Here is a 449495-nt window from a genome sequence, read left to right on the forward strand (position 1 = left end):
CATAAATTAAACATAACCAAATGGACCCTGGTTTTCCCTGGTGGTTCAGACAGTAAGAATCTACCTGCAATGCAGGAGACCCCAGCTCAATCCCTGGGTCAGGAAGATACCCTGAAGAAAGGAATGGCTACCCTCTCCAGTATTCTTCCCTAGAGAATCCCAAGAACAGAGGAGCCTGGCAGGCTCCTGTAGTCCATGGGGTCTGAGTTGGACATGGCTGTGTGACTAACACTTTCACTTTCTTTATTTCAAATGGGCCCTACACAGGCTTCAGAGTCACCTCAAAGTCCTACTTCTTCCAGGAAGTCTGCTCTGACTCTATCTTTTAGCCATAACTATTCATGTTACAAAATTACCCATTTGATCATATGTTTCCTAGTATGGCTGACTAATTATTCCAGATTAGTCTTCATTCATTAGTATTAGTTCTTCAGCAAGATTTCATTCAAGACCACTCACACCTGGATCTACCTACCTTTTTCAAAATGGCTGCAACAAGTTCTCCATACATTCTTCTTTCAATTGGCAGTGACATTCCTCCAATGAAGAGGCAGGTCGTGTTCCCTGATTTGGAATCTGAGTCAGTCTTGTGACTCCTGAAGCCAGGACATACAAGAGGATAGTGCTTCTGTCCAGTTCTCTTGAGATGCTTTTTTTTTTTTTTTTTTTTGAAACCAGCTGCCATCCTGTGAGGAAGCCCAAGCCACAAGGAGAGTCCAAGTGTAGGTGATCAGCTCGCTAAGAGCCTCAGCTGAAGTTCCAGACAACAGCCAGCAACAACCACCAGTATGCAAGTGAGAAAGACTTTATGATGACTCCAGCCCCTCCCCTACAACTGCTGCTGCTACTGCTAAGTCGCTTCAGTCATGTCTGACTCTGTGCAACCCCATAGACAGCAGCCCACCAGGCTCCCCCGTCCCTGGGATTCTCCAGGCAAGAACACTCCTCCTCCAATGCATGAAAGTGAAAAGTCGAAGTGCAGTCGCTTACTCATGTCCGACTCTTAGTGACCCCATGGACTGCAGCCTACCAGGCTGCAGGCTCCATCCATGGGATTTTCCAGGCAAGAGTACCGGAGTGGGGTGCCATTGCCATCTCCAACTATCTGCCTGCAAATACCTGAGAGACCCTGAACAAGAATTGCCTGGCTAAGCCTAGTTAATCCTTGAACTTTCAGAAATGAAAACAATAAAATGATTGCTATATTTTAGGTTACTAAGTTTGGGCAATCTGCCACACACATTTGATAACTGGAACTCACTTTCCTTCTTTCCCTTTTCTCCTTTGGTACCTTACAGCTCTCTTCTCTGGAACACTTTCAGTCCTAAATCCTTTGGCCCTATAAAAATTAACCCAGGTATATTTGTTATATAAATGAATGAGTGAATGAATGGGAGTTCTAAATGTTACTGTATTCCTTGGTTCCAATCTTACGTATGCTGATGAGTCTTCTTGAGAACTTCTGGACCTAAGAGAACCAGTAAACCAAATTCTTTTTATCCTTTTATATTCTGAACTTGTTCTGCATAATTCCTTTCAGTTACATTTCTACCGCCCAGCATTTCTTCTTTCCCTCACCAGAAAAGAACAGAGCTAATAAAACAAGAGGACCAATGAAGAAACTGACAGCTCACCTTCCTTTTCTCAGGAAGAAGTCACTTTCTAGGAAAAGGTGGGCCCTCTTTATTAACCAATAGTTAGCAGGATATTGCTATCTTCATTCCTCCAGTTAATACAGAGACAAGCTACAGAACCACAGTCCCAAAGGGCAGAGCCCTCAATATCATTAAACCACCATTACCACAGCCCTAGCACATGGCACCACCTTCGTGGTGTGGTTTGCAGGGCAAAGGATCTTCTCTGTGCTAATCTACCATTTCTGATCCCCTCCAGGGGTAAGCACTTTCTCCTCTAGGCTTTCTCATCAGAGAGAAAGTTCCCTGGGAAGGGAGCACATGTTCACAGTGTGACAGATTGGGCAGCAGCACTATTGTTAGTCTGTCTCAGCATCACAGAGTGTGTTCCTGGGATTTTGTCCCTAGAATGGAGGAATAATGGTGCACAACTGAGGCAGGGATGTGAGGACATCCACAGAGAAGGAAAAAAAAAAAAGGAAAGGAAAATAAGGCTGCTGCTGCTGCTGCTGCTAAGTCACTTCAGTTGTGTCTGACTCTGTGTGACCCCATAGATGGCAGCCCATCAGGCTCCCCCGTCCCTGGGATTCTTCAGGCAAGAACACTGAAGTGGGTTACCATTTCCTTCTAGCTCTGAAATCAAGCTTCTCACGTTTCACAACGTCACCAAAATCAAACGAAGTAAAGGTATCTCTCTTACTTGATGGTAACTGGTTAAATTTGTCTAATCTCTTTTTCTCTTTTAATGCTTTTGGGAATCAGAAAAGTTGGGATTACCTGGAACTCATGTCACCCTCCTCCTTCACTAGCCTTTGGAGACCTTAACCTCTCCCTTGCTATTTTGGATGCCACTGGTGCTATGAACAGCAGTCAGACCTCAAAGTTCCTTTGCCTTAATGCTGTCATATCACTAGTTGGACCCGGTGACTCAGAAAACCAAGGACATTGGGACTCCAGGGTGGAAACAGGAGTAGAGGGCTTATCACAAGCACAACCTCACATGAAATGCTCCTCAAAAGCAGTGGGATTGCTTCAGGTCTTGAAGAAGAGCCTGATGATTGACTTTTCACATCCTTTCTCTCTAGACACTGTTCGGAGAATGACAATGAGGATGGCTGTCTCCTTGTTTTAACCCTCCATTTGGGAGGGCACAGGTTTTTTTGCAGTCACTAGTATCGACTTGAGTTTGCTTCTTAATGTACACTGCCCTGGGTTCACCAAAAACCTGGTGCCATGCTGCAATATACCTAGTAGAAGTGACACCAAGTACCTGGTTAGATAGAACTGACCACAGAAAAAGGTATTTTCTTTTCCCCTTTGTCAGAGGCACATGATCTTTTTTGCCAATTATCTACCTTCCTGGAGAAGATAGTAAAGTTCAAGTTAAGGTTTGTCCCCTAGATTTTTCAACAAATTTCTAATACAGTGCTGTTATTGTCACCGCTGTCACTATAACCATCCTCACCACGTGCCCACAAGCTCCATCTTTCCCGTCGCCCAATCAGGTGGTCTCATTACTTTCCACATCTCCATCATTAGTGCCAATTAATCATCACCATTAACATCATCAGAATAATGGCCTCAGCAATCCCCAACTGGGAGAAGCCTGTTCCCTCCGCTGCAGGAATTTCCATATTAAGACTTCCGAACCCGTGAGCTCTGGAATATACTAGTGGAGAGAAACTGTGTTAGAAAAGACCCCTGGGAGAAGCTGGGCGGGAAAAAGTGCCCCAGTCACCTCTCAAAATATCCAGCAAGAAGCCATCAGGGAGCATGCGCCCGTTCTTTGAACTCCCTCAAAGTACCTTTCATCTGTTCTAAATCCGGGATCGTCTTTGTACAGGGCTTGCTGTTTCTGGATAAATCCTTGGCCCTTGTTCAAGCCCCGGACTGTGTCAGGATGTTCCACAGACCCCAGCAGGACAGCACTGCTAAAGCAGCCTTTCCGGTGGGACCCCTTTCTTGTGACACGGATTCCAAATGCCCGCCCAGAGCGTCTGCACTCAGCAGTACACCACGGGCAGCGACCGTGTCCTATTCTCATTTCAGCGCCCGCCTTCCTGGAGGAGGCCCCCACACCCAGCACAAGGCAGTCAGCGGCCAAACCTTCTTTCCTGAGACACTCTATTTTCGGCTTCATATCATATCACAGACTCTTTCCCTGTGGAGCAAGCTGGCAAAACTCTTTTCCCTTGCCTAAGCATTTGCCTTGTATCTGACTCAAATCTCTAACCTGGAAATTGGGAGAGTAAGCCGACAGGACACTGGGAGGAGGGCCTCCTGCTCTGCTCACAGACCGCACCTCAGTCCAGGGACTGGCTGTGTGAGGCTGAGCTGACACCTTCCCTCTCTGAGCTGCCATCTTACAATCTATTGTCAGATGGAGTTTCACCCCACTGCTCCCTGGATGTGGCAGAAAACTAACCCTGTCTTCCAATGTGTATTACCAAAATGTAACACTTTCCCTCAGTAATTTTTCCTTTTGTAAAAATTTTTTTCCTAAATATCAAATGATTCTTTATTGAAATATGTAATTAGCTGGCCATTGTACCGCAACATTGTTAATGTCATATATGAATGTCACGAAGGCCGCCATCAACACAGCAACCACAGACTGTGAAGTCCCCAGGATCTCTTTAGTGGCTCCAGAGAGTTCCTGCACTAAAGATTACTGCTGCATCTGTCAGGCAATGTTGACAGTGTCATCCAAAGCAGTATTTCCACGGAGCTTAATATTTTTCTGCTTTTCCTTGTCTCTGGGTGATTCCTTGAGGACTTGATGATGATCAGGGCAGAGGTACCAATTCCATATGCGCCTGTCTCTTCTGAATGGTCGGTTCCACTATAATTTTAGACCCGTCTCACCACCTGCTGCCTTGGTGAGTCATCATCAACCTTTTCTGAAGAGAAGTTCAGAGGGCTGATGATAAGACATACCACTGGCTCCCCTACAGATACACCTCAGGTACAAGACTTTATTTTCCTTGGAGTCAGGGAGGCATGGCAGAGGCAGCTAGGGTAGGATGAACCCAGATGCAGGATAACCAAAGAAAGCTGAAACTTGGCCTCCTGCAAACCAAGTGCCAAGCAATACCTGGTATTTTTACACAGCTTCTATCTCTTCATTGCATCTGCATTTAATGCGTCACATAAGCCACAACCTGTGAGCAAAGCAAAATGGTCTCATTCCCATTTTACAAATAAGAACACAGATCAAAAGTACCAGGTACCTCTTTCAAGGACTCGGCTCTTTGGATAGTAGCCACGTTAAGACTGGAACCCAGCTGTCCTAACTGCAGGAGTTAAACTCCTTACACTTCCCACTCACCGCCCTGTGTGCAATGAACGGGAGTAAGTCACGAAACAAGGCTGAAACCAGTAGAAGGGAGCAAGAAAACTCTGAGTGGATTGTGAAATGAGAGTGAACTGCACAAAATATCCTTTTTAATATGCCTTACACTCCTATGGGGATTCTGTTGTTGTATGACTTTAGTCACCCCAAGGACTGTAGCCCACCAGGCTCCTCTGTCCATGGGATTTCCCAGGCAAGGATACTGGAGTGGGTTGCCATTTTCTACTCCAGGGGATCTTCTTGACCCAGGGATCAAACCCACATTTCCTGCATTGGCAGGTGGGTTCTTTACCACTGAGACACCTAGGAAGCTTCCCTCTGGGGATACTCTCATGCTAAAACACAAAGACAGGAGTCACTCAGAGTCACAGACATCCCTCTGAAGATGTGAGCACTGGAAGAGGACTTGGAGGTTCAGCTCACTTATATAAAGGAGAAGGGCAAAGTCACTGACTAGTCCAGGCCACTCCAGGACTCAGAGGTTCATTGGATGCCTGTTTCCAAAAGCTTTCCCTTCAGTACCTTTCTGCCTCCTTCTATGGGAAGGACATGACCTCCTCGCAGTGGTAGAGGGCCTGGCATTTCACTGCGAGCCAAGGTAGTTGGCCTTCAGCCATGGACACAGGCAGAAAAACTGAACATCCAGCCAAGGAACTTTAGAGTCACTAAGAGGAGCATCCTATGAAGCTATCTCTCTGCAGCCTGCCACACTGCCTGGACTCCCACCATCAGGTATCCCGGTCCATGGATTACAGCAAAGAACCACAGTACAAACGTGAAAAGGCCATCAATACGGCCAGAGCAACTTTTAGCCATTGTGTGTGCTCAGACACTTCAGTTGCATCCGACTCTTTGTGACCCCATGGACCATAGCCTGCCAGGCTCCTGTGTCCATGAGATTTTTCTGGCCAGAATACTGGAGTGGGTTGCCATGCTCTCCTCCAGCGGATCTTCCTGACCCAGGGATAGAACCAGCATCTCCTGAACTGTGGGTGGATTCTTCACTGCTGAGCCACGAAGGAAGCCCTTTAGCCATCAACAACCTACTGTAATTGATCAAAGGAACCTTTGCTGAGGGTAGGGCCCTGAAGAAATAGAACAGAGCACAGGTGTGCTCTGCCAGAAAGAAGAGGGAATAAGCGGTCCCTGGCCTGAAACTCGGAGTTTGGACTAAGAAAGGACTCCTCAGCCTGGAGGACAACCCTGGATACTCGGGCAGCAAAGGGGTGGGGAGAAATGATGACATCATATGGATACAGAAACTTTACTTGGGCAAGTGGTAAAAATCCAAGCAAACTGACTTCAGTTCAGTTCAGTTCAGTCGCTCAGTCGTGTCTGACTCTTTGCGACCCCATGAACTGCAGCACGCCAGGCCTCCCTGTCCATCACCAACTCCCGGAGTTCACTCAGACTCACATCCATTGAGTCAGTGTCGTCCCCTTCACCTCCTGCCCCCAGTCCCTCCCAGCATCAGGGTCTTTTCCGATGAGTGAACTCGTCGCATGAGGTAGCCAAAGTACTGGAGTTTTTCAGCTTTAGCATCATTCCTTCCAAAGAACACCCAGGACTGATCTCCTTTAGAATGGACTGGTTGGATCTCTTTGCAGTCCAAACTGACTTAAGCCTTAATAAAATAAAATAATAAAATGAAAAAAAATAAAATAAAATGGAGTATACTGGCTTATGAAACCCAAAGAGCCAAACGTGGACTGGCCTCAGGCTCTCACTTTTTTGCCTTCTCCAACTTCCTCTGGGTGGGCTGCGCCAGCCTCACGTTGAGCGAAAGCCGCTGAACAACTTCTGCAGAAAAAGAACTCCTCCTACCCAGAATGCAGGAGTGAATTCTAATTGGCTAACCTGAGACCACATGGTCCTGCCTAATCACTGAGCTATGATTGGCCAGGCTAGATCACGCGCTTCCCCAAGGCCGTTTTGGACTGACAGCCTCGATTTTCATTCAGGAAGCTGGTTCATTCTGAGCAGTGCCATCAGCTCTGTTCCTCATCTCCTCAAGCCTCTGCCACACAAACGCGGGTCCATGAAGGTGACACACACATAAACACACTTAGGATCACCTCTGCCACCGGGACTACTCAACGCTGATCTGGGAAATGCCACAGTGATGAGCTCCATATTGCCCAGGGTGTACATTGATAGAAAGAAACCCAGGGTCCCTCCAGTTCTGAGCAGGACAGCCCTTCCAGAAGGGAACTGTCAAAGCCACCTTACGAAGTAGCATTACTTGTTTAACTGTCTATTGTTTGCTAATGTTCTCCTCCAGTATAAGTATTGCTCTGTGAGGTCAGAGACTGAATGTCTCCTTGCTTATGGAATCTCCAGCATCAAGAATGGGCAGTACCTGGTGCAGGGTATGAATTCAATAAACGTTTAAGCCTGCACCAGGGAAGTGGCAAGTGTCCCTTAGGCTGCCCTCTGAGCATCACCCCAGGGGCAGCTTAGGCTGACCATGAATAGACACATCACTTTCCCTGCAGTCGTGGGAGCACAACAGAAATGGATAGAGCTCTCACCTCTCCAGTTTGCAGAAACAGAGAGCCTTACTTACAGAGCCTACTTAACAAAGTGAAGCCATGGAGGTCTCCCAGGTTGAGCATCATGCCCATAAAGGGTGACCAGCTGAGGGAGCTCCAGGAGAGGTGTTAAGGGCCTGGGCGGTCCAGATCTCCGTGGTCTGATGGGACACTAGGAAGCCAGGAGCACCAGGGAGATCCTGGGGCCTGAGTGGAAGGAAGCCCTGCTGGTGGGAAAAGGGAACCGGAGAGCAGAAAGGAGAGGTGGAAAGTGGCCTGGGCAAAACTTTGCTTCCCCTTCCCAGACCTCTCATTTCCTCTGTCCCTGGGAGGCAGTGAGGGGGATGCTGTTGTCTGCCTTTCTACACAGACACCTGTAATCACTGGCGCCATCAACTCCCCGTCCCTGCATAGAAGCTGCTCGCTACAGTGAGAACCTCAGCTCCAGACTAGAGTTGCCTAGCAACTCAGAGTCCTGAAAAGAAGTGGAGGAGCCAGATAGGAAAGGGCAGAGGGAAGTGGGTCTGGCAGAGGAAGGAGATACCGGGAGTAGACAGCCTTATGCCCAGGCTCTCAGGTCCTTAGGACCTGTCCACCCACCTCCAGCTGTCCTCTCACTGGCCACTAGGTGCCTGACCTACCACTGGAGATATTTCCCTTTCAAATCACTTATCTCTTTGAATTGCAAATCCTCTGGAGAGGCTCTGCCCACTGCACTGAGCATGAGGGGAGCTTATGAGACCCTCTTGGGGGAAAAGAAAGAGGAAAGGTGGAAATGAAGTCTTATCCCACCCTAATCTGCCCTGTGCTTCCTACTATATTCCATGTTAATTCAGGGCATTCCACTCTTCCCTACCCAATGTGTGTCCTCAGGTGCAGGGCCAAGATATGAGGCTTGCATATTGACAGCCAGATCCGTGAGGGACTCAGTGAGCAGCTTAGCTCGTGGAGCTTCAGTCCTATCTAAAACAATCTTCAATCATGAGGTTGTCATCAAAGTTAGGGGAAAATAATACATTTGAGAATAACTAGTACAATATTTGGCATGTAGACAGTACATCTATATGCTAGTTTCCCTTCCTAAAGATTGAAGACATGTTGCCAAGGTCATGGTCATGGGGACCCTTGAGGTATATATAAGCCCTCCTACTTTGGTGCAAACTAACCAGACTCTAATTCTAATTTTGGAGGTGAAATTTAGCTCCAAGGCTGGAGAAACCCCTGAAAGTCAACTCTTGACTTTAAAGCTGGGAGACTTCAATCCTTGCTCTTGGGGAACACATCACCCAGTGGGCAAAGCAGAGCCCCAACAGCCAGGAGAGTTGGAAAAAAACAGATATTAACCCCATGTTTTGTTTCTGAATTAATCAGGTGTTCTGTTGGCTTTATTTTTCCAGAGCCACTGGGGCCATTCTTACATCTGGCCACCTTTGATGGGTCATTTCAGCTGACCTCTGGCAGTGCTTATGGCTTTAGTCTACCTATCATCATGGCAGTGGCAGTCGGTGCTGGGACTACGGATTTGTCTGGATTTGGGTTTGCCATACTTTGGCTGGTGTTAGACCTCTGGATAGAAACAAGGCTTCATTTCAGATCCTTGGAGCACAATTTTAGATCAAGATTTGACTGGCAAATGGAATGTGATTTTGTAAACTCATCATCTTGTGCTTATTCATTCTTCTGTCCACACTGCACTTATTAAGTTAGACCCAATTGTGCACTAAATATAAAGAATATGGAAGAAAGAAGAAAATGGCCCCAGCCTGCATTTTCTGCCTTATAAAAGAACACTAGAAAATAGCCCATCATTCAAATCCAGATAAAGCAGTTCCTCTTCTCCGGGCAAGGGTAGTTCAGAGAAGGAGCTGGAAATAGTACGGTCAGGGTAAGAGAGCTTCTGGGGCAGAGGGAAATTTTTGGAAGCACCCTATCTCCACACAAAATTTTACCTTCTCCAATATCCATATTCCTAGACCCAGTTGAACTCAGGGAAAAAAGTATACCTTTTTTGGGGGAAAGTGACAGGCAAGCAAGGACCCTAAAGCTTGAAGGATATTAGAACTGATAGAATATTGACAGGAAAGGAAAGAAGAGGGGACAAGAGTACCCGCAGTGTCCTTTCTGTAGCCACCGGTTGGGTGCCTAATTAGCAGTCTTATACATCAGCTCAGCCCTGAGTCTTCATTCATTCACTGCTATCCAATTAGATCAGTCTGCCCTCCATGTTCCTAAGGCATGTGTGTGTGTGTGTGTGTGTGTGTGTGTGTGTGTTAGGAGAGGACATCTATGTGTGCCTACTGAGGGCACCTACAGTGCATGCAGGTGGAGTCTGTGTTGCGTTGTGTGTGTGTGTGTGTGTGTGTAACCTGTGGATTCATGATGGAAAACACTCTGATGTAAAAAAATAGATGTGTGCGTGTGCTCAGTCATTAAGTCATGTCTGACTCTTTGCAACCCCATGGACTGTAGCTCACCAGGCTCCTCTGTCGATTGGGATTCTCCAGGCAAGAATACTGGAGTGGGTTGCCATTGCCTTCTCTAGGGCATCTTCCCAAACCAGGAATGGAAACTTCATCTCCTGCACTGCAAGCAGATTCTTTATCACTGAGTCACCTGGGAAGTAAAAAAAACAAAACAAAAAAAAAAAGTGATATTAAATAGTAAACTGATAATAGAGAACTGGCTTGAAAGGCAGAAACCCCCAGAACCTTTGGAAATACATGACAATTTTGTTTCCTGCGGGGCCTCTGTCCAGTTTTATTCCTGGCGCCAGCATGTGCAGCATAGAGATGGTCTGAGATCAGAGCCCCTTTTCTCTGAGCTGCCCACAGCCATCCTGGTGTGTATCTGAGCATCCCTGCCATGGCTGTGGTCGTATTTCATTTTTATCTCGAGTGGACTAATCTCCTCTGCAATGGGTGACCCACTTTCAGAGCAAGACAGAAGACTTGGGCATCAGATATTTGGCCTCTGCCTGATATCTCTTACGTTGGGAAGGGTACTGACAGGAAAGGGACCCATGGCCACCCTTTTCTCCTGTCTTATTCCAGAAGTTTCTCATTAGGGTGTAGCTTTTCATTCCCACTCCTGGACTTTGTGCTGTGTCCTCTAGCAGGAACTCTTTCCTCTCTTGCTCTGCCCCTTCAAACTCCGAATCCTAGCTGGGGCCCCCCCAACCCCACAACTGACCCCTTTATTCCCCTGCTCACACTGCACCCTCTCTGCTGTCTCCCCTTGGACTGTCTGTGCAAAAAACTTTGCAGGAATTATATTCTGTCTTCTGATAGTTTCTAGTTAAGTTCTCTCTCTCTAACTGAGGCAGGAGATTGCAGAAGGGTTCCCCTCTTTGACACCTCCTCCCTTGCTACAGTCTTTGACTTAGAGCAGGCCCTTATTAAAACTTGCCTGCATTGAATTAACTGTATCACCCCTACTGGAAGACTCATAATTAGATGGCTTACAATTTACATGAGCTGAGGACTTTAGCATTTGCACCAATCCGCTTCTATGAATCATGTAATTGGAGCCTGACAATTCCCCTTTGAGGAAGCCAGGAAAGGGCTTATTAACTCCAGGTTACAGATTAAAGAAGATGAGATTCGAGAAGGTTTGTGGTTTCCTCTAAAGTCATGTAGGCAGGTGAGGGCATCCAGCCAGTCCTGATCCTACAGATACTATGTTCTTTTCACCGTCACACGTGGCCTGGGCATTACCTTGATGCCACTCACATCCTCATCTCAACTGTTTGTTCTCACCCAGTGCCCTCCATGTGATATCCCTGCAGCTACCTTCTAACTGCTGTTGAGCTCCAAAACCCCACCAATGGTGCTAAATCCTTGGTTGTGTTTCTACTCCAGCCACACTGGAAAGAGAAACTTGATCACTATTGTTGAAGGTCAATAGATTGATAAGGAATTAAAATATGAACAATTCAAAGGGGATGTGAGTTAGAACAGCAATGATCCCTTAATCCACTCCCCTCTCCTGGCCCAACTGGCAGAATTTTGGAAGAAAATGGTGCTTTAGACCCATTCAATCAAATATGGTATCTGCCAGCCACCAGGAGCTATTGAGTACTTGAGAAGTGCATGCATGTTCAGTCATGTCCAACTTTGTACAACTCCATGGACAGCAGCCCGACAGGCTCCTCATTCCTTAGGATTTCCCAGGCAAGAATACTGGAGTGGGTTACCATTTCCTACTTCAGGAGATCTTCCTGACCCAGGGATTGAACCAGCATCTCCTGCACTGGCAGGTGTTGTTTTTTGTTTTTTGGTTTGTTTGTTTTTTACCACTGAGCCACTTGGGAAGCCCACTTGAGAAGTAGTCATGTATGGATGTGAGAGTGGGACCATAAAGAAAGCTGAGCACCAAAGAATTGATGCTTTTGAACTGTGGTGTTGGAGAAGACTCTTTGAGAGTCCCTTGGACTGCAAGGATATCCAACCAGTCCATCCTAAAGGAAATCAGTCCTGAATATTCATTGGAAGGACTGATACTGAAGCTGAAGCTCCAATACTCTGGCCACCTGATTCAAAGAACTGACTCACTGGAAAAGACCCTGATGCTGGGAAAGATTTAAGTCGGGAGGAGAAGGGATGACAGATGATGAGATGGTTGGATGGCATCACCGACTCTATGGACATGAGTTTGAGTGAGCTCAGGGAGTTGGTGATGGACAGGGAAGCCTGGCATGTGGCAGTCCATGGGGTTGCAAAGAGTCAGACATGACTGAGTGGCTGTACTGAACTGACTGAATTCCAGTTGATATATATTTTATTTTTTAATGCTACTATTATTTGATTTAATATTTATTTAACCACATTTTAAGGATTTTCCCATACAAATGTACTTGCTTCATTTTTAAAAAATATGGTTCAATATGCAAAAATTCCCATATTAACCATTTCATTGTATAATTTCTTATTAAGTATATTCACAGTGTCATGTAACCAATCTCTAGAATTTGTTCATCTTGCAAAACTGAATTCATTAAGAAACTTTTCATCCAGTTGATATATACTTTAAATGTAAACAAACACAAAATTTCAGACTTATTATGAAGAGAGTGTAAACATCTTATTATTAACCTCTTATAGTGACAATACGTTGAAATTAGAATAGTTTAGAGGTAGGGAATTAAGTTAAAATATATTCATAACATAAATTTCACCTGCTTCTTTTTACTTTTTAATATGTCTGCAAGTAAATTTTACATTTTATTTGTGGCTCACATTATATTTCTATTGAACAGTGTTGGTGTGAATCATAACCTTCAAATTCGCAGGACTCTTTAAATAACCCCATGCAGGTAGCCATATGCTCAGATTGTGTTTGAGGTCCCATTAGATGCAGCACTAAGTATTCAGGACAGTCTTTCAAGAAGATGGTGCTTGTTTCCTCCTCAAAATTGTCCCTAGCGGTCAGCTTCTCCGACCTTGCAGGGTTGATGGTTGGCCCCAGCACAGAAACATCAGCCTCCTCAGCAGAGCAATCCCTAACTGAATTCCCCGAGCCCCGCTCACCACCAGGGCAGGGCCTCTGTCTTCCTGTATATCCTGGTCTGGCCCCGCCCCAGGGGGAGGGCCTCTCGTTAAAACCACCGCTTAACATTCTGCACACTGCCAAGGAGTACTGAGAGGCTATGTATGGGCTCTACCGAATCGCCAGTGTCTTCTAAGAGGTGGCTGGCTTTGACCAAAGTGAAGACACTAACTTGGACTAGTTCAGAACCAATTCAATTGGATCAACAAATAGCAACTGAACATCTGTTGTAAGATTTGTCTCCCTATGTAGTACATGTACTGTGCACATAGAAGCAATTAATATAGTCTTGCCCTCCTTAAATATTAAATAGTTAGAAGATCACTCTCATCAGTAAGCAAAAGCTTTAATTGTAACTCAAGACAAAAAGAAAAACTCAAGACAACAACGGCTTACAACAACAGCTTTCTATCGTCGAGTTTGTAAGTCTTCTAGTTAATTTCCACACCTGGTACAGGGTCTGTGGCATGGTGGTGGGAAGGAGAATCAACCACCAGTGAAGTGTGGAGCCAGCTAGTAACTGAGCTGTGGGACTCTGGGCAGAGCAGCCTCCTGTCCACCTGAGCCTCAGTTTCCTCCATCTTCATATTTTAAAGGTGAGGCTTAGACTAGTTGATCTCTTGAACTACTTGCAATGCTAGCCTCCTTGAATGCTGCAATCTGCCCTTGAGCATCCCCCACAAAGGCCCACAGATACTCTTTCAACCCTTTGGTTGAAAGAGCTCTATGGTAACATAGAACTCCCTCCTTGCAAAAGACCTCTGTTCTTCAACATTCTTCCTCTCTAGGCTGCTATGATAGTATCTCTAACTTCCACCTGCAAATTGTTACCGAATGGGTAAGTAGATAGAAGTTGCTCTGTGTTTCAGAAGAGGTCAGGGTTGTCAAATAAAGGAGTGATAAGGGGGAAAGAATTCAGTGGAGCCTTCCATAATGGATAATACTGCAGAAAGCAAGAGGGTAGATTAAACCAACAGAAAAAGGAAGGAAGGAAGGAAGGAGAGGATGAAGGAAGGAGGGGTGGGTGAATTAATTTCTGACCTAAAACAGAGACCCAAGGAGAGAGAGTTCAGGAAGGAGAAAACACAGTTCTTCAATTGCCCTTTCTAGTCTCCAGAGGGAGAAGGCAATGGCACCCCACTCCAGTACTCTTGCCTGGAAAATCCCATGGATGGAGGAGCCTGGTAGGCTGCAGTCCACGGGGTCGCTAAGAGTTGGACACAACTGAGCGACTTCACTTTCACTTTTCACTTTCATGCATGGGAGAAGGAAATGGCAACCCACCCCAATGTTCTTGCTTGGAGAATCCCAGGGACAGAGGAGCCTCTTGGGCTGCCATCTATGGGGTCGCACAGAGTTGGACACGACTGAAGTGACTTAGCAGCAGCGTAGCAGCAGTCTCCAGAAGACCATCTTTAAGTGAGACAATATTTATAATGATTAAATGGAACCTTTGTCATTTATTGAGTACTATGTGCTAAGCACTTGATTCATTAAAACTTCATAACCACACCCATGAAATAGGAACTAAAGGATTCCCATTTTACAGACTGAAAAAATGAGGTCCATGGAGGACTTTTTGCACAGATGTTTTGTTCTAGCTCCAAAATTCTATTATCTTGTGATTCATTTTTTCTAATTGTCATTTCTGTTGGCACTGAAAAGCACCTGGAGATTTAGGACAGTAGATGAGGAAAAAGTCTTCAGCAGAGATCCCACCCCATAAATACTTCCTCACAGGGTAAAGAATGTCTCTCCCTTCACCCACCCCTTAGAATGCATGCTGGTGGAGAGATGAAGTCAATGGTCAAGTTCTGGAGCAAGAAAGACAGGATTGCCTAGGAAGGCATTCCCCATCGAACCTCCATGAGATGGATCCCACTGGTCTCTGCTCTCATATACATATCACCTCTTGATGGCCACATTGCCCTATAACTATAGCTTATATCTAAAGATGCCACATAAGCCAAAGGAGGTCCTCCTCACTGCTAGTCTCACCTCCAGCAAGAAGCTTTGAGTAAAGCAAAATATGGAAAACTACAAACAGCCATTTTCCAACAGAGGGTCTCAGGGTCCCCTGAAACATGAATCTACAAAATTAAGAAAGTCTGTAGATCCCAGTCTGCCCCTCACTCTGAGGTGGGAGTAGGTAGGGGGTACATAACGATGTCATTTCATGTGATTAAAAAAATATTGCATAAGTAGGGCAAAGGAAAATAGAATAAAATATAAACTAAAAATAAATGGTTGAGTCAACTCATCTTTAATGCTTTTCCGTGTAACATCTATTTTGTATAATGGAATACGACTTTCATACTCCGACTGCAAATTTAACCTTGGCCACAAGTTATGATGTACATTACAATACACTTTTATTATGTTACACAGTATTGTGGTGGGTTTTTTTTAATCTATTGCTAAGCCCCTAACAGTATGTCTGCGTCAGTGAAGCCCATCTGTCACAACCACAGTGGAGATATTATTATGTAAATAGTTCTAGGGCCTCCTTTTGGGGGAATTTAATATACTGTCCTAATATCCCAGCCAGGAAAAAAAAATGTTTATGAAAAAAAACTTTTTTTTTTTTGGTTTGTTTGTTTCATTTGTAGAGAAAGGCAGTTTGAGTTGCTGACTTTTTTTTTTAATAGTTCAAATCTCTTCTCTCTCTCACTCACAATGTCTTTAAAAGCTAATGATATGGCTCCTAATAAAATAAAATAAAATACATGAGAGACTTCTTTTAAACACACCAGCTGAAGTGTAGAGCATTAATATCTTGCAGCCTAGTGCATTAGCCATCTTTTCTATATTACAGTCATATTTCAATAAACTAAGTTTTCTTAGCAGGTGCCATCTTGGATTATTTCTTTATTAGACTGAGTTATAAAATATGCAGAATGGTAGGCTGAATTTTTTGTTATTTATTGCAGGTTTTAAACCTTTGCCAAAATCCATACAACTAAATCTCGCTCCTTAGAGGTGGAAAGGCAGCACCTGGAAGGGACCTGCAGGCACTTTTGCTCTCAGGGCTGTCAATCAGGTGGCTTGGGGGACGAGGGCAGGACAGAACACAGTATGATTTGCAAACAGAAGATGCCAGTTCTCCTGACTTCTCAGTGTGTCTTAATTAACCAAGTCAGGATTTTAAGGCAGCACAAAGAAAAGAGTTACTTGGCCCTCCCAGGCCCACATCAAGCATGTCCATGCTTTTACTCCAACAGGCATCATAGTTTTGCTGAGCTCTAGCCAAGCAGTGAGTGCTTTGCAGGAAGCAAGAGAAGCAAACTGCATGTACTTCAAGACCTCAAGGGGCACTAGTCCATGATACCAGGTAGAGAACTGGCGAGAAGTGATACCAGGTATAGAACTACTTGAGGGTTGTCTTAGTCTGTTCATGATGCTGTAATAAAGTACCACTAACTGAGTGGCTTATAAACACCAGAAATGTATTGCCCACGGTCTGGAGGCTGGAAGCTCAAGATCAAGGCACTGGAAACCAGTGTCTGCTAAGAGCATGTTTCTTGGTTCATAGCCATCTCCTTGCTGTGTTTTCACATAGTGAAAGGAGCAAGCTCTCTGGGGCCTCTTTTATAAGGGCACTAATTCCATTCACTAGGGCTCCACCCTCACGGCCTAATCACCCAAAGGTTACACTTTCAAATACCATCATATGGAAGATTAGGTTTCAATATAGGAATTGGAGTTAGAGGGACACAAACATCGCATCTAGTGTAGGGGTAAAGTGGTCACATGATTGTATGGGTGGGTCCAACTAAGGGCTATAGGAATTGAGAAGAGGGAGCAGTGGTGCAGGGCTGCTAATCAAGGGAAGCTTCCCAAGGTTGGAGGGGAGGGGTGTCAGCTGGGGCCCAAGGAAAAAGTAGGATTTAGCTGGTCGGAGAAAAGCTGCCACCAGATATCACAACACAGGCATGCACCTGCGCTTGTTCCAGGCAGGGGAAAAGACACAATGGAGGGCTGGAAGCAGAAAGAATGCAAAGGAGATGATAAAGAAGCAGATGAGGTCACAGTGACACATTCCCCGTATCAGCTTGCTGGGCTCAAGAGAGGTCTGGCAACCAGGTGAGGGAAACCCTCCAGCATCTGTTTCACAAGGGGCTAAGCAGCCTCCAGGGTGGCCCAGCAGGAAAGAACCCTCCCGCAGTGCAGATCTGGGTTCGGTCCCTGGTCAGAAAGATACCCTGGAGAGGGGAATGCCAACCCACTCCAGTATTCTTGCCCGGAGAATCCCATGGACAGAGAAACCTCCCAAGCTACCGTCCATGGGGTCTCAAAGAGTCGGATATGACTGAGCGGCTGAACAAGCACACAAGCAGCTTCCTGGCAGAAAGCCCTCTTAAAATAAGCAGGAGTCAGCAAGCCAGGCTTGGCCCAGGCACTGAGCAGTCGTGGCTGCAGAAGAAGCATCACGTTGGCAGCGGCATGATCCTTGTTTTTCACACACCTCTCCCAGTCCAGCCATGTCTCAGGTTCGAGGGTGGCAACAAGTAAAATCCAGAAAACACCGCTTGACCAAAAGCTCTGCCAGGCATGGCAGCACAGGCTTCTATTTGTGACCTCCATCTAAAGCACACAGAGGGGTAGGGGGCCACCCTCTGACTTGTGGACTGCATGCAGCCTCAGTCCCTAGAGTCTCCTGGCCGTGGAGGAGGCAGCCACAGCAGCAACGGTGCCCAGAGGCAGATCACAGGGTTGCATGGGACAGGAGGGGTGCAGGGGACCATGCCCGGAGGAAGCAGGGGTGCCCGTAGTGACACCAGTGCCTGGTGGGTGGGGCCACTAACCAGATTCACAGGAAAATGCATACAATGACGTGTCATCTGGGAAGCTAAGTAGAGGATGTCTGTGTCAGCACACATGACTTCATTCATGTGATCTCATTCATGTGATCTCATTCATGTGACTGCATCCATGCACCAGAACCGTGCTGTGGAAAGCTTGGTGCACACAGACAAGGGGAAAGGAGGGACACTGGAAGCTGGCTATGCTGAGGACAGGCATGCGGGATTGCAAGGAGGCTTGTACATGGCAACTCAAGACCATGTGGGCAACCAGTCATTGCTGCACTCCGTTGCCTTCAGCCACATTCCAGCTAAGCGCCTGCTGGTAGAGGGACCCTCCCTGCCCTGGCCTCCAGAAAAGGCGGGTTCAGGGCACAGACCGGCCAACATGAGCCCGAGAGAAGCTCCCATGGCTTAGTTATGCTAGGAACTTCAGGGAGTGAGACCGTTGAGACCCCACCTGGGCAAACCAGGAGCACCCAGGCCCAACAGAGGAAGAAACCCCACATGCAGAGTAAACTTCCTCGGGTCTCCCACGCTCACTGCAAGAGCTCAAAGTGGCACGGGGAGAGGAGAGAGGCTCAGAAGCAGGAAGGGAAGACCTTCCCAGCAGGGCGGAGGAGAAGCAACAAGAATATGACTTGGGAGTAACTGGGGTTGGGGATGGGTCCCCTGGGAGCAAAGGGGCAGTGCCCCACTATCCCTTTCATCACACTTCCCCAAGACAGGATCCAAACAGGCCAAGTTCCTCTTAAAATCCCAGCCTAGAAATCCCAGCTCTGCCACTTACTGCACTGTGATGCTAGGCTATTTTCATAATCTTTCTGAGCCCCAGGGCCCTCATTTGTAAAAGGACATAACAGCACTTACAGATAAATACAGATTCAGATACATAACAGCAGGACTGTGGTGAGGGATAGATGAGTTATCAAGGGCCACACAGTAGGTGTTCAACAGGGGGCAAGTCCCTACCTGCTTGTAGGTCCATTTTGGTGCTTGGGATTGCTGTCCTGTGAACTCATATAAATACACCTGAGGCATTTAATTACATCTCAACCTGCACTGCAGCCCCTCTCCAGGGGGCTAATGAACCCCAAAGTCAACACCCTCCTCAGGCACCATTTAGGGAGCTTCCTCTAAGTTCAGACACACCCTTCCTGTGTCTGTCCTCAAGTCCTACTGCTCATCTGGGGACACCCATAAACTTTCTGGATCAGTGCAGAGCTTTGAGGAAGCCAAAACCAGAAGAGACCACGTGAACCTCGCTCTGACTGAAAGAGGCTGGAAATACCAGGGCGAGACCTTTCTCACAATGTTCACAGATCCCCACAAATGTTCAAGGGTAGAGCGAACTCTACCCTAACTCTACCATACTGTTCATACTGTTCATGGGGTTCTCAAGGCAAGAATACTGAAGTGGTTTGCCATTCCCTTCTCCAGTGGACCACATTTTGTCAGAACTCTTCACCATGACCCATCCATCTTGGGTGGCCCTACATGGCACAGCTCATAGTTTCATTGAGTTAGACAAGTCTGTGGTCCATGTGATCAGTTTGATTAGTTTTTACTGTAAAGAGCAATATTGCATAGCAACATGGAATGTTGTTAGGTCCACGAATCAAGGTAAACTAGAAGTAGTCAAACAGGAGATGGCAAGAGTGAACATCAACATTTTAGGAAGCGGTGAACTAAAATGGACTGGAATGGGTGAATTTAACTCAGATGATCACTATATCTACTACTGTGGGCAAGAATGCCTTAGGAGAAATGGAGTAGCCCTCATACTCAACACAAAAAAAGTTCAAAATGCAGTACTTGGGTGCAATCTCAAAAATGACAGAATGATCTCTGTTTGTTTCCAAGGCAAACCATTCAGGGTCACAGCAATCCAAGTCTATGCCCCAACCAGTAATGCTGAAGAAGCTGAACAGTTCTATGAAGACCTATAAGACTTTCTAGAACTAACACCCAAAAAAGATTTCCTTTTAATCATAGGGGACAGGAATGCAAAAGTAGGAAGTTAAGAGATACCCGGAGTAACAGGCAACTTTGGCCTTGGAGTACAAAATGAACCAGGGCAAAAGCTAACAGAGTTTTGCCAGAAGAACACACTGGTCATAGCAAACACCCTCTTCCAACAATACAAGAGAAGACTCTACACATGAACATCACCAGATGGTCAATACCAAAATCAGACTGGTTATATTCTTTGCATCAAAAGATAGAGAAGCTCTATACAGTCAGCAAAAACAAGATTGGGAACTGACTGTGGCCCAGATCATGAACTCCTTATTGTCAAATTCAGACTTACATTGAAGAAAGTAGGGAAAACCACTAGACCATTCAGGTATGACCTACGTCAAATCCCTTACGATTATACAGTGGACGTGACAGATAGATTCAAGGGATTAGGTCTGGTAAGAGTGCCTGAAGAACTATGGACGCAATTTCGTGACATTGTACAGGAGGCAGGGATCAAAACCATTCCCAAGAAAAAGAAATGCAAAAAAGGCAAAATGGTTGTCTGAGGAGGCCTTACACATAGCTCAGAAAAGAAGAGAAGCTAAAGGCAAAGAAGAAAAGGAAAGATAGACCCATTTGAATGCAGAGTTCTAAAGAATAGCAAGGAGAGATAAGAAAGCCTTCCTCAGTGATCAATGCAAAGAAATGTGCTGTGCTTAGTCATTCAGTCATGTCTGATTCTGCAACCCCATGGACTGTAGCCCACCAGGCTCCTCAGTCCATGAGGATTCTCTAGGCAAGAATAGTGAAATGGGTTGCCATTTCCTTCTCCGGTGCAAAGAAATAGAGGAAAACAATAGAATAGGAAAGACTAGACACCTCTTCAAGAAAATTAGAGATATCAAGGGAGTATTTCATGCAAAGACGGTCACAATAAAGGACAGAAATGGTATGGATCGAACAGAAGCAGAAGATATTAAAAATAGGTGTCAAGAATACACAGAAGAACTGCACAAAAAATGATCTTCATGACCCAGATAATCATGATGGTGTGATCACCAACCTAGACCCAGACATCCTGGAATGCGAAGTCAAGTGGGCCTTAGAAAGCATCACTACGAAAAAAGCTAGTGAAGGTGAAGGAATACCAGTTGAGCTATTTCAAATCCTAAAAGATGATGCTGTGAATGTGCTGCACTCAATATGCCAGCAAATTTGGAAAACTCAGCAGTGGCCACAGGACTGGAAAAGGTCAGTTTTCATTCCAATCCCAAAGAAAGGCAATGCCAAATAATGGTCAAACTACCGCACAATTGCACTCATCTCACACACTAGCAAAGTAGTGCTCAAATTCTCCAAGCCAGGCTTCAATTGTATGTGAACCGTGAACTTCCAGATGTTCAAGCTGGTTTTAGAAAAGGCAGAGGAATCAGAGATCAAATTGCCAACATCCACTGGATCATCGAAAAAGGAAGAGAGTTCCAGAAAAAAAAAACATCTATTTCTGCTTTATTGACTATGCCAAAGCCTTTGACTGTGTGGATCACAAGAAACTGTGGAAAATTCTGAAAGAGTTGGGAATACCAGACCACCTCACCTGCCTCTTGAGAAATCTCTGTGCAGGTCAAGAAGCAATAGTTAGAACTCGACATGGAAAAACAGACTGGTTCCAAATCGAGAAAGGAGTATGTCAAGGCTGTATATTGTCACCCTGCTTATTTAACTTATATGTTGAGTTCATCATGCAAAATGCAGGGCTGGATGAAGCACAAGGTGGAATCAAGATTGCCAGGAGAAATATCAATCACCTCAGATATGCAGATGACACCACCCTTATGGCAGAAAGTGAAGAGGAACTAAAGAGCCTCTTGATGAAAGTGAAAGAGGAGAGTGAAAAAGCTGATTTAAAGCTCAACATTGAGAAAACTAAGATCATGGCATCCAGTCCCATCATTACATGGCAAATAGATGGGGAAACAATGGGAACAGTGACATGATTATTTTCTTGAGCTCCAAAATCACTGCAGATGGTGCTTGCAGCCATGAAATTAAAAGCCACTTGCTGCTTGGAAGAAAAGCTATGACCAACATAGACAGAATATTAAAAAGCAGAGACATTACTTTGCCAACAAAGGTGCATCTATTCAAAGCTGTTGTTTCCCCTGTGGTCATGTATGGTTGTGAAAGTTGGACTTTAAAGAAAGCTGAGCGCCAAAGAATTGATGCTTTTGAACTGTGGTGTTGGAAAAGACCCTTGAGAGTCCCTTGGACTGCAGGGAAATCAAACCAGTCAGTCCTAAAGGAAATCAGTTCTGAATAGTCATTGGAAGGACTGATGTTGAAGCTGAAACTCCAATACTTTGGCCACTTGATGTGAAGAACTGACTCATTGGAAAAGACCCTGATGCTGGGAAAGATTGAAGGCAGGAGGAGAAGGGGATGACAGAAGATGAAATGGTTGGATGGCATCACTGACTCAATGGACATGAGTTTGCATAAGCTCTGGGAGTTGGTGATGGACAGGGAAGCCTGGTGTGCTGCAGTCCACGGGGTCACAAAGAGTTGGCCATGACTGAGCGACTGAACTGAACTCTACCACCACTGCCCCCTGAAAGCATCTTGGCAGGGCTCATGAGAGCAGATACCTCAAGGCAGGGGTGGGGGTTCCCAGGGCAGGAAGTTTCAGGAAAGCCTGGGGTCCTTGGAATGACTCCACCAGCAGTCTGGCTGTGGCAGTCCCGGAGGTTAAACTACAGCAGCAGTGCTAGGGTCAGACCCCTGACAGGAACTGAGGTTGGGGATTGTCCACCCCCTCCTCCAGCCTCTCCCCACTAGCCAAGCTGAGTGGGTTCCCTGAAATCACCTCCCGCTCCCACAGAATTAAGGCTCAGTTCCCCTGAGCTGGCTGCCCCGAAGACATCATCATAGGATTTGGGGAAAGGAGGAGACAGAAAAGGAAAGAGAAGGACCAGAGAGCCATCTGGGGCAAGAGCAAGACAGCCTTTGGAAGTGAGACTTCCCAAGGAAGAGCTAAACCAGAACCTCTTTTCCTCAAATAGCAGTTAGAACCTTTCCGGTCTTGTGGCAGCTTCACAGAGATTAATTATTTGTGAGCTGAGAGGCAGAGTAGGGTGGATGCCCAAGGGTGACCCCAGTGAATGGGGGACTCTAGAAAGACTAAGGGGACATCATAGAGGCGGGGGGGGGGGGGGGGGGGGGGGGCGGGCGGGGCGGGCGGGTGACAAGCTCTCCCTCCTTCAGGGGCTGAAGGCTAGCCCTGACAACTGACACCATCTGGGACGCCGCCCCTCCCAGGAAGGGCACCACTGCGGAGGCCCCTCGAGTCAGACCCCACCATAGGCCTGAGGCCCTACAACAAGATGAAAGCCACTGAGGAGATGATGAGAGTTTGCAATTTTCATCTGAACCCCCTCTATGCAAACTCAGGAACCAGGTAGCAAAGAATGCTAAAGGGAGACTTGAAAATTATTTTTTTTCCCCCCAAAGTCATCATCAGGATGGGACTTCAGCTCCTTATTTTACAGATGATGGAACTGAGAAGACTCACAGCTCGCTAAGACCATCCTGTGTCTCCCCCTCCAGGTCCTGACTTCCGCTTCCGGGTTCTTTCCCTAAAGTCGGTAGGTCATTCAAGCGGAGGTCAGGGCCGCACTGGTGCAGCTCCCGCACCTGGCGTGGTGATGTCCAGGATCAAGCACTGCTTCCCCTGGCTGACCCCATTCTTGCCCAACTGCTCGCCTACCTTCGGAGCTGATTTAGCTGTTTGGACACGACTGGCCAGTAAGTAAGAGGAGCCGCAAGCGCGCTGGGAGGGGCCTAAGGGGGCAGGCCCGAGCGTGCTCGGGAGGAAGTCCAGGAAGAGGCAGCTCCATTTGGAAACACCCCCGCCAGGATGCAGATGTTCCAGCAGCTGGCTGGGCCGCGGGCCCAGCAGGAAGCTGCTCCAGCTCTGACCCCCAGGCCTGCCTCTCCGTCGACACCCTTCTCACCGCTTCCCTCTACTCTTCTCCCTGTTTCCCAACCCTGCCCCCTTCCCTCTTCCGGCTTGAGAGGGCAACTCTTTCTCCCCACTGCTGCAGTTCTCACCCGTCTGTCCCTTACACCTTGTCCCTTTCCCCTTTCCTTCCCTGACATTTGTCCTCTCTCTCTCCCTCCTATCTCCGCCCTCCCCCCCCCCACCCCCACTCCTTCCCTTTCTCTCTTCTTCCCTCCCTCCCCAGCTGGACTTTCTGGTACTGAATAGTTCATCTGGGAATAGCAGACCTGGCAGTACCCGAGTCTTTTTCTTTGGCCAAAACCAGGGAGTGCAGACAAGAGCAAAATGTGCCCAAGAGAAGAGGAGGAAGAGAAAGCTCATCTAAAGACATTTCATTCTCAGGCTCCCTCCGTTTGATAGACAGATGGTGAAAGAGAAGATAATCAGCCCATTGAACAGCTGGAACTCATAGGGCACAAACAAGAAATCATTTCCCAACTCCTATTTTCAGACAGGCCCTGTCAAATCCCTTTTCCCAGCTTCAATGACAACCCAGGCATATCTCATTGCTAGCTAATCACTTATAATTATTTAAAAAAGCACAAATGAGCTGAGCCTTGTTCGGAGCTCCATCATATATCCCATATCTCCTTCCTTCCTCCAACACTGGCCAGGCTCTATCTAGCCTAAGAACAAAGGGAGCTCAGTCTACTCTTAAGACATCTCCTACTGCCTCACAGTCGTCATGTATTCAGGCAATAAGATTTAAAAGGTAGAAAGTGCCAAGTGTCTTTTACAGAAGTGGTACTATGGTATTCCATCTTTGAGTCGACTGGTCATTGCTGCCTGCTGGCTTCTAAACCTCACTTGCTCAATCATAGCAGCCATATTGGAATCTTTGGAAGTTGCTCACAGGGCTTGACACTGCACAGTGCCCTCAGAGGGGGAGATTCAGATTCATCTACTTACCTCTCCATCTGCTTACCCTCTCATCACCCTCTCTACCTGTGTTACTGGGTTCCTCTCCCCAGGCAGCCAACCCCCTGTGAATGGACGAGGGGCAAGCACAATGAACAAAGAACCTGGCTTTTACATTTTAGAACACTCTATCTGGGAGATCCAGGATTCTGTGTTCTGGTCCTCAGTGCACTAGCTCTGTGTCAATTGACCTTTGAAGTTAACAGAGTTGTGTTCAAATTCTAGTTTATAACTTGCTCACCGAGTGACTTTGACCAGTTATCAGCCTCTTTTGTACCCCAGTTGCTTCACTTGCAAAACAGGGGTAATAATATCTTCCATCCAATGTTGCCAAATATGATCAAACTCAGCACAGTAATTATTGGGCACATTATTTTGCCTCTTGGAGTCCCAGTTTGCCTCATCTGTAAAATAAAGAGGAAAGCTGTGAGCTCCTGAATTCCTTTTCAGCTTTCAGTTCTCTAGAGGTGTGTTTATCTCTTCCAATGGGGTATTAACTATGCTTATGACAACAGGAACACAAATTGTCCTTCCATGTTTGCCCAAGTATGTATATTGAATGGAGAGGCTGGGGACTCAGATGTCAACAACCCAACCCTTTGTGGAGCAGTCAGCATCACTCAGGACATGAGCTATGCCCTCAGGCTGGACCCCCTTACCAAGCCTAAGGAAAGAAAAAAAAAAGACAATTCAGCATTGTCCATGCCCAGGGCTAGAGATGGGAGAACACACTCCAAGGGGTCAGGACTGCCATCTGGGTATCTGGAAAATCATACTTTCTTACTGTGATATTTTTGTTTATAAAGTCACAGTCCACACACCAACACAAGCTATCTCTAGTAGATGGATCAAAAATTGCAATGTCATTCTCCTACTGTATTTTGGAGAACTGAAGAACAGAAAAGAAACTTCCTTAACCCAAGGTCACACAGTACCTAGAATGAAAACACTTCTTTTTGTAATTAGTCTCCTGGCCAAATTACCTCTAAAGCACTTTTCTCCCTCTCCTGAGCCATCCCTCAAATTCTGCTTGGAGCATGGTAGAGGAGACCTGAGACCTTGGGGATGCCTTGTACTTTGTTCTCTTTCCAAGCTGATCAAACTCTGAGAGCCACTGAGACTCAGTGAGGGAAGAGCAGAGCTTTGCAGGTTTGGAATGACTCCAGTTCAGAGCATTCTCCACTCTCCCTGTAAGCTGCTAAAAAAGACAAAGCCCAACAACCCCAGGACACCAAAAAGTATTCAGTAATACATTGGGATTTTCCGAAAACCCATGGAGAACTTGGCCAGGCAAAGGACATGTCAACAGCTTTTTTGATGAGTTCAATGTAAATGAATTAGAAACAGATGGACCAAGTTTCCCTTCAAATACACATGTGCTGGAGAGTTACAGCTGAGAAAATGCTTAGGTCTGTGCATTTCCAGGGACTGGTCAACCCCAAACAGAGTGGGATGTTTTGCTGAGTCCCAAACACTGGCTTATTCTCCTGTCCCTAAAAATAACTGAGCTGTCCAGCTGCTGGATGGATATTTTCTCTTTTGGTTTTGTTTCATTTGCTTTTCTCACAAAGCACCAGTGTGATAAATGACTTCAAAACCTGGTAGAATGTTCTAGAGAAATCAGGCATCCATAAAAGTTTAAAAAAAAATTTTTTTAAGCTGCTACTCTGCTCACATCATTCCCCTCACTGGACATCTTGCCCCTTGAACATTACCTGTCATTACTTACCCATCTGTCAATGTCAACTCTGAGATCTACTTCCTCTGGGAAATCTTTAGGGATTACCTTGGTCTTCCTGGACACAGAAATCAATCATTGCAACAACATTTTGAGCATCCAGTATGTGCCCACAATATTCTGTAAATGTTTAAGATAAGCCCCTTGCCCACAGTGAGTTTTTTCTCTAATTAAGAAACTCCTACAAACACGTGTAGCAATTAAGAGATTAAAAACAGGTGCTACAGGGAGTCAGCATTAACGACACAAGCATTAGGTGGCTTTGGGAATTCAGAGAAGGTGTTACATGTATTAAAGAGGTCAGAAATCCTGATAGTAACCAACATCCATTAACGGCTGTGTTTGGAGGAGTTTCACAAATGTTTTCTCTTCAGATCTTCACAAAGACCCTTTAACACAGACAGGGATTGATTTTACAGAAGGGAAACAAGGACTCAGGAAGATTAAATGTCTTGTTCAAGGTCACACCACAAGTAAGTGGTAAAGCAGGATTAGAGCCCAGACATGTGGCTCCTAACCCAAGCACCCTTGCCTTAGGTCACACTGTGTTTTGCAAAGGCCTATTGAGTCAGACAAGTGAGGCTCCCTGGTGTAACTACAACCTTATCCTGGAATCTCCTGATACATGGAATCTCCTGGACACTTCTATGTCCACAGTTGATTTGCACATGCCCACCTTCCCCTTTTGCTAATGAATTGCACTCATCTGGGATGTTCTCCTCTTCTCTGCCATTTTTAAAGACTCAGAATAAGTCTGTACCTTGAGTTTCTCCAGCCTAAAATGTTTTCTCTTTTTTTTTTTTTTGGAACAAGTAGGACTTAGTGGGGGCTTCCCTGGTGGCTCAGCAGTAAAGAATCCCCCTGCAATGCAGGAGATTCAGGAGATGTGGGTTCAATCCCTGAGTGGGAAAGATCCCTTGGAGAAGGGCATGGCAACCCACTTCAGTATTCTTGACTGGAAAATCCCATGGACAGAGGAGCCCAATGGGCTACAGTCCATAGGGTCACAGAGTCAGACACAACTGAAGCAACTTAACATGCACACATGCATGACTTATTGGCTGTGTTTCTCACTTGTCAACTAATTACACCTTGGGCTGCACATCACGTCTGATAAGAACACTCACTAGCTGGGGCCTGGGGCAGGTATGTAGGGAGGTGAGTCACATAAGTAGGGTATAAGTGAAGCAGGCACCCATGGGTAAAACAGAGGATGTATACAGAGCAAGAATTACCTTGAGTGGCCTGACCACACAACAGGGAAACAATTGTGACCCCATGGACTGTAGCCCACCAGCCTCCTCCCTCCATGGGATTCTCCAAGGAAGAGTACTAGAGTGGGTTACCATTTCCTTCTCCAGGGGATCTTCCCAACCCAGGGATCGAACCCGGGTCTCCTGCATTCCAGGTAAACGCTTTAACCTCTGAGCCACCAGGGAAGCCCCAGAGAGGTGGGTCACATAAGTAGGGTATAAGTGAAGCAGGCACCCATGGGTAAAACAGAGAATGTATACAGAGCAAGAATCACCTTGAGTGGCCTGACCACACAACAGGGAAACAATTAGACAACAACCGATATCCTGTGTTGTCAGTTTATATTGCAAGTGCCGTGGGGATAGCAAGCTTCAGTTGAGGTAAGTCACAGATGCTTCATGGAAGAGTATTCAAGTGAGCCTTGAGGGCAAGGAGGGCTGAGGGGAGAGGAGAAGGCCTGCCCTATGGGGAGGGTTGTTGTCCAATCAGTCAGGCATGTCAGACTCTTTGCAACCCCAGGGACTGCAACACGCCAGGCTTCCCTGTCCTTCACCATTTTCCGGAGTTTGTTCAAACTCACATTCACTGAGTCAGTGATGCCATCCAACCATCTCATCCTCTGTCACCCCCTTTTCCTCCTGCCCTCAATCTTTCCCAGCATCAGAGTGGGGAGGGAGGAGAAGATAAAAGCATGACCGTGATCCCAGGCATCAGAAGTGGTCAGAAGAAAGGCAGGTGAGACAGGGAAATGCTGAGATCTGGAAGGGGATAAGACGTGTTCAGTGGGGCTGGCTCAGGGAGGAAAAGAACACCAGAACCAGTGTGTGGAACCTAGACTTTCTCTCCCTTCTCTTTCAGAACAGAGCCAGGTGTCGTCTTCCATGGCAGGATTCTGGGTTGGTTTGTCTGTGACCCTGGTGCATGCTTTCAGCAGCTGCATTGTCAGAAGGAAAGGGCCCCCAGCCTAACCCTTCCAGTCCTCCTTTGAAAGCCTCTCTCCCTGCCTCTAGAATCTAACTTCTAGGGGGCCTTGAAGTGCCTCCAAGAACAATAAGCTCAGGAAAGTCTCACAGAGGCTGAAGGATGCAGGCAGCTGGAGCCATGGAGTCTCAGCTTCACTAACTAGATTAATCTCCATGCCCCAAGGTGATTTTTCAAGGGGGAAAGGAGGAAGTCAGCCAGCTTCAAAGTTCCCCACCGAGGGGAGGCCCCAGGGCCTGTTATCCTGCCTTCCTTCTCCTTCCTTATCCTGACAGCCAGGAGAATGCACCTCCTGGACTTACCTGGAACATGACTGACTAAGGGCTCCAAATCCTAACATTTTAAATCCATGGACTTTGGCTCAAAGACTACCAGAGGCTTTGTAGAATTTTCCTTAAACTAATTGTTTTTAGAAAATTCCACACTTTTCCATAGAGTCTGCATCATTCTATTTTCTCATTAACAGTGCTAAGGGTTCCAATTTCTTCAAATCTTAGGCAACAATTGATTTGGTTTGGTTCTGTGTTTTATCATAGCCACCCTATCGGTTGTGAATTGAAATCTCATAGTGGTTTCGATTTACATTTCTGTTATGATTAGTGATACTGAGAATCTTTCCGTATACTTGCTGTTCATTTGTATGTCCTTTTGGGGGAAGTATCTATTCAAGTCCTTTGCCATATTGTCAAGTGATCTTCAACAAGGATGCCAAAGTTATACAATGGAGAAAGGATAGCTTCTTCAACAAATGGTTGAGAAAACTGGATACCCACTTGCAAAAGAATAAAATTGGACCCTAACTTATACAATACACAAAAAATCAAATCAAAATAAGCTAAGACTTAAACCTAAATCCTGAAACTGTAAAACTCCTAAAAGAAATGATTTCTTAGATGTGAAATCAAAAGTACAGACAACAAAAGCAGAAGTAAACAAACAGGTCAACATCAAACCAAAAATCTTCTGCAGAGCAAAGGAAAAAATCAACAGAATGAATAGGTAACCCACAAAATAAAAGAAAATATTTGTAAACTGTATATCTAAAAGGGCTTCCCTGGAGGCTCAGTGGTAAAGAATCCACCTGCTTATACAGGAGAAATGGATTTGACCCTGGGGTTTGGAAGATCCCCTGGAGAAAGAAACGGTAACCTACTCCAGTATTCTTGCCTGGGAAATCCCTTGGACAGAGGAGCCTGGCAGTCTGTAGGCCATGGGGTCACAAAAGAGTCAGACATGACTTGGTGACTAAACAACAACATATATCAAATAAGGGGTTACAACTCAATAGCTAGAGAACAAGTGACTATTTGTAACCATCCCTAGTCCCCTCCCTTCTTCCTGTCATAGAGCCTGTTCCCTCCTTCATCTTTGCCTGTGAGCAGAGAAGAGGCAGGGAAGATAATATCAAAGATTTCATTCTCACAGTGGTACCAGATGCTGAATATGTCTCTAACATCTTCCCCCTAGGGGCAACTGCTGTTAGGAGAGCCTTGAGAAAAAATTGTAAGCTGAAGTAATAAACCCCTAAGGGGCTGCAGGTGTGAGTAAAGATTTCCCGTACTTTAGCAGGTAGGTGAAGGGTTTGCTTACCTTCATTTCCAAGGGCCAGAGAAGGCTTCTTAGCATTCTTAACATTCATCAGGACTGCCTACACCCACAAAAGGGTAGGTAATATTCCTTCTAAAAGAGAAACCTATATGCAGGTCAGGAAGCAACAGTTAGAACTGGACATGGAACAACAGACTGGTTCCAAATAGGAAAAGGAGTACGTTAAGGCTATATATTCTCGCCCTGCTTATTTAACTTATATGCGGAGTACATCATGAGAAACGCTGGGCTGGAAGAAGCACAAGCTGAAATCAAGATTGCTGGGAGAAATATCAATAACCTCAGATATGCAGATGACACCACCCTCATGGCAGAAAGTGAAGAAGAACTAAAGAGCCTCTTGATGAAAGTGAAAGAGGAGAGTGAAAAAGTTGGCTTAAAGCTCAACATTCAGAAAACTAAGATTATGGCATCTGGTCCCATCACTTCATGGGAAATAGATGGGGAAACAGTGGAAACAGTGTCAGACTTTACTTTGGGGGGGGCTCCAAAATCACTGCAGATGGTGATTACAGCCATGAAATTAAAAGACGCTTACTCCTTGGAAGGAAAGTTATGACCAACCTAGAGAGCATATTAAAAAGCAGAGACATTACTTTGCCAACAAAGGTCCATCTAGTCAAGGCTATGGTTTTTCCAGTAGTCATGTATGGATGGAACAGTTGGACTATAAAGAAAGCTGAATGCCAAAGAATTGATGCTTTTGACCTGTGTTGTTGGAGAAGACTCTTGAGAGTCCCTTGGACTGCAAGGAGATTCAACCAGTCCATCCTAAAGGAGATCAGTCCTGGGTGTTCATTGGAAGGACTGATGCTGAGGCTGGAACTCCAATACTTTGGCCACCTCATGCGAAGAGTTGACTCATTGGAAAAGACCCTGATGCTGAGAGGGATTGGGGGCAGGAGGAGAAGGGGATGACAGAGGATGAGATGGCTGGATGGCATCACCGACTTGATACACATGAGTTTGGGTGAACTCCGGCAATTGGTGATGGACAGGGAGGCCTGGTGTGCTATGATTCATGTGGTCGCAAAAAGTCGGACATGACTGAGCGACTGAACTGAACCGAACTGAACTGAATATTCCTTCATCCAAAAATTAGGAGCATCAATATCATCATGAACAAGGAGTATTTTAAAATCTCAACCAGAGTTTATTCACTGCTTTCAGAGCTCCAAACCCCAAACAGTATGACTCTTCCCGCCCCTACAACTGCAGAGACTAATGAAATGCGGAAAGTACTACAGACGAGCCCTGAGGTGACTAGCCATTCCAGGCAGTTCCATTTTCTTAACATACATCTTCCGGGATACTTTTCTTTGGAGAATAGAATTGTAAAAAGAGAAAAGTCTTTAGGAAAAGATGTTTATTTTGTTCTTACATAAAATAGTTCTAGAACTTGTGGACCTAAATGAGGCTCAGGAAAAAGGAGGAAGTAGGAGAAGGTTGCAGCTACTTGAATGGACCTAGAGATTATCATACTGAGTGAAGTAAGTCAGACAGAGAAGGAGAAATACTATATGATGTCTCTTATAAGTGGAATCTAAAAAGAAATGGTACAAATGGCTTTTATTTTTCAATTTGTTAATGTGGTGTATTACATTGATTGATTTGCAGATATTGAAGAATACTTGCATCCCCAGGATAAAGCCCACTTGGTCATGGTGTATGATCTTTTTAATGTATTGTTGGATTCTGATTGCTAGAATTTTGTTAAGGATTTTTGCATCTATGTTCATCAGTGATATTGGCCTGTAGGTGTTTTGTTTGTTTGTTTGTTTGTTTTTGCATCTTTGTCAGGTTTTGGTATTAGGGTGATGGTGGCCTCATAGAATGAGTTTGGAAGTTTACCTTCCTCTGCAATTTTCTGGAAGAGTTTGAGTAGGATAGGTGTTAGCTCTTCTCTAAATTTTTGGTAGAATTCAGCTGTGAAGCTGTCTGGACCTGGGCTTTTGTTTGCTGGAAAATTTCTGATTAAAGTTTCAATTTCTGTGCTTGTGACAAATAAACTGACTTCCAAAACAGAAACAGACTCACAGACTTAGAGAACAACCTTTAAGGGGAAAGGTGGGATAAAGGGATAGGTAGGGTGTTCAGGGTGGACATGTGCACACTGCTGTGTTTAAAACGGACATCCAGCCAGGACCTGTTCCTTCATAGCTCAGTAGGTAAAGAATCTGCCTGCAATGCAGGAGACCCTGGGTTGATTCCTGGGTTGGGAAGATCTGCTGGAGAAGGGATAGGCTACCCACTCCAGTATTCTTGGGCTTGCCTTGTGGCTCAGCTGGTAAAGAATCTACCTGCAATGCAGGAGACCTGGGTTCGATCCCTAGATTGGGAAGATCCCCTGGATCTGGAGAAAGAGAAGGCTACCCACTCCAGTATTCTGGCCTAGAGAATTCCATGGCTATACAGTCCATGGGGTCACAAAGAGTCGGGCACGACTGAGCCACATTCACGTTCACTTTGGTAGGAGGCAAGTGGTGTTCGCCTTTCAACAATATAGCAAATTTATAACACACATTCAGAAAGGTACCTCAAACCTAAGTCTACACTTTAATAAGTAATTACACTACCCAGGTCAAGATAAGATATTTCCAGCATCCGAGATACCTTCCAACTGCCTCTTTCTCTCCAGCCAAAGGTAACCACCATCGTGATCTTTATGATGATCACATGCTTGCTTTTCTTTATAATCTTATTACCTAATTGGCATTCCTAAACACTACAGTTTAATTTTGCCTTCTTAGAGCCTTATATAAAAGGAATCACATATATATTCTTTTTAAAAAACATTTTATTTTGTATTGTAGTATAGCCGATTAGCAATGTTGTGATAGTTTCAGGTGAACAGCAAAGAGACTCAGCCATACATATATATACATGTATCCATTCTCCCCCAAAATGCCCTCCCATCCAGGCTGCCACAAAACATTGAGCAGAGTTCCAATGTTCTATACAGGTGGTCCTTGTTGGATATTCATTTTAAGCACAGCAGTGTGTACATGTCCACCCCAAACTCCCTATCTGTCCCTTTCCCCCACCTTTCCCCTGGAAGTTTGTTCTGTAAGTCTGTGATCTGTTTCTGTTTTGGAAGGAAGTTCATTTGTATCATTTCTTTTTAGATTCCACTTATAAGAGATGTCATATAGTATTTCTCCTTCTCTGACTTACTTCACTCAGTATGATCATCTCTAGGTCCATCCAAGTTGCTGCAAATACTATTATTACATTCTTTTTGATGGCTCAGTAATATTCCATTGTATATATGTACCGCACCTTCTTACTTCCGTATCTTGGCTATTGTAAACAGTGCTGCAATGAACATTGGGGTGCGTGTATCCTTTTAGATTTTGTTTTTCTCTGGATATATTCCCAGGAGTGGCATTGCAGGGTGGTATGGTAGCTCTGGGTTTCCTTGATGACTCAGTGGTTTATTTTAGTTTCTTTAAGGAATCTTCATATTGTTCTCCATAGTGGCTAAACCAATTTACATTCCCTACCAACAGTGTTGGAAGGTTTCCTTCTCTCCACACCCTCTCCAGCATTTATCATTTGTGGATTTTTTTTTTTTTTTTTTTTTGGACTGGTGTGAGGTGATATCTCATTAAGGTTTTGATTTCCATTGCTCTAATAATTAGCAATGTTAAATATCTTTTCATGTGCCCCTTGGCCATCTGTATGTCTTCTTTGGAAAAAAGTCTATTTAGGTCTTCTGCCCATTTTTTGATTGGGTTGTTTGTTTTGATGCTGTTAAACACCATGAGCTGTTTTGTGTTTGGACTCACTTGCTTAACATTAGGCTTGTGAAATTCATCCAGGTTTTGCATGCAACAGTAGTTTGCTTACTCTCTTTGCTGAATAGTATGCTACTGTATGAATATACCAAATTGCATTTATCCATCCTACTGGCGATGGGCATTTGGGTTTTTTCCAGCTTTGGGCTATTGTGAATTATTTCTTGGCCTGTGTGTGCATGAATTTCTGCTGACTATACATGTTAGATCAAATAATATGGATATCTTCAGCTACAGGAAGCATAGCCAAACTGATTTCTAATATGGTTGTGTCGATTTACATTCTCACCAGTATTGTATATGAGCTCTAATTGCTCCCCATCCTTTTAAAAACTTCCTATTAATAGGATTTTTAATTAACCATTCTGTAATGATGCTATGTTATCTCCTTATCATTTTAATTTGCATTTTCCTCATTATTATTGATTACTAATGAAAGTGGGCATGTTGTCATGTGAATACATGGTCCTTTTATGGAAACCCTGTTAAACTCTGTTGCCCATTTTTCTATCAGGTTTTCTTTTTTTATTATTGCTATTTAGAAGTTCTTTCTTTCTTCTGGAGTTAGTTTTATGTGTTGTAAACATATTTTCTCACTCTTGGAGTTGCATTTTCACTCTCTTGGTGGTTTCTTTTAATAGACAGAAGTTCTAGATTTGAATATATATAAATTATCAAATGTTTTCTGTATAATCAGTGTTATTTCCTGTTTAAAAACCTTTTCCTTTTCTGAGATTATAAAGATATTCCTTATCTTGTCTTCCATAAAGTTTATTACTTTGTTTTTATATTTACATACACAATCCATCTGTAATTGTTTTAAATGGTGTTAGATAGGTGTCAGAATCTTTTTCTTTCTTTTTTAACCTTATAAATATCTATTTTGTTCTGCAAGCGTTTATTGAAAAGACCATTCTTTGCCCACTACAACATTTATCATAAATCATGTGCCCTTGTGTACATGGGTCTTTTTATAGGCAATTTATTCTCTCGCATTCATCTGTTAACCTCTTATTATAGTAATACTGTACCATCTTAATTATTGTAGTTTTAAAAGAAATCTTAATATTCAGTAGAATAAATTTTATTCTTCAAGAGTATCTTGGCTATTCCTTAGCATAATTTACATCTTGTTTGTATTTTTTTTAGATTTATTCTTGGAATTTCAGATTGTTTATTGTTGGTATTTTGCAATCAATTGGTATGTGAGTAGAAACCTGTTTACAGAACACACAGTAAACTCATTTGTAAATTCTAATGATTTATTTTACCGTTATGGCAGAAAGTGAAGAGGAACTAAAGAGCCTCTTGATGAAAGTGAAAGAGGAAAAAGTTGGCCTAAAACTCAACATTCAAAAAACTAAGATCATGGCATCCGGTCCCATCACTTCATGGCAAATAGATGGGCAAAAATGGAAACAGTGACAGACTATTTTCTTGGGCTCCAAAATCACTGTAGATGGTGACTGCAGCCCTGAAGTTAAAAGATGCTTGCTCCTTGGAAGAAAAGCTATGACCAACCTAAATAGCATATTAAAAAGCAGAGACATTGCTTTGGCAACAAATGTCTATCTAGTCAAAACTATGGTTTTTCCAGTAGTCATGTATGGATGTGAGAGTTGGGCCATGAAGAAAGCTGAGTGCTGAAGAATTGATACTTTTGAACTGTGGTGTTGGAAAAGACTCTTGAGAGTCCCTTGGACAGCAAGGAGATCAAACCAGTCAATCCTAAAGGAAATCAGTCCTCAATATTCATTGGAAGGACGGATGCTGAAGCTGAAAATCCAATCCTTTGGCCACGTGATGTGAAGAACTGACTCACTGGAAAAGAGAGTGGGAAAGATTGAAGGCAGGAGGAGAAGGGGATGACAGAGGATGAGATGGTTGGATGTTATCACCGACTCAATGGACATGAGTTTAAGCAAGCTCCAGGAGTTGGTGAAGGACAGGGAAGCCTGATGTGCGGGCTTCCATGGAGTCGCAAGGAGTCGGACACAACTGAGTGACTGAACAGAACTGAATGATTTAGTTGCAGATTTGTTAAGGTATTTTTTTTACATATGCAACAGTGTACTATGAATACTGACAATTTTATTTTACTTTTTAAAAAGGCAATGTTATTTTTCCACTTGTCATGGTGCACAGGTTAGGGCATCCAGTACAATAATCCAGTTGAATAGAAATAATCCTTGGCCATGATCTCAAAAAAAAAAAAAAAATCTGCCAGTATTTACACATAAAGTGTTATGTTTTGTTTGCATTGGATTTTTTCAAATGATTAATAATTCTTATTTTAAGAAAACACTTTATTGAAACAGGCTTGACATACAAAAAATTGTGTATGTTTACTGTATACAACTTAATGAGTTTGGAGATAAGTATATACCTATGAAACCATTGCCACAATCTATGTTATAAACATGTCCATCACCTCCAGAAGTTTCCTCCTGCCCTCTTAATTGTATTAATTTTTGTGATAAGTATTTTTAACATAATATCCTCAATCTCAGCAAACTTTTAGGTATATAGCACAATATTGTTAACTGTAAGATCTGTTTCACAATAGATCTCTAAGGTGTAAAACTAACACTTTGTATTGTTATTCAGTCACTGAGTCATGTTTGACTCTTTGAAACCCCTTGAACTGCATCATGCCAGGCTTCCCTATCCTTCACCATCTCCCAGAGTTTAATCAAACTCATGTCCATTGAGTCAATGATGCCATCCCACCATCTCAGCCTCTGTTGCCCCCTTCTCCTCTTGTCCTCAATCTTTCCCAGCTTCAGAGTCTTTTCCAATGAGTCAGATCTTCCCATCAGGTGGCCAAAGTATTGTAGCTCCAATTTCAGCATTTTAGAGTCATATTTTTAGGTGCATGAAAATTTTGAATGGTTATTTTTTCCTGATAAATTGAATCATTTAGAAAGCTTCCCTATATCTAGCAACATTTTAATTTTTATCCTTTTTCTCATCTTAATATAGTATCTTTTTGATTCCTTTCATTTTTATAATCCTCTTATTTTGCTTATCAAAAAGCAAGTACAATTAAGATGTTTTTAATCCAGCCTGACAATATTTGTCTTTTCTTTGAAGTCCATTTATGTTTACTGTTATTGTTAATATATGTGATTTAAACCTACCCCTTCATTATTTGTTTCTGCATGTCTGTCTCTCTTATTCTATGTTGCTTTTTCTCCTTTCTTTCTCATGGTTGGATTTTTTTTAGAGGATTGTCATGTATTTGCTTGTTAGTTATACCTTTATTTTTCTCTTGTCTTACTGGTTAAACTGGAAACTAACTTTGGCTTCTTTAATTTTCTAAAGTCTAATGGTAAGGGGAAACTTCATCCATTTCCTGGGCAGGAAAAATACATTAGAATGCTCTTATTTTATTTATGCCTCTCCTAAATTACGTGCCACTTTTGCATTTAATTGCATTATTAATTTAAATTCCACAAGATAATAGTATTATCATTATTTTATTCAATCAGTAGTAATTTAGATTTGTTCATATATGTACTCTGTGATTTTATTTTTCATTTCTTTTTGCCTCTTCACTTCTCCATTTGAGCTTATCTTCCTACCACCTGAGGAATGCCCTTAGCTTTTCATTTAATATACGATTGCTGGTAATAAGTTCCCTTTTGTTTGTTACAATAAAAAGATCTTTATTTTTATCCTTCATTCTTGAGTTATATTTTCTCAGGAGTAAAATTCTAGATTGCCAGTTATTTCCTTTCAGCATATTAAAAATATAATTTTATTGTCTTTTGACCATCTTTCTTTCTTTATTTTTTTTCCTATTGTAAAGTTACTCTTCAGTCTTATTATTTCCCTTTAATGATAATTTACCTTCCATCCATAACTGCTTTTAAGTTTGTTTTGTTTTTGGTTTTCTGCACTTTTAAAGTAATAGTTTGCATGAAATTTTAATATTTTTTGCTTGTCATTCATAGCATTTTGGCTTAATGTTTTTTAACATTGCTGGAAATTTCCCAGATAGTATTTTTTCTATTCTATTCTCTCTTCTATTTCTGGGATTTCAGTTAAATATGTTGAAACACATCACTGTTTCCTCTATGTCACTTGCCCTTTTCTCTGCTTGATTTTTCTTTACCTCACCCCTTACGTGAGTAGTAGTCTTCATTCTGATATTTTCTTCTGGAATATATTCCAGTTAACTAATTCTCTCTTCAGTTATATCTAACCTTCAGGTAAACTGATAAAGTTCTTGACTTAGAGTATAGTTTATTTTTTCTATAATTTTTATGTATCTAATTATACAATCTATTATGTCAATTTTATAGTTTCTGTTCTTTACTGAAATTTTCACCTTGTTTTAATTGCTTCAAAATAGTAGATATAATTATTGTAAGGCCCATGCCTAATGTTTTCAGTATATGTATATGCTATGAGTCTTTCTTTGGGCAAGTTCTTGTCCATGCTGTTTTGTCTCCTCCTATGTCTGCTTATCTTTGACCATATGTCAGACAATGTATTTGAAAAGTTATTTATAGAAATAATTTAAGACCTAGAAAGTCATTATTTTCCTCCAGTGATGATTTTTCACTTGATTTTGTTTTATGTTTGAGGACAATAATAATCTTGGATGGCTTTAATCCAGTTTCAAGCATCAAGAATTTCTGGGCTATCCAGTGACTCAAGCCAGGTTGGAGTGTTGAGAGGATTCTTTTACTTCTAGTTCATCTGACCTTTCAAAGTCCCAACCCAAAATGAGAGTGATTTACCAATGCTTCCTCTCTGGATTTTTATCTTCTCCTGAGAAATTCTTCACAACTTCTTTAGCTTTTAAGTGCCTTCAGGGTACTTCTTTTTGTCATTGTTCATCTTTTCTAGTCCTCAACAGAAGGGTTTGTCCAAATTTATTAGCCCCCCAATTCTGACACTGTCACATATCTGATACCTAGGACTCCTGTACTTCCTCTGACTCCGGAAAGACCTCTGCCCCTTTAGCTAGACTCAGGTTACTGCCAAAAGAAATTGGAAGAGTTGTAGATTGTTACCCAGTGACTCAGCTCCAAGTCACCTCTGCCACAGTCTGGCCTTTACATCATATCTCAGTACTATTAGTGGGCTGCTATTTTATCCTTATGACCAAATAATACCCACCACAGTTCTGGTAAATGCATTCATTTCTTTTTGTTTGCACCTAAAGGCATTCTCTGCTCTCTATTCTCTCCAGAACTGGATCTCCACCTTGCTCCTTTTCAGGAGCTTATTGCTGCTGCTGCTGCTGCTGCTGCTAAGTCACTTCAGTCGTGTCTGACTCTGTGCGACACACCATAGACGGCAGCCCACCAGGCTCCCCGTCCCTGGGATTCTCAAGGCAAGAACACTGGAGTGGGTTGCCATTGCCTTCTCCAATGCATGAAAATGAAAAGTAAAAGTGAAGTCGCTCAGTCGTGTCTGACTCTTAGCGACCCCATGGACTGTAGCCCACCAGGCTCCTCCATCCATGGGATTTTCCAGGCAAGAGTACTGGAGTGGGGTGCCATTGCCTTCTCTGAGGAGCTTGCTAGACCTGCACTATAACAGCTCCTATGGGTAGAAGGCTAGGACCCTGGAACCTGCCAGCATTCCTGGGATGCCACCTGCTGGCCAGGTCCTCAGCTGCTGACACAGGATCCTTCCTCCTGGCCTTTCTAGGACTTCCCTGAGGATGTTTGTCAGGGCATCTTCTGGCTGCTCCCAGCAATTACCGTAAGAGTCATTTCTGCAAAGCCAGCCTTCCATCTACCCTTGCCCTTAGGTTTGCCCATCTAGGGATGTTCTTGCCTTTAGCTGGGCTCCAGCTGAGTCTGTCCAGGCTGCCAAATTCCATCATACCTATCCTCTGTGCACCCAATCCCACCAGGAGGCAGCTTGTCACAACATGAGGTAAAGGACCTGAATCACAATGAGGAAGACTATAAAACATTCATTCATTTATCCATTTTTATCTTCATGACCTAATATCCCAGAGTGAGGGAGGGGGTAAATACATTTGTAAGTAAGTGAGACATAACATTAACTTCTAATTAGCAATAGTTTAACTACTCAAAAGCTATTGACTTTAATCCCACCATCAAGTTTCCTTTTCAGCACTGACTGTACGGTAATGATACTGGGTCTGGGAGACCAGTTTGTCCAGGATGTGGCTGAGAACTATAAAACTTAACTCCTAAGATAATGCCTATTGGAAATGAACACAACATTCCTTTTTATGTAAAGACTGTTCTGTGGAAGCTTTGCTTTAATTATTCCCTGAAATAAAACATTTAGGCAGGCTCTGATCAGGAGATACAGAGAAAAAGGGACTGGGGGCATTATCCCCGAGGGGTTCCCAATCTGTTGCATTGTGCTAAGGGCCATGACAGAAGGTGGCAGGCACAGAAGGGCCTGAGTGTCTTTGCATCAAGAATTCAGGGAGGGCTTCCTGAGCATTGACACTGAGCTTGGCAGTCAGCAGTCAGCGGGATCCCGCCCCCGTTCCCACCTCCTGCTTCCCATCTGACACTGCTCGCTGACTTTATAGATACATTTTTCAAAGAGCAAAAGCAAAATTCAGCTCAGTGGGTCTGAGTGATTGCTTACTCTAAATTAGTGGAGTTTGAGTTAATGAGGTTTAAGAGGGTCATTTTTCTCCTTATAGTCAAGTGAGTCCAGCCTCTGCCCACAAGGCCCCTAAAAATAAGACCTGTTTCCTCAGGTCCTACCCACCTGCTCGGTCTCCTCATTCTAAGGTCTAAAAATTACTTCCTATTGGACAAACTGACCTAAAGTCCTCCAAAGTCCCCATCAGGAGGGCTGTTGAGCCGTACCCTCTAATGTTTCTCTGTTTACCAAGCAGTAAATGCCTAAAGGCATTTAGTAATCTCTAATTGTATACCTGGGCTTCCCAGGTGGTGACAGTGGTAGAGATCCACCTGTCAATGCAGGAGACATCAGAGATGCAGTTTCAATCTGGATCAGAGGACCTCCTGGAGGAGGAAATGGCAACCCACTCCAATATTTATGCCTGGAGACTCCCATGGACAGAGGAGCCTGGCGGACTACAGTCCATGGGGTCTCAAAGAATGAGACATAATGGCATAACTTACCACACATGCATGCTTGCCAAAAATGCTCATAATCTACGTTAGTGAAAAAAAGAGATTTTGATGATAACATAGGCAGTGCACATTTATTTATTCCACAAATAGTTGCTGAGTATTGAGTCTTGCTGGGCACTGCACTAGACATCAGAAGTCCTAAGCCATGAGGACAAAAGGGCAAGCTTACAGAAGGCTCCGGTATAAATGCCCTCCAAACACTCTTCTCACTCGGGTCCCTATGGTTGTACAGCATCCTCCCCCACAACCCACTGCCACAGCTAGTTGGATTGGACCAGATCTGGGCTGAGCACCTAACTCAAGAAAAGACAATGTCTGCCACCGGTCTTTGAAGGGGTGGGCACCCAAATTGTGAGCAAACAGGCTCACTGGTAATCAGAAGAATATGTCTTATTTCCTCTGCTGAAAAAATTTTTATGGGGAGAAAGAAAGTGAGCCAGTTGATAATGGGACCACATAAATCACACCAAAAGCAGCCAGTCTGCAAGGCTTTAAGTCTTAAGTTTGCTCAAAGAAGCAGAAGCTGCAAGTAAACAAAAATGCTAAAACCAGATAGAGTAGTAGTAGAAGTGATGGTTATTAATGGAGCGAACAGGAGATTATGAGCTCCTGCTTCTTAAGGGGCACCAAGATAACCTGGGAATTAGAGCCAGCCTACTTGGAATCTGAAAAGCCACCCAGACCCTGAGCATCAGTCTCAGCACGGCCCCACTCTCCTAAGTTTCTGTCCTAGGGGGTTCACCCTGTGCCTGTGGGAACCCCACCTAATGTAAACCCCAACTCATTGCAAAGTGAGCATCTTCCACCCTAAAGAGTCTGAAAAACATGACAGGAGAGTCCTGTTCCCCAGAGCTCTGGCCAGCTGGTGAATATTCAGGGAGGCCACCCCATCTGCATCCTGAGGTCTGAGTCTGCAATACACACAGGCCATGCCCGGATGCAAGCTGCTGATGGAGACATGGATCACAGTTGTTAGAAGCAAATTATTTATGGTGAAGCCAAGTGTTACTCTGGAGGTGCATGGCTGCCTGGGAAGGGGGAAAGGAAGGCCACTCCCTGAGTGAGGGAGGACTTGAACCCTTCTTGGAACAGAAGTCATCCATCCTTCATCACCATCCAACCTCCTCCCCTGCTCTGGCCCCCCAGATCAGGACAAGTGGGAGGTGAGAAGGAAGAGAAATGTGAAGTGACAAACCTCAGGTACAAAGAAGGGAAATGCCACAAGACAGATTGCTCCTCCAAGGGACACTGAAAATTGTGCCAATGCTTTATCAAATAGAGATCATATTTATGCAAACACCCACAAGGGCTCTGCTAGTTGCCAGTGGCAAAAAGGCAAGTTCTGAGGGCAAAGAGCTACTGACCTCCCTACCTTCCCTACAGTCAAAGGTGTGTGCATGCATGCTAAGTCGCTTCAGTCATGCCTGACTCTTCATAACCTTATGGACTGCAGCCCACCAGGCTCCTCTGTCCATGGGATTCTCCAGGCAGGAATACTGGAGTGGGTTGCCATGCCTTCCTCCAGGGAATCTTCCCTACCCAAGGATCGAACATTTGTCTCTTACGTCTCCTGCATTGGCAGGCAAGTTCTTTACCACTAGCGACACCTGGGAAACCCACAATCAAAGGATTGGGACACAAGTCTTCAGGACTTGTGGAGCTTTAGGAAGCTCAGCCCAAACTACAAACAGATACAACTTCCTTTAGCAGATCCAGAGCTCCCTTTTGAGGGTAGCCAGCCTCACTGCAGTTAGATCCCAAACCCAGGCATCCCATGCCACTCACTATCCCTGGCTGGTTCCACCCTGCTCTCTTCCCAGGCAAGTGCCCCCGCTGCAACACACTTTTCTTTCTCTTCTCTCCGCCTCCCTTATGCCTTATCAGCACCCTGCAAGATGACTGACGCTACCTCTACACAAGACAGTCAAGCATCATACTCATCTGAACAGGTACCTTCAGTGCCTTAAATCTAAAATGTGAACATCTTATAATTCAACTCCAAGAAGATACATACTTTGGATGGTGAGAGGCCGAGGCCTCCCTTGGGCTTCCAAAGTCAACTGCACAAGCAACACCCCCTCACTCAGCAATGACACTGAGGACCCCACCCCATGCCAACTCACCGCTTTCTGGGAATCCTCAATTTTGCATGTTTATTTTTATTTCCCAAGAGATCCTGCACCTGAAGCAACTCCCTTGAAGGAAAAGAAAAGTGGGGAGGGGCTGACTTTTTAGGAAACATCTTCCCTGGAGGCATGGCCAGGGCTGGCTTCTGGAATTCATTTTCCAGCTAAGCACTTTAGAATCGTGTTCCTTGTGGTTATTAGCATGAGCGACAACAGCCTTTTCCTCCCAGAGCCACACAGATTAAGGAAACCTAAGACTACATTTCTAAAATTGTTCCATTTCAACCCACAGAGAATCAATACAAGGGAAGAGCATCGCCTTAAACGCTACCGTTATCCAAACTCAAATTCATTTTTGATGGATCGGTGGTCGGGTTTTCTTAAGGCGAGGCCAGGATAAATATACACATTTCCTGAGATGCTTTCTCTTCCTCAGCAGCCCCTCAGCCCCCCTCCCTTCCCACACACGGAGGGGGCGGAGAATGATGTACTTACACCCATTGTCCCTTCAGGATACAATCTGTATGAGGGAATTGGGAACCTATTTCTAGCAAGGAGGTCCTGGGGCCCTGCTAGCGCCATCTGCCAGCACCGACTCTGTGACCCAGGGTTCCGCAGTCTAATGGGAGATTCCTGGCACAAGCTGCAAAGAGCTTTGGGCGCAGGGTGCAGACATAGACACCGTGACAGTCTGCAGTCACTGTTCGATCCAGTCCTGCCCCAACTTGTCTGCGCTGCTGGACTCCCTTGATGTCACCACCGTCATCACCACCACCACCACCACTGTGCATTCAGACGGTGCTCAGGACCAAGCATGGCCTGAAGCAGAGGGGCTGAACCTGCAGGTCTTCACATTCAGGCTCAGCATCCAGTCATCGCTGGCCTCAGATGTCTGCCGTGCTCCCCTTCTGTTCCCTGAATGCCTGCCTTCACTTTCTTATTCCTCAGGAATCAGCTCAAGCATCACCCCTCCAAGGAAAGCCTCCTTCCCAGACCTCATTGTAGGGTCAGGCTTCCTCTCTGTCCCTCATCATTACACCCAAGCTCACCTCCACTGTGGAGATACTCCACTATCTGGTGTGGCCAGCCGTGCAAGGTGATGTGTGCACTGCACGAGGCTGTTTATGTACCTCCCACATTATAATATGAACTACCTGACCGCACCATCCATGCTTACTCAGCAGCAGATCTGAGATAGCACCTGTCACACCCCGGATAATTTTTTATTTAAGAAAAGGAAGAAAGGAAGGGAGAAATGATAGAATGAACTCCAACTCAGACCTGGTGCCCAATGAACAAACAAAGCTTCTGCTTTCATTCCTGCAGTTGTATTGAAAACATCCATGCTGTTCAGTTCCTGCCATCAATAGATGGATTTTTCTGGCTTTTAGCACAGAATGTGGCTGTGTAACTTGCTTTGGCCAATGGAATATGTATTAGCAACTGTGACCCAGGCAGAGGCTTGGAAACTCATGCTCAGTGGAGCTTGCCCTCTCTAGCTAGGAATCTGCAAACACCATGTGAACAAGCCTGGGCTTCCTATAAAAGGAGGAGCAACCTCTTGGAGAGGGAAGCCAGCTGCCCTCACCATCCTTGCTGTGCTGGCTAAGTCCCTAGACCTGTAAGGGAAGCCATTCTGGGACATCTAACCCCAGCTACATGCCCAGATTGGAAGAACTACACAGAATCATAAGAAATAATGATAATCATGAAAGAAAGTGAAAGTGTTAGTTGCTCAGTCGTGTGCGACTCTGCAATCCCATGGACTGTAGCCTGCCCGGCTCCTCTGTCCATGGAATTCTCCAGGTAAGAAATCTGGAGCGGGTAGCGTTTCCCTTCTCCAGGGGATCTTCCCAACCCAGGAATCAAAACTGGGCCTCCTGCATTGCAGGTGGATTTTTTACCATCTGAGCCACCAGGAAAACCCCATAATAATCATAAGAAATTATTTTATGCCACTAAATGCTACGTTTGTTTGTTTACACAAGCTCTGTACCTTGATAGCTCCCTTTGCTATGCCAGCTCTAGTAACCTGTCCTCTTCCCCTTGCTCATTCTCTTACCATCCTGATCCTCTTCCTTCAACAAGCCAAAGCTCTTCTGCCTCAGGACCTTTGCATATGCTCTTCTCTCCACTGCGTTTCTCTCTTCTGCCTTCTGAACCTGGATGACTCCGACTCATCCTTCACATCTCTGCTTTCCTGGTCACCCACGCCAAACACTGTTCTCCACACTTTAGGTACGGTTCTCCAGCCACCCCATCCAGCAGTTATTTGCTCTCTTAGCACTATTTCCTTCACAATTTGTAATTATTTCACACAGTTGTTGATCACTTTCAGTCTTCCCCTTCAAGCTCCAAGAGCAAGTGTTGTCTGTTCATGTGCCAACTTGTCCCAGGACCCAGCAGTTCCTGGCATGTTCATTAGTTACTTGGTGAGAGAAGTAAAGATAGAAGGGAGGAAGAAAGGCATACCAGTCCTCCTAGGATGTGGTGCTTCTGAGCTCTTGGCATTCCCATCTAGATAACCAGGGATGGGTCCCTAACTAGCGATTGTCTCACTTTCTACTGAATGACTTTGCTCCTGCCTTGCCTCTGCTACTGAAATGTGGCCCATGACTGTTGAGCCAGAGGGCACTGTGCTTTGCTCACAGGCCTGAATCTTCTTCCCGAACTTTCTATGGGGCAGGTCAGTCCCTCCACTGACAGCTTTAGACCTTATTCACACTAGGTCTTCTGCTTCCCAGTATTCCCAGCTGGTGCCTGGCTGTCTTCAAATACGTTATTACTAGAATGATCCAACCAAAATTACAAACATGACACGTAGATAAAACCATTTTTATATCCCAGAGGGTCAAGACACTATTGGCATTTCTGATGCATTGCAGTCAGTTCAGGCCAACCAAAAAGGCAGCCTAATGGAGAACAGAAAAGGGCAATTAATTTAGCCCCATCCTATTCCTGACTATCATGAGAAATTACTGAGGGGGGTGGGTATGCAAGTGGCATGGGAAAAGAAGATACAGTAAACCATTAATCAACAAACTTGACAAAGGGCCTACTGTGGACCAGCAACAAGATATCCAGCTTAAACACACACACACACACACACACACACACACATACAAATACTAGCATAGTAGGAAGCCAGGGCTATCCGCAAAAGTGAAAGTGAAGTCATTTAGTCGTGTCCGACTCTTTGTGACCCCATGAACTGTAGCCTACCAGGCTCCTCAGTCCGTGGAATTTTCCAGGCAAGAGTACTGGAGTGGGTTGCCATTTCCTTCTCCAGGGGATCTTCCCAACCCAGGGACTGAACCCGAGTTTCCTGCATTTACTGTCTGAGCCACCAGGGAAACCCACAAAGTGGTCAGCAAGTAATGTAACCCCTGATGATGCTGTTCTGCGTTGTGGCAGAGACATGAGGACAGGGCAGAGGCTAACGGGGGCAGGGTGAGTGGGTTTCCTGGGAGAAGGAGGTGTGGGTGATGAACACACAGAGCGGGGCTGGGCCCTAACCCAGTTCAGGGAGCAGCGAGGATGGTGCAGACGCAGCCCCGGTCCTAAGCCCTCCAGGCCAGCCCTGGGTCCCCTCGTGCTCTCCTGCCCAGGGAAAGGGAAAGCTGGGGAGTGGCCCAAAGAGAGCAAAACCATGCCAACAACAGGACTTGATAAAGCGTCTCTGCGCTTTATCAGGCCCACAGAATCACTGGGAAGAATTCACCTGGGGAGATTCCAGCCTTAAGAATTATGTCCAGATGCCTTCTTTCCCTTTAACTCTTCTGGTTTGGACTCCGTGCAGGTCCAGTCCCAGAAGCTTCCTATTCCACCTGGGCATCTTCTGTCCTAACACTAGGGGGAGCCTGCCCTCACCTCCTGGGCCATGTCTGATTTTGTCCATTACTTCTCCAATATGAGTCTTGCTGCCTCCAATTCCACCCTGCTGGGTGTTTACTGGATTATAAAGTCATCACAAAGTTCAGGGCTGTCTGCCTTATTATCCTTATAATCACCCAGCTAGAGCAGACAAGAAGGTTGGTGCACTTGTCATCATCACAGCGTATGACAAAAACAGTTGTCCAGCCCTCAGGGCACCAGCATATTCAAGCGGAAAAAGACCAGAGCAACCAGTGCAGGTTCAAAGGCCAATGTCTTGGGAGTTTGGAAGAAATCTAAATATTCCATCTTTCTGGCTGCAGAGAAAGAGAAAGAGAGAAGACCAGATTATGAAAGCATCTTAGCATTGGTCTCAGTCCCAGATTCCTCAGACGTAGCTGAGCAGGGCTCCTGACCCAGATGTAGCCAGACTCCAGAGGGATCCCCAGGACAGGAAACTGTCCTCTGGAGGCTGAGACCCCACCTACAAGGCCCTTCTGTAGAAGCTGTAGGACTGCACATTCAGTCATATCCTGGAGTTTTAGGATATGGTAACAAGTTTGAGCTCAAGGAGTTCTAACGTGGGCTTCCCAGATGGCTCAGTGGTAAAGAATCTGCCTGCAATATAGGAAACCCAGGTTCAATCCCTGGGTCAGAAAGATCCGCTGGAGAAGAAACTGGCAACCCACTTCAGTATTCTTGCCTGGGAAATCCCATGGACAGAGGAGCCTGGTAGGCTAGAGTCCGTGGGGTCAAAGAGTCAGACATAACTGAGCGACTAAACAACAACACTGAGTCACCACATTCCTCTAGAATATCTGTGTTGTAGGGTGGGCTGTGGGTGCCCTGACCTTTGGCCTGACCTTTGTTTTGGGTCAAGGGATTCTTGGTTGGGTGAAGGGTCCACAACTTGAGCAGTGTTACATATGTCTCAGGAATATCCAATTCTTTTTCTCAGGTGGTTTACCCTCTGAAAGGTATTATCTAATGATGGATCACAGCACTGATATTTAGGAAAGAAACCAGATCGTGTGCATTTTCAGTGATGTGCTATTATAATTAGATCTAAAATTTCTTCCTTCCTGAGGAAGTCTTCACTGCTCATCATAGAAAACAACGACTAATTTTAAATTCTTGGAAGGCAAGGGTGACATTTTTTGGCTTGATTGTTCCGCAGCATCTAACCACATAAGTGGAAAAATAAATAATTGCTGTGTCTAGCTGGATTTGTGTGAGGCAATGTGAACACCGATGACAGACAAAGAGAGAGAAGGGGAACACTGCCCAGTGATTGAAAAGTAGCATTTGTTGTTAGAATATCCTATCCCACTCAGATTCAGGATTGGGATAAACCAAGTTGAGTCCAGAAGAATCACACCAAAACATCTGAAGTGGTTTGGCTTAGCAGATATGCTCAAAGCTGTCTATTTATTAATCATTTGTTCAGTGATTCAATATACTTATTAAACATCAACTATGTGTAAGCAGAGCATCATGTTGGCCCGCAGAGTTGATGGTAGAATTGCCTGGAGATAGAAAAATTCCCATCTGACATGGACAATGCTAATGAAAGAATCAAATCAGGCAGCTAGACAGGGAAAGGGTATGGAATTTCCCTTTGCATCACCGTCACAGAATCAAACACTCGAGGTTACCTTACATTTAAGGCCAGCCTTCGGTTTGCTCCAGTTTCTGCAATCCACCCATTTTCTCCTTCTGCAGTATTTATACAACCCATTCTGACTTCAATCACATCAACCTTGTCTGGGCGATTCCAAGAGCAAAAATTCAGGACAGATCTCAGCTCCTCCCAGAGCAGACCTCAGTCCCATCTAAACCTGCTTCATTCAACCATGTGCAACTGTCTATAACACCTGGTCTGGCTCCTAACTATAATTTATCTTAAGCATGCTTTATTGTTTTCAGTGGGAAATTCTCAGTCCCCAAAAACTTCCCTCAAGGGACAAGGTTTTCTCCTTCTCTTGGTTTCCCTGTATATAGGACAGAGTACACAGTGGAAGCTTAAGAAAAAAAAATTCTCAAGTGAGTGAATCAAAGGGTAAATCAGGAGATTGTGCTGTGCTTAGTCAGTCAGTCATGTCTAAACCTTTATGACCCCATGGGCTGTAGCCAGGCAAGGATTCCCCAGGCAAGAATACTGGAGTGAGTTGCCATGCCCTCCTCCAGGGAATCTTCCCAAGCCAGGGATTGAACCCAGGTCTTCCGCATTGCAGGAAGATTCTTTAACATCTGAGCTACCTGGGAAGCCCAAGAATACTGGAGTGGGTAGCCTGTCCCTCCTCCAGGGAGTCTTCCTGACCCAGGAATTGAACTGAAGTCTCCTGTATTACACGCAGACTCTTTACCAGCTGAGATACCAGGGAAGCCCAGAAGATTCGGAAAGACCTTGCATTTGGTAATTGAGTCAGCTACTCTTTTATTTATACTAAAATGTGAATGGTTGATGATAACAAAGTGAGTTTCTGCAGGATGGCATTTGCATTCAGTCAGGGATCTTCAGAGTCTTAGCCCCCCAAAATATGTTACAGTGAGTCATTGTAAGACAAATATAAACTCATGATGCCGTAACCCACTTAGCTCATTAATAAGCCCTGGCTCCCCTTCACAGTATCATCACTATCAGCAGTTGATTCGCTAGCTTTATCACAAGCAGAAGTCTGTGTGTTCAGTGAGCCTCAGTGTTAGCGGGCATGTGAGTATCCCCAGGCTAGCTCATGTTAGTGAACTCTGACCTCCCAAGGTAACGGTAAGCAAGAAGGCAACTACCACCACCCCACCATCACCCCCACCCCTGCATACACACACACACACACACAGGTAAACATTCCTAGAAATCTCACAATTCCCTGTAGAACTGCTTCTCTCCAGAGAGAATGGGTTTTTTAAGTAAATTCCTTTAAAGGTTGTGTGCCTGCCAGCCACTGACGCAAGGAGTATAATTAAGATGGAAAACAACCAAATCCTACAAGAGGCAGAGATAGAATGAACAAGACTGGGCTACCTTGGTGAAAAGCCCTCTCCCCTGTGGCTCTAAGCTCAAGAGCTCTCCACAGGCCGCCCCCCCAAAAAAAGTGAGAATGGAAAGGAACACACAAGTAAAACAAAAGGTATATTTATGGAGCTCTGTTGACCATCCTGCTGGCCTGACCCCTGGGGTCACCTTCCAGTCTGGGGCTGGATCACCAAGTTTCACGATGCTCTTTCCCACAGGCCCCAGATGTCATAAGTCAAGGGGACTCAGGTGAGACTCGTGCTGAGTGCTCAGCAGGGCAGGTGGAGAAAAAGAAGATGCCCCAGAGGGGAAATGAAGCGGAGGGCTATAGGGATGACTTCAAATCAGTGCTGAAGAGCCCCACTGGGTTGTGATGTAGTCAGCCTTGGCTGCAGTGGGCCCTGAGACCACCAGTTCAGAGGACAAAGAGGTTCAGCAGCATGGGCTGGATGGCCAGTGTGATCAAATTTGGATGGGGGCAACATCCTGGCCTGAGGGGTTTGGTTCATTTAGAACCAGAGACTGTCCACTAGCTTAGGAGGCAAGGAGCAGGTCCAGGATCATAGAGTCTAGACAGAAACTTGCTAGAGAGAAGGCCAGACCCAAGTGGCCTGGGTTTCAAGACAGCATGCGGTCTTCCAAAGGATTAGATGACAAGGTAGCAAATGGCAGCAGAAAATCCTTCTTGAGGCTTGTATCAATAGGGCTTATAGGACTGAGTTTCCAAATCAGGTAGATGTGGGCTGAAATCCAGCCTCTTCAGTTGAAAAATGGGCAGAATACCTCCCTGGGGAACTACTGTAAAGACTAAATGAGATAATGAATGAAAACTGATTAATACAGAGCCAGGCATACATTTATGGTACCAGGATGGTGCTGAAGGCAGAGATGAGGCCAGTATTTAAGGAAAAATTTTAACAGTGACATCTAGAGCTACCGAAACCAAACTATTAATTTCAGATTCTAACTGGTTCATGGAGCCAGGCAGCAAAATGCTAACCAGCTGGGTCAGGAATATGCAGAAAGTGAAGAACTATAAACCTAAAGCTGCTCCTGCTCCAGCCATCCACTGCTGGAGCTGGTAGATGCTATGCTCAGAGACACAGGCACCTCCCAGAGGTACCACCACTGGTTTGGACTGAAGAGTTAGAAGACTCACTAGCAATCAGCTTGCCCATGCAAGGAAAGAGATCTGCACAAGATCACCCAGCTGGTTCGTAACAGAGCAGTTATTAGAACTGAGGCCTCCTAACCCAGAACCTAGTATTCTTGCCATTCTGCTGGAGTTCTTCACCTTCACAATGTTTAGGATGCAAGAAAGCATCCATACCTACCTGCCTCCTTTTCTCGCTGCCCCTGTTAGACACAGATCTGTCCTTCTAGGCTTGGGTAGCTCTTCCTCTGGGAAACAGACCTCCACCGATGAACAGGTCAGGCATGGAGAAGCTACACATACTGCCGGAGTCTTCCTTTCCTGGGTTCGGAGGCCACCTCCTCACTAAGGCACGAGGAAGAGGTGTGGATGCCATGGTGATCACGCCATGGAGAAGAGCCAGCTTCCAGTACCCAAGAATCCAGGTACCCTTCCTGCCCATTTTCCTCCATATCTTTCTTGTCATGAGACACCAACTACTCTTCCAAACACGAGGCATGAATCAGAACTAAAATTCTGTTTCTTAAATTCACAATTGAAAAACAACAGCATTTACGTTAGTTATTTTTGTCTAGGATACAAGGGCAGTCTATGAATAAAATACACACAGTTGGAGAGGAGGAGACGATTCATCCCACATCTCTCTGCCAACCCAAAGGCCAACTGAACCAGCTTCGTGACTTGCCATAGTTAAGAACATGCCACCAGCCAACTAGAGTGGTTTTACCAGTGCTTAGAATATTGAATTCAGTTCTCATCTGCGCCGATTTGGGTTGTTGATTTAAAGTAGTTAAATTTAACTTCATGAATTACTGAGCTGAACTGAGTTATTTGAAATAAAGTAAAATGAAGTGAATCTAGGTTAGTTCATTTTTAAATTCGAGATAATGATCAACTGATGTGGGTGTTGACCATGAATAACTGATTATACTGGGAAACTGGCACCAGTCAGGGTCATGCACAAAGCTATTGCCAGTTCCTGCAGGTAAAGCCCACCTGGGACCAGGGTGTTCATCATGGGCCCATCCTGAAAGCCCACACACCAAACGGAGACGGGAAACTAACAATCCTTCATGACTTGGGCAAATCCAGTAGCATGCAGACCTTGCTCACACCCTAACCTCTAAATTTAACTCAATCTTCTTTGTTACTGTAGAATTCAAATGTTGGCCTTAAAATTAAGAACCATATGGGTGTGGTGTTGCTTAAAAGAAAGACTATGTGGGTCAAACCACACAAACCTAGAGAATGCTTTAGATATTTTCAGTGTCTTCTACTCTCCTGCCAGGTAGAACTGTGTTTTTCTACACAGAGAATATTCACATCTTCCCCCTTCTCCACCAAGAACACGACTTCTACCAATTCTTTCTTCTGATTCCCATTGTTATATAAGCTGAGTGTCTTGGAAATAGGCATATATCTTAAAAATAGGCCTATCCATATAATTTAGCTGTGAATGTGGTATTCAAGCAGTCTCCAACTTAAGAGCAGGCTCTGTTCCAAAAGTTTGAGTGGATGTCAGTTTCCTGGTACTCAAAATGCATTTTCCCATAGAAACCACGTTGTGCGTGGTGGTTAAGGCCACAGGTTTTTCCCAAGCAGGGAAAAACCTCACCTGGGAGGCAGGTAGCATGGCTCACCTTGTGTACTCTATGAAGCCCTGGGTGGCTGGTGGAGAGAGAGAGCAAGTGCAAGGAGAGTTAAACGATGCTTAAGACTCCCTCCATTGTCTTAAGAAGAAACTTGAGTGCCCAGAACTGCACCAAACACATCCAAGAAGGAAGACCATATGCCTGGGGTACAAGGTCAAAACAGAAGAAAAACTGATATGTCTCTTTAAAATGACAAGCATCTCTGGGTACATTATTAGGTGGAAAATAGAATAAGCAAGAGGAAACAAGACAGAACAAGAGAAGGTGAAGGAAGAGATGCCAAGGCCAAGTGAATGTGAGTGCCCTCTCAAGGGTCCAGAGAGCACCCCGCCTGCCAGTGCATTTCTGGGTCCAGCCAGCCCACAGCAGCGCAGGCACTTGGTGGAAATTCCCTTGGGCCTGCTAGCAAGGTGATTTCTCCATTGCTCCTGGCTATAGTTGTTCATTTTTTTTCAAGTTTTGTTTTTTGGTGTTACGTGTTTAGCCTGAAGTCATCTATTCAATAAAGAATTGATATAAATAATGTTTGGAGATACAGAGTTCATTTTTTAATTATTTATGAACCATAAGGTAGATAACTCATCCTCACAGCTCTCATAAATTCTGTCTCCAGCTTCTATTGAAATACTTGAGAAAGGAAAATAACTCCATATGCAGAGTTTTGGAGCCTCCTCTGATGGTTCAGAAGTCCCTCTCCCTTGCTAGGGTAAGCACCGTAAACCTGTGGGAGGAACAGCTCAGTGGATCTTGGCCATCAGGAGAAACACAAGGGGTTACTGAGCCTTCTCGCCGTCTCACACTCTAGGTCCTTCAGGCATCATCTCTGCAAAACACATGGGCGTTCAGCATCAGCAAATGAGTAGATAAACAAAATGTGATCTATACATCCACTAGAATACTTTTCAGCTATAAAAAGAGGGAAATTCTGACACACGTCACGCTATGGTTGAAATATTTTGCTGAGTGAAATAAACTGTACCAAAAAATGGTATGAGATAGCTAGAGGAATCAAATGTGGAGAGACAGAAAGGAGAATGTGGTTTCCAGGGCCTGTGGGAAGGGAGAAGGTGGGGGGTTATTGTCTGATGGGTTCAGAGTTTCAGTTTGGGATAATGAAAAAGTCCTGGAAATGTTTTTTGGTGATGGTTACACAACAATGTGACTGAACTTAATGTCCCTGAACTGTACATTTAAAAATGGTTTTAATGGCAAATTTTATCTAATATATATTTTAGCACACATACCAAAAATACGCAGGCTTTCAGCTTCTGCTCAGACATCTCGTTCTAAAAACATTTATTGAGGGAAGACTATATGCCAACTGTTGTTCAAGGTTTTAAATATGATCAGCGGAGGACATCATAAACGTGAAGTCTGAGCAAAAGCTCGAAGTGGAAGAAGCCCAGGCAATATGAGGAGAGATTGGAAAGCCAGTTCAAGGGCCCTGAGGTACTGGATGCCTGGATGTATGGGGACCAAAATGGTGCTGAGAGAAGCTGCATGGTTTTGCAGAGTTGTGATTGCAATAATGCTGGAATTTCCAAGCAGAGATGTTCTGCAAGCGGTCGATACTGGGATTAGTGAGTGGTCAGAAATGGGAAAAAAATCAATCCAAGTCTCATCTACATGGAAGCAATGAAGCTGCTAGCACAGGCCTAGCATGGTCTTCATTTAAGCACTCTTTTCATTAAGGCATCAAACCTGACCCTCTGTTGTGGCCCGTGATGCAGAGTCTGGGCCAATGTGGTTCAATTTATCCAGAGACTAAACCTCCCTTCTCCTGTCACAGTGTGAACCTAGGATCTGGGTCATTCTAGATGACCAACCACTCCTTAAACAGATTTTCAACGGCTATCTTTTCAGTCCATTTTTTAAGCCAGGCCAGCATTTGCTCTCACCTTCTGGGGGGACCCAGAGCCTCCATTTCATTTTGTTGAATAAAGGACTGAGTGGGAGAGTAAACATCAGACATGAAGCCAAAGAGAATCTGGTGCTGCATTACTAGTTAGGGTTCCAGGGACTCTTGGAGGCCCAGCGAGAAGGAGACATCAGAGAAAACTTCGGAGGGGTTGGGAATAGCACGAAAGGCAGGGGCTGCCATGGATGGAGGAGATCATGGGGCCAGAGCCAAGCATATAGAATGCTGTGGGATCCCTATTGAAAATGTGTCCTAGGACTTGAGTTCAAAATCCCAGAGTGCATCCATACACACTTCCGGACTCCACCCAAGCATCCCATCAGATTCTAAGCTTTCTGTTCTTGTTGAACACATTCTCTTTTGTTAGCACTCCCACTGAGAAAGAAGGAATAGGATCACCAGGAATTCTTGCTACTTTGGTAAGCAATTTGTTATGTGAGGTTGTATATGGCATCCCTGCTTTGGTAAGCAATTTGTTATGTGAGGTTGTATATGGCATCCAGACTTCCAAACCATTTTGAGAGTATTTCAGACCTTTAATATATTCTGTTTCCAAAGTATTCATCACTCCCCTCACAAAGGCTGTGAGCTCATTGAAGGAAAGAAAGCTGTATGTATTGTTGAGGCCTATGTTCACAGCATGGCATCTAACTATAATTGGCACTCAGCAAGTATTCGGGGAATAAATCAATGACTATTACTGATGCAAATACAAATTACAGAATAAAAAACACTGAACCACATTTAGTGTTAGAATGTGTCTTAATACACATTTGCCCTGCTGTGCTTGAAAGCACTGGTGGGAATGGTTCCATTTCACAGATTAGTGACATAAGGAGTGTATTAGTTGTCTACTGCTGCATAACAAATTGCCCCAAAACTTAGTGGCTTAGAACAGTCCATATTTATTATTTATTATTATCTCCACTATTTTCCCTTTTTCTGTGACTCAGAAATCTAAGCATAGCTTCTGCTTCAGTCTCACTGACTATAATCCAGGTGTCAGCTAGAGCCACAGTCAACTCAAGGTTCAGAGAGGGCAGGATCTGGCCTCAAGCTCACACAGCAGTTGTCAGCAGGGTTAGGTTCTTCAAGGACCACTGGACTGAGGATCTATCTCCCAGTTTCCCACTGGCTGTTATCCAGAGACTACTCCTGGGTCGTTGCCTTGTGGGTCTCTCCACCACAACAGCTTGCTTCATCAGCACCAGCAAGCCAAGAAGACAAGAGAGGGCTAGCAAGGTGAAAGTCAACCTGTTATAACTTCATCTCAAAATGGCCTTCCATCACTTTCACAATATTATATTCATTAGAAGCTAGTCACTAGGTGTAGCCCACACCAAGGGTCTGAATCACCAGGCAGAGATCATTGAGGCCTATTTAGAAGGAGCCAACCACGTGAGGCACTGAAGGTGACTCGGTCCTTCACAGTCACGTGGTGGATTGGAGGTCAGGGTCAGCGATTGCCGCTCTGAGCTCTCGACTCTCCCCCCGCCCCCATGCCCCCACGCCCCGTCCTGGATGGTGCCACGTGGCAGGCCTGGGGAGTGGGGTAAGTAGATCCAGAGGGACCGGAGCAGAAGAGTGAGGGAAGCAGGGCACCAATCCATTTGCTTAAATCTACACTGGAGCAGAATTTATATTTTCCAAGTTATCAAAGAGTTAGGAAGAAGTGAAGGGTGACTGCAGGTATGGATTTATTACCACTAATGCAAAAGCTGTTCCTAATAATATTTTAATGCATTTCCATAGAAATGCATCTGTTCGGTTCAGATTTATAATTGGGGTCTGTGCTATTGCACAGAGGTGACCCAGGAGTCTGAGAGCTGGCTTTTTTCCCCAGTCCTTTATGTGCAGGTTTTCTGGTAGGGACGGGAGTTGTCTGGGTTGCTTTTTGGTTCAGAACTCACTCCTGGTGAATTCAGCCTCTGCAAAATATCCCTCTCCCCCTCCCACTCTACGGTGCTGCTCAGGTATCACTTTCCCCAGTGGAAGAAAAAGAAGAGCTTGGAAAGCAGCATTGGGCCTGGGGAATGGGCTCTCAAATCTGAAAGCTGTGTGTTATCAATTTACATGATTCTGGGCCCAAGGCCTTCCCCTCCTCCATCCATAACTCCACTGCCTAAAGCTCCCCTCCGTGTCCTCAGTTTCCCCCTCCTGTGGGTTTAACTCTCATTCACAAACCAGGTGTGTGTGTGTACATGCGTGTGTGTGTGTGACAGAGAGAAAGAAAGGTGGGGGAGGGAGAGAGATGGAAGGACGGGGTCCTGAAAACAGCAGCATGCTATTCCTGGACTCTTTAGAAATGCGTGAAGCACAATAAGAACAAGGAGAAGGAAGAGTGGACAAGGAGTGTAAAAGGTGGGGAGAGGCAAGTAGTGAAAGGAAGAAGAGTTCCGCATCTGGTACTTTTCTTCCCACACTCTTCAAATGACATCTTCCCATCAAGGGAACAAGAAAACAGGCTCAAAGAGGTGAAGTGACTTATGCAAAATGACATAGTGGTGGATCCAAAACATGGTCCCAGACCTGTGTGATGTGCCTTGAATGAGCATCCTGATGATGTCTGGAGGAGTGGCTGGCCTTCCACTGAGAGGGGGTTGCCAGAATGATCCTTCCCCTCTATCTTAGAAATTATATATTTATATATATATATATTCACTTCAGTCACTCAGTCGTGTCCAACTCTTTGTGACCCCGAGGACCACAGCATGCCAGGCCTCCCTGTCCATCACCAACTCCCAGAGTTCACCCAAACCCATGTCCATTGAGTCAGTGATAACATCCAACCATCTCATCCTTTGTCATCCCCTTCTCCTCCTGCCTTCAATCTTTCCTAGCATCAGGGTCTTTTCAATGAGTCAGCTGTTCGCATCAGGGGGCCAAAGTATTGGAGTTTCAGCTTCAACATCAGTCCTTCCAATGAATACCCAGGACTGATCTCCTTTAGGATGGACTGGTTGGATCTCCTTGCAGTCCAAGGGACTCTCAAGAGTCTTCTCCAACACCTCAGTTCAAAAGCATCAATTCTTTGGCTTTCAGATTTCTTTAAATTCCAACTCTCACATCCTTACATGACTACTGGAAAAACCATGGCCTTGACTAGACAGACCTTTGTGTAATGTCTCTACTTTTCAATATGCTGTCTAGGTTGGTCATAACTTTCCTTCCAAGGAGTCTTTTAATTTCCAAGGAGTCTTTTAATTTCATGGCTGTAATCACCATCTGCAGTGATTTTGGAGTCCAGAAAAATAAAGTCAGCCACTGTTTCCACTGTTTCCCCATCTATTTCCCATGAAGTGATGGGACCAGATGCCATGATCTTCGTTTTCTGAATGTTGAGTTTTAAGCCAACTTTTTCACTCTCCTCTTTGACTTTCATCAAGAGGCTCTTTAGTTCTTCACTTTCTGCCATAAGGGTGGTATCATCTGCATATCTGAGGTTATTGATATTTCTCCCAACAATTTTGATTCCAGCTTGTGCTTCATCCAGTCCAGCATTTCTCATGATGTACTCTGCATATAAGTGAAGTAAGCAGGGTGACAATATATAGCCTTGATGTACTCCTTTTCCTATTTGGAACCAGCCTGTTGTTCCATGTACAGTTCTAACTGTTGCTTCTTGACCTGCATACAGATTTCTCAAGAGGCAGGTCAGGTGGTGTGGTATTCCGATCTCTTGAAGAATTTTCCACAGTTTATTATGATCCACACAGTCAAAGGCTTTGGCATAGTCAATAAAGCACAAATAGATGTTTTTCTGGAACTCTCTTGCTTTTTCCATGATCCAGCAGATGTTAGCAATTTGATCTCTGGTTCCTCTGCCTTTTCTAAAACCAGCTTGAACATCTGGAAGTTCACAGTTCATGTATTGCTGAAGCCTGGCTTGAGAATTTTGAGCATTACTTTACTAGTGTGTGAGATGAGTGCAATTGTGCGGTAGTTTGAACATTCTTTGGCATTGCCTTTCTTTGGGATTGGAATGAAAACTATATATATATACACATACACACTAGACCAACATACACACATTATGACCAACCTAGACTATCCTATATATATACATACACACACACAGTTGTTGTTTATCACTAAGTTGTGTCTAATTCTGACCCCATGGACTGTAGCCCTCCAGGCTCATCTGTCCATGGGGCTCACCAGGTAAGAATATTGGAGTGAGTAGCCGTTCCCTTCTCCAGGGGATCTTCCTGAAGGAGGGGATTAAGCAATTAATTAAATGCTGATGACATAAGGTTGCTAAATAACTGACTTTTAATAGGGAGATGAGCCTGACTTATTCAGGTGGGAACAATGTCATCACAAGGGTCCTTAAAAAGATGGAAGAGGAAGACAGAGTGTCAGCATCAGAGTGACAGGCAGTGGGGACTCAGCCACCACAGTGGACTTTGAAGATGAAAGGGGGGCCAGGAGCCAAGGAATGTGAGCAGCCTCTAAAAGCTGGAAAGGCAAAAAAGAATGATTCACCTCAAGATACTCCAGAAGGAATGCAGTCCTGCCAACACCCTGATTTTAGCCCAGTGAGGCCTGGCTCAGACATCTGACCTCCAGAATTGTAAGAGAACGCAGTCATTCTGTCTTAAATCACTCCATTTGTGGTTACCTGTGGCAGAAGCCACAGGAATCTAGCAGGAAGCAGTGTAGGTTTATCTGAGTTCAGAGAGAAAAGAAATGCTGGGATCCAGAGAAGCAGCCCGATTCCTCCCCTGATGTGGGACTGGAAGGGTGGGATGGCACCCAGCCCCGGTAGCATGGGGTCACTAAGTAGGGTCACCCCACTCAGCCAGTGGGGTCAGTGGTGAGTCTGAGTGGTCTGGTCTTGCTCCTAAGCCATCACGGGCTGTTGGTGAGAACCCAGACACAGCTGGAGAGGCTTCCAGCCCCCTCCTTGGGAGGCTTTGGCGTCATTGGTTAAGAAACAATTCAGGAACCACTAGCCAGTAACAGCAGCCACCAAGAGAACCCAGCATCTTTGACCTCTCCATCATCGCCTCTGTTTTGTTTATTTTTCCCTGTAATGATTGATAGTTGAACACTTTGAAAAAAGGGCCTTGTAATTTATGTCATGAAAACAATGATAAAGAACAAAACAAAACAGCTCCAGTTCCCCAACAAACCACCGGGGTTGCCGGAAACCTGAGATAGAGAAACAGGTGTTGGCAACAAAGGAGAAGCAGGATCTTGGTGGAGCCTGAGACATGTGCGTACTGAGTTGCTTCAGTCATGTCCAACTCTTTGCAACTCTATGACTATAGCCCACCAGTCCATAGGACAGGCTCCTCTATCCATGGAATTTTCCAGGCAAGAATACTAGATGGGTTGCCATTTCCTCCTCCTGGGATCCCGCATTTCCTGTGTCTCCTGCATTACAGGCAGATTCTTAACCCACTAAGCTATGGTGGAAGCCCGGAGCCTGAGACAGGGAAAAATAAAGGGCTTTCAGAGGCTGTGAAAAGATTGTCCACACAGGCCAGGACCACAGGAAGCATATGGCCACTTCCCCAGGATGGACCACTGGGTGCTCACCTGGGGCCTGGCAGGAAATTAGCATTCAGCAAACATGAGCTGCTCTTATTATTATTATTACCTAATAGAGGATGATTATCAGATTACTCACACATTTTTTAAAAGGTGTTTACATTCTGTCATATGACATTTTATCTAATTCTTCCATAACCACATTGACAAGGTAAACAATTGGCATTTTCCCCTCCATTTTATAAATTTTAAAATATCAAAGTGAAAAACGGTCTTATTTTGCATAGACTTTGGGGGTACCAAGCTCAAGAGTCATCACTGCCAAGAGGCTGCATGACAGAGAAGCAGGGAGTCAGCAGGGGCAGGCACTGGTCTCGAAACACCCGAGGAACACCCTTTGTGACCTCCAGGACTAGCTGAAGAGACAGAGAGCCCAGAAACCTGCCCCCCTGTTCGCAGATCTCACAGCTGACCCAGGCTCCTGTTCCCCACACAGGCTTGGCACCGCCCTGCTGTGAGCTTCCTGCCTGCCCTGTCTTGAGCTGTTTAGGAACATAGTGGGGGCCCAGCCACCTGGCATCCTTCCTAGGCTCCGAGCCACACCCTGGCAAGGCTTCCAGCCATTTCTGCCTCTAGTTACCAAAGGAAAAGAGACCAATTGTAAACATCGCTTTAAAAGCATGCCATCCAACAGCCGGCTCAGCTGCAATACATCAGCCTGAATTGTACTCATTTATGGTGAAGCATTTTATATTAATGTTTTCATTGCTTATCACAGACACTGGCTTTAAAGTGCTTAAGCCAGCTGTACTGAGTTATTTATTAGGCTTTTTTTTTTTCCAAGTTGCCTTTTCCTTAAATAAAGTGTTTGTTTTACTTTCATACATTTAGGAATCCCTGGTGTCTCCTGTCAGTCACTTCTGATGGCTGATGTATATGCATTCCCTATTTCTCCAGAATATACTCAGATCCTTTGGGAGGAATGTGAACTCGAGCCAGCAATGCCAATGGAAGGACAAGTTTCTGGTGGGATGGAGAGTTTAATTTCTACAGAGCCACTTAGCTTTCTTTCCTCCATTTCCTTCTTTTTTCCCACAAGCTGGGCTTCCCAGGTGGCTTAGCAGTAAAGAATCCACCTACAATACCGGAGCCACAGGAGACGTGGGTTGGAACCCTGGGTCAGATAGATCCCCTGGAGGAGGGCATGGCAGCCCGCTCTAGTATTCTTGCCTGGAGAATCCCATGGGCAGAGGAGCCTGCTGGGCTACAGTCCATAGCGTTGCAAACAGTCAGACATCACTGAAGCAACTAAGCACACGTGCACACAAGGTTTCATAACTTTGACTCCCAAAGCTCCCTCCCACAAGCTAGATTCCACCTCCACTGTAACATGCTCATGGTTGCCTAAAGAACACGGAGTGAACATCTTGGTTGTTGGTCATTTCCCCCTCCCTGGATCTCTTGGCCACTCCTCTGCCCCCTTCATTAACTTCACCAGCCTCCTCTTCCCTAAATACAGGTGGTCTAAGGGTCAGGCCTCAAGCCTGTCTCCTTTAGAACTAGCAGCCACATAAAGTCAAGTCTAAAGATGCACTAATGAAATATTCCATTTCCTTCACCTTCTGGGGTCTCAGAATACTGACAATAAGACCAAAAGCTAGAGGGTTTATTGCTAGAGGGCCTGACATTTGTAAGTTGACTAACAAAATGTCCAGGACCCAATCATGCCACACTGAAGCCCATCAGCCAAAAAGGTCCACCCATAAGCACAGAATTCCAGCCACTCCAATTGTTCCACACCCTGAAATACGTATAGATAGTCAAGGATCAGCAGGTATTTAAGAACTCCAACAAAAAAACAGCAGAAATTGAAAATAAGAGACTCAGGAAACAAAGGTGAAGCAGGAGGCAAAAGAATTCTTAAAAAAAAAAACTATAGCTAATATCTTCAGAAAAATAAGTAGATATGCAACAAGAACAGAAAGCTATTATAAGAGAGCAGTCGGAAAAGAAAAGTGTATGAATGTTAAGTATGGAATAAATATAATGAAAAATAAAATAGACTTCTAGAAGATAAATCTAAGAAATCTTTTGGGAAGTAGACAAAGGACAATGAAATGGAGTGAAGAAAAGAAATAACAAGGAAACTAAAACATCCTTCAAGAAAATCCAATAGCTTCTTAATAGACATCTCAATAAGAGAGTCCAGAGATCACAAGAAAGATGATTACAAAGAATAAATCCCCCAGAGATTTCCAGAACTAAAGGGTATGAAATTTCAGGTATAAAGATTCTATCGAAAGGTTGAATATGTGAATGACAAAAAGATGTGAATCTACATATCTCATTGTGAAATTTCAAAACACCAAGGATAAAGAGTAGGAATAAAAACTCCCAAGGAAGGATGGAAAAGAGATCTCACATTGTAAGGCTGGAAATCAGGAAAACGCCAGACTTTTCAATAGTAACACTAGAATCTGAAACATTGCAAAAAGAGGCATTTCCATCCTAGAATTCTATATCCAGCCAACTGGTAAGTCAAATGTGAAGAGATAATAGACATATTCAGGCGTGTAAGAGCTCTATGTGGATGAACCTAGAGAGTGCCATACAGAATAAAGAAAGTCAGAAAGAGAAAAACATATGTCCTGTATTAATGCATATGTATGGAATTTAGAAAATGGTACTGATGAACCTATTTGTGGGGCATGCAGATGCCGAGAATGTACATATGGACATAGAGGGGGATGGGAAGGGTGGGACAAACTGAGAGAGAAGCATTGGCATGTATACACCACCTCATGTAAAATAAATAGCTGATAGGAAGCTGCTATACAACACAGGGGGCTCAGCTCTGTGCTCTGCGATGACCTAGAGGGGTGAGACGGCTGGAAGTGGGAGGGAAGCTCAAGAGGGAGGGGATATATGTAGACATATAGCTCATTCACTTTGTTGTACTGCAGAAACTAACACAACATTGTAATGCAATTGTGCTCCAATTTTTAAAAAGAGCTTTAAAATTTTACCCCATGTGCATTTTCATGAAAAGATTCTGGAAGAGGATCTTCACCAAACTAAGACAGTGATACAAAGAAGACATGAGATCCTGGAAGAAGGAGGTCTTTCCCTTTTCCGGAGGAAAGTAGTGCAGGGGAAACTGAGACAGGAGGGCTGCCGTGGGCCTAGAAGGGGCCGGTCCAAATCAAGCGGAGCTAGGGGTTGGGGCCCCCGAGGGATGGTCTCAAGAAAAAACAGCACCGTTCAGTCACCCAGTGGGTTTGTCTAAGGGATTTTGGTTCCTCTACCAGAAAGTCTGGGAAAGAATCAATGGTAGGTATAGTCAAAGCTATGGTTTTTCCAGGAGTCACATACAGATGTGAGAGTTGGACCTTAAAAAAGGCTGAGTGCTAAAAAAATCGATGTTTTCGAACTGTGGTGCTTTGAGAGTCCCTTAGACAGCAAGGGAGATCAAACAAGTCAATCCTAAAGGAAATCAACCCTGAGTATTCACTGGAAGGATGGACGCTGAAGCTGAAGCTCCAATACTTTGGCCACCTGATGCGAAGAGCTGACTCACTGGAAAAGACCTCGATGGTGGGAAAGATTGAGGGCAGGAGAAGGGAGCAGCAGAGGATGAGATGGTTGGATGCCGTCACTGACTCAACTGATATGAGTCTGAGTAAACTAAGGGAGATAGTGAAGGACATGGAAGCCTGGCGTGCTGCAATTCACGGGGTCGCGAAGAGTTGAACTTAGCGACTGGGCAACAAAGCCAATATAGAAAACTGGGAAAATTATTAAACCATTTTTAGCTCTTACAAAAGCAAAAGGTTGCCTAAGAAAGGAAATAATCATATTTGTATCCTTTTAAGAATATTTTCATAAATATACATATGAAAATATTACAATCCACTCAAAAGATTGCAATATAACTAAGCTGGGAGGATGGAAGAAAGAGAGGGGGTGGTCTAGCAGCTGAGAGAAAGTCTTCACTTCTGTAGATAGAAATTTTTAAAAAAATCATGTCCTGAAGATAAAACAGTGTAGTAACATACTTAGAAGCATGAAGGTGAATAGCAGTACTAAGAGCTCCAAAAGTTGAAAATGGTGTTTCTAGGGATGAAGACTCAGGAGTGAGGAACAGGAGGTAGAGGAACAGCCAGGTTTTTTGGTAAGTCTTGACATAAATTTGAATTTTGTAATTCATGTACATGTATTAGTTTGCTAGAAAGTAAAAAATTCATTCATGTGTATAAATTTAATGATACATGCAAAGCTGTGCACCCTAGAAAGGACAAGCATCCACTATGAGCAGATGTACAAGAGGGAGCAAAAGCCGAAGCAGAATCTGCCCCCTTAGAACCTCTTTTTAAATAGCATGCTGCTTCTTACCTCTGCACCCTGCACAGAGCGCTCTCTGTCCACTTGTCTGTCTGGAAAATGCTGACTCATTTATCAAGGCTCTTTTCACACCTTCCCTGAGTTCCACAGGCAGCCACGCCTTCCCTGGGTCTTCCTGCCCTTTGCACAAACCTCTGTTGCAGTCACTGTCTCATTGTACTGAACTTGTATATTTGGAGGATTGTCTCTCGGCTACTCATGCAAGCACCTCATTTTACCTTGAGTGCCTAACACGTTTTATCTATAGTGCCTAACACAGCGTCTGACTCTATACGAAAGCCCTGCAACTGCTTGTCAAATGCAGATGTGCATGGATGGATGGATGCATGGATGAGTTAAATGCATGGACGAGTGGATGCATGGGTGGATGAATACATGCATAGAGAAGCAGGCTATGTTTCCTAGCTATTGCCAGAAAGAAGGAGTAATGCTGGCTGGTTAAACAAACAAGGAAGATGGGAAAAGCAAGAAATACCTGGGAAACTGATTGTGCCACCTTCCGGGCTGGGCATACAGGCTGCACAGAGTAAGCCACTAGCACCTCAGTGAGAGCTACAGAGCCATATTTCTGCTTCCACAATACTTGGGACCCAGTGTGATCCAAAACAATGTGCATGCAGAAAAGGGCAGCAGGGAAGTGATACAGTGAGGGGAGGCAGAAACCCTGAACACACACCTTGCTGGCAGTGTCAACGGTCCCTGCTGTGGCTTCCAGCAGGAAGCTCAAATACCTCTGGGGTCCTATTGAATGTTGCTCTCTACTCACAGTGACCCCATAGGCAGAAGCCAGGGCACCTCCGGTAATGACTTCCATGGCCAGTACAAGGAGGTAGAACTCCTCTCAGACCTAGCCTGCGGATGTTGTAAGCACTACTTACATTCATTCTTTCCACAGATCTCGGCAAGCAAGGAGACCAAATGCTCGGATCATTTGCAAGCCCCCTCCTGCCCCTACCTTTTCCTAAATTGGGAACCTGTTTCACTATCAGAGTCTAAAAGGCAAGGGACCTTCGCCAAAGCTCCAAGAAAACTTCCAATGCCCTGCTGATGCCGCTTCGCTCCCACCAAAAGAATCTTCAGCAAATGAACATTAAACGAATTTCTCCTATGTTCGTCCAACCCTTGATGGTGGCTGGTCAGCTCTGCGGCATGATTTAAGGGCTGTGAAAAGACCATACTTCCCCAAAATATCTCCCCACTGGCCTGAAATTCTTCATTGCACTTTATAACCATGCCTGAAATTCCACCAATTAGAAACTCATTTACAAGCCCCTCTTGTAAAATGTGCAAGAGTGATTAGCTTTATTTGATGCCGCTCCAGAATCTAAAATTAGGACCAATGGTTGGGCCTAATAAAGAGAAATTGATGGGCTTCAGTTTGACTGAAAAAGCCTCTTCTGTCAGCTCTTGCTCTTCAGCAATGGGACTGGCAACTCCCCTGAATGACAGATAGGCGATCACTTAAGACAAAATCTTCTCCTGGACAGCTCTGAACAGGTAGAAAGTTCTTCCTCCCGGTGGATTACAATTTGCTTCCCGGCACTCTCAGCGGTTTGCCCCAGATCTGCTCTCAACAACACAAAGGGAGTCTAATCACCACCCCCTTGTCAGATATTCTAAGCCAGGCCTCCTCACCCTGGGAGCTCCCTGCGGTCCTTCCTCCATGTCTAACAGCTGGGCAATCTGTGTGCATTGATTCGGCTAAATAAGGCATGGCTCCAGGATTCCTTGCCTGCCCACCAGAGACTGACCTCTAGTCGGGTAGACGTTGTAGTGTCTGTGTCATGCAATAAGTATCCTCCGCTTCCCGTTGACAACTGCTCTGGCTGTGTGGGGCTGGAAGCATCATACCGAGGTTGTAAGCAGGCCAGGTCATGCGCAAGGAAGTCGGATCAAAGAGAAGGGCTCGTGGGAACTTCCCTGGCAGTCCAGTGGTTAAGACTCTGTGCTTCCACTGCAGGAGGAGCAGGCTCGATCCCTGGTCAGGGAAGTAAGATTCTGCTTGCTTCATGGTGCAGCCAAACAGAGAGAGAGAGAGAGAGAGAGAGAAGGGTTTGAGAATGTATTAACACCTGGGCTGACTGGATTTGATAAGACCTGTACAGGGTGCAGGAGACCCTGAGGATATGGTCTGTTGCCAAGTCAGAGGCTGTTTGTTCTGTTTTTCTCCATAAAAGGTCTACTCTTGAAGGCTCAAAGGTTGGCCTTATGTTGTGGATCAAGCCCCTACTAACTGGAGGCTTTGAGCAAGTCTCCAAGCCCCTCTGAGCCTCTATTTTCTCATGTACTTAATGAGAACTTTTCCATCTGGCGTCTGGATAGAGTTTTGTAAGGGTCTCATGAAGTGATGATCTTGAGGATGCTTTGAAGGCTGTAGAGCAAAGTGCTGCACAATGGCCCAGGGTGGAGGTCATGGTTGACTTCTGTTAGACTGGGGACAGTCCATGTCCTCAGCTAGGAATTAAGGCCAAAAGGAGAGCCAACACCCTGCCAGGTAGCATGTTTCTAATTTAGGCAGGATCCAAGTGTTCCAGTTGCCTAATGATAGATTGGTGGCTTCTTGCACCTTTTTGCAGCCAAACGGTATCTGATGAAATTCTTGGTGGTTGCATCTTCTGACATGTTACCTGCAGTTTGGAGGCTGGGCTTGGTCCCTTGGCATGGCCCATAGTGGAGTTGCCTCACTGGCCACATGGGTCCACAGGCCACACAACCAGACATGAAGGGGGTCATCTGTCTGGGTTCCTCACCAGCCAGTCCAGAGTGGATCTTTAATTTTAGAGATACATGGGATATGAAAGCCAGGGATGGAAGAAATGTGGAATTCCTCCTAAGAGCAGGGTGGAATCAGAGACTGAAAAATGACTGAGTCTGTGATGGACTTTCCAAGGCAGCTTTAGCTGAAATGTATTTGTTGACCTAATTCTAGGTACAAATCAAGACAGGGCAGCCAGGAGGCCTGGATCTCTGCTCTTCCCCTACATGTGGGAGAATCCAGGCCTCACTGTTCTCGCTTGTAACTAAGGGAGCAAGACGGGGTGATCTTCTTCCATAGCTTCATTTGGATCCTTACATTTTACTACCCACAACCCCCAGACACGGCTCTCTCCTGACATCCTTCAACTCAGGCTTAACTTCACTGTCTCAGGAAGGCCTTTCTACTGCCTCTAGACCAGGCTATGCCCCCACTAGATACTAACACAGCCCTTCCAAACTTCCTTCCCCCTTCTCCCTGAGTACCCTCTGACCACCTGATCTTTCTGTAGCCAGTGTGCCTGGCACCGAGTGGATGTGTAATTAGTTTAAAAGAGAGAGTGAGTCCCACTGGTAAAGATACATTTACCGGCCCTCTTAGAATGCAAACGGAAACTAAGAAAGAGTCCATTGTCTTAAGCAAAGGGTTTACTATCATAATTAACTGCTAATAACTACAGATTCTTCGCAGCCAAGAATCTTCCATTAAGAATTGGGTTTGACCGAAAGAATGTGTGATTTCCAAGCTTAGGCTTGGAAAGTTCTTGTACTGGCTGGTGGATTCTTTACCACAGAACCCACCAGGGACTTCCCTGGTGGTCCAGTGGCTAAGACTCCATGCTCCCAATGCAGGGGACCCAGGTTCAATCCCTGGTTAGGGAACTGGAGATTTTGCATACCGCAGCTAAGTCCTGCTGCAGCCACATAAATAAATATTTTTAAAGTTCTCATAGCTTCTTATTTTGCCATCTTTGCAACCCTGAAACAACAGTGTGAAGAAGGTACAACTAACCTGCTGGAAGCAAAGAGCCTCAGCCAACAGTCAGCCAATTCCTGACCAATAGCCCACCAACTTTCAGACATGTGAGTGAACATCTCAACTCATCAGGCCACCAGCCACCCTACCTGGTGACAAGAGGTGCCTGAGAAGAATCCAGCAGAGATCAGCTGAACTAGCCCAGAACAGCAAACCATGAACCAAAGAAACAGTTGTCGTTTTAAACCCCTGCATTTTGGTAATGATTTCTTTTGCACAGCAAAAGCTAATGGATACAACTTCTCCTCTGCCCCTTTCTGTTCACTTTAACAGATCTAACTCTTGGCAAGTGTCTTGGAAGCAAAGGGCATGGACTAAGTTATATTAGTTGTATTAGGAGTCCAGGAGCCTTTGGAGGGGGATATAGCCCACACCCTAATCCCTGCAGCACAGCTTCAGAGTAGGGGAACTTGGATGTCTGGATCACTGTGACAATGATCAGTCAAAATGTGTGTGTGTAGGCATGTGTGTTAGTCACTCAGACTAACAGAGTGTTCATCACTCTTTGTGACCCCATGAACTGTAGCCTGCCAGACTCCTCTGTCCATGTAATTCTCCAGGCAAGAACACTGGAGTAGGTTGACATTTCCTCCTCCAGGGGATCTTCCTGACCCAGGGCTCAAACCCAGGTCTCCCTCATTGCAGGAAGATTCTTTACCACCTAAGCCACAGGGTAGTCCCAATAAGTCATAATAGATTACAGCTAATAACATGTCTATAGTTCTTATTTCATGCCAGACACTTGCAAGGAGTTTATATCTATTATTTAATTTTTAATTAAATTTTAATTTTTTAATTTTAATTTTTAAAGAAATCCTATGACATGGTACCAGTTTATTTCCATTTTACAGATGAAAATGCTGAGGTTCACAGAGGCTAAGTAATTCTCCCAAAGTCCCACTGCTAGGAAATGGTGAGACTGGAGTTTGCTCTGATGCAGGCTGATCTCCAGAATCCTTGCTCTTACTCGGGATGCTAACCTCTAGCAAGAAAGGATGGCTGGAACTCCAAAGGGCACCTCACAACAGGGAAGATAGAGGCAAACTGGTGACCCAGGATGAATTCTAGAGCTTATGAGGTTTCATGCGGACAAGGTAATTTTGTGAGGAAACTGGAAATGCCTCAGGACCCAGTCCCTCTGGAGAAGCACTTTGGGGAAACAGTGGCTAAGCACGTGAGAGTGAGGATCCAAGTATAGGAAACCCCAAAAATGGTGGTGAGTAGAGAAGAAGGGGACAACAGAGGACAAGATGGTTGGATGGCATCACTGACTCAATGGGCATGAGTTTAGCAAGTTCCGGGAGATGGTGAAGGGTAGGGAAGCCTGACATGCTGCAGTCCGTGGAGTCGCAAAGAGTTGGATACAACTGAGCGACTGAACAACAAGCGGGATCTGGACCCACAGGGCATCGGGGGCGTACCAGGAAAGGGCCCACAGACAACACATGCCCTGTAGACCAGGATGTGGTAAAGGCACCACCCCCAAGCAGGTGTGTCACAGTGAGCAAAGCTTTCCATTTTCTGTCTCCCTACTTTCATGCATGGCCATGGGTAAGAAATAAGGAACTGGACTCCCTGATAAGAGAAGTTGAGATCTGAGATGATTGATCAGGAAAATAAAACAGAAGAGACCATATTTGTATCCAAGGCAAGTGCAGTGGTCTCGGGCACTTCATAAGTATTTCTTAGGTAGAACTACACAATATAGAAAGTGCCTTCAAATATTTTATTTGCCCACTTGCTTCTCACAATCCTGCAAGATGGATAAGACAGGTGTCATCGTCCCTGCTTTTCAGATGATGGGGCCATGGCTCAGGAGAAGTGCCTTGCCCGGAGTCAGGGAACCCATGGAAAATAGAGAAAGATACCAGCACAGGGTTTTGCCCTTCAGATCTAGAACTCCCTTCCACTGCACCATGACACCTCTCCATAATCACACACACAAAAAAAGTGTGTAACAAAGAGAAGTCATAACTCAGGACGGGGATCCAAGGAAATGCACATGGGTGACTCTTTGTCTAAAGCGCAGGCCCAGACCCTAGAGGAACTCAAAGAAGATCACCATATCACCCATGGAGTCAGCAATGGCCTCAGGGAAGAGCTGCAGGCTTGAGCTTGATTTAAGTCATTCAAGCAACTCTTTGTTTCACAAACAAATGGTTATTTGAAAAGCTGCTGACGAATTCCATCCAGTTATTTTTTAGCAACAAGTGGCTTGGGGCTGATCTGCAAAATAGTCTGCTACTTGATGTAATCCATTTTTACCCAACTATTTTATGTGCTACACAAATCATGGCCATTTTTTCACATTTGCCTATTTGTTAGCTGACAAATAGGCTGTTTCAAGGCAGCAGCCCTAGATCCCCACCCTCAACACCTACCCACTTTGGGCCAAGTCCCAGCTGTGGTTGCGGCTTTGATGGCAAACACAACCTTCTATGACTCATTGCTGAACAAATGGAAAAAGACCCAAGAGCGAAGAGGAATCCCCCCAGCATCGGAAGTCAGCTCTCTCGAAATGGATTTTTACTGGGGAGTGGCATCAAGAAATTGCTGAAATGAGAGGAATTATCATTCCTAGAGTCATCTTTTGTTAACATACTGCTGAGGCCTAACTATCCACAGACTATTCTATCTGAGTTTATCTTGTTGCGACAGATCTGCGTGCTGTAATCAATCACGCTGCGTATCCGTAAAACAGCTTGATAGTACACATGTATTCTCCTCAAAATAAAGCTGTAACATTTACACATAATAACTTATCACGCTGCAGGCTCTGCCTGACGTAGGCTCAATATCATCTGACGTTTTATTGGATCCCACACAAACTTTTGCCTAATACAGTCGTTCTACAGAGAAAAGTTAATTGAAGTCTTGACTATAATAAAGAAAGTTAAATAGAGAAGGAACTGAGGCAATCTGCTCTGGGGACTGAATAGAGGTGGGTAGAGACTTGAAAGAGAAGGACAAGGTGGGGTTCAAAGCCCAAAGCCAAGCCCACCACCCCACTCACTGGCCATGTGCTCTTCAGATCTCAGCTGCCTCGTCTGTAAAATATTTAGCATCAGCACATGTTAAAATGCAAATTACATAGAGAAAGTGAGGAAGATGGAGGAGAATGGAGAGCTGAACAAAACCCAGGCATTATGGGCAGTGTGTCATGGGATGCAGGTGGCCACACCCGCTGACCCATGTAGGGTTGAGTGGAATCCAAACAGTGTGAAGAGTAGTTGGAGGCTTTCTCTATTGACTGTCATTCTTACTAGAATATGTATAAAAATTATTTATTTGCTGACATCCACTGTCTCTGTCTGCCTATGACATCCCAGCCCGACTGCGGGTTTCAGGTGGCAGAGATGCCATCTCACACAGCATGGTGTCTGCAGTGCCTGGCGTGTAGTAGGCACTCGGTAAACAGCTGATGAATGAAAGCAAAATAAACGAGTGAGTCACTTAGGCCTGGAATACATTGCCTTTGACACTTCTGGAGAATGGCCACAGGTATCCCACTCTTTTGACAGTCCCTCTGGCCAAAGCCATAAGCTCTACCTGTCCTCCACCTCCAACCAAACTCGCCTGTGCTGTGGCCACGCTCTCAGTGGTACAGCCAACCTAAACAAGCAAGGGCAAACAGCCATGCTGCTCTTTGTGGACAATTTGAGGATCTCTCTGCTCTTACCTGGTCACATGGTAGGCACATGGGATGTGGAAACCACTTTGAGGGCACACTTTAAGAAACTCCAGAAACTAGGAAGCACCATCTAAAAAAGCAATGCTTTTCATGTTGTGAAAATACTTGATGAATTGTGTGAAATGAATAACTAGGCTAGTTGTTTTCAGAGCATCAATATCAACCATGACGTTTTTGCAACTTACCCCCCAGGCTCTAATTTTAGAAGGCCTGATGGAGTGGGTTTGTGACGGAGCCTGGAGAGTTATGGCTCCTAAAGCTTCACAGATGCTTTTGATACACTCTGAAGATTGGGAACAGCAAGACCAGACAATGACTTCTGGACTTTCTTCAATTCTAGTTGCAGTTTTTAAATGCCCTTCGGGGGAGGGGTGGAGTAGGAAAGATTAAATGTCATTTTCTAAGAGATCAGAAAGTCTTGAATGAAACCATTGACTCAAATAGTGAGAGTTTAACATCTGACCCCTCTAGTTTTCACTGTTCCCTGAGCATGCCATGCTCACTCCCTGCCCCTGTCCTCAGTTTATGAAATTCTTCAACCACCTACATTGCCTTTACATCTTCAAACGCCTCTCTAAGTCACACCCATTTGTTTGAGGAAATGATGTATATTGTTAACCATGGGAAAATCAGTTGACATTTGGGCAAAAACCTATTTCAACACTGTCTTACTGAGACCTTTGAAATTTGCCTTGGGATGATCCACTCATATTCACTCATTTATTCACTAAGTGAACAAACACATTAGACCCTAGTCTACAGGAACTGTGCCAGGTGCTGGGTGTGAAGCAATGAACAAGCAGATATGGGGACATGATTCCCACTTCATGATTAAACTTCATAGCTTAGGAGCTGTCTGCTGTTTCCAGCTTACCATTTCCCAATGGCTTCCACCATTGGGAAGCCGATGGTGTAGATAGCTCCCAGGCATTGAAGTTCTTCACAACTCTTGTGAAGAACCACAGATATTATCTTCATTATTATCTCTGCAATCATGCAAGGTTTGGTTCTCACACCCTAATGGGATCTCACAGCCTAGTGGGATCTAAGAGGCTGAGATTTCATGTGACTCTCTCTAGGTGGGGCTACTCAGCTCCTGGCAAAACAAACATGAGCAAGTTGAGTTTAATCATAAACTCATGAACAATGGCCTGGGAAATGGGTCTGGTGCCTTGGCTCCTCTGTCCAGGCTGGCTGGACCTTGTTGAAGCTGAGATGTAAACCACCATGAGTTTCTGCAGTTGCCTGGTTACCACAGCTGTGAGATGGGGAGGGAAGCCTGGGAGCAGGCTAGGCACAGTTAGAAGCAAATGAACCTAGTGTAAGGATGTTAGAGTCGAGTTCTTCCCTCTGTGTCTTTTGCACAAAGCAGCTGGAGATGGTTTGCAGTGGCCTGCCCATGACACTCCACACTTATTCACAGCCACTAGGGCCCTGGGTTTACGCTCACCCTTCTCAGCACAAGCCAAACTGTCTCTCTAGAATGATCTGAGCAGTTCTAGGATAGCCCAGCCCAGGGGGAAAAGGTCCAGGTTGGGAGGGATTAATCACCATACAATGTTCAGCCTTTTCATGTCCAAGTTCCTATTGCCAGCAAGTCCCTCCCCTTTCCTAGCTTGGACTTCTGCTACTCTTGGGGTGCACAGGACCGCCCCCTTCGTACCACCCTGCACATGCTCTTTTCCTTTAGTTAACTGAAAGCCAGCCTAAGACTTTCAAAAAGAGTTCCCATTAGGAAACCCTAGGAGCACAAAGAAGAGAAATAGATGAGTGTAACAATGCTTCACATTTGTATAGCACTTTGCAATTTGCAAAGCACTTGCACATTCATTACCTCATTTACCCAGCATGAATTCCTTCCCCTGACTTAAGTAAAGCCTAGCCAGGGACTGGCACAGGCTCTGCTAGGAGTTTCCTCCAGCCCCGCCTGACCACCATTGGCCAGGCGACTCCTGGCAGAACTGGCAGCCTGAGTGGGTCCCGATGATGGTCTCCCAAAGTCTGATTCCTGGTCCCAGGTCTGATGCTAATATTCCAGAGGTCACTTTCTAGAAGCATTTTCAAGTTGTTAATGGTGGGTCTAATGACTAAGAGAGGTGACATTTCTTATTTCCAGGACAACTCTGGGTTTGGTGTCTCTCAGATTATTTACTGGAGAAGGAAATGGCAACCCACTCCAGTATTCTTGACTGAAAAACCCCACGGAAGAGGAGCCTGGCAGGCTACAGTCAATGGGGTTGCAAAGAGCTGGACACAACTTAGCGACTGAAAAACAACAGAAAACTTATTTACAGAGAACAATGCTACTGTGCATTCATTGAGTACTTACTGAATATCAGGCACTGCTTTTTATGTGAATTCACTCATTTCTCCCTCACAAAAATCATCAGGAAGACAGTAGTATTCGCACTTGACAGATGAGAGACGCTTAGTAAATATAAGCCATATTTAATGTTGTAGAGGGAATCGGTTGGGTGAAGGGCAGGACAATGAAACTGAAGTCCTTTTCTTCATTGAGTCATTACCTTAGGGATGCAAGCATTCAAGATGCATTTACCAAGTTCCTCCCACGTGGCTGGCTGGCCACAGGCCCCAACAGAGAGTGAGTCATGACTCTGCCCTGAGGAGCCCACTGGTTGGCTGGTCCCCATCAGCTTCTCCTACTGGAATAATGTAATGCAGTGACTATTATCACAGAGGCTCAAACCTCGTCCACTTCAGTTTAGTTCAGTTGCTCAGTCATGTCCAATTCTTTGCGACTCCATGGACTGCAGAACTCCCTGTCCATCACCAACTCCCAGAGTTTACGCAAACTCATGTCCATTGAGAGGGTGATACCATCCAACCATCTCATCCTCTGTTGGCCCCTTCTCCTCCCGCCTTCAATCTTACCCAGCATCAGGGTCTTTTCAAATGACTTAGTTCTTCAAATCAGGTGGCCAAAGTATTGGAGTTTCAGCTTCAACATTAATCCTTCCAATGAATATTCAGGACTGATCTCATTTAGGATGGACTGGTTGGATCTCCTTGCAGGCCAAGGGACTCTCAAGAATCTTCTCTAACACCACAGTTTAAAAGCATCGTTTCTTTGGCACTCAGCTTTCTTTATAGTCCAACTCTCACACCCCTACATGACTACTGGAAAAACCACAGCTTTGACTAGACGGACATTTGTTGGCAAAGTAATATCTCTGCTATTTAATATGCTGTCTAGGTTGGTCATAACTTTTCTTCCAAGGAGCAAGCATCTTTTAATTTCATGGCTACAGTCACCATCTGCAGTGATTTTGGAGCCCAAAAACATAAAGTCTGTCACTGTTTCCACTGTTTCCCCATCTATTTGCCAGGAAGTAATGGGACCAGATGCCATGATCTTAGTTTTCTGAATGTTGAGTTTTAAGCCAACTTTTTCACTCTCCTCTTTCACTTTCATCAAGAGGCTCTTTAGTTCTTCTTCACTTTCTGCCTTAAGAGTGGTGTCATCTGCATATCTGAGGTTACTGATATTTCTCCTGGCAATCTTGATTTCACCTTGTGCTTCATCCAGCCCAGCCTTTCTCATGATGTACTCTGCATATAAGTTAAATAAACAGGGTGACAATATACAGCCTTGACATACTCCTTTCCTGATTTGGAACCAGTCTGTTGTTCCATGTACAGTTCTAACTGTTGCTTCTTGACCTGCATACAGATTTCTCAGGAGGCAGGTCAGGTGGTCTGGCATTCCCATCTCTTGAAGAATTTTCCACAGTTTATTGTGATCCACACAAACAAAGGCTTTGGCATAGTCAATAAAGCAGAAGTAGATGTTTTTCTGGAACTCTCTTGATTTTTCAGCGATCCAACAGGTGCTGGCAATTTGATCTCTGGTTCCTCTGCCTTTTCTAAATCCAGCTTGAACATCTGCAAGTTCATGGTTCACATTCTGTTGAAGCCTGGCTTGGAGAACTTTGAGCATTACTTTACTAGCATGTGAGATGAGTGTATTGTGTGAGCATTCCTTGGCATTGCCTTTCTTTGGGGTTGGAATGAAAACTAACTTTTACTAGTCCTGTGGCCACTGCTGAGTTTTCCAAATTTGCTGACATATTGAGTGCAGCAGTTTCACAGCATCATCTTTTAGGATTTGAAATAGCTCAACTGGAATTCCATCACCTCCACTAGCTTTGTTCATAGTAATGATTTCTAAGGCCCACTTGACTTCACACTTCAGGATGTCTGGATCTAGGTTGGTGATCACACCATCATGATTATCTGGGTCACGAAGGTCATTTTTTGTGTAGTTCTGTGTATTCTTGCCACCTGTTCTTAATATCTTCTGCTTCTGTTAGGTCCATACCATTTCTGTCCTTTGACAAGGGCAAACTGCCTAGAAGGCAGCCATGAGAAAGGGGAGAGGATGTCCCCAGCAAAGAAAGCAGCAGAAATAAAGGTTTGGCCATAATAGAGGGTGTGAATCATTTGGGAAATTCAGTACCACCAGTCAAGTAGGATGGGTGATTTTATACCAAGTTAAGGGGCTCGGACTTTAGCCTGACATCACTAAAGCACAATGGATGGGTTTTAAGCAGAAAAGTGATGCAAAAGGATCTTCACCCTGAAGTTATTTTTTAAATTAAGTTCTCCCTTAGCATCTTATTGTCCTACAGTTGTCTCTTTCCAATAAAAGGAAGTTCAAGTAGGGGACTCATTAAATAAGGCTCTCTGGCCACTGGTTGCTACCTAGCTAGCTCTGCCACCTTCTACTGGGGAAAAGTAATGTGATTTTCTCCATCCCACAATCTCTCTCCCGCCATATTACAGTTTTTGGGTTGCTTAAGCTGCTCTGGTCCAAAGGATAACAGCAAATTCCAGGCATGTATCTATAAATAGCTTCCATTTCTTCTGGATTTACCTCTATGTTCAACATCCATCTGGGCTTCTCTAATGGCTCAGATGGTAACAAATCTGCCTGCAATGCAGGAGACCGGGTTCCATCCCTGGGTCAGGAAGATCCCCTGGAGAAGGGAATGCAGCCCACTCTAGTATTCTTGCCTGGAGAAGTCCATGGACAGAGTAGCCTGGTGGGCTACAGTTCACAGAATTGCAGAGTCAGACACAGCTAAGCAACTGACACTTTCAATTGTCCATCTACAATAGGGATCACTGTCCGCACGTGCTGACACCAGTTAGTGGATGTGAAAGTCACTCAGTCGTATCTGAATCTTTGTGATGCCATTGACTATACAGTCCATGGAATTCTCCAGGCCACAATACTGTTGTGGGTAGTCTTTCCCTTCTCCAGGGGATCTTCCCAACCCAGGGATCGAACCCAGGTCTCCTGCTTTGCAGGTGGATTCTTTACCAGCTGAACCACAAGGGAAGCCCAAGAATACTGAAGTGGGTAGCCTCTCCCTTCTCCAGCAGATCTTCCCGACCTAGGAATCAAACCAGGGTCTCGTGAATTGCAGGCAGATTCTATACCAACTGAGCTATCAGGGAAGCCCATCACCAACATTTGCGTTCACCAATTGCCCCCTCACTGATTCATGGCCCTGATGTTGCCTTTCAACTCTCCTGGGGGCTGGCCAGGGCCAGGTTTGGAGGAAGCCAGACACTGACACCTCCTTGCCCTTGGGATACACTCTTTTATTTGGCTCAGCATGGAATTAAAACAGACCTGGGCATGGAGAAGTAAAGGTAGAGGGGGCTGTGGCTTGCCAGCCAGGCCCACTAAGCCAGTCCTTATGATTGACAGGCCTGCAGGTGCCATAGTCAACTCCTTCTCCTAGCTTGGACTGTCTTGTATGGTCTGAAATGTCCACCGCCCCTAGCTCTGAGTACACACATAAGCTTGTCTTTGGCTGTCCCCTTCTTCAGGACCAGAATCCTGTTTTATTCCACAGACGGGAGAGACCTCAGAAACTGAATTCTAACCAATGTGGGTTATGACTTGGGCTTGAGACATCAAGACAATAGACATTGGCTTCTTTGGACTAGGATAGGCTAAAGGACAATGTCAGATCCCTACACAGTCATATGGGATAGGTCTGCCAGTTGCTTTCATCAGACCCCCAAAGGGGTCACAGTTCCCCTCGAAAGGTTAATTAACCCTGATTTGAAGGGGGCTTGCTGATTCGCACTCATTGACCCCATTGTAACACTCTAAGCCCAGGGCCAACCCTCACCACTGTGGGTCTGCCCAATCACATTCAGTTGACCCAACTAATGCAAACATGGCAATAATTTATTTCAGTTCAAAGAAATGCAAATTGGGTTAATATCCCTTTCTCTGAACCATCACATATTCAATGTAAACTAATTCATTTCCACAGCAGTGAATTTTTCTAGAAACAAATGATACTCCGTTCTGCACAATTCAAACTAGCACATTTTTTAATGCAACAAACATTTATAAACCACCCATCCCTCCCCCCATTTCCCTCCTTCCTAAAAATACCCATTGCAGCACCATCTTCAAGCCTACAGCCTGTCAGCCCGAACTGCTGCATTGTATTTTTATAATGGGACTGTTTCAATCCCAGCCATCAAATTACCCTGTTTATTACTATCCCCATTTTACAGATAAAAGAACTAGGACACAAGGAGGTCACCTGCCCGGCTCCAAGCCCCACAGCAGGGCTATCATGAAGAAACCACGTTTCCGGGTTATCACAGCCTTGGGAGAGGAGAGGCAAGCTGGCAGGCTTGGTTATGCTTCTAGAGACAGCCAGAGCTTAGGAGGAGATGATGCCTGTGGTCTCGGACCTCAGGCCTGGACAATGCAAAGAAGACCACGGCCAGCTATACAGTGATGCCTCCAGAGCCAGCGACCCTGGACAGATCTATGTGACTCTACTTGTGATCAGGTGCCCCCAGAGGGCAGAGAGGAAGCAATGGGGTGAGAGGGAGGCTTCTTGGGGACCAGCAAGTTAGAACCAGCCTGAGACCTGGAGCCATAATAGAAAGGGCATCTGACCAGGAGCCCAGGCCCTAGCTGGCTCTGCCTCTCCATCACTAGCACTGATGCTGCAGACCAGACCCACCTCTCTGAACCTCCATTGCTCAGAGTGAATAATGGTCTGGATTCTGTGATCGCCAGTGGCCTTTCAGGAGCACCAAGGGCACTTTGCAAAAGGACTCCCCAAACTGCTACCCCGTGTCCCCTCCCTGCACAGTGCTGGAGCCTCCCCAGCCCCAGCCCCCAGGCCAGGCCCTCTGCCACCACAAAGCACCCCTGCTCCAAGCCCTCAGGGTGGGCAGTCAGGTCTGCTGTAGGACCGCCAGCTCAGCGGATCATCACACCAGGCAGACTGCGGGTTGACGTCATCCTTTATATATACAAAATCTCATGCACGTGCATACATGCACACACACAATTTTTTCTGAACGTGTAGCTTTTGATTTAAAGCACTAAACTCCAGGGATGGGATTATTTGCGGCTCCCTTCCAAGACCATGATGGCAGAAACTGGGGTCTTCGCCCTGGTGCCCATCAAAATGCCACATCCAGGTACCACCTTCCCAAGAGCTGTCCGACCTGTCACTCTGTGAGCTCCCAGGCTACCGTGCCTGCTCCACCAGCGTGTGTCCCCCACCCCAAGGATGCCCCAGCACCCGGCCCCTCCCACGCTGGGCCGCAGTCTGTGTGGGGAGAGCAGCCACGTCAGAATCACGGCATCAGCGCTCTCCTGAGGCAGGACTTGTTATTAATAAACACACTGCTCCGAGCATTTGCTCACGATTGTTTGATAATTCAGTTTTCAGTAATTTTCTCAGTTAATAATTTATTAAATGGATTATTTGTCATTTCAATTTATTAAAAATTGATAAGGGGCTCATTTCTTTTTTCCCAAGCTAGGACACAGAGAGAGAGACAGGCTGGAGTACAAATTAAAGGCACCCTGCTTCCTTCCCTGCCCTATCGCCGCCCAGTCACCCACACCCACTGAGCACTCTCGGGTGCCCCCATCCCAATTGGCTCTGCGCACAGAGCCTGCTTCCTGGTCCAGCGATGAGGGGGTAGAGGCCTGCCCCGCCTGCTCCGCCACCTCCCCACCCATCCCCTGGCTTCTCATCACAGCCAGTCCCCCAGCCTGGCAGGAAGCTCAGGGCCTCCCGCTGCCCCGCACAGCTACAAGGACTCCCCGGCCAGCAGCTGTGAACTGCGCATGCCCTGTCCAAGGCGGACCGCGGTGGGACCTGAGAGCCAGAGGGAAGTGATCAAAGAAGTTGCAGGGAGATCTCACGCGGCTCCTCATGGCCACACCCACCTGACAGACATATCTCTTGCCTTTGGTGCTATTCATTTCTTCGTGGTTTCTATTTTCTGATGAATTCTGATCGTGGCCCTGCCTATGTTTACCTAACAAGCATCTGCAGGCATTTGAGGAGAAAGACATAAGCAGGACTTTCTCCTGATCCGTATCTTCTCCTTCGTCCTTGTCCTCCTTTTCTGCCTCCGCTGCACGCTTCTCTTATTGACTCCTCTCTCTCTTTCCACTCTCTTGCCATCTCTGCTACCCTCCCTGCTCTCTCCACCCTCCTTCCCTGTACCTTTCTTCTCTCTGGACCTTCCTCCCCAAGCACTGAGGATCGGCCTGGCTGCTTAAAAGCCTGGATCCTCATCTGTGGGCACAGCCTGTGAGAGGTCACAGCCGAGCTTCACCACGAACACCCTGAGGCCAGAACTGGCTCTGTGGCTGCTTCCGGGCTGAGACCTAAGCCCCCTAGACCTGGGTCCCAACCTCAGGTCCCACCCAGCCACAGCAAGAAAAACTGGCAGTGCCCTCTGGATCAAAAGCAGTATAGATGAAGGCCACCCAGCCACTGCAGCTACTGAAGGGCAGAGGGAGAGGAAGAAAGCATGGGTGGGCAGGACGGTGAGCAGAGAAACAGCCGCCACCTCAAAGTCACTTTAGCCGAGAGGGTTCGGTCATCATTTTGCCATCTCTGTCTGCCTTCACAGGCTCCTTGAGATCCCATGGATCACTGTTTTCTGGAGCGCTTTTCCCCAAGATGAGTTTAATGGCCTTATAAAAGTCACATTGTGCACAAATTGGGAAGTTTCTGAAGCACCTCGCCCGCTCTCATGCATATACACTCACGAAGTTCCCGCAGCTGAGCAGGGAAGGCAATTCAAGGCACAAAAACATCCTTGGGTAAATTACTTCCTATTAGTATGTCACATATTTCTTAGATACGACTGTAGTTCCAGGAGGTGACAGCAGCAGTTGACAATAAAACTTTGCACTCTTTTTTATTTATATTTTCCCTGCCTTTCTATTTTGTTTGTTGTGTTTTTTCTTTCCCCTCAAAGTTACATAACAGCACATCCAACTCTTTGTTCCCAAGGAAACAACCCCCCCACCCCAACTCCCACACCAAGGCTTTTCCTGACTGTCTCCCTGTGGGATTATCCAACTTGACCTATGACCTCAAGAGCCAAGTAAGGAAACAGAGGGGCTTGGCTACATCTTGAAGACAGAAGATGTCTTCATCTCTCTCTCATGCTCCATCCTCTCCGTCTCCTCCCCAACTCCTGTCTCTCTTCAAATCCATAAATCTCCACCGAACAAATGCTGCATGCCTTATACCTGAGTAGAATGATCTGGAAGAGACAAGAGAAGATAGGAACCCACCATCTACTTCCTGAGTGAGAAAGAAAAAAAAAAGTATTATGAGAAGAGACAATGCAAGCATTTATCCAACCAGGCTGCAGAAACTGTGTTGGAGGGAGACAAGGTCAGGCTAAAGGAGGCTGTGTACTCACATTAGGCTTTGAAGGACAAGTAAGACAGATCCACTGAGAGTAGAGAGACCCTACCCCATCTTCTGGAAAATGAGGCTTCCCTTATGCTGTTCTCTGCAAGCACAGTGGTACCTGAGTGTTTAAGTACATCTGGATGGACAATCAGGGTCCCCAACAGAAAAATGATGCTTCTGAGAAAAATCTTCTCTTGTCTCAAGAGCTGAAAAGGTCTCTCCAATACAGGGAGGGCCCAGTTTGCCAGTCTGTGGACTGGGAGTGGAATGCACAAGGCCCTTTAGTCCAGGCTAAAATCCTGCACCTCCAGCCCAGACTCCACACCCCCTCCCAGGATGGGACTGCCCCAGACCAAGGGCTTGGCCTCTGGGGAATCCCTCTGTCCCCCAAGCATAGGTCTGAGCCTTTTCTGGACTTTTCAGTAATTCCCTCTTCTCACAGCCTGGAGAATTCAGAATCCCACACTCTCCTTGGGAGGATCAAGTCTTACCTTGCCTTCAGCGCTCCCCCTCCTTGGTCCCCTTTGGGCTGCAGATCCCACCTGCAGGAGCCTGAGTCTGGGGGCCTTCATCCCAAGCTCAGTACCAGCCACTGCGCTCATCTGCAGCTCCCCACCTCTGCTCCTGCCCCAGAGACTCCATGTCACTCTCTTCAGAATTCAGGTCTACCTGGTCTCCCCGCTAAAGTTCATGGCTGAGGAAGAGCTTCCGTTTTTCTGCCTGGAAAGTTGCAACCCTGTCTCTCTAAAAAGATGGGACGCCAAAACCTAAAGGAACATCAGAGCCACAAAAGGCGGACAAGGCCCACACCCACTGAGGAGAAAGGCAGGGGTGCTCTCAGGGGTGTGGGCTGGGACAGACTTTTTACAGAAGCATCTCTGAATTTTGTAGAAAATGAGCTCATTATTTTTCCATAGTTGGACAGGAATAGAGGATCAAGGAACAAAGATTAGGGGAGAAGGGGTAGGATGTCATTGTGTGTAAATGTCATAAAATGGTGGATTTAATTACCTTTTAACTTCAGCCAAAAATTTTTATATTGCACTCGTTGAAACAATGGGAAAAGACTATCACTAAAAAAAGTCTATTACTAAAAACACTGTCAGATCAGCCACTGAATTGTGAACTATCCGCTGCCATCTTTTTGGTCAGTGTAGAAACATCCTGAATATTTTAGGACTTTAGGACCTCAATTCTCTACCACTTATAATTCAAAATTGCATCTCCCCCTGCCTTCTCCCAGGACTCTTAATTTCTCTTCTCTCTCCACCATTATTTATTTAAGCCTCCTAACTGTATTATTTATCTTAACACCATATCTGTATTATTTATTTTACTGTAGCTCCATAATGATATTATTTAAGTCTATAAAATAAAGCTTTTTCCCTTGAACTCTCTGTGCAAAACAAAATTGTATTCTACTGAAACATTCTTTGAAATGTCCTTCTTTTCTACCGCTGGATAATAATAATAATACTTAGCATTTATATAGTACCTTTTATCCTGGGATTATTTAAGTCTGCAAAAGCAGTCTGTCTGAATCCTCTATGCAAAAATCGAGTTGTATGAGAATATTCTTTGAAATGCCCTTTATTTTTTAGCACTGACTGGTACAGAAATGATCCATCTTTGTGCATTACTTTTCACCAAGGAATTCTCAACTGGTTCTCTAATTAATGCTCGCTTCCTTAGAAATGGCAGGGTAAATAACTGTCTCCACTTCCTGGGTGCAGAAGACCTCCATGGACAAGAAATATGTATCAATCAGAGGATATCACACCTCACAGCTCCTCCCTGCCTTTGAGATAGATCGTCACAGCCTTCCTTCTCCAAGCTACCAACTAGCTTTATCAGTGAAATGTGGACTGAGCTCTGGAATCAGACTACCTGGGTTTAAATCCACTTATTCCCTGAGCAGCACACCCCGGGCAGGTCTTAGAGCCTCAGTTTGCTCATCCATCCTCAGCATCCTTTGTACATCCTGCGCTCAACTCAAGCCCCTCCCACATCCAGAACAGTTCTTCCTATTCCTATTTGTCCATCCTTCAACTCCCAACTCCAGGTCCACATCTAGAACAAGCAAATGGCAGCCCCTGACCTTCTCCGGTAATGGCAAGTGGTATCAGCATTTTCATTTTGGACAGTGCTTGGCATGTAGTACTCAGACAGTACATCCTGGTTCTGGATTTCATGTCACTTTGCACAGTTTTGCACTGTCTCTTGTGAGTGAAATTTTGTGTATTGATGGATTCACTCGACAAATATTTATTAAGCATCTACTATGTACTAGGCACTCTTCTGCCTCTACAGGTACAGCTGTGAACAAAAGAAAACACCCAGCAATTTCAGAGCTGACACTCATGTGGGAAATACACCCACCATCAGATCTGTGAGGCTACATCAACACCTTCTTCCCTGGCTCTTAAAGTGCTGAACGGAATGCGGTGTACGCAGCATGGGAGTAGAAGACACTTTTCACCTGATTTTTTTTAAATATTAATGATAAGGAGATAAAAGTCTTTGAAATTATAATTTTAACAGTTTTCTCTAGTTTCCAAAAAAAGAAAAAAAAAACAATTTTTTACATGTTACCTCCTCTATTACTTCAAAAAGAAAAAACTGCCTCCAGTCCCAAACTGGTTATTAAGTCCCCAAGTATCCTTATAATGTTTTATACAGTCAGTGTAACTCTCTCCAGATGTGCTATCACCGTGAAGTGGATCAGGTCTACAACCTTCAGTTGCTCATCTGTCACATAGCGCTGGTGCCTTTAGGTGTTATTGAGAGAAAAATGAGACAGTCATTCAAGGGCCAGCACCAAGCCTAGCACACAGCAGCACCTTAATAAACCACAATATCACATCATATTGCATCCTCCTCCTTCTTGAGGCTCTGGTCCTAACTCCATATGATGACTGAGATGGAAAAGTCGGGACTGATGAAAAGGGCCACCTCCTCTCCCCAGTGAGGTCCCTCCTTAACCCTGGAACACAGAGCAGGACTCCTGTCTCTTTTGTGGTTTGTGCCTGAGCACCAAGCACTTTACTGCCTTTGTTGGAGGCACTGTGCCCCAGGACACTGGGTTACTGTCTACTTGTTACATTGCCAAACCTCTTCCATCTTCCTTTGTTCTTTTAATCTCCTGCCCACACAATTTCTTGAATTCTGCTTTTCCTGTGTATTGTGTCCTTGCTTTCTTCTCTAGGACGTTTCACCTTAATCAATTTCTAGGTAAATATTTCTCCTTATCTTACCCATTTCCATCTTGGTGTGCCAAAAGGAACAGGATTGTAGTAGATGCTCAGTAAACATTGTGTGTGTGTGTGTGTGTGTGTGTGTGTGTTAGTCGTTCAGTTGGGTCCAACTCTTTGTGATCCCATGGACTGTAGCCATCCAGGCTCCTCTGTCCATGAAATTCTCTAGACAAGAATACTGGAGTGGGTTGCCATTTCCTACTCCAAGGATCTTCCCAACCCAGAGATAGAATCTGGATCTGTTTTGCAGGCAGATTCTTTATCCTCTGAGCCACCAGGGAAGCCCTCAATAAACATTATTTGCATGGGATATTATTTGCATGGATTTGGTTTGATGTGGACTATATGCAGTAGTTATAATTATTCTAACCTTAATTGATTAGAAACGGAAATCTGCACCCCAGAAGCTCCTCTCACTTCCAGGCTGAGCTGCCTTCTTTCCCTCGGAGGAGGGAATCATTCCTCTCCAAAGCTGCGCACTGCATGTCCTTCCTGAGTACCTTCTTTGTGGCTATAATTGTGCTGGGCACTGAGGATACACTAAGGAGTAAGTCACAGTCCCCTGTATGCAGACACCACAGTCTAGTTGGGAAATATACAAAAGTAAGCAACCAAAATACTCTGTGGATATATCATGGGACAAAACACAGGTTCCCATGGAGCCATGCGCCATGGTTTCCTAACCCAGGTATATCAGGTCAAAAGGCTTTCTGACCCACAGAGTGAGCCTGAGATAGGGGTCAGAGAGATGGTAGGCATTCAGCCAGAGAGAAGCAGTACAAAGGTCCTGAAACAAGCAAGCATGTTCAAAGAAGCATGTTCGGGCCTCTGGAGCCAGGACCAGACTGTGAGGGGCCTTCCAAACACCACTCAGGAGTTGGGGCATTTCCCTGAGGTTACCAGAAAGACACTGGAGTCACTGAAATTGGTTAATCAGAGAGGTGGCATGACTAGGCACAAAGAAAGCTCCCCTGAAGGCAGCAGTGGGTACCAGGAAGAAAAGTAGGTGAAAACCCCTTGGAGGACTGATGTAAAAGCTATTTGTCTAAAAGTTTCTAAGAATTATTTACATGTTTAGTTCAGTCCAGTTGCTCAGTCATGTCCAACTCTTTGCAACCCCATGAACCACAGCACGCCAGGCCTCCCTGTCCATCCCCAACTCCAGGAGTTCACCCAAACCCATGTCCATTGAGTTGTTGATGCCATCCAGCCATCTCATCTTCTGTTGTCCCCTTCTCCTCCTGCCCCCAATCAGTCCCAGGATCAGGGTCTTTTCAAATGAGTCAGCTCTTTGCATCAGGTGGCCAAAGTATTGGAGTTTCAGCTTCAGCATCAGTCCTTCCAATGAATATTCAGTACTGATTTCCTCTAGGATGGACTGGTTGGATCTCCTTGCAGTCCAAGGGACTCTCCAGAGTCTTCTCCAGCTCCACAGCTCAAAAGCATCAGTTCTTCGGCATTCAGTCTTTATAGTCCAACTCTCACATCCATACATGACCACTGGAAAGACCATAGCCTTGACTAGACGGACCTTTGTTGACAAAGTAATGTCTCTGCTTTTCAATATGCTGCTGCTGCTAAGTCGCTTCAGTTGTGTCTGACTCTGTGCGACCCCATAGACGGCAGCCCACTAGCTCCCCCATCCCTGGGATTCTCCAGGCAAGAATACTGGAGTGGGTTGCCATTTCCTTCTCCAATGCATGAAAGTGAACAGTGAAAGTGAAGTTGCTCAGTAGTGCCGAACTCTTAGCGACCCCATGGCTCCTCTGTCCATGGGATTTTCCAGGCAAGAGTACTGGAGTGGGTTGCCATTGCCTTCTCCATTCAATATGCTAGAAAACCCTAAATGCTCCCCACAGGAAAAGCCTATTTGAAATAATAATCTTATTCAGTAAATTTGGAAAATACAAAATCAACACACTAAAATCACTTGCATTTCTATACATTAACATTGACCCCCCCAAAAGAAACAAATTAAGAAAACAATTCCATTTATAATAGCATCAAAAAGTATTAAATGCTTAGGAATAAACTTGACTAAGAAAATGATAGATTCATACACTAAAAATTACAGAGCATTCCTAAAAAAAATTAAAGCAGGTACAAATAAATGGAAAGGCATCCTGTATTCATCAATTGCAAGACTTAACATAGTCAGGAGATTCACACTACCCAAAGCAAACTACAACTTTAATGCAATCTCTATCAAAATTACAATGGTGGTCTTTGCAGAAATAGATTCATCCAAAAATTCATATGCAATGTGAAGGGAGCTTGAATGAACAACAACAACAAAATCTTGAGGAAGTTTAAGATCTCATATTTCCATATTTTAAAACAAATTACAAAGCCACAGTAATCAAAACAGTGCAGTACTGGCATAAAAACAGACGTATAAACCAATGTAATCATATACAGAGCCCAGAAATAAATTCTCACTTATATGATTAAATGATTTTCAACAAATAAACCTGGGAAAACTGGATATCCTCATGCAAAAGAACAAAGTTATACCCTTACCTTGCACCATATAAAAGCAACTCAAAATGGATCAAAAACCTAAACAAAAGAACTAATGAAAGAAAATTTAGGGGAAAACTTAATGACATCTAATTTGGCAATGGATAGAAAAAGCACAGACAACAAAAATAGATATAAATAAATTCAGTTCAGTTCAGTTCAGTTACTCAATCTTGTCCGACTCTTTGTGACCCCATGAATTGCAGCACGCCAGGCCTCCCTGTCCATCACCAACTCCCGGAGTTCACTCAAACTCATGTCCATCGAGTCAGTGATGCCATTCTGCCATCTCATCCTCTGTCATCCCCTTCTCCTCCTGCCCCCAATCAGTCCCAGCATCAGAGTCTTTTCCAATGAGTCAACTCTTCACATGAGGTGGCCAAAATACTGGAGTTTCAGCTTTAGCATAACTCCTTCCAAAGAACACCCAGGACTGGTCTCCTTTAGGATGGACTAGTTGGATTTCCTTGCAGTCCAAGGGACTCTCAAGAGTCTTCTCCAACACCACAGCACAAAAGCATCAATTCTTCAGCACTCAGCTTTCTTCACAGTCCAACTCTCACATCCATACATGACCACTGGAAAAACCATAGCCTTGACTAAATGGACCTTTGTTGGCAAATTGGACTATATCAAAATTTGAAACTGTTCATCAAAAGACATAATAGATGGAGTGGAAAGGCAATTTACCAGAAAGAGAGAAAATATTTGCAAATCATATATCTGGTAAGAGATTAATATCTGTAATATATAAAGAGCTCCTACAACTGAAAAAAAAATGATTAAAAATAGGCAAAGGGCTTGAATAGACATTTCTTAATAGAAAATACTCAAATGGCAAATAAGCACATGGAAAGATACTCAATATTACTAATCATTAGGGAAATGCAAATCAAAACCACAATGAGATTATCACTTCACACCCATTAGAATGGCTATTTCCAAGTATTAAAACAGATGCAAGGGTACAGAGAATTTGCAACCCTGTTTGCACTGTTCTTTGGAATGTAAAATTGTGCCATTGCTATGAAAAACGTTATGGCAGTTCCTTAAAAATCAAACATAGAAGTATCATGTAATCCAGCCATCCCACTTCTAGGTATATACCCAAAGGAATTGAAAGCAAGATCTTAAAGAAATGTTGTATATCCTTTTCATGGCAGTATTATTCACAACCGCCAAAAGGTAAAGACAGCCCAAGTGTTCTTTGACGGGTAGATGGATAAACAAAAGGATAAACAATGGGATATTATCTAGCCTGAGAAAGAAGGGAAATTCTCACACATGCTACCACATGAATGAATCTTGAGGATATGATGCTAAGTGAAATAAGCCAATCATAAAATGACAAATACTGTATGCTTCCACTTATATGAGGTATCTAGAGGAGTCAAACTCATAGCTACAGGAAATAAAAGGATAGTTGTCCAGGGATGGAGAGAAGGGAAAATGGGGAATTGTTTAATGGGTATGGAGTTTTAGTTTTGCAAGATGAAAACAGTTAGGGACGTTGGTTCCACAACAATGTGAATGCATTTAAGACTACTGAACTGTACACTTTAAAACGGTTAAGGTGGGAAATTTTATGTGCATTTTACCTCAGTTTAAAAAAATTAATACAATTCAAAAAAAAAAAAAGTGTTTCTAAAAGAATGATGCTGCTGTTGAGCTTTGCTTCCCAACTTTAATTTGGGATCATTTTCTCTCCATCACAGTATCAGGCACATCAGTCTCAGTCTTTCCTCCTTGTGCCCTCAGAGCATAGGGGTCAAAAACAGACAATCAACATAGCTCAGCTCTGTGGCCAAGTGGGCTGGTCAGCCCTTCACACCTAAATTAGAGCTCCCACAGCCACACAAGCTCTGGTTTGCCCTGCCCTGCACACCATGGTGAGAATGCATGGGTTAGAATCTCATAGACTGGCTGCATCTGACCAGGGGGTGAGCAAAGCCTGAGCTCAGCATCTTCCATCCCCATGTCCCCAGCTTCTCATCTCCATCCCCAGCCCAGGCAAGGGAGCCTGGGGAGATGTCAGGACTGCAGCTGTCCCTCCTCTGGGGCAGGGAGGAGCCTATACTGTCCCCCCAAGGAGCTACTAGGCAAATTAAGATTGGCCCAATCCACTGTTTTCAAAGTGTTACACTGAATTACACAAAGGGCAAGAGAAAGTAAAGAGTCTTCTCTATCTTACCTTTCCCGGTTACCTCCATTTCCCTCCAGAAGCTGAGGATGAGTCAGGAAGGCTGGCACCCAGCAAGCAGCATATATTCTTTTAAGTCTCCTTTGAAAATAATTTCTCCGAAGTATCACCATGACCTTGCTGTCAACGGAGTGTGGGGTTTTGGGGTGATGAGGCTTTCTTAACCCTAGTGGGACTTCAAGAAGCTGAGGACTTGTGTGCTGATGGAAAGCATAACCGGTGTGTCCCCAGGGATTCGCTCTGCCTGGAGAGAAGTATGTGGAGGGAACTGGTAATGAATCAGTGGCACCCAGCCACAATAAAGCTGGAGATGCTGGGTCTCCACCCCCAACTCACCCTTTTGTATTTGTAGCTGGAGGTTGAGGATAAGGGTCTGGGTATGTCTACATAAGCACATCAGGGCTTCAGGAGGAAACAGATGGATAACCCCCAACCCCATCTCCTTGAAGCATGGAACTGATGGCTCAGCAGGTAAAGAATCTGTCTGCAATGCAGGAAGTGCAGGTTCAATCCCTGGGTCGGGAAGAGTCCCCTGGAGGAGGAAATAGCAACCCACTCCAGTATTCTTGCCTGGAGATTTCCATAGAAAGAGGAGCCTTGCAGGCTACAGTCCATGGGTCACAAAAAGTCAGACATGACAGAGCAACTGAGCTCAGATGATCTAGAATAGGATTAACCTAAGCTAAATGGAATGATGCTAAAGCTGAAGCTCCAGTACTTTGGCCACCTCGTGCGAAGAGTTGACTCATTGGAAAAGACTCTGATGCTGGGAGGGAGTGGGGGCAGGTGGAGAAGGGGACGACCGAGGATGAGATGGCTGGATGGCATCACTGACTCGATGGACGTGAGTCTGAGTGAACTCCGGGAGATGGTGACGGACAGGGAGGCCTGGCGTGCTGCGATTCATGGGGTCACAAAGAGTCGGACACGACTGAGTGACTGAACTGAACTGAAGCTAAATGGCAGGAAAGGAGGGCAAGATCCCTGAGGGAAAAAAATGATTCTAATGGAATAGGATCAGACTCCTTTCCCGGATTCTGTAAAGGGGGAACAGTTCTGGAAGTACCACTTGCCTAATTTTACTCTCCTATAGGTAAGGAGGATGAAAGGCATCCCAGAAGTAAGAAAGAAGGGTGATGAGGCCTGGGGGCTGGGCTTTCTCGCAGTGAGATGTCCCATAGTCTGCCTGGTGAAGAAGCATCCTGTCTCCCATGGACCTATCCACGACTTGAACAGTCAAGAGGCTCACTGCAGCAGACCCAGAAGCAGGGAAACAGCCAAGATTCTCCAAATCAAGGCTCCAGGAAAAAACTGAATATTTTATAATTAACATAACCAAAGATTACTACTGAAATCAGGAGAGATTTTCCCACAAAGATGTGCCATCTTTTCCCCATGTCTTGACATCCCCCATGCCCAGTGGCCCACCCTGAAAATTCAGAGGCCTCAGTTCCATCAGTGCAGGCTACTTGAGGGTCTCAAGATCAGAAATACCAGTGGGTTCTTCCTGTGGTACAGCTCTGACCCCATCCCACTCCATGAGATGGCTCAAGGACCTTTGAAAAAGTGGAATGAGAAATCTTTTGGGTAGGCCAACACTAGTCAACATATTTCCAGTCCCTGCTCAAGAAACACAATGAAATTCCTGCCATAGAAGATGCAGGGCTGCAGGAATAGAATGTGACTGGAACATGGCATGCCGCAGAGAGTAAAAGGCTTTGGGTCCTTGGTGTGTCTGTGGGGCTTTAAGACCAGGAAAGCCTCATGATATGCGGAGCCAGTTTCTGAAACTCAGCAGACACAGGGCTGGCTGCCAGCATGGGTCACAGGGCCAAGGAGTGGCTTCTGAAGAGCTGGGTTCAGAATCGATTAAGCAGCAGGGCTATTTATTGACCACTTTAGATTCCATAGAAAAGGAGAAAAAAATAATCCACCACGAAAATGAAATCCTGTCAGTAACCCCAACAGGCTTGCCCACCAACTAACGAGAACAAGGTAAATTCGAGCTCAATTTACTCAGACGGATAATAAAACTTTCAATTATGGTTGCGTTATTTGTTGCTATATGGTTGAAAGATTAGGTGACAATATGCAAAAAATAGTTTCTTCATATTATAATATTTAGTAATGTCATTTTATTTTTTATATGTTTCATTAAATTGTTTTGTGGCTTTATTATCTACCCAGATGCACAGCCCAGAAATACAATTATTCAGATTTAGAAGCAATAAAATTTGGCATGCATTTTCTCGTATTCAGAATTCCTGCATGTTAAAAAGAAATTATAGCATTCTTCCCACATTGCACCGCTCTGAGGCCCTCACAGACCCATTCATTAACCGAAGACATTACAGAAAGCACACCATTTAGGTTAAAAGGCCCTTCGGATAACAGATATGCATGCATGAAGCAAATATTTCAGTGTAGCCCCGCCTTTTGATTATGACAATAGTGGAGGCAAACGGATATGCGTTTGCCATAATGTGCTGCTCAGTGATGGATCCATTGAGTGGTGAAAACTCTGATTGCAAAGCAGCACACAGAGAAAGCATTATGACAACAAAACCTATCTCCGTAACTATCAGGAAGTGAGAGTTTTACTACTTGGAGAAAAATGAAAGCTTTCTGGGGAACTGTATTTCAGAAAAGTTCTATAAGATGTGAATCCTAAACATATTTCAGCTGCCCATAGAGCAGTGGGTGTAGACAGGTAAGAGATGAAGGGTGGTGGCCGCCCAGCCCAGAAATATTTCTTCCAAGTCACTATCTTAGGCCTCAGAATCCCCCTATTAAAATCCAACCAAGTACCTTGAGGATATTCATACACCACTGGGACACAAACACATGTTGAATAGATGCTTCCTTGAAATCATGGGAACAAATGCCAATATGTTAAGAAATATAATACAAGACTATGTCAGGTTGGTTTTGTTCTGGGAATACTTAAGAGTGTTAAATGGAGGGGGGCGGTGTCAAAAGAGGTAGAGAAGGTGCCAAAATGTACTTTACACACACAATAAGGAAAAAATGAATTACAGATTGAAAAAATATATTTGCAACACATACTACCAACAAAGGATTAGTATCGAGAATATACAGAGAACTACTATTAATCTGTAAGAAAGGAGCAAGCAAGATGATAGAAAGAAAGGGACAGAAGGTATAAAGAACCATCTCACAGAAGGCTAAACACATATGGCTAATAAACATTTAAGAAAATATCTAGGAAATGCATAACGAGTTGTGTCTGATTTCCATTTAATAGACAAAATTAAGAAAGATGATATTAAATGTTAGAGACAGTATGGATACACAGGATTGCCAGGGGGAGAGTAAACTGGTAAAACCTCATTGAAAAAGAATTTAGCATTATCTTATAAAATTAAATGGCCTTTTATCCTACAACCCCCAAATTCCATTTCTGGGTATGTGCTCAAGAGAAACTTGCACATATGTGCACGAGGAAGAATGCGCAAAAGGATCTATAGCAACACTATTCTTGGGGGAAATCTGGAAACATTCCAAATGGATAAGGAAATTCTAGAGTACATCACAATGAAATATTATGATGGCCTCAAAACTAATGAACTGCAGCTACATACAACTATATGGTTGACTCTTGGTAATACTATATTGTTGAAAAAAAGTTAGTTCCAGAGACTATAGACCATAAGATTTCTTTTTCTGAGAAGTTTAAAATAACCAACCAAGTTATATTGCTTGTTAAGAAATGTTAGAAATCCACATATATAATAACTGACTCATTGGCAAGGACCCTGATGCTGAGAAAGATTGAATGCAGGAAGAGAAGGGGACAACAGAGGATGAGATGGTTGGATGGCATCACCGACTCGATGGACATGAGTTTGAGCAAGCTCTGGGAGTTGGTGATGGATAGGGAAGCCTGGTGTGCTGCAGTCCATGGGGTTTCAAAGAGTTGGACATGACTGAGTGACTGAACAGAGCTGAACTACATAATAAAACTATCTTTTAAAAGGGATGATGAGCCCAAGATCCAGCAGATTATTAGGATCTATTAATAATGAAATTGGGTGATAGGCACACAGGTGTTTGCTGTGTCACTCTTTGAAGTTTTGTGTATGGCTGAAATATTTCATACAAGTTACTTAAATAATAAAAGCAGGACTTTAACATCAGATAGGCCTGCTGTATTTGAGTTTTCATTCTGACATTTACCAGCAGCTGTAGATGAGACATTAGAACTTTCCAGTTAAGGATCTGAGTTTCCTTATGTGGAAAATTGGAGCTGTAATAATACACACTAGTTTGTAAAGGACTTTGCATAGGGCTTGGGAATAGCTATTTCTTTAAAAAGCAAGTTTCTCTACTGGTAACTCAAATAATAATATAATTAATTCAATTTACTTTCTCCCCCTATAATATTCTTAAATCTACAAAAAGAAAGAAAGAATGTCCATCACACTAAACCTTTTGACCTAATTGACGTAGCACATGCTCTGGGGCAATGTGTGAGATGTATTTATTTGCAAGAAGGCTGGGCAGGTCCAAGCTTGAATGAAACCTCAAGTATGAAAGGTAATAAGTATTGGTACCCACACATCCATTAGGGTTCCCATAAGAGCTCCAAAACCTCTACCCCCTGCCTTACCTCTGTGATTTCCTATCTAGGTGTTAACAGATAATAGAGGTTTTTTAATATTCCTGTGTTTTGAAAGCAGATTCCTAGAAATAAAATATATTTTGATCCAAAGCACTGATGCATATAGCAGATTAGATTCCGCCCTAAACTCTTTCAAATCACACCAAGTAGGAATTTCTTGTAAAATAGGACTGAACCTGGGAATGCAAAAGTCATGCACCCTGACTTCTGAACCAATATTCTTACATTTACACACACACACACACACACACACACACACACAGAAAGAATTTTCTCACACAACCTCTGCTTCTAAATGTAAGTAGAGCCAACTAGAATAGGCTCATAGTTATATCTTGATTTCCTGTTGTGGTCTGCAGGGTAAAGGTCTTGTCCCTGGAAGTATACACGTTCTCCCTTGAGAGGGACAATCATCCCTAGAGTCAATTATGCAAAGAGGTGGCAAGTTCCCCAAAGGCAAGCCTCAGGCAGGGAAGAGAATCTTGTTTCTTTCAGAGCCTTATTTTATAGGTGCTGTTCTTCAAGGAGTCACACGCCTGGGGTGAGCTCCTGGGTAACAGATGCTGAAGTGATACCCAACCCATGGAGACAGACTGGGAGCCAGGATGAGATGAATTCTTTCACTTCCCAAGAGCAAGTTGTAGCTTTCACATAGATTGTGTAGTGCAGCATCCTCCCTGGGCTTGATTCTCTTTGGCTTTCTTCCCAAGGACTCAATGAGGAATTGTTGGAGCATGCCAGCACCACCATCCTATGCCCATGCTTGTCTTGTTAACATTCATTTCTGGTGAAAATTATTGATGGGTCCTCCAATAGAGCTAATTTTTATGTTTTTAAATCCATAAGGTGAGAACAGGATTACAAAGAATGTTTAAACACAAAACAACATGTCTCCCTTGATTCATGCCTAGAAATTCTTAACAAACATCCCTTCCTCCAACAGAGAAACTTTTCCTTCTACTACCAACTAGATCAGTGAATTAACTCTTTCTGTGTAACAAACTACTCCAAAACTTAGTAATCTGAAACACCACTTATTTCGTATTAACTCAGGATTATGTGAGTGGGCAATCTGGGCTGAGCTCAGCAAGGTGGTTCTTCTGCTGGTCTCCCTGGGATCACTCCTGTGGCTGATAAAGCTCACAGGTGGGATGAACTCCTTGGTCCAGCATGGCCTCATCCGTATGTCTGGCAGTTAGTGGTGGCTGTTAGGAGGGGTGGCTGGAGCCACCGGGCCACATGTCTCCAGCAGACTTGTCCTGTTCACTGACATTATGCTGGTTGAGGGTTCCAAGAGCAGTAGAAGACAGCTTCAGTGTGCGGTTGCTTCTCAGGTCTCTGTGTCACATTTGGCAATGCCCCATTGACTGAAGAAAAGCATACGGCCAAGTGCAGAGTCAGTATAAGAGGGTGTAAATACAAAAAGGGAATTATCTCAGCCCCCTTTTTAAACGATCTGCTATACCAGTTTTAAATAGCCTGGATCTTATTTTATGAGATAAGGAAGAATTTTCCTTGGACACACCACATGCTTATACACACTCACATACTTACATCCACACATGCACACAAAGACTCATTGCATAGTCTCACATAAATCACTGTACATACACATCACACTTACACATACCCCCAGACATGGACACAAGCTCACAAGAAAGAGTTACATGGAGATACACACAACAAAACCAGTTGTGTGTATAGGCACAAACAACCATTTGTAAGGCAAGATTCACACTCGGTTTCATTTTAACTTTCAGCTTTTCCATGAGAAAATATGCCATGGCAAATTCTTGAGGAAGAATCTACTGCTACAACCCATCCTTTGATATGAAGGGTTAAGCGATTAAAGATGACCCAGCCTGCCAGCTGCAAGCCTGTCTCTGTGGTCTGATTTCTCAAGATGATACAGCTCACTTCCCAGCGGTGATTGCAAGATTTAAATCTAAGTCAGGAGAGAGAAAAATGCAATTCTCAGTGCAATGTTAGTTAGAACACAGCTAGAGACAGTGTAACCAATGAACAGACAGAGTTTTACAGAATTGTTTTAACCATTTCACTGGATGGGAAATAAAGAGATGCATTTTCATAGAACTCCAGGGCCTTAGGAGGTCCCCTGATCTAGGATTCTGAGTATCTAAAATGGTTGTGCTCTGTTCTAGAAAAGATATGACTTTTTAAATAAAGATCTCATCATTCTGTACTGAAAGCATATGACTTTGTTCTATATTTTCATATCTCTATGCATATATTATCAACAATTTATAATTAATAAGTGTTTACATTCATAAATTTTTAAGTGACTATATTATGGGAAAATATATTAAAAGTATGATTACATATATTTTCGTTCTCTAATACTTTTTATGCCTATGGGGGGATTTTTTTTTTTCTATAGGGGCAAAATTTCTAGAGAATTTATATCTAAAGGGCCAAATGAAGTTTCAAATACAGGACACTTGTATAAGCTCATCATATCTCCTTGCAGAATCCCAGTCCAGGACAATCTTTAATTCCACTCTGCAACTTTACTATCTGAACCACCTTTGAAGCTGATCCCTCTCTTTAATGCTTCTCAAATCCAGCCAAGTTCAGCCCTGCTCTCTCCCCTGCCCAAGTCCATTTGGCTGCTGGATCACACCCAGTGTCTCAGTCTGTTCAGGCTACTATAATAAAATACCATAAACTGGGAGACTTAAGCAACAAGCATTTACTTCTTACAGCTATGAGGGCTGGAAGCCCAAGATCAAAGTGCCATCAGATTCAGTGTCTGGTGAAAGCCAACTCTATCCTTTACAGACAGCTGTCTTCTCCCTGCATCTTTGCATGGCAGAAGGGGCAAGGGAATTCTCTGGATTCCTTTAAAAGGGCACTAATCCCATTCATAAGGGCTCCACCCTCATGACTTAATCATTTCCCAAAGGCTTACCTCTTAATACTTTATAGGAGTTGGGATTTCAACATGTAAATTTAGGGGAGCACAAGCATTCAGTCCATAACACCCATACTTGGAAATACACTGGAAAAACTGCAGGAGCTTGCAATGGGTGGGAGATGACTGCTTTGGGTTCAGAAAGCTGGTTGTGATCAGCTAAGACAAGGGTTTGAGGTGTACATAATACCTCTAACTTGTCAACATAAGAGTGCCCACAGAGACCCACTGGTGCAGCTGACCACCTCAGGGCTGCAAACACAAGCATTTCAAGGCCCAGGCATGTGGCCTAAAATGTGAAGGCAGCTGGGCAGTGGGCTTCAACAGCAGAAACCTTGGCATCCTCTATGCTCAGCACCAGGAGTAAGGACTTAATGGGTCCAGACCTTCTGAAGTCTCTGACTTTTTAAATCTTGGCAACAAATAAAAATTGTGAGTCTATCTTCAGGCTAGAGCACTTAATTAATTCATCACCCATCAATCAATCAATCAAATCAATAAAATCAGTCGAGTTTTCAAAGCTTATACTCTGATCTTAAGGATCCCAGTAAAACAGGAAAGAGTGGGCCTTAAATTCATTTATCCAAAGGACATCTTTGGTCTGATTCCAAATGGACTCCATTCAAACACAGGCCCTTTTGCAGGGGGTCTTCTTCCTGCCTTCCAAGGCCTGAGGACAGCCTTTAGTTCCACAGCTGGGAAAGAAGCTTTACCTGAATACAATGTGGTGTTCAAGAACACCTACTTCCCAAATTAAACCTGCCCTGGTTTAGACTCCCAAATGCTCCAGGGTACCCCCTCCAAGTTCTACTCCATTCCTAGCTGATTTTAAAAGTGACAGATTAGGGAACCCCAGACCTCCTAACTGATGCTCCTCAATATCTCCAGATTCCTTTACAGCCAGGAGATGCCCCCACGGTATGACTTACACACACACACACACACACACACACACACACTCACACTCAGAGAATGGGTCCTTCTATGACGAACTGATACAGTTGCATATTTCTACAGTGTATTAACCATATATCTATTTAGCAGCTTTTTTTAAGAAGTTTTAATAAAGAATATAGCCCACTCAGCCAACAATCTATTAAAATGAGAATGGTAAAACTGATAATAGAGTATAAATTTGAGTGAGGCAGAACTAACTTCATGCAAAGGGCAGGGAGGGTCTGATCCTTCAATCAGAGGCTGCCCATCAACTTCAAAATTGTATTTCCCCTCACATCACCTCAGATCATTATCCCACAATCCCGTAGATCAATGGGAAGTTGGTTCAACCCATTTGACAGAGGAGAAAACAGAGGTCCAGAGAGAAGAGATCACAGAGGAATTGCAGTAGAGGCAAAAGGGAACCCACCTCAGCTCCTCTCCCACATCTGAAAGGACACTCCCAGGGTCTCCCTGCCTGTCCGTATCTCCTCTCCTCCCAGCACTGCCCTCGGGTTGGAAACCGTGTACCATACATCCCAAGGCAGGGTCCGAGTCTTCCTCTTGGATGCTTCCCTTTTACCCCCAGGACCTAGCATAGGGGAGACTGTATACAGGGCCCTCTAGGGTGGAGGTCATCACCAAGCATATGAAAGACACCCTCGAATTCTGCCAAATACAGTTCTCAAGAGGGGGCAACCAACAGAGGCTGCCAGGAAGGGGTGCGTGAGAAAAGAAGGGGTGCATGGGAATCTGCTCAGAGGGTTGGTCATGCCCCTGCCTGGACGTCAGAATGTAGCAAATGCCTGCCCAGCACCCCTTAGGCTCCAAGGCTGGGATACTTCAGACTTCATTCTCTGCAAATGAAAATGAAGAGTCAACAGTACATTCCTGATTACATTCCTGCATCCTGTCCTGTGCCTACCGTCTCAGAGAAGACAGGAGGACAAGTACTCATCATTCGGAAGCTGATGGAGTGATCTGGGAAGTCAACATGTTTATGGACATGAATTAACACTAAGGTTCCCATCTGAGTTCTCAGCCCTTAAACACTCTCAGGGCTCCCAGTTTAGATCCCTGAAAAGAAGCAAGGGCGCAAAAGCCAGAAGAGCTTTCACGAGAAGTTTGATCCTGCGCTTGAGTCTCAAAGAACGAGCAGACTGGGATGGGGTGCATGATACAGGCAGAGGCAAGAGCTACAGGCTCAAAGGAGTCCAGTTGGAAATGAGACATCAGACACTGCCTGACTAGGGCAAAGCATTTTAACTGAGAGGTGGAAAAAGATACCAGAGGGTCTGCAAGGTTTAGATCACACAGCCCTTGAATGCCTTGAGAAAGAAGCTGATCTGTTCATTCAGTCAGCAGGGAAAACAACATCAATGGCTCTCACTTGGTCCTTCAGCATTTAGCAGAAATGGAAAGGAATACAAGTGAGATGGGGAATCAAAGACCAGAATGGCACCAAGCCCTCATATGGAACCTGAGGCCCTTGCAAAGCTCCTGAGGGCAGGTCCTATCTATCCTGCAGTCACAGGGCAGTTCTGGAAGCCAGCAGGGTCCTCGTGGTACACAGCACCTTCCTTGACACTCTGAAGACTCTTCTCAGATGCCATGTTTGGGCAGCTCCCACTTTCCCCTGCGGGATCACAAAGGGTGTGAGCACCAGTTAGGAGCAACAGGCTGGTCAGAGAGCCTTGGGTAGGTGGAGGGACAGGCTGTCAGAGTTCACTTGGGGACAGCTATTTAACTGCTGCCTGGTCACCCTTTGTCAAGGGTAGGAGATAGGGCTGAATGGAGGTGATGCCCTCAGCTGATGGAGTCAGAAAGTCTTTTTTCTTCTAATTTTTATGGGAGTAGAGTTGATTTACAATGTCATGTTAGTTTCTGCTGCACAGCAAAGTGAATCTGTCATACATATACATATATACACTCCTTTTTTAAGGTTCTTTTCCTATATAGGCCATTACAGAGTATTGAGTAGAGTTCCTTGTGCTATACACTAGGTCCTTATTAGTCATCTAGTTTATATACGTGCTTGTTCTTAGTAACTCTGTCATGTCCAATGCTCTGTGACCTTTTGGGTTGTAGCCTACCAGGCTACTCCGCCCATGGGATTTTTCCCTTCAAGAATACTTGGGGGTTATTTCCTCCTCCAGGGGATTTTCTCAACCCAGGGATCAAACCCGAGTCTCCTGTGTCTCCTGCATTGCAGGCAGATTCTTTACTCACCAAGCCATCAGGGAAGCCCATTTTATATATAGTACTGTGTATATGTCAGCCACAATCTTCCAATTTATCCATCCCCTGCTTATCCCTCAGTAACCATAAGTTTATTTTCTACATCTGTAACTCTATTTTGAGCCAGAAAGTCTTTGACACTGAATACCTCTCTGCAGAGTAAAAGAGGAATAAAAGAAAATTAAAATTAAGACATTGGATATAAATCTGATAAAAACAAAAGAAGTTATTCAGTTTTCATTTTCATTTCACACCAGGAAATATGGCACATAGCTTGACTATAAAGACTGGTTGCAGGAGAAAGTGGTAACAATCTGGGAGTGATCTGAGGAGCACTTGGATGGCCCATGAAGAGTTTTCCCAGTCCACCTGCTTTCCTGCCTTCTCTCCATTTTTCTTATCAGACCCTTACTAACATGCAAATGCCCCATTAGAATCTCCACAGATTTTTTTAGGGTTAATATAGTTAATTTCAATTCTTATTGAAATATATTTGACATATAACATTGTTTAAATATAAAGTATACATGCTGACTTGATATATTTATATACTATCATGTGATGGCCATTGTAGCGGTAGTTAACACTTCTATCACGTCATCTAATTATTTCTTTTTTGTAGTGGGAATAATTAAGATCTAGTCTCTTAGGAGTTTGATGATTATAATACAATATTGTTGTTTATATTCACTATCCTGTGCATTAGATCTCTTAAGATGTATTTAAACAACATCGCTCTCATTTTCCCCAGCCTATAGCCCCTAGTAACCAACATTTTACTCTCCATTTTTATGAATGTAGCTTTCTTAGTTTCCACATTTAAGTGATATAATATGATATTTGTCTTTCTCTGTCTGACTTACCTCACTTAGCATAATGTCCTTGAAATCCATCCTTGTTGTTACAAGTGGGAGAATTTCCTTCTTTCTCATGGCTGTGTAGTATTTCATATATATATATATATATATGTATATATATATATATATATATATATATATATATATATGCTTGGACTTCCCTGATGGCTCAGATGGTAAAGAATCCACCTGCAATGTGGCAAACCTGAGTTCAATCCCTGGGTCAGGAAGATCTCCTGGAAAAGGGAATGGCAACCCACTCGTCTTCTTGCCCGGAAAATTCCATGGACAGAGGAGCCTGATGGGGTTGCAAAGAGTGGAATATGACTGAGCAACTGACACTTTCTCTTTCATACATTTTATATGTATATCACCATACCCACTCATCTGCTGATGGGCACGTACGTTGTTTCCACATCTTGGTTATTGTGAATAACACTGCAATAAACATGGAGGTGCAGATATCTCCTTCACATCCTGCTTTTATTTCCTTTGGGTGTATACTCAGATGTGGAATTGCTAGATTATATGTTAGACCTATTTTTAATTTTTGGAGAATCTCTGTATTTTTTTCCATAGTGGCCGCACCAATTTATAATCCCACAAGCGGTGTACAAGGGCTCCCTTTCTCTATACCCTCACCAACACTTCTTTCTCTTGTCTTCTTCATGAGAAACTGTACAATCTGGTTTTACTGAGCTAGCTGGGGTTTCTCCAACATTTTCCAACACATCGTGTTTCCGGGTCACCAATCCTTCCACTGGCCACACTGCCTCCCTCCCTTGTCTGCCGGGTGGATGCCTGCTCCTTCCTGACTCAGATGGAACCTAGCCTAGGGTGCTCCCACAGCGCCCCATCCACCCCTCTTTATCAGCTGCCTCATTGCTCTGTGATGATCTGTGCAGATGTCAGTGCCTCCCTTCCCCTTTAGGAAGCCCCTGAGAACAGAGGTCATGTTTTGTTTTGCATTCCTAATGAATGAGTCCTAAATGGAAATGCTAGCAACCTTTATTATCTGCTGGTATTTCTCCTGGGTCAGTTAGTCAAAATGGGCAAGATTTGACTCAGGAGAATATCAGATATGAAGTCGTGCCTTGAGGAAACATATGTGCTTCTTCATCTCATCAGTGAAGTAGGTGCACATACAGGATCAACTGGCAAAGTCTTAGGATGGTTAGGATAGCCACATGGAGAGACCCTCCCAACCTGACCACTGATGCCCAAAGGAGTAATAATAGTCACAGCGATGTAAAGAGTCTGGTGATATTGACTATGCATTTGAGTACTTCCTGTGGCCCAGGTGCTACACAAAGCATCTGACATGTTTGACCTCACTCAGTCCATACAGCAGAACTGGGAGGCACGTGATGCTCACCTCAGCTCCACAGATAAGGAGACTAAAACTCAGAACATCAGACTCAGACTGACATGTAATTTGATGATGCTCATGCAGCAAGCCACGGGAAGAGTCAAGATTCACACCCACTCGCGTACCCACAAAGCTTTGACTTTCAGCTGTGCTGCTGAACAAGAAACTGCACTGACGCTGCAGGTCTCATTTGGTGGGGAGAGCACGTGTATGTACATTCACACTGTCTTCCTCAAATCCTAGACCATGCGAAGCATTAAACAACTGCTGCTGCTGCTGCTGCTGCTGCTGCTAAGTCACTTCAGTCGTGTCTGACTCTGTGTGACCCCATAGACGGCAGCCCACCAGGCTCCTCCGTCCCTGGGATTCTCTAGGCAAGATAGGGACCTTAGTACACTTATATCCACACTCATCTGCCTAAAGCCAATTCCCCCCATGACTGAGAGCCTCCCTGTGGGGCAGGAGGTGCGGGGTGCCGGACACCTGGGAGATGACATTAGGAGGAGAGAAGGTTGTAAGGACAAACTGCTGGTGAAGGCAGCTCCCAGTCCTGCAATTTCTGCCTTGAAAAAGCCCCTCCACCACCCACAGCTAGTACTGGGGTTCAGGACCCTGCTACCCTCCACCCAATTTTCTACAATCGCTTCATGGTGATTCCCCTGCTTCTCTCCCCATCCATCCCAACACAGCCCTCTCGTCAATGCAGCCTGACCCCACTGAAGCACAGCTCAGACGTGCTCCAACACATTCAGAGATACCTACTGCCTCCTAATTGAAGTCTCAAATCAGCAGCTCCCCTCAGGGACTCTGACACTCAGCCTCCAACCAACCACTCAGATTTGTCCTCTTTCCTGGCTCTGACAACCCGGGCTTCAGCTTCAGACCCAGAACAGGACCCACTGCATCCCAGATGAGCCTTGCCCTTCCCACTCTTCTTTCCCTTCTGCTAGAACAATACTCTCTTCTCTCAGGTTGCCCACAAACATTTGTGGCGCATCTACTAGGGTTCAGGTACAGTGTTGGCTTGTAAGATCAGATTTCTCCTCCAACACCTAGTGCAAATGCTGACTTGTACCATCAGTCTCCTGATGAGGAGTAACTTCATCCTTCTCTATATGCTCAAATATTTACAGCACTTGGCCTTAAGCCACAGGAATACATCTGCCTCCCCAAGCCCTGTAAGCTCCACGGGGGCAGAGTACGGTCTTGATGGCAATGAGCCCCATCACTGACCATGGTGAGCTTCAATTCAGTCTGTATGGACCGATGGACAGTTCCAGAGTTCCTGGGTCATCACTCCCCACTGGCAAGTAAACCACAACAAAGAATATTATTGAGACAATCACCAAAGTATCAAGATATGAATTGCTTGAAGCATCAAATTATTGCAAAGACGTAATAGAAATCATCTAGTGCCCTGGATAATTTTGACTTGCCTGACATTCTTCCTATTATATACTCACACAATTAAATAGACAATGTGGATCTGTAACACTCAGTGCTATCAGACAGACAACTTGCAAGCCATGATGAATGGGGATCAAAAATATATCATGGATTTCTTCTTGGGCTTAGATTCTAACCTCTAAGGGTAAAAATGAAAGTGGATGTCAGGCTTGAGGCCCACTGTTCCATAAGTCAGTTGGAAATCATTTATTAAACTACTCGCTAAACAATCTTGCAGTTGGGCTACTGAGTAAATGAACACAGTTTCTCCCTCTGGGTGCTTCTGTTCTGGTCAGGAATACAAGACTTACTCAGATGAAAGCTAAACAACAATATACAAGCCAAAGAAAATACAGAATACACAAGTAAAGAACAAGTAATGTAAATTATTAACATGAATTCCAAGGAAAAGTTAAAGTCCAAAAAGTTGAGCGTAATCAGGAATGATGCACTGGAACCATCTTACTTTTGCAGGCAGACTCTTTACTGTCTGAGCCACCAGGAAATCCCACTTTCTCAGTAGAGACAAATAAAGAGTCTCAAAAATCCCTGTATTCCCTATCTTAGGAAGTCAGGTCCAGATGGTTTCTGGCAGAGGAGGAGATTCAGTGTGTAGGGCCTCTAATCTTTTAGGCCTTTTGTTTATTTCCCAATTCATTACTCAATGATATTTGCTGAGTGCTCACCACGTGTCAGGCCCAGTGCTAAAGTCAGAATATGTTGGTGAACTGCATAATCCTTATGGGCTACTGGGGTTGGAAATGTATTATAGGAGAGGGTGGGCTTCCCTGGTAGCTCAGATGGTAAAGAATCCACCTGCAATGCAGGAGACCCCGGTTCAATTCCTGGGTCCGGAAGTTCCCCCCAGAGAAAGGGTAGGCTACACACTCTAGTAGCTTCCCTGGTGGCTCAGATGGTAAAGAATCTGCCTTCAATGCAGAAGATCGGGGTTCGATCCCTGGGTTGGGAAGATCCCCTGAAGAAGGGCATGGCAACCCACTCCAGTATTCTTGCCTGGAGAATCCCATTGACAGAGGAGCCTAATGGGCTGCAGTCCATGGGGTCACAAGAGTTGGATACGACTAAAACAGCACAAAGGAGAGGGTCTTTTTGATTTTGGAACTTTATGCCTTCAAATGTAGGTTAACATGCAAGTGAGCTGAATTCCTAGGCACAGAAAGGATGATGATGGGGATGGAAGGGTGGTGGTTCAGAGGCAGGTTGGATGGCAGAAGGAAACCTTATTGAGACTAAATTCATTGTAATCTATCACACAGCAAGGTTTAGAGGTTTGGGGGCAGCCATGGATAACAAGGAAGGGAAGAAGCTTCTGCCCAAGAAACAGAGGCCACAGAGGGTTCTATGCCAGGGTCAGGTCCTTCCCTCAAGCTGAGACTTGGCATTGCTGGCATGGATGGAAGAGCCAAGAAGTGAAAAAAACAATGAAATGGGGCCGCCATCAATGAGGAGGCATCATGCAATGCCAGCACTTGATTTGGAAAGTATTCATAAGGCTTTTCTTGGCTAGGATATTTAAGACAAAAATAGAAATATTCTCATCAATGATTTATAAGATTGCTTTAGAGGAATGGGGCAGAACCCAGTATAACAAAGAGCAGAAAAGCAGCCTCCTAACTTGTCACTGGGCTGGAGAATGTGGGCCAGAAGACAGAAGCATAAGTGGGTGCTTCTTCTTCCTATCATAGAAATTCTTCTTGGGGTAGAAGTCTCCAGAGCTAAGATCTGAAAGGTGTGTATGTTTTATAGAGAATAACAACCTGAACTGGCAGCCAATCAGACAGAAGTACTATTCCAAGCAGTGAACATCTCTTCTGGTCTCCACCCTTGAAAGAGGTGAAGATAGAAACCAAGGAATGAAACAAGAACACATTTAGAAAGAGCAGAAAGTAAGAGAAAGCCTTCCTACAATAAGGTAAGGTCATTTCACAGTTATGCGCTGAGCTTATTATAAGCTCATTCCTGGAGTCTGTTCATTTTCAATTATGCACGAATTTAGCCCACGTCTGGGACTCTCCATGAGAAGCAATGGGGATGGGAGAGGAAAAGTCACTCATTGCAGACCAGCACCTCGCTCCTGCACTGTTTGCCAGTCCCAGGCCCTGACACCGCCTGGCCCTACGCCATCCTGCCTGAAGCCTCCCAGCCAATCTTCCTGAAACTCAACATTGCATCAAGTCACCAGTGTAATGGGGATGACTTTTCTGCACCCTATTCCTTAACTGTGCTCAGTCGTGTCCGACTCTTTGCTACCCCATGGACTGTAGCCCTCCAGGCTCCTCTGTCCACGGGACTCTCCAGGCAAGAATACTGGAGTGGGCTGCCATTTCTTTCTCCAGGGGATTTTCCCAACCCAGGGATCAAACCCACATCTCTTACCCACATTGGCAGGTGGATTCTTTACCTCTAGTGCCACCTGGGAATACTCCACTACAGGGTCAAAATTCTACTCAGACTAACACACCTGAAGCTCTCCAGTCACCCGGTCATTGAGGATTTATGGGGCACACAGGATGCTAGGCTCCGGGGTGGAGAACTGAACAAGAAAGGCATCGTTGTGCCCTTGAGGAGCTTAGAGTCTACCAGGGCTGGGGGAGCAGGGAGGAATCACCCAGTAACTTAGTCGATTAATAACAATTGTGCAGATGGCTATAAAATAGAGTGAGGATTAGACTGATGCCAGCTGGGGCTGAGGCACCCAGCACAGGACGGGGGACGTGACAAGACAGGCTCAGAAGGAGAAGCAGAGGGGACAGGGGGCGTTACGAGGGTCCTGGAATAACAAGCCTAGGAGATCATTCTCCATCCTGCAAGCAATGGGGAGTCACTGAAGGCTTTTGAGAAGGGAGTTGGCATGACCAGATCTAGTATTTAGAAAGCCCAGTCTGTGTGCAGAATGAAGTGCATGTGGGTCAGAGGAGGTAAAGTCGATGGCAAAGACACTGGTTAGAAGAACACAGCAATAGTGTAAGTGAGAGCGAATATGTGGGCCTGGTGGGGAAGAGGGGATGTGGAGAGAGCTGGCAGGACGTGGCGGCCAAGGGCATCTGTAGGAGGAGGGAGATGATACAGTCAGGAGTGATTCACACTCTGGCTGAGATGACTGGTAGATCACAGGGCTAAAATGAGGACTGCACGTGGGGGATCTTTTTTCTCATGGGAAGACAGAACCCCTGAGTCTGAGGGTCTTTTGATAGAAAACCCCAGAAGTTGTCAATAAGAGGTTGAAGCTCAGGAAAGCAGAGAAGACTGAACACGTGTTACTGGAGCCTTCAACATATTACAGGAAATTACCAGCCTGTACCCTAGGAGACTGTGAGCCCTAAAAAAAAAAAAAAAAAAAGGTAATTGAAAGCTGGCACCAGGGCAACCCAGCATTTAAGGGTGAACAGAGAAAGGGCTCAGTCTAGGGGACAAATGAGAAGTAGCAGGTGAACAAAGAGAGAACAGCGTATTTCTTAAAAGAGAAGGAAGATGGTTCAAAGACGTGGTTGGTAGCATTAACACAAAAGCTAAAAAAGGTAGTCTCTAGATTTGACCAAGGAAGACACTGAGGGCCTTAGTAAGGATAATCTGTGTCAAGTGGGAAAGACAAAAGCCACTCTAAGCATATTACAGATGAGAATCAACAAAGTAGAGAAAGCAAGGGTAACCACGGGAACGGAAAGACATGGGAACATCTTGGGAGAAGAGAGTCACGGCAGGCCTTTTTAAAGGAACTGGCCCATTGCTGGAGGAAGTTAGGCAGACTGGAGAGAGACTTTGGGGGCACTAGGGGATCGAGTCCTCTAATGCGTGTGGCAGTGAAAAAGATGACCCCTAAGCCCCATGCCAAATCTGAGATTCCAAGTCTCTCTGGAGCCACAGTCATTCCACAGGGTCTGTCAAGGACAGAGAGCCAAACTTCAGCATCCGTGTCAGTATAGCAGGGTTAGAAGGGGAGCTTTCCTGCACATCTTCGACTTGAGGCAGGGAACATGTCCATCTTCCCTAAAAAAAAAACACCTGGAGGCCACATGGCTCAGGCTTGAGAAAGGGACTCAGGACGGAACCCATTTCCTCCCCCTAAGAGAACATCAGCTCCCCCTGGGAGGGATCCAGAGAAATAGGATCAGGCTGAAAACACACTGCACAGTGGCAGAGCTGACCCGCCCTGCCACCTCTGTGCCTCTCCCCAGGGCAGAGGCACTGTTCCCCTAGGTTCCCTGCGAACTGTGAAGCAGAGAGCACTCCGAACCTCAACCTCCCCATGGGCCCTGGCCTGGGCAGCCTGCTGAGGCAGCCTTCCTGGGAGCCAGCATCTCCGCTGCCCATGTGGCCTCAGCCCTTGACCCAGGAACACAGAGGAGGAAAGACAGACAGACAGGGTGGAAAGGAAGCACAGGGGAGAGAGAAAGAAACAAAGACGTGCTGAACAATGAAGAAACAGGCATTTATAACTAGAGGGCTAAGTGCACGTGTGCATGAAAGAGAGAAAATGAGAGTGCCCTGGCTTCTATATCTGACCCTTGAGCAAGTCACTTTACCTTTTTGGATGTTAATTGCCGGATGTGTAAAATGAGAAAAGTGGATTAGAAGATGCCTAAGGTTCCTTTCAGGTGGAAAATCCTGTGTTTCTCAAATTCTGTATCTGTATATATATAGCACCCCCAGAGGCCAAAAGCATTAGCAACACAAAGAAAATATAATAAACTCCAGTAAGGGTGAGGTGCTCACCCGTGTGTGTCTGACAAACACGTGAACACATGCACACGGGCCCATGTACTCACACACACACACACACGCACACACACACACGTGGGGCACTCTGTTTCAGGGTCTGCCTCTCAGTGAAGGACGTGGTTTAGAGCCCATTAGAGCTCACACATAAAACTTGTCTGATCAATTTACAGTCACGCCTCTTCTACATACTAGGAAATGCTAAATCTCAACTAACCTAAATATTTGACAAATGAATCATTTTAGATTGTCAAGCTTTCTAAGTAGCTAAGGATTTACTCTTCAAATGATCAAAACTAGTTTTAAAAGCCACCCAGAGGGATACATTTGGTTTTTTTGTATTGTAAGCAGACTCTGCCAAACCCGGCTTCACTGTGGCTTCCCAACAGGGCTGCTTGTCCTCCTGCCTGGCGCTGTGCCAGGCTGGCCCACCAGTGCCCCCAGACATAGCAGTAGGAAGGAACACACTACAGGAGCCTTCATGATTTGGGGAGAAGAGCCAGGAATGAAGACAAGAAAGGGCAGGCATTCTCGCTACAGAGCATACCTGTCCCACCCCAGAGCTGGGCCTTAAGCAGGGAAGGAAGGGAGAGAGAAAAAAGCACATTTTCAAAGGAAGTTAAAAGCTGGGTGCTGGGCAGTACCTCCTGTTTGGGTGGCTCCACACAACCTGGAGCCGCCGCTAGCAGGGTGCATGCATGCTAAGTCGTTTCAGTCGTGTCTGACTCTGTGATCTCATAGACCGTAGCCCACCAGGCTCCTCTGTCCATGGGATTTTTCCAGGCAAGAATACTGGAGCGGGTTGCCATGCCCTCCTCCAGGGGACCTTCCCGACCCAGGATCTAACCCATCTCCTGCATTGGCAGGCAGGTTCTTTAACCACTAGCAGCATCTGGGAAGGGGTTGTGTATAAAAGAGGAGTGGGTTTAAGCAGGAAGATGGGATTAAACAAATTTTTTTCATCCATTCTTTCTCCCTGTCCAGTCTACCTGCCTGAGGTGTGGGAGAATTCCAGAAGCTACCTGGTTGCCCTCTAGGGTGGGAAATACTGAAGGAAACCTGGAAGCCAGGGTTTGCTCCCGACCCCCTGGGTGAGGGAGGGTGAGAGGTTGTAGGTGGGTGTGGTGGGGGTCACTCAAAGCCTGGACCATGATGTCCAGCTGGGGCCTGGTGGGCAGTGGAATTTGTCAGCTCCCACTCTAGGACCCCCAGGATGGAGATCCCCCAGGAGCCTGTGGAGACCCAGACAACTGCACAGGACAGCCCAGGGCCCCTCCTCCCCATCACAGCATGTGTTAGCTTCCCCCACCTCAGATGCCATCTTGGCTACAGAAGAGAAGAGAAAACCCTCCAAAGATGCAGAATTTGCCCATATGAGATGATCACTAACAGTAATCAGAATGACTGACCACTAATGAACACTCCTGAAGCCTTCTTCTCCCCCTGGCATGGAAGATCTAGGCCGGGAGAGTCAAATGGCAGCTAAAGAACATAAAGGCCACTGTGTGTTTGCCCCCGTCAGGGTGAAGTGAATGCAGCTGCAGGTGGTAGCTGGCGGGGCAGGCTCTGGCCCTGTTCTCTCCTGCTGCCCCCGCCTAAGGATCTTCCAGCCCTTCCTGAGAGGTCTCACCCCAGGGCTCAGGGCCAAGGACCCGAGGACAGGGGCATTTCCAGCCAGAGAGGCAAGGCAGAGCTGGGAGAGGCCAGAGACGCACACCAGCTACTGGGGGAGGAGGGAGGTGCGGACCCCAGTGTGGCTGGAGACCTTTGCCCCATCAGAACATGAGCTAGGGTAGCAGAGAGGAGGAGAGGCCAGCTCCTTCCAAGACACCAACCTCAGGCCAGCCTCAGACTTAGCTTATAAGATTCAAGGGGCCAGAGAAGGCCTCAGGCTACCCCCAAACTGTCTTCCAACAAAGCCCTCTTGCTGAGACAAAGGACAGAACACAAGAGCCTGTAAGAATATTCAGGCAAAGGGTGAGTTGGGAAGTGGACAGGGAGCATCCCCTGGGGAGACTGGGGCCTGGACAGGTGGTGGACCTAAGACTGGTTCCTAGGCATCTGGACCTCATCCACAGACAGCCCAGAGCCCATTGTGACTGCTAATAAGGCCACAGCCAGGGCACCCTCTGGACACAGTGGTCTTCAAAGCTCTCGGGCTTCAGACCTCTGGCTGATGGTCCAGGAGACCCCTGGCTCTGCTCACCACAGGCCCCGACAGGCTCCACAGCCCATGGTCACCTCTTTGCTCTAGACCATGTCATCACACATGGGCATACTCACAGACAGACACACAGACACATGCCAAGATGACAGCACTCAGGATAAGGGGACTCAGAGTCAGGCCTCCCCCTTGCGATCCTGGTCATTTTATTATTAGATTCTCAGGGGTGTGAAAATAGAAAATAGTCTCAGATTCCGCCATCTCTCAGTGCTGGCACAGACCCTGCCTATTGTTTCGCAGCCTAGAAATGGACTTTTGCCACCATCATGGTGATCACCATCACCACCGTGGGGCCAGAGAGATAAACCAGATAGATGGGAGAGGGCCCTAGTCTGGAGCTGCAAGGATCAGGCCCTGGCAGAGGTGCTCAGGAGGATATGCATCAAAGTTGGGACAGGGGGATGTGAACAATGACCAAAGCTCAGCTTTATCCCAACTGCACAGAAAGATGCTCTATGAATCAAAACGGTGGAGGACGGGTGAGCTGTGCCCACATAGGACCAAGAGTACCTGCCTCCAACTCAAGGGCTTTAAGGGTCTCCGAGTAGCAGAGACCAATGCTACTGCAGGGGTAGAGACAGCTGTCCAAAGGAGGTGGCATGGAGCAGAGTCCCCGAGGCAGGGTAGGACTTCCACAGAGAGCTGTGGAATCAGCCAACTCAATTTTGATTTTTCACTCTGACATTTCCTGGCTATGTGACCCTAGGAAAGACACCTAAACCTCTCTGATCTTCAGTAGCTGGATTTGTAAAATGCCAATGCCTCCCTCATAGGGATGCAGAGGAGGAACTAAGCCCCTGTGGGAGCGCAGCAGTAGTGAGCAAGCGGCTGGTAGCACCAGGGAAAAGAAAACAAAGGCAAAGAAGTTAAATGCGGACAGTGTGTGGATTAATGCAGGGGCCAGAGGACACGGGGATGGCTGGGAACGACCCAGACGGTCAGGCCCCAGGAAGCTCAGGTACCCGGGCTGGATGAGGGTGTGACTGGAGGGAGCCCCATCTCTGATGAAGCTACAGCCGTGGAGTTGGCGGCCCTGCCAAGCAAGTTGTCAGACCAGCCCTTGAGAGCTTTCTTCTCATTGGTCCTGACTGACGGAAATCAGCAGGCCGGCCGTGCGGGCCGGGCAGCGCAACCGACAAGGCCCCGGGGACAGCTTAAGTGGACAATAATTGCAGGTTATTATATACCGGGCTGCAGCCAAAAGCCCGGCGGCTATTAAGTGTGATTGGGAGAAATAATCAGGAGAAGGAGGAAGGATGAGCGAAGCGAGCTGCTCGTTCTGTTCCGGGGCTGTAGGAAGCAGGATGGGGTGGGCGGGGCCAGGTAGATTACGTTAAGCACCCTACACTCGGGGAAGCAACTCCATCGTTCCTTGCTGCCGATTCTCCCTGCTTCCCACGATTTGTGCAGAGCAAGGATTACAGTCCCCAACCCATAATTCAGAGAATAAGACCCAGAGAGGGGGAAGCAGGTGGCCCAATGACAAAGTGAGGCTTGCCAGAGTCCCACCAGAGCCGGGATTGAGGCTCCCTGTTATCTGATGCCCACAGAAGTGACTCTTGGCATCAAGCCCATCAAGGCTCCACGCTGCCTTCAGTGGGGTGGCATCGTCTCAGAACTGGGACTGAGAACACGCGTCTTTCCGTGTGGATCTCAGGCAGGACAAGAGCAAGGAACTGGGATATGCAGAGGAGACAGGCTTATAACAATATGATTGATTATTTCTTAGAGCTATATATATTCATTAGATCCTTCTCTGGCATACAAGGAGAAATGTATGTCCATTTTCTAGATGAGGAAACCAAAAGTGATCACATGACTTGTCCCAGGCGGGGCAGTGATGCGGTCAAGGGCAGGGCTGGGGGGACAAGGCTGGTCTGGGAACTTGCAGACCACACTCTGGATCTGTCTACTGGCGAAGACCTTGGCAGAGGTAACCTTACTCCGTACTCTGCCACCAGGCCAGGAGGACTTCATCCCACTGGTCAGAGTTTCCCATTTCATCAGTACCAGAGGTGGTTCTTTGTTTCCAGGCCAAGGATGACATGAAGTTGCCCTGGTATCATGTGTGGACCACACGTTCCCAACTTCCCACCTCCCACCCCTCCACTCCTCCAAGCCCACAACTCAGTTTGGATCCACGGAGGAGGCACCTTCCTCCTTGAAGCACAAACACCACAAACAGCTTCAAGGAGATGCCCGGAGACCAAACACTACCTTCCTTATTTCCTGCAGTAGCTTTCATAGAGACAGCCCTGCCCTGATGGGGACACCAAAGTGTGGTGGTGGGCGGTGGACCAAGCCCCGGCTCCTCTAAACACAGCACCTCAGCAGACATCCAGAAAAGTCTGCACCGGCTCAGGGCCACCCTCTGGTTCTGACAACCCATCCCTCCCTCCACAGACTGCCTCTCCCCAGCCAGGCCTCCCCAACCAGGCCTCCCCAGCCCCACTGTCTGGAAATGACCCTGCTTTGGGCCACAGGAGAGCAGGAACCTCCGGCAGGGAGGGATCAATTACACTGTGACTCAGCTAGAGGGGCACAGAGCCAGGGAGTGAGTCAGAGCCTGCCCACCGCCTCCTTCTCTGGAGGGGGGCCAGTCATGCAGGTCTGTGTGGGAGCCTCCTGGGGGTCGGGGCACACAGATGTGTGGGTGCAGGCTCCCAGGCAGTGGGGGGGGGGGGTGGTGCTAGGTGTGCTACAATGTGGGCCCTTCCCAAGCCTAAATGAGGTGAGCATCACTGAACTGCTGGGTGGGGGGAAACCCATGGGGCCCCTCCCTGACATGGGCTCTGCTCCCCCAAACACCTTCACAAGACTACACCTGCCACCAGATGCTTACATCACTTTTATCTCCCCAACACACTCGGAGGACCACTAAGGAGAAACCCCAACTGTCCTCTTCCTCAGAAAATACCCATGTCCTGTTACACATGGTCTAAATGCTATTTCCAGCTACAGTTTATATTTATCCCTGGAAAGGAGAGCCTTAGTTTACTTTTTAATAAATCCACTCACAATAATCACAGCTCACCTTTAATGGCAGTGTGGCAGACACAATATATTTATTACTTTTAGGACATAAAGATCACCTCTTTATGACAATCATATGCAGTGTTACCATGCCCGTATTTCAGATGAGGAAACTGAGGCTGAGAGCAGGACTTCTGTGGCTGGTAGGTTAAAGACCTGTCTGATTTCAAAGTTCAGACTCTTTCTGTACACAATGTATGCACTATGCATACATGTCTCTATAGTCAAAGTCATATACATATTTTTAAGCAATAAATTCCCAGTCATATTTATAGACTGTGTTTCTTTAAATTTTACTCTGCACAAGATTTATATGAATGTGTCTGCTTAGTAAGAGAGCAGAATTTACATACACAACTTTGCTTAAACACTTTGAAAGAATTTAAACTTATTCAAAGAAGGTTGCCATCTGGAAATTATTTGCTGGGAGGAGGATGGTTCTTAAAAACCTATGGTACCTTCTTTAAATATCCCTAGTGGTAGCAAACCTTCAGCCTTTGAATGTAAAAATGACCTGTGGGAAATGGGCCCAGCAAAGTGTCCCTCCCACTCAGCACGTGTCTTGGGCTGGAGGTGACGGGTGATTTCTCCCTTAAATACCCAGTCTTTACCTTCTTCGTCCCGGTCTTGTGCCATTGATAATACTCTTCTGTGTTAACAGATGGTCAGAGAGTTCCTACCCCGAGTCTTTCCTGTGGGCTCAGCCTGCTGCAAACCCGTGCCCCATGGCCACCTGCCACCCTGGAACACAAGCCTACATCCTGCCCTGGCCTTCACCGCCCAACTTGACCATGCCATGGGCCCTCTCCACCCGCTACCCATCTCTGCTTCTCTCTCCCCAGACCACGCAGCCGCAGATTCCTTGTCAAGCTCTTGTCAGCCCTCAGCAGCTGGGTGAGGCCTCAGGAGGGGTCCACACAGATGGGTGATTCTAAATCCCCTAGAAAAGAACCCTTTGAAGAACCAGCCCAACGTAAATGTCCTGCTGGCTCACCTTCCCCAGCCCCCTTCCAGTTGGGGTCTCCTCCAGCCACCTCACTCCAGGTCACCAGCACATGTCCACTGCCAGTGGATGCTGGGTTTCTTAAGCCCCAAAACTACGTGAAGGGTGCCATGCCAGCCTGGGAGCCTGGCGGCAGTAGGGAGAATTCAGATGAGAGAGCGCGGATAGAAGCTATCCATCCAGCAACTTTATCAGAGAGATCGCGGCCCCGAGAAAGTGGCATGTATGCACAGCACTGGGTGTGTGTAATAAACACAAGTCACTATTCCAGCTTCTAAAGTGAGCCCAGTGTCTGAAAACCTCAGGGCTCATGTACAATAAATTAACATAATTAAAAACTAATTAGTAAAACATCACAATTAAAAGGACTTGCTACAGCAACACCTCACAGGTAAGAAGGGGCCGCGGAGTGCCAGCAGCCGGTACCCAGGGCAGGCCCCAGGTAGAGGCACTGATGACGCCTCGCTCACCCTGAAGGATGCCCACCCTCAGGAGCATGCTGAGAAACAAGCAGGCAGCAAGTGAGGGCACCCACTGCGGGTCCCACTCAGGCCCCAGCTGAACGGGGCACACCTCCTCCTCTGCAGGATGTGGAGGGGCTGGGCCAGCCCCTCAGCGGCCCCCTTGCTCCCCGCACACAGCCCAGAGTGGTGCTCTGACAATACTGGCTGATCAGACATTGATCGAACCACTTGCCCTGCATTTACCCCTCATCATTTACCTACTCATTTACCCCTCATCACCATTTAACGAGGAAGCTTCTATTCCTCTTCCTATTTCACACATAAGAAAACAGAGCCACAAAGAGATTAAAGAACCTGTCCAAGGTCCCAGAGTCAGTAAGTGGGAGAGGCAGGACTTGAAGCCAGTTTCACCTAAACACAGTCATAAGCACCTGCTCCTGCTGGACTGAGTGCTGGCTCCTTACTAAGAAAAAAAAAAATAAGTGTTTAGAAAAGATAAAGAGTAAACTCCCAACCCTTCAGTTCAAATAAGATAACTTTCTCTACACCTTTCTGTCGCCTATTTTGACCCTCAGTTTCTATTCTCACCATAACAATTTTTACATGAGAACCGTGAGTCAGCCTCCCAGGTACTGTCTCCCCTTCTTGGATGTGATGTGAGGAAGGAAAGGAGGGTGGCAGAAAGGACCCCAGTCTCTATGTTACAGAGGCGGAAGCTGAGACCCAGGAGAGGCATGACTAGGTCTCTCCCCCTGACTTCAGGCTGGCCCAGCCTCAACCGGGGATGCAGGAAGCAGGATTCCAGAGGCAACATCTCCAGGTCTGTCTGACCTGCCCTTCCATTTCCTGCCTGTCCTCAGCAAAAGTGAGGCAAAGCCTGGATTGGCATGAAAGCCTGGAACAAGAACCTGGAGGGCACACCCATACTGACCCAAAGGCGGGAGACTCCCCATGGCATTTCCTGCCACTGCCCCGGCCCAGGGGCTCCCACAAGACCAAGGCCACATGTCCCGAGGGGCTCAGCCAGCCAGGAGAGAAGCCCAGAGGCCCCAGCCTTACCAGCCCTGCCACTCATCTGAGCTCCAGGAGGCAGTCAGTCCCTTCTGGGGAGTCCCTGGGTTTCCCACAAACACACAGCGGACCACCACCAATTCTCTTCCTCCCTCCAGGGGTTCACTCCCCTGGCCAGGCCCGCTGAGGGCTCAGGACAGGACAGGGGAGTCTTCAACTGTGCACTCTGGGTGGCAGGAGACTGCTAATTAACTGAGAAAAGGCAGATGCTATTTTCCTCTTTTTTCCCACCTCAATTACTGTTCCTTATACCATGAAACCTTCCCAAATTATTCAAGGACAGAACCCCTGGGCTTATGAGGAATATAGACTTCCGAGGCTGCCTTAAGCCTCGCCTTGCCCACCCTACCTGCCTCAACACAGGAGCCTTACCTCTTCAGCATCCCGCAGAGCCCAGAGACCCTTGTCCTTTTCAGGCCCGGCAGCTCCACCCACTGCCTCAACCTCTCTTGTCTCTTCCCAAGTAGACCCACCACCTCCTGCAGGGCCAGATCAGAGCTCACCCCACCAGCTAGCCAGCCCTGGGTGCCACTGCCCACAGCAGCGCCGCCTTCTCCAGGATCCCATGACACAACTCTCCCACAACTGTCCCTCGAGCCCCCAACTGGGTCTTGCCCTGGGGTGGTTACCAGGCTCTCTGAGTCAGTCTCTTGGCCCAAACAGCGAGCAACTGAGCCTCTCTTTCTCTCCAACCTCCCCTCACTGCCCTCTGCAGGGCTGGGCAAGCAGTTCACTCCAGAAGGACTTTAACTGGAGGTCTGGTCTCTGCTGGGGGTGCCCCATCAGACCGAAGCTCTGTTTTTAGCTGGCTCTCAACAGAACCTTAGAGAACAGATACTTCTTGCCCTCCTAGCCCTAAGGCCAGGCCATCAGCCAGCTCTCTGGCCATCTACCCTTCCTCATCCTGCCCGTTTTACCTCAAGGCTGCTACCCCCATCACAGATCACCACACAGCTTGGGATCGTCTTCTGTTTTCTCACGTGTGGATGTGGAGCTCCTCAGCCAAGAAAACATTTAACCATCTGTTGCCGTTTGCTGTTCTGGGGCTTTTCACTTGGGATGACTTTGGTCTTTCTAACAAGATAGCTGGGTCTTCCCAGGCCTGTCCTTTCTCTGCTGCTGCCAGGGGAGAAGAGGACAGGCTGATCGATGTAAGAATGACTGAGCGGTGCCTCTAAGCCAAGTTGCTGTGCATGTTCTACCCTGCTTGTGTCTCACCCTGGGCTTTGAACTCCTTCTGGGAGAGAGTTTGCCAAGGCCTTGCAGCCCCTATCCTTAGAGTCTATTTGAATGAGCACAGCCTTGCCCCCAAAATCAAATTAGACGTTGGGATCTAGAAACTCCACCCTAGCACCTGCTGCGTGCCCTTGCCTGTCCAGATGGCCTGGTTCCCGCCCTCCGCCAGGTCTCAGTCTCAATTGAGAACGAAGATTCACGGGCAGGAGAGCCCATGCAGGTCTGAGGGTGTACGGTCATGGCCAAAGCTGCAAACATGGTTCCGTGGGTACCAGAGAGAGGGGAGTAACAGTGCCCCAGCTGGAGGGGAGCTGAGCACAATGAGGCCCTCTTCCCTTCTTGAGGAGGAGGGGGGCAAAAGGAAGTGACCAGCAGGAAGCAAGAAGCTGCACAAGGATACCCCTGAGTCAGGATTCCCACCACGTGGATGGGGTGCCTTACATCCCCAAAGATGAATCAGCATCAATGTGTAAACCCCAAAGGCAGACAGCAAATGAGAAGCGATTGTTTCCAGCTCCCCTTCCATTTGCCAGCCTTCTCCCTCTCCACGGATGGAACAATTACGGCCACGAAGTGGCACTTGCAGAAAAAGTTTTCAATCTGTTTAAATGCCACAGTGAGTCATACTTTGCCCCCATGTTCCTCTAATTACATTTCTCTTTGATGATTGAAGGTTAAAAAAATATAAGTCTTTCTAGGTGATCAAGGACAAGGAGGCCAAAGCACCAACTGAACCACATTCTTTGCTGTCTTCTCAGGGGCCCTTTATGTTCTGAGACACCTGTCTGTGTCATGGTAACCCTATCTCTCAGCTGCAGCTGAGAGGAGGGAGCCGAAGAGATCCTCACTGCGTCTTTAAGAGATCCTGCCTTGGCAGAAGCCGCTCCTGGCCCAGAAAGCTGGGGGGAGGTGGGGTGTTTCACCACACACCTGCCCTGGAGCTAAAAGTTGAAGAATGTGCAAAGGAAGACAGCCCAGATCCAAAATAAGCCATCCTCAGATGGGAGAGAGGGGAGAGTCAGGAACCTTCCCTAGGGAAGAAGAGGCTCTTCATAGCTTCAGGTCCAGGATCCGGATGTGGAGAGGAACCAGGGTGCAGGAGGCAGACGGGCAGAAAAGCACGAAGCAAGGAGTCTTTGCAAGCCTCTGAAATAACCAGACATCCCCTTTCAGTAACAACTCCATGCCCCAACTCACTCCTGCCCAGGGGCTGCTTTTATTTATGTATTGGCTATTACTATTAATAATAAAATATGAATAATGAAATGCCTGTGAATAATTGATTTGAACCTGGAGGGAAGGGGCTGAGGGTCAGAAAGAAGTGGACCGTGAACCTCAGTCCCCTCTTCTGTGCAACCCCTCTTTCCCCAGCCCCCCTCAGCTCACTTTCTTTACTTCCCCTGGTCCTCACTTCACTTTGGCGGGTGGGGGAGGCAAGGAGAAAAAGAGGCTTCAAGAAGGAATCACTCTCCTAAACTCCCCTTTTATGGCAGAAAATACATTCCACTCTGTTGCACAATTCTGGGAGTAAGTATCAGTGCCACAGGATAATGTTGGAAGTGATGTTTTGAACAAAGTTATTGGCCTCTGCTGATGTGTCCTGTGGGAAAGGGGACAGGGAGGTCTTAGCCCAGTGGGTGTATACACACACACGGACAGTATAGATACAAACAGGGTCTAGGTACGTAACCACACTGCGTCCACACAAGCACCCACAGTTCTGACAGACATACGCACCCATCTCCCAGCCACCAGCTCAAGCCTTCCGTGTGGCTGCAAGGGACACGGGGCTTTATCAGAGCACTTCATGGGCACACCAAGCCCACAGCCACATGTCAGGGAAGCTCTCCGTGTGAGTTTCTGTTGCATTCCTTCAACTTGGGCGTTTTTTAGACCAGATAACACTGGATAATGTAAGCCCTGAACCGAGTTATGACCCACTCTACTTACACAGGATTCCATCAAGCAAAGGCAGGAGTGTCTTAAAATGAAAGGATGAAGTTCCACAATTCTCAGAACTGCACTTGCTGTTAGGGTTGGGCCCCGGATCGTCAGGGAGAGGTGTCCTGGTTGGACTCCGGGCCTGGGGCAGCGAACCTCGGGGCCTCCTCCGGCGCTGGAGAGCTTGGCGGCGGCGTGGCTGTACCAAACGGGCTGGGTCTCGGTTTTCAGGCAGCTAGGGTCTCATTTATCTACTAAATTTTAAACATATCATCTAGTAACGTCACGTAAGCCGAGGGCAAGGAGAGAGAAACGCAAAACACCGGAAAGGGGCCGACGGGGACCAGTCCAGGGTCACACCATCAGTTCTGCCTGGCAACCCGGGAGGGAGCGGGCGCGTTATCTTATTTGTCCGGTTTCTGAAGCTGAGAAGAGGCTGTCCTGGAAACGCCAATATAGGAGAGCATGGGGAGCAGGTAAATATTATTAAAAAGGAAAATCTGCTTTCCCAAATCAAGTTCACTACCAGCCTTGGCCCCCAGAGGCGGGGCTGCTCGAACCCAGCTCCCGCGCCAGCCACTCCCTCTCCGGCGCAGCCGACGTCCCGGCCACCGCGGGCCCGATGGGGAACCCGGCAGAGTCCGGGCTGGGCGGCCGGACCCTCGGCCCTCTCCCGCAGACGTGCCGCCCAGCCTCGCACTTCTGGAGCGGGAAGTGCTGCAAACGAAGCCCGAGGGGGGCAGCGCACGCAGCGGGTGTCTTGAGTCCGGCCGCAGCCCGGAGAGCGACTCGGGGACTTTATTTCTTTTGATGGTGGATTTACAAAAGAATAATTTTTTTTTTTCAATTTGAACCAGTAAAGCAGACAAGGGCAAAATCAAGCCAGTCGCTCGTGCTGGCTCACCGGCCACCGCGCCCAGAAGCTGCCTGCTTCCCCGCCGGGCGAGCGGCCGACGCGCCAGGCTCCTACCTTCCTCCCGCCAGCCGCCTGCCGGTGCAGCCGCTGCGCTTCGGGGCGGGGAGGCAGTCCCGGACGGAAACACCCACCTCCAGCCTTCGCGGGCGGGCTGGGACGAGGGTCGGGCCCCGAATCTCTACGCCCCGGCCCCCCGGCGCGGCCCGACCGCTCCCCAGACCCGTCCTCCCCAGGTAGCTCGGGAGGCTGTAGACAGTTTTGCGGGAGGGCGAAGATTTGGGGTTGCTCTGGCAGGTTGGGGATGCGAGGAGGGAAAAAAGCAGAGAAAGAGAGCGCGCGCGCGAGAGAGAGAGAGCTCTTGTCTATAGATTTACCCACATAATATATATTTATGTAGCTTTTTTTTTCTCTCGACACTGATCAATGCGCACTCGGATCGCTGGGCGGAATTCCTCCACGCCGGCTCGCTTTTTCGAGTCTAAATAAATAAATAAAGGGAACCAGATGGGAGGAAAAGAAGCGCCCATTCTACCTTCGCCGCCGCCCCGCCCGCCATCCCAGCCTTTGCTTCGCCCGCCTGGCGCCCTAATAGAGAGCAGCTCGGTGGATAACGCCCCCCTACATACCCACGATAACATGAAAATCAATGTTTTGTTTTGTTTTTTTAAGAAAAGACAAAAAGTTGCACCTGCTGCTATGAACAAAAGGAACCCCCAAAACGCAAACGAGGAGATCAGCAACCCCGTTCCTAACTGGCACCCGCTCCCCGCGGCCGCCGGGCCCGGAATCTCAGCGCCTCCCGAAGAGCCATGCGCCTGGCGCTATTTATAGCCGGGGGCCGTCTCGGACTGTACCACCGCGGCTCGCCGGGGCCGCCGACGGGGGAGGCGTGGGGGGCCGGCGCCGCCCCACGCCGCCCGGCTCCCAGCCGCCGCCCGCCGCGCGGGGCCCCCCCACCCACGCCCGCCGCATCTCACCCTCTCCGGGCCCCGCGCCCCCCTCTACCGCGCTCGCACACTCGCCGCCCCCACCCCTGGTCTGACTGCGAACTTGAACCGGTCCAGCCTGTTTAAACGGAAAGGACAGAGATCCTGTCTGTTCAATGTAAAAAAAAAAAAAAAATTAAAAAATCAGATCAGACCGAAAGAGAGAGAGAGAGAGAAAGAGAGAGAGAGAGAAGAGAGGGAGGGAGAGAGGGGGGAGAGGAGAGAGAGCGCGAGCGCGAGCGAGAGAAGAGAGGAGAAAGAGAGAGAGCGCAGAGCGAGGTGTAGAGCAACCGAGGGGGAGAGAACCCGAGTGTGTGTGTGCGTGTGCGTGTGTGAGCGCGAGCGAGCTTGCGAGGGAGAGGAGCGAGAGAGTGCGAGCGAGAAAGAATAAAAGGAAAGAAGATTTTCTCTATGTATATAAAGATGGCCACGTTAGCAAACGGACAGGCTGACAACGCGAGCCTCAGTACCAGCGGGCTCGGCAGCAGCCCGGGCAGCGCCGGGCACATGAACGGATTAAGCCACAGCCCGGGGAACCCGTCGACCATTCCCATGAAGGACCACGATGCCATCAAGCTGTTCATTGGGCAGATCCCCCGCAACCTGGACGAGAAGGACCTCAAGCCCCTCTTCGAGGAGTTCGGCAAGATCTATGAGCTGACGGTTCTGAAGGACAGGTTCACAGGCATGCACAAAGGTGAGTGCACCTTTCCCTCCCAACTTTGCCGGGGAGAAGGAGCGGGCGGGCGGGCCGGGCGGCCGGCGACGAACGAGCGAGCGAGCGAGCGGGAGACGGCGCGAGAGGGAGCCTCGGGCGGACGCCGAGGAGGGAGGCGCTCGGGCAGCGGAGACCGGGACTAGGGTGCATGGGGCAGCTGCTCGCCGGGGCAAGGCTGGATTTTGGGCAAGAAGCTGATAGACGCGGTTTCGTGAGGGGAGAAGCGGGAGCTGAAGAAGAGAAAGAGACGATCGAGAGAAATCGGGGCTTGGCTTTTTGGGTCCAGCGACTTGAAAGATTGGGATGGGGACGGCTGCGCCGGCCGAGCCCGGGACGCTGAGCGGACTGGCGGGCTCTCCAGCCGGCCGGGGACCAAGGGTGCTGTCCATCGCCCTGGTGCTGAAAATGCTAACAGGAGATGGTCTTCTCCTTCTCCGCTCCGGGCCAGAGTAGCAGGGAGCGCAGCCGTCTAAAAAGAAGAGAGGTGACAAATTCAAAGAGATATTTTTATTTTGCTATCAATTTGACAGTAAACTCTCCCTGTCGAGCCGTGTGCCTGAATAATCCGGTTGTGGTTTGAGTGGTGGAGGAGGGGGTGGGGGGTTGGTTGTTTGAAGGAAAGAGGGACAAAACCTAAGGCAAGAATTAGCAAGGAACCAGCCATCCCCTGGGTAGAGTGGGGGGTCAGGGAAGCCTGAATGATCCCCTCCTCAAGAAATCAGACAGGGCTTCGGGAAAAAAATGTGTGTGTGAAAGATAGGCATTTTGGAGGGTGTATCCTAAATTATCCCAAACTCACCGTGCAGAGAGGTTTATAGTACATTATTTCTCTCCCTTGAAGCAGTCATTGCTAGTAAGTGCTTGGAGGAGGGGGAATCAGAATGATCAAAGAATTAAAACCCAGCAACTTTTTAGGAAAGTGGTCATGGGAATTGTCTGCAGCCTGCCTGTTTTCCCCTTGTTTTATTATCTTTAAGGCAGAGCCCCAAACGTGTTCAGTTGTAGAACGTGTGTGGGTGGCTGGTGGGTGACGAAATTAGCCCAGTGCTTGCTCCCTAACCGTAATGTATAGGATGTGCAGCGGGAATTAATCGGGGCTGGAGCTGTGTGGGCAAGTTAAATGCTTTCTGAGAGAGATTGATCGTCAGGCAGAGAGGGAGCACCAGGCTAAGGAAGTTGTAAGGGATGTGTATGGACGTTCCGTTTTTAATAAACAGTAGTGAGGAGAGCTGCTGAAGATGCTGTGTTAGAGCTGGTGGTTTTAAAGATGAAAACACACACACGCACACGCACACCCACCCACACACAGAGAGCAGCCTCATCCTTGGCCACAAATGGGCTATGAACAGAGCTGATCCTCCGGCACATTAGGTGCAGAGTGCGGAGCTGTCTGGTTCTCTGAGCAGCAGTGGTTTTCACTATCACAACCTCCCTCCTTCTCCAGCCCTCCCTTCATCCGAATACTAAGCAGAGCTCCAAACTCTTCATAGTTGGAGTCCCAGAGAGCAGTTTTTATTGGCTTTAGCATCTTCCAGCTTGCCTGCTGAGGAGTAAATCTTAAAGTTAATGGCATGTTGAGTAGCACAAAAACACAGCAGAATGGAAATATACTGGGTTTGTTGGGGTGGGGTGAGGGTGGGGGCTGTAATGGAAGGAGAAACCAACCTTTATTCAATATGGAGAAAATGTCTGTCTGTTCAGAAGAGAAACTGGAAAGGTGGAATGGGGAGGCAGTCTTCAAAATAATATTTGTTTCCCCTTTTATCACCCTCCCTCTCAAGACAACCGTATCTCTGTAGTTTTTCCCTTTCCAATCAAGCTCCCTAGAAGCTAATCAAGGTTTGTATCAAACCTTTGTCATTTTAATATGTCCCCAGATTTTAAAATAGCAATAATGAAAACTAAAAAGCAGAGGTATGGAAATTCTTTGCCCATCTTAATGATAGGTTCTTGTGGGGATTTGAGATTTTAAAGTTTAAAAAAATCAAAATCCACTAGAGGTAAAAAAAAAAAAAGACAGTTGTGAAGAACTGAGCTTCCTATGAGATCTGGGTTGGAGCACTTTCTTTGCTTCTTTATTTTAAATGAAGATAATCTTAAACAATATTCCTTGCTTTTTTCTCAAGCCCCCCCACTGGTATCATCACTCTGTTTCTGATGGTTTGGGGGGCCCCCTTGTATTATAGTAAAGATGAAGAATTATCATTATTTGCATCAGGAAGGCAGAGAAGGTTAAGATAGAGTGGTATCACGTTTGACACATCATATATATATACACATACACATATCTGGCCCGAATTCCCAGGACAAGCAAAACTTCATTTTCTAAATAATTCCTCCCCTAAACTAGCTCAGTCAGGGGCAGGCAGGCCCTTTGGCTCTGGGTGCCTTGTTGTCGAAGCTCATCCTTCAGAGCCTGAGCATATATTTTCCCCTATGAAACTTCCTGCCTCTCCATCCTCTGGATTTTTATAAGCAAGCCTGGGCCACAATGTCCCTAACAGTGCCTGGAAGCTTGGAGAGAGCTGAATAAATGAGACAGTTTCCAAGGGCTGGTTTATTCAGTCCTAGAAGAGTTTGAACTCCTCCTTCAGTGATACAGCCTGATTTATTAGCTAATCCTGATAAAATAAGCCTCCGGCCACCTTAAAAAATTACTCGCTTGCCATTGGTGATTAATTACTGTTAAGTCAAAAAGCATGATGAGGCTTGAAGAATGAGGGTTGCATTTGGCTTCTAGATTTTCCCCAACTCTGAATTATAACATGAGGCTAGAGACAGAAACGTGCCTTTGTTAAGCCTGGTTTCAGAGTATATTTGTGGCTTTTTCTTTCCCCTGCTTGAATTTCTAACTTCTAATCAATCAGACTGGGATAAAATTGAAAGACAGGATAGGATACCAGCCTCCAGTGTGGATGGAATAAGTCTATTATTGGTTAAGAGAAGAAGAAGAAAATAAAAATTAAATTAAGTGCATGAGATTTCAGGTGGGTATCCATTTGTTGGCCACCTGCCATCTCTGGTAACTAAAGAAGGAAAGAGTTCTAAGGGTTAATGGAATACCTGCCATGCGTAGAGTGAACCTTAAAAGGCAATTACTCCAGTCAAATTGGGAGTCTGGAGGAGGGAGTAGGTGGGTGTTGTGGAGCAAACTCAGCCGTATCAGAGAAAGGCTGTTGGGCTGGGGAGGCAGCAAATAGCAGTTGTGGACTGGTGTGATTACTGCAAAGGTAAATTCACCCCCTGGAGACCAGAAAGCAAATGGGCAAAGGGAGATCTGGGTGCCAGGCAGAGAGAGAAAGAAAGAAAAAGAACCCAGAACAATCGGAAGAAACAACACCTAGGGAAGACAAACCAGTTTAATGCAAACTCTCCCAGCCAACTCAGAGTCTCCTTTTCTCCCCCGTTAGAAGCACTTTGAGAAAGATTGTTTTTCCAGGCTCCAAAGAGAAAGACATTGTGCTATTGATTAAAGAAGAGAGAGGTAAACTCCCAGGGTAGCAGCAAAAGTGAGCTGAGGACCAATGTTGCCTCTTCCTGTAGAAATTTTCTCCTTTGGAGGAAGAAACAGGTCACCTGCTAGTCTAATTCTTTCCCTCTCTCACTTTTTATTTATTTCTCTTTTTTTCCTTGTATTTCCTGGAGAAGAGAGGCAGGACTGAAAATACATATGCACACATAGTCATGACCATTAACACACACACACGCAGTTAGTGGATCACACATGAACAAGCCACAATCCATTCATAACTTTGGTCTTGTCTAGCAGGATAGGAGGCAGCAAAGACTGAGTTACTGGGAGACATAAAGACTAGTGCTCTCTGGATAGCCATATTATAATGCATTATCTTTGAAGTCATTTAAGTCCAATTTAAGTGGTATTTAGTATAATATTTATGAATTAATGTAATCTAAACATAGGGCTGTCCCCAAAGGTTTAAACGGCCTTTACTACTGATGTGTGCTTGTTCCCAGAGCCGGCGATGCATTTTAATCTAAACAGCCAAGTCCTTATCACAGTCCCTCTTGTTAACCAGTCAGAACAGATCTGTGGCCTGGATAACCCTTCTGCATTGAGATTTTCCTCAATGCATGGAGGAAAATATACTCTACTAGCAGCCCCAGGGGCTGCCAATCCGGGAGCCACAGCTTCAGGGACTTCAGCCCCTCATACTTTCATACTATATCCAGAGGGAGGGTGGGGACAGAGTAATGGAACATTCTGTGAATTGAGCTCTGGAGAGTATATCATTTTGAAATATACTCATTGTCAGATTCACAACCTCTCATTTCAAAATATCTGAGTAGGAAATTCCTCAAGCCCCTTGATTTGGAGTGCAACTGGGAGAAAGGGAAAGGGCAAGGGTTATGATTATGTTTGGGTGATTTGTGACAAGCTTCATAAAATCATGTCTCATAGTTTTGTGTAAGACGTAACAAAATCCTTGAGTTTCGGCTGCTTGACTTTAGCTAAGAGAGCTCGTTGTTGTTTTTTTCCCGAGGTAGGTGAATTAAAGCCAGTGAGGTTCTATCTGATTTCTGTTTTCAAATGAGTCTAAGTCACAGGGAAGCCAAAGTATCAGCATGGTCATCAGCTCAATTAAGACGAACTTAAAAAAAAAAAAAAAAAACCACTTTGGAAAAATAAAAATTCCGCTCTGTCCAGGGAAAGACACTGGCAGAGTAGCTGGTCACACACATCTAGCTTTTAGAAGAAAGATTTGCCTTGTGAGAAAGAGATGGAAAATGAGAACACTGTAATAAAAAAAGGAAGAAAAACATTTTAAAAAATAAGTTTCACTAAAGAAAATTAGCAATAGTAATCATTGCAAAGTTAAAATAAATCTAAACCACGGCCCCTATTTTAAAAACCTCCAAATTCCAGATGTTGATAAGTATTATATTTAAGAGTAAAGAAAAAAACTATTGGGAAATGATTAGTTTACTTAAGATGCTGGTGGTTATTTGCTGGTTGTGCATGATTTCACTTATCAGACTTCCTGAGAATCAACACACGTGTGTGTACACACACATGCACACACAAAAATAAATTAATCTGCACATGTGCACGTATATGCATCCATGTTGCAAGCATGACTAAGCGCATCCCACACATATGGGAACCAAGGCTGGCCTAGATTTTACTGCAATTCAACAGGGAGATATTAACACTCCCCTCCTCCACTCAGCTTTAATGGGAATTCTAGATTGGGTTGAAAGAACCCCCTTGGCATACTTTCACTCTCTCCACCTGCTCCAGTTGGCTGATGTTTGTGGCTTCTCAAACAAAAAACCAAAAGAAAACAAAAAGAAAAGCTTTTCTTGAATGAAGTCATAGCTTAAAAACAACCAAAAGGAAAACAATTACAAAAATGCATGCCACAGATATGCAAACATCCCCTCCGTTCTGTGTATTGTAAAGTTTTCAGAGTGCTTTCAAAGAGCTCATTTTCAGGGGGCATTCCTAATGCCCAGGGATCTCAGCACACTCCAGTGACTGGAGCAAAGGCCATCACTGTCATTATTATCATCATTATTCTCATTATTGTAATTTATAGACCAGGATGGGAGAGGAGTTTCTGAGTGAGGCCTGAGGAGATATCCAAGACACCACCTCTCTGGTTGAGAAAACAGCTGGGCTCACTTGCCTCTGACGGATTTGGGAAAAACACTGCACACCTCATGCCTTCCACATCACCAGAAGGTGGTCAGTTTCCAAACTGACCTAGGAGGGATCCCACTGGAGAAGATCTGGAATAAGTACTCCATAGAGGAGAGGAAGGGGCAATAGAAATTAAGTTCCAACATCATAGGCAGAAAAAAGGAAAACTGAAAATTAGGAGGCCCAGATGCCAGCCAGTAGCTGGGATCACTGGTTTACAGTGGCTGAAACTGCAGCAGCTTCTGAACTTGGAAGGGAAATCCCATGTGACATGCTGAGAGAACTGCTGGAGGGTGTGAAAACCTGTGTGTGTCTCTGGGTACTGGAGGGCTGGGGGAGGGAAGTTGCTGCAACCTGCGTGGGTGTTGGTGTAAATGTGAGTGAGTGAGTGTGTGTGTGTGTGTGTGTGTGTGTGTGTGTGTGCAGGGAAGACATGATGAATTCAAGTGGCATGGAGATGATGTTAGGGATAGTTTCATATTGCAAGGCTGTATGTGTGGTCAGGGAGATGGTTGATGGAGAACAGAGAATAACGCTGTTCTTGTGATTTGTGCATGCTCCACCTCAGAACTCGTGGCTTGGATCTATCAATGATCTAAGTTCCAGTGTGGAGATGTGGTCTTCTTCATCAGCCTGATATCCCCACCCAAATGTTCAGGTCGGGGAGAGGTTTCATCTCCCCTCACTCATTGCTCTTCAAAGGCTTGCCCACCTCTGCTCACCTATTGACTCATTTTAGAAATGACCTTCCATCCAAGATCTGAATGGCTAACCACAGAGCCCAGCTCCCTGCAGGGATCGCTCCTCCACGACTGCATTCTTTACCCCAGCTGCTGCCCCTTGGCGTCCCAGTCCTACTTTCCTCTTGTAGTGCTCTCTCTCTCTCTCTCTCTCTCTCTCTCTCTCACACACACACACAGGACTTGGCCGTGTCAGTCAAGCTGGGCCCTGGCAAGCAGAGGGCTGCATTTAACCTGAATGCATGTGGAGGTGGCAGGGACCTGGTGGCCCGCCTTTTGGGCTCTCTGCAAAGAAAACATGTTCACTTCCTTTACTTTCACCTTTTCTGCAGCCCTTCAAATACACACATCTTCAAGAATCACAGAAAGCATCTAATCCTGCCCAAATAGCCCAGGTGAGGGGAACAGAGCCCCCAGCTCAGTTGAGGCCGCTTTATCGCCTTCTTCCATGTCCCTCTTTTCTTTCCCCCCTTGCTACTTAAGATGCCCTCAGAAATCCCACAGTGGCCCTGGAGAGAAAGATCCATGTTCCACTTGGTGACATGACAGTGTGGTTAAAGATGTCAGGGCAGAAGGACGATGATGGGGTAGAAATAGTGGCAGAGGAATTTACAGAGTTGATGTGCTTGTCCTAAGGGCTTCCGCCATCTCCACTCAATCTCCAGTGGCCCCGGGATGGGTATAAAGCCCAAGCCACAGCTCTGCCCACAGAAACCAACAAAGCAGTCAGGTGGGCAGCCCCAAGGCGATTGCCCTCCTTTCGGAGTCCCTCTGGGAGCAGAAGCGGATGCGCTCAGGACCGTGCACTCACGGGGCCGCTCCCCTCTGCGCGCTCCACCTCTGGTTTCCCTTATCCTCCCTTGTATCTCCCCGCCAGCATGAGCCGACTGACACTCAAACGAAGCGATTCCCAGCAGCTCAGCTCAGGAACAAATCCTACGTGGCTATCTGCAAGATGTAAATAAACCGGTGCCCTCGCCGAGACAGACACAGTGCTGCTTCTGTGAGGATGGAACAGCCAAAAATATTGATCAAAGCTCCGGGGGGGGGGGGGGGGGGGAATTGATAATGAGCTGGCCTCCAACAAGCGCTTAATTGACGGAGACTTCCGAAGGCCGAGTGGGGACAGCGCATGAACTGACCGCAGTGTTACCTTAGTGCGCTACACTCTGCTTTAATTAATTATCACCTTTGTTAAGGGCGGCTCCAGATCAAAGGTTTCTGATTACTTAACAGATCTTGCTATAACAAAGCCCCCCTCGCATGAGGCTATCCCACTGCTTGAGGTGAGGCAAGCGACCTTCCGTCTCATTTCCTTTCCTCTGAGCTGTTGCTTCTTCCTCTTTGTTAAAGACAAACACATCTTACTGCGTAGCCGCTCCGTCCAAGGATGGGGAGGGAGAGGAGTGTTACAACCCCCCACCCCCACCCCGAGGGCGTGGGGCCGCTGCTGCGCAGCTGTTTCTAAAATTACACCACTGGGACTTGGTTCATCTTCAGATCTATCTGGCTGAAACGGGGAGTGTCAATAGAATAAGAACAGACTTCATGGAAATGCAAAGAAAAGATGTGTGTGTGTGTGTGTGTGTGTGTGTGTGTGTGTGTGTGTGTGAGTGAGTGAGTGTTTGTGTCTGGGGGCATGTGCATAAGCAACTATGCGCACATCCACATAAATATTACCGGATCGATACATTTCACATCCGCTGCCCACACCTCTTAACTTCTCCCTCCTGTCTCTTGAGCACCTGCACTACTGTCATATTTCACTCTGAGAAATGTTCACAGCCAAAGCGTGCATAGATGATGCTATATCGAACCAAGCAATTGTTTGGATTTGGTGGTGGAATCTGGGTGCCCACTGAAGGATGGTCCTTGTCTAGAATAGCTGGTGCCTAAAGAGTCCACTTCTTAAGGTATGACAGGAACCTGACTCTCCAGAGTCCCCCAAACCTACAAACTGACAGGTGACTTACTTGAAAGCAACCTTTGGAGTCGTTCTAGGCAGATTTGAATGTCATACGTGGCTGTTTGTTCATTATTCTAATTTAATGATGCAGTCACACCTAATTAATCCATGTCTGGTTTATTCATACACTATGTCTGAGGATCCAAAAGATCTCTCTAGCTAGCTGGCTTCCCTTTACAGGGGCAAGAGAGGGGGCTCCCCCGACAAGTGAGTGTGTCTGGATCCAAACAGGAAAGGATCACTGTAGACAGACTTGATGGAGGCACTGTCCCCGACACACTGTCCACCCACGTAGGAATGACAGCAGTTACAGAGATGACAGCAGTCACGGAGAGACTAGCGATGAGATCTGTGTGCCTCTGTGCACACCACGTGGGCACACAATACATGCATTCTACCAGGGCAACCTTCTAGTAGGCAACGGGCCACACTCCCAGTGTGTATGGAACATCAAGGCCTTATGGAGTGTCAAGCGTTCCTGTGATTGGGAATTTCAGTGCAGAAGGCTGGGAGGCTGAGCTGAATCAAACTCCCTCTCTGGCCTGAAGCAAGCCAGATGCATTGCTGCCACTGCACAGATTCAGAGACCGAGGCTGGGAGCAGCAGGGCCCCAAAGTCCAGTTTGCAGCGTGGCCCTCGGGGAACCTCCCCGTGGCTGCTTCTGGCCAGACTGGTCCCAGTGAGCGCTGCCTCTTGCCTGGCAGGTACACTGAGAGAACGAGGCATCAACCTAATAATATCCTTATAAAGCCAAGCCTCCTGCGCTAGTCCTAGGAGACAAGAGGCATCCAAAGATCAAACACTACATCACAGTGTATTTGTAGGCACTCTCTGATTCTGCTACCTCCCTATAATGCTCTAATTGACTATTTGATCAGCTCTAAAAGGGCCAGTGTTCAAGTCAGACACACACACATTCACATGCACACTCACACACGCATGTCCACACACACGTACACTCACCACACGAGCACACACCTGCAGGCTCCCTCTTGCAAATGGCACTGTACCCACACCAGCTCACCCAACAAGGGCAGATTTGCACAAGAGATGCTTGAAGGTGAGTGAAATCACACACCTAAGATTGTACATGCCCTTCCAGTAATGGGCTTATCAATACCTCTTAAAGAAATGTGACAGCCGGCCCAGAGTGATTCAGTTGTGTGGACAAAGGTCAGCATATAGATATCCATTATTAATAATATCAATATCTTGGTTGACCAATATAACCAGAAACTGTATCATGTCGCTGCCGATGGGCGAGGCTGGGAGGACTCCGCGGCAAAAGCAGGAAATTAGGCCCATGTAAAATTAATCATATTGACTGGTTCTAAGAATATACGGAGAGGCGAAGACGTTGAGAGCGTTTGCCGTGGTGGGAAAGGGGGACCTTGCTACCAGGGGCTCCCTGGTCTTGAACCCTTGGAAGGAGCCCAGGGAGACAGAGGTGTCCCTGGGTGACCCGCGAACACACTTTCCTTCATCCGGCCTCTGCTTTCCAGCAGGGTGAGGTGGAGGAGAGGTGTTCTCTGAACAGGAAAAGAAAGAAATAGGATCCCCTCACCATTATCCACCTAACATATCCATATCTTTCTGTCCAATCGATACTTGGCTTGGTTTGGATACTTGGCTCACCGGATGGAGCACAGAGAGCATCCTTGAGCCTGCTGGGTGAAGGGGTCCATCTCTGAGAGGCGGTGTGAGCCTGGAGCCGCATCGCCAGGTACATGGTGGGCACATAGGCCCCTAGGGGATGTCAGTGTGCACCCATTGCAGCTTAGGGGGTCCCAGGAAGAAAGACACCCAGGCCGATCAAGCTTGTGACCAGCTTCTTGAGACCAGAGGAACCAGAGGCTTAAGGTCTGGCTTCACCAGCATTGCCGGCAGGGTTGGAGTGGTCTGGACTGTAGAAGACTCCTGCTTGCTGAGGCTCACCTCCAGGCACAGTGAGCAGAAAGAAAAGGGAAGGCCATGCGTCCCTGGCCTTGGAATCGCTGCAGACCTGCCCTGGCCCCTCGCGGCCTTCCTGCTGGAGCCCAGGTCACACCGTGCATGGGCTCCCTCAGCCATCCCGGGCAGCACCAGGTCAGATGTCTGGGGAAGGAGTGGACAGTAGAGGCTCCAGTGGCCGGGGGCTTGGCAGAGAGAGAACAGAGCTGACAATTCGGCTTGTTTCTTTTCTCTGTTCCCAGAGCCTGTGGAGGCGGCTGGAAGGGAGACTGCCTTAGAGGCCGGGTCCCCGAGTGGGGTGACAGTGGCTAACAGGAAAAGAGCTGCATAGGTGCAGGGGGGATGCCTTTGATGAGGAGGAAGGAGAGGAAGTGGTTGGGTGGCTGGCATGGGAGCACTTGGGCTCAGCAGACAGGCCACCTGTCTCCCCCTCCTGGCCTCAGGCACACTCAGAGTCAGCTGCATAGGTGCAGGAGGAAGGAGAGGAAGTGGCCTGGGTGGCTGGCATGGGAGCACTCCTGGCCTCAGGCACACTCAGAGTCCGGCCATGCGCTTACATGCAGTCCCTGGCATCAGGGGTTTTGGCCAGTCTCTGTTCGCTCCCCACCCCCCAGGGCTAACGGCCTTGCCTCGTTGGTCTGGGCTACCTTGGACAGTTCTCAGATCTCCACCTCGCTGACCGCTTCCCTTCCCGGCCCAGATTAGGCACTAGGTGTGGCCACACAGATGTTGGGGGAAGACGGGTCCTACTGCCCAAGGGCACCCCCCCTCTCTCACAGAGCCTCACCACCTCCTGGGCCCCAAGGCCTCAGTCTAAGCAGATCAGCCTGAAGCCCAGAAGCTGGGCCTCTCCTGTGGACTTTACCTACTTTGGGGAGGAGCCCCCAAACTGTGCTTGTGGGAGGGCGCCCCACTCCTCCAGCAGTCACCTGTCCTCTCCTGACTCTCAAGCCAGGCCCCTGAAGCCCAGACACCGGCTCCTTCTGCAGTCCTAGTTCGGCCCCGTACCCAACTCCTTACCCCTACAGGACGAGGAAGGCTTGCCTCTTATGCGGGGGAGCCCCATGCAGGAGCGGGCTTCATGGGACCCTGAGTCTGCGCCTAAGAGCACCAGTCAAACAGCACCGACATGAAATAAGAGGAGAATCAGAAAATCCAGAAAGTGCTGTAGTTCTGTATGTGTGTGTGTTTTGTTTGGTTCCAAACATGAATAATTCGTGTATGGTTTAGTATGGGTTTTATTCTTCATTCCATATACTGGGACACCAGAATCTTTTCCATACTTTGGGGCCTGATGCGGGTTCAGCTCTGAACTGTTGTATCTCTCAGCTTCCGCAAATGCCCCCCAGAAGACACACAGGCACACTCAACCGTGTTCCTGACAATCCAGACCCGGCCGCAGGACCTACTCGTGAGTGATCATTCAGTTCACCCGCCCCCCCCACAAGGTCCAGCTGAGACCCCCAGGGCACCAACCGAAGTCCCATCAAGCGCGGAGCAGGAGCCACCACTGGCTTCTTGCCAGGCCTCATTTTCTCTTGCAGTTTTTTAAAGTTCTTTTTTGGGAAAACGGAGACCTCGTCTTTGCTCTCAGCTTGATGATTTCAATAAGTAAATTATTAGATTTATTTGAGAGTCAATTCTGTTGTGATTGTGTTGGGTAGCTTTGAAAGTCCACTGGAATGAGGAGCAGAGGGTGAGGCCTGGGGCTGGAAGAACCGGAGCAGGTCCCCAGAGAGAGGAGTGCAGCAGAGATGACCAGGCAATGTCTCCACAGGGAAAGCGTGCCCGAGGTGGCAGGGAGCGGCCACTCCTCAGACCAGGTCACAGTGGCAGACGGCTGGACCGGGGGCAGGAGGGAAAGACGGGATCAGGGGCCCGGGTGCCAGCCACAGAGCTGAGCAGGGGGCAACCAGAGTCGCTTTCATCTGAGCAAGACCCCCATCCGTGACTCACGCTGTCTCCAAAGCCTTGGTGTGTTTCTCCTGAGTTTCTCAGTTTCTCAGCCAAATAGTAACTCTTGAGTGTTCTGACCTGGGTCAGCGGAGCCAGGCTGGTCTTCAGCAGAGGCCCCGCGGCCAGGAGGAGAGGGTCCCCTAAGGCTGGCAGAGGATCCTGCTGGGGCAGGAGCAGGGAGGGGCATGGACCAGCTCCAGTCGGCTTCTAGGATGACAACCCCAGACCAGCCCCAGGAGGAGTGCAGGGTCACACTCCCAACCTTGGGGCCAGAGGCAGCCTTCTGCAAAGCAGAGAGACAGTTTGGCATTCCAGTGGGGGAGCCACGCCATGGCCCACACCAGGAAGAACCTGGGATGATGGAGCAGAAACAGGGCTCCCTCGAGGAGGCAGATCCACGCATGACTCAGGTGTCCAGAGGGTCAAGTTCTCTCCCCGGAAGGTGAGGCTCCACCGTCACCACCATCCGCCATGAAATAACCGGGTGTGTAGGGAAGCAGCAGATCTACGAACAGGGAAGACTACCCAATGTGGGTGTCCTGCCTGGGGAACGAAAGAAGCCCTCCACGGGGGAGAAATCAGATGGGGATGCCAGCCTCCTGCCCAGGGGGCTCGGCCCAGACTCCCAAGTAGAGAGAGTGGGGACAGCCAGGCTGGGATGCTGAGGCTGAGTCGGGCGGGGAGGTTGACTCGCTGTCGGCCTGCTTGTTTTGTTTCATTTTGTTCCATTATGTTTTGGTTTTGTCCCACTGCAGCGAAGTCTCATTCTCAGGCTGGTGGATAAAGGAATGTCTCAGTTTGTATAAATCTGGACCCACCACCAGCCCGGCTGAGGGAGAAGAGATGGGGGCAAGTGTAGTTGGGGGGGACATGTTGCAGATACGTGGGAGGGAGTTGGGGACACGCACAGGACCTGCAAGGGCGGCCTCATCTGCTTTGGGGCTGCAGTGTCCTTCAGCTGTCCCAACAGCAGCCCACTTGGGCTGAGAAATTACTCATGGAATATTTCCACCCGTGCCCATGTTCCCTGTCACCCAGGCAGGCGTCCAGACTGTCCCCCCCAGGCTTACTCAGCTGAACGCCCTGACTGGTGAACTGGGGGTTCCAGAGGTGAGACTCTCCCCGCCAGTCCCCTGCTCTTCGCCTGGGGGGGCCCCCAGCTCAGGAGTACCAGGCAGTGGGAGGAAGCCGAAGACAGCGTTTCCTGGGGGGACACTGGTCTTGTGGCCAGAGGAGTCTTGGCAGACTCCAGGAGGAGCCGCTCCCAGGGTGGACAGCACACCCGGGCAAGGGCGCCAGGCTCCCCGGGCAGCCCATTTACTGCAGAGGAGCAGTCGGGGCACCTCCTCCCTCTCTGGGAGACAAATCCAGCCCAGAGGAGCAGGGAGAGACGAGGTGGCCCTCAGGGCCCCGAACGCGGATGTGTTTGTGACCCACTCTTCAGGGAAGGGAGACTCCTTCCTCAGGCCTTCCACAGAGCTTGGCCCTGGCATCATCCCGACCCCTAGGGCTTCTCGGGGAAGGAACAGAACTGGGCTCTGCCAGGGAGCTGGAGTAACTGCACACGGCCGGCTGCTCCCTGCAGGGACGTGGAGGTCGGTGACACCATCTTCCAGTGCCCTCCCAGGTCATTGTCACCCAGCCTCCTCAAAGCCCCTCCAGGGGACAAGCCCCAAGCCCCAGGCTCTCAGGGGACAACAGTCCCCAACCCAAATGACCTCCCTTTCATGTCCCTTCCAAGTCCTGCCCCTTGCTGATCTGACAAGTCAAACCAGGCAGATGTACCCCTAGCGGCTAAGGGACCTTAATGCGTCATCATCACTGGTGACATGTGCCTCGTTCAGGGACCTTTTAGAGCCCAGGATATGGCCCTAAGAAACATCCCTAAGGGGGGAATTTCCGGCACGGGCCAAGCCAGAGAGAGACACCGTGGGGCCGGGAGGCCGCTGGCTGCTTCCTGGCATGGACCGGCCTGGCTTAAAACCACGTGGCCAGGACATGGACGTGGGCCCCCTCGCCCCCACGCCCCCACACCACAGGACCAGAGGAAGCAGGCAGCGGACGGGCTGAGACCCTGCCTGTCTCCCGGCAGGGCCTGCACACCCAGGAGGCTGCCAAGCCAGAGGTCTAATCAAATATTAAACACAGTCAGTAAACTTAAACCAGCGCCGTATCTGGAGCACCAAGTCCCTCCCGGAGAGCAGCCCAGCTCCAGCCCGGGGACGCTGCCAGCTCAGCTTTGCCTGGGTGTGGGGCTGGGGGCTTCTGGACCCAGGCCCTGCTGTGGGCAGGGAAAGGGGAGACCCACAGAAACCATGGCAGGGAGGGAGGCTCATGGCTTTTCTCCTCTATTCTATTATTCATTTCCTCTGATTTTTATCTAATCTCTCCTGATTGTCCTGGTGAAACTTAATAGACAAAGTGAATTTTTATTACATCATCAATATAATCTCCAGCTAATCAGCAGACTCGGGGGCCACGGCAAGCCCTATAGCTCCTCATCTGGCCTCATAAATAGTGGGAACAATCACTGCCAAGCAGGCCTCCTCCACCTCCTCCCAAGAGGCCCTCTCCCCAGACCTATTCTTGGGGTTTCTGCCTTCCCACGGACCCCCACCCAGTGGGCCATGTTGCCGGTCGATGGAGATGTCTTCCCCGTTCGTATTTTTAGTTTTCGCCATCCCAGCTTCAGCTGGGAAAATCGCAAATCTGGGGCTGGTGTTTTGAATGCCGAAATAGCCTAATGTCGACTGATTTTGATTCTACTTTCCTCTGTGCTAGGAATGTGATATGTCATAAGGTATTATATAATCCAACAGATCACAGTATGTACTCTAAATCACATTATATTCCAAATTAAGTCCTATATCTTACCATTTACCATACCTATATAACCTATGTACCAAAGGTGTTTTGGTCATTTAAAGTCAGGCCTTGCATCTTATAGACTGTGTCATGGATGTTAAATTATATATTTCATTTATGTTTTACTATGCCTTCCATTTATATAGCATTTTAATCTGTAAAGTGCTTTCTTGTCTATTACTTCTTTTATCCCTCTTGCAATCAGGTACAGTTGATACCTTTTTTATAAAGAAAAATGAAAAAGGGATCATGAAGGAAAATTACAACCTGGTCAAATCCTGCCAGGGTTCAGCAGAGCGGCTCAGACTCAGAACGGGCGCTGGTGAGCCAGGGAAGGGGCCTGGGCAAACCAGAGGGGGCAGAGGCCTGGCTGCTGGCCAAGCAGGCAGATTCCAGGGGCCGGGCCTGCTGGGCAGCCGCTGGCCGAAGGGCAGCAATGACTTAAGGAATGGCCGTTTGGTTTGTTTGTTTCCCTACCAACCTGTGCAAAGTTAAGTGCACAACTGAGTGCATCTCCTTGGGAGATTGAGTTCGTTCAGTAACTCCGGGGCGTCTGCTCCCCTGCTCTTGGGGTCACACCACGCTGCTATGGAGTGGTTTGGATTTGGGGAAACCAGCAAGCATCGCTGAGAGTCAAATCCTATAGATAAGGTGGGTGACACAGCTGTTGAATCTGGCCTTGGCCACCCACACCATCGGCTCTTTGAGGGGAGGGGGCATCTGCTCCTTACAGGCAGATCAGAGCCAACTCAATGAGCGACCGGCCACGATTCCTCCACGAGTCCTCCGAAGGGTGGAATCGGCCACCGGCCACCTCCTCTGATTCTGTGCAGAAGACTGCTTCTTTGAATCTGTCCAGTAGATGGTCTGTGTGCTTCGGGGGTCTTGAGAAGTCTCCTTTACTTTGGGCATGACAGTGCAAGGGAGCCTCGATCCTCTGAGGGCCCCTGGGAGCAGGCAGTGTTTGGGGCCCTGGATACTGCCCACTGCAGAAGTGGCCTACACGCAGACATGGAGCTGGACACCTGGTCCTCACCCTGCCTGAACACCCGGCTCAGAGCTCTCTCCTCTCTAGAATCACAGCAGTGACCTCTGCTCACCCCACCTCTTAGGGTCATTGTGAGGCTGGAAGGAGCTGAGAGGAGGGGAAGTGAGGTGTGAAAGTTAAAATCTCCAGGCTCAATGTCATGTCTTCAGTGCCGGCACCCACATTAGGCCACAGGGAGCTCCGAAAGTCCTGCTCCGTCAGAAACAGGCTGCTCGTGCTGACCTCAGGGCCCAAGGATGGACGGGAGGGACTATTGACAAAGGACCTACCACACGGCACACACATAGGACTTTTGCTTATTTTATCTCATCCAATCCTCGTGACGAAACTGTGACTGAGATGTCACAGTGCCCCTTTGAATGCCAAGGGAACGGAAGCTCGGAGAGCAGCAACTCGACGGAGCTTACACGCTACGGAGACACAGAGCCAGGATTTGCAACCAAATCTGTCATATTCTCAAGCCCACCTCATTTCCATGACTGCAGCTCCCTTTATGGAAGTAAATTAAAAAAAATCATCTCTCCCATCGCTGTCGCTTTACAGATGGGGATGCTGAAGCCCTGTGACATTACAGGCTAACGTTTTCTTAAATCATTCCACACCATTTTTCACAGAGGCTCTGAAACCACGTGCACACACACAAGTACACGTACACATTACAGACACACAGAGGTAACTCACACAAACACATCCTCTTACAGATACACAGATACACTGACACACACATATATACATACAGAAAGAAATATACACTCACAGACGTACACAGGAACACACTTGAATATGGGCCCCCTGGAGAAGAGAAAGGCAACCACTCCAGTATTCTCACCCGGAGAATCCCGTTGACAGAGGTGCCTGGCGGGCTGCAGTCCATGGGGTCACGAAGAGTCAGACATGACTGAGTGACTGAGCAGAGTACACACACCCCAAAATACAGATATAGCAACATATATAAACACATTTATAAATACATATATACATAACATAAATACATATATAACATATAAACACATTTATAAATACATATATACCTGTAAATACATATATAACATTTATAAATACATATATACATATAAATACATATATGACATATATAAATACATTTATCAGGTGCACATATAGAAACACGCTGAGACACACATAGATACACGTAGAGATGCTCACATAGAGATATGCACACGGACATAGAGGCTTGCACTCACACGGAAGCACACACTCGAAAACCAGACCTCAACAAGGCTTAATTAACCACAAGGCCACAGACACAATTTAGCCCCATACCTCTTGAGCAGGAGAATTAAAACCAGCTGGTTTAGAGAAAGGGCCGACCTGGGCCCAGCTCACAGGCAGGGAGGGGGCCCACTGACCCCTCAGCTCACCTCTCAACATTAGGCCAAAGGCCAGAAGTCCTCTTGCCAGTGCCAGTGTGGCCCAGGAGCCTCGCAAAAGTCCAGGCCAAATCCTCATTAGAAATCAGCAAATCCACAGAAGGCGTTTGCTGAGAACGCTCCCTCTGCCATTGCCCTTCCGTGTCCATCTGCAGGCGCCCGGCCAAGCTTCTGTTCATCTGACCAAGACCAAGAAAGGTCCTGGAGGAGTTTGGAGCAGACCTTCCAAGGACCCCACGCCCCCTCTGCCCCTCTAGCCCTGTACATCTGCCCTGGACTGGTCTGGTGTAGCTAAAGCCAGGCCAGCGAGCGAAGAGGCGCCTCCAGGAAACAGAGATTGGAAGGCATGAGACGACAGGTCTAGGTTAGAGCCGATCTGTCCTGGAGGCCGGCACTCAGGCTGCCCCTTCTGTGGCTCCGAGCGACGTGGGGGGGTGTCTTCCCACAGCGAGCCCTCTGCTATCCAGCCAGGCCTGCTCCTGGCCTGCCGGGCTCTCGTGGCTCTAGGGAACCACACCTGTTCCAGGCTTGGCGGACGCAGTGGCCCTGCGCATCCATATTAAGAGAACACACACATATGCCATGGAGCAAAGGGTTAGAATGACAAGGAGCTCGTCAGAGAATGGGAAACTTATAGTTTTCTCAAGGATAAAATCCTGAGGAGTTCTCTAAATGTTCACCACCTGGAGGATGAACAAAGCATATGGAAACAGACTTTGCCAGAATAATGGGGTGGGGCTTCTCTTCCATGAACAGGCTTGGGCCGGACCTGCTGGACAGGAGATGCTGTGGGCTGCCCTCGGAGGCTGTGTGTGTGTGTGTGTGTGTGTGTGTGTGTGTGTGTGTGTGTGTGTTGCCCCATTCCATGTGACCATAACGTGCTGACAGGCTGCCAGGGGTGAGGTTCCGTGGGCAGCTCTGGGGACCGTGGAGATGGCTATGAACAGCCGTGGTGTGGCCAGCTGCTGGCGTGCAGTGTGTCTGTTGGAGGAGTGCCACGTGGATGCGTGTGGTCTCCTTGTGTTGGGCATTGCTGCGTCCTGTGTGCGTGTAACCCATGTGCTGATGTTGTGTGGGTCATGTGTGTGTGTGTGTGTGAGGTGTGGAGAGCTGTGGTCTCTGCCCTGGCTCTGGGAAGGGAAGGAAGAGAGCAACGAGCACCCTCACCTGTTCCTGTACGGCCACAAAGCTCCCCCATCCCGGGACCTGTGCCCTGGAGGCCCCCCTTTCTCTCAGCCCAAGGGGATCTCACACCTGGAGCACCTCAGCTCCCATCCTGAGGCTCTGGGTCTGAGCAGAGCGCTGGAATCTGGAGCCCTTCCCTGGAGCCACTGTGAGAACAGGGTGTGTGTGTGTGTGTGTCTGTATGTGTAAATACATGCATGCACACCACCTCCCTCTAAGCACACTGAAGTCTCAGCCAGGGAGGCCCAGGCCAGGAGCCACGTGGACGTGCATCCTCGGATGTGCTGAGTGGGCGCGAGCATGTGGGGGCTGTAACGGGCCCGGGTGGGCCAGTCTGTAAGTGACAGATTATAAGTCCAGGACTAGAGGTGCCACTAAGTGTATGTGAGAAACAGCAGAAAAGGTGGGTCCAACTCCCTGGATGGGCACTCCTGCAGTTCTCTGTTGGTGTGCATGGGGGAGGTCTCTGTGGGGCCTCTGGCCAGGGTATGGAGGATGAGTGAGGAGGTCAGGGGTGAGGCAGGGTCCGGACCTGAGTGGTGTGGGCAGCCTGAGGCAGTGGGACACTAAGGGAAACTGTCCTCCCGAGACCTCACTGCTTTCACGGCTGCACGGCTGGGCCATCTGTGGCGTTTTTCTCACATTCTGCCCACAGCTTCCCCAGGTACAGCCCTGAGCACCCAGCTCTTCCTGGAGACAGCCGAAAGTGTGGGGCCGTGTGTGTGTGTGTGAGAGAGAGAGAGAGAGACACTGACAGGGAGCTGGGGTGGGGTGAGGTCATAGCTATGCGAAGAGACAGGGTCCCCTCCCCGCTGCCTCCATCTGGGTGGGAGCAGATGGCACTCATACCCCACCAACAAGGCCAGAGGCAGCGCTGGGAAGGAAGGAAGCAGTGAGTCCTGAGGGAAGGACAGCACACAGGAGGCCAGGGTGGGGCTCCTGGGAAGTGCTCCTGGCTGAATGCCCCTCTGTCCTCCCCGATCATCCCTCTGTCCGGGTGCCCAGAGTCCCTGAACCCTGCCCTCGCATCTAGCTATAGGGGCCCGGTTCTTTCGCCTCATCTCTGGGCCACTTGGGATGGACCCAGCTCCTGGGGTGCAGGCAGGAAGGGCAGGCTCTCCCTAAGCTTGGCCCCTGCATGAACTCACTTTGCTCCGAGGCCAGGCAGGAGGAAGACTGTCCTTGCTGCCCCCATGGGCTCCGAGGTCTTGGGCTCATCTGGAGGGAACTGCACACTGGATTCCAAGGGCACAGCCCTCTATTCATGTCCAGGGTCGTCGTCCGGCTTTTCCTGCACCATCGGCGGCAGGTGGCCCCTGGGCACTGCCTTGTCTCCCCACAGCCGAGGCCGGACCTCCACCCTGCCCAGCCTTTCCTAGGTCACCTGTATCCAAATTCCCTGGAAATCTGATGAGAAATGAGGATCCTGGCCTCTGCCCTAGACCTCAAAATCCCATGAAAATGGGGCCAACACTCTGCAGCTGGAGGACAGCTCAGGGGTCTCCAGAGCTGCCTGGTGGTGACCCCCAGCCCCGTGGTCAGTGCCCAGCCCAGATTGTCGCTCCCTCCTGCCTCAAAGCTGGACACCCTCCCAGCGTCCCCTGACGTCCTGTGCTTGGCCTCGTGGTCCCCAGCACACAGCCTTTCTCCCCAGGGGGACAACCTCCCCACAGCCAGGAACACATGCTTGGACATAAAGCCCCTCTGACTGCCGCGTGACTGCCAGAGCCCCATGACTTCCCTACCAGTTAAATAAAAGGGTCCTGACCTCATATTGTCACATTTTCCCCTCACACACTCACACACATGGGTGCACACACAGATACACTCATCCAGACATAGGTGCACACGGGTGCACTGACACACAGACACACACAGAGACACACACATCAACACACAGACACACATAGAAACATATATGTAGACACACAGAGACACACACACATACATAGACACACAGACATACACATAGACACACACAGACACACACATCAACAGAGACACACACAGACGTATATGTAGACACACATACACATAGACAGACACACAGAGATACACACAGACACACAGAGATACAGACAGAGATACACAGACACACACAGATACACAGACACACACAGACATACATAGACACACAGACATACACGTAGACACACACAGACACACACATCAACACAGAGACACACAGAGACATATACGTAGACACACAGAGACACACAGACATATATAGATACACATATACATAGACACACATGCACATAGACACACACACAGACACACAGACACACAGAGATACCGATAGGATACACAGATACGCACAAACACACAGATACACACACATAGACACACACAGACACACACACAGACACACACATCAATACAGAGACACACACAGACACATACGTAGACACACAGACACACAGACATACATAGACACACAGACACACACAGAGACACACAGACACATACATAGACACACAGACATACACATAGACACACACACACAGAGACTCACACAAACACACAGAGATACACAGATACACAGATACACACAGACACAGACACACACAGATACAGAGACACACACATATACACGCAGATACTCAGAGACACACACAGAGACACAGAGACACACACAGAGACACACAGACACACACGTGGGTAACACTGTTCTGCTCTCAGACCTCTGGAGTCAGTCATGGCTGTGCTCAGCGCCTCCCCTGGCTCTCCAGGTCCCCTGAGATCCCGTTCAGAGAAGGTCGAGGCTCCGGAGGTGGCCAGGGGCTGTGAGACAGGTGGTCCTGAGGTCACACCCCAGCTGTTCCATCAACAAGGTAGTCTACTTCCTGGGCCAACCTCAGTTTCCTCTTCCAGCAAATGGGAACCTATAAACTGTCTAAATGGGTTTATTTTGAGTATGAAATGCGGTAATCTAGGCAAAGCGTTTGGCACAGTGCCTGGAACACAGTAAGCCTGAGATGAATTGTAGCTGTATAACAAGCGAAAAAGAAAAAGAAGGGAGAGAATTCGCAGCCCGGATGCTCGCCTCTGGCCTCGCTGCCCTTGCGCATCCTAGGAGATCAAGTCCAGCTCTGCACCTCTGCTTGGACTGTGACCCTCTCCCCTTCGCCCTGCCCCCAGCCCAAAGGCTGGCCCTCTGCAGAGGACCATCCAGGAGCGCTGGCTCCCTCAGCAGCAGCGCAAACCTCCAGCCGGGGCCTCCGATCTACTGCGCCAGACCCCGGCTAGTGCTCGTCCATTGGGTCTGCCCGGCCTCTGCTTCCCCCATGAGCTCCCGACAGACTCTCCTGCAGGCCTCGGCCAGACACACCTCAGGCACAGATCCATGATGACTGCCTTCACCCACCTGAAGGCACTGTCCCCCTGGCCCTGGAACAGGCCAGTAGCTTTTCTTAATATTAAGTTTACTATAAATGTTTCCCGTTGTGAGCAAGACTCATAGAAAAAGTTAACGTGATGGGGACAGAGAAGAAGAAAAGGCGCCCGTGGTTCCATTTCCCAAAGATGCTCCTGTGAATGTCACGGTGATTTTCCTTAGGTCTGGCTGACAGTTCCGCTCAGAAGCGACACGCACCGAGGTTGCTTGTCTCCAGCCCGCCCAGTGCTGGGCTTCACGTTGTGTCAGAAGCCGAAGGAAGAGCCACAGCCCCAGGCTACAGAGGCGCACAGTCTCGAGAGGAAATAACTGGGGAAAACGACACCCAAAGCATAAATGAAACACAACCTACCAGCACCCACCACCACCACCAGCCAATACTACTGTGTGCCTGGTCCAAAGGGGCTGCACAGACTCTTGTGCTCAGGGTGTGGAGGTGGGAAGAAGCCCTGGGTTCTTGTGCAGGGACCCCTGCAGGATGACATTGGGTTTTCTAGATTTGCACTTTCTCACCTGGGAATGGAGATGAAACCCATCGCCTCTGAGAACACCTCCTGTTTTGCAGTATATCAGCCATGAGGTGAAGCTCAGGCTGGATTTGAAGCCCAGGGTCACACAACTATGAGGGACTCTTGGAGGCAGATGGGCAAACGTGGGAAGATATGAGGAGCTGCTCAGAGACCAGTCGGGGCTCGGAGGTAACTGGCCGTGTTGAGTCCACAGAGGGATTGAACTGCTTGTGATTGGGGCTTGGTCATAAGCTGAAATGGAAACGGAGTGGTGGTTGGCCGTCGCTAGCGCCAGCTTCTCCCAAAGAACTAGGGGAGGCAGTGGTGGCACCGTGGAGAGAGCACTTCAGCTGGAGTCCAGAGACTTGAGTTTTCATGCTCGAGCAGTGGATGATGACCGCAGGACTTTTATTTCCTGAGCACTGAGCTCCCAGCCTGTAAATCGAGAATAACAACACAGACTCCACGGGTTATCGTGGCAATTAAATGAGAATATATAGAAGCATCTAGAACAGGCTTGGATAATGGTAATAAGCGTAATAATAATAGAATAATAAGTGAAATGGTTACCAGGCCTTCATCATTTACCAAGCGCTCAGCACGAAACCAAGCATCTCGGCTGCGCTGTGTCATTTTGTACTCCCGTTTCTCCTAGGAGGAAGGTTCAGTTTCCATCTTTATTTCACAGACAAGGAAACAGACAAGGCACAGAGGGTTTAAGTTAACTTCCTGCATCACACAGGGAGGAAATGACAGAGCCAGGATGCCAAGCAGGGCCCCCCAAGAGCCACAGGCTTGGTTAAGGGTGCCCATCCCGGTTGTGGTCAAGCCCCACATCTGGGGATGGGAACTTCTTCACGCATAAACATGATGGAAGATGAGGAGAGCCAGCTCCCGAAGTTCAGTGGATACACAGTAAGCACTCAATAACGAGTGTTTATTTATTGCTTCTGTTTACAGCTCTATTCCCAAAGTGAATTGTTTGTTTAAGTAAGGAGCATTTACCTTTATTACAGTCATTGGTAAATAAAATTATATTTGCATTTCCACAAATATGTATGAGTTTAATTAGTCTTGCAATTCGTACACAAGAGCCGGTCCAGGAAACACATTCATGAGCTCACACTTCTACCCCAGGCAAAAAGCCTTTTCAGATAAACACCATCAGGATTAAATAATTCATTCATTCACAAAGTTATCGATCACCCGCTCTGTGCCAGGCACAAATCTAGCTGCTGGAGACACAACTCCTGGCTGTCCTGGAGCTTATATCTTCATGAGAGGACTTAGATGACAAATTAAAAAATAAAATTGAGTGCCACGCTGAGGATTAAAATGTATGGATGATGTATGGAGGAACTGAAGCTGTTCCACACTGTGTGAACCAGGAGCATCTCTACCGCAGGATCTGATAGTGAAGCTGAGGTCCAAACACCAAGTCAAGATGGAGCGAGAGAGCTCTTTGGGCAGAGGAAACAGCAGATGCCAAGGTCCAGAGGCAGGAATGTGTGCAAGGGACCAGAGGAAGACCACTGTGGCCGGAGCATCATGGGGGTAACAGGGAGAAGAATGCAGGAGGGGCAAGCTGTGCTGGGCTTGGCAGGTTGGGTTCAGTTCAGTTCTGTTACTCATTCATGCCCAACTCTTTGCGATCCCATGGACTGCAGCACGCCAGGCTTCTCTGTCCATCACTAACTCCCAGAGTTTTCTCAAACTCATGTCCATCGAGTCAGTGATGCCATCCAACCATCTCATCCTCTGTCGTCCCCTTCTCCTGCCTTCAATCTTTCCCAGCATCGGGGTCTTTTCCAATGAGTTAGTTCTTTGCATCAGGTGGCCAAAATATTGGAGCTTCAGCTTCAGCATCAGTCCTTCCAATGAATATTCAGGACTGAGTTCCTTTAGGATGGACTGGTTTGAGATCCTTAGTCGAGAAGGGGTCTGAATTGTATTCTAAGTGTAGTGAGAAGCTGGAAACTATCTGATCTCACAGACATTTCACAGAGGTCTTTCTGACTGCTATGGGAAACCAGCTACTCTTGGAGAGCAGACGGGGAGGCAGGGAGTCAGGGGAGTGATGATAGGGGTGTGTATTGGACAGTGACAGAGAGAAATAGATGGATTCAGGGTGTGTTGGGAAGATAGGGGATCCCAGGATTTGTTGATGGATTGGATGTGGAGTGAGGGTAAAGCGGGAAGCCCAAAATGATTTGAGCCACTTGATGGCTGGTGGTGCCAGTTACTAGGAAGGAACACCTTTTAAGGGTGGGAGATCAAAATCCCATTTTGGCCATGCTGAGAAGAAGATGCCAATTAGACATCCAAGTGGTGACATTAAGAAGGCAGGTGGATTGTGAGCCTGGAGCTGAGCGAAGATCCAGGCTGGAGGTATAAATGAAAGAAGGTGAGAGTGTGGAAGTGTTAATTGCTCGATCGTGTCCGACTCTGACTCTTTGCGACCCCGTGAACTGTACTGTCCATGGGATTCTGCAGGCAAGAATGCTGGAGTGGGTTGCCATTTCCTCCTCCAGGGGAATCTTCCTGAGCCAGGGATCAAACTTGGGTCTCCCACATTGCAGGCAGATTCTTTACTGTCTGAGCCACCAGGGAGGCCCATACTTAAAGTTATTCATTGTAAGACAGATTAAACAAGACTTCATAGATGTGATTATCATTTTTCCTCGGTGTGGTCTGAGCAGCAGTGCAGTCACTATGATACACACCAAGTCAGGCACGCATGAAGACTGAGACGGGGTCTTGGGAGACCCCTCCTCCCTCCACCCCTCCCCAACTTCTCAGCAGGGCTTTACTACCCTGCCAGACACCTCTGGCGATCAGTTTGTCATTAACGAACGCAGCAAAGGAGACTGCTCCTCCTGCCTCAGTTCCCCCTCGGACCATCTCACAGAGCTTATCTTGCATCTGTCCTTCCCATGCTCCCACTTAAATCCCTCAGGCTGTGGTTCCCTCCACTCCAGCTTTTGCCAAGGGCACTGCCGCTGCCCTTTCCGGGAGTGTCTCCTTCCCAAAGTGCCACGGTGGCCTCCCACCCCAGACGGCAAGCAGGAGCTGTCCATGGTGAGTCAGCCGGACTCTCAGCGGAGATGTAGGTTGCCCAGCTCCCTCCTCCCTGCTGCTGCAGCGGCTGAGTCGCCCTGCCCCACCTGCCCCACCAACTGTGTCCTTGTGGCCTGCACACCCACCAGCCCAACCTCACTCGTGGCTGCTCCGAACCTCTGGAGGAGAAACACCCTGTGGGGGACTCCCATGTGGCCCCCAGAGCCACCGCCAAACACCTGAGACAGGCTGTTTTCTCCTTTGAAAGCTAAAAACTAACAAAAGCAACGCACAATGGAAATAAGCTGATATGTCACTTACAGATTAGAACTGAAAACATTCCCTAGGCATCTGAGAGTCTCTGAGAGCCTGGATCAGAGTAAAGGAGCCTGTGAGTGGAAGGGCCCCCCCACAGGCCCCAGCCACAGGCTGCCCTCCCTTGTCCTGTGGTGCCCAAACAGCTTCCCTCGGGGACCCCAGAGTCAAACCCCCCTTCCTGTCACCATCATAGACATGTCTGGGTCAGAGCCCACTGTCGGGAGGGTGGTCTTCAAAAGCCCCCTTTAAGAAAGTAATGGGTACTGTAAAGCAATCATCCTTCAATTAAAAATAAATTAATTAAAATAAAGTAAAGTAGAGCATTGGAAAAAAAAGGGGACGGGTGGCTAGATGAGGGGACCGGTGGACAGAGTTGACCCACACATCAGCGCATCCCTCTCGGCTGGCAAGAGTAAACAGCCGTCCACTGTGAAGTTCTCTAAGGCATCCGGCGGTGCTACCCACACGGCCATACAGAGTCCTGCATCCTCTCAACCGCCCCACGATGTCACCAGCTGGGCCATTCCCAGCCACTTGTGGCGATTTCTATGTCCATTTACCAAAGTGTAATTAAAAATGCAGTTCCTCAGTTGCACTAGCCACGTTCCAAACGTTCAGTAGCCACAAGTAACTAGTGGCTACTATGCCAGACAGTGCAGACGTAGAACCTGCCATGCAGGGCAGAAAATCCCATAAGATGCTGCTGCTATAAACTACTGCAGGCAGGTAAGAAAGCGAGAGTGTCACATGTTCACATGCCAACCTGAAAGTATGTGAGCACATGTGGGCTTCCCTATGCCGTGTGTGTGTGTAAGTGGGTGGATGACCCAGGGGTGCCGAGCCCTTGTCTACCACCCCAGACCTCCTACTACCGGCAACAGTGTTAAGAACACAGACTCCAGAATCAAACTGCCTGGATTCGAATTCTCCCGCTCCCCCTCTCAAGCTGTGTGGCCTTTGACAAGTGGCTTAACTTCTCTGTACCTCAGCCTTCTCTTCATAAAACAAAGATAATAATAGAGCCGTGGCAGAGGGTTGTTAGGAGCATTCCGTGAGATAATATACACACACAGCTCTCAGCGTGGCTCCCGGCACACTGAGATATTAATAAACCTTAGCTGTTACTGCCGTTTCCAGGAGGCAGTGTGTTTGCTATGCTGGGACAGCCTTGGAGAATAGTCATGTAGGGGAGGTCTCTGATGACACATGAGGATCACCTCATACTCGTGCAGTTCAGGAGCTGCGGAGTGAGCTGGTGAGAAGTTGCACAGGATGGCCCTGTGGGTGCGGTGACGGGGGGGTGCAGATTAGGAGAGGTGCGTATGCAAGAGGAGGTGGGTGGAAACGGAAAAAGGAATTGGACCTTACACGTTCTTTACAACCTAGATTTTTGTATTTTGCTCTAAAGATGTCCTGCTTGGAAGGGAGAGAGAGTCGTGCGCATAACTGTTTGGCAGTGTCAAAACTGCTTTCTCTCTTCAGTGAAGCAGCAGGACAGTTATTCCCTCACACCTTGCCCTCCAGGATCGAAAGTCTCACCTGGGAGATGAGACCAACCCACACGCGACAATTGGAACGAAAAAGAATCAGCGTCAGGGTGGCACCTGAGGGGATTTCTGGTCCAAGGCAGGCATTTTAACAGAAATCATTTCAACAAGCATTTGTGGAGTGCCTGTTGTGTGTCAAGCCAGCTGGTGGGAGCTGCAGGGGATTCAGAAAGAGAAAAGATATGAAAGGATCTCTGCCCTCAAAGACTGGAGGGCCTGAGAGAGAGAGATCCAAGCCCACAGCCACAGAAGGTGAGACGGACATTCCGGGGTGGCCGGGGTCCTGTGTGGGAACGATCACAGTCAGAAACTGGCATTTGAAATAGGCTCTGAAGGGTGGCCAAGACCTGACTGAGCCAAACGGGGTCCAGAGAGGTAGGGCGGCTTGTCCGGGATCTCACGAAGTCCCAGGCACGAGGTCCTTCCCCCATGGAGAGACGAGAAAAGGGGTCCTACCCCTACGCGTGTGGTTCGGAGAGTGAGGCTGTCGGCGAGGCCCCTAGAGCAAGACCAGAGCCATCCGGCCGGCCGGCCCTGTTAAGCCTCCCTTTCCGACGGCCCCTCCCAGACGCGGACTGGAGGCTGCGTTTTCAGGCGCGGCCAGCAGAGGGCGTCAGGACTACTGCGCAACCTGGACTGGAGAGGGGCCGTCTGGGTTCTGCATCCAGAGCTTGGGGCCCTCAGGGCGCCGGGCACAAACGTGTCCACACCCACACATCCACACCGGGTGTGCCTGACATGGAACACCAGACGGGAGAGCTACCCAAGCGGCTCACAGGGGCATGCTTGGATGGGCGAGAGATATCTCATGCCCCCACCCCCAGAACCAGGCACGTCTGCAAAGGTGGCACCTGCAGTTGAATAAAACAGGTTCCTCCCAAGATAAACCTGAGCCTGGTTGCGCATAAAATGAGGGTAGTTTTAAGTAGTTTCCATTTGGAGAAGGCAAAGGGAGGGGACCTCCATCTGGCACCACCTCTGGGGTTCACTCCCCAACCCCCCACAGCCAACCAAGAGGGTAGAAATAGCTCCTTCAGTCTGTGTGGAGTCGAGGTGGAGAGAGGAGACTGAAACAGGCCCCAAAGACTTGCCATCTGTATGTCCTTTAGCAGACAGGGGAACCACGTCCTCCTCTACAAACCTTACCGGAAACCAGCCTTCCTGCCCCAGGGAGAAGTGCCTTGGGCAGGTACCACTTGGGCTGCTCTTCTGCAGATCATTTCATTTTCACACTGTGCAGGAGGCTAGCATGAGCCTGTGCCTTCATGCTAAGTCGCTTCAGTCGTGTCCAATTCTTTGCGATCCCATGAACTGTAGCTCGCCAGGCTCCTCTGTCCATAGGATTCACCAGACAAGAATACTGGAGTGGGTTGCCATGCCCTTATCCAGGGGATCTTCCTGACCCAGGGATTGGACCTGTGTCTCCTATAGCTCCTGCATTGCAGGCAGATTCTTTATCACTGAGCCACCAGGGAAGAAGGCACTCCCAAGGACCTCCCAAGGAACCCCCCAGTCTCATGAACAGAGGCCCCATTCCCAATTGAGATGCCCACGTTTTCAGAGCATCCACAGGCCCACCTCTGCCCAGCCTGGGTGAAAGTCAAAACTCCAAAGGATGTGGATCTGAATTCAGCTCCTCTCCTCCTGGCCTCGAGCACCAGCATACGTCCGGTTCGGGAGATGACAGTCTGGAGACTCAGATGACAGAGATGATCGAGGTGGTGATACCTGAGTGCAGAGCTGGAAAGGCGAGGGGAGAAGGAGCAGAGATGGAGGGCCAGGTAGACGCGGAGGGGAAGGAGCACAGGGGCCAGGAAAGGGGGACCAAGTGACCAGAAGAGGTCAGGAACACCAGACTGGGAACCGGCATCAGCCAGCCCTGCTGAAGGGTGGCGCCAGGCCCACGAGAGCAGGGCCGCACAGAGCCACAGCAGGCCCCGTCAGCCTGTGTCAGACCATGCCTGCCCCCAGTGTAAGCGTCTGAGTCTCAGAAAGTCAGTCACCTGGCGAGGCCTGCCTCCTCCCTTCCCCGCAGCCCAGGCAGCCAGAGAGACATCCCCTCACCCTTCGGAGCTGTGTGTGCAAGAGTGCGTATGAGTGAGGCAGTGAGCCCCAGGGAGTGGCCGGGGCTCCGTGAGTTGGGCACGCATGTCTGCAGGTTGCATGCAAAGGCATCAGACTTGCCAGCTGGGGGTCAGAGGTCAGGGGTCAGGGCCCAGGGCTGCCGTCCTGTCTCGCTGACTCACCCCCTGTCTCAGGCAGGTCACCGCCTCCCTATGGCTCCGCCTCGGCCTCTGTGAATGCAATCGGAAAACCCCTGCCTGGCTAACCTCACACAGATGCTTGATGCTCAGATTAGGGAGAGAGGTATAGGAAGCCACAGGCCCACGCAGGAGCCCACGAAGGCCGTGAAGCTGGGACACCGGCTGAGCACGTGGTTGCAGCCCAGGGTGGAGTGGGCAGCTGGGAAAACACGCGGAAGCCAGTCACGCTGCAGGCAAGAAAGAGTCCCTGGTGGTCCAGGCTCCACCCCACCTCTTGCCCTAATGTCTGTCTCCAGGGCTCCCTGAGCACTGGCAACCTCAGCCCACAGGCCCGGTGGCCTGCGCAGCGCTCAGCTTTCCCTGGGGAAGGCTGCTTGCTCCCATCCCCACCCCTCCCAGCGCCCCTCCAGGGAATATCCTCCCACCTCCCCCCATTGCTGCAAACAGCTGTGATTCAGAGAGAGTCATTTCCAAGGAAACCAAAAAAAAAAAAAGAATTCCAGGCATGGGGGAAATTTCAACCACAAAGCAAGTGGTTCCAAAGGAGCATTGACAGCACCCAGGACGCAGCTTGGGGCTCCCGGCTTTGTCAACACTGTTCTCCAAGTATGAGACATACCCAGGACACGTGCACAGGGGTGTGGGGAGGGAGAGGAATGTGTCCCCCAAGTGGAAATTAAAGTTATTGATAACATTTTGTTGTCATCATTGTTTAGCCACGGGGTCCCTGCAGCTATGGGAACTGAAAAAGAACCGAGCAAAAGTTAGCAATGGCCTGCTCACCGGGGATGAATCTGGCTGTCCCTTGGGATGGCAAGAAGGGATTCAGATGGCACCCAGCTCAGCCTGCGCAGATCCTGCTGAGCAGGGCTCACCTAAGCTATCTCCTCTGGGTCCACCTGTCCTGGCACCTGCCTCACCCTCTAGTGGGGCTCAGGGCTGGTTTGGATCCCACAAGCAGGACCTTGGTCACTTACTGTCCCTTCTGAACTCACAGCACATGTATACACTCAAAAAATTCACTCCTATAAATTATCCACCTATATAGAAGGCAATGGCACCCCACTCCAGTACCCTGCCTGGAAAATCCCGTGGCTGGAGGAGCCTGGTGGGCTGCAGTTCATGGGGTCGCTAAGAGTCGGGCACGACTGAAGTGACTTCACTTTCGCTTTTCACTTTCATGCATTGGAAAAGGAAATGGCACCCCACTCCAGTACCCTTGCCTGGAGAATCCCAGGGACCGGGGAGCCTGGTGGGCTGCCGTCTATGGGGTCGCAGAGTCGGGCACGACTGAAGCGACTTAGCAGCAGCATATAGCCCATGCATGGGCTTCCCTGGTGGCTCAGTCAGTGAAGAATCCGCCTGCAGTGCGGGAGACCTGGGTTCGAACCCTGGGTTGGGAAGATCCCCTGGAGGAGGGCATGGCAACCCACCCCAGTATTCTTGCCTGGAGAATCCCGGTGGACAGAGGAGCCTGGCAGGCTGCAGTCCATGGGGTTGCCAAGAGTTGGACGTGACTGAAGCGACTGAGCACAGACCGTGCCTGGGGCTTCCCAGGTGGTGCTAGTGTTAAAGAACTCACCTGCCAATGCAGGAGACATAAGAGATTTGGATTCTATCCCTGGGCCAGGACGATCCCCTGGAGGAAGGCAACCCACTCCCGTATTCTGGCCTGGAGAATCCCATGGACAGAGGAGCCTGGCCGGCTGGAGTTCATAGCATTGCCAAGAGTCAGACACGACTGAAGTGACTTAGCACACACACATGGCCCATGCATGCATACACAGGCATGCATGTGCGTGGGCAAACACACAGACACACGGGAGTGTGCATGGCACCATATCAGGTGATGGGTTCTATTAGGTTCTGATATTCCCACTCCCATTCTATGCTAACATGATAAAGTGAGTCAGGTCCAGGATCTTGCCACGTGCATCCGCAAGTCACATGGGGACTGTCTGCTGTTAACGAATCTGCTCTTCAGAGCCTTGGGGCCACTGGTCTTCAGAGAACGGAAATAATTGCCTTCAGAATTTGTCCCTGACGGTAGTGTTAGTCTTATTTCTGCGATGACCAACTAGGAAAAAACAATGGAAACACTTAACTCAATAAGGTATATAGTCTCTTATAGCTTTGAGTATAAAGAATTGGATTCAGCCTCATCCAAATCACACAGAGATGTTAGTTTGAATTCTAGAACTGCTGACTGTAGGCAGAAAGGCTTGCCAGCAGGGTATTCCATCCAGGAGAAGCTGCCTTTGAGGAGGGAGCCACAGCAGCTGGCCCGGGCTGGCCGTCCTGAGTGCAGAGGGCAGTTTCCGCCAGCCCTGCTGGGGGCGCAGCACCCCGAACCCTTATCGCAGAGAGTGTTGTGAGTGGACGAGCCCCTGCAGCTGTGGAAGGGGTTCTGCAGCACCAGGGCTTGTGGGCTCTGTGAGGCGTGTCTCCACTTCTCTGAGGCTGAAACCGTGCAGACAATAGGCCAGCCCGGGAAGTGTCTGCATTCATACTCAGTCCTCCGCCTCCCCTCCCCTCTCCTCCCCTCCCTCTCCTTCCCCTCTGGCCCTGGGGATGTATTTTGCATCCTTTAAATGATCTTGTTTATTCTATGTGTCGGAATATAGTTATCTGAATATTAATTATGGCTTTAGTGAAGTTCATCGGTTGAACGCAGGAATTGAGAATTCCTTCTTCACTTTCAGCCACCTGCTTTGATTTCTCTGTTTATCTGCTTGACTGAGCTGAAATCAGTTTCTGTAAGTGAAAGTCGGCTGCTTGGAGCAGATGTTTTCACTCAGAAATAGTGTACAGTCTGCTATTAGCATAAGTAGCATGATGCTAATAAATAGAGGTGTGCGACGCTGGTGGCGGTGGGAGCCAAGGGACAGTGGCCAGCCCGGGGACGGGGCCTGAGCGCAGCCGGAGGAAGAGCAAGCAGCCCAGCCTGGTTGCGGGCACCTCTCCGCCCCTGCCAACCCCGCCCTCCCGTCCCGAGCACCCCAGATGCAGCCGACTGGGGGCTGATGATTAATGACGGCTAGGGCTGTAACCAAATTGTAGTGCCATTAGCACCAAGTCACGACTGACAACTAGATACATCATCGCTGAGGTTTCTATCCAGCTAACTAATTTAACTATGTGAATACGGGAAACGCGGCACTGATGCCATAAGGCAAATATTGCCAAAGCCAGGAGCCCATCAGTAATGAACCGGAGGGGAGGAGCTCACCAGGACCCAGGGGCCAGGTCCGTGGTCCCAGCGGGGTCAGCAGATCTGTCTTTAGAAAAACTCCGCCACATGCCCTGTGGAGCTGGCTGGGGGCTCCACACCCCACAGGCAGCTCACAGTGGGGAGCTCGCCAATGGAAGCCCCGCCCCCCAGCTCCCAGATTGCCCCCTTACTCCTCGCCGCCCCCCTGCCCAAGCCAGAAGATGACAGGTTTCCTTCCAAGTCAGAGGATGACAGATTCCATCAGAGCAGCGCCTCTCTTCCTGTCCCCCAAGTTTTCTTCCCGTCTCTGCAGCTCCCCACTTTCTCCAGGAGAGGGACTTGCAGGCACTTTGATGAGAAACAGGTGGGCCTCACGTTTCATAAGCCCTGCTCCTGAAATGCAAATTGTTATTATCTTCTTTTCTGTCGTCTTCCTCTTCTTCTTCTCTCTCTTTTTTTCTTTAACAATGAATCCTGTTTGAAATGTGCTGTGTTTGCTCATCAGAAGAGCCTTATAAGGAATCCTTTTAGAAAGAAGAGAATCGTCTGCCATGTGTATAGTCGGCCTTAATTCATCTGGTTTATGAGCTGAGGGTTCCCACATGACTGTGTTTCTTAAAGCCACCCCCTGAATTACCAGGTGATTGGTTCTCTAAATCAGAAATCCTTCATTCCGCTCATCAGCCCTACCGTGAAGGTCAATGGCAGGGGAGGTTTTGGGGCAGGAACATCAAGTCCATGAGAGAAACTCTCCACCCTCAAATGTCTCACCATCCACTCTGGAGGCAGAAGAACCAACCCCACAGGCTTTGTGAGGCTCAGCAAATCCGGCCCCATCCAGGGATGCGTCCATGGGATAACATCTGGGAAAGCAGACATTTCGGAAAATTCAAAGTACTGCATAAGCAAACGAGTGGTTCTGCCTCAAACCTTCATCCCCAGCCCCGGCTGTGGGGCGTGGTATCTGGAGTGGCTGAGCCTGCTTGCTGGAAGGCTTCACGCTGGAAACAGCTACCCATACCAGTAAACTCAGAAGAAAGAGATGGCAACAGCCCAGACCGTTCTGGGAAATTTAACTTCCATGAGAGCAATCCAAATAATGGAGACGGGAAAAGGGACTTGGACGCCTGAACAACTGTGGGGCACCCCTCTTTCTGAAGGGTCCCAACGATGATAACTTTAGGTGATTCATAACCATCGAAACAGACACTGCATGCCCATGGATGGAGCACTTCCTCCTTCGCCGAGTTCTCTCTTCGCTTGTCTCTCACGCACGATTTGCGACTGCCCACTGATTGGGCTTCCATGATGGCTCTGTGGCAAAGAATTCACCGGCCAGTTCACTCCTTCAGGGGACCACCTGCAAAGCAGGAGACGCAGGTTCGAACCCTGGGTCCCCTGGAGAAGGAAATGGCAACCTGCTACAGTATTCGTGCCTGGAAAATCCGTGAGCAAGGAGCCTGGCAGGCTACAGTCCATGAGTCCCAAAGGAGTCACACGCAACTGAGTGACCACTCCACCGCCGCCGCGGCGGGGTGGAACAGAGATTATCATCCCAACTGGCAGATGAGAAAACTGAGTCTGAGTATCAGTGTCAAGGGAGAAGGGTAGTTATTTCCATAGGCAAAAGGCTAGGTTCATTTTTGTTAGAAAATTAACACTGTGTCACTTAATTTTTTTTTCCTGCTTTATCTTCCAGAAATAAAAAAAGTTAAAATCGTGACCAGGTACTCTAATCTGCTTGTCTCAAGTACAAAAGCACATATTTCCTTTGCGTTCCTCGAAGAGGCTGTTCTCATTTCCCTTGAAGGCCGGTTTCTTAATCTGAAAGCTATTCCAGATGTAAATGGGGTACAGTTTCCCCAAAAGAGAGCCTCCGCCCCCTCCATCCATTATTCCACACACCCTGGGCAGGGGTTACAGAGGTGACTGAGATTCGGTCCCTGCCCTCAAAATACCTACAAAGAAATCAAGTACAAAGCCTCATTTTCCCAAACTGCCACGGGAACGCACGTTCAAAGTGCCGGGAGCATTCAGAAGAAGAAAGGCCATCTCCTGAGGGATGGCTTGGGGAGCTGCCACACGGGGAGTCCTTCGATCTTGGCCTTGATGAATGGATATGATTGTGAAATGCGGAGATCAGCAGGAGTGCCCTCCACAAGGAGAAAGCAAGTTGAGTAACGGTGGGGAGGAGCCAGGGCCTGGCTGGGCCGGGCGACAGGCCCCTGGGTGGATGGACCAGGCAGAGGGGAGCTGGCCTGCTGTCGGAAGTGGTCCAGGGCAAGGAAGGCGGGCACCATGGGCAGGCACCACATGCTCAGGCCTGGCTCAAGGAGATTTCCCAGGGTTAGCACACCAGAGATGAAGGCCAGAGGCTAGAGGGAGGGCCCAAGGGGGCTGGCATCATGCATCCGTCACCCCACAGTAATCAAAGAGGACCAAACCCTCTTGAACCCCTGCGCTGCTCTGGATCCCTGGGTGCGGGGGCCTAGCTCCCCTCACTCCAGGCTGCATCCTACATCTTGAAAGCCTGATGGAACTAGCCCTCTAGCCGAGGTGCAGGAGAACACCAACTCCATCATGGAAACCCTTCATTCCCCAACTTCTCCCCAGAGAGACCCTCTACCGGTTCCCTCCCACCCTACTCCCACCCCCACCCTGGAGTCTTCCACTTTCTTAAAGGTTTTGCCTTTAAAACAAACTGCTGTTATTAAATAAATAATTGATTCCCATCCCCATTTTTTATTAATCAAAGGCTAATCAGAGCTGCGGATGGGCATGTGGCAACCAGTGTTAGCCCCACGGAGTGGATATAATTCTCGCTAAAAGCAGTGAGGTGCTATTTTTGTTTTCCCTGTGCAGACTCATCAAGGGGACATGTGCAGTCTCCATTAGGCTTGGTGAAATACTGAGAAAGAGCTCGGGCCCTGGGGCTGCAGGTTGCCAAGCTCAGCCAAAGGGTCCACACCCTTGAGGGATCTTGGGAACGCAGGAGATGGCAGTTTGGGGATCCAGCTCCTAAACAGCAGGGACTAGCTGCTGGGAGAGAAGAGTTTTAGCCAACTTGGGAAGGTGTTCAGGACAGGCAACCCAGGACTCAGAAGCTTCCTGGGCCAAAATTCAGGCTGGAACCTGGCCTGACCTGAGACTGAGGGTCCTGGGGCCTCAATCACCAGCTCCCCTCCTCCACCGGCTCCTGAGCTGAAAGATACCACTGGCAACATCAGGGTTCTAAGACCTGGACCAGATTCTTATCAGCCTTTTTTTTTTAATCCTGCTGACTTCTTTCCTTCCTTTTTTTTCCTCTCTCTCTCTCTCTCTCTGTGCTTATTGATCCCAAACAAGGAAAAAGTCTATTAATCCTAAACCCAGAGAAGATTAGAGACAGGGCCGAAAGGGCTTGTCAGGACAGAACCACACGGGCATTATCTCCTGGGAAGGTGACCACGTCACCAGCAGGAGGAGGAAGGGGAACAAAGGAAGGGAAACAAAGAGTGGCTGCCCCAGGATGCAGATATGATCCCTCCATCCACCCGGGTCGGGAATCCAGGGAGGGGTTGGGAAAAAAAATCGGAGATGGCCATGCCCACCCCCTGCCATTCTCAAAGCACCTTGCTGTGCAGGCAGAGACGAGGTTTTCCCGTCCTCTGGGAACACAGAGAGCTGGGCTCTTGCCTGGGGAGGTCCACAATCAGGGACAGCCAGGCCCCTCCAACATGGGAACGCCTATTTGGGTCCAGGGGTCTGTGGGAGTGGCACTCGGCAAGGGTACTGAGGAGATGGGTGACCCACCAGAGACCTTAGCCAAGTTCCTGAACCCCTCTCTGCCTCAATTCCCTTCCCCACGCCCGTAAAACAGACACAATAATTGTCAGAACCTTAGAGGGTCATGGTGAGAATTATTTGAGATTATCTGTAGGAAAAACCTGAGTATTCGTCTTATTATTAATAAATAGTCACTTTAATACCTTCATCTGAAGGTCCAGGAAAGAATCTGGCCCACTGGCCTCTGCAAGATGGACTGGGTACCAGCTAGGGCGGGGAGATGCGGTCTTCAGAGACAATACGACAGTTAAGCAGTGAGTCAGTTCTGATGTAACCAAAATCGTCTGGATCAGTGCACTGCCTGTCATCTATTCTGTGATTGGACCCCATACTAGAAAGCCACAAGACTGTCTCCAGCAGCCTCCTGGGGCCCAGCTGCATGTCTCAACCCCCTGCAGGCCCTATTCGGCACTGACGGAATGAGAATCCCCAGAGGTGAGACCCAGGCACCTGCATTTTTCAGCTGGAGATACCAGGACCGAGTCAAATTCCTGCCCAGACCCCAGTGGTTGCTGGGTGACAGCTGAGTGCTGGACACAGCCCCTCCTCGGGAACAGAATCTAGTTTCCTTTCCTGCAACCAGTATCATACCACAATCTCTCTCCAAAGGTCATCCCGACTTGTCCAGAAATCCGCCAGCTGTTTGCAAAGAAAATCCAAAAACCTAGGGCTTCCCATGCTTGGGGGAAGGGGAGGCGACCAGCTGTCTCATCTGCTGGAGTATCTTTTCTCTCTTCCCCACCCACCAGCCCTGCCCTCACTCCTCTCCCCACTTTCCACCACACGGGAGCTAGTGCTGAGTTCCATGGATGTGCCCTTGTTTATCAGCTTCCTTCCTGCTGAGCTGCGTCCAGCCAGGTCTGAACTCCCCAAGGTCAGAGACAGTGTCTTCAAGCTCACAGGCACCTTCATCCCGTAGTCTGGGACAGGGCACCGGACAGAGGGGAACTCTGTTCCTCCTCACCAAGGATGCTGGAATTGTGATTGTTCCCATTTTACAGATGAGGAGGCTGAGGCATTGAGCATGTGAGGAATCTGCCTTGTAAACACTGGGCTTGAGAACCTGGTTCTTAACTCTGTACTGCACCTCCTCCACATGGGGTATACCACCCCAGAGCTTCAGTTCCCTGAAAAAGCACAATTTGGGGCTTAAAAAGTAAAGGGATGAGCTAAGAGCAGATGGCTTGTTTGTTGTTTATTACCTGCTTGAAACTGGGATTCCCTGGTGGCCCAGACAGTAAAGAATCTGGAGATCAGGGTTCAATCCCTGGGTCAGGAAAACCCCCTGGAGAAGGGAATGGCTACCCACTCCAGTATTCTTGCCTGGAGAATTCTATAGTCAAAGGAGCTCGGCAGGCTACAGTCTATGGGGTCACAAAGTGCTAGACACGACTGAATAACTAACATAAACACACACCTACTTGAAATTATGACACTTAGGCTTCAAGTTACCAATTTACAGAATAACAGCAAGAGAGGAAGCTTGCTACAGTGAAGGAAAACACTGAACTGGGAGATTGTGATGTTGAGGTTTTGAATCATTATTATTATAAGAATAACACACGCACATCGTAAAAAGTGCACGGGATACACAATGAAGTGGCATTCTTCCTCCCACTCGAGACCCCATCCCGCTTGCCAGAAGGAGCCGTTTCCTGTGTATTCTTCCAGAAATATGTCAAGTACAGTCAGGTAACGCAAACACACCCACAGACGCGTTCTGTTGTGGAGACTGGGATGCGTTCCCCACACCGCGGTGCACCTTGATTTCTGACTTTGCAGTCCATCTCGACTCTTTCCAGATGGACACTCACGTGGATCCACTGTATCACATTTAGTAGCTGTGAGTATTCAGCGAGGCTTCTCAGGTGGTGCTAGTGGTAAAGAACCTGCCTGCCAATGCAGGAGTCAGAAAAGACATGAATTGGATCCCTAGTTCAGGAAGATCCCCTGGAGAAGGGCATTCCAACCCACTCCAATATTCTTGTCTGGAGAATCCCATGGGCAGAGGAGCCTGGCCAGCTATGGTCCATAGCGTCACAAAGAGTCAGACACGACTAAAGCGATTTGGCACGCGTGCAAAGTATTCAGTTATCCAGATATTCACTAATTTATGTGGCCAGGCCCCCCTGAAAGACCTTTTGACCATTTCTAGTTCTGTGTTTTATTTTATTACAAAGCACACTCGGCTGATATCTTTGTGTACATCAACTGCACACGTGTGATTCCACCTGTAAAATAAATTCTTACAAGTAAAATGATTTCTGAGCATCCCACATTTGATTGATATTTGCTTCCAAAGAAAATGTACCAAGTTAAGCTCATACGAAATCTTTTTTTTTAATTCCTGTCTTCCCAACCCCCTTACTAACATAATGTATAATCAGAAAATACTCAATAGTTGTTGAGCCTTGGGTTTCAATTCCTGCCCTGACACTGACTAGCTATGAGGCCTTCAACAAGTCACTCTGCATTCTGGGCCTCAGCTTCCTCATCTGTGAATTGGAGGTTGGATGAGCTGATCTGTAAGGATCCTTCTAGCTCTGTCTGTCTGATTTTAAGCACCCACTGTGTGTTGAAACTGTCTGAGACCCATCAGTTCTCCGAGCCCAAAAGAATCTAAAACCCAGTTGGGGATTCAGGGGAACACACTCAGGGAAGATATAAGGAGAAACATGTGACCTTCTGAAATCAAGCGCAAATTTGTGCTGTTTAGGCTGTGAGCTTGCAGACGGTCAGGGGAGAGTGACCAAGGGGCCATGGCTGGGGCGACTCCTTGGAAGAGGCAGAACTTGCATGAAATGAGCAGAGCAGTGCCCAGATGTGGCCTCTTGGACAAAATAATAGGAAGCATTTTATCCCACCCCTACCCAGAGCCAGCCTGGAAAGCCAACCTGTGTCCTCTCTCCCACAGGAGCCCACAGTCTGCTTTTTTTCCCACCAAGAGCTGAAACTCAGTAAAACATCAGGGTTGTCTTGGTTCCAGGTCAGCGAGGATCCATTCCCATCCCAGCAGTTTCACTAAGTACTGTGTTCTTTGTGGAGACATGGCTTCAGTGTACTGTTCTAGAGGGAAAAAATTACTGCATATAAACCTTGATTAACCCAGGTTCTTGGAAAATGGAGGATTCTAATTAATTCTGTTTTCTGGGTAATGGAGAGTAAAAAAAAAAAAAAAAAAGTTTTCTGGAGGCTTGAGCTCCTCTCCCGCTTCAGTCAACCCAAGTGGGTGACCCTTCTCTGGTGCAAGACTCGAAACCCCAGGATCCATACCCATGGCCTCCATGGAAAGGCTTCCTGTAGCCAGAGGGTCGCAAGTTTGATTGATGGTGATGAGCTGATGTTAGGGAGCTCAGGCATCATTTTTTGGCATTTGATGGGCTCTACAAAGCACAGGGCTTGCTATTTTTTTCTTGACTATTGTGTTCATTTGTAGGCAGACTGGCTCGTCTTCCTGAGAAGGGGGTGGGAAGACCATTGCAGCAGGTTGAGGACTCTGCTAAATTGATGTTATGCCGTTTGGGGCTTATATTCATTAAAAGTGTTAGCTATGGCTTGTTACAGCTTGAGAGGCTCCTGGTTCCAACTGGTCACTTATAGATAAGGAAACTAGGGCCCAGAGACGCTGGTTTCTGAATTTGGGTGGTGACCTTTACAATTCGGGCTCTTTCATGACATTTAGGTTACAGGACTTGTCCAAGGTCCCACACAGCCCATTAGGGAGACAGTTGGGGGTTCAAACTATAGCCATCCTTCTATGGAAGCTCTGGAAGACACCAAAGCTTCACCCATGAGATCCCCAAGGCCCTGGAACCGCCTTCTCCCTGGACTTTGGTGCTGGTTTGTCAGACAAGGGGCCTGGAAGCCTAAATTTCAAAGGACATCTGACACAACACTGAGGTAGGCTGTGGGTGTGAAAGACACAGCTCTACAGCAAGCTGCTTTTAAGCTGCTTTTCAAAGTAAAAGAAAAAAAAATCAGTCTTAAAGAATCATCCTGCTTTCCGATGTAAGTGGCTATACCCCCAAGTTACTTCCTTCCCCAAGTGCTGAGTCCAGAGGGGCCTCAAAAATCCAGAACCTTGCCAGCTCGCACAGATCATAAGCAGACTCACAGCCAGGCAGATGCCACATCTCTAAACGGAATACTTACCTCCATAAAGGGGTGCTTGTGCGGTGAAACCAAATGCCCTTCTGACACCCTTAAAGCCTGCCTCACTAAGACCAAGTCCCAACCCTCCGCCCTCTGGCCGTGTGAGGGCTGTTTACCACTCTTCCTCCAGAGGTGGAAGAATCATTTCCACCCACCTACCTCCAGGGGAAACTGAGGTCAACAGTGCTCAGACTTCAGGGCTCTTCAGAGTCCCCTGGAGGGCTTGTTAAACACAGATGGCCGGGTCCCTCCCCCCAGAGTTTCTGATTCAGTCAGTGGGTAAAGCCTGAGAACCTGCATTTCTAACAGATTCCCAGGTGAGGCCCATGGACCCATATTGAAGGTCTGGGGCCACCCTTGGAAACCCGTGAACAAGGGAACTTGTGAAAAGGAGTGTTTTTACTGTTCTAAATTTTGCAAAATGCGGGATTTATCTTAAAATAGTAAAAGTATGACTTTTCCCCTCCAAAACTATATCTTACAAATTTGAGCTTTGTATGCCTAAGAACCTGTGGAAGTTTCAGGATATAGTATAGATCAGTCAACCAATCCCCAAATGAGTGCAACAGCTCACATCCTCCTTGCCCCTCCCTACCCCTAAGAAAGGTCAGCTCCAGAAAAGAAACTTTAAACAGTGGCTGCAGTCCACAGCCTGCCTGCTCCCACCTGCTGGCCTCCACCTGGTCACAGAATCACAGAACCCCCACCCACCCAAATACAGAAGGTGGCTCCCACTCTCCTCCACGCACCCCAGAAACCCAGCAACCGAGGCCTCTGTCTTCCCAAGGCACAGCCTCTCCCCGTCTCGACTTGGGGGTCCTCCCCTAACGTGGGGCTATTGTCTGAGTTAGAAGAGACCCGTGAACACTAGGAAGGGCTGCCAGAAGTCCCTGATCCCAAATCGGAAGGGCCTGATGTGGGTTGCTATGTGTGAAGACAGGTGTTAAGGGGCATGAAATCTGAAGCGAGGGACACCTCCCACCCCATCCACAGTCCCAGCCTGGCTGCGGCTGGTCCAGTGCCCGCGGGGCTCTGGGGGGACGGGGAGCAGGAGCCACCCTGTGGCCGGCTCAGGAGGAAGGGAGAGGCCGGCAAAACCAACACGAGGGTGGTCCGAGGAGCTAGCGGCACCGAGGTGGGGAGGAGAGGTTTCAACAAAGAGAAGGAGGAGAGGGGCTGGGGGCTGGAGAGCAGGATCCCAGGGAGAGGACGGGAGGTGCAGACAAAAGAGAGCGCCAGCCCGCCCCAGCGCCGGACCAGCCCCCGCGCGAGACTCCGCGCCACCCCGCCCGCCCCGGCCCCCCGGGATCTCCCCGGCAACCCGCTGGGGCCACTGACGCGGACCCCCGGGGGCCGCAGTCCGAGCGGCGCGCGGGGAGCCCCGCGCGGGAGGTGGCTCCGCATCCCCAGGGGGCGAGGCCCGGCGGCGGGGCGGGGGTGGTGGGGGGAGCCCCGTCTTTTCTCCGCTCCCTCCCGCCTCCCTGCCCTTAATGGCTCGGTAATTGATTGGCCCCGCGTCCTATTTTCACCGCGGGCGGCCGGCGCCAGAGGTCGGCTAATATCAATATTTCCCGCGGCAGCTCCGCGGTGTGGATCCTGCTGCTCCACGCCGCCCCGCCGGCCACCGAGAATTTACCTTTGGTTTCAAGAAGAAGTGGGAGCTGAGTCAGGGATTAGGGCTTGTCGAGTCAAGTCAACACAAAAAAAATTTTTTGAAAGGAGGAGGGGGGGATGGGGAGAGACATTCGTCAACGCGGGGAGCAATCGCTACAGCCTGGGGTTAATTGTGGGAGGGAGGAGGGAGGAGCAGGAGGCAGAGACCGGCGGGGAAGGAAAGAGATGAGTGAGGGGAGAGAAAGAAAGAGATTTTAAAAGGCAAGACTCCTTACTCCTGGGGTTGGCATTGAAGCCATTTTCCTTCTTCCCATCCACCTGGTCACCGTCCACCCCCACCTCCAGCCAGCAACCCCACAGGTAACCCCTCCGCAAGACTCATTTCCTTACCTCTTTACCTTCCTTACCTCTTTCCTTACCTTCCTTACCCTCCTCCATAAGATTATCTGGCCCTACTTTAAGTGGCATTTTTTTTTCTCCAGCCAGATGAGACTCATTCAAGGCAGAGAGAGAACCAACATTATGGCATACAACACATGGCTGTATGCCAGGCACCGTGCCTGGTGATCACCAAAAAGTGAAGTCTAAAAAAGTTGCTCAGTCATGTCCGACTCTTTGTGACCCCATGGACTGTAGCCTGCCAGGCTCCTCCATCCATGGGAGTTTCCAGGCAAGAGTACTGGAGTGGGTTGCCATTGCCTGGTGATCATCAAATAGTGGCTCATTTAACCTCCTCGGTAGCCCCAGAAGACAGGTTTCATGGGTGCCGGGGCTAGTCTGTCTCCTCCCCCAGCCCAGCCCATCCGCGGCATCCAGTGCAGCCTGTGTAACTCAGAGGCAGCAAGAATCTGTTAAAAGACAGTTGAAGATACAAACGAATATGGCAGTGACGGTCGGGCAGCCACTGTGGACCCTCAGCGAGCTGCCCAAAGTCACACGCTCTCCTCTTCATCACTCCTCCTCTCCAGTCTTCACCTCCTGCTGGTTGATTAATTGTAGACAACTGACATCTAATACATTAATACATTCCGTATTAAAGACAGTGTAGAGACTCAAGTTTTACACGGGGAGGAAGGACCGGAAGGTATTAGTGGCAAGAGACACGGAGAGACAAAGGGTAGAGGAGCCGAGAAAGCCGTGTCAGGTGGGGTCCCCCTCAGCCGGCCACGGGGTCTCACCGTCTCCCCAGGACTCATTTTGCTTGCTACCTAAGCTGCAAGAGTCAGCTGATGAGCATCCTGTGATGGGCCTGAATTTCCCAAAGCCAAGCTGGGCCAGTGCCTGCCAGCCGATTCCCCCAGCAGCGGTACTCCTCCTCCTGAAGCCTGCCTCCCCAGCCTGGGTCACCAAACTTCTTACACTTGGTCAGGACTGCAGGTGTGTAGCTCAGGATCCCAGGGCTGGGGGGCGGTGGGGGGGGCGGCGGGGGAAGCCCAGGAGTGGAGACACACGACAGGCACAACTGGTAAAGATCGAGCTGCCTCCAGGCCATCACCCTGCAGGGGAGGTAGGCGGTGTGAATGGACTTTCTGATATCCCAGAAAAATTTCTGGGATTCCTCTGAGCCCTGCTCCTAGCCCCTAAAGAGACTCAGAGGACAATTCCGACCTTTCCTTTTTAGAGATGCCTGACAAATGAGCCTCTGAAGACTTCTCCAGATCCATGGGGTCTTCGTGTCTGTGCTAGCTCCCATCCAGAGTCCTGAAGGGCCCAAACCTGCACGTGTCCCTGGCCACATGGTGAGCTGCTCAGGGGATCAGAAAGAAAGGCACAGTCCCCACCCACCACTTTCTCAGTCTAGCTAGGGAGCACAAATCTGTCCACTGCCAAGCAATTATGGAAGAATACAATGGGGTGATGAGGAACCTTGTCCTCTGGTTCTTCACACTTGAAATCATGCAGTTCAGAGACAGAAGCCCTCGTGTGGCTGGAGGGTTTTGTGGAGGAGGGTGAACGGAGAAGCGCTAAATACAATGATGGAAACTTGAGGAGGTTCAAACTGATGGATCAAACCTCGGAGACTGGATTTAGCCTGCCCAGGTGGGCTCACAGAGGCTGGAAGGAAGAGAGTGATCAGAAATACGGCCCCAGGGCCTGGCGTGTCCGCAGACTCTCGGTGAGGGTAGGGACCACTGAGATGGCCTGGAGCTCTCTCAAACAAACAGTCCTGCACCTGTTGAAAATTCCTCTGCTCCCTTCCTCAGCTCTCTTGTCAGCCTCCCTGTTAATGTGAGAAGGATAATGCATTTTCCAGGCCCACTTCATCATCCCCCTGCAACACACTCACATGCACTCACACACAGCCATCTAGACGGACCTAGCAGAGTCTCAGCAGAAAGGTGACTAGATATCCCCCCTGCAGCTGACTTCTTTGTCCCAATCTCAGTCCATGTCCCATTTTGCTCCAGCTGGGTCCTGGGCCAGGACTGGGAGCTCAGGGAGATTCAGGATTCCATCTTGGAACTCACATCTGGCACAGGACAGAAGCAGAGAAGAAGCTGGGATGTTCAGTGTGCTAAGAGGTAGGATCTGTACAACAAGGGCAGGGATTTAGGGACAGGAAGGATTGTAGGGGTCAGAGAACGTGGGACTTATTTAGAAAATCTAAAAGCTACCCTTTAGCAAGGCATCACTAGGTGTGCAGGCCACCTGGCTTCTATGATCTCATTCATTGCTCGAATTTCCACTGGGAAGGAGGTCCCATTTCCTTTCTCTGGTTACAGATGCAGAAACAAGCTACGGGAGGTTAAGAGCATAGGTTAGTGGCAGAGATGAGGTTTGACCCAGGGCTACCAACTCAGGAGCCCCATCTCTTAAACTCACTGGGTACTGAGGGATGACAACCAGCTGTACCCAGAGGGCGTAGAGAAGACATCAAAAGTGCTTCTGTGACTTAAGAAAAATGGGAACCTGGAGTCTTCTGTGTTCCAGAGGGTACGTGAGATGGCGTCCGGCTCTCTGTGCCTGTCACTCCTCAAGCCCTCCCGCCTGCTTGGCAGGATGAAGGACAGGCTTTCACAGCAGACAAGAGAGGCCGGGGTCACCGCCGGCAAAGGCACACCCAGCGCAGTTTCTGCCGCCTAGACGGGTGCTCTGATCCTCCGCTGGAAATGTCACGCGGGAGACAGGCAGGCTCTGATCTTCAGAGAGCTGTGGAGCATCTGTGATGACATGTGGGCATCAGGATTTGCATATTTATTATAGATAAGCTGTCAAAATGTATGTTGTCAATTTCACCTTATACTCCAGATTTAATGGTGCGCGTAAAGGACAGAAAATCTTTAATATTAATATTAATATGATTTTAGATTATAAGACTGCATTGTAGATATCAATCAGCCAACCCTTAAGGACATGTCACTCAAGTTGATATAGTTTATAGAAAATTAATGTAATCCATCCTGTATGATCTATTACAGGGGGGCATGAAGAGAGAGAAGAATGTGTGTGTGCTTGGGGCAGGGGGGCTGGGGGCCATTATTACTCATCCACAGTTTTGCACTCGTGCTAATTTGTGTTCGTGCCTGAAACATCAGAGAGGGGACATCCGCATATTTTAGGCTTGGCACAGACCTCGGAAATCAGCCATGCCAACTCCTTCGCTTTGCTGTGAGGGAGCCAGGGGAGAGAGAGGGCAAGAGTCACTGGGTGACTTGGAGGCAGAGGTGGGCTAGAGCCAGGCTTTGTGATGGCCAGCCCTGCCTCTCTGCCCACTCTGTGCCCTGGGCTCCTGAAGTGGGAGAGCGTCATTGGTGGAGGCCTCAGGGCTCCCTGGTACACTCCCATCCCATCCCCAGCACCCAAACCCAGTGTGGGAGGCTGCCTGAGCAAATGGTTTCTTCAAACTGTTTCAAAGGATCCCAAAGGTCCCCTGACCCTATGAAGGACACATCCACATGACCTGGGGCCTGGAGGGCTGTAGAGATGTGATTGTAGATGGGCCAGGAAAACCCCCAAGTCCCAGTGCTCACTCACGTGCATCCCAACACCTGAAGCCTTGGCACTGACCCTCTACTTGTTCAAACCCTGGACTGAACATTCACTAGCACCATGGCAGCATGATGGGGACCAAGTGGCCCCAAGAAATGTGTGATGTCATAAGACTCTTGCCTCTGAGTGGGAAGGGATGATCCCAAACACATCGTAAGATTGGGCCAAAGCCTCTGCCCTAGCCCAGGTTTGTGCCAGCAGCTCTAGGCAGGCCCCAAGGTATTTGAAAAGGGTTTTGGGTTCTGGGGAGCCAGCCAGGCTAGAAGGTATGAACAGAGAGGACCAATGACCTCTAGGCTCCTGCTCTGCTCTCGGTTCCTGTCAACCGCCTGCCCACCCAGGCCCAGCTCACTTCAATTATTCAGGGAAAAAATCCAAAGTCCGTCACCCTCCACCTGCCAGGTCCATAGGTAACCCAGAGGCATTCAGGACCAAAGAAACCAAATCCAAAGCCAGATCCAGAGTTCTCTAAAATGCTTTAACACACTGGCTGACCCCACAGTCCTCTCTGGGCCTTCCTTTCTACACCCATAAGATGTCTTCTGAAAAGTACAAATGCCCAGAGCACTCTGGAGGCTTTCTGCAGCCCCAGGCCCAGGCCTCTGCACTGCTGGCCTTTGCCCAGGAAGTGGGCAGAGAGGAGAAGCTGCTACTTAGAGCTTGGGCCAGGGGAAGGGAGAGCCTATTCTGGGGTCAGGCTCAGCCAATGTAAGTGCCCAGGGAATGAGGGGAGAGAACACAGACCTGGCAAGATGAGGGATGGTCCCCCCTTCATGCCCTGGACTTCCTTGGGAGCCAAAGATCTCCAGAAGCCCTGGTCTTACCCAAGGAGGTGGGGGCAACAGCATCTCGTTGCCTGAGTATCCACTGAACCTCCTCCCCTACCCTGGGATTCTCCCAGGGTTTCAAGAGAACACGTGGTCTCCCAACCATTGGCCGGCCCCGGTTCCTGCTCAGGCCCCCTGACTCGCTCTCCCTCTTGAGGACAGGAAGCAGGAAAGTCCAGGCCAGTCTGGTTCATGACCACCAGAGCTTACATGCACCCACACTTCTTATCTGAAGTGAGACAAGGCCTGGCGGGGCTCCATAAATCACAGCAGCGCAGAGGGTGGGCGAGGCCCAGGCCAGCTGGGGGTATACTTGTGGTGAGGATCCTCGGTGACCCCTAACGGACCCAGAGAGCCAGACCCGCACTGGGCTGCCCACAGATCTCAGCATGTTATTTACATACCACTGCAGACTGACGAACACCTGAAGCATATTTCATTCTGTTCAAACTACAAAAGCCTCGTCGGGTGCCTCTGTGTTCGTGCCTCCACACAATGGCAAAATGCTGATAGGAGAATTTTTTTTTTTCCTTTTTTAATCTTCCACTGAAGCCTCCAAGAAAGATGACCCACAGAAGGGGGAGAAAGGAACAAACAAGCCAGAGGAGGGCATGGCAGCCCCAAACCTGCTTCTATTCTCCTGGGAAATACAGGAAGGGTTTCAGTCTGGGAGAGTGTGGCCACCCCTAACTCTGTCAGCTCGATTCACCCCAGCCCTCTCTGGGTGAACCCGTCAGGTCTCCGCAGGCCTCACTGCGAGGCAGCATCTTCTGGGTCCCAGCTGTTAAAGCTGAGTGGGTGGGGACAAACCCGAGTGTCCAAGAGGAAAGGAAAATAAGGTGGGATTCAAAGAGCACCCCCTCCTCCATCCCCGTGGCCAGACCCTTAGAGGCTGCCCACCTCTCTGCGGGCCCCTAGCACCTCCAACTAGAACTAACAAGAGATAGGTCTCGGTTCCTTCATCTCCACGATTCTTCACCTGAGGCTCTCAGTCCCCTGGGGGAGGGAGAAGCCATGATCAGTTTTCAGGGATCCAATCCCCCCCCCCAAAAAACTGTATGCAAAATGTCTTGTTTGTGTGCGTAGCTTGTGGAGGCATTTGCACACGTGCATGCACTAGGCCCCTTTTTCTAGGAAGAATGCCTTCAGCGTCCATCAGATCCTCACAGGGTGAGAGTTGCCTCTGAACCATTAAGAAACCCACTGGGCTGCCCCAAAGCTGCTCAGCCAGGGAGTCAGGGCCTCCTGAGGCAATGGACTGCCCGGCAGGGCAAGTGCACACACCAAGGCCCTGCACTCAGTAGATCAGACTCCAGCCTGAACAAGATGGCCCAGGGCTGGCAGGGTCAGCATGCTCTCCCGGCCCCAGCATTCATCAGAGGTTAGGGGGCTCCCTACCCTGGAAGGGAGGCCAGGAGGGCATCCAGGCTGGCTGTGGCTCCGGGCACATGGGTTCCTGGCATCTCTGATCTTCCATCCCCCGTTGTCTGCTCAGAGGTTATTTTCTCTCCCTGACCCTGTCTGTTTATTTCTGTGTCACCAATATCTGTTTTATGTATTCTCGGGCCCCCTTTCCTCCATTTCCTCCATTAATACTTCTCGTTCAGAGCAGGATAAATAGGGTCATAATCACACCATAAAGTGAGCCATGGGCTGCGTGTCGCTTATTGCCCAGGGGTCTGCTAATTGGAATTTATAAAGTTCAATAAAAACTATAATCCAATAAGGCCTGAAACTCTTCTTCATTCATCTTAGGGGTAATATTCAGCCTACCCGCCCACCCGCCTGCCTGCCTTCCAGCCAGCAGTGGGAGGCCAGGGAGCAGCCACCAAAAGGACCTTCCCCAGGGGCCACAGAGTCCACAGGAGTGGGCAGCACTGAGTCAAGAGCTGGGTGGCCAAGCAAGGGAGAGTGGAGGGCCTGATGGGGCCCCGTGATGGCCATGCTCTGGAGGTCTGGGGCCCCCCACAGTGCTAGCATTGTCTCTTGCACCATTACAAACTCTCCCCCAGTTATGGCCCCCACCTATGCTTGTAATTGTCCTCCCCCATGCAAACCCCCCTCCAAAGCCTCTGGGAGACTCAGGGGGTCTGCTTCAAGGAGGCCTATGTAAGGGAGATGGATCTGAACCTGGGATTGCAGGTGCCGTCCCTGGCCCCAGAGTGTCCACAGAGCAGGAAGTCATCACACCGTGTACGTAAAGCTGTGTTCCGTCACCCAGTTGTGCTCCATCGGGCACCCATGACAAGCCGTTTCCCAGACTCCCTACCAGTGAAGGAGGCAAGTGAAGGTGGAGAGGGGGCGTCCCCAGCCCCGCTGAGGAACTGCACCCACAGACACTCAGAGAAGTGTGTTGGGCAAGAAGGTGACCAGTTGTCCTGGTTTGCCTCAAACTGAGAAGGTCCCTGTACATGTGACATTCTGTGTTCAAAGTGCAACAGAAAAATGTGACTAAAGAATGATCCTTGCAGTGGGCTGAGTGGTGGAGAAACCCAGTGGAGCTCACCTCTCCTGGGCAATTCCTGGGAGGATCCGGATGGCCCCTTTCTGGCAGCCACTCTGGGAACAATACCCTTTTCCCCAAAACACCTCCTGCAAAAATCGTGGAGTTTCCCCTCACCTCCCAGGAAGCCCTCATTTAAAAACTAGAGTGTATTCCCTCCAGTAAAAAAGCACATGAGCCTGAATCCCAAATGCAAACAGCTGGCCCCTTGCTGGACACTCTGAGTGGTGAGAGGGAGCAGAGCACCCAGCCAGCCAATTCCAGCCTTCCAACCCGGACGAGGGGGGAGTCACTCATTTTTCAGAGCACTCCCGGCTTGCTCAGGGATAGGTGGAAGACAGAGACCTCCAAAACCAGCTGCCCCGCCCTGGTCCCCATGCTGGGATGGGGTGTGTATGCATGTGTGTGCACATGCGTATGTGAGGGGTGTGTGCTGGGATGGGGTGTGTATGCACACGCATGTGTGAGGGGGTGTGATGCCAAAAGGAGAAGGCACAGTCCCCACAGCCTCTCAGGCCTCTGCAGTCTCACATGGAGACGATACAGGCCTGCGATCATCCTAACACATCCCCTGAGGGAGGGAAGGTTGGTCAACAGGTGAAGCTGCTCAGGTGCCAAGCTCTCCGCCAAGGGTGGTAGCAGGATCCCACCACCCACACGTCACGGCCACTGCAGCGTGAGCCGCCCTCTCCAAGTCCAAGGCCTCCATGACCAGAAGTTTAGCGGAAAGCTTTGGAGCCAGATCTGCCTAGACTCTAAATCAGCTTCCTGCCTTGTCTATGCTGTTTAGCCTTGAGTCAGTCATTTACCAGCTCCACCTCTCAGCTCTCACAAAATGCTGACTGCAGTGCCTGGCCCACGTGTAGTTACTTCTAGCTACTATTGAGGCTCATTTATGTTTCGTGTGAAATGCCAAGTGGGATAAGGGTTCATCTGTGGCCGCGGCCAGGGCAGCCCCTGTCTTCCCCCAGGCTCTTTACTGGCTAGAAGCCAGGTTAGGGTCAGCACGGGGATAGAATGGAATGAGGGCTGGAGTCATCTAGGTATCTGACTTGGACTTTGGGATCAAGCAGGAATTCCAAGAGGTAGTAATGTCTCCAAGTGGTGGAAGAAAGTTCCAGGTAGGTGGGGACAGAGTCCTCCAGCAAAGAGAATATGAGTGCACAGGCCTGGAATGGAGTAGAAGGGATGGCCTGGTGCACCAGGAAGGTGGGGTCTGGGGGCCCTGTGCTTAGGGTAATAGGAAGTCAGGGAATGTTTGTTTGTTTTTGTGGAAGAGGCAGTTTGCCATCTGGACCGGGAAAGGTCTAACACACCCGAACCCCACCAATCCATCTTCAGCCTCCCCGACCTTTTCCCTTCCTAGCCTCATTCATTCATTCATTCATTCACTCCACCAAAGTGTATCGAGTGCCTCCAGGTACACTGTCCAATCCAGGTAGCGGGGGCCGAGTGCCTGCTTTCCCGCGGGATGAAGTACTCCCATCCCGTCTGGGGCTGCCTCTGCCCTGGAACTCTTTTCTCCCCTCCACCCAGTCCAGTCCATCAGGCAGGGCTGAGGTCCCTCACCCCACTTTGTGGTCATCACCTCTGCTCTCTTCTTGCTGGAGGAACAAGAGCAACAACATCCTAGGCCTGAGCGGGGCCCAGCAGGGCGGCTCTCCCCCTGGAATGTCCTCAGTTCACTGCCGAGGTCCTGATCCAGCACCAGCCTGCGTTCCTGTCCCTTAGGTTGGGTCTGCTCTGCCTCCACGGCAGACCATGAGCGCCACAGAGCAGGGGCCCTGCCTCCCTCCAGCGTTAGGTTCCCCATACTACCTCCTTTTAGCTGCGAAGATAAAAGACCCACACGTAGGCCCCCACTGGAGGATGGGCCGAGAAATACCAGTCTGTCTCAGTCCTGTGCAGGAAGCCTGAGTCTGCAAGACACAGGAGAAGGGAGAAAACCCTTAATGGGATGGGGTCCTCCAGGAAGGAAGCTGGGCCAGGGAGAAGTCTGGGGGGCAGAGAGAAGCACGTGGCTGGGGAGGAGGAAGACTTGTTGCATCAGAAAGTGGTGAAAAGCAGAAAAAATAAAAAGACTAAGGGGCGCCACGGGGGAGGCGAGAGGAGCGTGATCTAAACCACAAATCCGCCTCCTCCCGGCTCCGGCAGGCTTCACCATACTGTAAGAGCCACTGCCGAACAGCAAGCCTGCTCGATGACAAAGAGAGATAATTGGTTCTCATGCAGATTTAAGCCCAAAGTTATCAAATAATAATGGCACGCAGAAAGAGACACAGGCAAATGGGCCTGGAGTGCCCGCTTCTTCCAGGGAAAGAGATTTGTTCAAAGTATCTAAATTATGCTCCTGCAATGGAACAGGGAAATGGCGCATTTTTTTTTTTTAAAAAGATTTTTCTGGTACTGCTTGGATACATTTTTAAAAGTTCTTTTATAATTAGGGCCGTAATTTATATAATTTATTTTTAAAATATCCTTTTTTTAATTTCCACCCGGTCCAGTTAAAGTTGAACTGAAAAGCCCAGAGTAAATGATTTTTTTAATAAAACCGTTTAAAGGAGCCCCAACCTGAAGCGAAATAGATATGTGGATTTTCAGAGGAGAAAGGGAAAAAAAATCACATATTGAAAAAATAAATTTCCTAACCCATTTTACACTCCAGATTTTATTACCACCGGAAGGTTTTTAAAATTCTAATTCCCTTTGCTTTCCTTAAGCTGTTTATTCACCACAGGGTCTCCTGGGGCCTGGGCCTGGGGCCCAGTGGGTCAATGTCAGATGAGTGGCCAGCAGAGTTTCACTTCCCCACTCCTACGATGTGAGTGTTCATGCATCAGGTTTGCCCCTCAGGTGAACTCTGAGCTCCCTGAGGTCAATACCATGCCCAAGGGACAAATCTCCCTCCCTGTAGCATCTAGCGCAGGACTATGCATACAGTAGGTGCTCAATACATGCTTGTCAATGATGTGCCATGTGTAGAGAAGCTAGGATCGTGTGAACACAGGCATGGTGGTGGCAATGCGCAGGTATGACTCAGGAGCCAAATTTCATCGAGTAACCTAGTAGATGAAATAGGAGAGAGAAGTTTGGTCCTGGTTAAGAAAAGTCTGGGTGAGTGAATGTAAGAACAGAGAAAATCAGACACATGGGAGTAGGTCGTCGCCTTGCTTGATGGTTCTGGGAGCCTTTCTTTGGAGGGAGGCTGAAAATGTAGGAAGCCCACACCACGACCCAACCGTGGACACATGTTTGCTGAACAGCCACGCGACTGCAGAGAAGTCCATGAAGACAAGGCTTGGCCCCACTCCCAGCCTGCTCCCACCCTGTCTGGGGGTCTCCCCAGCTACCAGATGACAGACAGGCCCTGAGTGAGAAAGCCCGGCAGGCAGAAGGGGAGCACAGGCCGTTAGAGTTGGCGCACCCAGAGAAGGCTTCTTGGAGGCAGGAAGAGCAGAGCTTACCCTTGGAAGATGAAGGGATCCACACAGGGGGCCAGGGAGGGAGGCCTTTGGTCCCTTTCAGTCTCCACCGGACCACATGCAGCCCATCCACTGGCTGGGGGATGGCGAGGAAGATGGACGTTCCCTCCTCTCCGGCTCTGGGGAAGGCACTTTTTTCACTTTTGCTCGGGTCCCAGTGCTAGTGGGCCAAATCAATCGCAGCCCCAGGCACCCCTACACATTTCAGAATGCCTGTTCCCTCAGCCCCCTGCTCCCACAGGACACAGCCCTGGGCCCCCAGAGGCCAAGTTCTTCTGCAAGACTGCAGGGAGAAGCGCATTTCCTGACAAGACAACGGCAAGCAAAAGGACAAGGAGGTGGAGGAGACAGTTACCTCCAGGAACGAAGCCCCAGTGGTGGGGAAAAATGGCTGGAAGGGTAGCCGGCCTGGAGTGCGGGTCCTATAGATGGCGCCTCCCACCATGCTTCCCATGGAGATGTTCCCCACTTCCTGCCAGGACACTGGGCTAGAAAGTAGAAACTGCAGCTCAAACACCAACAGGAAACAATCAAGGTGGCTGAGGAGTGACTTTAAAACAGATCCTCCTGCCAAATGCCACAGGAGGGTAGGAAACACCCTCCCAGCTGTCCCTCGCCTCCCCAGACCCAGGAAGGATGCCGGAGTCCAGGGCCCCCAGGCCATAGCTTCGTTGCCAAGGAGACAGCAATTACTCTGTGAGTTTGGTAGGGTTTTTCTGCCTGCCTGCCTTTCTTCCTTTTCAGTTTGTAAATGCTGGGCCAGATGAACTCCGCTGGCCTGGCTGCCCCCGCCTCCACCTCGCCCCCAGCCGCTGACTCTGCATTCAAGGTCGGAAGGGCTGTACACAGTCGCTTCCCAGATGACAGATGCCCCTGCTTGGGGTAAGCACGGCAGCAGAGAAACCATTTGTCAAAGTATTTATAAAGTGGGTGGAGATGCTGAAGTTGTATTCCCTCCAGGTTAAAAAAAGAAAGAAAGGAAGAAAACAGCACGGAGCCATGAGGAAAAGAGGAATCCAGCTACTTAGCTCACAGACCAACACTCCTTTTTTTTTTTTTAACCAGCTGGAGATATTTATTGAGTGTTGAGTGCTGCGGTGGATGTGGGGGTGGAATGATATCTGTGCCCCTGCCCTGCAGGGGCTCACGATTTGGGGAGACCCACACCTGGGTAGTCAGAAGCAGTGCATGGGGTGAGAGAGATGGCAGCTGGGGTATGTGAGACCAACAGGGTCCCAGGCTGAGTTGGAGGAGAGTGGGTGTGGGGTGAGGGGTCTGGAGACACAGGCTGACTGGGGTGCCAAGAGGAGAACATGGGGAGCAAAGCCCTTGGGTTGAGAATGACTGGCAAGAGCCCTGGGCAGGGCCCCCAGAGGTGGGGAGACTGGTCCCTCTCAGGGTGTTTGGTGCACCCTGGGAATCCAGACTCAGGCATCGATCACCTGGGCCATGCACAGCGGGGCTGGGCTCAACACGGCGCTTGGCTTACTAGAGCAGCTGATGCCTGGGTGTGAGAAAGATGGGTGAATGAGTGACCAGGGAAGCTTGCAGTTCTGGCTCTAAACATATGTATTTCAGAGAAGGTTGAGGTTGGTGAGCACTTCCCTCACCACCCCCTTTATTTATTCATCATTAGGAAGCCCTGGTAGCTCAGATGGTAAAGAATCTGCCTGCATTGCGGGAGACCTGGGTTTGATCTCTGAGTTGGGAAGATTCCCCTGGAGAAGGAAATGGAAAACTACTCCTGTATTCTTGCCAGGAGAATTCCATGGACAGAGGGGCATAGTGGACCCCAGTCCATGGGGTCGCTAAGCGTCGGACACGACTCAAAGACTAACACACATACCAGTTCAACAGATAGTTACACAGCACTGCCTGGGAACTGAGAGCAGGAAAGACGGGGAGTCTTCCATGACCAGGAGGTGGGATGGCGAGAGGTAAGCGGTACCCCTGGTCAAAGACCAGAGGCTGAACTCTATGCAGAGCCGTCCCCAGGGAGCCGCCCTTCCCCCACCTCCCTTTCGGGCCCAGCCTGGGATCTGCTCTGACTGATCACATCTTCTCAGGTGTTTCAGTGCTGTGATGGGAGAGGTCGCATGTGCACAGGCCACAGGGGAGCACCTGGAAAAGGATGGAGGGTATTTCCAAAGAGAAAACAGATGCCCAGGGAGGAGAAGTTTCTGTTGTGCAATTTCACAGGGAGGCCCCTTGGCAACGTGACGTCCACCCCTCAGTCTATAGGGCGAGCAGGGAGGCTGAGCCAGGGCCAAGGGCAAGCCAAGCCTCATTCTCCAAGGATGGAGCTTCCGTGAGCATCCAGCTAAGCTTCGGGCTTCAGACATCCATGTGGCAGAGAGCGGGCAGCTCATGGAGGCTTTCCACTAGGGAAATGGGGACACCTCTTTGGCCAGAGCTTGAGCTGCAGCTGAGGGAAGTTTCCTAGGGTCACTAAGGAAACCCGGAGGAGCAGGGGAGCCCCAGAGCTGGGGCACTCTACATGCGCAGGAGCTAGGGACAGTGAACCCTCGCTGCACTGGGGAAGAAGGTCGGTGTCCCTGCAGTAGTTTGGCCAGCAGGCCTAAAGAATGTCCAATTAGTTTAGGGCAAGGATGTGCCTGGTGTGCACCGAGAAGCCCAGCCTGGAGTTTCTGCTCAAGCCTGAGCAGAGCAAGGGAGGACAGAGCTTGTGCACGTTAATGTGTTAATTTCCCCCTGGTGCTTTCTTTCCTCTTTTTTTTTTTTTCAAGTTAACCATTAACCATTTTAAAGTGTACAACTGGGCATCATTTGGTACAATCACTGTTGTACAAGCATCACCTCTATCAAGTTCCAAAACATTTTCATCACCCCAAAAGGAAACCCCATATGCCTTAAGCAGATAATCCTCATCCCCACTTCCTCCCAGTCCCCAGCCAGCTCTGGTTTCCTCCCTGTCTCTATGGAGTACATATTCCAGATGTTTCACACAAATCATACAATATGTGACCTTTCATGTCTGGCTTTTTTCACCATGCATAATGGCAACCCACTCCAGTATTCTTGCCTGGAGAATCCCATGGACGGAGGAGCTTGGTGGGCTACAGTCCCTGGGTCGCAAAGAGTCAGACACAACTAAGCGACTTCACTTTAATGTTTTCAAAGTTCATCCACATTGGATAGATCAGAATTTCCTTCTTTTTTCTGGGCTGAATAATATTCCATTGTGTGGGTATATCATACTTTGTTTATCCATTCATCTGTTGACGTAAATTTGGATGGTTTCTACTCCGGGGCTGTTGGGAATTGTGTTGCTTTGGATATATGTGTACAAATATTTATTTTGAGCCTTGTTGTCATTTCTTTGGAATATACAGCTGAGAGAAATTGTTGATAAGATGTTGATATCATCTTATTTTTTGTAAATTTTCAAGCTGACTTGTATGTTTCAAGGTCTCCACTTTGACCCAGTTTAACTCAACACTTAGCACATACCTACTGTGTATCATGCCCTCACTGGTCCTAGGAGCTATCCTGTCAGTAAATTCTATCCCATTTTATAGATAACAAAGTTAAGGTTCAGTTAGATCAGTTCTGCCAGTCAGCTGACAAAGGTCTATATAGTCAAAGCCATGGTTTTTCCAATAATCATGTACGGACATGAGAGCTGGGCCATCAAGAAGGTTGAGCGCTGAAGAACTGATGCTTTTGAACTGTGGTGTTGAAGAAGACTCTTGAGAGTCCCTTGGACAGCAGGAAGATCAAACCAGTCCATCCTAAAGGAGATCAGTCCTGAGTATTCATTGGAAGGACTGCTGCTGAAGCTGAAGTTCCAATACTTTGGCTACCTGATGCAAAGAGCTGACTCATCTGAAAAGACCCTGATGCTGGGAAAGAATAAAGGCAAACTGAGAAGGGGGTGGCAGAGAATAAGATGGTTAGATAACATCACCGACTGAATGGAAATGAATTTGAGCAAACTCCGGGAGACAGTGAAGGACAGGGAAGCCTGGCGTGGTGTAGTCCGTGGGGTCTCAAAGAGTTGGACACAACTTAGCACCTGAACAATAGCAAAGATCAGGTCTGAGGGGTACCAGACACTTAGGTACTATTTTCTGTATTTCCCTACTGCTCCACATGGCTCTTCCACACTGCCACCTAGTATCTAGTACCTAGAGGTCCCAGCTTCACAGTGCTCACTCCAGAACTCAAAATGTCCAGATATTTCATTCTATATGAAATCAGTATCCTCCGGATTCCATAGACAGGTGCTAATATTTTTCTAACTGGAAGAGAGGACATGAAATGGATAACATTCTTCCATCAAGTTTATTTTTGTATAAGTGAGTTGGGGAAAGCTAAGCTGAAGTCTATTTCAATGGCTGATCCCTCCTGCCCCACCAGTAGGAGGGAGGGGAAGACTGGTATCCCAGAAAAAGACAAAATGGGGCTCTGGGGTGGGAAGGCCACATCAGAGCAGGAGAAATGTAAGCAGGAGGCAGCAAAGATGTTGGGGAAGCAGGAGAGGTGACCCCTGGGGCAAGAGAGCTGCAAACTGCAGAGGTGGCTGTTCTCACCCCGAGAACAGAGACTCTAATCTCAGGGTTTATGTCGGCATATGCACAGCTGAGAAAGCTTGACTCTGAAGGAGATGACCCTCGCCACCTCCCACCTCTGCTTCTCCAGCCAGGAAGAGATGGTTAGCTAAGGGGACCCATCAATGGCAGCAAGGGGGCTCCAAGCCTGCAGCCCACCAGACCACTTGAGCTCACAGCGTGACCTTGAACATCACATCACAGATGTGATGGGAGCAGCTGGCTCATGTCCCCTGCGGCTGCACCTGTGGCATTTGTCAGCCTGGAGAACAGGCGTGCCTGACCTGTGCGTACCTAGTGTCATCCATCAACCCAGCAGGAGGTAGGGAAGGGGGCAGGGCGCCACTCCACCCGACCCCCACCCCCTCAAAGACCTCAGCTGCCGACTGTGTGATGAGACCACAGCCCAAGTCCTGGACACCTGCCCTGCAATTCTGTCAGGCAATTAGCACAGCAAATGGGCCCAGAGGAGCCTGCCTGTGGGGAGTTGCCCTCCTGACTCCAAATGCTTTCTGCTGCCTCATCCCACGTGCTGGTCCCAGGCGGAGAGCGTGTGCACATCACTCCCCGGCCCCCGGGGCTCAACAGCCACGATCTCCATCGGCTCCACAACCCTGATCAAACCTACCCTGTCTCCTTTGCCAGGGCAACTCAGCACCAGATTCCAGCCAAACTGGGGAAAAGAAGTAGGAGACAGGAGAGGCCTCGAGGAGGCCCGCACAGGGAGACTGGGGATGAGGTGGCCACTCTTGGGAACTGCAGGAGAGAAACGCAGCCGGTGATGACAAAATCTGGGCCTGGACAGGGGCAGAATGGAAAGGAGATACCCACCTTGGCAACGACTTCAGAGGACATGAGGATGAAGGGGGAGGCAGCACTCCCTAGTTTCTGGCTTGGGATCCAGGAGAATGGGTCCAGGAATGGGCAAAGGTTTGGTCATCTGATGCAAACAGCCAACTCATTGGAAAAGTCTCTGATGCTGGGAAAGATTGAGGACAGAAGGAGAAGAGGGTGTCAAAGATGAGATAGCTGGATGGCATCACCGGATGCAATGGACATGAACTTGGGCAAACTTCGGGAGATGGTGAGGGGCAGGGAGGCCTGGCATGCTGCAGTCCATGGGGTCGCAAAGAGTCAGACACGACTGGGCCACTGAACAACAACAATGAGCAAATTAATAGTCTCTCCTTTGCACAAGTTAAGCCCCAGACACCACAAGCCCTCCAAGCAGCGATGCTCAGCAGATAGTGGTGTGTCTGGGAGATGGACACTGGGCCACCGTGGCTAAGGGTTGTGGGGGCGCTGCTGTGATTCCAGGTGAAAAAGGCGAAGGGGAGCGACAACCTGGTGTGAACCTAGATTGGCTCTCAGTCAGTTGCCTTCTCACCCCAGAGTGAAGATTTAAAGTAATTTCTCCAGCGTCGAGACCTGAGAGGTGAAGAGACCACTGACACCAAGCAGGCAAGGCTGAGAAATAAGTGCTGATCTTAGGGGAAATTGGAAGTCACGGAAGCTTTCAAAGCCAGGAAGTGACAGATCAGAAGCTGGCCTTAGGATGATAGCCGTGCTGGTCTGAGACAGACACTGGAGGCCAAGGGACAGATTAGGAGGATGTCGTTAACAGCCCGGACAAGAGAAGATGAGCGAGGAGACAGTGGACAGGAGCTCACAGGGAGAGACCTGAGATTTCTGTCCTTAGAAATAACTGTGTAAATGCTCCTTATCTAAGGGGGGTGGGGTGGGGTGAAGAAGAGGCCTCCTTCCCACCCAGAGCCCAGCTGTCATTCAGATGAGGGGAGGGGGTCTCAAGGACCTTGGCCAGGGTCCCCGGGAGCAGAGTAGGCCAACAACGTGCTCCGTGAGGATCCAGGCCGGTGATTTGAGTCGTCCAGCGCGGCAAGGAAGGCAAGACATAGCAGCCCGGTCAGACCCAGAGCTGCCTCACTGCCGACTCTGACCGTCTGCAGTGTTCCTTCTCCCTGGCCCCTCATCCCCTGACCCTGAGACCGTCCATGCCTCACTCCTTTCACCTGTCAGTTGGAAACTTCAGGGTGCCTGACCCTCCACCTCCTGGAAAGCAAGGAGCAGTGGGGTGGCAGGAGCCCAGGAGTCGGACACGCACTCAGGGAGGAAGCAAAGTTTTCAAAGTTAGAAGGGCCAGGGAACACGAGACACTGGTTGTTTCCCCCATTTCCCAGGGAAGCGCCACGTGGTCCAGGCGCGCTGAGCGATCACGGTGCGCTGGGCGTCCTTCAGGGGCTGAGGAGTCCAAGCAGCAAAGGCAGGCGGGTGGGAGAGGGAATGGGATGTTCCAGCCCACTTGCGGCCCCAGCTCAAGTTCAGGGAGGTGGCCAAGGCCACGTGACCACATGAGACTGCCCCCGACCTCCCCCAACAACCGCCGCCCTCCCATCTGCCTTCAGGGGATGGCCCAAGCGGAGGTTGTGGATGTGTTCTGAGAAGTCACCCTGAGCCCAAGAGGATGGCTTGTCCTGGCCACAGCACTGGGCCCTTCCTGGAGGATCTGAGTGAAGAAAGCGGTCCTGAGAGAGGGTCTCACAAGGGACCCCTCCAATGGGCCAGCCAGGGGTTTGACCTCCACAGAGCAGGTCTGAGACTGCCCTGGCCTCCCGACACAGTGGGCTTTTTGGTCGGCTGTGTTTTCCCCAAACAAGCTCATACAATTAGTTTCTTCTTGTTTCCTAAATTATTTTTGCCACTGCTAATTATTTCACACTCCATATACAAGAGTTATTGGGGTGGGTAATGGGAAGCAAGGGATCGCTTCGTGGGAGCATCGCGGGCTCCAAGACATGCAGGCAACTTTGATTTGTTTTTCTGCTCAGCTGCCTGCCTGAGAGAAGGAACAGAGAATGCTGAAAGAACTGGGGGGGCGGCAGCGGGCGGGCAGGGGAGGGGAAGACACAGACGCAGGCTGAGGCTTTGGAAGGCGCAGCGGGCCCACATACCGGGAGGGAACCCCTACCAACGGAGCCAGGGCCACTGCCTGGCTTATTCCAGGGCAGCGGAATCCAGAGGACACCCTTGCTCAGTGGCGTCACGAAAGGAACACGTGTGGGGCCTGGCACTGCACAGGGATCTTCACGTCTGTTCCAACAGGCCTGTATCGAATCCATCGTACAAAATGGAAAGTGGGGCTCAGAGAGGTTAAGTAATTCACCTGAGATCACACAGCCAGGACACCGTAGAGCCCAGACAGGGACCCAGATCTGCCTGATACCAGAGCTTGTCATCTCTAACTGCCCTGCTCCCCTGCCTACTTCCAGGAGTCTCCTTGTCCCCCCCGCCACCAGGGATGCTCCCTGGTGGTGCTTCCCTGGGAAGAGAGCACTGACCTTAGATGGAAAAGGCTTGGCCCCACAGCCATCCCCACCTGGTCCCCAAAAGCCCACAGCACCTGTGCTCCATCCGGGAGAGACGTACCCGCGGCCACACACACCTTGGGGCAGCCTCTGTGATGGGTGTGTCCCTTTCAGCTTAGCTCTGATGAAGGGAGGTTTGAATTTTATGAAAGAAGATAAACCAGGAATCTAAGTGGGGAAACAGAACCAGAACACACAAGAGCTGTAGAAAGGAAGGGTGTGCGGAGCCCAGCTGCATTCCCTGCACTCTGGGTCAGCCAGGCTGGCCTTCATCAGGCTCAAGCATCTTGGCCGGGTGAAGCCATCCAGACTGAAAGCTGGGGAGAGGATCCCAGTTCCTGCCAGGAGAGCTGGCTCCCTCCTCTCCTCGACCAGAAACCCCCAGACCCTCCCTCACCTCAGCAGGCTCAGCCCAGTGGCCCTTGGAGCCTGAGGACCACCGCCCCTGGGGGCCCCAGGCCTGGTGGTCACCAGCCTCCTTAGCAGCTCAGGTCGGTCCTCTGAGGAGTCTCTCACACTGGCCAGATGCTGGGAGCTGGGACCCACTCTGTAGATGCTGCGTGACAGCCACACTCCCAGGCAATGCTCTGGTCCTGCCTCTGGGAGTCCACGTTTGCACACACACACACACACACACACACACACATGTGCACATGCCCATGCACGCACACACACGCGCGTGCACACACGTGCATGCGCACGCGCACACATGCATGCACACACACGCGCACATGCACACACACACGATGAAAGCAGAACTGCACGACTAAGCGAGGAAGCGAGTGCACCGTGCTCACCGGGACACGCTCCATCACTGGCCAGGACTGTATGGTCTACAGATGAGCAGACACTGCCCAGCACACTGACCCCACACCGGGCACAGGCATCCTCATTTAGCCCTCAGCAGCCCAGAGAGGTGAGCGCTCTTAGTCACCCATTGTACAGGTGAGGAAACTGAGGCAGTTCCTAAGAAACCTGCCCTAAACCACCGCTAAGGTGGCAGAGCAAGCAGCGTGGGTGTCCCACTCGACATCCGCAAGGGGAAGGCCACAGAGGTCACCTGGTCCAGCCCCATAGCTCTCCTCATGAGCAAGGCCCCGGGCATCAACCCACTTTTTTGATTTCCAGCCCAGGGCTCTCCTAAGAGAGAGCTCTTCTGGGGCCTCTTCTCCCCTCCTCACCCGCCCCCACCCCTCCGCCATGGGAAGTCTCTCAGCTTCGGCTGGAGAGGAGAGCTGAGCCCTGATGCGACCCATCTACCCTGGATGGGTGGGCAGGGCCAGGCAGGTCCAGGGTGAGCATGAAGCCAGGTGTGTGGGACAGGGGCCTTGAAGGAAATGACCGATGTCCAAGTAACATTACTGCCATCTCCAGTGATGCCCCTGTCACACACACCACTCCCCACTGCTGCCCTGGGTAAGGGGACTAAGGAAGGCATTGTTGTGCCCATTTGATGGATGGAGAAACTGAGGCCCAGAGAGGTGAAGGGATTCACCAAGCCTTGGTGGCATAACTGACTTTGGGGGAGTGCTTTATCCTGGGCTGTGGGTCTCAGAAAACAGAAGTTAAGGGATGTGGGAGAGGTGACTTATGGACTAGGATTGTGGTACAGTGGTACAGCCCCTCAACACAGAACACAGAACAGGCTCTGCCAAAGGAAGGAGCAGCGCTTCTGCTGACAGGGCCGGGCTGGTGCAGCGTGCCATGATCCCTGCAAGCTCTGGGGGCCTCTCTTGACTTTATTGGCTGGAGTGCTGGAACCTGAAATATGGCCAGTGATCACAGAGCTCGCTGGGCCTGCCCCAGACATTGGGAAACCTCAGGGGAAAGGTCTCCTGCCCTTTGGATGCAAGCACTCTCAGAACCGGTGCTGAGTGCACAGTCCTGGGCTGACCTTTGACAGAGGTGGGCGGGAAGCAGACAGTGCCTCCAGAACCGTGCCAGGGGAGCCAGGAGAGACGGCACAGCAGCATCTGGCCTTGGGATGCACTCGTGTGGTTAAGTCCCAGCCCTGCCTCTTCCTCGGTAACAAGTGACCATAAACATCCTCTCTGAGCTCTCTCAGCTCAGGCTTGTCCTGGGGAAAAAATCAAGAAGGCATTTAATCTCAGGGGTGTGGTGAAGCACCCGGCAGGACCTGGCCTTGTAAACTCCCCCCAACTTTAGTGCCCACCCCTTCCTTGGCAATCTATGTGCAGACTTCAAGGGGGGCAGAGAACAAAACAGACCCCACTGCTGGGTGCCTGGCACAACCCCTGGAGTTCAGAATGGAGGGATTGGTGCTGCCTAGCAGGGTCAAGGAGGCCCAGCCTGGCAGAGACAGGATGGTACCCAGGCCCTGGGTCATGAGTGGAACTCATCAGGCAGCCGTCCTTAGTGAGGCGAGACTGAGGATGCTAGGGATGGGCCAGACCTGCAGGAGTACCAGGGAGGCTAGGGTGGTGAAGGCAGGAATAAACACTGGAGAGGCTGGGAAGGGGGACTCTCTCACAGCAGTGGATGGAGGGCCCTGGCCAGGCTCAGACAGCCAAGAGCCCCTCCTCCCAGGCCACCGCACTATCTTCCAAGACTCCCTGTCCCACCTTTCCTGAGCGCTGATTACACCCTTTCTGCAAAATAAAGAACAGAAGGAAGAAAAGACGCTGAGCCCTCTCCTCTGAGTCCTCCCCCCATCCCGCTCTCCCCGCGTCCCTCCTCCCTCCCCGCCTCCCACCCGCTCCTGCTCTCCGTTGCTAAGTCGATGGTAGGTTTATTTGCGGCTGTCGGTTCCCAGCAGAAAAATTTCGTCTTGGAGAGCCGCCTAGATGGAAATGGCTTCAGTGCCGATTTCATGGAGAAGGTCTGTGCAGTAATTAGTGTTCATGAGGGAGGAATTGGACTGGCAGGCTCCCAAGAAAACTACTCCCCAAAAGTTAGCTCGAGTCCAGAGGGCTACATCAAATCCAATTCCAGAGTGTGCATCTCCGTCGCTATATATAGACAAGCGGACGGAAACAGCCAGCTCCGCGGCGGCTCACGGTTCAGGGGGGAACTGGCCGTGGGAGGCAGAGGTGGCCTTCGTCCCTGTAAGGCGGCGGGGGGTTGGGGGGGCGGGTGGGGGGGAGCGGATGTGCAAAGTCGAGGCCCCATGCGGCCACCCTGCTTCCTACCCCAGCTTGGCAGGGAGACACCTGGAGATGAAGCGAGAAGGAAAGAAGGGGAAGGGAGGAGAGAGCAAGGCTGGGCTACCCCCGTGCGGCCCGACACGGGGTACCACCTCACTTCCAGTGCCTGCTGCCCCGCGGGCCTCACTCAGAGCAAACTCACTCCCGGCACTAGGGATGGCATGCCCCCTCCTGCCTCACCCCTCCGTCAAGGCCCAAGGGGGCACGCCTGCCTCCACGAGGGCGCCCTGCTCCCCCATGCTGTCCGCGGCAGTCCCTCGGTCACTGGGCGGCATGCCACCTTTCTCAGCTTCCTCTGTGTTCCTCTGTCCCAAGTTAGGTGTTGTCGCTGGGGTCTGTCTGGCATCCCATCTTCCTCTGCTGTCCTTGCCTCCCTCCCGAGGCCAGCCTGGGCAAAGAGCAGGTGGTGCCTGTGGATACTTAGGGAAAAAAATTGAGGGCCACAGGCCCCAGAGGTCTGCCAGGACCTGGGGGCTCAACCATGCTCACCTGGGCCTTCAGGGTGATGGAGGCACAGGGTGAAGCAGGATTAACACCCAGAACTCTGGAGTCGGCCTCCTAACTTCATTCCTAGAAGTCTGTCAGTAGGAATCTACAGTTCCTCCGGGATCTTACAGGCAGGGAAGCCGGGGTCTCCAGCAGGCTGGCACCCTTGTCTGGTCTCTGATCCAAGTTCCAGGGCCCACCGAATCCTTACACACTTTGCACAGTGGGGCCTTTGCACCCAGGGTCTCCATCTGCATCCTTGCCCCCGTTCACCCCAGTCATGGACCAGCCTGACCTCTGGGCCACATGATGGCCCTGCTGGGGACCTCTGAGGCCAATTCCCCAGCATGCATCTCCACCGCTATCTACAGACCCACAGATGAAAAGAGGCAATGCCCACTGGGAGCAGTGATATCAGACCCATTGCACAGCAAAGAAGACTGAGGTCCAGAGAGAGCTGGTGACTTGCTGGAGGCTTGGGTTTACCTATCCAGAGGTTGCTGGTCAGCATTCTGATGCAAAACCAGTGTCCACCCCTCACCGGGTGTGTAACGCAGGGGCAGGGTCCCCTGCTCAGTGGCAGAGGGGCCACAACTGCCAAGGGTTGAGGGTTAGGAAGTGAGCAGCCCAGCAGCCATTCCTTTAACCACCCCAAGGCTCCAACTCTCCTTCTGGGCCTCAGCTCCCCAAGCTGGCCTTCCTGACTATGGGGTTTGGACAGCTCAGCCAAGACAAAGCAAAGGTCTAAAGGACATTTCTAGGGAGCCAAGAGAATGGGGAACCCGAAGGTGCAAAGACTGAGGCATGGCAGCTGCTGAGTCAGCCCCGTGATGGAGGTGATAAGGTCAGGCCTCAGGCTGGTCCCACCTGGCATGGCTCACTGAGCCCCGGCCCGGGGTCCTCCCGTGCCCAGGCCCTCCTGAGGGCAGTGAGAACAGAAGGTAGAACCGTGCCCGCCCCCAGGACACAGGAGCGGGTCAGGCCCACACCTCCCCTTCCCCCGGCCCTGTCGGCCACCCCCTAGTCTCACAGGTGGGGGCTCGGTGCTGCGTGAAGTCGGTCCCCACCTGCTCACATGAGTCTTCTCTCCCTGTTCCTTTCCACGTGCTGCCAAGTCCTGGCAACACTCCTGCATCTGCAGACAGTCTGCTCCCTGCACGTTCTCTCTGGGACCTTTCACTCCCAGCACCCAGCCTCGGCCTGCTCACCCCTCCAGGGCAGCCCTCTCACAGGCTCACCCTCCAGGAGGCCGGGCGGCGGGCCTGAGCTGTTTCCCTCACTAACCAGCTGTGTGCTCTTGGGATGGGCGCCTCACCTTGACCTCCAGACATGTCCCTCTCCTCTCCTGTAAAAGAACGGGTACACTGCCCCCTCTCTCACCTCCCCCATTCAGTTCAGTTCAGTTCAGTCGCTCAGTCATGTCCGACTTTGCAACCCCATGGACTGCAGCACACCAGGCCTCCCTGTCCATCACCAACTCCTTGAGTTTACTCAAACTCATGTCCATTGAGTCGGTGATCCCATCCAACCATCTCATCCTCTGTCGTCCCCTTCTCCTCCTCCCTTCAGTCTTTCCCAGCATCAGGGTCTTTTCCAATGAGTCAGCCCTTTGCATCAAGTGGCCTTTAAAGTATCGGAGTTTCAGCTTCAACATCAATCCTTCCAGTGAATATTCAGGACTGATTTCCTTTAGGATCGACTGGATTCAGGACTGATTTCCTTTAGGATGGACCCATTCACTTACTGACAAATCCATCACATGCTCCAGAACCCACTTTGTGCCGGGACTGTGCTAATGCTGGGGACACAGCTCATGGGCAGGGATATCAGATCCATTTCACAGAAAAGCAGACTGAGGTCAGAGAGAGCTGGCGACTTGCTGGAGGCCGGGGTCCACCTATCGCAAGATTGTCTTTGGTCAGGATCCTAATATGAACCCGGGGCACTTGGTGCTTCCTGCCACTACACCTGCCGGGAGCAGGGCTCACCAGGGTCCATGGTGGGCAGGTCTGCCCTGCCATCGAAGAGCTCACAGGGCCCTCAGAGAACTCAGTGAGGAACACGAATGTGTCCACAACCATCCTCTCCCCACCAGGGTGGAGGAGTCCATGCCCACCCTCGGGAGTGGGGGTGCCCACTCCTCCCCACCTGCCGGGTCTTGCACCACTTCTGAGTGAGACACCCCCCCCACCCGACTTCTTCTCCCCAACTCTCCCAGCCCACATTCCCAGGTCTTAACAATTCCTCTCACAAAAGAAACAGTTGACACAGAGGTGCCTCTTCGGGGAAGCATGAAGCCAGCTCTTTGTCACCCAGGTCCCTGCCAGCTCATTACTGCCTCCCTGTCATTAGCATATTAGATCCATGAGGTAAACAAAACACACTCACATCCCAGACTGTCAATGCCAGCCATCAGTCACCCTGCCCCCGGCGAGCCGGCCTGTGCAGGGGCCGGAAGCACACGTGGGGTCCCCAGTCCCTGTGAGTGTCTACGCGGGGGACGCACAGGTCCCACGCAAAGCCAGCAGACACCAGCAGACAGTATAAATGCCAAAGCTATTTTTCACACCATGGGGAATCTTTAGCATCACATCACAACTGCTGCTCCTGAAAATGGCAGCAATAGTAATCCTCCCCATTAATTGTTTGCCAGGCACTCTGCTGGACACCCATGACCCCGGCAGATAAGCGTCATCGTCCCCACTTCCCAGGGAGGGAACCTGAGGCCCGGGGGGCTACATGAACTGCCCGATCCCAGGGGGCTTCTAGAACAAGACAGAGGCTACTGTTGGAACCAGATCCTCAGCCCTCTCCCAGGATTCAGACATCCTGCTGATGGAAGCCATCAGGCCACAGGGGTTAAATGGTTTTCCCAGAGGCAAACCCGGGGGTCAGATGTGACCGCTGTTTTGAGATGGAAAAAAATGGCATATCGTGGAGGAGTCAGGGTGGGAATTGAATAGATGGGCAGGAGAGAATAAGGTGTCCCAGTTGGGAGGCCAGAAAACGAAGGAAGGAAGGAGGGAGGGTGGATGCTGGCGGTCGGGGGAGAGAGGGTGGGGAGAAAGAAGCAAGGGAAGGAAGGAAGGAAGGGAAAAGGAAAGAGAAGAGGAAAGGAAAGGAAGAATGGACAAGGGGGAAAGCCAAGGAAACGTGCTGGGAAGGTGTCTGGAGGAGCTCTGAAGGGGCCTTACCCTCAGAGGCTCTAAAAGCCCTACCCTCCAGTCTTCTAAACAACTCCAGAGGCCCCAGACCCACACCTCTGCCCACACATCCTCACCTTTGCACATGTGTGCTAAGCTGCTTCAGTCGTGTCCGACTCTGCGTGACCCCATGGACTGTGGCCCTCCAGGCTCCTCTCTGCATGGGATTCTCCAGGGAAGCATACTGGAGTGGATTGCCATTTCCTCCTCCAGGGGATCTTCCCAACCCAGGGATCAAACTCATGTCTCTCATGTCTCCTGCATTTGCAGGCGGGTTCTTTACTGCTAAGACCACCACACAGAGCTCTTTCCTAGCATATCCTTTCCTGGAGGTCACTCTGGGTTCAAGACGCAGGAGGCCTTGCAGTGTTCCCCTACACGAGGGTCAGAGCCCACGGCTAAGGTCACAGATGCAACAGGTAGCCCGCCCAGCTCACAACCCAGCTCCACCGCGGACCTGGCCACAAGACCTTGGGCAAGTCTTTCATCTTTGGGTGCCTCAGTTTCCTCATCTGTAAGATGGGGAGAATTGTATTACAGTATATAGTTACTGTATTAAATGAGACAGTGCATGTAAAGCACTCAGAACAATGCCCAACATACAACCCCAAATCACCAAGTGTTTGCTGTTATCATTTGTGCCGCTGCTGAGCCCTACACAAACCTTGGTCGAGTGGGTATTCTTATTGCAGGCATGCCACCTGGCCTTGCAAGTGTGTTTACCTGGCATGTCCTTTAAAGCAGGAAAGAAAGAGAGAAACAAGGAAGAAAGGGAGGAAGGGAGAAAGGGAAAAGAAAGGAGAAAACGAGGGAAGGGAGTATGTCTTTCATCATTTGGCAAATGATGGTCTATCCATAAATGGTCATGGACGGAATGAATGAATGAGGTGTGAAGCAACTTTTGCTCTATCCACAGAGGATAGTACCCCGATCCCAGTCACAGGGTTTGTTGAGTCTTGAGTACCAGTGAACTGATTAGTTAGTTCAATCTTCTTTCTTAGTGGATTCTGTGGGCGTGTGGGGTGGGGGTCATCCCAGCCTTGATGTTCACACACTGAAGCAAGCATCCCCGTCACATTTGCTGACTACTTCCTGGCCACAGCCGTCAGGTTAAATATTGCTAAATGCCTGTGCCTGAGCCTATCTTATTGATGTTGGGTGAGGCCCAAAGCCCAGCTAGAAGAGTGGCTTAAGTGACCAGGATTATGAGGGAATAGCATCCTCCACCGAGAGCTGGACCATGGCCTGCCTGCACTGGGTGAGATTGTTTTTCTGCTTTTAAAAAGAAAATCACATTTTCCAAACATTGATCGTGTTAATATAGGACTCTTGGCTATTGGTCTTTTCAGAATAGCCTGTCTTGGATGCTGAGGTTGGAATTTCTTGGTTGGTGTGCTTCTATTTTTTTGTTGTTGTTCTTTAAGTAAATTAGGGCCTGTTAGGAAGGAGCCGGAGAGAAGAGGTGAGATTAATTCACCTCACCAGTGGATGCTGGGTGCCCATTTGCTATCAAAGCATGGTGGCGCACCCTCCCCCCACCCCACAACTCTGAACAGTTCAGCTGCTCTGGTGAGGCCTGCATCCCAGGGCTTGTCACGGGTACAGTGGGAGAGACACAGCCCCAGGAGCCGCAGTCTAGCTGGGGAGACGGAGTTCCCCCAGATGAGAACAGCGGAAAGCTGTTCAGCCTCACTCTTGCTTTCACGCTTCAGACACTTGGATGTGAAAGGGCCCGTTGCAGGGAGGCTGTGGAGGGTTCTGATGGCCGGCGGGTCTGGAAGGGGACCCAAGAGCAGGGAAGGCTGTCCGGGGGTGCAGGGAGGAGCAGGGACAAAGGCCTGGGTTGACACGGTCACCCGCTGCGGGGAGCGTGGTCAGGGTAACCCATGAGGGGACCAAGGGGCTCGTCAGCCCCCTGCCTGTCGAGTCTGATGGCCTCTCCTTCAGAGAAGAGAGGAGTCAGAGAGGTTGACCCTGCCCCACAGGACACCATGGGGGTAGAGAGCTGTCTGGGGTGGGTTGGGGGCCCGGGGCTTTGAGGTCACGCCAAGGAGGGATTCCTCTGCATGTGGAAAGGGATCCTATGGAGGAAGTGACCCCCACACACACCCCGCCATTTATCCTATCCAAAAACCAGGTAAAGCTCCAACAAGGGGAGTTCTATGCAGCTCAAAAAGCATTCACCTGGCTCCTCTGCGGGCACAGAACTTGCACATGCCCAGAAAATACTGGGGACGCTGGGGGCTCAGTTCAGCACCGTGTCATCCCCGCACCCTGGGGAGTCCCGTAGGTCAGCAGCATGGCCAAAGTCAGCCATCAAGGCTCTGCGTTTCCGGCCAAACAGGCGAGGAAGGAGAGGCACCCAAAGGCAGGCAGGCGTGGAGAGAGGCAGGCAGAGGACGAGGGGAGGCCAGGCCTGCCTCTCAGAGCAGTCAGACGGACTCGCTTTCGCAAGGGCCCTCCTCCGCATGCTTAGCGACTGGTGGGGTCACGGCAATGAGGCCCCCGCCACGTGGGGCTCAGAGAGCAGTGTGGCTTCCCACAGGTCCCACCTGGCTTCTCAGCAGGGCCACCCTGAACTGAGAAAATTCAAGAGCGGAAAGATCTAAGCCAGGTTCATTAGAAGTGGGCAGAGTTCAGTTTCTCAGCTCTATCTTGGTGTTTGGGGGAGGAACGGATACCCCATGTGCATCTCAGATCCAGCCTTGATGCTCAGATAGAGCTGTCTGTGGAGGTGCCCACCACCTGACTCTGACATTGGAGACGGCACTCGGTGGGTAGAGGGAGGTCGGGGGTCGGCAGTCCAGGGAACCCCCAGAGAGCACAGCCATCTCTCCCTGGGTCCTTAGAGGAAGAGAAAGACATTATCCCTGAGCCCCTTATCCCAAATCCCAGCCATGGAGGGGAGGACATCTTGCATCAGGGCCCCCAGGGTCCCCACTCACACTTCCTGACACCCTGCCCAGGGGCTCAGGAGGGAAAGGCAGGATCTGAGCCTCAAGCCAGGTCTCTGTCCCATCACTGGAGGGGTCACACAGGCTCCCCCCACTTGTCAGACGCTGATAAAACCCCAGACTGCTCTGAGGTGTAAGAAGCACGCGCTCACAGGCATGACAGCAGGGCAGAGAGTTAAAAACTCCCTGCAAGACCAAAGGGGAAATTGGTGCATCCTGGGCCCACCGGGCATTGCCAGCCCAGAGCAGGGGCACAGGGGCAGCCCTTCGACTGTGGGAGCAAAACCCAGAGCACGTTTCATGAAGCAGGTTGGACTTGACTCAAGGGCTGGGCCTTAGAAAGGCTGACGGACATCTTCCCTGGGCCAGTCCCCAACCCCTGAGCCTCGCGGACCCATCAACTCCAGCCACAGACCGAGAACTCTTTGCTGAGAAAGGGGAGAGGCCATCAATACGTCATGTCCTCTCCTTGTCCTTTTTCACAGAGCCATAAAGATGTTGCAGCAGACACCAGACATGCAATTCCCCGGCGCTGAGAGCGTAAACAAGGGTTACTGGCAGGGACAGGCACTTGGCAAAGGCCTGCCCGCTGGGCCTTCATCCTCCAAGGTCCACAGCCAGTTAGGTCCTTGGGTCTGAACTCACTGGGCCTGGCCCAGTGCCCCCAAGAAGAGAAAGAGGGCTGGTCCCATCCCCTGGTGCTCCCCAGTCTAGGTCGGGGGAGGTCCCACAGCCCCATGCTCACGTGCACCTTGCGGCCGCAGAGGGCAGAAGGGCTGAGACAGTCATGGTGAGCCAGGCCCAGTCCCTCACGTCACACCACCCGCTTAGCTCTGAGAAACGCTTGAACTCGGAACTCATCTGAGTTCAAACTCCTCTGCAGTTTCTAGTGTAAAAAGAGAGTAGATGCAGGAGGGCAGTGCTGAGCCCGGAAGTAGGCTGTGGGCCTTGGTTGGGGTTTCAGTGCTGGAGGGCCCTGCAGAAGGGAGCAGGCTACCCCTGACTCACTGGCTGAGGGCACCATCCACCTCCCCCGCCTGCCGGTCGCCCCATCGTCCCCACCCCCCAGGCCTCCTCGGAGGAAGATGGATGGTTCCTGCCATTGCCGGGGGTGTCCAAGCTAGCGGGTTGGGGGAGAGTCCCATCTAAGACCCGTTCCACACAGTTTCTCCTGCAGTCAGCCATCTCCCCAGTCTCACCCAGCCAGGCCTACAGTGGGGTTTAGTAACCACGTCATTCAGTGATGTCTGTCACTGCAGGGAGAAGGGGACACTGGAGTCAGCAGCTCCTAGAGCACGCTATTTCCCCATGGACGGACACACATAAATGTGAGAGAGACAAAGATGTGTCTCCTAACTGCCAAATGAGAGGAGCCGCTGCTAAGGGCTTTAAGAGGTGTTGGTGTAGTCAAGGAAGGCTTCCTGGAGGAGGGGAGGCTTAGTCACTCCTAGAAGGACTAGTGAGCTCCAAAGGAGGGAGACATGGAGGAGGCAGCAGGGGTAAGGGTGCGGTTCTAAGGCTCAGGTTTCCCCGATAGAGGTGGAGAGGCAAGAGAGTCATGATGTGGGTGGACGGTCATCATCCCTCTCTTATGGAGAGAAGAGAACATCAGAATTCCCCAGGGGAAGGGGGAGGGAGGGAGCAAGGTCCAGATGGAATGACTTGAGGAAACTGGAATGGACAGGCCAGGTCCTGGGGAGATGGCAGAAGGAGCCAGCCTGTGGCTGGGCACTGGGAAATAGAGGCAGAGACTGTGGCAGGGTCAGCCCCATGGTTTCTTTCTCTGCCTGTTACCAGGAGCTCACAGACTCTCAAGGCGCCCACAGATTAGAGGGGCAGACGAGGCTCACCCTTGGGGCACGCCATGAGCAGTGGTCAAGGGTGCAGTCGCAGAGGAATCCACAGAAGGTGGGGGCAGGAGGCGGAGGTAGGCTCTCAGGACACAAGCGGTGGGTCTTGAAGAAGGTGCAGACCTGGGGCAGGACCAGAGCTGGGGGACATTCCCAGGGGCAGAGTGTGTATGTGAGGACTGGCCCTGCAGGTGGCTGTCCCACACGCGCGAAGGGGGCATCTGACCCAGGAGGTACGCGGGAGGCAGTTCTTGCCCACCCAGAGCAGGGGGCGCAGGGACTGGATGGAGGGACAGACCTGCTCCCAGAACGCCAGTAACCCTCTTTCCAGGGAAGCTGGAAGACATTCCCTCTCCCCCTTGCTCTGTCCACCCCCAGACAGTCTGCCTCGATTTCGTTTCGGGGTGGGGGGGGGGGGCGGGGGGGGCGGGGCACGTCTGTTTTGTGAACAACGCTGGGAGGAGAATCACCAAGGAAGGATGCTCTGAGGGTGGAGTTTCAGGCACCACGGCAGGTGGATGCGTGGAGATTCCGGGCAGAGAAAAATCACTCCGAACAGGAAGCCCCTCCTTGACCCTTGGGTCTGCCTGGCCCATCCTGGTCCCTGGCCCCTCCCACAGCCAGCTTCCGCTCGCTTCCTCCAGGCCAGCCACGTGCAAGACCTGAGGATCTGATGTTTTATTAAAGTCCAGATCTTCCTATTCCAGGGCCACCTTCCTCTGGCTAATTCTGTAATTCAATTAGTAGGAAGCCAAGGCCCGGCTGGGGTGGGAGGAGGTGCGCCTCGGGAGTGTGCCCTTCCGCAGTGATTACACCCCAGGCAGGCTTCAGCCCTGTTCGGATTTGGGCAGGAAATTGTACTTCCTTCACTTCACAATGACAAGGCCTTTTATCCCCGCACACGGGGGCTTTGTAAATGACTGCCATCTCCGTGCAATTAATTCTGCAGCGCTGTGTTTTTCCCTCACGTGGGAGAGGACCCCCCCCTTGCCCAAAGCCCGCCCCCCCCCCCCAACCCCGCCCAGCTTCTCAGGAATCAGCTGCGCCCTTGCTCTGTCAGCGCCGGCTGCCCCACTGGCGCCAGCGTCTGCCACCCTCCTGAGCCGCCAACGCCCACTCCTCCCCGGGGGCCACACCCTTCTCCTTCTCCGCCCTCAGTGCTTCCTGCTCTCTCTCTCTGCAGAGCCCCGAACCCTCAGTCGTGTACCCCCACCCTTCTCAGTTCTCTTCAGGCTAGAGGCTCAGCATCCCTGTAGAAGAGGCTGTCTCTGCCCATCACGGAGTTGACAGTCTCTTCAAAGATAGGGGACAGGAGGCTGCTAGACAGAAGGACGAGCAAGTAAGGACGGTGAGAGGGAAAAGGTCAGAAGGCCGCATGAGGAAATGTGAGGGGGGACCCACGTCCAGCACACACGGGGTAGAACCGGGAGCAGCAGAGGAGAGGCAGGTCTCAGGGGGGCCAGGGCCAGGCAATCAGCAGCGGATGGCAGCCCTGGGCGTGACTTTTCTGCAAGTGTGACATTTGCCTGCCCCCAGGCCCACCCTGATGAATTCCCAAGGCTGCTCCCGCCCCGCTAGGCTGCAGTTCTATTCCGCTCACTCCCATGTTCAGGAGGCGGTGGCTGGAAAATGCTGATCCTGAAGGGTGGGAGAGTCAGGTGATGAGCTGGAGCTGGGACAAACATCGAACACTGGGGGATGGAGAAGATGGGGGCTGAGGGGTGAGGAGGTCAGACCTCACCCAGAGGTTCTGAGTCACTCCCGCAACTTTTCACCTCAGATCCCACCATCAGCACCACACATCGGGTTGGGTCTCAGATAAACTGGAAAGCAGGACAGGTATGGGGGGAGGGAGGCCTCTACGTTCTAGCATGGAGTCTATCCTCACCCCAGCCCAGATACCTTCTGGGACTTGGGGGCCACAGGACCCAAACGCATACCACACACAGCTTGCTGGGCGGAGAGAATCTGCTTTGAGTCCCAGAGCTGAGAGGAGGCTTTGACCCAGGGCCATCGCAGGACCCACCAAAATAATGTCCCCATGAAGAACCTGCCAGGAGACTAACATCCAGAGAAATTTGTCCATCTCCTCAGAACAGGTCCTGCATCCTGTCTGGCTCACCCATTTCTACCCACCTCCTTTGCACTCCATCTTCCTCTTTAGCAAAGTTTATTTTCTATAAAGTTAATTATATAAGTGACATTATGAATACTTTCTGGGTCTAAATGTGTCAAACAAAACAAAAAACGTTGAAGTCATGAGAGACACCCCACTACCCGCTTCGTCCCTGTTTTCAACTTGGCGGGAGTTCTCGCAGGCCTTGTGCTATGGTATAGGCACAGATTTGGGAGTGTGTGGGAGTCGTGGAGATGTCTCTGGTGTACACACGTGGCGTCCGCTACTGTGCAACTTGCTTCTCCCATCTGACAACGCGCCTTTCCACACTGGACATTTAGATCCATTTCGTCTTATTGACTGTTGTAGAGTATTCCATAGTTTAAACATAAAAGCATTATGGCACTGAGAAATCTTTAGACGGTTTTCAATTTTATTGTTTCTCCAAACAACCACGGGGGATCCATTGTTCCCTCTGCTGTGAGCACAAGGATACAGGCAGGGTCAGGCTTGGGAAGGGAAGTGTTGGGCCTGAAGGCAAGGAGAGATGTCTGTGCCACCAGCCCCATCCGCAGTGGGGGACTGTCCATCGTCAGACCTTCTCAGCCTTGAGGTGCAGAGCCTGGTACAAGCCTCACTCTCCCCTCCACCCACCAGTCTTGGATCAGAAGGAGGCTGTTTCCCTGAAAGAACCCCATTTCCCAACTAGACTGAGCATTCCCAAGGGGTTTCACAGGGCGCGTCTCTGGGGATACCTTGGATTCTTACAGGAGGCAAGTCTGGGAGATTTAGTGACTCCCCTCACAGCTTGGAGTCCCCTCCTCAATTTCCTGGGAGAAGCGGTGATGAGGACAGGAAGTCACAGTTGGTTCAGCGAATGTCCAGGGGGATGGCTTGGGACCGCCCTCTCCCCCGGCCACCGTGGGCCCCCACTTTGACCCCTACCCAGGCCCACTGCACTCTGCAGCAACCTGCGAAGGCAGACTCCCCTCCTGAAGCCCCATCTCCACCGAGCGGCCACTCCTGAGGTTCTGCCCCTAGCAAGGGAGCCGACGTGGTCCCTTCAAGCACCTGCAGCCAGCAATTAATACCTGCATGTCCATCTCTGAGTTTTTTATAGAGCTGTAGTGAGACGGTTCTCCCAAGAGGAGACTATCAGACGTGGCAGCTGGCTGGCCGAAGAGACGGTTTGAGCAGGCTGGGTGGGTGGGCACCAATTGGCCCCCTGTAAGACTGGTCCATCCTCATGGAGGTTCAGAGGGCCAGGAGGGACTCTGCCTCTCTGAGTCCCGGCTCCCATCTGCCAGAGTGACTGTGTTGACACTGCACTCTGCGATCAGAGAGCTCTGCAGAGGTTGTTAACGCTCGCTTGTTGTTTAGTAGTTCTCTCCACCAGCCTCTGAAGGGAGTTAGAGAGAAGACAACTGGGACTCAAGAGAGAGGAACCAGTAAGTGAGCCCTAGCCGGGCACAGCTTCTGTCTATGCACATCAGCCTTGTCAGCGGATGATCTGCTGGGGATGAGAGCAGGACCATGATGATAACCACGCTGTCAAGGGCCTGAGCAGATGGGCTCAAGGAGGCCTTGGGAATAAGTCTTCCTGCCCAGGCCACCCATCAGCTCTCACATGCAACCTCTGACCCCCCACCCCCTCCGCCCCCGTTATGGAAGTCGATTTTGGCTCTAGGTCTTCAGGGCCTTGATCAGCTCCCGGCACCACTCCCAAGTCCCCCCACCCTCTAGCACCCCCAAAGTAGCCGAGGTGTTCAGGATTCAATGCTCTCAACAGACGTGCACTGAGCTCCTGGCCCCTTTCTGGGAACTGAGAACCAAGCAGGATCAGAACAATCAGGTTCTGACCTCATCTGAGCCGGGGAGACACTAATCAAGGAGCAAACAAACAATATTAATATTTCGGGGTGAGGGCTGCCAAAGAGAAGCGCCAACAGGGGTCAGGAGCAAGTATGTGTCCTGGGGGTGAGGGGTGCTGCATTCTGTGAGGCTGTCAGGAGAGACATCCTTGAAGAGGTCACATGTGAGCGAAACCCGAGGGGAAGGAAGGAGACGGCCATCCAGACAGCAGACGGGCTCCTTCTGGGCAGAAGGAACCACTGGTGCAAAGGTCCGGGGGCACAGTGCGCCTGGCAGGGCGGAGAGGCAGGAGAAAGACGGGCGAGTAAGCAGAGGGGAAAGGGGAGAAGGTGAAGTCAGGAGGTAGAGACGACAGGGGAGGTCACGCAGGACCTGAGGGTCCCTTACAGATTCTGCTTCACAACAGAGCAGTGAGCTCTCTCTCTAAAAAAAAAAAAAACCTGCAAAAATTCCTGGAAGCTGGACAAGAGCAACAGATTCTTTTTTTTTTTTTCTTTTTTCTTTCTGGAAGCCTTTCCTTGTCACCCTGGGCCACACACACAATGTGGCCATTTCCTCTCCTTCCCCCTCCTCCCTTTCCTCTCCTGCCTCCCTCCTCCTCCTCCAAACCTGCCCCTGACCTTGTCCTGAGCTGGCTTGCCGGCTTGCAGCGAGACAGTGGCCGCCTCCCGGCTGCAGGCAGGCACGGGCGGAGGACAAGGCCAGCGAGGGGACAAGAGGAAAGAGGCCCCGGGAGAGGCAGGCAACAGCACAAGGGCCGACGTCACGGGGGCCTCTGACCGCTATTCATTTCAGTCCCCATGTGTCTCCATCAATAACCGTCTGCCGACTGGGACAGGAACGGGGAGCGGGGAGGAGGGGTGAACCAGAGTCTGGCTGGGGAGGGATGAGATGCAGTGGACAGAGGCTCCGTGGTACTCACAGCTCCTCCCAGCCCCAGACAGACAGGAGGAGGAGGATGGGAAGGCGGAGAGCCCCTGGGAGTGCAGAGATCTGTCTCCCCGCTTTCTTCTCCCCATCTCTGTGTCTCCCTCACACATACAGTTCCTTCCATCTCTTCTCTGAAGCTAGGAGGGAAGGGAGGCAGGACCAGTTTTTGAAATGGAAGAGGAGGATACCCATGTGTGAAGTCACTCCAGTTGTGTCTGACTCTTTGCGACCCCATGGACTATAGCCCACCAGGCTCCTCTGTCCATGGGATTTCCCAGGCAAGAATACTGGAGTGGGTTGTCATTTCCTTCTCCAGAAGATCTTCCCGACCCAGGGCTCGAACCCACGTCTCTTGCATCTCCTACATTGGCAGGCGGGTTCTTTACCACTAGCACCACCTGGGAAATGAGGTTTTTACTGGATGATAGAGAAGTCAGGAACTGCAGAGGACGCTGGGAACACTTTATGCCCTGAGGCTCCTACAAGCCTCCTACAAGAGAGCCTGGGCTGCTGGACATGCCACAGAAATTGGCACAGGGACACTCAGGAAATAATTGATAAATGGCCATGAGACTGACCACCGTCTTAAGCTGTGGGCAGTTAAGAAGGGAGGCTGATTTAAACTGGACTGGACCAGTCAAGGTGGCTGCCTGGAGGAGGTGGACCTTGACCAGACTCTTGAAAGATGGATGGGATTGGGAGATGTGAAAATGCAGAGAGTGTGAGAAGACTGTGAGAGCAAAGGAAAGGTGGGGACAGTGGTGAACTCAGATGGTTGGGAGGTCAGATCATGGGGAAGAGAGTGAAGTATGGGAAAGAAAGAAGAGAGTGAAACAGAGACGGTGGCCAGTCTGCAGGGTGCCTTCTCTGGGGCCGCCAGCGACTTTGGAAAGTTTGAGGCCTCTGTACCCCATGAAATTCAAGCCTGCTGTTGGCTGAAGTTGACTTTTTGACCTTCCCTAAGACCCTAGGTGCCCTAAGACACCCTCAGCCACGTCTGCGGGCACAGGAAGAAGCCTTGACACTGAGAAATTTGAGGGAACTCCCCAAAGACTCTCCCATCCACAGGCATTCTCTTTGCCTTGTCGCTGGGCCTGAAGGACCAGCATTAAAAAGTCACCCCTTGAGTAAGGCATGGTGCTCTGTAAAATCTAGATTTCCTGGTAAGGCGCTGTCAGAATCATGCAAGGGGAAAACTCAACGGGACTTTGCAGACCCTTCAGTCAACCCCCTCTGTTCACATGAGGGGAGACTGAGGCAGGGCAGGGCGCTGCTGCAGTCCCCCAGGGAATTAGAGACAGGGGGGTCTGGTCTCCAAGCCCTCCAGGAGGGGTGTGAAGAGAGCACTGCAGATGCAACAACCGACTGGGGTGGCAGACACACGGACAGCCCCATTCACTTCGTTATGAACAGCCTGGCCTGGGGTCCTCCTTACAGATGGAGCCTTGATTTGAAAGGCCTGGAGGGTCCCTGCCTCATCACTCCTCAGGGGGCCAGAACAGGAGGAGTTCATGATCAACAGTGACCAGAGGTGCTGGGGGTGCGGGGTAGAAGCTGCCCCTTTCTGGGAGGCATGGGGCTGGAGCTGAAATAGCAGAGCACCCAGATGGAGGCAGGCAGGCCCCCCCCCGGGGCGCTGGGTCCGTAAGGGACCCGCGGGGACAGGGGGCGTGGCAGGGGGGGAATGCTGAGTGGGGAGACTTCGCCCAAGGAGCGAAAGAGAAAAGCAGCGAACGAGAGGGACGAAAAGCAGACACAGGGGAAAACGGGGAGGCAAGAAAGCTCGAGTAGAGCGCACGGGAGAGAGAAGAGAGGTGGGGAGAGGGACGGAGAGCGGGGAGGGGCTGGAGACGGGCGGGCGGGCGCGTGGGCGGCCGGGGGCGCCCCCACTGACCCTTCTCGGCGCTTGCTTCCCTCCCCAGGCTGCGCCTTCCTCACCTACTGCGAGCGTGAGTCAGCGCTGAAGGCCCAGAGCGCGCTGCACGAGCAGAAGACTCTGCCCGGGGTAAGTGGCGCCCGGCGAGGCGCGAGCGACGGGCGCGCCGACAGGGGGCGACTTCGGGAGGCCGGGCGGCGGCGCGGCCGGCGCGGGGAGCGAAGGCCTTCGCCCCGGATCTGGCGCGCCGCCCTGCGGGCCCCCTGCGGCCGCCAGGCGCAGGGCTGCGACACGGGCGCGTGGGCGCCGAGCCCGGACCTCGCCTGGCGGCCCGCGCACCCGGCCGTCCAGGCCCGACGGAACCCCGGGCGGGGGGACGAACTTGGCCGCGGCCGCGAAGCCGGGGCGCGGCTTCTCCCCTGGCGCTCCCGGGCGCCGCCGATCGGGTTTCGGCTCCGCGCGCTGCCGGCGCTGGCGGCCCGGGGTGGAGACGCAGGGTGTGCCGGGCCCGCTCGGCGGGGCAGCCGGTGGCGGAGCCGCGCGAACACCCGCCGATCTCCGTCGGACACTCGCGGTTCCTGGGGTGGGGGCCGGGCCGGGGCGGGAGGGAGCGCCTACCCGCCCGGGCGCGGCGCCGCGAGTGAGATCACCGCGGTTTATTTAAGGAGCCAGCCCTCGTCTTTGATAAACTATCGCGCCTCAGCCCTGGTTTATAGCTTCTGTGCGGGGGAGAAGAGAATTATTTATGGCCCCCCTAACTGGGTGTGATATCAGCCATGGCTATTATCGAGGCTAGTTCATCACCATAAAATAAGAAGTGTAGACCGGGTCAAGGGTCTGCGCGGTCTCTCCTGTGGGTTCAGAGAGATGGGGGCGGGGGCGGGAGTGGGGGGAGATATACGGCTCGCCGAGTATCTAAAGATAAATGGAAAGATGTGAGCGTTTGTGGGCATAAAGAATTTTAAGATGTACCTTGTTTAAGCTTATACAATGGACACTGCAGGGACGCACGTGTGTTCTATATGTATGCTCACCAATATTTACACATGCATGTTTACATTCTTACCAAGCAAACCGTATGTAAACACACGTTTCCATTTCTGCCCCGCAGCGGGAAAGGTTAACCAGTAGACAGAGAGAAAGCCCAATCCGGGTCGGGGGCTGGCTTCCTTTGCATCAGAGAGCCTTCTTTACCCGTTTAGGGGTGGGGAGGGCCTTCCTTCCATTAAGACAGCCTTTGTACTGTGTTTGTTATTTGTGATTGCAAAGCACGGGGCTGAGTCATCTTAATAACACACCCGCGGATGCAAATATATGGAAATCGTGCACCGCTCAGGTTTTTGTGTGGAGCCCCGCTCTGGCACGGTGGTCGTTCCCCGGTTGGTTTTTTAGTGGCGCGGCTACATGCACATATATTATAGTAATTACTTTCTGGGTGCCCTCTGTAAGATGGCAGAAATATGCTCCACATCGCCCCATGTTATGTGTGAGGCATAAAGCCATATTGTAAGATAATCAAAGGCTTCTGAGAAAGGCTTGTGCTGATTAATAAAGTGTTTATGGTACTTTGTTTTGGGGGAGATTGTGATAGATATTTCAGAGCCACCCAAATGGAATAGAAAATACCACATTGTTATGGGAGGCCCTTCATCAGCTTGAGAGAGATTGCTGGGGAGTTTCGTGATGGCTAAAAGCCTGGAATTAGATGGGGAAACAGAAAGAGAAGCTGGGAGGGGGAGGCTTGGGGTTTTGAAGGGGGAGAGGCTGGGAACTGGGAGAATTTCAGTAGCAAGTGTGGATTGTTCAGGATCTAACATTAACTTGTGGTTGTTTATTTTACATATAATAGAATAGCTAAATGATGGAGTGTATTAGTTCTTTAATAATTTATAGAAATACTTTGATGTTGCAGTAATTACATTAAAGGTCACATATCAAAGGTAATTTGGTTGAGCAGCTGTGATGGTTTCTCAGAAGCAATCAATACCACTGTCCGTGGTGCTGATTTCACCAAGGGGCCTGCCAGATTAAAGAAGGCTTATTACCAGACAGAAAGGCCCAGGGGAAATCAGCAGCACATTGGAGCAACGCGCCTGCCCCCCTTCCACCGATAATTAACACTGTTCCCCATAATCTGTGCTAATCCTTCATACTGGGAGATCCAGTGGCATTTTTCTGAAACCACAAAGAGAAGTTGGGCAAGTTTGGAAGAAAGGAAAAAAAAAGTGAATGTGTGTTGGGAGGTGGGAGGGGTGAGGAGAGAGGCCAACAATGGAACTAAAACATAGCTCAGAGTCCCCTGGCGGTGCATGGAAGGCTGTCCTTTCTTCAGAGGCCTCACAGGGAGACTGGGAGACGTGAGGCCTCAAAGACTCCATCACAATTCTCAGGGCAGGCACAGCCCACAGCGGGAGGGATGGGAAGAAAAGACAGGATTGCAGCTCAAACTTCCCAGGGCACATTGTCCGTGCACAAACTCACATGGAGATTAATGAAAAACAAAGTGACCAGATTTTAAAGCCGAGTCATTTGGATTCCAGAAAGCAGGACTTGGTGTCATTATTGAGATCAGAGAAAGTAAGCCGCTGGCAAATGCTGGGACAGGACCAAGCAAAGTGCTCCCACCCGACCATATAATGGGTGTTGCCACCAGCTGAGGCAGGCTGACTGGCTGCTTGGTTAGGGAGTGGAGAGAGGCCTCTTCTTGTCTGGGGTCACCACCCGAGGTGCCCTGGTGAGTGCACTCCTTGTCTGATGAAGGAGAAGAAAATTGAAAAAAAAAAAAAAAAAAACAAGAAAAAGAACCTGGAAACTGGTAACCTCAGCAATTTAGGCGCTTTTCCAGACTTCAAAATCCATTAAAATCAATCAATTAAAATCAGTCCTCCACTTTCTCACTGGAGAGAGGCAGAGGGGAGGAGATGGGACCGGCAGCCCATTCTGCTTCCCAGCAAGTTGCAGGGCTGGTATCCTGTTGACAGCAGGGAACACCACCTTGGTTGTCATCTGTGGGCACACACACGCACACCTCCACCACCGAAAACAATAACCAAACCACAGAGACAGAGCTAGAGACACCCCTCCCACGTGTCCTCATGTGAGGACTGGGAAGAGGAGCTGACATTTCTGTTAGGATCAGTGGAAGCTCAGAAACCACGTCACAGTGGCTGTTTGTACAAGTCAGAGGTCAGTATCCCTGGGAACCAGCCTACCCAAGGCCTCTGGGGTGGCTGATGGAGTCCGCCCTGGACCAGTGTTACAAATGGATTATTGTTTCTTAATTTGGCATGCCTTCAGTAAAATGAGATTACTGGGCCACAAAGCCTCATCAGGGTCCCTTCGAGCAGGGTCTTCTGCCAGCATCCAGGAAGTGATTCCGCTTTTCTGAAACTCTCCATCTCTCCCTCACACTCTCAACTTCACTCTCTCTCCTGACCCCTTGCCCTCTTCAGCCCACCTTCTTCCATCCCCAATGTGTGTTCATCATTTATAGGCTAACCATCAACATGGCTTCTCAAACTATCAACAAGACTTTCCTGTGTGTGTGCAGAGCACTGTGCTAGGCATCCAGGCAGACAGGAGATAAGAAAATTGCATTCCCACCTCTCTTGGAGCTGTCCATCAAGTTGGAGACAGAAGTCACACATACATCAGTGATACAAGACAGCACGCTATCATAAAGTGGGTAGAGTAGAAAATAGCTCAATGATAACAGTTAATACTTATTAAGCATTTACTATCTGACAGGCATGATGCAAGCAGGTTACCTCCATTACCCCCATTTTATCTTCACAGACACCCTATGGGGAAGATGTCATGAGTATCCCCCATACATGAGCAGACCCCGGACTGGAGAGATTAAGCAGTTTGCCCAAGGTCACACAGTCAATAAATGGCCAAGAAAGTACCATCACCAGCTCTGCTACCAAAACCCAGGATATCTACCTCTCCTTTCTAGGGCCACCAGTTGCTTTAGAGGGGACCTGGAAAACTATAGGGTCAGTGTTAGTCCCTCAGTCATGTCTGATTCTTTGCAACCCCATGGACTATAGCCCACCAGGCTCCTCTCTCTATGGAATTCTCCAAGCCAGAATATTGGATTGGGTAGCCATTTCCTTCTCCAGGGGATCTTCCCAAGCCACGGCTTAAACCCAGGTCTCCTGCGCTGCAGGCAGATTTTTTACCATCTGAGCCACCAGGGAAGTTATCAGGAGTTGCTCAAAAGTGTGTTCAGGATCTGGGCATGGTGGGACTAGAAAGTTGGAAGGAAGGTGGGGGTGTCAGATGAGAGCAGTGGTCTGAGAATCAGCCTAGAAGATAAGGTACCCATGACAGGCCAGGAGCTGTGAGCTGGGCAGGAGAGGTCCACTTGGAAGGCTCCCTGGGGCCTGAGTAGGCACAGGAGGCCTCTCAGAAGAATTCTGTTCCTAAAATAGGACCGTGCTGCTCAATTCCAGCTCCCCCTGCCTTTGGGACTTCGCTGGGAATTGTCTCCCAGGAAGAGTCCATATGTTTCCAAAGGTGGGATTGCAGGCCCTCTGGGAAGAGCCTCTGATCAGGGAACCAGGCTCCATGGGCAGCGGTGACCAGCTCTTTGCTCCGCTAGCAGCAGACAAGGGGAAGAGGTGGTCCAGTTAGCAGGAGCCTGGAACAGGGAGAAGAGGGGGTGGGGGCGAGTGGGAGCTGTATCTGCTTGGTAAACATTAAAGTTCCAATTCACTAGTTAAAGATTGGCTTTTGTGCCCTGACTCCAGCACCTGGGAATACAGAGCAAGCCCGCACACTCCTCGTGGCCACCCCCCACCCACACCCCAGCCCCAGTTCAGCCTGGTCGACAAGCACCATCGCTGCCATAACACCTCCCCATTCGGGTTCCCTCTGCTCAGGACCCGTCGTCTCCATGGACAGTCAATGTGACCTTCTTTGAGTTTACCAGGAGAGATGTTAAAACAGAAAATTAAAAGAGGGAAAGACTCAACTGGATTTCTGGAGCCGCTGACTCGGGGTGTGCTCCTTGCTCCCCCTTCCTCCCGTGTTTGTTTCCTTGAGTCCCATCGTCATCTTTCTCTTTGTGCCTGTTTCCTCCTCTTTTCTGTCCCTTCTGGGCACCTTCCTCTTCTTCTTCCCTCTCACTTCCCCTCCTTTCCCCTTTATCCTTCTCACTGGCCTCTCCTGCACACCATCCCTCTGACTTCTCCCCACTCACCTCTGCCTCGACACCCAGAGGGGGCTCTCATGGGACCTCCACCAGCTCACCTGGGACTTCCCTGGTGAGGCCCGTCTCCCTCCTGACGGCCCCACTGGAAAGGATCCGTCTAATTTTATGTGTAACTGTAAAGATGAATGATAAGTAGAAAGGATGCAGGCAAGAACAAGATGAATAAATTATAAAGGGCAAATGATGACAAGACAAGGGTCCCCAGAGACAGTGATATGATAACAGAAACTAAAGATGAATTTATGATGGATGTAGGTAGCATGTACGGGGCAGTTTTACAACTTCTAGTGATTGGCGCAAAGTGTTTCATTTTAGAGATGTGATGTGTTTCCACTCGTCTGTCCTGTAGGCTGTCTCTATGCGGTGAGTTTGGGTCCCAGGAGCATTTGTCTCTGATTTAGATGATGGGGTCACAAGCCAGGTCCCTGCATCTCTCTGCCTCCCTGGCCTAGTGGTCCTTCTTGCTCCTGGTTTGGGGGGCTATTGTAACCAAGTCCCACAGGCTGGGTGACGTAAAATGACAGAGAGGTATTGTCTCACAGTTCTGGTGCTAGAAGACCAAGATCAAGGTGTTGGCAGGGCTGGTTCCTTCTGAGCACTGGGAGGAGGACCTGTTCCACGCCTCCTTCCTCACTTCCAGTGGCCTTGGGCATTCCTGGGCTGGGAGATGGTGTTCATCACGTGAACTTCCTGGTATGTGTGTTTCTGGGTCCAAATTCCCCCTTCTGATAAAGACACCAGTTGTATGGGTTGGGGCCCAACCTGATGCCCTCCTCCCAGCTTGATTACATCTGCAAAGACCCTGTTTCATATAAGGTCACATTCACAGGTACCGGGGGTTCGGTCTTCAGCACCTTTTAGGGGGAGGGGAGAATGCAATTCAACCTATAACACTGAAAAAGGGCATCCCTGTGGCCCTTCCGTGGCAGAGAGAGAAAGGTCTTCAACAGTGTTTAAGTCACTGGGTGGGGTGGGGTAGGGAGGATCCCACCTCCCTTTCCTCTGCTTCTCCCCACTGGCCTCATGCTCTTTTCTTTTTCTCTCTTGGGGAAATGAATGACTTATCTTCTCTTTCCTCATATTCTCTACAGAAAACTCTTCATCTGTCCTTTTAGGGCAGTGGGTCTTAACAGGGAGCACATTTGCCCCCAACAGGACCTACGGACATTGTCTGGAGATGCTGCAGGTATCTGATAAGCAGAGGTCAGGATGCTGCTAAACATCTTACAATGCACAGGAGAGCCCCACAACAAAGAAGCATCTGACCCCAGAATGTCAGTGGTGCCGAGGGCCCTGTGCTGGGACTGAGGGCAGATAGAAAAGGCACAGTGTGGCCCTGGGGGGAGCTTCTGTCTCTCTTACTCTCTGCTTCTCAATCACGTGGGGGACGAGCCCCAGGGTCCTCAGAGTGTTAGAGGTGGGAGGGCTCGTCAAGGGGCACAAGCTCACATGGTGTAAGCACAGAGCGGACAGTGGGCGGCAGAAGAGCACGAAGGCTGCCCTCCAGGCTGAGAGGCGGTTTCTGAGCAGCCGTCCGCACACTCCTCTCTGCAGGATGTCCAGCTTCAGCACCGATAGCTCGCTCGGTTTTCTGATTTTACCCACACGGAATCTGAGATCCGAGTGAGATGAGTTGCAGTCCACTCGTGGCAGAGCTGGGGCCAGAATCCAGGCCTCCCTCACCCACCCGTGTTGGGGGGGTCTCCAGCCCCTCACCTTTGGAGGAGTCCCCATCCTGACCGGAAGCAGATCGGGCAGGCACGTCTCCAACCAAGCCACCTCTCCCCTGCCCGCAGACCACACCGCAGGCTGGGGCAGAGCTGAGCGCACAGGGTCTCCTCCCCAGGCTCTCCCAGCAGGAGGGAGCACGGGCTTCCAGGAGAGAAGGCAGAAATGCCTGAAATCCGGAGCTACGTCTGCACCCGCAGCCCGCTCAGCTTGCCTGTCCTCTTCATACCGGAGTCCTGGACCCCATCTCCCTCAGCTTCTGTGGGGAGTCTCCCCTCCCCTCCTCCCAGGTCGCGAAGCCCTCCTCCCACCAGGGCTGTGCTCTGTGTCCGAGTGCGTTCTCTTCACTTGCCTGGGTGTGGGGGTGTCCCCAGTGTTCAGGTCAGTGACTCTCACACTCGCCCTACGGCCCCCACGACAGAACCCAGGCCTGGCCATGGCCTGTCCTCAGCAAGACTCTCACAGATTTGTCTGAAGGACCCAGCGAGCCTTGTGTCCACAGCCACCATCTCTAAGTTGAAGGGATAAACAGGAGGCCACGTGAGGTGATGGTCAGCGCCTGGGCTGGGGTCAGGGAACCTGGGTGCCAGGGCCCACCTGCCTCAAACAAACCAGGTACTTTGGGGCAAAACGCTCAGCTTGAAGCCACTCTGAGCCTCCACCTTCTGGACTGTGGAAGAGGGTAGTGATCCAGAGGGGCCTCTGGAGCCTCTGACATTTTCTACAATTCTGAAACTAATAGACTTGGCATTAGTCACCTTGCTGAAGCCAACAGGAAGGGGAGGGGAGGGCGAGGGGGAGGAAGGTGTCTCCTGGCCTCCACAGCCCGATTCCGTCTGTGACAAGTGTAATAAAGCGAGGGTCAGCTCGGTGTCTCCCTGAGGCAGAGCAGCCAGACTGCCCGCCCCCGAGGGCCAGCTCCAGGACAGCTTCAGGGAAGGGCTGCAACCCCCGCCTCCGTGTCCCTCCCTGCCCCTGGGCCCCACGCCTCCCCCATGCCCTCTGCTCAGCTTTCTTCCTAAGGAAACCAGGCAGAAATTTCTCAGCTTTCTTCAGCACTTGTCCAGGTATCGTTTGGACCATGACTGCCATCAGCCCAGTCATCAGCAGCAGTATGTACAGGTTACCTGCTTGTGCCCATTTCCTTTGAGGGAGGGGGGCATCAGACAAACGAGTGAGACACAGCTGAAGGTTTGGGAGGCATGTGTGAAGACTGCTCGTGATCCAGAAAATGGCTTTAGGTGGCAAAAAATGGTAGTGATGGGAAGTGCCCAGGAGTTCAGCAGCAAGAGGCCTTAGGACAAACCAGAGTGTCCTGGAGAAGCCCACCCCGTCCCACCATGGTGGCCTCCCAGTTCCAGGCTCCTCCCCCTCTGACGTGCTTCCTAGACTGGCCCAGTTGTCATGGTGACATAAAGACTGAGGCTTGCCTGGAAACCCCTCGGGCTGCGGTCACCCAGGGGCCCGGCTGAGCACAGGCTCCCTCACCAGCCACAGGTTGACACAGCTCTCAGCCAAGCACCTCACCTTCTTTCAGCCTCCTCTTTCTGCACAGCCCTTTGCTTCCAGGCTGCTCCGATGTCCAATCCCTGGGTCGGAAAGTTACCCTGAAGGAGGGCATGGCCAGCGTTCTTGCCTAGAGAATCCCATGGACAGAGGAGCCTGGCAGGCTACAGGCCGTGGGGTCGCAGAGTCAGACGCAACTGAGCGACTGACACTCACCAGTGTTAACTCTGCCTTTCAGTGCTTGGAGTCCCGTCCCCCAGTGCTTTCTGTGCCTGCCCTCTTGCCCAGAGCTGACTCAGAGCTGGGCAGTGGGCAGGGGCAGGGCACAGCTGCTCTGCCTACCCCTGGACCTCGCAGGCCTCGGCAACACCGAGAAGCATTCCAGCAGACCCATTCTCAGGGCTCCTCTTCCACCCACGTCACCCCATGCCTCGCAGCTCCCTGGAAAGTTTTCAGCTTAGCTCGGCCTGCGGGGTTACACTTGATAAGACAGGCGTTTCTCTCTCTTTCGTCACGGGCACCTGGAGGAAACACTGCGTTGAAGGCTCTTTGGCCTGGCCAGTGACAGCTGGCACCCGTGTGTCTGGGCAGCCAGGAGTGACCAGAGCGAAGGAGTTTCCCCACACACGTGTGTCAGCCGCAGGGGTCGGGGGAGGGGGTCTCAGTGGAGTGCCTAGGTGAGACCATGTGAGGCTGTTTGAGGGTCTGCTGACCTTTCACCAGAGCACGAGGCAGAGAAGCAGGTTATCTGTGTGAACTCCTGCTGCGGGAATGGATGTGTTTTAGGACTGGCAGGGTTTCTTCTAGAGAGTACGTGCGTGGGCAAGTATAAAGAGCCAGGCGTCTGCTTTATGGGCCCGCATCGTGGCCAGAACGGTGGGCTGCAAAGTCCCGTCAAAGATGGGCAAGCCTGGGTGATGATGGCAGAAGACATTGTGGTTGTTTGTTCTTCAGATCTTCCTGAAAATAGTTATGAAGAGAAAAGGGCTGGCGTTCAGGGCCCCAGTTCACTGTGGCCCTAGTGCGTGTTTTGAGCGAAGGCATTTGTGGTATGTTCTCAATTGGACCACCAGGGGGCGCCATGCAGGTGGGCTCCTGCTCGGACGGCTGGGTGGACACAAGGCAGCTTGAGAGACTCTGGTGTCCACTCTGCGCCCAGCAGAACGCTCTGCTCCACCTTTCAGAGCGCTTACAGCTTGTGGGAACGACAGCAAACTGCTGGATGACTTGGGATGAGCCTCGTGACCTTCCTGGGCCTGTTTCCTAGTTCCATAGTGAAAATCTTGTGTGTCAGCCCTTCGTATGCTGTGGAGTGCTATAAATCCAGGGATCGCCATGAAGGACAGAACAGTGATGTTGAGTGTGTTTGACCAGGGTCCTCTGGCACAGTAACATCCAGCGGCTCCTAACTGATTCATGAGATAGTTACCGGACAATAAAAATACAGAATGGTCAACGGTGTGATTTGGATTCTAAGCTTCATTACATCTCAGAAGAGGGAAGGACTGTGAGTGGAATGACCGTGAAGGACCCCGTGGACAGGGAGACCAGTCCAGGTGTGCATCAGGGAGAGGAGATCGGAAAGGGAGTCAGGAGGGCCGACTTTGGGGAGCCAGGAAGGTCTGAATTGTCGTCCCAGAACTGGGGGTTCTGGGAGACTGTGAGCGGAAAGGCAGCAGGCCTTTCTCGCATTGCTGTCCTCCAGAATGTCCAGCCCGCACAGCCTGCAGGCCTCAGTCAACTCCAGGCAGTGAGTCCTGGACATCCTGCTCACTCAGGCGTGGTTTGGGCATTAGCAATCCCCAGCCTCCCTCCTCCTTGGGAAGGCCCTGCCTTCCTCTGCTCACCCACCCCAGTCTTCCAGGGCCTCTGGACTTAGCTCCAAGCCCCGCCTTCATCTAGGAAGCTCTCCTAGGCTTCTCTGACCCGCATCAGTCTCCCTTTAGTCTGAGCAAGGTCAGCAGAGCCGGAGGTCTAAGCCCTGGCTAGGGGTGGACCTGGGCCCAGAGCGTCAGCATCACCAGGTGCCTGTTAGATGTGCAGAGTCTTCAGCGCCACCTGGGCCAGCTGAGCCAGGTCACTCAGCCTGCACCCTGAGGCATTTTAACAAGATCACCAGGAGAATCATGTGAACAAAAAGTCTGGAGACCACTGGCCTAACTTTAGGTTCTCAGAGACACTTCGTTTAAATGTTCCCAGAAGCAGACTTCAGAAAAGCATTTGAATGCAAGTGGGTTTTTTTAGATGGTGACCCCAGAAACACGAATAGGAAGTGACGAAATGCCACAGGGTGACAACCACCACTCCTTGAGGACTCCCTGAAGGCCTGACGCTTCACAGATATTCTCTCATTTATCTGTCAAAACAGCATCACGTGGGCGCACTGTCGTGTAAGCATTGGCAGCAATGTTCTATGAACCAGGAGACTGAGGGGCAGGGGCTCACTCATCAGGGAGGGGTCTGGTTCCAGGGCCCACTCCTCTTCCACCGCATCCTGTGGGGCCAAGCCTGCGGAAAACCTGAGCATCCCAGGGGCGGGAATGGGGCCACTGTCTTCTGTTTCTGTCACCCCAAAATCAGGACTGGACTGCTCCCACAGGGGGCTCTGGTGTGATTGCTAGACCCCCCGGGGGGCCACGTGAGGCAGGGCAGTGGCCCCACAGCTGTCACCACACACCAAACCTGCCTTTGGGTTGGAGAAGCCTTACTCTGCATGGTGAACAGAGTCGAATTCCAGCCCCAGTTCTGCCTGGCGCCTGACTGTGTGCCCTTGGAGAGCCACTTAACTCCTCTGAACCTCAGTTTCAGTGACTGCCCTGTTAGTTAGAAATGTGTTTAGCTGCAGTGGCTTCAACAAACGGAGCTTTGGATTTTTGCATTAGCACGGAGTGGGGATCTGATGTTGGCTTGGCAGCGTAACGTCAGCATCAGTCTCTTTGCTCATGGTTATAGAATGGCTGCCTCAGCTCCATGCATCATACCCACAGTCCAGCAGAGTAAGTCCAGTTGTGTCTGTCCCTTTTATCACGAATGCAAAAGATTTCCCAAGGCCCCTCCCAGTAGAATTCTGTGTGGGTCTCGTTAGCCAGAACTATGTGTGCTTGTGGTAAAGAATCTGCCTGCCAAAGCAGGAGACATAAGATCCCTGGATTGAGAAGACTCCCTGGAGAAGGGCATGGCAACCCACTCCAGTATGCTTGCCTGGAGAAGCCCATGGACAGAGGAGCCTGGCGGGCTACAGTCCACGGGGTTGCAGAGTCAAACACAATTAAACAGGAACTCACATGTCTGTGACCACCCTGGCTGCAAAGGAGGCTGAAAAAAGGGATATCTTGCAAAGAAAGAGGCATGTATCTGCCATGATCACACCTGCTTTTGTCCGTAAGGGGGAGAGGGGATGGATAATGGGTAGGAGCCAAGAGAGTCCCCCCGTTAGCCTCCTAGACATGGGTGGGGTGACAGAAGGGCAGGCTGGGCAGCGCACAGAGCAGCACCCCACCCCACACACCTGCAGTGTTTGCCTTCAGCTCAGATCCTGACCTGACGCTGGTGTGAGGAGGCCGATTCAGAAAGAGTTGTTCAGAAAGAGGGTGTCCTAAGAACTGCTTCTTCAACACAGCACTGCCGACTCAGCACGTCCATCCAACTACTGACATGGTTTCTAAGTCCATGAAATCCTTCATGGGGGATGAAGATTTCAGTCCCTTAGCTATCATATTTTTATCTTCTAAATCTCTCTTGGACTGGTATCCTTCTGCACCCCTGTACGTGGCTTAAATATTAGAGAGCCATAAGCCGCCGTGCCGCCCCCTAGCTGTCCCCATGTCACGGGGGTCTCACGGTCAGGCCCCCATGCTCGCTCTGTGGCCTGGGGGGATGCACACCTTCTGAAAGAGCCCCACTGGTTTTCGGGGTGACAACATGACTTTTCAGAAACGGAAGTAGCCGTGCTTCTGGCCTATTGTCGGGGGTGTGGAGTGAGGTGCGTGTGGTCTGTGCCAGGCTCGCCTGAGGAGGAAGGATATGCCCGCATGATTGACTTCCACTGGGCTGCACTGAGAATAGGGAGGCAAGAGGTGAGAGATGCCCCGGCTGGCCTGTGTGGCCCCTGGCTCCTCAGGCCCTCCGTCTGGGCTCAGCCTGCAGCACCAGAAAGGCCCACCCAGCCCTCGCTACTCCCCAGGGTGCGGGCTGTCCCAGGAGGGAGTGAGCCTCCTGCCACAGAAGCATTCAAGCTGGGACTCAGTCCCTGGAGGTGGGGGGTGGGGAGGGGGAGAAGTGTGGGAGACTCAGGTTGAGAACAGTGCAGGCAACCCCACGCTGGAGGACTCATTTCTGGGAGGTGAGGCAAGACCATGATTTTCTGTGCTCCTGTTGGGTCTCCATCATAAATGGCCCCACAGCGCACCAGTGCCAACCCAGTCCTCAACCCCAGCTACACCCGTGACTCGCACTGCCAGCCTCCTTCCAAGAGGAGGGCCACCCAGCCCTCCCAATCTCTCCCTTCTCTGAGGACATGCGGGACCCACCACACCCAAATTCAGCCAACCCAGCTCCACCACTCTGAGCTCTGTGACCTTGCACAAACCGCTTCACCCGTCTGTGCTTTGGTTTCCCCCTTTAGACCCTGGGCTGCCAACAGCGCCTCTCCCCAGGGACTGCTGCATGAAGTGATGCCAGCAAAGCGATGGACACCCTGTGTGCACATGGGAACTCTGTAACGGGCTGCCCCCTGTTGCTGCCATTGCTGTGGCCATCCCCTGCACCCCCACCCTGCCCAGGAGGGTGGCTCCCTCTGTCCGTCCCCACCCCTCCTGCCCCGGCCTGGCAGACAGCTGGCCCAGGGCGCACAGCCCCATGGTTGACACAGGGCTGGCCACATGGGGGTCCAACGTACCTCAGTGAGAGGAAGCCAGGTGTGGGATTGGTGGGAACATCCCTCAGACCCCTGGTCCTGTCCCAGCTGAGGCCTGGCTGTGCTTGGAGAGGGAGGTTCCTGCCCCTTCCTTCCCCTCAGTCCCCGAGAGGTGTTAGCGAAGTCCGTGCTGAGAGTTTGCATGATGCCGGCATCCACTTGGTTTCGGATGGTCCAGGAGGCCTTTCGAAGCAGGGCGACCCAGGGATCTGACATGAATATGCATTTGGCCTCTCCCAGCAGCTCTGACAGCTGGCATCCGACAGCTGGGACTGTTCAGAGCCTGAGAGAAGCTTTTTCATTCAATTGGTAAGTGTTTCCTGAGCACCCATCAGGAGCCTGGCCCTAGGTTGGTGCTGCTTGGCAGGTGGGCACAAGGAGAGGGCAAGGACCCCTCTGTCCTGGGACTTCCCCTCCTGCAGAGGGGAAATGATGTATATGCCATGCGGTGAGACCCTGGGCTGAAGTGTAGAGCTCTGAGTAGTCAGGGAGCTCTGCAAAGCTGTCTAGAGAGTGCCTTCTGTGAGCCTTGCTGCCCTGAGCACCAGGGCCACTGTCCTGGGAAGGACTGGCAGGATTTGGGTGCATGGAGAGGGCTGGGCACAGCATTCCAGTGAGGTGATGGCACCCGTGGAGGAGGAGGGAGGGAGGGAAACTGCACTCCTGAAGCTCTCAGAAAGAGGTTGAGGGGTCTTAGAGGAGGCTTGGGACCCCCGTAGGGAAGGTCTTGAACATCCCACTGAGCAATTCGGTCTCTTCAGGTACTTGGGAGCTGCCAAAGCTTCCAGAGTAGAAGAGTGAGAGCCTCAGTGCGTGCAGCTGGCATACCTCATGCCTGGGTTGGCAGGGGCTACTCTGGGGTTGGGAAGTCCTGCTGGAGGGGGGTTGAGGGGAAATTGGCTTCTTCTGGACCCTGAAGCTGGTGAGGGGAACTTGATTTCCCCCACACACAACCATTTGAAGGGCTTGTCCCTTCTTAAGGAGAGTGCTGAAGAGGTCCCCAAACCACCTGGCTGCATATAGAAGTTTCTGAGACATTCAAGTTTGTTACAAGTGCAAGGAATAGAGGTTCAATCTCTCTCTCTCTCCCTCTCTCTCTCTCTCTCTCTCTCTCTCTCTCACACACACACACACACACACACACACCCACACACACACACACACAGAGGCATAAGGTCAGGGTGGGCCTGAAAATCCACATGTTACAAGCACTCCTGCCATGATCTGAGTGCCCAACCAACTCTGGGAGCCCTGGGCACCCAAACTGTCTGTCTGGCATTGTTGGAAGACCTTCATTCCTCTCAGGCTAGAGGAGTTTGATCCATGAATGAGACACTTCTCTACCATTATGTTTTCTTTCTGAGAGCCAGAGACCCTCAGAGAAGTAGAAGGGGCAATGCCTTAGCACCATCTTCTCCCCACCATTGTCCATGGGAAACACAGTAGCCCAAAGAGGGTAGATGGCTTGTGAAGGTCCATGGACATTACAACACAGCCTTCATCACGATTGATGACTCTGGTCATCTGGTCAACCCAGCCCAATTCACCAGCGCTAGGGGGATACCCATTCCCATTAGCATCCATATGACAGGGTTGCTCAGTGCAGTTTTATGACTTCTGAGTAGACGATCCAATCGTGCTTCCAAGTTAATGTCCTGCCAAGCCTGCTTTAATGAACAGATACAAAGTGTGTGTAATTAGCACAGCCATGGTGTGACCGTGGAAGCAGTGAGCTGTAAATGCTGTTGTTCTCTTAGGTAGACCACATATTCCTACAGACAGTACTATTGTCTACACTCTTTCTTTGTTGCTTAAAATGTTTTATGCTATAGATTTTGCAAAGACTGACCTCTCCTCAAGTCCAGATTACCCCTTCCATTCTCACTTGGTGGGTTCAAACTTTACAAAGACTTCAACCAACTCCTTAAGTGTCGAGCCTCTCACACAGAAGGAACTTTCAGTAGGTGGGTCACCACCTCTCTAGAAAGCCTCCCCTGATGGAGTGAACCCCATTCTCTATATTCACAGGGTGTCCCTGGGGATTATTCTATTTTGAACCTGCAGAGCAGACTAGATCCCACTGATGACCCCGTGGAGCTTTGCTGCAGTTTTGTGTTCTTTTCAGCCCACACCCCACCTGGGTGGTCTGCAGACATTTCCAACCCTGTCAGATCACTAGGCAAGAAACTGATCAATCACCAATCAGACAATCCCGCTGTCTGGCCACTGTTTGAGCCCCCCTGCCTCCCGCCCATAGGTCCTGAAAGACAATACATGCTGTCTCCCTCCATTCTTATTAAAGGACTTATCTGGGGGAACTTAATATTTTCTTTTAGGATAAACTGAGCTAATGCGATGTGCTTGTTTTAATTTGCGAGGTTAACTGATCTAATTATCTGTGGCGTTTAGTTAAATCCTTGTGCCTGGGCCTGCTGCAGGTGTGGGCTTTGAATTCTGCCAACAGGAAATCTCTTAAAGCGAGCTGATCTAACACAGCGTGGTCTGCTGGTATGAGGGATTTTGTAATAATGCATGAATTTATTAACATCTAAAGATAAATAGAGGGTGTATTTACATTAAACAAATTCACAAGGAACTGTCTGTTTTTTCCCTGCCTGCCTTCTAATGGAAGCACCCCCAACCCCCATCACTGTGTATCCACTCTGTGGAGTCCAGAGCAACCTTGGGGGTCTGTGAGGCTACAAATCGATACTCCGCCCTAACGACACTACGTGGGGAGCTGGTGTGGCAGGGGTTAAAGGCTTGGAACTGTAGTTGACCCCGAGAAGGGGGCCACTGGGGTTGCAGATCCAGATGCCTAAGAGTCGACACCGTCTTGCGAGGTGAATCGGTGCCTCTCGCCAGTGGAAGAAAGTGCTGTTCCCTTCCTTGTCCCTGGGCTGGGAAGGGAGTCCTGGAAATCTGGGTTTGGGAGTGTTGAGGAGGGTGACAAAGGAACGAGAAGGAAACCCTTCCATTGGAACCAGTTGATTGACTGGTGCCAACCAGCCTGAAGGTGAGGGGGAGCCCCCTCCCCACAGGATTTGTCTGGAGTGGCTCCTGACTTCCCAACCCCACTGATGCCTGACCCTCCCGGAGCTGCTCCACTGCCCCGTGTGGGGCTTCAGAGTTATCTCAGAGGCTGGGCTGCAACACCAACACTGTCCAAAGGGAGTGGAATTCTAACTCCAGAAATTCCACTTTGCTCAAAAATACGGCTGGCCTGTGTTGTCTGGAAACCCAGGTTTGGGATGAAGCCAGGCCACTGTAGCTGCCTCTGAAATGCATTTCGCATGATCTGAGGCCCAGACGGCCTGACAGCCAGAGTCACTCAGCCCTGACCTGTTTTCTTCCCGCGTCCAGCTATCCCTGCTTCCACGTGAGTGCTCCTGGATGAAATCACACTTGCAAAGGCACGTGAAGAATAAGCATTCACGTGCAAACTGTCCATGGGCATGCACAGACGCACACCCACACTCAACATTCAAAGGTGCCCACACACGTACACCGGGGCACCTGGCGTGTGTGTGTGTGCAGGAAGCTCCATGCACATACGAGATGTGTGTGTATGCAGAAACACACACAGGGAGGCGTGCACACTCTGGCACCCAGGCACACGCCCACGTGTTGGCGCACACACACGTGTATGCACGCTCTCCTCTGGCTCCTTTTAGAGTTAAAAGGGAAGGTTTCTCTACAGGGACAGCTGAAGATAAACTCTTGACTTCTGATTTCCAGAGTAGTTTGGACAAGGTCCTCTGAAATGCATTAAAATGCTAATCACAGCATCTGTCTGAACCCTGGCAGCTGTGTGACTTGGGGGGAAATCGACGCAGAATGGATTCCGATGCCTGCGACGATTCCTCGACTCTCCTTGCCTCGCTCCCTCCTTTGTCTCCTGCTCCCTGCCCTTGCCTGCACCCCCCCCACCCCCCGCCCCAAGCCTCCACCCAAAACCAGCCTCCCTGCCGTGTCATCCCCAGCCTGGGCCACAAGGAGATCTTGCCTTTGCTGGGCTATGGGTCTCAGAGTGTCGCGGCTCCCCAGGGCTAACAAACAAAGCCTCCACTAGGATAGCCGGAGCCGAGAGAAATGGCCTCCCTCCACTTGGGCCCACCGCTCCCCTGGGTACCTGCCCATAGCTGCCAGGCTCCAGGCCTCCGCCCTCAGGGGAGAGCAGATAAAGTGCCTGAACCCTCAAGGATGGATGCTGAAAGCGCATTCTGTTTAACCCATGGAAGTGCACTCAGGGTAGACCAGGGAGCAGGGACTGAGTAGATCCTGCAGCCACACTCCCAGTGAATAGGACAGGCCCTCCCCCAGCCACCCCTGACTGTTGGCCCAGCTCCTCCCTGACACCAGGGATACCCCGGGACCCAGGAAGCCCTGACTCTCTGCCTCTTGCACAGCATCACACCCCACGCTCAGCTCTGTTGCTTCCCTTTGCCTGGTATCCCCCAGTATCCCAAGCCCTAGTCGACACTCCAAACTCAGCCCAGCCATCGGCTTCTCCAGGAAGCCATCCCCAGTCTGGACAATGCTGTATAAGATACCCCCCCTCCAGGATTCCCAGAAGTTCCCGTGCGTTCCTCAATTGCCATATTGTGACATGACATCATGGCCAGTCCCTCACCCTGGACCACTTGCTCCCAGAGGATATGGGCTACACCCCCGCCCATCCCTGTGGGCACAGCATTGGCACAAGGATTAGCCTGCTAATTTCTCAGAGGCTGGGAAGACGTTGGAATGTGTGGGTGGATATGCCCCTGAAACCTCAGGACAAGAGCTGCTGCGAGGGACCCCTCCCCGGAGACCCTGGTGGCGTTTCTCTCTCACTAATGGGACCCAGAACGGGCTCCGGTCAGGCCCCTGCGGGCACAGGTCTCACACGGGGTTCATACGCCCACCCCTCACCCCCACCCCATGAAGACCGAAACTCCCAGCATCCCACGGTTCCATTTCTCCTCTTAAGCACCAAACTGTCATTTCACTAAACACCATCTGGAGACTCCTGGCTTCAGCCCCTCACTTCTCCCCAACTCTTATTAATGTGACGGGTGTTTATTCCTTCTTCCTCCCCTTCCACTTCCTCTAGAGCATCGCAGCCCTGGGGCCTGCAGACATTCATCTTATCTTCGGGGAGCTCAGCTCTGCTGGGGAGGTGGTTGCTCAGGCTCGGCTTTAAGCAGCTGACAGTGATAAAGAGCAGACAGAGCAAGAGGGAGCTGTTCCTCCCCGACTTCCTCGCGAGCCCAGTCCCTGGCGGCCTGGGCGGGGGACAGCGGGCGGGGGAAGGCGGGGCAGGAAAGGACCTCGGGCAAACCTGCTCCACAGAGGCTTCAGCTCTGCCACGCTGATCTTCCCAGAACTCCAGGACCCTCCATGAGTCCCTGGTGCTGCCAAGCACAACCCGGATTCCCGCCCCAGCCCTCGGCACTTGCGTCCTCCGGCCGTTCCCAGCATCGGTGTCAGCCCCTGGGCACCCATCTCTGCTGCCAGCTCACTGCTCCTCCCTCCCTCCCTCCATGCCTGGGCTGGTGTTGTGACTCTCACCTGAACACACTCACTCTCATTTCTTGCTTGTGTTTGAAGGAGGAGCGCTTGCCTTCGTCCTCTGGGCAGCCTTCCCAGACTCCCCCACCCACATCAGGAAACTTCCCCGGCCCTTGCTACATGATTTCACTCCTGCTCTAACCCATGTCGTCCTCATGAATCGTATCTCCCGGAACAAACACCAGACTCCCCGGATGGTGCCCACAGCACCCAGTACAGGACCGGACACACGGGTCAATCCCTGATGACTCGACTCAAAGTGAACCCACAGCAGTGACCCCACTGAGATGAGCCCCAACTCCTTGGGGTGACTGGTTGGCACTGGGGGGCTCGCAGGTGGAGCCCCCGCCCCCAGTGCCCACACGGAGACCCACCCACTCCAGTCGCCACTGTGGCCCAGGCTGGCACTCAGAGGCCACCCTGCTTCCCCTGGTAAAGCATTAAGCTAATGCGTGTTGTGTCTCATTAGCGGCGCTCTGTTTGTGCCAGGGCCAGGCAATTTGATGGGTAGTTGATTGGCTATTCTGTTTATTTATGGCAGGAAAAGCATTCTTTATTGAGGACTGGGCAGCACATTTCTGTCCCTATGGCGCTAAGATCCTCTGGCAATCAGGCGATTATAAATTAAGACTAAATAAATAATATATAATAAGCAATAAAGACTGCGTGCCTCCGTGTAAAGAGCTCTCCTTGGGCAGGCCCCGTGGTTGGGACCGGAGACCCAGCAGAATCCCAGCCTGAGAGATACTGCCCTCTGAGCTCTCAGCCAGCTTCACTGTTGCGGTGAAATTGAGCATCCACGTGGCTCAGCCATCACCCCTGGGAGTGGGGAGCGCGGCGGCATCGATCAAAGGCCTGTAATATTCTGCTGCCACTGACCCCACAAAACCTTGAGGAAGTGGGGTGGGGGGGCAGGTACTGTATCAACAACGGACAGGCAGGGAAACTAGGCGGAGCCCATGGATGTGGAGAGACCTGCCTGGGACCACAAGGAAAGGCAGCCGCGCCCGGACCACATTGTCCTGCCCTGGGCTCCCTGACGTCTCATAGGTGGGTCAGGCTGGGGGATGGGAGGAGGAGCCTCTTCCAAGGACACAAGGCTGGGGTTGCCATCCTTCCCTGGGCACACTCAGAGCCCACTCTCAGTTACCTGAGGGTGAGAGAGGAGAGCAGACTTCCGCAGCTCACCTCCAAACTGACCCCTCTGCCGTCAGCATCATGCTGGGGCCCCCTCCCCCCCAAACCATCAAGAGGGTGCAATTGAGTGGGGAAGAGGTCACCACCATCACTCTTGTTAGGCCTGGAGGGGCAGGGGTGGGTGAGTAAGGGGCCGGTCCAGCCTGTCAAGCCGTGGCTGGGGATAGGGAACTGTCATGAACCCGTCAGGGTGGCGCTACTGGGAAAGAACCTGCCTGCCAATGCCAGAGCAGGAGACTTTAGAGATGCAGGTTCAATCCATGGGTCGGGAAGATCCCCTGGAGGAGGAAATGGCAACCCACTGCAGTGTTCTTGCCTGGAAAATCCCATGGGCAGAGGAGCCTGGGGAGCTACAGTCCATGGGGTCGCCAAGAGTCGGACATGACTAAAGCTTTCTGGTGTTACTGGTGCATGGGTTCAGGGACGTGCCAGCCTCCTGAAGTATGGGAGCAGAGAGACAGGGGAGAGTGCCTGGCAGGGCCTGGACAGGGTGGCTGGAGGGGTCCTGGGGGCCTCGGTGGGGGGGCCACAGAGAGTCTCTGGGGACCTGTTCACCCACTGGGTATGCACGCCAAGCAGGTGGTTATTGCCCCAGTGTATCTGAGGACAGCAAGTCAAGGTTCTCCTCTCAACGGGTCACCCGTGTGGAGTGGGAGGAGCAAGCTGGGTCTGAAAGTCTGGCGATGACACTGTCGCCCTGGCTCCCTGTTCACCAGCCTCGGCGACCTGCAGCCGGGCTTGGATGCTCTCCAGCCGTGAGACGCCTCCCCTTTTGGGGCCGCTGGGATCTGGAGTGCCAGGAGCCCTGGAATGCACATGGGCTCTGAGTCTCCGCCAGCTGCTCTGCAGGGCACACCTCCATGCCCAGAACCCCAGGCCAGCCAGAGTGCTGAGTATTGGGGCAAACGTGGGCAAACACGGCGTCTCCCCTGAGGGCCCACGCATGATCCAGGGTATCTCCGTGCAATCTTCCCAGTGGTCTGGAAGGGCCCACCCGAGTGTATATTGAAGCCAGAACGTCCTGGAGAGGCAGGGCTGCGCCTTGCTGGGTCGGCTGTAAGAGCCTCAGCTATCTGAATGCATCTGCCTTTCAGTCAATGCACACCCCTGTCCCAACAGCCTGTCCCTGCCCCGCTCCCCTCAATCTATCCCTGCTCTCCTCCACTTCCTCCTCACAGAAACTAATTGTCTGTCTCACCAGCCAATGCCCAGCGCTTCCGAGAGGGTTCTGCATGAAACTAATTATGCACCGCTAATTTGGAAGCTCGCAGCTTTCCCAGGAACGTTCATTCGATTTGGGTTGTTCTGCTGAGTGGCATTTCTGTAAATATGCCCCGGGGCTGGGGGGCCTATCAGGGAGGGGTAACTGGAGTCTGGGGTCAGGAGGAGGGACCTGGGGGCCTGGGGTGGCACCGGCGTGGCGTGTCCATGTCGGGGAGGGGACAGGAAGTGCCATTACTACCAACCGGGGTGGGGGGGCCTCCCGAGGGACTCGATGGCCCTGCAGGGAGGGAGGGAGGAACCCCATGATGCCTCGCACTCAGTTGGGATGGGGGGCAGAGCTAAATAAGCACTAAGTTGGCAGGATCGCTCAGGGGCCTGGGCACTGAGCAAGGTGGGAGTGGGGACCACCCTGGTCTCAGGGTGAAAGTGCTGGGTGGGTCTGGAGAGGGTGGAGGAAAGCAGAGGCCATTGTCCTTCAAAGCCCCTTCCAAGGAAAAGTCCAAGCCCCAGTGGGAGGTCCCAGTTTGGTCCTGGAGTGTCAAGGAAGGAGCAGGGTGGGCAGAGCTGGGGCACAGCAGAATGGCTCCTTTTCTGACCTGTTCTTCCCCAGCCAGCTTTGTGGGCAGGTGCCCCGTGCTCAGAGGGCCGGCACTTGGTTCCATGCTCTGCTGTCACCAGTTCTAAATTCCTAGTAATTTTGGAACAACAGGTTCCGATTTTTCACTCTGCACCCACAAAGTATGCCCCCACTCCTGTCAAGACCGTCAGGGAAGTCCTGGGGGACTTCTATGTGTTCATTGTGCCTCCTAGAGCGGTGGCTCCCTGCAGACAAGGGCTGGGTCTTCTTCCCACTGTCCGCAGACTGCAGGCAGGGCTCCCCTGAAACGCTCTGCAGAGAACTGTGGGGTTTAGCTGGGTCTTCCACACCATGTGCCCCAAGTTGGCTGAGATAAGTCACATCGGGCCATCTATTCATGCACGCAGGCTTTTTTTTTTTTTTTTTTTTTTGCTTCCATCTCCCTGCAGCACACTCCCATCTCTCAGCAAAACGGGTGCCCCAGGTCCCAGCTCAGCAGAGAAGAGTGGATGCTAGCGGCGCCTTGCTGCAGCTTCAGCTCTAGACTCTGGCAGCCAGGAGCTCACCCAGCTGCGCCTTGGAGATTTCAGGGTACATGCACAGTGGGAGGGTTGGCAGAGAAGTCAGGATGCCTGCAGGGCTCATAGATGGCCAGCCTGACAGGAAGTCCTCCAGGGAAGCAAGGAGGAGGGTGGAGAGAAAAGATGTGGCACCAAGGTCAGCAGGGGGATCCCCAGCTTCCTGCTCGAAGGGAAGTGGGACATGGGGGCCACTGGACCCCTCTCGTTTTCCCTCCTGAGAGGACCAGGTAGTGCCAGAGGAGCGCTTGTGATAGGGAAGGCTGGATGGCTATAAGGGCAACACCCAGACCCCTCCCACTTCTGCTGAGCTCTGGGGCTCCCCGGAATCCAGCACTCAGTGGTCATTGTGAAGCTTGTTGTTGGCTCCTACTCTGTTGCACACACACTGTGGACCAAGCATCCGCCACTGACTGGCCACACTCCCCTCTCTGGTGGAAGGAATTTGGCCATGCTAAGAGCTGTTCCAGCAGTACCACTGAGACCACCCCTCACTTACCCCCAACCCTGCCTTGTCCTGAGTGCCTTCACCAACAGACATACGTGAAAGCTAATTCTAGCCCAACCGTGTTGCTTAAAAGGTAATTTCTTAAACTGTTCTGACTCCTTTGCTATAAAATTTGCCTCCTTTGGGCTTCCCAGGTAGTGTGAATGGTACAGAAACTGCCTGCCAACGCAGGAGACATAAGAGATGCAGGTTCAATCCCTGGGTCAGAAAGATCCCCCTGGGAAGGAAATGGCAACCCACTCCAGTGTTCTTGCCTGGATAATCCCATGGACAGAGGAGCCTGGCAGGTCCATGGGGCTGCAAAGAGTCAGACATGACTGAAGCGACTTAGCACGCACGCACATGCCTCCTCTGGCGGAACTCTCAAGACAAGGTGGTAATGGCAACCTCTGGCAGAGCAGAGGCTCCCACTGTGTCTCGGTGGCCTTTCTGATGTACGACCACACGGCCTGGCAGGCGTTCTGACCACCTTCCTCCTGCCTCCGCTAAAATCAGTCCCACCCTTGACTCTAAAGCTCAAGCCCCGCCTTCTCCAGGGGACCCCGGTGAATCCCTCCAGGACTCAACAGTGAATCAGCCCCCACCGCCTGTGGGTTAACTGGCTGCTTCTGTGGGTGGCTCTTGTTTCACAAGTCACTTATCAGCCTACATCTCATCCTCCGAGTCTCACACTTCCCCAGCACACAGGAGACAGCCGGGAATGAGCTATCCATAAACGTGCATACCTCTGCATTACCCCTTGGCCTTCCACACGCACTCCACAGTGTATTATATGGTACTTGTCGCTGGCTTTTCCTTCCCCCGATGAGATTGGGGTGTCATTTTCCAGCAGGCTTGTTCCGTTCCCACAGTCAGCCTTGGGAGGCCCACTTCCCATGTGGAAGCAGCGAGAGGCTGTTACTTGGCTGTTACTTGACGTTGACTCAAGGTTCCATTAGTTTCCAAGTCTGTCTAAGAGGCAGGCCTCCCACTGAGCCATACTGACCAGCCGTCTGCAGTAACCAATGCTGAGTAATGGTTCGAATGGTAACCAGCATTAGCGAATAGTTCCTGTGATAATTGCAGCCTAATTTGTGTGTGCGCACATGAATTAGCATGCATCTGTATGCCATTAGCACTCTCAATTATCTCCTGAGCAGCGCTTGCCTCGGGCCTTGTGGACAAAGCCAACAGTGCACCGTATCTAGAGCTCATTTTCTTCTAAGAACAAAGGACAGAAAAGATGGAGCTTTAAAGAAGGCAAAGAGTTTCCTTAAGCCCCATCCTTGGATTGTGGATTCGCTGTATGAGTGGAACCTCTGGCCATCCCACGGCAGAGAGGCAGAGCTGGTCAGAAGGTCCAGACCTCATCACTGGGGGGCATTGGTCCAGTGAGGTCCTCAGTGGCAGCCTCCTGGGGTCTCTGGGGCAGAACTGAGAGCTGGTCGGGAACCTATCACAGCCTAAGAGATGGATGTATATAGCTGGGCTATGGAAAGGAGTGTGTTCTGTTTCAAATGGATCCAGGAGTTATTTCATAAATTCCTTATGAGCTTCCCTTGTGGCTCAGATGGTAAAATCATTTGCTTGCAATGTGGGAGACCTGGTTTCGATCCCTGGGTCGGGAAGATCCCCCAGAGAAGGAAATGGCAACCCACTCCTGTATTCTTGCCTGGAAAATTCCATGGATGGAGGAACCTCGTAGGCCATGGGGTCGCAAAGAGTCGGACACAACTCAGCAACTGCACTTTCACTTTATGTAAAAGGAGTGACCACCTTCTGACTTGACTTTTGGTAGCACAGATTTCCTAAGAACAGAAACCCTTGGTGATAAGGTCTCTAGCCGGACCCACTGTGTTCAGCCGTAGCAAGTCCTGGGCAGTGGTAATACTGAGGAAAATCCCTGGAGAAATGCTGGTGACATCGGGGTCAGTTCCTTGTACTCCATCACCCTTGCTCACTGCTGCCTATCCATTTACAATGTGAACTGCTAGGTTTTAGTAAGAAGAAACTGGAAATTGCTATTTGATCTTCCTTCCAGTTTTCTGAAAAGTCCCTCCACATGACAAATCATGCCTCCAAACTCTGTCTTCTGAGGACATATGTGTTTAAAAGACTATGTCCCCAGAAAAAACACTCAGCCCAGGACTTCCCTGGTGGTACAGTGGATAAGAATCTGCCTGCCAATGCAGGGGACATGGGTTCAATGTGTGGTCTGGGAAGATTTCGTATGCTGTGGAGCAGCCGATCCTGAGAGGCACGACTACTGAGGCCCGTGTACCCGGAGCCCACGCTCCCCAAGACAAGCCACTGCCGTGAGGAGTCCATACACCACAACTGCAAGCTGCCCCCCCTTGCCACAACCGGGGAAAGCTGGCACACAGCAACAAAGACCCAGCACAGCCAAGAACAAATAAACCAACAAAAACACTCAGTTCAGCACAGGGGTCCTAAGTTGGTATGGTTTTACAAATTGAATGTGTCCATGAGTGACGAGGACTGATTGGGGCATGCCAGCTGCGGCCAAACATAGCGTATTAAAAAGCGGAGACATCACTTTGCTTATAAAGGTCCATGTAGTCAAAGCTATGGTTTTTCCAGTAGTCACCTACGGATATGAGAGTTGGACCATAACAAAGGCTGAGCACTGAAGAACTGATGCTTTCGAATTTTGGTGCTGGAGAAGACTCTTGAGAGGCCCTTGGAGAGCAAGGAGATCAAAACAGTCAATCCTAAAGGAAATCAACCCTGAATATTCATTGGAAGGACTGATGCTGAAGCTGAAACTCCAATACTTTGGCCACCTGATGTGAAGAGCTGACTCACTGGAAAAAAACCCTGATGCTGGGAAAGATTGAAGGCAGAAGGAGAAGGGGGTGGCAGAGGATGAGATGTTTGGATGGCATCGCCGACTCAATGGACATGAGTTTGAGCAAACTCCAGGAGATAGTGGAGGACAAGGAAGCCCGGCGTGCTGCAGTTCAAGGGGTTGCAAAGAGTTGGACTCAGTTTAGCAACTGAACAACAGCAGCTGCAGCCAAGGACAGCCTTGCTTGAGGAGCGCCAACGACCACTCCCCACCCCCAGTCCCAGAGGACAGAGGCCCATAAGGCAGCTCTGATGAACATAATCATGAGTTAACCTTCCAGTTTCTGAGGCCAAATTCACATGGCTTTCCCCCCGGGCCTGGAGTGAACCTCATATGTGACACAGATGCCCTGCTTGTGTCCAGTCCTCTCTGTCATTGCCAGGATGTCACACCCAGGAATCCTTGGTGCGTGTGCTCTGCGCTCAGTCATGTCCAACCCTATGTGATCCCATGGACCGTAGCCCATAACGCTTCCCTGTCCATGGGATTTTCCAGGCAAGAATACTGAAGTAGGTTGCCATTGCCATCTCCAGGGGATCTTTCTGACTCAGGGATCAAACCTGCATCTCTTGCCTCTCCTGCATTGGCAGGCGGATTCTTTACCACTGCTGCTGCTGCTGCTAAGTCGCTTCAGTCGTGTCCAACTCTATGCGACCCCATAGAACGGCAGCCCACCAGGTTCCCCGGTCCCTGGGATTCTCCAGGCAAGAACACTGGAGTGGGTTGCCATTTCCTTCTCCAGTGCATGAAAGTGAGAAGTGAGAGTGAAGTCGCTCAGTCATGTCCAACTCTTAGCGACCCCATGGACTGCAGCCCACCAGGCTCCTCCATCCATGGGATTTTCCAGGCAAGAGTACTGGAGTAGGGTGCCATTGCCTTCTCCGTCTTTACCACTGCTCCACATGAATTCTAGAAACATCTGTGAATACGAAAGCATTAGGTCTTTATGCTAAGGAGAGCTCATAGGCTGAAGGACATCAGATCTTACTGAGCCAATAACGATGAGAACCCAGGCACCTGCCTGCAAGTTCAAGAGCTCTGAGCAAAGATGGAAGAGTTGATCATACAGACTGTTAGCTCTGAGAGGGAGAAAACTCAGAGCATGTTGACTTTAGAGAGGAAACTGAGTCTGGTCACTGAGCCAAGATCATGGGATACGTGGAGACCAGAGGGAATGATGTGGGGTCTCTGCATGCCAGGCGTCTTGGAAAGAATCCGAAACACACCAGGCGTGTTGGAGAGAATCCGAAACCCACAAGTGCAAGAAAACAGTTCAAAACCTGAGGCTATGGACACTCGTCCTTAAAAATTCACAAGGTGGATAATCCCGGCCTAGGAAGTAGAATCAGAACGTGTCCCAAGCTCTATTATCAGTGGTGAACCCTATAAGCGATATCAGACTTGCCAATAACCCCAGGTTCTCTGACCAAGAGAAGCTTTGCAAGCAATGATGTTTCTGCAAGTACAGCAAGCTCTGCAGACAGCAGTAAGCTTTGTAGCTCCTGATGAACTCAGCTTACAAAGCCAGTGTCTGCTAAAGACAACAGATCCTAAGGACAGTACCTGGTTCGAAAGTGGGTGGAGAATTCTGCTAGCAAGGACTGACTCTGCACACGACAGGCTCTACAAACTGCTTTCAGTTCTGACGCCAAGAAACTTTACAAGTGGAAGCCAGCTTTGTGGCTAGTATCAAGCTTGGCCTGTAAGGCCTGGTTCTGCTAACCACAGACTCTACAAACAGCAACGGGCTCTAGAGCCAGCAACAAGACCTTCCAGAAACGGCTGACTCTACAAGCAGCAGTGGGCTGTGCAAATGTCAGTCGGCAGAGCCAAGCTCTGCAAGGAATAACAGACGTGCTGCAAACTGCATCAAGGTCTCCCCTGTCTTGGTCTCCAGAAAATAGCAGGCTGAAGAAAGCTGTATCCATGTTGGGAGAGCTCTGTCCAAACCGAGTCCTGTGGTGCTCCCTTCATGTGAGCCCCCGGGAGATGAGAGGGTCCTCCCTCCAACAACACTTGAGTGGCCAGTCTCCTCCACGGAGAAGTCTTCTCTGCAGGTGCCTCCTTTTAAGGGCAAAGAACACTCGCAGATGTGGGAGTGTGAACATGTACTTGGAAAACTCAGAGGTGCTGCCAGGGGTGGGCGTGGAGGTAACCAAAACAGATGCTTAGATGTTCACATCTGTGGCAAAGAAGCCGCACCCTAATGGGAGGAAGAGCTGCCTGGGACAGTGCAGATATGGCCGCAGGCACGGAAGGAGGCCACCCCTACTCCATGATCTTAGTGGTCATTAGGAGGAACTCCTGACCAAAAGGGCTCTACCGCCTAGCCTTCCCTGTTGCCGAAATCCCACCAGTAGAGCTTACACCATTCAAGTCAAAGCGTGAACTTCGTTTAAATGAAATTACCACCCACGCACTCTCCCAGCACTGTCAGCCCACAGCCTCAGTGTGAATCAGCTCGTCATGTCCTCTCCCTGGTGATAGACGTCCAAGAGCAGCATTGGAAGGTTGTGTGGGTGCCCGCGTGTGCCTGGATCCTTGGAGCATCTATGATGCCCATGAGGGCTGAGCAGGGTGGGCAGGGAAGGAAGCAGGAAGACAGCTCATGGGTCAAGCCTAAAAGCCGAAGGGTCAAAATTCATAACCCTGCCAGGCCAGAGCCTTGGAAAGCTGAGGTCAGAGGGTGGAATGGCCTTCTTGGCATCTCTCAGGTCTGCGAGTGCTGAGTTGGAAGAAAGAAAGAAGGGGGAGGGGAGCTAGGAATGGTCTTCTGGCCGCAGGATGTGAGGTCTGCTCCCCGGCCGAGCTCCCAGACCTTGTCGATAGCAGGAAGCCTTGCTCGGTTAATTAATGAGTTATTCAGGCTGACCCTTGATCTCTGGAGCAAATCAAGGGCTTTGTGTGGCTCCTATTAACTCCCTGGATTTGCTCAGCAGCTGCCTGGGAGATGGGTTGGCGAAGCTTCTTCCCTCTCCCCTCTCCAAGCTCTGATCACACCCAGAGAGCTAACAGGACTCTTGGCCATAGGTCTCAGGGCACCTCTGGTGGAGGCTTCCAGGAGGGGACACCCCTCAGAAAAGGAGGAAGACTGGCAGATTCAACAATGGTCCAGGGCGCACAGAGGGGCCAAAACGGGCCGTCTGCTGGAGGCAGCACCAAGCAGGCTATAGAGGTGACAGCGGTCACATAGATCCGGCTCCCCCGCCCCTCAAGGAAAGCCACAAATACCCAGAGGTCCTCCCAGTCCCCAGGAGACAGCCTGGCTTCTTCAGCATCCAGTAATAGAGCCAGCCTCTCGGCACTCACACTGTACCTTTGGGGTGGGGGCAGGTCTCAGAAGCTCTCTCAGGAGAGATGCCACCCCAGGAGAGACGCTCCCAGGAAGGGCCAATGACAGAAGGCCTCGGAGAGGGAGCCATGTGAGCCAGGTTCACTCTGCAGGCCTCTGAGGATGGGTCACATCCAAGGATGAGCAAAGGAGTGGAGAAGTGGGGTGGAGCCTGGCTCCTGGAACATGGAGCCCTGGAATAGGAGGAGAATCCCCAGGCCGGGTCGCAGGCCCTGCCCCTTGCCTGGTGGAAGAGATCGCTGGATGGGCAGCTAAGAGAGGAAGTGTGAGCCTCCACCCCTCACCCAGGCATCACTGTGGTTCATCAGGAATGGGCCCCCGAGTGAGCATCCACAGGAGGGCATGGTTCTGGTTCCGCTCCTCCCAACTGTTTCACCTGACCACCCAGGCCTCAGCTTCCCCACCTGTAAATGGGGCCTAAGAAGACCCTCCTTCCCCACCTTTGACCCAGGAGGATCCAATCAGAAAAGGGCAGCGGAAGCCCTTTGGCAAGATACAGTCCTGTCTTCATCAAGGAGCCAGGTGGCCCTGAGCCCTTGGAGAAGGTTTCCTTGGCAACCCCGTGTGCTGTCACAGTGCAGAGGTGGCGTTCAGGGCAGGACTAGCAGGATGCTAACCCAGGGCCCTGCATGGAGAGGCCCAGCCTCACCCCTCCTTGGTCCATCCAGGGAGGGCAGAACCGAGGCTGGAGGAAGCCAGCCCGTGTCTTCAACAAACCAACAGCTGCTAGGAGTGTTTGTGGAAGAAGGTGAAGAGGCCTGGGCTAACCTGCCAGGACGACGAGGAGTGAGATGGAGAAGGTGCCGGCCGGAGTGAGTGGAAGTCAGAAACAAGGCCTGAACGGGCCAGGCCCACCCCCATCCAGCCCCCTCCTCGAGTTCTTCCTGAGAACCGTGATGGAGGGTGAGTGTCAGGATGGAGAGATGGAGACAGGGCCTCAGGAGGGAAGAGGAAGACCAAGGTAGCTGCCTGGAGGAGAACTTGAGTCCAGACAAGCCTCGGGGAAGGTGGACAGCAGAAGGGAACAGTGCTGGCCCCGAAGCAGGCTGGAGGCCCAGGGTCCCCTCTGCCATGAGTGCCAAGGGGAGATCCAGACACTCCAGAGGCCTTGCGAGCAGAAGCCTCGGGGCTCAGAATCAGCCACAGGACTCTCTCGTTGCAATTCGTGGCGCTGGAGATACAAGAGGAAAGAAGATGCCCAGCCCTCGGGAAGCTTCCAGTCTGGAGGGGGAGACAGACCGAAAAGGAGGGAGGAAGCCACAAGAGCCAAGGGTGGAGAACCTTCCAGCTCTCCGCGGGGTCAGGGGAGGCCTCCCCGCAGAGCCCTGGGGAGGTGGGCAGCCTTTCCCAGATGAGTTTATGATCAGCCACTTCTCCGAGGAAGACCCATGACCCTGTGACCTGCAATGCCGTGTCTCTCGAGTGGGGGGTCTGCACAATCACTGTCTGTCCTCCGCCTCATTATACAGCTGCCACTTCTGAGACCCCACCCGCAGACAAGTCATGAGACTGGGGCAGAAGCAGCAGCAGCTCTGGGCTCAGAGCTCCAGCCCTCGTTCCTCAGATTCCAGGGCTTGAAAGGGAAGGGTTCTCAGCCCTTAGGGAGTCCCCACGCAGGCTTGTTACTTCCACCAGGAGAGTGGCACTGAGGAGAGCCTAGTTGTGGCCCCAGCTCCTGGCTGTGTTTTCCCAGGAGGATAAGGAAACACCAGGTTGAACGGCAAGGGGAATCCATGAAAAAGTCTTGGAACCGAGGAGGGGGGAAGGGAGAAGACTGGGTAGCGAAACTTTTAAAAGGGAGAATCTCACTCACCAGCACCCTCATAACAAATTAAATCCTAAGTCTTAAGATGAAAGAAGGGAGGATGCGTTTTTGCCCAGCTTCCGTATCCTGTGCGCCAGGTACACTTCATCCTTTGGAGGGTGTGAGCAGGTAGCCTGAGAAATCCACCACCTCCCATCTGCTCCTCCCGCCTCTAAAGGCTTTAAATCCATCAAACTAAATGAAAGCAGCTGCTGTTTTAAGGAAATAAAAGGCTCTCATATTTAAAAGCCCAGAGATTTTGAGTGGAGAGGCAGAGAAATATATACGAATGTAGATATTTTTCTCCCAAAGTACCACTTAGCAATGCAAACCCTGAGCAGCCCTGGAGAACGCTCTCGCCAGCAGGGGTGGGAAAGAACACTGGCCCTGCAGGGACTGACATCAGGTGTGGATGCCCGTGTCCTTCCAGCGTGGCCACAGCAAGGGAGGGTGTCAATGGCTGTGAGTTAACTGATGGCTGCTTTCTGCCTTAAGGTCCTCAGCACATCCAGAGCCTGTTTTGTGAGCCTGGTGAGATGTGACGGGCTCACTGCCCTGAGACAGGTGCTAAGGGTGCAGGAAGGAGAGTTGCAAAGAGCTGCGGTACCTTGTCCAACCAGGAAGGGGTCACTGGGGAGTCAGGTGGTCTGCCTGGGACCATTCGAATAGAGTGAGCCTCCAGGGTCCTGGGGTCCCCTGCAGAACAGAGTCACTCCACCTGCCTCCCAGTGCCGTGTCCAGGTGTGGTCAGGCTTCTGACACCTGCCAACGTCTTTCACAATGAGAAGCTGCTTTCCACCCAGTGGGATTTTTTTTTTTTTTTTTTTTTTGCATCCTAGGGGACAGATCTTTGCAAAGTTGTTTCTACTTTCTGTTCTGTTTTGTGTTGTTTTCGTGTGAATTACAACCATCCCTTTCCTAATGTGATTGGTTTGTCTAGAAGCAAGCAAATTGGTTTTTGGCTAGAAAGACAGATGAATGGAGAGGAAAGCCTGGGATGGGGTGGGGGCATGATGCGAGCTCATTGGACAGCAGCCTTCCAAGGTCTCCCGGTGCAACTGCAGGCAAGGCCCAAGGCCAGCCTGACTGAGAGCAGACGGTGACAGAAAGACAGGAGGGGGAGAAAATCGGGCCCTATCTTTGAGTCTGCAATTCCTTCTAGAGAAATGAGATTCTCTATTTTGCCTTATTTATCATCAGGAGGAAAAGTGAGGCACAGGCTCCTCCAGGCATTTTCTCTGAGCGACCACCCCCATTCCAGGCTGCCGTCCATCCAGTGACAACCAGTGCTTTAGAGCTTTGGTGGTCCTACCCTCAGCCTGGTGGCCACCGAGGCTGGCCGACCTGCTCCCTGTCAATCACCCTACACTGTCCCACCTCCATGCTGTCACCCCAAGGGTCCCTCCACCGGAAATGACCTCTCCCTCCAAATCTTCCCCAGTTCACGTCAGCTCTTTGTCCTTAGAGTCTGGACAGCACCTCCAGCCCAAGCAAAGGGTTCTGGCAGGGACTGGTTCTCCTCCAGAGAGCAGGGCATACCACCTCCACCTGGAATCCCCTCCTACAGCTCCAAGGGCTGACCAAGGCTTGGTTAGAATCTTAGTGCTGAGTTGAGAGCTAGAGACGACCCCAGACGTGTGGCCTGTCTTCTCTGGATGCCCCTCAATGTTCATCTGTTCATTCAGCCTATAGCAATAGCACATGGCATTAAGGTGGTAGGTTTAGTAAAACGAATGCAATAGGAGGTACTGGCGACTAAGTGAGACCGAAAAGGAATATTATTTCCATAGTCAGAGCAAAAGAGGAAGGGTGGTCCAGGCAGAGGAAGCCTCGAGGTCAACGGCCAGGTGTAGGGACCATGGTGAGGAAACAGGAGGAGTATTCGAGGGGAGGCAGGGGTCCGGTCTCCTCCAGAGGACCTGGCCTGACCTGGAGGCAGCATGGTCCTGCAGGCTAGAGGGGACTTGAGCGGACCAGCGATACCAGCCCTGTCTCAGGCTCACTCAGGCTGTGGGGACCACCAGGGGATGGGAGGCAGTGGGGACCTGGCTTTGGACTGTGTTGGGGTCTCAGCTGCGCAGAAAGAGAGGAGATGAATTCTGTAGGGATGAGATAAGGGAAGTTCAGGTTGAGGCCCCAAGTCAAGACAATAAGTACTGGTCTTTCACACCTTCACTTACTTTGTTGTTGCTGTTTTCCACTCACTAAGTTGTGTCTGACTCTTTGTGACTCCGTGGACTGTAGCACGCCAGGCCTCCCTATCCCTCACCACCTCTTGGAGTTTGCTCAAGTTCATGTCCACTGAAGCAGTGAATCCATCCAACCATTTCATCCTTTGTCGCTCTCTTCTCCTCCTGCCTTTAATCTTTCCCAGCATCAGGGTCTTTTTCCAATGAGTCGGCTCTTCACATCAGGTGGCCAAAATATTGGAGCTTCAGCTTCAGCATCAGTCCTTCCAATGAATATTCAGGGTTAATTTCCTTTAGGACTGATTGGTTTGATGTTCAAGGGACTCTCAAGAGTCTTCTCCAGCACCACAGTTTGAAAGCAAGTATTAATGGAAAACCTCCCAGTGTGGGGTCTGAGAGAGAGAGGATAACCCAAGAGCAACATCCAGTGGATCTGAGGTTAACAGTCGGGCAGGCGCTTGGATGGTGGGGGCGTCGTTGACAATGAATCATGCAGAAAGCCTTCTCGCTGCTTCCAACACATCCCGCATGTTGTCTCACTGCCGGCAGGAGGTGCTGGGCCTAGGAGCCTCCCAGACCCTGGGTAAGCTGCTCACCAAAGGCTGGGGCAGGAGAGATGTCTGTGGGTCCACCTCAGGGTCCCACACGCATGGCCATCAAGAGCGCAGTGGCCTTGGTTAGGCAGGTAACGCGTTTCCCATTTGTGTGACATTCACAGTCCTGGCCTCAAGGACTGGCCATGGTGAGTGAGCCGTTCTACCCACAGTCCCTCGCACGTGGCCACCACTTAATAAGCAGGAGCTGTCGCTACTCCCACTGCTGTGATTACTGTTATTATACCCCTAGCGGGGCTGAAGGTGGAGTGCATTCTGTCGTCACCATCGCTGGAAGAGAGCAGGGCCACCAAAGATGCTCCATGCCGGGGATCTTGGCTGGTATCCCCCTGGGCTCACCCACTGGCCGGCGAGCAGGTCGTACATACCACCCAGGGAAGGGGCCAGTGGTGTCCAGGCAGAGGCCAGGGCTCTGACACAGACCAGAGGGAGGGGCCTGGCCCTCCTACCTGCCTGGCAAGAGGAGGGCTCAGACAGAAAGTGCTGGGACACCCCCACCTCCACGTTTGCCAAGGGTTCAGAAATCCCACTTTGTTGTAGGTCTCATGAGACTAGAGCTGGGGTTGGTACTCAGAGGGCGGAGTGGTGATGGCAGAGGACCAGGGCCAGTGGCGAGTCTCCTGGGACTGGTCAGAGCCATCCCACTTCGCATCTGCTGGCTCCTCGGGGTGTGCTGACTGGGGCATTAAGTATGCTGCCCTCTCCGAGACCCCTGTCAGGAGCCGCTGAGCTGTGAACGCACAGTCTAGTGTGGCCCAGCTGGATGCCAAGGGAGGGTCCTGTGGAGGGGAGTGTAAACCAGACATGTGGATGAGGCCACACACACATGCACACACAACATGCATGCACCCAACGTGTGCACATACAGCACGTGTGTACACACAACACACATGCACTCAACATGTGTGCACACACAGCACTCAAACACAACATGCCTGCACACACACCCCACCACCCTGTATAGGTGGTGGACCGTCGCGCACCTCTTAGGCACCAGAAGGCACATCCTTCTGGGGTGTCCCTCTCCCTCTGAGGTGCCCAGTGTAGGCACCACTCTCCCCCACCCCCGTCTTCCACAGCGGGGCTGGGTCAGCCTGATTCTGCACCTGCCCCTCTGCAGAACCGTGCCACCATAGGAGGGGTCTTTGGGTCCACCCCCCTGCAGTGCCCACCACCCCCATGTGCTGGGGGCTATTCAGGCAGGAACTGCAGTGAAAAGGCTGCTTCATGTTGACAACTCCTGTGCTCACCCTGGGTGTGGCTGTGGCAGGTCCGCAGGTGGGGGGTGAAGCCCAGAGCACAGCACTCTGACCTGGGTCCCTCCCACCCCTAAAACCAGGGCCTAGGTAGTGACGGGGAACACTTTGTCCCTGGCCAGGAGCATGTGCATTATTGCTCTGGACCCCAGAATGTCCCTAGGAGTGACCAAGACCAGGGTGGGGGAGGGGGAAGGTGCTCGGGGCCACCTCGCTGCCCTGCCAGGGTGCTGCGTGGGGGCAGCTCCAGGGCCAGGAAGGCTGTGGAGCCCGGAGGCCCCAGCAGGGAGATCGGAGGGCAACATTCCAGCCACGGAGATCATCAGGGATCGCCATGGCAACAGGGGTGCAATTAAGGCCCGTTTCAGCTGGGAGCAGCTGTGTGCACTTTATCTGCCTTGAATAAGGAGCAGAGAAAAAACCTGGGGAGGGAAAGGGGGTGGGGAGGCGGGTGGGAGGGAAATCGCAGTTCTTTTGCAGGCCTCTTCCTGTTCTGAGAGAAAGAGGAGAGAGGGGCGGGAGAAGAGAGGGAGGGAGAGAGGGAGATGGAGACCAAGAGAGACAGAGCCAGCCAGACAGAGAAAGAGGCACCGCAGGGAGACTGAGAGGCTGCAGGCAGCTCAGAGTCGGGACAGGAGAGAATCAGAGACAGTGAGAGAGAGAGAGACATCTCACAGACATGCACACATACTCACAGACTCACTCAGAGACACAGGCACAGGAGGGAGCGAGAGCTAACAGAGTCCTAACAGAGAAGGGAATAGCCCCTTCTAGAACATCATAGAACATCACCACCCCTTCCCCTTTCTTACAGGGGAATTGTTTTCCAGCCACCATGGGGCCTCTTGGCTTCCCCTTGCTCCTGACACACACACAGAGTCATCCATCCCCTAAGCCTTTGCTCCTCTCTTGCCCCAAGCCTGGCCACTCCGAAGGCTTACACTCCTTGGGGCCCTCCTCCCCAAGACTCCCTCCACACTCAGGGACTTCACCTCCCCTTCTGTCCTCCCAGGGGATAGACGCAGAGTCCTGTAGCACATGGAGGAAGGAGCAGTGGACAGAAGAGCCTCACACTGAGTAAGGGACACACCTTGAGGTTCAGAATTCAGTCTTGTTTTTTTTCCCCTTCCTGGCTGTGCCCAGATTCCAAATTCCATCTTTGGATCACCCTTCGACAAAGGTGTCTCAGCTCTCCTGCCTGGGGGAAGGGGAAAGATGGGAGCGTGAAGGCAGGAGGGGCTCTGTTTGAGAAAGCTTGATCTTGGGGTAGTGAGCTGAGACACTCCTGTGACATACTTGGTTCCACAGACTGTAGACAGCTCTTCTCCTAGCCGGCCCAGCACACCCCCGCCTCAGGGCCTTTGCACTTGCTCTGCCTGCTGCCTGGAACCCTCTTTTTTCCACCCAGTCACTTGGTTCTTTCCCTCATTTCCTCCGGGCATCTTCTCACATGTCATCTTGCCAGAGAGGCCTTCCCTGGCCATTCAGTGTAAACCAGCTGTGCCCTGGCCCCAGGACCGGCATCCTCTCCCTGTTCCTCTCCTTCGCCGTGTCTGTCTCCATCCAACCTGTCCCATCCTGACCTGCATGAACTCTCTCCGTGTGCTTCATGGGAGCAGGAACCTTGTTCTCTCTGCTCTTTCTGGATCCTAGAACAGGGCGTGCCCCATGGTGTCAAGGGGCCACTTCGTAAACCTTGCACAGCCGTGGCTGGTGGCAGAATCTCTTCCACCCGCCTGGAGTCACGCTGGCGGCCTCATACCAGAGATGAGATTGAGTTCCCAGCGCCTTGACATCTCTTTCCCTGGGTTCCACATAGTCAGAGCCCACCCTCTCCCTTTCCTTGTCCCTCATGGGTACCCCCGTCCCAGGCCTCATTGTTCCACTCAGTGGTGATCAGAGGTAATCTGTTCATCCCTGCGTCCTGGGACCAAGTCCCACCTCTTCTCTCATGACCTGAACACCACCTGTCCAGAGGGGTTCAGGTGCCCCATTCTCCCTGGCACCCTGCCCTCTTCCGGCCTCAGAGTGTCACCTTTCCTGCAGATGCCTAGGGCTCCTGACTGGAGGGAGGCACTGTGGTTGGTGGCCAGCTGTGACTGAGCAGGCACCTCATCTCTCTGACTTGGTTTCTGGGCCATGAATCCAAGAGGTACAGCTCCATCAATAAGGGCTGCCACTCAGACAGACCTGCTGGGTGACTGGCCGGGGCGGGGGCGGGGCTGCAGCTTGGTGGCTGAGAGGTGGCTGGGCAGCGTGTGCTGGCCTGTCGAGGGATACGGCTCTGCACATTCTGAACAAGCCAGCACATGGCGGCGTCCCACAGAGCCTTCACCTGTACGTCGGGGCTGGGACGCTCCTTGGGAAGTGCACAGAAAGGCTGGAGAAAGGGCAGGCTGAGGCTGCCAGGCCCACGCGGGCGGCGGTGTGGCCGCATCTATTCCTGGCAGTGCCCTTGAAGGCGGTCAGAGCCATTCGAGGCAGATGCTGGAGCTCGGCTGGAGGCCACGGCCTGTTCCCGGAGCCCACGCAGAAGAGGAGGGACGTGGGGGCGGCTGCCCCTCCCGACCCCGCCAGTCAGCGAATGCCCGTCAGCGAGACACCCCCCTGAGGGGGCAGAGAGCAGAGTTGGGGAAAGAGGAAAACCCTCCTGAAGAGACAACTGCGTGGGTTGGGGGGGTGGCAGGTGGGCCGAGCCGGGGCCCCAGCGGTGGAGGGGGCTGTCCTGGTCTGAGGCTTCAGGGAGGCGGTGGGGAGTGGGGGGCGCCTCGCCCCATTCTCCACAGACGGGCCTGGGACCTCCCAGAGGATAAATAAAAGGTCCCTGAGGCCTGCCCAAGCCTCAGGCTCCCGCTGTCATCACTGCCTCCAGGCCTCTGCGAGAGGACTCTGGTTCGTTCCCCCGAGTCTCAGGCCGTAAGCGGATGCGTGGTGTCACCGCAGAGCCCGGAAGTTCCCTACGGACCGTTCCAGGTTCTACACAACTGGCCCTTCGGCTGCCTCACAGCTCCAGCTGGTTCTAACGTGAGATGCGCTAAGGGCCGCACGTGCAGGCCGGGAAGACACGTTCCTGTCAGCAGAGTGGGGGCGGGGGGCCCTGGGATCCTGAGGGGACGTGGAGCTGCCTGTGGCAGAGAGTGAGGGGCATACACACCCGGGGTGCTGGCTGTTGAGTGTGCAGTCAGCCTGTACAGAGCGCGTAGACGGGGGTGGGACGAGGGGCTGAGGGCCCGATGAGGCCCCCAGAAAAGACAAGACAGTCAACAAGGTTGGGAGCACTGCTCCAGCCCTCACTTGGGAGCACTGCTCCAGCCCTCACTTGGGAGCACGGCTCCAGCCCTCACTTGGGGTGGATGCAAATCAGAAGAGAAGGTCAAATGCCAAGGGACAGAGGGTGCAGATACCATCACCCGCCCCCGGGGCCCCTGGGACCCCCAGGCACTGCAGCTGAGCTTCACAGAGGGTTCTGCTCTTTCCAGGGGCCAAGGATGTAGTGGGGCTGCTCAGGGGCCCCCTGAGGATGGGGCATGAGCTGCCCAGGGAGGTGAATGGAAGCAGTCACCCCCCCATCCAGCTCCTGGAGAAGGCCCAGGTGGGGACAGTGGGTCCTAAATGGAGTCCTAGACCCAAGGGAGGCCAGGGTCCCGCCCAGCTCGGACAGTCAGTGCTGGGGACTGTGAGTGAGTTGTGTCGCCACTCCCTCTGCAGTGTCCATAGCAACAGCTGGGGACACTCGGCCCCAACCCGGCTGCCTCCCAGGGCTGTTGAGCAATGCAGTGAAAAAGGCACACAAGGCTTTGCATAACCCTTGACCATGACGGTGAGGGTGAATCCTCTCCGTGACAACACCAGGTTGTGTAACTCAGGTTCCGTGTGTCTGCTGATTGGCTCCGGAGCTCCGGAGCCCCTTGGCAGTGGCTACACAGGTGCCCCCCTGATGTGACATTAGCCTCCCAAGAATGGGACCCTCCCTTTATGAGACTGAATCTTTTATTTTACTCCACTTCTCGTGCCAGGGCAGAATTCTACTCTTGTTTCCTCACTCCTGCAACTGATCACACCCTGCTGGATCACTGATGATCGTGAAGGAAAGCTGAGTGGTGAATAAATGAGTGAGTGAGTGAAAGTTACTCATATGCGCACCATGCTCCTCCTATTTGGTAGAAGCTCCTCGAGGGGAAAAGATAGTCTAACATGCCTGGTGCTGGTCACAGGGCTCTGTCGGGAAACCGCTCAGGAATGTTGAACTGAATTAATTTGGCCCCCTCTTCCCCACCGCCCCGTGGCCTTCCCATGAGTGGCTCCAAGCACAGAAGAGGCACAGCGCCTGGAGACCCTCTGAAAACAGGCTTGACAGTTTGAGGGAGAGGGGATGGGGCCAAGGAGTAGGGAGAGAGGAGGTGTGAGAGGCCAAAGCAATGGTGCTCATGATTAAAGAGATGTCAGCAGATACTTGCCGAGTCTTTGCTGTGTGCCAGGACCGAGCGCATCGCATGGACTCTCATCTGATCGTCCACCCCGAGGCCGGGACCATTTCATAGGTGGTGAAGCTGTCACATAGAGGTTAAGGACCTTTCACTGAAGGTACACAGCTGCTGAGTGGCAGAGCTGGGACTCAGGCCCGACCCTGTGGATCAGCAGCCCAAGGCTTTCCTGCCCTCTCCCACACAGGGAGCCTGGTGGTGGTAAGACCCACAGCCTCGCTGGGGAGTAGGGACAAGAGGTTTTCTCTTCCCAGTTCTAACTGGCTCCTTGTCCCCATCCTCCCAGGGGAGCACCCCAAGGTGAGGACCCTGAGGGGCTGGCACCAGAAACCCAGACCTGGGGTGACCCCTCCGGGCTGGGGCTGGGCAAGGGAAAGGAGGGGCCAGGAGCAGCCTGGGCCACCACCTCTGCCTGGCCTGGGACGTAGAACAGAAGGCTCACACTGAGATTTATTCAGCGCCTGCATGTGGATGGTGAGAGGTCAGAAGTGAATGGGGGGCTGTGGTATTTGAACTTCCCGGCCCCCTTCTCACACACACATGCCCTCCTGGACAGCCCCTCGCAGGCTCAGTTTGGTCTCTTCCTGCTGAGGCAAACCCTCCGTGTTTGGAAACTTGTCTGGAGCAGTGAAGAAGCCTGACGGGAAGATGGTATTAGAAAGTCGCAGGTCAGAGCCCCACTTCCCCTTTCTATAAAGTGGAAGTGTTCATACCGGCCTTGAGGTAGGGATTTAGCAGGATAAAAGCTGGCACGCATGGAGTGCCTGGCGTGGCTCAGACACTCAAAGGGTAGATAATAATCGTGAGGAGGAGGATGGTGACGTGGTGACAGGCCAAGAGGCCCCATATAGCTCCCCGGGCATCCTAGCTGCCACCGTCTCTTCTCCACCATCGTCTCTTCTCCTTCAGCAGATCCTTTGCAGCTTTGGGAGAAGCTCTGTGGGTGACATGGAATGAATCCGACTCAGCCCTCTCCTTTCTCCCTTCTTTCCGAGTTCTCATCAGTGTGTCTGTCCCCCGCTGCCAGTCTCTCTGTTTCCCTGCCCTGCTCCCTGCCTCTGTCTCCCAGTGTCTGTCACCCCGCCTCTCTTGCCCTGTCCCCTCACTCTCTCCTTGGCTTAACCACCTTAATCATTGTGTCCTTGTAACTCAACCCGGCTATCTGGCGGTAGCAGCGTCCCGCGCCAGGACAGCCCCAGAGTTACACACCCGCGCCTGGATGCCAGTTCTGACCACCGGACCCCAGGCCTCTCCTCAGCTGGCCCCAAACATTTCCCAGGGACTCAGACTCCTGATAACTGCTGTTCTGCCCTGCCTGGTTCTATTTCTGTCCCCAGGCGAGGAATGGAGCGGGGCAAGCCCTCGTCATGCTCACTGGGGCTGAGAGTGGCCCAGGGGGCCTCGGTCTCTTTGGGTGTGAGTGGGGGGAGATGGGGGGCTGTGCCACCCTAGTGTTGCTGTGCACCTTAGCGTCTCATCCAGCCTCTCTCAGCCTGGCCTCGGAGGCCACCTGAGTCAGCCTCTCAGGGAGCGGCTAAGGCTCCCGGCCCCACCCTCAGGCTTACTGCATTTTTAGCGAGTGCACCAAAGTTAGACCCGCAGGGCCCCTCCTGCTTCCCGCGGGGCTGGGCCCAGCCCACTGTGTGCCCGCTGCAGGCCCGCCTGGTGCCTCCCACTCCCAGGATGTTCCAACAGCGCCCTCTCCTGGAAGCTCCCTCTCTTGTTTGTAAAGTCAGACCCCACTTGCTCAGGGAAGCCGTGCCTGGTGTGTCTGAGAAACTAGCAGGGGAAACAAGTCAGGGGAGCCTGTGGGCCAGGACACCCCCTCCCCACGGAGCCAGGGTGAGGAAACAGCTGCCCCAACCCCTGCACTTCCCCCTCCTGCTTCCCCCTCAAATACTGCAGGTGTGAATGCGAGTGTGTGTGTGTGTGTGTGTGACAGTGTGTTTCTTCTGGAGAAGGGCAGCTTTGTTTATTTGGGCTGTAACCTTGACTTTTGGGTAGAGCAGGGCAGCGGGACTCTTCGGAGCCTGGAGCAAAGAGTTTAATATTCATAAGTGACCTCCCCATAAATGGACTCCGGTGCTACAGAAGGACCCAAAGATGACACCCCCCAGCTCCCCAAGCAGTGGCCTTTCTCAGGGAGCTCGTCAGCGCCTCAAGCAGCAGCTCCTGATTGCCTGCTCGTGGTGTTCCCAGATCTGACCTGGACACTGGTCTCCCCCATGCCGCCCGTACAGGGGGCTCCGTAGGGCTGTGAGGGTCCTGCATGCAGGGTGAACACCACGGGGCCCAGGGCGGTGGGCTCAGCATCTCGCCCAGGCTCCCAGCAGGAACCCGGGAAACGACAGTGTAATAGGTTACGTCTAACATTTAACTGGCGCAGTGGCTCATTTCACAGATGGGAGTGATGAGGCAGGGAGAAGTTAAGTAATTGGTCCCAGGTCACACCATCGTTGGGCTTCCCACATGGCTCTATGGGTAAACAATCTGCCTGCAATGCAGGAGACTCAGGAGACACGGGTTTGATCCCTGGGCTGGGAAGATCCCCTGGAGGAGGGCATGGCAACCCACTCCAGTATTCTTGCCTGGAGAATCCCATGGACAGAGGAGCCCAGCGGGCTACAGTCCACGGGGTCGCAAAGAGTCAGACACGGCTGAAGCAGCTGAGCACGCACGCACACACACAGCACCGTAAGTGGCAGAGCTGGGATTCAAGGTCAGGCGTTACAGGTCAGAAGGAGAACCTCACGGACACACGTGACTCTGTCATCGGGCTATATTCAGTTACATAAACCTCTAGATTTTAGCATCTGTTTTAGGCTCTGCTCTCAGAATATGCACACTGAATGTTTGTTGAGCTGACAGCTTGCCGGCATCTTGTGGTGGGCAGTGCATACGTGGTAGATGAAGGCTGGATGAACTGGACCCAAACCGGGCTGAGCTTGTGGGTGTGGGAAGAGACTCGGCCTCCGTGTTGATGACCCCCCGCCTCGGGGAGCAGAGGGTGCAGAGGGCTCGGGTTCTGCTCCCCACTCTCCCAGACTGGGGCAGGAGAGCTAGCTCCTCTTCCTGAGGGTTTTGAGGGACAGAGCTTGGCAGCCTCTCTCCAGCCACTGGGGAATTGACCCCTCGTCTTCCTCTTCCTACCCACTCTGTGTGCTGGCACTGGGGTGGGGTGGGGGCAAGGTAGGGGTGCAGTTGGAAGACTTTGCTAATTAACCCAGAGTCTGCCTTGTGCGTCTACCTTTAAGCAGAAGGATGACTCCTACCTTATCTTCTTCAACTTTTGTAAGCAAAGGAAGGAGAAGAAAGAAATTCCAGGAGGTGTCCAGGCAGAGACGGGTGAGGATTCACCCCCTGCGTGGCCTCACGGTCTGGCACTAAATCACAGGGGATCCAGCTTCACAATCCACCAGGTCCCATAGGGGTGGTGGGTGCCACAGAGAACTGGGGTTCTCACCACCTGGTTAGTTCACAGCTGTGGGGACAAGAAGAAGCCCAGTGTTGGGCCATGTGTGCCTTAGGGCCGTGTGCTGGGGAGTCAGGGAGGCTTAGGAACCACGTAGAATTTTGGAGCATGGAGAAGACAGGAAGATAGGTGTAAACCAACCCAGCGCCTCAGGAGACAGAGACGGCTCTGTGGTTGGTAGTGGGCTCTGTGCAGGCGAGGGGGAGAGCTTAATAGAGCAGACAAGAGAGATTACGGAGCCCGGCCCAGAACATTCCAAGTTACCTGCAATCCTGTGCACGTAGCTCCCGCCCCTCCCGCAGCCCGTGCTACTACTGGCTGCCCAGCCACTTCTTAAGGAACGTCCAGAGAAGCACAGCACGATCTGTTTCCTGGCATTTGGAAGTGGGCCCTGTCGACAGAAAGCAGCCTGTCTGGGTTCCTTCTCCCCGAGTCACTGCTGGGCCCTCTCACAGCGCACCTGTGGTTTGTGTCCAGCTCGGCTCAGCAGTTTCTGCCCCCGTGAGCCCATCACCCCAGCCAGACCCTTCCGCTTCTCCTGAGATATTGACAGGCCCCCTTCTCCCTTCCAGGAGGGGCTTTTGGCCCACCCAGCCATTAATTTGCAAAAGGACCATTTTCTGCTTCAAAGGAAAGATGATTTTTTCCCCCTCTGAGATCTGCAGTTTTTTAATATTCTCAAGTGACTAGCCAGAATCGATCTAAGATCGAGTTTGGTGCATGTTGAGTGTGGATTCTCAATGTCTGTTTTCATTTGTTTACGGCAAGATCCAGTGAGCAGGCAGATGAATGAGGGGCCAGAGGTTTGGGGCCCCACAGAGCCCTTGTTACCTGGATTTTCCAATTTCTTCCTTCAGCTGAGCTGCTGCTGATTACCCCTCTCCTCCTCCCCAACTCCATCCACTTTCCTAAAGCCCCCCAGGGTAATTCACCCTCCCTTCCCAAGTTTGCGAGCCCAGCAGCATGACTAGCCCTGTGCCAGACACTAACGGGGAACCCATCGCTAGGAGAAGCTTGGACCATTAAGCTGCGTGGCCAAGGGTCTCTGCAGTTCAGACTCGGAGATCCAGAGGGCCTGAAGAGACCGCCTGTGAGCTGCGGCAGTCAGGAGGGCTTCCTGAGAGGGGTGACTGATTGGGCCTTAAAGAACAGAAGGCTCCCTGGGCCAGGCCCACGTGTCCGTGCTGGCTGGGGACGTGATCTGGCCGCCGCTCCAGAAACCCTGGACAAGGAGAGGTCCGCTTCTATTTCATGTGCGTCTTCCCCAAAGGAGGGTGACTTGTGAGACAGAGGGTAACCGCAGGTAGACGGCCCGACTCAAGAGGATGGCCCCTTGGCTGCCCCCAGAAACCCCCCGGATGGACTGGGCCGCTCCAGCCAAAACCACCCTGCTCACTCGGCGCCTCCTTCCTCATTGCCCCATTACTGTAAATATCTTCCCATCCGAACAATTAGCCTCCTGGTTTTAAAGCTCCCAGTTTTTTGTTTTTGTTTTTTTTTTTTTCCTAGTTCTGAGGCCCTAACGTTGGAAAACACAAGCACAACCAGCATCTGTCTGCGGTCTCCCTCTAACCTGCCCGGCCATTAATGCTCTTACAGCCGCGTCCCCGCTTTGCTCCTCCTCCCGTTGCTGGGTTCTGGGAGGGGGAGGAGCCAGCTGCCTGTGCAGGGAGGAGGCGGGGCAGCTGAGCTTCCTCCTGGATCTGCCCCGCCCTGCAGGGCTGGGAGGAGGTCTTTAAAACAAGTTCCCAAGCCTCCCTTCCGCGGATGTGCAAAGTCACCGGTCCAAGGGAGGGGAGAGTCAGCCGAGATCTCAAGTCAGGAAGGGTTTAGACAGCAGCAGCGTGGTAGTAATGGTAACAATCGTTAATATACCCACCGTCTGATATCTGTATTCTTTGCACCACTTGCCAGAATCGTCCTCGGGTCCATCAGATCCTTTAACAAGCTCAGGAGGAGATCAGGGGAGAATTCTTATCTCCATTTCAGCAGAGAAACTTAGGCCCAGAGAGACTGCACGGTTTACCCAGGATCGTAGGAGAACAAGCAGATGGATGGCTTAGTTGGGTGGGTGGGGAGTTAGGTGGATGAGTATCTAGCTGGGTCGTGTAGCTGTTTGGGCAACTGGGTACTTAGGATGACAGGAAGACTAGCTGACTTCAGCCAACAGCCATGTCTCCCCTCCTGGCCACTCAAACAGTAATCACCTGCCCCGTAGGAGGCAGTTAGTTGTATTTTGATTAAGCCAGTGCTATTCACTAATTATTCCCTGCAGGTCTCACGTCCTCCCTGGAAGAGGAAACAGCTTCTCCTCTGTCTGTTCCCTCACCTCCATGTGTGTATTTTTGGAACCAAAACTCAGGACATCTGGTCCAATAAGGAGGATGAGCTCCTAGACGATAGGAGACGCGAAATCAGGGCTGCCCGGGACTGAGAGGTGAGCTGGGCTGCTGCCCCGCTGGGCTGGGGACAAACTGGGCACTCAGCCATAGCCAGCAGGGCCCGCCGGGGCTGAACGGGAGGCAAGGACAAGCCTGCCCTTCCTCCGCGGTTCTCCAGGATGTCCTCGGAGCTCCAGGGGGAGCACACAGCCCAGCATCCACGCCCCCACCTCCACCTGGTTGTCAGTTCCAGCACGTTCCCCCTCGCCGAGGCCCCCCAGCCAAGGCTGCCTGAAAAACTCCACCGGGAGGATGTACAGGACACCTTGGGTCTAATGTAACATTTAATGGCCAAATCTCTTCAGGCCCCTGCGTTAATACAGAACTATCTCACTGGTTCTTACCAGACTGAGTCATACGGCTAATGGCTCCAGGGCCGAACCTGGGCAAGAAGGAGGGGATGAAGGAGGCACTGATCACAGACACCTTGCAATAGCCGGGAGAGGCGGAGGTGGGCCATCGAGAAGGCCGGAGGTCTGCCCTTGACCTCTAAAGGCCGGGCCCTTTGGCGTTCATCTCCCGCATCCCGGGAGCCTGAGGCTGGGTTGTGCCCACGTCCTTGCACACCAAGGGGCAGAAAGGACTGTACCCTGGCCAGCCAAGTACTTCAGGGCCCCATCCATGCCCCTCTGCTCTGTCAGGTACCCTCCCTCTGGCACTCTCTCCAGCCAGACCCCCTTCCAGCTCCGCCTCTGACCAGCTGCTCAACCTTGCACGTGTCACTTTGCTTCTCTGAACCTCAGTTTTCTCGTCTGTAAAATGAAGGACGGCCGGGAGAGTCCCTGAGGCCCTCTGCAGCTCCAGCCTCAGACTGCAGGGCTGCTGGCTCTCAGGTGGAGGCAATTTCCCAGATCACTGAGCCCCACCTGGCCACCATCGTGTGAGGGCCTCCCCTGGGCACCGGCCGTCTGGAAGCACCACCATCCATCTTTGTGAATATCTGGTTAAAACACTCACCTAATCCTAACCTAATCCTTTCAATTTGGGGAGAGAATTGAAGGAAAAAAAAAAAAAAAAAAAACGCAAGCAGCCTGAAGCCTGAATGCTAACAGATGGGTAAAAAGTATGTATAAATTACACCCGCTGCTGTCAATTCAAGCTCTCCAGATAAAGTGATATGAAAGGTGTTTCATTTATAGGGGAAATTAATTGCCAGCTGTATGACTGGATGGTGCAAAGAAACCACAGCCACACGATGTGTCCCATATATTTTTCCCGGCTGGATTCAATACCGTCTGTGCCAAGGGCACCCGCTCGATTCCAGACCTTGGGGTGGGGAGCCCTAGGGTAAACATAACCCTAAACTGACCCTTCCCAACTTAGGATGCAGCCAGGGGAGCTTCAGACGTGGGGGCACATGGCATTGCCTCCCTCCCCTCCACCAGGAGGGCTGATGGAGGTCATATCCATGACCTCGTCGGGGTCCCGCTTTCCTCATCCCTCAGGGATTGAGTTGTGTGTATCCTGTGTGTGAAGAGACACCTTCTACCCTGTCAGTGCTCTGAGCACAGGACCAAATGGCAGTCCTCTTGTGGCCCTACCCAGTCTCGCACCCCCAAGGTGGACACTGACCCCTGTGTTAGTGTGCAGCATGGTGCCTGGAGCACCAGTCACATCTGTTCCGTGACCACCCACCCCCTCTGCAGCCAAAGGGCAACACGTGACCCCTCTGACCTCAGTTTCCACATCTGCAAAGAGTGACTGTCTTAGTCAGCTCAGGCTACTGTAATAGAATACCACACACTGAGTGGCTCGAACTGAAGAAACTTGTTTCTCATGGAGATAGAGGCTGAGAAGTCCACGATCAAAGTCCTGGTGAGAGCCCCCCCGCCCTCCCTGTCTTGCAGGCGACCACCTTCACACTGTGGTCTTACCTGGCAGAGAGGGAAGGAGCGCTGGTCTCTTGCTGTTCTTGCAAGGGCACTAATCCCATCACGAGGGCCCCACCCTCACTATCTCATCTAAATCAGCCACTCATCAAAGGCCCTTCCTCCCAATGCTATCACCTTGGGGTTTAGGGCTTCAAGGTGTGAATCTGGGAAGACACCATCAGTCCATAACAGGCGTGCCTAGTGGAAGGCCCGCAGTTCCTTTCCTGTGCCCATGTGCTGATCTCAGTGTTAAGGGTCTTGTTATCTCTGTACGTGCTGTGGAGATCAGGTGGCCAAGACAACATCTCTGCAGGAGGTGGAAGCAGCAAGGATGAGCCTGAACTCCTCTTCACCAGAGACTGTTGACAGAGGAGGACGTGGGCCTCACAGGAAAGGGCCCCCTAGGCCTTGCCAGGGTCCCCTGGGATGTGGGATAGGGCAGGGAGGCAGAGTGTTGGCAAAGCCAGGACTGTTTGCACCCCACACTTCTGGAGTCTGTAGGACCTCCCTCAACACAACCACCTCCGCCAACAGCTCTCTCTGGATTGTGGTGATGAAGTGTGTTAGTCACTTAGTTGTGTCTGACTCTTTGTGACCCCAAGGACTGTAGCCCATAGGGCTCCCCTGTCCATGGAATTCTCCAGGCAAGAATACTGGAGTGGGTAGCCATTCCCTTCTCTGATGGGGGGGTGGGGAGGGGGCTAGGTCTTCCGACCCAAGGATCGAAGTCTTGTCCCCCACACTGCAGGCAGGTTCTTGACTATCTGAGCCACCAGGGCGCCCCTGGTGAGGAGACCCTCCCTTACCAGAGCCATTTCTGAGAAAGGCAGACTGAGGTGCTGAGAGACTTGCCAGCTCTCGAACCACAGTCCCCACCGCTGATGGACACTCAGAAGCTGTCCTCTGCACTCTCATCCTGCCCCTCATCCCGTCCTGTCCAAACAGCAAGGGGGAGCGCCTCTAGACTGGGAGGCTGTGGTTCCTGCATTCCCCGCCTGCCCCTTCTTTCTTTCTTGGGCAGGAGGCCGGGCCTGTGTGGAGAGGGCTGTGTAGGGCACACACAGGACCCTGCATGTGCACAAAGCTGCCTGTGTGCCCCAGGGTCTGGAGCCACGCCCCCCACACACCTGCCTGAGGGGTCTTTCCATTCTGATGGAGGGAGGGGGCAAATGGGAGGATTTCCATCCTGTGCCCCCACCACCCCCCAAACGTTTATCAGAACTATTAAGACAATGAGCTAATATTCTATTCAGATTTAAATAATAAATTAATCTGCATAATACTGAGGAGGCCTGAGAGAGACTTAATTATCTAGTGTACTTTAGGGTGGAAATGGAGAGTGGGGATCGTGCTGGGAATAGACAAACTTACCGGTGATCACACTGAGGCTGAGCTGAGAATGCCGGCCCTTGGACCAAGGTAGGGAAGTGCCGCCTGCTCCATCTGGCCCCAGGAACTCCCTCCAGAGGGGAGGATGCCTGCATCTCTGACCACCCCACCAGGGAGCACTGAGGACTCAGGTCCTCACACCACTCGCCCTCCTATGCAGGAAGCAGGCAGCAGCCGGAAGATGGGAGAGCCTGTGCAGCCTCCAGTGTTTGCTGGGGAAGCGCTGGGGTCAGAGGGCCCCACTGCTGCAGCCACGTGACCTTGTTCCTCGTTGTGTTGCTGTTCTTCAGTCACTAAGTCAGGTCCGACTCCGCAACCCCAGGGACTGTAGCCCGCCAGGCTCCACTGTACGTGGGATTCTCCAGGCAAGAATGGGAGTGGGTTGCCATTTCCTTCTCCAGGGGATCGTCCCAACTCAGGGATCAAACCCGCATCTCCTGCGTTGGCCTGCGGATTCTTTACCACTGAGCCACCAGGGGAGCCTGGTGTGACCTTAAGCAGACAAATTAACTTCTCTGAGCCTCAGTTTCCACCTATCAAATGAGGGCACTACCACCTGTGTCCAGAGTGGCTGGAGGTTAGAGCTACCAGATGTGCAGCTGCTAGTTCCCAAGGGCAGGAAGCCCTCAGGAAACGGAGAGGCACAGACAGGGTCGCTGAGAGCTGTGTAGAGTGAGCGTGTACTCCCCCCAGCATCTTAAACAGCGGTAAGCGGGGCGGCAGGGTTGACGCTTGTGTTCCTCAGCTAGGCAAGTAAGCGCCAGACCTGTGGTTAATTTTTCTCTCTAGCTGGTTCCTGCTGCTCCCTGGGAGCCGAGCTTTTCACACCCCGAGCCAGCCTGCCCTAGAGAGGACTATTTTCAGCACAGCAGCTACAGCAACAAAGATGTGAAGTCACTCCTGCTGCCTTCAGCTCGCTCCGCCTGCCCTCCCCAGCTCCTGGGGGAGGTGAGGGGAGGGAGGGGAGGCCAGGCAGGGGTCCAGAGGACTGCCCACCCACCCTCCATGCCCTGCACTCTGTGACACCCTCCCGGGGCCCATTTCCTCACATCCACTAGTTTTCTCCTCCCCTCCCTGCAGGTGGCCTCAAGGCTGGGGTGGGGCTCTGACTAGGAGATCAGAGGTCCTGCTGGGCTCTCCCTGGGAAAGACACACTGGGATGGGCTAGCGCGCTGAAGACCAGGGTGTCAATCAAGGTTGAACCCAAGGGAGCGGCTTCCTCTTCTGGGAGTCTCCGGGGAGCTGGGACCTGGGTAGGTGTGTGATGAGGTGGGGGCATGGGGGAGGCACCTGAGTGATGAATCATCGCAGAGGACCCAGGCAAGTGGGTGTTGCTGAGATCCCGAGCTGAGAAGAGCTTGATCATTTGTTAAGTTCAAAACCTGTCAGTTGTCTCATTCAGCTTGGCAAAGAGAACCAAGGATGGGAGACCTTCCACCACAAGGGAGACAAACTTAGTGGCCGAGGGAGCAGAAACCAGCCCAGGGGAGCAGGAGCTGCAGCTGGCTGTGGAGAGGGGAGGCGTGGCAGCCTCGCCCAGGCCCAGACTAGAGCCGCACACACAGGGCCCTGACGTGTCAGACACGGCGCACGAGCCAGGAGCACCCCCCAAAACCCACAGCCCGTCCAGGTCCAGGGACTGAGGCAGTGGTCACCAGCCAGCCTGCCGAGCCCTGGGCCTCCTGCAAGATATGCAAGCCTCCATGGTTTCTAGACGGTCCTGTTCCTCTCTTGGATAAAATGCAGCTGGAAAAATACCCCCTTGTCTCAGCTCAGCTAGTAAGGAGTTTTGTTCCCAGGCAGCCAGGATACTGAGGATCTAAGCCCTGACACGTGGGATGCTGTGAGAGGCAGCACCTCCAAGCCCCCAAAGAGGGGCCAAGGGAAGACCCGACAGGGGCTGGGGGTGATGGGAACCCTTACAAGTGAGGGCGGGGCCCGGTTCTGGCCGCTCGCCACGCCCCCTAGAGTTTCCCCTCCTGTGGACTGGTCATTCTTCCCACCCGGGGTTTCAGAGGAGGTGGTCCAAAGATCCAGATCCATACTGCCACCACCAGTGAGCTGCCATCCCCCGCCCAGGGACAAGAAGAAGCAGCAAAAGGAGACGAGCTTGTTTTCCCTGCTCGGGGCGTCAGCTGGGACATGAAGGTGGGGGCTGGGGGCTGGGTGGCGTGTTCAAGGCTGAGCTTATGAGCTGCCTTCCAAACCAAGCATAAGGACACTCGGGCATTGGGTACGGGGAGCAGAGTCCCCTCCCCACCCCCTCCGCTGGGACAGTCTGCTGGCTGTAGGTGTTTGTTGATTGCAGCTGGGTCTCCTGCCATCCACAGACCAGCCTGAGGGAGTCCAGCCTCTCCACTGTTCCTTCAGCCCCCTAGGAAGAGGCACCAGCCTGCCCCCAGGTCCACGCCACACCTTGCTGGTGTAATGAGGCACAGACTTCATGCCCAGAGGTAGGCAGGGCAGGGAAAACAATGGCCAAGCCCCTTGTGTATCACCCTGCTCTGGGGGCAGGAGCCACAGACAGCCACTCGGGTGAAGAGGGTGGGTGACACGCCCCTTCCCCAGGAAGCCGCAGGAGTGGTTAGGGGCTTTCCAGCCATCAAGGGGCTCCCCTGGATGGTCCCTGGAAGTCAAATCCCTATGGTCAGAACTGCAGTTAACAAACTGAAAATGCCAGAAACCAGCCTCCAGAGCTTTGCACGAGCCCTGCAGCCAGAAGTGGGTGCCCCCTCCTCTTCCGGGTAACCCCAGGCCTTATTGTCTCCGCCCGTCATTGGGTGGTTAATCGTGTATGGCCTTGAAACACAGCTTCTCTCTTTGTTCTGAACTCTTCATTATTAATTTGCTTTTATGGTTTATGTTTCAGAGTTTATGGGCAGCTTCTCTTCTCCCCAACAAAACTGTAAGCTCAGTGAAGTCAGACACCGGGCCTGATTTTTCTGTCCTTACCCTTGGCATGTGGAGAAGGAAATGGCAACCCACTCCAGTATTCTTGCCTGGAGAATCCCATGGACAGAGGAGCCTGGTAGGCTACAGTCCATGGTGTCGCAGAATCAGGCACAGCTTAGCGACTAAACCACCACCACTTCCAGCCTTGGCACCTAGGATGCTAAATAGCACCTCCCATGTCCTGGACACTCAATTTACCATTTCTCTATTTAAAGCCTTCCGAACTCTGCCTCTCGCTGGCATTTCAAGTCTGAAATGAGCTGGCCAATCTCGAGGGCTGGTTTCAACACAGCAAGCCATCTTCCAGGGTTCCAGACACGAGTCACCCTACCAACTTCCATCTGTCCCTTCATGCTCAGAGGGGCAGGATCATGAAACCAGGGAGAGAATGAAAGTTCAATATTCTGTGGCCGCTCCCCATGTGCTCTAGGAATCCTTCCCTGGCATCTTTCACCATGTCACCAGCCTTTACCTGCAGCCGCCTTCCTACAGGTTTACTTACTGCCCACTTGCCAGGTGGCCCATTCTGTCGTTGGCCGGTACTTATAGATGTTCCCAGACAAAGATAGTCATGCCCAGGACATGACATTTTAAGATAATTCCCCAAAACAATGGTTTCGATGTTACTATTAGTTGCCTACTGTGTGTTCTGTGCTCTGCGGGACACTCTGGAGACACAGACAGCGTGGAAGATGTGATCCTGGCCTCAAGCAGCATCCAGTCTAGTCAGGGACCAGATAATGGAAAAAGGCTGACCCCACAGAGGAGAAAGCATCACCTGCTACACTGTTTGGACAAGACCAGAGCCTGGGTCTGCAGGCAGGCCACCTCTAACTGCCGGGTGATCTAGATCCTTCCCTGGACGGCCCCTAGCGTCCTTTCCTGCAGAAAGAAGGTATGGGCCCAGAGGGTCTCTAAAGCCCACCCTGGTTCTCACATCCCTGGGGGCACAGTCACCTCCCCGGACAGATGAGCGTGGGAGTCATTGATCCTGGAGGTGCAAGGGTGGCACCCCACTGGCACAATTTCCATCACTCCTCACCTCCAATGGCAGTTCACGCAGTCCACTCAATCCATTCGCTGGTTTTATTGAGCGTCAGAAATCCATGTACGTGGCAATGGCATTACTATGTTGTGCAGCCCATAATTAGAACAGGAGCCAGATGTTAGAAGGAAACTTGGCGGTACTTACAAGTTCACGTCTAACCAAGAACAAATCAAAAGAGCATAAAATATAAAGAGTATGAAGGTGCCGAGAGGATACAGTAAGAAAAACATCAGAGGCAGGAGGTCGATGTAAGAAAACTTCCTATAAGAAGGTATGTTGAGAAGAGTGTGAAGCAGAAGGGAAGGCTGACCGCAGGTCTGGGGCACCAGAGCCAGTCTCTCTAGGGGGGCCACAGCAGGGTACCCAGGCATGGCTCCTGGGGGCTGTCCTCAGGGGCTTCCAGGAGGAGTCCGGGACCCTGCCTTGAATGATGCCGCTGACCCTAAAGCATTAAGGGTCATTCTCAGTAGGACATGGACACACAGTCTTGGTAAGACACTTATGGCAGACCGTGCGAGTGAGAACAAGTTATATTCCCCCCTGCATTTGCCATCTAGAAATACTTGTGTGGCCTCTTGCAGCTCATCTCCACCCTCCTGCTGTGGGGATTTGCTTGGCTGGGCCACACTTAGCCTTCATCACACTGTTTGTTGTTGTTTATAAAGCTGGAGGACAGTACCGCCTGCCCTGTATTCTCTTATTTGTTGAATCCTTCTTTCTCTAATTTAGTCTTTTCAAATAAGAGATAGGAGCACAGAGGCCCTCTTTCCTGCTTCCCAGCTCCCTCTCTGGGCCCAGGTGGGATGTAGGGGTGGGGATGGGGGGCTCCTGGGGTGGGACCAGTCTGGGTGAACTCTGGAGCCTTCCCCAGCATCCCCAGATGAGGTGCACAGATGCGAGCTGGGGTCCGCTGCAGTCCTGGTTGCTCTTCAGCCATTGTGTCAGGGATCCAGAAGGAGGGAACCGAAAGGAAGGACCAGAGAGCAGTCAAGGCTAAGCAGCCAGGTGTCCCAGCCTCCCCGCCCCTGCAGAGACTGCAACGGACAGGCGTCATTTGTACTTCTCACTCCCTGCCATCAGTGGAAAATTAAAACATTCAAGGCAGGGAGACCTATTTCATGCCTCTACAGCTTTTCCCTAGGATGGCAGCCTAAGACTCAGGAGGCCTAATTATGTGAGCACAGCGAAGCCCCTGGGGACCTCAATTTCCTCATCTGTAGATTGGGCATGATGGTGCCTGCCCCGACAGCCTTGTGGAGGTGTTAGGAAGATGAGAGATTTAATAAGATGGCACTTTGCAAAGTGTAAAGTGCTAAGCTCACCTGGCATAGATGTTTAATGCTTTAATCTCATTATAGTGGCTGGTTTATGGAGGTTTCAGGTAACTTAAAGGAGAGAGCAGCTATCTAATGGAAGGAGAATGGGATATGAAAATCAGAAAAGGATGATAGCCCCCCAGGAAAAAAAGTACTTGTCCTCCACAGAATGACTTTGTAACCAATCAGGTGGCCAGCTCTCACAGGTACCTACTCTATGTCAGGGAGTGACTAGACAGTGGGCAGATGATGAATAAGGAGAGAGCTGTCCCAGGGCAGAGGGGCGTGGAGGGGGCCCCTGGCACACGACTCACCAGGATGCCCAACAGGATTGGGGTCTGGAGACCTTTCTGCCCTTTCTCATCCCCTGACCCAGGCGGGACCCAGTGCCCAGGCCTCCAGCAGCTGGGAACCAGGGCCGAGGGGGAAGCTGGCAGCAGAGGAGGCCTGGGGGAGGCAGCCCCGCCCAGAGACACCTGAAACTATAAAAAGCTCCTGTCCCAGCTTCGGCACAAGTGAGAGCTGCTAATGTGAGCTCCCGACAAGCTCCCCAGGGTGAGGAGAATCAGCAAACACCTCCTCTGGGGAGCGGGGTGCCCAGAGGAGAGCAGCATGGGCGGGGCATCCTGAAGGGGGGTCATTTTGGCTCACCCCCTGGGAGGGGGGTCTCTGGCAGAGGCCAGGGGGTGATATCTGCTGTGGAGCCAGGAAAACAGGCGCCCGCCCCCGACTCCCTGCTCATCACCCCTCCCATCACTGCACCCCCACCCCTGCCTGCAGAGTCAAGACACATCAACCGCTTCCTGTATCCCTTTGTTTGCCTCAAACCTTCATTATCTGGGGTCAGTCTCTCTCTGCGCTGGCTTGGGTTTCATGCCTGGCTTCAGGTTTTGTTTCAAGTCCCTGCGGGCTTGAGCTCGGGGGCGGCTGTGCTGTACACCATCCTGCCCGGCTCCGACCTTCCCCTCCCCAGGTGTGTGCAGGGTGGGGGTGGGGACCACGGCAATGCTATTACAGTATTTGCATTTATATGAGGCACAGACCCCAAGTCTCCGGTCTCTGGATGCTTTTACAACCCTGTGTATACATAATTTATTTTTGTTGCTATTTAATCAGTCTCGGTGTTGAGATGAAAAGTTTCCAAGGGGCCTCAGGTTATTAGGCAACTTTCAATTCCAGCAGCATTGACTCAGTGCGTGGGCCAACTCCCCCCCCCAACCAAGCCCCTGCTCAGCTGCAGAGGTGGGGGCAGGGGACTGGGCAGGAGGTCGTGTGGTTCCGGCCCATAGAGCAGGCTCACGGTGCTGCTGGGGTGCTGGGGACAGGGTGCAGAGCCAGGGATGGACAGAAGAGTGAGCATCCCGACCACAGTCCCCAGGGGTGGGAAAAGATGCTATGGGAGAAGTCTCGGGCAAAGGGCACGATCTTGGGAGGAACCAGCTGGCCTGGAATTTTCAGAGTCGGCAGGCTGAGGGGCGAGGCAGGCTGCTGGCGGCTAAGTGGGAAGCAGAAACTGCAGGTGGGTGCCTGACTTGGGAGGCAGAGGGAGGGAAGGATGAAGTCAAGGGTGTTGTCGTCAGCAGAGACAAGGTTGTTCTGGATTCCTGTAGTAAGCCTGAGAGGGCAGCCTCTGTTTGAGGCCAGAGGGGAGCCCCAGACTAATCAAGATCTCCACCTCCGACCATTTGTGGAATGTGGTGGGTTATAAATAAATAACCAAGCTAAGCCGCTGTGGTGTGAGCTAAAGTTCTAAAGCCCTGGGAAGGGGGCAGTCCTGTGGGAGATGGCGCTGCCTACCTGGAAACTCCAGGACCCTTGTCACACACACACACACACACACACACACACACACTCATACATGTAGACACACGTAGATATTCAATGACACAGGCAAACATAGGCCTGCATACACACAGATTTGCATATATAAACACAGGTTTAGAGGCACAGGTACACACAAATGTACACACACACATATCCACACACCTTCCCAACCCTCAGCTTTGCTCTGTAGCAACTCACACCTGGCAGGCAGCAGGTAGGGGGTTCCATGAGGATGGTTGCAATGTGGGAAGAGGGAAACCTGAATCAAGGCGCTCTCCCTGGAAAAGCATCCAGTCGTGAGTCCTCGGTGTCCACCAGCTGGGTAGGCAGTCACCTGTCCAGCAGACTCCCTCTCCCATGTGACCCACTCACAGCAGGTCTTCTTCCTGGGCATGCAGAATTAAAGTTTGTACCAAGCTGAGATTGTAGGGAATTATGTGACCCCGTTCAGGAAAACCCAGGTAGTGAGTCCTTCCAAAGGCCTATGTGTCCCAAGGACTGTTCTGTGGGTGCAGTACAATCCATGGGACAAGAACACAGTCCACGATCTTTTGCCCCAGTGCCTGTGGGCTGACACCCCAGAGACACCCCTGGGAACAAGCCACAGCCCAATGGACCCGCTCAGAGGAGAACCTCTCTGCTTAGCTGCTTCCCCCACCCCTCTTTCCCCACGGGCGGAAGTCTGCTAGGGAATGGCCCCGGGACCCCTCTCGTTTTACAGGTGAGAAGGTTGAAACCCAGAGCAGAAGCGTGGCTTCTGCTCCTTTACCCGACCCCTGCCCATCCTTGGTTCCTTGCCCGAGTGAGTACTGGCCAGGTCCAAGCTCCGGACCCAGACCACCCCTCTCTTTCCCCTCACTCCGAGTCGTGAGAACTCAGTCACTGGCCGAAGCTTCTATTTTCCTCTTATCACCCTGATTATTCCCTGTTTAATTAAAATTTGTTTCAGCTAATAGGCCTTAAATTAGTATTTTCAAATATTGACATCTACAGGACCCTCATTCATTATTTCCGAAAGCTCTAGGGCTAATCACTTTATCATCCTCCAATTAATTACTCATCCACCGGACAGATAGCCGGTGCCCCCAGAACATGGCTGGACACACTCACAGACAGGCGAGGCCACGCACACAACAGTTGTGCACGGAAATGCACAAGCACATACACACCCCCACACACCCCACACATACCACTCACACACCACACCCACACACACACTCACACACACCACACACACTCACACCCACACACACACCACACACACCACACACACACACACAGCTACACAAACCCCATTACACTCCCCCCCACACACATCCACACACACCACACACACACACACACCACACACTCCTCACACACCCACCCCCCACACACCACTCACACACCACACCCACACACACACACCACACACACTTACACCCACACACACACATACCCACACACATCCCATCACAACCCCACACACCCACATCCACACACCCACACACACACACAATCCACATACACACACACCTCCCACACACACCCCACAAACCTACCCCCACACACACCCCCACACATACACCCCACACACCCCACACACCTACACACACACCCACACACACACCCACACACACACTCACACACCCACATCCACACACACACACCCATCCACACACACCCCCCCCACACACACACCCCACATGCACACACACACCCACCCACACACACACACCCCACATGCACACACCCCACATGCACACACCCCACATGCACACACACCCCCACACACACACCCCACACACACACACCCCACATGCACACACCCCACATGCACACACCCCACATGCACACACCCCACATGCACACACACACACACCCCCCCACACACACCCCCCCCACACACACACCCCACATGCACACACCCCACATGCACACACCCCACATGCACACACCCCACATGCACACACACACACCCCCCCACACACCCCCCCCACACACACCCCCCACACACACACACCCCACATGCACACACCCCACATGCACACACCCCACATGCACACACACACACCCCCCCACACACCCCCCCACACACACACCCCACATGCACACACCCCACATGCACACACCCCACATGCACACACCCCACATGCACACACACACACACCCCCACACACCCCCCCCACACACACACCCCACATGCACACACCCCACATGCACACACCCCACATGCACACACACCCCCCACACACACACACCCCACATGCACACACCCCACATGCACACACCCCACATGCACACACACACCACACACACCCCCCCACACACCCCCCCCACACACACACCCCACATGCACACACCCCACATGCACACACACACACCCCCCCACACACACACCCCACATGCACACACCCCACATGCACACACCCCACATGCACACACACACCCCCACACACACACACACCCCACACACACACCCCACATGCACACACACACACACCCCCACACACACACACCCTGAACACGTTCCCCAGTAGAAGTTAAGCCTGGCAGAGAGTGTCTGGGGAGTTTGGAGACAATGAGGAAGCAGAGCGTGGCACAGCAGGCCTCTGGTGGCAGGCCCGCCCCTATCGCTTTCTCATTGAGGACTCAGCAGGGCTAAGGCTCTCCAGGTCCCCTCCTCTTTGCGACTGAGGCACTCAGCTCCCCAGAGGGACCCAGCTGGCAACATCGGCAGGTCCACCATGGCCTTGGGCCATCCACAGAGCAGAGGCCAGAGTAGCCCCGGGGGGAGGTGGTTGGGGGAGGTGAACATTGGCCCCCCTCCGAGGGACCTCCTGTGCTCTTTCCCACCTGGGTTGCCGAGACCTTTAGGAAAAACAGGAGTGTGTTCGGAGAGTCAGCTAGGACCCCCACCTCCCACCCAGGCCAGTGATCCGCACAGTTGCCTTGGGTGGGATCAGGCGAGACCACCATCTAGCTGATGGAAGAAAGAGGGCTCAGCAGAACAAGGACCTTCCCCAGACACCTACCAGGGTGGGCTCCAGGCTGCTGGGGCCAGGGGCTTCACCTGCAGGGCCCGCCTTCCTAGTCCCTCCGTGTCCCTGCCAAGGCTGAGCCTTGAGGGGCAGGACTGGGAGATGGCGCTCAGCTGCATGTGAGCAGGTTTGTTTTTTTTTTTGCCTCCTTGTAAACAGTCTGGAGTGATTGGGATTAAAGTCTCTGCAAGTTACTGGTATCGCCTTTCAGAAGAGCCAAGTAATCCACGGGGATTAAAGAAGCAGCCGTGCTCATCTCCCACAAATGAATATCTGTCAGAGGCATTGACCTGTTAAAATAATGAATTTAATGTGCAGCAAACCGCACAGGCGGTGACGCAACACGGCCTGGCCAGTTGTTGTCCACGTGTCCTAATGAGAGTCTCAAGAAAACAGGACCCCCATCAGGCTGCCCTGCCCCCCTCCCTCCACACCCTGTGGCCTCCTTCCTCGCCTCCCTGAGTAGAGAGGTTCTGTGGCCTTTCAGATGGAAAAGGAAGGTGGTGCTGTAGAAGCCATCAAGCCCGGCCTTGCTCAGCCTTCTTGGGAAGCTAAGTTGCCCTCTCAATTTTCTGCAGGTTTGCTGTTGTTTTTGTGGGCCATCATGGCTTTCCTCGGAGCTTCCCAGGGGGTGCTAGTGGTAAAGAACCTGCCTACCAATGCAGGAGATGAGACCTAAGAGACACAGGTTCGATCCCTGGGTCAGGAAGGTCCCCTGGAGGAGGGCATGGCAACCCACTCCAGAATTCTTGCCTGGAGAATCCCATGGACAGAGGAGCCTGGCAGACTACAGTTCATGGAGTCGCAAAGAGTCAGACACGACTGAAGTGACTTAGCAGGCAGTTGCCCTCCATGGGCCCTCCCATAGCTCAGCCCCCACTTGGTCACCAGAGGGTCTTTGTGGCCCTGAGTCCCTCTTAAGGCTCTGTCACAGTACAGTCTGTCTTCCTCCAGACCCTGGGCCCGTCCAGCCCCTAACCCACCACCAAAGCCTAGGACCAGGGCTGGGAGATGAAAAGGTGGGAGCCTGGAGCCAGCACTCTCCTTTTACAGAAGGGGAAACTGAAGCCCAGAGGGGGACCTGGCTTCCCCTCAGTCACCTCGAGTGTCCGTGGCAAGCAGAGGACCAGTCCCTGTAGTCCATCTCCTACCCAGTTCTCTATCCACGTCCGCTCTTCCGGGGACGTTGAAAATGGCAGTCTGGGCTGCCACCCGAGAGCCCACGTCACAGCACACTCCCGCGTCTTGCGGTGGTTGAATCAGGAAGCCGGAGTCAGGAGGGGCAGGAGGGGCCAGGGAGCCTACTTCTGCCCTTGGCCAGGATCCATGTTTGGGGGCAGATCGGGCTGGGAAGTGAGGCGCCTGTCCCCTGCTATTGAGAGGGGGGCAGCCCACGGACAGAGCGGGGACCACCTTCACTTGGCAGGGGCTGCATCCGCTAGCAGCCTGCCCTCGGTCCCTCCACTGCTGTCAGTGGCCTCACCTGCATCCTCTCTGAGGGATGGAGGCCCTTCCCCCAGCACCCAACAGAGGATCGACGCACAGACCAAAGCACCCTCAGTGGGCAGCCCTGTTTGGTGCCCCGGGGCGTGCCCGTCTTCCACCACGTCCCTCCACGGGCGAGGACCTCAGCCCCAGCTTGCTTTCGCCCGGCAACTTTAGCTGTTGCTAATACAAATGGTCTAGCCTGTGCCGGGGGAGCCGGTTCCTGCCCCTAGAGTTCTCCCAGGGAACCCACACTATTCCTTCTTGAATCTCTGTGAGGTTTCTTTCCCCATGGACAAGTGCACGGTGCCCGCTCTAATTAGGTAATTATGAACAACTCGGTGGAAAGGCAATGCACTTTTTTTCCTCTGTCCTTTCTTCTTCTTTTTTTTAATCACATGATTATGAATTTTCTAGGTCTCGGGTATTCTAATCTAAGAGGTACCGTTAAAGCCGGGGGGCAATTAAATAAAGTCGGCTGGGAGGTGATGTTGGAGGTAAGGGCTCAGGAGGCAAGCAGGGAGGTGAGGTTGGGGGGGTTCTGGTGGCAAACTGGGAGGTAAGGTGGGGGAGAATCTTCTTGACGTGGCTGTTCTGAGACCCCTTTAGTCATCCTGGCTGAGGCACAAGGAAAGGGTTGGAACCCGGAAGGGCCTTGTCTTTGCTGCAAAGCCGAGATATTAATAGATGTGTACACAGCTTCCGCATTTTAACCCGAGGGATTCTGCCCAAGTCACCAGCCCACGAGGGACAGGTGACATCATGGTCAGGTGGTCTGTTTTCCCAATCTCGGGCAAAGCATGTTCAGGTGCCAGCCTTGGCCGTGCCAGGATGGGAGGCTCAGATCACTGGAATAAGTTGTCTTTCTCTTCCGGAGTCCCACAGTCACACCTGACAGCTGGGTCCCACGACAGGACAGGGCAAGACCAGGTGTCCAGAAAGGAGCCCAGGCTTTAGGAGACGGAGTGTCGGCCATGGAGGGCCAGCCATGTGGACCGCAGTGGTCAGAGGTCAGAGGACACTCCTGGGGAGGACGCGAGGGGGCCTGCCCGGGATGAGGGCCAGACGTGGTGGGGAGAGAGGATGCACGTGGGTCTGAAAGAACAGAGGACGCCAGGGAGGTGGCCAGTGACGGCAAGGTCACAGAGCAGGAGAGGAGTCTCTGGGGCCCAGGCCTCGGGAGTGAGTGGGGAGTCTAGACCTCCTCTTCCAGCCAGAATGGAGGGGGCATGAGAAGGGGCAGGGGCGGGAGATAGCGGGGGCTTGGGAGTGAGGGCAGGGCAGACCATCCTAACCGCCAGGCTGGGGGAACTGCAGGGGATGGCAGATGTGACCCCTCATCCATAGCCGTGAGAGACCTGCCCCATGGTGACCACAGGCATGGCTACCAAGCAGCTGGGAAGCCTTTGCAATCCCGTGGACTATAGCCCACCAGGCTCCTCTGGCCAAGGGATTCTCCAGGCAAGACTATTGGAGTGGGTAGTCATTCCTTCTCCAGGAGATCTTCCTGACCCAGGGAAGATCTGGGTCTTGCAGGTGGATTCTTTACCATCTGAGCCATCACTTTCACTTTGGGCTTCCCAGGTGGCTCAGTGGGTAAAGAATCCACCTGCAATGCAGGAGACCTGGGTTTGATCCCTGGGTTGGGAAGATCTTCTGAAGGAGAGCATGGCAATCCACTCCAGTATTCTTACCTGGAGAATCCCAATGGACAGAGGAGCCTGGCGGGCTACCGTCCATAGGGTCACAAAGTGTCAGACACGACTGAAGCAACTCAGCCCACAAACATACAATGTTGCTTGCCCACACTCATGAAGCTCAGAGTCCCGCAGGCAAGAGGTGTTGGGTTCTAGAGCCAGGCCAGGACCATCCAGAGCGAGAGGCAGGGAGGCACATTCCCTCTTCATCTCCCTCTGATGCCAACAAGCCTAGTGCCTGTTCTGAGTCCCCCTGCACCTCTTCCTCCTTGGCAGACCGGTCCCCTCCATTCCTTCTAGATGTCACCACTCCCCAGAGCCTCCCATAATAACCAACTGCTCCTTGGCACAGCATATGTTGTACACAGCTGGGTTTTGTCTTAGACCTTGTCACTTTACCGTTTAGGCCTTCTCAGGATAAAGCCAAGAACATATCATTCCTGGGCAGAGAGTACCAGCAAATCAGGGCTTTGCAGGAGCCACAGCCTTAGAGAAGAGGGCTGGACCATCACAAGTTCATGGAACGGGGAGTTGTCTCAGAAGGCCAGGCACCATGCGTCCTGAAGGGCTTCTCAGAGGAAGAGATTTAGGAGGGTGGAGGAGGCGAACGCTCAGAGAAAAGGAGAAGGTGGCCTGGTATATGAGCAGCCTGGCATCTGACCAAGAGGTGGACAGGGAAGCATGATGAACCCCAGCAGAAGATCCGTGACAGTCTCAGCCACGGCCAGTCTCCTGGAAGCCTCCCAAAGCCATTCTCCTGAAGGGTTTGAGTAGAGACAAGGAGAAAGGAGGACAGGCAGGCTTCCCTGCTCTTTCAGAGGGCCTGGGGGTAGCTTCAGGAGACCAAGGCCGATTCTGTTGCCAGCAGTACGGGTACATTCACTAGTCTGATTTCTCACCACAGTAGTTTCACCACGTCTCCCAGCTCGGGGCCTCGAGGAGGACACACGTGCCAGTAACAGGGAGAGAATAGGAAGGCAGGCGCCCATGCTCCGCCAAGGTGAATCCAAGGGTGCCGAATTCAGGCCCCACCTCTGCCAACAAGATCTCTTAACCCCACTGCAGACTCAGCTCCAGCCCCACCTCCAATCCCACCTCCTCCAGGAAGCTTTCCCAACCCAGGTTGGTCCCACAGGGGACTCCCTTCCCTGTGAGAGCCAGTCCTCCCTAGAGTCAGCCCCTACAAGACCTGAGAAGTGCTAGTCAAACCCTTAGTGGCATTTATTTCACCAGGAAAACCCGCACAGCTCAATCAGACCTGGATGAGCCAAGGTCGGGACCCACCCATGTCGGCTTCCTTTGCCCGCAGCCCACCTTCTAAACCTCTCAGCACTGCCCTCGGGCACTGCATGGGCTTTCCCTAGCTGATGAGCAGCAGGGGGTGTCCACTCTACCTGAATGACCCGCACACTGGGAGCACCGGCTGTTCCTGGATCCCTCCCAGCCCTGTCGAGTATCAGAGACTGTGGCTTGGAAAAAGAAGATAGAGGGTAGGGTACTGCATGTCCTGTGAAAAGCCCAGAAGAGGTCTGCGGGGTGGCTGTGCTCACTGCAGAAGAGAGGAGGGGCAGGGGCACGTGTGGGTCGTTTCTGCTGGAGAAGTAAAGCAAGGGAGCCTTTCCTGAGAGAGTCAGGCATGCGGGTGGCTCTGGTCAGTCTCCTTGACAAAACATGGCAGGATACAGGCTTCTCTGTGGCCATGAACATCACCAGGGGGGCTGTAAAAGGCAGCATCCCCTAGTCACTGGACTCTCCCTCACCACCCCTCCCCACGTGCAGGAGCACACGCATCCACACTCGCACACAGTCACTCACATGCACACAGTCACTCACACGCTCCCATGCGCAATAATACACATTCGCTCTCACGTTCTTTGGCTGCAGCTGCCCCCTCCCCCAGGCTTCAGTCTCCACTCCTGGCTTCCCCACTTATTCCTGACACTTGCAGGAGCAGCTTTGGCTTTTGAATGGCGCCCTTCATAAAGGCAGGGCTTTGGAGTCAAAGCTACTTGGAGTGCAGGGGTAGGGGCTACTGGGAGCCAGCAGGCTCCTCCTTTCTCCCCGGTAAATATCCCGTTTGTTTCACGGGCGGCCTGGCAGCAGCAGGGAAAAAACAACTCTTTTCTTAATGGGCCACAGGGGTCACCACCATCTCCGGGTGAAGCAGCCTGCCAGCCGCTCTGCCCTGCGCTTGCAGATGGAGGGAGAGGTGCTAAAGAGTCTGGTCCCTGCTTAGGCACCAGCTCCTTCTGTGATCTTGAGGGAATCAACTGCCCCCAGGACTCAGTCTCCCCACCTATCTAACGGGCATAGTAATTTGTTGTCCCCGGCATAGTGGCATCTCTTACAGCAAGAGGGCTTTGAATTAGACACAAAGGACTAGCTTTTGGAAATGAAAGCTCTTAAGGGCAAGGATCCAGGAATATCTCCTCTCCGTGTTTGCTCACACCCTGCTAGGTTCTGAAAAGACACTGACGTGGGTGACCGGGGAATGTGGGGAAGGCGTGAGGATTGCTTTCCATGGAGAGAACCAGGCCACACTCATCCAAACAGACCAAGGGAGGCTTGAATTCACATCGGATGTTTACAGTGCACGTTCCATAGGCTGCACGTGACTGTCCTGGGTTTGCCGGCCCGTTAATTTGCTCCAGGAGCGCACTGTCTACACAGAGACCAAAGGTTGACCTCAATCACCCTCATGCCTGAGTCTCCAATCCATTTATCACTCAGTGGCTACCGCTGAGTCCCCACTGTGCGCTGGAGGAAGGGAACACGTGGCTGCTGCGGCAGGCAGCCAGGTCACTGTCTGGCTGGGGAGACATGACTCACACACATGACACAATCAAGAGCAGGGGTGGCCGTCGATCAGAGTCCGAGGACTCCCAAGGCTGCCTCCTCCTTTGCAGGCGGAGATACATGTGCACTGATGTGGTTAAAGAAAAGCTTTAACCCCGGGGGTAGCAGCAAAGAGGCCCCCTGTATTTCAGAAGGTGGCAGAGACCCACTGGAGTCTGCAGCCGGGTCAGCCAGAGTCCAGGGAGGTAGAGAAGGATGAGCTTTGTCTGGGGAGCTGGCGAGCCGTGTTCTGATCACAGCCCTGCCTGTGGTGCTTCCTCGGAGCTTTTGTTTCTACCTCTGCAAACTGGGGGTACAAGGAGATCCTGCCCCCCACCACGGGCTGAGAGGCAGAATGTGGGCTGGCACACAGCCAGGAGAGCGGGGTTAATCGGGAAGATCAGGACCGAAGATCCAGCGGATCCTACGCTTGGATCAAATGGTGGAAAAGAAAACAAGGAACAAGTGAGTTGGGGGAGGCAGGGACATTGGCCAAGGAGACTCGGAAGATGCCAGACTCGAGCTGGACCAGAACAGGGCAGTAAGACATGGCACAAGGCTCTTACTGGGGAAGGTTGGGCCCTGCAGGCCCTCACAGGCTTCCAGACACTCAGGCTCCATGGAGACCAGGAGACAGGCTGGAAGCTGGGGTCACTGCGGACACGCCTCCTCCTGGTGTTGGGTGCTCCAGGTCTGCAGTTTGTGCTTGGAGAGTTCCCTTCATAAGTTCAAGAAACCGCTGCTCTGCCTGTTGTCTGAAGCACTCATATACCTCTGGGCAGGTCCAGCCTCCCAGGCTCAGCGCACCAGCGGGGACCCTGTTCTCTGCCAGGAGCCAGGCCATCCTGAGGGTGCATACACGGCATGGACCCCTGCCTGGCTGAGCAGAGCATCCTGGCGGGGAACAGAGGGACACAGCGCCCCCACACAGGATTCCCAGCCCATCCCTCCTCCTCACTGGGCTCAGGCAGTTCCCTGCACGTCCCACTCTGGCCACTGGAGCAAGTTCCACCTCCTACACACAGCCTTCCCCGAGGATCCCGTCCGTCCACAGGTGGCATCACATTCTCAGCTGCTTCATTCATTCTTCCTCCTTGCAGTCCTCTGAGCTAGGTGCTGTTATTCCTTATGTGTGTGTGTCCGTGTGTGTGTGTTAAGTCGCTTCAGTCATGTCCGACTCTTTGCAACCCTATGGGCTGAGGCCCTCCAATCTCCTCTCTCCGTGGGATTCTCCAGGCAAGAATACTGGAGTGGGTTGCCATTTCCCCTTCCAGGGGATCTTCCTGAGCCAGGGATCGAACCTGCATCTCTTAGGTCTCCTGTATTGGCAGGCAGGTTTTTTACCACTAGTGCCACCCGGGAAGTCCATTATCCCTTATACCAGGTAAGGAAACAGAGGCGCCTAGAAATGAAAGAACTGCCTGGAGTGATGTGGCTGGTGCAGGGTGGAGTTAGAATTCCCACCCCTACTGGAGCCAGAGGCCACACAGCCTCTCACAGCCTCTGCGGGACATCGGGCACCAGACGAGAGCAGCCCCTGCAGCTGATTCCGTTGTTTGGAGGACCTGTGCCCCCTCGCTGCCTGGCCGGCCTCCTTCAGGCAAGATCAGGATTTAAGAAGTCTTCTGCCCACTCCCCACCCCCAAGCCCGGCCGCGGTGTGCCAAGAGTTGGTGGATCAACGTGCTGCTGGACTAGGGGAGACACTGGCTCATGCAGCTCGAGGCAGCAGCTGCCAGAAGCTGGGAGTGGCCATTCTATGAGTCCTCTGCAGAGGACTAACACTGCCCTGTGCCACCGCAGGGCTCTGTCCCTCCCCCGACCCTTCTGTGAACTGGCCCTGCCCCGGGGACCATGAGCAGCAGACGGGCCAGGAACCCCACAGGACAGGGGCTCGCTTTGCCCTTAATCCTGCAGGGACCTTCCCAGTGTTGACTGGACCCTGTCATCCCCTGGATCTTATACTGTTGGTACCTGAGGGTTTTCCTGAGGGCTTTCTTGTCTCCAGGGACTCTGCCAGGGAGAGGGCGCCCAGCTGACTTCCTGACCAGCAGTCCAGGCAAGAAGGCCATCTCCCACCCCTCCCCGCCCTGAGCACAACCTGAGGCAGCTTCTCAGCCTCTCCGCGGTGGGAGCTCCAAGCTCTCTCTCTCTGTCTGACCGCTCCCTTTGGAAAGGTGGGACAGGGTCCGCGCATCCAGCAGTGATGTGAACCTTCGGGCTTGGCCTCCACTTTAGCTCCACCCCACCAGCAGCCCTGAGGCCAGGCCCCTGGGGTCACAGACCGCAGCCCTAGCCCATTCTCCCCAGCCTCTTGTCCTGATTCCCAGAGGGCCTGCGGTCCCCTGAGTGGAACATTCCAGAGAGATGAAGCCCCTCCCCACTACATCTTTCTTGAGTTACAAGCACAGAGATACTTCTGGAATCATTTTAAAGAAATGCAGTTTCATCACTTAAATATGCGATTCATTTGTTAAGCCCGTGTAATCAAACATAGAAAAGTAAAACCAATATTGATTGGCAATTAGCCTATATGTCCCATCACATTGATTGAGCTCCTCGTGAGTGTGAGGCCCTGCACTAGGCATCGAGGAAAGAAAGAGGAACAGGGCACTACCTGCACTTGAGGACAGAGGGGCCCGGCAGCCCAGGCGCTCATGGCTGCACCCTGAGCTGCGGCCTCATTGTCACAAGGATCCAGCAGTTCCCTTCCATCCATGCCCCTACCCTGCCCAACTCTGTGCACCAGCTCCATGCCAGACACCAGACTAGCGTGCAAGTCAGCCGAGACTTCCAGAGGATTGTGAAGCGCAGCTAACCTTGGCCCGGAGGTTAGTCTGGCTCTCAGGGTCTGACCCACGTGCTCCCTGACAGTGAGCGCCCATCCAACGGCTTGAGAAGCTGTGCGCCTTTGGAGGTTACTGAGTCCCTCTGGGCATGAGTTTCTCCTCTAAAAAGACTGTTCAGTGGCCTTCCTCCTGCTTGAGAGATGCTTTGCAGCATTTTTTTTATTATCCTCACAGTGACCATATGAGGCAGGCTGGGATATATTTTTATCCCATGTTAAATTTTGAAACTGGGGAAAAGGTCAGTGAGGTGAGGAGGTCAACTTGGGCCACACAGTGGGGGGGAATGGAGGTGAACCCAAACCTTCTGGTTCCTTTTTCACGGCTCCTTCTTCACGGCTCCTTCGGGGTAGTGTTAGGTGATCCCTAAAGTCTCTTTACTCTGAAAATCCTATGACTCCAAGGGATTAGGCAACAAGCAGAGCCCAAATCTGAGAAAGCTGGAACAACATTTGGAGGCTCAGAGGAGAGGGTGGTCCTAAGAAGAGGGAGCAGAGCCTACAAGAGTGGCCCGCCAGGACAGCCTAAATGCTCAGGGTTTAGGACTCGGAATAAATCAGACCCGCCCCTACTTGACCAACGCAATAATTAGATTTTTTGACAGTGGTTCCCCTCTGGTTTATCTTTTGTTGTTGTTTAATCACTCAGTCACGTTCGACTCTTTTGCGACTCCCTGGTGCAGCCCGCCAGGCTCCTCTGTTCATGGGATTTCCCAGGCAAGAATATTGGAGTGGGTTGCCAGTTCCTTTTCCAGGGCATCTTCCTGACGCAGGCATTGAATGGCAGGCAGATTCATTAGCACTGAGCCACCAGGTAAGCCCCCTTGCTTACTCCCCACATGGTAATTAGCACCAGTGGAGCGGGGCACTGGGGCCGCTGGCATCCACAGACACACACTGACCACTGCTTCCCTGCTCTGTGGAGGGGGCCCAGGAGAGGCCAGGCAGGAACTTGCCTGGGGTCCTCGGTCAAACCACTTTGCCTTGAAGGAGAGGTAAGTTTCCATGATAGCTCTAATTCGTGACACTTCCAGGAGATCACATGCACCAAGGGTGTGGACAGTTGCCAGCCATTGAACTGAGGGGTTAAGAGGAAGGATTTAGAAACTTGGAACTCAGTTGGCCCCAAAACATCCCGCAGACCATCCTTCAGATAATTTATCACCCGCACAACTCATAATGAGCAGGTGACCTTTCTTAGCTAGGTCCAGGCTCTAAGTGGTCTTTGCAGAGATCCTGGGATGCCCAGAGGGTCTGACAGGACCAAAAGGGGCTGAGATTAGGATCAGACTGGGCTCTCAGGTACCTGTAACCCTGGCATCTGTAACTCTGTCCTCCTGGCTTTATTTCTCTCCTGGTTTCCCTGTGGGCTCTGGGGCAGGGCATTCTCCTGGGAGAGGGACCTCCCTAGGTCACTGCTAACCCCCTGGCCAGCAGCAGGTGTTCACTGGGCTTGCTGTCTTTTGCTGGCAGGGCCCCAGGAAGATATGGGGAGGGACCCTACACCCGGGCAAAGGAGACTCCTTCCCTTGTGGCTCAGCTGGTTAAGACTCCACCTGCAATGAGGGAGACCTGGGTTCGATCCCTGGGTTGGGAAGATCCCCTGGAGAAGGGAAAGGCTACCCACTCCAGTATTCTGGCCTGGAGAATTCCATGGACTGTATAGGGCATGGGGTCACAAAGAGTTGGACAGGACTGAGCGACTTTCACTTCTGCTACTTCCACAGGTCAAGTTAGAGAAACAGGGAGGAGAAGGGGAAAGCAGGGGCTATCCCTGAGCTGGGGGGGAGCTGGGGGTGGCTCCCCAACTCCACTCAGCCAGAGCCACCCCTGCCGATAAGCTTGTCCACCCCTAGACCCAGCTCCCAGCCTAGCCCCTTCTCCCCTTGAAGCCCAGTTTTTATGTCCGGAAAGCTACAACTGAGCTGGCTCACCAAGGATTAAGGGCAGCCTCACCTGATGGGGGTGGCTTCTTTATCTTCTCTTTCTTTCTTTCCTTCCATCCTTCCTTGTTTCCTGCCTTTCCTCCCTTCCCCCTTTCATGTTTTTCTTTTCTCTTTCTTCTTCTGTACTTTCCTCCCCACTCCTCTCTTCCCATTCCTTCTCACCCTCCTTTTTATCCACCTTACGTCATCCTCTCTTCCCCTCCCTTCCTCCTCCCCTCTCTCTTCCCCAGGGAGACACTGCCGCCCTTAGCATTTCCACCCGCCTTTCTTCTGAGCCTCCCTGATCCAGAACGGTACGCTTCTGCCTCCTCAACAGAGAGCACATGTGTTGCAGCAACAGGGAACGTGCAGAGCGAGGAAGAGCCCCAGCCTGTTAACAAGCCCTGGATGAGCAGAAGTCTATAGCCCCTCAGCTGCCTGAAGGCCCAGCCCTGGGCTTGGTGCCTGAGAAGACAGAGGGGCCTCTCAGGCTGGCCCAGAAGCATGCCCAAGGATCCCCTGGATCCTCTTTTAAAGGGCTGACTCCCAGTCCCCAGCCCCAGAGCTCTGACTCAGTGTGTCTGGGGTGGGGCTCTGGGATCTGCCTTCTTAAAGAACAGACCAGGTGGTATGAAGCAGGTCCCAAGATGCTTTGAGGAATTTTGAGCTAAGGAGTCAAGACAATTCATGTGAAAACTGTATTCAGTCAAGTGTGGATCCACCTCGAGTGAAGGGCTGGAGAATTCTTGGAACAGGAGCTGGAGGTTGATCACTTGAGTTGGGCTCTGACAGTTGGAAGGGTGTGCATGGGCCATCAGAGGAAAGAGGATTACAGAGCAAAATATTTGAGTCAGATACTTCCAATAGCAGACAATAAATTGGAGGGATGGACAGATGGGTGGGTAGCTGGATGTGTGGATGGATGGATGAGTGGATGGATAGATGGATGGATTGGGTGGGTAGGTGGATGGATGGATAACTGGATGGATAATTGGATGGGTGGAGTGGATGGGTAGGTGGGTGGAAGGATGGATAGGTGGGTGGATGGATGGATGGATCGATGGGTGGATGGGTGGATGGATGGATGGATGTGTAGATGGGTGGATGGGTGGATGGATGGACGGATGGGTGGATGGATGGATAGATGGATGTCCTAGTTGGCCCCGACAGACCTCTGGGCTCTGCACTGCTCCGTTGTATTGGATGTCTGTTGTTTCAGGACGTGGCTCTAAGGGGTGTGAGATGCTCCTTCTAATCAGACTTCTTACTTGCCACCACCCTTAGCTGTCCTTCCACATTCTAGAAGAGTCCAAACCAAGGAATGAAGGTTAAATCTGGCTGGTTCCCCCTCCCTATCCCACCCTGGGCCCAACATTCAGAGAAGAGTTAAGTGACAGAGCCTCGTTCTCCTGTATGAATTAATAATTGATTCGGTAACAAATCACTAATATTGCAGTAGTCGTGGTGAATAAGATAATGAATGTGTTCTGTCCAGGGAGTGTCGTGTTGTGAGGATTCAGCTGAAATTATTCATAAATGTGCTACTTTTCCTCATCTCCAACTGCTGCTAGTTTAGCTCCTCTTTTTAATCTTCCCAGCCTGTCACATTCGATGGTGGAAATCGTCAGGCTTCATATACAGCAGAATATTAAGGGGGAGCTGCCAAGGCATTATGTCAAATTTCAATAGGTAATAGAAACAAAGTGCTCACAGACCCTTTCCCACTTCTCTTAAAGTTAAAAAATAAGACTTTTAAAACTTCCTGGATGGGTTCTTTATCTTACCATTGAGGAGACTCCAGGTCATCGGGTCCAGAGACTTGGGTTTGGACCCCACTTGGTCACACACTTGCTGTGTGACTTTGGGCTAGATGCTCAGCCATCCTGGACCAAGTTGCCCGTCTCTGAAAGACAGACAATAGTGCCTCTCTGTTTTTGAACTAAGGGTAATGAGAGAACTGCAAGGTGATGGGAAAGACCAGTGCTATAGGCCATGGAGGGGTAGTGGGGCTGAATTTTCTCCACTGCTGCCCCCTGCTTGTCCATGTTCTTACCCAAACATGCTTCCATGCACCCAACCAGAGAAGGCCCCTTCTTTTTTCCTTCCTTCCCCATCTGATCAATCTAGTCTGGGCTCAGTTCCACTCCCACCACCTCCCTCATGAAATCTCTTCTCATGCATGCTCACTTCCCACTCCTTGCACGTGCTCTCTTCCCCCAGAGCACCCTGGCTCTTTCTTATCTGGCTCTTCCCTACACACCATCCTCACTAGTAGGCTGAAAACATCTCAAGAGGCAAAGCTGCCTTTGAGTATAGTAAGAAGGAAAGAAATGTAAAATGAACCCATAGTAGGTGGATGGATGAATGGATGAAGGAATACGATGCTTGACTACACCTTTGAATACAGTAAGAAGGAAAGAAATGTGAATGAACCCATGGTAGGTGGATGGATGGATGGATGGGTGAAGGAGTAAGATGCTTGAAATTGGCAACACACTGTCTTCAGCCAGTGAGCCAGTGTTTGCTGAGCCAGTGTTTGCTTGTTGGTGTCTGCCTCTGCTGTGTCAGCCTGGAAATCAGAAAAAGTGTCAATGACCCAACACTGAGTGTGCTTGGAACAGGGTAACAGTGATCAGACTGGGTTGGAGAGTGGGAATCATACTGTGACATCTGACAGACCCTAGGATAGGCCTTTCTGAGGTTTTACTGTGGGCCCCTACCCTGCAAAGGCGACCTAGGGTCTCCTTTGTAGGGTGTGCAGAGGGTGCAGGCACTTAGCTCAACCACACAGCTGGTGGTACTGGGCCAGATCCTGGGTCTCCTGAGGAATGGGGCTCTGGAAGGTTGCAGGGCTTGAGTGGGAAGGAAGCACTTGTCCCAAGGGGTAGATGCTGATTCTGCCAAGAGATGGAAGGGGCGAAGTGCTCTCTGAGCTCCTTGAACACGTTCCAGTCAAATCAAACCTTTCCAATACACTCTACAACAGCCTCACACAACTGTAACCACACGGTGAGACAACACGCTCCAGAGCAAATGCTGACACACACAGACGCTCACCAACACAAGTGAAAACACTACCGACACCCACATACACAAATGCAGAGATGCACCCCATGTAACACACAAGTCCACACACGTGGGGCACACAGACACAAAGAAGCACGCATGCTCATCCAAGCCTTCGCTCTGAATAAGTTATTAAGAATGTAGACATCGCTGGCTCCCGGGGTCAATATGTTGTTTTTAAATTTAAACATGAATTTCCATTTCATTGAGCCTCCAGGGCTAACAAGATGTGCTGTGACAGGAGCGGCTAGCTGGAAAAGGCATGATTGAGGAGCAAGCCAATAATGTGTGTGCACAGCCTGGGCTGGGAGAGGAGGCACCTTTGCCCAGCCCCCACCCCCTGGGAAGAGCCGGGGGCGGGCAGTGAGTGTCGCTGCTGGCACTGGGCACCAAGTCCTGACCTGGTTGAGCAGTCCATGCTTCCAGAGCTGAGAGATCGGAATGAGATAGAAGCAACATCCACCCATCCATCTTTCCACCCATGCATCCATCCATCCATCTAGGGATCCATCCATCCTTTCATAAGCTATGAAAACCCAGGCAGATCTGGGATAAGAGCTGTAGCAGTGTTGGCAAGAAGAAAAATGCTATCCTTGCCACCGCCTGGGAAGCTTCCACTCTGGTTGGAATTAGGTGTGTGTCTCTGGGACCTCCAGCCTGGAGACCTTTTGTGTGCTCCAATCATCCCCTTACTCCCATATTAGAAATGGCACCAGACATTCCAGTTTATAACCACACACTTAGCAATCTCCAGTAGGTTATAAATTCTGTGGAAGGAGGTACCATATCTGTCTTGTCCAGCGATGGACTCTTAACACCTACCCCCCAGTATGTACACAATGAATGTTTGGTGAACATGTGTGAGATTGAATTGAAGTTCACCCTCTCTCATTCCCCAGTACCTGGCTGGCAGCAGTGCGTACGGCTGATGAGTAGTTACAGGGGTGAGTGGCTTCCCAAGTGGCTCAGAGGTAAGGAATCTGCCTGCCAATGCAGGAGACTCAGAAAGATCCCCTGGAGGAGGAAATGGCTACTTACTCCAGTGTTCTTGGCTGGGAAATCCCGTGGACAGAGTAGCCCAGCAGGCTACAGTCTATGGGGCTGCAAAGTGTAGGACATCACTGAGCACTAGCATAAACACAGGAGTGAGTGAGTGGGGAAAGTCAACACACAGCAAAGAAATGGGTGCTGAGTGGCCAGGACTTGCTTCTTGAAGGAGGCAGACGAGGAGGAGGCGCCCTCATTGCACCGGGCCCTTAGAACACGGAGAAACCATGGCTGGGAGAGGCGGCATGGGCAGAGCCCCTGGCTGGGAGCAAGGGCCAGTCAACAGCTGAACCCGCCCCCAAGGACAGTGACCTAGGCACGTGGAGAGGCTTGCCAGCCCTCATCCAGCCTGGCCCCAAATCTGGGTGCCCCTCTGGGTACTCCCTAGTGGCTCAGATGGTGTAGAATCTGCCTGCAATGCAGGAGAACCTGGGTTTGATCCCTGGGTTGGAACGATCCCCTGGAAGGGAATGGCTACCCACTCGAGTATTCTTGCCTGGAGAATCCCATGGACAGAGGAGCCTGGTGGGCTATGGTCCACAGGGTCACTAAGAGTTGGACACAACTGAGTGAATAACACTTTCACTTTCTGGAAAAGACTGGGGCAGAGCTCTGCCTCAGTGCTGGCTGTTCTCCCGGATTTCAGAGACCTTCAATCTGCTGGACCTAACACTGTAGGACTTCATGTATCTCACTTCTCCTACATGTCAGTCAACTCCCAAAGTTTTTCCCCCACCAGAGGGGTTAGTGTGAAAAATAGAGAGCAGAAGTGACCCCCTACAGACAAGTCGGGCTTCCCTGGTGGCTCAGCTGGTAAAGAATCCACCTGCAATGCAGGAAACCTGAGTTTGGTCCCTGAGTTGGGAAGATCCCCTGGAGAAGGGAAAGACTACCCACTCCAGTATTCTGGCCTAGAGAATTCCATGAATTGTATAGTCCATGTGGTCACAAAGAGTCAGACACAACTGAGAGATCTACACTTTCACTTTCACAGGCAAGTTACCCCACAGCCTTGTGTCCTGGAGATGGTTTAAGCAAAGCTGACCCTCCCGTCTCCTCCTTCTCCACACACACACACACACACACAGACACGACCAGGAACCAGGAGCTGTCATGGGATCAGCTTGTAACAAACTCACGCTCTCACATGCACACAGACACACACAGATCTCAAGTCTGGGGACAGTCGTGTGTCCCTTCTAGACTATCTGCTCTCAGAAGAAATCCCAAGACTCTTTCCTTCAAGTGTGGGCAATTTGGTTTCCGTCTCTGGGAGCAGAGCCCCCCTTGAAGTCTCTGGATGTCACAGAGCCAGAAGTTCAGGAAGAAGGCACTCCCGCCGGTCAGCTCTGCCAGGCTGTGGGGCCAACCCCTGCCAGACCCTCCTCACTTGGCTCACATACGGGGATGTGAACATTCACAGACTTTCGTACTCCCTGATTCACGCATTCACACCTACACACGTGCGCACAAAAGGCCACTGCCAGGCACACACAGAGCCGTCATGTGCCACATCCGTGTCTCCCCAGCGTGTCCGCAGAACTGTGTGCCCAAACTGTGTATGGATCTGTGTGCTGAGACGGCGTCCACCAGCACACACCATGCAGGGTGCCTACATGTCCCCCAAGCACACGGGTGAGGTCAGGCCCCATCCTTGGGTCATCAGCCTGAGATCACGGCAGTACAGCGAGGGGGTGGGCAGAGGGCAGGGCTGCCCCCCACCCGAACACCTCCCTGCAGGCTCAGACCTTTGGGCGCCCTGGCACAAAGGCCCGGGCCTCTGGCCCTTTAAACATCCATTTAAAGTCTCATCTCTCAAATAATTCAGCAGAGGCATCAGCCAAAAGGGCACACTCTCCTTCCCTCGTCTTCAGGAGCAGGAGAAGGAAGGAGACAGAGGAGAGCGGAGATTAATTGGACCTGGAACACGGACCAGGGATTGTGTAAGCCCGGGCTGCCAGGGACGCGGAGGGGGTGGGGGGTGCCCACAGCTCCCTTCTCTTATCTCCTCCTTCTGTCCTTTACTCATCACACTCTCCCAAGGACCTCATGCACATCTTCACAGGGAGGGGCAGCCCCTGGCCAGTCAACACCTGAAAATGTCCCCGAGGCCGCCTCTGCCTGCCACAGCCTTTCTCATCTCCAGGACTAACAGCCAACCACCGCGACTTTCTCATCTCCAATGCTAACAGCCAACCACCGCGACATTCAGGCCCGGCCTGAGCAGTTTACCCTGCCAGGGTGCATGGCCCTGATGCCCCGCAGATGAAGGGTTGTGAAGCAGTGTGTCTCGGTTGCCCAGGGGGAGCCTGGGAGGGATGGTGGTCTGGACAGGCTAGCACAAGGAACATCTGTGAACGGAAGCTCTGTCCCTGCGGTGGGTCTCAGCTGTGGGCCCCCAGTGTCTCTTATGTCTGTTGTCCCCAGCAGATCCTCACTCCCTGTCCCTCCTGCCTATCACCGGCCAGCCGTGAGCAGCTCCATTCACATGATGGGAATCCAACGGGAGACTGGGAGGGCATCACTGCCCAGGCCCTGTCCCCACATCCCCCGCCTCTGCCATCCAGCCCCTTCCGGATGTAGCCCCCACCCTAGGCTTTCTGAACCTTGATGGCTGGGTAGGGTGGGGTCTACCTGGCCCTGATCATGGGCTGGGGTGTAGGAGGGAGGAGCGGGCAGAGCTTGCATAGAGCAGGGGTGTCCCACGGCACACAGGTGGCTTCCTGTGCAGGGACCACCTGCCCCAGCCTGGAAGCATCTGCTTGGAGGGCCGTGAAGCCCCCACAATTCCTCCCGACTCTGCATTGCCCGTGGCCCCCAGTTAGCCCCTCAGTGGGAACCAGCATATCCCACCGCCTGCCTCTTACCAGCCAGCAGCCCTGGGTTCTCAGAGGACAGAGGAGCGGAAACTGCTTTGTGAGTTCGGTGCAGTCATGTCTGAAAGTGGAAAAGTGCTTGTGTGGGAAATTCCTGGGGAGAGACACGTTCCTCAGGATATAGGTGTGCAGGTCAGGCTCTGGGTTCCTCCTCATGACCTTGGGAGGAGTCAGCCAGGCCCCCTCCCTAGCCTTCACTGACAGTCAACCTATGTGTCCTGAGCAGGGCAGCCCCATGGCGAGTCCTCAGACCAGGGTGCAGGGGGCCCCATGGCGAATCCTCAGACCAGCATGCAGGGGCCCATGGCGAGTCTTCAGACCAGGGTGCAGGGGCCCACGGCGAGTCCTCAGACCAGGGTGCAGGGGGCCCCATGGTGATTCCTCAGACCAGGGTGCAGGGGGCCAATGGCGAGTCTTCAGACCAGGGTGCAGGGGCCCACGGCGAGTTCTCAGACCAGCATGCAGGGGGCCCCATGGTGATTCCTCAGACCAGGGTGCAGGGGGCCAATGGCGAATCCTCAGACCAGGGTGCAAGGGGGCCCATGGCGAATCCTCAGACCAGGGTGCAGGGGGCCCATGGCGAATCCTCAGACCAGGGTGCAGGGGGGCCCACGGCGAGTTCTCAGACCAGCATGCAGGGGCCCCATGGTGAATCCTCAGACCAGGGTGCAGGGGGGCCCATGGCGAGTCCTCAGACCAAGGTGCAGGGGGGCCCATGGCGAGTCCTCAGACCAAGGTGCAGGGGGCCCCGTGGCGAGTCCTCAGACCAGCATGCAGGGGGGCCCACGGCGAGTCCTCAGACCAGCATGCAGGGGGGCCCACGGCGAGTTCTCAGACCAGGGTGCAGGGGCCCATGGCGAGTCCTCAGACCGCTCCTGTCTGCTGTCCCAAGGGGCCCACTGGGACTAGGTTATGGCTACTGCAGCTGCCACCTGCTCATCTCACCCCCTCAGTTTGTCCCCTATAGCCAAGAGGCCAGAGGAGGGCATGGCAACCCACTCCAGTATTCTTGCCTGGAGAATCCCACGAACATAGGGGCCTGGCAGGCTACAGTCCATGGAGTTGCAAAGAGTTGGACCTGACTGAAGCGACTAAACACACAGCCAAGAGACCAGCTCTGGGGAAGGGGCAGAGACAACCCCACACGCCCCAGAGCCAGAAGCAAGGGACACTGTGCGTCAGGAAGACCACGGGACACCACCAGCCAGCCTGGGGCAGGGGCGAGAGCGCCCCGGCCTGAGTCCAGACCCTCGTGCTTATCAGCAGCTGTGGCTTGTGGACGAGTGGCCGGGTATGCTGAACCCCGGGCTCCTCCGTCCCTTCGGTGGATACTGTTTACACCTGCCTGAAGTTTGTGGAGAAGCACAGTCCTACACCACCTGTCACACCCCCTCCCACATGGTTGGCACTCAACAAATGCGAGTCCAAGCATTCCCAGCCGGGCCCCAGGGAAAGGAGCCTGGAACCTGGGTCTTCCGAACTCTGCCTGCATGTCTGGAAAATGGGAAGAACCAAACAGTGATGTGTGATGAGGTCTTCAGATCTGCCAGGACTGCTCTCCTATCTGCCTCCTAGAAAAAAAAAAAAAAAATGCCTTGGTTCTTCCACAAAGGACATGCATTTAGTCAGGGCTAATGAGAAGCACCTGGGGATGGGGTGAGGGAATTGGGGCACTGAGTCCCTTGCACAGCCTCTGAAAGGTAGGGTAGCCTCAGGGTCTTCCTAAGAGGAAGGCAGTGGCCCCTACTAAACAAAGAAAGCTTCCAGAAGGATGGGCGCCTTACACATAGTTAGAACTTACACATAGTTCTTATCATGCATGGGATAACATTCCAACGAACAGTCCTGCTTTCTAACAAAAACAAAGGAGCCACGTGTCCCCCCTGCCTCCAGCTCCTCAGTCTAAAAGCAGAAGAATCTGGAAAAGAAGAGGAAAGGAGCAAGGTGGCAAAGAGGGAAGGTGGATGGAGCAGGGTCTTTTCCAGACCCCACTTGCTGCACTCCAGCTTCACTCCAGCCCCTTCCCCTCACCCATGACTCTGCCGGCCAAGTTTCCTACACATGGCGATGTCAGTGTAACCGGGTCTTTTAAAAAATCCTTTTCTTTCAAATCAATGTAAAAATATTCTGCAGTACGGAGCCAATTTGATTAAAAAAGGAAAAGGTTGCCTGAAATATGCCCCCCAAAAAAAAAATTCAGCTAATGGGAATCTCATTCATTATTTAATCTCCTGCTTATCAGAACAGGACCAAAATGGAATCTAATATGGCATATGCATGGTGTTGTCCTGGAGAGCAGACAGAAGGTAGGAAGCAGAAGGAGGCAAAGACGGATAAAGACTTGCCATTTCACTTAATATATTAAACCAGCCTGCAGGCTTTGAATCAGATTAATAACAGTAGTGGGCCTGAAAATCCCAATAAACCTGTGCACACGTGTATATATAGATAGACACACACATCCATATACATTTATCTGGTATCCATTCTTGTGCGTTACCCTGTGATTCACACACTGCCGCATTACTGGACTTTATTAAATACAAATGAAAGACGCCTCCTCTGGCAGCGGCCCGGGAGACGGTAGGCTGGGGAACGGCTGGGCAGCACTGGGTCCTGCTCGCTCCTGCTGCACTGGCAAAACCAGCCTGGTTTTCAAGAAGACCTGGAGGGGCCTGGAGCAGACGCCCTGCGGCGCCCTCCCTGAAGTGATGCTGGAGGCAGGGCACCTGCCAAGCCCCTCTGCACCTAGTTTTAGGTTTGTGGGGTAGCTCCTGTGTGCGTGCGAAGTTGCTTCAGTTGTGTCCGACTCGTTGCAACCCCATAAACTGTAGCCCACCAGGCTCCTCTGTCCATGGGATTCTTCAGGCAAGAAGAGTGGAGTGGGTTGCCATTCCCTCCTCCAGGGGATCTTCCCGACCTAGGGGTTGAACCCACATCTCCTGCAGCTCCTGCATTGCAGGCAGATCCTTTACCGATGAGCCACAGGGGAAGCCCGGGGTAGCTTCATAGGGTCCTCTAATCCCCATAGTAACTCCGAAGACAGTATCATCCTCATTGTGCCAGTGAGGAAACTGAGGCACAAAGATGTAAGGAAAGCGGCCCAGATCCACAAAACACTGAATGGCAGATCTACCCACCCAAAGATCTGTGTCCTTCTCCCTAAGCCAGGCTCCTTCCCTGAGGGGCGTCCACGTGAGGCCGACTCGGCCTGCACAGGTGGACTGGAAGGCAGCTCAGCAGCAGATGTTCATTTTGTTCAGACTGGTCTCGCTCACCACCCCCCAGATACGCCCCCCTCCACTCCCTGGCTCACCGCCTTCCCCCTCCCACCCCACGAGACCTATCCCGGCCTCTCTTTCACAGACCCACCTTACACCTCGCCTCCCCAGCCCACTGAGCACCTGCTGAATACGAGGCCTGGAGGGCCCTGCACACAGAGGGCCGCATTCCACAGGCAGCTTTGCTGGGTTCCCTTTCCTTCAACCCTGACCCCCAGGGGAGCATTGGCAGGAATACTCTCTCCTTTCAACCTGCTCTGTGGCCGGGCTAACAAATGGGTCAGCTGCACTGGGACAACTTCCCAGGAAACAGCTGCCTTCCAAGCTGTCCATCTGTGGATTGTCTGTGATTCAGGTCCTTGGTGGCCCCATGGATTAGGCTCCCCAATATCCCATCCCCACTCCCTCCCAGTCCCAAAGGGCCCGCAGCACATGATGTCAGTCTTAGCCAGAAGGGAGGGACGTATGTGGGAGGCAAAGGATGCACTTTCCTTGTGGTTCAGACAGTAAAGAATTTGCCTGCGAAGTGGGAGATAAAAGAGACACAGGTTTGATCCCTGGGTCAGGAAGAGCCCCTGGAGAAGGAAATGGTTACCCACTCCAATATTCTGGCCTAAAGAATTCCATGGACAGAGGAACCTGGCGGGCTGCAGTAATGGGGTCACAAAAAGGTCAGACACGACTTAGCGACTAACACACACACATGAAATGAGTGATTTTCATGACCTATATCACGTGGTGGATCCCACTGACCCAATCTGGAAGTGGTGTGGTGGAAATATGTGTGGGACTCCTAGAGTGAGAAGGGTTGGGTGCTATCAGCCCTGCTGACTTCTTTTCCCTCTTTAATGCCAACCAGAGATCTCTCTCCCTTACTCTCGTCTTCTTTGAAATTCAGCTTGAGCTGTAGGGGAGTTGAGGGAAAAAAAACAGAGCAGGGCTCCAAGCCATCTACAAAACAACTCAGCAAGGCAGTTTCTCCAGCAAACCTGCGTCTTATATCTCCTGTGACAAAAAGATTTATAGCAATTTTTTATTAAAAAAGAGAGAGAGAGAGAGCTGCAGATAATCAGATCTGAGACACAGAAATGGGAGCGTGGGGGTGTTTTGCGTGTAAGTTATTTTAAAATATATGTTAGGTGCATGATGGATTTTTCCACTCCCGACTGGAGAGGGGCCAGCCAGCCCCCTCCCCAACCCCACTCTTGACTAAAATGATGGAAAGGACACATGAAGGGAAGGACAGGGACAGACGGGGGTCCAGAATCAGGAGCCCAGCTCACAGCGCTCTTCATGCAGGCACTCTGCTCTCAGGCTTCACCCCTGCCACAGGCCCCTCCCTCAACAGGTGGGGAGAGGGGGCCTCCAGCAGCTTCTAAGAGGAGAGGGCACAGCCACAGGCTCTGAAAACCAGAAGCAATCGTAGGACCCCCAGCCCCACCCACCCAGCCAGTGTTAAGCTCTCCACCGGGTTTCATAGGCGAAGGAAATGATGGTGGTAAAGAGAAAGGCTTGTTCTGCATTTGGGAACACAGGGAGGGGCCTCATTGGCTTTGCCCATAAGAGATACACCCCTCTATCTCCGTTCTCAGGGTCTTCTGGGTCTCCTCACCCTGGGGAAGTGCCCCTACCCTGGGCAGGGTAGACACAAGAACTGGTGTGCATGCCACATGGAAAGGAGGGGGCCTGTCCCAGAGTGGGCAGATTGGTCCTGAGGCTGCGGACCATTGGGCGACTTGATGGGAAGAACCAACTCACTGGAAAAGACCCTGATGCTAGGGAAGATGGAGGGCAAGGGGAGAAGGGGGCAGCGGAGGATAAGATGGTTGGATGGCATCACCGACTCAATGGACATGAGTTTGAGAAAACTCCAGGAGATAGTGGAGGACAGGGAAGCCTGGCGTGCTGCTATCCATGAGGTCACAAAGAGTCAGACACGACTTAGCAACTGAACCAATGATAGGGATCGTCTCCATGGAACAGGCCCCCATGTGAGGAAATCTCCCCCCACCACCACCAGGACACCCAATGCTGTGGGACCTCTAGACAACACTAAAGTGATGAGACACTCAACAGCTAGTCAAAATGACCAGAGAGTAAGGTGAAGGAAGTACCTGGAAAACAAATCCCATGAGGAACAGTTCATAGGATCTAAAGGAAGTGACCTGGGGAGGTATGAGCCCTGCCTTCAGACACCTGCCTAGCCAGCTAAGAGCAGGGAGGAATCCCCATGGGCCAAAGGGCTGGGTGCAGGAGCTGGGGCCAGGACAAGGAGGGTGTGTTCAGTGCGACAAATAGAAAAGATGTTTCCAAGGGTAGAGCAGAATGAATAAAAAGTACTGCAATACCGAAGCAAGAAAAAGCACAGGGCAAGGGATAGGCAGCACTTCCTTGGTAGCCCAGCTGGTGAAGAATCCACCTGCAATGCAGGAGACCCTGGTTTGATTTCTGAGTCGGGAAGGTCCGCTGGAGAAGGGATAGGTTACCCACTCCAGTAATTTTGGGCTTCCCTGGTGGCCCAGATGGTAAAGAATCCGCCTGCAATGCGGGAGACCTGGGTTCGATCCCTGGGTTGGAAGATCCTCTGGAGGAGGACATGGCAACCCACTGTAGTATTCTTGCCTGGAGAATCCGCACAGACAGAGGAGCCTGGTGGGCTACAATTCATGGGGTTGGAAAGAGTCAGACACGACTGAGCTACTAAGCACAGCACAGCACACGAGATAGGCAATGTTTAACCCCAGATTAACTGCCGATGGCAGTATCTCTGCCACCAGGGCGGACTCACAGGAAACGCTGGGAGGCCGGGGGCTTCCCATGTACCTCAGATTTCACCCTTAGCGTCTCCTCATTGGCCTTGGCTGCAAGGGACACACCCTCCATCCTAGTCCTCTGAGCCCTCCTGGGACACTGGCAAGTCCTCCATTAACCCAGCTCCCTGAGAACCAGAGTGTAAGGGGTGAGAGGGCTGGGTGATGGGCAGGCACAGCCCAAGTGTGCAAGGACCCTTGGCTGTGTGCACACACTCCAATGGAGCGAAGCCGGGGTCCCTGCTCTCCAAGTCTCCTACCCTGACTCCCATCCCCAGACCACATCTAGCCTCTTTGTCAGTGAATTAATAACCTAAAAAAGACACACAAAAACTCAACTCCAGAGACACCCTGCTCAAAGGAATCCCAGGCGACTTATTCAGAAAAGGGAGCGTCCTCCTCTCTGGGGTGAGATCCAGAGAGCAGAGAAGGCCCCATCCCATGGCAGGGACCCTCTGCTTCCTGTTGACAGTAAACTGGCCAGGAGCTGGGCAGGAGCACGATGGGTCTGCTTCACTGTCCCCGAGCACGTGCCGTGGCCTCTCCCAGTTGTCACTGTCTCTCGGTCAGCTGCACCTGTCGCAGGGCTGCCATGGGGGTGAGGAAGATGAGGCCAGTAGGCCTGGCCAGGCCCTGGGAGCGGACGATAGAACGAGTGGACGGCGGTCAAGATCCCACTCGAGGAGAAGACACTGGCTCTGAACCATCCTGGCTTCCTGGACAGATGGCCTCACGGCAGGGGCAAGGCCGCAGCAAGGCCAGCCATTGGCACCAGAGCCGAGGTGGGGGAAACAGGAAGGGAGAATTGGGGCCAAATCTGGGGGAGCCTGTAGCCAAAACCAGCTCCAAAGAGGGGGTTATGGCCTGTTTCTTGAGGACAGTCGCAGCCCAGAAGATCTGTGCACTGCTTTCCCTGCTATGATGGCCGTCTGTCTCATACAACGTTCCGTCACACATCGTTTGAATGTGTACTGATGGCAACACTGACACGTGTCACTCACGCTTTGCCCAGTGCCACCCCCTCTGCCAGCCTTAAACACACAGGATAGAATCCTTCCCCCCCAGCCCCGCCTGTGTGGGTCACCTCCCCCGCAGGGTCTCACCCAGTCACAAGCCCCACACCTGGAGGGCTGCACTCACAGGTAGGGCCAGGCCTCCCAGCTCTGCACCATCACACACCTGCCCAGCCAAACAGGCCACCCCAGCAGCTCACGCACGGCCCTGTGGTCCCCATGTCACACCACGTCACGTGCAAGCTCTGTTTCCCACCGCTCTGCTCCCGCTGTTTGTCCCCAGCCCCTCTCCTGGGCCTCGCTGGACTGGGGGAGGGGTGTGGAGAGCAGCAGGAGAGGAGGTGGACTCGCCTTCTTGGAGGGTGACTCCTTGCAGTATTTTTAAGCTTTTCGCTCATTTGCTAAATGAGGCTTTCACTCTGGCTCCCTTTCGCAGTGGCTGCTCCTTTCACGGCGGGGGGCGGGGAAGCGGTGGCCTGACAGATGCTTAAGAGATTGTGGGTGAAACTTGCTGACTCAGGCCCGAGTCCCTGGCTGTCCCAGGACTGTGTCTAGTCCAATGAGCGAGGCTGGCTGGCTCATCCCTCCTCTCCCACCTTCCTCTTCCTTTTCTGGGCTCCCCATTTCTGCCACCCTTTCCCCCTCCCCTCCCTGTCTCTCTCCCCTTGCTCCTTCTCTGCCTGCCTCCTTCCCTTCCTGGTACCCCTCTGGCCCCCTGCCCTGGAGCTGGCAGGCCTGCCCGGTGAGGCAAAATACGCCACGCCACACCAGCCATGGAAAGTGGGGTGGACGTCTGGGTGCTCGTGGAAGGCAGGGAGGTCCTGACAAGGCTGGGATGGGGGCTGGAAGAGGGGGCTCTTAATTAGGCCTGGAAAGGACCTTAAACTTGGTAGGTGGTGGAAGGGCACACAGCTGCCCAGAGGAGGAGCACATGGCCCCATGCCCAGGGCAGAATGAACTGGGCAGAGAGGATGGTGGCGGGAGTTCTGTAAAGGAGGAAGGCAGACCATTTTGAATTTTAGAAGTTCCCTTTGACTTGAACTTCGATTTCTTTCTTATTTATTGTCTCTCCCCCTCACCTTCTCCCCCACCCAGACCCTGGCTCTTTGCTGAAATAAAGGACAAAGAGCTTTTTCCCTCACCCCAGGCCAAACTCACACCCCCCTGCCACTTCTGAGCTGCAAGGATTGGGAAGGGAGCTCCTGCTTAGGCCACAAGGAGAGAACGTCAACCCCGTGGGACCTCAGGGCAAGAGGGGTCAGGGAGGGGGCAGCAGGATGGGGGGGCCAAAGGCGGTAGTTGGCTGGAGGTGGGGAGCCAGATGTCCATCCCAAGCAGTTAGAGGGGATGGAGTGCTGAGAAGCAGGAGCAAGCATCCAGGGGCTCCGATGCCTCTTCTCCACGTGGGCAACCTGAAAGGCAATGCTAATCAAACTTGATGCACATTAAAATGGTTCAAATCAAACACTTAAAGACTCACGTTGGCAGCCTCCTTGCTCATTCCCACTAAATCAGGAGACAGGACTGGCCCCCTTTCAAGAGACCCTGCAAATAAAAAGGGAAGGAAGCCCAGAGCCCAGCAGTTCAGATGCCCAAAGCCTGAGGCCTGCAGAGGTGCAAGCATTTGTCCCAGGCCCCCAGCAGCCTGGGAACACTCACAGTGAGGTTTTAAGGCCAGGCCTTGGCCAGGGTGGAGAAGGCAATGGCACCCCACTCCAATGCTCTTGCCTGGAAAATCCCATGGATGGAGGAGCCTGGTAGGCTACAGCCCATGGGGTCTCGAAGAGTCTGACACAACTGAGCAACTTCACTTTCACTTTTCACTTTAATGCATTGGAGAAGAAAATGGCAACCCACTCCAGTGTTCTTGCCTGGGGAATCCCAGAGGAGCCTGGTGGGCTGCCGTCTATGGGGTCGCACAGAGTTGGACACAACTGAAGCGACTTGGCAGCAGCAGCAGCAGCAGCATTGCCAGGGAGTGACATACCTGGACAGGCAGGAAGACCTGGGGCCTGGCTCCGCCCCCTCACAGAGCGCCCAAGGCCCTGGTCAAGGCAACTCCAGGCTCGAGGTGTGAAGTTCTCGTCTCTTTACAGGGCTGGGGACGCCACAACACCAGGGAGGTGCGAGTCATGGTCGGTGTGAGCATGGGCAGTGGGAACGGTGCTGAGTTGTTTCTTCCTCTATCTCCCCAGTCATCTACAAACACCTTAAAGCTGGGGGCTTTCTGGGCCTTGGCTGGTGCCAGAAAACCCCAGATCCTTGTCACATGGGATCCAGAGCTGGGCTCTGTGGCTCACTGGCTGGGAGGTCTCGGACAAGCACCTGGACTCTCCCTGGCTGCCTTGTCTGTGGAACTGGCTCACAGGGCTGTTCTGAGGGTTAATAAGCTAATGCCTGGACAGCACTCAACCCATGATCAGGGCTGGGTCAACACAAGTTACTATTAGTTCCTAAGATGGCCCAGCTCACACCGAAAGGTGCTTTTCTGAGGTCTTCCCCAATAAATGCAAAGCCCACTCTCTTCCATGATAATACACCCAATAGGAGCCAGGACAAGGCCTTCCCAGTTGATTGCCCCTAGACACAGCGCCCACATCAAATGGTTCAATTTTAAAGGAAAGAATGGCCTGATGGCAGAAGGGAAATTGTAACAACCACCATCTCTATTTCCATCACTCTTGTCTGATTGAAGAAGACCCACCTGGGCCCACCTGCTGCACCCCTGTGAAGCTGGAGCATCCCAGTGGCTGGCCAGAGCCCTCATCAGGGCCTCTCCCACAGCCTCTGGGAATCAGTGGAGCCCAGCAGAAACAGCCACGGGAAGGTCTCCACCACCAGTCCCTGCCCAGAGCCAGCTCTGCATCAAGACTGCCCCAGACCTGCTGGGAGCAAGCTGTTCCAACAATGAAACACAAATCAGCCACCCTCGGCCCTGCCATTTGCCAGAACCAAATTCATGATCCTCTGATAAATAATTCAGGTTTCTCCATCTGTGGAAAAGTTGGATTTGGCCTAATTTCTCTCATAAACAAAGAACATCATCTGCTCAGAACAGTAAAATAGATACCAGTCAAATTTTAAAAAAAATACATAGCCCAGTGAACCTCATGCATTCAAGGTCTGGGATCATGGAATCCAGGTTGCCTTTAGGAATCTAAGCAGATGGAATGGACCGAGATTCCAAGTCTGGCCTGAGAAACGGGCTGGGTGTGGAGCCTGGTGAGGAAGAGGACATATTTAAGAGCAACCGCAAATGAGTCTCCATTACTGAAGTCCTCCTGATTTGTTTCTAAAGATTTGCAGTCCCTTGGACTGCAAGGAGATCAACCCAGTCAATCCTTAAAGGAAATCAACCCTGAGTATTCATTGGAAGGGCCAAAGCTGAAGTTGAAGCTCCAATACTCTGGCCACCTGATGCAAAGAGCTGACTCATTGGAAAAGACCCTGATGTTGGGAAAGACTGAAGGCAGGAGGAGAAAGGGATGACAGAGGATGAGATGGTTGGATGGCATCACTGACTCAATGAACATGCCTTTGAGTGAGCTCCAGGAGATAGTGAAGGACAGAGAAGCCTGGCGTGCTGCAGTCCATGGGGTCGCGAAGAGTCAGACACGACTTGGTGACTGAACAGCGATTTGCTGAAAGAACGTGAAAGCAAGAAACGCATTTCTCTGAAGGGTTCTTGAGCCCTGGTATATCAGCAGTGTTCTCTAGAGAACAGGACCAATAGGAAATACACACACATACACACACCCATAATCTACATTGTCGATTACTCTCTAGGTCATGTCTGACTCTTTTTGTGACCCCATGGACTGTGGTCCACCAGGCTCCTCCGTCCATGGGATTTCCCAGGCAAGAATACTGAAATGAGTTGCCATTTCCTTCTCCAGGGGATCTTCCCCACTCAGGGATTGAACCTGTGTCTCCTGCATTGGCAGGCGGATTCTTTACCACTGAGTCACCATATATATTAATATGTATTAAAAGGTCTATTTCAAGAGATTAGCTCAGGTGGCTGGGAGGGCACTGCTGGGCCTGAAATCCGTGAGCAACAGCAGACAGAGGCTCTCAGGCGGGAGCCATCATCGAAGTCTTGCAAGATACTCTTCCTCCTCAAGGAAACCGCCCCCCCTTGCTTTTAAGGCCTTTCAACTGCTTGGATGAGGCCCACCCACATAATAGAGCATAGTCTCCTTAGCTCTAAATCAATCCATGTGGATGTTACCCACGTCTTCAAAATGTTGTCACTACACCACCTAGATGCGTGTGTGACTGGCTGTCTAAGTGCGAGAGCCTCTCCGAGCTGACCTATGAAAGAACCCCCTTTCCAGGTCAGCTTCTGACAGTTGTATTTCCCTTGGCATCTCTGCCCCCAAGTGACTTAAACCAGTGAGGCTCACCTGACTGGGCAGGAAGCAATGAGTCAGGGAACGCTGGAGACCGATCAGACCCCCGGGAGGATGTTACTGGTGAGACTGATGCCAAGAGCTTGAAATTCATCTGCCCGGGATCCCACGGCTACTTAGACAAGCAGGTGTGTTCAGGGGTCAGGATCACAGTGTTCTCACTGGCCACCTGGGCGAAGCTCTCGCACCCACCTCCAGGTCGTGGATGGGTTTATGTGCTCAGGAAGGCAGGTGAAGCGCCAGGGCTCCAGGTGTACAGCTCTGTGACACACCCAGCGTGGGCCAGTGGACAGGGGCTGGAGGGTCTTGGGCGCCCAGTGTCCCCATTACTTGGAGCCTTCATAGCAGACAGTCGTCCAGTTGTTACTAAAAGCCCCATCTGCATGCCCAGCTTCATGCTGGCAACTGAGTATTTCTGAATGAGAAACGGCTATAAACTGTTGTGCTGATGAATCAGCTCGGACGCTGTTGTCTGGCCAAGCGCCTGGCGCAGAACAAGGGCCTCACAGATGCTGACCCTAAGGAGGGTCTCCTGGAGCGAAGGGAAGGGCAGGCCTACCGTGAGGGAGCCCCACAGGGGGGGTGTGGTCCCCGCCTCACATGGTTGAAGAGCTTGGGGCTGCCTGGCTGACGTGGCAGCGGGCGGACTGCAAGCATAGCGGTGCCCTGCCCACCAAGCCCTCCTCCCCTCGAGTCCCCCAGCCATGGAGGCGAAGGCCAGGGACGGCACGCAGTTTGTGCAGTGGACTCATTTCTGCCCCTCTCCACCTACCCATCCTCAGGAGGACCCCTGCTGGCCAGGGAGGAGGGGATGGAGGAAACTGACCGCTGCTCTGTAACACCGCTAAACGCCTCCCCCCATGGATCCTGGCCCAGCTGCTACCTCAAGATGGAAACAGGTCCGCTTCACATGGCCCCTCACAGTCCAGAGCCAGGCCATGGAGCAGCCCCAGGTGTGGGGCCACGGCTGGGCGGGGAGGACTCCTTCTCAGCAGAAGTCACCGCCCAGAATAGAACAGCCCTCCTGCTCGAGATGCACCAGCCCCGCCTCCCTTCCTGGTCAATCGTGCCACTTTGGCTCATGTCTCCCAGCCCCACCTTCTGCTGACCTCCAAAGTCCAGAACTATAGAGGAGGAAGCAGTTTTTGGCCAGAGTGTTATTAACAGGGAAGGGGGTGGTGCAGGCCTCCGGGGCCGTAAAAGCGCTCCCTGCCTCCCAGCAGCAGGGCCCACACACTCATCCTCTCTGACACGCCTGCCCTTCACACTCTAGAGGGGCCCAGGGCCCCTTTACAGCCCTGCTGCCCAGCCCAGGCCTGGCGAGGAGGGACCAGAGGGAGGACACAGCCCATGACCAGGACAGAGGGCCCGAGAAGCCCCTGCTAGAGAGAGCAGAGCGACCTTGTGTCAAAGCAAAGCGCGTCCAAGTTTCCTGCCCCCACCCGGGGTCGGGGCCTAGGGCTCCCAGGAGTTCCCGGGGCAGAGACAGAGCTGGGTTCCAGTCCCAGCTCAGCGGCCCCTCCTCGCAGCTGAGACTGCAGTTCTTCCCTGATGAAAAGCCAGCAATACCCGCCTCACCGGTTTCTTCCGCAGACATTATTTACGACCAGACAGTGTCTCCCCACCCTGGGCCCCATTTCCAGACAGCGTGACCCGTGCATGTAGCTCTGCAGGAAGTGGCCAGAAGGGGCTCAGAGTCCAGACCGTGCCTCTGTGGATGCCCCAGAGCCCCTCGAGACACAGTGTGTAGATCCCAGCCAGTGCCTTCAACCTGCAGGTGAGGAAACTGAAGCCTAAAGAAGACAGGAGACCTTCCCTGAGCTACCCAGTCGGGCCTGCCCCCTTCCAGTTTAGTGGAAACTCCCAGAGTTGGGGCTTTCCTGGGACCATGCTTTGTCCAGCCCAGCATACCACAGCATACCCACAAACTTCCCTGAAGGAGTGAAGTGTCTACCAAGACTCCTTGTGCACGAATGCACCTTGGACTCCTCGAATGAGGCGACGGGCTGCCAGCACTGTGGGAACCCAGAAAGCCAGGGTTACAGCCAGGTGCCCAGCACTGACAGCCACTCCGCATCGCAGCAGGAAGAGTGGAAGGCCCAGTCAGGTTTGGGAGGGGTGAGGGTTTGCAGGAAGCTAAAGGTGATGGAGCTTCCCTGGTGGCTTAACAGTAAAGAATCTGCCTGAAATGCAGGAGACACTGGCTTGATCCCTGGGGCGGGAAGATCCCCTGGAGAAGGGAATGGCAACCCACTCCAGTACTCTTGCCTGGAGAATCCCATGGGCAGAGGAGCCCTATGGGCTACTGTCCATAGGGTCGCAAAAAGTCGGACACGACTGAGGGACTGACACACACACGCAGAGGTGACGGAGGCAGCAGGGAGACCTGTAGGCTGAGCTGCAGTGGGTCAGGACCCTGGCATGCTTCTCCCCACTGGGTCTCGTGAGCCCCAGCATCCAGCTGCCAACACAGGCGGGCACAACAATGGCACTGCCGAGATAAAGACATCCAGACACGAGGCTGCCCCTTCTGAGACGGAATCCTGGCTCTTGCTACTTTAATTAAGAAAAACAAAAGACGTGAGCCAGGCGAGTGTGCCTGGGAGATGCCAGGGGAAGTGAAAAGGACGGGTTCTTGGCTTCCTCCAGGAGGGCTGTCTGCAAGGAGCACTCAGTGGCCTGGCCGTGCCGTCAGTGACGCTGAAGTTGCAGTGCACAACCCACAAGGCCCCGGGAAAAAGAACCCTAATCCGCTGTCCCAGACTGACGCCAGCCATGGCCTCCAAGTGACCCTCGCTCTATCCCGCCACCATCCTCAACCCTGCCGCCTCCCAGAAGGGCCACTGCATTTCCTCCACCAGGGCTGGTTAAGTACCTACTAAGCTGAGAGCCGCGCAAGCTCCTTGCACGAAGAGCCACTCACTCCCCGCCCTTCAGACGTGACTCATCCTTGTTTATGTTTGTCTGTTTCTAGTCCTTTTCAGAGCTTCTTCCCATCCACCATCATGAGCATGTTCTCAACAGCCAAAATGTACAGATGGAAAAAGGGCAGCTCAGCTAGGACAAGAATTTGGGTTCCCGTCTTGTAACTGCACGTTCCTGGAGCCTTGCACCACATTCTTATGGTTGCAGCCATGGGCTGCTCAAGGGAATCTGAGGTCAGGAGTCAGGGAGTGGGGGTGAAGGAGAGTGGGGAGAGCAGAGGGGCTTCTAGCCTCATGGGAGACACCCCACGAGGTCACACAAAGGCACCCTGGCTGGGTCCCAGGAAATGTGAGAGGTCAGGGGCCTTGTGCTCATGGTCTGAATGGAGAGAAGAAACTAGCCTTCACAGACAAGACAGGTCCATAACCTAGCCTGGAGGGGTGAACTGGGTTTCCCTAGATAGGCAAGGACAGCTTCCAAGGTGGCACTCGTGGTAAAGAACTTTCCTGCCTATGCAGGAGACATAAGAAACGCGGGTTCAGTCTCTGTGTTGGGAAGATCCCCTGGAGGAGGAAATGGCAACCCACTCCAGTATCCTTGCCTGGAGAATCCCACAGACAGAGGAGCCTGGCAAGTTAAAGTCCTTATTGCACAAAGTGTCGGTCACTACTGAAGTGACTTAGCACCGACACAGACAGGCGAGGACAGGGAAAGAGTGAGGAGCAGTGGCTGGGGCTGGTGAGGCAGCAGTGCAACAGGAGAGCAGGACGTGGGGTGGGCTGGGGGCCCTGGCTCTGCAGGCTGGCACCGCGGGCTGCAGAGAGCACTGAAGGCAGAGCTCCGCGATGCCCACTCCCTCCTCCTCTGGTGGGAGCATCGCCACCACAGGCAGGGGCATCAGAACTGGGTCTGGTACTCGTGTGTGATGCCCAAATCCCCTTGCCCTGCCCACCAGGCAGAGCTGGCTTCTGCCAGCCAAGTATGCTTGGGTTAGCCTTCAGCACCTGCAGCAACTGAAGGAGTCTTCCCCCCACCAGTCTGAAAATCCCCAAGGGAGACCGTCACACTTGGAGACAGGGACCCTAGTGGTCACTCCTCCCTGATCCGACCTCTCCGGGGGTTAATGTTTTACAAGCGGAGCCCGGAGAGGGGCTCCTAATCCCAAGATGATGAGGCACCAGTGAGAGAAACCGTTCATTCTGTAGACACATCACCAGTGAGCTCCTGGTATCCACCAAGCATGGGGCGCAGTTACAGGAAGGATGCAGAGAAACCACCAGAGTGATACCCACCCACCTCTGTGCTCAGCTCTGCTGAGATGTGTGGACCTGTGTGTGGGTGTATTTAGACAGAGAAAGAGTGGGCGAGGCCAGGCAGCTGTGACGACCCCCATGGCCAAGGGGCTGGACAGCTGCTTTCCATTACGGAAGAATACTCATCGGGACACACTTGGGGGACTGGAGTTTGGGGATCACCTAAGAGCAGCGGCAGAGGCCCTGCACGTGGTGGTGCGGCTCCCGGGCTCAGGTCTTGGGAACCGGCAGGGAGGGTGGGAAGGAGTGAGGGGCCCCAGGAGGGGCTCCGGGAGCAACGCTGGGGTCACCCGCACAGCCCAGAAGCTAGGCAGTGGCCCAGCGGGCAGGTCAGCAGCTCCTGGGTGGGGAAATGGTGGTGGTGGTGGTGGTGGTTGGTCGCTAAGCCGTTTCCGACTTTCTGCAACCTCGTGGATGGCGTCCTTCACCATCTCCTGGAGTTTGCTCAGGTTCTTGGGCCTCGCACATTTGGGGCCTGGAGGTGGCCACCCAGCTGGGCCGGCACCTCTGGGCAGGAAGGGGGTTGCTGTCTAGTCCCGCCCCCACCCCCTGCACCCCCACCTGTCTGCAGAGGTGTGGAGTAGATGCTGGAGCTGCCCTGGGAGGACACTGGCACAGCGTTATTAAGACATCTGTGTCTCTAATGAAAAGTTACCCGTTGCCGGGCAGGGGAGAGACACAAATCATTATGAATCAATTTAGCTCTGACCAGCCATCTGCCCGGGCCTCACGTGGGGGGAGCCAGCCCTGTGCAGGGAGGGGCCGGCGCTCTCCCGCCCCAGCCCAGCCTTAGGGACAGAGGGGCGGCCCTGCTGGACCGAGGGCCGCCTGTCGGCGGGGACCTCATCCCACAGCCCGCCTGGGGTGGGCTCCCGCGGTGTCCCCGCGGTGTGCCCGAGGGAGCAGGCCAGGTCAAGGGGCCAGGCGATGGACTGTGAACCGGTAGAGAAAGAGGGGCAGTTCTGCCCCCTGGGAGATCGGCGCTGGGCTGCCCCGCTCACGCCCTCCGCCCTGCCCTTCCCGCCGGGTCCCGGGTCGAGGCGGGTGGGGGGCCGCGGTTGAGCAGCGCGCGGGGGCCGCGGTCACGGCTGCCTTGGCATCGCGGCCGGCCGCCAGGTCCCGAGCATCTGCCGCGGGCCCCTCCTGCGGCCCCGGAGCCGATCGCCGCCGGGAGAGCGCGCCAGTTGTCGCGAGCGCCCCGCGGCCTCCGACAAGCTGGCAATTTGTTGTTGTTTGTCGAGTGCTTTTGTCATGCAAATCCCAGAGCCTGCCGCTGGCGCTGGGCGCTGAGGAGGTGCGGTGTTTTTACCTTTTTCTTTTTCTTTTTTTTTTTTCCCTTCTCTTGGCCTTTGCTGTGGCAATTGTGTTGTTTCCAAAAAAAAAGAAAGAAAGAAAAGGCATATAGAGGAATATCATTTATTTAATTTTATTTGCACTCAGCGTGTGTGGCTCCCCAGTGTGCAGCTCACCTTCAAAGTGTGCCAGGGCTGGGGTAGGGAGTGATAGTCAGGAGGTGAAGAAATCTAGAAGGGCACCCTATCCCAGAGACAGACTCAGACCCTGGTTTAGGCACCCAGGCCCAACTCCAAAAACCCGTCCTCTGGCAGGAAACCTCTGCCTCCCCACCCCAACCCACAGTCCTCTCCTGGTGGGCTTGTGCCCATGACCAGGGTCTCCGTCCTTGAGTACTGTATTATCCTGGGACCCCTAGCAGCCCAAGTCCAGTCTTGCCCACTCTGACCTGGACCTGGGTGCCCAAAGCACTGGTTCTTGCCAACACAGCCCCCCCATCTCCTTCACGTGGAGCTGGACAGCACCCCCTGATGGTGAGAGTCTGACCCCCAAAGGTCAGTTTGTATCAGATTCCCATGTAAGCAGGGAGACAGCTAATTCTCCAAAGGGATTTTTGGTGAATTCTTGGCCAGCCTGACAATCTCTGGAAAGCAAAGACTGTCCCCTTTGCATAACATTCATACCACCTAGGATTGCCATGATTTTGTGTGGTTTTTCTGAGCAAGTCTCCAGAACACCCATCAGGATAGGTCTGGGGTCTGGGGTGGCCTTCTCCTGCTGGCTGCCAGGCTAAGCTGGTCACCCCTTGACCAAGAGGTCATGGGAGAACACAAGGGTCTTCCTGAGAGGACCAGAGCTGTTCTCCATACCTCTGTTCTGGTCCACCAATCCACATGTTCATTCAACACATAGCGCCTGTATCAGTCAGCTCAGACTGTGTAACAAAATACCACAGACCCAGTGGCTGAAACAAAAGAAAGTTATATTCACAGTTTTGAAGTCTGAGAAATCCAAGAACAAGGTGCTGGCAGGGTTAGTTGCCTGTGAGGACTCTCTCCCTGGGTTGCAGACGGCCACCTTCTCACTTTGTTCTCACGTGGCAGAGAGAGACACAAGCCCTTTGCTGTCTCTTCTTGGGCACTAATCCCATCGTGAGGCCCCCACCCTCATAGTCACATCTAACCCTCATTACCTTCCAAAGGCCCCACCTCCTAATACCATCACAAAGAATGAGGCAGGTGTCAGCGCAGAAAGGGAAGGGGCAGTTTGAGCTGAAGTAGCAGGGAAGTCCCCTCTAAAGTGACTTTGGCTGAGACCTGAAGGGCCCCAAACATCCTGATTAGCGCAACAGGCTGCTTCTCTTCTGCCTCCTCCCTCATCCTCACCTCTCTGAACCCTATTGTCTTCTTCAAAGCTCACCTTCTTCAGGAGGGTCTCTCAGATGTACCAAAACAGAGCCCCCAGCTTCCTCTGACTGCAAAAGATGCTCTGTGTGTGTGTGTGTGTGTGTGTGTACTTGTCCATGTGTGTGCTACACACATCACTGTAACAGACAAAATGGGTCTGAGTTTGTGCATTGCAGAATGTGTTTTTGCACATTCAGGTCCAGTTCTTTGAGGATCAGGAATTCCTGGGAAATGGCCCCACTGGGAAGAGTTGCCAGATCCCACTGAGCACAAAGGAATTTTCTAAGTGCAGGAAACAGCCTTCTGTTTTCAGGAAGGCAGACCAGGGCTTTGCAGTGGGCTCTGCTCTCTTCACTCAGCTTAGCTGGGTTCTTAGGGGTCAAGTTCAACAGGATGTGGGTCAGGCTACCACGATGTCTCTCACAGCCTGTGCACATAAATAGGAGCCTTTCAACAGCATGTTCAGGGGTTGCCTATATGCAAGGGATGGCCAAGTGCAAACCCAGGAGTTCAAATGAGGATGGCTGAGGGGTGGTGCTCTAAGCACTTTCTTGTGCCTCCTGAGTGAGACCTGGTGGGTAGGGGGACAACAGGGATCTTGGTCCTGTCGCAGGGATGGAGCTCCCCGCCCTTGCATTGAACTCAGCTTCCAGCCTGTTCTCTGGGAAAATCTTTCCCCCACCACAGTGAAGAGCAGATCTGAACACTCACAGCTGAATCATCATCACAGAAGTAATTCTAGTTGAAGGGGAGCAGAGAGGCCCACAGCCCCCGGGGTCCCCCGGATTCGATTCCTGTGACCCAGTTGCAGGCAGCATCACTGAGTCCTCCCTGCTCTCACTAAAAGCCGCCCTGGGACCAGTGGTGCCCTGGATACAGGCGCTCAGGGTGGGATGCAGCAAGCAGAATGATGCAGCTGGGAAAGGCCTCAACTGCCTGCGTTCTATTTGCCCAGATCCGTCTCTCCCTCCCTGCCCCACCTCACCTGAGTCCCGTCCTCCCCCTGATCCTCACCTGAGATTCAGCCCTGCTCAAGCCTGTACCCTACGCCTGGCGTTGCACAGAGCCCAAGGGGCTCGGGAGAGGAGCGCTCACCCCCGAAGCCCAAGGTGGTTGGGCTGCAGCCGGGTTCTGCCCCTCGTGCTGGGAGTCAGGGCCTCGAGAGGAACAGCCCAGGGAAAGCGTGATCTGGTGGGAGAAGTGGATGCGCTAGCAGATCACAGCAATGACAGGAGCGTCCCAGGCCACCGAGACGGGAAGGCAGGACCACTCAAACCCAGAGACTAGCACAGGGGTCCCGTCCTGCGTGACTTGGAGCCTGGAAGGCGCCCCCCTGAGTTCAGAGCAAGCAGGACAGATGCTACTGCGGGGCTTCAGAGGGCAGAGAGGGACGCCACTTCCTGCAGGCGTGGGCAGGGGCTGCACCTCTGGGGGAGGATTTGCCTGAGGATGTGTTCGTGTGTCCTAATGCTTAAAAGAAGGTCTGGAGTCACTGCCTCTCTGCCCATCTCGGGAAACAAGTGTGAATTAGCGGATCGGGGACTTTTGCCCGACAGCCTCTCTGCCTGCTCGTTAGTGCTTTTGTCTCCAGCCACCTATGGCTGTGCTTTGGGGCCCCCTCCCCAGGTCATCCGTTCCCTGCCCCCTCCACCTCGTGTCCCCCTTCTTGTGGCAGCCTATCCAGCCAGATGAGACCAGACATGACGGAGGGGGGCAGCCAGTGCGTTCCGGGCTGCCGTGACAGCTGACAAAGTTACAAGGACGGGGCTGGCAGGGCGGACAGGCGGCCCGCTCCCTCTGGCAGCTGCCCCTCTGCCGCATTCCATTAGGATTGATCAGGCTGGGTCAGGGGTCTGCTGGGCCTGCACCGGTCACCTGCAGCTTTCACAATGACTGATGGCAGTCCCGCGGAGGCGGCCCCCGCCCCCACCCCCTCCCCCAGCCCCCACTTCCACGTTGCTCCTCTCCGTTAGTCCATGTCTGGCTCCCTCCCACGTGGTCTGGTTCTGAGGGCTCCTTCCTTCCTTCCTTCTTTCCTTCCCTCCTTCCTTACTTCTGCCCCCTCCCCCTCCCTGCTCACCAGCCACTCTGCCACCCTAACACAGTACAGGTGCCCTCAGTCACCCTGCAGTCACCTTGGTGGGCTTGTCCCAGCCCACCAGCCTTGACTTAACCGGGCCCCATGTGCCCAGCAGAGGAAGAGAGGAATAATGCAACCCCCCCCCCCACCGCCGGCCTCTGACAACAGCCTGTGAACAGTTGCCCTCCAGGTGGGGCGAGAAGACCCACCTGCACAAGGTTGTTGGAAAATCAAGCCCGGCCAGGGACGGCCCAGAGATGCTGTGTGCTCATGCCAGCCAGAGCTGTGGGGCGGCCACCAGCCACTCTCGCATTCTCGGGGCTCCAGGGGCATCAGGGTATCATGAATGAAGAAGAGAAAGAATATGGTGGAGAAACTACCACACTGCCCTGGGCACCACCACCTGCCACACTGCAGGCACCTGCCCGGCCACGCGGCATGGACAAGTGCCCCCAGCTCACCCATAGGGGCAACGGAGGCATCTTATGACATATCCTAGGGCGATGGCTGGACCAGAGCAGCCAGTTCCACCCCCAGCCCGCCCCTCACCCAGGGGATAAGGCAGGCTCAAGGCCCCGAGTCCCGTGCAGAAGCAAACCCCGATCCCCAGAACGCTCCACGGGCCTGCCCTCAGGGATCAGGGCAGGCCCGTGGGTGAGGGGCAGGAGGGGGGGTGAGGGCTCTTGACGGGGTCCTGACAGTGTCCTCTGCAAGGCAGCCATGTGAGACTCTCCAGGGGTGTGTGTGTGTGTGTGTGTTTGTACATGCGTGCACGCCTGTGTGTTTGGGACCAGGGTGGATTCCCTGCACGTGGCCCAGGAGACAGATTGGGCGTGGGCGGGGCCGAGCGTTTTGCTGCTGTACTTGAGGCGATGTCTGTAAATATGTCTGAGCATGTGTGTGAGGGTGAGCGCCTGTGTGCGCGTGGGCGTGGGTGTGACCATGACGGCAGGGTGCGGGCTGACGGGAGGTGACCACACTGGGCGGGGTGGGGAGGAGACATCTGCTCTCTGCTTTTCGGTGCCTTCTGCCTCCCCTGGGCACCCAGAGGTCCAGCCACAGGGAGCAAATCACAGCCCAGCCCCCCACTCCCACACATGCTTTTAATCAATTTGGTGCTTTCTTGTCAAGAAGACAAGCTAGTTGCTTCCTGAGGATCAGATGGTGACGGATGAAATATAGGGAATAATTAAATTAGCAGTGTAATGGTGGTGCAAACCTCAATTAAAAAAATATTTCCATTGTCATAAAGTCTAGCCATAAATTTTAGGAGCCTTGCGTTCCTGTGACCTGCCACGCTCGGCAGCCAGACCGGCCGCCTGTGGGTGTGGGCTCGCCTCAGGCGGCAGGGCTGGGTGGCCTGAGAGAGGTTTGCACACCCTCTTCTCTGCCCCTGTTGCATCTTGGGGGGTGGCTCCAGCCAGGTGCGTCACTAGTTCTCCCTCGTTGACCACCCCCTCCCTCCACCTTTAAACTCCCTCTCACTTTAAACTGGCCATCAAGAGTTCGGGAGGCCAGCTCCCACTCTGTTTCATGTGGGGCTGACTCTGCTCCAGGGCGGGGGGAGGGGCAAGGCTGGGCGCATCACCTGGAGCTCAGAAAGGCTAAGGGGGGAGCCAGTGCCCCAGCAGACACCCCGGAAACGCCTGTCCACCGATGAACAAAGGTCGCCCTCCAGGGCCCCAGGGATGGATTCCTGGACCAAAGGGGCCAAGATGGAGAGTGCTGAATGCTCTGGGCAGAAGCAGAGGATACGGGGGAGGGGGGGGTGGGGGAAGGGGTGGAGATGGAGAGGGGACAAGAGGAGAGGGGCCCTTGGGTGCCTGTGGAGGTCCTGGGAAGCACCCCCACTCCTGCAGAGAGTTCCTCCACTTTCTCCTTGGAAGAAAAGCTATGAGAAACCTAGACAGCGAACTAAAAAGCAGAGACATCACTTTGCTGACAAAGGTCCATTTAGTCAGAGCTATGGTTTCTTCCACAGTCCTGCGTGGTTGTGAGAGCTGGACTATAAAGAAAGCTGAGCGCCAAAGAATTAATGCTTTCAAACTGTGGTGTTGGAGAAGACTCCTGAGAGTCCCTTGGAGTGCAAGGAGATCAAACCAGTCAATCCTAAAGGAAATCAACCCTGAATATTCATTCGAAGGATGCTGAAGCTCCAATACTTTGGCCACCTGATGCGAAGAGCTGACTCATTGAAAAAGATGCTGGGAAAGATTGAAGGCAGGAGGAGAAGGGGGCAACAGAGGATGAGATGGTTGGATGGCATAATCAACTCAATGGGCATGAGTTTGAGCAAGCTCTGGGAGTTGGTGATGGATATTGCTTTGGCCCTTGCCCCAGGCACAGATTCTAACAGCGCAGGCAGGGAGATAACTCCAAGTATAACAGAGCAGGACCCTATGAGGCCTTCCCTGGGCAGACTCCTGGCAGGGAGTCTGTCAGGCTGCAGTCCATGGGGTCGCAAAGAGTCAGCACGACTGAGCGACTGAAAAACAACCTATTGTGTGGCCTGCTATGCTAATGAATTCCAGCAACAGGCCCTAAAGGATATCTGTAGCCGGAGGGGAGGGGCCCCAGCCTCGGACCCAACAGGATTGAGGTCACCTCTGGGGCCCAGGCACTGCTGATACCCTGGGGGAGGGAAAGCAGGAAGAGGGAGGAGGGGGAGGAGGATGGGGAGCAGAGAGGGCAGAGGAGGCCGAAAAGAAGAGGCTGGTCAGAGGCCAGTGGGCGGCCATTCAGAGTTGTCGTCCACTCACCCAGTCATGTCCGACTCTTTGCAACCCCATGGACTGCGGCACACTCGGCCCTTCTGGCCCTCACCGTCTCCCAAAGTTGACCCAAGTTCATGTCCACTGCATTGGTCATGCCATCCATTCAGAGAGAGGGACTGTACTCCCTCCTCGAAACACCTGCTAACGGGCTTCAGCAAAGCATTTCTAAAGGCAAGATGAGGGAAGGGCATCCCAAGTTATGTGATCAGCTTGTGAGCAATTGTCTGGTTCGTTAATGGGGAGATAACTGGATGGTGTTGCAGGGCTTAACGTTACCAATCCTTAGACTCCAGTAGGTCTGGGGGCTATGTGCTCATGGTCATCAAACAGTTAACGTCTTCCATTTGGTGGGGATTTTATTAATAGCATCTCTAAAACAGCTCTGGAAATGTGCATCAGGTACTTAGGTGCTCAGAGAGGATCTAAAGCTGGGGCCAGGGGTGGGCAGGGAGGAGTCTGCCCGGGGAAGGCCTTATAGGGTCCTGCTCTGTTACACTTGGAGTTATCTCCCTGCCTGCACTGTTAGGATCTCTGCCTGGGGCAAGGGCCAAAGCAATATCCGGACATCCCCCAGGGAGGTCCCCAAGGGCTCTGAGCCGCGGATGCATCCCCAGGGACCCCATCTCTCTGACGTCACCAGTTAAACTAGGAGCTGAGAGAGCCCCAGAGCCAGTTGAGAGGCACGTTCTTCATTTTTCTCTGCTGGTGGTTTCTCCTTCCGGTCACTGCTAGAGAGTGCAGACTTACCCCATCAGAGGCAATAGCAGCTTTTTATTGCAAAGCGAATTCACAGAACCCAACTCTGTAGCCGCCCTGAGGTGCAGAAGCAGACTGAAGGGTGAGCCCATAGTCAAGGGTTTCTTCATGACACCCCAGAGGGGAAACAATCTCAGGAAAACAGGAACTATTTAAGACCGTAACAGTTAAAGATTATTGAGAAAGGGACTAAATTGCACCTAGGTGGTTTTTTTGCTTTATAGGCTTGTTTTCTAAGACTTTCCAATCTCCTGTTTAATGGCGCCATGTTCGAGTTAATTTAATCCAATCAAAAGTTCTATTTTGACTTCTGCTGAGGACAATGAGTGGGAAAGCGCGTGTTTGCTCTTGGTGAACAGTTGTCATCACCTGCCCTGCCTCCCGAGCAGGACAGCTCAGTGTTGTTCGTGCTGACTCTGCCTCGCCCACCCCTCCCTTCCTTTCCCTTCCAGCCCTCCCTCCCATCCCCAGGCTGGCCTCTCTGCATCTCCGCATCACCACCCTCCTTCAGTCCCCAGGACCCTCCAGCTCCAGCTCCGCTTCCAAGCATGGAAGGCTGGCACACTCAGCTTTCACCCCCTCTGCCCCAGAACTGCTTCTCTAGCCGTGAAACACTTGCCATCTTCGTGACGGGCTCCACGCTGCCCACACACGCAGAAGGGAAGGTGTGTCAGGCTCGTGGTGGTCCCGCTCAGCAGCTGCTGACGGCCCTCCACTCCTGCTCTTCTTCGGGAACTCTCTCCCAACGGCAACCCCTTCTCATCTCTCCCGTCATCACCTCTGTTTCTTTATACACCTTGACTTCTTCTTGCCGAGAGCTCCTTCCTCTTCACGGACTCACGCATTCCTGGAAAACTCTGGTTTCCTGCTTACTTGCTTCACCCTGACGTCACCTCCTCTGTGAAGGCTTCTTCTTTGAGCTGAGTATCCCTTTCTCTAAGCTTCTAGATCACAGTTTATTTCAGCACACACCACAAGATACTGTCATCCTCTTTGTCCATTTGTCAGTCTCACATTAGACAGTCTTTTGGGGATGGGAGTGGATATGCCTGTGGCATACAGGTAAATTAAAACTGTAGAAATGTGAAAAACACAAATACATTAATTCGTTGTCTCCGAAAAACTATGCTCAAAGCAGAAAGGCTGTACCAAATGCACATATCACCACCTGGTGGCCATCCTCAGAATTGCAAGTTTAGTTTATTTTGACAAAATAAGTGAATCCTCTCGGAGAAGACTCTTGAGAGTCCCTTGGACTGCAAGGAGATCCAACCAGTCCATCCTAAAGGAGATCAGTCCTGAATATTTATTGGAAGGACTGATGTTGAAGCTGAAACTCCAATACTTTGGCCACCTGATGCAAAGAGCTGACTCATTTGAAAAGACCCTGATGCTGGGAAAGATTGAAGGCAGGAGGAGAAGGGGACGACAGAGGATGAGATGGTTGGATGGCCTCACCGACTCAATGGACATGAGTTTGAGTAAACTCTGGGAGTTGGTGAAGGACAGGGAGGCTGGTGTGCTGTAGTCCATGGGGTCACAAAGAGTCGGACACGACTGAGTGACTGAACTGAACTGAACTGAAGTGAATCCTTTGGCTTCCCGGTGGCTCAGACAGTAAAGAATCTGCCTGCAATGCTGGAGACCTGGGTTCAATCCCTGGGTCGGGAAGATCTCCTGATGAAGAAAATGGACAACCCGCTCCAGTATTCTTGCCTGGAGAATCCCATGGACAGAGGAGCCCGGTGGGCTATAGTCCATGGGACCACAAAGAGCTGGATGCAACTGACTAACACTTTCACTCTCTTTCAAGTGAGTCCCGAAAGCTAAACTTGTGAAGTAACAATAAATATCAGGCTTGAGTGCCGTGAGTTTAGTGTCTGGAAGTAACAGCCCCGCCATTCCACGGGCTTGAGCAAAAGTGAAAGGTATTAACTGACAAAAATGCTTTGGAAAACTAATAAGTGTATGTTTAACCCAGGGCACATGTCTGATCCCTGCCAGAAACTGCGGAGGAAAGAGCTCCCCATATAGCTAGAGAAACAAGATTCACCCATGAAACAGACAGACATTCAAAACTGCAGGTGGGTGGCGCAAGGTGACACAGAAAGAAACTTTCTGGGCAGGATGTCGACGGGGCGTGATAGCACAGAGCAGGGTTTGGAGAATGAATCCCATCAGAACATAGCCAGTCAGCAGGATGGTGCCTTGTAGGTTGGGGGAGTTGGAAGGGGCAGGGCACTTCAGTTCAGACAGCCACTGGCCTGTCTGATGACCCAGAGATGTGGACCAGCTAAGGTCGGGAGAGGCCACTGCACCCGGCTCCCACTTTTCTCTTGACATCCCGTCACTGCCGCTACCACCATCGCTGAATCCATTACAAGTGACCATCACTTTCTTAACATAAAAGTCTGACACTCAGCCCGACAAATATAACTGTGCTTACAGGGACAAAGGGAGCAGAGGTTTGGGATGCGGTTGACCCAGCAAATTTAGATGAATGGCTCTGCACTCGTGGGTGCAGTATGGGGGCTAGGAGCCCACTGCGGAGGGCAGAGAGAGGAGGCCAGCTCTCTGGGCGTGGGGATGGGCCCGGGTCCGGGAAGGAGCATGCCTGAGCCCCTCCTCCACCCACAAGATGCCCATTTCCGTGAACGGGACCGCGACTTTCTGAGCTAAGGGTTCTGCAGCCTACCTTTCCTCTCATGACTCCTGACACGGCTCTGAGGACTTCAGGCACCAGAGGGGGCCAAAGGCCAGAGCTGGGTCCCACCTTGATCATGGGCTGAACATGCTGAACCAAGGTGCATCCCACTGCCTCTACAGCAGGCCCTGCTTTGCCAGGACAGGGCACCAGGCCCCCTCCAGCCTGCCCCACCTATTTCCTCCCTCCCCAGTCCCCATTCCCAGCCCCACCCTCTCCCCGCCCCGCCAGAGCAGCGGCCGGCCTGAAGACAGATATTAATGTGCAAATTAGCACAACCCGACTGGGTCCAGATTGCCACTTGGAATTTGCATATTAATAAATGTTTTTGTGACAGCATTTAGCAGCTCAGGAAGGACAGTCTCCCCTCCCCCACCCCCATAAGCAAGCCAGCCAGACTTGAGAAGCCAAACTTGTCCCCCCTCCCATCCCCTAACCTGCACAACTTTCTCTCATCAAACCATCTATCATCTCCCTATCTATCCATCCACCTAACTCTCTCTCTCTCTCTCCGTGTTCCATTCGCCCCACCCTGCGCCCAGCATGGAGCCTTTTTGCCCATCCCACAGTTAGCTAAAGGAGGCAGGACCCTCTCAGAACCAAAGAAGGGCTGTGCAGAGCTCATCAGAAGCAGTCAGAGTGGCCAGGTATCTGGAAAGTCTAGCAGAGACGGGGGGAACCATCTGGGCCCCCAGACAGGACAGGCGTGGTGGGCTGAAGGAGAATTTACTCTCCTGAGGGTCCTGCCTTCCTGGTCAGCAAGGAGAGGGACTCAGGAGGGAGCATAGGCCCTGGAGTGCGAGTCAGGAGCCCTGGCTCCTTGCAGCTCTCAGTCAAGACCTGGGGTGCCTCATATAAGACCTGGGGTCTCTTTGGGCCTCTGTTTCGTCTTCTATAAAATAATAGGTTTCTACCTGACTTCCCACATCACGGGGCTATCATGGGAATCAGACGAGATAACGGATGTGGACGTGCTTTGAAAAGTAAGGAGGGGTTTACAGATGCCACATGGCATTTGGCATGGGAGGAAGAAATCCTGGGGCTGTGTATTACAGACTTCTGTATTATACATGAACCATCTGGAAATTAAGGATTATGTATAATAGAGTTCTCAGCTGGCTGAGGATTGCCGCCTTCAAGCACCCAAACTTTTAAACTTTCATTTTAACTATTAGGAGGGAACATCTTCCTAAAATGCATTCCAGTGCCGTTTTCTTATTCAGTATGAAAACATCACCTGACGTTTTCTCCTGACTCAAGTATGCCTTTTGCAGGGTGCTGTAGTCAAGACTGCCAGAGGCTGTGGCTCGTTCTCTGGGCAGTCAGTGGCCACCGTGTGTTCCGGAGGTTCTTGCTTCTCCCCGCGGTGGTGGCTCTTGGTCCTTCATTAAACCAGTTGCTCATCAGTTTTGGTGATGGAAACCAGAATCACTAGGCTTCACTGAGTTATCCAGAAGTATGAGTGCCAGGTTCCATTCCTGGCATGGGCAATAGTAGTGACTTGATCCTGGTGCTCACCTTTCTGGGGAGGGGAGCAGGGAGCAGCTTGTCAACACTGTTCGTAAACTAGTGGTTAATAGCCCTAGAGTGGGTTTTCCATGAGCAAAGCACACAAGAGTTTTAATACATGGACCGTAAATATTTTACATTTGTCGAATCAATGAAGGGATTAATAAACCTTAGGGTCCCTTATGACCTACTTCCTGGTTCTCTTGTGTTCTCAAGAGTGGAAAGCATGCTTGCTAGTTGCACTGCAGATGAAAAAGGCATTATACATGCATGAGCATGCACACGTGGTGTGTGTGTGTGTGTGTGTGTGTGTGTGTGTGTGTAATTTCACTGACTTTTGCACCATTGGAAGAAATAAACAGGACCTCTGGAAACACTGAAACTTCTCCCAAGCCCAGGGTCCAAGGCAGAGGGGAGGAGCCCCAGTCTGTGGTTGCCAGACCTGAGATGGAGATTGCTTGGCTTATGGACCAGCTGTGGGTGTTGCCAGACCTGAGATGGAGATTGCTTGGGTTATGGACCAGCTGTGGGTGTGGGGAAACCCCAAACCTCCCTGGATCCATGTTTCCCATTTTCAACAAATGACTTCTACCAACTCTTTGTGATCCCATGGACTGTAGCCCTCCAGGCTCCTCTGTCCATGGAATTTTCCAGGCAAGAGTACTGGAGTGGGTTGCCATTTCCTTCTCCAGGGTACTTCCCCACCCAGGGATTGAACCCGGGTCTCCTGAGTGCAGGCAGATTCTTTACCAACTGAGCTACTAGGGACGTACACGACTTCTACCAGGAGAGATGAAACAGAAGGGTGGGTAAATGTTCACCCCAGCTTGACTGCTGATGCCAGCTCTGTGGGCCTGGACAAGCTGTCTCTTCTCTCTGTGTCTCAGTTTTCCCATCTTTGAAATGGGACAGCAACAGTCCTCATCTCATCATTACCAGGCTGTCCTCTGATAACTGATGCTGAGCACTCAGAAGTCAGTGTCGGCACATCATGAGCTCTCAGTAAATATTTCTGCTTTTTTTTCCACTTGAACGTCCTTAGCAGGTCATTTTAAAAGACCACAAGATTTAATGTAAAGAGTGGTCTTTCAGTGCTGGGTATGACTCTGGGCCACCTCTCAAGCCCAAGGCTCCTCGTCCCAGGTCTTGGAGCAGGTGGAGGCCTCCTTCACAAGCCCCTGGGTTGTCTCTGCCCTCCTGCTTCTTGCCTCCCCAGGGCCCATCAATAAATATCCAGTCAGTGTTGATGAGTGGTAAAGAGCTCGGGCTGAGACTGGGGCAGGACAGGATCTTGCTGTAAATTCTTTAGGTGTAAGAAGTGGGTCAAGCAGGAGGGAAGGTTTGGGGACCAACAGGAATCTGAGTCTTAATCCAGATGGCAGCTGAGGGTCAACAATCAGTTACAGGATATCTTGTGAGCTCATTTAAAACCAACTCGAGCATCTGAGTCCTGGCCTGGGCAGTGGGAAGAGATGTGGAGGAATAAAGGGCATCACCCTGGCATCAGGAAGATCCTATTCAAATGGCAGAGACAAGGCTTTTCTTTCCCTCCTGTTAAGAGGGTGCTAGTATAATGGAGGGGTCCATCCTTACTTGAGGGCACTGGCAAGGCTCCCCCACCTAAGGGAGCCCACTGGCCTTCTGAATCTGCCATGTGGTGTGATACAGCCTTCAGCATTTGCTTGGAGCCTGGAGCCTGGGGTCCTGAGCTGAGGCTAGACAGAGGGTGAGTTGTCCTTTAAAGCTCCTCTTCTCCAGAAGCCTTCCCTGACTTTACGACAAAATCGCCTGGTAGATTGTCTACGCTGTTTGCTCTAGCGTGGCCTCCTGAAGACTGGGGCTAGCCTACCAGTACCAGGGCAGGGCCCAGCATGATGTATGGCCTCAGCACTGGTTGCTAGATGAGTAGACAGATGCATGTGGATGGATGGATGATGGATGGAGCATGCTTAGGTGCACAGACACGTGGATGGGTGGGTGGATGGATGGATGGGTAGGTGGGAGGGTGGGAGTGTGGATGGATGGTTAGATGGATGGATGGATGGGTGGATGGGCGGATGGATGGATGGATGGATGGATGGGTGGATGGGTGGGTGGATGGATGGATGGATGAGTGGGTGGATGGATGGGTGGATGGATGGATGGATGAGTGGGTGGGTGGATGGGTGGATGGACAGGTGGATGGATGGGTGGGTAGATGGATGGATGGGTGGGTGGGTGGATGGATGGATGGGTGGGTGGGTGGGTGGGTGGGTGGATGGATGGACAGGTGGATGGATGGATGGGTGGGTGCATGGATGGATGGGTGGGTGGGTGGGTGGGTGGGTGGATGGATGGATGGATGAACAGATGGATGTATGGGTAGGTGGATGGATGGATGGGTGGGTGCATGGATGGGTTGGTGGATGGATGGATAGGTGGGTGCATGGGTGGATGAGTGGGTATGTGGATGGATGGATGGGTGGGTGCATGGATGGATGGGTGGGTGGATGGATGGATGGGTGGGTGGATGGATGGGTGGATGGGTGGGTGGATGGATGGATGGATGAGTGGGTGGGTGGATGGATGGATGGACAGGTGGATGGATGGGTGGGTGGATGGATGGATGGGTGGGTGGATGGATGGATGGGTGGATGGGTGGATGGATGGATGGATGGATGGGTGGATGGATGAGTGGATGAATGGGTAGGTAGATGGATGGGTGGATGAGTGTGTGGGTGGGTGGATGGATGGGTGGGTGCATGGATGGGTGGGTGGGTGGATGGATGGGTGGGTGGGTGCACAGATAGGTGGGTGGATGGGTGGATGGGTGGGTGCATGGATGGATGGGTGGGTGAATAGGTGCATGGATGGATGGGTGGCAGATGGAGGAATGAAGGAAAATGTACTTGCAAAAGAGTGTCATAAATAGCCAGGTAGAGAGAAGGATGTGGGTGTGGTGGTGGGAGAGGAGACGGGTGTCAACTTGGTGGGAATAGTGGGGAGAGGGAGGCTGCACACAGACCTGTAACCCAAGGCCCAGGAGCAGAGACCTCAGCACCACACGACACTTGGGAAAATGGAAATTTCCCCAGAGAGTCAGTAGCAGGCTACGTGGGGAGAGGGCAATGGTGGTTGACAGGCTGGAAGAACAAGGGCAGCTGGTCTAAGGAGGAGGTGAGGTCAGGAGAGTTTCTCTGTGCATCTCTGAAATCACACCAGTTTGGGGGGGGTCCACTTGTCACCAATGGCTCACCCTCAGATTCAGATCCTAGAATTTGTCCAGGGTGTGGAGATACTGAAGGACTTTTCTGGCTTCAGTGGGGCCCCAGATCTTGCCAGCTCATTCAGGAGCAACGAGCTGTATTTTTTTTCTTTTTTTCTCATGGCCTCTTATTTGTGATGCCGGAGCTGGCCATTATGGAGGTGATTAAATTTAAAGACACTGCAGTAAACTCCAGCCTACGAAAGGCAAAAGGCAGCCAGCATCATTAACACGTAATTGAAAGCTAAGCTTAATGAGGTACGAGAGGAAAAAACAACCCCCAGTCCTTTTTTGGATGACCACGGTACCTCCACTTCCACTGCCCTGCCTCAGCAGTGCCGGCTACGGAAGTCAGGACAGCAGGTGCTGAAGAGAAAGGTGGCATGGTCAGACAAAAAAACAGGAAGAGAGAGCAAGGGGGCTGAGAAAGGAGAGTGGGCCGTTAGTTAGGGGGGACTCTCTGGAGGAGACACGTCAGCCTTGAAGGGTACAAAGGACGAGTTTATGCCATGAAATCAGGAGGTGTTGGCTGCCCGGGGCCGTCCGGCCTTCCAAGACCCCCATGTTGCCCCCTGTGTTGACATGGGGGCTGTAGACCCCCCTACTCCTCTCCTGGATGCCGCCTCACTGTATCCTGGAAGATCTGCTCGCCCAGCATCTGTGGGTTTTCACAAGACTCTAAAATCTAAAAGCAGGGCTTACCCCCAAGTGCTATTTCCCTTTAATTTGGGGTTTATAATCTATGTGTGTTTATTTCATGGCAATGAATGCTTCCGAGGGACTTGCTCATTGCAAGTGTCGTCTGATTTATTTCCTCTCAACGTTCCAAGAAGGATGTGGTTGTTAATAACAATAATGCCGCCCATCTTACAGCACTCTCAGCTTTTCGGGGCATTTTAAAATCCATTATCCTATTTAATAGAATTGTAGACTCTCAGGGAAATTGTAAAGTCGGAGGAGTTTGTCCTTGGCCACCCCTATGGCCAGCCAGTGCCCACCTCCCTCCCTGGGCTGCCCGCTTGCCCTGTCTGTCTGCCCCACTGCGACGGAACCTTGATGAGGTGAGGCCAGACCCCGCATCTTGGGACCCAAGCCAGGGCTGGCCAAGAATGCCTCCCTCTCCCTGTCTGCCCTCCCTCCGTCCCCCACCCTGCCCTCGTGAATGAGTGCTCCTTCCTCAGACAGGGGAGGATGGGAGAGGGCGGTCCATCTCTAACCCCAGAAGCATTTGGCTTGAATGACTTGAACCATTAGCACACCTGCCTTTTCCCGACAGCCCAGTCCCAGGACTCGGGTTATCAGCCCATTCGTGTCCATTGGTTTCATTTTCTCCATTTCCTCTCTCATGGCTGTTTCCTTGGTGCCTCTCTCTCACTTTGAAGACCTTCAAAAATGAGTCTTCAGCCAGCACCCCGCCCCACCCAACCCTGCACGTGAGAGGCGCCCTAGGAGCCGAAAAACACCAGAGGCCAGGGGCCCCGAGGCCTTCCTGGAATTGTCCCGCACCCATCGCTGGACCCTTGGAAGCCTTGAAGGCCAGAAAAGGATGGTGCTTTGGCCAGAAGGGTGGGAGCAGGCAGGGGCACAGCCGTGCAGGGCAGGGGTGCAGGAGACAGCCAGAGGAACAGGGTGGTGTGTCTGCAGAGGTACACAGGCTGGGCTGCAGCGGGGATGCAGCCAATGGCCAGGCCAGGAAGGGACCTGGGGCTGAGCACAGAGGAACGAGGACTCAGCTGATCGCACCGGGTCAGGGAGCTGTGAAAGCTCCTAAGAAGTAGATGGCCAAAAGAGGTGATGTGGTCTGAGCAATGGGAGGTTGCCAGGTCAGGAAAGGGCTGGATGGGGTCGGGGGGTTGGGGGGGAGCTACTGTCCTGGTAGGAAGGGGTGAAGGCCAATGGGGAGGTGGGCGGTGGACGCAGCTGTGGGTGCGCTGCTGAGCCTGCTGGACGCTTTGGGTGCCCTCCTGGTTAAGAACCCCCTCTCTGCTCCTGACTAACCTGCCCCCAAGTCTGGGCTCAGTAAAGGAAATTGATTACTTTCCATTGCAATTAACATCTGGTCCCAGGTCACATCGTTAGGATAATTTGTTACAGGAAAAGCGAAGGAACTAGCTCCCAGGTAATAAAGTTCTTGTGGACCCAATTAAAGAGGCTTTCTCCAGCCCATGGGCAGGGGCTTGCATGGGACGGGGGCTGGGAGAGTCGGGGGGCGGGGGGAGGTGGTCATCAGAAGCAGATGTTTAAGGGTGAAAGAGCAAGGGAGCTTGGCTCCAGCCCCAGATCCTCGCCCACACCCAGGCCTCCAGCTCCAGCCAGGCCATGGGCAGCAGGCAGTACCTGCTGGTGGGAGCTAGGTCCAACCTCACACAACCCTGGATTTGCATCCTGGCTCCCCAACCCAGGGAAGCCACTTTCCTCTGTGGTCCTCAGCCTCCTCCATCTCACGGGATGTGGAGGACTCAATGAGCATTTTGTTCAGACAGGACAGGCAGTCAGGGATGGCTGGTTCTGGTCGGATGATTTGGGTGTCCACCCCATGATGCCAGCACAGTTCAGTCTGGCGGGGGGGGGCGGGGTGCTCCACCTCCACAGGCTGGGAGTCCCTCCCTCCTCACTGAGGACACCAGCCCTGAGGGGACTCCGCTGCCTGCCCTGGGACTGGACCTCGTGGCTTCATCACCCTAATTCTCCCTTCATTCTTCAACCACATCCCTGCTGAGCACTTTTGTAAAGACTCCCAAAGTTACGTTTGCAATTCATTTGTTTGCCAGGCGGGCAGATTTATGGCAGGTATCTGTATAAATATTTATACTCTGCGGCAAGGAGGTTTTGGAGGTCACACACACACACGGGTCTTCGTGACCCCCCCACCCCACTCTGGCTGGCTGCAGCTAATGGATGAGTGGCCGCCACCCCGTACATTTGCTCGACCTGAAAACATGCCCAGGGCCGGCCAGGCCACACCACGGTCACACGCGCTTGCACAGCTTTGTCCAGCGGGCCAGCCCTGTGCCACCAGCTTATAATCAGCCACCAACTCACTCTGTCTCTGTTCCACAGAGGACCCGCAGCTCAGGGAGACAGGGCTGGGCCCAGAGCTGCAGGCCCAGTGAGAAGCAGGGCCAAGGCCTGGGGTCAGTGCTGGGCAGTCAGCGCTAGCCTGTGCCTGCCTCACGTTGGGGGTTGCGCTCTGCTGGGGGGCAGAAAGGGACACGCTGGCCTTCCTGAGGTTTGCCCACCAGCATTAATTCAAAACAACCCCTGCCCGAGACTTTGGGAGCACCCCGTGCACCCCAGGGCAAGACCAGGGAGACCCCAGTTCTGCACACTAGCCTGTTGTGGGCAGCACTCCGATCTGGGGGCAGGCAGGGAGCCTGGTGGTAGCCAGAGGGCATGGAGATCAAAGACCAGGCCTCCTGCAGGGGAGGATTGGGATGAGTTGTGCTCAGCCTTGTCTGACTCTCTGCAACCCCATGGACGGCACCCACCAGGCCCCTCTGTCCTCGGGATTCTCCAGGCAAGAATACTGGAGTGGGTTCCCATTTCCTCATCCAGGGGATCTTCCCGACCCAGGGATCAAACCCGCGTCCCTTGAGTCTCCTGCCTTGCCAGGCAGATTCTTTACCTGGGAAGCCCTTAAGATGAGTTAAGATGGTCAATTTTATGTTTACCTGTTTCACCACATTTTCTTAATTTTAAAAATAGAAAGCCTGCCATTGGGGAACTTAAAACGATGATTTTTAAAAAGAGAAAGAAAGAAAGAAATGTAGTCTAGTCGAGCCTGTGAGAGGCTGGGCTAAGGGCAGGGGGCAGGGTGTGGGTTCGGGGCTGCCGGGACGGCTGGGCCGATCTGTGGTTGGGAGCTGACGGCTTGGCAGTGGGAACGGCTGTCTCTCTAGCATGTAAATTGCTGTAGATTTGGGTAAAACGCACACTCCCCATCCATCGCTTGCCTCCCACGTTCTCTCCTGGAATTTTTCATTTGGCGAGAGCCGCTGCACAGTGGCTCAGCACTCCCCAGTATTATTGTTCGATTAAAGCAGGCCTTTAACCCGGCAGCTGTAGATCATCAGCCGTCAGGGAGCCCACGGGCAGCTCGCCCGAGGCTGTGGTGTGGGGAGGGGCCCGCCCACCTGGGCCTCTCGTGTCCACTAGCAGCCTGGCAGGGCCACTCATGCCTGGGCACCCCACCCCCCGGCTCCCAGCTGGCTCAATGCCCCAGCTGGACGGCCTGCCCAGCTTCTCTCCGGCTTGCCAGCACCTACCCATCCTGATATTTCGGCCTCCTCCCCTGACGCCCCCATCCCTTGGAGGTAGGGAGGTGCTGGGACACAGTGGGCTCTGGGGCTAGGTGTCCTTGGGTAGGCCAGTGAACCTGCCTGCACCTCAGTTTCCTCATCTGTAAAGTGCTGATGCTAAGTGCCGCTCTCCTGGTGATAATCAAAGGAGTAAATAGTCAGATCTGCTGATCGTCGGTAACGAATCATCACTGTTACTATGACAACATTCCTTCTTCCCACCAACATCCTCCAGGAGCAAGAGGCTCTGCATCGTGGGGTGTGTTTCTGTCACGTGGCTCTCCAGTGTCTGGGTTCGGTCCAGAGCCGTTGCCCTCTCCGGTCAGTGGGTGGGCGGGGTGTGCAAGGCACACCACTTACCAGCTGGGGTTCAATCCAGCTTTGGTCTCTCAGGATCACCTAGTCATCCTCGCCTGTAAACGGGATCCTCTTTTCCCCGTCTTCCCAGCTTGTTGTGAGATGGAGGGAGACCAGCGACACATCTCAAAGTATCCAGTGAACGGAGTGTAAAGGATGTCTTGTTGGTGGCGTCTCCTCAGCTGAAACCTTCTGATACTTGGCGTTCTCGCTCAGCCCTGGCACATCCCCCCTTCCAGCTGTCAACAGGCTGCACCAGTCACTTGCTCCAGCAGGACCCTGCCCCCAAGAGAACGCTTCTAAGACTATTTTTTTACCCTGGTGGCTCAGACGGTAAAGAATCCGCCTGCAGTGCAGAAGACCCGGGTTTGATCTCTGGGTTGAGAAGGTTCCCTGGAAAAGGGAATGGCAACCCACTCCAGTATTCTTGCCTGGAGAATCCCCATGGACAGAGGAGGCTGGAAGGCTAGAGTCCATGGGGTCGCAAAGAGTCAGACATGACTGAGCGACTATCACTTTCACTTCATTTACCCAATTCCAACTGCACACTGGAAAAAAGCACATGCTTCCTAGGGTTCGAACAGTGCCTGGCCCTAGGCCAGTCATGTGACCTCCCTGACCCCAAGTCTTGCTCTCTCTGGGCTCCTGAATCGGGTGGATGTCTGTCACCCTGGGTGCCACCCCCAGGGCCTGGCACTCCCTGAGAACTGCCCTGGCGATAACGGAGGGCCTTGGTTGCCCCCTCCCAGCTTCCAAGATCCCAGGTCCTGGTAGCAACACCAGGTCTCTCCCCCTCCAACACCACCCCCTCCACCCCCATCCAGTCAATCCAGTGACAAAGCAAGAAAGCCCGTACTAGGATCCTGGCACTGCTCAGGGCGTTTTCTACACTCAGATCATGCGAGGTCTCTAGCTGATCAGCATGAGGGCCACATGGGAGGAGGGAGTCTTTCCATCAAGAGAGGCATGGCCACAGACTTTAGAGCAAAGGGGACATTGGATGAGCTGTCCACAGAAAGCCCACCCCAGGAGGGGCCCTGTGCATCCTCAGAGGCCAGGGTCGAGGGCTTCTGGTCAGGCCCCAAAGGACCCGCTGAGCACCCCAGGGCCTTGGTACCACCCAGGCCTGGCACCGTGGACTTGGGGGCTTAATACTGCCTATTCCTAGCAAGGGTGGTAAGTATTTGTTGACTGAATTCTTGGTTAATGATCTCTGGGGAATAATGGCAGGTGGAAATGATGCTGTGAGATCAGGCAAGGCATGTGTAAGTCTGATTTCCACCAAAGAGAAGGGTGGTCCCTCAAACAACACACCAGTGCGTACATAACGTGCCAGCCCCCAACAAGATTCTAGAAGAAATGGCATGTGAATGCTTAGAGAAAGAATTAGTAAACCTCAGGGCCTCCCAAACACAACCCAAGAAGCTGGGCCAGACAATTTGTCTCCCTTGTGGACAGGTCAATTTGAGCTGGGGGACCCTCTGCCAATTTTCTCCTGAGGCTCTTGTGGGCAACTGACAAAGTATAGTCTGGAATCGTTGAAGACCTGTCCCTAGGGCATAGTGGCAATTAGGAGGGCCACAACCCAGGGAGATGCCTCCAAGATAAAGCAGCTGCCTCTGGCCCCCATCCTGGCCTGAACCGTGCTGTAATCAGTGACTTGGCTGCCGAGGTGTTGGTCAGGTGGCTTAAAACCGAGAGGAAAGATGGCAGAATAAGAATGCAAAAATACCTCAGCAGATAAAAGTGATGCGCAGATTCCAGCAAAATCAACAGGGAGAAATTCAGGACCTTTCACTCGGGGCTGACGTTCTAACTGCAGACACATGGAAAGAAGAAGGTGCCGCTCCTTCCAGGGTGTCCCAGGTGGCACTAGTGGTAAAATATTAATGCAGGAGACCCAGGTTAGATCCCTGGGTCATGAAGAGCCCCTGGAGGAGGGCATAGCAGCCCACTCCAGTATTCTTGCCTGGAGAATTCCACGGACAGAGGAGCCTGGTGGGCTACAGGCCATGGGGTCTCAAAGAGTTGGACATGACTGAAGTGACTTAGCACGCATGCATGCACGCAGCTTCCAGAAGCTTTGTTAACTCAGTGGGATTCTCCCACTCAGTCTAACTCTGCTGCCCTGGAATCCAGGAGCACCTGAGGCTGTGCTAAGACAAGCGAAGTATCTGGAAGGAAGACGTATTGGTTCCACTCTACTCTGTGCTGTTGAACCAGGTCTGGGCCCCAGGGAGAGGCAGGTAAACACTGGGTAGGCACGAGATAGGACATGGAAGAATGTACAAGCATGACCCACGACATTCACACACATGGCGCCCTTGAAGGACCATTTTCTTTCCCATGAGTGAGCCCATGGAAAAAGTTTGTTTCCTGTGCCTCCAAAGGATGAAATTAGGGCCACTTATGGACTGCAAGGAGATCCAACCAGTCCATTCTGAAGGAGATCAGCCCTGGGATTTCTTTGGAAGGAATGATGCTAAAGCTGAAACTCCAGTACTTTGGCCACCTCATGCGAAGAGTTGACTCATTGGAAAAGACTCTGATGCTGGGAGGGATTGAGGGCAGGAGGAGAAGGGGACGACAGAGGATGAGATGGCTGGATGGCATCACTGACTTGATGGACATGAGTCTGAGTGAACTCCAGGAGTTGGTGATGGACAGGGAGGCCTGGCGTGCTGTGCTTCATGGGGTCGCAAAGAGTCAGACATGACTGAGCGACTGAACTGAACTGAACTGATGGAAACTCTTGGGTCAGATTTAGGGTAAGGACTGAAAGCATGACAGCTTTCATTGCTGTACAAGGGATGTGTGGCCACTGTGGTGATGGTTACTGTGTGTGGATGAATTGGACACTTCAGAGTAGGGGTCATTTAGTGAGGACCTAACGGTTAGGACATGGAGAGGCCAGATGGCCTCACAGTGCGCCTGGGTTCCTCAGTCTCTCCTGCATGCGGAGAAACCTTAGTGACATCTCCACCCTGAAATACGGGCCTCCCAGGTGGCGCTAGTAGTAAAGAATCCACCTGCCAACGTAGAAGACATAAGAGACATGGTTTCAGTCCCTGGGTCGGGAAGATTCCCTGGAGGAGATGGCAACCCACTCCAATATTCTTGCCTGGAGAACCCCACGGACAGAGGAGCCTGGTGGGCTACAGTGCATGGGGTCACAAAGGGTCAGACACGACTGAAGCAGCATAGCACGCTTGCATGCACGCACCCTGAGGTGCACCTTCTAAGAATAATTGTTCCAGTAACATCCATGGGGCTGGCGGGAAGAGTGGAACCCCCACCCCTGCTTCAGAGCAGCAGAACGAGTCCATTAGCATATAATTCTGGGAAGGTGGCCCCACCCTGGATGGAGCAAGGCAGCCATCCTCTCCTGCTTCTCCTTGGGCTCAGAAAGGTGGGGTGGCTGGTCCTTCAGTGGAAGGAATGACACAGCTCTATGCCCAGAGATGCTTCCCAGGATGGCACCTAGTGGGCCAGGAGCCAGGAAGCTTCGTGGGCCCTCAGCTTGTAGGCTCTAGGAGTCGAGGCCTGGGCTCTCCCAGGTCTCAGGCAGGAGGCACTCTCTGCTTTAGAGGAACACCTGACAGGATCGGGAAGCTCTGCAGAAAGCAAAATGGGGTAGTGGAGCTGAGGCTTCCTGCAGTCTGCACAGACCAAGGCTGCAGGGCTCCAAGCAAGGGTCTCAGGCAGGGGGCGCAGAGCACTGGTGCACTCCCTGGGCAGCGTCTCAGGATATGCTGTGGCCTGCGATGGCTGGGCCCCCGAGAGCCTCAGGTCATGGCCTTTCCTGGCTGGAGCAGAAGGCATGAACAGGGTTAGAGGAAGCAGTGATCCTGGACGAGTCACTGGGGCCAGACCACAGAGGGACCAGGAACGCCTGCCTGGAGGATTCAGGGCTGATCCTCCAGCAAGGCGGAGCCCACGTCTCTTTGAGTGGTGCAATCAGGCAGAGGTGGGGGGCAGAAAGGAGAGGACCTTGGGCAGCGATGGTGAGACTGGAGAGGAAGGGGTAATTCCAGCAAGGAGAGAGGGGGTCATCAGGGGGCCACCCTGAGACTTCAGAAAGCCCAGGGGAAACACACACTCACTGTCAGAAGGGGTCATTCCTGCGTCTCTCTCTCCCTCCCGGGTAGAGTCCCCAGGCCACTCGTAGATGCTTCCAGAAACCCAGAGAGTCAGTCCTCCGAGAGATCAGGGTGGGAAGAGTAAGCATGAGCTGCTGGGTGAGAGTTTCAGTCGCTCCCGGCCCTGGGACCCAGCCCAGCCCTCTGCTGTTCCTCGCCCCACGGCATCCTGCAGAGAGTTACATCTTCGCACCTCTGGGTGCTGGGGACCTGTGTGTGTTGGGGTGTTGCTGCAGGCCAAGGCAGAGCTCAGCAGCAGAAAGGGCCTGGTGGGGCAGGAGCTTGCATCTCCCTATGGCAGCATCTCTAAGGGAGCCTCCTCCCGGCCCACGCCCCTCTCTTCTTAGCGCTGCTCAAACAAGCATCGGGCCCCCACCCTCCGCCAGAGGCAGGTGCCCCTGAGGTTTGCTCAGGCTCCTGTGAGCAGACCTGGGCACTGCAGGGACCACATGTCCACCCACACAGGGGCATCCCAGGGCTCACCCGGGTCCTCCCAGCCCCATACCTGCTCACGCACAGATGGCGCTGGCCCACCTGCACCACACAAAGCACCAACAACACAGGTGTGTGCATGCATCACCATGCAAGGGCCCTGCAGAAGGGCAGCCCTGAGCTCACGCACTGGGGCGGGGCGGGAGGCAGGGGGTGGGCATAGCAGCTTGCTCCCTCTGCGGCCAAGGTGGCCCCAAACCCTGGGGTCAGCCTGGAAAAATGACTTTGCTGGCTGAAAGTGACGGAGGCTGGCCGCCGACCCAGAGAGAGAGGAAGTTTTATGGCAGAAAATTGGATTTGAAATCAAACCAGGTCCCTGGGCAGAGGGCCAGTCTGAGGCCACAGCCGTCAGGACAGGCAGTGGCTGGAGAGGCCAGCCGGGGGCAAGGATGGAGGGGAGAGAGTGCCCTCCCCACCCATCCCCAGCCCCCCTCCCCGGGGAGCCAGACCCTGCTGTCTCCCTCCTGGGGGGAAGGATCAAGACCCCAGGGCCGAACAGGCAGAAAGGGCTGAAACAGACATTTGTGAAAGATGAGTACCAGGGCGAGGGGTCAAGAGGAGGGAACCTGGCAGGGAAGGGAGAAGGGGGAGCACGAGGGCTCCTCCGGCATCGCAAGCGGGAGAGGGTTATGGGCGGGGAGTGAGGGGGAGGTTGTGTTCTCACCTAACAGGTCGATGAGTAAATGAATGAAATCTGTATCCTGGGACATATCTCGTGTCAGCACATCCAGGTCACAGACGGAGTCTCTGAGACCCACATGACCCACAGACTGTGTTAAGTGGGGTGGAGGGAGGGGTGGGGAGGGGGCTGGAACCTGCCTCTGAGAATCCCAGGGCTGGCGTCCCTCCCACATCACCCAGCCCGTGTCTCCGGTTCCAAGGACCCGCCCCAGTGGCCCACCTCTTCACCAAGCCCACCTTCCCCTGACCCTGCAGGAAGGCTGACGCACGTGTGTGTGTGTGTCGGGGGTGGGGTGTTAACCGGCCAAACAATTAGCTGGAACTGCACGAGGGGGAGGGAGGGAGCCACAGTTGGCGGAGGGAGAGATGGATGAACTTTCCCACTTCACCGGCGCCACAGAGCTGACAGTAAATATCAGAGGTAATATTGACTTTAAGGTATTATGGCTCCAAATGTCACTTGTACTCTCGTTCTCTTTCTCTCTCTTAAGGAAAAAAAAAAGGTCTCCCTGACTTGATTTACATTTTTCCTTCCTCCACTTCCCTGTTTCTAGAGAAGGGAGCATGGAGGCACTCGAGGATTTTGCACCCGGGGGATGGTGGGCACCCAACCCCAGGGCCCTTAGGAGAAAGTCAGATGTGGCTCCCTGTTCCTTTTGTCCCAAGTGCAGGACAAAAGAGACACCTTCAGAGCATCTTTACCCTCTCCCTCCCAGCCTGACCGGGTTCCCAGCCGGGGAACCCTGTGCCGGAACCCTGTGCCGTCCCCCAAGGCTGGGAGAAGGAAGCTCAAGAGGCCGAGAGAGGCCCAGCCCCCAACTCTTTGCAGTGTCGGGGCACTGGGCACCCCCTTCCCCTCCCCATGGTTGTTTCCAGTCAGGCCCCATCACTCCCACCCCCTTGACTTGGATGCTTCCTTCCAGTCCACTTGCCTCAGCCTCTCCAGCTCTCAGGTCACACCTCCTCCAGGAAGCCCACCACCACTATTACCCAAGCCCCCTCTTCCTCCCTTCCTCCAGCAAACAGCCTGGGACGCCCTCTCCTCCAGCGACACTGGCCCACAGCCTCCCAGGTTTCCTCCCCCAGATCTCATCTCTAAGTCACCTCAGGGCTTCTGAGAGTCCAGTATCCTAGCTCCCCTACTTCCAGATCCTACAGAGTGTAGCATTTTCACTGAGGTTTTCGGTAAACCTCTCTTAAATGGGAGACCAGTAAGGAGCCACTCCAGACACCCCAGGGGAATGGGCAGATGGGTGCAAGCAGAAGAAAAAAGAAGGGAAGCATGGGGGTAGGGCACCACATCCATTCCAGACAGAGAAGCTCTGGGTGCAGCGGGAACAACTGAAGCTTGTGAGGTGGGCGGAACCCCAAGGATGCTGTTCCCTTCTCCAAGTTCAGCCTCCTGGTCTTCCATTGGGAATATCCTTTCCCCCTCTACTGGCTCCATTTCCATGGGAGCCGAGCTTCAGGTCCCATGGAGCCAGGAGAGGGCCAAGCAGGGGCTCCAGGCAGGAGCGTGGGGAAGATGGGATGGGGCAAACAGCAGCCCCCTCCACCTCCATCTGCACATGAGCTCACAGCTCTGAGACTCAGTTTGACTGTTTTCCAGAAAGCAATAAGGATCTATCCTAGGACACTTGGGTGGGGTTTTGAACTAGCAGGTAGAAGTTAAGAGCACAGGGCCCAGGACATAGCAGAGCTGACATCTGGGCATGACTTGGGCGTCATTGCAGATGTACTGCATAACCAGGATAATAAAAAGCCCTGGCCAGGTGGTACTTTGTCCTGCATGCGTGCTAAGTCGCTTCAGTCGTGTCCAACTCTTTGAGAGGCTATGGACTGTAACCCGCCAGTTTCCTCTGTCCATAAGATTCTCCAGGCAGGAATACTAGAGTGGGTCGCCATGCCCTCCTCCTGGAGATCTTTCCAACCCAGGAATCGAGACTGAGTCTCCTATGTCCCCTGCATCAGCAGGAGTGGTTCTTCACGACCAGAGCCACCTGGGAAGCCCTACGGCACTCTGCCCTAGACCCAGTTTTCTGGGCCCAGCCTACCGCCATCCCAGTTCAAGCCTTGTTCAGATGGGCACCTCAAGGTCTGGTTTGGGGAGAACAGAGACCAACCCCCTTGGCAGGGTCTTCACAGGACTTAGAACTAGAAAACACAATGATAGTTTTTGCCCCACCTGAGACCTTTCCTGTACAAACATTCCCAGTGATCAGAAGCACATGGCCTTTTCAAGACATTCTGTTCCACGGTCAGACAGTTTTGAGGGTTAGAAAGTTCCTCCTTAGGCTGAGCGAAAGCCTGCCGCCCTCTGAATTCCGACTGCACCCGGTCATTGTGCTCGCACAGGTCACGGTCGGGAGAGCCCTCATTCTCGATTCCTAGACCCAAGGGGGATTTTACTGCTGTCCCCATGAAGGGCCGTTTCTCAAGAGGGAATCCGGTATCCTGCTGTTGACTTAGTTTTCAAGGTGTCCTGTCTGCCTTCAGGGAAACTGAAGGAATCGCCTCTGCTCTGTTTCAAGACCCCTCCCCAGTCCTTGGCTCCCAACCTCAGTCAGAGGGTGGAGGGCATGCCACTCGTGATTAGGGTTGACTGTCCTGCATACCCACGGATGGGGGGCCACGTGGAGGAGCGCAGAGAATGGGGAGGTGCTGAGCACAGGGCCGCTGCCCTAAGCAGGTCAGCCAAGTGCCCAGCAGTGGGAGGGGTCTGCTCACCATGCAGGGGATGTTTCCAGAGACAGCATTAGGGCCCCAAACCCCGCCATCTAGAAGCCTCTGTGAGAGACCTAACTTTGAATCACCCAAGATAGTCCTGATCACTCCCTGTAAGGTGGTGGGCAGCTGCCAAGTTTCCACTTCTACCAGCTTCCTCTCTCGTCACACCTGCAGCCCCTATAAGTCTTAATTCCAGGCTCTTGTATGCTGAGAGCTCTTGTACGTTACGATTCTGCCTGAAGTAAGAGTTACAAAGCTTTAAGAGAAGGCCTGAGAAAATCTATGATATGAAAAATGCTTTGTACCTAAAAAAAAAAAAGAAAAAGAAAAAAACCTGTAACTTATTTTCTTTATGTTGATTTTGGATACCTGGAAAAATGTTTCCTCCTTTACTATTTCTTGTCTGTGTCCTGGTAGGTGATAAATTTCTGTACATGGAAATATTGCCTGAGTGAGAAGTTCCCTTCCTTTGTTGCACGGCTCCTAATGACTTTTTCAAGGCACAAAAGCAATGCTCAGCATCTCCCAACCTCACCCAGCTGGGCATCTTCTCCCCACGAGCTCACACCTGCCCCACCATGACCCTGCGCAGGCTGGTCCAGGGCCTCAAAAGCCCAGCAGTGTTTGTGCCCATGGGCATCTCTGCTCTTGTGGCCTCCAGCCAGCCACTGGAGAGGTGGGATTCCACCCTATATAGACTTGAAGAGAAAGGATAGAGTTTCAGAGGGAACTGGAGGAGAAAATGGAGGGAGAAACCAATAGAGTCTAGAGAGGACCCTACTGGGCACCAGGCTCACCATCTTCTCTGGGGCCCTGAGCACCAGGCTCCAGGTTCACCATCTTCATCATCCAGACAGGGGGCTCCCCAGACCAGCTGCTGAGCCCTGAGCCAGTGGGTGCCAATGCCCAGAGGTTTGGCAGAATGAGAGAGGAGGGCCAGAGAGGCAGGGAAGCAGAGAGCCTGTTGGACTCTGGCGGTGGACGAGATGTGGAGGGGAAGGCCATGGGGGACACAGGACAGAGGGGGCCGGTCAGAGAACTGGGGGAGGGACCACGAGGAAAGCAGCGTCCAAGGGGCCCTATGGGTCCCCCAGAGAAGTCCAGGGTAAGTTTGCTCCAGGCCGGGCAGCCCCAAGGTCCTCCCTGTGTCCTGGCAGCAGGGTGCCCAGCAAGGCGGTCTGCACCTGCCCTAAGACCCCACCCATCCAAGCCCTGCCCCTTCCTAAGAGCCCAGAGTCTGGCCAGCCCCAGGTCCCAGGGTGAAGGACCCCAGGAATTGCCAAGCCCAGCTCAGGCAGGGCCGCCTCTCAGGCTCAGCCTTGACCTTCGGCTGCCGGCTGCGTGGCAGCACCCTGACTTGATTAACATTTAAATGCCATTTGGTGTGAGGAGGAGGAGGAGGAGGGCTGCAGAGCTGGAACAAACAAACCTCGGAGCTGGAACCGAGAGGGGCGGCATCTGGCCCAAAGAGCCTGCTCAGCAGATTTGCAAGTGAAGACCTTTCCTGGTCCTGGGGGTCCCGGGGGCGAGGAGGGCCAAGCCTCTGTCTCTCCTCAGAGCTCTTCGCGCCTTTCACCAGGACTGAGGGGCACTGCCCTTCAGGCCCACCTGACAGTCTTCGCTGTCCTTTATTGGACCACGAGTCCAGGTGGGGTCTGACCGCGGGGCTTCTCTGACCCTCTGGCTTCTGTTCCCGTGGCATCACAGCCTGGCCCGGCCTTCGTGCCCCTGGGCATCAGGGTGCCCACAGCCCACTCTCTCAAGCTCCACTTGGGTCTCCCCTGGCCTCTCTCTGCCCAGCGGGTATCTCAGAGGCCAAGGGAAGGAGTCCTCCCGGCCCCTCTCCAGCCCTCCTGCAGGGCCTGCCGTTAGAGCAACTCTAATCGGCCAGGTTGCTCCCCGGCTGGGCATCTCCAGGGGTAGCCTGAACGGGGAGACGTGAGCCGAGGCTTTAAAAGCCACTTAAAATGTCCTTGATGAGCAGGAGTGACCCCTCAGGAAGGAAAAAGGCCAGAAGAGAGCGCAGAGCTGCGGGGAGCCGTGGGGCCGCCCACCCTCCCACTCGCCGCGCAGGGGCTACCTGCCTTGGTGAGGCCCAGCCTCTGCTCTGGCTCCAGCTCCAGGTCACACCTCTGAGCCAGCGGAAGCCCAGCAGGCTAATTCTGCAAGCCCTCAGGGCTTGATTTGCATATCCAGGAGGTGGTCCTCAGAAGTCATTAACACAGCAGTCTAAGTAACGTCACTAATGGTCAGCCTGCGTTTGCCAGACCACAGAGCTCCACCTGTCCCCTGCCTGTCCCCCTGGTTGAACCTGAGCCACTTGGGCAGCTGCAATAATGAGGTGAGGGCTTCAAGTTCCCAAATCCCCATTTAGCAATTTCAGGTCTGTCCCATCCCTTAACCCAAGTCTTGGTGGAACTCTGCCCTTCACATAAATGAGTTTGCTCAGCCTGAACCAGGACAGGAATGCCACACTTTCAAAGATCAACACCCCTGTGCAATAGACAGTCCTGTACGAATGTCGCCTTCTCAAGCCGCGTGTTTTAAGGCCTAATCTGGGCCCTGAGGGCTTAGTGGTAAAGAATCTGCCTGTCACTGCAGAAGACACAGGAGACAAGAGTTTGATACCTGGATCCTCTCTCTCATCCCTGGAGAAGGAAGTGGCAACCCACTCCAGTATTCTTGCTTGGAGAATTCCATGGACAGAGGAGCCTGGTGGGCTCCTCTGGGGGGCTCCTCAGATCCATGGGGTTGTGAAAGAGTCAGACACAACTTTGCGACTGAACAACAAATCTGTGCCCTGCATTGCTGGGGCCACTGTGAGGGCTGCTAGTAATAGCTGGAATTGAATGAGCCCCTGAAAAGGTGGGCCAGCCTGCAATAGGCCCTGTTTTATAGCACGTGTCCTCATGGACCCTCAGCTCACGGCAAGGAAGGCAGCAACATTCTCACCTGCGATGACCCATGGAGACCCACGGACTGGAGCTGAGTCAACTCCAGGCTGTCTGGCTGCAAAGTCCAGGCAGTTCCCACGGGCTCCCCCTGATACTCCCCCAGAACTTAGCCTCAGAACCTGATGCCTGGCCAGAACCCAGACATCAAGCCAGCAGGGGCCTTTCCCTCCTCCAGAAGACATCGTGATCACTAAGAGCATGTGCTGGAGCAGGGCCACCACCTCCAGACAGCTGCTTAGCTTTAGGTATGTGATGTCTGCTGTCTGAACTTCAGTTTCCTCATCTGTCCAATGGGCATGGTAACAGTAGCCCCAGTCTTGAGTGGGGCTTGGTTCACAGTGTTATTAACAAGAGACCACACACGGGGATTTCTCCACTAGAAGAGCTTCACAAAAGGACAGCTGGGACTCTGCTCAGTGAGGGCTGGTTGCTGTGCAGGTGGTGGCAATTGTGTAAGGGGTGAGGTCCCTGGCTCAGCAGTGAAGACACGGTGCTAACCTGGAGTCCTCAGCTCTCTGCTGCCCCTGAGGCTCTTGAAACCCTGCACCTCTCACTGGGATTTGACCCACGGTCTTTTCATTGGAATCACTCACCTGGGGTCTGGGCTTACTGAGGCTCGGGTTTTTTGAGTCTTAGCGCAGAAGGAATTCAGTGAGAGTCAATATGATAGGCAAGAAGTAGATTTATTAACATAGGACATTTGTGAGAGTTGCCAGCAAACAGACGAGGGGGCTCTGCCCAGAGGATCAAGTGAGCTACATTTTTATAATCAAAGGAAAGTGAGGGAGTGAGGGAAAGACACCTTATTCCTCCTTCTTCCAGTAGACATCAGGCTTATATCACTAGCTCCTCCTTTGCATCTGGCAGGAGAATGTCTCACCCTATTAAATCAAACTAGGACTGTCATAGCACTTATTCAAATCAGCGTAAGGGTGGTAACATTTTTTCTTTCACATGACCTGGGGCATATCTCATGCTTTTACAGTTAAGCCAACCTGCTTGGTCCGATAGCTTTCTTCAGCGATCATTAACTTACAGTGGTCTCCCAAAGTTCCCTAGGTTTCCCTCCCTATCTATAATCCCCTACTGGGAGATACCAAGGGAACATTTCATGCAAAGATGGACTCAATAAAGGACAGAAATGGTATGGACCTAACAGAAGCAAAAGATATTAAGAAGAAGTGGCAAGAATACACAGAAGAACTGTACAAAAAAGATCTTCACGACCCAGATAATCATGATGATGTGATCACTAATCCAGAGCCAGACATCTTGGAATGTGAAGTCAAGTGGGCCTTAGAAAGCATCACTATGAACAAAGCTAGTGGAGGTGATGGAATTCCAGTTGAGCTGTTTCAAATCCTGAAGATGATGCTGTGAAAGTGCTGCACTCAAAATGCCAGCAAATTTGGAAAACTCAGCAGTGGCCACAGGACTGGAAAAGGTCCGTTTTCATTCCAATCCCAAAGAAAGGCAATGCGAAAGAATGCTCAGACTACCACACAATTGCACTCATCTCACATGCTAGTAAAGTAATGCTCAAAATTCTCCAAGCCAGGCTTCAGCAATACGTGAACCATGAACTCCCTGATGTTCAAGCTGGTTTTAGAAAAGGCAGAGGAACCAGAGATCAAATTGCTAACATCTGCTGGATCATGGAAAAAGCAAGAGTTCCAGAAAAACATCTATTTCCACTTTATTAACTATGCCAAAGCCTTTGACTGTGTGGATCACAATAAACTGTGGAAAGTTCTGAAAGAGATGGGAATATCAGACCACCTAACCTACCTCTTGAGAAATCTGTATGCAGGTCAGGAAGCAACAGTTAGAACTGGACATGGAACAACAGACTGGTTCCAAATAGGAAAAGGAATACGTCAAGGCTGTATATTGTCACCGTGCTTATTTAACTTCTGTACAGAGTACATCATGAGAAATGCTGGACTGGAAGAAACACAAGCTGGAATCAAGATTGCCGGGAGAAATATCAATAACTTCAGATATGCAGATGACACCACCCTTATGGCAGAAAGTGAAGAGGAGTTATAAAGCCTCTTGATGAAAGTGAAAGAGGAGAGCAAAAAAGTTGGTTTAAAGCTCAACATTCAGAAAACGAAGATCATGGCATCTGGTCCCATCACTTCATGGGAAATAGATGGGAAAACAGTGGAAACAGTGTCAGACTTTATTTTTGGGGGCTCCAAAATCACTGCAGATGGTGACTGCAGCCATGAAATTAAAAGACGCTTACTCCTTGGAAGAAAAGTTATGACCAATCTAGAAAGTATATTCAGAAGCAGAGACATTACTTTGCCGACTAAGGTCCGTCTAGTCAAGGCTGTGGTTTTTCCTGTGGTCATGTATGGATGTGAGAGTTGGACTGTGAAGAAGGCTGAGCACTGAAGAACTGATGCTTTTGAACTGTGGTGTTGGAGAAGACTCTTGAGAGTCCCTTGGACTGCAAGGAGATCCAAGCAGTCCATTCTGAAGGAGATCAGCCCTGGGATTTCTCTGGAAGGAATGATGCTAAAGCTGAAACTCCAGTACTTTGGCCACCTCATGTGAAGAGTTGACTCATTGGAAAAGACTCTGATTCTGGGAGGGATTGGGGGCAGGAGGAGAAGGGGATGACTGAGGATGAGATGGCTCAATGGCATCACGGACTCGATGGATGTGAGTCTGAGTGAACTCCGCGAGTTGGTGATGGACAGGGAGGCCTGGCGTGCTGCGATTCATGGGGTCACAAAGAGTCGGACACGACTGAGCAACTGAACTGAACTGAACTGAACTGAACTGGGACATCTACAACTATCTGTATTCTATCTACAACCATTCTATTCTATTCCTATCAGCTCCATCCCTGGGTCAGGCCCAGATAGTGGTGGCTGGAGATTGGAAAGGGGCAGTGGGCAAACCTGAGCGAGTGTAGCAGAAATGGGCAACCTTGAAGGCAACAACTGATGGCTGCTCTGGGGTCTAGACAGCCCAGGGCTTTCAGCTCCAGGCTGGGAGAAACCACTGACCAGCTCTTTCCAGGGTACCTGGCCTTCAATCCTCCTCCTTGAGGCTCACCATCCCTTCACTCACTCAGCAGGTCTTTACCTAGCTCCTACTGTGTGTCAGGCAAGAGTGAACAAGTCAGGCACACTGTGTGCTCACCTGGCCCTGAAGTTCATCAGGCAAGTGGGAGCTGACTGGGCACAGCTGGCAAGCATGTGGGTCAGCCCTGGGGGGAACACCTGCCGCCCTCCTGCCGCCCACCTGTACAGGACCACTGTGCCTGTGTCTGGCCAATTCAAAGCCAGATGCAATGCATACCCAGACAAAGGAGAGCACAGACAAGGATAATTTTGGGGAGGGGGGTCTGCCTCCCTCCCAGGCTCCCCTGCCCCACCTCTGCTCTCGCCCATCCTGCTCCAGCCTTCACCGTCCTCACCTTTGCACTGGTTATTCCCTCACCTGGATGCCTTTCAGCGGACTGCAGGCCCCAAGTTCAGACCTCAGCTCCTCTGTAAGCCTCCCCAAACACCCTCAAGCCCTCCCCTAAGGCTCTCGCTGGGTCTTGCACAAATCTCCATGGTCCCCGTGGGTATTTCAGGCCAAAGAGACATCAGATCACAAAAGCACATGGTATGACCCAGGGGGACCAGTGACTGGAGGACAGGGCAAGTCGGAGAACAGACGGGGCTGGAGGCAGCCGAGCTGGGGGTCCAGCAAGAGGAGCATGGAGGCCAGGAGGAGGGGGCAGAGAGAGGTCAGAGGACCTATGAGGAGGCTGCTGTAGCCACTCAAATGAGCTGTATGGATGGGCCGAGGCCCTGGGGTGCAGAGCAGAGGTGTGGAGTGTGGACACCCGTGCAGAGAGCCTGGCACGGGCCCAGATGCCAGCCGGCAGAGAATCGAGGGTCAGGGTCAGCAGGAGCAAGGTCGGAAGGTGGCTTAGCTGCAGAGCTGAGCGAGTCGCCAAAACTCCATTCCTGCACACTTCTCGCCTAGAATGATGCCTTTCAGGATCTTGGAGAGGTTTCCGCCAGAGCAGGCACGACACGCACAGCCTCTGCTGGGCCTCAGGGGCCCTCCTGGGTGGGGCCCTTCCAGACACGGGGGTCCCCGTGTGCTGGGGTCTGGGCTCTGTCTCCTCCACTCCCTTTTCTCTCTGCACCTCTGTCCTGCCCCTGCCTCCTTCCACGTCCATCTGCCTGTCTGTCGGGTCCTCTCCTCCGGCCCCTGCTCCACACACCTCTTTTCTCTTCGCAGCCTCCCTACCCTCTTGTCACTCTCCTTTCAGTTACCATAACCCAGGATAGAAGAATATTTTATTATTTGGTGTCTTTATTAAATCAAGTTTTATGTCCCCTGTTTTTCATTTTTAAAGTGGATGAGTGCCACACTATATTTTCCCATTAAAAAGCGAAAGCTGAACAGAGTGGTCAGGATGGCCCCAAGGTGGTTTCACCCACAGGCTGATGCTCCTTGAGAAGGTGGGGGGTGTTCTCCTGGGCCACGGGGATGCTGCCTGAACCAGAAAATCCGGAGTCTCAGCACAGCCATGGCAACAGTTCCAGAGAGGCCTGGGAGGAGGCCCTGTGCTGAGCTGGGCACCTGTGGCCGATGGAGACAGACCGCAGCACAGGGGGAAGGCCTGGGCGGGCCCCCTTCACCCTGGAGCCCCGGCCTGGGACCTCCACCACCACCACAAGCCACAGGGTGCACAGTCGGGGATTCAGAAGCCAAATGATTCCTCGCAGGCTCCAATCTCAGAACCTGGCCCAAAAAGCCCCAGGGGTTTGCTGAGAGAATAGGTACATTTTTGCCTACTCACGGGGACCAGGATGTTTTCTGGTTTACATTGTATGTTACCACTCACAGGCCCGTGGAAGAAACATCCTCATGGAGGGGTCTCGAAGTTCCCCCAGATGTGGGTGGAAATGTCCAGGTCCACTGCACCCCCACGCAGCCCGATCACACACCCCTCAGTCTGCAGTGATGCATCTCCCCCACTGTGAATGCCAAGCCAGGCTGCATCCCGTGAGACCAGGCTTGTTTTCTCTACTCAAGACCTTCAGAGGCTAATCATCAGACTCAGTTTGACTGTCTGTAAAATGGGGCAAGAACACCATGCCTCCTACAGTTATTGGGAGGGGAATTGAGCGCTTGGTGTACTGCCTGGAATGCAGGAGGTGCCCAGCAAAGCTTGGGTCCTCCCCTAAGAGTTTGTCTTAAAAAAAATTTCCAAACCCACATCCCACATTCCAATCACCATCCTAAGGAAGGTCCATTCTCCACCACGCCCCTGGTCCATTTGAATCTGCACCTTAAATCTTAGCAAAGGTAAACTCGAGCTCATCCCTTCCCCCTCCTCCCTAATCCTCAGCATCCACCCTCCTGATACCCTATTACTGTCAATGACATCACTGCCATCAAGCCTTTCAGTTCCCTTAGATGACTCCTGGTCCCTCCTGCTGGTGACCCATCCCCAGTGGTCCTTCCCCCGCCCACCTCATTGCCGTCAGCCAGCTCCAGGCCCTTTCAGTTCTCCCAGGACTACACGCCATCATCTCAGACCCTTCCCAGGAGCCAACCTGACTGCCCCACCGCTGTCCCCTGGGATTGCTCAATCAGCCCTGTAGGAATTGTACTCTATCTGTAAAACCATATGCCCAATCAAGTTTACCCTGGCCCCTTAGCCCCTTGAGAAAGGGTCCTTCCTGATACATCCTTGTCACCCCCACCCCTGGCACAAAATCACACCAAGGGCAACACCCTTTCCAGCCCTGCCTCTGCACCATAGCTTCTGTCTTTCCCTGAGTTCCCTCAGTTGGCTGAGTCCCACACCTCCTCCCAGAAGTCTTTCCTACCTGAGGCTCCCATCACCTGAGTGATGAGCTGAGTGGCAGCTCCTATCGCCTGAGCCAGTTCCCCACCCTCCACCACCTCTGATCCAACTCCCAGACTCTGACCTGAATTGAGCAGCTGAGAAGGGCGACAAAGGGCGCACCAGCTTTGGAGCCAGGCTGCCTGGGCTCCACGTTCCTTTTCTGTAGAACGAGCAGGAGGTGTGTTGGGAGACTGAAGGAGTGGAATGTGTAAGCTCTGAAGACGGTCCTGGAATGAGATGAACACTCAGAACTGGCAGCTGTCACAGCCCCTCTGTCTGGTGGCTTGCGCTGGTGTTCTGCCCTGGCCTTGCCCAGACACAACCCCACCTGCAAAGCCCTGGCCTGGCCCTTGCAGCCACCAGGACCCTGATGTGGAACCCAGGATCACAGTCCACAGCTGGACATTTGAGCAGGAAGGAAGAGGGCCGCTGGCAGCCTCAGATAGCACACACTGCTTCTTCAGACTGCACCGCCAGCCGAGCCTTTAGAATCTTGCTTTGTGTCCAGACTGTTTTCGCTATTCTGACTTCATCTGGGGACCACTCCTTTGGCCACCTGGAGCTTTCCCCGAGGCAGTGAAAGTTCTTCTTGAAAGTACTTTTTCTAGACACCGGCTCAGTCTCAGGGTAAAAACAATCCCTTCGAACCACATTTCGGCAACTGGTCAATGGCAGTTGAGGACGCAGGAGACACTTTGGAGACCTGGGCGGAGGTTTGGGGCAGGGGGAGCCGAATGCGGGGGTCTACTGGGCTGGGGGCACAGGCAGGAGGAAAGAGGGGAGGTGCCGCTTCTTGGAGAGGAACCGCATGTACATAATGTGTATAAATGTATATAATAATCATTAGCAGCGATTCAGCTGTCTGCTGCTGGTTTGCAAGATAAATTGCATTAATCAACACGATGCCTTCAGAACTTTTGGCGAGCCGTTTCTTATGCTAATTGGGCCACTTAAAGTAGACTTTCATTGCACCGGGATCTCCGGCTGTCAAGACAATTACTGGCATATGCAAGCCCCACCCTCCCAACCTCCTCTCTCCCCCACCGTCACCTTTTCTTTTTTAAATATAATATTAATGAGAAGAGCTATGCTAATTACCTGGCCAAAAATAAAATCTTGAAAGAAGAAGGGGGGAAATGGGTAAGGATGTGACCGACGGGAAGACTCAGGTCACCTTGAAGACAGTAGGGAGGAGCCCTCTGGGTTGGGGCTCCCTGGAGGAGGTGGTTAAGATCAAAAGTCAGGCCTGCAGCCCTGCTGGAGTAGAATCTTGACCCATTCTCCTACCCCTGGGTGACCCTCAGGACTCAGGTCAGACACAGCCTAACTCTAGAAATGGGGATCCCAGAATCCTAGCATCTCAGATGAGAAATGTTACAATCCCAGAACCAGACATTCCAAGTATTCTGGACTCCGAGATGGCAAACAATCCTTGAAAACCATGTGATTTCAGCCTGTCTCCCTAAAAGACTAGCAAAATAACCCACTGATCAAGCAAAGCCAGGTCCACTGCCCATCATCCTCATGGCCTTAATGCTGTCTCACAAGGGGGAGGCATTTATAAGGTCAGGGGTTGGTTGAAGGTGGATCTTGCAATATGGAAACCCAATTGGGATTGAGAAGGGCTGTCAAAATAAAACTAGAGCTGGACAGTGCTTAAAGCAGTAAAAACAGATTTTATTTCCAGGACTGTTGCAATAGGAGACAAAAGACTTCAGTTTAGAACCGGGCTCAGATCCAAAGATAGCACGGGCAAGCGGGCGTTTACTGCCAAGGAGCAGGGTCAGGGGATGGGGACAGTGGATGGAAAATTCCCAAGGGGAGACAAAGGGGTGAGGGGGATTCTGACTTGACAGGATTCTTTTTTTTTTTTTTTCCTCTTTTTCTAAAATTAATTTATTTATTTTTAATTGGAGGATAATTGCCTTACAATATCATGTTGATTTCTGCCATACAGCAACTTGAATCAGCCATAAGTATAAGTGTACATATGTCCCTTCCCTCTTGAACCTCCCTTCCACCTTCTACCCCATCTCACCTCTCTAGGTTGTCACAGAGCCTCAGGTTTAAGCTCCCTGCATCATACAGCGAATTCCCACTGGCTATCTATTTTACATACGTTAATACGTATGTTTCCAGGCTACTCTCTCAGTTCATCCCACCCTCTCCTTCCCCCACTGAGTCCACGTCTGTTCTCTACGTCTGCATCTCCACTCCTGCCCTGCAAATAGGTTCCGCAGTACCATCTTTCTAGATTCCGAGTGTGTGTTAGTCGCTCAGTCATGTCAGACACTTTGCGACCCCATGGACTGGAGCCCACCAGGCTCCTCTGTCCATGGAATTCTCCAGACAAGGATACAGGAATGGGTAGCCATTCCCTTCTCCAGAGGATCATCCTGACCCAGGGACTGAACCCAGTCTCCTGCATTGCAGGCAAATTCATTACCTTCTGAGCCACCAGGGAAGGCCCTCTAGATTCCACATATATGCATTAATATGTATGTGTGGGTGTGCGAGCTGGACTGTGAAGAAGGCTGAGCACCAAAGAACTGATGCTTTTGAACTGTGGTGTTGGAGAAGACTCTTGAGAGTCCCTTGGACTGCAAGGAGATCCAACCAGTCCATTCTGAAGGAGATCAGCCCTGGGATTGCTTTGGAAGGAATGATGCTAAAGCTGAAACTCCAGTACTTTGGCCACCTCATGTGAAGAGTTGACTCATTGGAAAAGACTCTGATGCTGGGAGGGATTGGGGGCAGGAGGAGAAGGGGACGACTGAGGATGAGATGGCTGGATGGCATCACTGACTCGATGGACGTGAGTCTGAGTGAACTCTGGGAGATGGTGATGGACAGGGAGGCCTGGCGTGCTGCGATTCATGGGGTCACAAAGAGTCCGACACGACTGAGCGACTGAACTGAACTGATAAGGTATTTGGTTTTGCTTTTGTTTTTCTTTCTGACTGACTTCTCTCTGTGTAACAGGCTCTAGGTTCATTCACTTCATTAGAACGGGCTCAAAAATGGGAAGAATTTCTTTTTAAAGCTGAGTAATATTCCACTGCATAAGTCATATGCACCATAATTTCTTGACACATCCATCCGCTGATGGACATCTAGGTTGCTTCCACGTCCTAGCCACTGTAGTGCCGCAGTGAACACTGGGGCACATGTGTCTCTTCAGTTATGGTTTCCTCGGTAGTGCCCAGTCGTGGGATTGCTGGGTCATATGGTAGTTTTATAGCTAGTTGTTTTTTGTAAGGAATCTCCATACTACTCTCCACAGTGGCTGTATCAATTTACATTCCCACCAGCAGTGCCAGAGCACTCCCTTTTCTGCAAACTTTCTCCAGCACTTATTGTTCGGACATGACAGGACTCTTAATGAAGGCAGACTAGAACAATCCGAGGTGGCTAGCGGTAAGGAACCCGCCTGCCAGTGCAGGAGACATGAGAGACCTGGGTTCAACCCCTGGGTCAGGAAGGTCCCCTGGAGGAAGGCCTGACAACCCACTCCAGTATTCTTGCCTGGAGAATCCCATGGGGAGAGGAGTCCATGGGGTCCATGGGGTCGCAGAGTCAGACATGACTGAAGTGACTTAGCAGGCATCCTTAATTCAGATTCAGGGAAGGAGAACAGAAGTCACCTTAGGAAATGGAATAACACAGACGTCCCCCACCCACCCGCTCTGTCTTGGCCTTCCCTGGTGTGGATTCCATGAAGTGAGGTCCCCTCTGCCTGCGTGTAGCCTTTCTCTCCTACCCATCACCCACTGGGGCACAGAACGTTCCCCACCCCGGGCATTCTTCACAGGCACAGACACACCTTCATACCTGGTTATTGCTGGGGCTCTGGGCAGCAGGGAGCGCCGTGGGGGCTGGGGGCTGTCAGCCTCTGCTCCCCCCCCCACCCTCTCTCCTTGGGGGCAGCAGCTCTTGTAGGGCTGCCCTGGGCGGCTGCCCTCCTGTCTTCCTGGAGCAGAGGGTGGGCTCACGCCCCACCTTAGTGTGTGGGATAGTAAAGCTTCTTTGAAGAAGATAAAGGAAGCAGGGGGTGAAAGGGATGAAGGGAGCTGGGGACTGACTGGTCCTGGGGTCCTGGACTGTTTGGGATGCTGAGCGAATCCACAGAGGAATTCCGCCCCAGACTTTCAAAGGCCCTGGTCCTGTACCCTGAGCTCTAGGTCCAGGCAGATGGAAAAGGGGAAGGAGATCCACCCTGGTGCCCCCGGACCCCGAGGCCTTCGTGCTGGGGAGCATGGGGGCTGTAGAGTGAGATGGGCCTGCTGTGGGGGTGGACAGGACTGAGGGGAGCCAGTCAGGACGACGAACCCTAGTGGGAGGGATGACGACTCTGGACAACTTTCAGAAGGCTCATGTATGTCTCATCCGAGTTTCGTGTCACCCAGGTAAAGGTCCTGGGCTGTTCCCAGGACCCACCCCCCACCCGCAACCTACTCTAGAGTCAGACCCTGTGCACCCCAGATCCTCCACGGCACTGGTCTGCTTGGCTCCTCCTGCTTCCTGTTGAGACTCCTCTCCCAGTAGGGCCAGGGAGGTCTGGCAGATATGGGGTGGCATAGGGCAGGTGTGGGCAGGTGTAAGACAGATATGGGCAGGTGTGTACAGGTGTAGGGCAGGTGTGGGCAGGGGTAGGATAGGTGTGGACAGATGTGGGCAGGGGTAGGATAGGTGTGGGCAGGTGTAGGCAGGGATAGGATAGGTGTGGGCAGGTGTGGACAGAGGTAGGATAGGTGTGGGCAGGTGTGGACAGGTGTAGGATAAGTGTGGGCAGGTGTGGGCAGGTGTAGGATAAGTGTGAGCAGGTGTAAGATAAGTGTGAGCAGGTGTGGGCAGGTGTGGGCAGGTGTAGGATAAGTGTGGGCAGGTGTGGGCAGGTGTGGGCAGGTGTGGGCAGGTGTAGGATAAGTGTGGGCAGGTGTGGGCAGGTGTGGGCAGGTGTAGGATAAGTGTGGGCAGGTGTGGGCAGGTGTAGGATAAGTGTGGGCAGGTGTGGGCAGGTGTAGGATAAGTGGGCAGGTGTAGATAAGTGTGGGCAGGTGTGGGCAGGTGTACATAAGTGTGGGCAGGTGTGGGCAGGTGTAGGATAAGTGTGGGCAGGTGTAGATAAGTGTGGGCAGGTGTGGGCAGGTGTGGGCAGGTGTAGGATAAGTGTGGGCAGGTGTGGGCAGGTGTAGGATAAGTGTGGGCAGGTGTGGGCAGGTGTAGGATAAGTGTGGGCAGGTGTGGGCAGGTGTAGGATAAGTGTGGGCAGGTGTAGATAAGTGTGGGCAGGTGTGGGCAGGTGTAGATAAGTGTGGGCAGGTGTAGGATAAGTGTGGGCAGGTGTGGGCAGGTGTGGGTGGGTGTAGGATAAGTGTGGGCTGGTGTAGGTTAAGTGTGGGCAGGTGTAGATAAGTGTGGGCAGGTGTAGATAAGTGTGGGCAGGTGTGGGCAGGTGTGGGTGGGTGTAGGATAAGTGTGGGCTGGTGTAGGATAAGTGTGGGCAGGTGTAGATAAGTGTGGGCTGGTGTAGGTTAAGTGTGGGCAGGTGTGGGCAGGCATGGGCAGGGGTAGGATAGGAGTGGGCAGGTATGGGCAGGGGTAGGACAGGTGTGGGCAGGTGTGGGCAGATGTGGGCAGGGGTAGGACAGGTGTGGGCAGGTGTGGGCAGATGTGGGCAGGGGTAGGACAGGTGTGGGCAGGTGTGGGCAGCGGTAGGGCTGGCTCTGAAGCTCGCAGGTGGAAATGAGTGGGGCGGGGCCAGGAGGAGCCGCCAGCAGAGCGTGTGCAGCTGCTCTGGTCCTCTCTCTGGCTGAGGAGGACCTGCCCAGTCAGAGAGGGCAGAGCCACCCTCTCCAGGACACTTCCCATGATAAGAGCAGATTCTCAGGCACAGAGAATCTGGTGCAGGGGCAGGGAGGCTCCTGAAACTCCTTATTGGTAAATAAATAATTGGCATCGCAGTCCCCTGATTGATGAGCGTAGCAGTGTGTCAGCATTTCCTGTGTGAGGCCACGGATGAAGCTTCGCTGCGTAGCCGCTGTTACCAACCCACGTGGCCAGCGGGGTGGAGACTGCCAGTGCACCCCGAGTGCTCTGGGCTCCCCTCCTCTTCCATCGGTGCCTCAGAGACTGCAGGTCTCTCTGCAGCCCCCACCATCCAGCATCCTGGCAAGTCCCTGCGGTCTCCTCTGAAGCCAAGGGTTGAGGATAGGAACTGCTTCCGCAGGCAGTAACCCCTCCATCACCAGGTCCTAGAGACCCATCTCCAGGTCACCTCCACCCCTTTCACTCCCCCCCTCCCCTCCACTGCATCCTCCACAGCTCAGGTCAGGTGCCCCCCTACACACCCACCAAGGACTCCCCAACAGGGACTCCCCACTGGGGAACCCCAGTGCTGCTGAGTAAGGACTCGCTGGGATGGCATCCCAGGGCCCCACTGACCTCCCCAGCCCAGCCCAAGCCTGCTGTCCCCCCAGAGTGGCCCCAGTCCTCCTGAAGCTCCTCAGGCCTGCCCCCACCCCACCCCTCCCTTTGCACAAGTAGCTCTCTGTTCCCCACGATCCCTCCCCACCTCCCCCTGCCCCCTCACTCTCAGTATCACCACGGAGATGCCTTCTCCAACTGCCCGATCTAAACTACCCCTCAACACTTTTCTCTGCCCCGCAGCCCTTTCACAGTTCACCAGCATCATCTGTACACAGTTCACTTTCATGCACAAGGTCCACCTCCTCTCCTGGGGGAGATAGGACGGTTCATAAGGGCTGGGGCCTCCATACCTGGCCCACAGAAGGTACCCGCCACACTGAGGTCATAAGACGACTAAAGCAAGTCAATTCCAGGAGGATGGTTAGGAAACTGACAACTGTCACACCCTTCCCCCCCCAGGGGACCCTAGGGAGGAGTCCAGCTCCTGCCTCCTCCCTAGGGGTCCCGAGTCCTGTCTCCCCTGGGCTCCCCTGGAGGCACCTTCCTTCTGATGCACCAGTTCTGAGCGCGTCTCCTTGCTTGGGGGTGTGCGCTCAGAAGAGGACTCGAAGAAGGGGACTTGTGACTCATCGGGTAGGTGACGCTCGACTGGTGTGACGTCAGGCGGCCAGCGGGCCAGGCAGAGAAGGTGGGCACTGTTCTGCGCTGGAGGGGAACCCCCCTCCCTTACCTGGAGAGGAGGTGACGGTGGGACCTCCCTGCCCCACGCCCCAGGGAGGGCGTTCACGGTGGGCCCGGAGGACAGGCGCTGCACGCCTCTCCCCGGGAAGGCGCCATTTGGAGTAATCAGTTTTTTAATTGCTAGTAATTAAATGTGTGTAACCTGCCCAGCTGCCACTCCAGGAACTAGGACAGAACTCCTGGGGGGCAGCGGGTCAGGCACACGCTGGGAGGGCCTTCGTGGTCTTCAGCCCGGGCGCAGAGGAGGCTGGGGGCCTGATACGGAATAAGCGTGAATCCCCGGGGGTCTCAGGTTGGGGTGGGGGTGGGTGGGGGCAGCTGGAGAGACCTCAGCCTCTGGGCGGGCTTCCTGCGTTTCTGTCTTGGGATCCCCAGCCTTCTTGGGTCCTCTTTCCAATTTCCCTTCACCCAAGAGCAGCAGGAGATGCCTGCCCGAGTACTCCGAAAAGACAGGTGCTCGCAGCAGGGTGGGGGGGCGCGCCCACCCCGTGATTTCCTCCGCTTCGAGCTTCCCAGGAGCCCAGCCCCTCCCCAAGGAGTCCTCCCTGGGATTCCCCAGGCACCACTCCACGGAGCAGAAAGCCGGCCGCATCCCCTCACAGAAGCCCTGGGTGAATTTAAACATCTGCTAGGCATCCTCCACCGCCCCAAGCGCCACCCCTCAGGGGAGCCCCCCACCCGGTTCAGACCCAGCCGGCGGAGGCCACGCCCTCCTCTCAGGCTCGGCCCCTTGCTCTGCCCTCGCCCGCCGGCATCTCTGCCTCACTTTCTCCAGCGCATCCCTCTCTCTCAACTTCCTGTCTCCCGCTCCCCGACTCAGTCTCCCACTTAGCGTCTTTTGCAGAACAATTAAGATACAAAGAAAGGCAATCTATTTGCTTTCCTGCAGTCCCCTTTGTTGTGGTCGGGGGGTGGCGGCGGGGAGGGTAGCGAATGGGTGAAGGGGCCCCTACCAGCAGGGAGCCGTGAAGCAGCTCCATGTGCCTGCAGTCCTGGGACTCCAGTCCCTTTGGAGATGAGCCGTCCATCTTCCTAGGGGCTCACACTTCACAGCCCCTCTGCCACCCCCTTGCGTCAGTTCTCCCCTCCTCACCACAACCTCCACCCCTGGCTTGTGCAGACTCCGATGGAACAAGAAGAGGGCTCCAGCAGGTAGAACAGAATGTGGGGCGCTGAGCATGGCCGGGGTGGGGAAACACACCCTCCCCTCTCAGAGCCTTCAAAACGGGGAGTTGTGGGGGGAGGACCCCTAGGTGCCAGCCCCCGGGGATGTCGTCAGGAGGCTGCAAGGCCACTCATAGGCGAGCACATCCCCACCCCACCAGCCACAGGCCTCTCTTGCGGGAACGGAGACAGCACCTGTCTTCAGGTTCATGAGCGGCTGAGAGCCTCTGCAAACCCTTTGCCAAAGTGTGACGCGGGGTCAGCGCACGGAGAGCAGACACAGCAAAAACTACAGTGTCGCGATGGCAACACGGCCCCTGTGAGTTCCCAGGGCCCACTCCCGAGCCTCCGCTGGGCTTGGCGAGGACACATTCTCCAGAGTCTAACAGTCTTGCTGCAGCTAAGGAACACTGCCCCCTTCCCTCCCGGCGTAGAGAGCGGATGGCCCACCTCTCGGTCTTAAGGAGCCCCAGGAGCCAGCTACTCCATCGGACCACTTTCCCCTCTCTCCCTCAGCACCCCAGGGTTCAGCCTCAGCCTAAGTCACTGGTCCTTGTGTCCCAGGAGCTGCTCAAGGGGGTCTTCCACAGTCAGTCCTTGGCATCAGCTCCCTGGGACCCTGTGGGGCAGGCAGGTGGGGGAAGTGTGCCCCTTGATGATCTGGCTTTTTACCTGGCTCTTCCTGTGGGTGACTGGATCTGGACTGCACACCATCCTGCCCTTGCAGGGCTAAGCCTCTGGGGAGAGTCAGGAACGAACCCTCTCGAGCAGGCAGCTGGGCCCAACACACCATTGGGGCAGTGGGCGTCGGGAGACAGGAGTCCAGCTGGGGATACCTGCTGAGCTTCCTGGAGAAGGGGCGCTAAGGCAGAAGTCTCTGGAGCACAGGTCGAGGTGAAGGCAGACAGACCCTTCTTGGCAAGACGAACATTTTTGGGCCTGGGTAAAGGAAAAAAAGAGTTGACTCATTGGAAAAGACTCTGATGCTGGGAGGGATTGGGGGCAGGAGGAGAAGGGGACGACCCAGGATGAGATGGCTGGATGGCATCACTGACTCGATGGACGTGAGTCTGAGTGAACTCCGGGAGACGGTGATGGACAGGGAGGCCTGGCTTGCTGCGATTCATGGGGTCGCAAAGAGTTGGACACGACTGAGCGACTGAACTGAACTGAACTGAAAGGAAAAAGGGACATGGTGGGGGCAGCCTAGCAGGAGTAAGAGGTGAGGGTCTGGGAAGCCGGAGGCTGGATGGAGTCAGCTTGACACACCTGCAGCCACCAGTTCGACACTGCAGACTAGCCACTCCGTGTGCACGCACAGGTGCCAGGCCTGCAATCAGGCGGTCCCCTCGTGTACACACACACACACACAGACACCACACACACACACCACACATGTACACACCACACACACACCACACACACATACACCACACACACACCCCACACACACACCACATACACACACACCCTGCACACACCACACCCCACACACACACCACACCCCACACACACACACCCCACACACACCCCACACACACACATCACACACACACACACACCACACACACACACCACACATATACACCACACACACACCACACACACACACCACACACACACACCACACACACACCACACACACCACACACACACCACACACACACCACACACACACCACACACACGTACACACCACACACACACCACACACCCCACACACATGCACCACACACACGCAACACACACGCAACACACCCATGCAACACACACACACCCCACACACACCCCACACACACTCACACAGCACACACACTCACACCACACACACACACACACACATACCAGCTCCCCATCCCTGCGGGCGGGGACAGGCACAGACGCTGAACACAAAGCCCAGCCTGGCCCAAACCCTCAGAGCTGAACCCTTAGACTGCACCCGGGCGCCATCTGGTGGTTTTTTTTTTGGAACACTGCACCCTCTGAGGTTTCAGGCTCCTGGGAGCCTCGAGGATGTCACAGGGAGAAGGGACACCCCTGGTCCTCACACACACAGAATCATTGCTGGCCAGTCCTGACACCATAGCCCAACTCAGCTGCACACAATGCCTCACAATAAAGCTCCAGAAGACACATATGGACACAGAGGCAGTCATTTGCTTTCACACTTCTTTATACCTCTTCTCACCAAAGAAAATTTTTAGGAAATAAGGACAGAAAACACTATTCATAGCTCAGCACAAACATAATCACAGCGAATTCCTTCTGTGTGCTTCCACTCGGCCTTGGTGGGCTCTCAGCACACCATTCATTCTCTCCTGTGGTCCTTGCACCTGGGTTCAAGCTCACACGTCTAGATGTGTTCACGTGGTTCCAGGACTCCCTCCTTTGATGTGAGCCCCAGGACAGCGCCACAGGCGGCCTCCACCAGCGTGCATGCTCACACAGACACACACAGCCTGGGGACCACTCGGGGCACAGGACACTGGGGGCCCCTCCCGTAATCCACCCCGTGCTTCAACCCAAGGGGCCTCCTCTCGCTAATAGGAATGGTAAAATTAAACTCACTCTCTTGCATTGGTTTTGTCCCACGAGACTCACAACACATCTTTACATACACTAGCTCAAACACTAGCTTTTATCTACCCTACCCCCATTATTTCCCAGATGAAGGCACGGAGGTTCAGAGAGTTTAACTCGCCCAGGGCCACAAGACCAGGAGCTGGCCAACTCTAGCCTTTTGCCCCCCGGAAGGGCAGGGCTCCCGGGACAGGTCCGGTACAAGGAGGGTGGGCGGAGCGCTACTGCAGAGCCCATGGCAGGGAAGGATGCTGGCTCCCCACTGCTCCCCTGCACTGCCTCCCAGAAGCTTCCCAGATCCTGTGAGGCAGGGACCCTTCCCCACCTGGGCCGTCACACCCGGGCCGCCACACCAGAAAAGAGAAGTGATGTCATTCTGTGAGAGGGAAGGCTGCCCCTGAGCCAGCAGGGCCCAACCGAGCTGAAGCTACTCAGAGAAGGTTGCTGTCACTGAAGGCCCCCAGGGACTGCTGGCAGGGGACAGGAGGACCTAGAAGAAGGTAGAGAGCCTGCCACATGCCTCTGTGTGTGTGTGTGTGTGTGTGTGTGTGCACGGGAACACTATTATTTTCCCCTAGTCTAAATTCCTGTATGTGGCCATACACAACCCTCTCAGGACAGAATAATCAGGCTCTCGGAGGCTGGGCAGAGTGGGATTAAGGAGGAAAGAAGCTGGAGGTGGCACCTAGGGTGAGCTGCAATGTTCTTCCATCCTCTGAGACAGGGACACACACACACACACACATACGCCCAAGCCCCCAAAGACAAAGAGAGGGTGCAAATCTCAGCAGAGAGACACAGATTGCCCCAGAGGGGTGGGATTAATCAGGGCAGACTTCCTGGAGGAGGAGGATCTTGAGCCTAGTGGCCTCAGGAATCCATCAGAGAGTTAAGTAACTGCTCTGAGACAAGCGTTGTTAGCAGCTTCATATGAATATCTTATTTACTACTCACAGCAACATTTACCTGTAGGAATCATCATTTTCCTTTTGATGGATGAGGAAACTGAGGCTTAGCAGTCAAGTAAGCCATTTAAGGTCACACAGTCAGTAAGTGACAGAGCTGTGATGGAAACTTTAGCCTCTTTGGCTCCTGGGAGCAACTTTCTTTCATCATCATCATACAACCTAGTGTCGGAAGGAAGGGAAGTGGCTGCTGGGCCCAAATGAACATGTGCGCAGACACAGCCAGGATCTCCTGGAGCCCTCCCACGGGACAGGCGGCAGTGCCCTGGCTGCCAGGTGGCCGGCCCCTTGTTGGAGCAGGATGCTCCTGCCACATCCTGACACCTTCCAGGCACCACTTTCCAGCCCTTTGGAGAGAGTGTGATGCCCCTACCCCTGCCCCCAACCATCCTCATGTAAGTTGCTTCCAGACAATGCGGGTCCAAACGGGTGGTCTCCCCTGAGCACCCCGCATAATTCCACCGGAATGTCTGTACCCTGTGGCCCAGACTTCCCCTCCTGTGGGCAGCAGTTAGAGCCCTAAGCTGGTGGCCTGAGTGGATGCTACCCCTCTGCTCCTCTGGGATCAATAGGGCCACTGGTTTCCCAGGGAAAGCCCAGCCTGCCAGACACACAGCCTCACCACAGAGCTGGTCATTCACACACAGGTGTTTCCTGTAGGATACAATCCCATCTGCTGACACCTGGCCTCCTAGCCCACCACATCCCACTGAGACCCCGCCCCAGGGCGTCCCAGAGGCTGGTGCTGCTCCCTAACCACCGAGGTGTTTCTCACCATCACCTCTACTTTGATGAGTGGTCATTAAGAATAGAAATTAGGCATTTCCTGTACAAAAGCAGGGGGTGCAAAGGAGGGGAAGCTGCAAGTGGCTCAGGCTTTGGCTTGACTGCACTTCCTGAGCCAGGGCTTTGTAGAGAAATGTGTGCTGAAACCCTCCTCGCCAGCCCAGATGTCAGCAGGAGGACTGATGTGAAGTGCATTGTACAGGGAAAACCACGGGACCCGCAGAATCCCAAGTCACTGGGATCCCTGAGACTAGGGCGGCTGCACCTTGGGAAGCTCAGCACAGACCTCCCCACAGCCTTCCCTCCCTACTGCCTCCTGCCAGGTGTCACTGGCCAGAGCATCACCACGTGTCCACATGAAATATGCCAGAGAAGAAAACTTCCCAATCTTTGCACATATGTGTCCACGTGTGAAGGTGCAAGGACCTTCACATTCAAGCTTAGGTGAGTTCCCTCCCAAAGCCCAGCAGGAGTCCCTGAGGTCCATAAAGGGATCCATCTGGGGAGGGTAAACGCTCCCCTCCCTGCCCCCCACAGAGGGAGTGGCTTGGCTGCAGGGTAAAATTTATCATCATTATCCTAATATCATCTCCAAGTTTGACAGTGGCAGCCGCTAAAGAAAATACCAAGGCTTAACTTGGGGCACGCAGGAGAGCGAGGCAGAAGATAGGAAATATGATTTATGATGGAAATCAATGCAATCATAATACTCTGTGCTTGTGAAATTGGGCTGCACCACCCGCGCCCACAGGCCCACTCCAGCCCTGCCTGTCACAGGGTGTGAAGGACCCTGGAGGCAGGACCCAAGGTGGGTGGAGGGGCCCAAATGACTGCGACCCTGCCCAGCTCCTTTCCCTGTCTTCTGTGGGGAGAAGTGGAGGTGCAGGGCATTGTCTAAAGATGGAAAGAAGCCAATTAACCTAGGTCAGGCCATGTCTTGGGCACATATTTGTTCTGCTCACCACATATCCTGTGAAGGTAGAGGAGTCTATCCTGCATTTTCTAGTCCATGAAACTGGAGCACAGAGAGGTTAAGTGACTGAGTTAAGGTCACACAGCTAGTCATAGCAGAGCCAGTCGCATTGTGCATGACATCACATGAACAAAAAGGTGTCAAGGGCTATCCATGCCACGTGGTGTGAGGGGCCCCAAGAAAGCTCCACCTCACCCCAAATGTCCCTTGCCTGTCCCAGCATCCAGAATTCCACCAGTAGCAATATCCCTTGGAATTAAGCCAAGGGATTTATAAAATGCGGTGTTGGTGGCGATGGTGACGACCGTGGCAGGCGGTGATGGTGATAGTGATGGTTTTCAGACGTTTGTCACAAACATAGGGCAGGGGGTCAGCATAAAATACAGTCAGGCATTGCAGGGGACAAACATTTCTGCTTCACAGCTTCTCTAGAAGAACCGGACCAAGAATTCCACACTGTGGCCAGGGAGACCCAGAAACGTGTGGCGCCATCTTTCTTCCTGGCAGATTTGGACATGAGCCGCCTTCTGTCACTGAGGGGGAAATCCCAAGCCACCTGTGCTAAAGATGTGGTGGAGGGTGGAGTGGGAGGGAAAAACGACTTCCAAGAATTCCCCAACTCAGGTCCTGCCGTCCAGCCGGGGGAGCACCAGTGACTGAGGGCGTGTCCTAAGAGGGGCACTTTCTCCCTAGGTCCTCTGAGAGCAAAGTGAAAGTGAAAATGTTAGTAACTCAGTCATGTCCAACTTGTCGCGACCCCATGGACTGTAGCCTGCCAGGCCCTTCTGTCCATGGGATTCTTCAGGCAAGATCACTGGAGCGGGTTGCCATGCCCTTCTCCCAAGGCAGGGTTTAAATCAGAGGTGCGAATGAATGAATGAATGCTGTCAGGAGCCGCTTCCTCCTGGTGCACTGGTTGAGTTCAGAGGCAGGGAAGGAAATTGGAGCCGGTCAAGGATGGCCTCAAGGGAGCCAGGTCTCTGGGGAAACAGGCTGGAGAGGGGCTCTGTGAGAAGCAGGTGGAGTCCAGCCCCCAGGAAGCTCAGAGGCCAGGAGATCTCAAGAGGGAGCCTTTCTTAAATCAGGCTCTGATGAAGGTGGGGAGAATCCTGAGGAGGGGGTGTGGGGCTCAGGTGGTCTCCCCATGTCTCCACTGCACCCTCCTCTCTAGACACCAGGGCCCAGGCCTGCTCTGCCCACACCCTCACCAGCTTTCTGTCCACCAGACTGCGGTGGGGAGCCACTGCACGCCCCTTTCAAACCAGCCCTCCGAGCCACCGGGGAGGAAACAGAGACCGAGGCGATGTTGCCGCCTGAGTGCAAAGGGATGCAGGGAGAAGGAAGCTATTCCAAGGGTCCAGGGACACCGCCAGGCCAGCGACGGGAGGAGGGTAGGCAGTGATGCAGCAGGGGCCAGGGAGACACAATAAGATGGAGAGAAATGAAGCGGGACCCCACCCAAAGCCAGAGGTCGCGGGGCAGGTCTAGAGGGTCGGCCGAGGAGGGGTGGGCGGCGGGGGGAGTCGAGGGGTGACAGCTTTGGCATTTCGAAGGGCACCTGGGGGCCAGCGCCTGCCTTGATGAGACCTCGGGAGCTCTATAGACTTTCCAGACCTAATTAGTGTTTAATGGTCTGGAGAGACGCCACATCCGCCATCACCGGCCGCACCACGCTGGCCGGCTTCAGATTCTTAATTAACCTTTAAGGAGATGATCCGCTGTGGCCGCCTGGGGAGGCCACGTCCATCCCCATTGGCGCGTGCGCCCGGGGCGCACGGCTCTCTGCGCAGAGCGAAGCGCCCCGCGCGAGAAGCTGAGGGTGACCACAGCCTCCTGCTCTGAACCAGGTTTTCTTTTGAGAAGGCTCTGGAGCATTCATCCCACTGAGGCTGCCGGCTCAGAATCACTGCAAGCTGGGGAGGCAGCCCTCCCCGTGCTAAGTTGCTTCGGTTGTGTCCGACTCTTTGGACCCTATGAACACTTAGGATCAGGGAGAGGGTAGTTGCAGCCATCAGCCACAGTCAACAGGGGCCGCCATCTGGCAGGAGGGTACCCAGGGAACAAGGCAGGCCTGTGATGTCGAGGCCGAGGGAGAGGCAGACCATCTGCCCAAAGGGGACCTTGTCTCCTTGTGAGGAGGTGGGCTTTAGTCCTTGGGCAGGGAGTCTGAGGGGTTCCCAGCAGCTCCTGGTTCAGAATCATCCTACTTCCTGCAAGGAACGTGGGGCAAGGCAGAGTGAGGGGACCGTCCAAGTGGAGGTCAGCAATGCCTCCAAGAGGGTTGGGTTCCAACCTGCTGGTGCAGAAGCTATTGGAGGCTGTGAGCCTGGCCCTGGGCAGAGGCAGTGGTGGTCCTGGAGCCAGAAAACCCAGGGAGTCAGCTTTGGGCTGGAGGTCGTGTGTACCTTGGGGACAGCCAAGGGCCAGAAACCACGAGAACCCAGCATGCAAGGGGAAAGAGGGTGGTGATGGCAAGAGGGATTCTAGGGCTGCCTCCATGGGGTGCAAGTTGAAGAGAAGGGGCTGGGCAAAGTCTCCGGGGGTGAGCAGGGGAGGGGAGAGGGGCCAGTGACTCTCAGGAGAACCCTACCATCAGGGGACAGGGGTAGGCAAGCAGAGGGGCACAGAGCCGGCAAGGGGGCGGGCAGTAGAGTGGAGAGTGAACCCATGTACTTAGCACCCCATGCCCATAACAGACACTGACAAACACACACCCACCCACACCCACACCACAAGCACCATCCCCTCTGCCACCCATGCCCTCCAAACACCTGCAGTCTTGCATACACACTCAAGTGTTCACCCCCACCAGGCGCCCCAGTGCCCACACACACGTGATCACACTCACACCTAAGCCTGACACACTCATGGGCAGTGCCCGTGACCCAGAGACCCTGGTGTGTTCCAGGAGGAGGGCCATGATCGATGCTTATTAATGAAGCTGCCCCGGAGATGGCTAATTGATGGCGGTGTGCGGCTGTTGTCTGGAATTTAACCTGATTCATCATTTAGCCTGTTGGAGGCTGGAGCGCTGTGTTAATTAATGCCAGGAAAACAGACTTGGATGAGCTGGCGGTGCAGGCTCGTATTAGCAAACGGAGAGCAAGGGGCAGAGGCAGGCAGTGGGGGGAGGGGGAGAGAGAAAGAAGGAATGATTAAATCTAAAGCCCAGAGACAAAACAAATTCCAAATAGCCAATGTCGGCGCTGTTTCTAGGATGACTCAGGTTTGCGCTTGGCTGGCATCGTCAGACTGGTGTGGGACTAAGAGCAATTTCCTCTAGATTTGTCATTTTCGTGGTGTGGGCTTTGTTTTTTTCCTTTATCTTGCTTAGGGACTGTCCCTCCAGGCCTGAGACTGAGCCCCATGAGACAGGGAGGAGGGGTCCTGGTTTGGGGGAGAGCGATGCGGAAAGCGCCCTTTCCGGGGTGGGTGCCCACGGGGGTGGGTGCTGAACCTGGCGGCAGGGTCCAGCGCCCAGGGCGGCCTGGTGGGGCAGGTGGTAGAGGAGGACTCAGCGCATCGGACTCAGGGCCGGGCTGCAGGGAGATGGGGGAAGCAGCAGGGAAGGCGGGCCACGGGCCTCCATCCAGCCCCCAGGGCCAGGCTGCCCACTCCCCTTCTCATTCCTGCCCACACAGAGGACGCCAGGTCCAACTCAGGAAGGCAGTGGTTCCACATGGGCTGGGAAAGGTCAGACCCAGCTGGACAGAGCCGCATGCGGAAGGCCCAGAGCCCCCGAGCCCCCTGGTGAGGTGCGTGCATGCTCAGGGTTGGTCTGCGCAGCTGAGGGAAGCCTTGGGTGCTGGGCTCGCCGTGCCCTGTGGAGCTCTGCTACCTGGGCTGATGAGAGTAAAGGAGGGGATGGCAGGCTGGGAACACTTCCTCTCTGGTCACTAGAGCTGGCCAGGGCAGAACTGCAAGAAGAGCATGCCCCACCGCTGTGATGTGGGAGCAGGAACCGAAACGCCCCCCCCTCCCCCCTCCCGAGCGGAGCAGAAGAAGGGACTTCCAGGTGATGGGTCCCGGCCAAGTGCGGGTCTAAGGGGCTGAGGGCGGAGGCACCCTGCGTGGCTGCAGCCCAGGAAGGGTGGGCTTGAAGGCCTTTCAGCAAAGCCCTTGTGCAGACTGGGCCGTGAGCTCCCCGGGGAAGGTTTGCTGTGCCTGCTTGTGCAGGGATCAGGGCAGAGCCGGCCGGTGGAGAGGCTCTGGGGGATGAGGAGTTGGGGGAGCGAAGCGAGTGCTATCGTGTGTTTGCTGAGCACCTGCTAGGCGCCGGGCACTGTGCTAAGAGCCTCACAACTGCGAGGTTCTCCACACTCCGGGGCTGAGACCCCAAGAGGTCAAGTGACGGTCCCACCTCATGGCACAAGTAGGTGGCAGAGCTAGGACCGACATCCAGGCCTCCCAAAGAAGTCAGGGCTCATTTCATCCAGAATATCCATCTATCCACTGCTGGGTTTTTTTTGTTGTTGTTTTTTTAATCACACCCCCCACCCCCACACTGAAGAGGGTTAGCGACCCAGCCTGGCCCTGCAGGCTAATGAGCTTCGTTTCCACGGCAGCGGACGGTAATTAGGACCACAAGGGTCCTCCCACCCTTGCCAGGGCAGCTCCGACGCCTTGGTGGGAGCGGGTGAGATGGACGCGGGGCTTGGAGACAAAGAGACAGGCTTCCCTTGGCTGTGTGGGCCTGTGAAGCCCTGGCCGCTGGGTAGGGGCTGAGTCCAGCCGCACCACGGCATCTCTGGGATCTCTCACTGCGCCCCTCCCCCAGCCTCACCTGCCACAGCCCCGAGAAGCACCCACCCACGCAGGGGGGACCTAACCCGCACCCCACGGGCAGTGGTCGGGGGTGGGAGGGACAAGGAAAACTAAGAAGCTCATGGGGACCCCTCCCTTTGGAAACAAGCTGGAGAGACCTTAGACCAACCCAGCGGAGGGGGCACCTCCTTTGTTTGTACCCAGTGGGTGAGGGGAAAGCATTCTGTAAACTTAGATTCCAGAGAGCGGAGAGGGCGGAGGCTGGGAGAGAGGCGGGGGAGAGAGAAAAAAGCAGAGGGGAGGGGAGGGGAGGGGGCCGCCCCAGGCAGTCCCACCAATAGGCTCCTTCAGCGCCGCCGCTGTTCGCTGGACACTGCGGAGCAGAGCAGCCTGTTGCTATGCAACTGCCGGGGGCCTGCTTGTGGGGCTGGACCACGGAGGATGTGCCGGTTGTACAGACTCCCGCGTCCTGCCCCACCCCCTCACTGCGGGCGTGAGCTCTCCCCCCGCCCTCCACCTGCCCACAGATGGGGAGGAGACCCAATGCCGAGACAGCGCTGGCCGTTCCTGATCTAAACGTCCCCCCCCCGCGCCCGCCCCGATCGGGCGCCACTGCCCCGTGCCCGCGCTGCGCCCTTGCTCTTTCCCAGCGCGGCCCTGGTGGAATGCTGTTACTGCCAAAACCTGACGGGGTCGGGGGCGGGGGGCGGGGGTCGGGGGCGGACACCACTGCCCGCAGCACAGGCTCAGACCCTCCTGCGTCCACCTGACCTGTCTGCACATCGCAGTCCCTGCTGCGTGGCACCCGGTTGGCTCTTCTCCGAACTCCACCCGCGTGGTCCGCAGTCGTTCCTGCCCTGAACCCCTCCCCTCCCCCCCCATCCTCCCCACCCCATCAGTTTTGTTCCCCTGGCTTATCTGGTGTCCCAGAGGATGGCGGGAGGTAAGCCTAGGCGAGTGGTCAGCCCCGGGTCTGGAGTTGAGGAGGGCTTGAGGAGTGTCACCCGCCAGGGTCGCGCGCACCTCCCATCCAGGCACATGGAGCCCACACAGGCACACTCCTGTCCTGACGGTCATTAAGGCACTCGGGCCCCTGTGCTGCTTCTCCGTCGCTCTCCTCCATCCCCTCAAAGGCCGCTTTGGACGGCAGCAGACCGCACTGAGTCCAGAGACCGTGACTGGCAGAGTGAGAGGTGTGCCTGGGGGGAACCGCGCCACAGTCCCCCTGGCAGAGGGCGCAAGGGCTTGGGACTCTTTCTCAGATAGGTGAGGATGAAGGTGAAGAATGGGAAGGATGAGGGTTCGATGTCCCTACAGTTGACCCGGAGGTGACCTCCTGTGTTGTGTCAAGGGACAGGCCAGGGGCCTCTGCTGGCAGGCGCCCCCGCCCTCGACCACCACCACTTGAGGGGCAGCCGTGAGCTGGACCATCTAAACGAGGAGAGGGGTGAAGAGCTGACAGGGCCTACATGCCTGACCCAACAAGCATCAGATGGCCTCCTGAAAGCGGGGAGTGGGAGCAGAACCAGATTTATTAAAAATCTTATCTGGAGGGTTTGCATTTCAATGGGCTGTGGATTTGCATATTTTAACAATAACCTCCGGGTTCTTCTGTCTGGTCTGAGCTCACTGGCTGTCTCTCTAAACCACGATCACTGCTTCAGTAAACCCTTCTTAATCCAAAGGTACAACATCACCACTTTGCTGCAGGAGGAAGGATTAAAGGCCTTTCTCTCTGGACCAGAAATAGGGCTGTTCGGCGGGTGACCACTTCTGGCCTCTGGACCCTCCTGCCACCAGGGCGTGTCTGAGGCAGGAGGGAGCAATGCCGGTAACAGGCGCATTAGAGGGTTCAGTCATCCATCTGCTGGTGGCTTGGATGGTAAAGAATCTGCCTGCAATCCAAGAGGCCCGGGTTCGATCCCTGGGTCAGGAGGATTCCCTGGAGAAGGGAATGTCCACCCATTCCAGTATTCTTGCCTGGAGAATTCCATGAACAGAGGAGCCTGGTGGGCGAGTCCATGGGATGGCAAAGCGTCGAACACGATTGAGCAACTAACACTTTGATTTTTCATCCATTTGCTCGGCGAGCATCTGAACACCTACTGCGTGCCAGGTGCTGTGGGAACAGAACTGTGTGTGCCTTCCCTCACAAAGAGGAGACAGACGTTAAACAAATAAATCTACAAATTGAGAACCATACTGATTCATAACTGTCCTAGGTTGTGGCAAGGCAGTGAAAAGAGGGGAGCTTGAAGGGACCCTTCAAGGTGGGGGTTGGGGAGCTGAGACCTGAGGTGTTGGGGGGGGTGGCTGAGCAGCAAGCGCCCTGCACCCACAGGCGAGCCTGTGACCTGTTCTCATGCCCTGGGAACGGTGCCACCCTCTGGCCTGGCCAGAGTCCCCTCAGAGTCTGGTCTATGAGCAGGGGCTTCAGCAAAGGCGCGTGTCACTTATGCAATCACTGCAGGGTGTCCTTGAGTCAAAACTTTATGATGACAGCCAACAGGATCCCTTGACTCTCTCCCCCTCTCTATGGAGCAAACCATATGCGATTTATTAAGGAGGTAATTAAAACAGTGTATTTACAACAAGCTGCAAATAGTGTGTGCCACTTCTGCCAGGCCCCTTCCATGTCTCGAGGGGACTTCAGGAGCCCCGGGGCAAGGGAGTCATCCTTTCCTGCCAAGGCTACTGAGGGCCTACTCTGCACAGCCCGGAGACTCCAGGAGCCTGGGATTCAAAATCTGCCCTCTGGGGCTTTAAACAAACAACTCCTCCATTCATTAATTTGTTCATTACCAATTGCCAAGTGCTGCAAAGGCAAAATCCAGGTGGAGGGCAGGGTCGCTAAAGAGCAGCCCACCTGTGGTCCCCGAGGTCCCATTCAGGGGCTCTCTTCTGTATCCGTACTGGATGATTGCCTCCTCATTTATACCAGAGGCTGGAAATTCTCAGTCCATCCTCCACAAATTACCCAGAGGTCATCTTTAAGAGATAAATCTTTTGAGTAACACTGTTTCTGGAGCTTGTGCACAGTTCCACCTGAAAACACGTGATGGTCAAGGAAATGTCTGATGCCTGGAGATAAGCTTGCAAGGTGATGGGGACACAGAAAGGCACTGTGTTCAGGGCAGCCTCACGGGCAGCCCCCGCCCCTTGCTGTCACCCAGGCCTCCACCCTCAGAAGGGTCCCATCCTTGGGGTTTAGTCCTCTGCAGTTGCCACCTTGAAATTCTTATAACGTCATCTTTGAACTTGGGTTTCGTAAGTGTCGTCCATGGCGTGAAGGAGCCCATGTAGGGGGGCTGGGGGACTCTGCTTATGATCGATTCTGCCTCCCCCCCGCCTGATCCACATACATCCTGGTCCCCACGTGCAATCACTCTGCTTTCTAGGCCAGCCAGCAATGGCTTGGGTGGAGTTTAGCGAGGTCGGGTCAGGCCCACTCTTCCTGTGGCCCCCTCCACGGGCTTGCAGCACTGTGACATGTCTGTCTGGTCAATAGAGCCCTTGTCATAGCAGGTGACTAATGCATGTCTGAAACAGACTTTAAAATACCCTTGAGGGCCACCTGCCCATGTGGGTTAAGGCAGAGGGCCCATGGGCAGAAGTGAAGTCTGGCCTGAGTTCCCAGGGCTCACCTTGGGCTTGGTTGTACCAGGTTGGTCTGAAGTCAGTGGAAAGGGGAATCCAGCCCACCCCCAGGATACAGCATGGGTCTGGGTTCCTCTGAGGGTCTCCATGCCTGAGGGGACCTTCTCTTTCTTCTTAACCTTCCTGAGTCTAGCTTACATTTCTCTCCTCAAGGCACCCTCCAGGCATTAGCCACAAAAACGAAATTGTATAATTTTGGTGATTCTGCACAGGAGTTAAATGTTCTGATGTTTGCATTTAAAACTGGCATCACACAAAATAAAGATGAATGGTAGAATCCATGCTAATACTTTAAATTTTATATTTTTCTTTACTTAAAATGACATCAAATAGCTGAGTTAAAAAAAAAATACCATGACAAGTCAAGAAAGATAGAAACCGTGAAAGAAAGGGAAAGCTTTATATTTTAGTGCTCTAATGATGCCTTTTCCCTTGCTTTTTGAATAAGTGAAAGTGTTAGTCGCTTAGTCGTGTCCGACTCTTTGCAACGCCATGGACTGTAACCCACCAGGCTCCTCTGTCCATGTGATTCTCCAGGCAAGAACACTGTAGTGGGTTGCCATTCCCTTCTCCAAGGGATATTCCCAACCCAGGGATCTGACGCAGGGATAGAAGCTAGGTCTCCTGCACTGCAGGCAGATTCTTCACCATTTGAGCCCTGCAAATTGTCTCTTCCCAGAGCAGCGATGCCACTGGGGTTGGGGCACAGATGTCCGAACAAGCCCAGAACGCACGGTCTGCTTCTTCACCATCTCCGTGGCCATCGTGTGTGCTAGGGTGGGGGACAGACAGCATAGAAGCTGAGGTCTCTGGGAGGATGAGAGCAGATGGGGACAGAGGAAGAGTAGGGGCCAGGTTTGGGGAGTGGGTGGGTGCACACAGAGCTAAGAGCTGCCTCCAGTGCAGGCTGCGGGTTTGGACAGAAGAAGAGTCAATATTACCAGAGGACTTCCCAGTTTGGGGAGATGTGAGCCCTTTGGATGAGCAGGGAACAGCGTACCACCAGGTACCCACACACCCCGAAAGGAGCCAGAAAGGACCCTTGGCTTTGAGGCTTGGACACCCACCCTGAAAGTACATCCAGGGGCTCAGCTGCCACTGGAGAGCATGCTGGCCATCTCCATAGGCCACCACAGTGACCCTGCCAACCCCACCCCCAGCCTCACGCAGGGCACTGGCCCAGCCTTTCCTGGCTCACAGATCGGCAAACAACGTGGAAGCTGACGTCTTTGAGGCCACTGCACTAGTCTCCTCCCTCATTCAATTCCATCCCCAGCCTGAAGGAATTCCTTCATGAGGTCTGTGATGTCACACAAGTACTACCCAAGCATGGGTGTGGGTGCACGTGTATACACACACACACACACACACACACACACACACACTCCAGGAGACGAGTCCTGAGTTAGGGTCTGAGAGTCTGTGAGTAGGAAATCAGGTCCCTGCTGTTGTTTGAGAAACATGTGACTCCCCAGTCTGTCACACACATGCACACACACACACGCACACACACACACACTCATACACACACACGAGAGAGAGAGTAGCATAGGCCACGTGTGGCCAGGGGGCTGAGAGCTAACCAGTGAAGTCTTACCGGAAGGACAGGGAGTCTTGTCGAGGAGAAGGAGGGTGTGGGTGGCCATTCCCTGGTGGCTCGGGTGGTAAAGCATCCCCTGCAGTGCAGGAGACTTAGGTTCGGTCTCTGGGTGAGGGAGATCCCCTGGAGGATGGAATGGCAGCCCACTCCACTATTCTTACTGAGAGAATTCCATGGACAGAGGAGCCTAGAGGGCTATAATCCATGGGGTCACAAAGAGTTGGACATGACCGAGCTATTGACACTTTCACTTCACTTTTTAATTTTTTTTGGATGAGTGACAGGGAGCTTTCCAGGCTCTTTTTTATTTCTGAGACAGCTCTCGGTCAGCTCACTGGGGCCTGGTGTGAAGCAGGGGGCTCGGGATCCTGAGAACACAGGTGGAGGGGGACCCAGCTCAGGGGCAGGGGGCCCAAGGGATGCTGCGGGCAGTGAAGCAGAGCGAGTTCTGAATGTCCCCAAGGCCCTTGCCAGCACTGTCTTAGGCAAGGGCAGGACAGTAAGGGACATGGGGGTGGGGGCGAGCTCAGCTCTCCCCCCAAAACCCCCATGCCAGCCCTCAGGAAAGTGGTCACAGCAAAAGCAAAGTGGGGTGAAGATAGCCCCTCTCTAGTCTGGTGGCTGAACACCTGGGGCACTCAGGGGCCCGTGATCCAGGCTGGCCCTGCTCTGGTGTAGTCTCATCCCCGCCTCGCGGAGCCCCTTGCAAGCCCAGGGAGAAGAGACACAGAGACAGGGGCGTGGCTGCCACGCAGGAACAAGCCCAGAAGCACAGCTGGAGTTGTACCAGGAAGGCAAGGGAAAGGGTAACTGGAGCCACAGTGGTTAATCAGGGCCGGCTTCCCAGGTGCAGAGGGAAGGCCCAGCACCCTGGCCCACAGGGGGCAGCAGAGAGCCGCAGAGGTCGGTGGGAGGACCTCGCGGGCCCCCAGCAGAGATGAGTGGGGTGTGAGCGAGCTAGAGGGTGTTAGGAGAGATCTGGCTGGCCTGTCCATCAGTCTTTTTGCCCGCCCGCTGGCCACAGCCCTCTCCTTCCATGGGGACCCACGCTGGACAGACAGGCGAAGCCTTTGGACTAGCTCAATCATCATATTTATTCTAATTGTATCGTAATCGTCCCCAAGGAGCCCGGTTCAAATGAGCTTGACATTATTAAAATTTTAATGCCCAGTTTTCATAGCTGAATGAATATTTAAAGGGTATGTCCCAGCTTAAGTTATGATGATGAAGAAATTAATGGAATGTCTTGTTTAATGCATGGATATGTGTTGACGCAAAAAGTGGCAGAGATGGGGAGGGGGAAGGGAGACCCAGACAGAGCAGAAGGGGCCTGGGAGGGAAGGAGCCCTGCCGCCTACCCTTGGGCGGGACAGGGAGGGCCCCAGTCCTGGGCCAGGACCACTCGCTCCTCCTGAGGGTGCCCCCTGGGCTGGAAGCAGGAACGCAGTCGATGACAACGAAAGTTAGTGATGTCCCCAGGAGGGTTGACCCCGGAAGCATGAGGGCGGTTTCATGCTTGACCTGTCCTGCAGGCAGCCCAGCTCAGGTATCAGGAGACCCAACCTGTGCTGAAGGCCACAGGGGGCATGGGGTGATGACCTCCAGGCTGATGACCCTGCGTCCAGCCCCAGGCCCACCCAGAAGGACAATATCATGGCTGAGAGGGACGCCTGGACAGAGCAGCAAGGGATGGGTTGAAGGAAAGTCACAGAGACTTAGGCTCCAGCATCCTCGACGTTCACTTACAAGGGACGCCCTGGGGCTCATGTGGCTGAGAGATCCAGAGGCCATGGTCAAAGTCAGAAGGGCAAGGAAGTGGCCACCGCCCCTTCTGCCTTCCTCCCAGAATTCTTTCTCCCCCTCCACACCGGTCGTGCCTCGCAAAGCCATCTCTGCAGCGTGGTCTGACCTCCCCTCCCCAGGACAGAGGCAGGCTGAGACAGGGCCTGAGTCTGGAACAGGGAAGAGAGACTGGCCAGGGAAGGGAGGTCTCCCTTCAGGCCGGAGGCGTTGGTACAGAGCCTGCTAAGAAATCTTCCCGACTGATCCTGACACTTTATTTCTGCTGAGAATTAAGAAAGCACAGGCCATATTTTCTCTCTCCATCTAGCCAGGCACTCCCTGACATCCCCGTGAAGGCTGTGTGGATGCTGACCATCCCTAGATCGTAATGGGATATGAAATATGACCCCAGGAGTCACAGGTCCACGGTAGCCAAGTCAATTCTGCTCCACCACCACGGGTGCCTGGCCCACAGCCGAGGGCAGGTGGGAGGCTGGACAAGCCCCTGGGTCCTTGCCGCCAGGATTCCAGTGATGGAGGGTGTCTGGAATCACCGTCCAGGGCTGGCCGGCTCAGGGAGGGCTAGTGGGGGGCGGGGGGCTGAAGGGAACCAAGCCTGAGTCCATGACCTGGGGCACAGCATTCACAAGCGCCCAGGTACCAAGGATAGTGGGCCAGTGGCTGCGGCCTGAGGGTGGGGCGCCCCCGCGGGGGGAAGGCTCCAGGCACAAGCAGATTCCATCTACCTTGCTTACTTTACCCTGGAAAATGGGTCCCCTCAGAACAGAAACAGTTCCCTCCGCCCCAGCCCTTGTCAATCCACAGGACTCACCCCCTCTGCTCCCGCAAAGAGAAGGCTTGCCGCGGGGCTTCATGCAAAGTCCCCACCTTCAGAAACAAGATGGCAGGGAAGGCGCCCTCCTGGGTCCCCTGACCTAAGCTTTTGGGGTTGGCCTGGGCCCGCTCTGGCCCCAGGGATGAAGTCTCCTCTGTGGGCTCCTCCCTCCCTCATCTCCACAGCTGCAGAGCTCGGCTGACTCTGGCGCACACACCTCTGCCTGCCTCTGCTCACCCCCAGTCCTCACTGGAGAAGCCTGAATCACCCCACCGCCCTCCCCACCTGCTCCCTGCTCTTCTGCTTTGAATTTTCCCAGACCTTCCCCAAGCCTGTTAGGCCTGGTTTCCAGCATCTTTGAACACGCAGGCCAGTGTCCAGAGTCCTGGGTTCATCTTGATCACCATTGACCACCTGTGTGACCTCAGGCGAGTTTCTTAACCTCTCCAAAACTCCGTTTCCTTGGCTAAAGTTTCCCTATTTGCATACACCCTAGGGGAAGTGATGTTAGTCTGACAATATAATTTTGGAGCAGCTGTTTGTGTTCCTGTAAGTGTAACAGGGCAGTAGCCCCCGTGCAATTCAATGCCCAAACTTGACTGTACCGTCTAAATGGAAAAGGGAGAACTCCTGCAGGGCCTTTCCCCCTGGAGTACCAGAAAGACTTCAGGGTCAAGGGCAAGAAGCTGGTGGGGCTGTGAGAGAGATGCTTTCAGGCCAAAGGAACACACAGTGGAAAAAAAGAGCTGGGCCATGAGGAATGGAATGATACAAGAGATGGCGGGAGCCGGATTTGTGGGGCTAGGCTGAGGAAGCTGTAGTCAATATGATGGCCCACTTGCCCCTTGCCAGAAGGACATCCTCCCTTCGTCCTCTCCTTCCAGAGCAACAGTGCAGTGTATGCTCACCCAGGCGTGTCCAGTTCTTTGTGACCTGTGGACTGTAGCCTTCCAGGCTCCTCTGTCCATGGGATTTTCCAAGCAAGAATACTGGAGTGGGTTGCCTTTCCTACTCCAGGGAATATTCTCAACCCAGGGATCAAACCCATGTCTCTTGCATCTCCTGCATTGGGAAGTGGATTCTTTACCACTGCAGCACCTGGGAAGCCCCCCTTCCAGAGCAGCTTGGGGTCAAATGAGATGAAATATACCAAGACCAACTCACCCTCGTCGTGTTAGCTCCATGCCTACCAACGCTGGCTGCATCCCAGACCTCCCACTCCTGGGGCTTAGCTTTTCATTGGAAAAAGACAGCATAATACCTTCCTCAGAGAATTATAAAAATTACATAAGCAAGAAAGCCATAGAAATTCACCCAGGAGAGTACAATGGCCAGAACTGGGTCCAGGTCAGCCGTGGGGCCTTTCTGGAGTAAGAGACCATTACAGCTCTGGGGGGTGTGAAGCGGGGGAAGGGGTGTTCCAGAAGCGGAGAGAGCCTCGGAAAGGGCTGGGTGTGGAGCCTCCGAAGGCATAGAATGGAAGAAGGCATAGAATGGAACCCGGGGGGAGAGCCCTTCTCCCACAGTCAGATTCCTGCTTGGCCTCCTGGATCCTTTTCTCAAGGACTGGAAAGGAGGTGGTTTATGGAGGAGCCAGGGCCCCTGAAAGGAAGCTGGAAATCTCCTTATGGCCCTCTTTCTTCTCCCTGTGACTGAAGGTCCCTGTACCACACACTTAACTCTGCTGGCAGAGCTTGCATACCCAGCACCTTCCTTTCCCTCAGCTCCACAGGGGGCACCAAGTGGGGACATCTGAGCAAACAGTGGCACCCAGCCCTCTCAGTGCACCGGCTTCCCAGCATCCTCTCTTGCCGCCTGGCAACCTGGCTTCCTGGTCCTCTACTCTGTGCCCTGTCTCCCGCCTATGTCCTTCCTCGAGCGACTCTGCCCTTCCCCAGCTTCCTCTTCACCTTGCTGAGTCATGGGCCCCCACGCTCCCCCACCCAGTCGTCTTGACGCAGCCAAAACTTGCTGAGAATCCTAGACCAGGAGGAAGCTTGCCACGGGCTAGTCCAGCCTCCTCCGGACACGAGGGGAAGTGGCAATGAAAAGTCACCTGGTACAGAACAAAAGGCCCTCAGATAGCCCTGGCAGACCCGGGTTCCCAGGCACATCCTGGCACGTGGCGCCCCGCCTCAGCTTCTGCATCTATCAAATGGGGCGTTTAGTACCTAACTGCCTATCGGGGTGCGTTTGGGAGAGAAATGTAGGTAGAATGAGGGATCAGGGAGGTACGTGACACGCAGAAGCACGGGCAGAGACACAAAGTTCTATTCCATTTGCGCGATTCCTCCCGTTTTTATTATCTGAAATATCTTGGGACCTCAGGGCCTCCTAGCCCATCCTATGCCTCCGGCAGCAGGATTAAAAACAGGCTGCGGAGCCTTGGATCCTTGGAGTTGCGAGCCCCCTAGTGGCCTGAACAAGGCATTGCATGGATCCTCCCGGGAGGCCGGCAGCTGGAAGATGGGGAGGCAGGCGGTTCTCTGGTGTCCTCCTGGCACCCGGACGTCACAGGAGACGAGTAGCTGCCCATCCCGCACATACCGCCCCCACCCCACCGAGGGGACAGCCTGGCTGCAGTCTGGAGCCCCAACCCTGAGCTCTGCTCCAACTGGGAGCTGCGAGGCCCGGAGCCTCGGGCACCCCTGGGACCAACCGCCGGCGTCTGGGGGATGGCACAGGGGTGGGGTGCCACTCGCTGCTGGGCCCCAAGCTAGGAAGGAGTCAGTTGCGGCCAGAGACCAGCTCGGCAAAGCCAGCTGTGTCCTGGGTGGACCGACATCGCAGTTAGCAAGAGCCGCTCACGGCTGGCAACACCGCAGGGTCTTCAGTGCTGAGACACCCTCCTGAAATCAGGGGGGGTCCTAGGGGCCGCGCTGGGGAGGGGAGGGGGCGGGGCTTTAGTGGGGACCCTCACGCGCGGGTGCCGGGGGCGTGGGTGGCCGCGCCCCTCGAGCACTCGCGCACCTCGGGCAGGCGCGCCTGCTCTAACGCTGCCCGCCCTGTGCTCTGTTACAGATGAACCGGCCGATCCAGGTGAAGCCGGCGGACAGCGAGAGCCGAGGAGGTAGTAGCTGCCTGCGCCAGCCCCCTTCACGTGAGGGCCCACTTGTCTCTGCCCCTCCCTTCTCTCCGGCCCGTCTTCTCCCCTCCTGCCTCCCGCTTCACCCGAGGGCCCACTGGTCTCAGCCCTTCCTTGCCTCCATTCCCGCCCCCATCCCCACCACGGGAGGGGGTTGCAGCGACTCCCTGCCGCCGCCTCCAGCCGCCTGGGGACCTCGTGGCTGGGGCTTGGGACGGGGCTTTGGAGCCCTGGGTGGCTGGTGTGGGGGCCGACTGAAGAGGAGGAGAATGGATTGGGGTCTGCATTTTGCTGGGGTTCCTTCCTCTCTGTGAGTCAAAGGGCCGGATGTCCTGGGTGCTCCACTGCCCCCTTTAAGACAACCAGAAGGGCAGGCCCGCCTCCGTGTCAGGAAGGAAAACCCCACTGTGATGGGACGGGACTGGCTGAAAGGGCACCAGGATGAGAGGGAGGAAATGTGCTCCAATCCTTCCCCGGCCATCCCAGGTGATGCCAGTGGTAAAGAGCCTGCCAGCCAGTGTGGGAGATGGAAGAGATGCAGGTTCGATCCCTGGGTGGGCAAGACTCCCTGGAGGAGGGCACGGCAACCCGCTCTGATATTCTTGCCTGGAGAATCCCATGGACAGAGGAGCCTGGTGGGCTACAGTCCATAGGGTCGCAAAGAGTTGGACACGACTGAAGTGACTTAGCACACATCTGTGGTGGGAAGCTCAGGCCAGATTGGGCAAGTCTGAGGAGGGCTGCCCTTGGGGTGTGGGGCCGCTCCGGCCAAGATGCTGGACCTAGATACAGGCAGACAGACCGATGTCTGGAAGGGGCCAGAGCAGAAGGACACACACAGCCTCACCCACAGACGCAGGCCCCAGCTCCCCAAGGGGACGCTCTGTCCTCTCCACCAGCGTGGCCTCACCCCCACTGTACACAGAGGGTGGACCAGGCCAGGCTCCAGCTTCCTCTGTCAAGCACCCACCATCCCGGGTTCTGACCGGGCACTGTGCCCACTCCATGCCTACGCCAGCACCCTCTGCCCCTGGGCCCTCCCTGACTGGGCCTGGACAGTCATTCTCAGCTCAGCTGAGCACTGAGCAACTTCTCTCTCCTTCCCCCGCCCTGCCCCCAAATTTTCCAGGAAATTAAGAGCCCGAAGTCAAATAGACAAAAGCTACTTGCAAGATTCAGAGTCGAGCTCCGTGTCCTGTAGTGTGGCCACAGGTCACCTGCCCACCTCGGGGGATGTCTAGGGTCCCTCCAGCACAGGTCGCTGCCCTCAGGGGGCCCAGCAGGGCTCCCACCTGGGTACAAGGCTTCTGTGGCCCTCCGGACGCAGGCCTCAACTCACGCCCAACAGGCCAACCGGTGTCCTGGTGCCACCCAAAGGAGCCCCATGCCCCAGGGCACAGGCCCGTGTCCCTGTGGCCCCCTGAGACTGTCCCGTCCTGGGGAGCCCCATCGTGGAGGTGGAGACAGGTCAGCTGGAGAGCAGAAACGGTGCAGATGTGAAGGGCTTGCGTTGCAGAGACCAACTGATTCACTCTGGCTCCTGCCCCCTCCTGGCAGCCCAGTTATTCGCCTTTCTCTGCACACAGAGGCTCCTCAAACACCCAGGGCCAGGCCTCCAGCAATGCCCTTGCCGTGCGGCGGGGTCTCACAGAGGCAGCGAAGACCCCGGCCCTTTGGGGGAGAGCCATCAAGTAAGGGAGAGAGCTCAGACGGCACCCACACCCCCAGAGGAGGGGTCCCCAAGGTGGGGGCAGCCAGAGGCCTCAGAGGAGGTGGCACCTGAGTTGATTGAAGGAAGGTACATTCCACACCTGGGGAGGTGGAGTGGCCGGAAGAAGGCTCAGTGTGGGGAGGGCCTTCCACCACCACCACCAGCTCAGAGCCCCGCGGGTTTACACCAGGCTCACAGCCCGTGCTGCGAGGCCCGCGTGCTGAGCTCCAACACAAACCATTTCTCCCTCACTTGCCTTGGAGGCAGCCACCCTCCGACTCCAAGTTGCTAACCTCATCTCCTTTCTCCCATATATCTCCCGCGTTAACACTTGCCCCAAACCAGATTAATCAGCTTTTTTATCCTTCCTGCGGCAGCAAGGGGGTGGGGGTGGGGGCAGGGGAAAGAGCGCCAAACCTAAACATCTATCTATTAATTGCATATTCAATATTAGACAGTGAGATGATCCTGAGTCAGCATCATCACCAAGCTCTTTGGAAAAAAAAGGAAGTTTAAAATAATTTAATATCCATTAAATACTTCTTCTGTGGAGGGAGGGGAATGGGGGAGAGGTGGGCATTAACAAAGATGAAAGAAATGGGAATCGGAGACAGAGACGGAGGCAGGGGTAAGGGGGGAGGGGAGGAGAAATCCAACAGGAAAGGAAGAGCCCAGAAAGGAGAAGAGGAAGGGGCAGAAGGGGGAGAGAGGCCTGGGCGAAAGCAGGAAGGAGGGAAGAAGCCCGGGAGACAGGGAGACTTGGGGGCACAGGTGTGGGGGCGAGAGGAAGGGGTCCTGCAGGGAGAGGTGGGTTTACCCCACCCTGGCTCTCCGCATTCTGGGTTCCACAGGCTAGGTGCTTGGCTGGGGCTCCCCAGGAAGAGTACAGGATGGCAGTTCTTGTTCTGGTCCTGGGTTCTAGCCCCACCTTTGTGCAAAATGAGCTCTGGCCTGGACACCACTTCTCTGGGCCTCCATGTCTTCACCCAAGGACAAGAGAGCTCACTTCCCAGGGAAGCTGGTGTTTACAGAGCACCCACTGAGGGCTGGCATTTATTTCATTTTATTTATTTTTCTTCGGGGGGCACCATGCGGCTTGTGGGATCTTAGTTCCCTGGCCAGGGATTGAACCCACACCCTTGGCAGTGAGAGCAGAGAGTCTTAACCACTGGACTGCCAGGGAACTCCCAAAGGCTGGGATTTTAAACACACACATTTAACCCATACAACAACTTTGGGAGGTGGAAGTTTGGCCCCGCTTAAAGGTACAAACGAAGGCCCAGAGAGGCCATGTAACTTGCTTCAGATCACACAGCTATGTGGTTTCCGAGCCAAAATTCAAAGCCCTGCCTGTCAGTCACCAGCACCCAGATGCTCTGCGGTCCTCAGACTCCTAGGATAGTCTTTTGGACTCTGGGGACAATAGGATGGTGCCACAGCCATTTGTCGTACCTCTGGGTTCATTCTCAAGGTAAATAAGGGGCAAGGAGCAGGGTCCCAGGTGAGGGAGGCAGGTCCCAGCTGGACAAGGAGCTTCTAGACCTACCCATAAGACACGGGAGACCAGGACTGCAGGGGTCAGAGAAGAGAGAGCTCATTGAGCAGCAAGCAGGGAGGGCTTCCCAGCGGTGAAAACTGGACCAAGAGATGTAGACGCGGCAGGAGACAGGGAGGGCACGAAGTGAAAATGGAGCCCCGAGCTCAGGGCCAAGGGGGTGCGTGTCTCGGTCAGAAGCAGGAGCCACTGACCCTGTGTGGGGACCCGGCAGAGAGAGGGCATCAGAGCTCAAATACCCCTGGGCAGGAGAAGAGGAGACAGCCCCAATACCACCAAGAGCCAGCATTCCCGCTGTGAAAGAAAACCAAAGGAGAAGGAGCCACCCCGACTGCAAGGAAGATCCTGTTAACCCCACAGAGCTTCCTGGAGCAAAGTGTGTTCAGCTCAGATTCACCCCCAGCCCCACGGAAGCAAGCCCTTTCATTCACCAGGGGAGTGAGCCAGGCTGGGGACAGCGAAACACATGGTGGGCCCCCCCCACCGCCCCCCTACTCCCTACCCCCCCTACCCACACCCCCCCACACCCCCGCCAGGACCTGCCCTGACATCTCAGAGGGCAGGATGCTTCCTTGCGCATGCCTGGTGATGTCCCGTGTCTCCCAGCAGACCGATGTACTCGCCCTGAGAGCTGCTTCACAGTCAGCGTCTCCGCGGCTTCAGGGGCCCTCCGGCCTCTCCGCGTCACTGTTTTGCGGGTGATGCCCGCAGGGTGCTGCCCACAGCGCTGACCCCTCCCATCCATCCTGCTTTCAGTCCAGGGTGGGCCTTATGGCCAAGGACAGGACAGGGCCCCCGCCCCCCCCCCCCCCCCCCCCCCCGCCCCAAGCCAGGCCCCTGTGGACAGGCTATGGGGGCTCTTTTCAGAAAAGAAGGCTCTAGGCAGCCTGGCCTCAGGCAGCAAAACTGCTTGGGGACTCCCTGGACTGAACTGGAGAAGGCTGGGGCTGGGGTCCACCCCTCCCCCCCCCCCACCACAAAGGGCTCTCAAGAGTCAGCAGGCAAGTAGGACCCCTCGACGAGGGAAGGAGTGGCTGAGACCTGAGCCAGCAGAGTAGACATTGGCCTGACCCCACCCCACCCCGTCACTCCTAGCCACACCCCAGCAGATGTGAGCTGTCCTCTAGGAACCTCACCCCTGCCATGCTTGGCTCCATCACCAGAAACCACCCCCACCTCTTCCCCTAACTGGCTACATGTCAGGAGGTTCAGCTAACGGGAGCCTCATCCAGGCTGTGTATGGAGAAGCCCCTAGCGGGGTGCACTCACACACCTTCCCCCCATCCTGCAGCACACCCACACCAACAAAGGGACCCCCACACACCCAGCTCCACACCTGCTCCCAGTGAGGCGGGAACTGAGCGTCCCCCACCCCATCCCGGGATCGAGTGACTGGGGGCGGGGCCCAGACGGGCTCGTCATCAGTTTTAGCTCATCAACATGAAATGACAGGAAGAAAAAAAAATTAAAGAAACAGCGAGATGTCAGGCTGAAGAGCTGGAGAAGTTAGAAACCAAGAGGGCTTGGGAGGGAGGCCTGGGGAAGAGGTGACTCGGGGACCCAGCGGGCTGCCCCCTCAGAGCAAGCAGAGAGGCACCAAGGGGCCCTTGTGGAGGGGGGACGGAAGCAACGGTGAGAGCCGCCTTGAGGGATGGCCGCCACGCTCTCACCCGTCCAGGACCTAAACTGGAAACCACAGGGGCACATCCAGCCTCCAGTGTGAGGCCCGAGCTGGGGGCGTGGTCATGCCCCTGTGGGGACCGCCAGGGGGCTCCCCCAGCCCCTCCCTGGTCCATCGGGCGTGTTTTCCGGAGGGGCCCTTCATCAGCTTAGACTGATCCCGAGAGGGGAGGCTGGATGGGGGCCTGCGATCACGGAAGGGAGGGTACCGGCGACGCAGCAGGAGGGCTGAGCTCCTGTGTCTCCTGCCATCTTCAGGGCCTGGGGGAGGCTCCGGAGAGGAAAAAGGAAGTGGTCCTGCACCCCAGCCATGAACCCCCCACATAGGGAAACCTGGAGCCTGGGAGCCCACGTCTGGTCTCTCCACCAGCCCGGTTGGGGGCAAGTGTGACAGCCCGTCCGTGAGACGTTCATTTCCACTCCGTGCAGAGCAGGTGCAGGCCAGTCGCTTAGCCACGCGACTGGTTGAGCTTCTCGCTGCTCCCTGTCCGTTTACCAGCATCTTCAGGGCCCCTCACCACGGCCAGCGCTTGCATGGCAGCGGAGTCCCGCTGGGCCAGCTAATGAGGTTGGACCTGATGCGTGGATGTGGCTCCGAGACCCTCCCCGAGGCCACACTCCCTGCCACAAAACCGGGGCTGACTCGGTCCTCCACCATCTGTAGCCCCATCAGTTCCTGCCGCTTTTAAAATTCTATTAAGTTCCTCATTTCTCCTCGGAGCATTCTTTTATTTCTAAACAGACCCAGACCACGTGCAATTGGGAGGCCCTGGAGGGCCCACTGGGGGACCAGCTGAGGGGTGCGGGTCTCACCTTCAGGTCCTGGCACCCGAGAGAGCCAGAGCCACCTGCTGACCCCCTGACGCTGGGCTTCTCACCTCCAGACTTTGACTTTTCTAGCTATTCAGTCCCATACGCTAGTTAGGCGGTTTCGCAAGTGGCGGGTGAAATGGCCCCGCTTTCAGAAAGTTCAATATACAGAAGTTTCCATTTTCCAGTCTCGAGAGGCAACAAATGACTCCCTCGACCAAAGCCTCCAGGGAGACAGAGGCCCCTCGGGGTTCTGCCATGCTCCAGGCGGGAGGGGGTCCACGAAACATGAGACCAGAGGGCCAGGGTCCACAGCATTTTGAGGATTCATCAGAATGATGCCAAAACGGTAGGAAACAAGGTTTTGAAAAATGGCGTTACTCTAGACAACCTGACCCAAGGTGCAGCTTCCGGGGCGGTGGGGGCAGTGGGGGAGGTGTCAGGAAAGGCTTGGAGGCAGGTGTGAACCCTTGCAGAAGGTCCTGGGTGAGGTTCCCCTGTGGGTGGGGGTGGGCTGAGCAGAGACCCCAACCCCAAGAACCGCCTCATTTCTGCCACAGCCAAGCTACTGTCTGGAAGTTGAGTCCCACAGCTAGGGCACCACCCACCCTGTGCCCAGTCTCTCCCCTTTGGGGCGTCAGGAGTGTCCGTCCAGGTTCAGCACCTCCTGACCTCTACTCTGGGGCTCCTGGCTGGTACCCCGCCAGAGAGATCTCAAAATGAGTGGAGCCCACCTCACCTCCACCAGAGGATGCGTCACTGAGCTGAGCAGGGGTCCGGTGACTGAGGCCCCAGGCAGCCACCTAAAGGAGAGGGGTCTACAGCTCAGAGCAGAAGACACCTCCCCCCCCACCCCACCACCTTTCTGTGGCCCCACAGAAGTCCCTGGGAGCAGGCAGGGTGTGTGTTCTGCTGAAGGCTGCTGGCCGTGTGTGTGATGGGGGTGCACCGGGGTGCCTTTCCTTACCACAGCCCCCAGACCCTGCAGACCCCCACATCTTTAGCTCCTCAGTCATTAGGTTCAACATCATGCTCCCTTCTCACAGCTGTGTCTGCCTCCAAGGGCCTGGAGCGAGGGGTCAAGGTGAACCTTTGGTTGGGAGATAGCTAACTGCCCGGGGCAGCCAGGCCTGGACTAGCGCCTGGTGCCCTGGAGGGGCCTCAGGGGCCATTGTGTCCAGCCGCATCCCCTTTGGTCCCCCAGCACCCCAGTCCACTTCTCACACTGCCCTCCCGCTTTTAAAAACCACGCAGAAGGAAAGCAACTCCTGGCCTCTCTCAGCCTCCTTCAGAGCTTGGAAATCCTGTTTTGTCAGCCTGTCCTGCCCTATTCCCTCTGGAATCTCTCGAGCTGTAGATTGTAATGTTTTCCCTTGAGCACCAGCCCGAGTTGATATCCCAGCAGATCTCTCGTGTACTCGCGTCCCTGATTTATTTTGGACTGATGTTTAAAGAAAAGGCATTACAATGTTCAGCTCAGGAAATTCGTGTCAGATCTAAGACAGCACGTCCCCACTTCCCAGACAGTGGTGGTGCTCAAGGAGCAGCCTGGGGCAGGGGCCCTATGCCTTTGGGGAGGACTGAAGATCAGACATCTCATCACCAGGCCAAGTAGCCCACCCAGGGCTTGGCTTCTTTGGTGGACAGGAAGTTTTACCACACATCTGACCGTAATCTTGCCTACTTTTGTTTAGGAATTTCCAAGCTGTTTAGTCGCTCAGTAGTGTCTGACTCTTCGTGACCCCATGAACTGCAGCACACCAGGCTTCCCTGTCCTTCACCAACTCCTGGGGATTGCTCAAATTCATGTCCATCGAGTCGGTGATGCCATCCGACAAACATCTCGTCCTCTGTCTTCCCCTTCTTCTCCTGCCCTCAGTCTTTGCTGGTGTAAGGTTCCTCTGTTCTGGGGTTTTATTCTCCATAACCCTTGCTCCTTCTGACTTAAAAGGATCTTTGCCTGCTTTCTCTCCCAGGCTGCTTTTAAAAAGAAAATTTTAAACTCCAGAAAGGTCCTCTTGTTTACACAACAGAACCCAACAGCAGCTGCATGAAGACAGGTCTTTGTGGCTGGAGAAGGAAGAGGGGCTGTTGGGAAAAAGCGTCCCTAGAGAGGGCCCCCGTGGGGCAGACGCACATTATAAATACCTCGGTAACTCCTGCCATAGGTGCGAAATTATAATTAACTGCAAACCTGCTGAGCTTAAATGGACTTTAGGTTTGCAGCTGGGGGAAGGGGTGTTGATTGATCTGCATTTTGTTGTTAAAGTTCTTTTAATCCATTCGGCAAGTTAAGTGGAGACTCGTGGCTCCTCACCAAATTCCCTCTGGCCCCCGGCTAATTTAGCAAAGGACTGTTTCAGGGGAAATGGGATATTAATCATTGCAAATGGGCTCCTGGATGATATTTAAAAGCTGCCTCGTGTGTGCCCAGGCTGAAGGGACCAACAACAGGAACAGGGATGACAGAGCGAGGGCACCACGGACCCTGTCTCCCGCGCTGTCCCACGGGGTGCTTTTGCAGGCACTGTGTGCACGATGTAGAAGGTGGATGCACACTGCCCCAGGAGGCAGGCAGGATATGAGAGAGGATGTCATCGGCAGTCCTCAGCGCAGCCTCCAGTGAACCCCGATGCAGGCAAGACCCATCCAGTGCCCTCCTGGCCCCCGACACACCCCACTCGAAACAGCCTGATAGCAGCAACGTGGCAGCGATGAGGCTGTGCAGGGGGAGGTGGGGGGTGAGAGGCAGGGAGAGACATTGAGGACCAGAGAGATGAGAAAGGGTAACCCCTGCTTGACCTTCACAGGGAGAGGACTTGAACGAGGAAAGGCAGAGTTTCCCAGGTGGGAAGATAGCCCGAGCCAAGGACAGCTTGGAGGATCCCAAGAGGCGGGAATGAGGGAGGGCAGGAATGAGGGAGGGCAGGATATGGGAGCAGTGATTTCCAGAAGGTGCTCTAAACTGACACATTTAGGTGAAGGGAAGCCATCTAAGGCTTTGGGGCAGAGGGTGACAGTGTGTGTGTGTGTGTGTATATATATATATACATGTGTATATATATATATACATATATATATATATATGTCATGCTTTCCAAACAGTAGGTTAGGAAGACTCAGCCAGATGTGGGGAGGGAGCCAGAGCAGAGAGCCGGGCAGAGATGGTGCTGGTCATCCCACAACAATCTCTCACCAGCTCCTATTGCAAAGGGGATGGTGACACTCCCTCGGAGCTGCCATAGGTGGAACGCAGTTGGTTAGCTGTGGAATATTCCCTGATGACAGCTGCTGTGGTTATTCTATTCTTACAGTCAAGTCCTCCGGCGGTGGGAGGTGATGGAGGTGAGGACCGTTGACAAGGTGTGATCAACAAAGTGCCAACAGAAATCATACTTCCCAGGGCCAGAGCTGTACTGTGCGTGTGAATGTACCAAAACAGAGTGAGCCAAGGAAGGCTTCCTGGAGGAGGTGATAATTGGCATGACAGGTTTACCAAGAGGTAGCACCTGGACTGTGCCACAGTCAAAAACATGAAAACAGGCAAACGAGGCAAATACGTGGCATCTTAGATCTTTTAAAAAATAAAGTAGAGTTGGTTTGGATGGAGAGGAGGGTTCACTCCCTGCAGTAAGAAGACCAGATGTGGTGCACTGTGGGTCTCCCTGCTCCTCGTATTCCAGGGCACAGAAGTCCTGGGTGTGGCGCATGGGCAGTCTGAATCTGGGGCCAACCTGTCTCTTCTCACCCTTCAGTCCCAGCTCACCAGGCCCATCTCAGGGCTTGTTTCTCTACCATAAGCCGCTGCCCAGTTTTCCTGATCAGATGTGCCTGTCTGCTGTTAGAGAGGCTTGCTCCTTCCCCACCCAGTTCAGGACGATACACAGGGGATCTAGGCAATGCCTGCAGCAGCTGCTGCTAAAGCCATGCCAGGACACTGGAAGGAAGATTGAGAGCCAGTAGGGACCTCAGGTCTCCCATTAGGCCACCCAGAGCCTCCAGTAAGAGCACACCAGTCTTGGCCCTGCAGGGTGGGCCAAGCAGCACCCCTGTTCTCTTAGAAAGGAGAGGTGACTTGCCCAAGATCACACAGTCAGTAATCAGTCTTCACACTCAGCCCTTCAGCCAGGACCTTGCTGCCTTCTCTCAGGCCTGGCTGTGGTGCCAAGACCCAGAGAACATTCTCCCAGCATCCATGCCCCCTCTCAGAGGCACAAAGGATGCAGTTGGACCACAGCCTTCAGGATGAGCTTTCCAGCTCCTCACTCCCCTCCCTGATGCCCTTTGGGAATGGGCGTGGGTGTAGGGGAATTTGGGGAGGGTCCGAAGCTGAACTTTCCAAGGTGCAAAGGTAGCAACAAGATGAGCCTGTCTGTGGTCCTTCTTAGCACCGAGGGTTAGCTGGGGGGTGGGCAAGTGGAGACACTCCACGTCTGCTGGCAGAGAAGAGCCAGCCTGGGCACTCAGGGTCTTGTCTGCCGGGCCTGGAGAGGAGGAAGGCTTGGCAGAGGCTGGAGGGCAGCAGGGACAAGCCAGCATAGATTTTCTTTTCGATCACATCGGAGACAAGCCCATGATGCTGACTCACGGATGTCTTGTCCCAGATGCCACATCCAAACTGGGTAACAGGCCCAGGTGACTTAGGAGGCTTAAGGTTTGGACATGAATGCCTGACTGCAAGTGACTCAGAAATGCAGAGAGATGATCCCCGCCCCTGGAGAGCTGACCAGGAAAGACAAATGTGTAGGGGATTCCAGAATTTTTTAATCCAGATTCTTTAAGTCTTTCCTGAGCTTTGGGTCCTAGAGAAGCTCAATCTGGTGAGGAGATCACCTTAGATGTCAAGGGCACCAGAAGAATCGTGGAGACAGCAGGCACCATGGCTGGCAGAGGGGAGAGCTGTACAGGGGGAAGCAGTCAGGGAAGGTTTCCTGGAGGAGGCTCCCTACTGGAGGGAATTCAGGCTGAGAAACCAGTGACACCAGGACGCAGGCCCTGTGGCATAAACCCTGTCCAGGAAAAATGAGGAAACCGCGTGACTCAAGGAGAGGGCTCCAGGGAATGCCCCACTAAAGAGCCGGGGGTCTTCTGGAAGATGAAGGGAACTGGTCATTGGTGAAAGCTGGATATGGGAAGGCTGGTCACCTGCAGCGGGGCCAGACAAGGTGTGAAGGAGATTCGGGAGAGGCTCTTCCGATCTCCAGCTGTGAGGGGAGAGGGCAGGGGGCATGAGAATTAAACTCTTAAGTTCAAGAGCCCTTTTGTCACCATGAAATACAAGCCCCAAAGCCACCCCGGCCCTGCCCAGTACCTGCTGCATTCAGACCTCCAGGTACATGCCCACCTTCAGGCACGTGGCCACCCTCGGACAGCCTACTCTGACCCTTCCAGATGCCCAGCTCTGCATGGGCCCTCGTCAGGGCCCATGCTGCGGGAATGCTGTCTCCAGCAGTTCCTCTCTGGTCTTTCCAGCTCAGAACGCATCTCCCACTCTCTGTCTGAGCCATGAAGTCAGGCAGTGGGTGTTAGTGTCTCATCAGAGCAAGTCTGCCGGCCCGGCCTCACAGGCCAGACTCCCATTCGGCTCTCTAAACAGGAACTTTCTCTACCTCTCAGCTCTCTGCTGGTCGAAAAAGCAGCCCTCTCTTTCATCTCCCCACCCCAGGCCCTCCAAAGCCTGGCCCTCAGGCAGGGGGCAGCCGTGGGCAGCGGGGTGGATGCCGCTGACATTGGCATTCTCCTTGCAGTGCGTCTTAATAATTTAATGGCTATTAGGAGGGCCGCGGTGGTAGAGGGGGAGGGGGCGCAGGGGGAAGATTTATAGAGAGAATTCACTCCAGGTTGGGGTTTTGTCTTCCTCTGTTTTGCTGGCATTTATCATGCATGTTTTAATTTGGATCGGAGAGTTGCTACCATCTGGCCATTATCGCAAAGAAATATTCATTTTCACTGAGTGACACGGGCTCCATTCATCACAGAGCACGCTGATTGCCCCGCGAGTATGGGGCTGCGCTTTCTCCTTCGCTTGAAATGAACCCTGAGCTGTTAGCAGGTCCAGTTTTCAGGGAACAGAGACACAGGGCCCACGGCTACCCGTGAGCTCCCGGCCAGGTGGGCAGGGGCCACTTTGGGAGATGGCCAGGGTTGGGGTGGAGAGGAGCAAGCCCCCTCCTGCCATCACAGTCTTGCCTCCCCTCATCTCCCCTGGGGTGTTGGGGGGAAGGGCTCTGGGTGGCCCCCCGCACTCCCCCCCAGGCTCCTGACAGCCAATCCCCCACCCAGCCTGCTGTCCGGGGCAGCCCCAAGCCCAGACCAGAAATGGCTGGGGAAGGCCCCCTGCTTGGGCACCAGCATCTGCTAAATGCAGGGACGCTGTCCTGCCAAGGACATCTCTCCCTCACTCACATTGCTCTAGTGGTGTCATTTCAGGTCAGGGCTGTGTGAGGGACAGAAGGGCCTCTTCGCTTTCTTCTCATCACGCTGTAGTGGTACCATCGGGGTGGGGCCTGTGGGAAGAGACGTGTCTGCCTCCAATTGGGACATTTCTGGAGCGTCACCCTCGTCTCCACACACCGTTCACCACACCATCAGGGGCCACTGGAGGCCTCTCGTCAGCAAGGGGAACCCAAGCACAACGCTGGACACCCAAGGGGGGCGTTCCAGAGCATCTTGATCGGGCTGAGCTCCACTTTATCCCACTCTGTAAGCAGACCTCCAGATCTGCCAGCAGAGAAAAATCTCTTTTCATCCATTTTAAATAGTGAGTTCAGAGCACCTAGACCTTGCCTGGCCCACCTTCTGTGTTCCCTGCCGATGGGTCTTCAGACTCTTCACCTCACCCCCCACCCCCAGCATCCAACACTCTGGGAGAAGAGCCAATGAGAGGCAGAAATGGCTTCATGGGGAAGGCGTGTGCTTTGCCAGAAAGGCAAAATTAGGCAGGAGCGTTTTCATCTACCAGAGTTCTACACCCCTGGGGCCACCAACTTTCCTGGTCTGTGTCCTGGAAACTGCGGCCAGACCCTGAGCCTGAGGCCCTGACCACCTACTAGGATCCAGGTACTAGTATCCACCTACCAAGACCCAGGGGAGAGTGCTGAAGGAAGCCCAAGGGGAGGACTGTGCGAGCTTCGCTGCCCCTTTCCCATCAGAGTAGAAAGGCCCGGAAGTCCTACCCCTACAGTAACCCCCACACAGCTCTGTTCTGTAAGCTCTGATTGAGCATCCATTGTATGCCTTCCACACCCCAGACAGATGAGCCCCACCAACGCAATTCTTGGCTGAAAGTGAGACTCGCTCGGTCGTGTCCAACTCCTTGTGGCTCCATAGACTATACAGTCCATGGAATTCTCCAGGCCAGAATACTGGAGTGGGTAGCCTTTCCCTTCTCCAGGGGACCTTCCCAACCCAGGGATCAAACCCAGGTCTCCCGCACTGCAGGTGATTCTTTACCATCTGAGCCACCAGAAAAGCCCAAGAATACTGTAGTGGGTAGCCTTTCCCTTCTTCAGGGGATCTGAAGCAAGGTCTCCCGCATTGCAGGTGGATTCTTGGCTGGGACTGGTGTAGAAACAGTGAAACCATTAGGAAACTGGACAAGACCTCTAATACACTAAGTTGACCTCAAGTGAGGGCCGTCAGGTGCAGTGCAGGAATCGCACAGGCCTGAACCCCTCCCTCTCTGCCATGGGCCAGGTCCTTCCTGTGGGTGACTTGTGTTTCCCCTTCTCCCAACTCCGCGGCTTAGGTAATACTGGGCATTGGACAGAAGAGGACACCGAAGCCCAGGGAATTACTTGCTGGGTCACCAGCTGGTGGTTAGTGCACCTGGAAGGAGCCTACTGCTAAGTCACTTCAGTCATGTCCGACTCTGTGCAACCCCATAGATAGCAGCCCACCAGGCTCCCCCATCCCTGGGATTCTCCAGGCAAGAACACTGGAATGGGTTGCCATTTCCTTCTCCAATGCATGAAAGTGAAAAGTGAAAGTGAAGTCGCTCAGTCGTGTCCAGCTCCTAGCCACCCCATGGACTGCAGCCCACCAGGCTCCTCTGCCCATGGGATCCTCCAGGCAAGAGTACTGGAGTGGGATGCCACTGCCTTGGACCCTCTGATTCCCAGCACCAAGCAGTGAGTGTGGAAAAACCTAGGACAGCTTCGAGCAGGACGTGGCATTTCAGCTGGATACGGTGGAGAAGCGACATTCTAGGCAGGGAGCGCTGCTTGCCTGCCCTCTGCCCCTGGTTTTCTATCCTGGTACTTGTTGAGCTAAATTAGCTGTCCCCCACCCCGCGGGGTCCTCCCTCCCGCTTCAGGCAGCCGGGGGAGAGGGCCCTGCCGCCTAGAAAGGCGGGGAATGTTGCTGCGCGAGGCTGAGGACCCCTCCCCGCCCCTCTCCCCAGCTCGGCACCGCCCCCTCCCCCCTTAGAGCTCATTCCGTGACACCAGCAGCTCTGAAACATCTGCTCCTCTATCCGGGACCTGCAATTTGAATAAATTACCCCGACGTGGCAGCAGCCTGTTATTAATGGCTTGAGTTTTATAAGATGCTTTAGTTTAATAACACTGTAGCCCAGCGCCGCACTTCTCGCGGATATTTTTATATTTTGCCTCCTCCTGCCTCCCTCCATCCGCGCAGCCAACAGGGCTCTGGTCTGAGAGCCAGGACCCCATCAACCCCCTCCCCGCCACCCTCCGGCTCCTCCCTGGGAACCAGGGGACCACCAGCCCCCACCTGCGTGCCACAGCCTCGGGGAAGAGGAAGGCGGGGCGATGCTCGGAGAACGTGGTCCCAGGCAGGTTCTGTGCCCCTAACCCGAGAGCCAGGGCTCTCCTGCCTTTGGGGATCCGCAGAAGCCCGGTGAGCGAACCTGCCTCTCCCCAGTTGGGCTGGCAGTGTCCGCAGCTAGCTAGGGAGCGGAGGCCACCACTTCTTTATCACTGCCCTTGGCTCTTCATTATTTTGCTGCTTTGCCCATGTCCTCATGGGCACCTCACACCTCCTGCAGGAAGCCCTCTTGGATTACCTCCAGCAGCCCTTTCTGCTCTTCCTACAAGCCCAGACACCCCCCTCCCTCCCTTCTCCACTGCCCTCCTTCCTTGTCTCTTCTCCCCACAGCCTGCCTGCCAGTCTTCTTCAGGAACCCCCTGGGGCCAGGCCAACCCTTTTAGAATTAACAATAGGCACTCAAACATGTGTGTGGCTTCAACACGCTTGTGCGTCTGTGTGGGTGAGGCTTCCTGCAGAGAATGGGTGCAGCTTCAGAGAGGGAGAAAAATGGGCCGAGGGGTGGGCGGGCTGTTCGTTGGGGATGTAGGATAGAGAGCGTTGAGGCTTAAATAGGTAGCCAGTGTAGTCATAGCCTCAATCGGTTCCCCAAAATGTAGACTGCAGCCGTGGTCTAGGAGGGTGGAGACTGGGCTCCTTGCACGTCCCTCCAGCTCCAGCAGTGGAAGCCATGGGTTCATCTCACCAGCAGGCCAGGGTGGATGGCCCCAGGGTGGGCTGGGGAGCCTGTCAACAGGAGGCCCCCAGAGCCTGGAAGCAGAAGGAAAGGCTGTCCCTTGTGTGTGGGGGACAGGTAAGACATAAGGGGGCCCAGACCCCCCAGGGTCTGCCACCATGAGTGTTCTGGGAGCCCAGAAGCCCAAAGGGTGTCCTCCAGGGAAGGGCTCAGAGGACCCCTCCATGCCAGGGCCACATTTAACTGTGTAGTCCCCTGTTCCTGAGGACCCCGTGGTGATCCTTGCACTGACTCTAAAAGGGAGGGTGCCATGCCCCCGTCTGTCCCCCCACCCCGTTCTGAGGGCTGGGATGGGGGGCTCTTGCCGCTTCCCGGTTAGACTCTTAACTCCTGTGGGACTCTGCCTTTTGCTAAGAGCCCCACCATTATAACATAATTACTGCTGAAAATGACCTTTAAAATATATTTTAAATTCAAAATGTCTTTAAACCCTTCACTGAGCACCATTTTTCAATTTCAACGACTGTTTTCCTTTTTGGAGGGGGAAGTGAAGGGTAGGGAGTGAAAGAAGGAGTCCTCCAAAGGATTTTGAATGTTAACCTCTCGTAGGTACGGGGAAGATGGGGACGGCTGGGCACAGTCTGGAGGGGCGGGGAGGGTGGGTTGGCTCGGGGCGGGCAGGAGGAGAGGATGAAGCAATCTCGTCCTGATGCTCTGCCCTGCCCACCCCTGCCCTCTGCCTCCAGCCTGACTGGCTCTAGAGCACGCACCCCCCGGGGGCATGCATAAGAAACTTAAGCAAAGGGCTGAGAACCCTGGGGTGGTTGCGGCCAGCTCCTGACAGCCCCCTCCACCAGCTTTCTTTCTCCTCTGTTCTCCTTCCAGAGGCCATCCGCATACAATGCTCTGATGTTCCGTTCTCTGCCTGCTCAACCCCTTCCTGTAGGATGGCACCCCCTCCCCACTCTGCACCCACCGCACCTCCATTTCATGCCCACTTGGCCCTGACCTGGCTAGTACATCTGGTCCTCAGACAGCTGTGCTCCTGGCTACCTGGTGCCAAGGCCTCCTGGGAGGAGAAGGGATGAGGAAGCCCAGCCAGGAGAGGAGGGCTCTTTGCAGCCCCCAGCCCCACTCTCTCGAAGGCTCCCAGAGGCAGGTCTAGGAGAAGGATCTAGCCGGCTGGCCCCACCACACTCCTGCATCTCCACACCTGCAGCCCCCAGGAAGCTGTGCTGTGCCCCCCTCCCCAGAGTCCCCATGCTTCTGTCTCACTAGTCCTGTCCCTCTCTCTCCCCTCTCTCCCCAACACCACCTCCGGGAACCCTGGGCGGGGGGTCCTATGCTGGCGGTTGACACCTCAGCCCCTTCCGACGTGGTCCCTGACTTGCGTCCTCCCCTCTAGGCTGTCTGCCAATTGCTCAGCCTGCTTCCCCATCCGAACTTGACATGCGCGCTGATGGAGGGGCTGCCTGCCGAGGTGACGGTGATGGGGGCGATGGAGGCAGTGTGAGGCTCTGACCCCCTACATGGAGGCTCGAGTCCTGTGCAAACTTGACAGAGCCCCATGCTCCCCTTCCACTTCCAGTGGCAGGAGAGGGTGGACGCAGGGGTGAGGGAGAAGGCTCTGATGTGGTGGGGTGTGATGCGGGTAACTCCATGCAGGAGACCCTGGTTCAATTCCTAGGTCGGGAAGATCCCCTGGAGAAGGGATAGGCTACCCACTCCAGTACTCTCGGACTTCCCTGGTGGCTCAGCTGGTAAAGAATCTGCCTGCAATGTGGGAGACCTGGGTTGGGAAGATCCCTGGGTTGGGAAGATCCCCTGGAGAAGGGAAAGGCCACACACTCCAGTATTTTGGCCTGGAGAATTCCATGGACTGTATAGTCCATGGGGGTCGCAAAGAGTCAGACACCACTGAGTGACCCTCACTTTCGCTTTCCATGAAGCTTCCCCAGAAGGAGCGGCCAGTAGGCATCAGACAGTTCTTCCAGTGTATTCTTAAGACTGTTTCTAGAACGGCCAAATTCTCATAGCATCCAACACGCTCGGTATGAAAGTCGGCATACGTTTCAAAGCCCAAGCAAAATAATGTGCACACTATCCAACTCTGGATCACCCGACTTTTTAGATTGTCTGTACCTTGGAATGACTTCGGCCCTCGGCCATGGAAACTAGACCCTCGAAGCTGAGAGCTCATTTCACCTGCTGGCCCTCCTGGAAGGGTGGCAGTTCCTTGACCTCCCACAAAGATGCTCAGGGAGCTAAGAGAGGTGAGAAGGGCCTCAGAGGTCAGAAGATGGGGCTTGTGGGGTGGATGCAATGGGATGGCATCTATGACTAACTTTGAGCCCAAGTCCAGTTCTTGGAACCCTGGCTACTGCTGGAGAGGGTCTCTAGAAAGGTGGATGGAGGCAGGCAGGCGTGAGACTAGTCTGAAATGATGAGGCTGCTAGAGAGGGTGGGGCATGGGGTGGAACACCAGCAACCAACCTGGCCGGGCATCTCCTCCTCCAGCTCCTCCCACAATAATACCCTACAGTTGAGGCATTTATGGCTCCAAAGGACTAAATTATTTGCCTGCAGCCACCCCAAAAATTAAATGGTAAGGACTAGATTGAAATCCTCAAGTGCATGACTCTACGCACCTCCCACAGATCAAAATTCCTCAAACTAACCTGATACTCTGTACCCAAACTCAAGAATCCATTGGGTTGGCCAAAACGTTCATTTGGTTTTTCCATAAGAAGTTAACAAACTTTCTGGCCAACCCAATAGAATGTTTCCCTATTTCCTATCCCCTTGGGCTGACCTTCAAGAGCCCCCTCAGTCTGGCCCCAGCTGTTCATCCCCTCCAGGGAGTACAGGGTGGGCATGGAGGGACTTAGGAAGAGCCAGAATGAAGAGCTCTATTGCAATTCACCTTGCTGTGTGGCCATTCTAAGAAGCATGCTGCTGCTGCTGCTAAGTTGCTTCAGTCGTGTCCAACTTTGCGCGACCCCATGGACTGCAGCCTACCAGGCTCCTCTGTCCATGGGATTTTCCAGGCAAGAGTACTGGAGTGGGTTGCCATTGCCTTCTCTGTCTAAGAAGCATAGTGTCCAGAATAAAGAAGGTGATGGTTCCACTTTAATGATAAGACCACAGGCCAATCTTACAAATGAGACAGGCATTTACAGTTCTGAAGTTACTTGCCCATGCATGCATGCTAGGTCGCTTCAGTCATGTCCAACTCATTGCGACCCTATGGATTGTAGCCCACCATGCTCCTCTGTCCATGGGATTCTCCAGGCAAGAATACTGGAGTGGGTTGCCATTTCTTCCTCCAGGAGATCTTCCCAACCCAGGGATGGAACCCACATCTCTTAGGTCTCCTGCATTGGCAGGTGGTTTCTTTACCACTAATGCCACCTGGGAAGCCCATAGCCACACAAACATTAAATGGTAAGGACTGGGCTGGAATCCAGATGTGTGACTCCAAAGTCTTGGCTCTCAGCCCTTGTCTCTCCATTCTTTCTCCAAATCCTACCCAGACACAAAGTCCAGCTCAAAGCCTCCCTCCTCCAGGAAGCCTTCCCAGCTTGCACCCACTCTCCCCGGCCTCCTCAGGCCTCTGTATAATCCTTTCTGTGTGTGCTGTGTGTAGGTATATGTTTGTTCCTCAAGAAGGTCGTAAGTTCCTGAGGGTCACAGAGTAGCCTCAGCCCACACACCTTCCCAAGCCAGGCCCGGGGGAAGAGCCAGGGCAGGTCCACCTTCGCACACAGACAGCCGGCCTTTCCCTTTGCCGGCCTGGGCCCCGAGCAGGCAGGAGGTCTGCACGGTGGTGGCGAGAACAGCGGAGCCGGGAGAGGGCCGGTGGTGGAAGGCTTGCATGTCAGAGAGACATCCATGCCCCGTCACGTACAGTGACCATGAACACATTGCTTCCCAATATCACATTTATAACGTCAATTAAATGCCTGTGACTTAAATCATCTTTAATAGAGATATGGCCACTCAATGAACCATTAGCAGAGTCAGCATCTTCTTGCTCCCAGCAGGGTCCGACACAGAGCGACGGTTCAGACTGGGCTCAGGCTGCCGGTACCTCCCGAGACAGGCCCCCGGGGCTCCTGAAAATGGAGGAGGGGCCGCTCAGAACAGGAGAGTCAGGCAAGCGCACGGTCAGGCAAGGCTGAGCTAGGAGAGACCATCTGGTCCAAGCCCCTGCTGCCTGAAGCGGCTGCAAGTGTGATGAGATGGAGGGGGCACGCCTGTCCTCCGGGCTCTCCTGGAGCCCTCTGCCCTGGGTGAGCGCTGAGTCTGGGCTGTGGAGAAGCAATGGCCTTTCCCTCTGGGAGTGCTGTCCTGGGTGCCCCCTTGCGTCCTCAGGTGTGGTGGAGGACAAGAATGAGGAATCAGGCAGGGACAGGAGTGCCTGAGGACACCAGCGCGGTGGAAGCCCTGGGGTGGCCCTTCATTCTAGCTGCGGCCCTCTCCCCGCACCCCCTGCCCGAGGTGAGCCTCCCCTCGCCTGATAGCTTCTTTCCACCTCCTCGCCTCCACCTCGGCCCCTGCAGCCCACTCTCCACACAGTGGTCCCATCAGAGCCCGTTTCCCCACTGCGCATCTCTCCAGAGGCTTCCGCTCGTCTCACTTAGGCAAGAGTCCAAGGCCCTCACTGTCCCTGGTCCAGTCGTCCTGCAGCCTCCGTGACTCCGCATCCAGCCACCCCTTCCCTCAATCCCTGGCGCTAGCTCCCTTGGCCTCCTGGCTCTTCAGACATCCTTGCTCCGGCCTTTGCAGCAGCTGTTCCCTCTCCCCCATGATCACTTTTCATCATGTCTCGGCTTACGCATCCGCCTCATCCAGGCCTGCCTGACTTGCCAACTGAGATCGCCCCAGCTGCCTCTGCTGCCACCTTGTTTTATTTTATCCCTGGCGCAGACCACTGCCTTGATCTTTTCTCATCCACTGTCCTCCTCTCCCCACTCAAAGGCGAGCTCTGAGCCAGCAGGGGCTCTATTTGCTCTTCTCTGTACTTTGGCATCTAGCCCTGTGCCTGGCCCAGAGCAGGGGCTTGGTCATGGGTGTCTGGAGGTAGAGGACAGGGACCACACCGATGATGCTGTGAAAGTGTGCAGATGGGGGATCCTGCCTGGGGGGCAGTCAGTGACCCTCTACAACACAGGGGTTACATTTACCAGGCCCAGGGGTCAGAGGTGAAGGGGGAAGGCCCCTCTTTCCGGGAACCTCAAGGAGCTCAGGGGTAGCCCCCAGGTTCAGGTCTCTCCAGGTGGGGAGGGGAGCAAGCTCTGGTTCAAGCTCAGGTCCTAAGAAACCTGACAGCAGCTGGGAGAGGAAGGGCCCCAGGAGGATTTATCTAGAAGGTGAGACTGGCGGGCAAGGGAGCGGGAGGCAGTGTGGAGGAATCTGGAGGGGGAGGGTCAGGCACAGAAGCACGGGGCTGGAAATGCGACTCCCTGGCCTGGCTGGCTTCCAGAAAAACTGTGCAATCAACCAGAGAAGCATATTTGAGAAAACGGAATTGTGAGAGTAACTTGGAAGCCTCAGTTGCTATGGGAACATATCTGTAAATACTTAACTGCAAACATTAAGTGACACGCGGGAGGGAGCGAGGGAGCTGGAGTCCAGCGGGGGCCTCAGGAGCCGGCCAAGTCCACCATCTCAGTCCTCAGCCAACCTGCCTCCCCTGCCTCCCAAGAGCTCAGTCCCGGGACCCGAACCCTGGCTCCTCCTGCCTCCATGAGCCACACACTCCAAGGGGAAGGATTCCAAGGGGTTCCCAAGACTCCCGGGTCTTCTGCCTGGTTCCTGATCCCCACTTCAGACCCCAGGTCACTTGCTCTCAGGAATTTCTTAATCTGGACATGCCCAGGCCCCCCACCCATGCCCTCAGCACCCCTCTTCATCCACTCCACTTCTACAAGTGGGGACAGGAAAGTGAAGTGAAAGTCACTCAGTCGTGTCTGACTCTGTGTCCCCATGGACTATACAGTCCATGGAATTCTCCAGGCCAGAATACTGGAGTGGGTGGTATTCCCTTCTCCGGGGGATCTTTCCAACCCAGGAATCGAACCCAGGTCTCGTGCATTGCAGGCGGATTCTTTACCAGCTCAGCCACCAGGGAAGCCCAAGAATACAGGAGTGGGTAGCCCATCCCTTCTCAAGTGGGTCTTCCTGACCCAGGAATCGAACTGGGGTCTCCTGCATTGCAGGTGGATTCTTTACCAGCTGAGCCACAGGGGAAGCCCCCTGGCGACAGGAAACCAACGTTCGTCAAGGAAGTCTTCACAGCAAGTGCGTTTAAGAGCCCCAGAGGTTTTGCCTCCAGGAGCCCTTGGCCTTCCGTGCTGATAAGGCCAGACCCCCTTTCCGCTCCACTGTGCCGCCTCTGTCTGCCTAGCCGGGCCTGTCCCCCCGGCCTCTCTGCCCCACCACGGGGCACCCTCCATCCTTGGCCTGGCACTGACTGGGCTGCTCTGATCCTGCCTAGAGGCTCTTAACCTTCGTGGGTCACGGAGCCCTTTGGAAAAGCGAGGGAAGCCTTTCATTCATCCGCTCGGTGCGTCACAGCGTTTAGGGAGCATCGCCCGGCCCTCTGCTAAGAGCTGGGCTGCCGTCCCAGGACTCACGGCCGGGGGCGGGCAGACAGTAACAAGAACCCCAACCAGAGGCATGGCTGCCGCTTGTCAGCCAGTGTTCCAGGTCAGGCCAGGCTGGGCCTGGCTGCAGCGGGACGAGTGAGGACACAGAAGGAGTGGGTGTGGAGGATGGGAACAGAGCCTACGCAGTCTCCAGCAGACCGTTTAAAAGGCTTCGGATGTTACTCAGAGCGGAAGAGCGAGCCCTGGGTGGCTGTGAGCAGAGGAGGGCCGGGTTCAGCCGGTGCTGGCTGCTGTGGTGCAGACAGGCAATAAATGAGGGGGAAGCGGGAGACAGCTCGGAGGTCCCACGGTGACAAAGGAGAGATGGGTGGGGTTCGAACGTAGGTGGCGGGCAACAGGGTAAGAGACGCTACAGTCGGTCTCCCTGGAAGAGGGACCATTTTAGCTATTTTGTGCACCCTCTCAACACGCTTCCAGAGCCCAGTTCTCACCCACAGTCCCCCTAAGGTCCTGTGGCCCTGGGTTCAGAGCCCACCCTCCCAGACCTCTCATCCTAATGGCACTGGACACCTCTAACCCTTTGCCCATCTGTGGAGCTAAGGTGAGCCACGTGTCAGCCAGGGTCCCCTTTCCGGCTCCCCCAGAACCATTCACCATCTCTGGCAGTCTGGAGAGGGCAGGGGAGGCGTGGAAGGGTCTCCCAGACATTACGCTGAGTGCAAGGAGCAGAGCCGCATCGGCACACTATGAATACAGTTCTAGAACAGTTCGCCCCCACTGTGGCGAAAAAAGTCAGGATACTGGGTGTCTTTGAGGAGGCAAGGCTGCTGGAAAGGGTCATGAGGGAAGCCTCAGGGGAGATGGGGATGGTCTGTATATTGATAGGAGTGTGGGGCACATCGGGGTTTGTATATGTCGAAGCATATTAAATTAGGACTTCTCTGGAGATTCAGTGGTTAAAGACTCCACACTTTCACTGCAGGGGGCACAGGTTCGACCCCTAGTCAGGGAAGTTCCACATGCTGCATGGTGCAGTAAAAAAAAATTTTTTTTTTAAATTATTACACTTAAGATATGTATACATTTCCCTGTGGGTAAAATTTATCTTAAAAAAAAAAAAATCTAAGAAGAATGCTGTGTTCCAGAAAGAACCAGGAAGGGTCAGCTGCCTAAAAGGATGCCTGTCTCGGGGGAACATACCCCCCTTCCCTCATCGTCAAGTGCTCTGAGGCAGCTGCAGGCAAGGGGAGTGCCATCTGATAAAGGCGTGTGTGTTGAAGTGTTAGAGGCTGACTCCAGGGGATGAGGGACTTTGCATTCTAGAAGAGAGTCCTGAAGACAGCAATGCTTACCCCAACGAGATAAACCTAATGGTGGGATCCAAGACCTCTTGGCCAGCAGTGGGTGGGGGTTCCCGGTGCCCTCAGCCACATGTTACGCCTTGCAGACCATCTGCCCTGTGAATATGATGGGCAAAAAGGAGAGAGAGGAGTTTATAAGCATCTCTCTCCTTCCTGCTGACTTTCCACTGGCCTCCGGGCCCCTGGCTGTCAGCCTTTGATTTCCCCTGCTCCCTTCTTATCTTCCCCTTGCTGTCGATATTGCCTTAATTGATTTCTGGTCCAGGTCAGAGCTCTTGTGTCTGGTTTCTGTCTGGTGTGTTTCTCCCCACCATTCACACAAGGTCTGTGGGAAGAGCCTGGAGGGGAGACTGTGCTCTTGATTTAGCCCTTGGTTGGGGCGGATGGGGGGGTTTCCCATACATCGCTGGCTTACAGATCCCAGAGCCTCCACCCTGCCCAGTCTGAAAGGAGAAAAGAAAATGATGCTGCACCTTGAGTGGAACCAGAGCCAGGGGCTATCCCCTGGGTGGGTCACTGGTGTGGACTGGAGCAGTCAAGGAGGGCTTTCAGGGAGGGGTGTTACACAGGCTTTCAAGATGAGGAGTGCAGAGATCAGCAGCGGGAGGGAAACAGCATGAAACTAGGGTGCCCAGCGGTCCCAGTGCACCAGAACAGGTCCAGAGTTGTTGATTCTCCTGTACTAATTGTGAATAGTATCCCCTTTCAACCTAACAAAGAGTCCCAGTTTGAGCAATAAATTATAGAGTCACTCAATATGTTAAAAACCAACAAACAAAACAGATAATTGAATGGCAAAACCCAGAGGCAAGTTTGCCGAGTGGCTGGAAGGAAGGGTCTTGGAGGAGGTAAGGAGTGAGCAGGGAGGAACAGAGACAGGGGCTGGGGGTGTTCCTGGTGCCCTGAGTGCCCTGAGGCTTCAGAGCGCCTCACAGGGCCCCTGCCCAAGTCAGTGGGCCCCAGCAATCCCACACGCCTCTTTCCAAGAGAAGACAGAGACCCAGAGAAGTGACTGCACCAGACTCAGGCCACACAGCTCCAGCTCGCTGGCGATGGATGAGGGTGGAACTCAGACTCCTCTCCCACACCCCAGCACCCCATCCTTTCCACCTGGGGACAGAATGAGAGCTGGGTGTCCCACTACTGCCGCTGGGGCTGGAAGACTCCCCAGGCCCTACCTCGGTGTGGGTGCGGATCATCAAGTCCTACTTCTTACTAACTGTGCAGCTTTGGGTGGGCCTCTTAATCTCTTTGTGTGCCTTTGTTTCCTCATCTGCAGAGCAACCACCACCATAGTAATGTCATTTCTGATGACTGGCATGATGCAGGAACTCCAAAAGTAGGCGATGTCCTTTCCCTAAACCTCCAAGAGAGCGTCCTTTCCCTCTGGACTTTCTGGGCCCTCTCTGAATTCAGTGTTCCCTGACCCATGCCAATATGTTTAGCTTCATCACAGCCCTCCATGGGGCCCTGCCTGAATGCATGTTAAGTTGCTCAGCTATGTCCGACTCTTTGCAACCCCATGGACTGTGTAGCCCACCAGGCTCCTCTGTCCGTGGGATTCTCCAGACAGGAATATTGGAGTGGGTTGCCATGCACTCCTCCAGGGGAATCTTCCTGACCCAGGAATGGAACCTGTGTCTCTTGCAGTTCCTGCACTGCAGGCAGATTCTTTACCACTGAGCCACCAGGGAAGCCTCCGTGGGGCCACTGTCACTGAATTCATGGAGTGCGCCTCATTTACCCCCAGAGTAGTCCTTTTAGCTTGTGATTCACTCACTTTGTCCCACACTGGATTGCAGCTCCTTCTTGAAAAGTTTTAAGTCTGGGCTTCTTAGGCACCAGTGACCAGTGGGCAATGTCCTTGAGGAAACAGGAGGTGGAAAGCTGGGTCAGTGAGTCCTTCTCAAGCAGTGCCTCTGGGACAGACATAGGAATGGGCCGAGCCATCATCCAGAGGAGACACTTGTAAAGAAGGGGGGCACAGCGTGAAGAAATGCCTCCCGCTGCCATCAAACTGGAAATGGAGCCCCAGAGATGGAAAGAGGACTGGCATTCGCCCAAATACCCACATGGCACAGGAAGATGGGCACCAACAGGGCTACAGTGGTGCCTCTGGCAGCAGGGGGGTAGGGGAGGTGGGTCGTGGCCCTCCTGCCTGAGACGCACCTATTATATCTGCTCGGAAATCAAACTGTAAACTGATGTCTAAGAGCAAACAAGAGTTTAGCTTCTGCATCTCTCCTATCTTCTCCAGCAAAGAGCTTGGCCTTCAGGATGAGAAATGTAGATAAACACTGTAAAAAGAGAATTAACACCCACACAAGGCAAGGCCAGCAAACCTAGCCCCGTAAATTAGACTGAATCTCAGGTCGGAGCCAACTGTAAGCTGCGGCCCTGGGAAGACAGATGAAACAGGCAGACAGGCTCTTGGAACAGCCAGGGGTCGTCTCTGAGGCATCATAGAGCTTGGAAATGAACAAGGCTCAAGTTTTCAAAGGGTGAAGAGGCTGGATCCCAGAAATTGGCAGCTTATCAATCTTGAAGAGAACCTTTGGCAACATTCTAGAATGAATTTGTCAAACTAGGGGAAAGTGATGGTGAGTTAGGAACCCAGAATGAGCTGGGTTGGGGGGTGGGCACCTGTCTTAAGTGAGTGCTGCTGGGCCTAACCTAGCATCGTGTCACCCAATGGGGCATTATAGAGCCTGAAAATGAACAAGGTTCAAGTTTTCAAAAGGTGAAGAGTCTGGATTCCAAAAATCAGCAGCTCATCAGTCTTAAAGACAACCTTTGGTGAGGTTGCCTAGGGTGACTCAGAGCTGGGTGGATGGAGAGGAAGGTCCCTGGAGATTTTGATGGCCTTCATCTTTGTGTCCTTTTGTTGAACATTTTAATCTAAGACCTGGTTGGGAGGGGAAGTCATAGAAGCTGAATTTTAAGTGAACTCATGACCCACAGCTGGTCTGGAAGATGAGATGCTAAACTGTACATTCACAACCCAAAGACACCTCCCCAGCAAAGGTCTCTTTCCAGATATAGTGTTCCGTGAGCCGCTGTGTCTTCCCCCGCCTCTGCCATCATATTGATGATAGTACCGGGGTTCCAACAGCTTCCTTCCTGAATCCCCGGAACCTACACCGTATACGTTGTGTGTCTGTCGGTTCTTTGTCAGCTGGTTGGTTGATTCGTTTCTGTGATCCCTCCCTCCCTGACCCCTACATACTTTGCATGGTAATGAGACAAGAATCCACTGGGGTCCTCTGAGAATCTGATGGAAGCTATGAGCCCTCTCTCCAGGAGAAATACTCATAGATATGAAATGGTGCTGACCACTTCAGGGGGTCCACAGGCCCCCTTTAGCTTGCCAGAGAACCCCCTAGGAAACCATGAATTTTCAATAGCCAGCCCCTGCTTCATCTGGCAGGTTCAGCCCCTCAGCCTGACTCAGTAGGGGCAATGAGTGCAAAAGGCCCTGGTGCCTGTTGCGGGTTAAATAGTGTCCCTCCAATGTTCATGTCAACCCGGAACCTCAAATGTGACTTTATTTGAAAACAGTATAATCAATATAATCAAGGGCAGGTGAGGTCATGTTGGATTAGGCTGGACCCTAGATCAAGTTTGCTGACAAATGTCAATCTAGTCAAAGCTATGGCTTTGCCAGTGGTCATGTTGGACTAGATGGACCTTTGACAGCAAAGTTGATCTAGGGTCCTTCCTAATCCAACATGATTGGACCATAAGGAAGGCTGAGTGCCAAAAAATTGATGCTTGTGAATTGTGGTGATGGAAAAGACTCTTGAGAGGCCCTGGGACAGCAAGGAGATCAAACCAGTCCATCCTAAAGGAAATCAACCCTGAATATTCACTGGAAAGACTGATGGTGGAGCTGAAGCTCCAAGACTTTGGCCCCCTGGTGGGAAGAGCTGACTCATTGGAAGAGACCCAGATGCTGGGAAAGACTGAAGGCAGAAGGAGAAGGGGGTGACAGAGGATGCGATGGTTGGAAGGCATCACCGACTCAATGGACATGAGTCTGAGCAAACTCTGGGAGGCGGTGAAAGACCAGGAGGCCTTGGAGTCACAAAGAGCTGGACACGGCTGAGCGAGTGAACAGCAGCAGCCTGGAGCCAGTAGGACTGGTGTCCCTGGAGGAAGGAGGAAATTCAAGCACAGAGACACGGGACACAGAGCGAGAGCAGCACGTGTGAAGAAGGCAGAGCCTGGTGTGACAGACCTGCCGGCTCAGGAAAGCCCGCGGTTGCTGCTGATACACACCAGAAGCTGGGGAGAGGCCAGGAGGCCTGCCTAGAGCCTGTAGAGGAGTCACAGCCCTGCCGATGCCTAGCCCCCAGAACCGTGAGAGTAGGCTTCTGGTTGCTCTAGGATGCCCAGCTTGTGTGCTCTGCCGTGGCCGCCCTAGGAAACTAACACAGTGCCTGAGACAGCTGGGACTTCCCTCCCTACGACATCATGGGTTTCTGTGGGTCCAGACTGTCCATCCAAACCACTGCCACTAGGCAGGCCCCAAGGTTTGCCCAAGAGAGGCTTATAGGCCACTCGAAGAGAAGTTAGCAATCCGAGCACATCCATCTTAATAAGTTTTATTATAGCCTGCCGGTTTAGACTAATGACTAATTTATTGTATAAAATACCAGCAGTATACTTTTTAAATTTTTTTAATTAATTATCTCAAACAAAGGTGAAATTTATAAAAGTGTTCAGAATCAGTGCACATTAGAAACTCGCCTTGCAGCAGGAGATGAAATTATTACTAATATGGGATCAAATTATTACTGTATTGACTTAGTTACTTTATGACTTTGTAATGGATTTCTTCATTATTTTCTCAGGATTGTGGCATTCATGATTGCATTAAAGTCTGTTAATCTATGCAAATATCATTAGGCACCGCTAATAACCAGGCAACTTTCCTCCATTTCAAGGGCTGTACTAAGTACTTGGCCTTCGTGGGTCACTTCTGGGCGGCAGGGAGCAGGCACCTCTCTGGGAAACCCTCTCCAAGCACAGCCCCACCCAACACAGAACCGATGGGCACTTCCAAAGGGTGGTTTGAGGGTCTTAAGAAGGCCACCTTGTCCTAACCCATCACACATCTTCCCCCTGCTGTCAGAGGTCCTGACTTGTCACTGTAGCCCTCCATTCCTTTGGTTAAGGCTTTGGAGGGTCTTGACAAAATGCTTCTATCCTAGAAAGAAAGCCTCTTCCTCTCAGGGTCCACCATTAGTGCTCTAGAAGCTGCTGGTTCAAGGGGAGCACAGGGCCTTGCCGTGCTGGGACAAGAGACTGGGGACAGCTTTTTACAAAGGTTAGAAAGAGGGCTCGGTGCTCCCTGAGTTGAGCTGACTGAAAAGGACGCTCTCAGGAACACCTTCGGACCCTGGAGACCTGGAAGGGATGTGCCAAGTGTGGTGGGGTAGGCGTGGGAGGGGGCAGAGGAGCACAGGAAACTACCCTCTGAGCAGCTCGATATTCCAAGGGATTCTTCTTCTTCTTATTATTATTGGAATATAGTTGCTTTACAATGTCGTGTTAGTGTCTGCTGTACAGCAAAGTGAGTCAGTTATATACAAATCCACTCTTTTTAAGGTTCTTTTCCCATATAGGCCTTTACAGAGTATTGAGTAGGGTTCCCCGTGCTGGCCAGCAGGTTCTTACTGGTTGTCTGTGTTATGTAGTAGTGTGTGCGTGTCAGTCCTAGTCTCCCAGTTAATTGCTCCCACTCCTCCTTCCCATTCACCCCTGTAAACATAAGTTTGTTTTCTACGTCTGTCACTCTATTCGTGTCTTTGTAAATAAGTTTATTTGTATCCTTCTTTTAGATCAGGAGGAGTCTAAATCCCCATGACCACTGTCAGCGCACCACTGCAGGCCCAGTTACCCCATAGCCCAGGAGAGGCGAGGAGACCAGGCTGAGCCCCGCCCCAGTCAGAGCTGATCCCAGACGTGCGTGTGTGTGTGCGAAGTGGCTTCAGTTGTGCCCAACTGTTTGTGGCCCCATGGACCGTAGCCCGCCAGGCTCCTCTGTCTGTGGGATTCTCTAGGCAAGGATAGTGGAGGGGGTTGCCATGTCCTCCTCCAGGGGATCTTCCCAACCCGGGGATCAAACCCGTGTCTCTTAGTCTCCTGCGTTGGCAGGTGGGTTCTTTACCACTAGTGCCACCTAGGAATTTCCAAATTCCCAGCCAGTAGGAACAAAATCCAGGCCTCCAGCCACTAAAACCAACATGGGTTCTCATTTTATCTTCGCTGAAAGTAGCCCCTGGTCATGCTGGGTGTGGAAGGGAAAGAGACGTGTCTGTGTGCGCTCAGACTACGCCTCCTCATGAATACGTGGGTCACTGTCATTCATTCCGACAACATTTATCAAGTGAGCGTGTGCGGCTGGGGCACTAAGCTAGGAACTCCCTGCAGCGAGAAGACAGCAAGCTCCCTCCTGGCATCGACAGAGTTAAACTCCATCCACTCCCAGTTTTTAACTGGAAGCTGCTGTGGGTCTCCACCATTCTGGTTCTTCTGGACGCATCAAAGGATGAGCTTGAGTTTTCCTAACTGCAGGTGCAGCGTGCTCCCCGCATCCAGTGTGCTCCTTGCATCCACCGTGCTCCCCCTTCCTGGGCTGACAGCACTGCTTTTGTGAATGAGCGCCACGGGGGTGGGATTAGGCTCCTTGAGCTCCTGCTGCCCTCCCTGGATCAGCATGCCCAGACTTTTCAAGGTTAAGAGCCATTTTTAACATCAAAAATTCATCAGCACCCCTCCTTGACAGATGTTTTACTTTGGGTATCCATTGTTTGAGAGAATGCAAAATGGCAATAAGCTACCTTGAAGCCGGCAGTGCTTTTAAATGAATTGCTACTTCTTAAATCACAACAGCATCTACACGCATTTGAAAAATAGTCACAGCTACCCAGGGGTGAAGTATTTTTGATGCAGTCAACAGACAAAGCTTGAGGTGCCTGGGACCCCAAGGTCAGCGGGCACCACTGCCCTACACCATCTGGCTGCTGGGAGCTGGGAGGAGAGAAGGGGGGCAGGGTCATGGGGCTGGTGCAGACCCCTCCCTGTGACCACTGAGGCCGCACCTAGGCTGAGAGTCCTTGTCTTTCCCTGCTTCTCCTCCTGCTCTTCAGCCTTTCCAGCCTCCTCTTTCTCACCTTAAGCCCAGGGTTGGCGGTGAGAGGCCCCTTTCTGGGGCTGCGGCAGCAAATGGAACATACACCGGTCCCCACAGCACGTCCTGCCACATCACCTACCCCTCTCCTCCCAACCTGCCCACCCTTGGAGGCCTCCCCAGCTCAGCACCAGCATCACCCTTCTCGCAGCCACCAGCCACCCCTCCCCCGACCCCTCTGGCCCTTCCCCAGCCCTGTGCCTCCATGCCTCTCCTTTTCCACTCTCAGGCCTAAATGCTTATTGGGTCCCTTTGATCATAGGGGACATTTTCTAATAAAAACAGTCCTGTTGAGGTGACATAAGCAACTACATTTCAGAGACCTCCCCGAAGAAGGCAATGCTGACTCCACCAGCCACAAACCCAAAGGACAGAGCTCCAGCCCTAGGGCAGGAGGGAGGGAGTCATATTCCATCCTGCGCCCCAGAGCTGGTAGAGGCACGTGGCTCTGGTCCCACATCTATCATATACTGCTCCAGGGAGCTGAAGCCTGTTCCTCAGCCTCTCTGAGCCTCAGTGGACTGACCTGTCAAATGAGGCTAGGAGCATGTTTTGACACAGCACAGCAGTGAGAAGTGGGCAGAATGCCAGAAGTGCCCAGCCTGCGCCAGCCCTTGCAGAAGAGTCTGGCTGTGGCCGAATGAGGAGGACTAGGAGCTGTCTAGGAGGCTGCTCCAGCCAGCAAGCCAGGGTCTTCGCCCTCCTCCGCTTCCGGACAGGCCTGCATGAGCCCACAGTGCTGGCACTTCCAGCCACAGCCCCTCCCAGACCTGTCAGTGGGAGGTGTGTGGCTGGCTTTTCAAAGCACAGTTCTGCAGCACACAGGCCTTGGAATTGAATCAAACTCTTTGCATCCTCTCCTCTGTGCTCCCGTCCTGGGTTTCCTCCCTTTTCCTCACCCGCCCACCCAGCATTTCCCGGAGAACGGAGGAGGGCAGCCTGTCCTCAGTGCCCGTGGCCTCAGCGGTCATGACGACCCACCTCGGCAAAGTCTTCATGCTCTGCGGTGCAGCTCCCCCTCTGTCAGCCCCCGGCCTGCCCTGCCTACCGCCCGTAGGCCAGTCCAGCCCCGATTTGGAAACTCTCTTGCCCAAGGGTCAGATCGACTCCTTATGTCTCCCAGCATGGTACCTTGCACATGGTTTGTTGACTGACGGCATGACTGATGAGAGGATAATAGAAGGGGTCCAGGGCTGTCACCCACCTGGCTTTCTGCAAACTGAAACTCACGTTCCCCAAGCCCTACCAAGCTCAGAGGGCCCCTCTGAGTGACAAGAGCAGGGTCCTCTGAAGTTAGCAGTGCCAGCCACACACCACTGGTTAATATGTTGCCACCCTTTAAAATAATTTGTTCTCTCGAGGAAACTGACACTCCCCTCCCAATCTCATTACTCATTAGAAATAATGACATCTTGCAAATCGGGCAGCTCTTCCCAGTTCCCAGAGCCATGTTCCGTCCTGAGCCCAGAAGAGCCTTGCAACTCCCGGGGCGCCAGGGGTGCCTTCCACATGGCAGATGAAAGCTTGGGAGCCAGACGACCTGGGTTCAAATCCAAGCCCTGCGGTTAATAGCTCTGGGACCTCCAGAAAGTTGCCAAACCTCTCTGTGCTTCAGTTTCCTCATCTGAAAAATGGGGGTGACTGTGGTACCCACCCCATAAAATTAAAGTGCCGGGAGCAGTGCTTGGCTTGCAGTGAGTGCTTCGCATGAGTCAGCCCTCATTGTCCTCTCTGAGGGCATGAGTCCCGATGGAGGGAGTGAATGGATGAATCTGCGAGTGCCATATGGGCTGACACCTGCCATCTGACTGCAGGGGCCAACTCAGCCTGCCCCACTCCAAAAACCAACCTGCTCTGAGGGCGTGGCCTTGGCCTTCGAGGAGCATGCATCCGGGGGAAACAGACAGGGAGGGAGATCCTGCTGAGGTCACACGGGGGCTCAGGAGGCAAAGCATCAAAGCTTCAGGTATCCCCAGGAAACCAGCCCCACCGTAACCTACGCTAACATCAAACCCATCAGACAAGCAGAGGTTCAGAGAAGTTGGTTTAAGACAGGTCTTGAGCAGAACAGGGTTCCTTGCTCCTCTGAGAGTTCATACCCCAACAGGTGTGAATGACCATGAGTAGTTTTCTCACCTTTTACATTTCAACCCCATTATCTGAAGTCCTCAGAAACATCTCAGCCATCCATCCATCCATATTCACCTATCACTATTTATGTACCATCGATCATAAATCTATCTGCTTTCTGCAATCATTTTTCTCTCTGTGTATCTATCTATCATCCAACATTTAATCTGGGTATCTAGCATCTATTAATCATGTCTGGCATCCATCCATCTCTGTCTATCTGCAGTCCATTATCAGCCATGAGTTAATACAGTGAGTAGTCCTGTACTTAAGCCTGGACCATCCTGTTCCAAGGGGAAGGGGGTGGGAACAGTGTTGATTCCAGGAGGGCTCGGTGGTGAGAACAAAGATGGATAGGAAAGAAACTGCAGGGTTGATGAAAGAGGTGCCTGGGACCTTCCTCTCACAGCTGGGCTGGCCTGATGGATGGAGGGGAGAGGGGCACAAGAGAGGAGAGAAGGAGGGAGGGGAGCCTCTTAAACCTGCTAATCCCTCCTCATCCTACCTTCCTGTGCGTGCGTGTTAAGTCACTTGAGTCATGTCTGACTCTGCAACCCTGTGGACTGTAGCCCACTAGGCTCCTCTGTCCATGGGATTCTCCAGGCAAGAATGCTGGAGTGGGTCGCCATGCTTTCCTGCCAGCCCAGGGGATCTTCCCAACCCAGGGATCAAATCCACATCTCTTACGTCTCCTGCATTGGCAGGCAGGTTCTTTACCACCAGTGCCACCTGGGAACCTTCCCAGATTAGAACAGTGTCTTTTCAGGATAATCTCATGAGGTTCAGGTGTCAGGGCAGAGAAGGTGGGTGCTACCCTCCCCCAGCACCAGCACACACAGAACCCTTTATTCTGAAGTGCTGAGCTCCTGCAGGCAGGCTGAGAGCAGAGATGGGGTGCCAGAGGAGAGATGACCAGGGGCAGTCTGGAGAAGACCCATCCCAGCCCTTCCCAACCCTGAGGTTTGTGCTGGTATCACCTGAATAGCTTTTGAAAAACACTGAAACAAAAATACAGATGTCTGGACCAATCTCTGTCTCAGGGGCTGGCTGGGCACATCTGTGTTTTGAAACCCCCCAGGTAAATTTTATAGCAGCCAGAGCTGAGAACCAGCATCTTGCAAGATCCAAGACTCTTGCCGTTACCCTTGGAAGGCTGTGCTTTAAGCGGTTCTTCAGGGGCAGGACTTGGGCTCTGTCTGGGCAGGGTCTCCAAGGAGCAAAAGAGGGAATTTTCTTCCAGGCTGCCTCCCGAGCCTGACATGGAGGGTCAGAGGGTGGGGTCTTCTGCCAGGGTATTCAAGCAGCGTCATCCCCACCCAGAGTCACTACATTCCACAGTGCCCAGGAGTGGGGGCTGGGTTTGGGGGCTGCGGCCTCTGGGTTCAGGTGTGACCCCGCTGTATTAGACTAGTGAGGTTGACCCCGAGCTGAGTGCACCTCCCTGGGAGGACAGGTAGCTCTTCCCGTGTCCCAAGAGAAGTTAAGCGCCACCCTCAGTGTTAGAAGTGCCATGAGTCAGAGAAGCGGGAGGTTTGCTGGGCAGTGCACACTGCATTCTGTCCCTGGCAGCAGCAGGGTGTAGGGGATGAGCGTGGACCCATGAGCTCCACTCTTCCCGTGAGGCTGTGGGAAGATCTGTGGGCAATGTGAGGGGCAGCCTGCAGCCAGGCTCAGAGGCTGTGGCCTGCTTGTCCGCAGGCAGTGGACCACTGCGCAGTCCTCCCACTCAGCAGACAGGAGCCCCCTCCACAGTTAACAGAGTGAGCTCTCCAAGTGCGAGCGTTACTTCTTCCCCACCATCTGCAGCTGCGTCTGATTCTCTGCCCCTCGACAAGATGTTCCTTGGTCTCTCCTTCTCTTGTCCCCACTCCCCTGTGGACCACCCGGCCCCTGCCCACCCCCTGCAGAAACCTCCCCCCTTCGCTGGAATGAAGCCTGGCTTTGTCTGTCTCCTTGAGAGCTGAGGACAAACTGGCCATAATTTATGCTCCCGCATGATATAAAGGAAAAAAGGCGCCATTATGCTATAAATTATCCTGTGATGGGTGAAATGCTGGAGAGCGTGCCAGACGCCAGCGGAAACCCCACCAGACAACAGGGTTCGGCTGCAGAAGTCCCCGCAGAATGCGGGGCCGTCTGTCGTGCGCCGCGCCTGGGAAGGATAAGGTAGCAGATCAAATGTATAATCAGCTACCTGGAGAGCTGGCCACGCTGCCGCCCCTGTGAAAGGTGACTTCTACTCAGCACCACCCCGGGCCCCAGGCTCCTGCTAGGAGGACCTGGCGCAGACTCACAGATACGGGGGTCAAGGGCGGAGGCCCAGAGAAGGAGGCAGCGAGGGATGTGGGTATGGCCTCCAGACCTTCCACCCATCCCCTTGCAGAGGGCGAAAGAAGAGGGTGCAGGGGCCATTTGTGCCCCCTAGGATGGAGAAGGCAGTGGCACCCCACTCCAGTACTCTTGCCTGGAAAATCCCATGGACAGAGGAGCCTGGTAGGTTGCAGTCCATGGGGTCGCTAGAGTCGGACACGACTGAACGACTTCACTTTCATGCATTGGAGAAGGAAATGGCAACCCACTCCAGTGTTCTTGCCTGGAGAGTCCCAGGGACGGGGGAGACTGGTGGGCTGCCGTCTATGGGGTCGTACAGAGTCGGACACGACTGAAGCGACTTAGCAGCAGCAGGATGGTGACAGCCCCCACATTCCACAGTTCTGCCTCCTCAGATGTACTGCAAGCCCCCAAGAGCACAGAGCCACCCCTTTGTCCTGGGCAGGCACCAGGGCCTGGAGGGGCGTGGACTGCAGGCCGAGGGGATCTTGTCAGCAGGTCTGATTCTCTATGTGATGAAGGAAGAGGACCTTGTGGCCTAGATCCCGGGCAGAGGAAGGCCCGAGGACTCATCAGGACAGAGCTGACTTCTTTTGTCATCCGGGAGACTTCCAGAGGGCCTTATTCTAGGTGGAGGGGTGAGGGGAGCTGGGGAGGGGCTGTGAGTCATGTCTAAGGGTCTCTGGGCAGTTAGGACTCACCAGAACCTGCTCCATCTGAGCTAAGCAGCGGCCTCTGAGGGCCCCACCCCACCCCACTTCCATGGTCCGATCAGAAGCCCTTATCCACGTAGAGCAATGGGATTATTAGGCCTTTGCCCATTATCTGGGCAGACCCGGAGGTGTGGAGAGTAAAGAGAGACAGAGATCTCCAGGTAGCACTTCCTGGTCTTCTACCAAGAAGGAGAGTGATCTGAGAGCTTGGCTCTGTTCAGACCATCTGAGTCCTGGCTTCCCCCAGTGACGGTCTGTGTGTTCTTGGGAAAGATATTTAACTTTCCTGAGCCTCATCTACACAGTGGAAATAATAAAATATTCATTATACCTGCAAAGGGCTTATTTCCGTGCTGGAGGTACAGTAAACGGGCTTCCCAGGGGGCGCTAGTGGTAAAGAACCTGCCTAACGCAGGAGACCTAAGAGATGTGGGTTTGATCCCTGGGCCAGGAAGAGCCCCTGGAGAAGGAATGGCTACCCAGTCCAGTATTCGTGCCTGGATAACCCCCATGGATAGAGGGGCCTGGCGGGCTACAGTCCTTGGGGTCGCAGAGTCGGACACAACTGAAGTAACTGAGCACACACACACAGTAAATGCTTGATAAACGAGAGGTGAGTACTGTGGCTCGTATAACCACCTCCTGGACTGAGTGAGGCAGAGTTGTGGCCTCCCTCGGACGGGGGCACCGAGGAGCCCTGAGAGGGAGCGGTGTTGTCGGGGGGCAGCAGAGGCTCTGGTAGAGGGATTTGGGGCCACTGGCTCTTGTCATGAAGACACTGGGGTAACCATCGAGGTGGGTGGCCCTCAGTGTCCAGCAGGACCACAGAAGAACCCCTGGTGCTACGACTTAGGAGCTAGGCTGAGCCAAGGGAGGACGTGGCGGGCAGTGAGGGAGGACGCGGGTGAGGAGGAGCCTGTGTGCAGAGTCTAGGTGTCCTGCGTCAGCGGTCAGGGTCCAGGCTGGGGTCTCGGGGGAAGTGTTGAGAATGCGGCGGGCGGGGAAGAGGAAGGAGGGAGGGGGTGTGTGTGTCGCCCCGGCTCCTCAGCCTGTGCCTGCCACACTCCTTACCTCTGCACATGCCTTTTCCATGCTGCAAGCCCTGTGTGTGAATCCTCCAGTGCCCGGCTCAAGCCTTGTAAACCCCTTCCCCCTGCCATGCCCGCAGAGCTCCTCACGACAGGCTCGATGCCCGCACCATGGCCGCTGCCCACTCATCCCCGCTTTCGGAGGATTCCTGGAGTTCAGTGTCCTGCAGATGCCGAGCACATGATCTTGGGGACGAGAGGAGGAGAAGCAGTGTCAATATCCTGCGGCAGGGCATGCAAGGAGCATCCCTGAGACTTCACGAGACCTGTGTGTGTCTGAGCAGAGGGATGGAGGGATTGGGGAAGTCGGAGTGCGGGGTGCCCCTGTGACCCCTCACAAGCCTCGTTCTTGGTGAGACGGGAGCCCCTGCAGGCTTTGAGCAGGAGACAGACAGGACCTGCCCTGGATTGTAACTGACTCCCGTGGGGCTGTGCGGAGAGCAGCCGACAGGGGCTGGGTGCATGTCAGGAGACAGTGAGGAAGGGACTCCCGTGGCCCCGGCGCCATCCCGAAGCATTTGGAAGGCAGACTCTGCTGAAGGAATGCGAGTGGGGGAGACTGGCTGAGTTCTTCCTCCTCCCGCCCCGACATCAGAAGTATGTGTCTGCAGGGAGCTTGGCAGATCAAGGCCCCACGCCACCTCCCCTGGGGTCTGGAGCAGCTGAGGGTCCTCATTTGCATCCCCGTGGAGAGGGAGCCCCGTCTCGCCCCATCCCTGGCAGCCTTTGATCTGGTTTGATGTCTCCTTCAGCCTTCTTCCCAGGCAGGAACGCTTTTATCCTCCGCTGCTGCGCCGGGCTCTGGCTCCGACACTGTGTGTTGTGGGAATGAAGGAGGGCTCGCTTCACGTGCGGAGCTCGCTGAGGCCTGGCCTGTGAGCTGGTGAAGGGACTGGCTCTTGGGGGGCAGGTGACCCGATCGCAAGGCTGCAGAGAGACCCAAATCCAGGCCCTTAACCCCCGTATGGACAGTGATGCTGCAAACTCCCGGTCCCCCACAGGAAAGCAGGCAGCCACGGGCCCCCCACGCAGGAGACGAAGGGTGTGCAGACCCACAGCCCTGCCTGCTGCTTCCCTCTTTGAAAGGCAGGTGTGAGGCTGCGTGCTGCCCACCTCAGGGCTGGCCAGAAGGGGCCAGGGGAGGCTTCCAGACTTAGGGTGGGATCAGCAGCTTTGAAAATGACACAGATTTCAATTCAGATGTCTGGTTTGATGCTTCTTTCTCCCTTAGGAGCCAGGGCGCTTGATGGGTCAGGGCAGTGAAAAGGGCCCAGAGCAGGGCTGGATGTAACTTCAAGGAAATGACTCTTGTGAATGAGTCTAGGCTGGGGCCTGGAGGATGCTGGGGAGCATCTCAGAGATTCCCCCAAAACACTGCTGTTTAGTGGGGGGATACCCGGCTACTCAGGCTGGCCCTCAGGCAGGTGTCTGATCAGTGTCCCTGGGGTCTCCACGCCCCAGGGGTGGGGTGGGCCTCTCCAGCCCACCAGAAGCTGCCCCTGTGGGTGAGCAGCCGCCTAGCTGAAACCAGCATAGAACTGTGCCTATTCTACTTGTGCCGGGCCTGGGCTAAAAATCTCAGGTACCTCAACTCATCTCATCCCAACAGCCCTACGAGGCAGGTGCGATTACTCTCCCCTTTTACAGATGAGGGAATGGAGGCCCAGGGAGGGTGCATGACTTGCGTAAGGGGGCCCAGTCAACCAGGATTTGACAAACAGCTTCAGTTACTCCCTGGAAGATGCCCCGCCCCGCTGCTTCCTTCCCCTCACCTTCCTTCCCCCGTTCCCCCGCCCTCCCCCTCCCCACCAGCCCCCGCCCCCCCCCTCCCCCCCCCCGTCAAGTCTATGTGCTTTCTAATCAAGGTCCTCCCTGATTCATGGGTGAATTCAGGGAGAAGGAAGCTGTCTTTCCCCCTGTGGGACCTCAGGCACAAGATCACTCCCTAGGGACAGCAGATGGTCCTGGGATCCAAGAGGCGCTCCAGGAAGTCCCCTGGTCCCACAGTGAACAGCCGCAGGAGTGCCAAGGGCCCCACATGGCCTCTGCCAGCAGCCAAGGGGCAGGTGCATGGGCACCTGGGGCTCTGAGCTCTGGGCTCTGGCCCAGTCCTGCCCACCCCCAGGGCCAAAGGCGCAAGAGCGGAGAGAGGCCTCTGGCTCAGTCACTGTGAATATCTGGAAGCTTCTTCTCACTCCCCAGACTGCTGCCCTTGGGCCTCCTACAAGACCCACCCAGCCAGGCTCTCTTGGTCTCCTCGCAGCCCCCTGCCCACCCCACTAGCCACAGAACTCAAAACCGATTTTTCCCCACCGTGGCCCTGGGCCCCGTGTTTCTCTCCAGCTCAGGTCCCCCCACAAACCCTCCCTTGGCAGCTGCAGGGAAGAGAACAGTAAAAGTCTATTGCAGCCATAAAAGGCATTAGCCATCTGAGCACTCGTCCACGGTGCCCCGGCAGCCATCTATCCTTAAGCAGGAAATATTGTTTAATGCCGATGGTAATGAGCGAATCAAATTTTGAAAATTAAGCCGGAATTTAAGCATTAGAGCCAGGGTACTGGCATTTGGCAAGTCAAGTGTTGCGGCTGCCACCCGCCTCCGCCCTGCTCGGAGCCCTTCATCCTGCACAGCCAGCAAGATGCTTCCTTGCATGTCTGGGGCCCTGAGGCACCACCCTGAAACATGCCCCATAGGAGCCTGTCCTCATCTTGCCATCAGAGTCTTGCTTCTCGGTTTTCTGGGCTCTCCCTTTCAAATGCAAATCCTTCCAGCCAGAGCCCCATTCTGCCTGCATATTGTGAGTGAATGAGACAGGAGTCTGTCTTCCTCCTGGAGGGGCTGGAGCAAGCATGTCGTTGTATTTTCGGTCACTAAGTTGTGTCCAGTTTTTTGCTACTCCATGTCCTGCAGCGCTTCAGGCTTCCCTGTCCTTTACTATCTCCTGGAGTTTGCTCAAACTCATGTCCGTTTGAGTCGGTGATGCCATCCGACCATCTCAGCCTCTGTCGTTCCCCTCTCCTCCTGTCCTCAATCTTTTCAAGCATCAGGGTCTTTTCCAAGCATGAGATCCTGGCAACTAGACTCCTCTGCCCTTTCACTGGCACTTAAGGCTTCCTGGAGGTGTCCCCCAGTGCTAGCAGGCTGGGAAACTGAAACTCAGAATTAGATTGAGGTTCTGGGAAAGGAAGAAGACTCCTGAGACCAGAGGACTGGGAGACGTGTCTGTTGGGGGCAGGGTGGGTATAGGGTAGGCCAGAGGCACCTGGAAAGGCAAAGCCCAAACTTCCCCACCATTCCCCTGGGCCCTCAGGCAGGAAGCAAATGAAAAGAAGGGCCCTCTCATCTTTCAGTCTCTGCTTATATTCTGTTGCGGGCCTGGCGCTCCTACTCCTGAGCCTTGGACATCATAACTCCAGACCACCTCCTCTAGGAAGTCTTCAGGGTGTTGCCACTGCCCCTTCCCCGACTAGCCCCTACAGACCTGCCGGAAGTTGGAAGGTGAGCTTAACACAGCTACCTACTAGGCTAGAGACCAGCCTCCTGCATCCCCGGGGGTGACCACTCCCACGCTGTCTCAACAACTTCACACTCAGGGACATCTTCAGTCCATTTACACCCTGGCCCTGAGGTCTTTCCTGGCTTTACCTTCCGTGAAGGTGGCCTTTGTGGCCCAGTCCCAGCAGCACCTGCCTGAACATCTCCTCAGAGAAGCAACCACAGCTTCACACCGCAAAATGGGCTCAGGCTGAGGGTTAGCCCCACCGTCAACCAGGGGACCCTGTGTCCTTCAGGCAGGAGGGCTCTGGGCAGGGACTCTTCAGCTTGGCCCGGGAAACAGGAGTCTGTGTCGATGGTGGAGTGGGTAGGGCAGTGGCCGAGGAAATGCAGTCACCCTCTGAGACTCTCGCTAGGTTGGCATAAGGTCCAAGACACTACATTGGTGGTCATCTGACACAGTTTTGGGACCGCACCTCGGGGAAGTGGCCGGGGAGGTGGGGACAGGGGGAGAGCGGTCCATCCCAGCTGGGCAGCCACGGCCCGGGTCTGCTCCAGTCTGTCACTTCCAGCGCTCCTCCCCAGAGGGGAGCCTCTAGTCTCCCCTCCTATCCCCGCACCGTGACCTCATTTCCTCTTCCTCTTGGATAGAGAACCCCAGGTCAGGGTCATCGCCGTTCTCCTACTGCTGGTTGCTTCATTCTGCAGCACGTCCTGGGAGTCTACCATCCACGTGAGGAGGGCCTAGTTTTTCCCATTTTTGACACCAAGGTGGGTGAGGAAGTATGCAGTTGAAGGCAGCAGGGCGGGAGGGTGAGCCAGTGGGCCTGGGCCAGAGGAGATCGACCCTCAGAATCAGAGTCTTTTCACTCCCTGGTCTGAAAGACAAGCCTTAGAATCACTCACCCAGCGCCAAAGCCAACTGGAGATATAGAGGATCCCAGAAACAAAAAAACCTGTGCGTTGGGTGGGGTCAATCCAAGATCACCCAGAAGTGAGCCTATAGCCAGGTTTCTTTGGTTCTTGGCGGCCCTCCAGAAAGGGAGATTTGAACAGGCAGGAAGAGGGGGAGCCTAGCCCCTCCACCTTGAGAAAGTTCTCAAACAAGAAGGACTCAGGCTTAGGATGGAGAACCGAGAATTGGCAGTAAGGGATGACTTCAGGGAGGGAAAGAAGGAATTAGGAAAAAAAAAAAAACCTGGCAAAAGGGAAGTGGCTGGCTAGAAAGGCATGTGGGGATTTTAATGAATTTTAATGCAACCAGAAAGCTGTCATAATGAAACCGGAGGAACACATTCACAAGTCAGGAAAGGAGATGCAGTCCCAGCATCTGAGTCTGGCTCCAGGGAGGCTGGGCCTTCTCTTCCCTCCCAGGTCCTTCCTGGGAGGCAGTGTCTGAGCAGGAGGGTCAGGCATGAGGGGAGGGCAGGTTGCCACTTCTTTGTCTTCCCAGCAATCCCATTAACTCAGAGCCTTTAAAAGGTGCTGGGAGAGGGGGAAGACCGGGATGGCCTGGGAGCAGAGTTTCAAGGCTCCACTGAAGGCTTCAAAACTCAGTTCACTTCCTGTAAAATGTCGCTTTGCTTCTGGGAGCTAAACCTAAGTCCCTCTCCCTCCCACTTCTGCCTTTGCTGTTTCCTTCTGTCCATCTCCTCTCTCAGCTCTTTATTTCTAATTCTTTTTCCTCTGTCTCTGCCATTTCTGTCCCTCCCTTTTCTGTATGAATCCATTGCCTTCCGTCCCTCCTCAGTTTCACCCCTTCCACTCCCTCTCAGGCCCCCAGTCTCTGCTTCCCCCCGACCAGAGCTTGGAGTTGGTGAGGGCTGGAGATGGGGCAGGGGTACGCCCAGCCCTGCCAGGGCCTGAGCATCTGAGTGGAGTACCCAGACTGGAGCAGGGGCTGGGGATCCAAGCCAAGAGCTTTAGCTGCAGCACCCCCACCCTGATGGTGGAGATCCAAGCCAGTGTGTGCTGACCCATCCCTGGTCGCAGGAACTGGCAATGGTACCCTGTGGGCTTGGGGGGAGCACCTCGTCAGGGAGAGCTTGCCCAGTGCTGAGTGCTCCAGGCTGGGGGGTACCAGTAGAGCAGCAGTCGTCCTTCCTGAAGAGGAGGACTCTAGGGTGAAGCCGGGTAGGACCTGGAGGTTTCCTCTGTTCCAGAGCCCGGTCAGCCCCCATCTCTATGTGAACTCTGCTGGCAGTGTGGGTGATGGGAGTGCTTTGGGGCAGGAGGTACCAACCACCCTGGATCCAGAAGGACATGGTCCTGGAGTGCCCTTGTGTTCTGTGGAAACCATGAACACATGGCTGTCTGCAGGTTTGGAGTGTGCATTTCTGCAGCCTTGGCTGTGCATGTCAGTCACTGAAGAGTCAACAAACATCAAGTGGGTGTCTGCCACCATGAGGACCACGTTCCAGCAAACTGTGGCTACTTAACAATTCAGCCCCAAATGGAGTAGTGTAAAACAACCATATACTACACTCATGGATTCTGCGGGTCAGGAAATCAGGCTGGGCACAGCTTGGAAGGCCTGTCTCTCTTTCTGGCTGTCTGGGCCTCGGCTGGAAGACTCACGGGCTGGGGCCTGGAATCATCTCAGGACTCATTCACTCCATGTCTGGTGGCTGATGCTGGCTGTCAGCTGGAGGCCTGGGATCCTTTCCGTGTGGACTCCTGGTGTGGTCCAGTTAGGGGCTCTTCCCAGCATGGTGACTGGTTTCCACAGAGCAACCATCCCTGAAAGAGAGAGCAGAGAGTGGAAGCTGATCCTTTTTATGACCCAGCCTTGCAAGGCATCTGGGGTTATTGCTTCCATTCCTTATGAGTTAAAATAGTCACAGCCCAGCCCAGATTCAAAGGGAGGAAACATAGACCCCCACCTCCCTGGGAGAAGTGAAAGTCACGGGGCAATAGGAGCTTGTGGGATTGCAAACATTTTTGCAGTAACAAGCTACTACATATCCACACAGCCTAATAAATCCCTGTCACCTTAAGCTCACATCTGAGGGTTGTCAACAAACCATTTGGTACTCAACACAATTGTGTGTGTGTGTGTGTATGGGGGGGGGGGGGGCGGAGTTGTCTGCTGAGGGAGCCCAGTCTTCAGAAACTGGGTCCTCCAAAGTGCCCAGGACTGAATTTTGTAGAATGAATAGGAAGGGGCAAGAAGAGGGAGCACCAGATGGAGGTAAGAACATGTGAGGCAGAAACGAGGTTGCCCCTGGGAATGGCATGGGGCATGCATTCATTCATTCCATAGTTCAGTCCTGTGGGCCTACTAGGTGCCTCTACCACCGCTCCAGCAGAGGCCTAGCCTCTTCGCTAGGGGAGCCTACTTTGAGGGATGGGGAGCTAGACCGAAGGTCACTACTCAGGCAAAGCAGTAAATAATTGTCCTTTGCATTTTGCACCAGGAGACGGGTTGAGACAGAGAATGAAGAAGCAGAAAGAGGGGTTTTGATGAGAAAGCAATATTTAAGCGGAGACCTAGCATTAAAGGATTCAGCTTTGTGATGTGGAGGATACTTCAGGCAGAGAGAACAGCGTGTACATGGGCCCTGTGGCCCACCTGCCAGCTGTGAATTAATTTTGGCATCTGGGGGTGAAAGTGGTTGAGGAAGATAAGTGTGTGTCTATGAGGAGGGAGGAAGAGGATGCAGGGCTGTCCAAAGGACCTGCGGACCACAGGTGAGCAGCCAGCCCATTGGCCCGGCCCTCAGGCCAGACGGGGCAGAGTCGCTGCAATCCCGCCCCCCGCTCAGACGCAACCCCTCCCGCCTACCCTCCCCCTCTGGCTCTGCCCCCCTACCCCGCTTCGTCCATCCCCTCATCCGGTGTTCCTCCCCACCGCCTCCCTCTCGCTGTTATCCCTCTGCTCCGGCTGTGAGCCCCCTCCTGCCCCCTACCAGCTCCTACCCTTCCCCTCCGTAACCCTTCCTCCTTCCGCGGGCCCACCCCGCGCCTCCGGGCCCTTGGCCCGGGTAAGCATCTCCTAATTTTGTTCCAGAAGATAGAAAACTCTTCGTGGGTATGCTCAACAAGCAGCAGTCTGAGGACGATGTGCGCCGCCTCTTCGAGGCCTTCGGGAACATCGAAGAGTGCACCATTCTGCGCGGACCCGACGGCAACAGCAAGGGTGCGTCGGGGCGGGGCGAGAGGGTGGATGGGGCGGAGCTAGAGGTGGGTGGGGCGGGGCTAGAGGTGGGTAGGCGGTGGCGAGAGAGCGTGGATGGGGCGGAGCTAGAGATGGGTGGGGCGGCGCGGCGAGAGGGGGCGGGGCGAGAGGGCGGACGGGGCGGGGCAAGAGGGTGGATAGGGCGGGGCCGCGGGTCTCCGGCCAGCCTGCCAGCAGAGTCCAGAGCCCGCTGGAGACGGCCGGGTCCGGCTAGCAGGGAAAGGCTGCTTGGAAGGTGCGAGGCTGTCAGGCCTGGGAGGAAGGAAAGGCCGTGATCTGAGTCCAGACTTGGACGGGGCCAGTTAAGGGTCCTTTGACATCCTTGGCGGGCCCAAGTCTTTCTCTGCCTCCTTGTGTAACTCTGTGTTTGTCGGTGTCTCTCAGTGTTTCTGGGTCTCACTCTGCTTTCCTCTGGGAGGCGCCCTCTCCCCTCGGCCCCTCCCATGCCGCGCCTTTCAGTCCCCGCGCCTCTCTGACCTTTCTCTGGGTCCAGTTGCTTTGGCTCAGCCTCTCCCGTCCCCCCAGGGTGCGCCTTTGTGAAGTATTCCTCCCACGCTGAGGCACAAGCCGCCATCAATGCTCTGCACGGCAGCCAGACCATGCCGGTGAGTGCGGCTGACCCTGGGGAGTGCGAGATGGGGCAATGAGGGACCCAGACATCTCTGCCATCCCACACACCCTCAAGGCCCTACCTGTCCTGGCGCCCGCTGGGCCACACGGTGCCAAACGCGTGCCCGCATACCACGCTCGCAGCCTCCCCAGGAGAAGGCATTGCCAACAACCCCATTTCTCAGACAAGGACACTGAGGCCCAGAGATGCTAAGGAAGTAGCCCAAGGTCACATAGGTAGAAAAAGCCTGCGGGGAGATTAAGCTCCAGACTCCTGGGCGAGGGTTGGTGCTTGTTACCCTGTCCCCTTCCCCTCCCCCGCCCCCATAGCACCCCGTGGAGAGGATCTGGTGGGCCCAGGCCAGGGAGCCAAGGCGGATGGGGCAGGGCTGGTGGGCCTCACGCGCAGTCCCGGCTGCAGGGAGCCTCATCCAGTCTGGTGGTCAAGTTCGCCGACACCGACAAGGAGCGCACAATGCGGCGAATGCAGCAGATGGCTGGCCAGATGGGCATGTTCAACCCCATGGCCATTCCCTTCGGGGCCTACGGCGCCTACGCACAGGCAGTAAGTGGGGGCCCAGCCGGGCGGGGCGGGGTCGGCAGTTCTCCGCAAGCCTAAGAAGCGCTGATTGGAACGGGGAGAGAGGTTCGAGGTCCTGCTAACTGCACCCCACCCCTGCCACCACTCAGCGGAAGAGTGTCCTTCCACTTTCTGGTTACTCCTAGCAGGGATCTTGTGAGGTGCCTCAAAGTGCCCCTCACCCACACTTCCCCTGAGGTCCTCTCAGGCCCATTCTCCCACATTGGGGCGGGCTCTGCCAGCATCACCCTTCAGCTGCCTCCTGGACTTGTGACCACAACCCCCACATGGGTGGCACTAAGGTAGGCCAGGGCTCTGGTTCTAAAACTGCAAGCTCACCTTGCTTCTTCAGCAGTGTCTAAATGGCCAGTTTCAACAACCTTCCCAGTCCCAGCTCACCTCTGGGTTTCATTTAGGATGCTCCTGTAGCCTCTACCCTGCAGACTCCAAGTTAGGACCATTCTGAACAGAAACCCTTGCCAACTTAGGTCTACAGCAGCTCATCCATATGTCTCTAGAGCTTTGGATGTCACACCTCCATGAACCGCGGGACTGGCTGGCACCCTTGGAGCCAGTCCCCTTCCCCCACCTTCTGCAACTTTGGAGTCCCAAAGACTCTACTTTTGAACACAGCTTTCTCTTGGGGGGCGGTCTCTAATAGCCACTGAGAACTAGGGCAGGTGTGGGGAAGGCTCAGGGCTCTCAGAGAGGGGAGGAGAGACATGCATCTGAGCTCCCTGGGGTTGATGGCCTGGGAGCTGGTCTCCGGGAGCAGGAGCTGAATGACCCCTTGGTGGGGAGGGCCACCCTCCTGGAAGTGCATGATATTGTTTCCACTCCCTCTGCCCCAGCTAATGCAGCAGCAAGCGGCCCTCATGGCGTCGGTCGCACAGGGTGGCTACCTGAACCCCATGGCTGCCTTCGCTGCCGCCCAGATGCAGCAGATGGCGGCCCTCAACATGAACGGCCTGGCAGCCGCACCCATGACTCCAACCTCAGGTGAGTGGGCAGCTACCAACACGGGGCCTGGCAGGAAAGCTGCTGAACCCAGTTTGGTACCTTGCTTTGGCGAATTTCGGCTACCAACAGACCATCCTGTGTCAAGAGCACCTGGTGTCTGGGCCCAGTGCCAGCCTCCTCCTTGAGCAGTTTGTCTCAAAAATGTTCTAATTCCTGAGGACCCATGGGAAGATGGGATGTGGCCCCCCTGCTATCAAGATATGATTTCAGAGTGGCAACAGTTTCACTCGACTTGTTAAGCCATGTCAAGAAGCAGTTTGTGTTGATCTGTAGTGTAGAGATCTGGAACGAAATTGACATGAACACATCTCCCTTTGAGGTCTGAGGGAGAAGAGCCCTGCCCATTTTGTGGCCCTGTTTGGTCCCTGGCCCAACCACACAAGGAGCCCCATTTTTCATTTTCCTTTAACCCAACCTAGATTCACTGATTTTTTCCAAGACAACTACGGAACAAGCAAGAGAGATCTGCAAGAGTTGCTAAAGGACAGAGGGGTGGAAAACAGCTCTACTTACAAAGCATGTTTTTAATTGGATCTTGGCTGTTATCCAGTTCAATGATTCTCAACCTGGGCAGTGTTGCCCCTCGCCCCCAAATATCTGGCAGTGTCCTGAGACATTGTTGGCTGTCACAACTGAAGGAGGGAAAGTGCTACTGTAATCTGGTAGACAGAGACCAGGGATGCTGCTAAACATCCTGTGATGCACAGGATAGCTCCCTTCAAAGAAACGTGTGGCCATAAATGCCAATAGTTTCAAAGTTAAGCATCTCTGTCTAGCTCCAAGGGCGAGGCTCTCATTCATCAAATTTCCTTGGCTCTCTGCTCTCAGGCCATAGTAGCAGTATTCCCAACATCCAGGAGCTGTTTCTTTCCCAGCTAAAAACTATAAAAGACTGTGCCATCTCTAGCCTCAACTTGAGCACCACCCCACGGCTCTGATCCCCAACCTGGAGACACTCCTGATGACCTCAGGTCCTTATCCATAGAGAGACCCTCCTTGCTTCCTACCTGAAGAAGAAGGCCCTTCCCAGCCTTTGGGGCCTCAGTACAATAAAGACGCTATCCACACCTTGGTTTCCACCCACCTGGTGTAGGGAGGGCAGTGTGTTGTCATCTAACCCCAACTTTACCCTCACCATAGTGAGCATCACCATTGACTTAACTGGAGGTGGCCAGGGTGTCTAATTTGTGTATGAAAAGGGCTAAATCTGGACTCTACAAAGGTCTTTTTCCGTCAGTGCAAAAAAATACCACAGTTAAGACTCCCTCCACCTGAGTATCAAGACTCCCTCGCGGGAAGGCAGATCAGCCCATCAGTGATCCAGTCAAGATAGCAGAGAGCAGAGCCACAGCTTAGAATCCCCTTGGTGGCCAAACAAGGACCAGTCCACCCTGACTTAGCTGGGGTAAGCATGAACTATCGAAAAAGACGGAAAGAAGACCAACTGTGGTCAAAGTCATGAACACTTAGAGGTCTATGTGCTACAGCCCCAAGGTCGAGCAGTCAGTGCTCAGGGAAGTCTTAGTAGGGAAAGTGGGATTTGGACTCCAGTTTGAAGTATAGATACAGTTGGGATGAGTAGAGTTGTTACACGTAGGGAGATAACCCAAGGCTTGATTCACAGATAAGACTGAGTTGGTGTGTGAGGTCCAAGTCTGTGCCCAGGCCCTTGGAGCCAGGGGATGGAGATCCATGGGTCGACCTTCATTGCCTTTGTTCTGCCTTGTCTCCCCTCCTCCCCCCTCATCACCTCTAAAACCAGGTGGCAGCACCCCTCCAGGCATCACTGCACCAGCCGTGCCTAGCATCCCGTCCCCCATTGGGGTGAACGGCTTCACCGGCCTCCCCCCACAGGCCAATGGGCAACCCGCTGCAGAAGCTGTATTTGCCAATGGCATCCACCCCTACCCAGGTAAGCACATCTGGTACCCCTTCCTTCTCCATGAGGCATGCTCCTCATCCTTTCCTGTGCCTGCCCTCACTGTTAGCATGGAAATGTGTGACTCCTACCCTCTGTCCTTTGCTGGAACCCCAAATGTGATCAGGGAGAGCCAGCCTCCTGCCCTCCTTCAGGGAGCTCCTGATGGGAGAGAAGACAGATCCGTGGGTGTTTGTCAGTCTGATAGGTGAGAATAAAAACATTCCTGGGGCTCCCTCAGGGGAGAGAAGAGAATAGATGAGTCGCCCAACCAGGTAGAGAGAGGTTAGTAACTGCAAATTACTTGACAGTGAATTTGACCCAAAGAAGTGAGGGGATAGATGCTAAAAGAATAATTATATTTAGTTTTAAGTAGGACAAGACTCTTCCAGGAAGGAAGTGGAGGTATATAGATTGCTAGACTGGTTAGAACCTATCACTTCGGTCCCTTGCTGCTACTGCTGCAGCCAAGTCACTTCAGTCGTGTCCGACTCTGTGCGACCCCAAAGACGGCAGCCCACTAGGCTCCTCTGTCCCTGGGATTCTTCAGGCAAGAACACTGGAGTGGGTTGCCATTTCCTTCTCCAATGCATGAAAGTGAAAAGTGAAAGTGAAGTCACTCAGTTGTGCCCGACTCTTCGCGACCCCGTGGACTGCAGCCTACCAGGCTCCTCTGTCCATGGGATTTTCCAGGCAAGAGTACTGGAGTGGGGTGCCATTGCCTTCTCCTTCGGTCCCTTGGTGCATACCAAAACTGTGGTCAGCACCTTAAACAGAGGACCAGAACCTTGGACAGCTCCTGGGTCCTGCTTGAATTCTGGCACACAGGAAGATCTAGGAGGCCTGCCCTTGAATAACTTTCAGTTCACTCCAGTCGCTCAGTCGTGTCTGACTCTTTACAACCTCCATGGACTGCAGCATGCTAGGCCTCCCTGTCCATCACCAACTCCCGGAGTTGACTCAAACTCATGTCCGTTGAGTCAGTGATGCCATCCAGCCATCTCATCCTCTGTCGTCCCCTCGTCCCCCTGACTTCAATCTTTCCCAGCATCAGGGTTTTTTTCCAATGAGTCACTTATTTTCATCAGGTGGCCACAGTATTGGAGTTTCAGCTTCAGCATCAGTCCTTCCAGTGAATATTCAGGACTACTTTCTTTTAGGATTGATTGGTTTGATCCCCTTGCAGTCCAAGGAACTTTCTCTTTGTTCCTCTAAAATCTGAATAACTTTGTTCCTCTAAAATTTGGCAGTTTTCCTGTGGTAAGACTGCCCCGTTGACTTGAAGCTGGACCTCTCTCTGGTCTTGAGGATGGACTGGCACTGGAGCAGGGAAGGTGGGCCCTAGGCCCTAGAGTAGACTGGTAAGGGGCAGTGCAATAGAGGTGATGAGAGCTGTATCCTCCTTCTTGGAGGGCAGGCGATGAGGTCACAGAGACCCCGTAAGCTCCAGTAAGTGCCCAATCTGTGACAGAGCAAAGGGAGGCTCCAGAAGGAGGGCAGGACATGGTCCGAACTCTGAGGAGGTCAGAATCCAGGCAGCAGCACAGTGTGCATTGACAGCATAATGAGGCCACATGGTAGAGCAGAGTTTCGTCAGGAGTGAGTGTTCTCTGACGTGAGATGCTTAAGGATCCAAATGAAGGGAGAGTTCATTGTGCACAGATGAGCAAGGAGGAGTGTGCTGTGGAGGGGCTGTCCTGGTGGGGCAGGGGGCGTAAGGACATTGACTCAACTAGAGCAGAGGAGGGCAGCCTTGCGGGGGGGCACATTACTGCTCCACAGTCTAGCTGCCCACCAGAATCTACTGTGTGGCCTTGCAAACCCACAGACGCCCAGATTCTGATTTCAGCACTCTGGAGTGAGGCCCAGACACCCAGAGAATATACAAGCTCCACCAGCAGCAGAGGACAAGGTCACCGTGCCAGAGAGAAATGGAGGAGAATTTCCTGACTTTGCACTTGGAGTTGCTCTTGATCCCCTCCCAGTGTTTTCCCACACCTCACCCTCCAGTGCATAGCAAAGAGGTCAGAGAAGCCTAGAGGATGAAGTGACAGGGCCTAGAGGGGGATCTGGAGTGTTGTTGAAGGGCAAAGGCTCCAGGCTGGGAGGGGCTTGGCAAGCTGGAGGTGGGAGAGACCGCACCCATCTCAGGGTCCTGGGCTCCTCCTCACTCCAGCTCGTGGGCTGGGAGATACAGTCCCCAGCACATCTGAGTGGTTTTACCGCCCCCTCCCTCCCCTGCCCACAAGCCCATCTGGATCTTTGGATTTTGACAAACCTGTTCTTTCCCCACCCCCACCAACATCTGTGAACTATTTCCCTCATGGAATTTGGAAGGGTTTCTCTCCCCCATTTGTAACAATCTGGCACATCCCATAAACAATCCCCTGCCAGAGCAGGAGGGAGGGATGAAGGGAAGGAAAGAAAAAAAAGTAGTACATTAAAAAAATTAATTTACCATCTTTAAATGCGGAGTTTGGAGCTACTGTAATGAGCGAGATCCTTCAAAGTGTTCATTCTTTGGCAGTTACTAATGAGGTCATTAAGCAGAGAAGTGGAGAGGAGGCTCGGAAATGCTTTTCTCCACTACCTACCCCCAGGTAGCGTCTCTACTCTCCCTTCTTGCCCTCGAGATCATGCCGGAAGCACACAGTGTGGCCTTTACCTAACACCCTGAAGGGGTGGCTCTTGAAATAAGGGCTTTTCATTCCTCCCTGTGTCGCAGTATTTGCTGAGCACTTGCTGTGACCCTGGCATCGTTGCAGAGGGACCTGCCATACAAGTCATACACATTATGTTCTGCGTAGGGCCCAAACTTTGCCCAAAGAAGAGATATCTTTTTTCTAGCTGGCATAAGGGCCAGTTCCAGAGCTGGGTAGACCATGAGGACAAGCAAGATAGCTCTCTCTCTGGGGATATAGCGCTGGTGCAAGAGTCAGGTGGAGAGGAAGCAGGCGGTCACGTGGCTCACCACCACCTTCCCACTGGGCACTCCAGTGTCCACCCTCAGGGAAATAGAGGGACAGGTTTTGTCCTGGACAACCCCAGGTGGGGAGGAGCCTGCATCCTTACCCATCTTTAGCGCACCCCCCTGAGCTGTGCCCTCCCCCAGGGGCCTCTGGCCCAGGACTTTCCCTTGCCCCCCTGACACCCAGAGCTGTTGTTTGAGTGTGACTTTACTGAGAGGTTCAGGGGGGGGAGCTCAGACAGGAGGTTTGGGAATTCTTCCTGGTCTGCTGGCCCCAGAGCCTGGCATGGCCAGTTAGCTTGGCTAGCTTGGGCCACCAGGCAGATAAACCTGGCTGGTTTCCTTTCTGTCTCCCTGTGTTCTCCAGCTGGCCTCAAAGGTAATGAGGCTGGATATGTCCCCACCCACCTCCCTGGGCCCCCAAGGCCAGCCCACTCCCACTTTAGTCATTGCTGACCTGCATCACCAAAGGCAGAGTTCACCATTGGTCCATGCGCCATCCAGCCTTTTGCCCACCACGTCTGCAGACACCACAAAGGCAACGGAAGTGAACCGAGCCTGTTCCCCGGTCCAGCTTCCCTGGGTTGCTTGCCAAAGTATCAGCCTCTGGTCCTCTGACACTGGGTGGTGGATACCCAGTCATGAGATCAGGTGTGATAAGGCCCTTGGTCTTCTGGTTCCCCGGTGTCTGTGGGCACCGTGGGGCAGATCTCATTTGTGTGGCTGGTTCTACCACGGGCGTGCCCGGAAATGGACCACCTCTGTGCCTTGTGCAAACTCCTAAAGAATTTGGCAGGAGGTTCCTCTATTGGAGCAGGCGTGGGTGGCCCAGAGAGAATGGCAGGATGAGGCCTCCATGCTCTTTCAGCTTCTGCCCCCAGTTGCGCTGGGGATTAGGGATAAGTGAGGAGGAGACCACCCTCCTGACGGCCTCTGGCCCCCTTGCCTGCTCTCGCGCAGCCCTTCTCCAGGGCCAGGTCCCTCGGGTGTCTCCCCACCCAGCCCCTCACGGTCGAGCCCTCCTCTGTCATCTCCTCCCCGCCCTCCCCAGCCTTCTGCATGAGCCCCCCCAAACCCCAAACCAGTGGCAACCTACATCCCCCAACTAGGGGGAGCAGCCTACCACCCTCCTAAGGGCCCCAGACTGGGAAAAGGCCCCCCTCCTCCCAGCCATTCAGGGAGCCTGCCTCAGATGTCCTGCCCCAGGACAGGGACCCCGGTGGCTGGGAAGGCAGTGTGGCCACAGCAGCATCTCCGGGGCGTGGCAGGGGTGGAGCTGGTTTGGGCAGGCATTGCTGACCTTTGTCCTTTGGCTCCCCTGCAGCGCAGAGCCCCACCGCCGCGGACCCCCTGCAGCAGGCCTACGCCGGAGTGCAGCAGTATGCAGGTCGTTAGTATCCACGCGTCCCCACGGTGGTCCCCACGGTGGTCCCCGGCTGCGTGCACCTCCCCGTGCCTGGCCATCGCCCCACCCAAGCCTGGGCTTAGCAGTGTGGGGGGCTTGGGGGAGTGGGGAGGGACTGACAGGGAGCCGTGGTCCCCCTACCAGGCTGCCTTCCTCTCTGCGGGCGTCCTTTGGTGATCAGGCACAGCTTGCCTCACCCAAATTCATCCTGGCAGTTATGGGGGTTCAGAACTCCATTTGAGCTGGTGAGCTGGGCTAAGCTTTGGCCTTGCTGTGAAGCGGCATCTCTGAGGCCAGATGTCCTGCCCCCGTGGTGCTGCCAGGGCGGGTCTGTCTAGGGGCACCAAGCCTCCCCCAGCAGCACCACGTGAGACTGGAGCTGGGGGACCACTGGCCCAGAAAGCACAGATGCCCGTTTGAAGGAGGAGAAGCAGCTTCCATCCCCCTACCCCCAGCCACACACAGGGAACAGGAGTGGGGCCCGAGTGAGGAGGACAGGGAGGAGGACAGACTGCCAGAGGCAGAAAAAAGGAGAAGCGGGCAGGTGGTCTCGGTTCACTGAGTGGGGAGGTGATGAGCTACTGTAGGAAGCCCAAGGCGAGCCGTCAGCCACGCTTCTCTCCTACCTCTGGGCTGGACAACACACACACGCGTACAAACATACACACCCCACAGTCATCTCTGCCGCCAGGGTCCTGCTGTCTGGCCCCATCAGGGTCCCTCCTCGTTGCGTTCAGATGAGCTGACAGTGTCTCCCTGGAGGGTAACGGGGCTGCCTGGTACATGGGGGCCCGCATGAGCTGGCTGCCACCTAGAGTCCAGGGGAAGCTCTCTTCCTCACCTGCTGACCCCTCTGAACTCCTTTGGGAGCCAGGCCAGGCTGAGGAGGGTCTAGGCAGTCCTGTGCCTCCTCTGACTCTTTTTCCATTTGAATATAGAAAGCATCAGATTTGTTCAACTAAGTCCTCGGCCCCTGGGGAACCAGCCACTAGCAGGATCCCAGAGGCCAAGCTCACACCCAGGGTGGCTCCCCACCTCCCCCACTGGTGCCATCTGAGCACTGGTGAGGTTGTGTGAGCCCAAGGCAGCCCAGGCTCAGAGAAGGGGAAACCTGGTGGGTTCCAGGTGGCGTGGGGCCCATCCTTTCCATTCTGATGTTTTTGATTATCCGTTATTGTGGATTATCTGCACACGTGGGTTGTCCATTGTTGCAGATTAAACTTGCCTCCCCCAGGCACACACCAGCATGCACACACACATGCACACACATGCACGCACACCAGAACACATAGGCAACTTCTAGACTTCTCTTTGCTGCTTCTCCTTCATATCTGCTAAAAACTGGCTTTATGTTAAAAATGCGTTTTTTCCGCTGGTCTGCTTTGACTGCTCACCACTGAAACTTCTCTCTTTCTTCCTGCCTCTCACTCTGTCTCTCTTCGTGTCACTGTCACCGTCTCTCGCTCTTGCCTCTTCCCTTGGGTCCTCCAGCAGCCGCTTACCCTGCTGCCTATGGTCAGATAAGCCAGGCCTTTCCTCAGCCACCTCCAATGATCCCCCAGCAACAGAGAGAAGGTGAGTCTGCCGGTGGGGCTCCTGCGCCCCTCCCCCTTCTCCCCCCAAAGAGGCTGCTCCCCCAGGCCTTTGGCGGTGGTGTTCTGTTGGCAAGGTGACCACATCTGCGTTGTGCCGAGGGTGAGGGGGGTTGCGGGACTGTGAGAGGCGGCGTGCAGGTGCACGTCACAGGCAACTCTGCAAACCCCAGTGGAGGGAAGTCAGGATGGGGGAGGCCTGGACGAGGCAGGGTAAAGGAGTCTCCCCTCCCACAATGGGCAGCCTTTGTCCAGTGGAGAGGAAAGGGAAACATAGGGATGCTCGTGGCTGGGGTGGTGAGCAGGAGCGGGGAGACCAGTTCATCTAGGACAGAAGCTGTGCCCTCTCGATGAGCAGGAGAGCCCACCTGGAGCTCCCAGGGCAGGATCCAAGGGTGGGTGAGTGGTTGGGGTGCTTTGGTGTAGGCCTAGCAAAATAAGGGGATCCCAGAAAGCTGCCTCTGAGGCCCTGCTGTGAACAGGGCGGCAAGCCAATGGACCTTAGATGCTGGAACCTCCTAGAGACCCTCAGCGTCCTCCCATTCCAGAGTCTGGAGCCCAGTGGGGACTGGATAACAAGTCCAAGCTCGGGATGCTCACAGAGCCCCGTGTGATGAGATCTTGTCTCCCACCGTATGAAAACGGTCACTCTGCCAGTGAGGCCACCACACCCGCCCCAGTAGCCCGCGTGGCCAGAAAGGACCAGTGGTTTCCAGATCGCTGGCTCGTAGTCCTTGCAGCAGATGGTCCCAGAGATATGGGATGTGAGCTAGTCCTGAAAAGGATCTCTAGGTCTGTTAGTCCAAAGCTTGTGGTCCCGAACAAGCCCCAGAGCCTGGATGGCTGAGCGCCTGGTCTTGGAAGCAAATCCTTCTAGGTTTGAGTCCTAGCTTGGCCTCTCTTCTCTCAGCTTTGGCGTCCTCACCTGTAGAATGAGGACAGTGGTAATCATTCCCTAGAGAGGTGTGAGGATCACCTAGCTCAAGACTGTCTCCAGACTCCAGCAGTCACCTGCTGATTTCTCACTGTGCATGCTGCCCTTCCCTCACCAGTTGGTCACCCCCTCCAAAGTCGTATGTGAGGTGTTATCTCAGTTCAAGTGCATGGGGCAGCTCCCAAGACCTGTGTCACCATCTTCCCAGGGCCCGTGAAGATGCAGGAACCCAGCGGGGTGCACAGCGAGGCCCCCTGCTCACTCCTGCAGCCATGCGCTGCTGCAGCTCCAAGTCACACCCGGGCCCATCGGTGAAGTGGGGGTGGGGGATAGGGCATCAGCCTGCCGCTGCCAGCGGGTCCCCTCCCTGGGCTGTGGCCCTGCAGCCTGCCCTGCCCTGCTCCCTCCAGTCCATGTCTTCCAGCACCACATCAGTCAGGTCAGAGCCACAAGTGGTGGGGTGCAACTTTGCCCATCCCGGGCCCAGAACTGTGCCCAAGGGCCCTTCCTGCTTTTGTCACCACTGTGACTTCAGGCTGACCCATCCTCACCTGTAGTCAGTGCCCCGCATCGCTCTGGCCTGTGGCTCAGAGGTCTCTATGCGCACACGTGCACACACACACACACACACACACACACACACACACAGCTGCAGATCAGTGCTGCTTGCCCCAACACACATGACAGCCCCTGCCACTGGCCTAAACCCATTCCCTTCATCTGCTCCCTGTCCTGCCCGCTACCTCACACTTTGTACCAGCCCATGCATCTAGCTCTGATTCTGCATACCTTCTGTCCACCTCAGAGCAGCCTCAGGCCCTCCCATCCCCATGCCCTGTTCCCTAGAGCACACCCTGTGTGGCCAGTCCCCACTCCGGCCTCCCCTCGGGCAGGGGGGCCCCCCACTGTTGTCCCCATCCTCCCTGACTTTGGTACCCTGGGGGAGCAGGGCAGGGGGAGGGGTGAGAGGCGAACCCAGATCTTTAGAGAAGTGCACTGCATACAGGGGCGAGCTCACAGTGCTGGGAGTGGGGTCTTTGGGGAATTCTCTGGGGTCCTGAAGGATGGAGATTTGGAGATGGGGAGATGGGCATCCAAGGCAGGGAGAACAGCAGGAGCGAAGGCAAGGCATGGGTGTTGCCAAGTATGAGGTGAGCCTGGAAATGGAGTGGGATGGAGCCAGAGCAAAGCCATGTCCGGTGTTGCATGAGGTATGAACTGGAAGGCTGTGTTCCTCCAGGGATGCCAGTGGTTAGCCTCTTTCCACATGGTCACCACCACCTGTGTAAATGCCATTGAAATACCAGGACACGCTGCTGGGCAGGAACCACCTTCCAGCTCCCTTGTCTTTGAGTTGACCCTGAAAACAGATGCCTGAAGCCCCTGAGGCTGTCTGCCCACAGACCGCCTGGGTTGTTGTGCCAAGGGATCTGGTGGGCTCCAGGGCCATCGCTTTCTGTCTCTGGCACTCCATTTCTCTTTTCTCCAAAGGCTAGGTTGGACCAGATTGATATCCAAAGCCCTGCCGTTGTGCTATCTGGATGCTCGATAATCTGGGAATTAGGGAATGCACTGAGGGCTCCAGGGTAGCCTGAGAATGACAATGTGTAGGCCCACTGTTGGGGATGAGGGGGCAGGGGGCTAGCCTGGGACTGGGAGAGCTGGCCCTATGGGGCTCAGCCACACACCACGCGGAGGGGACTGAGTGCAGAGGCTCTGCCCTTGAGGCTCCTCGTCTCTTTTAAGGAGAACAGAAATAACATCCATACCAAGCAGCTTGCAGGACTTGAGCTTGTAGGGAGGCCCCCAAGTTCAAGGTGGGTGTCAGCATGCAGGGAGAGCAGAGTAGGAGTATGGGGAAGGCAAATGCTCCTGCCCTCTAGAAAGCGCCCCCTTCTGGCTGGAGAGAAATCTTCCCAGACCTGCTGGAGAAAGAGCCTCAGTACTGCCCAGAATATGGGCTGTGGGAGCCCCAGGGCTGTCGGCACTCACGTCTAGCTGGGGACCGTCAAAGGACACATCCACAGAGTATGAACCAGTGAAAACATGCCATGGTTGGAGGGGACGGGAAGTGGGTGTGGAGGGGAGGAAGGGCCACCAGGGCTTGGGGAATTCTGCACCGGGCCCCCTGGCAGTGGGTGAGGGAGCTTGCTTGCGGCCGTTCTGAAAGCGCCGTTCAGGGAGGGGAGGCCAGAGAGTGGGGATGGGCAGATAGTTTGGGGCAGGGACCAGGGCCAAGGAGGTCATTGGTTCAGAGGGAGGCTTTGGTGGTCAGAGGACTCTTAGCTATCAGCTGTGACCCTCAAGGGCACAGAAATAGATGGAAGATGTAAAAATAGAAGTCAGAAGTATGTCAGAAGTAGTTAAGCTTCCCAGGTGGCTCAGTGGTAAAGAATCAACCTGCAATTCAGCAGACATGGGTTCCATCCCTGGGTCAGCAAGATACCCTGGAGTAAGAAATGGCAACCCACTCCAGTATTCTTGCCTGGAGAATCCCATGCACAGAGAAGCCTGGTGGGCTACAGTCTATGGAGTCACAAAGAGTCAGACATGACTTAGCAACTGAACACACACACACAGTTTAAAAGGTCAAGTTTTCTGTGGCACACTCTATTTTAGATGCAAGAAAAAGAAGTAGTAGCTTGGAGAGAGTTCTCATTCAAAGAACTAAAACTCAACCTTTTGGTCATTTAAAAAGAAACATGTAAACTGAGCTGTAACCGAGCTGTAACACTCCTCCGTCTGTCGCTTCAAATTTTTGCTGTGGTAAGACAGAAACGAGGAAATTACATACTCCCCCGTCAAATTCGTATTAATTTTGAAAGAAACTGCCAATGTGTTTTAATTTTTATAAAAAATAAATTTATTTTAAAAGAAACATGTAAATCTTTAGCTATGTGGATATTTCAATGAGGATTCAGGATTTCTGGGGCACTGAGATTTATGATAAGGAAGTGGAGAGAGGAGGACACAGACCATGGAGACAGACAGCCTGGGTCTGGGTTCATATCCTGGCTCCATCACTACTAGCTATGCGACTTGGTAGGTGACTTAACCTCTCTGGCCTCAGCTTTCTTAACTGTAAAGTGGGGATGACAGTAGCCTCAAGGCAGCTGTAAGGATTAAGTGAATTAACATATACATAAAGTGTGCAGAGCATTCTGGCATGCAGTTAGCGCTACAGAAGTGGCAGGGCTCTTATTGTTGAAATGGGGAGAGTTTTATATGATGAAGCCGGCTTATGGGAATCCCATCATGAAGCCTTTGTATGAAGTCCTTTCTGCTCACCTGGCTTGCTGGAGCAGGTGGGATAAATGTTAGTTTCCACCTTCAAGATTAGGATGGACTTTAAGGTTCAGGGCAGCGGAGGGTAAGGCCTTTGGGGATCAAATGGGAAAGAGTGGCTGCAGGCCAGGACAGAGGACGGGGATTCCAGGCCCCAGAGTCCTGCCTTTGGCCGGGGGAAAATGGGGAGTGAGGCTTGCAGAGACAGGGCTGCCCCAGCACTTCCCTCCATCCTCCCCTGGCTGGGGGTGGCGGGGGGGAGGGCTGGGCAGGTCTCCCTACCCAGTGCCTCTCCTCAGTATCTCTCCTCCAAGACTAATCAGGCGTGTTCACCCCATTCACTGGTTGCCTCCACCCCTTGAGCCCTGGAGTTGCCAGGCGCCCTGTGATGCGAAAAAGACCGCTGAGGCACAGAGTTTCAGAGACTTGCTCGAGGGCAGAGTGGAGACCAGAGCTCAGACCCGGGGCTCAGCAGCTCCCCACTCTTTCACGGCCACTTTTGGACCTTGGATGAGACCCCTCTCCTAACCTCGCCCCTAACCCTCCCTGCTGCCGCTGCCTAACTCGCTCACCTCTCCTCTGTCTCTCTCTTCCCCTCCCCCGCCATCCCTCCTCCCCTGACCCCCCCCCCCCCCCCCACCGCAGGGCCCGAGGGCTGTAACCTGTTCATCTACCATCTGCCCCAGGAGTTTGGGGACGCTGAGCTGATGCAGATGTTCCTCCCTTTCGGTAATGTCATCTCCTCGAAAGTGTTTGTGGATCGGGCGACTAACCAAAGTAAATGCTTTGGTGGGTAAAGATAACAAACCAACTTCACCTAGGACAGGGTGGTGCTCGCACCAATTTACCGGTGTCCAACTGCTTTTAACCTGCTCCTTCACATCGCCGCCGCCCCCCACTCCCAAGTGCTCCTGTGCCCAGCCTCCAGCCTCCATCTCTCACCCTCTTCTCTCTTCTGTTCTTTGGTTTCTTGGCTTTCCCTGCCCACTCCCATCCAGTCTCCTAGCCACCACCCCTAGTCCACGAGAGAGCTTCCCCTCCCAGCCCCAAAGCTCAATTCCCACCAACAGAGAAGGGAAAGGACCCATCTTGGGCAGGAGGAGGAGGGGCATGGAGCAGAGCCTCACAACAGCCATTCTCCCAGCACCCCTCTCCTCTCAAGGCTACAGTGGCCCTGGGGGTCAAAGCTGAGCATGATCCTTGGAGTGAGGGGTTCACCCAACTGAAGTCCCTACCCCACTGGCCCCTTGGCCTCTGTCCATCTTTCTGTCCTGCTCTTGCCTCCTTCTCTTTCTACCCTGCTCTTTGCTCCCCTCTTGCCATCCAATGCACCTTTCTCCCCAAACCCCCACCCCTCAGGCCACCAGAGTGAAACTGTCAAGGAATCAGGAAGAGGAAACTGGTCCCTGCCCTCAGGAAGCCTCAGGTCTGAGCTTAGATGAAAATCATATCTATTCAATGGCAGTGAGATCTGCCAGGCACCAACTAATGAAGGAATGAGAAAGGCAGGTGGATGCAAGCAGACAGAAGGGGAGGGAATTCCAAGCATGGGGAAATAGAATGGATGAGTGTATGGGGGCTGGGATGAGGAGAGTCAAAGACTAGTGAATGAGGAAGCTGGAGGCTTTGGGGAGAAAGGAAGGTTCAGGGGAGACCAGCTATGAGGGCAAGTCTGTGCTGAGGAGGGGTTCAATCATTCAGGTGAAGGTGCTTCATATGGTACCGTAGGCAGTGGAAGATGGGGGAGTAATGGGATGAAGATACCTTTGGGAAATTCTTCTGGACAGAGTGTTAGATGGGAGATGAAGGACTTGGGAGGATCTAGGAGTATGGACGTCAGATAAAACACAAGATTCCCAGTTAAATTGGCATTTCAGATAAATAACAGATACATTTTTAGTTATACGTATGTCCCAAATGGGTCTTCCCTGGTGACTCAGAAGGTGAAGAATCTGCCTGCAAGGTTTCAGACCCAGGTTCAACCCCTGGGCTGGGAAGAGCCCCTGGAGAGGGGAATGGTAACCCACTCTAATATTCTTGCCTGGAGAATTCCATGGACAGAGGAACCTAGTGGGCTACCGTCCATGGGGTCGCAGAGTCGGACACGACTGAGTGACTAACACACACACGTCCCAAATATCATGTACAATGTGTCCCATGCAATATTGGAGACATACTAAAAAAGTATTTATTGCTTATCTGAAATTCCAGTTCAGCTGGGCTTCCTGAGTTTCAGTTTGCTTCTTCAGACCTCCTGGAAACCCACGTCATCCCCACACCTCTCCTTTCCACTCCTCCTCGGCCTTTTTCCCACCTCTTCTGCCTCCATGAGAGCTGCTTTCTCAGGTCTGATCTACTCCTGAGTCCCCCAGAATTGAGTCTGGTCCCCAGACCGGACACATGGAATCAGAGCTGAGTCAGCCCAGCACCTCCAGGTTGACCCCCAGATTCAGGGGCTGTGAGGCCGGAACCTGGGTCCCCTCTTGGGGGTGGGGGAGGGGGAAAGGTACAAAAGTGCAGAAGTGCTGGAAAGCACGTGTTAAGGAGATTCCAGTTTGGAGACCAGCTCTCCAGGTCCATGAAGGGCTTCAAGGTGGAAATGATGTTCCCCAAGGCAGTCAAGATCTTTGCAGTGTTCCTTCCCCTCTGGCAGCTGCCACTTAAAATCTGTGGTACTTCAGAGGCACTGAGTTGCCCAGCAGCTCATTTCTCTGGGGGATGGGAGAACAAGGCCAAAGGAAAAGATTGGGTTGCACCCCTCAACTGTTTGGTGTTTCTTTTGATGAATTACAGTTACGTGTGTAAAAACAGCAGACTGGAGATCAGCTGCGTTTGGTCTCTAAGTAAGCCTCAGATGTCCGATAAGTCAGAAGAAAACTGCAAAGAGCCCAGACTGTGCTGGGTATCCAGGCTGGAGCAGGCCCAGCCTTTCCCTCTAGCATCTATGCTGTGCCGCTCCCTCCAGTCAACCCCAGATTATCCTTGCCATTAGCTCATTCAAGTTCTCCAGCAAAGACTTTTGCCCTGCTTTTTCTGGAAGTCCTCCCCCGTATACCTCTGCTCTGGTTCTTTCTCTCTTCCTGAACAAACATCTAGCACTGAACATCCACCAGCCTTGAGAAGGGCCAGGATCCCGCCCAGCTGGCCGGCCCAGTGGCTCCTCCTTCAGTCTCTTGGGTTCCCTCCCTGGCTTTGGCAGCCCAACCTGTGCATCTCCCCAGCACGCACTCATGGGCAAGCTTACTCTCTGGATCTCAGTGTCTGCGTTGGTGGGATGGGGATTTTGGCGGTCAGCTCTCAGTGATGCTGTGAAGGTTACACAAGACATTCCATGTGAGGGACCAGGTCAGAGTGGACCTTCAGGAGGTGCTAGGGCCCCTTTTATTCCCCCCAAAGGGCTGTGTTGCTCCACATGTAGTCCTCTGTGAAAATGAACTGCTCAGAGTCTTCCCTTGCTCTTTATACCCACAAACAGAATCTTTTGGAGGCCTTCGTGAGCAGCACAAATGGTTTTTATGTTGGAGGAGGGGCTGGAGGGCCACCAGGAGGGCATCCTACCTGCACAGCCTTCACGGTCTGGGAGGCAGGCGCCTTCTCAGGAGCCAATAGAATGGGGCAGGGAGCTCTGGGAGAAGGGATACAGCCCTGGAAACCAGGTACATGGGAGATGGTGCCCAGAGCCTTGCTGAGGGGGCCAGCGGGAAGATGCTCCCTGCCCTGACTGCTAGCCAGTTAAGAAAGTTCAGGAAGAAAAGTTCCTTGAGCCTGGAACCCTTCTCAACCCCCAGGCTTCCAGTACTCAACCTGAGGTGGGGCTTCTTGCCTCCTCCCGGAACTTCTCTCCCTCCTTTTACACCTTTGCCCTACACAGCATCTCCAGCCCTTTTTATCTTTGTCCTGTCTCTTTCCCACTTTGCTCATACTTGGTTTTTTTTTTTTTTGATGGTGGTGGGGCAGCTGTCACCAATAGTTAGGCTATCTTGTCCCGGTAGGGAGGGAGGCTTTTAGCTTGCCTAAAAAGAGAGCGATGTAACAGATGCACCATTCACACATTTGAAAACTGCTCTGCTGACAGCTTGACTGTAGTTTTGTGGGGAAGGGATGGGCCAGGAGGGCATGAGAGGGGGAGGTGGAAAAATGACTCACATTGATTTCCAACTATGGATAATCCAAAATCCTTCCTGTGTATTTAGGTTTATGCTAAGTCGCTTCAGTCGTGTCCGACTCTGTGCGACCCCAAAGACGGCAGCCCACCAGGCTCCCCCGTCCCTGGGATTCTCCAGGCAAGAACACTGGAGTGGGTTGCCATTTCCTTCTCCAATGCATGAAAGTGAAAAGTGAAAGTGAAGTCGCTCAGTCGTGTCCGACTCTTCGCGACCCCATGGACTGCAGCCCCCAGGCTCCTCTGTCCATGGGATTTTCCAGGCAAGAGTACTGACTGGAGTGGGGTGCCATTGCCTTTTCCGATTTAGGTGTACAGATGTATACAGATGTTGGATATGTTGCCTTGGGCCCAGCTGTGACCAGTCTCATCTGAGTTCACATGCTAGCCCTCTTTGAGTACACTCACATGTACCTGCACACATCCCTTCCCCGTCTTTGATGATGCATGGTTGCAAGAGAAAATGTGCAGAAATGCAGGAGGGAGAAAGAGAAAAGAGGCCAGAAGAGGTAGTGTCCGGGTGGAGGTAAAGGGGAGAAAGGGTCACCACATGGGGAGAGTGAGGGAGGGGTCTCAGGCAGGACCACAGGACCACAGATAGTTAACCAAGAAACAGCTTTCTACCTCCCCGGGGTCTGTACATCTATCCCTTATATATCTAACGGCCATTTGGGGACAAACGCCCCAAATGAGGCACATTTGCAGCATGGCCAGGAAACTTTGCCAAGCGTAGTTTCATATTTGCAGGATCTAAGTCCATTTTACCAGAGAAACGGCCTCCAAAGTCAAATAAATTCCAGGAAATACGAGGTTTGAAAAAAAAGCCATAAAGAAGAGAGAAGCTGGGGTGGGAGGGGGATGTTTTTGTTTGTTAATGTGCCAAGAACTGTTCCAGAGTGACCTGGCTGCAAACCTACTTGACCACAGAAGGTCCTTTCTCAAGGAGCACCGTTTGAGACGTTTTGGGAAAGGCTGATGTAGTGTAGTCTATAAATAGGAGATGCATTCTAAGTTCCAAAAGGGGTCAACTTTGGGAACCTAATCCAGTCCCACCTGGGAACTGCTTGCTTCAGGTGACTGGCAGCCATGGATGGTTCTCTATCCTTGTCCTGGGATGTTGGGAGGAGTGAACGTGTGACAAGCACTTCTGCAGCCTGTAGTACACGGAGAAGGCTCTCAGCGAACTTTCGCTAATAGTGTCGATTTGTACTATTACTGTTACACCACTATCAGTGCTATGAGAGGTTCACAGGGGACGCGTCAGCGGGCGCGTGCTTAGTCCAGGGCAAGAGCCGCTGCTCCCAGGAGGGAGTCGTGCTAACATAAAAGGGTGGCGCGGACGGCCTCTGGGAGCGAGGTGGCGTTTCACGCGAGCCAGTGTGGACTGACCCGGGTGGCCACCCGGAGCCTGGCTGGGGGCGGAGCGGGGCTCGGCCTGGACGGAGCGGGCGGACGGGCGGCGGGGACCCCGCCTCGGCCCCGGCCCGCGGCCGGCGGCGCTCGCCAGGGGGCGGCCGGGATCGGCGGCGGCGACGTTCGCTCCGGGGCGCCTCCCCTCCCTCCCCTCGCACTCCTCTCTCTCCCCAGGCCGGCCCCCCGTGCCCTCCCGCTGCCAGGCCCCCTCCTGTCAGGGAGGACAGTGTCCAATAAACTCCTCCGCCCGCAGGTGTGTCCGCCCTCTCCCACCGCAGGCGGGGGCTGAGGTGCCGGGGCCGGCCGGGGTGGGGGAGAGGGCGCCCGGGACAGCGGCGCCGCCGAGAGCCGAGGCGGAGCGGGGACGGCCCGCCCGGGCCCGCGCGGGTCGGTAGCCGGGAGCCTCCTCAGCGCGACCCCGGAGGAGGCCGCGCGCACGAGGGCTGTGGGGGAGGGGTGCGAGCCCGACCAGGGGCGTGGCCACGGGGGGCGGAGCCTCGAGCCCCGCCCCCGGAGGCTCGGCGGGAGTGGGCGGGGACTCCGCCCCGCCCCGCCCCCCGGCTCCCGCCCTTCACCCCCTCCCCTCCCCGCCCCCTCCGGGCCGGGGCGGCCCCGTGGAAACCCAGGCCCTCGTCCCTCGTGTCTCGCTAGGCTTCGTGAGCTTCGACAACCCGGCCAGCGCGCAGACCGCCATCCAGGCCATGAACGGATTCCAGATCGGCATGAAGAGGCTCAAGGTGCAGCTGAAGAGGCCCAAAGACGCCAATCGCCCGTACTGAGCGCCGGCGGGAGGGTCCCCCGGGGGAGACCAGGACTCGCACAGGTAACCGGGATCGGCCGGGGCGCGGGGACGGGGGAGGTTGGGGAGGTTGATACCGGACGGACCCGCCGCCTCCTCTGGCCTTTGTTGCCTGGACCCTCGTTGTGCCTTGGACCCGCTGCGCCCGGCTCGACCTGCTCCCAGGGGGCAGGCGCAGAGCCGTGGTCATCCCCGGCAGAAATGGGCATGGCCATCCCCCTGCTGCAGAGCCAAGAGGGGGCAGGAGGGAGGGAACTGCTTTGAGAAGGTCTACACTGGCAATCTTGTTTGCCAGAAATCCTGGGGTGAGCCGATGACAAGCTCAGGGCTAGGAGAGTTTGGGTGGCATAGGCTTTGTGGTGGGGAGCTATAGACATGTGCTGGGGCCTTCTGTCAGACTCCCTGGCTCTCCACTCTCCAGCTCTGGGGGCCTGTCAACACTTGACTGCCTCACCCCTCCAGTTAACCACAGCTCAGTCTGGAGAGGAGGGAACAGGACTTTTCAAAGAGAACTTTACCAAAAAAAAAAAAAAAAACAACAAAAACCAAGAGGGGACAGAGGCTGAGGAGGGTGACTGTATGTACGGGACTGGGGCCCCTTACCCTGCCCACTTCCCAGAGCCCGTGATGAGTAGACAGGTGTCACTTTTCCCAGCTCTCTGAGTCCTGCCTTAAAGCTGGAGGCACCATCGGCCCACTCCTCCTCCAGGCCACATACTGCCTGGATGAAGCAGCTTCCTGGGGTGGAGTTGGGGCGGGGGAGAGGTGGGAGATGTGCCTGGTCATCAAGAGTTCACCCCCAGCCTGGCTTCCCCCACTGCAGTGCCCTCCTGCCATCCCAGCTTGTTCCCGGGCCAGGGCCAGGCTGCCAGCCCTCTGCCGCTTCCACAGTTCTGTGGGTCAGCTACTGTTAGGAGCTCAGCATGAGTGATACTGATCAGAATGCTTGTCCTTAGCAAGGCAGACAGACATCAAACAAGGACATACAATCAAAGAGTAAATTGTATAGGGTGTTGAAATTGTTGGTTACAGTTAAATCAGGTAGTCAGGGTAGGCCTTGCTGAGAAAGTGACATTTGAGCACAGATCTGAAGAAGGGAAGACAGCGAGCCATGCCAGGGTCTAGAGGAGTATGGTGTACAGGCTCCAAGGTGAGAGCAAGGTGGTGTGTGCAAGGACCGGCAGTAGGCAGAGATGATGGAGAGCTGTGGCAGGTTGGGGGCCAGGGGGAGTAGAAAAGGAGATCCCAGAGGTGAGGAGGGCCACCTCGTGTAGGAACCCAGTCCGCTGCGTGGACTTCGGCCTCTCTGCTGAAATGGAGGGCTAAGGGAGCCACTGGAGAGCTCTAAGGGGCACGGGGCTGTGGGTGACTTGCATTTCAGTAGGACCGCTGGCTGCTGTATTGATAGACTGTGGGGCCACAAGCAGAGGTCAAGTGCCTGGACCGCTCAGTCCAGGGGCATAGCAGTCACTCAAGGTGCTGTGAAGGAGCTGGTTGCTGTTCGGAAGGAATTCAAGGGGGTGTGAGAGAAAGAGGGTTAGGATGGCGCTTGGATTTCTGGCCGGAGTGACTGCAAGAGCAGAGTAGCAAGGCTGTTAAAGCGAAGTCTGCCTCCCTTGCTTCCTGACTTCCCGCCCCTGCCCATCTCTGGTCTGCATGAAATGCGCATGAGCACACATAGACACACACACACACAAATGGGCATGCTTGCACTCACGCACACACATCCATTCAGAGTGTGGGCAGTTTCTGTGCTCAGTTCCGAGATAGAGAGATACATGGTCACCATCCTGCCCGCGTGGAGCTTCGGGCTCTGTGGCAGCCAGCAGATGGTGCAGAGGGCACGTTTCCAGAGGAGGGAGGGACAGTGCAGTGGAAGTGACATGGTGCACTTTTTCTTCAATAGGTTAACTCTGCCGTCAGGGCATGACCTGGGTCAAGGTGCTTCCCCTCTTGGGCTTGCATTTCCCCATGATGAAACCCAGGTGCTGGAGCCATCATAGGCATTTCCAGGTGGCATGCTGGGGACTCATGCCCTGCGATTCTGTGGCTCCCTCGACAGTAGCCTGTCTTAGCCTTGTAGACCTCGACGCAAGTAAGACCCAAGAAAGGAGAGGACGTTGAGGTCAGAGCAAGGGGTGAGAGAGGCAGATTTGTTGTTTGGGACAGAAGGTAAGAAGTAGGCCCGCAGGGTAGAACCAGTTAGCAGTCATAATTGTGGCATGGACTTAAGAGAAGTAGTTTAAAAAGCAGAGTGGTTCTTCCACCAGGGAACACAAAAGCCAGAAAAGATGAGAACCGCAGGTTTTCACACTGTGCTTACCATGCACGAGGCATTGTTCTTGTAGGTGGCAACTCTGGAGACATAACTGTGTACTTGACGCTGCCTATAAGGTAGGCAGTGTTGTCTTTCCCATTTTGCAGTTGGAGCACACACAGATTAAGTCACTTGAGTGGTTGAGTCATGAATTGGGGGGAGGGGCTGCTTAAGGAGAATAATAAACGCCCCTGTATTCTCGCCCCACTCTCTCCTACCCCAGAGTCTTCTGACTACCAGAGAGGACACGTCATGACATCTCCCTCCTCTGGGGTCAGCCATCTGACTACCCCTTCACTAGGCAGTCTCCTACAAACACTGTGATATCACATAATCCTTATGCTTCCCTGGTGGCTCAGTGGTAAGGAATCTGCCTGCCAATGCGGGAGACGTGGGTTTGATCCCTGAGTCAGGAAGATCCCCTGGAGGAGGATATGGCAACCCACTCCATAATTCTTGCTTGGGGACTCTCATGGACAGAGGAGCCCTGGAGGATTATAGCCCATGGGTCGCAAAAGGGTGGACGCAACTCAGTGATCAAACAACAACACATAACTCCTACATTCAAGTTGACCTTTTGGTTGCAATCACAGGATTTTAACAAATGGTGCATTCAGGCTTTCCCAGCCCAAGGCTGTTAGAGGCTGTAACAGAAGGCAGTTGCCAGCTAAGGGCCAGACTTGGGGACTGCAGTGGGAAGAGGCTGCCAGCAAGGGAGGGAAGAAACAGCTATAAAAGCAGCTTAAAGTTGCATGATTTTACAGACCGACAAGGGATGTTTACAGATGATGAGTTCCAGTTACTCAGAAGGACAGAGCTCACCTGAGCAGGGGCTCAGGGGGCATAGCTAGGTGTGAAGAGGCCCAGGGAGGGGGATCTCAGAGCCAGTGGTGAAGACAGAAGGCTTAGAGGTGGCCAAATCAGAACTAGAGTGAGGGGGGGTCTGGGGAAACAGAGGGGCCCTGGGAGGGCAGTTCTCGGCAGGGAAGTGTGGTTGGGCTCTGGTTCCCTGAAACGAGGCCTGGGTAGGATGCAGTCTGTGCCTCCTGATAGGTGAGTTCCTGGCATCCTTGCAGCCCCTGCCCTTTATCTTGTGCAAAGATGGGAGTTTCTCCAAGAAATCTTTACTGGGAAACTTAAGAGGAAGGAAACAGGCAGAAGCATGAACGTGATCAGGTCCAGGCAGACACCCAAGTCCCTTGTCCCACCTTGGAGCATGCTGGGCTTGAGCTGAGGGCAGGTGCCTGGCTGTGCAGTTCTGCAGGGGGAGAGCTGAGGGGGAGAACGTGCTGAGTGGCAGGTCTGACTCCCTGGGAGCCCTGTGTCTCTGGACCCTGGGAGCCCCATGTCTCTGGACCCTGGGCTTGGATCTGAGTGTGCTTTTGCACAGCGTCTGCTCAAAGCTTTGCAGGCACAGGTGCCTCGGGACAGACCTGCCTGGTGCTGGGCTGTGGTTTTGGGCCTGAGCCTTCTCCGGCTGGAGGCCAGCTGTGTTTAGAACCTGGCATCTAAATTGGCTCAACTTGGCCATAACTTCCTCACCCAGGTCATGGGGGGTGGTGCTTCCCAGGCCTGATTGCAGTTCCCCACGCTGGTCAGTGACCCTGCTGCCATGTCTAGGGCTGGGTCTGGAAAGACTCTTCCAGAGGGCGGCCAGGCAGGGGTCAGGGTGGGCATAGGGGCCACTGTTCTCACGTGAAGGGAGTGGCCAGCCGGCAGAACCCGGGGGAGCCTCTTTAGGCTAAGTATGAGAGTGTGTTTGCGTGCTGGGGCCAAGTGTGTGTGAGAAAGTTCCCTCGACACAGCTCTGGGGAGGGGCTGTGTGGAATCCCCAGCATTGGCCAGAGCCAGGCCCTGAAGGGAGGCTGGAGGAAAGCTGGCAGCCAGCAAAGGAGCCCAGCGGCGCGGGGAGGAGTGGGCGTCCCAGGACTGGGTGGGAGGGTCCCTGGGACTCCCTTAGTTACACTTGCATGGCTGACACCTAGTGCCCTCTGTGCCGCGTGGCTTGTGGGATCTTAGTTCCCCTGCCAGGGATTGAACCTGGGCCCTGGGCAGTGAAAGCTCAGAGTCCAAACCACTGGACAGCTAGGGAGGCCCCCCACCCGTGCCCCTCAGCTCTGAGGCCTCTTCTCCCGCCCCACGGGCCTGCCAGTTGGCTCTCGTGGGTGGTGGGTCTGTGGGTTTTCCTTGTGGAGGGGCTGGGGCTGCAGGCGGGCCTTGGTGGGCCCTGGTGTCGGGGAGGGAATCTGCTGCAGGAAGAGCCGGACGGCAGGCAGGGCCGGGCTCTGTGCAGGCAGAGACGCCCGGGCTCCTCAGAGAAGGCAGAGCCGGGGGCCAGATTTAGGCTTAGAATCATCACCTCTCAGCTATGTTGCATCTTATCTGCAGCAACATGTCACAGTCTCAGGCTTCCCTTCCACACGGCCTGAGGGAAAACCCAAAACTGAGAGCAGGAGCCGCTGCAGGTAGAAGCCGGGGACATTGGAGCCCAGCCTGGTGCATTGGCTTGGCACAGGCAGGGGTGCTGCAGGGGACCAGGGGCTGGGAAGCGAGCTCAGGGGTAACCAGGAGGAGGGGGTGGGACTAGGGACTCCCAGGGCCCTGGGTGGGGGCAGAGGACCCCAAATGGTGAATGAAGCGTGTTCAGGACAACTCACATTGGAATAACTGGATGGTGCTTCCGAGAGGGAGATCTCAGCCTGCACCAGTTAGGGCTCCATCAGTAAAGAAGACAGTGAGAAGGGTCAGTCTAGAAAGCTGTATGTGGCGGGGATGTAGGGTGTGAAGGAGCCGAGAACTGGGAGGCAGGGGTAGGGGGAAGCAGAGGACCAGGGTGACAGCTGCAGGGACCCGGCAGGGAGCCAGGCCCGTAGCTGCCCCTCTCCGGTGGACTGTCCTTTTCCATTTGACCTACCCTCCAGGGCACCCTAGCCTCCCCCGTGACCCTTTCTGAGTCAGAGCTTTGAAACCTCCCAAAGGCTTCACGTGCCAGGACCCCGCCTCACTTTGGGCCCCCTTGGGAGCAAAGCAGAGTGAATAAGGAAGCCGTGAAACAGGAAATCAGCCGTGCCAGGGCGTGTTTGTAGAGTTCCGAGAACACTGCCATGATGGACTCTAAATCTCACAACTGAGAGTGCTCGTTTTCTGAAGGTTCTGAGGTCCGAGGGCCGAGGCCGGGCGGCAGGGGGCAGGCCCGAGGCCTCCCGCAGCCTCCCGGCGCTCTTAGCAGGGACGCCCTTCCCTGGGGACGGTGGCCACCGCGGGCCCTGGACAGGGTGGGAGGCCGGGTTGTCGTGGGTGTGGACCGTCCCGGGCAGCCGAGTGTTTCCTGGATGGACCCCCGGACACAGCAGTCGCCTTAGGCAGCCTCTGACCCACCCGGCAATTGGGAGCCAGCCAGTCAGGCTCCCCTTGCTGACCACAGGCTGTAGCCAGGAAGGCTGGGGAGGCGAGGCACGCTCGGCCCCTGGGGGAGAGAGAAAGAACCAAGGAGGGGGTCAAAGCAGAGAGCGTGTCCCCCTGACCTGCTCGCCGGCCAAGGTGGTCTGAGGGGCTGTTTTCTTTTTTTCTGGCCCCCTCGCCACACTGCCCACGCCCTCCCTCCTGTTACCCGGAGCATGACGGATGCCGGTAGCGGCCCTGCGTGAGGCTCTGCTGTTCACAGTGTATCACCTGTCTGCATCAACAACCGTGTGTGCGTGTGCGTGCGTGCGTGTGCGTGTGTGTGTTGACGTGCCCATGTCGTTCGTCTGCCGCTTCCTCCATCCTTTTGGGTTTTTTTCCGTTCTCTTATGATTTGACTGCTGTTCTCTCATCCGAGCTTTTAGATTGATGCTGTGGTCTGGTGCTGTATAAATATTTTTCCTTTTAATTTTGTTTTAACTTCTTCCTTGCCCGTCTTCACCCTCAACCCGACTCTCCCTGCCCCCCCTTCCGCCCCGCCCCCCCACAATCCCCGACCCCTCCCCCTTCCTCCTCCCCCTCCCCCTCTTACCCACACTCTTGTCCTCTCTCTCTTTCTCTCTCTCTCTCTCTACATATATAAATATATATATAAATCTTTTCTTCTTTTGTCATTCAATCAAATTCCAACAACCCAACCAGGGCCAGTCAAATCCACCACAGTCTCGCGCTGAGCTAGGAATAAAGTTCACGTAATCACATGAGAGTGGAGAAAACAGTCCCCCATCCGTAAGTTCAAATCAACTCAAAGTTCACAGTGTGACATGATGGCGTCATGTAACAAGGCTAAGAATCGGTTGCATGACAATTGCCGTCAAGTTTCGTGGAGGTGCTGTGATTGGAGCGTTTCTCTTGGATGTTGTATCCGTTGATGGTTGGCCAGTCATGATCACACGTGCATTTTCCTGACTTTTGTGCTGCCACAACCTTTTTTGCTGTGCTCATTTTCGTTTCGTTCTTGGTGCTTGCAGTGGTTTTACTTTCTGTTGTTTGGTTTTTCTTGTTCAGCGTTTTTTATGCTTCTCTAGATGTCACATAGAGAAAAAAAAAAACAAAAAAAATAGTAAAAATAAAGATGAATTCCCGAATTATCGGACATGGGATCATTTAACTGTGCAAACCATTATTTTTTTTTCTTAAAAATAAGGAAAACACCTTAAAAGTATCTATGCGTGGTTGATTTACTTGCACTTGAAAATATTGTGATTTTATTTTTTTCTAGAAATTTGGGGGCCTTTTTCAATTGACACTTTCCTAGGTCTGGTCTTTTTCAAGTTAGGCTATTTTAAATCTCACTTCAAAAGGAAAAACAAAAACAAAATCTCTACAGTAACAGAATGATAAAAAAAAAAAAATTCTAAACCAAAAAACTAGAGCTCAAAGCCCGAGGCCTCTGAGAGAGAGCCCGGTCACAATTGTAAGGTTTGTATTCTAGCTACTTCTGCTAAATTAAATGTGGGGAGGGGAGGTGGGGGACCTGGGGCTTGGGGAGGGCTTTTTGGTTGGTTTTAAAAAACAGTACTGACAAAAGCAAAATGCACTTTTTTGTTTACAACTGAAAAAGGGTCCTTGACAAGTGTTTTTTAATTTTATTATTATTTTATTTGGTGTTGTAATTGTTTAGATTGCTGTGTACGGTTTGCTGTTTGTTGAATCAACAGTGTGAAAAACCTGCCAGCATGGATTGATATACGCATGATGTTGTCCCCTCAACTGGGGGCTTTGCAGTTCTAACTCTCTTGATGTAACCAGTCACCCCCATGTATAAGTGGAAGCTGCTTGCTAGAATGGAGACGAGTCTCATTTGTTAATTCACAATGGTTAAGCATTCTCCTTCTGATTCTAGTCAGATCATGATTTTTTTTTTCTTTGAAATGCAAAACAAAACACCAAAAAGCCACCATTCAAAACAAAATCGAGAACTGTCTGAGTTAATTTAACTGATGATTAAATCCGTTCTAACTTCTTTTAGGTTCTCCCATCCACTTTCTCAAAGTGCTGAATTTCCTCTAAATTCCCTGGCATGTATGAGAAAAACATTACGTGTGTGTGTGTGTATCTATGCATATACATACACACATATCCATGTATATCCACATATGTGCAGGTGAATATATTCTACACATATATCCAGATATACATATATATACATAGCCTCGCAAATAGTTACTGACCTTGGAAAAGAGGCGGTTCGCTTGGAAACTGGGCCAGGGTTCTACAAAATTCACGTCACGGACCGTGGGGAGGAGCGGGCTGGGCTGCTAGATTTCTGCCATCTTGTTTGCTAGGCTTCTGTATACATATTGTATCTGGGCTAGATCCCTCAGAGGTCAGTTTAATGATGAAGTCATACCCCACAGTCACAAATTCTTCCCGTAGATCTAGCCATCCCCCAATCCAGAACTCTAAAGGAACCCAAATCAAAAACCGTCTCCTCTGCTACAGCCATCACCTATAGCCTTCCCAGTGGTTTCTTACTCTGAATACAAGAGTCAATTTCTTTTTTTACGTATCATGATCATGACTAATTCTCATACTGGTCTCTTCCCTCCCTCCTGCCATCCCCCCCAGAGCTCCCACCCTAACCCCCCTGAGGCAGGTTCCTTTTGGTGTTTGGATGTATTTTGCATTTCCTCTCTTGGCTTAATCAGCCCCGATTTTCTTCATTTTAGGGCAGGATGCTGAACGGGCTACATTAAAAAACAAACCTCTCTCTATATATATTTATAAATGAGAACTGTTGGATGACACCTTTGACATATCAGCCAATATCAATCAAGCTGAAGACTCCAGACACTCTCTGTGACTGTCACATTTCTTCAAGGAAAGTATAGCGTCTATGGAGTTCAGAGGGCACGTGTTTGGGGGAAAAATATATATATGACAAAGGGAAGAAGAAGATGAAGAAAAATGAGAAGAAAAAAACAAAACAAAAAAAGGCAACTTTCAAACAAAATAACTTGAGACAAGGTGGGGAGACTGCAGGGCTGGGAACTGGGAAGGGCCGCTGCTTCCCGATCCCCGGGGCTTTTCCAGCCCGTGGGCGCCTGAGGCAGGCTGGGGCAAGCGGTGTGGCTGGCGGGGCCTGGTCCCCAGGGGGGCGGCTGGGAGGTCGCCACTGAGCATCTCTATCTGTCATTCCTTTAGCTATTTAGGGACCAAAGGACCAAACTTTTTATTGCAGATGTGTAGCTCTAGGTCAAACAGAGGGGGAATGGAGGAGAACCTCCTTTCTGCCTCACGGCTGTTCTTGAAACAGCTTAGAGCGATTCTATGAAAAAATGTAATTAAAAACAAAACAAAACAAAAAAAACAAAAAAAAAACAAAAAAAATTAAAAAAAGGAAAAATAATGCTTCAGTGCTTTTAAAACAGCAAGATAATAATAGTTCTTTGATACTTTGAGAGGCGCTTTGATCACCCTCATTCAAGTCTATGACTCTTTCCTATGGTTTTCTGTATTATATGTCTGGATGGAGCTGTTAAGATGAACAAATCGGTGGATATTTGGGGAAAGCAACAAAATACGAAAACTCGTTAACTGTGAAGTGTGAGAAAACGAGGGGAACAAAGGGGGCTGACAAGGCAAGATAATTGTTGTGAAAAGTCTGTAAATGCTTCTAACTTTCCCCCCCCTCTTAAAATCATAATAGTTGTACAGAATTTTAAAAAGGAGAAGTTTAAAATACCTATATAATAGAAGAAAAATTAGAGGAAAGCAAAAAAGAAAAAAAAAAGAAAAAAAAAACCTATAGAAGTTAGCGTTATTGCTAAAATCCCAGATGTTGTAGGACTGTACTTTTGTAGAGTTTAGACTGAGCATCAATCCCTTCTCCCCGCGAGTGCTGTTGGACGCCGTTGACCCCGAGGGCCAGGCCGGACCCGCCCAGAACCGTGGGCCTCGGGCTGCCCACCACCGGTGGAGGCTGCGCCGCTGGCAGGAAGGCCCGCCGCCGCCGCCCTCGCCTCGCTTCGCTCCGGGAGCTGCGCGCGCTCGCCCGCTCCGCGCAAACCCTGGACACCTCCGCTTCACTCGCCTTCCATGCTTGCTCCAGAGACTTTCCGGGCAAGGGAGACCTGGGAACTTTCATCTTAAAACTACTAAACAACACACACACACACAAAAACCTTAACAAGAGAGAGAAAAAAAAAAAAAACAATCTTTGAAGAATTTCTGAAACTGTTTACAAGGAATTTTGAAAAACAGGGATGTTTAAATGATGCCGGCTCTGTTTTTCTGTAAATAAATTTGCATATTTTGTAGGACTTTTAATTGTAATGATAGAGAAAAAAACAAGGAAAACTATTTAATGAAAGCACGATATTTATCTTTGGTAAATGACTTTAGAGCAGTTAAAAAAGACATTGCTTAAAAAAACTCAGAATCAGAAAAAAACACTTAATTATTTAAGAACACATATATTTTAAAGTATAACATATTTATTATAATTTATTTGCACCGTTGGGAAGACTTGCGTTGACCTTCTGCCTTGACACCCTGTTCACTGACCTCTGGTTCATCTGGAGGCCTGGCGGGGAGGCCCTTGGACCTACCATGTTTTTTAATTTTTTGCTTTAGAACATCTATCTGGTTCTTCTCAGGCCTTCTGCCTTTCCTTTCTTTCTATTTTGTTGGTTAATTATTATTTTTAAAAAATTTATTTTTCTTTCTCTTGGCTCCTTTTTAGGATGTCCAGATGTTGTAAAAAAAAAAAAAAAACGCTGCAGTTCAGTACAACTGCTCTTTTCACACTCAACTCCCTAAAGCTCCTTGTAACCTTCTGTAACTATTGGATGACGCTTTCTCCAGCTTAGCCCTAAATAAAGCACAGTTTAAAAAAAAAGACTCTTCCATGGTGGTCTGTGGTTCCTGGAGTCTGGTCAGCCGAGTCTCTGTGCCCTAGGGCTGGCCCACCGGAAGTAGCTTTGATCCCTCCATGGAGCCAGTCTGCTGCCTGGACCTTCTGGAAAAGTCTCTCTTTACTGGTGTGCACCTCTGAAAGTCTCCACTGCATGCCCATTCCTGGGTTCCCTTGTAGGAGTGACCACAGAGCCCACACCCAACAGGAAGGAGGAGAAGCCAGAACACCTTGAGTTTGGGTGGGGGGATGTGCTCTGAGGAGCTGAGGAAGGAGACAGTGGAGGCAGGACCTGCAGTAAAGGAGGGGGAAGACACAACCCCAAACAGCCCAGACTTGCCAGGCATGGTGCGTTTTGTTCTTGGTCTTGCACCTTCCACTGCCCTGACATTTCTCTGGGTGGAGAAGACTGAGGTTCTAGATGATCCACAGAGGCGGGGCTCTGGTGGGAGGAGCCTGGAGTGTTGCCTTCTTTGTATAGTGAGAGGGAGGCAGGGAGATGTCCACTCCCACAGGAGGCTTGTGAGGAAGGCATGGGATGCAGGAGGAAGGCATGGGATGCAGGAGGAAGGCATGGGATGCAGGAGGAAGGCATGGGATGCAGGAGGAAGGCATGGGATGCAGGAGGAAGGCATGGGATGCAGGAGGAAGGCATGGGATGCGGGGAGGTTCCCAAGACAGGAGACCGGGAAGTAGGGCCTGGGGGAGGGGAAGTAGGAGGGAGGAAGCAGGTCCTCCTGAGGTGAGAACCCAGGGGCACGACAGCCATGCTTCTTCGTCACACTCCCTCCTGGGACAGCCCTTTCTCGCTAGTCCATCTTGTCCCCAGGGCCCAGCCTCTAGCCTTGCAGACCTGTCTAGGAATGGGCAGGCCCCACCAAGGGTCTCCATCTCCTCCCCCCACGTGATGGGAGGGGGAGGTGCCGGGAGTCCTGGCAGGCACAGGGGTCTGTCTGTCTGTGCCCTCCTGTGAGAGGCAGGGAACGGCTTCAGCTCCCCATCCTCTGTGGGGGGAGTGGTGGGAAGCAGCACCTGGTCCCTGCCTCCCTCCTCGCCTCACATCTCAGTCCCCAGGCAGGGCCCTCTCCCGTGCGTCCCATGCTAGCCTGTGGAGATACTAGCCTGGGGAGAAAGGGCCTTCACTCCTCGGGACCTGGGGCAGGCCTTCAAGCCTTGAGGTTCTAAGGTGAGACCCTCCCTGTCCTCTGAAATAACCCATACCAGAACCTGCCAGTTCTGAGGAACATCTAGGGAGCTGGTCTTCTTGGAGGAATTCACTGCGAGGGGTAGATGTCTCACTGGGAGTTACGAAACCTGTGAGGAAGGGAAAGGTATTTTCTAGGGAATTCTCTGGGTTTTGAGCCTCAGACTATTCAAAACCATGGTTTCTGTTGGACATTTGCAGCTGAAAGCCACTGTGCCTGCCAGAGGGTGACAGCTTCAACCACATTGCCTCCAGTCACTCTCTGAGACCCCAGGGAGCCCCGCTGGCCTCCCCAGCCCTTCCCCACTGCGTCCCCTCTGTCCGGCACAGCGCACCCCCACCTCCACTGCTCTGGCTCGGGGCAGTGGGGCCTCAGGGACCTATCCCCAAGGAGCTGGGCTGTGCAGTGGGTCGGCCTCTTTTGCTCTGTTCCAGGCATGGATGACTGAGAAGAGAGATGAAAACACAGGGCCCAGGTGTGAATACGCCAGTTCTAGAAAATAAACCTTTATTTAAAACCACCCACCAAGTGACTGGGTACACACAGCACATTTAAGAGAGAAGGTAATGTATTAGCCTCTGCGGGGTGTGTGTGGGGGCATGGGGGGCACCAGAGGTTCCTTGAAAAGTTGCTGCAAACTCTTGGATCACTTTGCACATGATTACAGGGAGTTCAGGGGTCCCACAGCCCACCCATCACCCCTTGATTAAGAACCCCTGATTTGCAGTGTTATTTAAGAAAACCCAAGACACAGCTCTTGTTCATTTCTGCTTATATTCTACGGTTTCCTCTGGTTTCCTCTGGTAGTAGTCATCCCTTGGAATCTCCAGGGCATGGGTTCCCGGACCCCCGCAGATAAGCAAAGTCTGTGGATGCTCAAAATGGCCCAGTACAGTCGGGCCTCTGTTTTTGTGGGTTCTTCATCCGTGGATACGGAGGGTCGGCTATATTCTACCTGCAGTGTGTGATTCCTTCACAGCTTCCCTAGTTTTTTTGAAAGACTTTTTGTTTATTCTTATAAACTTTTTATTTCATGTATAATGGAAAATAGAGATATTTGCATAACAACCCCCATACACAGCACTAAGCTTTAACATACATCAATTCCCTGATTATTTTGAAGAAAATCCCAGTTATCAAGTCATTTCATTGGCAGACACCTCTGTTTCCCCTCAGTGTTATTGATGCCACACTGACATGCTCTGGCCTGTTGGGCAGCTGCACCCTTGCTGTGTAAGTGTGGGGCATCCCTGTGGCCTCTCCCAGCCTCACGCACAGGTGGGCACTGGTGCCTGGGCCTCCCTCCAGCCCCTGCCCTGGCAGCACTTTCAAAGGCCTTTCAGCTCTTCATCCACCCTTCTGTACTCATATCTTCTCTCACTTTTCTCTTTCCTTCTCTCTCTTTCTCCTTCCTTTCTGTGCAATGTTAATATGAGAAGAATGTTTACTGAGACCTCTGGCTTTCCTGGTGGCTCAGACAGTAAAGAATCCGCCTGCAATACAGAAGACCCAGGTTTGATCCCTGGGTCAGGAAGATCCCCTGGAGAAGGGAATGGCAACCCACTCCAGTATTCTTGCCTGGAGAATCCCAAGGACAGAGGAGCCTGGTGGGCTGCAGTCTGTGGGGTCACGAAGAGTCAGACATGACTGAGCGACTAACACACATACACTGAGTTAATAGCTCCCATCTCCTTCGGGCTTCCCTGAGAGCTCAGTTGGTAAAAATAATTCACCTGCAATGCAGGAGACCCCAGTTCTATTCCTGGGTTGGAAAGATTCGCTGGAGAAGGGATAAGCTACCCACTCCAGTATTCTTGGGCTTCCCTGCAGGCTAAGCTGGTAAAGAATCCGCCTGCCATGGGGGAGACCTGAGTTCAATCCCTTGGTTGGGAAGATGCCCTGGAGAAGGGAAAGGCTACCCACTGCAGTATTCTGGCCTGGAGAATTCCATGGACTGTATAGTCCATGGGGTCGCAAAGAGGTGGACACAACCGAGTGACTTTTACTTCACTTCACTTCCTCTCCTTCTGGGTTTCTATAAAGGTCCGACATTGTCCCTATTCTGAGCTGGATCCCACCTGCTCCTGCACACAGGGCGCTGGTACTGCCACACACGGAATGTCCTAGAGTTTTCCCACCCACACGCGTGCCTCCAAGTCCACCATCCATCTTCCATGTTCTGCTGCCTCCAGACCAGGTGAATCTGTAGCTCCTCCTGGCATGAGGTCTGCAGGGCCAGTGTTCCAATTACACCCAGTTGAAGCAAACGGACATTTCCCAGGTGAGTCAGATGGTAAGGGGACATCTGGGCAGCACAGTCATGGCCCCAGCCCTGCCTGAGGTGACAGCATCAGCCTTGGTGTGAGTGCTATTTGTCTCTCTCCCAAAGTGGAATCCCCCCAAACCAAAATTATTAGCTACCATCGATGCCCTACCTTCCGTCGACTGTTCACTCTAGTCAGGGGGATGTTCAGTCCATGTTGATCCACTGCCTGCAGGGATGAATGAGTTAAAGCAGGAAGGAAGGACAAACTGCAGGCAACTGAAAGCATGTTCCAAAGAGGTAGGTGTTCTGCAAATGCTTTAAAGGAATAAGAGGACAGTTGGAATGTGTGGGTAGCCGACACTCCCTTTCCTCTCAGCTGAGTATCAGCTTTTTACTTTCTAGCTTTCTCTTTCTACTGCCCCTCCTATTTCCCTAAGCTGTCCTCCCTTCCCCCTGTAGGTCCTCCCTTACCCCATCAGTCTCTGGCCTTTAGCTCTCCCAGACCCCAGGCTCCCAGGCCTGGCTAGTGGACAGCCAGCACCCCAGACCCCTCATCACCCCAGCTTCTTTTCCCCCATGCTAACCTAGCTCCTCATATCTTCAGGGAACCCTGAACGTCTCCGTCCTACCTTGCATCTTTGTGGACATCTAACCATGATCTGCCCAGACCAGGAAGAGAGTGGGAGGCTATGTGTCAGAGTGAAAAAGGCGTGGGCTTCGAAGGGATGCATAGACCTCTGGTGTCATTTTGGAAAGCTGACCTAACCTTTCTGAGCCTCAGTTTCCTTATCTCTGAAATAAGGATACCAATACACCCTCGCCCCCAAGAGTTGTGAGGAGTAAAGGAGACACAGTCACACACAACCACGCCCCATCCCGAGGATCCTCTGAGTTGTAAATTCTTGATTAGTACAGATACTCAGAATGAGTAATTCAGGCTCGGAGCCCCTCCTCCTTCCCTTTCCTTAGTTCCATCCCACTGACAATTCATGTCCCAACCAAGTGAGCTTGAACTTGGTGCCAGGCCACTTCCCATTGCTTTCTCTAGGTTCAGTGAGCCTGTGACTCTCCCAGAGAATCCGTCAAGTTGGGCTGCACACCTCTGTCTCTCACTGTTCACACACCTTCCTGGGGACCCCTATTCATGGATGGTCCTCTGCCCCTTCCTCTCTCTCTGCCCTTTCTTTTCCTCATGAGCCTCCCCAACACCACTGTGGCTGTCAGTATCTGCAGGCATCCTCTCCCGGTTCACAGAGCCTCAGGCTGCGCATCAGTTTGGTCTTTGCGCTTAAAAAATTTTTCTAGTTTTTGAAATCGATAACATATATTTCAAAATTCAAAAAATATGAAAAAGCGCATGATAAAAAGTCTTTCCACCCCTGAATCCAGTTGCCCATTCCTGTCTCCAAAGGGAGTCAGTGTTACCCGATGTCTTGTTTACCTTGGTCTTTAGTGTACAGATGTGTGTGCACTGGTGTTAGGGACTTAGTTATCAGTAAGGAGACCCAGAGTCAGGTGGTGCCGGGCCCAGGCCCGAAGCTGGCTGGTGGGATTCCCAGGAAGTGAGCCCAGGCGTGGGGCAGCTCAGGAGACCCTGGCTGAGCAGGGGAACCTGGTCCTTTCCAGCACACTCATCAGCTGGGCACATCCCTTTGGGGCATGGGGGAACAGTCACTGCTGAGGTGCTTGTCCTGAGCCAGACACTGTGAAGAGCTTCTTAATTATAATATCATCCGATTCTCTGAGCTTGGTGTTATCACCCCTGTTTGACAGATGAGGAACCAGGCTTGGGGAGGGTAAGTCCCCAGCGAGATGACCCAGTGTCAGGGTTCCAGCCCAGGGCCGTCTGCAGAGTTCTGCTCTTAGTCTCTGCGTCTTGTCTCCCTTGCTTGTAAATTCTCTGCACAGTTGCTCCCCTCCAACCCTTCTCTCGTGTCTCTCTTTTCCTGTCCCTCCTTCTCACTTTTTTTCTCAATAATATTAATTTTTACCTTTAGGAAATGGCATTGCCTCTATTGACACAGGTCAGTCCTCTTCTTCCTTGCCCTCCTGGATTATCTGGGCTGGCCCAGTGATTGTACAGGTGAGGGCATGCAGGAGGTGACCCCTCCCACCTGATGGTGGGGACAGAGTGGAGGGAGAGAGGAAAAAACCCAAAGGCCTGGTTAGCTTTTATTATTAACAAGGAGAGGAAAGTAAATGGAAATAAATGGAGCATTTATTAACATTTTATGCTGCTACCTGAAGTTCAAAACCCTTTAGAGCTGTGTCAGCTTGGTTTTCCCCAGCACGCTAAACTCTGGATAAAACTATAAGCATGTTGTTAAGATCAATGCTGGAGAAGGCAATGTCACCCCACTCCAGTACTCTTGCCTGGAAAATCCCATGGATGGAGGAGCCTGGTGGGCTGCAGTCCATGGGGTCGCACAGAGTCGGACACAACCGAAGCGACTTAGCAGCAGCAGCAGCAGCAAGATAAATGCAAACTGGTTCACCATCACTCCAAAGCAAGGGGAAACTGTGACCACTTCTGAAGGTACCCAATTCCACTAACTAAGGCACAAAGATGCCCCTTGTCTCCAGAGTCTCCACATGAACCATCTTGGGCATTGCCCTTCTCTCCCACCTCATCCTGGGGCTCAGCTCTGGGCATTAGGGTGGCAGGAAGCCCAGGGCAGCTGGGTGCTGTCCACCCACCTCCCTTCTGCCTTCCACTCAGGGCCCTCTTGGGGTCCAAAGAGGGGCTTCGGAAGCAAGGCTCCTGTGGGGCATTTTTGCTCTGCACAGGCAGCCCCCTGAAAACTAACATGAGGGCCACAGAGCAGACCCCACACCCCTGCCCTGCTGCACTCTTGCCTGCTCAGGATCTCAGATCCTGTCATTAGGCCTTTATCTTTGGGTGAGACTAGGGCCTTAATTAGTTATGCTTTTATTTTTAAATGCAAATCACCTTGGGTTGGGAGTGTATTTGTTCCTTCAGCACTCAACCGAGTGCACACACCCAGTGCCCGCTCAGTGCTAAGTACCAGGGGTGGGGTGATGACTACACACGCAGCCACCTTCCAGGCACAAGGCCAGTGTGTTGTGGGTGTGTTCTCAAGTCCCGGAAGTCATCCTGTAACGTGCTATCAGATGAACAGCCAGAGGCTTGGGAAGGTAAATAACTTGCGGCAAATCACAGTGCAAGTCGTTGCTCTGTTTTAGATGGATAGCCCACAAGGAGCTACCGCGTGGTGCATGGAACTCTGCTCAGTGTTGTGTGGTAGCCTGGAGGGGAGGGGAGTTTGGGGGAGAATGGATACATGTATATGTACAGCTGAGTCCCCCTGAACAGTTTCAGGCTGTTCACCTGAAACTATCACAACATTGTTAATTGGCTATACCACAATACCGAAGTTCAAAAAAAAAATCACACTGTAAGCAAGTAGTGGATCCCAGCTTCAAAATCAGCTGCACTGTCCCCTCCCATGGGTTCCCTGACGGTAAAGACAGCTGCAGGACAGCCTGGTGAACTGTGCAGGGGCCCTGAGTAGCCCTGATGAGACAATGCCAGTAGCTCAGACTAGAGAGGAGGAGACACTTGGGCTGAGTGTGGCAGGGTGAGCAGGGGTTAAACAGACCCCGAGGGAGAGGGTTATGGAGGAACAAAGGACCCCAGACATGCTAAAGACCTGCAAGATGCCTCAGGTAAGCGGGGATTGTGCTGGGGAAGACACAGCCTTGTCTAAAAAGAAGCCATTACTGATAGGTCAGGCAGGGTCCTGGCTACTTCATTGACACCATCCCAGTTAACCTTTCCAACCAGCCTACACCCCGTTTTACAGGCGGGCTTAAGCGACGTGCTGCAAGTCACCTGGTTTTACAGAGCTGGGGTTTGAGCCCAGTCCCAGATAGCAGGTTCCAGACTTATAATCACCATATGACTTTGGAGGTGGCTACCTTTCCAAGGCACAAGTATGAGAAGTCTTCACTCAGAAGACTCTGACTGACTGTATTTCTAAGCCTCAGAGACAGGCGGCCTAACCACAGGGCAGAAGAGTGGAGACAGGGCCGGCCTGGAAAATCTCAGACCTCCATGTTAGTTTCTTCCTCTGCAAAGTGAGGTATCCTGGGTGGGTCTCAAGGATTCGGCCCAGTCCCTTTGTGCCCAGAGCTTTCTCTAAGTGCTGGGAGGGGAAAGAGGAGGTGCAGAGGAGAGAAGCCCCGAATGCCCTCAAGCCAAGCTCTCAACATGAGAAGCACCTGGATGAGAGGACTACACGGGGACGAGCAGGGTTTTACCCACCAGTCTGCTCTGCTCTCAACTGGGCAGAGGACCCCTGCTATCCTGTCCTGACGAGGCCTCTGGGCCCACAGCATCCCCTTTAATCAAGAACTACTTGAGAGCGTTTTGTACTTTCAGCATTGGACTCAGTGTCTGGCATATAGTCGGTGCTCAGTGATGTTTGCTGAATGAACGAGAAGAGGTGTGGAGTGGCAGCGGGGGGCGGGGAGCTGCCTCCCATGAGTCCTCCCAAAGCACCCCACACCTGTGTCCTCTTGGCAAGGCCCCTGTGCCTCAGCTTCCCCAACTCTGACCAGGAATCACAAGGAAGCCTGGTGGTTCTGGTCTTCTTAGTACCGGGGAGCTCTGGAGATGACAGGGACCCTCCTGGGATTCTGGTCCTACTGGGGCCCTCAGAGATGGCTTATGGATACAGCTTCTCTTGTTTTCCCAAGTTTCTGACTGTTCAGATTCTCCCACCCTTGGTTCAGGTTCCATCTGCTTCAGGAGTCTCCAGCTCAAACTAAGCACCTATTTCCTGACCTCCTGTTGCCCTCAGGGTGGAGACACTTCACTGGCCCTTGTTTACACTGTCCTGTGTTGCTCTGAGTCTATAGCTCCCTCTCCAGCTGAAGGTCCTGAGGACAATAACTGTCTCCTTTTCCAGCCTGTCTCCTAGCTCTGGGACCATCAAAGACGGTGGTGGGAACACAGCGGAAGACTAAGGATTTAAATGGCATGTAGCTGTACCCCAATGTTCATTGCAGCACTATTTACAATAGCTAGGACTTGGAAGCAACATAGATGTCCATCAGATGAATAGATAAAGAAACTATGGTACATACATACAATGGAATATTACTCAGCCATGAAAAGGAATGCATTTGAGTCAATGCTAGAGGTGGATGAACCTAGAGGCTATTATGCAGACTGAAGTAAGTCAGAAAAAAACACAAATACCATATATTAATGCATATATATGGAATCTAGAAATACAGTACTGATGAACATATTTATAGGGCAATATTGGAGCCGCAGACATAGAGAACAGACTTAAGGACTTGGGCGGGGGGAGGAAGGAGAGGGTGAGATGAATGGATAGAGTAACATGGAAACATATACCCTGCCATATAAAAAATAGATAACCAATGTGACATTTCTATATGACTCAGGGAACCCTGACTGGGGCTCTGTAACAACCTAGAGTGGTGGGATTGGGTCAGAGGGAGGTTAAAGAGGGAGGGGACACATGTATACCTATGGCTGACTCATGATGATGTATGGCAGAGGCCAACACATTATTGTGAAGCAATTTTCCTTCGATTAAAAATAAGTAAGTTTGACAAAGAATTAATCTCTAAAATATACAAGCAGCTCATGAAGCTCAATACCAGAAAAATGAACAACCTAATCAAAACGTGGGCAAAAGACCTAAACAGACCTTTCTCCAAAGAAGACATACAGACGGCTAATAAACACATGAAAAGATGCTCAACATCACTCATTATTAGAGAAATGCAAATCAAAACCACAATGAGGTATCATTTCACGCCGGTCAGAATGGCCAGCATCAAAAAGTCTACAAACAATAAATGCTGGAGAGGGTGTAAAGAAAAAGGAACCTTCTTACACTGTTGGTGGGAATGCAAACTCGTATAGTCACTATGGAGAACAGTGTAAAGACTCCTTAAAAAACTGGGAATAGAACTGCCATATGACCCAGCAAACCCACTACTAGGCATACACTCTGAGGAAACCAGGATTGAAAGAGACACATGTACCCTAATGTTCACTGCAGTGCTATTTACAATAGCTAGGACATGGAAGCAACCTGGATGTCCATCAACAGATGAATGGATAAGGAAGTTGTGATACATATACACAACGGAATATTACTCAGCTATAAAAAGGAACACATTTGAGTCCATTCTAGTGAACCTGGAGCCTATTATACAGAGTGAAGTAAGTCAGAAAGAGAAAGACATATATTGTATATTAACACACATATATGTAATTTAGAAAGACAAAACCGACAATCCTACAAGCAGGGCCGCAAAGGAGACACAGATGTAAAAACAGACTTTTGGATCCTGCGGGAGAAGGCGAGGGTGGGATGATTTGAGAGAATAGCATTGAAACCATGTTATTTACATGGTCACATGTAAAACAGATGACCAGTGCGAGTTCAGTGCATGAAGCAGGGCCCCCAAAGCTGGTGCTCTGGGGCAACCCAGAGGGATGGGGCGGGGAGGGAGGTGGGAGGGGGGTTCAGGATGGGGAACATAGGCATACCTGCAGCCGATTAATGTTGATGTATGGTGAAAACCATCACAATATTGTAAAGGAATTATCTTCCAATTAAAATTACTTAATTTAAAAACAAACAGAAAGTAAGTTTGGAAAAAAAGGAAAAAAGTGGCATGTGGCCATTGACTGCTGAAACTCCTGGGTCAAGGGTAGATGAGAAATGGTATTTACATAGTCTCAGGTAATGCCCTTCCTGACTCACACACAAGATACTTATAACTTACAAAGGAAAGGAAGTGACTTTACAGTGGAGAAACCCAGCAGACATCATCTTAACCTGGTGATCAAAGTTAATATCACCTGGAATGAAATAGCTATCATGGGCCTCTCGGTAGGATTACTGAGAATGACACGACATCATTTAATTCTTGCTGAAAACGCAGACCTGAGTTTGGTCACAAGAACGCAAACCAGTCCAAATTGGGGACTTCCTACAAAATAAGTAGTTTGTACTCATCTAAAGAGACATGACAACTAAATGCAACTTATGATCATAGACTGGATCCTGGTGAGATTTTATTTTCATTTTGTTAGAAAGATATTTAAGGAAAGGAAAAAAATTAAAAATTAAAAAAAAAGGAAAATTGGCAAAATTTAAATCTGTTCTGCAGATTAGAAAATAGTGCTCTATTTATGTTACTTTCTTGATTTCAATCATTGTCCTGTGGGTATGGAAAAGAATGTCCTTGTTTTTAAGAAATACATGCTGAATTATTAGGGGAAGGAAGAGTAGCTGGTCTGTAATTTACTCTCCAGTATTTCAGAAGAAAAGTAATAATACATGTGTGAGATATATGCATTATATATGTGTGAGACAGAGTGAATCTGAGTTACAATGTTAACCCTGGGGAATATGGGTGAAGGGTGTTCATGTAAAGAAATTCTTTGTTATTATTTCTAAAACTTTTCTGTAGGTCTGACTTCAAAATAAAATGTTTGAAAAACAAAATGTTTGACCATCAGCTGGGTCAGCCTGAGAGCTGTCAGCCATCTAGACTGGGTGCTGCAGGGAGCACCCCCTGCCCCCCTCCCTTACCACTTACCCTTCTTTCCCCGGGAATCTGAGAGGACAGACCCTCCAACATGGACGTGAGCAGTGCGTGTCATGGGCGGTGAGATGGGGCCACTGTGGTTTCTGCTGCCCCGTCCTGGCTCCTGGGGGTACCTATTCCCATCCTCATCCTCAGGAACAGCCTGATTAGCAAAGCAAGAAACACAACATCTTTAATTCTGAAGAGAGAAGGGACAGATTTGAAAATCCTAGAGGTGGAGAGTGGGACAGGAGGGCAGAAGGAAGGGCTGCGGGCAGCCGGCAGGCGCCCCTGAGGAAGGTGCATGGACCACAGCTCCAGGGTCCCCACTCTGGAACCGTTCTTGACTCTGTCTGCTCTGGACAGTCCTCAAGGCAGGGGTCCGATTCTGCACAAGGGGATGAGGTGGTGATGAGAGCACAGTCCCGACTCTGGGGAAGGCAGCCCAGGCTGTGGAGAGAGGTGGAGGTAAGCAGCATTCTGAAACGGGCGGGTGTGCAGTGGGCTGCCCTCCTGGAGGCTGAGAAGAGGGCTAGGAGCACTGCCTGGGGTGGTGATGGGCCGCGGGTAAGCACCGTGTACAACGCGGGCTGGTGTAGCTTTGCCTGGTTGTCATGGAAGCCCCAGGTCTCCATGCTTCAGAGGGCCTATCGCCCCTTACCAGCCATCAGATAAATGATAAAAGCATCTGATGTTTGGGAAATGCTTCACAGTTGTTCACCCAGCAGATGCCCGAGCATCCTTTCGCTGTATCCCCAACGTCATCTGTGAGCCGGCTGTGCAGGTGTGTGCTGTCTGCATCTAGCAAGCCAGGCACTGAGTTTGCACTGGTGAAGTAAATTGCGCGTGTCACACAGTTATGGCTGCAGAGCCAAGACCTGAACCCCAGCCTCTGGCGGAGCCCTAGGTAAACTGGAAGCTGTTGCTGCGTATTGGAATCTCAGCTGGCCTCTCTCCACTGGGCCCTGCTGCTCTCCAAGCTTAA

General features: G+C 52.3%; 1 protein-coding gene across 1 annotated transcript; it reads left to right on the top strand.

The window, feature by feature from the left end:
* The first annotated feature begins 122562 nt into the window (after nucleotides 1–122562).
* CELF4 (CUGBP Elav-like family member 4) lies at nucleotides 122563–435278 on the top strand. Its single transcript, XM_052660301.1, has 14 exons — nucleotides 122563–122848; nucleotides 202777–202859; nucleotides 361732–361810; nucleotides 405948–406076; nucleotides 406641–406720; nucleotides 407146–407289; nucleotides 408156–408303; nucleotides 410087–410236; nucleotides 414535–414600; nucleotides 416107–416190; nucleotides 421072–421155; nucleotides 426176–426254; nucleotides 426653–426824; nucleotides 435252–435278. The coding sequence occupies exons 1-14, from the start codon at nucleotides 122563–122565 to the stop codon at nucleotides 435276–435278; spliced, it is 1611 nt and encodes a 536-aa protein (XP_052516261.1).
* The last annotated feature ends 14217 nt before the right edge of the window (nucleotides 435279–449495 follow it).

Source organism: Budorcas taxicolor, chromosome 22, assembly GCF_023091745.1.
Source record: "Budorcas taxicolor isolate Tak-1 chromosome 22, Takin1.1, whole genome shotgun sequence".
NCBI lineage: Eukaryota > Metazoa > Chordata > Mammalia > Artiodactyla > Bovidae > Budorcas > Budorcas taxicolor.

Coding starts and splice junctions, on each gene's coding strand:
- CELF4 (XM_052660301.1), top strand. CDS start 122,563: ATGTATATAAAGATGGCCACGTTAGCAAACGGACAGGCTGACAACGCG. Junction 361,811..405,947: donor CCTGCGCCAGCCCCCTTCAC/GTGAGGGCCCAC, acceptor ATTTTGTTCCAG/AAGATAGAAAACTCTTCGTG. Junction 426,255..426,652: donor ATAAACTCCTCCGCCCGCAG/GTGTGTCCGCCC, acceptor GTGTCTCGCTAG/GCTTCGTGAGCTTCGACAAC.